The following is a 461483-nucleotide window of genomic DNA, read 5'->3' on the forward strand; positions in this document are numbered from 1 at the left end:
ATTTATATTTAAATTACTTGAAAAAATGATTTCATTTATGAATTCTTTTTATGGAAAAAGTAAGGAAGTATTTTTACTGTCTGAGTAAAGATAAAAAACCTGAAGTTTATATTTAATTTAACAATAATTTCAGCAAATATGTTTTTAAAAGAGACAGGGTTGTTTTTTTGTTTGTTTGTTACTTTTTAGGGGTAATGAGGGTTAAGTGACTTTCCAAGGGTCACACAGCTAGTAAGTGTCAAGTGTCTGAGGCTGGATTTGAACTCAGGTCTTCCTGAATCCAGGGCTGGTGCTTTATCCGCTTCGTAATCTAGCTGCCCCCAAAAGTTTTTAAAGAAGAAATACATTATACTGAAATTCCTATTAAATAATTTATAGTTGAGGCAGTTCCCTGAATTTGAAGGCTCAAATTGGTAACAATAACAAACATACATCTATTAAGTTATTGTTCCATCCAATGTGCAATACTACATACCAAGTTGGGTACAGATCAATAAGGCCTCTGCTCTCAGGGAGTTTACAATCTACTTGTCCTTTCTCTATGAATGGCTGCCTTCCCTACTTTCAACCAAAAGTCTTACCTTCCTATCACAATTAGGATGCCACAAATCCTGACTTCTTACACTCACTCTGCTGTTGGGGCTTCTTATGATCCCTCTCCTTCTCCAACTGCTAAAAGTAAAAGTATTACTAAAGTAGGGTGACTGGGTCTTTGTTCCAGGACATTGATATTTAGAAGGCACTTAGTTCTTCTTCAATGTAGAAACAAGGGGATTCTAAGGCATTTTGTTGGCAGGGAAAAATCGTTAAAACAGGAAGCTACCAGATGGAAGATTTCCTCCATCTTCTTCCTCTCCATCCCCAGCTATATCAAGTGAGCTCTTCAGTCTGGACCCATGAAGAAGCTTCCCCAACAGTGGTCTTTCCAACAACAGTCTCATGGTATCCTAGACTCTCCGTTACCCTGCCAAGGCCGGGTGCCCTTGTGTCGCTCTCTCTTCTTTCCCCAATTCAATTTATCTTGCAAAGTTCATTTGAGACTATGCTTTGTTCTGCTTTCCTTGATGTCTAATAATAACAGCACTTAAAAGCAACATAGGACACTTTAAGGTTTGCAAAGCATTTTACAAATATCTCATCTTATCTGCACAACAATCCTGGGAGGCAGGTGCTATTAGACCTATTTTGCAGATAAGGAAACTGAAGCAAATAGAAGTGATTGATTCAGCTAGTGTCTGAGATCAGGTTTTAGGGAAGACTGAAGCCTTCCTGACTCTAGGTAGCTGATGGTACAGTAGACAGAACCTGGAGTCAGCCTCAGATACTTACTAGTTATGTGACTCTGGGCAAATAACTTCACCTCTGTTTGCCTCAATTTCTTCAACTGTAAAATGAGAATCATTTGGGCACCTAACTCCCTGGGTTGTTGTGAGGATCAAATGAGATAATATTTGTAAAAAAGTGCTTAGTACAGTGCCTGAAAAATAGTAGGCTCTGGGGGCGGCTAGGTGGCACAGTGGATAAAGCAACAGCCCTGGATTCAGGAGTACCTGAGTTCAAATCTGGCCTCAGACACTTGACACTTACCAGCTGTGTGACCCTGGGCAAGTCACTTAACCCCCATTGCCCCGCAAAAAAAAAAATAGTAGGCTCCATTTAAATGCTTACTCCCTCCTTCCAGGTTCTGCATTCTATCCACTCAGACACCTAGATGCCCATCTATTTGTGAGCCTGTCTCCTGGTGTCACCCAGGACTCTTTCTCTTTCTTCATGCTTCATTCACTTGCTGCCCTGGGAACCTAAGGAATTCTACCATCAACTTCTAGGGCTGATGTAGAAAAGAAAATTCTTGTTCTTCCTGACAGGCATGAACTAGGAGGAGATGCATTCTTGGTATCCAGAGGCAAAGGGAGACATCTATTTTTACACATTAAATAACGTTACAAAGGATAGGTGGGTTCTATAGTAATACTGATACTATAATGGGACTACATAACATTGTTTCTATGGGGAAAATGAGCTCTAGGAAGGGGCTTGTCAGAGCTAGATTGACTGGTCCTTGGAGCAGATTGTTAAATTTTCAGTGTGAGCATTTACACTTCAGAAATCAACACATCGGGATTTGATTTATTCTTTTGTTGATCGTCTAGATTTACGAAAACAATAAAGAAAATGTCAACAATGTAGATAAACTTAGAAGTGGTATATATATGTGTGTGTATGTGAATGTATGTATATGTTAATGTGTGTGTATATATATATATACATATACATATGTGTGTGTGTGTTTTCAGAGAGCTGATTGTTAAATACTTACTAAAAACACTTCTGGATCTGGGTTCCAAACAAACAGAATTTAAAACTTATGGCAAGAACTGATAAATAGAAGTATGCATAGAATCATTTTAAATATTACATGTGTGTGTGTATATACATACATACACACATATTTATGTCTAATGGTACCCATCTCTAGGGGAGGAAAAAAGAAATTTACATCAAAATTTTATAATATATTTTTAAGGAATAGCAATTTGTACATAATAGGTTTACAGCTTCACGTGCAATCCTCTTTTTATTGCTTGTTTTACTCCACAAATTAGACATAAAATAAACAAAACATGTTATACAATTATCTTGTAAATTTGGGTTCTTGCAGTTAAGACTAGGAAGATAAGATGTAAGAAAGAGAGAATAGGGGCAGCTAGGTGGTGCAGTAGATAGAGCACCGGCCCTGGATTCAGGAGGACCTGAGTTCAAATCCAGACTCAGACATGTAACACTTACTAGCTGTGTGACCCTGGGCAAGTAACTTAATCCCAATTGCCTCACCAAAAAAAGAGAGAGAGAGACAGAGAGACAGAGAGACAGAGACAGAGACAGAGACAGAGAGAATAGAAGATAATAAACAAGGTAAATTTCATTTTAACTCACATAATTTTTTTTTTAAATGTAGGCCTTTTTTTTTTTTTAAACCAAAGGATGAGGGGTGGAGGATTGAAGATGGAAGAGAGTTGTCTTGTTTATGTACTCTTGGGTAGTGTTGAATGGGGAAGGTCTCACAGAAGCCCACAGCTCTCCTCCTCCCCCAGTAACTCTAAGGCTTCTTATAATAGTGTTGAGTATTGCTGTGGTGACTGACTCTAGGTGCTTCCTGAAGGGACAACTGCTCTGGGCCACCTTTAGGATTCTTGGAAACCAGCTGCTTCTAGGTTTCTAGTATTAACTGTTGTGCCTACATATCAAGGCATTCATATCCAAAGATGTAGACTATTATCAGTTGGCATTTATAGAATGCTTTAAGGTTTGCGAAGCAAGACATAGAGTCCTGTGTCTCTTTCTTCCCATTTGAGACTCACATGCAAATGGTAAGGGTAGTTATTATTTCTTATTAGCCCAATTTTACAGATAAAGGAACTGAAGCTCAATGATTTGCCCAGGATGACATATCTAGTAGTCAAATCAAATCAATAAGCATTTATTAAGCGCCTACTATGTGCCAGGCATTGTGATATGCACACTGGGAATACAAAGAAAAGGGGGAAAACAGTTAATTCGTTCAGTGAGCTTTCAGTCAAACTAGGGAGACAACATGCAAGCAACTATGTACAAACAAGATTTATACCCTGGTATGGTAGCTCCAGCATGCAATCCTTTCCACCTGAAGGCTGGGAGTAGTGGATCTCTTCATCCTGGGAGTTCTGAGCTGACGTGGGCTTAGACAATAGGGTGTCAGCACTAAATTCAACATTGGTATGATGAGCCCTTAGGGAAGAAGGGTAAACCAGCTCATGTAAGAAAAGGGAGATCAAAATGGGACTCAACTGTGAGTAACCCCTGTACTTCTAGCCTAAGTAAATGAGACCCAGGCTTTAAAAAAAAAAATAGGATAAATTGGAGATGATCTCAGAGGGAAAGCATTAGCATTTAGAGGCCTGAAGAAGATAGGATGTCAGAAGCAAGATTTGAATTCCATTCTTCTTGACTTTGAGGTCAACATTCTATCTATTAGTTGGCTGATATAGACTAACTAGTTCCTAAGTCCCTGTCCTACTCCATACAGCATCCTCATCAAAGGCTTCACTGCCTTGGGTCAATCTACTCTCCCAGGTCTCATTCCCTCTTCCTTTAACTTTCTGGACCAACCAGCTTCTCTCTGGTCACCACACCCTGGTTACCACACCTCCAAGTGTATTGTTCCCTCTCTTACCACTTTCCCCCCTTCTCCTTAAAATGTAAACACCTTGATGTCAATGACTGGTTTTGTCTTTGAATTTGCATCCCCAGGGCTTTTTTATTCACTCATTCAAGTTTTATTAGTGAGATTCCAGATGATAAATTCTTGGACTCTTTATATGGGTATAAGATTTTGCTTATTTAAAAAAAAAAAACCTCAAGCCAGTGGTTTGAGAATCACTTGAAATGTCATACGGAAAGGGAAAAAATATATACAGGCCCTAAGAGCCTTTGAAAAGAGTTGGCTAATTATTGATGAATTGGTGCAGGGAGTTTCACCTCCCAAAACGATATGTTAACAGAACTCCATTAAAACAAAAACCAAAAAAGGTCTTTGCAATGTATTTTAGTTCTATTAGAGGGAAACTGTCAATGCCAACTATTATTAACAGAACAGAACTAATTTTTAATTTAAAAACCCCAGTTTTTTCAAGATTGGAGCAGAAGAGCTTTGATATTTGTATTAAAGGAAAGCATTCGGAGGCCACGTTTCAAAAAGGCAGACTTCCTCTTCAGTAATGGATGATTACTAAGTCATTTCATTAAGCCAAATTATGAATTTGCTTTTCAATTAAGTGTCTCATCACTGTCATATCTGTGATGTGTGTATTTCCATTTTCTAACTTCATCTTGGCAGAAACATCCAAAAGGGTCCGATTATCTCTAATAGCCTTTCTCTGCTTAAGTTATTGTTTAGCCCTATTGTGTCTCGTATCATTTGGCAGGCATGGGATCCTGAAATTTTCATGTTTATATATATGAATCTAAACCAAGAAAGGGGTGGAAGGTAGAAAAAGGACCAGAGCAAATAGCATTTAAATGATAAACGGGCAGGCATACTCCTTAGGCATATTTTAAAAGACTTCCTAATGTAACGCCTACCCTCCCCACCAAAATCACAGAAAAGGGAAAATAACACTTCCCAGAGACTAGGAAATTATTTGACCCTTTGGGGGAGTTCACATAGAACTGTGGGAGTTTCAAGTAAGTAGAGGGATATTTATTTTCCCGGCCCGTCAACAAATCATGCCCCATCATTGCCTCAATCTTTTTCCTCCTCAACACCCCACTGGCTGGGCAATGTGCAATGTACCATACAAAGTCCTCAAAAACCAGCCCTGTCTGCTCCTCCCTCTCTCTCTTCTAAAGCTGGCTTCTGTGGGAGACTCTCTGATGATTCATTCATCTTGCAGGCGGCTGCCGCTCCCTCCCCAGCAAAAAATAAAAAAAATTAAAATTAAAAAAAAAAGACAGTTTGTTTGCCACGATCGGGTTGGCCCGGCCGCTCCGGCCCAGCTGCGCTCCCCTCCTGGGGCCGGAGATGGATGGAGAGGATTGCGGGGAAGCGTGCTGCTGGGCTCTTCGAGTGCGGCCACTCTCGGCGTGGCTCGGTCCTCTCCGGCCATCCCCGATGCGTTCGTTCCATCAGAGGGTTTGTTTCCCTCCCTCGGTAGCCTGCCTCCTTCCACCCTTCGCGCCCAGGTTACTGCTCAGTCCTCGATCTGTCCATCCCACTCTCCTGCAGGTAACGAGCCGGACAGCCACCACCCGGTCTTCACCGGCCCAGCCCCTTCCCTTAAGATGCGCATCCCTGGGTCACCGTCACCAAGATCTCCGGGCTGTTTCCTAGCCTTTCATCTCAGTAGCCTCGCCCAGAGCGGGTGGAGGGACTCCAAGTCCAAGAGTGTCTCCTCCCCTGCATAGAGTCCTTCCCACCCCCCACCCCCCACCCCCAGCCACTGCTTCCTTAGAGGCGGCCTTTTGACTGTCTCATCCTCCTCCTCCTTCTAGTCCTGCTCCTCCTCCGCCTTCCTCGCTCTTCTCGGCTGAACCTAATCCAGCAGCCCCGGGCGAGCCTCTCCTCCCCTCCAGCCCAGCTCCAGCCCGCCCGGTCTCCCTCCTTTCCCGGTGCGCCTTCTCGGTCTCCTTTGGCCCCTCCCCCGGAGGGTGGGGAGAGGTGGATGCAGGAGCTGGAGGGGAAGGGAGGGGGAGAGGCGGGGTAGGCGGTCTGGGGGTGGGGGAGTGCCTGGCTGCTCCCGCCCCCTTGAGTGAGTGACTGGCCGAGGAGGTTTCTCTCGGTCTCCCTCCCTCCCTCCCTCCCTCCCGCCCGCCAGCTCCCGCTTGCTCCCTGCCCACTCCCCAGGAGAGGACGTTCCGCGCTGCTGCTGCTGCCGCCGCCGCCGCCGCTTCTTTCACACTTTAGTTGGGGATCTGTGTGCGTGTGCGTGTGTGTGTGTGTCTCACAGTTTCAGCAAAGCTGCCCGCGCGCCTCCCCCTCCCCACGCACGGAGCCCGGCTGGGGCTCTTTCGGCTTTTACTCCAAGCAGCAGGGGACGAGGGGGCGACCAATACACACAGAGGGGAGGAGGAGAAAGGAAGGAGGAGGAGGAGGAGGAAGAGGAGGAGGAGGAGGGAGGAAGAAAAAGAAGGAGGAGGAGAAGGAGGGGAAAGGGAGGGGGGCGGGAGGCTTGCCACCTTCAGCCCCCCCCCAAGCGCCCAAGGTAAGTGGGAGCTTCATCCCGGGCCCTGGGGCGGGCGGAGTTGGCGGCGGAGCCCGCCCACGGCAGCGCTGTCCGGGCATCCCGGGCTGGGCAGGCTGGCAGGGAGGGAGGCAGGCCGGCCTGCCTGCGGGGTGTCTGCCGCCCAGAATGGATGGGAGCAGCGGTGGTCATGCTGCTGCTGCTGCTGCTGCTGCTGCTGCTGCTGCTACTGCTGCAGCTGTAGCTGCAGGGGGGTGAGAAGCGGGAGGTGGGGGGGGGGGTTGCTGGAAAGAAGGGGCTGGGATGCTGCTGACGACTTTCGTCACGTTGAGGCCTGGGTGGTTTGTGTTTAGACACCCCTCCCTTCCCACCCCCACGTCCCCGCCGCCCTCAGCCTTCTTCCTCTCTGAGCATTGCATGTAGCACTGTACTTTGCAAGCCGGAGCTAGGGGAGTGTGGAGGGGAAGAAAATCCAGCTTCTGACCATGGTCCCTCTCCTCTGTCCCTTCTCTCTGCTTGTATCTATCAGTGCATTTCGTGCAAGGTGCTGTGATCTTTGGGATTCCTAAAGTTTTTGTCTTTTTTTTAAGGTGACTTATTTCCGTGCATCTATTTTTCTCCCACCATATATAATTCATGCCTATTCGAGGTAGCATGGGAGATTTGGCTCGATTCGGGGAGTGGGGTGCTTGGTTATTGTACAAGGAATAGATTTCATTCCCCTCTGCAGTTTTCAAAGTGTCGCTGCCTTTACTCAGCTGGATAATGTCCTTCCCTTGTTGGCAATCCTACACTCCCCCCCCCTTCACCCCACCCTATCCCCATAGAGAGGATGCTTCTTTACACGCTCTGTGTGTGAGAGAGGTCGTTTGTTTTGCAGGGATCTGATCTCTCATTCATTCACATTCTTCATTCGAATCATGCTTCAGACATGCTGATGAAATTTGGGGGGTAACTGTTTCTCTCGCCCAAGGGTTCCATGTAGAAGATATAAATATGCACGCACATTAATCTTGAGGTTTGGCACATACAGTTTGAGAGAGAAGGGAAATCCTTTTTTTTTTTTTTTTTCAGTGGAGAACTGATGGCCTGGGAGCCGTATTCCTGCATAAAGATACTGAGAATTGCTTTGAAAAGAGAATATTAATAGGCAGAGGATAAAATAGTGCCATGAGTTCTGCTGTTGAAAGCATCCCTGTTAAGTATCACTCCTTGGTAACCCCTGGTGTGTATATACATAGATGTATACATATGTATATGTGTGTGAATGTGAGTTGAGGTGAACCAACATGTTTATATGTTGTAGTAGTGTCTAAGAGGGACCATAGCCAGCATAGCTTGGTAGATAGACCATGGCTTTGGAATTAGAATAGTCAGGTTCCAGACCTGGCTAGGTCACTTACTATTTGTGTGACCAAGTCACTTTTAGCTCTCTGAGTCTGTTTCCTCTTCTGTAGTTTGGGGATAATAATACCCTATCTACCTCATCTAGTTGTTGTGAAGAAAGAACTTTATAAACCCTAAGGAACTTTATCGATTTGAGCTATGGACAGTATTGGGACCAGAAGCTACTTTATAGTGGGTCTATACAATGGAAACCTCACTCTACCACAGTGGTAGTCTTCTGCTGAAGAAAGTTACATTAGGGGAGAGTGGAATTGAATCATAAGTTCATAGATTTTTTACGGTTGGGTGGGATCTCAGAGACCAACTAGTTTACCCCCTTGTTTTATAGATGAAGAACCATTCTTATTTCAAGAGAAGGCAGTATTTCTGTAGGGTCTTTGATGCTTTAGTGTTCAAATGTTATGTTTACTATTTACATAAGTTATATATATATATATATATATATATATATACACACATAAATACATATATACATGTACATATATAGCCATATATAGCTATAGCTTATATCTAAGCAGTCTTGTATCTCTCTGCTTGCTAGATGTCTCTCCATTGATATCTTTCCAGAACTTTAATCTAAAACTGAAGTCATCATTCTCCCCTTCCCCCAACCTCTTCCCAGTTTTTGCTTTTGGCATCTTGCCAGTCACCCATGCTGAAAACTCCCGTCATCTTTGACTCCTCACTCACTCTTTCCACATATAGTCATTCTGCCTCTTCAGTCTCTTTTCCATCTGTCCCATCATTTCCCTCACACTGTCAGGGACCTTATTCAAGCCCTCAATAATTTTCACCTGGAATATTATCATAAGGCTAACTGGGCCTCCTGCTTCCATTCTATCCTACACACAGCTGCCAAAATAATCTTCCCAGTCCATAGATCTGACCATGCCATTATATTACTTCAATCTTTTAGGGACTCCCCCTTGCCTGTAGGGTAAAGTTCAAATTCTTTGTCTTAGCATCAGAAGTCCTCTACCCTTTGCCTTCATTCTATATTTCTAGCAATTACCTTCCCACCCTTATTCGATATTACTCATTTTCACACATTTCCTGAGTTCCATCCAAAATGGACTGCTAACTCTTCCTCCATCTGTCCTTTTTCTACCTCCCGGAGGCCATTCACTTACACACCTCTGACTTGAACTTTTCTTCCTTCAAAGTTGAGATCTTTGTTCATGGATGATTCTCTGATCCCTTCAGCTGAAAGTTATCTTTCCCTCAGTTTTTCTTGTAGAACTTTGCCTGACTCTTCACTTTTCCTCTGTCACATTCTGTCTTGTTTCACACTTATCTATGCGTATATCTAATGGGTCCCCCTCTGGATTATGAGCTCCCTTGGGATCCGGAGTGTTCATTTTCAATTTTGTATTCCTGCTGCCCAGGACAAGGGCCTGGCAAATAGTAGACCCTTAACGTTGATTGAGTTGAACATGTGTATGTATGTTATGCCAGCCAGTATGAAAATACATAATTGAATGTTTAGTGGGGAATAAAGATGAGCATGAAAGGCAATATAGTGTAATGGTTAGAGAGTTGCTCTGGGTTCACAAGGGTCCTTCCTCTGATACATACTGGCTGTGTGAGCCTGGGCAACTCACTTAATTTCTCAGTGCTCTAGGTCAGTTCTTTATCTTTTTCTTTTCTTTTCTTTTCTTTTTTTTTTTTTGCAGGGCAATGAGGGTTAAGTGACTTACCCAGAGTCACACAGCTAGTGTCAAGTGTCTGAGGCTGGATTTGAACTCAGGTCTTCTGAATCCAGGGCCCGTGCTTTATCCACTGCACCACCTAGCTGCCCCAGGTCAATTCTTTTTAAACTGTGGGTCTCGACCCCATATGGGGTCAAGTAACTGAATGTGGGGGTTGTGAAAAATTTGGCAGTAAATATTTGATTTATATACCAATTTTATATGCCTATATACCCAGGGTTGTGTAAAAATTTCTCAAGCAAAAAAGAGTTACAAGTGGAAAAAGTTTAAGAAGCCCTGATGTAGGCAACTCTCTAAGACTATGTTACAAGGTCTTGACTTGAAATGGTAGAGAGTTTCCTTACTTGAGAGTTCTCTATCCCAATAAAATATTCAATTCAATCTTCACCCCTAGGACAGGTATGCAAATAACTGTAATACAAAGCAGTAGGTGGCAGATGCCAAAAACAAGTACAAAGTGTTGCAGCAAGTCAGAGGAGAGAGAAATCACTTGTATGTGAAAGGGACCTAGGAAGACTTCATGGAGGAGGCTGGCATTTGGATTGGTTCTTGAAGGCTGGATAAGGTGTTGATGGGCTATTCCAAGTGAGAACAAACAGCATGAGCAAAAGAATTAAGAAACTTTGGTTATTATATTGGGCCATTCCATCTTCCTCACCTTTCATGGCCAATCTGCTACCTAATCTTGCCATCAGTTTCCTCCCTCTTTCTACTGCCACCGTTACAGTACAGTACAGGCCCTTATTAGCATCCACCTGGTTCAAGGCAATTTCCTCTCAATGGGTCTATTCCCCACCCTACCCCCTCCAACTCATCATTCATAATCATATCTCTACCAGACTAATTCTTATGCATCTATCTTGTCATGTCCCTTTTATTCTAAAATTCATTCAATGGCTCTCTGTTGTTTCATAACTAAAGTTCATACTACTTGGCCTGGTATTCAACTCCCTTCATAATCTATTGCTTTCCTTCAGCCAAACCAGGCCATTGCACGTCCCCTGAGATAATATTTGTTAAATCACTTAACACAATGCCTGGCACATAGTAGGTACTTAATAAATACTTGTTCTGTTCTACTTCTCTTTCCCTGATTGCACTCTGACTGTTCTTGCCTCCACACTTTTTTTTTTCATGGCATTCCCTAAACCTGGAAAGACTTTCTCCCCTGTTAATTCCTCTACCCACCCTTTAAAGCTGAACTGAAATTTGACCTCCTCCATGAAGCCTACCTTGGACTCCTTCTATAACCACTTTTCCTATGGACTTTGTGATGCATTTAGTCATTAAAAACATGTCTTATAAACATTCCTATGTCTCTCATCCCCCTACCAGACTTTAAGTTCCATAGGGATGGAGACTATCTGCTACCCCAACTTTGTCCTCATTGCTCTAGGACAGTGCTCCATATAAAAGTACAGTGTATTCCAAAAGTCTTACTGTGGTTTTGAGCCTTAATAGCTTAAAATTCATTAAGACTTTTGGGATAGCCTCTATACAATAGCTTTCTAGTGCTTTTTGAATCAAATTGCTCACTGAATTGAAAGTGGTTGAGGCTGTGTGTAGGGGGAGCAAAAAGTTGTTGGAAATAATGGAAGATAAGGCTGGAAATGTTCATCGAAGCCAAAACATGGCGGATCTCAAATGCTAGACTAAAGGCTTTAACCTGACTTCAGTAGACAACAGAGAGCCATAACATTTTTAACTGGCTGAATGACATGACCTGAGTTGGCAGCTGTGTGTAAGATGGATTGGGAGAGAGAGTATCAGATGTAGGGAGACCTAAAGCTAAAGATATGATGGCTTTTGTGAAGTAAGGCTTTATTCAATAAAAACTGAATTGAGACTGACTCCCCTCCCCAGTTCACCCATAATTTCATACTTCCTGCTGCGACTGGCCCCTGCAGACTTGAATGAATACTCAGCTCAGCTCGGTCACCCAGTTGTATTTTTGTTTTCATCTCTGCATAGTACAGTACAATGTGCCTGTCATTAAAAACACTTAATGCATTTCTTTCCACTGAGCAAACAGAAGAGTTGGAACTCGACCAAACGTGGTAGGTGCAGGCCATGCTAATATTCTAACAAGACCAGAAACTCTGTGAACTGCATCTGGAATCCAGAGAAAGACATTGGGTGCCAGTCCTGATTGTGCCACCTTTTTCCTGCCCTGAGATGAAGGACCAAGAAACATGTCTTTGGTTGGTATGGGGGAGGGGAAAGGGACAGTAGGGTCTAGAATCCTCTTCTTTTACATATATCAAAGAATCTTAGATTTGAGCTTCTTTACATCTTCAGTGGTTCATCTAGTCAACTCCCTTTATTTTACAGAGAAGTAAACCAAGATCCAGAAAGGTCAAGGATGCTACACAGTTATCAGAGGGGATTTTGGCTCAAAGTCCTCTGACTCCACAGAACGTTCTATCCATTGTACTGTTTTTGTCATAAAAGTATCAAATGATCCTACCTCTCCTTTAATACTGATTTACTATTAGGAACAAGGTCTTTCTTGATTCATTTTATCCAGTAAATAAGTAAGCATCCTTTAGTCCCATTTTTCATCCTGTCATACTAGATTTTTAAAAATAATTAATTGGTTACTTTCTGAAGTACTCTCACTTCCTAGAGGATAAATAGAATTAAATCGAGTGACCATTCATGCATGCTCACAACTGTCTTATTTTCTGTCTTGTTCTAGAATTTCTGAAGGGTGCTATCTATATACCCCACTTTGATGTTCTAACATATATATTCCCTAGTTCCTTTGGTAAATTATTTATAAACTTGCAAAAAGAATACTAGTTTGAGATTAATCTCGAGGGTGCTTCTTTGCCATACCATATATACTCACACAATTCTCTCTACTGTTTTTCTTTGGGTGGGGAGGGATGAAGTCTGTTGTGTTTTCTTCTTCATAAGGAAATTCCAGTGCGTAAATTTCTCTCACCAATATACATTTTTGGCTCTCTGACTTAGACTTATAGAAGCCATTGATCTAGAGCTGAAAGGGACTTTAAAGGGTCATCTCGCCCAAACTCCCTAATTTTTCAGATTAGGAAACTCAACTCCAGAAAAGTTACAGGTAACAAGTGAAAGAATTGGGACTCAAGCTTACTTGGTCCAATGACTTCAAGTTCATTGCTGTTTTCTTTTTTGCTGTTGTTGTTGTTGTTGTAGTTTCCAAGGTGGAGGAAGAGGGTTTAGAAGTTAAGTGACTTTCCCAGGTCATATGACTACTAGGTTTGAACTTAGTTCTCACTGACTCTTGGTTTTGTTCTTAACTATTGTAAAAATCTACCAAGCTTGAGTGTGGTGCTTTTTTGGTTTTAGCTTCCAATTCCTGAAGGATATTGCTTTCAATATCATTAATTTGTTCTTGGGCACTCCTTCAATTCTACAGTGTTGTAAGGGTCCTAGGCTCTTGTTAACCTTTTCTACTCTGATCTCTTTATAAGAGATAGGAAACTCCCCAAACTGGAAAAGGGGAGCATGAATTAGTCTGGGTACACTCCAGAATTTCAAACACGTGAATCATCAGCAGGAGACCTACTGGGACCCAAACATGAGACGGCTCAGTTTTTGGACTTGCTTGTTGGAAACTTAACTTTGTAGTTATACAGGTGTTATGTATTCTCTGTGGCCCACAAATTGAAGTAAACAGGTCACTGTGTTCTGTACCAGCTGGCCTTCAAGAGTGGCCCCTAGCAGATCACATTACAGTAATTCAGTCAGGAGGTTGAAGAGGCAGGGAGCCAACTGAAGGAGGGAATAGTCAAAGGCATTTTGCTACCCCCCCCCCAACTTCTTGAACATAAAAAGAAAAAATACTTTACATTCTCTACCTATCCCCTCTGTTGTATATTAAAGGATCCAAACATGTTAAACTTAGCACATTTTAGGTAGTTTAAGACATTGGACCCAGACCTATGCTGGGGCAGGTTGATGGGCAAAATTTAGCTTATCAGAAGTTCAAATAAATCTTACTAGTCTATTCATGCTATTCGTGATGTAACTCCACCCATTTTTAAAAACAGTCCCAGCCAAATCTCCAAACATACAAATGAGACAAATGGGTGATTGCATTAAAAAAAAAAAAGGATTCCCAGTAGGATTCCTTCAGATTGTGATGGGATCCTTCATAGGGGCCGACAAGCCCAGGAAGAAAGGTTGTCTGTTTGGGGCCTTCAGAGAGACAAGATACTATAGCCACATGACTGTCTAATCTCTCAAATAACAGTCATGGGATCATAGATTTAAACGCCAGAAGGTAACTTAAAAGACATGTAATAAAACTCCCTCATTTGACAGATGAAGAAACTGAGGCTTGAAAAACTTTCGCAGGGCCACATAGGTTATAAATGTCAAAGAAGGGATTGAAACCAAGGTCTTTGGATGCCAGAGCCAGTACTTATTTTTATTAAGCTGCCTCCCTAAAAGGAAATTAATTTATTGGAAAGTTTTAATTTGTCCACGACTGCAGTCAACTGTCTTGTTAACTCAGGAATTGTTAACTTTTCTTAGTTTCATGAAAATAATTCTTGCATTGATCACTTGGATTTGGGCTTATCACACTTAATGTAAGGTTTATAGATAGACATCATTTAGCCAATCCCCTTATTTTACACATGAGAAAAGTGAGGCAGAGTGTGAATTGACTTACCCAGGGTAACACAAGTAAACAGGACTCCAACCTTGGTCCTGTGAAGTTGAAGGCCACTTCTCCATCCACTACACACACACACACACACACACACACACACACACACACACACACACACACACACACGCCATGCTGCTTCCGTTAACACAGACGTTCTTAGCAAACGAATGCCCTTTCTTGACTCATAGGACTTGAGTGAGGAGTGCTTATTTAAGGTTAGCTTTTTTTTTTTTTTTTTTTTTTTTGCGGGGCAATGGGGGTTAAGTGACTTGCCTAGGGTCACACAGCTAGTAAGTGTCAAGTGTCTGAGGCCGAATTTGAACTCAGGTACTCCTGAATCCAGGGCCAGTGCTTTATCCACTGCACCACCTAGCCGCCCCCTAAGGTTAGCTTTTAAAACATGAAAAGTGAATATGGCACAGACTTGTCTCAAGGCATTGCATAAAGCTGTGAGAAGAGAAGAGAAGGAAGAGACTTGGAAGCAGGAAGAATTGTCACGCTGTAACTATTTAAAAAATTGTGACAGGTGTGACTTTTAAGAGACCATAATTCGAGAGCTTATCTAAAGAGCCATATGAATTATGACTTAAAAAGAAAAAAAAAACCGTAGGCAGTCATCTAGTTTAAATACTCCTGGTCTTTAGCTTACTAGTCCATGTTACCGCTGAAACAAGAAACAACATGATGTGCTGTGTAGATTGTATAATTATGGCTATAGAAGTTGGAAGTAAACTGGGTTGCCTTGTACCTTTCAATTCAACAAATGATTGAGTGACTACTCTATGAAAGGCACTGGGGATACAAAAGGAAACCTGAACAAGTTCTTGCCCTCAAGAAGTTTACATTCCACCTCTAGGTAAAGGATGGAGCAAGATAGATTCAAAGTATATGTAAAGAAATACAAAATAATTTCAAGGGGCACAGTGGATAAAGCACTAGCCCTGGATTCAGGAGGACCTGAGTTCAAATACAGCCTCAGACACTTGACACTTACTAGCTGTGTGACCCTGGGCAAATCACTTAACCCTCATTGCCCCACAAAACAAACACAAAAAACAAAAGCAAACAACAACAAAAAAACAAAACAACAAATTAATTTCAAGATGGGGAGACTACTAACAATTGACAGATTAAGAAAGGAAATTTGGACCCAAACTGATCAGGGAAGAGTAAGCAGGGGACACGCCTTTCAGTACATAGGAATTATAGAAGTTTATGCAGCAGCAGCAATTGCAGCAACCAGATGTAGACAGTACCTTAGTTTTGTGCCTGGGAGATTAGTCCCTAGGTTAATATCTATCATTAAGTACAGCACAGAGGCTACATTATCTTGAACAAATACTCTGCTGTGGATGCTGAGAAAAGTAATTATTATCTGTTGTATGTCATAAATTTCTTGGAAATTGGTTAAATGTTGACTTAATTTTTAATACCTGCATGAAGTTTGTTGAAAGGTTTATAGATTATCTCAGGTGACTTTCTCATATGTTGAAAAATCTCTGGCAGGAAAGGGGGTATATCAAATGCTTTAGTCTCTGAATTATTTGTGTTTCTAGTCAAAAGGAAAGGTGCGGATCAAACATAACAAAATAATACCCTTTGGGACAATATCTTGTATAGTCAGCTGTCATTACAAAACAATAATGCCTAGACTTCACTTTGGTTTCCTAGCCTGAGTAGTCAGGGGAGAATATTTTAGTCTTCCAAAGTAGCCCATCCTTGCCAGTCCCAGAGTCCAGCTCATACAAGTACTGTGTGCTATGCTGGGGGCTCTCTGAGCAGAGAATGTGCCTGATTCAAGACAGGTTAGCTGAGAGGATAGATGTGTCATAAGCAAAGCCCAGGAAATCCTATTTTCAACAAATGAGAGATTCAAGGACCAAGTCAGGATTTGGGTGTCAAACTTTACTTTTTTTTCCCCCTCTCCCAAAGCTGGGCAGTTCAGAAGGGGCATTGTTTCTTCCTTTCAAATCAATGAGGCAAGGAATTGTCATATCAGCTCACCAGTGCCCACTGCAACTTTCTACATCATGGCATCCCTCCACCTTTATCAGCTTAGACCTCCACCTCCCTCTTCCGTATTCCCACACCCAACTTCTTACCTTCTAGATCCACAACCCCCCTCCTGCTGCTTTCTTTGCCTATCATCCAGCCAAGTCTTGCCTTTATCTTTTCAAACCTTTCACCGTGCCTCAGACCAATATTTTTGGCCCACCCTCTTTTATCCCTGCTTTTCCTGTCCCTTGGCTCCTCCCTTTTTGCTCTTACCAACTTCGCTGCATCAGACCCTCTGGTCTTTCTGCCCACTACCTGCCTCTACGTGTCCTATGCAGCTCCCATGTCCTGGGGCAACTTGCTTACTTACCATAGTCTTGAAAGTAGTTGTCTTTTACTATGCTCTTTACTTGTAAAAAGTGGAATGTTAAACAACACTCTCCCAGTTTCAGGAATTTGTTTTTTCTAATTATTTTTTTTCCTAGTGTATGTTTTCACTTTAGGTTTCCTTATATTTTTCTGTTGTTATTGTTGGGCTTGTTTGTTTATTTTATTTTTTTTCCAGGCCTATTAAGCTGTTAAGTAAAAGCTAAGTTACCTTGGTTCTTTACCTCCCAATCTTTTCCAACTCCCCTTTGGTTCACTGAAAAATAAGAGAGGTTTTTATGATTTTCTTTTTAAAGTACAAGTAAATGAATCTTGACAGTAGGTTAAAGCTTTAGAAAACTAAATAACTGAAGGGGTTTACCAAAGAAGCTATTCACTGTACAATAGAACTTAATGATTATACAGTAGAAGTTACTTACTGTATAGTAGAAGTTACTGACTACAGAGAGACTATTGAATTAATTGAATTTCAGTGGGGCCCACCGTTCTCATAGCTTATGATTTTCATCCCTCTTTGCCAGTATTGGTTGGCTGGTTACATGTTACCTTAACTTGAACTGACCTAGTTTTTTCTCCTTTGTTGTGGTATTTATTGCTTTCCATTGCTTTCAGTGAGAGTGGCATAAGATCATAAGACAGTTCTATGATTTGAGATGGCACATAATGGTCTGAAGCAAGGAAATTCCTCAGCTAAGAATAACCCAACTTTTTCTCAGTTTCCCCTTTAGGATTTTAGGATACATAGTCTTACTAGGGGGCCAGGGGGCAGAACTTTGAGGAAACATCGCATGTCTGCTCGCGACATACAAACTAAAATAGTTTAGTGTCTAAAGCTGCTCTTTTCAAGTAGAACCCACTACCAGTAAGAGAATAGCCCTGAGCGCCACAAAGCTCCTTGGGGAAACAATGTGTAAGGCACAGTGGGCCTGGTGTGGCTTTTAAGGAATAACTTTCTTCTGAAGTTCTACATTTTACCCACATGCTGAGGGTGTTACAGTAGGGGTTTTGTTTGTCAGACAATACGCAGAGACAACTTGTTTATGTTTCACCTCACATTGTGAACTAACTGCAGTTTTGCTAAGAGGAGAAATCTTCCTTCTCCATACGTGGTTTGCCAGGTAGAGATGGGGAGGGCAAGGCAAGGCCCCCTTGGCAGGGATATATTTATAGGAACTGTCTCAAAGACAAGGGATGCTCAGAAATGTTCTTAGTACACACTGTCACTTACAAAAGATTTGTTTTCAAATACTAACATGTTACATTGCGTTGGGTTGGGTTAGTGTTTTAAAGGCAGTTGTATGTTATGTATTATTTTCTTTAGTGCAAAGAACCCAATGTCCAAATCAAAGCCAAGGGATTCCATGGGTTTGCCAGGGTCTAGGGATTGCAAATTACTATAACCTGATTAGCATCAGTATGGGATCATAAATTTAGAGTGGAAGTGACCTTTGAGGTTAGATAGCTCAACCTTTTCATTTTTCAGATGGAAAAACAGAAGCCTAGAGAAGATCATATAGGTGATAAGCATCTGTTTGCCTTCCCAAAAACAATTTTCCCCAGATAACTTTTGCAATAGTTTTTGCATTTAAAAAGTTAGCAGGGGGGGCAGCTAGGTGGTGCAGTGGATAAAGCACCAGCCCTGGATTCAGGAGTACCTGAGTTCAAATCCGGCCTCCGACACTTGACACTTACTAGCTGTGTGACCCTGGGCAAGTCACTTAACCCCCATTGCCCCGCAAAAAAAAAAAAAAAGTTAGCAGGGGGGCAGCTGGGCAGTGCAGTGCATAGAGCACCAGCCCTGGATTCAGGAGGACCTGAGTTCAGATCCAGCCCCAGACACTTAACACTTACTGGCTGTGTGACCCTGGGCAAGTCACTTAACCCCAATTCCCCTGCAAAAAAACAAAACAAAACAAAACAACAACAAAAATTATATCAGTTAAAGTCAACAAACACTTCTTTAAAAACTTATTGAGGGGGCAGCTAGATGGCACCGTGGATAGAGCACTGGCCCTGGAGTCAGGAGTACCTGAGTTCAAATTCGGCCTCAGACACTTAACACCTACTAGCTGTGTGACCCTGGGCAAGTCATGTAACCCCAATTGCCTCACTAAAAAAAAAAAAATTATTGAAAAGACTAAAAAGAATGATATTCCATTTGCTGACTAAGGTTGAGGAATTTAATAACAGATAATGAAGAAAATCACACAATCCAGGAATTTCTTTAGGAGTTGCTTAATATGCAAATATTCCAGGGATTGAACTGTATATATGTGAGAGATTCTCTGCTCCCTAGGACTTTAATCAATTGTGGTATTATAAAATGGGATTTTGCTCCCCAAAATGGGAAGCTTGGCATATCTCATTAATTATTTTTGTTGTTGTGAATAGTTGTCATGAGTGTGGGGTGGTAGAAAGAGTACTAGCCTTAATAGCCAAAGCCCTTCGTTCAAATCTTGGCTTGAATGCTGATTATTAGCCCTGTAATCCTGGGGAAATGATTTCATTTCTCTGAGCCTGTTTCCTTGGCTATAAAATAGGCATAATTATCATAGCACACCTACCTCGAAGGGTTGTTGTGAGGAAAGTGCTTTGTAAAACTTTAGGGGAGTAGATAAGTATGAGAAATCATTATTATGCAAAAGTCAGGGCTTTTGGGGCATCTTGAAATATGGAGGGTGGGGGAATGGACAGAGATAACTCTGCAAGATAAATTCAGTTCTGGAGATGTGACTAATTTTTCCAAAACATTATTTTCAGCATGTCATTACTGCTTAGACATTTTCACTAGTTTCCTATTGATTTCCATATCAAGTCTTAACTCCTCTGCCAGCCTTTTGAGGACCCGCCCTTCTGTTCCCAAATATGGTCTTACCTTCTTACCTTTCCAACATGATTTATCATTCTTCCTTACAGCACAGTCTATTTTCATCAGGGTGGTTTCCTCCCTATTCTGTGAGCGTGCCACATTCATGTTATCCCACTCACCTAGAAAAACTCCCTTTCACCCTAAGTTGTAATGGTCATATCCAGTACAGTTGCAGAAAAAGCTCATATGCCTGGGAACATCTGTGAAACTGGGGAACCACCGTAGATGTTCCACACAAAGGCCACACCCCATGCCTTCAGCTACCTGGCCAAAAAAAGCTTCATTTGCCATCTGGAAGCGTGGGTGCCCCTACTACCATGAAATCCAGTGTGAAACATCCTACCTTGAACTTTGATCTATTCCCCCCCTTCCCAACCCCTTCCCCTCTCCTTTGTCCTTCCCTCCTACTTCCCCCCACCGTAAGAAAATGCTATAGACCTAGCCATGCTAGTAAGAGAGAAAGCATTAGGGAAACTTCGGTTTGGAACTGTTCTCCTATAAAATTCTGTCCTGCCTAGATTGCAGCCCCTTTTCTTCTATTTTATGTCTGTTTTGTTTTCTCCTGAGGTGATATCTTGGGTATAAACATTTATGCCTCTGAGAGAACAGCAGTATTTTGAAGGTTATTGCATACCTACACACTTCTTTTGTAGGGCATTGCATATATATGTGAGAAAATAATTATTAATGACCGACCTGGGGAACTTCAGATTCCCCTTGTTACCTGATGTCAGCCAGACTTGCAGTCCTCCTCAGGACCACACCCAGATAGTTGCAAGCCTTCTGGCTCTGTCTGGGTGGGGTCCTAATTCTTAAGATTGATTACCATATAGGAAGATATTGTCCACCATCAAGGGGACATTTCAGTCCTTCTGCCCTGATATAACCCACCTTTAATTACATGAACCAATTAGATTTGATTGATGTATAATGACCCACTTCTTATCAAAAAGGGATAAAAACCATAAAACTGTAGCTACTCTGTCTCCGGACCACAGAGAGGCTAGGGAGCTTTATTAATCCATTACCAGTAGAGATTGATAAATTGATAACAAGCTTACCCAAAACATGTGTCTCTCAATTATTTTAACTGTCACATACATGTGCATACACACATATGTACATATATACCTACATGTCACTTAACCTTTCTCAGCTGGTTTGCTTATCTGTAAAAAAAGATAATAACATCACCTACCTCACAGGGTTACTATGAAGGCCAAACCTTTGCAGACCTTAAAATGCTACATAATTGCTAGCTATCATTATTTTTGTTTTGTTTTTTGTTTTGTAGGGCAATGAGGGTTAAGTGACTTGCCCAAGGTCACACAGCTAGTAAGTGTCAAGTGTCTGAGTCTGGATTTGAACTCAGGTCCTCCTGAATCCAAGGCCAGTGCTTTATCCATTGCGCCACCTAGCCGAGCAGCTAGCTATCATTATTAAGACTAGCATTAATGATAATTATTTAGCAAAGGTAAATAACTGTAGCTAAAAATTGATCTTGGCTCAGTTCATATACTTTTAAAGTTTTTTTTTTAACAAGGGAACCTATTAATAGCACGAAAAGGATCCATGTTTGTTGGCTTTTGTACATGGAGGAATAGAAGGATCAGTGGCTCAAGATTTAATCCTCGAGACCAATTAAATCTTTTTAAAGTTTTCTAAAATTTCTTTTTACATGTATCTATAATCTGGCCTTCTCACTGGCCCTCCCAATGGATAAAAACAAAACAAAACAAAACAGAAAAATAAAACCCTTGTCATTGACATACATAGTCTAGGAAAACATTTCCATATTGGCCATGTCTGAAAATGTATGTCTTTCTGAGTTTGAAGTTCTTCACCTCTCTGACAGTGAAGAGGGCTAAGGTTTTGTTAATGACTTTTTCTTAATCCTTATCCTTCTTGACTTCTCGGCATGCTTTAACACTATTGATCATCTACTTCTCCCTGCTACTCTATTTTCTCTAGGTTTTCATGTTACTGCTCTTTCCTAGTTCCCCTCCCTCCTCTCTGATTGCTCCTTCTCAGTCTTCTTTGCTTGATCTTCACCCAGGTCACATCTGTTAATCCTAGGTGTCCCCCCAAAGCTCTGTGTTGGGCACATTTCTCTTTTTCCCCTATAATATTTCACTTGGTGATTTCATCAGCTCCTATATCTCTATGTAGGTGATTCTCAGATTTATTTGTCCTGCTCTAACCTTTCTCTTGACCTCTAATCTCATTTCTCCAGGGGCAGCTACATGGCACAGTGGACAAAATGTCAAGCCTGGAGTCATCCAGACTCCTCTTCCTGAATTCAAACCCAGCCTCAGACACTTATTAGCTGTGTGACCTTGGGCAAGTCACTTAACCCTGTTTGCCTCAGTTTCCTCATCTCTAAAATGAGCTGGAGAAGGAAATGGCAAACCACTTTCTTTGCCAAGAAAACCCCAAATGCGGTCATGAAGAGACAGACACAACTGAAAACCAACAACTCACTTCTCCAGCTATCTATGACATCTTGAATTAGATATCGCATAGACATCTTAAACTTAATATTTCTAAAACTGAATTCCCATGTCCTCTCCAAACCTCCCCTCTACCTAGCTTCCCTGTTACTGTCCAGAGCCCATCCTCCCAGTCACTCAGGTTCACAAACTCATTCTCATTCTTGACTCTTCACTATCTCACCTTTCCCCCTCCCCCCATCTAATCAGTTGTCAAGTTCTATTGTTTCTACCCTTCTAACATCTCTCATAGAAGCCTCCTTCTCTCCTGCAACACTACCTACCACCCTGCTGCAGCTTCTTATCATCTGACACCTGGACTATTGCAGTAGCCCAAGGGTGGGTCTGCCTGCCTTCCCAAACTCTCTCCACAGTCTAGTCCACCCTCCACTTGTCTGTCAGATTGATCTTCCTCAAATACAAGTATGGCCATGTCACTCCCTATTAAGTAAATTCCAGTGAGCTCACTCTTATCTTCAGGATCACATATACAATCCTCCTTTGGACTTTTACAGCCCTTTACAATCTGGCCTCCTCCTATAGTTCCAATATTTATACATCTTATATTCTCCAACCTAGTGACATAACACTTCATCTCCTTATTCCAAGGATTTTCACTGGCTGTTCCCCACGTTTGGAACTCTCTCCTTCTCTCTCTGCTTCCTGGCTTGTCCAACTTCTTTGAAGTCTCACTTAAGACCTCACCTTCTACAAGAAGCCTTTCCCAGGTCTACCTAACTGTAGTGCCTTCCCTCTGAGATTATACCCAATTACCCTATAAATATTCTATTTGTTTATAAGCGTGAGTGTTATTATAAGTTCTTTATAAGAGTAAGTACTGATTTTTTTGTTTTTGTTTTTGGTGGGGCAATGAGGGTTAAGTGACTTGCGGGGTCACACAGCTATTAAGTGTCAAGTGTCTGAGACTGGATTCGAACTCAGGTCCTCCTGAATCCAGGGCCAGTGGTTTATCCACTGCGCCATCTAGCTGCCCCTAAGAACTGGATTTGTTTGTTTTTTTAACCTTTCTTTGTATCTTCTTTGCTTAGCATATTGCCCAGCACATAGTAGGATCAGAATAAATGCTTGTTGATTTCCTAATAGTTTTCTGTACTGCTTTATCATTTCATTGATCAGAGCTCTCAAAATTTTTAAAGTTTTTCCTATAATGTTGTAATTGTTTAAATTGTTCTTGTAGTTTTGCTTACTTTGCTCTCTATCAGTTTATACACGTTTTCTCTGAAACTATTTTGTCATTTCTTGTGGCACAATAATGCTCCATTCCTAGGCTATAATTTTTTTTTTTAGCTATTCCTCTTAGATTTACAATTTTTGGCTACTGTGAAAAATGCTGCTGTAAATATTTTTGTACAATTAGGTCCTTTTTCTCTTTCTTTAATTTGAGGATGCATGGTTTACTAGCTTTTTGGAAGTGGTTCCACATTGGTATCAATACTTAATTATCTAAATATAAAAACAAACATTATCTGTAATGGAAAAAAGTTAGAAGACTTTCCAATAAATTCAAGAGTAAAGCAAGAATACCACTACTAGGTGTTTTTTTTTAAAGGAAAAAGGGCCTAATATATATATATATATATATATACATAGCATATTTGTGGCAGCAAATAATTGGAAATCAAGGGAATGCCCATCAATTGGAGAATGGCTAAACAAGTTGTGGTATATGATTGTGATGGAATATTCTTGTGCTACAATAAATGACAAAGCAGGATGCTTTTAGAAGAACCTGGAAAAAATATGAACTGATGAAAAGTGAAGTTAGCAGAACCAAGAGGAAATTGTACACAGTAACACAAATATTTTACAATGATCAACTATGATAGACCTAGCTCTTCTCAGCAATAAAATGATCCAAGACCATTCTGAAGGACTCATGATGAAAAATGCTATCCACCTCTAGAGAAAGAACTGACAGAGTCTAAATGTAGATCAAAACCTATTTTTAAAAAAATAATAAACATTTTTATTTATAGTTTTGAGTTGCAAATTTTAGCCCTCCTTCTTTCTCTCCTTTCCCTTCTCCCTGCAGTGGTAAGCAATCAGATATAGGTTATACATGTGCAATTATGTAAAACATTACCACATTGGTCATTTTGTACAAGAAAACTTGAATAAAAGAAAAATGAAAGAAAGTGAAAAATAGCAAGTTTCAGTCTGTGTTCAGTCAACATCAATTCTTTCTCTAGGGGTGGATAATATGCTTCATCATTACTCCTTTGGGATTGTATTGCTGAGAATAGTTGTCATTCACAGTTTTTCCTGTTTCTGTGTATACAACATTCTCTTGTTTTTTCTCACTTCACTATATATCAGTTCATACAAGTCTTTCCAGGTCTTTCTGAAATCATCCTGCTTGTCATTTCTTATAGCACAATAATATTCCATCATCATCATCATATACCACAGCTTGTTATCCATTTCCCCAATTGATGGCCATTCCTTTGATTTCCAATTCTTAGCCACCACAAAAAGAGCTGCTATAAATATTTTTGTACAAATAAGTCTTTTTCTCTTTTTTTGGATGTCTCAAAAACCTATTTTTAAAAGTTTCTTTATTTGGCTTTATTATTATTTTTTGGTCTGTGGTTTCCTTTTCAACATGGCCAATATGGAAATATGTTTTATATGCTTGAACAGGTATAATCTATAAAAAATTACTTGCCTTCTCAAGGAGGGGAGAAAAGAGGGAGGGAGAGAATTTGGAACTCAAAATTTAAACAAATAAATGTTAAGCATTGTTTTTACATGTAATTGGGAAAAATATTGGAGTCAGCTAGGTGGCACAATGGATAAAATACCAACCCTGGATTCAGGAGGACCTGAGTTCAAATCCAGCCTCAGACACTTGACACTTACTAGCTGTGTGACCCTGAGCAAGTCACTTAACCCTCATTGCCCCACAAAACAAACAAAAAAAGAAGATAAGAAAAAATATAAACACTTAGAAAAAAGAATAAAACCAGGATACCTATTATATATTTAACATGCTAGCTGTAGCAATAAGATGAAAAATAAATTGAAGAAATAAGCATTGACAAAACTAAAACAAAATTATAGGTTTTTGCAGATATGATGATTTATGGAGAAAGTCTCAAAAATGAACCAAAAATTAATCAGAATAATAAATTCAGCAAAGTCACAGGATATAAATTTAAACTACATAAATCATTAACATTAATTTATGTTTCCAGCAAAACTGAACAGGAAGAACTAGAAAGAGAAATTCCATTCGAAATTACTACAGAAACAATAAAATATTTGAGAATATATCTATGAAGATTCATCAAGGAACTATATGAATCCAACTGTAGTATACTTTATATAGAAATAAATATATACATAAGTAATTAGAAAAACATTAATTAATCATGAAACATTAATTGGTCAAACCAATATTATAAAATTGATAATACATACAACCTAAATTAATTTTAGGAAAGATAAGAGAACTAACATTTATTAATATATACTATGTACTAGGTACTGTACAAAATGCTTTATAGATATCTCATTTTATCTTCACAATAACTCTGTGAGGTAGATGCTAGTATCTTCCTTATTTTGTGGTTGAGCAAACTGAAGCAGACAGAGGTAAGACCCAGAATCACCCAGCTAGTTGGCTTCATTTGAACTCAGGTCTTTCTAACTCGAGTCTCAATGCTACCACCTAGCTGCCTACATACTGCATTTACTCATTAATTGCTGGACCAGTCTTTCCTACCAAAGGAATATTTTATAGACCTAAAAAAAAAAGTATATATTGGAACAAAGATTGAAAATTTCAAGAATAATATTGAAAAGAGTGTGAAGGAAGGTAACCTATCAGTATCGGATCTCAAGCTATACTATATAGCAGTAATCATTAACATTATTTGGTACTGGTTTGAAAAAAAATGAGGTTGATCAGTGAACAGGTTAGGTACACAAAATACAGAAACAATCAAAACACAGCAGCATAGTGTTTGATAAACCTAAAGACCCTAATTATTGGGGGAAGGACTCACTATTCCACCAAAACTGATAAGAAAACTGAATGGTAGTTTCTGGTTTTATAGATCAATTTAATAGTCTTGTTGCCTCCAGTTTTATTAGTCCCTTCTCTACATTATCAGGAGTTGTACTCTGTTCTTTAGTTGGAGATTTCTGATTTGTTTTTCAATTTTTTTTAAAGTTATATGCCCAACTCATTGACTTGTTATGTATCTCTTCAGTTAATAAAAATGTCTAGAGTTTTAGTTAATATACTTACAATTGAATCTGTTTTTTTTGTTTGTTTCTTTCTATCTATATCAAGTCATAGAAAGAAGCAAGGAAGGAATATAGAGCCCCATAGGCTATTTTCCCTTCTACCTATCTGGATTGTTTATCTTTTCAAGGCCTTAGGTCATCTTACTTCCTCCTTGTAGCTGTCTTTAACAACACCAGCCCACACAGATCTCTTCTTTCTTTGAATTCCTGTAACAGTTTGCATCTCATAATGTATCACTTAATTACAGAGAATCTTTTATTGCTTTCTTGCTTTATGTGTGTTAGTCTTATCTCCCAAACTAAATAATAAGTACCTTGAGGACATGGTCCATGTATGTTTGTCCTTCATTTTTGAAAAGGACTATGACATCTGGGTGATGTCATGACTTGTACTGAATTGGATTTAATTGAAGGAGGGCTGTGCAAGGTCACAAACCTCATTCTTTTCCCCAGAACCATCTGTATCCTGTGGAAAGATACATATCAGGATGACTGGAGACAGCTCCTGAAGTTTAAGGCAATGGGGGTTAAGTGACTTGCCCAGGGTCACAAAGCTATTAAGTGTCTGAGGTGAGATTTGAACTCCGATTCTTCTGACTCCAGGTCCAGTGCACTGCATTGTACCACCTAGCTGCACCCCCCCAAGGTCCATGTAATGATTTTGTAGTTCCCTAAATACCTAATACAATGTTGGGCATGAAATAAATATTCAGTAAGAATTTGATCGATTGATTAAACTTGTTATACTCCTGGAGAAATCCCAGCTTGATCTAAGTTCCCCAAGGGTGATCCATTTTTCCTATTCTTACCGTACCCGTTCTCTGGGAAATGTTTTATTATTTCTGCTTTATCACCTTCTTAGAATTCTGTGGATGGGCACTATTCTCCAACTGATCTCTATCTAAGAAGTCCCTTACATGTGGGCCACCTCATTATCTGGTAGTGTTGGTTGAGGGATTTAGCAAGTGTGAAGTATGACCAATTTTCTGCTGCTTCCTTGGAGTATGCTACCTAGCAGTATGCCAAAACATGACACCACTAATGCATCGATAAGGACCATGTAGATATCCCAAAGTCATCTAGAAACAAACCAAAAACCTTTTCCTGTTATTTCATTTTATGATGTTTCAAGTCTATACCATGGAAGATAGACTTGGGGAGGTGAGAATCCTTACTCATTCCACCTAGTATGGAAATGTTTTTCTGCCTAAAGCAAGAATTGAGTAAAAGTAATAGAGGCTTTATCACCGTTCACATATGAAACAGAGGACACTGCTTATCCACCCTCAGTATGACCTGCATTTTGACTTTATTTTATTTTACATTGAGTATAGATTTTTTGTTGTTGATCTGTGGTATCCTTATGACCAGTGGTACTGTTGTATCTGTTTGACTTTCAAAGCTCTCTATAATCTTACTCTGTCAACTTTTCTGACTTGTTTTGCTTTCCCTACGTAAGATAAATTGCTCTACTTGTTATTAACCAGGCAGTAAACACCAAACACCTTAAAAATGTTGTCCTTCTCATCCATTCTTGGAGTGCTCTTCACCATTCTTCCTTTCTCATCCTTTCTGTATATTGCAAATCTTACCCATCTTTTAAAATTTAAGCTCAGTCCTTATTTGTTTCTGTAAAGATCTCCCTGGCCAGTCCATGATGACCTCTTCCTTCTCTGAACTATTATAGCACCTGGTATTTTTTTAAAGGATAACTCCCATTATCAGTTATTCTTAACTGTCAACTTGATTGTAAATTATCCAGGGAATGGGCAATAGCTTATACTTTTTTGTATTACATGGTGCTTTGCATGTAGATAATACAAAGGTATTTCCCAATGCTCAGGAAATGTGTATTCAATGACAGCTATCATAGTCTGTGGTACAGAGTTTTCCCCCTCTAATCTGTACTAATTACCGTATATGGGGATTAAGCTGTTGATTTTGCCTTTCTTAGCATTCTTATCTAACCAACTGGCAATCTTTATCTGGAGTGAGAAAAGGTAAGGTCTTCTCTTCTTGATTAATTGCTTGATTAAAGTTGTGATACTCTTGGAGTTCTTGACAAGGCATCTTGGTCTGGTACTTTGGTAGGATAGAAATAACCCTGAACTTGGACCAAAATTTGAATTCCTCTGTGACCTCAGCCAAGTCACTAACTCATTGGAATTTCAGTTTCCTCTTAAAGTGATGGAGTTGTACTCGATGACCTCTGATGTGGCATCCGGGATCCTTTGATTTAACTCTATTATACCTCTCATTAAGTACCTGATGTTTTGCCTGGAGAAGTAATGGGTTCATGTCTAACTAGAGGTCTTCAGGAGAGAGCTAGATGCCTGGTTATGATACAAAATGGCTTCTTTTCCAGCTATAGATTCAGATAGTTGGCTTTTCAGGTCCTTTCCAACTCTGAATTTCTATGATTATCTTCTGATTTCTCATTAACTGTTGAAAAAGTGCTCTTTGGTGGTTCTGCTACTGTTTTTACAGTTATGACCTGTGCAAGTTAGAGATATTAAAAACCATAGATTTGGACTCATTAAATCTGGCCTTAGACCTGCTATATGCATGTTTATACTGGACCTAATAAATAATTGATAGTAGTGTTTTTGGAGAATAAGAAAAAGAAAGTAATATGCAAATTAAGATCATTATGGAAACAAGTACCGTCTCATAATATATCCACGTCAGGAGGACTCAAGAGTATGACATGGTAGCCTGAAAGCTACCATGGATTTAGGCTGTCTCTTGATGGTAACATAATTTTCAGAATGAGAGAGGTGGTGGTCTTGCTTTACTCTGTCCTGGTCAGGCTTTATCTGGAGTATTATTATATTCAGTTCTGGACATTACATTTAGGAAGGACTTTGATGAACTAAAAGGCATCCAAAGAGAGTGACTAGGATGACCAGAGGAGGGTAGATCATATAAAGTTTCTACATGAGGATTAGTTGGAAAGCCAGGGGATTTTTAGCAGGGTTAAAAAAAGGTAGAGGGAATGTGATAGTTGTCTTCAAGTATTTGAAGAGCTATTTGTTCATTTATTTGTTTATATGACAGCGGCTCCTGTTGCACCAGATCTTACAAATGATTGGCATACGAGCTCTCATATATTCCATTTCTAATCTAGGCTAGTCTGCACACCCTTGAGTAATCTGGTAGCCCTCCTATATTCTGGAAGTTCACCATATCAATGACAAACTATATGAAGACACCTGATCGGCTTAGCAGAGTGTAGTTCAGAACTACTGAGCTCAAGAGATTTGTCAAGTCTGGTTTACTGTGCCTGACAGGGCTGTCATTTAGAAAAGGGTTTAGATTTGTACTTGGTCCCAAATGGTGGAATTGATGTTTGTCCTTCGTTCTCAAAGAAGAGCAATGACATCAGGAAGGTGATGTCTTGACTTGCAAGTGAATTGTATTTAAACGAGGCAAGGCTGTGCAAAGTCACCAGCCTCACCCTCTCTCTCCAGAGCTATCTGGGTCCAGTGGCAAGATACATATAGGGACAATTGAAGATAGCCCCAGATGCAATGGGAGACCTTGGACTTTTAAACTAAGGTCTTTCCCAAGTCTCAGTTTGTTTGAGGCTATAGCCATTCAGTAATTAAGGCTAGGTAAGAAATGAGGGAAAAGAAGGTCTCTTTTCTACTAAAAAAGTCATTTATTTAAGATGGATTTCAGAAAGAAGTAATCCCAGGACAAATTGCTATGCTAATATCGTACACCCAAATGGTGGAACAAGAACTAAAATGCAGAAATTACAGAAAAGTAAATCCTCAGTTTCATAGAAGGAAAAACTTTCTTACAACCAAATTCATCCCAAAGTGGATTGAACTGGAGATAATGGGTTCCCCTTCACTAGCAGGAATGTTGTTTTTCAGGTACTGGTTAGTCTAGATAACCTTTCAGGTTCCTTCCAAGTCAGATTTTGTGATATTAATGTGACAGTTCTTTGAGAGGGATGGGATAGCTTGGGTAAATGAGACAGTGATTTCTTTTCTTCAAATGTAGGACCCCAGGCAGGGCAATTCAACAGGTCATGGACTGTAGCACAGATATGGGCACCATCTCTGGGGAAAAAAGTTAAAGGACCCCTTAAAAATGACCTGTTAGTATACAAAGAGCCTTTTCACTGAACTTGGTGATCTCTTGTTTATAGCTTCTACTGAGGCAGGGACAAGAAGGAAATAGTTTTGAAATGGAGCACAAAAGTCTTGGATGGGATATACGAAATTTCTTGAAATCTAGGGCTTTTTACATTGCAGAGTAGTAGCATTTCCTTTTTGGAAAATATTTATAAACAAGATAGATTTTCCTCTATTTGAGGTAATTTACTTGTGGTGCTGCCTCAAGCTAGTGGGAGTATAAATAGAATAAATATATCTGAGAAGACTTAATGGAAAGGAATGATCATTATCATTTCCCAAACTCATATCTATGGTGCTTTCAGCTTCATAGAGTGTTTTCTTCATAACTGCTAGGGCTGGTAAGACACTGCAGGTATTAGTACCTTTCTTTACAAATGAGGAAATAGCAGTTCAGGTTGCATTATCAATAAGTGATAGAGTATGGTTTGAACTTAGGTTTTCTGATTTCTAATAGAGTGTTATATTAGTCATAGAAGCACTAATAAATATCTAGGAAATTTACAACTTGGCTTTTTGTTTCAGAAATTGAAACACCTAATAAATTGATTTTTTAAATGTTTAAATAAATATCTGTACTATCAGGGTGAGGTGGTTAGGCAAAAAGTGAATCATATTGCTGCTAAGGAATTCCAATTTAATAACCCCTAAAACTTATAGTTTAACCAACCTAATTTCTCCTATTGTTAAACCTTGATGATTTTTCTTTTTATTAATTTACCAAATTACCAAATACCAGATATTTATTAAAAATAATTTGTTTATAACTTTATTAAGTTTTTTTACTATTCCAACTCCCTTATTTTACAGATGAGGAAACTGAGTCTCAGAGAGGTTAAATAACTTACCTGATTACAGTATGTATTGGATAGCTCTCTATCCACTATGCCACCTTGATTCCTGTTAGGCAGAGCAATTAGACCCAACAAGTAGAACTATGCAAAAATGGGAATGTGTGTTTAGGCTAGATAATCCCTTGTCATATATGTTTTATTAGATATGTTTTGTGTATGGGTTGGACAACATGGCTGCTCGGATTTCTTCCAAATTCTTCTCAAATGCTATGATTCTGTCAAACTATGGCTGTATCATCCTTCTATAATTAAGTTACCAGGCCAGCCCTTTTATCTATGCATCATCCCCTGCCTCCTCCCTCAACCCCCAATATTCCACTGATATTTTTACTATAAAACAGTATACAAGGGAAAGGAGGTGGGGAAGAAGGCTTAAACAAGCACATTAAAATCCCAATTACCCAAGAACTGTGACTCATTCAAAGTTACAGGGAACTAATGGCACAGTTAATTGGATTCTAGATCTTCTAACTGGCATTTCTTCTTTGTTCCTATCAGTGATTTCATCTAGATCACTGTACCTCTGTGACTTGGGAACTGAATGTTGTACTTAAAAGCACTGGGGAATCCTTGTTGGCTGCATCCAGGGAGGCTGATTAAAAAACACGTGGAGAAGTTATATTGTGAAACTTTTTTCCCCCTGGATTTTCTTTTCAAGAGGAAGTTTAGGGGCATGCGAGGGGAAGAGGTTGGAAGGAAAAGTGATCGAGAAATACAAGATTAGACCCACTCTAACCCAGAGTACTAGACTTGGATTAGGAAGACCTGTTTTTGAATCCTGCCTATTAAACTTGCTAGCTATATGACCCTGGGCAACTTTTCTGAGCCTGTTTCCTTATGTGAAAAATGTAGATAACAACTGTGGTACCTGAGTCATAGAGCTTCTGTGAGGCTCAAGTGGAATGTTTCTAAAGAGATTTGCAAACTTTAACGTGCTATAGAAATGTCACTTGTAATTATTATGAATGACCCATTCCTGAAGCTTCCTTCTTCATAAATTACTTTTTTATTATGCTTCCATGTTCAACAAACTTGTCCTACTGTCATGTATCAGACAAAATACTCTCTCTTCATATGGTCAAGGGTGTGTGTTTTATGATTCTGTGAGAATAAAGAATACCTCACTAGTGTGGGGATCTACTTTAGTATCCCAGAATTTGAGAGCTGAAGGGTTCAACCAGTCTAAAACCTTTCATTTTACAATCTGAGAATACTGAGGCTCAAAGAGATAAAATGATTTGTCATAGCTAGTTAGTAGATCCATCAATAGGACACAATCTCCCCCTGTGATAGGCATAAAGTAAATATAATAAATCCTTCCTTCCTTCCTTCCTTCCTTCCTTCCTTCCTTCCTTCCTTCCTTCCTTCCTTCCTTCCTTCCTTCCTTCCTTCCTTCCTTCCTTCCTTCCTTCCTTCCTTCCTTCCTTCCTTCCTTCCTTCCTTCCTTCCTTCCTTCCTTCCTTCTTTCCCTACCTCCCTCCCTTCTTCATATTAAACCAAACTGCCTATGTGTGGCTCCATGAACAACAACTGTGCGGGAACAAGTGGCCACTTTGGATCAGCTGGAGGAGAGATTTGCCGGCTTTTTTTGCAGTCCTATCCTTCATGCACAAACTTCCCTGCCTTGTCCCAGAGCAGCACTCACTAAGAGAACTGCCTATTCTCCCATCTCCCTTGATCCCCTAACTCATTCGGCCCTTGGCTTCTGCCCCACTGCCTCCCACTTCTGGTTGAAGGAAGTGATTTCTCATTCTTTAAACAGGTATGGCTTGGGAAAGGGGAAGAGGAAAATTCGCCCTCAATGATAGGGAAATCAGAGTCAGCAAAAAAGATTACTCCAAATTGCTTGACATTTTTTTCCCCTCTTTGTCCTGAATTATAAGGCGCTTCTGATTGCCCTAGCAAAGGACAACTTGGAAAGGACCTCTGTCTTTTAAAGTGTGCTTTAACATGGAAAGGACCAGGAGCATCAATTGATATAAAATGTTATTTTCATTTTAATTTGATATAAAAATTGTCATCCTATCTCTGGTTTCTTCTCTTGCTTGATTTTTAAAAAATGCTCTGTGTCAATCGGTTCAGCTTGGTCCTTTGAGGTATTCTGAAATTCTGATCTGTCTAATGGAACTTGATTTTTATGACAGAGCAAGGGAAACAGATAAGAGACCATGAAATAAATTTGGAAGGACTCTGTGAGGTTGGGCAGTGGTACTTTCTTATCTTTTTACCTTAAAAAAAAATGTTCCCTATGGAATGAAATCTGATATGTCATAAATATTAGGCCATAATGTAAAATACTACAGGGACTATTTTACATGTCTAAAGTGAGCAGGAAAAATTGGAAAGTCATAAGTTTTTTATATACCTTCCATTAAAGTCCTATTTTGATACCTTATCATGGAGAGGTTCATCTTGGCTCCTAAAAGGTTACTCCTTTAAGAAGAGCAAAGGTTGGGGCAGCTAGGTGGCACAGTGGATAAGACACTAGCCCTGGATTCAGGAGGACCTGAGTTCAAGTCCAACCTCAGACACTTGACACTTACTAACTGTGTGACCCTGAGCTAGTCACTTAACCCATATTGCCCTGGTAAAAAAAGAAGAAGAAGAAGAGCAAAGGTCCTTAACTTTTTTGTGTGTCCTGGACCCCTTTGGAAGTCTGGAAAAGTGAATAGAACCCTTCTCAGAATACTGTCTTAAATAATTGAAGGAAATGCTAAATTTAAGTTAGAGGTGAGTGGAACCCAGGTTAAGGTTCCTTACTATAGATTATAAGCTATGGCAGGCTTTAGAAAACTGGAAAGACTTTGAGTACAGGCCTGGTGAATAGACTATGTGTCTGTTACCCCCACATCCAACCTAACTAAGTTTGGAAAGGCCCAGAACCAAAAAGCAACCCACTGGGTGATCTCTTTTGGGGAGATAGAATGACATAGGAGAACTGCAGCTAAGGAGGTATTGTTTACTAAGGTAAAGAGGGACATCTATTTAAGTAAAAAGGGAGACATGCTGAAGTATCATGGTGGTTGAGTGAGTACCAGTACCGAGGAAATTGAAAATCTTTGGGAACATTTTGAAGTATTGTCACTTTTTCAAAATTTATACTTCAGAATTTAACGTGGCAGGAGCAGGAATTCTTAGGTAAGATTCTCTTATTGACCTAAACTTTTCTCTCCAGTTACATTCCATGTTCTGTAAATGGTTATTCTATTACATTCATCTTTTAAATGAATGTTTAGCATATAGCTCTTTACAAAAAGATACTTGGTTTGATAACGGTAGTCAATTTTGATAACAGTAGTCTTATTTTGATAACAGTAGTCAATCTCTAACCTGTTTGTCTTGAAGAAGGATTAATGAAGGTAGATGCTTTTCCTGTCTGGGTATGGAAGGAAAACAACCCAATTCCTAACAAATTATACAGGTAGATTGGGGTGAAGAAATAAACCTTCTTGAGTTTGATGTAGTTATTTATCAGGTAGGTTTTATTTTTCTTTATCAAGCATATAAGAATGTGAAGTCTAAAATGAAAAATCTTCCTTTCGCTGATAATCATAATAAATATGAGGTCTGATAGCACTAAGGGAGGATCTATTTTTGGCTCTGTGAAGGCATCTTATTTTCATTTTACTTGTGCTAATGGGTATTACATGAAGAAATAGGTAGTACATAGGTAGCAACCTCCCTGGAGGAGATTTTTTTAAATGGGGAGGAGAAAATGGCAAAAACGGAGTCATTTGGAGCCAAGAGTTCTGGTTTCTAATCATGGTTTCTATGAGCTGTTCTTCTGAAAGTGATGACATGGTCTATGCAGTGCCTTGCAAATAGTAGGTGCTTAATAAATGCTTGTTGAATCGAATAAATGAAGATAAAAAGCTTTTTGAAGAACCTGAACTTTATGGGACATTAAAATGGATTCATTAAAATTCTAATTGTGTTTAAATGGAAACAGAAGCTTAGCATTTTAGAGTCAGAAAGGAACTCAGAGGTCATCTAGTCTTAATTTCCTCTTGGAGTCTAAATCTTTCTTTATCTTATCCTTCAGAAGTGATTGGTGAAAATAACCACATGCTATATTTTGGAAAATAAAATTCTATTCAAATTTTTTTTAATTAAAATTGAAAAATTAAAAAAAAAGAAGTGATTGGTGGTATCTGCTTCAAGGCTTCCACAGATAGAGAACTCACTCTCTTTTAACACGGCTTGTGAAGTTGGGCAACTGTTAATTGTAAAAAAAAAAAAAAAAACAACCAAACCAAAAAAAAAACCCTGTTGTTTATAGTACAGGGGAGAAATTGTGTATTTTTGTTTATTTAAGTAAAACACAACGGCCTTCTTACACACTATATTTTCCCAAAAAGCATAAGGACTGAGCTATACCATTCATATTTTCATTAGCTTTATTGATTACTGTGGAGCAGAGACTTGTGAATGTATCTTTTCTAAGGGATTTTTAATCTATAAGAATTCATTGAAACCTGATCAACAAACCTGTCCTGTGGTCCATTTGCTGAGAAGGGGAAATATCTTTGTTCAACAGAAAACCTCCCTTAAAACGGTATTCACCAAAGGTGGATTGTACCGATTTTCAGGTAGCTGTGAGGATTGTAGAATGTCTGATAAGCCCTTGGAAATTAGGAGCTGCTGCTGAACCATTAAATAATGGTAGTGTGTGAAGATAGAATAGATAGACTTCTGTAGGCTCTGTCTCCCTTTGAGAATAGTCTAACGTTTGTTTGAAAAAACCATTTGTGAGCCTGGTCAGATTTCACTGCCTGTTCTCTACCATCCCAATCTGATGCAGTCTCATGCATAAGCAAAAAAAACAAATTAAACTCCCTTTATTTAATTTGGACAATGCAGGTATCAGGAAATTTTTAGGGCAGTCTGGGCTTCAGCTATACAGAATATTATTCTCAAAGTGACAAAATTTGGGATTAGCATTCATTCTGTAACTGGTCACAAAAACTCTGCTCTAAGAAGCTGATTGATGATGACCGAACAGTGAAAGTTCTGGAAATCTCCATGCCCATTGAGTTAACTTTGTCTCCCGGAGCCAAATCAGCAGAGAAAGCCGCTCTCATAATGTTTTGTGTATTCGGTTGAACTTGGTCAATCCTGATCTTATCATAATTTGCTTCTTGATGCCAAGTCAATCAATCTGTCAGTAGACATTTATTAAATAACTATAGTGTGCCAGAAACTGTGCTATCCATTAAGGATTAAAAACAAACAAACACACAAACAACAATAACAACAAAAAAACTCAGTCCTTAATCTCAAGGAGCTCATAGTTGAATGGGGGAGACAACATGAAAACAACTATGCGAAAATACGCCTCATACAGGATGAATTGGAGGTAAATCAACGTGCTCTAGAATTAAGGGAGGACAAGTCAGCTGATTGGTAAACCACAGTCTTAGGGAGGTGGGGTTCTCTTACTTGATAGCTACAATTCAGGCCTAAGAGAACTCAGTTAAAATGATTTTTTTAAAAATGTAGTTCATCCTGAACCCTCTTTTGATTTTTTGTTTTTTAATTTCCTTTGGGGGAAGTAGGTAACAAACCATTTCGTGTGTGATTGGGAGGTTGTCCCAGGAGAAAAGACTGACTTTCTTTTAAAGCAGTTTTGTAGGTGCCTGTGGCTTATGGCTTCTTTTCTATGGCATGGGGGACACTGAACTTTTTCAGAGATGTTTAATTAAAAGCAAAAGTTTAAAAGAGAAGTTAACAAACCTTTTCACTTATTTCTGCAGTGTATTATTTTGTCAAGACTCCAGGCATTCTCCCATTCCACTTCCATTTGTTTTTGCAGAGAAAAAAGTTTAAAGGTATCTATGTTTAGGTCATTGTATATGCCATAAATTTAGTAGACTGAGATAAAACATGGTTTTAACATTTTTTTAAAAAAATGAGAGTATGTATTATGTGTATGCATGTTCTGTGAAATCAAATGAAAGAAGGTAATGACGTTGGAGTGTGTGTGATTATAGGTGTGGTTCCCATTTTATAGTTGAAGAAAGTAAGGAAGACAGAGGTAAAAATGACTATCCAAGTGATGAATGAATGTCATGACTTTTCTGGAGACCTAGAGTTTCTTGGGTTGGTGATTGGTTCTAAGGAGAAATCACAGGGAAGTTGCAAGATGCTTGCAGAAATTGGCATTGTAGGACTCTTTCGGGTGGCAGTCAGCAAAAGGCTTGTCTCTCCCACTTGACAGAACTTCTCTCTAATGCATCTTTTACTTTCCAGTTCTTAAAATATCTGGCAACTTGGGAAGTGAGTTGGTGCTACAGAAATTCATCATCTTTTTGGTGGTATTAAGGTCTATGAGAAAAGCTATCGACTATTTTTTAATCACCCTCTGGGGCCTAGCCAAGCTTGCCAAATTATATAGGTGCTTGAATGGATAGATGAAGACTGCCCTCTTGCTAGCTTTAGTTTTCCATCCAGACTGACCCTTACCTGAAGTGATCCAGTTTCACCTTGTCCTTCACCAGTCAAAATTCCAGTTCTCTTGAAGACTTGAGCTTTAACCTAGGTATTGATATTTTGATCAGATTCCCATAATTCACACTAAGGTGTGAATGAGTCATGGGCCTCTAGGGGATATTTGCATTTTAAAAAGGATACTCTTAGCTCAAATGAATCTCTAATTGGTGAATGTGTGAGGGTGATATTTTTAGGAAGGGAGGAACCTGTGGTTTCTCCCTTCCTATGGAATCTCCTCTTCTCCTTTCACTTGAAAAATAAAAAGTCATAGCCAGAAGAACAGGGTGGGCCGGAGAACAAGGTAGGCCGGCACTATAAATGAAAACTGAAAGTGTGGAGAATCCTCTACACTTACAAATATTAATAGCTTAACTTTACATATCACTTTAAGGTTTGCAAAGTGCTCCACATAATCTCTTGAACTTTCACATCAACCTTGTGCCATAGGTACAACAGATATTATTCCCATTTTTCAGATCAGGAAACAGAGAAGAGGCATGGAATTAAGAAAAAAAAAAAAGGATTAAGGATCAGGGAGCTTGAGTCTGCGTCCTAGACTGCCTCTTGCTATCTTCCTGACTTTGGGACAAATCCCATAACCTCGCTGTATCTCAGTTTCTTTCTCTGCAAAATAAGAGCACAAAAGTAGATGATCTTTCTAAAGTCCATTTTAGCTCTAAATTCATGATTCTATAGCTTGCTCATGGTCACATAGCTAATAAGTGTTGGAGGTGGGAATTCCTAGTGTTCCTGAGTCCAGGCCCAGAACCCTCTTCCATGGTGCTTCTCCAGTCTAGCCTTAACTCCATTCTAGCAGGTGGTGGGTGAGGATGTTTGGGAAGGATTTGAACTTCTCAGCTTAAATGCAGAGAGAGGCATTAGTGTTGAGGAAAGAGTGCTGAGCATGGAGTCAGGAGACCAAGGTTTCAATCTGGACTCTTCTATTTATTACTTGTGTTGCTACTTGGGGCAGATCAACTTTGCCTCTCAGTTTCTTCATCTGTAAAACAAGACGGTTGATTTCTAGGATCTCTTCCAGTTCTAAATCCTATGATCCCAATGTAATGTTGTTACTTTCTTTTCTGAGGGTTACTGAATAATATATTATTCTAAGCAACAGCCCTAACAGGCTTTACTTGTATTTATCCTGTCTGTGCTATCTTGATAAACTGTCTTCTCTCTTTATTATTGGTATAACACTGCTTGGTTATGAAATTTTCCTATTCAGATGATATCTAGAAAGTATCTTAGAGTGTGGAGAATCAATATCCATAAATACTAAGGGTTTCCTGCAATGTGAGCAGTGATTTACAAACATTCATATTGTAGAGGATTTTCCAACAATTAAAACATGCTAAATAAACTGGACGTGGCCAATTTGTGGATTTGTTTTGCTTGAGAAAGGCAAAGAGAGGTCTGTGGTCGCATATGATTCACTCGGTTAATATCAAGCACCTTTTCAGAAGACTGTGTGGTGTTCTGAGGGAGTTAACATAGTTTAGATATAGTTCCTGTTGTCATGGGGCTTGTGGTCTAGTTTGATAGAACACATAAACTTACATAATACTGAATTTGAGAGATTAAATTGTAAATTCCTTGAGGGCAGGGACTATCTTGTCTCTTTTTGTGTCCTCAACACATAGCACAGTGCCTGGAACAAGATAAGTTATTAATGAATGTTTCTTGATTTATTTTTTGATTCTTGATTGATCAAGATCTGAAAGAGAAGACATTCTCATCAGTGAGTTATTGAAGTTTGGCAGCAAATCACAAACATTTGAGTTGGGTTTAAAAGACTGAGATATTTAACAGTGAAAAGTAAGGAAATGAGACAAATGAAAAACAGAAATAAGAAATGTTTTGTCAAGAGGGAAAATAAAAATCTTATCTCTTTAATAATGTAGAAATAGACTTAAAGCACATTGTCAAAATACTGCCCAGTAAATAGACTACAGTGTTCTAGCTTGTTTAAAAAATGTATTGTTCTGATCAATGAATACACCGATTGTATTCAAGATCTGCCAATAGCTTGTATAGTAGGAGAGAGTGGATTAATTCTGGACCTCCCAATTAACTTAGAGAGGTTAATGAAGATGCCCCAGGAGAATCATATAGAATCATTCACTGCTAAACCCTTTACATTCTGACTTCTGACCTCATCACTCAGCTGAAACTTCTACTCAGTTTTCTTTGCTGGCTCATCATCTGCTTACTGTGGGTATTGGCTAAGGTTCTCTTCTTCCTCTATAGCAGGGATTGTTAACCTTTTTGCATATCTCCTTTGCTGGTCTAATGAAGCTTTTGGACCCCTTCTCAGAATACTGTTTTTAAATGCATAAAATCATATATGAAAGATTGCTAAGGAAACCATATATAGTGAAATACAGTTATCAAAATATTTAAAAATTTTTTAAAAATCTAGTTCACAGACCCCACCTTAAGAATCTTCATTCTATATATAGACTTTCTTGGTAACCTCATCAGCTCCCACTGGGTTTAACTATCATTTCTATACAGATTACTCTCAGTCTAGGTTAGTCCTAGTTTTGTATCTAAGCTTCAGCCCCAAATCACTAATTGTACAGAGAAAATTATTTGAAATCAGTTTTCTTTCCTCTCTAAGCACTACATTGCCCACCCTCTTATCAGTCTAACCACCTACTTGTTCCTGGATTTTCCTGCTGAAATCTGGAGGGAAATGCTTTTAAACTATAGGGTGCCTATCAACTTGAAAAAGGCAGAACAAAATTATGGTATGTGAATATAATGGAATATTACTGTGTCAAAAGAAATAATGAAAGGGATGGATCCTCAGAAATCCTAAGAAGACTTATTTAAATTAATGCAGTGAAGTGATCAGAACCTGGAGAATAATTTCTCCAATGATTATAATAGTGGTTTGTTTGTTTGTTTGTTTTAGCCTTGAATAGAATTTTATTTTCCAAAATACATGTAAAAACAAATTTTAACATCAGTTTTTTAAAACTTTGTGTACCAACTTCTCTTCCTCCCTCCATTCCCCCCCCCCCCCCCCCGCCACACAAGAACTCAAGCAATTCAAAATAAGTTATACATGAGTAGTCACGGAAAAATTCCCATATTAGCTAGTTGTGAGAGAAAACAGTCAAAAAACCCCCAAAACTTCAGATTAAGGAATTGTCAGAGGAAAAAAAAAGTTTTTTAAACGTGTTTCCATCTGTTTTCAGATACTATCAGTTCTTTCTCTGCAGATGGGCTGCGATCTTCATAAGTCCTTCAGGGTTATATTGGATCATTGCCTTGCTGAAAATAACCACATGCTTCCCAGCAGATCATCCCCCACTATTGCTGTTATTTTGTATACAGTACATTTCACTCTGCTTCAGTTCATGTGGGTCTTTCCAGGTTTTTCTGATAGTATCCTGTTAATCATAACCTGTATATAGTACCTTAAGCTTCACAGAGAATTTTCTTCATAAAAGCCCAGCAAAGTAGGAACCATACCTTTTGCCATTATAATCAATCACCATAACTATTTCCCTCCATCCCACTCCCTTCCCATGACATTTACTCTATCTTCTTTTGACTCTGGAGTCATGGTTGATCATTGAATTCATCTTTACAATATTATAATCATTATTTTTATTTTTTTAGCTAAAAAACAATGATTATAATATTGTAAAGAAAAGTAACTTTGAAGACTTGGAAACTAAGATGAATTCAATGATCAGCCATGACCCCAGAGGACAGATGATGAAACATGCTTTCTACCTCCTAACAGAGAGGCCATGAATGGAGAAGCAGGGTGAAGCATATGATTTGGGACACGGCCAATATGTGGATTTGTTTTGCTTGAGTATGCTTATTGGTTATAAATAAGGGAGAGTTTTAGTTTTGTTTTGTTGTTGTTGTTGTTGTTTTGAGGGGAGGGAGAGTGGTGAAGAGAGAAGGGCTAATGATGATGCCAAAAGAAAGAGAAAAAAATGTCAGTGAAGTATTTAAAAGGACACACAGAAGAGAACAGAAAGAGGTTCAGAGGGAGACATAAACAACTTTGAAAGTGCCATTGTTGAACTTATTCAATACTGTGAAAAAGGAAACAGGTTGGATATGACATAGATGCATGACATTTATAAGCATTTGGTTTTATGTTCTATGTAAATGAAAATGTTCATGTTTGTTGCATGTTTGTCAACTTCATTATAAATTTTTTCTTTTAAAATTTGCTTCTATACTCTCATATAAGCTTCTTGAGGTCAGCTACAATTTTTCATTTTTTTGTCTTCATATTCTGGGCGCCCAGAACAGTGACTTGTACATATAAGTACTTTATAAATGCTTATTGAAACCAGACTTGTTGCTAACAGGCAACTTAAAAGTACTGCCAAGATTTTAAAGGCAAATGTGACTAATTTGGGCAGGCTATTTCATTGATTCTTATCCTGTTGAAGTTCATTGCCACCTTGTATTTTTTAGGTACATGCTAGCTTGAACATGGTATAGGCAGGTGATACAAAGGCAGCCTAAGGGAAGGATTAGGAAATAAATGCCTGGAACTCAAAGAAGTTCTCATCCTCTTTTCAGTTTTTAGCTTATTTGGACAATCTTGGAAAAACTGCTGACTTTCCTGAGCCTTTGCCAGACCTTCTCAGCTCCTCTGCCAAATGGACAAAAGGAATAAGGTTCCCTCTTTAATGATTGTAAAGTGATTAGAACTGTTTAGAAAGGTTGGTTCATTGTAGTAAAATGTGACCTCTGGACAAGCTGGCCATATGACTCAAGGATTAGGACTTGGGCAAGTCAACCAGATACTTTATAGAGAAGAAAGTAGTTTCTTCCTTAAACTTTAAGGTAACAGTGCATACGTGACTGTAACTGCCAATGTTTTGGCTTCAATTTGGCTTTTATTAGTCCCTAGATTCTCACAAAATTTTAAGAATAAGGTTTTTAATAGACATCACCATATCAAACACTCATTACCTTCAAACTATGCAGAATGAAAAGCTCTCAAAATACAGAGAGCCAGTGGAAGAAATCAACACCAGCAAGTAAGAGAAAGAAGTATATATCATACCTGATATCCTGAAATGAGTTCTGTGAGTGTTCTGGAGATGAGCCTACATCCCAGCACCATAAAAAAGTAATCATTTTTGTGACCCACCAAAAATTACACTGCCTGTTAGATTGATTGTAAGCTCTTAAATGGCAGAGACTGTCTTTTGCCTTTTTTTTGTATATCCAGTGCTTAGTCCAATGCTTGGCATATAGTAGGTGCATAATAAATGATTATTGACTAATTGATTGGAAATGAAAAGTTTATTGAGTCTTGTGTTTATGGAGTGACGAGAGGGAGCTGGGCATGGTGGGGTAGAATGCTGAACTTTTAAGTCAAGGATAAAGGAAGGAATGAAGGAAGAAATTAATAAAAAACATTTATTAATAATTTATTATTGTAAAGTACTGTGCTAAGTGCTAGGGATACTAACAGAAAAGCAAGATTATACCTGCTCTCAAGTAGGGTCAAAAGCGTCATGGTTCTTAGACATTAGTGTGTGGATCCATCCCTGTGACAGGCTGTATTAGGGAGAGACAACACATGTTGCAGGAAGTTTTAGCTGCAAGGCAGATGGAAATTTCATGGAGTTCAGATAGAAACGGTGCTGAGACAAGTCATTATCCTACTATTTTTTAATCTTTAATGTCCAATCAATTAATCAATAAACATTTATTATGTACCTACTTGTGGCAGCTAGGTGTCACAATGATTAGAGTGCTGGGCCTGGAGCCAGGAAGACCTGAGTTTAAATCTGGCCTCACACACTTACTAGCTACATGACCCTGGGCAAGTCATTTCCTTCTCCATTAAATTTGCTATTTCCTTCTCCGGCTCATTTTATGGATGAGGAAACTGAGGCAAACATGGTGAAGTGATTTGCCTGGGGTCATACAACTAGGAAGGGTCTGAGGCCAGATTTGAACTTGGGTCTTCCTGATCCCAGGGCCTGCGCTCTATCCACTGCACCACCTAAAGAGCAACTACATCATATAATAAATCACAGATGCGGGGTCAAGACCACAAAACCCACTTCATGGATGATTTTGAGGTCATCCTTAGAGAAGCCTTTGCTGATTTTGCTCTCCAGTTATTCACACTTTCTCCCTCCTAAAATTATTTGTATATACTTTGTATGGACTTACTTGGTACCTGGGGCATATGTCTTCAGTAGAATTTAAGATCTGGAAGGCAAGGACTACGTAGAATTTGATCTTTGTATCCTCAGCCCAGGTACTGGTACAGCAGTGAGCACTTTGCAAATGCTTGAATTGAAATGAATTGAACTTTCTGACAGTATGAACATCAACCAGATCCTGGACACACATCCTACTTCTCTCTCTGCCTTTTGGGAATGAATGGTTTGTAATTACCACATGGATATAGTTGTGGAGCACGTTGCCTTCTCTCCAGACAAACATGTAGTTTAATTGTGCCATGTAGACTCATTGCTTGGCTTTCTTCACTCCCTAAGAGCAAAGTGGAGGAAATTTAATCTCTGATTCCCTTCCTGTTATCTCTTTATAAGGTTTTCTTGTGAATTTGTGTTGCTGGGGAAACCCTACCATGTGGACTGTGGGCGGATCTTTGTGCTCTGTGAAGCCTCTGATTAATGGCTAAATACAACAGTTTTTGACTATGGGATGAAATTCCTTAATTGCCAATATTTGAGGGAACAAGCCCAAAGTTAAGCTGATTCTAATTTGTCTTGCTACACTTCATTTCAAAAATAATGCAAATATGGCATAATCTTACATTTTTCTACAATTACAATGTTTGAGCCATACGTGATAAATTAATAATGGACAAAAAGAAAGGATTTGGGCTGTAGATGCAGGAGGGGAGGCATTCATTAAGTAAGGTCACAGTAAACTTCTCAGATTGATGGAAATGTAGCCTGGGTTTTATTTTTTCCAGGTCTCCAAATTGCAAAACTGATAGCAAACCTTGGAAGTAGATTCAGTGAAATAACAATTTTGAAAAACTCTAGGTAGCTTCAGGCATGAGATGTGTGAGCCTAATTCATGGTCAGACTGGTTTGCTGTTAACTTATCTGGAATACTCTCAGGGCTCTTGTTGCAGAAAGGGAAGGAGAGAGTTCATGCTGCCTTTTCTATTCCGGATGGTTTAAGTTTCTCAAGGGTAGTGACCTTTTATTTACCTTTGTATCACCCTTTGGGAATAGCTTGTGCTCTGCCAATTTTCCTCTTCCTTATTCAAGGCCTCCATCCTTTCTCTCCCTTCACCCCTTTCAAAAATAGCTTCCAGAAACAATTTACAAATTCCTTTAAATTAACGAATTCTTTTAAAGAGGCAAAGACTCCGGGGCAGCTAGGTGGCACTGGCCCGGGATTCAGGAGGACCTGAGTTCAAATCCAGCCTCAGACACTTGACACTTACTAGCTGTATAACCCTGGACAAGTCACTTAACCCTCATTTCCCGGGGGGGGGGGGGCAGGCAAAGACTCCTTGGAGGAAGGGTTTGAACTGGTTGACTACTTACACCTTACTGTGAATTTAATCATTTTTTCTTAAACCCCTTCCCCCAAAATATGAGATTTGTAAGAATCTGAATTTTGATTGAACAAGGGACACTAGGCACCACTGGGGGGGAAATGGGATTAGAGGTCCATAACTTAAAATAAGTTATAGAAAGCCATAGAAGTCAGGATTTGGAGGTAAGGAAAAAGAGAATTCTAGGCATGAATATAGCCAGGGAATATGCATGGAATCAAGAGATGTCCAAGGAACAACCAAGAATTCCAGGGTAGTGACCTGGATACTAGAATTCATGGAGGGGAACAAGATATAAGAAGAGTGTAAAGGTAGAAAGATGACAGTCTTTAAAAGCCAAATGGAGGATTTTATACTTGACTTTGGAGGTGATGGAAAGCCATTGGGGTTTATTGAATAGCAGAGTAAAATGATCAGACCTACATTTTAAGAAGATCACTGTGGTAGCAAGGGAATATGTAATGGAGTGTGGAGAGACTTGAGTCAGGGAGACCAACCAGAAGGTTATTGGAATATTCCAACTGCGAGGTGATGAGACTCTGTACTAAAGTGGTGGTCATGTTAGAGAAGGGAGCATATCATGAGAGAAGTTACAAAGGTAGAATCAAAAAATCTTAGCAATAGGTTGTATATAGAGGGTTAGATAGAATGAAGAGCTGAGGATGACAATTGGGTTGTGAGCTGGGGTAACTGGGGGAATAGTAGTATACTCGACACTAATAGAAAAGTTTGGAAGAGGGCAGCACTTAAGGGGAAAGATAATGTAATAAGTTTCAGATATGTAGTTTTTTAGATGTTTATGAGACATCTAGTTTATTTTACCTAATATACAATTGGAGACTGAAGGTCAGCAAGGAGGTTAGGTCTGGATAAATAGATTTGAGAAACATCAGCATAGAAATAATCAATGAATCCATTGGAGCTGATGAGATCACTAAGGGGAAAAAGTATATAGGGAAAAGAGAAGAGAGCCCAGGATAGAACCTTGGGGGATAGCTAGAGTTAGTGAGCAATACCTGGATAAAGATATAGCAAAGACCAATAAGGGATGATCGGACAGCCTGTAGAAGAACCTAGAGAGTGAGAAAGAGCAGTCACAAAACCTAGAGAGAAGTATCAAGTAGAAGATGGTAAAGATTGAGAAAGGATCTTTAGACTTGGTAATTAATAAATGATTAGTAATTTGAGAGACTATTTTTCAGTTAAATGAAAGGGTTAGGAAGCCAGACTGCAGAGACTTAAGAGAGTGAGAGGAAAGGAAGTAGGCTTCCAATTATGGACAGCCTTCTCAAAATTTAGTCCATTCAGAAGTAAAGACATCACTATTATGATGTCATTGGTCCTCTTCGAGAATGAAGGACAAACAACAACAACTTAAAAAGAAAGGAGAGACATAGAATGATGATTAGTAGCCACTGATGAAACAATCGAGAGTTTTTTGAGGATGGAGGAGGCACAGGCATTTTGAAGGCAGCAGGGAAGCAGTGAGTGAAAGGAGAGATTGATGATTAATGAAAGGATAGGGATGACAGAGGGGGCAATTTGCTGGAGAAGATGGGGTGGAATGGTATCCCTTGTACATATAAAGGGATTTGTTTTGGCAAGGAGAAAAGCCACCTCTTCATGTGAGATGAATGAAAGAGAAGATGAGGGTGTGGGGTGAAGGTATCTGAGGGATATGAGATGAGGAGGGTAGAAGACAGGGCTCTTGGTAAGTGACCTCAGTTTTTCCCAATGAAATCTGAGGTAAGGTTCCTAGCTGAGGAAGTGGGGGATAGGGAGCCATGGGAAGTTTGCGGAGACATGAAAAGGTTAGAAAAGCTGTTGTGGTGAGTATGAATTGATTCAAGAGAGATAAGAGCATTGTCTTGCTGCAGTTAGAGCCAGTTTAGATTACATACCATAAATATGTAGTGTACCCAGTCAGCATGTTCTCTTGAATTTTCCAGCTTAGTTCAGCTGCCTATGAATAGGAGCAAAGGCATTGGATATAATCCAAAATTGAGATTTAGCAGGATGAAATCATTGAAAGGATAAGGTGTGAGAAGAAGATAGTGTAAGGTGACAGGATCACCCAGGGGTTGAGATGTGGAAGAGAGGAGAATATAGCCAGGCCTGGGAAATAAGTGAGGAGTGGAGAGTTTGGAGGTAACAGTGAGAATAAGCAACATAGTTAGAGGTTATAAGGCAGAGGGAAGGTTAGAATGACAAAAGATTATATCAGATAAAGAAATTTCTGAGTTCATAAAGATGGAAGTGAAACACTTCGGGGTTATACCAAGATCAAGGGTATGACCATCTCTGCAAATAGTTGAATGAATGGTATGGTGGAGTAGGTCATGGGAAATGAGTAAATTGAGAAGCTGGGAACTCAGGGTATTTTATTATTGTTGTTGTTTTGGAGTAACAGTATGCACATTAAAGTCCCTTGGGATTAGGGTAATGATTGGAGAGGAGAGAGACTGTGAAGCAGGTGCAGTATATATTGAGGAAAGAAGGAATATGTCTTGGAGGTTAGTAGATAAACAGCTATCATAATTGTGATTGTGATCAATATTTCCCATGCTCTTTCTCACCTTCTTCCCCATTTCCCCTCCCCATTTTGTTGGGAGGAAGACCTCATGAGCTTCAAGGGGTCTGGAGGATTTTGGATTTCGTTTTTCTCTTTGGTGTCCTAGTGTGCTCTCCAGATCACCTGATGTCAACGACTGCATTGAGAGCCAAGGATAGATAGGACATAGATTCACAACTCTACAAGGAGCCCAGCAAAAAAACTACACTTTGCCTAAGTAACTTTTTACATACCCCACAAAAAGGAGAAAGGTGCTTCCAGCAGCTAGAAGCTGTGAGTTACCCTTCTTCCAAATGTGCTTCCTAAGTTTGAACCCACTTTCCCCTGGATTTGGCATTTATATGTGGTAGAGTCTGTCACAGACTTTTGGGGGGATGTTTTTGGTAACAACTTTGCTTTACCTGTTAGGTTTCCCTCCAGTCCAACCCCATCATTTTACAAATGAGGACACTGAAATCCCAAAAGAGGGGTAAAGTGATTTTACCAAGGTCCCCTAGCAAATAGCTTCTAGTTTATCCTGTTTCTTTCTTTAGTACACTGTAGCGGCAGCAGCAAGTAACATTTATATAGTGCTTTGAGGTTTGCAAAATGCTATACAAATATTATCTCATTTTATCCTCAAAATAATTGTGGGAGATAGGTACTCGTATTCCCATTTTAGAGATGAGGAAACTGAGGCAGATAGAAGTTAAGTGTTAATAGGTACCTGAGGCTAGATATGAACTCAGGTCTTCCTGACTGCAGGTCCATCACTCTGTCTCTTGTGCCACCTCTGGCTGCAATTAGTAAGCTAGCCAGTTCCTGTAATCTTGGATGAACATGAAACTAAGCACTTTAAATTTTTTTCTTTGTACCCTTATTGCCTTGCATGTAGTAGGAGATTAATGAATGCTTATTGAAGAATTGGACACATTACATAAAGTCAGTTTAAGTGAATCAGTACAAACTGAACTGAATGGTATTTTCCAATTGCAAAACTGCAACTATTGGCCAAGGATTTTTTTCCCAGGGTCACATCACTATTTACTCAACTGCAAGTTTCCTAATCCCCTCAGTCTGTTATTTTCACTATGTGGAGTATGGTGTTGGGAAAGACAACTGGACTTGGAGTCAGAAAAATCTGTCTTCGATTCTGGCTTTGCTGCTTACTAGCCATGGGATCGTAGGCAAGTCACTCAATTACTCTGACCTTCGTCCACCATCTGTACATTGGGGACGATAAAGTTTTAAATACTTACCTCACAGAATCATTGTGAGGGTAAAATGAGAAATATATGTACATGAAAATGCTTTATAAACTTTAATGTGCTACCTTATGTAAATGTCACCTCTTATTCTCACTGTTGTTTAGCTTTTTAAATTGACTTGCTTTTATTTTTCCTTTTGTTCAAATCTGGGGAAGCCATTAAGGTTTATGAACCCCAAACTTGATGTTCCCACCCATTATTGTACTGGTTCTTTTTGTTCCCTTTGGGTTATTTGCCAACTGAATGGTTCTCCTAGTGAAATTTTTTTCCATTAGCAGGTCTGGCAAAAGAGCTTCAGCTGGTGATGCTCAGTGCTAGGCTCCATACTGAATGTAGGTATGATAGGAAATTGTTTCTCCTTATGGGAAATTTATTTTCAGGTGGCAAAATATCACCAGTTAGCTACATTTAAATGTTTTTTAAATGTTGTTTAATGTTGTTTAAAAATCACTTGAAATAACATGTGAGCCATTTGAATTTTATATGAAAGATGGGAGAGAGGTCTTAGAAGAGGCCAAGGTTGTAGGGAATTCATTAAAACTCCAGCTAGGAATAGATGAGCAGAATACTAAAATAATGATGCCTTCACACACACACACACACACACACACACACACACACACACACACACGCACACGCACACGCACACGCACACACACACACACACACGCACGCACACACACACACACACATACACACATACACACATCTACCAGAGCTTTATCAGTAGACTGTATATTAGATGGAGGAGGCAGAGAGAGAGAGGTATAATGCTTTGGAAAGAACACTGATCTTAGTCAGAATCTGGATTTGAATCCTAGCTCCACTGGAGTAAATACAGTATACAGTGACTGGAGTGGGGAGGGGACATGCAATAAGGTTTTTGGAAGTAGTTAGCATTTGAACCTAGATTTGACAGGAGCTAGGAGGTCCAAGAATTATAGGTGAAGAGGGAGAATCATTTCAAACATGTAGGACACTTCGTGCAAAGGCATGGAGATGGGACATCGACTATTGTATACAAGGAATGGTAAATAGAATAATTTGGCTGGAGCTTAGAGTATGTGAATGGAGTAATGGTGAGTCAGGTTGGAAAGATAGGCTGAAACCAGGTTGTGATGATCTTTAAATGATGAAGGAGTTTGTACTTTCTCCTAAAGGCAATGGCTAACCCCTGAAGATTCTTGGGTTGAGGGAGTGACATGATCAGACACATCTTCTAGCTGCATACATTCTTATTTAAAACAAAATAGTAATGTTATTCTTCATGAGTGATGACTGTAGGAAATGACTCATTAACATTTTCTACCAACTATCCAGCTTTGGTTAACTTGAAATAAGAGTTGAAATAAGCTTTAAACCATTCTTTTGTACATTTTTCTAAGTGCTTTGATATTTACCTTTAAAGTAGACGATGAGATATTTGTCATTTAAAAGTTTTCTAGTCTTTTGCTTTCAGTCCTGTGAGTCAGTTTATACATGTTTCTGAATTCTACTATTCTACTAGATGATCACACGTCAATATAAGCAGCAATATCTTTCATTGGGTTTGTAAAATGGAGATCATAGAATCCTTAAGTCAAGTCAGAAAGGGACCTTATAGACCATTTATTGAGTAAGAATTACTTCTGTAACATACTTAACAGGCAATTATCCAACCTTTGCTTGAAGATCTCTACCTATGGAAAACTCATTTTCCCTATTATAATTTACCTGATTTAACTGTGTCCAGTCTAGCCTAGGAATCAGCAAACTATAACCCAGGGCTAAATTTAACTCATGGCCTGTTTTTGTAAGGCGCAAATCATTCTTAGGTCATGGATTGTATAAAAAACAGATACTACCTCCTCCTCCACCCACTGAGAAGGCAAGAAATACAAAACCTATTACAAATATGAAGTCATGCAAATTTCCACATTAGCCATGTTCCAGGAATATTTTTTTAAAATAGGAAAAAGAAAGAAAAAAATTCTTTAGTTTGCCCCTTGCGTCCATTAGTTCCCCATCTTTAAGTGAATAGCATTTTTTCATCATGAGTCTTTTGGAATTGTGGTGGATCATTGTGTGGAGCAGAACAGGAAGGAGGACTGTGCCACTGGATCAAAGGGCATGGGAGTTGGAAAGGGGAGGTGTGAGCTATAAGAAGACTGGGGTAGGGCCCGGGTAATGAAGAGTTTTGAATGCCAAACAGAGTATTTTATACATATGATCCTAGAGGTTATAGGAAGCCAATGGAGTAAATAACCATCAGAGAAGAAAAAAAATTGTCTTTCACAAAGTAGAAAGTAGCAAGTTTTTATCTAAGGGGGAAAAGGAACATCATTTTACTCAAAATAGATTAGTGATGAGACAAATTTAAATGAAAATCTATCTGAAAATGATCCATGGGTAGAGAAATACAAGTCAGAAATTATACAAAAATCATTTCAAATATGTTCAGACAGTGAAATATAGCAGGAAAATGAAAATGGAATGGGTTAAGAAGGCTATCCAAGTATTTCATATTGTAATTTTGTTTTGTTTTTTAAAGTTCTTTCTAAATGACCTAAAAGATTTAAGTGTTTTGCTTATGTAATCCCCCCACCCCAAATACTGAGGTCTCTAGCTCTCTCTTTAAAAGAAAGGAAGGAAGAAACAAAGAAACAAGAGAAAAAAAAGGTTGTTCCTTAATTCCTTAATATTCTCAGGATTGTTAGAAATACAATTTAGCCCAAATCTAGAATTCATTTAAATCATAAAAGTAAATAATTATTCCTCTCTTCCCCCCCTTCAAATTGAAATTTAACAATTCTTTTGTGATTAGATGAATTAAAAAATCCCCACCTTAATTTATGGTGAAAATTTTTATTACTGTTTTAAACTATTGTGATTTAATAGTGTCAATATTTTCTGGCATTATATTGTTTTCCTGCCTCTTTTTACTTCACTTTGCATCAGTTGATGTTAAGTAAGCCTATAATCTCTTGAATTAGTTTATATGTCATCCAAGAAAGTGTTTCACTTTTTTTTTTTATTATACATTGCCTTTGACCTAAGAAAAGTAAAGTCTAGCTTAATCCTCAAATTCATTCACTAGAATTAAGTCTAAATGACATGGCCATTTTAAAAATTAGGTGTTTTATCAAAGGATAAATATGTGCCACCTTTGAAAGATGTAAAAAAAGTTGTACCCTTCAAAAGGAAGTCTAAAAGATGAGTTCCATAATGTTTTGGAATTAATACACAATGTAATGAGGTGGCTAATTTGAGGTGAACAACAGTCACTGAGATTTCCAAGTTTTAGTGTACCAGTAAATAAGTTGCATTACTTTTAGCATCATAATTTATATTTATTGAGAGGTTATAGACTGGGAAGAGGAAAACTGGAATTAGTCTGGGTTATGTAATGGCATACATTAAGATAATATAAGATCATTAACAAATGTATCCATGGAGAGAGCTCTGATCCTTTGTCTTTTGATTATTAATGCTGAGCAAAGATTTGTTCAAATCCTGTGTCTAACACTTAGTAGCTGTGTAACACTGGGCCAACTCACTTATCCTCAGTTTCCTCATCTGTAAAATGGTAATAATAAGTAGCATCTACCTTGCAGTGTTATTGTCAGGATCAAATGAGATAAAGTAGGTAAGTAAAACCTTAACATGATATGTAAATGATAGCTATTAAGTCATAAAACAAGGAAATGCTTGCCTGTGTGACTGTGGTCATGGACATAAACTTAAAATGGAAGAAGGGGGCAGCTGGGTGGCTCAGTGGATAAAGCACTGGCCCTGGATTCAGGAGGACCTGAGTTCAAATCTGACCTCAGACACTTGACACTTCTAGCTGTGTGACCCTGGGCAAGTCACTTAACCCTCATTGACCTGCAAAAAGAAAAAAAAATGGAAGAGGGATTCTCCATAGACAGTGAGTTTCTACAGGTATTCCTGTTAGTTGATGATACTGTACTTATTGTATTTAAGCCCCAGAATATCATTAGGCATCCTTAACAAGAGCCACAGTTGTTCAAAAGAGATTGGCCATACAATCCATAGGAGAAATGACAGCTGAATAAAAAAAAATCTAGATGAGATATGTCAATGCTGCATGCAACCTAAAGCAGGTAAATTGGAAAATATTTAACGAAATAAATAAAAATACAATAAAACACAGATAATGTTAATGTATGGTTTTCTAAGTGAGTATGTACTTTCAGGGAATCTTATGGTTTGGTGACCTCTCCCCCCATTTCTATTTGAGTTTGAAATCACTGGTCCAGATTATGACATGAATTTGGATGCTCACTGTATTAAATTAGTAGATCATACTTTCATTTGGGATAAACACTACAGCAAATCATGATTTGGCTCCACAGATATTCTCTTGGATATGTTCTTTAAAAAAAAAAGCTCTTTTCTCTGTAAAGGACAACACAAAAAGGATATGGCTTTTTTGGGGGGGAGGGGATGAAAATAGGCCAAATTTGTACCTAGTTCCTTACTGATGGTCCTGTTTTTAATATTGTGAGGGCTTTATTACCATTGCTCCCTCTACAAGCCTAAGAATGCATTGAGTGGTTATGGAATACTCATATTTCTGAAATTTCATATCTTAAAAATGAACTATCTGCTTTGTGTCACTGGCAGATTAGAATTTCTTTCTATTTTAGGGTCCAAGAAAAAAAGGTGTTAAATTGTATCATCGTGATTAGAAATAAAATTTTAAAATTTCAAATTCCTATTTAAAAGACTATAATGGAAGGTTCTCTCAACTCATATGCAATTTAATTTTGACTCTTTGAACTTAAAATATAAAATTCTCAAGTAAAAGAAAAGACAAAAGTCCATAGAAGCTATCCATGAAAGTTAAATTGAGTATTTAATTTAAATCTCTGGCTTTTTGTGGGGGAAAAGTCCCCACTGCCTTGTCCTCAGTTAATGAGTAGTAAAGGATTGAGTATAGTCATGGATTGTTGTAGCCATCTCCCCCATGGAGCAGGTGTCTTTGTGGCTCACAGCTCTATTGCCTGGAAAAAATCTAGAAGCTATTTCCAGTCAAGAAACTGCTAGAAGAATTTTAATGAGAAGATTCATAATGATCAGTGCTAGGTTTGGACTATATCGCTCAAACAACAGAGTGTTAAATTGGTCATTGAGTGGCGCAGCCAGAGTCCTGGTGTTTGATAATCTTTCCTTAGTCCACTGTCCTTGGTGTTGATACCAGTTAATGTGGTGCTTGATTAGTGGACAGCCTGCATTTTTGCAGGGGAGCAATTTCAGTCTAGTGCTACAAAACATTGATATTAGTTAGCCTGTCCAGCTTCTACTTGGCCATCAGTCTGTTCTTAGCCAAAGAGATGGAGCTTAAGTTTATCTTATAGTTGACTGTGATATTCTGGAAAGATCACTCTTTGGAACTGGTGCTAGAAGATCTGGGTATAAGTCATAGCCCTGTTACTTATCACTGACTGTCTGTCTTATGTTAGCAAGTCACTTAACTCCTCCATTTCTTTATCAGAATGGGGCTAATGGGTCTCATGGAGTCGTTATGAGGAAAGTGATTTTAAATCCAAGGTATTCTCTCTCCATAGCAAAGGTTCTTAACTTGGCATCTATGAACTTAGTATATATATGTGTATATTTATGTGTGTATGAGTATGTGTATATGTATATATGTATTTATATATATATATATGTGTGTGTGCAGTATATACATGTAAACTATGGTTAATATATAACTTAGTTTGTATATACTTAGTATGTATATATATATGAACCATATGTTTTATGTGTGCTGTAAGGTTCTAAAATTCTAGCTATGGTGTCTAAAATCTAACTGTGTGGTTGCCTTAAATTAGAATCTTTAGCATCAGTCTTTGGGCATTAAGCATTTATTAACGCATACTAAGTATTAGGAAAAAGAGAACACGTGGAGTTAAGAAAAGACCCATCTAGCCTAGAGTTCCAGCCTGGTCTGGTTCCTCATGTCCTCTGCCAGGAGCCTGCTTCAATCACAAACTCCTTCAAACTGAGTGTGGAAGCTTTTTATAGGTCTGGAGCAGAGGCGGTCCTTACACGCTGCTTCAAGCTGATTGGTAGGCATCATCCAAATCCATTGGTTCACTGGACTTGAAGGTGGTCTCCAGTTGAGTTCAAAGTCCTTAGCTTTTGAGAACGATACCTCCTTAAGGGCCAGCCAGGTGTGGTTACAATCTAATTACCTTGAAGTAGGCTAATCAGCAAAGTCAATCATTCTCACTTAATTCAATCAGTTTAGATTCATCTCCAGGTGAGCCTTTGAGTATCTGCCAAATCTCATTATTTTCTCACAGTGCTTATACATATACATATATGTGTCTCTATGTACATATATGTGCATATATACATATATGTGTGTATGTATAATTGTTTTTTGCTTTTTAAAAATTTCTGCACACATAGCACAGTGCCATAAACATATGTTGACTTGATATAGTTTCCTTTGCAATCCTATGTAATTTATTCTATGCTTATAAAAATATTATTCTATGAAAAGGGTCCACAGGCTTCACCAAACTTACCATAAAATGGTAAGAATATGAGGTATATTGTAGAGGAGGTCTTGATTGATCATAGGTCAGAGACGCTGGCCTCCAAAGTCTTCCACATTCTGAGATTCCATGGAGTTCCATAAAAAGGACTCATTCTGGTACGAGTTTCATTGTTTGGCACCCTTTTGGGGGCTAAGGTTTTCATCCCTTAGATGACCTGGGATGGAACAGGCTTCAGTTGAACTATCAGAATATTTCCTTCATTGTCCACGGAGGTTGCCAGAAATCTCAGCCTTACTCAGAGCATGTAAAAATTGTTCAGAAACTGCTTTCATCCATCTTTGCAGTTTGAAGTAATCAGGATGTAATTAGATTTGCTGAGTCCCTTTCTTCTGTAAAGGCCAGAGATCTTTCACCATGTTTTATTTATCTTGAACATCCCCATGAGATACATGACATTGGGTGATGGCAATGGGGGTGAGGGAAAAGCACAAATCAGAAATGGAATTAAGGTGGGGGTGGGGTGGGCAGGCAGGGCTTTGCCCCAGGGGCTGACCATATGGGTGTCAGGCCCAATTCCTTTCTGATATAGCATGGAGACCACTGTCCTCATGCCTCATGCTTCATCTTTTTTTTTTAACCATCTAGTTCCCATCCCAGGAAGAGGAAAGTTTGGGTGATGGTGGAGATTTACTGAAGGACAGGGGATAGGTCTCCTACACCTACTTTGAAAGTCACAAAGTGGGGGAGAAGAAGAAAGGAGGAGGGAAAAGAGGAAAAGAGAAAGAATGAGGTCTGAGTCCAGTTGAACTTGGGGTATAAAGGAGAGGAGCTGGACTATTTCTTTTCCCCCATGACTATACCTCTCGTTGTTCAGTCTGTCTCTTCAGGTGTCCAGGCCAGGCCAAATGTTGGGGATGGTAAATCATCTCTCCCACTTGGGCTGAATTTGTCCTAGAATCTAGGACTACTAGTCACTGGTCTTTTATATCAAGTGATTCTCCTAAGGTCCAAAAGTGAGACCATTACTAAAATCCAGGTCTCTCCAATCCCAGTTTGATGGTTAATTCAATAAACCCTATTCTTTATGGTTGGATAGCTATTTTAGTTACTAAAGTAAAAGAAAACCATTATAAGACAATCCTAACAGTATGAAATGTGTGATGGTGAGAATCAAATATACATGAAATTATACATAGAGTCTAAAATGTGTGTAGCCATATCCTGTGAAGGAAGATATGCATTTGTAATGAAAATGTTCTTTCAGTTATATGTTCTTTCAATTAAATTTGTTCTGATGGTTCAAACCAAAGAGAAGAAATTTAATTGAAAAAAAGTAATATTTCTTTACCAATGTATAACTTCATTCACAGGATACTCCTGAAGGCATTTTAGACCCTATGGGTGATTTCACATATATTAGATTCTTACCATCACATATTCCATGCTATTGGGATTGCCTTATAATAAAGTTTTCTTTGGTACTTCAGTAACTGAATCTAGAATGTTGTCCAAAGTAGATTTTCCTTATGCTTAATTTCTTTCTATAGATGAAACTGTCATAACTAGGGTATGGTACCCCCCACCCAAATAACAAACATCTACCAACCGAGTGAATCTTCAATAAAATCTTACAATGATTAGTCCCACATGGTGAGTCAAGGTTTAAACTAACAAGGTAGACAAGGAAGGTGGTTTTATCTACTTTTTTAGGAACTTTCAGGGATGAGAAAGTCACATGCTCACATTCCTGCACAATGAACCGAGTATACAAATCAGTTGTACTTTGTTCATTCATTTAGCAAGTATTTATTACATATTTACCATGTGCAAAGCACAAAAGTAGAATGAAAACTAGTCCCTTCCTTCAAGGGGCTTACTTCCCAACTATAGGGATAGAGCACTTAAGACAGTGAAATAACTATAGTATCATTTGAGGAGAAAGAGCATTAAAAGCTCTCAGGATCAAAAAAGGCATCCCACAGAAGTTGGCACCTGAGCTGAGCCTTGCAGGAAGCTAAGGACTCTGTCACTGTGTGTATCCAAATGGAATTCTGTACAGTATTGTTTGGGACTTTGTTTCATTGACAGTCTGCCTTCCTAATCCATGTACTTTTCTCTGATAATAGTACTTGCTGTATCAATGAGTTCCCAGTCAAATGAGATGGGACCAAACTTTACTGGATAAATCCAGCCTCACAACACTTTCTAGTTGTAACACTTGTGCAAGTCGTTCAACCTCAATCTGCCTCAGTTTTCTCATCTGCAAAATGTGTGTAATAATAGCACCTACCTCTAAGGCTGTTGTGAGGGTCAGATAATATTATATTTTTAAATCAATTTGTAAACCTTGAAGTGCTTTATAAATGCTAGATATGTTTATTTGATCTTTATGTAAAGAAAGATTGCATTTGCTAAGTGTCTAATTATAGAATTTAGGACCCTGTAGAGGGAAGTGAATTCACCTACATGCCTTTTACAGTTTATCTAAGTGTGGTTCAGTGTCTATCTTTTCTTTTTTTTTTCTTTTCTTTTTTTTTTAGTGAGGCAATTGGGGTTAAGTCACTTGCCCAAGGTCACATAGCTAGTAAGTGTTAAGTGTCTGAGGCCGGATTTGAACTCAGGTACTCCTGACTCCAGGGCCGATGCTCTATCCACTGCGCCACCTAGCTGCCCCGGCTATCTTTTCTTAATGGCACTAAGAAGTTTCTGTACTTCCCTTGTCCTCATCATTCTCCTTACCATGTTTGAGAGATTTCTTGTTTGGCCCTAAGATTTTATTCATGTTGGCACACACAATTGTGCTCTTCTCCTTTATGTCTCTTAATCTGAAGTTGTTAAAGATGAGTTAACATCTACAAAAAAAGTGAAGCCCATTAAATCCCTCCCCTCAATTATGCTTTTCAAGTGTTTTAAGCCCCTACATTTGCTCCTTTCATAAAGGAACTCTGTAATAAATGAAGATTAACCAGTATAGTTGTGCCAGCCTAATTATTTAGAAACTGATTATCCAATTTGTGGCTTAGTTTGGCCTGTTGCTTTTCTTTCTCTCCCCTCCTGTTGTTGCCTAATTTAAGACTACCAACCACTCCTCTTGACCCCTCCAGGGGTCAAGAAATGAAATGCACATCAAATCTACTCCCCTCTCTTCATTAATTCTAATGAAAGCTTTAGTGGGAAAGAAATTTAAAACAATTGAGTTAATGAGGATTTTTGTATTATCTTGTCAATTACCATATTCCCTGTCAATTCTAATCATGCCCTTCATATGTGGGCATTTATAATCCAAAATTGGTGGTGCTGAAGAAGAGAATTCCTTCAGACTATTTTTTTAAAACCCACAAACAAAACAAAAACCTATTTTTGACAGATGCTGGAAAATATTTTTAACATATTCCTGATACTTTTTCAACAGGGAGTTCCCTCCCACATTCTTCCACCCTGACTCTAAAACTGTATCAATGGAGCCAGTGTGTTGCATTGTCTGTTAAACAAATATTTAGTCATTGACTGATAAACAAACTATTTGGAAGAATAGAGGTTTCTGTGCCCCATATTTGACTTTAAAATAACCTTTAAAAATAATTCCTAGATTAAAATAATAAATCACAGTGGTCTTTCATTGATTTTCTTATTATTGTGACATTGGAAGTCATAGAAATATGGGCTATTTTAATTCATCCATCATTTATTAAGGGCTTTGTGCTGGATGCTGGGAGAAATGAAAACTCAGATTAGACAGTCTTTTGTCTCATGGAGTTTACAGTTTGCTAAGGGGATAACATATCAACACAAGTTTGTAAAGTGCCCAGGCCAACTATGTTTACTCCCTTTATTCATTCCTCTCTGGACTGTGTTCCTTCTCTCTCTACTATGTCCCAGGGTATGTTCCTTTTCTCTCCCCATTAACCCTTTCAACTTCCTTTTTATATATTGTTTTCCCCCATTAGATTGTAAGCTCTTTGAGGGTAGGAATTGTCTTCCTTTTTCTTGAATGTGTTTTCCTAGCATTTATCACAGTTCCTGGAACATAGTAAATGCTTATAAACATTTGACAACTTGACAAATAACTGTAATAGACAGGTCTCAATTATCGTGGAAAATGAATCCTGTGAAGTGGTTGCATTACGTAAATAACTACTCTTGTAATTGGTTCTGGCCCAATGAAAATATGCACTGGAATTTCTTTAAAAAAAAGTTTTTAATGTTCATTAACATAATATGAGAGTAAATTATAAAATTTATTTCTCATTCAGGTTTATTACAAAGTAACAGTAGGTATAGAACGCAAAATTTTAAAAATTATTGATAAGGCTATACTGATTATATGGAAAAAACATTTGTATTATTGTTTTAAATGCCTTAGAAGTATAGATTGAACTATTTTCTCTTTTTAAAAATCCTCATACATATGCTGGTAAGTGCAGGGAGCTTTATCTACATCTTGGCAAATTTGCACATTTACATTCTCACACACTGAACCAGTGTAGATGGATGACCTGGGGCATTATCTAAAATCAGTAATGCTTTCAATATGATATTGTTGTCTTTGCAATATTTTTTAACAGCTGGGCTAAAATAACTTGAAAACCAGTCTTTGAAAACAGCTTTAGTCACCCATGCTTTCTTATTTGGCCACCAAAGAACTGAGAGTGATCAATAGTTACAGCATTTCAGAGCACAAGGATTTAGAGACTGACAAACAAGCATTAGTTTTAGTTTAAAATTCCCTTCTTCATTACTTCCCAATAAAAGTGTTAGACAGTCCTTACACACTCTAAATCCAGGTTGAGTTTTTTCTTTCTTGAAAACAGAAGTTCTGGAAGGCATCCTTTTTCCTTTTTTTAGAATTTCATCCATATTATTTCATCCATGCTAAAAATTTGTTCATCACAGTATCCACCTTCTTTAATTAGTTATTTCAAGACATAAGGATATTTAGCTACTGTGTCCTCATCTGCACTGGCTGCCTCTCTAGCAATTTTAACATTATGCAATTGAACTCAATTTCTAAAGTGATCAAACCAACCAAAGCTTACAGTAGAAGTTTTTTCATTGTATATTTCATTTCTATATTCTTCCATTGCTTTAAATAACTCAAAGCTTTTGTCTGAATGGCTGCTTCCTGTTGAGGAATACATTTTAAAAATTACAATCTTTAAGTCACATAGCCAAAATATGCTCTGTTTCTTTAATTGTAACAGTCCTTCACAAACCACAAAAAGTTGATATAATTCTGCCTTTTTATATTATTTTACATGTTTGTTTTATAATATTCTGTATCCTAGATTCAGATATTCCAATATCTTGTCCTATTTTAGAGTTAATATGACCCCTTGTTCATACTATTAAATTACATCAAATTTTTGTTCTAATGTAATAATAAGCCTCCTTAAAAAAAAACTTAATTCAAGCAGTGTTTCCATCTGAAGTATTCTTCCTTTTGTCCGTTTTGTTAAGGGCTCTTAAAAAAAAGTTCACACAACTGTCAGTAACACATTACATCCAAAAACAATGATAGGTGAGTGCAAAACAGCAATATAGTGGTATATTAAAACCCTTGAACAGGTCTTATTCATTGCATTAACTGAATGCTGGCTTGCATTAAGTGGGACTTGCTATTATTTTATAATTGCACTGAATTGAATTTTGCATTATTCAAACCCGTATTAATCATGACCTACTTGTCCACACATTAGAGTTTCCCAAAAAAGTTCCATATGAGGTCCAAGAGGAAAGGTCATTACCATTGTTGGAGGTTTCAGAAGAGTTGGCCTATCCCCCAGTTCTATCTATGGTCATCTTCTTTACTCTCTTTACAAGTTCTCCCATAATTGGAGAGACAATAGAATTTAGAATTGGAAGGGATTTTGGAGGTCATACTAACCCAACCTTCTCATTTTACAGGTGAAGCAAATGAGAAGCAGAGAGATTGAGTGGTGCCAGAGATGACATGGGGGGAGGGGAGAGTTAATAGCTGATTCAAGATTTGAATCCAGGTGTACTGAGTCAGGAAGACCTGAGATCATCCAGCCTCAGACATTAGCTGTGTGACCTTGAGCAAGCCACTTAACTTCTGTTTGCCTAGGAGGCCTCTAGGTGGTTCAGTTCATAGAGCAGTGGGCCTGGAGTCGGGAAGACTCATCTTCCTGAGCTCAAATCTGGCCTCAGACACTTACTAGCTGCATAATCCTGGGCAAATCACTTAACCTCTGTTTCCCTTAATCCACTGGAGAAGGAAATGGCAAATCAATGCACCACCTAGCTGCCCCACAAATGCCATTCCTTTGTAGATGATCCCTGGTCCTATCCCTCTATCCCTGAAGGGTGCTGAGTTCTAGACTCATCTCTCCGATTGCCGTCAAGACGTCTTCAAACTGGATGTTCCCTAGGAACCTCAGATGACACATGTTCAGAACAGAGCTAACCCAGCTCTACCTTCTGACTTCATACTTTCTGTCTGTGGCTCCACCATTCACGTGGCCCCGCACGTTAATGACTTTGGTGTTACCATTGACTCTTCCTTTGACCTCATCTGACATATCCGTTCAGTCATTTAAGAAGCATTTATGGGGCAGCTAGGTGGCGCAGTGGATAGAGCACCAGCCCTGGATTCAGGAGGACCTGAATTCAAATCCAGCCTCAGACATTTGACACTTACTAGCTGTGTGACCCTGGGCAAGTCACTTAACCCTCATTGCCTGCCCCCCCCCCTCGCCAAAAAAAAAGCTGCTCAAATAAATCTCCAGATATAAAACTCCATGATTCTGTGATTCCTAATGAATTTAGAGAACCAGATAAACAGGTTAAGCTTGTTTAAATCAGGAATACAAGGGTGAGACTCTAGGTGTTGACTTTTTCTGCCTTCCTTATTAGATTTCCTTCAACCTAGCAAAAAAGAACTAATGAATCTGCTCAGAAGTTAAAAGATTTGTGTTTCACAGGAGTCTATTAACACTTTCGTTGTTTGGTTTTGAAACATCTCCCTTGCTGCCTTCATTTACAATCCCTTGGTCTTGCCTCTATAGGAGTCACAGCCTACCCACCTTCATGCAGTTGGCTTTGGAGTTAGGGAGCCCTGAGTTCAAATCCAATCTCTGATACCTAATTGTCCATACAATCTGAAGCAAGTACCCCAGGCAAGAATGGAAAACTACAAGATTCAAGACGATTGCTTGTCTGCATTGGTAGAGAGGGGTTTCTTCACTGGGGACTCCCTACACTGATGATATCACAAGTCCAGGCAAAAAAGTAGTACTGTGTAAGAATTTTTTTTTGTCAAGGAAAACTACTTTTTTCAAATGGAAGCAACTGGGTTTCATAAAAAATTTCCTCCCAAAAGAGGGAGCCCTATTTGATATGTTCTCAAAAGGTAAATTGAAGATAAAGTTACTTTCTAGCTCTACCTGACAGTTTGGGAAGAAAGCATAAAGAGGTCTGCTGGAAGAAGGGATTTTAACAAGTTTCTGCAAAAAAATTGGTGGAAGAAATATTTTAATGATTATATATGTATACATATATATGTAGCTCATATAGAACCATTTAAATATTTATGTGTGTATATAAAAGCCTATTTATAGCCATAAAGTTTGCAAAACTACTTTACCCATTATCTCTTATTTTAAGCATTTCAATATTATTTACATGTACATATTATATATGTATAGATAATAAGATAATATGAGAAAAACACTTTGCAAACTTCAAAGAGCTATCTAAATGTTATCTCATATTAAAAATATCTGTGATTCCATCATCGCTGATACTTCCTTCATTGTAAAAAAAGATCACAGACTCTGTGGGTACGACAGATATCCCTTTCCTAGACTGTTTGATGAATTGCTGTGGCAAAACAAACTAAAAACTAACCCTTCCCCAGCTGTTGGCCAGCCCTCAAGTAAATGAGCCTCTCTGAACACAGACTAATGCTCAGGAGGCACCATTGTCAAACCTGGGCTCAATCTTTATAGCTCTGTAGGACCTACTAGAGCTGGCACTCCGCGAGCATTCTGGTCACTAAGACACTAGGATCAACTTCAGGGTATGATGAGGCATCAGAACAGAAGGCAGCAAAGAGAACACTTTATGAGGGACGGCCTCGCATAGTAGCTTGAGTACTGGACCAAAAGACAGGACAACCTAGGCTCAAATGTTGTTTATGTCTCATAGCTATGGAACCCGTGGCAGTCACTTAATTTCCCTAAGAAATGCTCCAAGACTCTTAACTTACAGAATAGTATCTGATCCTCATTAGAATAGGAAGGTGTCCTCAGGACAACATCATTAGTCCAGACCTGTCCCCCTCACCGCCAGAAAAGGACACAAGGCACACCAGGATACTTTATTTCTATAATAAGGAATTCGAATACATGCAAATACATTTTAAAATGGCTCACCGGCATTATTCAAATAACCCATGAGTTCGTTTCTTTCATTTATAAAATGCTTTCCATTTAAACAACAGGTAAAATTAGGGCTTCATTGCAATGTTTGAGCTCATTCTGACTTTATTTCCTTTTCTAACGAAATAATATTCGAAGTTATATGGAGTCAAGACCTGCTAGATCAAGGTCTAAATTTTGCAACTAATTATTCAGTTTTCATAAGTTTTAGAATATGTATACTACAGTTTTTATCATGTCCTATAGAATGAGTAACTTCACTTGGGGATCTTCCTATAACAGTAAAATCATGACACCAAAACAAACAAACAAAATACCCAAAATATGCCCTACTTAGATCTGTTCCTCTTAACAGGGGTTCTTAACTCAGGGTCCATTAATTTATCTTTTTTCTTCAATATTTTGATAGTTTTATTTCAATATAATTGGTCTCCTGTGTAGTCCTGTACATTTTATTTTACTCATTTAAAACATTATTCAGCCAATGGGGTACCTGACACCAAATGTTTAAAAGGAGAAAGAAAAAAAATAGGAATTTAAGTTTTTACCCATTTTATGAACTTTTATTTAATAGGATTGTTGCTAAAGGCAAATGCTAAGGCATTTGATGCCTTAAATTTGGGCATTGACAGTTCCCACTATTGCATCTAGAATAAAAGACAAACTCTTTGGGGATTTTAATGCCCTTTACAATTTTGCTCTAGCTCCCTTTCTGAGCTTACCAAACATTCCTCTCCTTCATGTGATCTCTTTTCTAGCCAAACTGCCCTGTTTGCCATTCCCTATACATAACATCCCATCTCTTACCTCTCTTCTTTTAGAAGCTAGCTCCATTCTGGGATACATTCCTCCCTCACCTCTACTTCTTAGGTTCTCCATCATTTTTGTTGTTATCCAACTCTTCATGAACCCGTTTAGGATTCTCTTGGCAAAGATACTGGAGTGCTTTTCTGTTTTCTTCAGCTCATTTTACAGATGAGGAAACTGAGGCAAACAGAGTTAAGTGACTTGCCCAGGGTCACACAACCAGTAAGTGTCTGAGGCTAGATTTGAACTCGGGGAGATGAGTTCCTGACTCCAGACCTGGCCCTTTATCCACTATACCAGTCTAGCATTCTTCAAACCTAAGCCTATTCTCCATTCCTCACTTTCTGTGTCTCTTCCTGAGGCAGCTAGGTGGAGCAGTGCATAGAGCCCTGAAGTTGGGAGGACCTGAGTTCAAATCTCACCTCAGACACTTACTAGTTGTATGACCCTGGGCAAGTCACTTAACCCCAATTGTCTTAAACATTCAGGGCTATCTCCAGTCTTCCTGATATGTATCTTGCCACTGGATCCAAATGGCTCTGGAGGAAAGAGTGAGATTGATGACCTGGTAGAGCCCTGCCTCACTTAAATCCAAATCTTTGCAAGTCATCACATCACCCTGGTATCATGGTCCTTTTCCAGAATGAAGGACAAAAAACAATGGCTCTTTCTCCAGAAATTGCTTTTTGTATATAGTCTTCTGTATTTAACTCTCTGCGCATGTGTTTATGTTCTGTGGTAGCCTCTCACTGATTCTCCATACTTTCCCACCACCACCCCAGTATCTAGAGCCATGTGACTCCCTCCTTTGATTAGTGAGTTCTTGCCTAGAATCACCATGCAAGGAAGGACGTGCCCAGGCCTTTTTGTTTCTCTCTCTACTCTGCTCTTTGCTCTTCACTTTTCCCCACACCCTCTGGCTTCCTCCAGCTCCCTTTTATGTGATACCTTATGATATCTCTCCTTATGTGATATTAGAATATAAGCTCCTTGAGGGTAAGGGCTTCTTAAAAAAGGCTTTTATTTGTAATCCCAGGCTTAGCATGCTGCCTTGGACTAAAGAAGTTCATTTTTTGTTCTTTTATCTTTTTTGTGGGGCAATGAGGGTTGAGTGACTTACCCAAGGTCACACAGCTAGTCAGTGTCAAGTGTCTGAGGCCGAATTTGAACTCAGGTCCTCCTGAATCCAGGACCAGTGTTTTATCCACTGCGCCACCTAGCTGCCCCCAATAAGTTCATTTTGAATGAGTGAATGAATAATACTTAAATACTTCAAAAGATCTATGTGTATACTTTTCTCCCTTTGCTCATTCAGATCACCAGAATCACTCCCATACTCCATCAGCTCGTTATTGCCACCAGGATCAAATATTTGATGCTCAGTTTGGCATTTAAAGCCCTTTGTAATCCAGCTCCCTCCTACCTTTCCAGGCCTTTCATACCTTACTCTCCAACATGTCCTCTCTGAGGCAGTGACACTGGCCTCTTGACTATTTGGTGAACAAGTTACTCCATCTATTTACTGGCTCTGGGCGTTTTTTTTCTGGCTGTCCCCCATCATGGAACACAATTCCTCTTTTGTCTGTTGACTTCCCTGTAGTCCATTAAGTCCCAACTAAGATCTCATCCTGTTTTGTTTTGTTTTGTTTTGTTTTGGGGCAGGGCAATGAGGGTTAAGTGACTTGCCCATCCTCACACAGCTAGTAAATGTCAAATGTCTAAGGGCTGATTTGAACTCAGGTCCTTCTGAATCCAGGACCAGTGCTTTATCTACTACACCAGCTAGCTACCACCATCCTATATTATTTCCTATATAGCTTGCCTTGTGTATATTTGTTTGCATGTTCTCTCTCCCATTGGATTATAAGCCTCTTGAGGACAGAGACTGGCTTTTGACTCTTTTTTGTATCCTCAGCACTTAGCCCTGCACCATGACTGGCACATAATAGGCATTTAATGAATATTTATTGGTTACTGATTGATTCATTGATTGATAACTCTTCCCGTACCTTAGTAGTCTCAATGAGTTGCTTTGGCCAAGCAAATTTACAGCTTTCCAGTGATGTTTCCACTTTTATCTAGGTTTGTTCTTGGACACCAGGCGTGTAGTTCATCACTTAGATACCCTTGAAATTCTTTCAGCTTGGTAGGACCTACAGGAACTTGTATTTTGTTGCTGGCATAGACTTTGAGAACTCCAGATCACCTCTGCACTATGATGAGGTATCACAATAGGACTTTATTCTTTTTTTTTTTTTTTTTACTTTTTTTTGGTGAGGCAATTGGGGTTAAGTGACTTGCCCAGGGTCACACAGCTAGTAAGTGTCAAGTGTCTGAGGTCGGATTTTAACTCAGGTCCTCCTGAATCCAGGGCCAGTGCTCTATCCACTGCACCACCTAGCTGCCCCAGGACTTTATTCTAGTAGATTGAATGCAGTACTTGAAGTCAGGAAGAGTTGCGTTTGAATCTTGCCTCAGACACTCCATAGCTGTGTGACTGGGCAAGTCCTTTAGATGTTCTGTTCCTCAGTTTCATTATTTGTAAAAGAGATACAATCACAGCACCTATCTCGTAGGGTTTTTGTGAGGTTCAAATAAGCTAACCTACAAGAGTGCTTCACAAACCTGAAATGTTATCAGTATTATTATTCCAGGTCACTTTTATTTTATACATGAATGGTAGATAAAACCGTTTAAGGATCCATAGTACCCTTCCTAAGGAAAGGAGGAGGAAGTTTTCATATAGGAGGTCTTATGAGTGGCAGGCTCTAGGCATTGCTTCTCCCTCTTTTCTTCCTTAACCTTAATAAATAGGACTGTTTAGCCCTGAATTTTATACACAGAGTGGGTGAGTCTGGTGAACCTCCTGGCTGGTGTGAAAAGGATCTTAGGGATGGGAAAACAGACTGGGGGGGGTGGCACAGCCATAGTAGGTGGGCTCACGACTTCTTCCTGGTCTGGTATCAGCAGATGAGCTTCACTTGGATCATGACCGTCTTGGGCAGATGATGGCTTGTCATCCTCCCTTCCCATAGAATAGGTGCTGGATATTATCCAGGGCAGGAATGGTGGGGGTATGACAGGTGTTGAGAAGATGATCTGGGAGTGAGTTTAGAAGGGATGAAAGGGGAAAGCCAAATTATTATGCTGGAGAAAAAGTCTCTAAAAAAATGCTATCCCCAGGGCCGGTCCTCTGCTGACTTCCCATTGCTTCCTGCCATTCCCACATTTATGCTTTGTTTGGCCTCCATTAACCTGGTAGCCCCACTAGCCCTGTATATTTGCTGGGATGGCACTTGCCAGGACACAGAAGGGAGATCAGTCACCTTTCATGGGTATTAGAATCATGGGGACAGCTAGTTTGCTGGCTACAGAGCTAGGGACAGTCCTCACCTTTTTTTGGAGGGGTGGGGGGTGGGGAGAGTTCCTCTACATTCCATTTCTCTGGACTCCCCTTCATACTCTGTTCAGAAATTACAGTTCTGGCCTATCCATTAAGCCTCTGCTTATACTGCTGAGGACAACCTAGGACTTCCTACTGAGAAATGGAGGAGGCAAAGACTGACTGGTAAACAAATTAAAATATGAAAAATCGCTTTAAAAGGAGGGAAGGGTGTCAGTTTGTTTGAGCTTTATGACCAAATAACATCTTTCATTTTTTTTTTTCCTACTGAACTGGCTGACTATTTCAATTCTGTGTTCTAGTCTTAGCCTTTATATTGGCACGTCTCACCTCCCATCTTTTCTCTTCTTTCTCCCTTTCACCATCTCTTTCTCTCTAAGACAAATATATTTCCCTGGTTCTCCCCTATCAGTTTAAATGCACGTGGGACTAGCTTCTTGACCACATGATTAAGATTCTACCTATTCTGTTACCTAACTGCCTTTTATAATTTCTGGGAGTGTGAGAGGGAGGCATGTTGAAAACAAACAAGGGGCTGGCTACTTTATTCTTTATTTGGTTTATATGATTATTTTTATGTAATTTATCTATGTAATTTTATATAATTATATAATTTAGGTGACTATTTACTATGTGTGGAACAGAACCACCCCAAAAAACAGCAAGCAGATCTGAAGCCCAGCCCAAACAACCAGCAGTTAAGGAGGAGATCAGTTACTGTTTAGAACCTCCACCCAGGTCTCCCCTTTGCATTTATATCCCCTCCTATCTTTACTGTGTATTTGGTTTTGTTTGTATCTCACTTGGGAACATTTTTTCCTACAGCCACACCTTCAGCATAGTGATAGCTATAGAACTGGGAAGCTCAAGCCAATCAGAACCAATTAGGCTGTCAGTGAGGTTTTCTAATATGATTGTGAGTGTTTTGTGGAACCTATGAAAAAAATGGTCTGGCGTCTGGTGCCTTTATGCTGTTTTATGGACTATTCCCAACCACGCTGCTCTTTTCATGAACTTTTCCAAGTGGAAGGAAGAAAGGGTACAGTATTATTGCTACAGACTTCCTCCTACTAACTGCTTCAGAAGTCACCTTGCCTTTTGTAACATGGAATTTAGCTCCATTCCCAAAGATTGTTTTGTTCTAGGGACCTTGGAAAAGTTCAGTCCTTAGAGAAGTACAGGGAGTTGGATGTGAAGGAAAACAAGACTATTTCACTTTGACTCTTCTTTGGGATCTTGTGGTTGGGAAAGAGGGTTCTTTCATTGGATAGAGGGTTGAATTAAAGGAACTTTCAAGTCCAACCCTCTATGATCTTACCGCATAGATTTGTGGAAGGAAAAGCAATTTAACCAACACTATTCACCTCTAGAATGGTATTCCTTAAGTTACTCTGGCCAGAGTGGAGGCTACTTGCAAATTTTCTGGGAAATGTATCTGTGGAAATAATATATTTAGAGCCAGAAGGAACTTTAGAGGTTATCTAGTCTAGTCCCCTAATTTAAGAGATGAGATCACATGGATAGTAATTAAGTGGAATTTGGGGGATTAGAATGCAGTTCCTCTGAATAAGGGGAGTTAGGTGGCACAATGGATAGAGCACTGGACTCAGAATCAGGAAGAATTCAGAATTCATCTTCATGAACTCAAATCTGGCCTCACACATCTACTAATTGGCTTTGTGACTTTGGGCAAGTCATTTAACCCTGTTTGCTTCGGTTTCCTCATCTGTAAAATGAGCTTGAAAAGGATATGGCAAACCACTTGAGTATCTTTGCCAAGAAAACCCCAAAATGAGGTCACGAAGAGTCAGACACTACTGAAACAAATCAACGACAACAACCTCTGAATATATAAATGCAGCATTCTTTCCCATGTACCATGTTGTCTATCAGGTTTTGTTTGTTTGTTTTGAGCATCAACAATCACTTAAAACAGACTGCTGAAAATTCCTTTTCTTTCTCACTTTCATTTCCCCTTTCCCAACACCCATCACCACAAGCAAAACATACTCCCTCAAAATCTTATGTAGAAAAATTTTGTGAATACCCATCAGTGAAACTTTAGTGAACTGAGAATTGAGTAACTTGAAGGACTTATTTGAACTGGGAAAAAATGAGTAATGTTAAGGGGACCTGATTGATTTTCTTAAGGAAGTATTTAGTTATGGTAGAAGAAATTTATAATGGAATGACATTTTATGTGAAATGCAAATTTCACTTATGATAAGGAGAACCAAGCACTAGTCTAAAGCTGATTTCTTTATTCTGCTGCCCTACCTGTGACACAAGTAAAGAGCTCTACAATGTTACTATAAGATTCAGTTGAATAGGAATGACAAGAGAAGAGGGAATCTTGAGTTTCAGAATTTAAAAATAGATATTCTAAGACCTATAAGCAGAAGCTACATCAAAGAATTTTCAGTGAGTTAAAAACCTGTGGGAATCACTGAAAATGAGAGAGCAAAGGCACAAACATTAGCAATTGGCCAGATCTTAAACCTTTGGGGGCAAAAGAGTCACTAAAAGAAAATAGCCTCTTTACAGCCATTGTAAAATAAATAAGGTTTTTAATTTCTTTTTTTCTCATATGGTGCTTAAGTGGCTGTCTCTTCTCCAGTCAGAAGTAGATGATAATCAGAACGATTCCCTGGGGGAAATCATTATGGTCTATATTTGTTTTAAGGTGAACTATATTTTTTTATAACTTAGAGAAGGCCATCTGACTCTGACTTGGGGAAATCTGATTATTCTCAGGGCCACCCTTGATAGAGCTTTACTAAGAGGTTTGATAAATGTTTGTCAAGCTACTGTACATAAAAATGTCACTATCAGTTCAGTGGATACAATGTGAAAATCAAACAGTGTGAAAAAAAAGGTTGTTCCCCCACCCCAAGCATTTGAAATTCAAGTCAGTCAACTGGTGTTTGTTGAATCCAATCACTTAGTTCATAGATGAAAGATTTATCAGAGAATCTTAGCCTGAAACTTGATTTGCTTTTTCCTGTTGAAGGATTGAGAAAATCTACCTGATTATTCATTGTTTAAGAAAACGAGTCATAGAATAATAAGTTCAGAGTTGGAAGATATCTTAGGGGAAGAGGTGGGGTGGGGGGAGGGGTAGAGAAGCAAGTACATCTCAGAAAATGATTATCTTATTTTTTTAACATGGGTTCCAAGAGTGTATGAAGGATATAGCAAGAAGCCCTTTTCCCCTTAAACATGTTCTCTATCCCTTTGCTTTTAGTTTGAGTTGTTGATGTTTAAAAATCCTAAGTAAATGGATATTAGACCAACGTTCTTTGGAGAGGGGCCAGAAAGAAGTGAGTCTTCTTAATGTAGCAGAAATCTTGGTTGTAGGAAGCTGCTTCTGTTGGTTATGAGAAATTGCCTGTTCTAGAGTTCATCCACCTGTTTCCCCCCAGTTTATCTTCTTCTCAGCTCTAAGGTTTTAAGAGCCTCATGTTTTTCTTTATACATTACTTTGTCAAACTTTGCCTTCTACCTTCTCTTTCTACCTGGCCTTCTCTGAAATTCTTTCAATGGTAACAAGACATGTTTTAAACTTTTCTGGGAATAAAGGACATAGATATTTCACCAAGGAGTCAAATCTGCTATGAGTTGCCCTAGAATTTGTTATGAGAGTCTAGAACAACAACAACAAGGTCTTAATCCACAATTTTAATGGTATTAGATAACTTCTTTGCCTTCCATCTATCCTACCTTTCCTTCCTTCTCTTTTCCTCCCTCCCTCCTTCCTTCTTTACCACCTTCCCACTTTCCTTTCTCCCTTCTCTTCCTCCTTTCCTTCCTCCCTCTTACTTTTCTTCCTTTTTCCTCCCTCTTTTTCTATTTCCTGCCTTCATTCCTTCCCTCCTTCCTTCTTTGCTCCTTTCTCTTCCCTCTTTCCCTCATTCTTTCTTTTCTTCCTTTCCTCTTTCCCTCCCTCCTTCCTTTCTTCCTTCCTTTTTTCCTTTCCTCTTTCCCTCCCTTCTTTCCTCCCTCCCTCCTTCCTTCCTTCTTTCCTTCCTTTTTTCCTTTCTTCCCTCCCTCCATCCTTTCTGTTTTCCTTCATTCCTTCTTTCTTCCCTCCCTCCCTGTAAGGTCCCTCTATCAACTATGTCACATGTAATGCCAAATGATAGAAGACAAATTAAAATAGAAATTAGATGTTTTAGCTTTGGAAATTGACAGCTGGAATTAGTTTTTTTTGTTTTGTTTTGTTTTGTTTTGTTTTTAGTGAGGCAATTGGGGTCAAGTGACTTGCCCAGGGTCACACAGCTAGTAAGTGTTAAGTGTCTGAGGCTGGATTTGAACTCAGGTACTCCTGACTCCAGGGCCGGTGTTCTATCCACTGTGCCATCTAGCTGCCCCTGGAATTAGTTTTTTTAATGAATGATTTGATGTTAATTATGATATCCTTATTTTTAAAAATTTCCTTATGCCTTTTTGTTTTTTTCTATTATAGTCCTTTCTCAAAACACTTCCCCATCTTAATTTTATCTTAATTTTTATCATTCTTTCTCCTTCCAATACCCTGTGAGGGAATGATGTCTTGAAATTATTATCAATAATAGCAATTGTTAATCATAGCAGTAATATGCTGGCTTTTGTATCTTATAATGGTAAATGAACCATTAATGATTCTCTTGTTTTCTGAAGAAAGATACCAATGTTTGTAGTGTCATGCCAGAGGCTCAGCTACAAATTGTAAAATCTGAGCCAATTGTATTCACTTTGTATAAAAAGCACACAGTGTCATGGTGGTGGTTGGATATGATTTTAGCTCTCCATAAACTGCTTTTGAATTATTTGGAATCGGGGTTGCACTAGCTGTTTTCATTATGGATAGTTTTCCTTTGTTGCCAACCATTTTGCGATCCATTGCATTCATGGTCCATTGACTTGAAAAGTCTAGAAATGGGATTTAACTTTCTCTCTACTACTTCAGATGAAGATTCCACAGAAATTACAGGGAGGGTTCATTTCTTTTTGGCAGCTAACACAAACATATGCAGTATTATGGGTTCCTCGTAATACAGTCATAGAAAGTGACATGTACAATCAGTCTTAATCAGCTGTTAGGCAGTTTCACTTATGTGTTTTCTGGGAAATGTACTTAGGTGGGGGGAGAGAAGTTTGTAGAATCATAGAATTAGAGCAGGAAGAGACCTCACGGGTCATCTAGTTCTAACTTCTCATTTTACAGATGGGAAAATGGTGGCCTAGGGAAATTGTCACTGGTCCAAGGTATCATGAATAGTAAGCATCCAAGTCAAAATTGCAGAAGATTACTTGAAAGATATAATCAATCAACAAGCAACTACTGTTAGGCACTGTTTTAGGTGCTGAGGTTACAGGTAAAACAATTAAATAGTCCTTACCCCCAAGGAACCTGTATTCCTGGAAGGGAGACAGCATGTACATAAATAAGCATATGCAAAGTAGATGCAAGTTACACTTATATAACTTTTACCCTTTGATTAAGTGAGGCACAAAGCAGGAATTACGTTTACCAAATGTGTTTACTATCATCATGGAGCATGTCTAATGCAGAGTTCAAATGGGACAGGGATTTTTTATAGTTGGTGAGAGATCCTCTACATGTCCTGGTTGGGGATAATATTGGGTTGACTACATTGAACCCAGGATCATTACAGATCTTCCCATATGAGCTCCATGATTACTTAACTATCCTCTTGGTTCACCAAATAAATGAAAAATGCCTTTTGCCAAGAACATGATTGGCATTTGATTGGATGACTCATAGAACTTGTCCATCAGTAAACATATCTTGGAGAAACCTGACAAATGGAAAAATGAGTTGGACCCAGAATTGAACAGAAGAACTGTACTGCCTTTGGGTAATTATACTTAATGACCCAATGCTTTACACTGAAACTAAAGCCTATATTTTGTTTTGTTTTTACCACCAGTGTTCTTGTGATGATGCTATATGACTTTCAGTCACAGAATATTACAAAATTCAAAGAATCAAAGTTATATACCCCTCAAAGGTCAGTGGAGAAATGTATGGTGGAAATGAGTAAGCTATAAAACACAGTCACTAAAAACAAGAACATATGTTCTTGTAAGAGAAGTGAAATAAAAGAGGTCATTAAAAATAGGTGACGCCCCCTGACATCCAAAAAAAAAAAGGTTAAGTAGGGAGAATAAGGTATAACCAATGGACATCCTTACTCTACTGTTAGCCATGCCATATCAAAAGATTTAGAAGACCCCTCTAGCCTCATTAGATAGACCCCCCTGCAGTGACTTTTTGTAGGAAGAAATAGGAGCCTCACATAAGATGGGCTAAAGGGAGGATTCAAATTGATGAGATCACAGATCCATTCAAGTATCAAGGTAGTGATGTCTCATATCCTACTTTTTTTTTTTTTTGCAGGGCAATGAGGGTTAAGTGACTTGCCCAGGGTCACACAGCTAGTAAGTGTCAAGTGTCTGAGGCTGGATTTGAACTCAGGTCCTCCTGAATTCAGGGCCAGCACTTTATCCACTGTGCCCCTAGCTGCTCCCTTCATATCCTACTTTTAGTAACTCATTCCTTTATGTTACCCATTGCCCTCGCTCTCTTAAAATACAAACACTCCTTTGAAGAGCACCACATCCCTGATACTGTAATCTCTGATGTCTCTTTCAGCTCCAAACTGCTAGGAATTGTTGAAATTTTAAGTTGACTTAATTGATCACATTTCTTCTCTATGCATAAGTACATCTACAGTGACATGTTTATGGGGGAAATTGGCCCAGAATTGAGAATCAGAGAACCGAAGACAAAACTGACTTCTGTCTGCTTTAGTTCTAAGCTATGTTGTTCTGACCCGAAGGTGTAGCAATATTCCTCTCTGTGATTCTAAGATTGCTATTGAGAAGTAGCCAGAGCTTGTTTTGCTTGCACAGGATAAAAGCACCTCACTTTTATTTGTTATGGGTCAGCCAGCCAAGACCTCTCACTCTTTAGATCCTGTTTTCCTTCCTTCTGTGCTGCTAGTACAATGTCAAGTCTAAGAGGGCAATGCAAAGAAGTGACCCCAGGCAGCTCAAGGTTCAGGTGTGGTGCTCTGGTGCAGGGAAGAGCTCATTCTTTTCCTGCCTGGATTTTTTTTTTTTAAGCCAGGCAGTAGTAAATAATGTTTTTTCAAACATGGTTCAGGGTTTCATCTGTAGAGGGAGTACCCATGCCTGAAATGATAGATCCCTGAAAAATAGAATTATTTATGATATTGGACATACCCGATACATAGTAGGTACTTAATAAATATTGATTGATTGAACTGCTTTGCAGAATCACTACCATTACTGCCTCGTCCCTCCCTCACCACCACAACCCTCCCTCACCCTCCCCAAACCTCCCCCCCCACCATGATAATCTAAGAGCCTTGGAATTTTTTCAACAATCTCCTTATTATAAGTGAATCACTTTATTTTCAGGGGCCATTTTTTTTTAATTTTCTTTTTTCTTTTCTTTTCTTTTCTTTTCCTATGGGAATCTGATGACATTTTAGAAATACCTTTTTGTCTCCAAAGGTAAAGACTATATACCTATGTAAAATGTGTTTTCTTCTATGAAAGACTATGCTAGAGAAGTCCAGGGCTGACTTTGTAGGGAATAAAGAAATCCTAAGTCCTTTTTTCCCTCTGAGAATGCAGAAATTCCCTTGTATTTTTCCAGTGCCCCTTGAAATTAGGGTGATTCCCCTTACAAGTTGCACCTTGCTCCCCACTGCCATTTTCATTATTTTCCTTTTGTACTTCCTCATCCCTGGTGCTTTATAGCTTTCTTTGTCTAGGCTCTTTCATGATATGTTATTAATAATGCTTCATCTTAGAAGTGCTTTTTTAAACTTAGGCCATAAGTGTGACAAATAATCTATAAATGGAATTTAAAAGCAAATGTATTAAAGCACTAAAGTTTAAGACCAAATATATTAACCAACTATACAGACTGTATTCTTATGTAAGATTTACTAACTAGCTGTATGACCTTGGCTGAGTTATTAGCATGAGAGATAGTGAACAATTGAAAACCATGCTGGCTAGGAGGAGGCAGCATGGTGGTTAATAGGGCACTACACTTGATGTCAAGATGAACTGGGTTCAACTCTTTCCTCAGGCATTTATTACATGTATGACCCTGGGTTTCAGTTAACCTCTGCGCCTTAATTTCCTGATCTGTAAAATGAACCCTGGACTAGAATGAACTCTAAATTCCTTTCCAGCTTTAATCTGTGATTCTGAGCAAATTGCTTATTTTTAAGTTGTCAAACTTTAACAGTTAAAAACTCTTCAAGGACTTTATATAGAAAGGAAGCTCTACGTTTTTGAATGGAGCCTTTTTTATTATTATAAAAGTATTTTATTATTTTCCAGTTACATGTAGAGATAGTTTTCAACATTTTTTATAAGATTTCAAGTTTCAAATTTTTCTCCCTCCCTCCTCTCCCTCCCCCCTCACCAAGACAGCAAATAATATGATATAGTTTATATATGTACAATTACATTAAACATATATCTGCATTAGTCATGCTGTAAAAGCAGAATCAGAGCAAAAAGGAAAAACCTCAAAAGAGAAAAATAACAGCACCCAAAACAAAAGAAATAGTATGGTTCGATCTGCATCCATATTCCACAGTTCTTTTTTTTTTTCTGGATTTGGAGAGCCTTTTCCATCATGAATCCTTTGGAACTATCTTCTACCATTGTATTGCTGAGAAGAATCATGTCTATCACAGTTGATCAACATATAATGTTGATGATACTGTGTACAATGTTCTCCTGGTTCTGCTCATCTCACTCAGCATCAGTTCATGCAAGTCCTTCCAGGTTTCTCTGAAATCTGCCTGCTTATCCTTTCTTTTTTTTCTTTTTTTTTTCTGGTGAGGCAATTGGGATTAAGTGACTTGCCCAGGGTCACACAGGTAGTAAGTGTCAAGGGTCTGAGACCAGATTTGAACTCAGGTCCTCCTGAATCCAGGACTGATGCTCTATCTACTGCACCACCTAGCTGCCCCCTGCTCATTGTTTCTTACAGTACAATAGCTGAATTGAGCCTTTTAAGATAGTTTCTTTGTTTTTCTGACTCCGGACAATTTAAGTTTTAGAGCTCACTACCATTATTTCTTCTGGTATTGGTTTTGCCAGAAAGAGCAATGGAAGCCAGTGTCTTTCTGCTTTGGCTTTTTGTGCTAATGATCCTCTCAGGCCCACCCATGGTAGGGATAGGGGCAACAGTGTTCAATGGAACAAGTTGAAACTTCTCCAGATTGGGAGCAAGAGAAGGCATAACTAAGGAATTCTTGTTTTATTAAGATCCATGGGTATTGTATCTTAAGCCAGAATCTGTAACTGGAAAATGGGCTGAAAAGTTAGAGGCCTAAAAGTTACAAATGGTGTCTAGAGCAGAAACAAGGTCAGAACTATATCAGCAAGACTACAAGAGTTTAATTCCAGAATAAGCGAGAGAGGACACAGGTTTAAAAATGAGTTTTCAATTTGTTGCCCTCAGCAGGTTATGGACTTCTGTGTGAATATTGGAAGCCTTTATTCATTCAATTCAATGAACATTTATTAAGTGCTCATATTTGCAAGGTAACATTCCTGAGGAATACAGAGACAAAAACCCAAGATTTCCTCTTTCCAAGGTGCTTACACTCACGTAGGCCCACGATTGATTCTAGGGATGATGAAAGTAGATGAGAAAAATAATCATGAGGCAACTGTGGATTTTATAATAAGGGAGTAGAGTTGAGAGAGAGAGAGAGATTTTCAATCCTTTCCCCTTGTACCTAAGGTATCATGTATTTATTGTGTAATGTGGTATATCATTATTATATGTGCTTTCATCTTACCCCCTTTCTAGACTAGAAGCCTCTGGAAGGGAGGTAACACATATACTACCTCATATCCCTTTACATTTTCTGCAACTAGCTTGACATTTCCTACCACTGCTTTCACCTCACTTTAGAGCAAGGTCAGTTCTAAGCATCATTGTGGTATGGTGGAAAGACCATTGAACTAAGAGTCATAGAACCTTAATTCAGATCTCAGTTCTACCCATTACTATCTGTGTGACCTTTGGTAAGTCATTTAAACTTCTTTGGGACTCAGTTACCTCATCTGTAAAATGGAATTGAATTAAATGACCTCTAAGGCCTCTTGTAGTGTTAAATCTATGTTCCAGTGATTCCATGAAGCCAAAGAATTTTGTCTCCCTAGAAGGAGATTACTGAGTTGCAATACAAATGTGAATTTTGGAACTGTTAGATCTTCTAGAGCTAAAAACACTCAATAGATGCCATTCATTTTGCTGCTCCTGGCAAATTAATATAAAATTCAGAAAGTTTTTTAGTCAAGTTTATTGAAAAATCCAATTTGTCTTTTCTTTCATTTGCATGGAGATATTACAGTTTACAAAACCATTATCATACTGTCAGCAGAGAGGTCATTGCTTTCATGTTGTTTTTGCCATGATTATGACCATACTCTTCATTCAATATCCATGCTTTGGAAATTGGTCAATAACTAATTCCTGATACCAGTCATCTAGAGAGAATGAAATCCAGGGTTTCATAAATAGTAGAAAGAATATGATACATTGGATAGGGCTTATCATAACTCAAGAATATCATAATGGAAGCAGAAAAATGTTGGTTATCAGTATGAATCAAGCAGATTAAGGGGTTTCTGTAGAGAAATGTAACATTTTTGGAAAGTTGGGAGTAATGTCAAGGAATTGTTCTTAGGGGTAAAAAAACCTCATTGCCAGCCCTATATTTGGAGCCTCTAGTTCTGTATAGGACTTTCCAGAGTTTATATGGTGCTGGCAGAATTTTTGAATCACCTCCAGGGAGTATCACTTCCATGAAGTATCATGAATAACATTAACAAAGTAATTATAAAATAATTTATTATATATTGTAGCACCTTGAGGAAGTTATGTTTTAAGGACCAACTCGGGTATACATTTGTATTAGAAATTTGTAGCTTGAAGGACTCAACAAAAATATATTTAAAGTCAGACTACAGATATAACTGCTTTCATCTCAGATTCCATACTTATTTTGAGGGTTTTATGTTTTCACTGATATGGGTACTTCAGTTCATTTCAGGAATTAGTTATAAAATGCTTTCTAGGTACAAGATGAAATGGAAAAAGAATCCATCCCTTTCCTTAGGGAACTTAGTATATTGTATTTTTCTCCACTAATTACAACACTTCTTTGTTTTCCCCTGCTCTGCTATTTTTTCTTTTTTTAGTAAAAAAAAAGTCGAGATGATTTATTATATATACGCTATACTCAGCCACAAAGAAAACAGTTCAGAATGTCTAGAGGCACATAGCTACAAGAATTGATTTTAGGTAGGTAGCTCTTGCATTAAAAGATGGAGTATCCTATGTTAGGGAGGAGTCAAATGGTAGGGAAAGCTCTATATTACATGCTGGAGAAAAAGAATTCTGGATGATTGCTAGGTTTATATCTCAAAGACATCCCCCCCAAAAGAGAAAAAGACCTATGTGTACAAAAATATTTATAGCAGTTCTTTTTTGTTGGCTGCTAAGAAATAGAAATCAAAGGAATGCCCATCAATTGGGGAATGATTAAACAAGCTGTGGTATGTGATGGAATGTTATTGTGCTGTAAGAAATGACAAGCAGGATGATTTCAGAAAGGACTAGAAAGACTTACATGAACTACTGTATAGTGAAGTGAGCAGAACCAAGAGAACATTGTGCACAGAGACAGCAATATCGTTTGATGAAGAACTGTGAATGACTAAACTATTCTCAGCAATACGATGACCCAAGACAATCCCAAAGGACTAATGATGAAGCATACTATCCACCTTCAAAGAAAGAACTGATATTGATTGTACACAGACTGAAGCATGCCATTTTTCACTTTCTTCCATTTTTTCTGAGGGTAGGCTGAGGTGGCCAGAAACAAAACATTAGCGAGAGGGACAGGGGGAAAGGAAAGAGAAAAGTACAAACAAGGAAAAAGAAAATAGGATGCAGGGAAATACACAGTAATCATAACTGTGAATGAGAATCAAATAAACTCTTCATTTTTTCTTTTATTCAAGTTTTCTTATACAAAATGACTAATATGGTAGTTTTTTACATAATTGCACACGTATAACCCATATCTGATTGTTTACCACCTCAGGAAGGGGGGAGGGAAGAGAGGGAAGGAGGGATAGAATTTAAAACTCAAAACTCTAAATAAAAATGTTTATTTTTTAAAAAAGACTTCTGGGTCAGTACAACATTTCATGTTGTCCTTCCCATTAGACTGTGAACTCCTTGAGAGCAAGGGCATTTTTTCCTTGCCTTTCTCTGTATCTCCAGCATTTAGTATAGTGCCTAGCACACAGTAGATGATTAACAAATGCTTGCTAACTAGTTGACTGTATGACTGAGGTGGGAGAGTTGGTGCAGTCTTCCATGTGGTGATGTCTCCTGAAGGTTTCAGCCAGGTGTAACCAGAGGCCAGATATTCCATATCTCTATTTTATTTACCTCTAAAATGAGGCTACTTATACCTCTGCCTCATCTTTTTCTCTTGTATTTCAACCTATGCCTTTTCCCCTTTCTTCTCTTGGTTCTCATGGAGAAATAGAAGTCGACAAGATGGCATTAAATCCAAGGACCAGGCTCTTCTTTCCCATGTTTTCCCATAAATTCTCCCTAGAGGCTCCACCCAGTGCATTGCACATTTTGCCTTAGTTCTTTTACTGTCTTGGGGTAGTACCCATTGTAATGCCTGAGTCATCTCACTGCATGAATGGTCCCTCCTTTTCTGGTAATATACCTCTTTGCTCTGTTGATTTGCCCTGATGATTCTTTCTGTCCAACTTTTTGAACATAATCTTGAACATAATTATCATTGGTATCAAACTACATCCTAATTATGCCCACAATGTCATCTTGACATTGTCCTTTAGCTTATTCATAGTTTAGATTTCTTGTTCAGAGATCCTAGTGTTCTGTGATTCACAGCCATAAAATTTGGGAGACTATTGGAATTAAAGAGATCACATTTGTGGCAGCAAAGCTATTTGGGATCATTGAAAGCACCATGTGGATTCTGAAATGGTGATCCATCCTGATCTCTTCCTACTCATTTCTTAGTCTTGTTCAGCATCTGAAGCACCTGCTTGATGTGCATTTACAAATATCTATGTGTATCAGAACATGTGTATATAAGTATAATTACATATGTAATGTGTGTGTGTGTGTGTGTGTGTGTGTGACTTGATAGGCAGTCCATCTTGACAATGGATTCTCTTTGTTTTTCTAGGGTGTTTTCCAAAGTGTATGATTAGCCTAATCTTTTCCCAAATGCTATGGATTTCACTGAGGAGGCTTTGTAGTGTTCCAGAGCTCAATGGAATTACTGTATTCAGTGTCATGTGAGAATAGGAACATTTGGAAAGCCTTGCCATCAATAAGCAATTGTTTTTTTGTTTGGAATCTATGTGGGACATCTTCCATGACATTGGTCAACACCTTGGGTGAGCATGTACTCGATAGTGGAATAGAAAGAGTACTGGAGTCACAACTTTGATTCAAGGCCTGGCTCTGAAACCTACTAGTTATGTGATGACAAACAAATCACCTAACTTTTTGAACCTCAGTTTTCTCAATAAAATGGGGATAATAACAGCACCTACCTCTCTGGGTTGTTATGAGTATCAAATGGAATAATATTCATAAAGTGCTTAGGACAGTTCCTGGTACACAGTAGGCACTTAATAAATGCTTGCTTCTTTACCTTCCCCTCCTGAGGAAGACTCTTCCATTTTGGTTCCCTGTCAAGGAATTTTTATATAGCCTTCAGAAAGAAGATTTTCCTTATAATGAATAAATATTTGCCTCTCAGTAATTTCTACCCTTTGGTCCTAGTTTTCCCCTCTAAGACCAAGCAAAACAAGTCTGACTACTTCTCTTTCAGATATGTGAAGTCAGGTACTATGTCCCCATTCATTCTCTTCTTTTATAGACCAAACATTCCCCATTTTAAAACCGATCCCTATATAGCATGATTTCCAGTACTCTCACCCTCCTGGTTGTCCTCTTGACACTCTATCTTGTCAAGGCTATTTTAAAATGTGGCACCCAGAATAGAATGAAATCTTCCAGATATAGTCTGACCAGGGCATGATGCAGTCCAAAAGGGATATCACCTCCCTGATTCTGGATGCTGTTAATGTCCATTAATGAAGCCCAAGATCACCTTAGCTCTTTTGTCTGACCCAGAATGAATGGTTTAAATAGAGTTCTGATTGGGGGAGCTGAATCAAATGATAATTTGTGATTCCTTCAGGCTATAATTCCATTTTTAATCTTATCTTTCCCGTTCTTATAATAATTAGCAAGTGTTAAAATGACTGTACCTTATACTATTTCTGAATAATTGCAAAGAATGTATTAGTAAGAACAATGAAATAAGGATCCAAAATTATTACAATGGTGAAATATTTTTGAGCCTAACAGTATATGCATATAACTGGACACTCACCATTCCTGTTGTTGGCAAGCTTGCCATGTATCATTGAATTAATTGGTCAAAAGTCATGGTGCCTATTTCTTTCATTTCCAAGAAAAACTGGTCATAGAAGGTAAAGTCAGTCTCCTCTATATTAAAGTATCTAGTGGTACCTCAGAATACTGGATTGAAAGTTAATGGGCCCAGGTTTAATGACTTCTAAGTCACATAACTTCTCTGGACTTCGGTTTATACATCTGCAAAAAAACCCAAAAAACAACCAAACTTGAGCTATATAACCTATAAGGTCTATTCTAGCTCCAAGTCTGTGGTCCTGTAATAAGGAACTGGGGAAAAAATGGTTGGTCCATTGGCTAGGGAATAGCTGAACAATGTCTGGTATCTAAAAGTAATGGAATATTAATTGTACCACATGAAATGATAAATATGAAGATTTTAGAGGAATATGGGAAGTCTCATATGCAGTGGAATTGAATGAAGTAAGCAGAATATTTTATACAATGAACAAAGTAATACAAAAAAAAATGATGGTGAAACTTCGGAGCACTTATCAGTGCAACGCCCTGTTGTAGCTTCAGAATACTGATAGTGAAATGTGCCTCCAGCCTCTCATCAAGGAGGTAGTGTTAACTGTGCAGTGTGAACTGCTTCAGAATAGCTATGCATGATTGTACTTATTTGTTGGAGCAGCTGGATGGTGCAGTGCATAGAGCACTGGGCCTGTTAAAAATCCAGCCTCAGACACTATGTGACCCTGGGCAAGTCACTTAACCCTATTTGCCTCAGTTTCCTCTTCTATAAAATGAGCTGGAAAAGGAAATGGCAAAGTACTCCAGTATCTTTGCCAAGAAGGTCCCAAAAGAGGTCATGAAGAGTCAGATATGATTGAAATAACCAAACAATAAAATAATATTTATATGTTACAAGGGAAGGTTCTATTTAGTGGGGGTGGGGAGGAGTCATTGGGAAGTAACAGTGAGTTAAAAAATAGAAGAGAGCACCAATAAAACATTTAGAGCAAAAAGAAAATATGGTCACTTTACTCTGGTTATGTACCTCTTCTTGTACTTAACAAGAGGAATCTAACTGTCCTTGGTGGGGGAAAAACCACTGAAGCAGGAAAATCTGATCACTGTGGATGAAAATGAAGGCGTTTATGGCTTCTGTAATTATGTGATTTTACTTTTTATTATCCTGAAGATTTATTAACATTGCTTATTTGACTCTAAATATTAAATCTCTCAAGTTAGACATGTTCAGGTTATACCCATGAATATAGTATATATATTTATGAAATTACTATTGTTTGAATTTATCTGATTCCTTCAGATTGACATAAGCTCATAAATATAGAGGAAGCAGGGACCTTAGAAGTCATCTAGTGCAAGATGACATCTTAAAAGTCATATAGCATTTTATAAATGAGGGAACTGAGAACTATACAGATTATTTACCCTCTATCACATAAGGAGTATGTAGCAGAGTCAGAATTTCAAATCAAGGTCCCATGCCTCCCAAGTTTCTACTGTACTATATAATAATGTTTATTTACATGGTAGGCTAGAAAAGACCCAGGGCTCTCTAGAGCCTTCCTAACTCAACCTGACACAGTGATGTCATAGTATAAGCATTAAATTGTAAAGAGGCTAGATGGATGTAGGGAATTATTTTTTTCTTTGGCTGAATCATTTGACATTTGGCAATGTGGTGAAGTACAGTTGTCTCCAAAATTTTGATTGTGTGTCCCATTAGGAAAAAATATTGATCAAGTACCCCAAATATGTATATAAATTATATACATGTATAGCATTATTATTTTATTTTATTGGTTTGTTTGTTTAGAGCTTCGAGTTCCAAGTTTTATCCCTCCTTTCCCTCCCTTCTCCCCTCCCTGAGTCAGTAAGCAATCAGATGTGGGTTATACGTGTGCAATTATGTAAAACATTACCATATTAGTCATTTTGTACAAGAAAACTTGAATAAAAAACGAAAGAAAGTGAAAGATAGCATGCTTCAGTCTATGTTCAATCAGTATCAGTTCTTTCTTTCAAGTTGTATATTATGCTTCATCATTAGTCCTTTGGGATTGTCTTGGATCTTTGTATTGCTGAAAATAGTTGTCATTCACAGTTCTTCATCAAACAGTATTGCTGTCTCTGTGCACAACGTTCTCTTGGTTCTGCTCACTCCACTATTTCTCAGTTCATACAAGTCTTTCCAGGCCTTTCTGAAATCATCCTGTTTCTCATTTCTTATAGCACAATAATATTCCATCACCATCATAAACCACAGCTTGTTTAGCCATTCACCAAATGATGAGCAATCCTTTGATTTCTAATTCTTAGCCACCACAAAAAGAGCTGCTATAAGTATTTTTGTACAAATGGGTCTTTTTTATCTTTTGGATAATATCTTTGGGATGTAAACCTAGCAGTGGTATTGCTGTATCAAAGGGTATGCACAGTTCTATAGCCCTTTGGGCATAGTTCCAAATTGCTCTCCAGAATGGTTGGATATTTTCACAACTCCACTAACAGTGGATTAGCATCCTGATTTTCCCACATCCCCTCTAACATACAATATTTTCCTTTTTTTGTTATATTTGGTGCTCTGATAGGTATAAGGTGATACCTCAGAGTTGTTTTAATTTGTATTTCTCTGATAATAGTGATCTATAGCATTTTTCTTATGATTATAAATAGCTTTGATTTCTTTGTCTGAAAACTGACAGTTCATATCCTTTGACCATTTATCAATTTGGGAATGACTTGTATTTTATAAATTTGACTCAAATAGTTCTCTATATATTTGAGAAATGAGGCCTTTATCAGAGATACTTGTTTCAAAAATTCTTTCCCAGTTTTCTACTTTGCTTATAATCTTATTTACATTAGTTTTGTTTGTGCAAAATCTTTTTAATTTTATATAATTAAAATTATCTATTTTATATTTTGTTTTGCTCTCTATATCTTCTTTTGTCCCAAATTCTTCCTCTGTCCATAAATCTGATAGATAAATGATTCCATGCTCTCTTAATTTGCTTATAGTATCACCCTTTATAGCATTACTATTTTAATAATTGTGTGTATATTATAAAACTTAGACAAAGTAAAAGGGGTTTTTTTGTTGTTGTTGTTTTTAGTGAGGCAATTGGGGTTAAGTGACTTGCCCAGGGTCACACAGCTAGTAAGTGCTAAGTGTCTGAGGCCGGATTTGAACTCAGGTACTCCTGACTCCAGGGCCGGTGCTCTATCCACTGCACCACCTAGCTGCCCCAAAGTAAAAGTTAAAAAGGATGCAATAGAGATGAAATGATACTTTGTCTAGAGTCAGTAGAGAGCCAGCAAAATTGATTGAACAAGGGAGTAACATGGTCAGACCTTCACTTTAGGAATCAGTTTGTTGCCTGTGTGGAGTAGGGAGAGACTTGAAGCAGGGAGCAGTTAGGAGTGTATTTTAATAGTTATGGAAGAAAGTGATGAAGGCTTGATGGAAAGCAAGAGTTGGCTGAGTCAGTCCTCTTGAATCGTGGTTGATCGTTTCATTAATCAGAGTTTTTACATCTTTCAAGATTGTTCATTTTTAGTGTTGTTCTTATTGTATAAATCGTTTCCTTGGTTCTACTCACTTCCCTCCACATTAGTTCATATAAGTCTTCAAAGGTTCTCTGAAACTATCTCTTTCTTCATTTCTTAACACAGTAGTGTTCCATTACATTCATAAACCATAATTTGTTCATCCATCCACCATGTTACTCCTGTAGCTTCCGGTTATTTGCTACCATAAAAAAGAAGTACTATAAATATTGTTGTATGTATATATGTAAAAGCCTAGTAGTGGTATAGCTGAGTTTAAGGTTCTACACAGTTTAGTAACTTTCTTGGCATACTTCTAAATTTCTTTACAGAATGGCTGGACAAATTTGTAACTCAGTGTATCAATGTTTTCACACAGCCCCTCCAACATTTGTCATTGCCAATCTGATGGGTATGAGGTAGAATCTCAGAGTTCTTTTAATTTGCATTTCTCTAATTACTAGTGGTTTGGAGCATTTTTGCATAGGATTATATAAATAGCTTGGATTTCTTCCCTTGAGAACTACTTCCTTTGACCACTTTATCAGTTGAGAAATGGATCTTATATTTGAAATCAGTTCCTTATTTCTTTTAAATAAGTTTCTTAGTTAGGTTATAACAGGAAATTAATGGCAATCGAGAGTGGAATGAGGAAATGTTGAGTAATAATGTGGTAAAGGAAGTGGTGTTCTTGTGTTGGAGAGAAACCCACAATTGGCTCTCAGAGGAAGGGTTAGATACAACTCATCTTCATGGTTATCATAAACCCCTTAGAATCATGCCATAGCCTCCTCAGGGTACATAGCCACCATTTTCAAGACCACAATTATGATGGATAGAATTCTGGACGTGGAATTTGGAAGAAGGAAGGAAGGAAATAAGCATTTATTGATTACTATGAGCCAGGCCCTATGCTAAGAATAATTATCTCATTTAATCCTTACAATGACCCTAGGAGGGAGGTGCTATTATTATCCTCATTTACAGTTGAGGAAATTGAGGCTAAGAATTGCCCAGGGTCACATGTAAGTGTCTGAACCTGGTTTTGAACTCAGGTCTTCCTGACTTCAGACCTAAGGAGCTATCCACTGTACTACCTAGCTGCACATTCCCTAGGTGCAAATCCCATTTTGAATATTTACCAATTGTAAGATCTGGGGCAAGTCATTGAATTTCTCTGAACCTGAAATGTCCTTATATGTAAAGGAGAGATGATAATAACAATAGCACCTACCTCACAGGGCTACATATAGTGAGGAATAACATACACACACACACACACACAATACTTTACAGACTTTAAAGTACTATATAAATGCAAGCTGTTATTTTGGCAATGAAGGCGGGGTGGGGGGGGGGGTGACCCTACATCATGAAACAGTCCAAAGTTGTCTTTGGCGCTGTGTATGCCCTTGCCTCGGGTACTTAATGCTCTAATGAGTTTACTTCTCTTAACTCTCTGACATAGCATCCTGACTGAGCCCCAAGATCCATACCTTCTGACCGCGTCCCCTTTCCCCCATGATTAGCTCATAACTACCTGTTCTTTGCTCTACTCCTTAAGAACTTGCCATACATGGCCTGATGCAGAGTACGGCAAGCAGAGCCAAGAACGTGATAAATACAACTACAATAATATGAAAGGAAAGAACAGCCACTAAACAATCAAAAGTTGGGTTATTTTTTGCAATGTTGCAAAATGTTGCAATGTTGAATGTTGCAAAACTACAAATGACAAACTTGGCTCCAAATAAAGATATGAAGGGATACCTCGACCCCACTCCTTTGCAGAGCTGGGAGCTCAGTGGCTATGAAGCATCTCATGTATGTTCATACTTTATTGATACGATGATCAGTTTTGCTGAGATTTTTTACCCTCTTCCTCTCTTTCTTTAAAATAATATTCTCTATATAGTGTGGCTTTCTGGGAAGGTAAAAAACAACATATCAATCAAATTAATTTTGAAAAAAGAATATTAGCTTCTTAAGGGCAGGGATTATCTTCTTTTCTTTTATTCGAATCCCCATCAATTAGTATAGTGCCTAGCACTTAATAATTGCTTTTTCATCCATTCACATCTTCAATCAATATATGTACTTTAAAAATTCCCTCTTTTGTACCCTGGTTTTTCCTGATCTTTTCCATCATGTCAAAATTAATAATAAACCTAGATAGTTGAATTTACCACAAGTTAACTATTTGCCAGAATTCAGGAAGAAGATCTGAACTCAGTGGGATTTTCCTAGATTCATTTTCTATGTCATGATTTCTTTTGACTGAAGCATACCATTTTTTTTTTTAGTGAGGCAATTGGGGTTAAGTGACTTGCCCAGGGTCACACAGCTAGTAAGTGTTAAGTGTCTGAGGCCGGATTTGAACTCAGGTACTCCTGACTCCAGGGCCGGTGCTCTATCCACTGTGCCACCTAGCTGCCCCAAGCATACCATTTTTAAACTTTTTTTGTTCCAGTCTTTTTGTACAAAATGACTCATATGGAAATGTTTTACATGATTGCATATGTATAACGTACATTGAATTGCTTACTATCTCAGGGAAGAGGGAAGTTAGGGTGGAAGGAATAGAATTGATAACTCAAAACTTTTTTAAAAAAAGGTTTAAAAATGTTTTAATATGTAATTGGGGGGAAATAAAATATTTAATAAAGGAAAAACATGGAAAGGAGTTTGTAGGTGAATTTCTTATCTTCTAGTACAGGACTTCTTAACCTGGGGTTGTTAAACTTTAAAATATGTGTGTATACACACATATAAAACTATATTTCAATATAATTGGTTTCCTTTGTGATGCTATACATTTTATGAATTTAAAAACTTTCCAAAAAGGAGTCCAAAAGCATTAGCTGGCTGACAAAAGGGTCCATGGCAAAGAGGCTGAGTCCTTGCTATAAAACATGTAAGGTGCTTATTTAATCTTATTTTCTTAGTGTTACTTTCTTTGGGAAAAAAAAAACAATCAAACAAACAAAATCTTCAGTGACAGTTTTAATTAAATCAGTATCTATTTCTGTTTAACCTTGTCTGGCAATTGTATTTTACAGTAATAGCTCAATCTTGTTGCATCAAAAGTTGCTATAATATGACCTTGTGGTGGCTCTAGATTTTCTAGATGTAAAAGTGATTTGCATAACAGCATTCTAACTAAAGTCCTTCTCTGATGTCCTGTCATAAGGAACCAGGCTTTTTAAAAGATGATGTAGTGGAGCATGAGCCCTTGCAGATCCTACCTTACTGAGCTGGAAGGTCACGAACTATGGGCCTAAAAATGCCCCGTATGTCTATTGACTGACAACCAATTCAGTTTAGTTTTGTAGAGACTTAATTTCAGGTTTTAGGAAACCAGGTGGCACAGCAGATTCGGCATCAGGTCTAGAGTCTAGAGTCTAGACTCATCTTCCTGAATTCAATTCTGGCCTCAGACACTTATTATCTGTGTGGACAAGTCACTTAATCCTGTTTGCCTCAGTATCCTCATCTGTAAAATGAGTTTGAAAAGACAATGGCAAACCACTCCAATTACTTTACCAAGAAAACTCCAAATGGGGTCACGAGAAGTGAAACACAACTGAACAACAACAACAACAAAAATAACAATGGGACTCTTAAGACTATCTACTGAGTTCATAGAGAAGTTTCAGTCTGAGGATTTAACATAGATCCCAGCTCCTGAGAGTTTCATAGTATAAAAGTAGCCTGTCTCTAATTTAGTGAGTCAATAAAGATTTGTTAAGCACCATGATGTGTCAGGAACTCTGCTTAGTGATGGTAACAAAAAGAAAGGCAAAAGATGGTCCTCACTCTCTTTTTTTAGTAGTTGTTTCCCCCAGTTACACGCAAAGACAATTTTTTTTTTGTGAGGCAATTGGGGTTAAGTGACTTGCCCAGGGTCACACAGCCAGTAAGTGTCAAGTGTCTGAGGCTGGATTTGAACTCAGGTACTCCTGACTCCAGGGCTGGTACTCTATCCACTGCACCATCTAGCTGCCCCCAAAGACAATTTTTTTAACATTTATTTATGTTTGGGGGGCAGGGCAATGATGGTTAAGTGACTTGCCCAGGGTCACACAGTTAATAGGTATCAAGTGTCTGAGGCTGGATTTGAACTCAGGTCCTCCTGAATCCAGGGCCACCGCTTTATTCACTGCACCACCTAGCTGCCCCCTAACATTTATTTAAAAAAAAATAATTTGTTTCCTCTCTCCCTCATCTCTCCAGCACAGAGTCTAATGGGGAAGACAATATACAAGCAACTATGTAAAAACAAGGAATATACACATATACATACTGTAACGATTGGAATGCCGCCACCTGCTGGAGACTTACTGTAGGAAAGCTCCAACATGAGGAGAGGGCCTCTGAGGGCAGGACCATGTGTCTTTTCTTTGGCGTCAGGAAGTGATGTTTGCTTGTGGGAGGAAGAAGGGGGAGGCCGGCTTTCTGACTCACTCTCTTTTGTGTGGACTCTGGTGGAGAGTGGAGCTAGAAATGTGCTCTCCCTTTAATAGATAGATGAATATAGACCTTTCTCTTTCTCTTCACCAAATTCTTATTCTCCTTAATAAATGCTTAAAAGTCTAACTCTTGCTAAAGCTTATAATTTATTGGCAACCACTCATTGGATATTTTAGACAGTATAGCTAGAATTTTAGCCCTTGCAATATAAACATACATATATACACATATACACATATATAGGATAAATTGGAAATAATCTTAAGATACAAAAAATATATCATAGCTTGTCTCATAAACCTAATAATGACTTAAAAGTAACTTGATCTTCTTTAGCTGCAGAGTGTTGGGTTTTTAAAAATTTGTCTTGTTTTAAATACAGCTTTATGCTTTGAAGTTATCTTTTTGTCCCAAGTTCATAGAAAGGGCACACGTAGCAAGTAGTCCAGAAAACAGCTGAAGTGCTCCATGTTGATAAACTTAATGAGACAACCACTCATGGAATGAATGATTACATCCTTTGTAAATAATCTACATTTTAGAAATAAATGTTAGCTTTAGTTTGTTATTGGAAGTGAGTAAAGTTGCTTGCCAATCCTTAAATGAACCTTTCCTTTCTTTGGAAGATGAGATCTGTGGCAGAATATTTCTGACATTGGATTCATTAAGACAAAATGCAAACATGATTGCTGATTTCTGGGGTGTGTTCATTTTTAATAACTCAAAAATCTGTATCTATGTGTGGAGGCACACATATGCATCCTGGAGGATGTCCATAATTAGGGTACCCTTATGTTTTATAATTACTAACTTTTAAGGATTTTTTTCTTATTTAGAAAAAGGAGAAAAGGCTTTACTATCTCATTCACATAAATAGATGGTGCCTTTTAAAGAATTTTCTTTTTTTTTTTTTCTTTTTCAACATTTGCTTTCCCCATCCAAAAAAGCTCAGGGTTTGGGAGCAATGTCTTTCTTCTTTCAAGTGATGGTATCAGAACAACTTTGTCTGAAGGGAAGAACGTCTTTTCTAGTTCATCCTTGGGGGTCTGCTTTCCATTTGATCCATGGGTCATCTACCTTGGGAACCAGTTCTGTTAGTTGTTCTTGGATAGAAGAGCAGCAATGAAAGTCTAAGTAAAATGAATCTTCTGGGGGCTTTTTTTGTTTCTTATGAAATAAAACTATATTTGTCACCATGTGATTAATCAAGCTTAACTTACCATTAGTAGGTAGTTATTAAGGTTTATTGAAGAATATTTATTGTATTTGTACCCAGAATAGTGCCTCGAACACAGTAAGTACTTAATAAATGCTTGTTGAGTGATTGTCAGTGAGGAAATAATAAGAATAATGATAACTAATGAGTGAAACTTTAAATTTATATCTGAGATTTCAGATTGATTTCATTGGTGTGGGAATTTCCTGGCAAGGAATTTTTTATAATAATGTGGGAAAATACCTTTCTTCCACATAAAAGGCTTAGAGAGTCACTTGAGGCCCTCCCTGAGAGGTTAAGTGTCTTGGTGTGAGTCACATAGGCAGTTGATGTCCCCCAGACTTGAACCAGATCTTTTTGACTAGAAGCCAAGGTGCCTTGACCTTTATAAAGGGCTCTAAATAGAACACTAATGTTGGTGAAGTCCTTGACACAGACTGTTCTCTGAGTCTTAGGACAGCTCGATGAGATTCAGTAGAGAAGCCCCCCTGAGCATCACACTGTCTCACATAGGACGGTGATAGCTTAGCTTTGCAATGTTTCATGATCCATCTCTACAGCTGCTGCTTCAGGAGAGACCTTCGTCTTTTTATAGATGAACAGCACAAGGACTCTCTGTGAATCATTTTTATTTTTATAGTTTTACTTAGGTATCTCTTTCATACCTAGGATGACTTTACTATTGCATATTCTGTCTGATGGAAGAGTTTTAGTGTCTCCTCCACTTCACCCATGTTTGTTACTTAGAACCTACTTTTTCCCCTTGTGAATGGAACACTCAGTCAAAGGAAGGCATGGATTCTGTCCTTTGAAGAATGATTATGTTCTAGAGGCACTCAGTTTGTATTCAGTGATAGCAGTTTTTCTTTTAGCAGCAATAAATGAGCTTGGAGCTTCAGTATATTTCCGAAAAGCCCTTATTCTATGATCAGCGCTGTATGAAATGTTTCTACCTGCTAAAGAGAAGGCAGCTTGCCTAGGTTTTCTTCTTTTTTAAAATCAAAAAATTATTTTATTATTTTCCAGTTAAATGTTTTTAACATTGGTTTTCATAAAAATTTTAGTTCCAAATTTTTCTCCTTCCCTCCCTTCTCTCCCCCCTCTTCAATACAGAAAGCAATCCAATATAGGTTATATATGTACCATCATATCAAACATATTTCTGCATTAGTCATGTTGTGAAAAAATCAAAACAAAAGGGAAAAATTAGGTTTTCTTTAGCTAGGATTCAAAACCGACCAAAAGAATTGGACAGATTTTCTTCTTGTGGCTCTTGCTGTGTGATGGGATCTTCCCCACTGCAGGTAAAATGCAGACCTCTTTTTTAGTTTCAGGTGGAGCAGCAAATACATGTTGCTAGATTTATTTTGCTTTAGTTTTCACAAGATTGTCCCGCTTTTCTGTAAATATGAAGATTTTTGTTTGATGTGCTAACAATATCAGAAATCACCAAGGTTGTCTTTCCTAATGGAAAGAAAAATCCCTTAATTAAAAAAAAAAACATACTGAAATTCAATATAGGGCATTTTCTCTTTTTTAGTACTAACTTTGCATTGAAAAGTTGGTATAACCATCTTTCCAAAGCCTCTTGTGGTTTAGTGGGAAAAACTCTTGATTTGAAGCCAGAGACCAGGCTTTGAATTTTATCTCTAATAACTGACTGTATAAGTCTCTTCTCCACATTGAGTCTCAGCTTCCTCATAGAAAGAATGAGGCAGTTGGACCAGATTGGAGATTCTTAACCCTTTACGTATGATGGGCCCCTTTGGCAGTCTAGGAAAGCCTATAAACCCTCTTCTCAGAATCATGTTTGTAAATGCATATATTTAAACACATGGGATTACTTTAAAAACTAATTCTATTGAAATACATTTACCAATTAAAAAAAAAATCACAGACCTCAGGTTAAGAACTCCTGGGTTAGATGTTGTCCAAAGTTCTTCTATAGCTCTTTCAAAACAAAACAAAACAGGGGCAGCTAGATGGTGCAGTGGATAAAGCACAGGCCCTGGATTCAGGAGTACCTGAGTTCAAATCCGGCCTCAGACACTTACTAGCTGTGTGACCCTGGGCAAGTCACTTAACCCCCATTGCCCTGCTAAAATTAAAAAAAAATTTAAAAACAAAACAGCTCCTTATTTTGCTTTACACGGTACTCAGGTTTTTCATTTTTAACATCCAAAGAAAATTTGACTCCAAACTGGACCTTTATTGGACGGTTTGTTTATAATTATAGCATTTGCCTTATGTTCTCAAAAACAGCTGTTACTTTTCACAGGGAAAAGTGCAGAATTTAAGGAACTGTGAGTTCTAGACATTTTACAGCTGTTGGCTGGATATGTTAAAAGGTTGGGTGCATCTTCTTGTCACTGCCATATCCAGCATTTTTTTTAAAGTGTCAAGTTCTAAAATGTAAACTGAGTAGAGTCTTGAAAAAAAAATTTGACTTACCTGTTCAGTTGCATGCCTGTTCCAGTGAAATTTGTTACTGAACAGGCAAGAAAGAGAACTTTAGCTATTAGCATAGCATGAATGGTAGCTCTCACTATTTTTTTTTTTTTTGGTAAGGCAATTGGGGTTAAGTGACTTGCCCAGGGTCATACAGCTAGTAAGTGTTAACTGTCTGAAACCAGATTTGAACTCAGGTCCTCCTGCCTCCAGGGCCGGTGCTCTATCCACTGTGCCACCTAGCTGACCCATAGCTCTCACTTTTTGAGTCCCTTCCTTTCAAGATGCCAGGAACAGTTCTTGGAAGAGGATGCATAAGAAAAGCAATTAAAAAGTAGAGTTGTCCAAAAGTAGAATTGATTGCCCAGGAAAACAGTGGGCTTTCTGTGTCTTCAAACAAAACAAAGAAAACCATTGGTTGGGAATGTCGTGGGAGAGATTCTTGTTCAGATGTGGCCTTGATTAGGTGGCTTCTGCGTTCCCTTCTAAACCTGAAATTCCATGATTCACTGTTTCATTAGAAGACATGCAGACAGTTAACTTCATGGAACAAAATGTTTTCTTTTTGTTTTTGAAAGAAGGTGGAGCTTCCCCTGAATAACCATCTTGAAAGACAATCATTTCTCGTGTAAATTTTAAAAATTAATCAAAAGTCTTGCATTTTGATACAGTTGAATCAATATTTGTTGAAAGCATGAATGTTTTGGCTTGTTTAGGTTTTTTGTTTCATTTGACTTGTCTTTTTATTAATGGAGTAATAAAAACAAAAATGCTTCAGTGTTTATAGGGACAGATGCTTATAGGAAGTTTTACAATGTATTTGGCCAGCTTAGCTTGTTGGTGAACAATCCTACCAGGTGACATCTTTTAGGGAAGAACTGAACAGTATAGTATTAAGTTCTTTTAAAAAATGTATAAGCCATTGATCATAAACCTATACAGGAGCAAGGAGTAATTTTCTCATTCATCTTATTCACTATGCTTATAGTATCTTTAATTTAGGTGATGCTCATTAAATATTTGTAGTGAATGACTAACTAAATGAATGATCATTATGTTGGCTTCTACTTTTATTCTCTGAAGTTCCTTGAGAGAAAAACTTCAATATGGCTTCAGAATAGTAAATTGATAGGTGTAGTATGTCCTTAGAAAATGAATACTGTATCATGAATTGGTGGCTTTGAGAGGTCTAATTTCTGAAAGTAACATTTTGATTTAATATTGCTTAATATAACATGCATACAGGAATGTGACTATATTCTGGCTACTGCAACCTTAATTATCTTGAATTTCTGTTGTTAAAAGAAACTAAAGATATTCAAGGCTACATCATTCACTGCTTGAGGTTAACATCACAGAGGAGCAACAATGCCTTCTGACAAATTAGTGCCATGGTCAGAGAATAATATTCCTACTGGATTATTAGTCTTGCCCTCCATGGCATTTTTGTGTTCTTACACCTTATTGTCCTTTTGTAGAAACTGGCCTTTTGCAGAGATGCTCGTACATCATTAAATCAAAATCATTGGAATTCTTAGAACATATCGCATCAACAGAAAAACCAAACCTTTGGCCAAGTAAGAATAAGCTTTTCTGTGTTTCTTTGCCTTTCCAACAATGTCGACATCACAGTCAAGTTTTCCAAGCCTGGGTGTCTCACAAGAACCCTTTAATTAGTTTCATTTTCTGAATTTCACCTTTTTTAAATAATATTTTTCATACATACAATAAACTTTACATTTGATCTTTAATAGGCAGACCTTTTTTTTTTTTCAGTAAGTAATGAATGACATTTCAGTTGATCCTTGGTGACCCTCTTAGTTTAAGCAGAACTGATTGACAGGGGGAAAAACTACTAGTTCTTAAGTCAGAGGACATGAGTTCAAATCTCACTACTAATGTAGCTTGTAAAACCCTGGGAAAAGCAATGGAATATATAGTACAGTACAATACAGTGGTACAGTAAGTAGAGAGAATGCTGAACCTGGAATCAGGAAGATGTGAGTTCATATCCAGTCTCAGACACTTACTTGGGATACTGGACAAGTCACCAGCATGCTCTGGTTTCCCATCTATAAAACTGAGATAATAATAGTTCTTCCCTTTTAGGGTTGTCATGAGGATAAAATGAGATAATATTTGTAAAGTGCGTTACAAAACTAAAGTGCTTAAAGTGTAAACCTTAAAGGGGCATTTATATAAATTCCAGCTCTTAACCTCTGTGAGTCTCAGTTTCCTCATATGTAAAATGAGAGTTATACTAAATGACTTCTGAGATTCCTTATAGCTTTAGATCTATAGTTGTGTGACATTGATAATCTCACTAGCTACCTTACAGTAAAATCCACTCGAACTAGTAGATTTTTATTATAATTTAGAGTTAGATATTTCTTAGTAATACCTCCTACTATACTTTTTACTTCTCTTATCTTACATTCAAGGCCAAAGAATGATAATCACATTTATACCTTATGTTATAGCCTGACTTGTCTATAAGCAATTCTCTTCATCCCCCATTTTTTTCTCTTACAGAAGTAGTGCAGAATGGAAAAGATCATGGTGATGCTACTTTTCAAAAAGGCATTATTGTCATTATTGATTCCTATGCCTACCTTTCACATACTTATAAAAACTATTCTGAGAAGGACCTATGTATTAAGTTGGTGGTATCCTTGGTGAAATCATGATAAGAGGGAATACGAAGCCTTTGAGGCATAATTTTCTAAAGTTAATCATATCCTTATAGTCACACAGTCTTTATACTTGATGGAGAGATGTGCTGAAATATAAGATACTGCTCGGTTATGACATGTTGATTACAAAAGAACATTTGACTCAGGAAAGCAAAATGCCAATGTAAAGGCTATTCTCCAACAAGATGTCTGCCATGAATGTGTTAAATCACATGTGAGAGACGCACCTATAAAAGGGAACTTTGTTCAATGCTTCTCTGAGTATCAACATCAAAGAATGCAGCAAGGGTGAGCAGCAGATAGAGTTCTAGACCTAGTGTCAGGAAAAGCTGAGTTCAAATCTGGCCTCAGACACTTAGCAGTTAACTATAAAATGGGAATAACAGTAGGACCTACCTCCCAGGGTTGTTGTGAGGAGAAAATGAAATAATATTTGTAAAGTTCTTAGCACAGTGCCTGGCCGATAGGAGTGGATGATATATAAAGGCTTTCCCCCTCCCCTTCCCTCCTTTTCCTCCACAAGGGAGATTTTTGCTCACCAGAGGTGTTGACTAACATCATGGAGGATGTCCTATACAAAGTTTCAATAAGTCCTTATAGGTGGTGAGAATTAGGTTGTCTGGATGCTCATGTTTACAGATAAATATTGTCATCAGAATGATGGTACAAAGTGGTCACAAGTAACGTCCTGTAAAACATCCCTAACAAGTGGTCATTCAGTCTTAGTTTAAAGATCCCCTGGGAGGAGGAACCTGCTACCTTCTGAGGAAGCCCATTAAATTTTTAGACAGCTGTAATTATTACAAATTTTTTCCTTATATTTCCTCAAAATCTCTCTCTCTATCACTTCCACATACTGCTTCTAGTTCAGCCTTCTAGGGGCAAGCAGACCAAGTCTAATCTTCCTTCCACGTGTCACCCCTTCAGATACTTGAAGACAGTTATAGTACCTTCCCTTTTACCAAGCATACCCCAAAACATGCCATCCAGCCTTCATGTAAGTCATTAAGGAACATGTTGAATGGCATAGGGCCAAAGACAGGCCCCTGGGATCATTAAATCAAAAACTACCCTCCAATTAGACATGGTTTGCTTAACTACTATTCTGGGTCCAGTAATTGAATCAATTCTGGCTCTACCTAAGTGTACTATCATCTAGTCCACATCTCTTTCTTTCCCACAAGAATAGGATAAAAATCTTTGTAAAAAAGTGATAGAAATCTAAGTACCCTGTATCTACAACTTCCACCTGATCTTTTAGTTTAATGACTAGGTTAAAAAAAGAAAATGAGCTTAGTCTGGCATGGTTCTGTTGATATATTTTCAAATTTTTGGTTGAAGACCCCAGTGTTCTTTACTAATGTGTTTTATAGACCTTGTTGTGCTTTATAAATGTCAGATGTTATTATTAGCAATCTACACAAGTGGTTTAAAAATCACTATTTCCCAGATTATGATATCTAGTTGGATAAGCAGTCTATTGAGTTAGTCCATTAGATTGTTGATGTTAGACAAGCACCATGGCTGGACAATGAGTTGAGGCTATTAGAACAAATCTTATTTTTCACTTTACATGATATGAAGCTCTTCCTTGCTGCAAAAACCAGTCTTTTAAAATCTATTTAATATGTTTTTCTTGGTGATGCTCTATGTCTGTAGATTATGGAGCACCATAATTTCCTAAAAATCAAAGATGGCCTAAGGGGCAATGGAAGTACCCATAAAGTAGACACAAGTAGGCTACAGCACCTCACCTTAGATGTTTAAGGCATGTATGGAGAAAGAGTAAAGGATAACAACTGGACAGTCCAAATGTTGCCCCAGAATCTATGAAATGTTAAAATCATTTGGGAGAAGGAATATAGCATTTTGGATATATCTTCTTTGGAAAATTTGGGGAAAGACAGGTACAAAAATCCCATTGGGAAGAGGTGAATGAGAGGCAACATATACTGATGAATTTGGAATCCCATCAGTGAGATCAAAGCTTCATGGAAGTGTCCGCACAACACTTATTAACATTCATTGCATTTAGTTTTTGTTGGATGAATGGAGGGATAAAAATGAATGATGCATTGAAACTTTGGAGTACTTTAAATAAGTTATATCTGATTGTCCTTGTGGAAGTTTTGTAATTTCATTCATTTTCAGTCCTGTCCAACATTTTTGTGACCCCATTTGGGGTTTTCTTGGCAAAGATACTAAAGTGGTTTGCCATTTCCTTCTCCAGCTCACTTTACAGATGAAGAACTAAGGTAAATAAAGTTGTGACTCACCCAGGGTCACACAGGGTGTGAAATCTGAGGCCAGATTTGAACTTGCATCCTCTGAACTCAGAGCTGGCATTCTATCCACTGTGCCACCTAACTTCCCATAGAATATAGTCCTATATAAAACATCTTGAAGATGCTAAATTCTCTGTGTGTCTACCATGCATACATACATACACATATATGTATACATGTAGTATATTTTTTACTAGACCCATTATTGGCTTAGGGAACTCATGGTAAAGAAGTTTCCTCCACAAGTTCAGACAGACAAGTTCATCTGCAACTTAGAGCGTTGCCTGTAGCACTGAGAGGGTAAATGATATATCTGGGGCAACCTAGGTAGCGCTTGAACCCAGTGCTTCTTTTCTTTGAGACCACCACTCTATCCACTACTTAATGCTGCCTCTCATATGAATGATATATTCAAAAATTCCATCATTGCTTACTATGAATTTTCTTCCTAAGGCCTGAGTGTATACTTTTGACTTTTCTTCATACTTACCACCAACCGCAGGGGCAGCTAATGTAATTTTCAAAGCTTATCCACTTCAATTTTCAGTCTTCAGGAGAGATTGTCCATGTGACATGCCAACAACTTGTTTATTGTAGTTTTCTCTTGGGTTTACTAAATCATTCAATTAGATTAATATTGCACCATTATTTTTATCTGCTCTCTTTGGTTTTAGCATGAAGAAAATAGTGTTTAGAGCCATTTTCTGAAATACTGGAAATGTTATATTACATTCGTCATCTTTCACAACCAAGATGTTTTATTGGCACAAGGATGACCTCCACGAAGCATATTCAAATATTTTTCACTGATTTGGATAGTTAAAAAAAAATTGCCTACAGTCACATAGCTTTTCAATGTAAGAGTTTGGCTTCAGACTCCACAAATTGATACTTTTTTCACTATAGTAAAGAGAGTGCTTGGGTTTTGTTTTGTTGTTTTGTTTTGTTTTATTTTGTTTTGTTTTTTCAATGCAACAAACATTTATTTTATTTTTCCAGTTACATGTAAGGGTAGTTTTCAACATTCATTTTCATAAGATTTAGAGTTCCAAGTTTTTCACCCTCAGTCCCTTTCCTCCCCCCTTCACAAAGTCCTTGGTTTTAATATTTATAAAAACACATACATCATTGAATCCCAGTGTTGTTTTTTTTAAACACCTTTGCCTTCTGTCTCACTTATCACAATGAATTTTAGGGAAATTCTCAAACAAATCTGTTAAAAAAAAGTTTGCTGGAGAATAAAGTTGGGAGTGAAAGAGGAAATCAAACATTGTTAAAATGTCTCAGTTCTAGAAAATAGGAAATTCAGGGACAGGTTTTAGTAGTTTAATGAAAAAGATTAATACATGATAATTTGATAGATGTGTGCTCTCATTTGTGGGTGTATGCCTTCCCATAGTTAAGATCACATTGCCCATTCATTCTCTTTGTGTAATTCTTGTCTTTTTCCAAAATCTTCTGTAGAAGATATATACAATATACTAAAGCTTTTCTCTATATCTTTCTAATTGATATTAATTGGAATAATAGGTGAGATCATTTGAAATTCATTTCTATATCATTGGGATTGAATCACGCCTGAGTTGTTTGTTTTTTCCCCTTACTTGAGCACTAGCTATATAGTTGGTTTTGAAAATTTTTAAACACCTGTGTTTTCACTGATCATTCCCCTCCCCCCCAGCTCCGCCAGGGTTCTGACCTCCACACATCAGCTTCTCCTACCATCAGTGGGGGAGTAGATTAGAAAATGGTTGAGATAGTAATTCACTTTGCTGGGGGCCTGACATGTACAGTTTATCACTGTAATATAATGAGCTACATTTCCCCAGTGTGTTGTCAGTTCCCTTGAGCTTTGCCAGACACTGTTGGAGGTAGCATTAACTCCTTTAAAGCTAGGGGAAAGTGTTTATTAACTTGAAAATCTGAAAGAATCATTCCTCCTGCAGGACCTGGGTCTAGGAAAGCAATTTAGGAATTTTGAAGATCTGGTCCATTTTATAATAACAATAATAATATCTAACCAGCTTAGCAGTTCTCTACTTTGCCATTCTTTAACCTTCTCCCTTGTCCCCAAATCCAACCCATCATCCATGTTGTGGTGGTGGCAAGGAAAAAACAAAATAGAGAAATTACAGCCAGTATGATGTACAGTGTGGGCTTTGTTTGCCCTGAGACCATTGTGCTGTCTATGAAGGTCTGTCAACCCTGGCGAAACAACACTGATGAGGTCAGCATTCCAGGCAGTGTGGTGAAACTGCTTCTATAAATATAAGAAATAGATGGGGGTATAACTATATTACAGGCTGGTGTCCCTACTTGAAACTGCCATGATGATCAGCTTGGCATGAAGGATAGTGAGCAAGCATGGCCTTCTTTCATGTTCTGATAGCCCCCTCCTACTGGAATTGTTTCAGTGCAGATGACACTGGACATTAAAGCAGGCCAATTATGAGTGGTTCAGGAAATAGACTGGAGAGTTTATGAAGGCAAGTCAAAAGTAGATCATTGTCACCAGAGATAACAGAAGGGTTATCCTTAAGGAGTCTAGACATCATGATCCATGTAGATGATATATGGAAAACTATGGAGATATTGTAACATCACAATAATCTGTAAAAATTTAACACCTACCAAATACGTAGCAAGACATGACCTAGGGAGTAGAATTACATATCAGAAGCCCTCCATATTTCATTGACTGACAGACAACAAATCCTCATACTATAAATACAGTCCTCAAAATACCCTGGAGAAATCAACTTATAAATTGTTCTGGAATTGTATCATTATTACAGACTAAACCGTTCTTGTCTGTAACAGCCTGGACAAAACATTTATTCATTAAAACTTAAGAACCACTTTATTGTTGTCTTCATCCCTAATACTTCCAAACAACATAGAAGCCTCCAAAGTATAGACCTGGCCAAGGAGGTCAAAATCATGTGGGAACACAATGAGGTAAATTTGATTCTGTTGTACTAATCTCTGCCAAAGATATTTTCAAGGAACCTACAAAGGGTGAGGTTACATTTTACTATTTCCTTCAACTATAAAAAAGAGATATTTTATTTGTTTTGTAGTAATCTGTAGAACATTATATGTAAAAGAATAATGGTAAGATGATATCTTGTCCCAGAACCATATCTAGCTAAACCCCATTTTAAAAAAAGGATTAGAACAAGATAATAATAGTAATGACTGACATATAGAAGCTTTAAGTTTTCAAAGCACTTTACTCAGACATCTCACTTGAGTCTCACAATAACCCTGTGAGATAGATCTGACAGGAATTTTTATCTCCATTTTATAGATAAGGAAACTGAGGGCCAGAGAGTTAAGTGATTTGCCCATGGTTACATAGATAGTAAGTGCCAGGTTTGCCTGACTCCCAAGTCCAACACCCTCCACTAACGTAATGCTACGTCTTAAACCTCTTTTTCCTAAATATCAGAGTGGAGTTGTGGAAAGAGTACTGGATATGAGGTGTTTTTTTTTTTTAAAAAAAGACCCTGGGCTCAAATCCCAGTTCTGTTACAGTGGGTAATCTTTTAAACATTTTTTAAAATCTTTTTTTAATTTCTGAATTTAGCAAACCAAATAAAATTAGCATTTCTATATACAAAATAGAATAGAAAAAATAGTAAGGTAAGTAGAATTATTATTACATAGATATTTTTGTTTAAAGTATATTTTCTATGCATGATCCTGTAGCTTTAATAGGCTGAGAAGCAACATATAACTTTAAAAGCTGTCTTGCTTTTTTGTGTTTCCTTCTATTCTCTTCTGCTCCTTTAAAAGAAATGTTTCAATGACCCTCTTTTTTTCTCCTGCAACCCTATTACTATTCTTCTCTCTTCTACCCACCTACCCTCCTCTTCGAAGATTCATGGAAAACAAAACAAAACTCTTATAGTGAGACAAACACACATTGACAGTGTCTGAAAATACATGTCTCCTTCTGCATCTTAATTCCATCACCCTCTCTATCAGGAAGTGGATAAAATGTTTCATCACTGATCCCCCTGGAATCATGGCTGGTCATTGCATTGATCAGAATTCTTAGTCTTTCCAGGACTGTTTTTCTTTAGAGCATTGTTGTTATTGTATGAATTGTTTTGGTTCTCTTTCCTCCACTCTATGAGACCATTACAGTGACCTTTGCCAAGTTACTTAACCTCAATAAGCCCCATCTGTAAGCCTTATCTGTAAAATAAAGAAAATTAGTTTAATTTAAAAATTAAGTATTAATGATATAGAAATGAATTTCAAATGATCTCACCTATTATTCCAATTAATATCAATTAGAAAGATATAGAGAAAAGCTTTAGTATATTGTATATATCTTCTACAGAAGATTTTGGAAAAAGACAAGAATTACACAAAGAGAATGAATGGGCAATGTGATCTTAACTATGGGAAGGCATACACCCACAAATGAGAGCACACATCTATCAAATTATCATGTATTAATCTTTTTCATTAAACTAATTTTACTTACTTCACAGGGTTGATATGAGTACCAAATGAGATAATGTATGATATTACTGGAATAAATACTTTTAAGACCCAGGGATTATCTGAAGATTCTCATATTTGATACTGATTTTATAACTTTTTTGGTAAGTTTAACATTGACGTTTGCTTCCATATCCATTTTCTTCCATTTCATTCTCTGTCTGCTTGCTTCACTTTCCTTTAGACATTAAAACTTCACTTTCATCTCTCCACCCAAAGATTCCAATATATGCAATTCTAAATACAAACCAGATGAGTGTGAGAATTATTTGGAACAAAGTAATTAAATTTATTGGCTTACATAGTAAACCTTACAACTTTTTGCATCTTTTTTTTAAAAAAAAACAAAACCTTCTAATTGCAATATCTTTTTTCTGTAGTCACTTTTTTATATGTTTTGACATGGAGGTCATAAGTTTTGGACACATTCTATAATTCACAACGAAACCATACTTTTATCACAATGGATATTAAATGTACTTTTGACAAAGTCTATTTTTCCAAGTCTAGCCTTGATTATTGTTTTATCTTTGTGTTCTCAGTGGCCTGGCATAACTCCTTGCACATAACACATGTTCCATGTTTGTCGAATTTATTAAATTGAATCTACTCCTGATGACTATGATCAACTTCAGTCAGGTCTTATCAGTATGTTTGCTTCTTAATCTGCTAAACCACAGTCATCTTTTTTTTTTTTGCCTGAAACAAGAAATTAGCAGGTGTTCCAACACTCATTTGTCTCAGCTGATTTTGAAGTCCTAAAAATGATGATAGCTGTTTATTTTACATATATATATATATATATACATACATATATGTGTGTGTGTGTGTGTGTGTTTTGCTGATGTCATTGTAAAGCTCGATTTTTTGGAGTGAATAGAGTAGGAAAGGAGAACACTAGAACACTTAATTGAGCAGCAGCTCATTACATTAGGAATGGTCAAGGTGAGCCCCCTACTTTATTCCTATTTGATATATTTCTTTGGGGAAAATTATCATCCTCTGGAGAATTGTCCGTCTTTGACATGCAAAGAAACAACTTCCCAACATTTCCTTTCATTTTACTTCCAGAACTATGTGTATTTATGTATTTATAGTTATTTGTGTGTTTATATTGACTTAAATATTTCTACTTAGACTAATTACTTCTATGCCTTTCTCATAAAATGTGAGCTCATTCAGGTCAGATACTGGTTTGCTTTTCACTTTGTATCCTCATCCCCTGACATGCAGTAGACTCTTAATAAATGCTTGTTGACCTATGTTGAATTATGATCTTTAATAATAGGTTAAGGGAGGGAGGATGGAGAAGAAATTCAGTTAAACTTAATTTTGAAATATACAATAGAAAAATATTTCCATTCTAATTTTTCTCTAGCAATGAATGGTTTACCAATAGGCCCATTAGAATGAAGTAATCATCAATGTTAGACACATAGGAGATGGTGGGAATGGGGGTGGGGGGAAACCAATTCATTGGAGAGGAAATCCAGTAAGGAATGTGGAGCAAAGAGAACTGGACAGAGAGTCAAAAGATCTGGATTCTAGTCTTCCCTGGCTCTTCTACTAGTTTTCTGTGATGATATTAATTAGGTCACAACTCCCCTATCCCATAGTTACACAGAATGACACAATTTGAGAATTTGGAAGGGACCCCATTGACCGTCTAGCCCCATACCCCAAACCCAACCCATAGCCCATACCAACCCATACCCCAAAGGAATTACCTTTATATCATGCTCAACAAAGTGTCATTCAGCTAATGTTTGAAAATATCCAGGGAGAGGGAACCCACCACCTCTTTTTGGACAATTCTCATTGGTTTAAAGTTTTCCCTGACATCAATTCTAAATTTACATCCTTACAACTTCTACCCCACTACCCTTAGTTCTTCCTTCTAGTGCTAAACAGAACCATTTACCAGATGACTGTCCTTCAGAAACCTGAAGACACACCTATGGCTGAGTTTTCTCTTCTCTAGGCTAAACATTTCAAGTTTCTTAAATTTATAGCACATGGACTTCATCATCCTGGCATCCCCACTCTGGACACTCTCCAGCTGATCGATGCCTTTCTCAAATTATGGTACCTCAAAATGAACATAGTAGCCCACATGAGATTGTGGAACAGATGAGATCTAAGGTACCTGCCAGAAAGGCCCTTTAAAAATCCTCATCATGAGATCGAATGTATAAATAGATAACATCTAAGGGACTTTCTAAGACTAAGATTACATGGGGTATGCCAAAGGTCTTAAACAAATAAGCTTAGACTGCACTAAGACTTTGGGGACACCCAAAATAATCATTCCAAGCCTATTTCCACAAGTACATAGTGGGTACAATTATGAATACTCAAACCCTGTGGGATTTCTTCTGTTGTAGCAATTCCCTCTACCGCCATATAAATCCACAATTACTCAAAGACGTTAAGTCACATAGCTAGTGTCAGAGGCTGCACTGAATCAAGGTCTTCTTGCCTCCGACATAGTATTCTCTGTACTGCAAGTTATTGACTCCATGACTTGCATAGGATCCTTAAAATAAAATGCAACTGGGAGACACTTTCTGCCTGTCAAACAACAAGCATTTGTAAGACCCTACTTTGTGCTAATCCCTGTGCTAAAAGCTAAGAAGGTGAAACAAAAGACAGTCCCTACTTTCAAAGGAGTTTCCAGTCTGAGAGGGGAGATAAAACGCACAAACAACCATATACTTATGTTTTCTGTCTCAAAAGAAAACACTAAGTTCAGCTTCATTTATTGTTGTCTTCCAGATGCAAAGTTTATAGTAGTAAGTAGCCTAAGGAACTAAGGTCCTTAACCACTTGGTACAAAGCCTAATTCCAAACACAGCTCATTTCTGGGAACAATTTGATGTTCATAGTCTTTCCTCACTGATTGATATTCATTTGTGAATTTGCATTTTGTAGCTTTACGTGTGTATATTTTTAATTAGAACTGTGAAAAATTTGGGGGTGCTTTGTCTTTGATGAAGAATAACCTTTCTGATTTCTTTTGGTGTCAGCAAATGCTTTTAGAAAAGATTTAGCTTCCTTCCTTGTAGGGAAGTGCAATATTCTTAAGTGGGAAATTTGGAATCTGTATTTTAGTGTGGGAATGAATACATTTGATATTCTTGTTAAAAGGTAAGACAGATTTGGAGGTTTGGGGGTTTCTTTACTTGTGGGCTGTAGTGGAGAGCTGTGTGATCTCTCCTGTTCTGGGTAATAGCCATGTTTCCCATTTCTGTTGCATAATATTTTGTTTTCTGGAGGCTAGCAACAAGGGTCATGTGTGTTGTGGATTCTCCTCTTCTGGGCAATACTGGTTCTGATGGATGAGATTCAAATATGACTTGAACAATGCCTTTTTTTTACTCCTTCATTTTAGAGACATGGTAAAATTTGACTAAGAGAAGAATCAGAATCGGGAAGCTGATTATCCAAATTAGGAGAAATTCACTTTGGATTATCATCAATGGGACTGTTAAACTCAGAGCTAATAAGACCAAATTTCTGTTCTGGAATTATTATTTATAGTTGAATTCATTGCATAAACAAATTAGAAGGAAAATGTTTTGTTGGAAATCAAATAAGTGAAATACTCTTTTTTTTTATCCTCTCCCACACTTCTTCGCTCTCCAGTAACATTGGGTGACTTTTATGGGAGGAAGTATAGTGCAGCTTCATGGCATAGTGGATAGAGTGCTGGGTCTGGAGTCAGGAAGACTCATCTTCCTGAGTTCAAATCTGGCCTCAGATATATCCTAGCTATGTGATCCTGGGTAAGTCAGTTAACCCTCTTTGCCTAAGTTTCTTCATCTGTAAAATGAACTGGAGAAGGTCAAAGTAAACCACTCCAGTATCTTTGCCCAGAAAACCCCACGTGGTGTCACAGGGTCAGGCATAACAAAGAACATGGTTTAAGTCTTGGTACCAAGCAATGTGATCCTGAGCATATCCTGAACCTCTAAGGACCAAGGCTTAAATAGGATATCACTTTGTATCACCTGTCCCACAGGGCAAATTATGAGAAGAGTGCATTGTAAATCTTAGAGCACTATATAAATGTGAAATGCTTTTGTTATACTAATGCAATGACAGGCTTCTTTGGAACAATTGTAATAACTCAGTTATGAAATAGAACAAGTAGTAAAGCTGGTCAGTCCCCCTCCCCCATCCCAAGTCAGGCAGTTGTTGTTTTTTTAATTTTGTACTTACTTCGTTGTGATGACATGACTCTTATGTTCACAAATTTCTATGATTTAGTTCATTGGCATCTAGAAAACCTGGGTTTGAATCTCGCTTCTAACACTGGCTAGGTGACTATGGGCGAGTGACTTGAACTCTCATAACCTCAATTTCCTCTTCTGTGAAATAAAGCTATAATACCAGTAATACTTATATCACGGGGTTGTGAGGATCAAAGGAATTGATGTCTGTACAGTGCTTTGCAAACTGTAAGGTGCTCCATGAACCTTAGCTATCATTATTAGTAATAGCAAAATAACAAAATAGCTTCTATTCTGAGAAGGGTGCTTCCGAAACCAGCTTGGATTAGAATTGCACATATGCCCTGTCAATCACTATCATATTCAGAAAACTTTTCACTGCATCAAATATGACTTGAATAATTTCTGCACTCTCCCATTTCTTTCTTCCTACCTCTTTCACACTATTAATTCCTAACCAATCTGCCAATATTTATTGAACCCTATTCCATGTGCAAGACTCACATAAAGACCACAAAGAGGTTCCCCTTCTCTCAAGCATCTTTCCACCTAATTGTGGCAACAGTACATAAACATATGAAAAGTTACATAATGATATACAATAACCCGACAGTAGGTGCCATAGGCAGTGGTTGACTAAATGTTAAGTGAGTGACACATGTGCTACAAGTTCAAAGGAGGGTGAAATTAATGTCATTTGGATTGGTCTGGGAACCTACAAGTGAAAAAATTAACCTAAGAAAGCATCCAAGTGCTAAATGAATGAGAAGGCCTCTGGTATCAGAGTACTGGATTAGGAATCAGGCATTTCAACATTATAGTTGACTTGCTATTTTGATCTCTAGGCCTTAGATTCCTTGTTGTCAAGTCAGCCAGCATTTATTAAGTGCTTACTCAGTGCCTAGAGAACACAGATATAAACAGAAAGTAGTCCTTGCCCTCAAAGAGTTTACATTCTGATGGGGGAAGACTACACATAAAAGAAAGCTGAAAGGTGGGGAGAGAAAGGGAAAGTGGAGAAGAAGGAAGGCATGGTTGGCCTGGGAGCTTTCCTTAAAAATGGAGGTTCTGGGAGCAGCCAGCCAATCAGAGGAAGAGGCTGAAGGGGAAGAGTATCCTTCTAGTGTGAGAAAATCCAGAGATGAAGTGAACATCGCTGAGCCCTTATAGAAGTGATGTTCTCTCACTCATGATGACATCTTGCTACAAGGCTTTTTTTCCTTCTTTCCTGGAAAGTGTGATGACTAAATATATTCAGAGGTAACTCAATTTTGAGAATAAACTTTGATTTTGAGTTCTTAATTGGTGTAACTAAATAGTCAGTGCTAACATGTTTTGCATCCTGTTCACTTGCCCTTACAGTAAAACCTTAGCTACCTAATTCTTGGATGTCTCTGATGGTGTTAAGCCTTTAGATACTAATATTTTATTGAATATAATATATTGAATATTGAATATAATTTTGTTTGTTTTCTTAAAAAACATAAGGCCATTATGCATAGCAGTTACTAAGATGTGTGGTGGATGCAGCTTTATCTATGGGAATTCACTAACTTATTTGTTAAAGCCTGAGCGTGGCTTGTTTTTTGGTCCTTTGCCTTTTTCTGGTAAAGATGTGATGTAAGGGCAGCTAGGTGGTGCAGTGGATAAAGGACTGGCCGGGAGTCAGGAGGACCTGAGTTCAAAATCTGGCCTCAGACACTTGACACTTACTAGCTGTGTGACCCTGGGCAAGTCACTTAACCCCGATTGCCTCACCAAAAAAAAAAAAAAAAAAAAAAAAGACGTGATGTGGTGGAAAGAGTGGCGGATGTGGTGTTAAAGGACCTGGGCTTGAATCCTTCCTCAGGAAAGTCACTTAATCTCTGGTACCTTGGACAAGGTACTTAATCCCTCTGGGCCTCCATTTTCTCATCTGTAAAATAAAGGTTGAGCCTTTTCCTCTAACATTCTATGAATTTATAAGAAATGCACACTCCCTCGGCAATGTAATATGACTGTCTTTCTCCCAAATCAGTGAATCAAAGGATAAAGCAATTGCCACCTTAAGTGGTTTTCTTACCATCCATCCATAAAATCCTCACCATCGTGACTTCTGTTACCAATGTTCTTTAGTGTGTTAACACTATCAGAAACATTAGGACAACCTTCAGGATGACCACTAATGACTTTAAGGACTCTTGGTAAGGTTCTCTTAAAAGGTGGATATGTGGGGGGCAGCTAGGTGGCACAGTGGATAAAGCACCGGCCCTGGATTCAGGAGGACCTGAGTTCAAATTTGGCCTCAGACACTTGACACTTACTAGCTGTGTGGCCCTGAGCAAGTCACTTAACCCTCATTGCCCCGCAAAAAAGAGAGAGAGAGAGAGAGAGAGAGAGAGAGAGAGAGAGAGAGAGGTGGATATGTGTAGGAGATTAGGACAATCACCAGGCCTGAGGGGACTCTTCATGTACAAAGAAGAGATAGGTCCAAATTATGCTCTAAGGGAAGAATAAACCACAGCGCAGCTGAATTAGGGACCAGAGTTACTTGAGAACACAAAAAGCCAAGGGGATTGAGACTTAAATGTGAGCCAGATATTACGCAAAAGTTTCAGTTTAGGGAGCTGGCTTGGACCCAGAAAGCTCATAAACTGAAGGAGAGATGTTGATGAATGATGCCTGCACTTTTTTTTTTCCTAGGGCTTTGTTCCCTTATGACATTGATGCAGCTGTTCCCAGACTTGCATTGCTATGGTCAGTGGGTACACTATGAGAATGGACATTATTGGTTATTTTTTTTAATTATTGTTACTACTGTACTTTATAAATTATTGATTGCTATTTGTATACTAATGGCTATTACACCAATTTTGGTTGTAAGCATTTATTATTTATTAATTAATATTGGATATCAGTAAAGTACTGATTGTGGGTCTCCCTAACTTCTCATAGTCTCAGGCCTTCATATCTACATAGTCCTAAGAGGAAGAGTACACACCAAGAGAAAACATTACAAGCCAAGGGAGCAGGTCAAGAGAGCACCAAGAACACAACCCTGGTGTGGTCAAGAGTCTTATACTCTTTAAATAGAGGCAGGTCATTATGCATTGATCAAAGCTAATTGGTTAGCATCATTCAATTCCATTGGTTGGCATGACTTGAGGGTGTTCTAAATTAAAGAGATCCTCCTGAAGGGCAAAAGGCAAAGTCCAATATCTAGGTGTGGTCTTTAGAAAGTTCACTGAGCTAGACCAAAGAATCGATCTCCATTTCTTTTGTTCCCTTGGGTTTGTTCCAGACAAGATTTGTCAAGTTCCTCAAGAACTGGACTTTCTGGAGTGGGGTGTTGGGGAAGGGGTGGAGGGAAAGGACTGAAACTGCTCTCTGGGTCCCCCCAAGAAATTCATTATTAATAATTATTTTCTCACATGCTCTATGGCAAACTTCACCTGCCTTCCCCTCATGCCCCGTGCATGTCTTAGAAATGTCACATGCCTTTAAAGATACATACTGTCTTGAGGGGTTTTGTTCTTAGTGGTGGTGATAGTGTTTTTAATATATGTTTTTTGTTCTCTGTCTTTCCCCCACCCATGCAAACTAGAAATGTTCTGGACCTTTAAAGGAAGGAAGGAAGGGTGGAGTTCCAGTCTATACAGAGTTGTAGAAGTGGAAATTTTAAAAGGAAATGATAAGAGTCTCAGGAGTATGTCAGGATTGGCCACAAGGGAGCAAAGTAAAAATGGTGTGATTCCTCCATATCCATTCAAACTAATTTGGGAGAATAGCTTTTATAAGGGGGTTTACTTGTCTTCTTACCGCAGAAATAGCTAGATGTAAACTTGTGTATACAAGATGACAGTGGAAGAAATGTAGTTTTAGTGTACCATATCAAAGCTATTTCCTCCAAAAAGGGAGGTTGTGCTTCAAGGAAAGTACCCATTCTTTGACTAGCTCTATTCAGAGGAAAAAGTCCTTTAAAAAAATTTTTTTTGAAAGAAAGGAGAGAAAGGGAAATGGATGAGATAAAAACAAATTTATTTACCTCCCATTATAATAAAAAAGAAATTAATCCCCTGTGGCTGGAATTGTTACGATTTGTTATGAATCTTTTTTTTGCACAGCATAAGGCTCCTTTTATAGATTGTCTTGCAAAGGTGTAATTGGTTTCCTGCTAATTGAGAATTGCACGATTAAACTGAAAGAATGCAAGTTTTCTTTTAAATTAAAAACTAATAATTAAACACAAACTTTTGAACAAACATGCAGGTAGGTTTTCTCCAGACATCATAATGGTGTCATGGTTATGTGAATAACCATAGATGTGTCATTTAAACAGCCCTTAGTGTTCATTCATTCATTTTTGAATGAATACTCAGAAGTAAGACTTTCCCTTGGAGAAGACAGAATCCAATATCCGTGCTCATCGGGATTTATTAACATATTGTCCATTGTTCTGTTATCAGATGAATGTTGTGTGAAGAATGTCAATGTTCTGTAATAGGCTTGGCTCTTCCAGATTACCTTCCTGCCATATGTGACATCTTCCTCCCCCTCCCACTCCTCCAACCCGCACGGCTTTTAACACTCACAAAATAACGTGTAATCATGTTAACAGTAGCCCAAGGATACTGAAGCCTGAAGTCTGAAAAACACTTTAAACCCTTTTCTTGGGAAGCTTTTGTGTTAACACTCATTATTGCTAAGTAGAGCAGATGGTCAAACAGACTGATTAGTTATTTATATTTTTATTTTATGGTACTTAGATGTTGGCACTTCCTTCAGTAAAGAAAGGAGCTGTTAGATGTCATCTTGTCTTGATTTTCCTTTTTAATCAGAAACAGAAAGAAGTGCTTTGCTCATGATCTATTAATAATGAGGCTATACTCTATTCTTGATGGCTGCTTCCTAATTCTTTGTATTTCCTTGAGTTTAGGGAGTTTTCTTCTTCTATCCTCATGCTCCCATGCAATATTTGTATTCTTTTTGGCTTACCGTTTCTTTATACGGTTCATCATTGTTCATTTTTCAGAGGGTTTGCTGTTGATGATCACAAGGAAATTTTAGCAATATTTTTGGCATTTCTATGCAAAATAAAAAGGTCCATGACTAATTAGGGGAAAATGGGATTGCTCAGTATGCCATATAAATAGAAATATTTCCTGTAGCCTTTTTTTCAAAAAGGTCAAATGCCTTTCTAGTTTCCTTCTTTTATCTGTTGTTCATTCTCCCTTCTTTCCCCAATGTTATATAAAAATGGGTCTAATTTTTTTTTAAAAATTCCTCTGTGACCATTCCTAGCCTAGAACTATTGAGAGCAAAGGGAGAAGAAATCCTAGTCACGCAAATTTTTTTTGTCAATGCTAGTTATAATGTTACATACCTCATATAACTATTTAATATGCAGATGCCTAATAGTAATAGCATTTAAGAAGCATCTGCTGTATGCCAAGCACTGTGCTAAGTGCTTTACCAATATTATCTCATTGGATCCTCACCACAACCCTAGGGGTAGTAGGTGCTATAACCATCTCCATTTTTCAATTGAGGACACTGAGACAAACAGAGGTTAAGTGACTTGCCCAGGGTCACATAGCTAAGAAATGTCTGAGACTGGATTTGAATTCAGGCCTTCCAAATACCAGCACTCTACCCACTGCACTACCTTAACCAAGTGTCCAGCCCTGGAACATTCCAAGGGCTCCTATATGAGATCCACAACCACTCTAAAGAGTTTGGCCAAACTCTCTACTCAGGAAAAATTAATTGGATAAAGAATAACTATTACATTGACTACACACATAACTCAACATAATACTCTCAAGCTTTATTAGCTTAAAACCACACTAAGACTGTGCAAGTATATATATTTGTGTGTATGTATATATGTATATATACATGCATCTATATACATACATTTGAGTACATACATACAGCTAAGAAATATATATGTGTACATTTAGACACCCCTTATAAATGGACAGTGATCTAGGTGGTGAATTGAACTAGAAGAGGAGAGCAGGGTGGGTGGCCTTAGGAAATTGCAGTTTGTTTTAGTGACCCAAAGCTTCTCCCTTAGACAAAGCTCCTCTTTTTAATATAAAAGTTCTTCCAGGGATGTCATATGGCTACAAGCCTATGGAACATGACAATTTCCAAAGAATTAAAGGTCAGGATTGCTTAAATGACATTGGAGAGTATAAGCAGGCTGTAATACCTTGCTAAAAAAGGGGGGAAGGGGCAAATTATGTAGGAGATGTGAAATAAAGGATATGATTAATGACAAGTATGATTAAAAATGAGATAATATGTGCAGGATTACGAATGGGTAGCCACATACTCCATTGGCACTCGTACAATGTCAGGAGAATTCAGGGAAGGGCCCCAGCATGATTAATGGGCTTCCTAGGGTGAACTGATAGGAACGAGACATAGGGGATGGGTCAGCCTAGATTAGTTGTAATCTTCACTGTTAGACTAGGATATTTGATGAGATCACAGATCTTATGGAATACTTAGAGTAGCAGCATTATATGAGAGAGAAAGGTGCTAGCCCTGATGTTCTACTAGTTTACAATCAGGTTCTTACCTTTCTTAAAAGCATTAGATTTTAGGAAAGTAAATGAGTAAAAGCTTTGTTTGGGTGGGTTAGAATAGAGCTTGGAAAAGAAAAGCAGTGTAAACAAATACAAAAAAAAAAGAGAGAGAGAGAGAGAGATGGAGTGGAGAGCAAAAGAAACATTTTTTGACCAAAATATTTCCTCAGTCTTTAGAAAGTTCTGGGTATAGCCTTCATTCATTTGAGATATACTGAGGAAATAATACAGTAGTAAGGAAACTTTATGTTGGAAGCAGCCTCTTGGTGAGGTGTTGATTGGGTATATTTTATAAGTATTCTTCTATCCACGGGTGAAATATATCAGTGGCTAAAATCTAAAAAAGCATCATAAAAATGTTCCTCAGATATCTACAAGTAGCCTGTTGGATGGTGGAAGCTTCACTTTTCTGTGATTTCACCATTATTTCCTGCAATTAAAGTTTGCTAAATAAATAACCAGATTGCTAGTCACTTTTCCGATTAAGGTAAAAAATTTGAGAAGCACTTAAAATAGTTTATTGCTTTAAAATGTCAAGTATGTATCTTCTAGAGATGAAATCTTCATCTATTTCTGAGTTGGAAAGAATATGAATTTAAAGGAGTATCAAACAATGAGGATACTAAATTTTGTAGAAAAATATAATGAAACCAAATCCTCCTACCTGATAACTAAAATTGTGAAATAAACCATTTTTCCTTGTTAACATGTCTGTGATCTGTGCCTATCAGCCTGAGAAAAAAGTATAGGAGGCCCAAGAAAGAAATTCTACTAAAATTTTTATGTAAGCTCCCCCACCCAAATTTTTTATGGCATTTCCATTAGGAACAGTATATGAGTGCATTATTTTATAGTCAATCTTCACCCTTAGTCCTTTTTTCATTCTCTTACAAAAATTTGAGACTAATCATGATTTCACACATACATACACACACACATACACACACACACACACACACACACACACACACCACTTCTCAGTGTAGAGTACTGTTAAGGGATGGGAAAAGGTAATACATTAAACTAGCTGTGGGCCATAACCTCTTGAATAATATGTGTGTGTTTATGTAATTTCATGAATGGTTTTTAACATTAAACTGGAGTGAGGAAAAGAACTTAAAGTACTGCCAGCCAAGGGTTTCAAGTTTTCTGTTGGTTTCCAATTAAAAATTGGTAATAATATTAGTTTCACTTTCCCTTTTGCATCTCTCTATTTTGAGAAGATGGTAGAGGAATAGAGGTCTGCCCTTATTCTCACTTGACTTTTTCTCACATCACTAATTCTCTACTCAATGTGTGAAGCCAGCTTCCCTCAACCACTTTTTGGGACCTGGGAAATGGAAAGGGTTTCTTTCACAATGTTTCTATTAGCTGGCACATGGATATTTTGAGGGGCACCGGTAGATAAGGCAGAATTGAATTGAGTGACTGTCAGGAATGGTGGCTTTTCTGCAAGTTTGAACGAGGTGAGAGGTTGATGGGTTTTTAAAAGGGAGATGACTAGATGAGAACCCAGAACACATCAAGCTTTTCTACTTCTCAAACCCTGCCTTGTTTGAGTGTGTGTGTGTGTGTGTGTGTGTGTGTGTGTGTGTGTGTGTGTGCATGTGTTGGTATTTCTTCCAAAATGCAGTCAGATGCTATGATGAGTTGACAGTGGCCTTCGACTCTATTCATTTAATGTCTGCTAAAGCATCTGAAACATAGATAGAAAAAGCTTCTCCTACATTATAAGATTTTATCAGTTTATCTTCATTATAGTAGATGAATAGCTCTGAAGATAACTGTTTGCCATGGGTTGTGTTAGGGGGAAAGGCATCCCGAGACATTGCAGTAAGTGACAAGGCAGTATTTCTAATGCTTTTTATGCCAATGTGAGACACACCAGGTAGTTGCCTTATTTATAACGCTGTGGGGATCAGACTGTAGGCTCTCAGCCTGTTGAGTTGATGTGATTCTTATCTTGGCTTACTCAGATGCATGGGAGAGTCATGGTAATCGATAATCATAGACAATCTCCCTTTGGAGATCTCTCTGTACAACTTTGGGGTCCCCTGTATGCAGAGGTTTTTTTCCTTAATCTTGTCTAAAATAACCCTAATTTCATTTTTAGGGGAAAAAATTTCTGGCTTAGTGTCAGGAGATCTCATAGTCTCACTACTTCTGTCATTGTGGGCCTCTATCCCTGTTTCCCTTCTCTTTTTTAAAAAACTTTTTTTTTCATTTTGTTTTGTACTCCACAGATATCATCAAACATTAACATTTCCAAATACACAGAAGCAGACAAAATATGATTAAAACCCCGAATCTCTTATATACATCTTGCATTCTTTTAAGGATATAAAAATGCAATATTTTATTTTAAAGCAAACAAAAAAACTGAACTATCTGGGCTTCAGTTTCCTCAATTATAAATGAAGAAATTAGGCTGGGTAACTTCTAAGGGCCTTTCTAGCCATGACTTTATGGTTTGGTAAAATTCTATTTTAAAATATTGTGTCCTTTCCTTTCAATCATCTTGAACAGCCTTTTTATAGGAATAAGAATAGTATAGAGATTTTTGGAATGTATTTTCCAACTCCACTTTACCTATTAGAATCATATTCTAAATCTGCTTAGAACTGTTCACATTGGGGCAGCTAGGTGGCACAGTGGATAAAGCACTGGCCCTGGATTCAGGAGGACCTGAATTGAAATCCAGATTCAGTCACTTGACACTTACTGGCTGTGTGACCCTGGGCAAGTCACTTAACACTCATTGCCCCACAAAAAACCCAAAACAAACAAACAAACAAACAAAAAGAATTGTTCATGTAAATAGTAGAGCTGGAATGGAGCTAAGTCCAACAATTAATTTTACAAATGAGGAAACTGAGGCCCAGAGATATCAAATGACCTATCCAAGGTGATGCAGCCAGAAAGTGGCAGCATGCATATTTGAAACTTGGGCCTATGGTTTCAAATTCTGCACCCTCCCCAGTGTCTTCTCATCAACTTTAATGCCTCTCCCCTCTTGTTTGTTTGTTGTTGTTGTTATTTTCCTGGCAATGAGGGTTAAGTGACTTGCCCAAGGTCACACAGCTAGTAAGTGTCAAGTGTCTGAGGCCAGATTTGAACTCAGACCCTCCTGAATACAGGGCCAGTGCTTTATCAGTACCACCTAGCTGCCCCCGACTCTCCCCTCTTAACAGAGTGTTTTGAAAATTATTTCCCATAAACATCTTTAAGATCACTTTGCCCTGGGATAATTTCTTTAAGAACATCTTCAGAGCCTCTCAGCATCATGCAGGAGCTGCTGTGGAAAAGACACTAGATGGAAAAGAGACTTATCTGTCACGTAGATCATATGTAACTCTGATTAGGAGACATAATCCATTAAGTACCATTAAATTACATCACCTTCTGAATTAAAAAGTATAAAACTGCATGAATGAGCCATCAAGTAGAAATGCTGTATAATTAAAAAACCCTAACAGCTAAAATGTCATCAGGTAGATCAGTTATCTCTCTGCCTTTTTGTTTAAAAAAAAAAAAAAGCATGGTGGGGCAGCTAGGTGACGCAGTGGATAAAGCACTGGCCCTGGATTCAGGAGGACCTGAGTTCAAATGTGGCCTCACACACTTGATGCTTACTAGCTGTGTGACCCTGGGCAAGTCACTTAACCCTCATTGCCCTGCAAAAAAAAAAAAAAAAAAAAAGCATGGAAATAGTCAATGGACCAAAGTGTGAAGTCAAGACAATCTGGTGTAATGGAAAGTTTGTTGGGCTTTTTAACCAGAAGAGCTGGATTGAACCTCTGTTCCCTGCATGTAATAGCTATGTGGCCCTAAGCAAGTCACTTTACTGAACTCTCTGTTTATGAAGTTTCCTTCTTTATAAAATAGGCATAATGATCTTTCCATTATCTACATCATAGAGTTATTTTGAGGAAAGTACTAGGTAAATTTCTCTACCTCTAGGCTAGTCCCTTTAATCTGCTCCAGGGAACAGTAATGTTCGACTGTAATTAGCATATAAATGTGAGTTATTGTAATTATGTTATTATCTATTTTTTTCCCTTTTAGATATGTCCTCCATATCCAGAATGCTTTATCTCTGCCTATTGCCTTCTCTGGCTTCCTTTGAGTTCCTATTAAAATCCAATCTTCTACCAGAAGCCTTTCTGAATCCCTCTTAATTCTACTGCCCTCCTGCAGTTAATTATTTCCTATTTATCCTGTATATAGCTTGTTTGTACACAGTTGTCTGCTTATCGCCTCCTCCCTTAGCCTGTGAGCCCCTTCAGGGCAGGGACTGTCTTTTGCCTCTTTTTGCATCCCTAGCATTTAGCACACTTTGTGCTAAGTAGAGCACATAGTAGGTGCTTATTAAATGTTTATTGTCTATTGGCTCTTTTTTAAAATTGAGCACCAGCAAAAACAAAACAAAACAAAAAAACCAACCCCCCACTCCCCCCCCAAACCACAAAAATACCCGAGTCTTAAAGGGTTAAATATCCCTGAGAAGTCGAGGCGTCACCAGGGTCTTGACTATATTAACCTTCATACTATTTGCTCTAAAGGAAAAGTAGAAAGGCTAGTTTGAAGGTAGAGAGGTTGGGAGCCCATTACACCGAAAATAAGGAATAAATACAATCGCTTGTTGAAAGTAATTTCATATAGAATTGTACTCTACTTAGGAAGTATGCAAATATGTATTTCAAACAGTCTTTTAGTATCAATGGAAAAGAGAATGTAGCCAAATCTAGGTCCTAGCGTGTATCGTCTTATTTGTCCCTTTGGTGACAAAGTTGCTGATTATTCGCTTTAATATTAAAAACATTTATTAAGGGGGCAGCTAGGTGGCGCAGTGGATAAAGCACTGGCCCTGGATTCAGGAGGACCTGAGTTCAAATCTGACCTCAGACACTTGACACTTACTAGCTGTGTGACCCTGGGCAAGTCAGTTAATCCTCATTGCCCGGCCTCCCCAAAAATTTATCAAGCATTTACTAAATACGAGGCACTGGGGATTAAAAATAAATAATGTAAGGGGCAGCTACATGGCGCAGTGGATAGAGTACTGGCCCTGGATTCAGAAGGACCTGAGTTCAAATCTGGTCTCAGACACTTAACACTTACTAGCTTTGTGACCCTGGGCAAGTCACTTAACCCCAATTGCCTCACACACAAAAAAAAATCAATAATATAAAAGTCCTTTCCTTTAATAATTTTAGTGGAGTGTCACTAAAACTCTCAAATACTCAAAATGGATCTATGAGCTCATTGATGTAGGTATTTCCTCCACTTAATCAGGTGGGAAGCCATGCATTCCTGTCCTTCCAACAAGAATCTTACCAAAAATTCATCATCCCCAAATTTCATCTCAGGGGTCTTTCTTCAACATTTTCTTACATTTTGAGAATATCAATAGAGAACTCATACTGTCCATTCTTTGATCTTTTGCTCTTGCTTTGTATAACCAACCCATCTTCTTCCTCTGGTCCTTGCTCTGATTAAATACTCTCCAACAATTCTCCTTGTCCTTGTCCTTGTGTGACAGCCTGCTCATATTCACCCCTCCACTGTCCTTCAGGAGCTATTCAACCTCAGTGTTAGAATTCATTCCCTTTTTACAGAGAGGTGTCTGTGTCGATTCTAGTGACCATTGAGATTTTGCATACAGAGACAGAATGTTTCTCGTGATACTTCAGGCACATTTCTACTGAGGCTTTTCCCAAGAGTGAATGAGTGGGGGGTGTCAGGGGACAGAACGTCTTGCCTTCATCCTCAAAAGACTTCAGAGACATCTTGTTTGATAAATGAACTGCCGCAAACCATTTTGATATCCATCCAACTTTAGGAAATAAAAAGCAAAGTACATTCCCAAATTATTCATCAGTCAATCACTCAGTGTTTATTGGAGTATCTACTATAATTCTAGGTGCTGTCATGGATATAGAAATTTACAGTAGGGTCTCTGCCCTCACAGAGCTTACAGTTTAGCTTAGGGAACACCAAGACAGTATTTGATCAAACACTAAATTTTGTAGTATAGGTTATAGGAACTATAGAAGGTCAATGGAGAAAAAAAATCAATGAGAACTGGAATTGTTGAGAAAGACTCATGGAGAAGGTGGCCCTGAAAGAGGCTTTGGAAGATGTGTTATAGTTTAAAGAAGTAGAGGGATGAAGGGAAAGTTGTAGAGGGCATTTCAAAAAAAGGGAACAACTTGAAGAAACAAATGAGTTCAAATCCAGCCTCAGACACTTGACACTTAGTAGCTATGTGATCCTGACCAAGTCACTTAACCCTCATTGCCTTGCAAAAAAAAAAATGAAATAAATGAAAAATAGATAGGAATAAGAATAGTGTGGTGGGGGCAGCTAGGTGGCACAGTGATTAAAGCACTGGTCTTGGATTCAGAAGGACCTGAGTTCAAATCCAGCCTCAGACACTTGACCCTTAACTTGCTGTGTAACCCTGGGGACGTCACTTAACCCTCATTGCCCTGCAAAGAAGAAGAAGAAGAAGAAGAAGAAGAAGAAGAAGAAGAAGAAGAAGAAGAAGAAGAAGAAGAAGGAGGAGGAGGAGGAGGAGGAGGAGAAGGAGAAGGAGAAGGAGAAGGAGAAGGAGAAGGAGAAGGAGAAGAAGAATAGTGTGTTGGTGGGGCAAGGGAACAGGATGGTCTTATTATAAATAGTAAAAGTGGTATATTAAGGAGTAGTAGAACATGAGGTTGTGAAGAAGAAATATGTCAACTTTTTGGAAGACTTTGAAAACCAGGCATAAGAGAGCAAGGGGATCACATGATGAAAGCAGTATTTGAAAATTAATCTTCTCTACATTGAACAAAACATATGGGGAAAAAGGAAAGACAAGAAATAAGAAGGAACATTTCAGGAAAACTATATTCAAACCCCAGCTCTGCTACTAACTCTAAGTTGATTAAAGTTACTTAATGATTCTAGGCCTTAGTTTCCTCATCTGTAAAATGATTTTTTTCAAGCACAGAAACTCATAAAAACCATTTATTCTAAGACTTCTACCATATATGATTTGCTTTAGTGGAGGGAGTACTCAAAATGATGAAAGTAGTAAGGAAAACTAAGAAATTTGGAATCAATAATACTTTAAATTTGCACAATGTTCTTTTATTGAGTTCACAAAGTATCTCATACATTATCGCATTAAAGCCCCACTGCAGCCCTGAGGTAAATAGTACAGACATCCTCATTTTGCATACAGATGAAAAAACTAAGCCTTAAATTAAGTGACTTGCCCAAGGTCTCCTTCCTAGTAAGTAGCTGAGCTACAGCAATATTCTTCCCATATCAAGACATTGTTTAAACTGTGGAGATTTTTGGTTTTTCCTGCTTCCTGTACCATACAAGTGTGTTATTTTTTACTCAACTGTTACATTCTCTTGTTGTACATAGATTTAAGTCACTGACAGATATTGAGCTTTGTGTTTTGGGTGGATGCATTATATTCTAATCTACTTTTTTCTTTTTGCAGGTAGAAGCCTCTTGGTCAACTGAACCAGAAGGTGGATTTTTTTTTCTTTTTCTTTTTTTTTTTTCAAAAAAACAAAAGTATGTGCCCGTGTCTGTAGAGATGATTTGTAGTTCAGCGAGGCTGGAGCTGACCGAATGAGACTATGGGCTGTGCCTCCGCCAAGCATGTTGCCACTGTTCAGAATGAAGAGGAAGCCCAGAAGGGGAAAAACTACCAGAATGGAGATGTGTTTGCTGGTGAGTCTTCCTGAATTTTGCTTGTAAATCTCTTGGGTCACAGACAGAAATTCTATTTGTTTGAGTTTCTTCACAGTAGTTCTAGAAGCAGAGATGACAAGTCTGGTAGTTATTAATTAATCATTTATCAGGTGTGTAGTGTGGCTTTTAGGGTAAGGCAGGGTGTAGGATCAGTGGAATTGTCTGTGGCAGGAGCATATTTAGGTCATCAGGCTTAGATGAAGTCCTCAATCAATATATAATAAACTTTTTCCAGGTGTGGTTGTGGACTGAGATATACTAATCACGGAAATATTTTAGAGATGATAGAGATTCATCATCTATATTCTGAGTCACTAGATGAGAGTGATTTTTACAGCTTACAAAGCATACCTTCACACATAGAGTCTTCTCATGATTTTATACAATAGTTCTGTGAGGAAGAAGTATTGGAAATGTTTTGCTTGGCCCTATAGAGTAGAACTGGGTAAAAGAGTGGCAGAAGAGCAGAATTAGACTTGTAGCAAGAAAAGACCATCCAGCAATCAGAGCTGTCCCAAATGGAATAGACCTTCCTCCGGAGAGACTAGATTTTCCCATTACTGGAGGTCTTCTGGCAAAAGTTAGATGAGCAAAGATCATGTCATCCTCATAGTACTTGTTGGATTAAATTACGGCTAAGGGAGGTAGGTTCCTTTTGACTCAGATCTTACAATTCTGGATGGAGCAAATATTATTATGCCCACTTTACAGGTGGAAAAAATAAGGCTCAGTTAGTTAGAAATGGGCCAGGTGTTAGACCTAACTCCTAGTTTTAGGAATACTGATGTTAAACATGGATTAGCTACCTTTTAAAAATAATAGTGTAGTCCAGTATAGTGGTATACACTTATTCTCTGCTGCTGGGGACACTGTCTCTTGAGTTTGGGTGCTCTGGGCTGTAGAAGGTCTTAAGCAAATCAGTCTTCACTCTAGTCCAGCACAAATATTATGAAACTCTTAGGAGGGAAGAACCCTTAGGCTGCCAAAGGAGGAATGAAATAAACCAGGTCAGAAAAACAAATCAGGTGAAACCTTCTGTTCTGATCAGCATCAGGACTGGCCCCAAAAATGGCTATCACCCTTCCAGGTTGGGTGAGATAGGGAGACCCAGGCTCAAATAAATTAAAAAAAAACACTAAAAAATGTATTCAAATGCACTCAACACTAAAACAACTCAATACACTTCAATCTTTTTATTGCAATTTAGAGGTCCTTTAGGATCATTCAAGGGTTTCCAAGTCATCATTACTTGAGATAGATCAGTTATCATGGCTCTCATGAAGCAGCATGGGAGGGTGTTGAAGATGGCATTCTGGTTGACAGCAACCCCTTTTTATTGCACTGTTTAACTAATGGTGTTACCAGCTGACATTTGTATAAAACTGTTACCTTACAAAAGCTCTCCTCTGCATCTCTCATTTGACAAGGGCTCTGCTTGAGATCAGATGTTTCTGTTAATGAGCTGTCTCGTTTGACTGGAGTGGTGAACACTCAGTCATCCTAAAATAGCTTCACTATTCTTAGAACCAGCAAGCTTTTGTTCCAGGGTGGTGGCTGGGGCACTTGTTTTATATGGTGTGGGGTCTGCCATGATGTGCTAGGAGAACTGAGGAGGCTCTGAAATGAAGAAGGGAGGAGCTCCTATTTGGAATTGAATGGGGAGAGGATATCTGTTGCTAGGAGTGAAGCTGTTTTCATTGGCCGCTAGAAGTAGAATTTAGTGTCATCCTAAGTGCAATAAAGTAAAACATTCATGAACTGAAACATAATTAATGAAACTTTTGCTTAACTTGAATCACTCCAACAACAACAACAATAACACTTTCAATTAACAAGAATTTTTAAAATTATACTACGTGAACAAAGAGAAATGGAATAGTTCTCACCCTTAAGGAGTTTGCATTCCTTGGGGGAGGGGGGGAAACATGCATGTAAATAAATATATACAAAGGACATATAAGGTAAATTTACCCTGGGGAACTGGGGAGATCAGAAAGAATAAGTTATATTTATAGAGATTTAGTCTAATCCCCTTCTTTTTACATATGAGGAAACAGACCCAGAAAAGTTAAATGATTTGTCTAAAATCACATGGGATTGAAAATCAAGCTGGGATTTGAATTTAGAACATTTTCTACTATAAGGTACTGACCTTTCAATGTACTTATTAAGGTTTGAAATACAGTTTAAAAGATTGTTTGTTTGGTTTTTTTTTAAATATGAGTTATAGCAAAAAGGGATTTCTTAACTTTTGTTATCTAGGAAATTTCTTTTACCCATTCCTTTTCATTCTAAGTAATCATGATTTTATTATTATTTTTTTCTTGCCCAATCATTTATTTTTAAATATTGCTAACAGGTAGTTCTTTCACACGTGCAAGTGCACAATTATTGTGAACATTAACATTAACCCTTTACCTCTTAAGGCTACATATTGCAAAATATAATAAGACTTTTCACCTTTCTTTAACTATCAATTTAGAAACCTAAATCCTAAACAGATCTTTTCATACCATTCTTATCAAAGGTCTTACCAGTTTCTGAAGAGAGAAGCCTATTAGACCCAGGAAGTAACGATTAGATTAAGAGAAGAAAGATGTATTTTATTATTTTATTTTTATGTATTTTTGTATATATGTATGCATTTATTATTTATTGTTTATTTACTTATTACTTATTTTGTTAATTCGATTAATAAAAGCATTTCTTGAGTTTATCTTTGACCAAGTTAAAAGAAGAATCCTTAGAGGATGTAGTTAAAGAAGAACTGAAATTTTATTTTTTTAGGAAAGTGTTTTTACAGGATTTCCCAAAAGGTGTGATTATTGTTCTCTTTGAATCAAAACTGTTGCCTAGACTTTGTTCATGTTTGATTTTAATTACGTTGTAATTATCTTTCTTCTTGAACTCTATAAAAGTATAAGTCAAGAATGGCTTGAACAAAGAAATTTCAAACACATTAGGAAACTGCACTTTTGGGTGTCTATTCCTCTAAGCAGATTTGCTTACAATTAGTACAATTTAATCAATGACTTTGTCCCTAGTAGGTTCATGCCCCAACTCAGAGCATTGATATTTTTTTTTCTTCCTTGCTATACAGCCTAAAGTGTGATACCCATCCAGCTTTGCCTTTAATTAAAAATAATTTGCAGTTCGCTTGTGTATATTGTTAGGTGTGTGTGTGTGTGTATGTATATATGTGTGTGTATATATATATATATATATATATATATATATATATATTTCATTTCAACAGGGAGTCTGATATTCAATTCTAATGGGCAGTGAGACATTACATTAGAATAAGGATCAGAATTTACTTTTCTTTCAGAGTAAGATTGAATGAAATAATTTATTTTTCATAACAGGGATTCATAGGCTAAAAGGCTTGATGCTGCAATGATGAACATGAAAGGTGTCAAATCAAGTTGAGACCCAGATGAAAATGCAATTGGGAAATGGTTCACAAAATAAATAAAAATGCAATAGAACAGAGATAAGGTTAATATGTGGTCTTTTAAGTCAATAGGTGGCCCACAGGGATCCTTATGTACAGTTTAGTGGCACTTCTTTCTGTTTGCTTTTGACACCACTGAGGTATTTCAAGGAGGAATACTGATTCTCTGACATGTGGGCAATGATGTGGGTGATGACCATTTATGTTTCAACAGATACTCCAGGTCATAAATTATCTCTAAATATCTGACTTAACCTTACTCATAAATTTCTTTCATACATCTTCAACTTACACTATTATGCTAGTCGAGGAACTGATTTCCAAAAACTTTCCCTCAAAATTCACATTTCTGTTCACTTTAAAAAACAAAATCACATATGTGAATGTGGAAGAGGGATTTTTTTTTTAATGGCAGAAATAAAAAGTTGGAAGAGAACCTAACCAGTCAAGACAACACTAAAACTTGTTAATACAGTTCGAATTAAGATTCAGCAGTTACTTAATAGAGTTATTTTGAGGATTAAAATGCTACATTGTGAACCTTAAAGTTCCCTCCAGCTAGTTTACAAGGACAGGAGAGTTACTGCCCACTTTTGAAAAAGGAATAGCTAGTTGGACCAGTGGTAGGCTGGGATCACCTAGAGCCATTTGACATTACTCTGTGACTTACCCCTGTGTTCTAGAACCGATACCAACTTAATCCATTTGTACTGTACTTTTCCTAAATTGCCCCAAGAGTTTTGGTTGAGTGAGGTGACCTTGTTAACTTTGCAAACTGCAAGGTTTTGTTTTCATGCGTTGCCAAAGATTTGACAGATTCCATGAAATGTGACATCTTGGGCAATGGCTTTCAAGTGTGTGTCTGTTTATGTGAGTGAGTCTTTTTACATGCAGTCATACTTAACCATTTTAGTGCCATTCCCTTCAAAAGTGTTCATTTCATTGTATTCCTTCTCAAACCAATGGGGGTTGGGAGGAGGGAGAAACAGTGGGTATTAATAAATAATTGGTTTTATGCAGTAATTGCCACTGATATAAAGAAGTTTAGTCTCAGTGATACTCTTAGTAGCCCGACAGCTCCAAATGTGTATGATTTATGTATGTATATGTGTACATATATAAATACATACATATATGGGTAGATAGATAGATAAAATGGAACAGATTTCTAAAGATGGTTTCCCCTTTGTAAAGTAATGAAAAATTCAAAATGGCAAATTAGCATCTTGACTTTTGGAAGTTTAGGAAAGTGTTGACTTCATTTACATGGAGTTTATTTTTAGTGTTGATATATATAGCATATATACATATGTATATATGTATGTACATATACACCTATATACATATAGGTGTATATGTATGTGTGTGATATAGCTATATGAAAGGTATATGTGTGTATATAATTTTGACATAGCCATCAAAATGCAATACCAAGGTGAGAGTGAGCAGGAGTCTCTAAGGGTGAGCAGGAGAGTGTCCAGTCAGCATAAAAGGGCTCAAATCTCTGAGATGGTGTTAGGGATCCTGAGGTCCTGCTAACGGGAATCAGACCTACTTCTGAAAGCTTCATTTCCAAATTTGGAATTTTCCCTTCATCAATAGTTAATGCAGACATGAAAAGTGGTCAGCAGATTGATTGAGGTCATTAAGGAGACTTCTGAGTTTGCTGCCAAGGCTGGATTTTAGAGGCATAAACCCAGGGCAGTGAAGGGTAGCTTAGGGCACATTAGGTCATATTCATTCAAGCAACTTTTCCTAAGTGTCTAACAGTGTGCATAAAGATTAACTAGATGATAGGAGAGATGCACCTATAAAAAGTACCCTCACAAAGATTCCTGTTCACTTCCTAATGGACAAATTTAATACTTTCCCCACCCTTTATCTTTTTTTTTTCTTTTTTCTTTTTTGGTGAGGCAATTGGAGTTAAGTGACTTACCCAGGGTCACACAGCTAGTAAGTGTCAAGTGTCTGAGGCCAGATTTGAACTCAGGTCCTCCTGAATCCAGGGCCGGTGCTCTATCCACTGCGCCACCTAGCTGCCCCCTATCTTTTTTTTTTTCTTGACCTGCTCTCCTCCCCTCCCTCCTTTCCTTGCTTTCCTATCTCCTTCATTCCTACCTTTCCTCCCATACTTATCTTCTTTCCTTTATTTTTTCTTTCTTATTTCCCCATTCTTATTCTTTCCTTTCTGCCCTTTCTTCATTTCTTCCTGCCTCATATTCTTGCTTTCCTTGTCAAATTTTTTTAAACAGTGCCAACTGTCAATAACTATGCTAGTGATGGAGAAGCTAGGTGGTGCAGTCAATAGAGTGTGAGGCCTGGAGTCAGGAAGACTCATCTTCTTGAGTTTAAATGTGGCTTTGGACACTTACTAGCTGTGTGACCCTGAACAAGTCACTTAACCCATTCACATTGGTTTCCTCATCTGTATAATGAGCTGGAGAAGGAAATGGCAAACCAGTCCAGTATCTCTGCCAAGAAAACCCCAAATGGGACCATGAAGAGTCAGACACAACTCATATGCTAGCAACAGAATAGGGAATACAACAGTAAGACTAAGGTAACTGCCCTCGAAGCATTCACATTCAGGTAGGGGATATAAATTCTATTGTAGAAATAAGTGAGAGATAGAAAATAATGTCTGAAGGAAAAAGAGATTAGGTAAGGTTGAAGGAATAGGGAAGCAACTTGGAAAAGATGACATTTGCTCCTGGTCTTGGGGTTTGATGGATTTAAGGGGGAATGGCAGTTTCAAGGGGAAGGAACAAATGCATAGAGACTGGATATTAGAAGATATGTTTGAAATTACTTACCCTTCTAATGCTTCACAAATACCACTGACAAATTAATTTTCATAAGACACAGCCCTAATAATGTCACCTATTTGCTTAAAATTCATCATTGGCTTCCCGTTGCTTTTTTTTTTTTTTTTGCAGGGCAATGAGGGCTAAGTGACTTGCCCAGGGTCACACAGCTAGTAAGTGTCAAGTGTCTGAAGCTGGATTTGAACTCAGGTCCTCCTGAATCTGGGGCCAGTATCCACTGCGTCACCTAGCTGCTCCCTCCCATTGCTTGTTGAATACGATCTGACATTCTTGCCTAAGATTCAAGGCATTCAATGATTTATTCCCCAATTTACCTGGCTATTGGTTTTTCCTCTGACTGCTTCCTTTTATAAACCTAGTACTCTGGAGCAGCTAGGTGACACAGTAGATAAAGAACCAACCCTGGAGTCAGGAAGACCTGAGTTCAAATCTGACCACAGACTGTAACTGTGTAACTGTGTGACCCTGGGCAAGTCACTTAACCCTGTTTGCTGCCTCAGTTTCCTCATCTGTAAAATGAGCTAGAGAAGGAAATTGCAAATTACTATAGTGTCTTTGCCAAGAAAACCCCAAATGGGATCATGAAAAGTCAGACATAACTGAGCAACAATAACCACCTTGTACTTTAACCAAACTGTACTTCTTTTTTTTCCCCCTCTTCCATTCTTTTACTTCACTCTTTTCCTTCTTCCTTTCCCACAATTCCACTTACTTAGTGCCTACCTATTCTTTTAAGCTCCATTAAAGTGTTTCCTTCTTGAAACTTTCTCTGATTTCCTCCAACAGGAAACAATCTCCCTTTCTTCTCTTTGATTCAAAGGAGTTTAAAATAGAGTGAGGAAAATGAGACTTAACAATAAGGCAAGAAGAAGAGAAGTTATGTGAACATTTGGATATTGAATTGCCACCATTTCTGTAGTTTTCATTTCTCCTTCACTCACTTCAAATAAAGAGGTGGCCCTTTCTGCTAAGGCGGTCTCCTTCAGTGGGAATGCAGTAGGAGTTGAGGGAGCCAGGAAAGGCTTTATGCAGAAAGTATTGCTTGAGCTGCATCTTAAAGGAAGAGTGGGACTCTATGAAGCCATAGCGAGGAGAGACTACATTCCAGGCATGCAGAATTGATCTAGAGAGGACTGAGGGGGACATGGGAGCTTTCTTCAAGTCCTTAAACAGGTGTCATGTGTAGGAAAAATTAGTCTTGTTCTATTTGGCTCCAGAGGAGAGAATGAGGAGCATAGGACACAAGCTGAGAAATTTGGGGCTGGGGATTGTGTTAATGTTTTATTGTATATCCTTCAATGTCTGCATTGCTGTAATAATGAAGATTTCAGGAAAATTTCCTAAAAGTTAGATCCCAAAATAGGATGAGTTGCATCAAGAGGTGGTGGGTGCTCTGTTTTTCAAGGTCTCCAAGCAGAGACTGGATGACCGAGTGTCAGGTATGTTACAGTGGGAATTCCCGTGGCGTTTGGATTGTACTAGATGGTCACTAAGATCCTTTTCAATTCTTCAGTTTTGTGATTCCAGAGTGTGACCACTTTTGCCTGGCATCTGGAATGTCTTCCTTAATTCAGTATAATTCCTCAAGCCTTTATTAAATGCCTACTATTTAGTGCCAGGTGCTGTACTAAATGCCAGGGATACCAAAACAAAATGATAGCCTCTGTCCTCAGTGGGATTCTCTGTTAGTTTTTAGTATTTACACAGGAAATGGAGTACAGAAAATAGTTCATACTGATGTGGTACTTTAAAGGGAGCAAGTCAGTTATTACCAATGTAGACTGATTGCCCACCCAGTCCTGTCCCCCTGTTCCATTTTGTACTCCCCTAACTCTCATGATTGCTAGAATTACACAGTCTGAACAATATCAAATTATGTAAGCGCACTCAATTATTGAAAGCTGCTTTATTCAGAATTCCAGTGGGGTCTGAGCATGTATGAATGTCTATTCAGGCATATCTTTTCAACCAGTAGAAGAGAGTATGTGCCCTATATTTGGATGTAAAGAATAATCTTAAGTGTTACAGTAGTCTCATTTTCATTTTGTTTTATGGGCACGAACCTCTTAACAAAGTACATTATCTCATCTGAACCTCACAACTATCTTTAGAGTTAGGGATGTGGTCTCAGGTCCATTTTTCTGATGAGCAAACTGATACCTAGGGAAGTTTAGAGACTTGGCCAAGGACTCGCAACAAGAAAGTGGTGGAGCAGTTTCTGGTCTTTCTGACTCTTTTTTTTTTTTTTTAGTTAGGCAATTGGGGTTAAGTGACTTGCCCAAGGTCACACATCTAGTACGTGTTAAGTGTCTGAGGCCGGATTTGAATTCAGGTACTCCTGACTCCAGGGCCGGTGCTCTATCCACTGCACCACCTAGCTGCCCCTCTTTCTGACTCTTTTTTCTTTCTTTCTTTCTTTCTTTCTTTCTTTCTTTCTTTCTTTCTTTCTTTCTTTCTTTCTTTCTTTCTTTCTTTCTTTTTTTGGTGAGGCAATTGGGGTTAAGTGACTTGCCCAGGGTCACACAGCTAGTAAGTGTCAAGTGTCTGAGGCCAGATTTGAACTCAGGTGCTCCTGAATCCAGGGCCGGTGCTCTATCCACTGTGCCACCTAGCTGCCCCTTCTTTCTGACTCTTAAACCCAGCATTCTTTCTATTTACTATACTATACTAACTCCTGGGTATAAACTAATTTCTATATTCCCTGGAAGAAAGGGAAGGCATTTACTTGTCTTCTCTTCCCACTCTCTACCTCATTAACTGTCAGGATTCTGTATGGTGTACTCATCTGTTTCTTTGATGCTAGGTCTTCAGTGAAGTGGAAAATAAGGGCCAATTAAAATGCAGCACTGAAGGATCTTTTCATCCAGAAAAAAATATCTCTTGAGTTCACTATAGTGGATGTTCTGGTAGGATATCTGGTATAATGGAAAGCATGCTGGACTCAGGGCCAGAATCTGGGCTCACATCCCACCTTAGTGACGTGTGCCCGTGGATATGTCGCTTAACCTCAGGTTCTCAAAGTTAGTAGTCAATAAACATTTCTTAAATAGCTGTTGTGTGCCAGGCACAGTGTCAAAGATTAGATGGCCCTTATGAGTCTCTTCCACCTCTAAATCGATGAGCCCAAAATCTTCCCAATTTTAAAGTCTGCAAGCTTTCCTCTTTATGTTGCTTCCTCCTCAAGTTTTCCTTAGTTGCAAAGAAAGAAACTACTGTTAAATTTTACCAGTTGCCAGTTCCCAGACCCTAGTATCACTGAAAAACTCATAGGGATTTTAGAGCCTAGATGAGGTCAGAGTATGTATTTGTAGTAGAAGAAAAGATTCAGAAAATTCTGTAAGAAATGACAGCAAGAAGAGAGGAGGAGGTTGGTTTGTTTGTTTGGGGTGTTTTGTTTTGTTTTTACTGAAGGGGCTGTTCTCTAAGGTGGTCTGAGGAGGAACATCAAGTAATCAATGTTTTGATGCTAAAGAGTAACCTTATCCTATATACTGAGTCAAGGTGGTTGATGTGACAGAAAAAAAGCCAGCTGACATTGTGGGCTCCAATCAGACACAACCCTGGAGGATACAGTCACTTCTCTTTCCAGCTCTTGCTTTCTGGTGCTAAAACCAACATAGCCCCTCCCCTTACTGAGTTCCTCAATTGCTAGTAAGTCCTCATTCTTAATTACTTTGTCTCTATCTTCCTTATCTGTTGGTATGCTGTTATTTCTTAGTGGAATGAAGCTTCTTGAAGAGAGGGGTTCTCTTTGTATGTCTAGTGCCTAATCATAGGTGCTTAATAAATGCCGGTTACGTTGAGTGGAATTGGACCGCTCCGTATGGACTGTAACCTTGTGATTTGGCCTCACCCTGGAGGTGTGAGAGGGGGATCTTATTCATCAACACTCCCACAAAATGACCATCTATTCAGTCAAATTGGAGCAAATTAATTCACAAAAGACAAAAAAATTAATTGATATCTTTTGTTTTTACATCACCTTCATTTTAAAATATATTCTTGCCCCCTGCCCCAAAAAGAACCATCCCTTATAACAAGGATTTTTATAAAGGTGTGGGTAGATTGGAAGAGTGGTAAAGAAAACCAGTTCAGCAAAACTAAGCAAATCAATCAAGTCCTATGGTATATCAGTGTTCCACACTCATAGTCCCCTACCTTTGCAGAAAAAAGACTGTAAATTTTCTCCTTTGTTTATCAAGGCCACATTTAGTCATTGTAATTGAACGTAGTTCAGTCTCAGCTGGGTTTGGTGGTAGTGGCGGTGTTGGTAGTGGTGTGATTCTTTCCAATTACATTGTTGTTGTTATTATTGTGTCAATTACTCTCCCCCAAACCTCTCCCTACCTCCGCCCCAATTCTGCTTTCAGCATTTTGCATCAGTTCATGTAACTCTTCCTCATGGGAGACTTTCACATGGCAATTAAGAGTCAGTAGCTAATAAGGGCTGGATTTGTTTTGTTTTGTTGAGAACTTTCTGGGTACTGTAAAGTAGTGTTTACTATAGTTTTCTCATAGAACTGGAGTGTCTGTGTATCTCAGTATTGAAGGACCCTCTCGATGCCCAGATCTGTGGGTGCCAGATTTCTCAAGTGTCTAATGGTCTCAGATTCTTTGATTGGATTTCTCAGCAATTAAGCTGAGGAAAAAAGCCCAGCCAATTTACTGAAGGCATGTAACTCTTTCCCTAAAAGCTTATCAACACAACAATTCTCTGTTAATTTTGTTGTTTAAAGTAATTCTTTTCCCAGGGATTAGTCTCTTTCTAGCTTGACCTCTACCAGCTTCTTGTTGTCTGGTGTTTATGTGTTCCTGTGCGTTAATTAAGTTAGCAGGCCAGTTTCAGCAGATGATACAGGAAAGATGAATGTAATAGGATTATGCCATATTTATCTCTAATGACTTTGAATCTCTCAACTAAGGAGAAGAACAATAATTCTGCCTTTAGTTGATGTTTAGTATTGAAGTTTATTTCCCAGGCCATGTATTAGTATTGCAGCATTTTCTTCTATTATTATAAGAACCTTGTTAGAAGCCAGAATCATGTATTACCTTTTCTGACTTTTATTTTTTAAAGCATCGCTCATAAATATAGTATGAAAAGTATAGTTTTTAAAGATTAAAAAAACTCAACTATTGATCAGGCACTATGAAAACAGTAACTTTAATGTTTGGTTTTTTTCCTCTTGCCTGCTTAGGGAATAGAGAAGTGCCAGATGGAAGGAAAAACTTGGGGGAACGGGGCAATTCGGTAACATCTACTGACATTTCGAGATAGCCTCAGGGCAGATAGATCCAAAATGCTGCCTGATGTTACTTATACAGGTGGGCAAGCAAATCCCACTTATTTTGCCATGGGTTGTTCTCATTTAACATATAGCCAATTACTTAGCCAAAACAGGGTCTGGGAGTTGAGGCAGGGGCCAAGGACCTGTCTTAGACCAGGAGTCCTAGAACACAGCACTTTTTCACATCAGTATACACACACACAACAATCTTGTGAAGTAGATTTTCTCATCTCATTCATTTCCAAATATATCCCTTTTCTTCTTCCATACCCCAGTGAACCATTCTTGCAACAATATCTTCTTTATAAAAGGGAAAGGAGAGAAAGCAGTTCCACAGGACTAACCAACATATTAACTGAGTCTGATAATGTATGCAATATTCCACACTCATAGTGGGACAGTGAGGTCATCCAGACCTCTTGTTAGGTATGTTATGTGCAATGGGGAATCCTATCATGTATGAGTGGGAATGAGGTGGTATCTAAATTCTCATCTCTCTCTCAAGTCCTATGATTGTGTGATGTGGCCCACCCCAGTAAATTTTCTCATCTTTCCCTGGGAAACAAAATTAGCCCTTATGTTTACACGCCCTTCAGTTTTGTTATTTTCTTTTAGAACCCTTCATTTTAAACAAAAACTTTGGTTTAAATCATATATTAAAATCTCTTCCAATGATCTTTTCAGAACTCTGTTTCATTGGAACAAAATGAGATGAGACTAACTTAAAATGAAAACATCTTATATTTTCAGAAATTTGTTCCAAATCTAACATTATTGCAAACAACTCAGGTAGAAAGATTTGATTTGTTTGCTAGTACAGTCTGACTGACTGATGATATAAGTAGATGTTTTATAAATGGAAACAAAATTGTGGCAATAGATCTCTTTATAAATGCTTCCCAACCATTTTTGTTTCCCGTTTATTTTCATAAACCAGAACGCTGGTAAATGTTTTAGTTCATATTTTTGGCCTTAAAATATTTTTAGTTTTCCTTTTAAATTAGCTGTTTTATTTCTAAATATGTTTTTGACAGGACAATGAGGTTTAAGTGACTTGTCCAAGGTTACACAGCTAGTAAGTGTCAAATGTCTGAATCTGGATTTGAACTCAGGTCCTCCTAAATCCAGGGCTGGTGCTTTATCCACTGCACCATCTAGCTGCCCTTATTTATAAATATTTCATAATTTTTGTAGGAAAATGGAATTATTTTTAATATGGTCACATATACAGTAGACACAGGTAATTATCATTGTGTGCCTTATGTATTTGGGTTTTGATATCAGTTGTTTGTGGAAACACATTTCCTCATCAGAATTTTGGTTATTTACCCTTTTGCTTTTTTCTTTCTTCAAACTTCATATTAATCTTCATAGACTTTAAAACACTACAATTTCTAATCTGAAACACAGGAATATAAAGAGACACTGATTCACATCACATGCATTCTGCGGACACCCGTGGTCAGTTAGCTGATAGTGCATCTTGAATCATTAAGTGTATTATTGTTCTCAACCATTAAAAAGCTAGATTGATTTTTTTTGTTATTGTTGTTTTAATCAATACTGAACAATCTACAATGCCTGCCACATAAGGAACACACCCGTGTTGTGTGCAGTAACAGACAGCAGAGTAGTTTGGTTTGCTGGGTCTGCAATTTTAATTTTTCATTTCACAGCCTACTCTGGACTGCTTTGGGAGACAATAAGTTTTATGGAACACCATTTGAGAAATACATCCTTACAAGACGGTACAAATAGTGTGGCCAGGTTCATGCAAAAGAGGGTAAATACCATGTCTCATCATTCAGAGTTTCTGATTTTTCCCTGAGAGCACTTCAGTTGTAAGATTTCCCAGTTAAATGCTCTGCCACCATTAATACCAGGGCTTTAATCATTTTAATTCAACGAGCAATTATTAAGCACCTACTATGTGCAAGGCTGGTATAAATGCATTGGCAATACAAAGAGGCAGCTAGGTGGCACAGTAGATAAGCCACTGGGCCTAGAATCAAGAAGATGAGTTCAAATCCATCCTCAGACACTTATTAGCTATATGACCCTGAGCAAATCACTTATTTTGTTTTTGTTTTGCAGGGCACAGCTAGTGTCAAGTGTCTGAGGTCAGATTTTAACTCAGCTCCTCCTGAATCCAGGGCTGGTGCTTTATCCACTGTACCACTTAGCTGCCCCCACAAATCACTAATTAATCTCTCTCTGCCTCATTTTCCTCAACTGTCACCTACTTCACAGGGTAGTTGTAAGGATTAAATGAGATCAGCACTTAGCATGGTGCCTAGAGTACATAGCAAGAACTTAATAAATGCTTGTTCCCTTCCCCAAAGACAAAAATTCAGTTAGTCCAACCCCTCTTTGACTCATGAAAAACACTAAGGCACAGAGAGGTCACAAAGTAAGTTTTTGAGGCAGGATTTGATTCCAGATCTTCCCTAGCAAATTCACTGCTCTTTCCATTTTTCTAGGAAAAAGTCTTTTTTGCCCTCAAGGAGTTTATCTCTCTTTGGCCAGTTCAACAACATGTACATGAATAAGTAAACACAAAATATATTCATAATTTCAAGAGGAAAAGAGGGAAATTACTGTATGGAATCAGGAAAGGCCTCATATCAGAAGTGGTTTAAGGTTTAAGGCTTATAGAAGCTGAAGGTGAGGAAAGAGTACATTCTAAATAACAGGGATTGATTATACAAAAGACAGGAGTAATGTGTGGAGTATATCTAGAAAGCTAGTTCAACTGGGACAGAGTGGAGGAACTGAAGGAAAATGAAGACTGGAGGCCTTTAAATGCCAGTCTTTTTCAATCCTCATCTTATAGGCAATGAGAACTTTTGAGTTGAGGAGTAACATGGTCAGATCTGTATTTTAAGAAGTTTTATTTGGCAGCTATTTGGAGGTATAAGGGCCAAATTTAGTAATGGAAGAGTTAATTGGGTGGCTCGCCTTAATATTGAGGTAAAAAAAAGAAACAGCCTCTTTCAAAAACAAAGCAGGTTGGGGGCGGCTAGGTGGCGCAGTGGATAAAGCACTGGCCCTGGATTCAGGAGTTCCTGAGTTCAAATCCAGCCTCAGACACTTGACACTTACTGGCTGTGTGACCTTGGGCAAGTCACTTAACCCCCATTGCCCCGCAAAAGAAAAGGAGAAAAAAAAAAAAGCAGGTTTATTAATAGGAAGAAGTTTAAAACACTATCTGAATCACACAAATGAGATTAATAGAACTAGAAACAATGTATAAATCTCTGAGGTAAAAAGGCTCCAGGCACAGGAACCTGCTTCCAGCCCAGCTAGCTCCAAAGAACTAGCTCTGCCTAAAAAAAACCCAGACTCACCACACCTGTAATCTGCAGCTTTAAGGAGAATCAGCTGTGCAGTCTCCTCTGTTTTTGTCCAAAGGTCAAACACCAGCAGCTCCTCTAAAAATGTCTGCCTTCCTTCCCCATTTTCCTTAGAACCCTCCCTAACTAACAGCCTTTTAACTTCTTCTCCCTCCCCCTAACTCCCTCTCTCAACTGAATCTCTAACTGACTTTTCCACAGGAAGGGGAAGGGTGGTTCTTAGCCATGCTGAGTCTCCAATTGGCTCAGCACACCCACATGGGCTGTCCCCATTATAATCTGGCCAGACCCAGGTGGGTGTGGGGAAGCTATTAGAGGAATGCTTAGTTACATAGTTTCAATAAATGTTCCCTGTGGTCAGAGTTCCTCTTGTTTGTTCAATTATCTCCCAAAGTACACACCCAAGCTTACATTTTTTTTCAGTCTGAACATAATGAAGCAAAGATAGGGTTATGAAAAACCCAAATCACAATTAATTCCTTACAGAGGATAGATTGCTCTACAGGGAAAGAACCAAAGAAGGGAGACCAATTGGAAGGAAATATTAGAATAGATGAGGCAAGAATTGATGAAAGTATGAATATATAGTATATTCATATATGGTATATGTATATGTACATTATATATACATAAACTCTTTCTATGAATAATAATAGTATGAGTAATAAGGAGATACATGACTTTCTGAACAAATACTTAGAGAAGATCTTATGTTCTTATTAACTTGAGTATTCTCTTCAAGGATGCAGATCGCATGTCATTCCCACTTGTGATTCTTGTTCATGTCTTCCCATTAATTCTGAGAGTTCACAGTGGGTCTGATCAGTGTGCTTGCGTACCAGTGGAGAACATGGGCTAGGATTCAGTTATCTTCAACTCCTACTTCATGACTGGCCCAGATCCTTTTCCCATTCATACATTCCTCTGATAATCTATTTTATGCTGCTTTTCTTGTGCAGTTCTTGATCAATAAGATACTACAGTTTAATCAAGTTGACCATACATCTTTTCATTGCCCTTTGAGTGACCTGTATTTTAAATTCTTCAGAGACTGTGATATTCCATGCTTCACAAGCATTAATAGCATTGCTTGGAAGAATATTGATATTAAAAAGATGGGTCTTTGTTCCAGGAAGAAGCTAAACAGATACAGGGTAGGCAATTGCTTTTCCTGCTTAAATGCTACACCATGATATAAAGGAAAAGAGCACTCAACTTAAGTCATGACTTGGGGAAAATAAATCCCTATCTAGGTTTTCATTTCCTCATCAGAAATATAAAAAGACTCTACTGGGTGATTTTGTTTAGTACTCATAAGTTTAGAGAAATTCAGAGGAGGAAGATTTCATTTAAAACCAGAGAAATCATGGAAAAGTAGAGGAAATGGCAGTTCTGAGATTGATTTTAGCTGCTATGGAGAAAATGGTTGATGAGAAGAAAATGATGGAGAGTGTAGAAGGAAGAAGCCACTCCATAAAAGTGTTTCTAATAGGTAAGGTTGGGGATGAAGCCAGCGTAGTTTGATGTACCTCATATATTTTTAGTAACTAAGCGAATGAATGATAGCCCTGCAAGGACATGAAATATGGGGCCAGTGATAGATGGTGTATCTGACATCCAGTGACCTACCTAGCTAAGATTTGAGAGCCTCCATTACCAGGTTGGCCACAGGATGATAAATTTTTCAACCATAGCGATTCTTAAAAATTGCCTACTAAGTCATAGAGGGGATGCAGTCTGCATTGGGGAAAAAGAGTATTCAAATTCAAAAAAGCATGCATCCTTAGTCATATGGAAGAGAGATTAGGTTTTTTCCAACAAGTGCTAGAGGGCAGGCCTAGAATTAAATGGATAAATGAGAAGCAAGCAGATTTGGGCTTGAATTAATAATAAATTCCCCAGCAATTAGGGCTACCAAGAAGGAGAATGGATTGTCTCAAGCAGTCAACACCGAAGGTCTTTAAACATATATTGAATGAGCACTTTTTAGGGATACAGTAAGGGAGGTCATGTGTTGTTGTGGTTTGGGATAGATGAGTTCCTAAGTTACTTCTGAGATCCTCTGATACCCAAGTCTTTTCTAGCTTTAATATTACATAGGTAGGCCCTGGGGATACAAATCACAAGGTGGTCTAAGGATTATTGAACCACCTTCTCTGTATGCCTTGGAAGATACAAAATTCATGTCTTCAAGGAGATTACAGTCTTCTGGGGGAGGTAAATAAAAGTGTATAACAAAGGTGAGATATAGATCCATGAAATAATTACAAAAGAAATGAAAAGAGAGGGTTTACAAGATATTTTACAGTAAAGTATTAGACTGAGTCTAACCACAGAACCTGTATGTAATCTGTGCTGATGGGCTGTGGGCAATCAGGAAAAGAAAAATGAATGTCAAGTTATGTTATCAAGAAAGAGGGTGGTATAAGAAAGTATGAAGAAAGAAGAATTTCCTTCTTTTAGAAAGCTTTTTTTTTCCCTTCAGAAAGTCATAATTATCTCAATAAGTAAATTATGCTTATTAAATTCTAAATTTAAAAGAGTAGAACTATGATAATTTGTAAGAATTTTCTGAATCTATTACAAAAGCCTGAGCTTTACAAGTTAGTATTTAGTTATAAGGGGTGAAAAAGCCTGCCATACTTTATTTTGATAGCATAACTTTGTGTTTATTACCTGTAACCTAAGAAAGAGATTGATGACAAATTTGGTAAGTTCTATAAACTTCATAAAGTCTAAAGGTTGAACTTATGGAGATTCTTAATTCTTAAAAACTAGTCTTATATGTGAGTATTATATTCATAATATCAAGCAGATGGATTTTGCAAGTATGTTTTCATTAGTTCAAAACAGTTATTATCAACCTTTCATACCCTAGTTTACCATCTTCTTGAGGTGCTATGGCCAAAAAGAATTAAAATTAAAAGAATCTTTGATAACCATATCATTGTTGCTATATTTAAAGCCTTTTCAGCCTGGGAAGGCCTGGTTAGAACTGCTTCTTGTTTGTTCTTTGTTCTCAAAGAGGATCATGACATCAGGGTGATGTCATGACTTGCAGTGAATTGGATTTAAGTGAGGCAGGGCTGTACATGGTCACCAACCACACTCTCTCCTCCAGAACGATCTGGGTCCAATGGCAAGATATATATCAATATGACTAGAAACAGGCCCTGGATGTCTGAGGCAGTTGGGGTTAAGTGACTTGCTCAGGGTCACACAGCTAATAAGTATCTGAGGTGAGATTTGAACTCAGGTCCTCACAACTTTAGGGCCAGTGCTCTATCCACTGTGCCACCTAGCTTCCCTGGAACTTGAATAGCCTTTGAGAATCTTCTAGGTCAGTAAACCACATATAAGGATCCCCTACGGGCACGTATACATTGACTTGAAAAACCACATGTTAATACTATGTTTTATAGTATTTTAATTTATTTTTTAAATATTTCCCAATTACATTTGTTTTTGGTGAGGCAAGTGGGGTTAAGTGACTTGCCTAGGGTCACACAGCTAGTAATTGTTAAGTGTCTGAAGCTGGATTTGAGCTCAGGTCGTCCTGAATCCAGGGCTGGTGCTCTATCCACTGCGCCACCTAGCTGCCCCCCCCAAATACATTTTAATCTGTTAATTGCCAGTTGGCCTGCAGGTGTTTGTACCTCTACTCTAAGTCAGGGGGTCCTTAATCTTTTTTTGTATCATGAACCCCTGTGGTAGTCTGATGACACCTAGGGACCTCTTCTCTGAAGTCACAAAATAAAACACATAGGATTACATACGTAAAATACCAAGGAAGCCAATCATATTATCAAAATATTTTAAAATATCAAGTTAGCAAAAAAAAGAAAATCAAGTTCAAGGACCTCAGGTTAACATCCCCTGCTTTAGGAGCTTAAAATCTGTCCTGCTTCTAATGCTTCCTCCTTTTGTGACCTTGGGCAGAGCACTTAACCTCTGGGGCTTTATCTTCTCATCTGTTAAATAAGGGGCTTCAATTAGAAGACTTCCGAAGTCCCTGGGAGTTCTGGCTGTATGCCCCTTTGATGCTAGTTGAGGACCTCAGTCCTATGCACATACAAGGCTTCCTAGTCCCTCACAGACAGTATCCAAACCTTCTCAGCCTTAGGAATTTGCACTGTGGGAGATGGAGTGCACAACTGGCAAGGGCTGGCTTTTGGTTGTAGCAAATGTGGCCCATGCTTCCCGTGTTGATTAGTCGATGGTGAGTTTACGGTGAGACATCGGATGGTCATGAGGATCAGAGATTTAAAGAAGTGCCTGCGTTCTTGTGGTGGGCCTGTTTTCAACTCTCTTTCAATATTTCCTGCCCTGGAGCCTTAGTGAACAGAAGTTAATTTTCCCTTCTGGCTTACTTAACCTCTACGCAGTTGGGGAAAGGACTTACCACTCCATTGGCCAAACTGACTTAGAGATCAGATACGTGTATATATAAAATATATAAAGTTATCTAAGTTGTTGTTATTCAGTTGTTGCCAATTTTTCATGACCTATTTGGGGTTTTCTTGGCGAAGACACTGAACTGGTTTTCCATGTCCTCCAGCTTATTTTACAGGTGAGGAAACTGAGGCAGCAAACAGGGTGAAGTGACTCTCCCAGGGTCACACAGACAGTAAGTGAGGTCAAATTTGAACGGTCTTCCTGACTCCAGGCCTGGTGCTCTATCCACTGTACCACCTACCTGTCCAAAGTATCTAAGTATAAATGCAAATGATAGTTAAGAGGGAAATAATCACCTAAGCAAATAGCTGAATGCTATGGGGTAAACAGCCTCCTCAAATGATGATCCCTTTCATTCAAGGACAGGCAGCTCTGGACCAATCCCAGGGAGGGTACATAGAAGTCCTAATTCTAAAGGGTCATATGAGTCACACATCCAAAGGTCCCTGGAGTCTGCCTGTGATCTATATGTGTCGAGTACATTCTTAGTCTGGAGAAGTCCTTCTTAGAATACCAATCAATCAATAAGCATTTATTGGACACACAATGTATTTATTCCAGGGACTGTGCTAGGTGCTCGGGAGACAGAAACAAACAGAAGAGAAACAATCGTTACTCTCTAGGAATCTAGATGATATCAGCTCTCGACTGGCATGGAGATAGGATTCATTCAGAGCGATGAGGAGAGGTTGCCTTCCAGCCATATGGGACAGATTCTTGTCTCATGTCTCCAATTGTCTCTCTGCATCTCAGTGGATGGCTGACCTCAACATGTCCAAAACTGAACTCATTATCTTCCTCCCTCCCACCCCCAAACTCAGAGACCACTAGAGATCAAACAGATTATATTTATATTATATATACATATATACATATATATACACACACACACATATATACACACACACACACACACACACACACACATATATATATTTATATATTTGATCCTAGTAGCCACAGGAGTTTGAATAGAGGGAATAGGTTATACAGTAAGACCTGCACTTTGGTGGCTGAGTGGAGGCTGGAATGGAGTTGGGAAGAGAATTGTGGCAGGCCAACCCACCAGCAGATTCTTGTAGTAGTCCAGGCATGAGGAGATGAGGGTCTGCACCAGGGCAGTGACAGTGTCAGAGGAGAGAAGGGGATGTGTCTAAGAGATGTTAGAGGAGCAGCTAGGTGGCACAGTGGATAGAGTACCAGCCCTGGAGTCAGGAGGACCTGAGTTCAAATCCGGCCTCAGACATTTAACACTTACTAGCTGTGTGACCCTGGGCAAGTCACTTAACCCCAATTGCCTCACAAAAAGAGAGAGAGAGAGAGAGAGAGAGAGAGAGAGAGAGAGAGAGAGAGAGAGATGTTACCAAGCGGATACCCATTAATTGGGGACTGGCTAAAGAAGTTATAGAATATGAATGGAATGGAATATTATTGCACTAAAAGAAATTGTAAAACGGGAAAAGGAAGGGAATTAACATTTACATAGCACCTACTATGTGCTAGGCACTGTGCTAAGTGCTTTACAAATATTTATCTCATCTTCACAACATCCCTGTAAGGTAGGCAATGTTATTATCCCATTTTATAGTTGATGAAACTGAGGCAAACAATCTAAGTGACTTGCCCAAAGTCACACAGCTTGTAAGGTAAATTTGAACTCAAGTCTCCCTGACTCCAGGCCTAGCTACACCACCTAACTGCCTAATGGATAGATTTAGAAAAATGTGGGAAGACTTGTATGAACTGATAAAGAGTGAAATACTAGGATCAGTAGAATAGTTTATGTGATAAAGATTTTATAAAGAAAGATAACTTTGAACAGCCTAAGAACTCTGATCAACCCAGTAACCAAGCCTGATCACAAAGGACTGATGATGAAGCATACTATTTACCTGCTGAGGGAGGGGATAGGGCCAGGATGCAAAATCAGGCACTGACTCTGGCTTCCTTCCTGTGGTTTGGTCTGTTTAATTTACAGTATGTGAACAAGCCATCAGTGCAAACCAGAATTAAAGGCCTTGGCATGATCAATAAAGGCAGTATCAATATTATGATGCTATTGGGAAGCTTGTTCAATAATTACCGAATTAGTAAATAAGTGGCTCTTTAGATCCCTGGGACTTTTTGCCATACTGATTTTTGTTTCTTGGACAATATACTGTTACCTTATAAGTGTTTATACATACAGGATAAATTGGATATCATCTCAGAGGCAAGGCACTAAGCATTAAAGGGGGATTTGGATTCTTGTATAAGGTGAAGTTTTAGCTGAGGCTTGAAGGAAGCCAAGATACAGAGATGAGGAAGGAGAGAATCGCAGAAAAGGGGGAGACTAGATCCAGGAGATTAATTGTCTTGTGCAAAGAACAGCATGTGTCAGAGGAAGGACTTAAACACAGGCCTTCCTGGCCCCTAAAACCAGCTCCCTAATTACTATCCCAGATTCCCTCTTGTATTTTTATGCACAAATGCATACACACATGCATGTGTGTACACACACCTAAATACATGTGTGTACATGTATGTGCATGTATACATGTAACAAATACCGTGTGTGGAAACACATGTATGGATACATGTGTATATTTGTATCTATATCTATCATCTATCCATATATGTATGTATGTATGTATCTATCTATCTATCTATCTATCTATGTTTTGTCCCTACAGAGACAGAGACAAGACAACCCATGTTTACTTAAGTGATGGAGTGATAGGAATGGTTCTTAGGGATGAAAAGTTAAGTAGAGGTAGTTAAAAGCCTACTTTTTACCCTCAGTAGGAATGTTCGTCTTAAAGGACCTTCATTCAATCATGGCTCACTTACTAGCTGTGTGACCATGGGCAAATCACTTAACTCTCTATCTCAGTTTACTCATCTGTAAAATGGGGATGATAATAACAGCCCCTTCCTTGTAGTATTGTGTTAATGATCAAAAGAGACAACATGCACTTAGCAAATCTTAAAGTTCAAAGTAAACATAAGCTCTTAGGTAATAATAACCTCTTTGACTGGACATGGTTCCTACCATGGAGGGAAGGTGAGTGAAGGGGTACAGTGACAAGTAGGGGAATGACAGCCAGGTTGGTTGACTGAGTGGAGACTTTGTGGACCCCACGACTTTTATTATGGTGGCTTATAAAGGCCAGAATCCTGAAACCCTGGGAAATTGAGCTGTGAAGACGCCTACACTGATCGGGTTAGCATCGCTAATAAGGTGATGCCGCTGCTCCTGAGAGTCAGAGAAAGAGAAAGGATGACATGGGATTGCAGGTTAGACACACAGAGGATTCCCAAGCCAGCAAGTGGGATTCTCGGGGTTCTGTGCTACCAGAAGGCAAAGATGGATGGCAACAAACCCCAAATAGCACAACCTCCCCTGATGGAACTGCAGCTCTTGCATGAGACTTTTCCTGTACCCCCAGATGTTAAGGCTTCAGCCTCGGATTTTGCTTGTGTGTATATGTGTGTATGTATGTGGGTGCCTAATAAGTTAAGTCCACAAACATTTATTAAGCACCTATTGTGTGCCAGGCACTGTGCTAAGAACTTGATGAATATTGTCTCATTTGATCCTCACAACATCCCTGCAGTTCGGTGTTATTATCCCCATTTTACAGTTGAGGAAACTGAGGCAGACAGAGGTTAAGTGACTTGCCCAAGGTCATACAAGTAGCCAGTGTCTGAGGCTGTGCAATTCTTCATGATCCCATTTGGGGTTTTCTTGGCAAAGATACTGGAATGGTTTGCCATTCCCTTCTCCAGCCCATTTTACAGATGAAGAAACTGAGGTAAACAGGGTGGGATTTGAACTCAGATCTTCCTGACTCCAGGCCCAATGCTCTATTCATCATGCTACCTGGTTGCATCAGATTCATAACTTCATCCATACACCTAGAATAGATGAAATAAGGGATGAAATCAAAGAGCCACTAAATTCTAAAGGGAGAAAAGTTGAACAACCTGAGGTCATTAAAAATCTTTACTTACCCCAAAGTCACTTAACCCCAGTGATGCCTAAAAAAAAATTTAAAAGAAAATCTCTACTTAATGAAAACCCCAGAAATTAGACCAAGTAACAAAAAGGATGACCAAAAAAAAATGCCATACAGATGGACATATATAGACTGGAATTTCACAAAGCATATTTCGAGTTTGATAATATGCCTAGCTAATTCAATTTTACCAAAAAAGTAATATTTTTAACCTGGCATTTTCTATAACTATCATAAATGAATTCATTCTTCTACAAATTCGACAGAAATTATAAAAAATATCTTGGGATATGCACCTAGTTGTATATATAACAGCTGTTACCACAGTGATAGCCATAAAAGGAAAGGTCTATCAAGGAATACCCCTATAGACAGGCATCAAACGCCACCATGACAAAAGCAACGCAAGAGAACTATTGAAGATCTATGAAAAGTCTTGTGAGTTTACACCAATAGCTAGCTGGTATAGCCAGATAAATGCCACATTGTCCAATTAAAGACAGTTAAAAAAAGAAACACACAGAATGGAATCTAGGAAATGCTTCGGAGGGCACATAAATTTTGCCCATAAAAGCACCTTATCATCTTCCCCTCTAGTATAAGATTAACCTCACTCATCTTCACAAAAAGCATCCCATGTGGACGACCAAAGCATGAGGCCACACCGGTGGAACACCAGTGACCCCTTCAAGTATGGGCCAATGATATGTTTATGTACTTTATCCAAAGTATTCACAGATTATATGACTCAAAAAATATCTCTCTCTCTCTCTCTCTCTCTCTCTCTCTCTCTCTCTCTCTCTCTCTCTCTCTCTCTTTCTCTCTCTCATGTGGTTATCTCCTCTATTGGATTGTAAACTCCTTCAGTGCAAGGATTTTTAATTTTTTTTATTGCTTACAGTACAGTGCCTAGCATACAGTAGGCACTTAATAAATGCTTGTTAACTTGTCTTGGATCTAGAGAGAATAGGTAGCTATAAAATAGCTATGAAACATGAAGGCTCAAGTTAATAAAGAGTATACCTCAGTCCATCTTCCCAGCTTTATTTCATACTATTCCCTTTTATAATAGAATGTAAGCTCCATGAGGGCAAGGACTATTATATTTGTCTTTTGTCTCCTCAGCACTTAGCACAGTGCTTTATATGTGGTGATCATTGACTTAATTACATAGACTTTATGTTCTAGCCCAGGATTTCTTACACTTTTTCCACTCACAGTCCCTTTTTGCCCCCCAAAAATGTTTATGCAACCCCGGGTGTGTGGGTATATAAAATAAGTATACATAATCTTTTGCTAATGCTAAATTTTTTGCAATCCCCACATTCAGACATGTGATCCCCATATGGGGTTACAACCCACAGTTTAAGAAGCTAAGTTCTAGCCAAATTATTCCCCAAACACGTGTCCTTCCTGCTTCTATGAATTATTGAAAGAGGTCCCCTATGCCTAGGATACTCTATTCCAGGCAGATAAATTGAGGGAGTAGATAGAACACTGGACCTAGAGTTAGGAGTTTGAATCCTGCCTTACACATTTACTAGCTGTGCAACCCTAGGCAAAAGTCCCTTAACCTCTATCAGCCTCAGTTTCTTTATCATATGAAGATCAAATAAGATAACAAATGTAAAGTGATTTGAAGACCTCTGGGTAATATCTGAATGCTTGTCATCACCAATAGCATCATCATCATCATTACTTGGTGTGAATGTGATTCTGTTCACTTGGTAACAAGAATATACCCTAGAGTGGATGGTCACCGATGCCTTGTCACCAGTTACCATTAGATTGCCATTAAGCTACGGTCAGATCATTTAAGTTTGCAGGCTTTCTACTATGCAGTTTGTGTTCCTGAGTAATAGTGGGAAAAGGTAGGTTGAGTCTATAAAATGGAAAAATGGATGTAGGATGAACTTTGTAAAAGAAGATAGTTCATAAATGAAATCTTTGTGAAAAGGAAATAGAGTGAGGGGCAGCTAGGTGGCGCAGTGGATAGAGCACTGGCCCTGGATTCAGGAGTACCTGAGTTCAAATCTAGCCTCAGACACTTGACACTTACTAGCTGTGTGACCCTGGGCAAGTCACTTAACCCCCATAGTCCTGCCCCCCCAAAAAAGGAAATAGAGTGTATATGGAAATTCCCTTTTTGTCGTTTCTTAAATTCAGAACAAAAAATATTTTAAGAAAATACATCCTATTTCCAGATATGAGAGAGAGAGAGAGAGAGAGAGAGAGAGAGAGAGAGAGAGAGAGAGAGATGGAATTTATGAAATAGGAAACAGAGCCAAAGTAGTGCATTTCTCTAATCTCCTAAATTTCAATTCCATTTGGAAATCTGCTTTTACTACAAGGTTGAAATTCCCTTCAGCCACAGACATAAGTGCTTGATGCTATAAATGTCATTGCTGACTTTGAGCTATGAACAAAAAAAGAAAAACTGTCAAATTATATATGAGAAAGGATTTCATTTAAATGTATTGCAATGAAAATTTTTATATTTATTGTGCCATCTTACATTCAATTTTATAGCAAATTGTTGATTTAGCATCTGTTTTTCAACTTTTATTTTCTCAAGCTTATGAAAGGTCTGCTTTTTAAAAGGTATTTAAAATTTATACCTTTAATCATGTTCTTATAATAATAGCTCACACTTATAAAATATTCCCTCTCATCTCATTTCTTCCCTGGCATCCAACTACTTGTACCCCATTCATTTAACAAACAGAACAAGTGTCCTTTTGTGTTAGTGCTTCCACTCTGAGATCACCTCCATTTTATCCTGTATATATCTTGTTTGTCCACAGCTGTTTACATGTCATGAACTCCCCTATTAGAACATGGGTCCCTTGATGGTAATGACTGTTTTTACTTTTTTTTTTTAATCCCCAAAAGTTACTTAGCACAATGCCTGGCACATAGTGAGGAGTTTCATAAATGCTTGTTGTCATAACTTCCAAGTGCCTACTATGTGCAAAATGCTATTAGGGACAAGAAAAATAAAAATTAAATGAGTTCTGTTCTCAATGACCTTACCATCTCATGGAAAGGAGAAGATGCCAGAGATCCATAGAATCTCTCTCTTTTTTTCTTTTCTTTTTTCTTTTTTTTTTTTTTTTTGGTGAGGCAATTGGGGTTAAATGACTTGCTCAAGATCACATTTGAACTCAGTTCTTCCTGAATCCAGGGCCGGTGCTCTATCCACTGTGCCACCTGGCTACCTCAGATCCATAGAATCTCAAAGTCAGAAGGAATCTCAGAGTAGATCTAATCCAATCAATACATGAACAAGAATCTTCTCTAACATACTGGTAAGCCAACCTTTGCTTGAACACCTACCCCAAGGAGTAGCCTCCTACCTACTGACAAAATCGATTTATCTTTGGGAAAGATAAGTGTTGGGAAGTTTTGCCTTATTTCAGGCCTATTTTTACCTCTTTTTAACTCCCATGCCTTGTTTCTAGCTCTGTTCTCTGAGTCTAAAAGGAATAGGTAAAAAAAAGAAAAAGAAAAAGAAAGGAATAGGTATAGTCTTTCTTCAATGTGGAAAAACTCTTCAGGTACTTTAAGGCATCCACCTTGTCCCTTGCCCTTCAAGTCTTCTCTTTTCTAGGCCAAATATAACCCTATACCCTTTAACTGATAGTTGTATGAGATCCCTATGCCCTTCCCCCACACACACATGCATTCACTACCCCAGATTACTGTAGATAATGTCCAGATTCTCAATGTCCTATTTAAAATGTAGCTCAGGATGTGGTCTGGGGTCAAGTATATTGGGACATTCACCTCCCTACTCCAGGACACTATGCCTCTTGATGCAACTGAAGATTGCATTTGCTTTTCTGGCTATCAAATCTGTCAGTCAATAAATATTTATTGAGTACCTACTATGTGCCAAGCTTTGTATGTAGGGATACAAAGAAAGGCAAAAGATAGTTCCATACTCAAAGAGTCTGAGCTAATGAGGGAGACAACATGCAAACAACTATGTACAAATGAGCTATATGACAGGAGAAACTGGAAATAATTAACTCACTAAACTTGCTTTCTACTAAAACCATCATAACTTTTTCAAATAAACTTTTGTCTAGTCATATCTCCCCATTTTGTACTTGTGAAGCTGGCTTTTTGTATCCAAGTGTAAGACTTTATCTTCATTCCTATTATATTTCATATTATTAATTCACTGTTACTGAATTATTGAGATCTTTCCTAACTTTGTCAAGTGTGAATTTGGTTGGAATGCCTTCTATTGCTTTTTTTTCAAATAATTTATTAAAATGCTACATATCACAGGGTAAAGCATAGATTCCCCTATTCCACTGCACACTGCCCAAACTGACTATGACTACTCTTTAGATCTTGTCAATTGATTCATTTTTAATCCAATTACTCATCTTCTATCCCATAGTTCTATATAATGTTCACAAAATAGAATGAAATATTTTTCTAAAGCTTATATAAACTATATGCAATGGGACCCAGGCCAATGAGCCCAAGCCCTATAAGAATGAGCATAAGTATAGTGTTACTGATGCAATTCACCTCATTAAAGAGCCTGGGAAGCCTTCTTCCAGAAGTCTTGATGACATTTAATGGAGCCTGTGTAGACATTCTGTAACTGCTAGCCATGTGTTAGACAGCAGCCTCTCTGATTGTCTACAACTACAGAGTCAGAACTGGAAATGCCTTAAAAAATGCATCAGTTGGTCTCGGCTTCTCTCTTGGTTGGATCCCTTCACTTCCTGTGACTTCTTCCTGGCTCTTGGCATCTGGTGAAAGACAATGTCTGAGTACCACCCAGCCGAGTGATAATTTAAATGGGGACTCATCCAGCAGTAATGCTATACTTGGATGGGAACTTGGTGAGACTAATGCTATGTAGAAATTCTGTTAAGTCTTAGCCTACTCTTTCTAGAGACTTAAGTGGTCTAGTGTGCCCCCAAAGTTTTTGGGGGTGGAGAGGAAGGAAATTTTAAAACTCTTGCTCTCGCTATATTGTCCAAGTAAATATCCCTTTGTAAAAGCAATTTTTTTTCCAAATCAGGATTGTTCCCTCTCTTCCTCTGTAAACACAGTAACTATGTCTTTTCAGTTATTTTAGCTTAATCTATTTTAAGGCAACCCTATTCCCACAGGCTTTCTTCTCCTCATCTTCAAATGTCCTCCCCCTTCCCTATTTGTTATCCCTTTCCTTTAGTTTTGATTTCCTTTCTTATTTGCTTTTATCTAGTTATGTAATTCTTCTCTTCTTTCATCTCGGTCAAGTAGAATCCTTCTTCCTCTCCTTTTCTTCAACTTGTTTTGTTCATTAGTTTTTAAAATTAATTTTCTGGGGGTTTTTTTCCTGAAAAGAAAGGATTTTTTCCCTAATTCTCTCCGTATCTGTTGCAGATTTTTATTATTTGATTTATGGTCCTTATATTTGTTTTGTCCTTATTTAGTCTCTATATCATTCATGGAATTAAAGCTTCTAAGGGACCAGTTTTGTTTCTCTTTTCTTCTGAACAATTTCTATTACAATCTTGTAGATATTGTTGCTGGTCCTCTTTTTGCTATTGTACCTCATTCTTAAAAATATCAATTCCTTCAGGTGATAAAGAGGATATTGCCACATGGTAGGGATTTTCCTGTTTTCCTGATTGTGCAGTTTATTATTGACCTTTGCCCTCACCTAGGCTATTTTTTTCCCATTTGCCTCAAAATCTCATCCCTTCTTAATCATTTTTACTGTCTCTACCCATCATTGTTATAAATTCCCCATTAACTATTTTCATTCTGTCCTTTGTAATCCAAAGATCATTCTTTTTCATAGGGAAGACACAAGAAAAGTAATAACCAGGCTGTTCCATTCCCTCTCAGTCATCCATGATCATCTTCCCATCCATTTGTCCTATTTCTTCTTTATTCATTTTCTTTACCCCAGTATAACTTTTAAAAAAAATACCAACCCTGAACAACCCTGCTTTTTATCCTTAGCTAAAACAGCAAGGAAAATTCTGAGCTTTAGCACTCCTGACACTATTTTATAGAGCTGTGCCATCCTTTTGTGTTCACTCATTATTTGCCCTTTTTCTATCTTCAGTACAAGTCCTGTTCAAATCTAAGTTAGTTGATAGGCTAACATCCACAGTGATCTATTTTGGCAACTCCCTCTTCTCTTCCTTATTTGAATTGTGTCTCTTTTCAGTATCTCATTCTGAATGCTTTCTGTCTCTCCTGAGCTGACTTCCATGAGAGACTTTTCCTTTTGGCAGATCCTATTTGTACTTTCTCTGAGCTTTTTGAAAGTTTATCTTCCAAAATCTAGGATGCATATCAGACTGTATTAAGATACAACTATAGAATAGACCAAAGGGAGATATTCTAAGAGACTGAACTAAGATGTTTGCATTGGAAGTGGTAATAAGGGAATAGATTTGAGGGAGATTGTAGAGGAAGAATGGACAGAACTGCTCAGCAGATTGAATAGGGGAGAAGATGTGAGGGAAAGAGACAAATATGATGTCCATATTACAAGCCTGGAGCGTGAGGGAAGAGAAATACTTGTGGGCAGAATAATTTTAAAGAAGAAAATTTTTTAAGCCTTTGCAGTTTTTTTTTTTAATCTATAGAGTGTTTCTGGAAAAATAATCTTTACATTAATTGTGACATAAATATAGGTCTGAAATCAGACACAATTTCTACTTCAATCCAACAGGGTCAGGGACAAGCTAGCCTTGGATCTAGGTGAAGAGAATACTTGTAAATCTCTAGACTCCTTTAAGATTCCAACCAATCTTCCTTGCAGCATTTCATATTTCTCTTTAAATAGATCAAGTTAAATTCCATTCCATTTGCTCAAAGGGTAAAAGAATCTTTGAATTCTTAGAAGTTTTTTACACCATTGACCAACCTATGCTCCTGGATACGTGTCCCTTTGTTCCCTTGGCCTTCAGGACACTGTCCAGTCCTACTTATCTGGTGACATTTACCCATTTGTTGCAGTCATCATCTGTCTATTGCTCCCTAAACATTAATGTTCTCCAAGATTATACGCTGAGCCCACCTCTCTTTTCTCTAACTTTTTAATCATCTTTGCTCACTCTTTGTCTTAGTAGCCGGGGCTAATCTGTCCTCAACTAGAGTCCATCATTATGAACTGCCTGCCATACATTTCCACATGAATGTGCCATTGATATTGTATCATAAAATGCCCTCAGAAGACATCTAGTCTAACCACATCATTTTACAAATGAGGAAACTGAGGCCTAAAGAGGTTCAGAAAGCCAAAAAATTAGTATCCGATGCAGAGCTTGAACCCTAAGCCTCTGACTCCAGAGCAAGCATGTTGCATCCACACTTCAAATAAACTTTTTTTTTTTTTTTGGTGAGGCAATTGGGGTTAAGTGACTTGCCTAGGGTCACACAGCTAGTAAGTGTTATGTGTCTGAGGCCAAATTTGAACTCAGGTCCTCCTGAATCCAGGGCCGGTGCTCTATCCACTGCGCCACCTAGCTGCCCCCAAATAAACATTTTGACAATGAAAATCAACACCTTACCTCCCTATGCACACCCTTCAAACTTCCCTGTTTCTATTGATGGAACAGCCACCTTCCCAGTCAACCAGATTTATAATATTGGAGCCATCTTTGATTCTTCCCTCTCCCTGACCACTAATTTCCAGTTGCTTGCCAAAACTTCTCAGTTTTGCTTACACAGTATCTCTTATATCCTTTTCCTTCTTGTTTTGGGTCCTTATCATTTTCTTCCTAGAGTTTTGTAGCAGTCATTTAGTTGGTGTCCCTGTTTCCCATTTCTCATTTTCTTCCCCAGTATCTCTTCCACACAGTTTCCAAAATTGTTTATTTTTTAAGACATAGGGCTAGCACATGTCATTTCCTTTCTCGAAACTTTGAATGACCCTCTGTTGCCTCTCAAATAAAATTAAAACTCTTCAGTCTAGAATTTAAAGCAATCCACATTCATCCCATCTTCCTTTCTAGAATTATTTTATATCCCCCCTTCATATTCTCTAGCCTAGGAAGGGGTCACAAGAGTAGAGGGAAACTCCAGAATAAGAAGGCTAAATGAAAAAATTAGATATATTCCAGGGAAAGAAGGAAGGAAGGGAAGGGAAGGAATATAGTCTTATTAAGCACTTACTATGTTGGTCAGTAATCGCTTTAAAAATAATTTATTCCTTACAACCCTGGGATGTAGATGCTATTATTATCCTCCGAGTTCATAGTTTGAAGAAACTGAGGCAGAAAAGATTATCACACAGTGTCAGTCACACAGCTAGTCATATCTGAGGCTAGATTTGAACTCATGTCTTCCTGATTGCAGGACCATCTCTCTATCTACTGATCATCTAGCTACCCTCAGGGGAGGAGGAGGTATATTCCAGAGTGAAGTGTCTGCTTTCTGCGGGGGTATGATGGAGAAGTTTGAAGACTTAGAAGCAAAACTAAGAAAAGAGTGAAAAGCCATCCCTAGAACTTTTATATTCCTGCCTCTTACTTTGCTAAGGTTCATAGATCTTCTAGTTGGGATGGTGAAATTAAGTGTACTTTTGGACAACTTTCCCTGTGTGCTTGTGCTTCAGTTTGTGTTCAAGTCACTGTTGGATGTAGTAAGTGATTTTAGGATTGGTGATAGTGCTTTAACAGAGAAACTAAGTTCTAGGTCCCCTCCCCCATCCCTATTCCTTCCCGACAAAAGAGAATAACTTTTTCTTATAAATGTGTTACTAAAATAAACTTTGACATTCTAGGATTGAAACCTTAATGAAAATCTTAGATTATTTAGTCTAATTCCCTCCTTTTCAAATCAAGAAACAGACTGAAAACATCATAGCTAGGAATGTTTTACCCTGGACAAAAACAGAAGTGTGAGTTGGGGGGGGGATGGAGAGGGGGCTATGGAAAGGGAGAAGAGAGAGTGATCAGCCCAACATCACACATGTTTAGTGTCGGAGCTAGAATGTGACCCTGTCCATTGACCCTAAATACAATGTAGTCTTTCTAGTATATTCCATGGCTTTATGTTACAGATATGGAAAGTAAGGTGTAGTGCCATGTTTGAAAGCTATAGCATAGAGAGTGACTTGTTTTGCTTGGTCTCAGGTATCAGAAACCAGACCAATTTCAAAAAATTGCAGTTTTAGGCTTGAAATAAGGATAATAAAACATTTTCCTGACAATTTAGACTATCCCAGAATATAATGGCTTTCCTAGGAGGTAGTGAGCATTCCTTGACTGAAGGTCTTCAAACAAAAGCTGGATGACCATATGGAGCTATGGGTTAGACCCTTCTGTCTCTGGGATTCTGAGGGATCATCGTACTATGATGAAGCAATAGAGAAGTAATTTGAAGAAATGGGATAAGGTCTTTGAAGGAGGATAAAGAGAAACAAGCCCAGCAGCCAGAAGCCTGAGCTGGGAAGGATGAGACAGACAGTTGGGAACAATAAATGGAGAGGGGACATCTGATCCTTGTCTCCATGGAGATAAATGGGGGAGTGGTGGAGTCGGGGAGAGAAGATTGAGCTGATAAATGTGGTGCTAAGGTAATGGGAACTTGTTGTACCTAATCCTTGGTATACAGTTGCTCTTTTTATTGCAGAGTATTGTGGGGCAAAGTGTGGGGATGTCTCTTCCTAGAAAGGTAGCACTCTGCTATCATATCTTTCAGATATTGTAGCAATGGGCAAAAGCCCTTCTAGCACCATGTTGGTGATGCTTTGGTTGAAAGAAATGATTTGCCCCAAGTCCATTCATGGCAAGGCACATTGAGTCTCCTGAGCCCTTTGTCCTTTGCTTTTTCTACAAACCACAATGCTTTGCTTGCATGCTCAAACCAAATTCTTTGTGTATGTGTGTGTGTGAGAGAGAGAGAGAGAGAGAGAGAGAGACTTATCTGCATGTTATCTAACCCACTAGAATGTGAGTTCCATAATGGCAGGGACCTTTTTTTTCCCCATTCCTTGTACCCTTAATACTTAGTGCATTGCCTGGCACATAATGAGTACTTAATAAGTGCTTGTTGACTGAGTGCTAAATTTTCCTTTAAGGAATCATTCAAAATATTGTTTACTAAGCTTAACTAGGGTCATTATTTATGAAGGTTCATTCTCCATTGTACTTTGATCTCCAGTTCTGAGAGAAAAAAAAACTTTGGGGGTTTTTTCAGGTGGAAATTAACTTTGTTTTCATCTGAAGGGAGGAGTTTAATAGTAATGAAAGGGTGAAATGGAAAGAAGAAGGGGGTAGGGAAGGGTTTCCAGTTGTAAACCAAAATTTGCTTTGAAGTCATTAGGTCTGCCATGAAAGTCGAGTCGCAAATAGCTGCTCCTTAGAACAAACAATCTCTGTTTTGTCATCAATTAGGTTCGAGTTTCATTTTTCTCCTTCTGAAATCCCGTAGGATTCCTTACCAGTTGTTGATCTCTTTCATAGTAAAAAGTTGTTAATCAAATATATATGTTACTCTTGATTAGTAGAAATTCACTAACCTAAAATCTTAATTTCAAGAATATGTAAAATCATAAATGCACTCTAAGGAAATGTCTACTGAATTTGGAGATCTAATGCAGCTATCATATGGATATCTTTTCCTTGTTGATTCTGCTGGATTAGAGTGCCCAGCTCTCCCTGTTGCATATGTCTTGACTAAACTTAAGAGCCATGTCATGTCTGGCAATAATCAATACTTTGCAAGACTCAACAAACACTGTTTAGATGCACCAATAGCCCCCAATAGAGGGACAACAGCCTACACTACCACTAGCTTGCAAACAGATAGATGTACTCAGACATAACCAACTAATTTGTTGGTTATTCATTATTTTTTAACTAATGTCTCCAGTGGACATTACTACTGGGGCAAGCTGAAATGACAAATCTAAGGATTGTTTATTTTTTAGTCTTTAGAATTTGGGACTTCTGTCTCTATTTTCCATGTAAGTCTGATTCTAATATCTCATTATTGAATGGAAATAATCCTGAGACTTCTAAGAATTTTGCCAGCAGAGCACAATCTCTGATAGATCTTTAATTTTTCCCTTCCCCCCTTCTCCCCAAAGAAAAGAAATTACAAGTTCTATGGATTGGTTATCCAACTGCATAATATAGCCTCAATTTAAGGCATTTTTTCATCCACTTGGCTTTTCCTATGTGGATAGTAGGAACAGAAATTTTACCAATAATTAAAAAGATCATTTAGAGCTTCTATAAAGTTCTGGCACTAAATGCAATTAGCGCAGTGTCATTCACAAGCGCCACCTAGCTGCATTTGGGGTACATCATCATGTGCCAGGAAGACGTCTCCCATTTGTATTAGCCCCTTTGTATATCTCTGTTTCCATAGCCTTTCTATGTGCATGGGACACACCTTGTTGAAGGACAGACTTTAAGGTTGTACTTTACTCCACAATGTTTCCACTGTGCTTATTGTTTATAGTCAACAAATCATAAGCACAGTGAACTCTGTATTCTCTGCACTTTTCAGTCATTTGTGTGACTGTAAATACAGGGTGTGCTGTAGAAGATTGTTTGTGAAAGCTTCCCTATTCTCTTCTCATATTTTCATCAGAGATTCCCTTAATACTAAAGGGGTCATTAGTGAATGTTAGAAACAGGCTGTGAAAGAACTAAAAACTAAGGAGGTGCCCATCAGTTGGGTAATGTTAAACAAATTATGGGGTATTAATGTAAAAGAATATTATTGCACAGTAAGGAATGATGAAAAGAGGTTTCAGACAAACCTGGTCACAGCTGTATGAACAAATGTAGTGAAGTGAGTAGAACCAGGAGAACAATTTATATGATAATATTATACATAAAAAACAACTTTGATTAAGAATTCTGCATTAACTAAGTGGGATGCCAGAAGACTGATGATGAAATATACTTCCCCTTCTTCCAACAGAGAGGTGATGGACCCAAGATATAGAATATGACATACATTTTTGGACACAACCAATGTAGGACATTTTGTTTTACTATGCATATTTACTATGAGCAGTTTGTTTTTCTTTCCCTTTTGGAGTTGGTAGGAGAGAAGAGGTTAGGAATAAAGAAGGTAGCAAAACGGGAAAAAGAAAGAGGGACATTGAAGGATATTATTTTTTAAAAAGCACAGAAGAGAATTGATGAAAGGTCAGAAAGAATTCCAGAGAAGTAAGAAAGACAGCTTTAAAATTGCTCTATGTTTTAAAAGAAAAAAAATGGGCTGAATGTAATAGAAATCTGCAGTTTCATGTACAGTCCTCTTTTTTTGTTCTCTTATGTAAAAAGAATAAGCCATTTTATTTGATGTTTGTTAAGTTCATAAATTTTTTAAATAAAGAAATGTTGCCACCACTACCATACTTTGGTAAGAATGTCATACTAATCTAACCTAATTTCTTTGTTGTCAAGGTTACTAGACTGGTAGATGAGGGGAATACTGGGAATATTGTTTACCTAGATAACATCTTTTATAAGTATTCTTGTTGACACGATGGCACATTGCCAGCTAGACTGTTGCAATAGGTGAACTTGGAATTGGTTTGGATTATGGCACAAAAAGTCTTATCATTAATGGTTTTCTTGCTAGTTTGGAAGAAGGTTTTAAGAGCAGTGCCCCTAAGGACCTGTCCTTGACCTTGTATGGTTTAACATTATTAGCAATGACTTAGATATAATTAACAATGCAAATCAGGTAGGAATAGATTAAAAACTGGATGATAGAGTAAGTATTCTAAAAGATTTTCACATTAGAACATTGAATTGAATCAAATAAAATAAAACTTAATGACCAGTGGACAAATCAACTTTACAAGAATTAGATGGCTATTCATGGGGGGGGGTAGAGATTTGATTTGTACATTTTAGCATACTATAGGTTTAATCTGAGTAAATAGGCAAGACAGCCACCTGATTACTATGTATATATTTTGTATTTATGTTTTTCCTCCAAATCCCATAGAATGTAAGTTACTTTCAGGGATGCACTAGGGTTTTTTGTTGGGGTTTTTTCCCCTTTTAATTTCTAGAATCTAGTTTGTGCCTGGCACATAGTAGGTGCTTAATAAATGCTTGTTGAATTGAACTGAATGCTTACCAGTCCAGAATTGGCTGACTGCCAAAGCAGCCCAACGACCCCACTTTCCCACCCTTGCTGTGATTTCTCCCTTTCCCCCATCCTGCTTTCTTGCTATATCTTTTTCTCACAACATGAAAGACCCTCCTCCCCTCTAGCCAACAGAACAATGGCATCGCTTTTCAAAGTGCAATCAGAGCCTTGTCTGTACCTTCTTTGGGTAGGGGGAAAACATCTTGAACCCTAAGCTAGTGTTTCTTTCCAGAGAAGATGATTAAGGATAGCATATGGAAGAAGACTATTCAAGCCCGATTTCTCCTTAGTGGCTCAAATGATAATGAGCTCTTGGAATGTCAATGAAAGGGAGCTGCTGCTGATGACTCTGGGTCAATGGACAGATGGTTCCGTGTACCACATGTATGGTTTTGGAAATAGTGCCACTCTGGATACATGTGCTGAGAACTTTGGAGGAGGGCAGTGAGAATGGGAAGAGGATAACTCAATCCCATGCAAACAAAGATCCCAGAGAAAAAGAGAGGTGTGTGTGTGTGTGTGTACTGTGTTTGTGTTTGTGTGAGAAAGAGAGTGTGTGTGTGATGTGTGTGTGTGTGGTGTGGTGTGTGTGTGTGTGTGTGTGTGTGTGTGTGTGTGTTCTTAGTAGGCGCTGTGAGGTAGCTGTCCTTCAGGCTTGGGCAGAAACTTTTGAGTGGTAAGACAATGAGGTTCTTTGGAGAAGGTAAAGCTACTTCACCCCACTGCTCTGCATCATGGGGCATTGTAAAGAGCACTGAACTAAAAATTGGGGAATTTTTCTTCTGATTCTATCTATACCATGAGTTCAGTCACTTCAAACAAATCCCTTTACCTCTCTTGGCCTAATCTTCCTTACCTTTGATGTGAAGGAATTAAGCTGGTTGACGTCTAAGGTCCATCTAACACTGATATTTTCTGATTCTACATAGAACACCATGCAGATTTTGTGGTGTATCATTCTGGTATATTGGGAGACTCTAGCTCTGACCTTGCTCAGGTTGCAGAGTTAACTCTGTAATACCAATAGGACTAGTGCACTGTGAGTTCTTTAATAACCTTACTATTGTGGAAACAGCTAGGTGGTGCAGTGGATAAAGCACTGGCCCTGGATTCAGGAGGACCTAAGTTCAAATCTGGCCTCAGACACTTGACACTTACTAGCTGTGTGACCCTGGGCAAGTCACAACTCTCATTGCCTGTGCATAAAAATAAATAAAACAACCTTGTTATTGTGAAGGATAAAATGCCTCAATGGTTATATTTATTAATTTCTGGACATGCAGTGCAATAACTGGGTAATGAACTGACCAGGAAAAAAATGGCCTTTTTTTTTTTTTAAGAACCTACCACATTACTGATGCTATGGTTTACCATATCCAGGTCGCTGCTCTTTGTAGCTATTATCATGGTGTTTTCCTCCCACAGTTCAATTGGGCAAATGCTTATGCATTTTAAGGTGGCTGTGTAAGATGATATGCCCAGTTTGAACTCATCAGAGTTTTAAGGAAGATTACCTTTCCCTTACATAGATAAAACAACGTGTTACATTCTAACCTAAGCATTTTGCCTTTTCCTTAGCCACCTTCTGAGAGTCAAATATTTTCTTTTTATTTTTTAAATGTTGTGATGACAGGGAATCTAAGAATGTCCATGAAACAAAACTTGATGTTATACCTTGTAGACTTCCAGACCAGCAACAATGTATCAATTTGAAAAAAACCAGAAGCATCCTTGGAACCCAGAAAATAAATCTAGGCCATTGTCATACCTAAAGCAGTATCTCTATGTAATGGTTTAATCTTTTGATGCATAGCATGCATGTATCCCTTGGGAAGAAGCTAGAACTTGAATTGTGTGTGCCTAAGAGTCTTGCTCTGACTCAAGGAGGAAACATGATTCATTGTTATCTTCTATCTACTTCTGAGAATGGAGGTATATTTTATGACCTGTTCTCCTGGGTTTTTTAATTATTCAGAATTTGGCTTTCTTGACTGATCTTTCTATTTACATTGTTGTCATTGTGTATCCTGTTCTATTAATTCCATTTATACATTTGAAAAGGAAAGGGAAGGGTACAGTGGATAAAACACTGGCGTGGATTCAGGAGGACCTGAGTTCAAATCAGGCCTCAGACATTTGACACTTACTAGTGTGAGATTTAAAATTGGATATTAGATCATAAATCTCCCCTACTTAACCTTTCGAAAGACGCCAGTTTTTCAGTTATCCTAACCGACTGTTAAAAACTTTCATATTTTACCACACTAGCTGTGTGACCCTGGACAAGTCACTTAACCTTCATTGCTCCACCAAAAAAAAAAAAAGAAAGAAAGAAAGAAAGAAAGTGAAACTGAAACCATCTAGTCAAATCCTCTCCATTTTTCAGTTGAGCAAACAGGTCCAGAGAGGTTAAATTACTTGTCCAAGGTCATACCAGCAGTAAGTGGCAGTCAGTATTCAAACCCAGATCTTTTTACTTTAAAGCATCACTATTTCCACAGCATCACACTACTTAATTTTTTCAGCATCAGTTCATACAAATTGCCCTATGTTTTTTAATGCCTCATATTTGTTATTTCTTATTGCAAAATAATATTCCGTTACATTAGTATATCATAAGGTTGGTTTCCCTTCTCCCCCCCCCCTGCAAAAAAAGCTGTGTAATGTGGGGCAAAAATGAGGGAAATTTTTTAAAGTAAGCACAAATAATAAAAAGGAAAACCCAGGACCTGAATTTATCTCTTTAAATTATTATAATAAGAAAGTAAATAAAACACTTGTGGGATTGAGGAGGCAATAAGTATTGTCAGGGGACTGGAAGATTCAGGGAATTACTAATGACTAAGAAGTCCTTCCCCTCTGTTACTAGTTTGTGAAGAAGGTTGTTCAGATTAAAGATCTCTGGTGAACAGCTGGTTAGCCATCTCTCTGGTGACTTGGTGCCTTCCATTATATCATTATTAGGAGACCTGCTTTGGGCAGGAAGCCACTCCCAGATCAGCTGTACATCCTTTATAAAAAACATTTTTTTTCTTCCCTCAAAAAGAGTGTGAGAGTTCTGCTGTATCTTTCATGTCTTCTGGAACAGAGTTGTAGTTCATTAGGGAGGCAAGGGTTAGATGAACTGAATTGAAAAGAGGCCTTTGTTGTTCTTGTTCCCCCACCCCCACCCCAGTATCTTGGTGCTCTGCCAGCTCAGGTCTGGAGAGGTGATTGATGGGGTGGGGCAGCACTCTCCCCATCCCCACCCTGAATGTCAGCAGGACTCTAACACTTGTAACTTTTCATTTAACCACTCCTGCACTGTCCTGCTGCCGCTGCCATCGCAAGTAATTAGGTTCAAAATGGGGCTAACCCCAAATGACCACTTGGATGGCATAGAGTAGGGTCATGCCAGGGTTCTCTTGGGGGGAATAGAACAGAGAACCTCTTTGTGGAAGGTGGGCCCCTCAAGCAATCTCCCTAACTGAAGCTTCTTTTTCTTAATCCATTCAGAGGAGGAGGCATGATGGAAAGGTTTGTACTGAATGGAGCTGTGCTTTTTTAACTGTGCAAGGGCAGCTCCAGGGTTCAACCACAGGGTGGGTAAACCCCGCAAGCCAGCTAAGAACATTATACCATTTGACCTATAAGTTGGCTAAATTATGGACTCTAAGAACCACGACCTTGTGGTTAACTCCATCCCAGTACAAGCAGTCCCAGACTTATAAATAACCCTTTCAACTGGAAGATCATAGATTTAGAGTTACAAGTGACCTTGAAGGTCATCTAGTCCAACTCCCTCATTGTACAGTTGAGGAAACTGAGATCCAGAGAGATTAAATCCAGCTGACCATCGCCGTCCCTTCCCCTTCCCCTGGCCTTGTTTGGAGAAAGTTTGCAGCTTTTAGAGAAGCTGAGGTTAAGGGGAAGATTGAAGAGAGAACTTCACTAAGAGAGCTATGCCAAGATATAACAGGCTGCCTCCTGATTAGACATCTTCAAATAAAGACTGGATCACATCAGATAAGTAGGTGATCTTGCTTAGGAATGGGTGGGACTAAATGCCACTAAAGGATTTTTCCCAGTTCTGAGATATTGTAAAGTTGACTCCAGAGTAGACTCATCAGTCATGCCTAGTCATTGCCCCTGTAGCAAGAAATATTTCCTCACCCGCCTCCATCCCAAACTCAGCCGACTGTCTGAATGTCTTCTTCAGCTTATTATATCACCTAAAATGTTACCATATACCGATTCACTTTGGTCCCTAATCAACATATACATGCGTATATATATGTATGTATGTGTATATATATATATACACACATGTATATGTGTGTGTGCATATATACATGTATGTATACACATATCTATCTATCTACATGTATACTATATCTACATTTGCATACCTCAGCCTGAGGAGAATAAGTTATTGTCTTTCATATAATATTTAGTTAATTAGAATGTTTTCTATTTTATATTCAGCTGAGATGAGCCATACCTAAGTCATTAGAGTTTTGATTTGGGGTGGGGGTTAGAGCAAGGAAAGATAAATAATTTGGGAGGATGGAGCACTTGTTTTGGGGTTTGGCCTAGGATGGATGTCACAATAATGGATTATTCAGGAGCTTAATCTCGGGATCTTGGGAGAGGGATACCAGTAGGAGATAGAAAGATGTCAAAACCAAACCATATTATTTCCATAAAATTACCACCAAGGGCTGGGTTAGTAGCAACAAGGAGAGAGGGATAAAACGTGTTAAATAAAATAGTTTTAATTGGGAAGGACCTTAGAGATCATTGAGTATAGCGCCCCTCATTTTGCAGATGAAGAAACTGAGGCCTAGAAGGGTGAAATTACTTGCCCAAGATCATGCAGCTGGTTAGTGGATAATTCATGACTAAATCCCAAGTTTCTTAACTTCCAGTTCCATGTTGTTGTTGTTTTTCCAGCTGGTACACACCATATCTCTACTCCTCTACATCTCTTCCCTCTTTAAATTATGTCTCGGGGGCAGCTAGGTGGCGCAGTGGATAAAGCACCAGCCCTGGATTCAGGAGTTCCTGAGTTCAAATCCAGCCTTAGACACTTGAAACTTACTGGCTGTGTGAACTTGAGCAAGTCACTTAACCCCCATTGCCCCGCAAAGGAAAATTAAATAAATAAATAAATTCTATGTTGCCCCAGAACTTAATTCAACAATTCAATCCAAGAAACATTTATTAAATCATCTACTATGTGCAACACACTGAGGTAAAAAGACAGAGACAGAGAGACAGAGAAAGAAGGAAAGGAAGGAAGGAAAGAAAAGGAAGGAAGAGGAAAGGAAGGAAAAGGAAGGAAGGAAGGAAGGAAGAAAAGAAAGAAAAAGAAAGGAAGGAAGGAAGAGAGAGAGAGAGAAAGAGAGAAAGAAAGAAAGATCTTGTCAGCAAGATGCTTCTATCCTATTGAGGCAGTAGACACTTGGTTCTATATTTCTTGGATTAAAATGAGCTTCTCTTGGCAATCTAATTGCCAGTTTACAGGACGGTTTCTATTAGAAAGTATCTTCCAAATTCCAAACAGTTGTATTAAATTTTGGAACACAGCATATTATTACAGCACAAGAACTGCTTGGGTTTTTTTTACCTATGAAGTAGAATCACATGTATAATTTTGCCCAACAAAAAATACTGGGAATTTTAGTACCAAGCAAGAATAAGACATATAGGCTTTTAAGTGTTTTTTCCAAGCTCTCAGAATTGCAAGCAGTTCAAAAGTATGAATGGGATAGCAGTAAGTTGACCAGAGTCAGAGCCTCTCAATCTTAAGCAGGTTGGTAGAATTGGGAGTGGAAATACTTCTCTGCACAGTACCCTCTTTCCCCCTCACCAATGGTAGTTAAGCTGAACTTCTATTGTTCTTGGGTTTATTCTCTGCCACTGTTGGTTTAGTAAAAATGAATTCATTATGTGAAAGTGGGAAAATTGCCCCTAGGACTAAAAACAAAACTTTTTTCTTTCTTTTTTTTTTTTTTTAAAGTTCAGGGCAGTGGGACTGGCTGGCTCTTAACTCACCAGCAAAGAGATTTTGGCCTAATTATGAGCCAAGCTACCTTCATTTTATGGCTCCTTTGTGAATACGCTGGATTGTTTAGAATTGTGTGACTATTTTTGTATCTAGGCTCCTCCATTTTCTAGCCATGTGATCATAAGACATTTAATCACCATTGATTCTTAGTTTTCTCATCTGTAAAATGTGAATAATTCCCAGACAACTGAAAGATTTTTGTGAAAAGAGTATTTGAGGGGCAGCTAGGTGGTGATGTGGATAAAGCACCAGCTCTGGATTCAGGAAGACCTGAGTTCAGATCTGGCCTCAGACACTTAGCACTTACTAGCTGTGTGACCCTTGGCAAGTCACTTTACCCTCATTGCCTTGCCCCCCCAAAAGAAAGACAGAAAAAGGAAAAGAAAGGAGTGCTTGAGAGAATTGTTTTTACTTGTTTTGTTGATTGCTTTTCTTTTTATACTGCATATATTTCTGAATATATTACTACCCAGGAGGCCTTTCTTTACTTTGTAACAAAGATATTTTTTTAAATGGGGGAAAAAACAACTAAATATTGACTTTGATAGTATAAACAACATTCCAATCCCATAATTACTCACCTCTTCAGTAAAATGAAGGACGTATTTTTTCTTGACTCTCCTACAGGAACAGTCTAAATTGTTATAATTATACAAAATTTGGTTTTTATTTTGTTGTTCTTTCCATTTATATTGATGTAATCATTAGGCATACTGTTTTCCTGGTTCTGTTTGTTCTGCATCATTTCATGTCTACCCAAGGTTCTCTGAATTCTTCATATTTATCATTTCTCATGGCCCAGTGATAATTTCCCAGTTTACTTTGCTTTCATTTCCTTTCCACCACACACACAAAAAATGCTATCAGTATTTTGGTGTATGCATATAGGTGAGGCTGTTATTTATCTTTGACCTCCTTGGGATATACTTCTGGGTTAAATGGCATGAATATTTCAGTCACTTAAGAACAACAACAGCAATAATATAATCCAAATTGCTTTCCAGAAGGGTTGGGTCATTTCACAGCTCTACCAATAGTATATGAGCATGCCTGTTCCAACAGCCTTTCTAATACTGATTGCTTCCATCTTTGGTAATCCTTATCATTTTGCAAGGTGAGACAATCTCAAAGTTGTTTTAATCTAGATTTCTCTTATTAGTGATTTGGAGCAATATTTCATATAAATAGTATCTAATTCTTTGAGTATCTTTTAGCCACTTATTATTTACTGGGGAATGGCTCCTACTTTTCAATATTTATGTAAATCCCTATATTTTGGATATCAGAGCTTTATCAAAGACACTTGATATATGGATTTTTTCCCATGATAGCCATTCCCCTTCTTATTCTAGCTGCACTGATTTTGTTTCTGCAAACAACTTTTCAGCTATTTTAGGATAGTGCTTTAAAAAGGGATACAGGGTACAGCTAGGTGGCACAGTGGATAAAGCACCAGCCCTGGATTCAGGAGGACCTGAGTTCAAATCTGACCTCAGACACTAGACACTTACTAGCTATGTGACCCTGGGCAAGTCACTTAATCCTCATTGCCCCACAAAAACAAAACAAAAAAGGGCATACATAAAAATAATCCATAGTTTCAACCACTTCATTTGTTATCCTTACTATAAGTTTATTTATTATCCTAACTAACCTTAAAAATATATTTCATACAAGTTCCATGTCTCTCTAAAAAGCATTCTAATATGACTCCATCCAAAAGTGAACTAATAGACCTATAGCCCAGCAGGCTCTTTGAACAATGACTGGCATGAAGAGTCTAATCATGTTCTATACCTATGTCTCTAAATGTACAAAGTTCCCTGAAGGATTCAGGTAAAAGTTTGGATTGGGAATCTGCTCAAAAAACTTTATTTTCCTTATCTATCATGAATCCTCTGGTTTGAGGCACCGTTTCTGGGTAATTAATCATTTTATTATTCATGCTGGCATATAATTAATCAAAGGGGTCAGTGGCACTCTTAAATGTCAAAGACATGAAACCCACTCAATGCTTATATGCCCTTAGAAGAGTGGGTGTTCATTGGGGGGCAGCTAGGTGGCGCAGTGGGTAAAGCACTGGCCCTAGATTCAGGAGGACCTGAGTTCAAATGTGACCTCAGACACTTGACACTTACTATCTGTGTGACCCTGGGCAAGTCACTTAACCCTCATTGCCCAGCAAAAAACAAAAACAAAAACAAGAGTGGGTGTTCATAAGGATGGCAATCAACTCTGGTTAACAAGTATTGAGAGAATGAATATTAGAATATTCTAATGAGGGGTGGGGTCATGACTGATTATGTCATTCACAGACAGAGACTATCTCAAACCAGACCACCCCCTAGCCTCAGATAATCTAGCCTGCCTCAGTATAACACAATGGGCAGGAATTCATTTTAGATTAAATTCTTTGGAAGGTTCTCTAGTTGGGTGTGACAGCAACTCCCACCCAGGATCCAAAGGCATGAACCCCAGGGATTTGAGCAATCTCACCCATCAACAAAGTACTTCAGATGCTGACTTGGCCTAGTAGAGAATGAGGATCTAAGAAGGGGGAAAAAAAAACCACTAGATCTGTATCTCCCTAATACTTGGTTATTTAATAATCATTTCTCTCATTATAGTTCTATATCTTGACTACATGAGCTGATGCAAAGTGAAATGTACTGTATACAAAATAACAGCAATATTGTAAGATGATGTGCTGTGAATGACTTGGTTATTTTCAGCAATGCAATGATACTAGACAACTCTGAAGGTCTTATGAAAAAATGCAGTCCATCTACAGAGAGTGAACTGATGGTATCTGAATACAGATTGAAGCATAATTTTTTGTTAGTTCTTTTATCTGAAATTTTGTGTTTGTTTTCTTTCACAACCTGGCTAATGTGAAAATGTTTTGCATGACTGCTCATGTATAGTTTAAATTGAATTGCTTGAGTTCTTGGGCAGGGGAGAGGAGGGAGGAAGAGAATTTGGAACACAAAGTTTTTTTTTTTAAATTGATGTACAAATTTGCATTTTACATGTAATTTGGGAAAATAAAATTCTAAATATTAAAAATATATAGTTCTAGGGGGTGGCTAGGTGTCACAGTGGATAAAGTATCAGCCCTGGATTCAGGGGTACCTGAGTTCAAATCCGGCCTCAGACACTTGACACTTACTAGCTGCGTGACCCTGAGCAAGTTATTTAACCCCCATTGCTCTGCCCTCCCCCCAAAAAATATATATATATATTTCTATATCTTGAATTTGAACTCAGATCCTCGAATTCTTCTTTCTTCTACTCCACACTACCAGTCAAAATACTCTTCCCAGGGAATTCCTAGATTGGCCACTTTGGACCATAAAGGGTATAGTTCAGAGCCACTATTGTGAATGTAATGTTCAAAAGGAAAAGCAACCTGTTTCAATGCAGGTGATACTTTTGGCCACTTCTAAGTGAGAGTGGCAGAGAGTCATTAGCCACCCCTCTCATCTAATTTTAAGGGAAGGTGCTTCTATAACTACTATCCCTAGTGTAAGCATCGCCCTTTTTCCTAGGGAAACATTTCTGTCTGGTTTGGGTTGGACCTTGGCCAATTCACTGTTCTTTGTGCTAACACAGCTACAAATTGGAAGTTTTGGATAATGGTAGTAATTCAGTAAGAAAACAGAGGAAGCTGGGATGGCTGTTCACCTCTGGTTTCAATCAATGCTAACTGAAGATGCCAGTTGTGATAATCACTTAGCAACAACTTGTGTATATCATTTTCCATATGGAGTCACCCATCTTTCATTTTTCAACGCGACCCTTGCCTCAGGGTCACCCTGTGGCATAAATGTCCTCCTGGGCACCAAAGATTTAAGGATAAAGATGGGGCTTCTGTTTATCTAGGCTTGAAGTCAACACCCAGTACCCTGGAAAAACCAAGATATTATTCAGCCTTATGCACAAATCACTTGGAAAATTCTGATCATAAAGTATTGAAAGAAAGAAATTTTTTATAAGACTAAATAAAACAGAACTTCTCTCCACTCCTACTATTGCTTCCTGCTCTGTCCTTAACTGCTATGTGCCACTGGAGCAAAATCAGCATTACTCGGCAGTTGGTTTTGACTGGGGATCATTGTTACTGAGTTCATATTCAGTGTGACCACTTCAACTTCCTTCAAAAGAGGGTGGAGTATTCTTGCCTGAAGGTCTGCACCCTAATTGTCCAAGGGATATTGAGTTAGCTCAACTGGTTGTATTTTATTCCCATGGAGCATTGAGGCAAAAATTAAGCAAACAGCTCACTAAGCATGAGTTGTGTTTGGTTTTTGTTTCTTACCTAGGTTCTTAGAACACATGGATGAGTACAGCAGTAATACTTTTTTTAAAAAAGTTAAAATATGGGGGCAGCTAGGTGGCACAGTGGATAAAGCACCGGCCCTGGATTTACATTTATGAGCCCAGTGGTTCTGGGCAGTTCACTTACCCTCTTTCTGCCTCAAGCAATTTTTCTAGGACTTATATACTAATTCATAAATATAGAAATTGGTTAAAAGAATTCCAGTACTGGTTTTTCCTACCCTACGAAAATAGCATCCTTCAGATATTTGCTTATGATGTCCAAAATCAGTTTCATCAACCAGCACCTACTAAGCAGTTATTAAGTATGTTCCAAGCACTGAGCGATGTGCATGGGAGGGAGGCAGGGAGGGAGGGAAACTGATCTTATTGGAGGAGAGGGTAAGAAGACATTTAAAAGAGATTTGACTTCAATGTGCTGTCCTGTCCCCTGTAACAAGTTCAGGTACATGTGAATTATATCAAAAGGCCCACTATGTGCCAGGCACTGTGCTAAGTGCTTTACCTATATTATCTCATTTGATCCTCACAACAACCCTGGGAGGTAGGTTCAATTATTATCATTCTCACTTTACAGTTGAAGAAAATGAGGCAGACAGGCTAAGTAGATTACCCTGGGTTACACAGCAAGTAAATGTCTGAAGCCAGATTTTAACTCCAAGAGCTCAGTCCATTGCACCACCTAACTGCCTCCTTAACTTGTTGTGATATATGCTATTGAGTTTATATTGGGGCAGCTAGGTGGTGCAGTGGATAAAACACCGGCCCTAGATTCAGGAGGACCTGAGTTCAAATCCAGCCTCAGACACTCAACACTTACTAGTGGTGTGACCCTGGGAAAGTCACTTAACCCCCATTGCCGTGCCCCCCAAAACAAAAACAAACCCCCAAAAATGTTAATAGACTTTGTATTGGCCTGTGAAACAAATGAAGGGGCCCATTTATATGAAACCAAAGACCAACTCTACAAAATGCTAGACCTTAACTCTTATACATGGGATCATATGACCACAGGTAGAATAAGAAGGCACCTCAGAAGCCATTGCTTTCAATCCCTGAATTTTACAGATGGAAAAACTGAGGCTCAACGTGGTTAAAGGATTTGTCCAGGGTCATACAGGGAGTGTCAGGGAGAGATGGGTTTTGACCTTGGGTCTTCTGCCTTTGGAGCCACTGTTCTTTCTATTGTACTGCATCTCCTCATACATCACCATTGATCACAAGGGAGACTAAAAAAGTCTGCAAATCCATCAAAATTATTATTGTAAAAAATAATAATAATAAGTCCTATCTACCTGAGTGTGTAACAGGGGAGAGGATGACACATTATAGTCAAATCTCTTCTTAAGGTTCCTTTGCTCCTGTCCTCCAAACTGATCTTATTACTAGACTCACATTTGTATATAACATAAACATCTCCAAGAGTAGTCCCTGCCTATTAGTAGAGTCCTTTTAATCCAAGGATTTCTTTACCCTTTTATCAACGAGCATAACTTTATTGAAGACCTCAAGCCCTCATTCAAGTAGTGCTTGAATCGGTTTTTGTATGGAGAAGTCTGAAGTTTTCACTTTCCTCTCTGCCCCCTCATCTCATTGTTAGCAATAACGACAACACCTTGTTGTTTCCTTAGAGAGCTAAGGAGCTAAGGAAGCTGGTTTAAGTGTCTGAAGGCAAGGGAGCTAGGCCTGATGTTGTGCTCTGCATCCCTGACTCTAAGTGTGAGTGCCAGTATTTCAGACTAGAGGTTCTCGGTCTGTTGGTTTGGTTTGGGGGCTTTTTAAAAAGTTTGTTCAGTTTCCTTTTCTCTTTTTCCTGCAAGTCTCTAAGCAGAACCTAGAGAGAGATATTGACTTGGAGCAGAAATACCTTGCGACTTCACCAGAAGCATTCTGAAGCCCAAATATGAGATGCAGAAAAACCAGGCACTGGGTTGGGGGAAAACAGTTTCAGTGTGATGGAATCCTCTGCCCTTCGATGCTTCTTCCTACCCACAACACTAAAAATATTAGAAAAGGTCTGACTTCACCCCAAATCTATTTTGACTAGAACAACCTGCCACTGTTAATGTGGAGAGAAGGGGGAGTGTGTTCAGCAAGGGAGACATGCTACCTACTATTCTTTACTTGAGTAAGCTACCAGATAGAATCTACAGGAAGAAAAGAAAAATTGTGAACAGGTGTGTGTGCGTGTGCATGCATGTGGATGTGTGTGTATGCACGCACACACGCATGAGAGAGAGGCATACATTTCCTTTTCTCTTTCTTCCTAATCAAGTTGGAGCATTGTCCTGATGCCAAAGAATATTTTGCGTGTAACAGTGGTGGTTCTAATTGCCTTCAATATGGTCGCTGATAAAGGATATCCCAAATTAATTCCCCTGTGATTTAAACAAAAGAAACACAAGATTTCTGTCGTCCCTGTTTGACTGTTAAAAACTGAAATGCTCTCGTGAATCACCACAGAAACTCTTAATGAGAGCTCTTTCTCTTAGTTGAATTGACATGGAAATGGTGTGACACATCTGCTTCCAGATGGACATCTTCATTCATGATGCTGGCCTTGAAGAATTTCAACAGAACATTTTGAAGTATTTGCTTTGCACAAATTATTGTTTTATCCAGGGACCTCCATTTTATACTGTGTTGGATTTCGTGGGATGTATTGTGCAAGTCAGTGCTAAGTCTGGTGGCAATAGTCTCTGCTCTGTTTTTTATTTTGCGTCCAGAAATGTAGTGGTTTTCCAATCCTGCCTTTTGTGGTTGTTAATGACACTGTAAGAGACCCACCTCTTCCTTTTAAATTGGTAATGATTTTATCTTGGGGTGAGAATTTTACTGTTTCAGACAGCACTATCCTGGAGGCAGCTAGAGTTCAAATCTAACCTCAGACATTTGCTAGCCACAGGACCACATTTGCAACAAGATTTTTAAACCTCTAAATGTGTTGCTTTTCCTACCTCTAAGCAATTTGTTCTTATATCACATTTTTATTAATTTTGCTTTAGTTTTTTTCCTATTCTGTATAGTAGATAAAAGTACAGAATGCAAATATTCTACTTTTTAAAATAAGTTTTTATTGATGTCTTTTGGGTTTTTTACATCAGCATAATTTCCCTCAGTGTCTCTCCCCCTCCCCATACCCCTTTCAGAGAGCCATCTTATTTAGCAAATTGTATGTTTAAAGACTCTCTCCTTTCCTTTAAAGAGAGGGGAAAATTGACACAATTGATCAATATACCAAAAAAAAGTTTCTAACACGCAGTGTACAATTCTTGTGGCCCTCCCACCTCTATGCAAAGGGATGTCTTCTCCTGTCTCTTACTTTGAGCCATGCCTCTTCTTTATAATGTTGTGACATTAACTTTTGATTTGTATGTGTGTGTGTGTGGTTCTTTCCACTTACATTATTGTAGTCACTGTGGGTTCTGCTTACTTCACTCTGCAGCAGTTCATTGAGATCTTCCCTTGCTTCTCTATATTTATCATATCCATTATTTCTTTCAGCACAGTCATATTCTATTACATTCATGAACCACAATTTATTTAGCCATTCACTGACTGATAGGCATCTACTTTGTTTCCAATTCTTTTTTTTTCTTTTTGTGAGGCAATGAGGGTTAAGTGACTTGTCCAGGGTCATTCAGCTAGTAAGTGTCTAGTGTCTGAGGTCGGATTTGAACTCAGGTCCTCCTGAATCCGGGGCCGATGCTCTACCCACTGCGCCACCTAGCTGCCCCTCCCATTCTTTTCAATCACAAAAAGTGCCATTATAAATATTTTTATGTCTACGAGGACTTCTCTCTTCTTATGAGCCTCTGGGGCATGTGTAGTAATGGAATCTCATGGTCAAAAGATATAGCCATTTTAGTCACTTTATCATGCAGATAAATTACATTATATAATAAATGGCTATTACATTTACATGCAACTAATATGAATTTTAGAGTACCCTTACTGCTTAGATGATACAATTTTATAGTAGCTGCCTGGCTGCGTTTTCACTAATTGTATCTCATACCAGGCTCCTTAATTTCTTTCTCTTCTCCACTGAAGAAAGAAAGGGAATATAACAGAGACAATGAGTACCTCAGGTGGATGTTGTTCTGATAGAGTAATGGATGATAGAAAAAAAAAATAAAACATTTGTTTAGTCCTCATGGATACAAATGTGGATTCCTATTCAGATCTGTGTAAAAATGTTACATTCATCTGGATAATTGTTTGGTAAATTATTTAGGCAGTCATTTTTCATAAAAACACATGTTAGTAAAAAAAAAAATACCCATTTGGGTGGGGTAAAAGGGAAAGAAGAAATTCCTACTTAAGGACAGTGAAACAGCATTAGAAGTATTTCACATAACCTTGGCCCCAGAGAAAACATGAGGAAATCCACCTCTTTTCTTTCAGAAGAGAAGGGGGGGGCTTTAATGTTTCATATTGAATATTATGATGATCACTGTGTTGATTGGTTGGTTTTCCTTGACTAGTTCTCTTTAGTACTAAAAGGATGGAAAAAGCTGGAGGGGGGCAATATAGACAGATTGATTGATATGAAGAGAAGCCTCAGAGGCAGCTAAGTGGCACAGTGGATAAAGCACTAGCCCTGGATTCAGGAGGACCTGAGTTCAATTCCGGCCTCAGACATTTGACACTTACTAGCTGTGTGACCCTGGGCAAGTCACTTAACCTTCCTTGCCCCTGAAAAGAGGCGGGGGGGGGGGGGGCCGGGAGGAAGAGGGAGAGAAGAGAAGCATCAAAAAAAAATTTAAGTAGTGTCATGATACTTAATTGCAGATTACTCAAAAATATAATGATTGGTGTATTGTTCAACTATGAAGTAAGATATCCTTTTGAGTATAGTCCATGATTGGATGATATTTGTCCTTCATTAGCAATGCAATTATTATCACCATCACTTTGCTCATCTTTTCCGCTCACCAACTTTTTAATGTGTTCTAGTTAGTTAGGCGAATGGTTTAGTCAGTTAGACAAAGGTAGCAGATCTCCAGAGTCATCTCACTTTTTGCCATCTTCTGGTCTATGTAAAATTGGAGGACCAGACAGGAAAAAATTAAAAGGAACAGGGAGTGAAGCCATAGATAGAAGTGATCAAGTGTATTGCCTAGGAGCAGATGCTTGACTGGAAAGGAATTGGGCTTATGTGCTTTTTATACTTTGTGTGTGTGTGTGTGTGTGTGTGTGTGTGTGTGTGTGAGGGGGGGGGGAGGGGGAGGGAGGGAGAGAGAGGAGGGGAAGGGAAGGGACGAGAGGAGGGAGAGGAAAGGAGAGATGACCAGAGAGGAGAGGAGAAGGAAGAGGAGGGGAGGGAAGGGGAGGGGAGGAGAGAGGAGAGGAGAGGAGAGGAGAGATTATATTTGTCCTCATGAGTAGGCAGAGGGCCTCAGTGACTGCAATATTAATAATATAATATCATGATAGCATTGAACTGGAAGATGAGAGACGTAGGTTCCTTTGTAGGGACTGCCACTCTCACTGACCTTGAACAAATTGTCTTTGCTTCTGGGTGTTAGTTTTACATCTCTCAAGTAGGGATTATATGGTACCTATCACACATCCACATGTGTATACTCCTACGGTTCACCTGGAGGTTAAGATAAACTGTGTACTTTAAAATAATCTTTCAGGCACTTTGTGTTCAGTTGGGCTAAGTGCTGTGTGACAAAGATGTCTAGTTCAAATTCCAAGATGATCAAATCTGTTTGGATTAGACCTTCGGCAATCAATATCCACTTGCCATTGCATGCGTTATGAAACAGTGTGGTCTGAATGCAGAATTGACGACTGCTGCTCCCAGGATCATGCTCATATTCTGACCCCATCCAAATATAAAGAAGCTTCTTTTCATTCCCCCAGTTTCCCACTAGATGCTGTGCTCCTGTGAGGTGCAGACTTAATAGTCTTTGTAAAAAGAAAAAAAAAAAACCACTGCCATTGCTTCTGTCACTTCTTACTGTATTTGGGAAAGTGCCAGACAATGAAACTTTTATAAATGTTTTCAAGGTACTGAGCATTTTCCAGTAAATAGGGAAGGAAGTCTCCCAGAAAAAGAGATCCAGGACTCACAGGCTTGCACTCAGGTTGATTTCAATGCATTTCATGCAAAGGAAGGAAAGAAAAGGAACTAACATCATTACACTTTTTGGGGTAGCATTTTATTCTTCCCTTGTTTAACCTTCTAAAATGTGTTTTCCTTTTTTTCTTCCTCAGATGAGTATAGGATCAAACCTGTGGAAGAGGTCAAATACATGAAAAATGGGGCAGAAGATGAACAGAAAATAGCAGCCAGGAACCAAGAAAACTTGGTAAAAAATAAGATTCTCCTATCACAGGGAATTGGGATGATACCATTGTGATGAAATCTGCACTGTGTTCAAATAACAATTTGCACATTGAAACAGGATTTCTTGATTTCTTGAAATTGCTGCAGCTATTTATAGTTTGCCTGGAAGCTTGCAAAATTATTCCAGTATCCTGTTTGCCTCTGAATAAGACCTTGCTTGATCTTGTTAAGAGAGAATATTTCAGTGTTGAATTTTGTGTGTTTTTATATTCACCCCCTTTTAACTTTTTATTCAGGTCAGGATGAAGGATGATGACTTGTATATTCTCTGCATGTAGTCTTGTTGAAGGAAGTTACTTTTAGATCCCTTGCAAAACAAAACAAAGTGTCTTATATCCGTTTCTCAGTCTGAAGATAGGTTTGCCACTACTTCATAATCATATCAAGACCTATTATATGAGTGTTGAGATAATGAGAGAAATAAATATAATTATCAATTTTATTCAGCAAGCATTTATTAGATGCCTACTGTATTCAGGCACTGGGCTAGGTCCTGGAGATGCCCTACTCTTCACAAGCTTGGAAAAGAGTTGTTGAGTTGTTTTGGTAATGTTCAATTCTTTGTGACCCCATTTGGGGTTTTTTTTGCAAAGATACCAGAGTGGTTTGCCATTTCCTACTCTAGCTCATTTTACACATGAAGAACTGAGGCAAACAGGGTTAAAGCACAGGTCACACAACTAGTAAGTTTCTGAGGCCAGATTTGAACTCCTGAGAATGAGTCTTCCTGATTCTAAGCCCAGTGCTCTATCCACTTCACCACCTAGCTGCTCCACTGGAGAAGGGAATAAGTAAATACAAAATAGGTTTTAATATTATTTCTAGAATTCTATAGAATTTATATCTAGAATTCTATAGAATTTATATCAAATATATAGTTAACTAATGATCTAGGAATTCTACCAATAAGCTATTTTAATTTTACAGATTCAATTTTGCTTTGGTTCCTAAATTGGATATTTGTTTTATTTCATGCTTTAATGAATATTCATCAAAGAAATGTTCAATATAACAAAATCTGCCCATTTGTTTTAAAAGAATTTTTCCTTAGAATGTATTTTATGTTTAATTTTAACTACAACTGAAGGATATGGAAGAATATTCAAGAACTCTTGAGGTCTGAAACCTATTACTCTCTGTAATACTCTGATGATCTCAATAAGCCCAGTTTTTACAAGCTGTCCCTGAGCTGAGTACATTTTGTAACTTGAAATGCTACCATTTCAGAAACTGAGTAGTCTGAGTGATTTCAAAGGGATTGAAAGTACTTTGAATGATCAGAAATGCTGTTGTCAGAATACTCGGTCTGGCTGCATATAAGGAGTTATTCTTTAGCATGACAGTTAAATCTCAGTGGCTGATGCTCCAATGATGAGAATTTTCAAAGACTGGTATTTTAACAGAGTGTATATGGCTTGGAAGTATTTAAAATGTTCGTGATTTGCTAGTACTTTCCCCTCTGAGGTTACCTTCCATCTATTCTATATATGCTTTATGTACATGTTGTCTTTCCCATTAGATTGTAGACTCCTAGAGGACAAGAGCTTTTTTCATGTCCCCAGAACAGTGCCAAACACATAGTAAGGAATTAGTAAAAAACTTAGTGAATGAGTAATTAGACATGGCTCTTTTTCACCTAGGATTGAGAGTGTGGAAGGGTTGGGTAGCTGAAACTTTAGGAGTCCTTTATTTGCTTTATCTCCCTGAATAAGGAGCATTTTGCCCTTTTCCAAGTGTGACTGCATCCTCTTGAGCTACAAATTGAATTCTTCAGCATGTGGCTTTCAGTTCTCAGCTAGTTGCCTGTAAATCCACATATGCAATGGCTTTGTCTCAGGTTTTCCTCTTACTAGAAATTTCTAGTCTGCAACTTTGTACCCGTGGTACCCCCTTTAAGAAGAACAATATTATCTTGTGACACAGCTTTTTCCCCCTCTCTAGGCACAAAATATATTGCCTATGTCACTTTTTTTTTTCAGTCAGCACCTTCTCTACAGTCAGCATTTGTTTCTGCTGTAAGTGCAGGTGTATGTCTTTGGCTTTTTTTTAAGGCAGTAGTAATTAATGGAATTAACTAATTCAGAAACCTTCAGCACTTCCATTGGCCTCATATACTGACTGTTTGAGCCTAGGTAAGTCACTTACCCGAACAGAGCCTTACTTTCCTTATTAGTAGTATAAGAACGTTAGCACCTACCTCACAGGGTTCTTTTGAGAATGAAATGAGATCATGTATATACAACTCTAGGTGAGACTTAAAGTTCTATATAAATGTGATTTCTTGGTATTTTTGTTCAGAACCAAAAAAAGAAAAAAGAAAAAGAAACCAAGGCAGCCCGATAACTCCTTAAATTGTTAGTGCTTTTTTGCCCTTCAGTTGTGAAGGATTTGCTTATATGTATATCTATTGTATACCTCAGTAGAGTATAAACTCTTTGGAATGGAGGGGCACAGGGAGGTGGGGATGGTCTCATTTTTTATTTTGTTTTCATTTTGCCTGGTTTAACAAAGGTTTGCTGAGTTTAATTTGCTGCAACCAATTTTTGATTATTTTTAGGTAGGTAATCAACTTTGTAGCTTAGGATCCAGTCATTGCCAAATCTTAATATTTTAACTTCACAAACATCTCTTGTATATGTCCCCTTCTCCCCACTTACATAACCTCTACTGTACTCAAGGATCTTGTCACTTCTCACCCAAACTATTAAAATAACCTTCTACTTGGTCTCTGTGCCTCATCTTTCTCCCTATTCCAACCCATCTTCCACTCAATTACCAAAGTTATGTATTTCCCTAAAGCATGTTTGACACTGGCACCCCCTGCACACACACGCGCTCTCTCTCTCTCTCTCTCTCTCTCTCTCTCTCTCTCTCTCTCTCTCTCTCTCTCTCACTCTCTCTCTCTCGCTCTCTCTCTCTCTCTCTCTCTCTCTCTCTCACACACACACACACACACACACACTCAACAAATTCCATTAGTTCTTTATTATCTTCAGGATCAAATATAAAATTCTATTTTATCATGTAAATACCTTCACAACTTAGCCCGTTCCTACCTTTCCAGTCTTCTTATAATTTACTCCCCTCCACACAACTCTAGAATCCTGCCAGTTTGGTATATACTTGTTGTTCCTTGCACATGACCTTCCATGAACCCAGCTCTACCTTTGCATTGGCTCTCTGTCATGCCTGGAAGGCTCTCTCTCCTGAATTCTGCCACTAGATTCTCCTGGCTTCCTTCAAAACCCAGCTCAAATCCCATCATTTACAGGAGACTTTTCCCATCCCCCACCCCTATTGGTGCTTTCCTTTTGAAATTACCTTACATCCATCCCTTACACATCTTGAATGTACATAGTTGTTTGATCGTCATCCTCCCCATCCTCTGAGGCCAGAGACTGTTTTGGTTTTTCCCTTTCATTGTATACTCAGTGTATAGCTCAGTGCTTAAGGTGTAGTAAGTGTTTAATAAATGTTAGTGGACTGACTAACCCACATCTCTTTCTGTTGAAATTCTTTACTTCAAAGTCCAGCTGAGGTACTGCTTTCTCCATGAAGCTTTTTACTGAGGAAATGAAAGACCAAGAAAAAAGCCAGGAGGAGGGAAGCATCTCCTCTGAAAGAGAAGGGGGAAGAAGAATAAGTGAAGAGATGGGAATTTAGAGCTAAGAGATGAGGGAAGATGAAGAAGTGAAAAGAGAGTAGTATTTAGAGTCAAATGACCTGGGTCCAAATGTAAGCTTACAACCAACCTGTGTGCCCTCCAGCAAGTGTTTCATCTGAGTCCCCTCATCTATAAAAAGAGAGGGTTGAATTAGCTAACCTCTAATCTTCTTTCCTGCTCTAAAATTTTGATCCTGTAATCTTAAATTCATGCCTCAGTCTCCTATGTATAGAAATGAGGAAGTGAAGAAGAATGGTGGGTTCAGGAACTTGAGAAGAATGGAGAAGGTTTGAAGAGTTTCTGTGAAATAATTATCCATCTCTATGTCAAGGAACCCTGACAGCATTCAGGGCCCAGTTGAGTTTATACAGCACTAAAGTCTGGCTTTCTCCAGAAATGTTCTGTGACCTGGAAATAGGGCTAGAAAAAGGAAATGGATTGGAAGTATTAAAGAGTTTGTCACGTACAGAAAGTTGAGGGTAGAAGGGAATTTAGAATGTGTTAGTAATGGTATTTTTTATTCCCCACTTTTAACTTTTTAAACTTTTATTTTTTTAAATTAAGAAGCAGTTATATTCTCTCTATTTTAACTCCTCCCCTCTTTGGGAAAAAAAAAATAAAAATAAAATCCTCATAGCAAATGATCAAGCAAAACAAATTCCCACATTGGTCATGGCCAAGAATGTATATCAAATACTACATCTTGAGTCTATCACCTATTTGTCAGAAGGCGTGACATGTTTGCTTCATCATTGGTCCTATAGAAATATAGTTGGTCACTATATTAATCAGAGTTCATAATCTTCCAAAGTTGTTTGTCTTTACAATGTTGTTATTTTATTGTGTAATTATTCTTTTGGTTCTGCTCACTTCACTCTGCATCAATCCATACAAATCTTCCTAGGTTTCTCATTTTTTATGGCATAATAATATTTCATTATTTCATGTACCATCATTTGTTCAGCATTCCCCAATTGATGGGCAGTTCATTTTTAGTTCTTTGCCACTATAAAAAAGAACTGCTATAGATATTTTCACAAATATATGAAAATATCTGTTCCACTTTCTTTGATCTCTTTAAGGTGTAGACCTGGAAGTCATATTGCTGAGTCAAAGGATATGCACAATTTAATGTCTTTTTGGGCATAGTTCCAAATGGCTTTCCAGATAACAAGAACAATTCACAGCTCTACCAATAGTGCATTAATGTGACTGTTTTCCCACAGCCCCTCCAGTATTTGTTATTTTCTTTTTTTGTCCTCTTTGCCAGTCTCATATATGTGGGGTGGAACCTGGGTTGCTTTTATTTGCATTTCTCTATTATTTGTGATTCAGAGCATTTTTTCATATTGCTGTTGATATCTTAGATTTCTTCCTTTGAAAACTACTCATATCCTTTGACCATTCATCAACTGGGGAATGTTAGTGATGGTTTTGATTATGTGATTGGCAATGAACCTCAGCCAGAAATGGAAAACTAATTTTAAATTACTTGTCTGAGAGTGACTTCCTATTTAATGTTTGAAATAATATTTTTATCTCCCCCCTTCACTTATCTTGGACCACATTTTCATATGTGTCATATTTCTCTTACAGAGAGAGACTGAATTTACTGTTAGGGGTTTTTTTATTCCTTTTGGAAAAAATTATGAAAATAATCCAGACGCCCAACTATTGAAGACAGTAAAATTCAAGTACCTAATTCATTATAATTCAGCAAACATTTATTAAGCACTTGCTATATTAAGCATCCTATACTATTCTCCAAGATTTTTTAAAAATATAACTATATGGTACAGAACTAGTTTTTAAGGAACTTATCATTTAATGGGAAAGAAGGCAATACAAATAGAAATTAGATGAACTAGACCAAGAAAAATCAAAAGAAAATGTCTGAAGAAATTTGAGGAGAGGGTGATTAGTTTGGGAGAAGAGAAGGGAAGGCTTCTTGGAAGAGGTTTCAACTGAGTTGTTCACTTAATGATGGGATCAATTAAAGCTTAGAGATGGAAAAGTGTATGACAAATAAGGAGGGAGGGTGAGGAGGTCATTTTGGCTGGAATGTGGAATGTAGAGTCCATGATCTAAAATAATACAAGATAAGGAAGTCAACAAGATAGATTGAGGGATTTCTTCCCAAGTAACTTGAGTGTATTTGATTAGTGTCAAAGGCTAGACTCTGTCATGGAACTCAGACTTTGGAGCTGTTACGTTAATTAACAAGTACATAACTTGAGGAGCCACTATGTGTTTCATACCACACTATGAACTGTGGTGAGTATAAAAGAAGTATAAGATACTGAATTGCCAAAAAGGAGTTTATAATCTCCTCTAGGAAACTAGATGTATACAAGTAAAGATGAGAACAAAGCAGTGAATTAAATAAAGTGCTAATTATGTCACTGATATGCTCAGAAGAGCTATCCAAGGGAAAAAAAGAAATTCAGGAAATGATAGCAAGACTCCAACCTTATCACTTAGTTCAAGGCAGCACTATTAGAATGACATCACCATATGGAGAGCTGAAGATCTCTATGTCCCCTTCTCCTCTGACATGGTTGCTATTCTTTTTTTTGGGGGGGGCAATGAGGGTTAAGTGACTTGCCCAGGGTCACACAGCTAGTAAGTGTCAAGTGTCTGAGGTCTGATTTGAACTCAGGTCCTCCTGAATCCAGGGCTGGCACTTTAGCCACTGCACCACCTAGCTGCCCCCTGACATGGCTGCTGTTCTGCCAAAGAGACCCTCATTACCTCACACCTCAAATATTAAAATAAATCTCTGGTTGCTCTCCCTGCCTCAAGTCTTTCCCAACTCTAAGGATGTTGGAGGCCAGGTGGTCCAAAGCATACCAAGAATTCTTTCAGAAATAATACGCCTAGGGGGCAGTTAGGATAAAGCACCAGACCTGAATTCAGGAGGACCTGAGTTCAAATCTGGCCTCAGACACTTGAGGCTTAGTAGCTGTGTGATCCTGGGCAAGTCACTTAACCCTCATTGCCCTGCAGAAAGAAAGAAAGAGAGAGACAGAGAGAGACAGAGAGAGAGAGAGAGAGAGAGAGAGAGAGAGAGAGAGAGAGAGAGAGAGAGAGGGAGGAGGGAGGGAGGATGGGAGGAAAGGAAGGAAAAAGAAGAAAAGAAATAGAAAAAGAAAAAAAAAGAAATAATATGCCTAACAAGTAGGCACCCAAGCTTTGCTTAAAGATCCCCAGTATTGAGGAATTCACTACTTCCTCTAGTAGGCCATTCATTCTACTTTCAGATAGCTGGAATTGTTAGGAAGTGTTTTCTTTTTTTAACATTTAATTTTTATTTTATTTTTCTCAAATACATGTAAACAAAGATTGTTAACATTAATTTTTTAAATTTTGAATTCCATATTCTTTTCCTACCTCCCCCTCCCCTCCCATCTCCTTGAGAAGGCAAGCAATTTGATATAGCTTGTACATGTGCAGTCATGCAAAACACTTCTATATTAGCCATGTTGCAAAAGAAAATGCAAACTATAAAACCAAAAATAATAAAGAAAAGTTTTTGTAAAGTATGCTTCAATCTGCATTCAGACTCCATAAGTTCTGTCTCTGAAAGTGGATAGCATTTTTTATCCTAAGTCTCTCAAATTTGTCTTAAGTCATTGTACTGCTGAGAAAAGTTAAGTCATTCAGTTAGTCATTGTATAATACTGCTGTTCCTGTGCGTAATATTCTCCAGGTTCTATTCACTTCACTTTGTTTCAATTCATGTCAGTTGAAGTGTTTTCTTATATCAAGCCCAAGTTTGCTTCTTTGTAACCTCTGCCCATTATTCCTAATTCTGTAGTCTATGATCAGGTAAAGCATTAGTTTCTATTACCATATGTGTCTGATCACGCTGAGGGAGAAAAAAAATTGAGTAACAGCTACCTTGTGAGCTACCCAAATTTACTTATTTTTCACATCATCTTTTCTGATCCTTTCATGATCCATTACATTATTGACAAAATCTTGATCAGTGTAAGTATGATCTATCAGAGGACCTGTACTTTGGTAGCAAGATATTTTTTTTAATCTTATTAAGGTTTTGCAACCTAAATACAGGTTTCTTTGGGCTATCACTGAAAAGCTGCTGTAAGGCAAACGACTGTCCTACAAGAAAAAAAAAATAGACAAACTTCCATCAAAGCAGAGATCATCTTACAAAGACATCACCATATGGAGAGCTGAAGATCTCTATGTCCCCTTCTCCTCTGACATGGTTGCTATTCTTTTTGGGGGGGGGGCAATGAGGGTTAAGTGACTTGCCCAGGGTCACACAGCTAGTAAGTGTCAAGTGTCTGAGGTCTGATTTGAACTCAGGTCCTCCTGAATCCAGGGCTGGCACTTTAGCCACTGCACCACCTAGCTGCCCCTTGACATGGCTGCTGTTCTGCCAAAGAGACCCTCATTACCTCACACCTCAAATATTACAATAAATCTCTGGTTGCTCTCCCTGCCTCAAGTCTTTCCCAACTCTAACACATCTTGCATTCAGCTTCTTGAAATGCAGGACTGGCTATATCACCCTGAGTCATCTCAGTGGCTCCCAATTACCTCCATGATCAAATATAAAACCCTCTGTTTGGCTTTTAAAGCCCTTTATGATTTAACCCCTTCTTCCCTTTCTAGTCTTCTCGTACTCTTTACCCCTTTATACATACTCTACAATCCAGTGACACTGATCTCCTTGTTTTTGTTGTTGTTATCCTCCCAATAGCAGCACCTGCTGTTGTGTTATAATATAACTAATATAATATAATATAACTAACAAAAATACCCCGAGGGAAAAACCCTTAATACATCTGATGTGTCAGAGAAGACCGACCCCAACTAAACTCCTTCACTCCTTTCATAGTTTTGAAATTTTACATTTTCATTCCTCAAGAATAGATCATCTTCATAGAGAAGAAACATCAAGAAAAAACAAATCAATGTTTTCAATATTTTCTCCCAAATTAGATAATCCAGGTCCATATATTTTGTTGCCTGACATCTATCAGTAATGACGGTCATAATGATATGTTCCATTTATTCTTTTATCTCACTTGATCTGCACAACAACCCAATGAGCTAAGTATGTGAGTGTTATTGTTCCTGTTTCTCAGATGAAGAAGCTAAGCCTTAAACAACTGGCCTGTCTCTAATCACACAACTAGCTTATGCCTCTCAAGGAAAAGTCAATGGATGTTGGAGGAACTAACACCTGGATTGAGATTCTCAAGTATGCAAATTGTTTAACATTACAATCTATAAAAGATTTACCAATTATTTATTTAGGGTTTCTGGTGGAAATCAAATCCATTAACATCCTTGCCTTCTGTAAAGTAAGTATTGTATAATGTTAATAGCATTCCTACTACACTTTTCAAATACCCTCTGTTAATGTAATCCATGGTGTTATCTTGTTTTCCTTAGCTATTGCTAACATTTTCAGGACTGTACTCCCTAATGATCATTAAATCACTTTTCTACGCAGTCAGTGGCTTGGTGATTGTTCTATTTTAGTATATATTTCCTAGATTGATTCTTTTACTCCAAGACTAATTTTACTTTTGTTTACAATGATTTTCATTTGCCATCTGCTGATATCATTGTCTAAATGAAATTTCTTTTGAATCAGTTTGTTTCATTATTAGGCAAGCTTCTGGTTTCAGTAGCATTCCCAGATTTAGAGACTTGTTTTAAATTCCTAAGTTACTATTTTCACAGGATCATAAAATGCTATAATTAGAAACCTAGAGGTGATTTAATCATGGGATCATAGACTTGGCAGAGGTTCTTAAACTGGAGTCTATAAACTTGTTTTAAAAAAGATATTTTAATACCTGTACATTGGTTTAATTGATTTTTTATAATCTTTTGTATTTTATGCATTTAAAGACATTCTGAGAAGAGATCCATGGCACTAAAAAGTTAAGAACCACTGCTTTAGAGCCAGAAGGGATCAGAGAAGCCATTTTTTCTGACTACCTCATATTACAGATAGGGAAACTGCGATCCTAAAAGGTAGAGTGATTTGTTCTGTGGTCACCCACTGATCGGTGAATGAAATTTTAACTTCAGATTATATATTTCTGTTGTGTGTTTGCCAGAGCTAGGCTTGTCAATGTTATATCCATTTACTTCAGATTCTCATACATATCATTAATGTGTTGGATTTAACAAATGTAACTAGATACAATAGTGAGGCACAGGGCACCATCTAGCCAATAGTCCTTGTGCTTTGCTGGCCTTTCTCATGAGAAATGAATGTTTTCAAGATCGTAAAGTAAATTTGGTGCCCTGAAAGTAAGCTGTGGTCAAGAGAGTCACAAAGACATTCATTGCATAGTGGATAGGGAACTGACTTTGGAATTAGGAAGAACAGACGTTCAAATCCCACTTCTGACAAATACCGGTGTGACCTCTGGCAGGTAATTAAACTCTCTCAAGCTCAGGTTTCTCATCAGTAAAATGAAAGGTTCAGATCCATCGACTACCAAGACCCTTTCCACCTCTAAATCTGTGTTCATTATAAGGCCTCTCTGACTCAGCAAGAGCAGAAGAAATGCTTTAAAATCCCATGGAAGTCACCATTTGAAGTACTTAAACCTAGCTGTGGGTAAGGCATTGTAGTTAGCCAAGACATGACAGGCTTGCAGCAGCCATCTTTAGAAGAAGGGTTCAGTGTCACCGTGCCAAATGAAGGGCAGAGATACATTGGCAGACTCTGAAAGCCCCCTCACTAGCTGTTGGTCAAAGATTATGGAAGATCGTCATTCCCACCTCACTCTGAGATACACTGGCTACAGTAGGGATTTCTAATTATCTATATACTTATATAAGTTGGGAGAATGCTGGACTCAACAGCAAAGATTTAGGCTCAAATTGATTGTTTCATCAGAAGAGCAGCATTTGATCAACTTGCTTTTTAAAAAATTGAACTTGAGCTGTATTCTTCCCCCTGAGCAGAATACCTATTGTTTATTCTGCTTTTTCCATGATTTCATGGAGAAGCTAATACCCCAACAGATTTCCTTTTCTGTTCTCATTTGTCCTAGATTCATTGAATGGTGACCCCCCAGATAATCTTGGGAGGATTGTTTGACTTCATTCTCTGTTTTCTTCATTCTCTGTTCCTCATATAAGGAGTTAGATTATTTTTTTGTATTTAGAAGCTATATAAAAGAATAGATTTTCACTATTGGAAAATCCCAGTCTCCCAGCACAGCTGAAATAGACTAAGCACTGTTGAGATTTAGATAAAACAAACTGAATCTGCTTAATAATGAGACTGTAACAAGACTTCTTAAAGAGAAAGCCCTTAATATGACTAAAAAAGGAAAATGTTTGATGTTGGAGGGTATGGGGGAAAACTGGAACACTAATCCACTGTCAGTGGAGTTGTGAACTGATCCAATCATTCTGGAGAGTAATTTGGAACTATGCCCAACAGGCTATAAAACTGTGTATACCCTTTGATCCAGCAATACCACTGCTAGGTTTATATCCCAAAGGCATCCAAAAAAGGGGGGGAAAGGATCTATTTGTACAAAAGTATTTACAGCAGCTCTTTTTGTGATGACTAAGAATTAGAAATCGGGGGTAGCTAGGTGGCGCAGTGGATAAAGCACTGGCCCTGGATTCAGGAATACCTGAGTTCAAATCCAGCCTCAGACACTTGACACATACTAGCTGTGTGACCCTGGGCAAGTCACTTAACCCCCATAGCCCTGCAAAAAAAAAAAAAGAATTGGAAATCAAAGGGATGCCCATCTATTTGGGGAATGAATAAACAAGCAGTGGTATATGATTGTGATGGAATACTATTGTGCTGTAAGAAATGACAAATAAGATGATTTCAGAAAGGCCTAGAAAGACTTACATGAACTGATGTATAGCAAAGTGAGCAGAATCAGGAGAACATTGTGCATTAGAAGAATATTGTTTGGGGCAGCTGGATGGCGCAGTGGATAGAGCACCGGCCCTGGAGTCAGGAGTACCTGAGTTCAAATCCGGCCTCAGACACTTAACAATTACTAGCTGTGTGACCCTGGGCAAGTCACTTAACCCCAATTGCCTCACTAAAAAAAAAAAAAAAAAGAATATTGTTTGATGAAGAACTATGAATGACTTAACTATTCTCAGCAATACAATGATCCAAGACAATCCGTAAGGACTAATAATAAAGCTACCACCAAAAAAAAAAGAACTGATATTGATTGATCACAGACTGAGGCATGGTATTTTTCCCTTTCTTTCATTTTTTTTCTTTTAGTCAAGTTTTCTTATACAAAATGACTAATATGGTAATGTTTTATATAATTGTACATGTATAACCTATATCTGATTGTTTACTGCCCCCAGGGAAGGGAGGGAAGGAAGAAGAATAGAATTTGGAATTCAAAGCTTTAAATAAAAATGTTTAAAATAATTTTTTAAAAAGAGAAAGCCCTTCAGTCCATTTCAGGAAATATTTATTAAATATGTACATATGGGCCATTGTCCTAGACTGAAGAAAGAACTCTGCCCCTAAGGAGTTTACCTTCAACTGATGTCTAGCACATAGTAGGTGCTTAATAAATGCTTGTTGACTTGACTTGTATAGCATGTACTTAGGTAAGTAAATACAAGTTAAATTGAGGAAAGAGAGCACTGACAACTGTTTGCAGATTTTGTCTACCTCTAGAGCCTGGATCTGAGGACAACTCATTGTATCCCTGCTCTTAAGGATTTCTAGAAGGCCAGAGTGTTTTCAGACCCAAGGTAAAATTTCCCACGACTTCTAGGGTACCTGGAGATTTTATTTAATTTTGCTTTAGAGAAAATCAGCTAACTTCCAGTTGGCCCCACATTCATTGTCTCCTCCCCAGTTAGCTAACCCATAAAATATGGGTAATACTGTACACCTTCCCTAGACTTGAGAAATGTTGTCTATCTTACAAATAAATGTCTATAAACATTTTCAGCTCCTTGAAAGAGTAGTAGCCCTGTGTTCATACAAAATTATGGTAATGGTGTTCTTCCTTTGTTACCTGTTAGGAATGAAAAAAGAGATTGTGTGTCTTTCCTTCCACTAGATTCTCTGGGCTGCCTTGAGTGTCGTTTTTCAAGGTCTTTGAGATGATGTTACTCCTTGTTTTTAGCGTAGAACAGGATTGGAAGAGCTTAGCTCTCCAAAGAGGAGAGAATCTGATGAATCAGCCATCATGGACTCAGGTGCTGGTTGCATAAAAAGTAAAGAAGAGAGCATGTGATTCAAGGAACAGATTAATGGACAGGAAGTAGGGATGTTTGGGTTCTCTTCTGAGTTTGGTTGCTGACATAGTGTAAGGCTATATGAAAGACACTTAAAATCAATGAAAGAGAGGAGAGCAGCCAACCCCGATTTCGTTTGTGTAAGTGGGGATTAGTGACATAATACACTTCAGTTTTATTCAGAGAAAACAAATGTTTGATCATCGCTGCAGTCCATGATTGTAAGCTGACTCTTGGAGGAGCTGCACCAGTCATTATTTGAGGAAGGGAATAAGCCTCCTAAAGCCCAGAAACTGTGCTAAGTGCTTTACAAATATTATCTCACTTGATCCTCGAAATTCTGGAAGGTCAGTGCTATTATTATCCCCATTTTACAGTTGAGGAAACTGAGGCAGGCAGTAGTTAAGTGACTTGCCCAAGGTCACACTGTGCCTGAGACAGAATTTGAACTTTGAGCTTCCTGACTCCAGGGCACAGAACTCTGTGCCCTGCTCCAAGACATAATTAAAAACCTTATTTCTTTTTCTTTTTTTTTTTTTTGGTGAGGCAATTGGGGTTAGGTGACTTGCCCAGGGTCACACAGCTAGTAAGTATCAAGTGTCTGAGGCTGAATTTGAACTCATGTCCTCCTGAATCCACTGTGCCACCTAGCTCCCAAAAAACTTATTTCAAATTACACCGTCTCTCCTCTTCCATAGCTAGAAAAAAAATGACCTCAAGTTCCTAAGTTGCAACCTTATAATTTTTTTTAATGTAAGTACTTTTTTCTGACACTCCATTTCTCATGTTTTCAAATTTTAGTCTCTAGTTTGTAGACTAGGCCTTGGCCCTTGTAACCAATATAAAGTCTACGTATTAACACTGTGACCCAGGCAGCAGGCGGTGGGTCGCTGAAGGCCTTTAAGAGGCTGAGGGCTTTTGTGATGGCTTCCGTTTTCCCAGTATTGTTTTGAAACATATTCTTTGTTAAACATGTTTTCCTTAGCTGCAGAGTGTGGTATAAATATAAATTGTGGTTCGCATACTTGACCACATCCTTCTCCCTCCCAGCAGAGGGTGATTTGTCTCCTTTTCACCTTTTTAAATTAACTACTGCCACTCCAAAAAGCAAGGTTAATAGGCCCAGCCTGATTTTTTGGCTTCTTCCCCAAATAAACAGTTATAGCCTAGTACTGAAGCAGAGAGCTTGGTGGGAAAAAGCTTTACTCAAATCATGGTGCTCTTTGGATGGTATATTAACTTAGTTCATTGGCCCTATTGATCATGCTAAAAGGGCAGGATATTGTTACCCAATTGATACAGTAACAAGTGGCAGAGCATGGGAAATGAATCCTAGCAAGATTGGTTCATAATCTTGAAACCATTATTACATGAGTATTACATCAATAAGAGGTGATATGTCCTTTCTGCAGGCTGCTCAGGTTTCTTTCTCCTCCCCAGTGCTATGCTAAAAAGAAAACCAAAGCATATAATTTCACTTATGTTTTAGAAAACTCAGTGAAGCAGTTTGTCCAAAAATTAATCATTCATACTCTACTAAAAGTAATAAATAGCATTATATAAATTATATTGTTTCCTAGAGAAAGTGTTAGGGTATTTTTCTTTATCTTTTTTTCTGAATACCTCAGGCATGTGTATATCAGGGATTCACAATCTAATTCAGGTTTGATTTTCAGAATTCTTAGTAATATTGAAAGAAATCTGTTCTCATAATGTTGGCAAGATAGGAAGAGATAACCAGGCATAAAAGTCTATTAATCTTCCCTCTTGAAAGTACTCATTGTTTAGCTTGTCAACATCATATTAGATCTATTAAAATGCCATCGTATAACTGCCTATGTCATATTCATAATAGAAGCAATTTAATTTTCTTGATTTGCATACTACCAGTGTGCTGTGACATCAAGTTGTTAAGTTTCTCTGTTCTGAAAAAGTAAAATATTCTGCCTTAGACTCTTCAGTATTTTAGTATTGAAATATCAATGTAGACTAGAAGGCAGTTCACTCATGTCTTCTCATTCTGAGCTAGTCTTATCTCTATTCCTCTCTAGACCTTCTACAGAGGATTCACCAATATCTCAGGGGCCTTCCTCCAAACCTTTGCAGGTACCACTGTAGTACTTGTTCCCCTCTCTCTCTGACCAGCTCACTTCTTTTTTCTATTATAAATGTCTTGATGATATCTCTTATGCCACTTGTTGCACATAGATCGTCATTTGAAATAAGCTGCAGTCTACTTGTACTCACAGTGCAAGACTCCCTTAGTCTTTTGGGTCACCTTCAACTTTGATTCTTTGAAGAATCAAAGATTGACATTTCTACTACTTAACATTAAATCATCTATTCCAAGGGTTGGAGATGGAAGTATAGACAGATTAAAGCCTTTAGGAAAGAGGAAAATGGAATAGTTTAGAAAGGTTGCTTTAAGAATTGAGATAGAGAATCTGCATCAGTAAAGTAGAACTGTTGAGCAGCCACAGAAACTCAGCAGAGGTTATGTATAGTAAATCTGTACCAGGTGAATTCAGCACAGTTTCAAGAATTTCTCTAGTTTTCTTAGCAGCCCAAGAACAATTCAATTACAGATACATGCTGTGTTCAGAATATTGTGCTAGGCATTGGGGACATTCAGACTAAAAAGAGAAATACTACCCCCAAGGATCTTATATTGTACTAGGAATATATACCATGTACACAAGTTATGGGATATAAGGTAGGAAGTGAAAAGGACAAGAGAAAGAGTTCAGAGTGTACTGGGAAATTTGGGGGATGAAAAGGATTGTTTTGGAGAAACCTGGGAAGACTTGTCTGAACTGATCCAAAGTGAACTATGCAGAACCAGGAGAGAAATTGACATAATCATAACAATATTGTAAAGACACTCAATTTGAAAGACATAGGAACTCTGACCAATACACTGACCAAACATAATTCTAGAGGACCAAAAATGAAACATGCTTCCAATCTCCAAATAGAGAGTGATGGATTCACAATGTAGATTGAGGCCTTTTTCCTCCCATGGACAATGTGGGGATTTGTTTTGTTTGACTCTAGAAGTTTGTAATGGGTTTTGTTTTTCTTGCTTGGGGGAAGGGGAGAGAAAACGGAGATTTTAAAAAAGAAATTTTGAGGATAAAAAAGAACATTAACAAGTGGGGAAATCAAAGAAAGAGGTGGCATTTGACCTAAGCGTTAAAGGAGTATAAAGGATTCTGAAAGGCAGAGATGATGTAGGGAGTGCATTCTCACAGTAGGTGGGCAACTTCTGTAAATGTCCAGGTGTAGGGCCAGCTAGGTGGCACAGTAGATAAAGCAGTGGCTCTAGATTCAGAAGGACCTGAATTCAAATCTGGCCTCAGACACTTGATACTTACTAACTGTGTGACCTTGGGCAAGTCACTTAACCTCATTGCCCCACACACACACACACACACAAAAAAATGTCCAGGTAAGGAGCAGCTAGGTGGCGCAGTGGATAGAGCACCAGCCCTGGATTCAGGAGGACCTGAGTTCAAATCCGGCCTCAGACACTTAACACTTACTAGCTGTGTGACCCTGGGCAAGTCACTTAACCCCAGTTGCCTCACCAAAAAAAAAAAAATGCCCAGGTATAGGAGACAGAATACCATGTCTAAAAAACAGCTAGTTGTCCAGTTTGGATATTAGAATGAGTGAATGGGACAGAAAGGTATATTGGAGACAGTAAGAGAAAGGCTGACAGGCTAAGGGATTTGTGAGGAGCTTTTTTTTTTTTAGTCAAGAGAGTGATGTGGTCAGACCTGAAGTGCAAGATAAATTATTCTGAACCATCATGAAAGATTTGTTGTAGAAGTTAAAGAATGGTAGCAAAGAAACCAGTTAGGAAGCTATTACAGTAATACTATGAAAAATGGGGGCAAGGTGTCTGAAGAAGGATAGTAGCCATATAATGGGAGAGAGGGCATATGTGAGAGATGATTTCATAGTAGAATCAATAGAACTTGGTAACTGATTGGGTATTGGGGCTAAGATGACTTTCAGTATATGAACCTGGGTGACCAATAGGGGCTCCACAGCAATAGGAAAATTTTGAGGAGAGTTGGGTTGATGAGAGAGTAGAAAAATTATGCTATGTGTGGGTTTCAGTTGTAAGGGTTATTAGGTCCAAGATAGCGGACTGTTGCAGATGAGTGAGGGATAATAAGGTTGTAGGTAGTGAAATATTAAAGCGGTAGATCTTAAAGTCACAACATGATATAGAGGCAAATGAATCCAGAAATCACTTAAGTGAATGGGAGAATAAGGAGGGATTGAAGGACTAGAATTCATGATGAGAGGAGAGAAGGATGGGAAGTTGTGGTCAGAGTGTAAAAAGTTTCACTCTTCACCTGAAAGCTTGCTAGGTGATAGAACACACTTCTTAAGGAGTATTCAATATATTTAATAAGCATCAAATTCATTTCAGCCTTGTCTTTTACACCAGAGATATTGATCTCAAGGCCCCCTGAAATTCCTGAGTGCAGCCCAGAACAGATGTAAAATGTAATTAGGAAATGTTTTTAACAAAATACATAAAAACACAATACAACATAGATGATGTTAATTTGTGATTTTCTAAGTCAATATGCAATCTTCAAGGATCAGTTTCTATTTGAGTTTAGCACCACAATTCTACACTATCAACATCTTACAACAGAATCTAATATTTTATGTTTATAATGGTGACCATAAATCATGACAAAAAGTTTAACTTTGCTACACTCTAAGAAGGAAGAGAGACTTAAAGGTGTTTTTTTTTAAACCTTCCCCCAGAAACTATTGAAAAAAAATTTCATGGGTTAAAAGAGATAAGCAGATCCCTAGGAAACTCTTCCAGATCACCTTATTCCCTAACAGTTCTAGATAACAAACACTTTAAATAGTCATGTCAGTGCTACTGGAGTAGGCCATGCTTCTCTTAAAAATGGGGGAGTGGGGGGTGGCTAGGTGGTAGGGGGTGGCTAGGTGGCACAGTGGATAAAGCACCGGCCCTGGATTCAGGAGTACCTGAGTTCAAATCCGGCCTCAGACACTTGACACTTACTAGCTGTGTGACCCTGGGCAATTCACTTAACCCCCATTGCCCTGCGCAAAAAAAAAAATAAAAAAATTGGGGGAGTGACTTCAGCCAAAGAGATCTCCAACCCTAGACTGAATATGGGATACATATTCATTATCACTGAGCTTCCCTTTGCTTGGGATGACCTGTGTTGTGTCCAGAGTGATGCAGTGCCATAGTTATGGACTCCTAAGACTCCATGTGCCACTTACGCTCCAGATTCTTTCTTCCAGTAGATCACACACATTTAGAGACAAATGGCAGAATACTCAGAGCCCCCAACTACTCCAGCCATCATCTTGGCTCTCTCCAATGGAAAGCACTAGGTATGTATATCATCTACCCATCCTCACATTTTTAGAGTGCCCATACTCTTCTCAGTCTACCTAGTTATCTCAGCAAGACCCACCCCCCTCCATCTCAGCTCTTTTGTTCTCCCCACACACACCTTCTGCTTACAACCACATATAGGCTGGCGTGAAAACATAGTGGTTCTGTTTCCACTGTGCTCTAGCTTTTATTATCTTGGGTTTCAGTTTCAATTGGTCATATTTATTCCATTCTTTCCAATCCATCCTCTTTTTCTCTTAGAACATTTCTTTTCCTAAATGATGGATCCATTCATTAAAGTATTTGAACATTTTCCCTACCAATCATCACCACCACCACCACCACTTGCATTTCTACTAGCTATAGAGGAGCATCTCATTTAATCCTCATAACAACTCAGTGAAGGAGGAGCTACTATTGACCCCATTTTACAGCTGAGGAAACTGAGGCACAGAGAGGTTAAGAGACTTGCCCAGGGATTGCACAGCTAGTAAGTGTCTTGCGCAGGATGTGAACTCACTCAGGTCTTCCTAACTCAAAGTCCAACACTATCCACTGTGCCACCTAGTTTGGGATTATTCGTCTAAATTTAAAACAAGTAAACTTGTAGAGATATCCAGAGAAAAACAGCTTTCATTTGTTGTTGTTTCTTAACTTTAACTTTAGTGTTGACTATTAAAATTCCTTTAGTGTTGCTCTATTAGTTATAGTTACGATAGCAATTAGTCCCATCACATTGGTTTCCAAGGAAAATTTGTTGCCGGCTGCACCATCCTAATTTGTCAATCTAATTGTTACAAATTTAAAAAGATTATGTGCTTTCCATTGAGAATCATTCCAATAGAATGGACTACCTTGGCCAACTAGATAGAGTATCCATCCAGGCTGGAGTCAGGAAGACCTGCGTTTCCTGAATTCAAAACTGAGGCAAAAAGGATTAAGTGACTTGTCCAGTGTCATACAGCTAGTAAGTATCTGAGGCTTGATTTGAACTCAGATCTTTCTTACTCCAGGCCCTGGGTTATATGTACTGTGTCATGTATTGCTTGGAGTTACAGAGAACAAAAATGAAACAATCCTGACTCTCAAGGAATTAAATTCTATCAAAGCCATGGTGAGGAACTCTAAATAGCATGAAGATGGCCACTTTTTCCCAGGAAAGATTAGGTGAGGAACAAAAAAGGCCTTATAGCTAATGAGTACTGTACATCAAACCGACTTTTAAGATAGATTTGCTGAGTTCCCAAGCTTGTCATAATCACTTTTTGTATTTTTCATTTAGACAAATACATTGTTTCATGTGATTTTGTTATGCAACCTCATAGGCTCATTTTTTTCCCCTAGCATAAAGTGTGTGTAGGCAGGGAAGGGCGCATACATTTGAAGTAAGAGGACTTGGAGTCTGATCTTGGCTCCACTGCCCACCCATTTTCCTGTGTGACTTTGGGAGAGTCAATCAGAATTGTTGGGGGGGAGGGGGGGTCACTGGAGTAGACAATCTATAAGATCATTTTTGGCTTTAAATGTTTTTTTGAGAAAAAGAGACTTACCAGATTTCCAACTCAATTTCTACAACTTGGAATTTAAAGCTAAAGCTATTTGTAGGTCCCTGAGACCACCAGAGGAAATTAACTGTAGTTATATAACATTTCAGAGCTTAATAAACCATAGCAGTAAATGTGCTCACCATGTGGACAAATTGGCTGACTCGGGGAGCCCTTCAGAGCATAGAGGAAAATTATTGTCATGTAAATATTCCTGTTATTTAGCAACCTGTGTAATTGTTCTTTAACGTTCTTTACAGGGGTTGAAAACAATGAAATTCAATTAAGCAGAATACTTGGAGGGAGTGGGCCTCTTCTGGTTCATTGAGGATTAGCCTTTAAGCACTGACACACAGTAAACACACACTCATATGCAATCTTTGTGAAATGCCTTAGTCCATTTTTTTTTAGTTTTTCGCCTTTAAACCAAGTATATTGTACATATAATGGAATCTTTCCTTGAAAAATAATAATGAATTTCTAGTTAAGTCTGCATTTTTAGTCTTTTGATAATTCAACATATTGCAGCACCATTATGATGAACATTAATTATTACTAAACTATAGATTAATTTGCCTTATGACATACTCTGGAAGCTGCTTTTTAAAATTAAATTCTAGCTATCATTTGCTTAACTGTTTTGGTCAATACATATTTATCAGATACTTTATCCAAATTCTGTTCTCTGTTTCTTGCTTTATTTAAAAATAAATAAATAAAGCACTGAATTCATTTGCTTTAAAATTCTAAATGTCATTAGATCACAAATTTAGAGCTAGAAGGACCTTCAGCATCTAATACAACCCTCTCATTTTATAGATGAAGGGAGCCTCTGGAGAGGACTCACAGAGAAAAGTCTATGACTTTTCAAGTGAATACTGACTGGACAGAGAGAGGGAACACTGTTCATTTCACTGGAAACCAACTCTAGAAAGTAAAAATTTTCCAAAGTCCTTCAGATGTAAATAAAAGCTAGAGACTGTGGAATGTCACACCTCCAAAGCCTGTTCATTGAGTAACTGCAGCTTATCAGGTGATTATCATAAAGCAAATAGAATATTTACAAAGGTGAATTTTTCTAATCTTTAAATTCCCAGGGTGAACAACCCCCAGCATTAAAATTTACTCAATTCCCTTGGGATTTAAAACCATTATATTCCTGGGGGAGGGGTAGTGGTGGAGGTATTCTTTTATGGTTGTGCCAAGATACTCTATCACCTATCCGTTTATTGAAATTTTGTTCTCTCCATCCCAGGGGAAAAAAATGAAGGGGGAGGGGGAAGGCAAGAGACAAAACACAGCAAAACATACATATGTGTCAAGTAGTTGAGAATTCTCAGAAATCCAAAAAAGAAAGTTTTATATAATTTCATTTCCATTGTAAAAGAAAAGTGAGAACCAGCAAAGTCAACCAGCAAACCTATTCCTCCTGATCCCTAGGTATTAATGACAATATTTTAAAAAGAAAAAAAAAAAGACATCCTTTAACTAAGTGCAAATAGTCCCCCAGCTGGAAAGGTTGTCCTAAACCCTGCAGCGCTGCCTAAATTATTTTCTGATCCTGCTACTCTTGGATTCTGCCTGCGACTTCTGCCCTGAGGAAAAATACTGTTCATTTGAGGGTTCCAATTACTGAAGTGCCAGGTAACTGCAACTTTTCTATGCTTTTCAAAACTTTTATAGATAGACTCAAATACTCGGTTTCCTCCTAGTCTCAGTAGTTAATTCCAATTGTGGAGCCTAGAATCTAAAAGTAGACAGAGGGCTCTTTCCCTCAGTTCCTCCTAGTGAATGGTTGGCATTGGATTCGCTTTATTTAAAACAGAAAGCAAAAATTAATCATTTCTACCTTTCAGATGAAAATGAATTCGTGTTGCTGGAATTAGGAAAGAGCAAGTAAAGTGACAATACCATAAGACTGCAAATGCATACTTAACTAGAATTTGTCATTACTCATCAAGGAAAATATGCACATTTCTGTAGGCAGCCTGCTCCTCTCCTAGGGCTGCTAATTAGCAGAATGTTTAGAGTGCCTTGTAGTGACCCCCAGGATCACGTCTAATTAAAATTAATTCAGAGCACAGAGTATCCTACATCTTGGCTCCTTCAACAGGGTTTGGGTGTCTTCTAAGTATGCTTCACCAGACTGATCCTGCTGGAAATGCTTTTCCCCTCAAGTCCTTCATTGCACTTTGTCTGGGTCTGTTCCTTTGCCTTTAAGGTACTATAAATTTAGATTACAGTTATTTGTGTACCTGTTTTATTTCCCCTATTGGATTAAAGCTCTTTGAGGACCAGACACTGGTGTCTTCATCTTTTAATTCCCAGGGACTAGCATTGTGCTTTGCATAGATTAAATGCTTAGTAAAGTTTATTAGGCTGCTCTGCATAGAATTCAGTTCTTTTCTAAGACATAATCCCCAGAAGTGCTAAAAGAATATGTATGCTTTTGGGGTAGCTAGATGGCACGGTGGATAAAGCACCGGCCCTGGATTCAGGAACACCTGAGTTTAAATCCAACCTCAGACATTTGATACTTACTAGCTGCATGACCCTGGGCAAGTAACTTAACCCTCAATGACCCATAATTTTTTTTAAATGTGTATGCTTTTATTTCTGAGAAGATGTGGTAAGAGTTCTAAATTTGGAGGCATAAACTCATGGGTTCAACTTACTGGATTTGTAACCATGGTCAAGTTACTTAGCTTCTCTTGGCCTCGGTTGCCGTCTTTGTAAAATGGGGTTAACATGGAGGCAGCTAGGTGGCTCAGTGGATAAAGCACCGGCCCTAGATTCAGGAGGACCTAAGTTCAAATCTAGTCTCAAACACTTGACACTTACTAGCTGTGTGACTCTGGACAAGCCATTTAACCCTCATTGCCCTGCCCCCACCCCCCCCACCCCAAATGGGGTTAATAATACCTGTAGCATCTACTTTACATGGTTGTGTGAGGCATAAATGAGGTAGCCCATGTAAAGTGTTTTGCCAGCCCTAAAACTTTAGATAAATGTCAGCTAAAAGCTAGTGTGAAACTGGTGACCTCATAGTTTAGTGCTTCTAAAGAAAGTGTGGAAGAGAGTTGGTTATCATTGAGCAGATTAGCTTGACCTTTCCAGGTTATTACCTTCATCTCACAATATATCCCAGATGTGCCATCATCACAGCAGCTGCATATGTATAAATGTGTGTCATTTCACACACATCATGACACTCACCTCATGAGGCAAGATGTATAAGACAAATATTGTCGTACCCACTTTGAGAACAAGGGAACTAAGGCTAAGGTAAGCGAATTGATTTGCCCAAGGATCGCAGGCTTATAGATTTAGGAAGGAATCTTAAGGTTAGCCCCCTCAGTTTACAGATAAAGAAGCCAGCACCCAGCGAGATTGTGACTTGCCCAAGGTTACACATGTGGCCCTCGAATGGGCTCCTTCTTTCATTGGTGAGTTCTTCCCAGAATCCCCATTTTGGAAAAGGCTCCCAGATAAGATCTTTGATTCTCTAAACTATGCCCCTGAGTGGATATCTCCTCTCCTTCCCTTTTCAGCTATTTTTTGTCTTCCTGCATTAGGATGTAAGAACAGGGACTGTCCTTTTTGCTTATATTTTGGTCCCCAGTGCTAAGCACAGTGCCTGGCATATAATAATTACTTAATAATGGCTTGCTGCTTGATTGACAGGTATTAAATGACAGAACCAGAATTTGAACCCAGGTCCTTGGAGTCCCAATCCATTCCATTTCTATCATATAGCCAGTAAACTTCAGAGACAGGATTAGAACACAGGTTTTTAAATTAAGGGCTATTGTAATGTACCACACTGCCTATCCAAGGGGTGGTATGAACTTGACAGGTTATCTTATGATATCATGTTGGGTGCTGTAATGTGCGATTATCCAAGTTGAAATAATTTACCAAGTATCCAGAGAGTAAGATCTCTTCAGACTTAGTGATGGGTGCAGTTAAGTGAATTACCTTAAGCCTAGTATTTGTGAAAAACAGTAAGGAATATCAATGTGGACTTCTAACCCAATGCCTCCTAATATACATTTTTCAAAAAGACTACTCAGGGGAAGCTAGGTAGCGCAGTGGATAAAGCACTGGCCCTGGATTCAGAAGGACCTGAGTTCAAATCTGGCCTCAGACACTTGACACTTAACTAGCTATGTGACCTTGGGCAAGTCACCTAACCCCAATTGCCTCACCAAAAACAAAAACAAACAAAAAAAAAAGACTACTCAGTCACCTTTGCTGCCTCCTTTGTTGTTCATGACATGCTCTGTAATTGGTGGTGATGGTGCTGGTGGTGGTTGTTATTCCACCATTTTCAGTCATGTCCCTTTTGGGGATTTTCCTGGCAAGAATACTGGAGTGGTTTGCCATTTTGCAGATTTCATTTGCTCATTTTATAGATGAAGAGACTGAATCAAATGGGGTTAAGTAACTTGCCTAGAGTCATGTAGCTAGTAAATGTCTGAGGCCAGATTTGAATTCAGGTCTTCCTGACTCCAGGCCTGGCACTCTATCCATTGTATCACATAGCTGCCCACCCCCTAATTGCAGGTGGTCCCCAAAGATCTGACCTAGGCCTTCTATCCTTCTCTCCACTATTACTCTCTCTTGATAACCTCATCAACTCCCATGGATTTAACTATCATTTCTTTGCTGATGAATTATATACACATATGCATATATATACAGATATAAATATAACATATTTATATCTATATACTATATATAATACATCTCTATCATCATTCTCTTCCTTGAATTTTATTATTGAATCACCAACTGACTATCAAATATTTCAAACTAGATATTCTGCAATATCTTAAACTCAACATGTTGAAAACCAAACTTAATTTCTCCCTCACTCCAAATTCCACAGAGGTTAATTAGCTTGTCCAAAATCACACAATTTATAAGAATTAAGCACCTACTATGTGCCATCATTGTGTTAAGAAAAAAAGATAAGAAGACACCCAAAAAAATGAAACTTCCATTCTATCAGAAGAGCCTCCATGGGCATATCTAAGTGTAAGCAGAAGAAATGCAAAATAATACAAGGTTATTAGGGGAAGAGGTCACTAGTGGTTGGGACTAAGGAAAGACTTCAAGAAGGCAATGCAGTCTTGAAGGAAGTGAGAGATACTGAGAAGTAGAGGCAAGGTAGGAATGTGGTCCAGGCATTGGGGATTGCCAGTAAGACTGGAGATTGAAGTACTGTGTGTGAGGAGCAGAGAAATACCCAATGTGACTGAAATGTTGTACATAGGAAGAGATTTAATATAGACGGTGTCTAAGACTAAAATTCAGTTCAACTAAAACTTGTTATAAGCATCTACACTGAATAAGACTCTGTAGATACAGAGATGAAGAATGAATGACATAATCTCTGCCTTCAGGGAGTTTCCAAACTACTGAAGAGGATACTTCATGCATACTGATAAAGCAGAATGCAAAGTAAGAATGTAATGTTTGCAAAAGAGAATGCCCATAGTGCCCTAGGAAAATTTGAGAAGACTGAATTGAGGTCTCCTAACTCTGTTTCTGTGTCGTCTTAATAATAGTTTCTTGGTAATTTTGAGAAACAGCCTTTCTGTTGGCAGGTAAAATTTTTCTTTAGGGTAAAAATTCTTTAGATAACAGCCTAGGCTTCTTCATTTGAATAATAATCAAAATAAACAGGGCAAGTGGAGTGGAACTCTAATTCCTTTGGCATAGAGAATTACCAGATGAGGGAAACTCCCTTTACTTATACAGGCGACTTCCTTCTCCACAGTTTACAGTCTTAGAGCACTGAAAGGTGAAGTCTCTTGCCCAGGGTGGGTCCGAATTTGAGCCAGGGTCTTCCTGGATCCTGAGTTGATTCTCTATTCACTAGGCAGGGATCATTGCCTTGACTTAATCTTTGAGAAAAAGTATGCCAAGGGCTCCAATGTAATTAAATGATCAAAAAAGCAAGATGCTATCATAGAATAGTAGTTAGAGCTAAGTCAAAACCATCTGATTTTAAATTAAAATGGTGACTAAGTTAAGTAGCTTAGACAGCATGCCATGTTGCTCCAGGGAAGTAAAATGTGTCAATGTTTCAAGTTAACTGGATTTGCCCCTTTTGTTTGTTTACTCTTTTAACCATACAAAAAGTTCCTGAATTTGCTTAACATGGGTGTCAACGAATGGAAGGACAGGACTTAATTGTTGGACCACGTTCTTATTTTTGCTTTTAGGCAAATTCCTCCTACATGAAGAATCCATTCGTCTTAACTTCTCAGCATCTGGCTGTCACAACTTGTTAGGAATATCATCAGTCTGTCCATTTATGGTTGTGAAATTGATTGAGATGGGAACTGACTGGTTCTTTGAAAAGAGACATGTTACTTACTCTTAAGGTGTTTACATTCCCAGATGAGCCTGATGATGTGGAGAGAGGAATAATTGATGTAATCTAACAGCAGGAATAAGCTAAACGCTACCTCACTCAACATGTAGTTGGGGATGTTATCATACAGGGAGACCTAGAAGGGCCTTCAGAGACAAAAGGGTCCAACTGCCTCGCTTTATAGATGAGGAAGGAAACTTGAGACCTGTGAAAGTTAGGTCATTGGCAAGATGTGAAAACAGTTTCTCTGATTCCAGAATCAGTGTTTCTTTCACTGCACTGCAAGATTGTAATTCAGAGTTGTGGGAATTGATAAGGAAGGACATACATGTCTCCAAAATGAATTAAGTTACTTTTTCTATTTCCCACTATTTGAATTAGGATTTAGCAATATTTGTCAGGGTCAAGGAATGAGAATGGAAAGTCCCCCCAATAAAATATATTGTAGGATTATAGGATTTGGGAGTTAGAAGGGATCTTAGGGATAAAATAGAACATGCTGGTTTTATAGATATAATAAATAAGAAGTCCCTGGCCCACAGTCCTTAGAACACAAGGCTTATGTCTCAGAACTGTGCATTAACATGCCAAATCTCAGGCCTTGCTGCTTATTTTCATTATGAATTTGGTCAAAACTCTCTACTTAGGAAAATAGATGTTGATAAATACTTAACTACTTAGCAGATGTGTCATATGAATTCATGATTCCAGACTGAATGTGTCAAGCATGTAAATGATATTTTAGTTTTCATTACATAATAATTGCAAATAGAATGATTAATGGCCACATTTAGCTTTCTGAATGGCTTATTTGTGTTCTTAAGATGAAAATTTGATTTAATTAATTGTCACCCTTAAATTTATTTTCTGTACTATAGATGTTCAAGAAATGTTCCCTCTAATTTTCCATGGAATAATATATCCATTTTTTCTTTACAGCAAGAAGTGTTTTTATAAATAAATAAATGCATTATTACATCTAGCAGTAAAAAGTGTAGTATTTAATTATTTAGTGGAATGTCAAAAAAGAATAATGTTTATTTCATAAAATACATAGTATTCATTTGTCTTCATTATTGTGAAGCTTGGAGTTGGCATCAGTAGGAGACCAAAAATGATTTTAGATGCCTTTCTGCAACAAAGAACACTATTTTTGTTCCTCTAAAATATTATTGTATTCCAGTCTTTGTCCAAGTGTCTAACAGCAGGTAAAAGGTTTTGACCTGAGTCATTTGTTTTCACTGGTAATCCAAGCAAAATGAAATATTTCATTTTAATTTAGACTCGAAGACTATCTTGCTTCTCCCGTTCAGTAGTTTTAGAAAAGACATATTTTTTGTTCTCGTTTAAGGTCATTCACTACGTCTTGTTTATCACACAACATGCCTCCCCCACCCCCACCAAGGGCTTTGTTTCAATTTTAAAAATTAAATTAAACAAATATTTATTATGTACCTATTGTTTGCAAGAGTAATATGCTAAACTCTTGGGCAATGCAAAACTTATATGACTTGCCCTCAAGTAATCTTACTTTCTAATAGTAGTGAAAGAAATTAGTATTTTTGATTCAGTTTGAATTAAAATTCAGAGTATTAGCATAGCCGCTATGTGCCGGGCACTGTGCTAAGCTCTAGAGATACAAATATGAAAAAGAAAGACCCTGCCCCCAAGAAGCTTATAATCTAATAGAGAAAGACAATACATAAAAAAAAAAAAACAACAGAAAATCATGATGGAAAGTTCAAAGGAGTGCAGTCTGGTCCAAAATGAAGAGATGGCTGGCCTAGGTACCCACCTCAAATGGAAGTTTGGGGTGAAGCTCTTTACTTTACTCTCTAGCCTTCGAATAAGAAGCAGAGGGTACTCATGATGTTCCCAATTCAGTTCAGTTCAAGTTCTTGATTCTTTCTCTTTAATATTGATGAGTAATTTAAGGAGGTAGTCAACTGATCTTTTAAGTTCTATTTCCCAGACTTTAGCCTCAGTAGCAATCGTGGAGTGTTTGTGTGTGTGTGTGTGTGTGTGTGTGTGTGTGTGTGTGTGTGTGTGTGTGTGTGTAACTGATAACTTGATGGACAATTTGAATGGTACAGCAGTGGCATGAGTTACACTGATTTGAAAGAAGAAAGAAACATTGATGGTGTCTGGTAAAAATCATTTTAGGATGAAAATTTGGAGCCCCAAGATGGACTTTTTTCTCTGAAGTATTAAGAAAAGCATAATAAATGTCCAAAAGAATTTGTGTCTAGGTATTTTATCTCATCCTACATGTCTGAACAAAGTCGTGCCTTACAGATAAAATACCATCTGTATTAATGAGAGTAAAAATATCTTTCAAGTGAATGTTCATTTTGATTATGGGGGAAGCAGGTTCCTCCTTGGCAAATGTGATGATGATAATGAAGATAAAAGAATAAGAGTAAAGCACTTCTAGGTTTTCAAAGCACTTTACCAATATCATTTTATCCTTACAGAACCCTGGGAGGGAGGTGCTTCTATTACCCCCATTTTACAAATGAGAAAACTGAGGCTTCATGAGATTAAATGACTTTCCAATAGTTATACAGCTAGCTAGTGACTGAGGCTCGATTTAAACTCAAGTGTTTCTGACATCATAGGCTAGCTAAGTGGTGCAGTAGATAGAGATTCCGCCTGGAGTCAAGAAGATTCATCTCGTGGAATTCAAATCTGGCCTCAGAAACTTACTAGCTGTATGACCCCAGACAAATCAGTGAACCCTGTTTGCCTGTTTCTTCATCTGTAAAATGAGCTGGAGAAATTAATGACAAAGTACTCCAGTATCTTTACCAAGAAAACCCCAAATGAGGTCATGGTCAGATATGACTGAAACGACTCAACAACAATATGACACCAGGTCCAATACTCTATTCACTGTGTCATCACCTAGATGCTATTGAAGTTACTATGTAAAAGTTAGGGATGATTGGGGTGGTGGTGGTGACTTATAAATTGATAGATACTGCTTTAAGGATTGATTGTTTAATTCTATAGTAGGGAATATTGGCATGTTCCATTGGAAACACAGACATATTATAAATCAATTCAATAAACATTTTATTAGTACCTACTATATGCCAATCCCTGTAGCTTTTATTATCCTTATTAAGACTATATTAGGGGGGCAGCTTGGTGGCACAGTGGATAGAGCACCGGCCCTGGAGTCAGGAGTACCTGAGTTCAAATCCGGCCTCAGACACTTAACACTTACTACCTGTGTGACCCTGGGCAAGTCACTTAACCCCAATTGTCTCACCAAAAAAAAAAAAAAGACTATATTAGAGGGCAGCTAGGTGGTGCAGTGGATAAAGCACCAGCCTTGGATTCAGGAGGACCTGAGTTCAAATTCAGCCTCAGACACTTGACACTTACTAGCTGTGTGACTCTGGGCAAGTCACTTGACCCTCATTGCCCTGCCCCCCCAAAACAAAAAACTATATTAACTTTTCTTCATCATGCTACCTTTTTAAAAGAAGCACTTTCACATAGCATCATTGATTTAGAACTAGAAGGTGAAGTGATTCAGTCTTCCCCTTTCATTTTACAGATAAGTAAATTGAAAGACAAGTTAAATTATTTGTGTATGTGCATACAGCCACTTTTTGTCAGGTGCTGGACTTGAAACCACATTTTCCTGACCCCAAGGCCAAATTACCAGTACATTACCACCCAAATAGCATATTTATGCTGATATCTGAAACTTTTTTCAATTCATTTAATCATCATATAAAATTTCAATGTTTTGTGCAGAGATCCATTCGTAATTTGAGTTATATTTGAATTTGTCAATAAATATCTGTTGAATGAATCTGTCTTCTGGAAGTTTTTAGTCAAACCAAGAGTATCAGTCACAGAACATGTTTAATCATTACCAGAGTGACCAAATGAAATTACTATATTGTATTTACAGCCAATTAATTTTTAAGTACAGACCAGTCTAATTTCTTGAGGGTTTTTTTTTTGGTCTGGATTCTTCCTTCAATTGGTTGTGTGTCCACAGTGACTTTTCCTAAGATATCAGTGTGCATTTTTTATGAATTTGAAAATCTTTCAACACATGCTGCAGCCCATATGGAGAATAGTGACTTATGGAGTTCTCTTAAGTGTAATAAATAGGGTATCTGCCTCAGTACAAATCTTAGGGCAGTTCAGAAGAATTAGAATTGTTGGCTGTCGCTTTAGACACGTGGGATAAACTAATTCCTGCCCATGGTGGGGTGTCCTGTGATTCTGGGACTCAGTCTTCTGTGTAAAATGAAGGGTTTAAATTTCTAAGGTCCCTTTCTACTCTAAAGTTCTATTATTCCAGTTTTAGCCAAGCTGGAATGTGTCATAAGCACTTTAAAATGGGTGTCATTGTTTTACTTATGTTACTTATCACAGATGCAGAAATCTTTACATTTACATCCAATAAATCCTTATACTGTGATATTTTTTAATGGTCCATAATACTTTTCTACTTTTGGTGTCCAGATAGATCAGTCTATGCAAAGATAGATATCACTCCAAACAGCTGGTTTCTACACATGCAGTTCTATTCAAGGACTTTGTCCTTTTCTTTTTCCCATCATCCACAATGACCCTGATGTTGCCTTAATATATTGGGGAAATAGGAGGAAGGCTGGAATAGGATCTTTGCATCTTGAGTATTGATTTAATTTATTGTGTAGACTGTAAAGCAAGTCTCCTCAGAACTGATGCATCCTTATGTATGTATAGTTATGAAAATGCAACCTAGCTTTAAAAATATTTTTCAGCAATGTCCCAGGGACCACTCTTGTCATGTATTTTCTATATCCAAAGTATTGTGTTGGGGTTACAAAGACAAAAATGAAACTGTTCTTGCCCTTATGAATCTTACCTTCTACTGAGAATACTAATCCATCAGATTTGATTCCTGAATCCATGTCTTTCTGTACCTGTATGTAATGCTCTTTTAAAAAATCTTTTTCTATATTTCATTGTGCATCCATATTTCTTTCCATCTATATGAAAAGTTCATGTTTTGTCACCATATCCAATTGCAGCCTTTCTCTGATTTTTCTTTTTTCATCTTGGATCTTTACTTCTATTTCATGGTAAGGAAAAGCATTTTTTTAATGTATACTCATTGAATGGAGCTCTGTGTTTTCTATTTTTCATATTATTTATTTTTGTGGGGCAGTGAGGGTTAAGTGACTTGCCCAGTGTCACACAGCTAGTAAGTGTCAAGTTTCTGAGGCCGGATTTGAACTCAGGTCATCCTGAATCCAAGGCTAGTGATTTATCCACTGTGCCATCTAGTTGCCCCCTCTGTTTTTCATTTTAAAAGATGAATTTTGTATTTTTTCTTTTAAGACAAAATATCTGTCTTAAATAGTTTCTTCTGATAGTAGTGATCTTATACACATCATGCATTATTTTATATTTTAGGTTTTGTTATATACATTACATCTCCCTTGTGGATCGTAAGCTATGTGAGAACAGGGACCTTATTTTCTCTGAACCAAAGTGCATTCTCTCTACAATCTGCCCTCACTTTTTGACTCTTTCGGCACCTACTTAGCATAGTACTTTTCACACAGGAGTATTGTGAGAATTAAGTTAAATAATATTTATAAAGCTCATATCATAGTAAGTACCATATAGTAGGTGCTTAATAAATGCATTTTCTCCCCCTCCCCCAACCCTTCCCCTTTACATTCCCTTACCTAAGGCTTCTTCTATGGAGTAAGTTTAAATCCAGACTCATGAACAAAATTTTCCAGAGGTAACGTCTCACTGTGACCCTCAGAAATACCATTGCCATGTACCATGGCCCCTGGGGAAGAGAAGGAACAGAGACCTTTCATCCTTTTCTTTGACTATACTGCAGGGGCTCCTGGAATTGTAGTAACAACACCTACGCCTCACCTTGTTTGATCCCAGCTAAGGAAATCTGTTGTAGAACCTGTTGACTGAAGGACATCTGCCTGTGTGTCTTCAGACAACTGAGCGAGAATTGTTGTCTCAACAAGTTTTGCAAGTTCCGGGAAGCTTGCTGCACAATGAATCATTAGATTTTCAGCTCTAACTTGTATTTTCATAGCTTTTCACTGCTTGATCTAAGATTATTTCTTTATAATATGCTTGTGCCCCCTTACCATTACTCTAGTTTCTTTCATATGCAATGTCTGCCTGCAAAGCCCTTAGATAGAAAACTTAGAGCAGGTGTATCACCATCATCCTCCATTTCTGCCTGTCCTCACAAGCAGAGTGTTCAGGCCCTAGTCATGTCCCTCCTGGAATTTGCTCATCTTCCCTTCACCCAAATTTCCAATTTCCAGCAGTGTTTCCACACAGTCAGTTCTGAAAGATGCTTCCAGGTTTATTTTTCATACTCTACAACTGTCTATCTCTGCTTCTTCATCCATCAGCTGCTACCTCTTTCATCTGCTCATCTAAACCCTTTCCTTCATCTTTACCTATTTCTACATCACCCTAAAAGAATGATTTATTCTGTCTATGGGGGGGGGTGGCAGGCTTGGCAATGGGGGTTAAGTGACTTGCCCAGGGTCACACAGCTAGCGCGACACCACAAGGGGAGTCCCCAGACAGAGGGAGCGAGAGAATGCACCACCACCAGAAGGGCAGAAGACTGAGAGCCAGTCCCAGAAGATGCCTAGTGTTCCAGAAGCAGCCTAGCATCCCAGAAGAACCCTCTGCCTCTCTTCAGGGAGCATTCAATCGTTCCTCCCCCAAAAGGGGAGGTCCTTCAAAAACTGCCTATTGAGAGTTCTCCTTCTGACCTCAGTAGCATATGTAACCTCAGGGTGGGCCAGGTGTGGCCCTTCCCAAATGAGTCAGCTAAAAAACTCCAATATTAATCTTTACCACAAATAATTTTTACCACATTTCCCCTGCTTTGTTTCTTTGGAAAACACATATGGGTTTGCTCAATGAAACAGCCAAAAATAACAGAATATAATACCCTATGCTAGCAAACAATATGTTAATATCAATATAGAAAAGGGAGAGAGAAAAGTTTTGTCCAGAGGGGCGGTCCCTCATGAACCAACGCTTTGACACTAGCCTGCAGAGGGAGGGCCTCTGCAGAGAGTACATATTACAGAAATGGATAGAAGTTTCAAAGAGGCAAATTGAGGCTTGACATCAGGCAAAACTTCCTAATCATTAGAGCTGTCCAAGAGAAAAACAGAGTTGCCTTGAGAACTGGTAGGTTTCCAGTCCTTAAATGTCTTCAAGCAGGTCTGGACTCCTTTTCCAGTGTAGTGGAGTTATCTTCTGTGTATGGGCAAAGTGGAACCATAAGAACTGTTTACAGAATGGCTACAATAAAGTAACTTTGAAAACAATTTCGAATGACAGAAAGACTCAATGTAATAACTAATCACAATTCCAGAATATTTATGATTTAAAAAAACCAACTTTCCCACCCTCTTGGCCCAAAGATTAGGGACTTGAGGTGATATGGAGTGAGCCAGACATTGACAGACATAGCCAATGTGTGAATTTGTTTTGCTTGACTACACTTATTTATTACCAGGAAGGCCTTTTTTTTTTTGGTGGGGGAGGGGGAAAGAACAATGTCAATGAAACATTTAAAATGGAAGAGCACAGACAAAAAGGGTGGTGGGTGGTTGTACTATTTTTTAAAATTTTTTAATATTTGTATTTAAAGTTTTAAGTTACAAATTTTATCCCTCCCTCCCACCTCTCCCTCATCCCTGAGATGGCAAGCATTCAGATATAGGTTATACATATGCAATTATGTAAAACATTTCCGTATTTGGTACTACATTTTTTAAAAGCAAATTATACACTAGAACTTCACAGTTTCCTATACAAGCCTCTTTTCTAATCTTTGTATATGGAAATATGCTTATTTGTTGATGTTTGTTAAGTCCACAGTGGGGAAAAAAAGAAAATTTTAGAATGATGGTATTGAACTAGTTGTTTTCCAAGTTCTCTTATGGCTCTCACCATGTAATCCTTTTGATTTAATTCAGTTCCATGCATATTTAATAATGCTATCTAACTTTTAGAAGGAGTCAGAAAGACTCATTGTCCTGAGTTCAAATCTGGCCTCAGACACTTACTAGCTGTGTGACCCTGGGCAAATCACTTAATCCTGTTTGCCTCAGTTTCCTCATCTGTAAAATGATCTGGAGAAGGAAATGGCAACCACTCCAGTATCTCTACCAAGGAAACCCCAAATGGGAGTCACAAAGAATCAGACACAACTGAACAACAACAACAAATAAACAAAGGAGATGGTGATGGTAGTGTTCTCTAGCTATGCCTAGAGAATAATCCTTCTGGATTCAAAGAGTCCATAAAAGCAACCTAGATATATACAGAAGGGGCAGCCTGGCACAAAGAGCTATAGATGAGGGTCAAGGTAACTTAACCTTATTCTCCACTAAAGAGGAGTAGCTTCCAGGCCTGGCCAGCCCATTAACCTTGAGCAAGTTGCCTCATCTCTCTCTGGTCTTCACAGACTCCTGGACTTTGCAGAGAATCCTGAGGTCATTTAGTATGGCCCCGCCTATTGAATCAATGCCCTGTACAACATCTCTAACAAGTGATTCTCCACTTTCCTCATTTGTAAAATGAAGGACCTGGGCCAAATGATCTCTAATGTTCCTTCTGGCTCTTAAAATTGTATGATTTGATGACTCCATTTTTTTTTTTTTGCCTTTCAAGTGAGTTTGGTGGTTAGTAAGCAATTGAGATGCTTAGATTTTATGGAACAAGTTAAGAATGATTAAATATTAAATCCAGTAGATTGTTAAAATGCATGTATTTACCTTTTGTCATTTTGAAGCAAAAGTCAAAGTAAAATTAGTAACTATATCGTAGGACCATGGATCAGGTGAACAGCTGGCAGGCATCTCAGGGGTAAGAATATGATTATCATAAAAAAGTTAGCTGAGGGCATCAGAAATGAGCTATTGGCAAAGTTTGTAAAATACAGGTAATGTGAGGGAAGCATATGACTATGAATAGAATCACAGAGCGTAAGGCTAAATTCTTTCAAAACTCGTCTAATTTAACCCCCTCATTTTACAAATGAGCCAACTGAGGCTTACAGATGTTAAACAGCTTGACCAAGGTCACTTTAGTGGCAGAGCCAAGAATTCAAACTCCAGGGGTCATTATACCACATTATACCGCATTTCCTCCATGACAATGACGTATGATCCTAGCTTCTTGAGAGCAGGAATCCTCTTTAGCCTCTCTGTATCCCTAGCATTTAGCACAGTGCCCTGGCACATCATGGGTGCCTTAATAAATGCCCCTTGCCTTGGTAGGCATTCTGGAGCATACAGAAACATATCCATTAAAACACTAGAAAATGAAACACTTGGACTAAGTGGTTTCTAATGTACCTTCTAGCTCCAAACTGATAATGCGATGAGCCCATGGATAACAAATGGGAGCTGGCATCCACAGGGCACTTTGAAGTTTGCAATGTGCTTCATGTATGTTTGTCTCACTTAAGGCTCAACGTAATCCTGTGAGGTCGGTGCCCTAAGTATTACACTTTACATTTTGCAGGCACACTCATCAAATCTGCAGATGGTGTAAAGTTGGAAGGGGCATCGGACACACCGAATGGGAGAGTCAGCTCTTAACCACTAGGCAGAGTTTGATAAAATTACATTCATTATTGAGAAATAGAAAATCTTATACTCAGGTTCAAAAAATCAAATCCCTAAGTATGAGTTGAAGGAGACCTCATTAGACAGAAATTTGTCTGAAAAATACTGAGGGGTGTTAAGTGGAGAACAAGTGCACTATGAGTTAGTGAGATGGAGAGGCTCAAAAAGCTAATATCACCTTGAGCATCATGGAAAATAAGTGTCTAGAATGAGGAGATGATGATTACTCTTCACTCTCTGCCTTCATCTTTCCTTTCCTGAGTATTGTGGTCAGTTCTGGGTACCACAATTTCAGAAGGACAGGGATAAGCTAGAGTGTCCAGAAGACTGCAACTAGCATGGCGGATGGCCTTCAGTCTGTGACATAAGAGGAACAATGGACAAAAAAAAAAAAAAGAAATGATGTTTAGCCTAGAGAAGACTTAAGGTAGACATGATGCAAGGGGCTAGCAAAGGATGTGGAAAAAAAAAGACCAAGACTTGTTCTCTTTGTCTTCAGAGGATGGAAAATGCTAGGAACAGTGGGCAGAAATTACAAAAAGAGAAACTTAAGTTTTATAACAGGAAATACTTCTGCACAGAGCTAGCGAACAGTAGAATGGGCTGCCTGGAGAAGTGGTAGGTTCCCCTTCCTTGTATGTCTTCAAGCAGAAATTGGATGAGACAGCCACTGAGATCTCCTCTCAAAATTCTGTCATTCTGCAGCTCAGAGACATAAATCAGTACCAGAGGCAGGATTAGAAGCCAGGATTAGACCCAGCACACTATCTACTTCATTGAGGTCAAATGAATGAAAAAGAAGATGGGATGTTGAGGGGATGATCACTGGACAGCTCTATGGGTTCTACTGGTATCTTCCCATTGATAAGATAAAGTGAGGCAGGATCCCCACACATTGTATGGATCCTGGCGGCAACTTCCTGGTAGTGCATGAACAAAAGTCACACCGGATGGGTAAGCATGGAAGTCTCTGTGGAAGGAATTCCTGAGAATACACATGTGTTTTAGCAAGGGTGCAGGGAGAGGGGCCTAAGGCATATGAGGTAGAAGCTAATAGTTCCAAAGTGTTGGTAGAGTTCAGAAAAGGGGAAAGACTAGATGTGTCCCATATTATTTCCTTTCTCTCTCCCTCTTCTTTTTCTTAAAGTTTTATGGGATGGGGGAGGGGTCCCAGGTTCTAGCACCTAAGTCCACAGATCACCTCCCTCATGCATATTCAATTTCCCCTGAAGAAAAGGATGAATGGAGACTTATGGAAGATGGAGGAGGGGTAGAACTGCAATTTATTTCATCTGTTTTATCATTTTGGAAGCTCCCTCCTCCAGTGCTGATCTGTAAGTCATCTGTATAAATATAGCCTTGGAGAGTTGCCTAAAGCACTAGGAAACTTAATGACTTGCCCAAGGTCACACTGGTGACTACCTTCCATCTACTCTGCATATATCTAGGATGTTCATGGCTGTTTGTATATTGGCTCCCCTGTTAGAACTTGACCCCAGGGAAATTGTTCCTCCCTATTTCCAGCCCTTAGCACTGCTCCTGGCACATGATTGGTGCTTAATATATGCTTGTTGACTGATTTATGACTAGATAGTATGTGTCAAAGGTAATCCTTGAAGCCAGGTCTCCCTGACTCCAGATTTAGATCTTTATCCCTTATACCACACTGCCTCTCATGGAATCATACAATCAAACCTGGAGCAGACATTAAAGATCACCTTGAGTGAGGTGGGAGGTTGCCACCAATCTTCCTAAGAGGGGTGAACTGGGCCCAGGCAGAAATAAACCAAATCAAAGCCTATTTGCCGACCAGTTAGTGGTTCCTGCCCTCCTAAATAGGTGAGATAGAGAAAAACAAAACCCTTTGGGTTTTTTTGGTTGTTTTTTTATTTGTTTGGGTTTTTTGCTGATTTTGTCTTTTCTATTACTTTGCATTTTGTCCTGACAAAAAATGATTGAGGATTCCCGGTTGTTGGGAGATTTTTGGTGGAGAGTCAGGGGAGGGGTATAAAAAGGTGTATGGGTATGGAGGAGGAAGAAGATGGTGCTGAGACATGACACATATTTGGGATCTTTTTCTCCAGAGCTGGTAGATTTAGAACATTGTTGGCAGTCATATCAACTAAACAAGAAGTCATTTTATGCCCTACTGGTAAGAAGTAATAACAATTGCTCCCTTTGTCTTGAATGTTATAGATGCAGAGGCTCATGTTATACAGTTTACAGTTTACATCCTAGTAAAAATGCTGTGCAAAATATAGTACAAATATCATAATCCCTGTCTGACATTTGAGAAAAATCTCATTGTCACCTAGCCTGGATTAAGTGCCCACTATATTTCATGCCCTGTGCTAAACTCTGAGGACACAAAGAAAGTCAATAAAAAATAATCCCTGCTTTCAAGAAGGTCATGATCTAATGGGGGAGAAAACATGCAAAGAGCCAGCAGATTGCAGCTAAGTGGTACCATGGATAGAGAGCACTGGGCTTGAAGTCAGGAAGAGCTGAGTTCAAATCTAGCCTCAAATACTTACTGAATGAACTTGAGCAAAATCACTTAACTTCTGTTTGCCTTCATTTCCTCAGCTATAAAATGGGGATGGCACAGCTAGGTGGTGCATTATATAGAGTCAGTAAGACTCATCTTCCTGAGTTCAAATCTAGCTTCAGACACTTCCTGGCTATATGACCCTGGACAAGTCACTTAACCCTGTTTGCCTCAGTTTCCTCATCTGTAAAATGAGCTAGAGAAGGAAATGGCAAACCACTCCAGTATCTTTGCCAAGAAAATTCTAAACAGGGTCATGAAGAGTCAGACACAATTGAAAAACGACTAAATAACAACAACTATGTAGATAATGCTAGCACCTACCTGCCTGGGCTGTTGTGAGGATCAAAGGAGGTCATTTCTGTAAAACACAGTGACTGAAAAATAGTAGGTGCAAAAGAAAAAAAAAGAAAAATAGTAGGTGCAATATAAATGCTAGCTGTCATTGCTGTTGTGATTACTTATATACAAACAAGACATATACAGGATAAAAATAGGAAAATGAATCTTAGAGAAGTTAAGTGACTTAGCTTGGGCTATACTTTGTGTTGAATAATCCTATTTTAGTTTGATCACCATTGGAAGCTCCAGATCAGTAAGCAAACACATTCATACTTGTTATAAGGAAATTACTTTATAAACTTTAAAGTGTGATACAACACATCCCAAAAGTCTCAATGCAGTTTTATTTAAGCTATTAAAGCTTTGTTGTTGTTCAGTAATGTCTGACTCTTTGTGACTCCATTTGGGGTTTTCTTGGCAAAGGTATTGGAGTGGTTTGCCATTTTCTGCCCCAGCTCATTTTATAGATGAGGAATTGAGGCAAAGAGGTAAGTGACTTGCCTAGGGTCACACAGCTAGTAAGTGTCTGAAGCCATATTTGAATGAGGAAAATGAATCTTCCTGACTCCAGACCTGGGGTTCTATCGACTGTGCCACCTAGCTTCCATTAAAGCTTAACAAAACCCTGTAGGAATATAAGCTATTTCCCTCCATTATTTCCACAGAGTTGGTACTTAATAAATATTTGTCAAACATTGAGTTGAATTAATAAGCACTATTCTCTAAAATGTTTATCAGGTGGGTTTTAAGCCCTAATATAAAGATAAGTAACTTTTTTGTGGGGGGTGGCAATGAGGGTTAAGTGACTTGCCCAGGGTCACACAGCTAGTAAGTGTCAGGTGTCTGAACTCAGGTCCTCCTGAATCCAGGGCTGGTGCTTTATCCACTGTGTCACCTAGCTGCCCCCATAAATAACCTTTATCAAACACTTTAAAGTTTGTAAAGCACTTTACAAATATTACCTCATTTTATCTTCATAACAATCCTGGGAAGATGATGTTCTTTTTTTAATCCCCATTTTACAGATGAAAAAATGAGGTAAATAGTTTGGGTGACTTGCCCAGTGTCTGAGTCAAAATTTGAATTGAGGTCTTTCTAACTCCAGTTTCCTTTGAGACTATTAAATTTATAACCATGTAGTCATTATTATTGATCGAGATTGTTATGGATTTTTAAAGGGGAAAAAATAATGGTTCTTTAAAGTGAAAATTCATGAACATACATCAGAGAAGCAGCATGTAATCTCCTGGAATGAGCTCTGAACTTGAAGACAGGAAGACCAAAGTTCTAATTCTTCCCCCAGCAGCTCATTGGGGACCGTGGGCAAGTCAACCAACCCATTTCTCTGATCAGTCTTCTCTTCTCCTCCATGAGGATATAACTATAGTAGAAGGATTGGTAAGACCTGCCTCATATATTTGTATGCAAATAATTTATTTAAAGTACTTCACAGACCTTGGTTCTATATGTCAGTGATTATATTATTATTATTTTACCTATTTAACTTTCTTACCTTTCTAATCCAGTACATCTACTTAAAAAAAAGCAAATTATGCTGCTCATCACCAAATATAATCTTTTCTATAAGATAAAATTCTCTGAAATGCCAACTTAAACTCAATCTGACAATAGTAATAAATAGGAGGTGTGGTACCGAGAATGGTCACCTTCCTACGTGAAGTAGCTTAATTTATCTCAGAATCTCAAAGAAATCACTCCTGGCCAGGAAGCTGGACTTAGCCATTCGGGGAATGTGACAGTCGCATAGACTGACATGACAGAGGAGAAGGATATACTGTAAGTACAAAAACAGAGCAAGCTTCAGATGATAATATACATTTCCAAACAAAATAGAAATCATTTTTTTAAGATCTGTTTTAATCATTGATAGTCTTTTTTGGGCTTTTTTTGGTTTTCAGGGGGGCAGTGGGGGTTAAGTGACTTGCCCAGGGTTACACAGCTAGTAAGTGTCAAGTGAGGCCGGATTCGAAGCCAGGTACTCCTGAATCCAGAGCCAGTGCTTTATCCACTGCGCCACCTAGCTGCCCCCAGAAATCATTTTTTAACCTTTCAACTTGGGGAGTAGCAGAATGGTTTTGTTTTTTGTCAGTCGGAAGGCTGCTTGCTTTTTTAAATCCATATTTCCCTGCATATCATTTGAGAAGACAGATACAAATCCTAGATTCCCATGTCTGTATACCCAGGGTCCTGAGAAATCTGTTGGATACAGCTCTAGGTGAAAACCGAGTAGGTTCTGTACTAAATCAGTGCTTGGCACATAGTAGGTATTTAATCTGAGCACTCTTCTATTATGTGTCTGTGATTCAGAACTTGCCTTTTACGTGGTACAACTCTCATCTGAATGTTTAGTCTGAGGAGTTCAAATTGATTACTTAAACTTTGTAGCACATTTCCTGCTTAGCGTTCACAGACATTGTACTTTCGATTTTTTTCTCCTTTGTTTTGGATTCTAAAAGATGTCATGTAGGAAATGCTTTCCACTCTTACTGATGGCTTTCTTTCTCTACCTCACACACACACAAATCCCAACCACTATTTTTCTCCAGGGCATTTTCACAGGAATTTGGTTTGGTTTCTCGCTTTACTTTTAAACAGGAGGAAAAATGACTTTTTGATAAGACCATATGGGAAGTCAGTGACAGAATAGTAATGTAAACTTTGAGCTAAGCCTGGTAAATTGATGGAGAAAAGGGCTCCCTAAATGTGTCCCATGACCTGTTCTAAGGGGTCTTTGAACTTTTGCAGATTAAACAAAAAGATAACCTAACCTTTATGGTCCCTGTACTCAGGTTTTCAGTAAATGTCCCATATCCCCATTCAATATGTATGGAAATCAATTCTAAAGTTGCCATGCATGTGCTCATAAGAAATAATATAGAGGGACAGCTAGGTGGCACAGTGGATAAAGCACCAGCCCTGGATTCAGGAGGACCTGAGTTCAAATCCAACCTCAGACACTTGACACTGGCTGTGTGACTCTGGGCAAGTCACTTAACCTTCATTGCACTACCAAAAAAAAAAAGATATAATTATTCCAATTTGGGGGCAGGTAGGTGGCACAGTGGATAAAGCACTGGCCCTAGATTCAGGAGGACCTGAGTTCAAATCTGGCCTCAGACACTTAACATTTACTAGCTGTGTGATGCTGGGCAAGTCACTTAACCCTCATTGCCCCACAAAAAAAAAAAAGAAAGAAAGAAAGAAAGAAAAGAAAAGAAAAGAAAAGAAAAGAAATAACATAGATTAACTGATTTCAATATAATTATTTTTATAATATAGTTATTTACCAAATGGCCCTCATATCCCCCTAGAAGTACACATACCCCAGGTTAGAGACCCCTGCTCTATACTATGGCTATCATTCAGACTGCAGAAGGGCAGGGGGAGGCACCAAAAGAGAATTTGTTTTGCTTGACTATACATGTTTGTAACAAAGACTTTGTTTTTCTTGCTTTGGGGGGGGGGGAGGTGAGAAAAAGCAGATCTTGGTAAAAAATAAAGTAAAATTTAATTAAGAATTAATTACTGTTATTTTACATAATTGCACATGCATAGCCTATATCTGATTACTTACTGCCTCGGGAAGGAGGAAGGGGAGGGAGGGAAGGAGGGATAGCTTTTGGAATGCAAAACTTTAAATAAAAATGTTTATTATCAAAGAAAAGAAAAGATATTTCAGTTCCATTTCACAGCTCTCAACTATTTCAATAATTAAATAGAATCAGTAACATTAAAAAAAAAGATTAATTGCTGTGTCTGTTGTATGAGTGAATATGAGAAGCAAATAGCTCTATAGACCCCTTTGATTTGTAAAAGGGTCATCCCTTGTAAGGAGACAAGAAACCAGACTTCAGTCTGAGGTGAGCAGAGCACATTTGGTCATAAATAGTGACATTGGGTTCTTACATAAATGTGTCACTTTTTAAAGATCTATGCTTGTCTCCACTAGCATAGTAACTGTTGTCATGTATTTATTCTCTTTGTGTTTTTGTGCTTTCATATATTACCTTTCAGTGGGGAATAGGTGAGCATTGAATAGATTTGGAAGAGACCCAGGAACAATGTGGAGTTGAACATGAGGGAAAAAGGATTTGAATGTCTTGGTGTCTTGGGGGGAGTGGGGGGGGGAATGGAATCACTGCCTAATTAAAAATTCAAAGATGACTCTTCTGAAAGATAACTGAGTCCAGTAGTGTTAAAACAATGAGAACACCAGCAGTATTTCTCACTTTTTTTTTCTTAAACTAAATTCATTGTTAAGGGGGTCACTATCTTTTCAGTGTAGAAAGGATGAATCGAACATTGTCTTGTTTTAGAAAATCCATTTGTATTTTTTGTGCAGCTGAATCAGTGACTGATAAAAGAGCCTCAGACATCATAAGAGGGATGTCACTGACCAAATGACATTTCCCTTCCATCTTACCGAATGTGCTAAGAAAAAAAAAGAAAAAACCCTTTTTTCCTATCAGTTTTTGTATTACTGTAAACCATCTGTAGCTTTTCCCACACCAGCAGACATTTTTTGAATATACTTATTGCTCTCTTGTACATGTGTCCACTCCCACCTTCCCTTACCATTTAATTACTACCCTACTGTGAATGTCAAATTAAATGTCTAAATTTATATTTCTCAGCCCCTTGACTTTATTTAATATGGATTTCATTTTAGTATGAACAATTTCTTTCCTTCCCTTTTGGCCTCTCCCCTTTCAGCTTCTTTTTATGTTTTGTTCCCCCCCCCTCCCCCATTAGAATGGAATCTCCTTAAGGGCAGGGACTGACTTTCTTTTGCTTGTGTGTGTGTGTGTTGTTATTGATAATGATGATGATGATGATGATATGTCAGTTATATAACTCATGAATTAACTCACTATTTGTTGAATGAACCTGAGGGACTTTAACTCTGTATAATTCTGCTTGTCCATATCATGTCCCATATGTTTTCATTTCATGTGAAATAAGAAAATGTGGATCTAGGTTCCCCCCACCCTGGTCTTTCTTTGCTTATTTTAAAGTAGTTTAGTCTTATTTTTTTTTTGCAGGGCAATGGGGGTTAAGTGACTTGCCCAGGGCCACACAGCTAGTAAGTGTCAACTGTCTGTGGCCAGACTTGAACTCAGGTCCTCCTGAATCCAGGGCCGGTGCTTTACCCACTGTGCCACCTAGCTGCCCCCAGTCTTAACTTAAAAAAAAAATCTGTTTAAAATTTCTAAACCATCAATTGTGTTTATTATTTCCACTGACTGTCTGATTTGATGATGTTAAACCTAATGTGATTTCAGAGCAGTTGTCCCTTTACAGAGGTGATGAATTACCATGACATTTTAGCCGTCTTTATTTGACATAAAGAGGTACATTGGGGGAGTCAATCATTCAATAAGTATTTATTAAGCTCTTACTTATCTGTTATGAGATACACCACATATGAGAGCTTGTGCCCCCTGCCACCCCCTTTACAACTATCTATACTGGTGAGAACCTCACTTGGCCCACAATTTCAGACAGTCCCCAGCCATGTTTCATGTTATTTAAGCATTTTATGTTGTTTTTCCCCTCTAGATTGCATGAGTTCGTTGAGGGCAGGGATTATCTTTTGCCTTTTTTTTTCCTCTGTCCCAAGTACTTAGTACAGTGCCCAGCACATACTAGGAGGGTTTTTTTTTTTGACTGACTCCCTACTCCCCTGCTGTCTTTTCAATAGCTTTCTTGCTGCCACTTATAGATTTGCCTTCCTCCTTTGCATGTCAATCTCTTCCCCTGTAGACCCAATGACCATCCTTGTAAGTTTCTTGGTCAAAGTACCCCTCCCTGGCCACCAACCGCCCTTGTGTGAGGTCTCCTCCTATTACAATGTAATGTCAGGGCAGGGATTTCTAAGGCTTTTATTTTTATATCCTCACCTTGAGCATAGTGCATGACACATAGTAGCCATTTAATAAATACTTTTCAATCATTCATTCATACATTAAAGGACCAATATATTAGTTTGCTTATACAGGTACTGAATAATACTGATATTGGGAACACAGCTAATATCCTTAAGAATGACTGATGACAATATTGGCCAGGCTGTGGGAAGACAGGCATAACTATGTACTGTTGCTGGAACTGTGAATTGCTCCAACTGTCATGGAAAGCAATTTGGAATTATTCAAAGAAAGCGACAAAAATGTCCATTCATACCCTCTAAACAAGAGATTTCAGTGTTGGGCATGTTTCCAAGGGAGTCAGTGTCCAAAAAAAAAAAAGCCACATGTTTGCCAATCAATTAATCAATAAACATTTGATGGACATCTCTTCAAACATATGATTTATAGCAGCACTTTCTGTGGGAGCAAAGATTGGAAACAAAGTAGATACCCGTCGGTTGGGGCTAAACAAATGGTGGTACATGAATGTAATAGATTATTTCAATAGATTCATAACAATGGATATGATGAATATAGACTTATATGAACTAATGAAAAATGAAGTAATCAGAAGGAGGGGCACTATGGAAGAAGGAATAAAAAGACAATGGAAGGGGGCAGCTAGGTGGCACAGTGGATAGAGCACTGGCCCTGGAGTCAGGTGTACCTGAGTTCAAATCCAGCCTCAGACACTTAACACTTACTAGCTATGTGACCCTGGGCAAGTCACTTAACCCCAATTGCCTCACTAAAAAAAAAAAATCTGGCCTCAGACCCTTGACACTTACTAGCTGTGTGACCCTGAGCAAGTCACTTAACCTCAACTGCCTCGCCAAAAAAAAAAAAAAAAAGATAATGGAAAGTGAAGGCTGTGAAATTATTACCAAACTTGGCCATCAAGAAGAGATATGACAAGGCTATCCTCTCCCCTTCCTATTTCTTGTAGAGGTAGGGGGCCTTGAGTATTAAACATTGCTTCATTGTGTTCATTAGTTTTGCTAAACTGTTTTCTATCTCTTTTTTACCTTTTGTTATAAGGCATGGGAGGAGAAGGAAAAGGGGGAAAGGATAGATGTGCAGATAATTTCAAAACTAAATATATCAATAAAAATAAATTTTAAGCTTTTTAAATAAAATACTGACTATTAAACTCTACCTTATGTTGACATTAATTAAGACTGATAAAGCACCAGCCCTGGATTCAGGAGGACCTGAGTTCAAGTTTGGCCTCAGACACTCGACACTTACTAGCTGTGTGACCCTGGGCAAGTCACTTCACCCTCATTGCCCTGGGGGAAAAAAAGGCATTAACTAAGACTTAAGGCTAATATAAACTATCTCTAGGTTCAAGATAACACAAATCTTAGTTATATTATTGCAATTACTTCTCATCCTGTTGCCCTTCAACCCCTTTTTCTTATCGCAAGAAGCACATAGATAGACCAAATAGTAGAAATTTAGAATCCATGCTTGGCAACTGCTGCTTTTGTCTTCATCCTTAACTTGTAACTTGAGATGCAGAGAATAAGTAACAGAATTGTTGCTTAGGAAAAGAGAAACTTTAGTCCTTCACATTTTTTCTTCTGTTTCCTTATAGCAAAGGGCATATCTTCCCTTCAATTCCTAATTAATTCTTTTAGGTCTTCTTATATGTGGCTCTGTACATCCTGAGATATCAAATACCACCATAAATTGTGGGGTATAAATTGATGTGGAATATTGATTATCATGCACAAAAAGTTCAAAGCCCCATGTATTTTCTCAAGAGTAACCTCTGGGCCTTTGGGTTTATCATAAGGGACCAGGAAGATCATACAGCACTGTTAAAAATGTGATGGTTTCATGAGCCCTAATCACTTTTCTTAACTTCAATCCAGTACTGTCAAGTATTTGCTAAATCTGTCTTCCTGGATGTTGCATGAACATCAAATTCAGCATATCCTCATTGGAGCTTATTATCTCCCCTCAAAAAAACTTATCCTTCCTCCAAGCCTCTTTATTTCTGTTTAGGATACTACAATTCTGCTAGTCATCCAGGTTCCTAATCTCTAAATTATCCTTGACCTATTCCTTTTTTTTTTTCCTCATCCCCCTTAGCCAATCAGTTGCCAAGCATGGATTCTAACTTGACATCTCTCTAATTCACCCCCTTCTTTTCACTCACTTAGTGACCAACGTAGCTCAAGTTCCCTTACCCTAGACTACTATAACAGCTTCCTAGTTGCCCTCCAAGCTTCCAGGCTTTCTCCCTCTCGAATTTGTCATCCTCAGCTACAAAAATAATCTTCATAAGATATCCAGCTCTGAGCACATCACTCCTCCGTCCCTAAAAGACTTCAGTGGCTCTCAATTGCCTCAAGGATTATATACAGACTGAGTCTAGAATTTGTTGCCTGCACAGAGCAGCCTTACAGCCTTGTTTCATACTGTTCCCCTTTCTTAGCTGTGTTCCAACCAAATTGAACTACTAGCTGTTCCCTCAACTCGATGTATTGTTCATTTAGATAAGTCCCTCCCCATTCACTCTCGGCTGCTCACAAAATATATCTTCTTTTAAAACTTACCTCAGGTGCCATCTACCTTCTCCTTGAAGCCTTCCCTGATTCACCCCTTTCCCCTCTCCCTCTTCAGGTTATTTATTCACTTAATCACCCATGTTGTATCTCCTAGTGTAATATAAATTCCTGGAGGGAGGGAACTGGGTTTTGTCTTTGTAGCCCCCATGGAACAGCTTAGTTAATAAAAGTTTTAGTATAAATGTCAATGAGATTGTTTTATCTACTCATTATAAAATATTACTGGCATTTATATCATACTTGAAACAATTCTGGAAGGTAGGTACTATCAGTGTTATTATTCTTATTGTACAGATAAGGAAACTGAGACTCAGTTTCAAAGGTAAAGTGACTTGCCCGAGATCACACAGCAAGCAATTATCAGATGTGGCAATTTGAGCCTAAGTATTCCTGACTCTATGTCCAACACCCTTCACCACATACTCCACCTCAGGAATTTGGTGTGGATATGTTCATCCTAGCGTGTGACTAGATGCAAAAATGCCTAATTTTAAGTCAAGTCACATCAACAAATATTTATTAAGCACCATGCACTGTGTACCAGGCACTGTGCTAAGTACTGGGGATACAAAAAACAAAAGTCTGAAATTAGTCCTTATTCCCAAGGAAATCACAGTCAAATGGGGGAGCCCGCATGCAGACAACTGTGTCCAAATGAGTTAAATTGCAAAAAAAAAAAAAAAAAAAAAAATCTTAGAGAGACGGCTTTATAACTGTTAATTAACTTTATTGGGGGGGGGGTGATAGTATGAACCCGATTGACAATAGGAAAATGGGATTTTAGGGCTTGAAGCCTGAGTTCCAGCTCTGACACTTATTTTTATTGCTTTGGGCTTTTAGCCCCTCTAGGCCAGTTTCCTTATCTGAAAAATAAAGCAGATTCAGCTAGATTACCTCCAAGATCCCTTCCAACTCTGATTCCCCTGATTTTGAGATAAAAGCTGAAGGTCAATGCTACCACCAAATACTACATGGAAGTTCAAATTGTGTTTTCTCTCCTTAAACCTATTTCTGTATTGCTTTTACTGTACTTGCCTCAAAATTTACTTCTGAGTGTCAGAAGTTTCTTTTTGTGCATCTGAGAACTATTTTAAGAAGATTTTATTCAAATATAGCAGTTTGGTTTAGGGTGGGCAAGGGAATTTTTGTCTAGTTAAAAAAAAACAAAACTAGGAATCAAAGCTATTTTCTCACACCAAGAAATTCCTTAGCTTTTTCTTTTTTTAAAACCCACAACATAGAAACAACTATTTATTTAAAGCTGTACACCCAATAAAGACTTAAATGTCAGATTTTTTTTTCCAAAGAATAATCTAAAGAAACTTCCTTCTTGGTTACTATAACAGGGAACTACCCAATTATCTTCTGTGTAGTTCAGAAGAAAATATTATATTTCACTTAGTAGCTTTTAAGGTTAATAGAGATTTCATAAGTTAAATATTAAGGTGACTCTGACCTCAGAACACTTCTACCTTAAAAAGTACAGCCACATTTTCATGTGTCTTCTCACTTCTTTATAGATCTCCTCTCCCACCAGAGAACCAAGCTTATAAGGATTAAGTACTATCTTAAATCTCTACATAGTATGTCAGTCTATCATCAGGTATTTATTAAACGTGACTGACTGCTTTTCCACAAAAATTCTGCTTTGTTTCATTATGGCATCAGGGTGACCTTGACAATGCCAGCCAGGCCTACCATTCAATAGTAGAAAAACTTTTTGTATGAGTCAAGTAATAAGTTAAATGTTTTTGTTCTCCAAGAACCAAAGTTGTCCACTGAGTCATGGGGTTTCTGGTTGCCACAGTCCATGAATTGTAACAGTTAGGTGGTACAGAGGATGGAATGCTGGATGTGGAGTCAGGGAGATCTGAATTCAAATTCTGCCTCACACCCTTGATAGCTTGTGAACCTAGGCAAGTCATTTAACATTTCGGCCTCAGTTTTCCCATCTGTCAGATGGGGACAATCATAGCACCTACCTCCCAGGAGTCATGTAAGGATCAAATGAGATAGTATATATATATATATATATATATATATTGCTTTTAAAACATTTAGGGCAGCTAGATGGAACACTGGATCGAGAGAGGACCAGCCCTGGAGTCAGGAAGACTTAATTTCAAATCCATCCTCATACACTTACTAGCCATGTGGTCCTGAGCAAGTCACTTAACCCCATTGCTTCAAAACAAAACAAAACAAAAAAACCTTAAAGTTCCATTTAAATGCTAGAGATTATTATTATGAATACCATAGTTGCCAAATATACTTTCCCAGGGAGTTAGAAAAACAATTCTCAAATCCTTGAAGTAATGATTGGCCAGCACTGGACTAGGCGTGGTGGAAGATGCAAAGTATTCAATGAGGGTTCTACCCCCAAAGAACTCAAGGTCCAGTTGGGAAGTCAAGGCTACAAGCATTTACTTAGTGCTTACTTTGTGCCTGGCACTCTGCTAATTACTGGGGACATGAACACAGGCAAAAGGGAAGCCAGTCCTTGCCTGCCCCCCACCCACCCACCTAGGAATTTCCACTCATGGGGAAAGTGCACAAAAGGATTGAGAAAGTGTCCTGGGGAGGGAGAAGTTTGCTGCTTGGGGCTATGTTGTTGAAGTCTAGACATTTAGAAGTACATCCTGAAGGAGAATGAAGGTCAACTATCTTGAGCCCCTCCAAAAATGGAGGGCCCAGGAGGAACCCACCAATTGGGGAAAGTAATGAGCCTGGAAAAGACTGCAGTTAAAGCGTGATGCTGAAGTCCAAAAAGTCAGAAGCACAGTTAGGAAGGGAAAGACAGGGCTGAGACACTCCCAAAAAGGAGGACAATAAGAGATTCCAATGATACTACCCGAAGCAAATCCTACGAAGAGGCCCATGTTAAAACCAGACAAGGAAACTTTATAAACCACACAGAGTCTTGTTAACTTTGTCTTTGCCAGATTGCTTTTTATTGCTTTCTTCTCTAAGATACGGCTTGTAAAACTTCTGGAGGCCTGCTAGAGTGGTTAATAGAGAATCTTACGCCCTTCAGTGCAGATTAATATTTATGACACCTTAAGCTTTAAGATCCAAGTAAACTTGGAGGAAGAGAATCAGGTACAAAAGAAATCCATTTACTGCCCCGCCCCCATCCTAAAAGTACAAACACTAGCCAGAGTCATCTGCTACACTGCGCTGCTTCTCAAGGAGCGGATCCATATTGAAATCCAAAATATAGCATATAGGGTTTTTTTTTAATATCACCCGTTAACATTAACTTTAAAGTGTTTATTTTTCTGATATTGGATTTGAGAATGTATGCTGTGTTAAAGAGAAAAAAAGAAAAAAGAACACAAGTCATGGAGGAACAAGAAACTTAGGTTTCAATCCCTGCTCTGGCTTTTACTAACCGCGAGACCCTGGGCAGATCACTCTTTGAACCTTGGGTTTTGTTCATCTGTAAAATTGGGGTAATCTCACCTGTCATAGGAACAGTGTTTACATAGTAGATCTCAAGCTAGCGTTGGGGCCAGAAAGACCTGGATTCATGGCTGGCACATGCAGTGTGACTCCTAGCAAGTCAACAGGAAGACCATTTCTGTCTGCATCCCCAGTGCCTAGCACACAGCACGGGTTTACTAAATGCTTATTAATTATTTAACCTAACCTCTCACTGACCTCCTGACAATTCTTTATCAGCTATAAATTGCAAAGCAGTTGTAGCTGTGCATTGGTACAGGGGGAGTTTCTGAGTTAATTAACTTACTTAGAGTTCCCACCATACCACCTTATAGGCAGGAGTGTGCTGGAGCCAGCTCCAACAGTTGTTAAGCTTTCAGAGTGAGCATTTACACCTTGAAAATTGCCAAGTGATACAAATGAGGGCTTGATTTATTGTTTTGTTGATTGTCTAGACTTAAGAAAGTGTTGGAGAAAATGTGAATAATTCAGAATAAACTCAGAAGCATCTCCTGCTCACTATTTTTATTCCCTCTAAAAAGTTGGCACATTGGATTTCCTAGTATATCCCTGTTTATAGGGTTATTAGGAAAAAGATGATTTATAAACTTTAAAGCACTAAATTAATGTGTTATTTTTTTTTTAATTTTGTGATGACATTTGTGTATTCCTCATACAGATTTTCCCTCCCTCCTCTCTCCTAGCATTTTGAAATATATTGCTAGGCATCTTATGTTATTCTCTACCCTGAATCACAAGAATGTTAGCTTTAGAAGGGACCTTCAGGAGCAGCTAGGTGGTGCAGTGGATAAAGCATCAGCCCTGGATTCAGAAGGACCCGAGTTCAAATCCTGCCCCAGACACTTGACACTTACTAGCTGTGTGACCCTGGGCAAGTCACTTAACCTTCATTGCCCCCACCAAAAAAAGAAGAAGAAGAAGAAGAAGAAGAAGAAGAAGAAGAAGAAGAAGAAGAAGAAGGGACCTTCAGAGTTATCTTATCTCTTCATTTCTGAAATCATTCTGCTTGTCATTTCTTGTAACACAATAATATTCTGCCACCATCATATACCACAGCTTGCTTATCCATTCCCCAATTGATGGGCATTCCTTTGAGTTCCTATCCTTAGCCACATGGTGCCTTTCTAAAGCCAAAAAATAGAGAACTCAAGACATATTCAAGAGAATAGAGAAATGAAAATGTTCTCTGGTGAAGAAGTTTCTAACAAAAGGAATTGTTGAAACATATCTTCTCTGTTAATAAAGGTGTGACTGTAATTAAGCGCTATGTGGTTCAGATATAGAACAGTGGTGAGGGGATACGGATTTATGCTTGTGTTCAGTTCACTGTCTTATTCTTTGTTGTGCTGCTCAACAGTTCATTTCAGCTGATGCTTATGAAGCACCAATGGACAGGTTGTCTAGTTTTCTGTATGTTTGACCACATCTCTTTATCTGTTAAAGTTGAAATGTATGAGTTAGAGACAATGTTAACTTACTTTATTCAACATCATGAATTGGTTATATGACTACATGAAAATAACATAGCTAAACCTGTTTATTACATGTAATGTGAGGTATCAAAATGTACTTGGATAACTTGACACAACTCATAGTGATTGAGTTAATGGTAAAAAAGTAGTTGATGTAGGGGCAGCCAGATGGCGCAGTGGATAAAGCACCAGCCCTGGATTCAGGAGGACCTGAGTTCATATCCAGCCTCAGACACTTGACACTTACTAGCTGTACAACCCTGGGCAAGTCACTTAACCCTCATTGCCCTGCCCAAAAAAAAAAAAAAAAAAGTAGGTGATGCCACAAATGAGCTCTCCTAACTTCTAGTGCTTTCAAGTGAGTATCCAGTAGACTATATCCTTCTTAAAGACAGGGACCATTTGGTTTTATTATCTATCTCTAATGCCTTAAAGTCGGTCAACAAGCAATAATTCAATACCTACTATGTGCCAAACACTGTGCTAAGCTCTGGAGATAGAAAGGCAAAAGATAGCTCCTCCTCTCGAGGACCTCACCATCTAATGGGATAGAGATTGTGCAAACGACTATAGTTGGCCTCCAGAACTTATATAGGTATATTTATATGTAGTTGTACTGTATTGTGTATATGTATGTATATATACAAACAAACATAATAGTCAAGTCAGTAAGCATTTATTGAGTGCCTACTATGTGCCATACACTGTGCTTAAAAGGGGAGAGAGAAGGCATGGTGGCAAAGTCCTAAGAACAAGGATGACTGGCCTAGGCCCTGCCTCAAGAGGTTCAGAAAGGAACTCACTGATGGGATGGGGGAGCAGGGTGACATCAGATGCCTGGTGGCAAGTCTTGAGATTGAAGAATGGCTGGTCTGGGCTCTTCCTATTAGTAAATATTTATAAATTGAATTGAATGCTGTTAAACAACAGATCTAATAAATAACCCCTGAGTTTATCTTATTATAATAGGATCATAGAATTAGGGCAAGAAGAAACCTTAAAGGTCATCTGGTCCACCCACTTGATTTTGCAGATAAGGAAACCAAGGCCCCAAAGGGTTAAATGACTTACTCAAGATCACACAGGTGGTGAGAGAGCTGGGATTTAAACCAATTTTCTCTAACTCTAAATCCAACACTCTTTCTACTACACCACCTTGTCTTCCAGCTTCTTAAATGAGAGATGATCTGGTCCCACCCCATTATTTTACAGGTTTGGAAACTTAGGCCCAGAGAGTTGAAGTAACTTTTGCAAATCGTAAATGGTCCTTTTTTCATCATGAGTCAACAAGAGCACGCTTCTGCACGAGTTAGGACTCCACCCACACCAGTTCAAAGTGTGTACCCTATTTAAAATATGAGGAAGAAGTAATGTTTAATTTTAGTTTTCATCGCAACCCCAGTGGTGTGTATTTCCGCATCCAGTCATAAGGTCATATATTTGACACCATCCCTGACGTTAATCAATATTCCAGAATCATTATGCAGCTCTTTCTGAGTACTGATGAGCATGGCTTTGGTGCAGAGCTTTTCCTAGCATTTCTCTCTTGAGCCCCTTGTTTTTATCCTATGCCTTGTCACTGTTGTCAGTTGTGGGATTTGGGGGAGGGGAGGAGCATAAAAGAACTCCTACTGGTGGATTCTGAGATAGCACAATTGCTAGACTTGAATGCATCCTCTGAGCCTAGGGAACCTATTGCTGGCCACAAATACATAATAAAGGCAGGGATTGAGATGGGGGAGAATGGCTCCTTAGACATGGCTGCACCTGAGGGTCTTTGTTCTCTCCTGATAAGTTGTGATTTCCCAGCAGCCCTATAAGGTAGGTAGCACAAGTTTCTTCATCCCCATTTTATGGCTGATCTCTGAGAAATCACACAGAAAGAGTCAAAGCTTGAACTTGTGCCTTCTGACTCTGTATTTTCCCTTTTTAAAATTGGGAACTCAGCAGCCATCAGCAAATGCAAACATTGCAATTCAATATACAAAGAACGCTTTTAAAAAGATTTTGTGTGAAACTGTGAACTTCTGCTACATTTTAAGAAGATGTGTGTTAAATTTAACAAGGTAGTAACAAAATTACCCTATGTGTATCCCCTTGTGAAGTTCCTTTGGCTTCCTCTTGTGTATTGTTTAATGTTTTATTGATGTTCCTTAGCTCTCTTTTCCCTTCCCCTTCCCCCTCCCCCTGCCCCCTCCATTCCTCTCCCCTATTCTTTCCACTTATTACTCAGAACAGGTGCTTATAATGATCCATCTTGTTCCCTTGCGCTGTGCACTCTATTCTAGAATAGCATTTCCCAAATTGTGTTCTGAGCAGTCCTGGTGCTTGCATGCAGCGTGAGTGGGGTTCTCTGAGAAAAATGGCAATGCTGGCATTATTTTTGCCTCTAAAATATGAAGCATGAAATTATGTTTTGTTAAGATTCTGACCCTTCCCACGCCAGCACCCCAGTGTCACCAAGAGGAATGTGGTAGAGACTGGATTTTGATCTCAGTGCTTGATCGAGCTGGCATAGCTCTACCGTTAGTTATGGGGAAATGTATACTGCACAGCTCAGCCTGAGTCCAGCCCTGTCCCCTCCAAAAATGTAAATATCAGGGTGTGTGTGTGTGTGTGTGTGTGTGTACACATATCCATGTATACATACACACACATATATATACATATATATGTATGTATGATGTATATAAATGTATACATATCCTGAAGGATAATGTCTAAGACATTACAAAGGGAGCGTGGAGAAGAGGGTCGATATATGTATCTAAATCATCCTTGCCTTTGCCTCTATCCAAGTGTCACTCATACTATCCCAAAGGAAGTCCTGCTTCTTTTGGTTTGTGATCCTATGTAGACCTAATTTATGATTAGTTTCTGTTGTCCAGGAAATGACTCAAATGTGCCTGCGCCTCACTCTCTGGGGTTATTGCTCAATTCAGCCAGTGGTCTGAAACATTCCTTCTTGGTGCTGACTTTATACTCAGGTAGTCAAATGTGAGCCAGCTTCCTCCTTCAGAGGACGAAGTTCCTTGTCTATTTCTTCCTTACAGGTTCCTCCTTTGTTCAGATGTCTGAGTGACTCAGTTCTCTATTGGGAAAGACCTCTACACCTCCCCCACAAAGCCCCACCTTCCCCCACCCCAGCATAAGGCAAGTTATTATTGAAGAAAAAATAAAACTGTATCCTGCACTGTGGGCATGAGCCTGCCAAAAACCAATTTTTATTAATTTACCATTATTCTAAAGTCAAGCATTGTTCTGCTTGAGAGAAACAGCCCAACTGACATCCCTCTTCTGCCCTTGGACATCTTGCTGAGACAAGATATTTTGAAACAACATTTATAGGATTCTTGAATGAAGGCATTCACCATATACTAAAATATAGTTATACAACTCAGTTAAGGTTTTTTTAAAAAGTTAGAATTTTGCTTCATCAATCCAGAACAATAGTCACTTAATCTTGGAGAATCATTTTCCTGAAACCACTCAAACCCCTCTCTGACCACTTCTTTCAAGTGACAACTACTCTTAGGTGAAGTATTACCCTTAATCCAGTCAAGTTGCTTCAGTCAAGTGTCCTTTACCTTTGTGATGGCCCATTCACTCCCCTTCAAGACAGGCATCCTTCCTGGGCTCATTAGAGAGAGGGGCACAGGACATTATTTCAGGATTGATAGAGAAATATTGTTAAAGTGTTCTCTTTCATATTAGACCAAAGGTCTCACACTAGGATGCTTTTAAGATACTTTCTTTTTCTTTTTTTTGAGGCAACAGTGATTAAGTGACTTGCCCAAGGTCACACAGCTAGTAAATGTCAAGTGTCTGTGGCTGGATTTGAGCCCAGGTACTCCTGAGTCCAGGGCCTGTGTTTTACTCACTGTGCCACCTCACTGCCCGCTAAGATACTCTCTTAGTATTTCTAAATCAGGGAGCATCAAGGAGCAGGAGGCCCTGTCTACTTCCACAGGAGCCAACAGATCTGAAGTCATTTTTGCCTTCTAGACTCAGCAATTCCTTAACTTGGTAGCTTTAGGATGGTATTAGTTAGATTAATACATGTTTTATTGAAAGCCACCTTTTCTCTCACCCCTTTGGCCTCCAACGTGTATCAGATACTTATTATCTATAACATTTTATGGCATGCAAAGAAGCTTGTTTTGCTCTCCTCAAAATAAGTTTGTTTGGGTTTTTTTACTCCCTTTTTCTTTCCTAAATATTCAAAGAATAATAGAATTTAGATCTGGAAAAGAACATAAAGGTCATAAAACCAAATATTTAGAGCTGGAAGGAGGGTTGAAGACCATCCAATCTAAACCCCTTATTCTGCAGATGAGGAAATGGATCCTCTAAGAAGTTAAGGGATTTGCCCATGGAAATACACGTAATAAATGGTAGCGATAGAATTTCAACCCAATTATTCCTGATTCCAAGTTCAGTACTAACTACTATGCCATATCATCTAGTCCTCATTTACAAAAGATGAAACTGATTTCCATAGAGGTTATATGATTTTTTTTTTTTTGCAAAAAACACTTATTTTTTTCCACTTACATATAAGGGTAATTTTCAACATTCATTTTCATAAGATTTAGAATTCCAAAATTTTCTCCCTCCTTCTCTCCCTTTCCTCCTCCCTCCACAAAGACAGCAACCAATCTGATATAGGTTATAGATGTACAATCCACAAGTGCTCTTTTTATCAGTTCTTTCTATGGGAGTGAATAGTAAGCTTCATTAGTCCCTTGGGATTGACTTGGATCATTGTATTGCTGAGAGTAAAGTCATTCACAATTGCTCATCAAACAATACTGCTGTTACTATCCACAATGTCCTCCCAGTTTTGTTCACTTCACTATACATCAGTTAATATAAGTCTTTCCAGGTTTTTCTGGGATCATCCTGTTTGTCATTTCCTGTAGCACAATACCATTCCACTACAATCGTATACCACAGCTTTTTCATTCATTCCTCAATTGATGAACATTCTCTTGATTCCCAATTCTTAGCCACCACAAAGAGTTGCTATAAATATTTTTTGTACAATTTTCCCCCCTTTTTTCTTTTTCACGATTACTATTAACTGTTTCCCTCTATCCTATTCCCTTCCCCATGATATTCACTCTATTATCTATCTTCTTTCACCCTATCTCTCTTCAAAAGGGATTTGCTTCTGACTGTCCCCTCCCCCAATCTGCCCTCCCTTCTTTCGCCCCTTTCTCTTTATCCCCTTCCTCTCCTATTTTCCTGCAAGGTTACACAGATTACTCCACCCAATTGAGTGTGTATGTTATTCCCACCTTGAGCCAATTCTGATGAGATTAAGATCTTTGAACCAATTCTAATGAGTGTTAGGCTCATTTACTGCCCAGATTAAGTAGTTTACTCCACCCAATTGTGTGTGTGTGTGTGTATGTTAATCCCTCCTTGAGCCAACTCTGATGAGATTAAGGTCTTTGAGCCTATTCTGATGAGTGTAAAGTTCATTTACTGCCCTGCTGCTCCCCCATCTCTTCCCCCACTCCATAAGCCCTTTCCTGTTTCTTTCATGTGGGATCTCACCCTATGCTACCTCTGCCCATCTCCCTCCCCCAGTGCATTCTTCTCACCCCTCAATTTTTAATGAGGCAATTGGGGTTAAGTGACTTGCCCAGGGTCACACAGCTAGTAAGTGTTAAGTGTCCGAGGCCGGATTTGAACTCAGGTACTCCTGACTCCAGGGTCAGTGCTCTATCCACTGCACCACCTAGCTGCCCCCCCACCCCTCAGTTTTACCCTAAAGATATCATCATGGGGCAGCTAGGTGACACAGTGGACAAAGCATCCACCCCAGACCCAGGGGAACCCTAGCCAAAACCCAGCCTCAGACACAAGACAGTCACCCCCTGCATGACACTAGGTATGTCCCCCAACTCCAATTTTTTGTGGTTCTCTAGGGTCTTGTATTTGAAAGTCAAGTTTGCCATTCAGTTCAGGTACTTTCATCATGAATACCTGAAAGTCCTCTTTTTCATTGAAGTCCCATTTTTTCCTCTGAAAGATTATACACAGTTTTGCTGGATATGTGATTCTTGGTTGTAATCCCAATTCCTTTGCCCTCTGGAATATCATATGCCATGCCTAGAAGTTATATGATTAACCAGTCACCTAGGTAATAAATGGCCAGGCTGGTATTTGAACCCAGGTTTTCTGATTCCAAATCTAGATCTCACTCCACAAGACTACACTGCTTTTCCAGATTCCTTGAACCAGCATTTATGTACTCTATCCATATATTCCAAGCCCAAAAGTTTCCTATGGTCAAGGGAATCTGGGAAATATTATTCTAGATTTGTATATATGTGCATGAAATATACATTTAGCTCCAGAGTGGGAATGATTCCCTCTTTGTGTTGCAAAGAAGTAGAATACAGAAGTCTCTTGAATTCTAGCATTTATAAAAAGTACCCAGTGGAGTTATCAGAATTGTACAAAGTATTCTACTTGATTCTGTTCAGGTATTATTAAGCATGCTTCTTTCTAAGTACACTTTAGTAGTATGTCAGCTGTACGGCAGGACATGTCTCCATGGACCTATTGATCATCTTTCACAGGAAGAATCAGTAACCTATATCATTCCACCCAATCCAAGGGGGTTCCCAACCTGGGGTTTCCATATCTCAAGGAAGTATGTGAATCTTATGAAAGGGCAATGGAAAAATTGGCAAATAGACAGATTATTTTATTGAATTTTTTTTTGCGGGGGCAGTGAGGGTTAAATGATTTACCCAGGGTCACAGAGCTAGTAAATGTCAGGTGTCTGAGGCCAGATTTGGACTCAGGTCCTTCTAAATCCAGGATCGGTGCTTTATCCACTGTGCCACCTAGCTGCCCCCAATCTCTTTATTTCTTATGTGAAATATGCACATAAGAGAAACAACTTGGTATAATGGACAGATAGAACTGGTCTCTAAGCCAGGAAAACTCCTAGGTTCAAGCACTGACACATCCTGGCTGTTTGACCCTGGATGAGGTACCCAGCCTCCCAATGCTTTATCTAGGCAACCCTCTAAGACTATCAGTTGCAGAAAAGATACCAAACTTCTTTGCTAGAGTAATCTCTACTAATTAAATCACATGTCCATAGATTCACTGAATATTTTATACTATCTACACTATAAATCTACACAGGGTTGTGCTTATCTTGTCTTAGAGACTTACTAGTTGTGTGACACTGGGTAAGTCACTTAACTTCTCTCGGGAAGCCTCAGTTTCTTCATCTATAAAAGTAGTATAATAATAGCACCCATCTCCCAGGGATTGTTATGAGAATCAAATGAGATTTTTTAAATGCATGATACTATAAACCTTAAAGCTTTCTATAAATACTAGCTAGCTAGCTTTATATTTTGGTAAAGAAAAGGAGAGCTGGTCTAAGAGTGAGAAAATCTGAGTTCTGCTTCCATTTTTGCCACTTATTATGTATATATGGTAACCTCTACATTTTGTTTCTTTTCATCTTAAATGGGGCATACGGGAAGGTTTACTGATATCCAAAGAGCACAGGACCAAAACAGGTTAGGTTTTGAAGATGAACATGAAGATGAGGTTTGTAAACCCATCCATTTTTCATATAATCTTTACTTATGTCTTGGTCAAGATGAAAACAATGGTCTTGAGCCTAACCTGATTGCTTTTCATACTGACACAGCTGATTAGAATGGCTCTGAATTCAGCCTCATACATTGCTCCAGAAATGCACTGTACCAGTCTGATTTTCCCCAGATGTTTTGGTCCACCCCTTTCAACTTTTCTGTCAAGTACTTAGCTGTTCCCATCATAAACATGGAGTTCATAATTCCTCCTGATGACCTCAGACTACTCTGTACTCAGAAATGTCACAAGCACATTAGATTCTGTTAAACTGCACATTGTTAAATTACAACACATGTAAACACCTCTTACTCAGTACTATATTTTTGTCATTCTAACCAAAGCTATATATCACTATAGTGAATGAGCTGCCGTTATGTACCAGCTTGCCACCGAGACAGCCTGCTGGCTTATTCGTAGAAGCAAATATTTTAATGCCTTTATGTAAATTTGTTTGCTGTTTAAGGTTGACTTTTTAATTTTAAAAGAGCAGTTAGTGGATTTAGAAAGTCAAACAAGAAAACTTTAAGAAGCAACATCCTTGACAATCATTATTTCTTGAGCACTCTATAAGGTCTAATGTTAATGTATCATAAATGATGTTGTAACATTTGACATCCTTACTATGGTATCATAGATTTAGAGCCAGTAGAAAACTTAAAGGAAATCTAATCCAACACCCTCATTGTATAGGTAAGAAAACTGAGAGACAGAGAATTTTAGGATGCATAGGGAGTAAATGACAGAGCTGGGATTTGAACTCAGGCCCCCTGACTCCAGATGCAGTGCACCTTCCTCTGTACTTTGCTACCACTGCTAATAATAATAAATAATAATAATAGCCATAATAGCAATAGTAACAATAAGCAATAATAGCAATAATAACAACTGGAATTTGCTTAGCACTCTAGAGTATACAACATTATTTACATATGTTCTATCATTGGAGTTTCCTAACAGCCTTCTGAAGGAGGTCTACAAATATGATTATCATCATTTTATATATGATAAACTGAGGTTGAGGTTGAGGGGGAGAGTGAGAGCGAGATTGGTTAAGTACCTTGTCTAGGATCACATAGGCATTAAGTTTCTTAGGTGGTACTTCAGTCCAAGTTCTCTGATTCCATATCCAACACCTGTCCACCATACCCTGCTGCCCATCAGACTTACTGTGAAAGTATTTCATTGGTAGGTAGGGTAGAAGGCAGTGAGGTGGCACAGTGGATAAACCCCCAAGCCTGGAGTCCAGAAAATCTGAGTTCAATCAGGCAGCCGACACTTACTAAATGTGTGACCATGGGCAAGTCACTGAACCCTGTTTGCCTCGGTTTCTTCATCTATAAAATTAGCTGGAGGGGCAGCTAGGTGGTGCAGTGGATAGAGCACTGGCCCTGGAGTCAGGAGTACCTGAGTTCAGATCCAGCCTCAGACACTTACTAGATGTGTGATCTTGGACAAGTCACTTAACCCCAATTGCCTCACTTAAAAAAAAAAATTAGCTGGAGAAGGAAATGGCAAACCATTCCAGTATCTTTGCCAAGAAACCCCCAAATGAGGTCATGAAGAATTGGACATGACTGAAAGTACTGAACACACACACACACACACACACACACACACACGCACACTAAAATGAGATATGTTGAACTTTTTCTCCTGCCTTTGAGATCTTCAAAATGAATCTGGTTTTAGCTTTATGAAGATGAAGGTTCTTGTTTTCCTGGAGTAAATAATACTATGAGACATTTTTCTCTATTCCCATTGGGATGGTGGGCATTTTATTTGCCAACAACACTCCCTAATGGCTCAGTTCTGATCTTACATTCTGTTTCCCCCACTGATCTATTTCCCTAGCACTCAGCCATCTGCCCAATGGTCACCTATTATTGGTTCACCTGTCAGTATTGACCCCAACCCCACTCTAACTGAACAGTGTACCTCTAAGCTGTGTAAAGACTTAGGTAATGGAAGGAGAGTATTTTTGTTTTGCTTCTCATTACAAGGTCGGTGGGGTATTTCACACTATACACTGTCTTCCATTGACCTCGGTTTAATTAAATCAAATCTCACTTAGCTTTGAGCTGTTGGCTGACACAGAAAGTGATGCAACACTAATTGGAATTCAAAAGCAAAAATTTCCACTACAACTTTCCTTCACTTTCTCGTTTTGTCTCCTATTGAATGAAAGTTTTAAAAAATAAGAGACCTTTCCAGTGCACCGAGAATTGGCTTAGTTCTATTACTTGCATCACTGTTTTTTGTTTTTATGAAGGAGAAAATGTTCTTTTGTTTAGGCAGTGAAACAATGAAATGGTCATTTTTAACAGTGGCACAAATGTTCTGCTCCAAAAGTAGGATACTGAAAGTACCAGACTCTGTGACCTCAGATGTCCCTTCCAACTTAGACTGTGAGATTCTTTGATCACATAAGTATGACCTGATGAAGAAGGCGGGGAAATCACTTTTTAAAGATATAATAAGACTATCATGTAATGGAGGGGCCATGAGGATATTAACAATTTACTAGAAACCCAGTTCTTTTTGGAGACAGGAACCAAGCTCAGCATCTAAGTCAAAAATATCTATGAAATGCTCACTAACATATAATGAAATGTAAAGAAATTAAACAAATGATTTTTCCTGTCCACTAGGAGTTTACAGTTTAAAACATCTAATGTCAATAATGGCATAAAGATAGGCATTTGTGCAAAACACCAAGTTTTTGTCTTGACACCTTTTCTTCTAGATAATGGCTGTTTTGTAATAATTATTATCATTCTATTTGTGCCCTGCTGACCTGAGATTTTAAAAAGTGGAGCCCTAGTTATATTTGTTTGGCAAATATGGATTTTGGTTAAGAAGACATTTCTCAGGCTATCTTTCTTGCCATACAGAAAAACTCTGCTATTAGCAATAACATTTTGCTACTGAAATAGAGGCTACTTCTTTATTATCCACATCCATTTAGTTTCATCCTGTGTTTTGTTCTTTACTGTAGGCATAAAATGGGCAAAGTAAGGAAAGAAGGGAGAAAAATACTGGCCCATAAAATTTTACTTTCCCTTGTTGTAGCTGGGAGAATGTGAACCTTAAGGAAAATAGAGAAAAAGGTATCTGAAAATGTTGTGCCCCCACTACCATTACCATGATCTTTGGTGAGTTTATTAAATCATATTAGATTTATTTTGTAAAGTGTCCCAGTTAAAAGAGTTTAAAATTACATAAGGTAATTTAGAAGACAGATGTGGAAAATTTGCTTCAAATTGTATGCTCTCTATGGTGCCAGTTATGAAGGAACTAATGGAGACTTGGACTTCAATCCTGCCTCAGATATTTACTAGCAAGATGACAGTTGGCAAGTTATTTAACCTTTCTATACCTCAGTTTCCTCATCTGTAAAATGTGGGGGGTTGGACTCAGAGACATCTAGTGCCCTCCAGCTCTAAATCAATGATCTTGCAAAACAAAAAGTGGGTCAACATATACAAAGTAGTGCCAATTACTGTCTGGTGGTTATTTGTCTATGCATATATAGCAGAGGTTCTTGAACAATGATCTCAACTTCCTGCTCATACTGGCAGCTAGGTCCCAAGAAGGCTTCTGGCTACTTCTCTCCTTAGGGTTTTAGAGGTTGGATGGGGGATGGAGGGTCTAATACTATGAGCCCCCACCAGTGTGTTCCCTATTTGACTGTCAGTTGTTAAGGGCTAAAATTCTAGCTAGTCTGTCTAAAATATTTAATGAGTGGTCGCCAATAAATTATAAGCTTTAGCAAGAGTTAGACTTTTAAGCATTTATTAAGGAGAATAAGAATTTGGTAAAGAGAGAGAAAGGCCTAGATTCCTATCTATTAAAGGGAGAGCACATTTCTAGCTCCGCTCTCCACCCGAGTCCAGAGGAAAGAGCCCCAGAGTCAGCGCCAGTCTCTTCCTTCCTCCTCCTCCCACTAGTCCGCGTCACTTCCTGATACCAAAGAAAAGACTCCTGGTCTTGCCCTCAAAGACCTTCGCTTCATGGGCATAACTCTTCTACAGTAAGTCTCCAGCAGGTGGCGTTATTCCAATCGTTACACAGTTGAGATCTACTAAGTCAGCCTTAATTAGCTTTTAGTTAAAGGAGTATTTGCTAAGGTTAAATACTAAGAACAATTAGCATAAACTGTCCCTGCAAAATGGTGGCACACCTTTCCACAAGTACATACAGGGTCTAGGAGAGGGTTCTTAAACTTTTTGTGTCCTGAAGCACTTTGACAGCCTGCTGACAGTATGGATTCCTTCTCAGAATAATGTTTTTGAATGCAGAATTTAAAATACATAGGATTACAACAGAAACCAATTATACTGAAATATAATTATAAAAATTATTTTAATAAGTTTGCAGATAATGGATTAATAATTCCTATTCTGGGGAAAAGTGGGTTCATGCTGAGAGAGCTCATTTGGCAAAGAGACAAACTCATAGCTCCAGGTTGCTAAAAGTTTTAATGAAGTTCTCTTTAATTATGTTGTACCTTTCTGTTGGACTTCTTGTAGAGTAATGAAGCTGCCTTTCTTTATTGTGTCTAGTTTGTACTTAATTCTCAATACAGATATTGCCATCAACCAATATTGTTCCAGGAACACTGCCAGGACACGCATTGGAAGTCCAAAATCTTCCAACTTTCCAAAGTTCACAAGTTTCCCTCTGGCCCACAGGACATTCTCTCTCCTTACCCCAAATTATTCTGAGTCTGATTTGGTTTAATCAATCACTCCAGCATCACCAAAAGTGAACATAAAGTGGTGGAAGGGCACCAAGATTCTTAGGTTTGTAGATAATAATGTTATCAGTTGGGCGGCTAGGTGGCGCAGTGGATAAAGCACCAGCCCTGGATTCAGGAGGATCTGAGTTCAAATCCGGCCTCAGATACTTGACACTTACTAGCTGTGTGACCCTGGGCAAGTCACTTAACCCCCATTGCCCCGTAAAATTTAAAAAATAATAATAATGTTATCAGTTCTAGAAAGGAAGGTGTTGTGAAGCTATGTAGATAAAAGAAACTAGAGAGAGTAGCCTATAAATTGTAAAAACACATCTCCTATTCAAAGTATAGAATAAGATAATCCAGGCAGTGTAGCATTCCTGTAAAGAAGAAGGGAATCACAATCTTTATTGTCCAAGTACTATACTTGAATTTTGAAGAACTCTTTTAAAATTTGGATTGTAGCTAGAAGCCATATTTTCTAGCAGCCTGGGGCTAAAAGTACATCAATAATGAAAGTACACTAGACTTGACTGTTAACTGTCATGACTTGGTATAGAAATTTAATGCCTGACTCCACATTGTAAAATAATCACACCATGGTCTGTCTGACACTTCTCTTCATTAGAAAGCCTGGGGGCACTGTTAAAATATTGACTTTAGTTCATTTTCTTTGACTTCTGTTAGGAAGAGTTTGCTAAAGAGTGTAGGCGTGTGTGTGTGTTTGTGTGTGTATGTGTGCATGCACGCGCTCGTGCGTGTGTAATGTAGAATTTAAAATTGGCCAGGATAGTAAAGAATGAAAAATTTTCCAGGAATTGCAAATGACCTTTCACAATTTATAAGTGCTAAAGTGAAATGGACATAAGTGAATTCTGACCTGCTCTTCCTCTGGAATGAAAAACACAATGGTGTCATTCCTTGGCTAGTATTCACTTTTTTGTCATTTGGTTAATATCTAATAAGTTAGAGGAAGCTAGGCAGCACAGTGGGTCAAGCACCAAATCTGGAGTCAGAAAAACCTAAGTTCAAGTCCAGCCAAAATGTGTGACAATGGGCAAATGACTTAACTTGTGTCTGCCTCAGTATCCACATTTGTCAAATTTGGATAATAATAGCACCTACTTCCCTTGGTTACTGTGAGGATTAAATGAGATGATTTTTGTATAGCACTTTGCAAACTTTGATGTGCTATATAAATGCTAGCTGTTAGTATTATTGTTATTATTAGTATATATGATAAATTATGCCACACAAAAGGAAAGTATCTCCTTTTCCAGGAACTTATATTCTCTATAGATAAGCAGAACCCACCTTTGACTTTTTGTCCTCCCTGCTTGTTATTGACCCCTTCTCCTTTAACCCTAAGTCTTGCCCTGTAGTCTCTTTTTAGACATTTCTAAACCATGCCTCATTGGCTTTCTAGCTGTCCTATATGTGTTGTCTTCCCCCAATAGTGGTCAGATTCAAATCAAAAAGATCTCTTCAGGCTGCCTCTCTTCAGGTTTACTTAGAAAACTACAAATTAACATTACCTATATTGTACTGTATCTTTAGTTTCTTAAACATTTCCCAAGTATATTTTAACCTTTTGTAGTGACAGAGTTTGACACCTCTGCCCTGATAGACTAGGCTCCTTGAGGGAAGATCCTATCATTCTTACTTGTATCTGTATCCTAAGCAACTAACACAGTGCCTGGAATATACTAAAGACTCAATGAACATGTTTTCATTCATTCATTCTTATGGTGCCATTACTATTCCTTTGAATTGCTCTGGAGGGCCGAGGCATCCTGTGGTATTGTGAAGGAAGCTAATGAAATAGTGTCAATTACTAAGAAGGTATTTAGAGGACAAGAACAGGAGCATCACTTTCATATTTTGCTTTCTGACATACAAAGTCCAAGACTTCAGCCTGTTTATGGAAATCATGAGCCCTTCCTAGCCACCTCTTATGATGGAAAACCCAGAGCAGCCATTTCCAGGATAGCAAGAGCTATTCTAGTTGGTGGGAGCACAGTGAAGTGGAAAAGTCACTGGTACCTGGAGTCAGAAGAGCTGTGTTGGAATCCCTGACCACTCCTACCTTTGTGACCATTGGCAAGCCAACCTCAGCTCTCTGGATCAGTTTCTTTAACTGTAAAATGAGGGGCTGGGGGCTCTCTCTGAGGTCCCTTCCAAATCTAGGTCCTGTGAAATCAGGGGATTCTTGGTTTTATTTTCTGTCTGTTCATTTGTTTACATCAAAATCATAGAACATAAATTTTAGAAAGGGACCTTAAAGATCCACCTGATCCATCTCCATTTAAAAACTCAGGTCCAGAAGAGGACCTTGCCCAAGATTATGCTTCTGGTGAATGACATAACAAGGAGCACCAAAACACTTCATGAATAATTTTAGGTCTTTTGATTCTCACCCCAGAGTGAGTCCCATGACATCCTACTACTTCTAATTTTTGTCTCAGAATTTTTACTGCAACCAAACTGAACCACTTGCTGTACTTGTGCATGACACCCCAATTCTTTTTCCCTCTTAAAATCACTGTTATGTCTGGAATATACAGCCTCTTTCCTTGAGCTTCCTTGATTGCTTCAAAGTTTAACCCAAGGACCATATCATACATGAAACCTTTCCTGATCCCCCTTGCTAATTAGGTGCCCCAGATATTATTTTCTATGTATCTTTTCTATATATCTTTTATATTTATATTTTTGGATATCTTTGGTGGAACAACATTTCCCTAGCTCCCTTTTCCCCAAATAGCAGAACAAAAACACAATTCAAGCAAATAGGTATAACCCAACAAAACAAATCCATACATTTACCATGTCCAAAAAATATATGCTTCATTCTGCAGATTGAGTCCATCACTCCTCTGTCAAGAAGTGGGTAGCATGCTTCATCATCACTTAATTGGAATTGTGATTGGTCATTGCGCTAATCATAGTTTTAAAATTTTTCAAAGGTTTTTGTTCTTTAAAGTGGTCTTCTTACTGTACAAATTGTTCTGCTCATTTCAATCTGCATAAATTTGTTCCAATCTTTCCAGTTCTCTGGAATTGTCCCTTTCAACATTTCTCATGGCATAATAATATTCCATTATATCCATCTCCTTTCACTTGTTCCACCATTTCCCAATTGATGGGCACCTCCTTCGTCTCCACTTTTTGCTATGACCAATAGAGCTGCTCTAAGTACTTTTTAATATATAGATTTTTTTCTCTTTCTTTGATTTTGTTGGGGTCATGGCCTAGTTGTGATATCACTGACTTTGGGGTCATAGTTCCAAATTACTTTTTTTTCCAAATGACTAGACCAATTCACAACTCCATCAACAGTACACCATTGTATCTATCTTTCTGAGAACCCTCCAACAGTGGTCAAGAATGGATTTAGTGTTGACAGGTGTAGCCAGCAACTCTAGTCAAGCATGAGTAAACTTTCACAATGATAAAGCTCATCAAAAGAAATCAGATCCAATTGATATATGAATGGGAGTCTCAGCAAAATTTCTGAGTATTTGCACACAACCCCAAAGGATCTCAGAGAGCTGAGGTTGACCATCCAATGGATTCTTTCATGGAATAATCTGAACAAAATTAGAGAATTTTGTAGGCAAGAGCAGGGTGTGGGGAACAGAGGCCCACTAATTCAACCTGTGCCTGAAACAGGAATCCTTCCACAACATTCTTTCAGTATAGTTTTTGAGTCTTGCCTTGAATACTTTTTTTTTTTTTTGGTGTGGCTATTGGGGTTAAGTGACTTGCCCAGGGTCACACAGTTAGTAAGTGTCAAGTGTCTGAGGCCGGATTTGAACTCAGGTACTCTTTTTTTTTTTTAAGTGAGGCAATTGGGGTTAAGTGACTTGCCCAGGGTCACACAGCTAGTAGTAAGTGTTAAGTGTCTGAGGCCGAATTTGAACTCAGGTACTCCTGACTCCAGGGCCGGTGCTCTATCCACTGTGCTACCTAGCTGCCCCAACCTTGAATACTTTTGATGATGAAGAGCTCACTACCTCCTACATCTGCCGATTCCATTTTTGATAGCTCTGAGGGTCCATAAATCTGCCTCTCTGCCACTTACAAACACTGATTCTGCTTCTGCCTACTGAGGCCAAACAGAAAAAGTCTAAATGCCTCTTCCAACATAACAGCCTTTTAAATATTTGAACATGGCTATCATGTCCTTATTTCTTCTCTTCAACTGAACAGACATCGAGGAAAATGAAAGTAGGAGAGAGATTTAATTCACCTTTTTGTCAGCTAAAACTAATTTTATCACAGATAATTTATGTCTATGCATACCATCAGTCTGTGACAAGTCAGGGAATGTACTGTATAGCTTTTGAAATATTTGCAAGGGTTTTTTTTTTCAATTGAGAAAATATGGTATTACAGTCAGTTTTCTATTATTTATATAGTGGCATGAGTAGTTCAAAACAGCAGGCAATTTTAAAATATTTATATTTGTGGTGGGGAGATGTTTGGGGATTTATATTTTAATATGTGTTCTTTTTTTTAGGCAGTTTCCAATGGGATGTCATCCGCCTTTCATCCATTGCCTAGCAACATTCTATGATCCTTTCATAGCGATTAAGGGCATGTTCACACATGGTGTTGAGGTTATAGGAAAGTTCCTTAATATCTAGTTTACTCTTAATTAAATGATTAATTGAGGTGCTTGCCCTTACACTTGTATGGTTTTCTACAAACAGTAGGTAGGTGTCAAATAGTATCTATTGGAGTCTCACCGGGCAAAGGAGTAGGAACAATACTAGTCAAGAAATACAGTTACACCTCCCTTCTGCATCACAGGGTTTAGGGGCTCAGAGCCCCCTCAATCTGGAAAATCCACATAAATTTTTTTTGCCCTCCCTTCATACCAGAAAAGAAGTCTGAATTTTTTCTTTTTCTTTTATGAGGAGTTTATGGTACCTTATTTTAAAATTTAGATTGGTACAATATAATGCCATTCATATATTTTATGTACTTCTGAGTTTCTAAACTTTTCTTGTCATCTGCTAGCCTTCACATGTCATCTGCAGCTTCTGCAAAATTCCCCCCAAATTCCCATTTAACTTCTTATGCCAACCCATGATATATTTGAAACCTTGATGGGGAAAGTTGTGATGTGGAAAGGGTAAATGTAGGTAGCCATTCATTATGAGAGGAACAATTGTTTGGATAGATATGAAATTGTAATAATAGCTATCATTTATATAACACATTGAGGTTTGCAAAGCATTTTATCCCCATAACAACCCTGGGAAATAGGTGCTATTATTTTGACCCCCATTTACATATCGGGAAAATGAGGCAGGCAGCTTAAATGGATTGCATAGGGTCACACAACTATTAAGTGACTGGAACTAGATTTGAACTCAGTTTTTCCTAACTCCAGGTCCAGTGCCCACCTATACTGTACCACCTACAGTCTACAGTTTAGTTAAGGGGATATAAGATACACACAACTGTAATACAGAATAATAGATGGTGAATGCATCAGAGGATTGCACCCAAAGTGCATTGTGACATCTGAAAGGGGAGGATAGGTGAGGGGTCATGGTTCCATGGACCCGGAGAACTAGGATTTTAAGCCCAGATTTTCCACCTCCAAAAATCCCCTATTGTCTCTCTTCCGTGGAGTGATTTGTTTTAGTTTTTGAGAGGGAGAGAGGGACTGGAACTGTGATTTTATTGGCGGAGGGAATTACCAGTGAGGAAATTCTTTTTGCCAATACATATCTCCAATTCTCCTGCAAATTATTGCCTTAGTTGCCTTGGGGCACAGGTGGTTAAGTCCCTTGGCCAGAGTCACAAGGTTTCAAAGGCTGGACTTCCACCCTAGTCTTCCTGACTCCTGAGGCTGGCTCTCTATCCCCTACTCCACAGTGTCTGTCTAGGGCTTATAAGGGACACCTCAAGGAGTACAGAACATTATTGCATGTGAAATGAGACTGATCGCTTAGCTGTTTGGCTGCATCAACAACACTTGGGCTAATGATTCTCAGAGTCCATGGGATGATAGTAGAACTAATAACAACATGGAACAACTTGGGTCCACTGATCAGCACAGGTCAAGGCCTTCTGCTGGCACTTACCTAATTTAAGGGGAATGTTGTACGTACAAGGCTCTCTTAATTCAGAATGATTCAGGGAGAGAGGGAGTTTAGTTGATTGCCCATTGGCTCCTCAGCCAGGGAAATACTTTAAACTGTTCTCCTCTGTGTTTTGGCGTTTGCTATGTTGGGTAGCTAGATGGTGCATTAGATAGAGCACCACACCTGGAATCAGGAAGACTCATTTTCCTGAGTTCAAACGCAGCCTCAGACACTTACTAGCTGGGTGACCCTGAACAAGTCACTTAAGCCTCAGTTTCTTCAACTGTAAAATAAACTGGAGAGAAGAAAACAGCAAACCACTCCAGTACCTCTGCCAAGAAAACCTCTAATAGGGTCACAAAGAGTTGGGCACAAGTGAACAACAATACCAGTACATAGTGAAACTTTTCATGTATTTGCCCATTGATAGTGGGATAGGAATATGGTTCCCTATGGAATGGCTGGAGATGAATAACATACATGCTGGTTTATGCTTGGCACAACTGCAAGCTTAAATGCATCACTAAGAAAGATCAGAGGGGAAAAGCCCAGTGTTCCAAAAGATGCTCAGGGGAGTCAGGCTGCTAGGTGGCACACTAGCTAGAGCTCTGGTCCTGGGGTCAAGAAGACTTGAGTTCAACTCTGGCCTTAGACACTTACTAGCTGTGTGACCTTGGACAAGTAACTTAATCTCTGCTTCATTTTCCCTATCTGTAAAATGGGAATATTAATAATATGTAGCTCCCAAGGTTGTGAGGAACTTATAAAGTGTGTATCACAGTGCCTGGCACATAGTAGGCACTTAATAAATGCTTATTTCCTTTCCTTCCCCCTTGCAGTTCACCTTTTAGTGCTTTTGTACATATGTGACAAATAGATGGACAGTGACCTCATCTCCAAAGTATGAGTTATAGCCCCTCCAACTTAATTATGTCTCTTGACATAGCTCCCTAGGCTACTGGCTTTCTAAAATGAAAAATGAGTTCCCCTATTGTGGTTTTGTAGCCGATCTCCATAGCTTTTGTGTTTCTATTGCTCTCCTAGCTAAATCATTTTTCTTCATGGCTCAGGACCTGGTTTGAGTACTTGTTAAGCCCATGGGAGGAGTAAATGATGCAGACTTTCTCTTTGTGGGCACCAAGTAATCATAATTACAAGAGAGTCATGGTTCTGGCCAGTCAGTATGAAAAGACAATTCTGCACGAGCATTCTGAATCCTGCAGACTCAGAAAAGAACATGTTGAGATGTGGCTGATCTGACAAAGCAGCATTTTTCTTTCCTCTTTGCTATTTGCCATTGCTCTATTTTATCAGGAAATCCAGGCATCAATCTGGGTGTCTGGGTCACAGAAAAGAGTTAAGAGAATTTAGAGAAAGGACAGCACATGAGTTTTCACAAGAGTGAAGACTCTTGGGCAGCTAGGTGATGCAGTGGATAAAGCACCAGGCCTTGATTCAGAAGGACCTGAGTTCAAATCTGACCTCAGACACTTGACACTTACTAGCTGTGTGACCCCGGGCAAGTCACTTAACCCTCATTGCCCCCCCCCACACACACACATAAAAGTGAAGACTCTTAGATGAGGCATTCACAGGATCAGAGCTAGAAGGGACCTCAAAGCAGAGGCCATCTGGTTCAACCCTCTTGTTTTCCAGAGGAGGAAGACATTGAAAACAAGGGAGCATCATAGATGGAGAGTTGGAAGTGACTCTGATGCCCCCTCCAGGCCTTTACCTGACTTCTCAGACACATTCAGAATTTGTTGCTCATGAGTACCACCCTCTTCTTCTTTCCCTTCATTTTCTAGCACTTCTTTATATATTACCTTCCCCTGTTAGAATGTAAGCTCTTTGAGGAAAGGAACTGTTTGTGTGTGTGTGTGTGTGTGTGTGTGTGTGTGTGTGTGTGTGTATGATATATAGACACACATATATAGCTAAAGGTAGGTATATATATAGATATAGATAGGGGGAGGGGAAATAGATTGTATTGTTAGGTTAAAAAAATTATACTAGTTTTTTTTTTTTAATGTGAGTTCCTTAAGAACAGGGGCTGTCTCTGTTCTTCAGTTCATATGCCCAGTGCTTTGTGCATTAAGTGTTTTTCAGTGCAAAAAAGAAAAATGTAGCAACTTATCGGTTTGCTCTAGCTGTAGCTGTGCTCTGTATCCTACATGGTAGGTACACTTTCACTCAGTCAGTCAGCAAGCATTTATTAAGTTCCTTTCTATGTGTGCTAGACACTGGGATAAGTATTGGAGATACAAGGAGCCTCTCTCTCTCTCTCTTCTCACCCCCTCAAAAAAAAAAAAAGCAGCCTCTTCCCTCAAGGAGCTCACAGTCTAATGGGTGAAATGACATGCAAGCAACTCTGCATAGGATATATACAGGATAAATTGGAGAGAATCTCAGCGGGAAGGCACTGTAAGATTAAGGAGGGCTAGGAGAGGCTTCTTGCAGAAGATGGGATTTTAGCAGAGACTTGAAGGAAGACAGGGCAACCTAGAGGTGGAAATGAGGAAGGAATAGAATTCTAAAAATGGGGGACACCAGAAAAAATATTCAGAGTCAGGAGACGGAGAGTCCTGTGCAATGAATTTTCCTTCTTTTCTTGAAAAATATAAATGGAAGGAGCAGCTAGGTGGTGCAGTGGATAGAGCACCAGCCCTGGAGTCAGGAGTACCTGAGTTCAAATCCAGCCTCAGACACTTAACACTTACTAGCTGTGTGACCTTGGGCAAGTCACTTAACCCCAATTGCCTCACTAAAAAAACAAAAACAAAAACAAACAAATATATATATATATATATATATATATATATATATAAATGGAAAGATCCTTGAGCTAAGCACAAAAACATTCAGGATGTCCCAAAAATCTTAGTGCTGTTTTAAGATTCTCTCCCCCCCACCCCAATACACTAAGGTTTTTGGGACGCCTTCCATAATGTGGACGACTATAGAACTTTAATAATTCTCCTTTTCTAATAGGAAATACAATCATAATTGCCCTATTTTAGACAGTCAGTAATATCATACAGATAACAACAGCCAGATTGTACCTTCTCTATAGTCATAACATTTTAGCCTCAGTGACTTAAGTGCATAACTTCAGTTGACAGTTATAGGGGAGACAGGTTAGTCTTAGTAAAAATAGAGGATTCTTAGAGTTTGGCACATTGGATTATTTTCCTTTGCATAAAAGGAAAAGGTTGGGTTAGTTACAAGTTAATATTTCTAGCATACTGATTTTGGTCAATTTTCCAATTCTTTGGGCATCTATGCCTTGATTATGAAAGTCAGAATAAAAAAATTCTTTCTTTGGTAAAGACATTGTGAAAAACTTTGAGCTCTTCAAAAGCAACGTGTTATAAACCTATGGGTTACATATTGATGCAATGGGTACATTGGTGTTTAAAATGTCAGGGTCATTTTTCTCTTGTGTTACCTATGATCAGATGAGCAGCCAAAGTATATATCTTGAACTCAGTCAGGGAATAAATTTAGGGAGTTCATTTGAATTCAATTTTACTTTTTTTTTTTTTTTTAGTGAGGCAGTTGGGGTCAAGTGACTTGCCCAGGGTCACACAGCTAGTAAGTGTTACGTGTCTGAGGCCGGATCTGAACCCAGGTACTCCTGACTCCAGGGTTGGTGCTTTATCCACTGCGCCACCTAGCTGCCCTTCAATTTTACTTTTTAAAATGACAGATTTATCTTTATTTTTAGTCATATATCTATAGGTGGCTCTGATACTGTGAACATTTTTGTCTCATTAGCCATAGCTACCACTTATATGTAAAAACATAGCCAATTTGAATCAATCTGGGGAAAGAAATTATGATTGAGATTTCACCGATTTGACTATCATCCTTGGTTTTCTCTCCTAGAATCATACATTCTCCCTCTTTCTTAATTCATTCCCCACAACCTGCTAATTTTCATCCATCCTTCTTCTTAGGAGCTGAGAATTAAATATTTCTATTTTGTTTTCTCAGCATCATCTTAATAATTAACAGAGTCAATTTTTATGAGCCATACATCCTCTTTTCAAGGCTTAAATTATTCCATCAGATGAGTTGACAGTTTCCACCTGTATACTCTATTTTTAAGACTGTTCTGATACGATGAAACTGTGTAGATCATAGATAAAAGAGAGGAAGGGGACCTCAAAGAGCAACTAGTTTGCCACCTTCATTCTACATATAACAAAACAAAGGCCCAAAGAGTTGTGATCTGTCCAAGTTCACACAGACTCGGGATTTGAATACAGTTTCTCCAGTACCGAATCCAGGGCTCTCATGGTTTATAGCTTTGATGGTACAAGAGACCCATCCAGTTCCTCCCCTCTCCCCTGCTTCTTCATTTTATAGTTGAAAATGTGGCCTAGTCAGATTGAGTGACTTGCCCAAGGTTATATGAGGTAGTAAATGGCAATCTGCATTTAGATCCCACTAAGTCTCCTTATTCTAAATCCAGCCATTTCCCCATTGATTCACACCTTTCTACTGTATCATAATTACCTCCCTCTATGTACAATCCTAACCTTCTGATCATGAATATATGTTTTATTGCCCACCTGATGATTTTCTAATCTTTTTTTTTGCATGTTTGTTTTGCAGGAAAAAAGTGCCAGTTCAAATGTAAGACTTAAGCCTAATAAAGAGGTTCCGGGATTGGTACATCAACCTAGAGCAAAGTAAGTTATATTTCTAATTGATTTCTATGACAATATTTTAAGTAAAAAACCATAAAGGGCTCCTGGTCCTGTTTTCCCAAATGTCCAGTTAAGCTCCTTATATAGGGGAACTTAACCCATAGGGTATATTTTGCAGCAATCCTCACCTTTCCAGGGGAAAAAAAGGTCTGACTTATCTGTGGAAACTAAAAGGGAAGTGAATAGCATTTATATAGTACCTACTATGTGTCACACACTGTGGTAAGACACTATGCTTTATAGATATTATCTCATTTGATCCTCAATAACCTTGAGAGGTAAATGATATTATTATCCCCATTTTACAATTGTCAACTGAGGCAAAGACAAGTTAAGTAACTCACCCAGGCTTGCACAGCTATTACGTATCCAAGGCTGGATTTGAACTCAGATCTTCCTGACTCTACCATCAAAGCACCACCTAGCCTCTAACAATAATAAGCTTCTGCTATAGAATTTCATCTGCTCCCCAGAGTACAACACTGCCTATTTCACAGAATCCCAGAATTTCAGAATTGGCAGGAATCTTCACAGCCACCTAGTCCAATCCATTCCTGAAAAAGAATACCCCATAGTCTATTCATAAAGTATATACCATACCCAAGAAATGCTCATCCAGCCTTTGCTTGAAGACCTTCAACTGGGACAACCTGCTACCTCCTGAGGCAGTCTGTTCCCCTTTGGGGTAACTCTTGGTTTGGACTCTTTTCCTTGCATCAAAACTCCATTTTCCTTTTGGAAATTTCTACCCATTACTCCGCAATCTGCCCTTTAGGACTAGAACTTCTACAAAGAATCCCATGATTGTTCCTAATATGTGATCATAGAGAAGCAGTATGATAACCTGGATAGAAAGCCAAGAAGACTTGGGCTCAAGTTTTGATCTTGTAAGACTTAGAGCAAATAGCTTCAGTTCTCAGTGCCCTAGAAAGCTCTCTAAGACTATATGTTGCAAAGAACATGTTGTCCTGCATTAGTAGAGGAAGTTTCCTGACTGGGAGTTCTCTATAGCAGTGAAATCACAGGTCCATTCCCTGTCCCTATCCTTATGTAGTAATAGATCCATTAAGCAAGCATCATCAATCAAGCAACAACATTTATTTGAGTACCTAGAATGTGCCAGTCACTGAGCTAGGCACAGGAGATCCAAGGACCAAAGCAAATAGTTCATGCCCTCAAGGACCTGATGTTTTAGTAGGGGGAGACAATGCATATCTATGGCTACAAAAGAAACACAGGATGATTCGAGGGGGGAAAGAATGGAAGAAAATCAGGGAATGCCTCATATAGAAATTGGTGCTTGGGTTGAATCTGGAAAGAAACTCAGAATTCTGAGAGGTTGAGGTGAGGAGAATGTATTCTAGGCATGGGGGAGTATAATCCAGTATAAAGGCACAGACACAGGAGTTGGAGGGTCATGTACATGGTGGGCCAAAAGTCACAATGTTTTAATACCTTTCTGAAAATTATTTTTCTTTATTTTTCACCAGTTATAAGATTTAATTTTTCACACATAATGAAAATTCATTTCCTATGTATACTGTATATGATGCTATGACATTGTAAATTAAAAACAAAAAATAAAGGAATTATTCAATTTCTTAAATTTTATTGAATATTGAATTTAAATAAAAACATTGAACTAAAAATTAAATTAAATGTTGAAATTCCTTCATGACTTTTGGCCCACCCTGTATAAGGAAAAACCTGGAAGCCAGTAGGACCATAGAGTTCGTGGAGAAGAGAACCAGGAGTATTATGAGGCTCAAATGAGATAATGGATATAAAACCGATTCCAGAACACCTTTGCAGTAAAGTATAATAACAAGGCTGAAAAGGAAAGTTGGAGTCAGGCTGTGAAGAGCTTTGAATGCCTGAGAAGTTTATATTTGATCCTAAAGATGAGAGGAAGCCACTTGAGTTCATTGTGTTAGAGGAGTCAGATGGTCAAACCTGTGCTTTAAGAATGTCACTTTGGCTGAAATGTAGAAGATGGATTGTAGTGGGAAGAGACTTTGAGATGGGGAGACCAATTAGGAGACTCTTGATCTAATTCAGACAAGATTATCTATCTATCTATCTATCCATCTATCAATATCAATCAATATGTATCAATCCATCAATAGGTAGATTTATCAATATCTATGGATGGATGGATGGATGAAAGACTCCATAAAACCCAAAATATTTATAGCTAGCTGTACGTTTTTGTGTTTGTAGCGAACTAACAAACAAAATAGATATTCGTCAATTGGGGAATGGCTAAACATAGATGTGCACTGTGCTCTTCATAATGTCATTACACTATAAGAAATGATGAACATCATGAATACAAAAGAGCGTGGAAAGACATTTGAACTGATGCAAAGGGAAGTGAGCAGTCACTACAGTGTGATTACAGTATGATCAAAGATGAATGTTATAAAATGAAAAAGAACAAACTTGATTCCAAAGAAAGAATGTGAAAAAAAAACCTCCCTCCACACCTTTGCAGAAGTGAGGAGAGGGGGAAAGTCCATGACTATGGCACAAACATTGCTTGCAACATCAGATTATCTTGATGTATCTCTTCCTCATTTTTCTTTTTTTTTCCTTTTATTTCTTTTTAGGATTCTTTTTTTAAATTTGGGGTTTCAAATTCTCTCCCTCCCTTTCTTCCTCTTTTTCTTTCTTTTTAAAAAAATTCTTTGTTATAAAAGATTTCTATCAGGAAGAGGGGAGAAATATAGGGGAAAATCAAGGTGGTATAAGAACAAAAGACATCAGTAAAATCCATTTTAAAGATAATAATCCTGGCCAGCACTGATGAGATCTATACTAGGGCAATGGCTTTGTGAGTGGAGAGAAGGGAAGAGGTGGAAGAGATGGTTCTGGAGGTAAAAGGGGCAAGATTTGGAGAGTGATTGTGCATTTTGGGTAAAGAAATGGTGGGAAGGTAAGGATGGCACCGGTTGTCAATATTCCTTCTGCTGATCAACATAACATCCCCAGCCTGCTCAACTCAGTTGATTTCAAATGCTTCCTCTTCCACTCACAGGAGTAAGCAAATCCTCACATCTCACTGTCTTTCAAAATTATTTTGCTTCCAAGATCCTCAACTCAGAAATTCCTTTCTCATTGTCCTGCCCTTCTAATTCTCCCATTAACTTGCTCTTTGTTCTTATCATGACCTCTGAGCTTTCAGTTTCTCCTTGTCCTCACAGGCCAGCACCCTGTTCTGGTTTCACTCTTCTCCCTTTGTAGTCATGACCCAATCCTAAAGTTGGCCATTTTAGTGATACACTCTTCCATCCTTGAATCCCTTGGTCCTTCTAGTGATATTGGTGGTGGTGGTGGTGGCAACAGCAGCAGAAATATCTAGCATTTATTTATGTGCCAGGCACTGTGCTAAGCACTTTAAAAAAAACACTCTCATTCAATCTTCACAACAACCCTGGGAGATAGGTGCTATTATTATCCCCGTTTTACAGTTGAGGAAACCAAACAGACAGCAATTAAATGACTTGTCCAAGGTCACACAGCTAATAAGTGTCTAGGACCAGATTTAAACCAGGTCTTCCTGACTCCAGACCCAGTGTTCTACCCACTGTTCCACCTAGCTGCCTGTAACTTCCACCATCCCTCTTTAATCTTCTTACTCTGGAGTATCGGTCACTTCTGTAGAAAGTCATGAAATTCTGCTGAATGGTTCTCTTACAAATTTTTGCCGTCTGAGTTCCATTGAGTCCTCACTTATGCATGACATTTCTTGGATTCATCTCTGATTAACTATTACATTTGCCATAGCAGCTCCAAGATCTACTCCCAGTCTCCCCAGCAGATGACCCCCTCCTATCCTTCATGTTGATACCAATAAAAGTTACCAGAGATTCAATTAACACCTACTATCCACACACACACACACACACACAAAGCTTATACAGGAAGCCTTTGCCTAAACCCTCTTAATTCTAGTGATGTCCCTCTCCTAATCATTTCATATTTTTCCTGTGTAAAGCTTATTTGTACATATCTGTTTGTTGTCTTCCCCAATAAATTGTGAGCTCTTTAAGATCAAGGGCTATCTTTTGCCCTTTTGGTATCCCCAGTGCTTATCATGGTGCAGGGCACATAGTAGTTTAATAAATGTTTGTCAACTGACTGACAAAGGATAAATATGACATATGTACATATGTGTATGTATATAAAATACAAGGTAATATTAGGAGATCGAGAACAGTAATAACCAGGGAGGTTAGGAAAGGGTTTCTCTAGTAGCAGAGGAGGTAAGGAAAAAGTAAGAGGGACAGCTAGTGTAAAATCCAGGTAAGGTGAAGGAATACCAAATTCAAGGAATATCTGGCAATACAATTTGGCTAGAATATTGAGTGTATGAAGGGGAGTAAATGGAAGTAATGTTGGAAAGCTATCTTTCAACATCACACTCAGGATCCAATAGCTAGGAAGCCACTAAAGATTTTTGTGCGGGACAGTGACATGATCAGACCTGTGCCTTACAAAGATGTTTAGAAGCTTCTTGAAGTAATTGAGACAAGAGGTAAGAGGCTTTAACTAGAGTAGTGGTTATGTGAATAGAGAAAGGCACGGATATGAAAGATATTGTGGAGTGGAGGAAGAGTCTACAAGACTCATCAACCGATTAATATTGGGAGTAAGAGACGGTAAAAAAAAAAAAGGAATCAAGTAATTCTGGGGCTGAAAAGTCCATTTGACTAGAAGAATGATGGTCCCCTTAAAAGAAATAAGGGAGGGGCAGCTAGGTGGCACAGTGGATAGAGCAGTGGCCCTGGATTCAGGAGGACCTGAGTTCAAATCCAGCCTCAGACACTTGACTAGCTGTGTGACCCTGGAAAAGTCACTTAATCCCAAATTCCTCAAAAAAAAAAAAAAGAAAGAAAGAAAGAAAAAGAAATAAGGGAGGGGGAAGCTAGGTGGTGCAGTGGCTGGAGCACCAGCCCTTGATTCAGGAGGACCTGAGTTCAGTCCGGCCTCAGACACTTGACACTTGCTGGCTGTGTGACCCTGGGCAAGTCATTTAACCCTCATTGCCCCACCAAAAAAAAGAAAGAAAGAAGGGAATTTGATAGGGAAATTTAGGGGGGAATCAATGAGTTCTATTTTGGATATGAGTTTGAGATACTGATTAAATATCCAGATGCTACTATTCAATAAACAGTTGAAGATTTGAGATTGGAATTAATTGGGGATAACATTGGAGCTGGATATATGGATTCGGGAGCCATTTTTGTTGAGATGACAGTCAAACCCTTGGAAGTAATGAGATTGCCAAGAAAGAAAACAAAAGAGAAAGAGAGGCCAGGACCAAAGCTTTTGAGGGACCATATATTCTTCCACATTTCATCCCTGGCCATCCTAAGTGCCTGAAACTCTCTATATTCCTACTTAGTAAAATTATCTTTTTCTTTCAAGGTCCAGCCTAGCTACCAACTCCTCCTGGAAACATTCCCTGATACCCAAGTTAGAAGTGAAACTGTCATGGGGCAGCTAGGTGGTGAAATGGATAGAGCACTGGCCCTGGAGTCAGGAGGATCTGAGTTCAAATCCGGCCTCAGACACTTAACACTTACTGGCTTGTGACCCTGGGCAAGTCACTTAACCCCAATTGCCTCACCAAAAAAAAAAAGAAGTGGATCTTTCTCAGAATCTTTCATTGCCCTCTTTTACAAACTCCATCAATTCATTTCTCACATTCCAATGTATTTATTTCTGTATATGGCTTAGGTTCCTTCAAAGTTGTAGAGGCACAGTGGATAAGATGCTAGACCTGGAGTCAGTAAGATCTGAATTCAAATTCATTTTCAAACACTAGTTTTATGACCCTGTGCAAGTCACCTAACTTCTGTATGTCTCCGTTTCCTTATCTATGAAATGGAGATGATAATTGTACCTACCTTCTAGGGTTCATGAGCATAAAATGAGATATTTTTATAGAACTTCACCAACATTGAAGGGCTATACAAAAACTAGTTATTATTATTGTTAACTTCGTGAAAGCAAGAACTATCTTATTTCAGCCTTATATCCCTAGCATCAATCACAATGTCATACATGTAGTTGGACATTATTAATACTTGTTGACTTTAATTTAATTGAGAAATAATAACAAACACACACCCATATGTAATCTCCTAGCTCACTACCACCAACCTATCCCAGCAAAATGACCTTAAGTTGCCAAGGTGGTTAAGTACAAAGCGGTGTGGACTTGTAGTCAGGAGATGTGGATCCAAACTGTACTTCTGACATTTACTATCTTATGACCCTGGGTAAAACCCTTCATCTCCCTGGCCCTCAGTTTCTTCATCTGTAAAATGGAGATAATAGTTACAGTACCCTACCACATGGAGTTGGGTTGGGGGAAGGGGGGAAAGGGCCATGAAAAAATGAGCTACTACACTTATATCCATGACAAGAGTAAGAAGCATGTTGTGAATGGAGTGGTTTTTTAAAGTCATATTTTCAAAGGAAAGTGGATTGAATAGCCTATCTATTGTAGCTCCCTAAAAGAAATCCTCTATAGTTCCGTACTTAGACCAGGAGCAAGGTATTCACAGGTGTCAGAATCTAAAATTATCTATTGCAGAATTCATGGCAGTATGTTGTGACCATGTTTTATCACCCTTCAGGGGAATTCTATCATCGAAGCCAAACTGACTCCACTTTGTATTACTCTGCGGAGCTCTCTTCTATTGTATCTGACTGTTGAGGCAATAGGCAGTTAATAACGTGTATGCTATCAAAGCACCTCTGTATCAGGCTTGTTGAGGTCGATCCTTAAAAGTACAATGATAAAATTCTCTTATCTACTTAGTCATGAGGAGAGAAATGCATCTGAGCAGCTTTTCTGTGCCTTCTGAGTGACTATTAATTTAACCTTGATACATTGGACTAACATCAGGCAAATCTGCATTTCATAAAACTTCTAAAGCATCTTGTTGAATTAAAAAAAGCTTCCCCCCCCTTTTATCCCTCCTCTCACCAACTCTAGACAAGTTTGGAGTTTAACTGTAAATTTGGAGTTGCTATTTTAACCATGTGAACTCCATTGATGATGCTGATGAGTTCAGAGCTTTTGAGGTTCAAAAAGGGTTTATTTCACACCTTATTTGTTGCCCTATAGAATAAGGGACAACAGATACCATGGTTTTTATCCTTGATGCAGCTGCAGCTCAAGAAATTGAAATGCATGGTATGGGCTCTTTACATCTGATTTAGGGGATTTATCATTTTTATGCAAATAAGAGGAAAATTCCCATAAAGCAAAAGACAAATAATCCTGCATGTCAAGTTTCATTGATGTTGGTCAGTCATTTTCCAGTCATGTCTGACTTTTCATGACCCCATTTAGGTTTTCTTGGCAAAGACACTGGAGTAGTTTGCCATTTCCTTCTCCAGCTCATTTTACAGATGAGGAAACTGAGTCAAACAGGGTGACGTGAGGTGTCTGAGATCACAGAACTAGTAAGTGTCTGAGGCCAGATTTGAATTCAGGAAGATGAGTCTTCCTGACTCCAAAGCCAGCACTCTATCCACTGTACCAACCTGGCCGCCCCATCAAGTTTCATGCCATTTTTTTTCTTAATCAACATTTTTATTTAAAGTTTTGAGTTCCAAATTCTATCCCTCCCTCTCTTCCCTCTCCACTCCCTGAGGCTATTAGGAAAGAGAGCTAGGCTTGAAGTAGAAGACCTGAATTCAGGTCTCTCCTCTAACCCCTACTACCTATGTGACTTTGGTCAAGTCACTTGTAACCTCACTGGACTGGAGTTTCCTCATCTGTAAAATGATAGTGTTAGACTTGATGGGCTTGGAGATTCCTTCTAGCTCTGAGAGAAATGATCCTGTCTTCACAGAAGGAGCAATTGATATCTCAGGCGGTAAATTGAGCCGCATTTCCATTGGTGGAATCTTGGAGATTGATAAAGAATTAGCATCTTGACTTACGAAAATGAGCTAATTTCCCCATGCTTTTATAGTGTACAGTGTGGCTGTTGTTGTTGTTTTTTAAATGCACTGCAGATTAACCTTTTTTCTTTTAGGTCTAAAGAACTTTTGTAACACTACTCATAAATTTGGCAACCTTACTTTAAGACTATTTACTTCTCAGCTCTTTCAGCTGTACAGAAGGCCATTCAGACTCTAGGTGCCTTCTGTCAACACATGTAAATTTATGAAAAATTTGGTTCTTCTTGTCTTTAGTGTCTGCAGGGCTTCCTTCTCCCACTGGTGAGCTGCTGCAGAACCCATCATTTCCCTATAATGAGTGTTTGTGTTGTTTTCATGGGGAAAAAACGGGACTCCCTTAATAATGCAGTTAAGCCTTATTAGCAATGAATCGGATACCAACAATCATCGTGAGAATAACTGATACTTAAAAGCCTTTGTAACAGAAGCAGTTTTTTGAATGTCAGGAAATCTCAGCATAAAGTGTTCTTGAAAACACAGTAAAGTATTAACCCTCATAAATTATCTGAGTCTAATTATTCTGAGAAGCCAGGAAATAACCTAGAGATTTGTTGTTGTTATTGTTTAGTCATTTTCAGGCATTTCTGACTCTTTGTGACCCCATTTGGAGTTTTCTTGGCAAAGATACTGGAGTGGTTTGCCATTTCCTATTCCAGTTCATTTAATAGATGAGGAAACTGAGGCAAACAGGGTTAAGTGACTTGCCATGGGGAAGCTAGTGTGCAAATTCATTTACCGCCTGTCTTCCTCCAGTAAGAATTCTTCATCTTGTGATTTCAAATGTATTGAAAAACCATGTGCTTCAGAGTTTTGTACACCAAGTTTTTATAAACAGCTAAGAATTAGGTACTTAGGGAGGCCACCTCTATGGCAATGATAGAGTCCCCTATGGTAAACTTTATGCCTTGGTTTGTGGCCAAATGAGATCAAGTTCATAAAATACTTTATAAACCTAAAAACACTTTATAAATGTCAATTTATCAACATTATCATCATCATTATTATCACTCAAGGTGTGTTTTATGAGACTTTGTGGGAAATATGCAAAATATACTTTGGCATCAGAGGGCCCGAGTTCTCATCTCAGTTCTAAATACCAACTACTAGATGCATGATCTTACTACCTATGTGATAAGTCATTTCATTTTTCTGGACTTCAGTTTCTTCATCTGTAAAATGAGCAAGACTGAGGTCGTACTCTCTGAGGTCCCCAGTCCCTTCCAGCTTTAGAGCCATGATCTAAACATTTCTTTTTTTAATAATTAACTATATCTTCTTGACAATTCCATAGCTGACTCACCTTTACAACAGGACTGCTTAACCTTTTCTGTGTCATGGCCCTCTCTGGCACTGTGGTAAAGTCTGGGGACCCCTTCTCCGAAAGGTTTTAAATGCATAAAACAGAATTAAAAGAAAGCCAATTATAGTGATTGAAATAGAGTTCTCATTTTTTAAAAGTATACTGACTCCAGGTTAAGAACCTCTGCTTTATTTGCTGTGCTTGTGTCAGGAATTGGAGGCAAAAGGAGAAAGCTACATTTGTCCAGATTGAGTTTTATGCCTCAGCCTGGTTAAATCAGTTTTATTTCAGTTGTGAGTGCTTGCTCATCCTCACTATATCTGTCATTCTTATTGTGACAAAACCTTTATCTTAGACCATCATCTTTCTCTGAAGGGTCTGACTCACTCACTGCACAAATCTTTCAGGAATAATTTATGGCTACCCCAAAGCCATTCCTCCAATATACCTTTTCTTTTTTTGGTATATTTAGCATTTTGTTTTTCTCCAATTACATGTAAAAAATAATTTTAACAACTTTTTTAAAAACTTTGTGTTTCAAATTCTCTTCCTTCCTCCCTCCCCACCCCTCTTTTAAGAAGGCAAGCAATCAAATATGTTATATATGTGTAGTCATGTAAAGCATTTCCATGTTAGGTTGTGAAAGGAGACAAAAAAACTCAAGAAAAATAAAGTTTAAAAAATTATTCTTCAGTCTGTATTCGGACACCATCAGTTCTTTCTCTGGGGATGGATATCATTGTTCATCATAAGTCCTTCACAGTTGTCTTGGATCATTGTATTGCTGAGAATAGCCCGATCATTCATAGCTGATCATCTTACAATATTACTTTTACTTTGTACACAGTACATTTCTCTTTGCATCAGCTCATGTAAGTCTTTCCAGGTTTTTCTGAGAGCATCCTGCTCATCATTTCTTATAACACAATCAATCTACCTTTTCTGATAAACAAAAGCTACTTGTTATATTTCAAGGCAAGCAGTGAGTTCTTCTCTGTTAGTTGTGATGTCATGTAACCGGGGCAAAGTCAGGGTTAGTTTTAATCACACCTTAAATTTTTTTATACATCACAAAGCACAAAAATAGTCTTCAAAACACCTGTGAGATGGGCAGCATGATACTGTTATCTTCATTTGACAGATGACGAAACTAAATCTGCAAATGGTTAATTGACTTATCCAAGAGTCATCATGATGTAGTGGAAAGAGTGATGCATTTGAAATCAAGGGACTTGGGTTGAAATTCTAACTCCACCACTTACTATCCCTCCATGTATTTGGACAAGACCTAACTTGTTTGACTTGCTTTGATTCTCTCATCTATAAAATAGTAGCTCAACATAGAGGAGATTCTTGTTACTCTGGGGACTGGACCAAGAGAGTTCCTGTGATAATGCTAGTATGTGCTTTACTAAAAATGTTTAGATTATATCTGTGGTTATTGGAAGCTCAGGATTCCTTTTCCCCCATGCTATGTTGGAATCTCTAGGTAAGAGCAGATGAGAGAGTGTGATATATACTCCAGGAAGGGCGTGGTGATCCTCAGATTTAGTACATGCAGCAGCAGGGACGGTGCTGAAAGGGCAAAGCTTATGTCACGTACCATCATGCATGCCAAGCATGTGGAAGCCCCATGGGAAAGGTGCTTCTAAATTGAGATTTGGCATTGGAATGGATTATAGAATTTGAACTTACAGTCTAAACTTGTAAACTTTTGTTTCAAAAATTGCAGAAAAACAAAATTTTGCTTTTTACTTTTAAAAAAAATCTGGTATTTATATAGTGCTTTGAGGTTTGAAAAACACTATACATATGATAACTTCCTGGCTTCCTTTAAGTCTCAATTAAAATCCCACCTTCCCTAACCCCTCTTAATTACAGTGCTTTCCCTGTTTCTCTTGTATATATATTGGTTTGCATGTTGTCTTCTTCATTAGATTGTAAACTCCCTGAGGGCAGGGACTGTTGTATCCCCAGAGCTTAGCACAGTGTCTGACATATAGCAGCTGCCAAATGAATGTTTGTTGAATGAATTAATATGATTCTGAGAAGTTAGGCTCCCTTCCAGCTCTGAATCTATGAAATAACAACAACAACAAAGTAGCTCAAGGGATAGAATTCCATGGCCTGAAATCAGGAAGACCTGAGTTCAAGTCCAGCCTCAAATACCTAATAAATATGTAACCCTGAGCAAGTTGCTTAACTTCTGTTTGCATCAATTTCCTCGACTGTATAATGGGGATAATAACAGCACCCACTTCCTATAGTTATGAGGATCAAATAAGATATTTGTAAATTGCTTAGCACAATACTAGGCACATTGTTGTTGTTTGTCCTTTGTTCTTGAAGAGGACTATGACATGGAGGTGATGTCATGACTTGCACTGGATTGGATTTTAAGCAAGGAAAGGCTGTACAAGGTCACCAGTCTCACTCTCTACTCCAGAGTCATCTGGGTCCAGTAGCAAGATATATATCAGAATGACTGGAGATGGCCTCAGATGTCTACGGCAATTGGAGTTAAGTGACTTGCACAGGGTAGTAAGTGTTTGAGGTGAGATTTGAACTCAGGTAGGTCCTCCCAACTTCAGGACCGGTGATCTATCCACTGGGCCACCTAGCAGCCCCTAGACACATAGTAGGTATATAATAAATGCTTGTTTCCTTCCTTCCTGATAATAATTAGCATTTGTATAGTTCTTTAAAGTTTGCAAAGCACTTTACAGATATTATCTCATTTGATCCTCCCGATAACTCTGTGAGGTAAGTATCCCATTTTACAGATGAGGAAAATGAGGCCCTGAGAGAGGGTAACAGATTGGCCAAACGCTAATAAGTATCTGAGTTAGGATTTGAATCCAGGTCTTCTGAGTCCCAGTCCTGGGATTGTGACCATTGTGCCACCTAGCGTCCTCACGGCCATACAGCTTGATGGAGCCACAACTTGGAAACAAGTCCAGAGAATCCCCCCCCCCAAACCATACTGCCTCCTCCCCCCTGTACATAGAGGAAGAGGAAGGGGAGGCGACATCTCGGGATTCAAAAGGTACCCCCTTTTTAGGGTCCCATTGTCACCCCAGCATTAAAAGTGTTGACCAGAGGGACTCTGCATAAAGTCATTTGTTTCCCACCCTTCCCACATGAATCCTCAAAAGAATGGACTATCCGGTCCTAGAACTAAGTCTGTGTCGGCTTCATCTGTGCTAGGAAAGAGTCTGTCTGATGCTATTTGGTCTCCAGGCTGGACGACTTGTTTATTCGGTTTGTTTTACTTAAAGGATCAATTTGAAAAAGTGGTAGTTAAGGAAGCCTGTGGTTCAACTCAGGAAAAGATCAAACAGCTTTTGCCGTAAATAAATCTTGAGCCTGCCCAGCCATTAGCTTTGGTGTCAAACAAGTCACGTGGGCACAGTGAGACTTTGGGGAACTGCAGTGTGGAATGCAAAGGCAGTAGCCTTGAATGAGATGTGTGTCTCACTGGGTTTCTTCATTCTCTGCACTCTATGCCCAATCCTAGGTACAGAAAGCAACCTGGTGACTTGCAGGTATTACTGCATTGTGCCAATGGAAGCAAATCTCCATTTTGATCTAGACCACCTGCTTCAAACCTTCCCCCAACCCCATTTTATAGATTCTGTAATTCAGTAGAACACTCAGGAAAATTTAGACTTCATGATGGGAGGGACTGGGGGGGGGCAGTCTTTAACCCTGGCAACTAGCATAGTGCCTTCTTGCACATAATAGGCACTTAATAAATGCTGGTGGGTTTTGATTGGATGAAATACTCAGGTTTAGGGAGGGGAAGTGGCTTGCCTAATGTCACCCAGCTTGTTAGAGACAAAGAAATACTTGGTACTTAATCCAACGATTTGTCTACTCTACATGTTACCTCCATATGGTTTATTGAACGGTTGGATTTAGGTGGATAGTAAATCCGCATAATGAACATGGATTCCTAAAAGCTACCATTTTGAGGGCAGATGTAGGAAGAAGGACATGGTCCTTTTTTGGGGGGGAAGGAAGTATAGAGGGGTGTGTGTGTGTGTGTGTGTGTGTGTGTGTGTGTGTAGTGGATCCTTTTCTTTTTGATACCAGAACTAATAATTTATAGATATAGATATATAGATGTAGACATTTTTCATATGATCCTATGTATATATGTTCATCTATATCTGTGTGGAATATATACACATGTGTGCATGTATGTATGCTTATGTGTATATTGTGCATAGATACAGATTATCACCATGTATTCTGAGCTGACACTGACACGGGGTCAGTCCCTAGATATTTCAGCTTGATATTAGGATGAAATGAGACACTCATAGGTCATTCAATTGTTAACCTAATTAATGGTTAACTTAATAGTCCTTTAGCCATAGCAGAAGGCTGTTCATAAAGTATGCCTATATACCAAAGCACATGAGCTTTTCTCATGGTAAAGCCTCTCACTCAGAGCACATTTACTCTCATTTCAGACATGCTCCTAGCAAGCTCTGGTTTTTGGTTTCTGAGGTCATAGCATATTAGAACTGGGGGGAGAAGGACCGCAAGAAGAAATAAATGCCTGAAATTTCAAAGGAGGTAACAAAAGGTGACAGCAAAGGTGGTGACAGAAGAACCCCCAAAAGAAGAAACAAGAACTCAACAAGTCCAGATGTTTTTTACTTGGCTGATATAAAGGCAAACAGCTCCATGTGCCCCCAGAAAGGAAGGAGGATCCCACTGTATTACAATTTAGCATAAATAATTGACGTTCCTGTGTCATCAAGATTTAGGAAACCTGCCCTCAAGAAAAAGTTAAATTCTGTTCACAAACACAGGGAAGTGGATAACATATTTTAGGAAGATTTCTATCCCAAAGAGCCAAACTGGAACAAAAATAAATGAATTTATTAAAAGAATAAACACCCAGACAGCAGTTTCCAGGGGCTTCCTATTGCCTCCAAGAGCAAATAGAAAATGTTCTATTTGGCATTCAAAGCCCTTCTTCCTAACCTAGCCCCCATCCTACCTTTCTAGTCTCCTTGTACCTTACTCTTAGATCTAGTGACACTGGCCTCCCGCCATTTCCTCAAACAATATACTCCATTTTCTCTAGCTGTCCCCTAGACCTGGAATTCTCTTCCTCAAAACTCCAACTACTGACTGCTCTGGCTTCCATTTAAGTCCCTACTAAACTCCTACCTCCTACAAGAAGCCTTCCCCAATCCCTCTTACTTCTATTGTCTTTCCTCAGTTAATTACTTCTTTATCCTGTAAAGAGCTTGCTTTGTATATATTTGTTTGAATATTGTCTTTCTCCATTAGACTGTGAGCTCCTTGAGGACAGGGACTGTCTTTTGCCTCTTTTTGTATCCTCAGCACTTAGCATGGTACCTGGCACATAATAAATGCTTAATAAATGTTGATTGACTACTTGGTACACATTAAGTCCTCTAGATAGCTTTCCAGGATGACTCATTCCCTTCTCTCCCTCTGTTTCCTGAGTTTCCACGATATTACAGTGACTACATTCTCCCCTCCCCTTCTGGTTCCTGGGTATTCTTGTCTGAAAAATTGGGAAATATATCCCTACGTCCCAGGATTATTGTGAGGATGATATAAGATAATGTGTATAAATATACTTTGTAAATGCACATTATTAGTCACTATTATTATTATCATCATAGCTAACGTTTATATAGTGCTTAATATGTGCCAGTTATTGTGCTAAGTGCTTTACAATTATTAGCTCATTTGATCTTCACAACAACCCTGGGAAGTAGGTGCTATTATTCTCATTTTATAGATAAGGAAACTGAGGCAAGCTGAGGCTAAGTAACTTGCCCAGGGTCTCACAGCTAGTAAGTGACCTAGATCAGGTCCTCCTGACTCCAGGCCTGGTTCTTTATCCCCTACACTAATAGATTATTATTATTATTATTATTATTATTATTAGCTATCCCAGGAGTCATTACTTTCACCAAGTATAACATAAGGTGTATTTATGTTCTCAGCTGTCCTTCTCTTGGCCTCTGCCTATACAGTTAGCTGAGTATCATGCTGCTTTCAGCTTTTCTAAAATATACTTTTCGATGTCATTATCGGGAGTTTATTTTCCTTTTGCTGTAGACATACACCCACCGGGTCATATTATTCCATGTAGGGCTTCCCTAAGCATTTTTTAGAAGCAGATGTGTTTACTTGAAGGCAGAAGTTAACTCTCACTTCCCTGTAATGTTCATTCAAATAACTGATACAGATTAGAAGGAAATCCTATCTCCTAGTTTGCTGACAATTATAGAATCACATAAAGTATCTTTGAATCATATTTTCATGTTAGTGAAATTCATGCTTAATGGAACTTCTAAGTGGGTTTCCCTCATGCCCCATTTCCAATCAGTTGCTAAATCTTTTCATTTCTCTCTCAATATTTCTTTATCTGTCCCCCCCCTCCCCTTTTTTTTTTATTCACACAGTCACTGGACTCTTAGAACCTCATTGTTGTTGTTGTTGTTGTTGTTTGTCCTTCTCAAAGACAATCATAATATTGAGAGGTGATGTCATGACTTGAAGTGAATTAGATTTGTGAGGGAGGGCTGGGCAAGATCACCAACCTCAATCTCTCCTCCAGAGCCATCTGGGTCCAGTGGAAAGATATAGATCAGGATGACTGGAGATGGCCCCAGATATCTGAGGCAATTGGGGTTCAGTGACTTGCCCAGGGACACACAGCTAGTTAAGTGTCTGAGGTGAGATTTGGGGGGGGCAGGGCAATGGGAGTTAAGTGACTTACCCAGGGACACACAGCTAGTAAGCGTCATGTGTCTGAGGCCAGATTTGAACTCAGGTACTCCTGAATCCAGGGCTGGTACTTTATCCACTGTGCCACCTAGCTGCCCCCAAACCTCATTACCTCTCACTTGGACCATCAAAATAACCTCTTAATTTGTTATTCAAAAGACACCTCCAGGGGCAGCTAGGTGGCACAGTGGATAAAGTACCAGCCCTGGATTCAGAAGGACCTGAGTTCAAATCCAGCCTCAGACACTTGACACTTATTAGCTGTGTGACTCAGGGCAAGTCACTTAACCCCCATTGCCCTGCAAAAGACACCTCCTCCATGTGCCTTCCCTTTCCTCCCACCCCTAGTTGATAATGATCTTCCCTTGACACCACATCTGTAACTCTTATTTGAGAGGCCCTAATATGACAGAAAAGGCCAACATACACTTTGGAGAAATCCTTGTATCTTTGACTCAAAAAACCAAAATCTGGAAATTTCATTATCTGTCAGTCAGTCAACAAGCATTAAGAACCTACAATGTACCAGGCACTGTGCTAGTACTGAGGATAAAAATACAAAGAATGAACCAATCTCTACTCACAGTGTCCATTCTAATGGGGAAAACAGGAACATGTAACAATATATATACAACAAATAGAAAGTTAATAAATAAAAAATATAACAATGAGTGAAATACAAGTTTGAGAAGGGGGCACACAGTTGGCGAGATCAGGAAAAGCTTCAAGCAGAAGATGGGTATCGAGCAGTCCTAAAAGAAGAGAGAGACCCTCTGAGGCAGAAGTAAGTATGAAGTTGATTCCAAATGGCATGACCGGTAAACAAAGGCACGGGGATGGAACATGGAGTGTCAAGTTTTATGAACTGAGAAAAGGTCATTTTAGTATTTGATCATGAACTTCCCTTGCAAGCATGTAGTTCACCAAGTTCAAAACAGAAAAAAAAAAAGGTTCCTCCCAATGGTGATCCCTGAGTCTGAGTGCATCAGAAGTTAATTTGAGGTTACTAATTTGGGAACCTTTTGTTAATCTGGACTTAATCACTTTTGTGTTTCAGCATGCACATCTCTGAAAGCCAACAAGAATTCTTCAGAATGCTGGATGAAAAAATTGAAAAGGTATGAAGTTAAATAAATATTTCATGTACTCTGAAAGGAAATATACTAGGGGCTTTATTTTTTTCTCATGAATTAGGGTCACATTAATATTCAGTGACTTTCTTTTTTCCATAAATTACTAAAGAAGCTAGTTGTTGCACTGATATTTTTGTAAGGACATGAGAACTGAGAGTTAAGGTCAAAAACTTGAATGTGGCTGTGGAGTAATTTGTGGATTCTATAATCTATCATAATGGTGCCCTTCTCTGAGGACCTCCTAGTGTTCTCAAAACCTCTGGTCCAGTAGAAACAGTTTTACCTTCAAGCCTTGACCACCTTCTGCCTACAGGACTGTGGTGAGTCAACTATATAAAACAGAGCAAAGACCGAACCAGCCTTTGCCCTATAATCAGAGCTCACCTTAACTGTCTCCTGATCATAGATGCCCGGGGATCATGGCACTGGCATATTTGGTCCATGCCACACCTACACCTGTGATGACTGCTATTACTAAAAAGCTTTTGAAAAATATAATTCACCAATTCCTTTTTTTTCCCTTTACATCACAGTCATTTCTGGGAGGAAAACTTGCTCCATCCTATCCAGATTGAAACAACCCTTATGGCAAAGAAAAACAGTTAAACAAAACCATGCAGTACAATTACCATATCAGACAACATGGGCAACTTTCTGCCCTAGCAGATAGCTTTCCTTTTCTGTTCTCCGGGGCAGATGTTGGCTTCTCAGTTACTCAGTTAGCCTTCCTTTCAGGCACCTTTTCATTTGCATTATTGTAGTCTTTTCATATGTTGTTCTCTTGTAGCTGCTTATTTTTCTCTGCCTTCATTCACATAAATTTCAGGCTTCTCTGAGTTTCTCACAACCATCATTTTTCAGTGCACACTAACATTCTATTAGTTTCTTCAACCCTTCCCCCAAGCAATGGGCACCTACTTTGTTCCCTGTTCTTTACTACAATAGAAAGTGCTACTGTGAATGTTTTCATATATGTTGGATCATTAGACTTTTTAACTATTCTTTTTTTTTTCTGTGAGGCAATTGGGGTTAAGTGACTTGCCCAGGGTCACATAGCTAGTAAGTATTAAGTGTCTGAGGCCAGACTTGAACTCAGGTACTCCTGACTCCAGGGCCAGTGCTCTATCCACTGCGCCATCTCGCTGCCCCTTTTTTAACTATTCTTATTGACATTGAGGACTCTGAATTAAGCCAGAATCTCACCAGACCTTTTCTAGATTCAACCTTTTGCCTTCCTAGACCTCTAGTACCCACCAGATACCCTTAGATGGCTAGATTCCTACTCCTGATCCTGCCCCTGTTCTTAATATCATTCCCATTACTAATCTTTGTCCCTTGGATAGCTGGATCCTTACTATAACACCTTTGGAAGGTAATTAGTCAATAAACATTTATTGTTATTATTTTATAATATCATCATCATCATCATCATTATTATTATTATTAAGCATTTATTTTTATATGTTCCAGGAACTGTGCTAAGGTCTAGGGATATAAAAAAAAGGCAAAAGATAGTCCTAACCATCGAGGAGTTCTCAACACACACTTTGAGTTTTTAGTTGTGAAAATTGACATACACTAACCCAACCTCGGCACTTTCATCCTGTTAGCAGGGCACACGTTTGTAAATTTGTAAAAGGCTAGCTTTAGGACTGTGGCCTCTGTCTGGAGAATGGAGCTAACCTCATTTACTCCCTTGGGACCAGAACAAATGACCTGATCTCATTAGTACTTTGTTCTAACCATCTAAACAAAGTAGAATATAATGTCCATTAAAGACAGGCATTATACTAAATTGAAATTTAGTCTCTGCACTTCAAGAGAATCAAGTAGAAATATAGCTTAAGAAATAGTGAATCAGTTTGGGATACTATGACTTATAAAAATGATATTTATTCCTTGAGGGGAAGGGTTTATCCTTTAATTCACAACATTATCAATGAGAGATCTTTGTTCTAATTTAATTGAGACATCTCAGTTTTAATTTTGATTTCTATTATTCTCATAAATTTCCATGCTATGATCCATAATATAACAAAAGAAGCCTTGGATTTAAATTATTCATGAGCAGAGCCCCCACTATGAAATGGACTGCCCTAAGAGAGCAGCTGCCTCTTTTCTCCTCTAATTCATCATTTTATAAACCACCAATAAGTGACCAGTGAACATTTCTACAAATTGCCATTCTAATTATAGTGATATGCAGAATAGAAGAGGATCATAGATAAAACTGGGTATGTCTGACCTATGCCCTACAAGTATGTAAATACTTTTCCCTGAATATCTTGGTATTGACTATAGTGAAATGTTGTGTTGCCCCTAGTGGATCAAGCATGGCTTTTCCCAGCAGGGAGGTGTGATTTTTATAAAACTGTAAACCAGTTGCCAATTTTCCTAGAACACAAAGGCTTGTCATTTCCACCTATGCTAATAACCTTTTGTTAGAAAAGAGCAAGAAAAGGAGAAAGTACCTTATTACCTCTTAACAAAGTCTTCCATTCTCTACTGTTTTTGCCTGGCTTCCTGGTAAATAAATAGATTTGCTTGGTTGCAGTACTATTGTATAAAAATTTAAACCAAATATAAAGTTTTTAAAAGCTTACAGAATATGATTAGGCATTGAAGACTCATTTTTGGAAAGCATTTCCAACTATAATTCCACTCTGTTTTCTTAAGTATAGAGGTCGTCACTCCAGACTGATATAGGACCTTTTTCTGATTTGGGCAAGAGAATTAAGGATGCATCTAAAACATGAAAAACAAAATTTGTGACTTGACAGTCTCTTGGATAGAAATTTTCTCTATAAAGAGAATAGGTATAGATTGAAGAACTGTGTGACCTGGTGAAAGCATGGCTCTGGTCCCACTATTTCTTGGGATTTTTAACCCCCCAAAAATGGTATGTTAGTTTACCTATGCATATTCATGGGATAGCCTTTCCTTTCTTCTATCTTCTGTTACTCCTCTAATGCCGGGTGTCATTAGTAACCATATTTACACCTCTGCTCTTATTTTATCATTCCTGAGAAGAAAATGTCATTGAAATATTAGACTACCCACTCTTCTTTCCCCCTCATCACACTACTCCCATGACTGAAAGGAGAAAACGTTACAGGTCCCTTCTCTAGAAAACATCTGTTGTCTTAATGTTAGACCCTGACACAGCATACCACTCAAGAGCTTTGAAACATGTCTATATATTTCTATAAATAGCCTCCTTAGGTTTTTTTCTATTCCCAAATACAAGGTCCCCCAAAAGTCTTAGTGCAGTTTTAAGCTTTATTTCTAGGTTCCATGTGGATGGACACAGGTATCAATCCACTGAATTTGTTCTGAATTTAAATGTGTATATGTGTGTATCACTGCACTAACAAAATTTAGTCTAGTAAGGAACAAGGCATATATATTAGAGATGTTCAAAACTCCATATGAAGTCCAAAGAATATATATATATATATATATATGTGTGTGTGTGTGTGTGTGTGTGTGTGTTTATGTATGTATATATATATGTATTCTTGTATATACATGTATATGTATATATTGTGTATACATACACCTATATACACACACACATACACATGATTGGGTACCTACCATGGTGTGTTAAACTATGAGTAATTTAGCCTTGGGTTTTAAAATTTCATTTGCCCTACAACTTGTCACATAACTCTTTCTTCCCCATAGATCAATATAAAATTAAGTTGAATGAACCTTAGAATATTTAAACCAACCATTCCTTTGATTCATTCCCCTTATTGAATGTTTATAGGGTGCTGACCATTCAGCTCTCCTTCTTGGATTTTTCTCACTTGTTCTATTCAAAACACTATTTGTAGCAAGAAATTAATATGGGGATGACTTTTAGTAGAGTCTTGTTAATTAGGAGTCCTCTAATTCAGAAGTAGTGTTGGTTCAGGGCCATAGAATATCTGTAGAGCATTTAGAGAAGAGGAATTTGCTCAGCAAATAAACAGTATAAATATGACTTTTTTATTCCATTCACCAAACATCTACTAAATACAGAACATTATATTTAGGTACTTGGGGCAAATGGTTAGATAAGACATGATCCATGCATTAAGGAAACATGTAATCAAGTAGGAAACAAGACAGAAATATAAATATTAGAGAACTGCAAAACAACAGGTGATGTCCAAGAACTGAAGGTTTTACCATTGTGGGTCAGGGATTCTTTCTTATACTGGGTAGCATTTGAGTTGGATTATAAAGGGATGAAACAGGTGGAGCTGGAGAGAGAAAACACTTTTTTAGAAAAGGAAAAGCATGAGCAAAGGGACAAAAGCAGGAAAGTTTGAGGCACATTCCAAGGAAGCTTTCAGTGTGACTGTATGCCATATGTACTGGGAAGGAATATGGGGTCTCAAGAGAGAGCATGGCACCAGATTATAGTGGTCACTGGATTCCAGACAGAGGAGTTTAAATTTTACTATTTGGACAATAGAGAGCTTCTGACATTTTTCAAGTGCAGGAATGACATGACTAAGAAACTGACTTGTGCAAATAATCGACTTAACCACTTCAAGAAAAAAATAAAAACTAAATCTAAAATCATTTTAGTGCATTGTAGGGACATGGCTGAGGAGGAAATTCCCAGGGCTTCATTTCCTATGATGCTTACAAGACAGAGAACATTACTCATTAGGAGAAATTCCAGAAGACTATATGTCTGGCCACTGAGCAGATGCATCATTTGGACTATAAGAGGAATTCTAAAAGGATTCTGGGGGGGGGGGATAATAACTAGCATTTATATAGCAATTTAAGGCTTACAAAACTCTTTATAAATATCTCTTTTTTGCCTTACAATAACCTTGGAAGGTAGGTGCTATTATTGTCCCCATTTTTCAGATGAGAAAACTGAGGCAGAGTTTAAGCCCAGCATCACACAGCTAATAAGTTTCTGAGGTCAAATTTGAACTCAGGTCTTCCTGACTCTAGGTCCAGCACTCTATCCACTGAACCACCTAGCTGCCTCTAGAAAAGAAATGATGGAATATCATGGAAGGAAGACAGCAGTTTTATTTTTTGAAACAGAGCTGTAAGAGCCAGAAGAAATGGAAAGGCAAACTGTGAGTTGTGGTCAAAATGTGAAGCCAGAAAAGGAAGTTTATGTTGTGGTATTGCCATAGTTTTCCTGGTCCCTTGGGTATTCCTGGTAGATTCCTGTCAACCCCAGAAACAAGCAGAGATATTTCTGCAGATTGTAGAAGCCCTGAAAATTTTATATGGAATTCCAAGAGGCAGACAGTTCTAAACACTCAACTTTTGCCAGTAGGGAAGGAGTTCCAAAGTCATCATACTCAGGATATTAGTGAGTATTAGGTTAGCATTAGTATATTAGTATATAGTTAGTATTATATATTAATATTAGGTGTTAGATTCCACCCCTTGAAGCCTATAAGGGGTTATACCTATTTGTGTATGGAGAAAGAGGTGATTCTACTACTTGATTTCCTCTTGTTATATGCAACATTTTATGTCTTAATTAAATGCTTTTGCCATTGAATTTGACAGTGGTCTGCAAATAGTATGTGCTACCATCAATGGAATCACAGACCATAAATTGCAAAGTTGCTCACAATGAATCTTGGAAAAGTACCAAAGGGTTCAGTCAGAATTCTCAGAGGCTTTAGGATTCCATTATTTCAGTATTTTTGTAACCTTCACAGTTCCAGGCACATAGTAGATACACAACATATGCTTCTTATTGATCTTTTCTTTGCCTTAAAACAAGTCTTATAACATCTCTATTTGAAAAAAATACTGTGTGCACTTGGAAGAGGCAAAATATATTTCTTTATAAAATGTTATATAATTAAAATATCCAGCTAATTTAGATTGTCCTCTTTCTAACACTACTTCTACCCTGGGATTACCATAGGGGAAAAAAATTCTGTTTTGACTCTATTGTTGCCATTTGTTAGAGGAAAAAAGGCACATCACTTGCTAGAGCTTACAGAATTTAGCTGAGATGTCAAACTTTAGCTCAGGTGTTTAACTGGTTAGTGATAAGAGAATTTCTGGCTCAGCTTTATTACCTCTATTCATTTAAGATGAACATGTCAAATAACTTGCTCCAGGGTTAATAGATCTGGTTAGTTTACAGATTCCAGCTTTATCCCTCCTATTTACTGACTAGTTTATAATTTTACCTGATGCAGATCTTCCTCTTTTGCTGTCTGCTCTTTGGTTTGTAAATCTTTACCTTCCCCTTCTGCCCTCAGTAAAATTCCATTGTATCTGTCATGCTGGTGCAACTGAGACCTACATGAGGTTGTGTCTCAGCAAACTTCAGTTTTGTGAAGCTAGGTGCCTGCATTGACTTTTATATACTAATGTAGACATTGGTCTATGCTCTGAGCATATGATAAATCAGTTATTAAAGTGTTTCTGCATATTGGAGGTTTAATTGGCAGCAGCACTTATCAAAGAATCCTTGGGCAATTTTTTTCTGTCACTCTCAGTCAGGTTTTACTACATTGAATCTAAGCATTATACTCCCATAAGAGAGTAGGTGACTTAGAGTAGACACCTGTTCAATAGGCAAACCTCGTCATTTGGGTCAAGTGTTTAACACACAGTTAAAACAGCATTTAATAAATGCTAGACAGTTAGGACAGTTGACAATAGCCCCTGGGAAAGTACTCTGACCTTTTGCTCCTTCCCTATGATGCCTAAGAGTACTTTATAATCAAGAGGAAAACCAGAATATCTGTGATTTCTTATCCTACTGTGGTCTTACTGGTTTTGATGTCCCTGATCATTTATTTATAGCTAGGTGGCACAGTGGATAGAGCACTGGGCCTCGAGTCAGAAAGACCTGAGTTCAAAACTAGCCTCAGACACTTACTAGCTGTGTGACCCTTGGGTAAGTCACTTAACCCTGTTTGCCTCAGTTTCCTCAAGAGTAAAGTGAGCTGAAGAAAAATGGCAAACCACTCTAGCCAATAAAAACCCAAATGGGATTACAAAGAGTCACACATGACCAAAATGACTAAACAATAAAAATAATTGTAGTCATGGTGAAAGTTGTCTCATTCCATAGCTTCAAAGGAACTTTCCTTCAAAGTTTATAAAGACAGTTAGATGAAATAGTCTTCAATAGAAATGTGAAGTTAATTACCCTGTGACAATACTTGTGTGATATAGAGAAATTGGAGCAAAGGGACCTGGGTTCCAATCCTAGCTCTGCTTCTTACCAGCTAGATCACCTTGGGCAAAAAAATGTTTCTGATTCTCTGGCCTTGAAGACACTGAATGGAACTTCTACCCTGCCTAGACCTAACATTACCTGCCAGGCCCCATTTGAAGAGTTAGACTCTTCAACCTTTTCCTAACACTGGTGCCAACCCTGGTCCTGGTTCTGGTATTGTCTTAATCCCTTTTGTCCAGTCTGGACTTCAGTGTATTTCACCCTTATATCGGGGTATATTTAGGAATCAAAAGACCTGAGTTTAAATACTGCTCTGCCACACATTAAGTCTAATAAGTCTTTTAACTTCTCTGGGCCTGTTGCCTTATCTATAAAATGAAGGGATTAAAGTAGATGACCTCTGAGTACCCCCCCCCCACCAGCTCCAAATCTGTAATTCTAAATGACTAAGGAATAATGGGTAAATGGGTACAGGTTCAGTTTGAGAAAAACCTCCGTAAGCATTATTAGAGTGGGCTGGACTACTTTGGGAGGTAGCAAGTTTTCCCCACACTAGAGGCTTTCAGACTTAGGTTAGATTGCCATTTACTGGTGACGTTATTAAGGAGATTCCTGTTCAGGCCCGGGTTGGACATTGCATCACACCTAAAGTCCCTTTCAATACTTGAGATTATATGATAGGGGGGCGGCTAGGTGGTGCAGTGGATAAAGCACCGGCCCTGGATTCGGGAGGACCTGAGTTCAAATCCAGCATCGGACACTTGACACTTACTAGCTGTGTGACCCTGGGCAAGTCACTTAACCCTCATTGCCCTGCAAAAGAAAAAAAAAAGAGACATTATATGATAGGGTTTAAAGTGTGAACCCAGAGAAGCTAAAGATTTAGGAGCATCTTCTAAACCAAAGCTTCTTAAACTGGGGGTCTCAACCCTATATGGGGTGGCAGAACAGAATGTGGGGAGGGGTCATGAAAAATTTGGCAGTAAAATGTTTGATTTATGTAGCTGTTTTATATATCTATATGCCGAAGGTCACGTAAAAATGTCTCCAGTGAAAAGGGGTAGTGAATGGAAAAAGTTTAAGAATCCCTGGCTTAGATGGTTATTTATGCAAGTTGCAGCCAAGTTTTAAGGTTTTATTTTCCACTGTAGCTTTAGATCCACTTAGAAGAAGCACATAAAGGGAGGGGGAAGAAGAGTATCTATCGCCAGTAGCTGTGACTTAACCAAACAAATACCAAGGGGTACTTTTTTTTTTTTTTTGCAGGGCAATGAGGGTTAAGTGACTTGCCCAAGGTCACACAGATAGTGTGTCAAATGTCTGATGTCGGATTTGAACTCAGGTCCTTCCGAATCCAGGGCCAGTACTTTATCCACTGTGCCACCTAGCTGCCCCACCCCAGGGGTACTTTTTACCCTTTTTTATGCTAAACAAGAGTGCCCAGGGAATCCATGGATTCTTTTGTTTTGCAAATTGGTCTACAATTACAAAGAATTAGAAGCTGCCCAATGATATTCTCTATCCTGGTTAGAGCACAATGCAAATGAGACCAAGTGTGGGTTTAGGAAACCTTCATAGAATGAGCTGGTTACTGTCACCTTGACATGGAAATAAGATCTCTGGCATAAACCCATAGCATCAAGGTTATGGATCCCATGGTCCCCTGGGCCGCTACAGTCTGTTCCATGGCCCCAGATGCCTCCAATGCCCCTTGCCAACACATCGGTATATACATGTCACTGGTTGTAAGTACATGCAGATGCTTCAGCACAGATTTATTCTTTCCCTACTGGAAAAAACAACTCAAGTATTTGCTTTGTTTAGTTAAAAGCACTTCACCAGAAAAGCAAACAAAAGCCTCTATCTCACAGCTGTGCAATATGGCAACTAGGTAGTACAGTAGCACATAGAGGGTTGGCCTTGGAATCAGGCAGACCTGACTTCAAATCCTGCCTTGAATACTTACTTACTAGCTGTGTGACCTCGGACAAGTCAGCTGCCCTTTCTCAGCTGGTTTCCTCATCTTTAAAATGTGGATAATAATAGCAGCTACTTGACAGGGTTATTGTAAGAATAAAATGAGATCTTTACAGTAAGATATAAATGCTGCTGCTGCTGCTGCTGCTGCTGGAATGTAGCCCTACTTGTTGAATTTTATGTAATGTGACAATTTGAGTCATCAAGGGCAAAAAAAATATGAAAAAGACACGACCCAAAATTTTCACAGCTTATTTGAAAAGGTCAGCATCATTGGAAGGTTTCTATTATCTATACAAAATCATTTCAAGTTTCCAAAGTTTAAATTTCAGTAGCACCTTGACTTTCTTCAGCCTAGATCTTGCCTAGCAGATGAGATTTTCCCTACGTTGTCTAAGCTTTCAGACTTTTTCTATACTTCCTGCTTTTATTTTTATGTAAGAGCAAGAGATCCCTCCCTCCACATAATATATAGAGTTAAAATAAACTTTAGAAATAATATAATCTTGGGGCAGCTAGGTGGTGCAGTGGATAGAGCACCAGCCCTGGATTCAGGAGGGCCTGAGTTCAAATCCGGCCTCAGACACTTTAAACACTTACTAGCTGTGTGACCCTGGACAAGTCACTTAACCCCAATTGCCTCATCAAAAAAAAAAAAAAGAACAACAACAACAAAAATAAATAAATAAATAGATAGATAGATAGATAGATAGATAGATAGATAGATAGATAAGAAAAGAAAAAAGAAATAATCTAATCTTATGCTCTCATTTTTTATTGTTGTTCATTTTTCAGTCTTTGTGACCGCATTTGGGGTTTTCTTGGCAAAGATACTGGAGTGGTGTGCTAGTTCCTTCTCCAGCTCATTTTACAGATGAAGAAACTGAGACAAACAAGATTAAGTGACTTGCCCAGGGTCATACAGCTAGTGTTTTAGGTCAAATTTGAACTCATGACTCTAAGCCCAGCACTCTATCCACTGTACCACCTAGCTGCCCTGCCCCCCTTATTTTACCCATGAGAAAACTAAGGCCCATGGAGGGCTAAATGACTCATCCAACATTTTATAGGTGGCAAGTAGCAGAGCTGGGCCTCAAACACAAGTTCCCTAACTCTCTGCTTACAGTATACACCTTTCATTCTAGATATTCTCTGGGTGCCTCATTATCATTTTTTAAAAATATGTTATACTCCATTGAAGCTGTTTTTATAGCCTTGTTTATAATAGTGACCACCATGGTATCTATCCCTTCTCTATCCTCTATTCCTTTTTTTTTTTAAAGCCCTTCCTCCTCTTCTTTTGTAGGGAAGATGTTACATCTGCCAGTCTAATTAGGTTGTAATTACAAGGAGTAGGGATTGTGTGACCCATTCTTTCTCTTTTTTCCTACTGAACATCTATGTAAATGTCTTCTCAGTAGTGAAAGTGTTTTTAAATAGGATGTATCTTCTCCCACTGTAGTGAAATATGATTATATATACTGGTCACTAAGAAAGAAGGCTTTTCTCTCCAGCTGAAAGCAATTAGGTGATGCAGCCATGAGAAAGAAATCAGGTATAAAGTCAAAAAGAAATGAATACCTTCAAATAACAAATATATCCCTAGGGCCTGCAACAAGATCACTTTAAGTGCCTGCACTGGGATTCTAACTCTGGGCCTGCAAAAGAAGCCAGATTTAATGCTCTTTCCAAAACAATACAAAAAGAGATATCATTTTGCTCCTCAGGGAGCTTGTAATAAAAATAAAACAAAAAGCTGACATTTATATAGCAGTTTGCAGTTTGCTTGTAGCATACATTTGTGTTTGCTTGTGGGCAACATGATGGTGTTTGCCCATCATGGCTCCATGGGAAAGAGAAGAAGGTAGTTCAAGGTTGCCAGTGATGCCAAGGTGTGCCTGTGGTAAGTTCAAGTTCAGAACACTACCCAACTGCAAGTTTGTGACAAAGTATTGCTAGGCCAAGGATCAACTAAACTTGTAATGGGATCATGAGTGTAGAGTTGGAATCCATTTAGATTTCATCTATATCAACCCCCTTGTTTTATCAATAGGGAAGCTAAGGCCTAGAAAGGTAAGTGATTTGCCAAACAGAGGGCAAGTCTCTTGTGGTGAACTTTTGGGAAGACATATACTAGAGTCATTTAGAATGGGCAGGTATAAATGGGTTTTCATTTACATCCTTAAAGGGAACTCTCATTTGATGAAATCACAGATCTAGAAGATACCTAGGTCAGAATGAATGAAATGTATTCAGAGATTGATATGTAATCTGTCCATGCCAGAGCAAAGTGGGCATGTTGGAAAGTGATGATTAATAGGATTAGAGGTAGACATGAGTTGGAAGTCAATTTTATTAGTGCAGCCTAAGGAATTTAAATTAAGTGGTGTGGGGCTAAGTATAGATCTTTGAGGTTGAAAATATTTTTGTTTCCATGCAATTTTTAAAATCATATCCTTTTGTAAAATATATTCTTATTTCATCATGTGTCATGGGGAGCTGAGACTGAGCTACCATTCCAAACCTCACATTGAATAACTGCGGTCTTTAATTATGACTCCATTTTCTCAAAGATGTGTTCATCACCTCTTTTAAAACACAGCTTGAAATAATTCATCTCCTCCAAGAATCCTTCCCTGATCAGTGTCAGCTAATTTGGGTTGTGTCCCCTTAGGACTTTTGTGACCAGCTTGTGGTATAGTTTGCATTTTTTAATGTTTTAAAGTATTTTTCTTTGGCTTCATAGGCACATGACTTCTTTGCCCAATTGGCTCACCAAGTACTAGAACTATATCTCTTCTTGTGGAGCTGTGGAAAGAGCATTCAGCTTGTAGGATTTAACTTTTTTTTTTTCTTAAAGAAAACAACTGTATTTTTTTAGGATTTAAATTAGAAGCCCAGGACAGCCACTTAAAGTGACTTTGTCCAGACACTTAAGCAATGTGCATTTATTTATTTGTTTGTTTATTTATTTATCTATCTATTTATTTGTTTGTTTGTTTTTTTGAGGGGCAATGAGGGCTAAGTGACTTGCCCAGGGTCACACAGTTAGGAAATGTAAATATCTGAGGTCATATTTGAACTCAGGTCCTCCTGAATCCAGGGTCAGTGCTTTATCCACTGTGCCACCTAGCTGCCCTATAATGTGCATTTATTAAACTCCTATTATGTTCCAGCAACTTAGCTAAGTAAATGTAATGGGTGAAATAATCTTTGGTCACAAAGAGTTTACATTCTAACCTCTCTTGGCCTCGTTTTTCTCATCAGCAAAATGAGGAAGTTGTATCAGATGATTTCTCAAGTCCTTTCCAACTTTAGAATTATGACCCTCTAGTGTCAGAGTGCTTTCCAGCTCTTTCTACAGATACTTGCAAGCTAACTGAATTATGGGGGATGTTACCAGTCAAAAAACATTTGTTAAACACCGGCTATGTGCCAGGCACTGTGCTAACTGCTGGGAATGTTTTTAAAAACAATAAAATGAAATGAAATGAAATGAAAACGTAAAATAAAATAAAATTTAAAAATACTTTTTAAAGGCTAAAGATAGTTCCTGCTCTCAGGGAACTCTCAGTCTAATGGGGGAAACAATACGCAAACAAATAGATACACACAAGCTATATATAGGACATTTTGGAAATATTCACCCAAGTGGTGGCACTAACGCTGAGGGATTTGGAGAGGCTTGCTATGGAAGGCGAGATTTTAACTGGTACTTGAAGAAAGCCAGGAAAGCCTGGGAGTAGGGATGAGGGGGGAGAGCATTTCAGGCATGGGGGAGAGAGAGAAAATGCCAAGGGGCAGGAGAAGATGCTTCTCCTCAGCAGGGACTCTAGGTCCTAGACCCCATTATGGCCGAAACTATGAAATTACCTTTTTTTTTTTTTTTTTTTTTTTTTGGTGAGGCAATTGGGATTAAGTGACTTACTTGCTGGAGGTCACGCAGCTATGAAGTGTTAAGTGTATGAGGGCAGATTTGAACTCAGGTCCTCCCAACTCCAGGGCCAGTGCTCTATCTACTGCACCACCCAGCGGGGCCTCTATGAAATTACTTTTTAAAGCTAAATCTTTTATTACTTTAGGAAGGTATTAAATTCACAATGCTAGCATTCACTATTGAATGCACATTTGGTAATGTCCTTTCTTCCAGAAGGCTTTGGAGAAAAGGCATAATATTATAGGCAGGAATTTCATTCAAGCAGGAAATGTGTCCCATACTGCAGTTCAAGGGCCCTCAGAACCTGAGGCCCATCCAGAGCAGGGTGTGGGACCAAAGCAAATTATATTGTGTGGTAGCTTTTCTCTTGCTTTTTCCCCCTTTGGTATATGTGAAGTCTCACTAAAATGAACCTCAAGAATAATTAATTAATTAATCTCAGGAGCAGCCTTGCTTAACAATACCTTAAGTGTAGATATCAGTTAGTAGACAAAGTTCCAAAATAGGAGGGTTTTTTTTAAAGTGCTTTAAGCTTTTATTTACAAAATAAGTTGATATAAATTCTAGCATATGATAGAGTTAATTCAGAACAGATTATTCTAAATAGTTTATGGGGAAAGTACTTCTCTGTTAAGAAGCAACTGGATTATAATTCCAGGACTGGCAAAGCCATAATTCTAACTGAACTGTTAGAAAATAAGCACACTAACCATGGGATCATGGGCTTAGCATTGCCAGGGACCTTAGAGATGGTCAAGACTGACCCCCCTTAATTTTACACATGTGGAAACTAAAGGCCAGCAAATGCTTTGCCCAAGATCACGTAAGTGGCAGAGGCAAAATTCAAACTGGGGTTTTCTGGCTTGAAATCCAACATTTTTTCCAGCAAAAACTTGAATCTACTTTATATTTCATTAAAAAGTTGTCTGTAGGGGCAGCTAGGTTGCACAGTGGTTAGAGCACCAGCACTGGAGTCAGGAGGACCTGCATTCAAATCTGGCCTCAGACACTTGACACTTACTAGCTGTGTGACCCTGGGCAAGTCACTTAACCTTCATTGCCCCAAGGCAAGGGGAATGCTACCTGGCATCATAGTGTTGGAACCTTTTTTACCTTGGCTGTCTTCCATAAGTAGGCAGATTCCAAAGATGGGGACCAAATCCATCCCTGTTAAAGCTAAAACATGTTACCTCCAGGTGCCTTTAATTGATCCAAGCCATGATATAGACTAGAAATCTTAACAGATACTCCTTTTCAAAAGAGAATTCTGAGCCTGGCCAAAGATGGTCACTCAAAAAATTGAAATTTATCTCCCCTGATAACTCCTGAGAGAGAAAAGGAGTCAATAAGCATTTATCTTGTGTCAGGCACTGAGCTCAGTGTTGGGCATACAAACATTAAAAAAAAAAAGAAAGAAAGAAAGGAAGAGTTCTTGACCTGAAGGAACTAACCTGAATACTTCTGGACTCTGGATACCACCATCTAAGCACTCTCCAAAGTTATACATTTCTTGTCCTAGTAAATTTCACCATCATGTCTTTCAGCTGTGAGATCTTTTCTCCTCCTTCACCTCTTCTCCACTAGAACTAAAGCATCATTGCTTGTGTCATGTGATGGCAAATGTTGAAGATCTTTGCATTCCTCCCCCCCACACACACACACACACTTTTCAATAATACATCAGGTTAGTTCATCCTTATTCTGTGTCTTGGAAATGAAAAGTCTTTTTGTTACTGTTGTTATTGCTCCTTTCTTTGTGTTTCAGGGATTCATTCCTTCATTGATAGGCTCACGTTCCCTCCACTAACTTGGAATGCATCCCCTTCTATGCCTTAGTAGGTGGTCTCATGAGTTTCTCTGGCCCTCACCATAATCATTATTACTCTGTAGCCCAAGAAACAGTCAGTGGCTGTCACACTCTCAAGTCTCGTTACAAATGAGATCTTTTCCCACTGAAATAATAACGCCTGAGCCTAATTAGAATAAAACTCATTAGGGTAGTTGATTGCCATTAATGCCTCTATTGATTTTCCTAATGAAGTAAGCAGAGGGAGGAGACTTTAACACAGCACCTAATTATTTCATCCTTTTTTTTTCTTTTTCAACATTTTCTCAAAACTGTTGTTATAAACGTGTTGTTTGGGCTGTAACAGTTGAAAAGTGCTCCCTGGGTAGAGATTGATCTGCTGTCTTCAGTTTTAAGGTGGGGTCTGCTCCTTAAAAAGTGGCAATTATCTTATTAGGCTTACTGTTAAAGGTTTGTTTTTGTTTTTGACCTGTGATTTCATTGATCCAGGAAACATCCTGTCCTACCCCTGCCTTGAAACTTCAGAATCCTAGAAAGCTGGGGATTTGGGAGGTGGGCACTGTTGGTCCATGTGTCAGAGACTGGCCTTGAGTCTAGGTCCTCCTCATTCCATTTAAATTTTATTACCGCTCTAATGTTACAGCAAGACAGGAAAAAAAAAAAAACAAAGCCTAACCAGTGGATAGCCCCCCCACCCCCATTTTCCAGATGGGAAAAATGAGCCCCAGAATGGTTCATTGACTTATCCAAGGTCAACCAGTGATACATTCTAAACCAGAGCCCAAGTCTTCTGACTCTGTGCCATATCCTGCTGCTTCCTTTGGCTTTGAATTTTGTGCCTTAAGGCCTGGAAATGCCAGCTGCTTCTCATCACACAGTGCCAACCCTGCAGTTTCACAAACCATTTTTCTCCCCTTTCTCTTCCTACTGCTTATTTATTCCAGTTCCCAATCACAGATGCTGAGGGAAGGAATGAAATGAACTTGGTATAGTTCCTCTGGATGAGTAGAGTTTAAATGCAGTAGATTCTCTTAGAGCTTCAAGTTCATTGTTATTTCTAAGAGTAGGAGCACAGGCAGAGAGGGCTGGCAGAGAGGCTGTTATTTGTGTTGAAAGAGGGGGAGACTGCCCATTGAAGCCCTGTACCATGTCAGTGATGCAGTAATTGCGCCTGATTAAATCCAGCTATAGATTGCATCCCAGAAATCCTGGGATCTCACAGGTATGTTTTTAGTGGAAATGGAAAGTACATGGTCATTACCTTGACATACCGTCTGCCACTGGCGCTATATCCTCTCCACTCTGCTGCAATCCACAGTTGAACACGTGGGTTTGTAGTAAGACCATTGGGCTTGGAATCAGAAGAGTTGAGTATAAATCCTGCCTCAGGAAATTACTAGCTATGTGACTCTGGGGCAAGACGTTTTCCTTCCCTGAGCCTCACTTTCCTTGTTTGTAAAAGGAGGGTTGACTAGATTAGATCTTAACCTTTGGGGGGGGGGGTGTAGACCCCTCTGGCAGTCTGAGGATGCCTGCAGACAGACCCCTTTTCAGAATAATAGATTTAATGCATGAAATAGGTGGGATTATAAAGAAAACCAGTTATATTGAAATATTGTTACTTCTCAATATTACTATAGATCTTCACAGTAATCCTGTGAGGAAGGCAAAGGAAGCATTATTGTCTCCACTGAATTGGAACTCAGGAAAGTTAAAGGTCACCAAGCCTATAAGAAGTAGAGCTGGGTCTCCGACCAGAGTCTTCTGACTCCAAACGCAAATGCTCCTTCCCCTGCATCCCAACCAAATACACTAACAGCTCTTCAATACAACCCTTCCTTGTCCAACTTATTAGGAGATTCCATTCTTCAAGCTTGCCAGGGCTTTGTGAAGACGTTTCCTGCAGAAAGTCGCCTTTGAATTTGGTGAAGTTAACCAGTGTGTGCTTTGCACAAGGAGGTGATTGTGCCCCATGGTCACTTATTCTGAATGCCTAAAACATTTTTTACAAAGAGTTCTATTTTGTGTTCTTTAAAGGGGGTGGGGAGGAGAGAGGAATGGCTAGGAAATTAATGGAGGGAAATCTCTATCTTCAAAACTAGCTTTTCGCCCACCTTCTGCCTTCTGACAGCTAGTGGGTTTAAGATTCCCTTTTTCATCTCATTTTTTTTTATTTAAATGAGGGATGAAGCCACCATGGCAGATACAAGCTCATTGTCATGTCCCCAAAAAGCCGGTATGAATGAATACTGTGCCACTCAGCAAGGCCAGGGTTATTCTTTGTGCAGAGGCGGTCAGAAGAGCCTGCTCGTCCTCCCTGCAAGTGACTGAATCATTTCTTCCAAAAATCTTGGTATTTCCTATGTTTGTTATACTGCTCAGAAAGACCACAGAACCCTCCCTGGCCCTGCTAGTCCATTTCATCATTTTCTTCCAAGGTCTCAACCCCCCACATCCCCTAAAGCCAGTCTTCCAGGGGGCAGTTAGATGGCACACCAGCCCTGCATTCAGAAGGAACTGAGTTCAAATCCAGCCTCAGACATTTGACATTACTAGCTGTGTGACTAGCAAGTTACTTTAACCCCCACTGCCCCCCCCCAAAAAAAACTAGTCTTCCATTGCACAGAATGATGGCAATTATTAGAATAGGAAACCATTAAGAATCTAGGATTTAATCAATGGGAGAAGCTTCTGATATGGGAACAAATCAGATTCAATCTACCAGTCTGTGACTTAGCAGGTATATCCTAGGTTGCTCTTTGAGGCACTGAACAGTCACATAGCTAGTCAGTGTCACCATGGGATTTGAACCTGAGTCTTTCTGATTCCAAGCCTAGCACTCTTATTTGCTTTTCAATTAACTGATATTATTAGTAATCATAATACCACAGTTTAATTTAGTTATTTAAGTAAGGTAGAAATTTCTTAAGAAGCAGCATGATCTGCCAATATGATCAGGGCTGGCCTTGGAGCCAGGAAGACCTGAGTTCAAATCCTGCCTCTGGCACTTGGTGACCATAGATAAGTCACTTAAACTCTAGAAGTCCCCTGGCAATAATATAAGCCCATAAATTGCAGAGAAAATAACCAGTTTTTATTGGCAGAAGGAATCTCCAAAAGTAGAGATGACAATTATAGACCAAATACTAATAATAATTTCTTAGAAGTCTGTGATTAGAAATTCAAAATTACAGTCTTGGTTTGTGTGAGAGGTCTAATTTTCAAAAGATAAAACATTTCTCTCTTGTAATTAATAATTACACCTGTAATTCATCGCACCATCTAGCTTTTCTATGGGCAGCTAGGATTCATGTGAGTTAAGTTACTGCTTTTACTGGTCCACATTTATGTGTCTGTATATGTTAAAACTGTATACTAAAAAACAAAAAACCTGTATACTGCTTCATCTGAAACATTATTCTAGCTTGCTGAGACTTAGTCAACTTTGAGAGCTTTGATGGGAGTTGGAGTGATATGACTTTTGTCATGATCAGAGGATTATCTTTACATATGTTCTGAGCCACAAACTCATGGGATTAGCAGGAGAAAATGTATTTGTTATTTGCCCAGTGATAATCTCTAACTAAAGTCTTGTGAGAGCAGCTAAGTGACGCCATGGATCAAGCACAAGCCTAGAGTCAGGAAGATCTGAGTTAAAATGTGGCCTCAGATACTCCCAGCTGTGTGACCCTGGGCAAATCACTTTACCCTGTTTGCCTCAGTTTCCTCACCTGTAAAAAGAGCTCAAGAAGGAAACGGCAAACCTCTTCAACATCTTTGCCGAGAAAAACCCAAATGGGGTCACAAAGAGTTGGAAACAACGGAATAACAACAAAAGTATTATGAAATTCATTTAGAAGTGTACCACTGCTTCTACCCAAGATGCTTTGAAACTGAAATAGAAATGGTATATTCCTTCACTTGGGATGGCTTCCCTTCTTTCTGACAAACCAAGATGTTCCTTTCAATCAAAACTTTTCAAAGTTCGCTTCATCAATGAAACCCTTCCCAAATGACATCTCCCTATACTCTCTAACTGTGTCTAGAGATTTCTCTGTAGTACTATTCTTAAAAACACAGAGAAGATCATAAATTTAGAGCTGGAAATAAACTTTAGAGGGTTTCTAGTACAACCCCCTCATTTCACACGTGAGGGAACTAAGACCCAGAGAGAGGAAGTGACTTTCCCAAAGTCACACACGGATTATGTGGCAGAGCCCACATTTGAACCCAGATATTCTACCTATCTATCTAGTCCTGATGGAAGGAACTGTTTAGCCTGTGTCTGAATAAAAATCCCTTCTATACCATCCCTGAAAAGTAGTCATATAGACTTCACTTGAGGACCCCTAAAGATGCAGAACCCCCACAACCTTCTGAGACAAGCCATTCCACTTTGAGATAGCTCTAATTATTACTAGGTTCTTCTATGGCTTGATCCCAGTGACCTTTCATGTCTTGTTTGCTCCTCTATGGACTCGCTCCAGTTGATTCATGTCCTTCCTAAATTATGGCATGACCCTGAACACAGGACTTCAGATGTGTTCTGACCTAGACAAGACTATAGCAGGACTATAACCTCCCTTACGTTAGAAAGTCTGCCTTTGTCGATGAAGCCTCATCTTGGCACATCACATTATTGACTCATTATGAACTTTTGGCCCACCAAAGCTTCCAGGTATTTTTCAGATAAACTAGCTTTGTGTTCATGATATTGATTGCTTGAACCCAAATTTACAATTACCCCTATTACATTTTATCTTATGAAGTTCTTCCCAATGCTCTGGCCTATCAAGATAGTTTTGGATCCTGACTTTACCATCCAGTGTATTAGCCTTCCCTTCCAGCTTTATGTCATCAGCAAATCTGATGAACATGCCTTCTACACCCATCATTGATAAAAGATATTAAAGGGCATGAGGGCAAGGACAAATCCCTTGGGATATGCCACTAAAGACTGACACCATTCAGCCTGTTCTGAACTAATTTCTTTGAAGTCCACACATGCCCATCTTTCCCACAAGAATAGGATGAGAGACTTTATCATGTGTTGCTAAACTGAGGTAAACAATGTGTACAGCATTCCCCTTATCTCCCTCCCAGTCTAATGGCCCTGTTAGAAAAAGGAAATGAAATTGGTCTGGCATAACTTATTCTTGTATGTGTGTCTGTGTGTCTGTGTGTCTGTGTGTCTGTGTGTTTTGTTTGTTTGGGGGTTTTTTGCAGGGCAATGAGGATTAAGTGACTTGTCCAGGGTCACACAGCTAGTGAGTATCAAGTGTCTGAGGCTGGATTTGAACTCAGGTCCTCCTGAATCCAGGGCCGGTGCTTTATCCACTGTGCCACCTAGTTGCCCCTCTGGCATAACTTATTCTTAATGAAGCCATGCTGGCTGCATGTGATTGATAAGTTGTTCCCTAACCATCCATTTCATGATACGTTCTAGGATTTTGCCAGCCTTTAAAAATAATATTCCCCTTCATGCACACTGTTTTCTAGCCAAAGTTGACTGCAAAAGTGGCATTCTATCTCTCACTTCCATGCATTTGCGGAAGCTGATTCCCAGTGCCTAAAATACACACCCTCATTTCTGTCTATCAGAATTATCTTTTTTTCAAGACTTCGCTCAAATGCCACCTCTACCATGAAGCTTTCTCTGTTCTCCCTAGTCCTTATTGGTCCCCCATGTCACTCTCCTACTCAACAAACTCCGATGTTTCCCTAGTACCTCTAGGATCAAACATAAACTCCTCTATTTGCCCTTTAACACCTTCACAACTGATCCCCAACCTACCTCTCCGGTCTCATTATACATTCCTTCCCTTCCCATATTTTATGTGCAGCCCAACTGGCCTTCTTACTGTTCCTCATACACAACACTCTTATCTCTCATCTCCTTGCCTTTCACCTCGCTATCCCCTATGCCTGGAAAGCACCGCCTCCATATCTCTGCCTCTTAGCATCCCTGCCTTCCCCCAGACTTGTTTCAAATGCAGCCCTTGACATGAAGCTTTTCTTTATCCCCCTCCCCTCCAAGTGCTAGTGCCTCCCTCCCTCCTCCAAATCACTTTGTACTCATCTTGTCTGTCACTAGAAAGCAGGGGGTTTTCACCTTTTTATGTCATAGCCTTCTTTGGTAGTCTGGTAAAGCTTATTTACTAGCTGTGTGACCTTGAGCAAGTCACTTAACCCCAATTGCCTTAAACATTCTGGGTCATCTCCAGTCATCCTGATATGTATCTTGCTACTGGACTCAGATGGCTCTGGAGGAGAAAGTGAGGTTGGTTACCTTGCACAGTAATTGATGTTCATAAGGGGAACTGAATTACTTAGAAAAGAGCCTGTGTTCTCTGTTGAATAAAACAAGGAAGTATACTTTAGAAATCTCTTCATCCAAAATGTTGAATTGTTTTCATCAGTTTGGATACTTCAAGGAACACTCTTTTTCTGTGAGGCAATTTGGGTTGTGACTTGCCCAGGGTCACACAGCTAGTAAGTGTCAAGCGTCTGAGGCCAGATTTGAACTCAGGTCCTCCTGAATCCAGGGCCGGTGCTCTATCCACTGTGCCACCTAGCTGTCCCCCAAGGAACACTCTTATCTGCAGAATTCACTAATGTAGATGTGGAACCCAAAGACTTGGGTCTGACTTTCTGTTCTACTATATACTTCTAGTTATTTCCAGATTATTTACAGTTACTTCAAGCAAGTCATTTATTCACTTGTTTGCTTCCTCTCTAAAATAAGGGGTTGAAGAAGATATGTCACATCAATGAATAGGATTCCATGATTCTATTATTAACCTCTCCCTTTCTCCCCTGCCCCCATCCATATGGTAGAACATAGCATTCATTAGAACCAAGGCTTCCGCTGGGCAAACCTGTATCAAACTGAATTTCAACATAGGAATGTAAGCTGTGAGGTGTCAGCATCCTTCTTTTGGATAGCAATGTTTGTTCAAGTTTTGGAGAGACGTTCTTTCTGATGAGATATGTTTCTTAAATGTCTGATCCCTTTTGGATTTTCTTGTGGAAACTTAAGGTACCAGAAATAGTAGGATTCACACTCAGATCACCCAGCAATTCTTTTTTGTTTTGTGTGTTGTTGTTGTTGTTTTGGGGTTTGTTTGGTTTCTTCTTTTGTTTTTTGGTTTTTTGTGGGGCAATGAGGGTTAAGTGACTTGCCCAGAGTCATCCAGCTCACCCAACAATTCTTTAGGCTGACTCCACTGTCTTAAGGCAGTTAAAACTTTGGGAATAACCAATCAGTGAGTATTTCTTGAGCCCCTACTCTGCATCTAGGTAGATACTCAGCAAACCCAGATTGCACTAATAAAAGTATGGCAGGAGAAGTTCTACAGAATATAAGCCCCTTGAGAATATATATATGTATATATATATATATATACATATATATATTGTTTTATCCTTTGGGTTTTTATTCCACCATCCCAAGCACAGTGCTTGGGCAGATGGTAAGTACAGCAATAATACTTGTTGATGGATGGATGGATTGATTGATTGCCTGATGGCAATGACTGTTTCCGGGTTTTGTCTTTGCATTCCCAACACCTAGCACAATGCCTGGCATATGTGAGCACTTATGTTTGTTGACTGATTTTTTTTTTATCTCTACATTGAATTTCTTTTTCATGTGATGTCTTTTTTTTCCTTTTCTCCAAAGGGTCGTGATTACTGTTCAGAAGAAGAAGATATCACATAGTGCCAATTCTACCAGTCAAAACAGGAATTACTACTGTGTAAATAGATTACAACCCAGTTGAGATCTTTGGGAAGGTCGTCTACAACACACACACACAAACAGCACTACATAATAAAAGAAGATCGTCTCCATATTGTATGCCCCATTCACTTACAATGTTTCTTAATGAACTTGCAAAGGAATATTGCTAAGAACTGTTCTAAAACTTTGTTGCTGCTAGTTAAAACTTGTTGCAACTTTTCACTCCTCTTGTGTCCGGGTATGCAGCAAAATTCTTAAATTTCACCTTACAGACACGGTTGTTCTTACAGATGCTGCCCAGCTGATTTTCTATCAGATGAAATAGCGATGAACTCAAATACCAAACTTCCATTTCTAGAATGTTCCAGCTTCTCTGATACCTTTTCCCCTCCCCTCCTCTCTTTAAAGCTGTTTGTCAGTCCAGAGATGGACAAGGATATTGCTTCTTACTGGCGATTTTGAGCTTGGGAGATGGGGATGGTTGCTATGGCAAACCTTGTTTCTCCACTAAGAAGAAATGGAGAAGCTACTATCTATTAAAAGCATGTTGTCCCATGAATACTGGAAGTGATGCCGGAGCAGCAGTTTGCCTCACTTAGTAGGTATCTTAATCAAGGACTAAGCTTGCAGTTTTGGCTTTGCTCAGGCGCAAATGGAAGTGTGATCACAATCATTTCGAATCCCTTTTTTTTTCTAAGGAAATAAACATTTTACTGTTTTTATGTATCTTTGTCTTCTCCCATTCATCTAGCCCAGTTTTTGTTTTTGTTTCTGTTTTTTTTTTTTTTTTACAAGTATCTCGCGGGTAGGCAAGTTAAGCACTTTTGTTGCAATACTGATGTTAGGCTAAACTGCTTCCCTACCCTTCCCCTTTCTCCTTTCCCAGGTATTACCAGGGCAAATGAGAGGAGGCATGTATCCCCCTCCTTTTTAGCAGAGCACCAAACCATCACACTATTTTTATTTTTTGCCACTAAATAAAGCCTCCCACTTCCTTATTTCTCCCTTTACAGCAGGTACAGGAACCTTTCCCCCTTCTTATTTTCCTCTCTTCAAGGACTAGTTTGTATCTCTACAAGATTTTGACCTTCTGGGGGAAAAATGCTCAAGTTATATTGGTCATGGGTGTTGGAGATGCCAACAGCCAGAAGTACCGGGGCAGTGATGGGGAATGTTGATTGTGTGTTCTGTAGAGTTTATTTTTCCATACTATACAAAGAGGATGATCTCTTCTCAAAGACAGAGGTAATATTTTTAACAAATATTGTCACAAGTAAATAGTAACCATAAGGGGGAAAAAACTTTTGTATTTTTTTAAATGAGTTTGATAGCTTTGATGAGGGCTCTCTTTATTACTTTCAGGAGGAAAGGCTACCATATTGAATACCATGCCATGCTGGCCATGAGGTTTGGGGGCTTTGTCCATATAGTCAACATGGTATAAGTTCAATCACAAAGATTATTCCATCTTCCCCAGTCTTGGATTGTGAAGTTGAAGGGGACACTTGTGAATTCATTAACACTGCCACCCTGTGATGTTAGTGATTCAGATGTTCCAGGGAATAAAGCAGATTTCCTGCCAGGAAAGAAAACATGGCCCCAACTGTGCTCTTGATGAAAAGACGAGATAGGATTTCAAGATGGACCTCACACAAAATGGCAGCCGTTCATTAATGCATTTCTTTTCCTTGGTTCTGGATAAGCGGAAACTGAAGATGGAGGAACTTTAGTCAAAGGGATGAGGAAAATGGACTTAAACATTACTGACATAAAAAACCTTAATTCTTTCAAACCAACACAGCAGATATTTGGGGAGCAGTTGTGACTGTTACATAAATAGGAAGAAAGCCAAATTGTAAGACTTTTTGTCTTGATCCAGCCTGGAAAATGTCCATTCAAGTCACCAAAGCTTTGGGAACTCAGCCCCTTCATCTTCTGCATCCTCACCCATGGTTTTGGCCAGGGGGTTTAAGTAATTTTCCTTAAGTGGAGTGAAGGTTAGTTACAATCTGGGTGCCTAATTCCACCCCCATCACTCCCTCCAAAAACCTCTTGCCTTGGATTCTAGCAATTTGATATCATGATAGTGGCATTTTCTATGTCTCCTTCATTGGTATTAGTCACAAAGGGGTAAAAAAATATCTGGGTCTGAATCTCCACACCGCCCTTTTCTACCTGCGTGACCTTGAGAAGTCATTCAACCTCTCTGGGCCTCAGTTTACTTATCTGCAAAATGAAGGGGGTGGACTAGATGACCTCCAAGATTGCTGCCAGCTCTAAATCCCTCATCCCATAATTAAGTTGGTTAAGTCAAGTCTTCCACATGATTCCCAAACTTGGTGTCTCATTGTCTTCCCAAATGATCAACTCTTCCCCAAAGAAAAGATCTTCCCACTTAAGTTTTTCATGAAAGCATTCTGATACGTTGCACATCTATTAAGAATAATGTTTTGGGGCAGCTAGGTGGTACAGTGGCTAGAGCACTGGCCTTGTGTTCAGGAGGACCTGAGTTCAAATCCGGCCTCAGACACTTGACATTTACTAGCTGTGTGACCCTGGGCAAGTCACTTAACCCTCATTACCCCGCAAAAACAAAAACAAAATAAATAAATCATGTTCTTTAGGAGCCCAGCCTTTAAGCATTTGAATGAAACCAGAGGGGTCCCCTGCATGGACCCAGTGGCTTCCCACTGGAGGTGTTCTCTGTCACCACACTTAACAATGAGCCCATATCTAATGTGCAAAAGTGATTTCATCTGTAGTCACATTTGGCAGATCCCGAAATAGATCTGGGAAATGGGGTGGTTGAGCTGGTTGGCACGAAATGCCTGATTGTGTTAACAACATTCAAAACTGTCTGTTTTCCATTTGTTGGTTCTAATCATAAAATTGTCAAGTGACTTTGTGGTCGTACTTCATTTTTCAAAGCCTTTTGAAGGGATCTGAAACAAAAATATTTTGACTCTTCCTCCTGTGCAGCCTACCATTAGGCAGACAGTGTTTCTGATGCAGTGAAAAGAATAAGCTGATTCATGTGAGGGTGCAAGCTCTGGTAACTGATAACACAGCAGCAGTTGCCCAAGGGAAGAGAGAGAGGAGGCCCATTAGGTGAAGGTTAGAAAAGGGTGGGAAATGAGCTGAGGTACAAGTCTACAGGGTCACCTCAATGGGGTATTTGCTGTGCTGAATACTATTGAAAGGACAGCTCCCAGGCTGCCAGTAGGTGTGGCGCAGCTGTCAACAAGATTTAAGGTGGTTTTATACATGCCTCATGTGCTTGGAGTTGTGGTGTTATAAAAGATCGGGAGTATATAGAGGTAGCCTTCTTTTCATTGGCAGGAAGTCAGGATCACCCAGGACTATGGTCATAATGGAATACATTTGTGCTCATGACTGCCAGAGACCTATAAAGAAAATTTTGCATCAGTGCTTTTTCTTCGACCCAGCCTATGAACAAGAGTAGATTGTTAGGGTCCATTTCAGGATACATGAGGGCATAAAGTCCAAGGAAAACAAATAAGACCCACAAAACAAAACCACCAGCAGTCACCCAATAACCAACCTATAAAAGAAAATAGTTCTCTTTTCATATGCAGCGTAGTTGAAGATAGGAAATTGGATTTGGATGCTCTAAATAACCAGTGACCTCATTCAGTTCAATTCTACTACTTATTAAGTACCTACAATGCACAAGGCATTGTTCCAAGTGCTAGGGATAAGAAGACAAAATGAAAAATTGTTCTAAGGATTCCCTACCCAGCTCAATCATTCTTTCCTCTGGGCCAGAAACCTAAAGTTTTTTTCAAAGGAATTCTTATTTGTCCTAAAGCTTTGTTCAAAGGAATAAATTCAGTATTGAGCCCCACTGCAAAATCATGAAAAAAGATAAGGTATCATCCATGTTGGCAGGACAGGCAAATTACCATATGAGAAATGGTGATATATATATATATATATATATATATGGCAAACCAGGCCTACCTTGTTAACATCCCATTTCAGAGATTAGCTAATGTCCCGTCTTCCTAATTAATCCATACCCTGCAATATCAGGCCTTCCAATTACATGATGTCTATAGAAAAGGAGTGTGATTATGCCAATAACCTTACATGATTGTTATTTGTTTCTCAAATAACATGAGTTGTCATATTGATTAGAAGGCCCATGTTGAGAATGACAGAATGTGTGCTTAAAAGATTGTTCAAAAATTAAATAATTGATACCATGTGCTGAGGTGGAAGGAGCCCAGAATGGAAAGCCAAGCAGACCTGCCTCTTACTAACTTGGTGAACTTGGACTGGTCACCTTTCTGAATCCCAGTTTCTACCCCCAGAATGAGGGGGGGAATGAACTAGATTACCTCTAAGGTCCCTTCCACTCATTCTGCAACTATAAAAAGACACCTACAATGAATAATCATTGCTGATTTAGAAATGGTTGCAACTTGGACTCCAACCACATACCTCTTCTACTCCACCATTACAAAAAAAAAGGGCTTAAATATATTGCTTTGTGGGGAAAAGAAATGTCAAAGGAAAAGCACTAACTCATAATAATGCCTGTCTTTTGATATTTTTTTCCACAGAGGGAAAATAATTGGTATCTGCACAAAAAAAAATAATTAGCCAACACTGTTATTAGTTACTAGTTTACACAAATGTGCCATCCATACTTTTGGATTGAAAGACATTTTCAGTTATCTATTTATATTCTCAGACATCAGGCTTTTCTTGAAGCTGTCTAAAACCTCAAGAGAAAAATGAGACCTGGTCTGGGAAGAGGTTCTGTATGGTTAAGGGATGGACTGAAGGGTAATTTGACATTGAAAATTCTGGTTTCATGATGTCATGTGAGTAGATGACTGGATCCCAGTGCTACTGTGTTAAAACTTGTGTGAAACAGTTGGCTTTCACATTGCAAACGTCTCTGCAATAAACCTTTTGGAATTTCATGAATGAAGTCTATGATTTGCTTTTTGCCAGTGAATGATTTGGGTTTTTCCAAGAAGGGGGGAAATGGTTTAAATAAAATGTTTCTAGCTGGAATCAGTTCACTCTTCCTTGACTTTGGCAATCACCATTTTGTATGTGCCTGAAAACTTATCAAAAACTTCAGTTCAGGATGGGATTCTGCATGTGCATGTGCCATGTGCATGTGCATGTCAGGCACAAACTGAAGAACTCACCAGTTACCTTGCATTTTTCAAGTATTTCATCTCCTATTGGGGGGTCCTTTCTAAACAGAATGCTATGGCTGGGTTGGGGACCGGGAGTAGCTTATCTTCTGTTTAGAATGCACTAACCTTGTGTAAATATTGGAGTTGATCAAAGAGAACTTTTGCTAAAAGCTTTTAAAATTTTTAATTCAATCCTTTTCCATTACTATAAAATTCCCCCTGCCTATCTGTAGCATCCACCATCCGGAGTCTTCCTTTGGCTTATCATCATACTTTCATTTTAGACTCATAAAATCTTGAAGGTCTCATAATGCAGCTTCTGATGCCAAGCAAGACCCTCTTTATAATATCCTCACGAAGTGGTCATACTTCTACTGATGAAATATTCCTAATGATGTAGAACCCCATCACCTAACGAGACAACCCATTCCACTGTTGGAAAGCGGTAATTATCAGCAAAATTTTCCTTTTACTGAGCTGAAATCTGCTTCTGTCATACCTTTGATCCATTCATCTTCATTCTGTCTTTCTAGAGCCACACAAAACAGTTCCTACTAGTTCCTCTTCCAGGTACCCTTTGGATATCTGAGCATAGCTATCATTTTCAGGAACCCTTATTTTCTCTAAAAGAGAAGGTCTGCTATGCTACTCTTTTGCACAGAGCACAGGCATCGAGACTACCATCTGTCGTGTTCTAGACACTGTGTGTGTAACTATAGGTGTGGCCTGTGATCCTGTCAATCAAAAAACCATTCATTAAGCACTTGCTACATGAGTTTTTTTGGAAGCTACATTACACTGTTGATTCATATAAAGTCTTCAGTTCATTTCAAACCTTTGAATCTTTTTCACATGAACCTAACCACACCTGTAAATGTGAAGTTGATTTTTAGCCTAAGTACAAAATGTTGCATTTCATTGTTTAAAATCTAATCCATGCTAACTTGCTGACCTTTTTTTGATGATAGGTCTATTATTCAACATTTTATCTACCCTTGCAATTTGTGTCAACCACAAATTTAATCAAGAATGCCTGGTGTCGCTGAACAAAACTGGGCAGGGATAGTGCTCACTAGAGACATTCCTCCAAATTGGAATTGTTCCATTACTCAACACTTTAGATCTGGCCCTTCAGCCACTTTTTTTTTGGTGAGGCAATTGGGGTTAAGTGACTTGCCTAAGGTCACACAGCTAGTAAGTGTTAAGTGTCTGAGGCTGGATTTGAACTCAGGTCCTCCTGACTCCAGGGCCAATGCTCTATCCACTGCACCACCTAACTGCCCAGCTTCAGCCACTTTTAAATCTACCTAACTTCTACCATCAATATATTCCATATCACTGTCTTGTCTATGAAGACAACATGGAGGTACTGTCAAATGCCTTACTAAAATATAGATTTGCATCCATAGCATTACCTGTCTAGTGATGCAATCAAAAAAGGAAATGAGATTATTTTATCAGACCTTGTTCAGAATGAATCTGCTAGTTTATAGTGATCGCTTTTCTAAATAAATAGTCTTATGTCATTTTAAAAATCATTTTCAAAATTTGCTGGATATCAACTTAACATTTATGCAGTTTATGGAATAAATATATATTTATTATATATACATATTATATACTTATTATATATAATATATTATATATATTCTTCTCCTTTAAAAAAATCAGGACCTGTGGCAGCTAGGTGGCGCAGTGGATAGAGAACCGAACCTGGATTCAGAAGGACCTGAGTTCAAATCCAGCCTCAGACACTTGACACTTACTAGCTGTGTGACCCTGGGCAAGTCACTTAACCCCCACTGCCCTGCAAAAAAAGAAAAAGAAAAAATCAGGACCAAAAAGAAAACCAGAGTAACATTTGCCTGCCTTCAGTCTTCTAGCACCATTGCTGTTCTCATGATTTATCAAAAATCACTGGTGGCAGACTAATAATGACACCAGCTAGTTCTTTTAGAATCTATGGTTATAATTTTTCCAAGGCCAAGAGAACTGAGCTCATTTAGAGTGACTAGAGACTGTTATTTAAAACTCAGTCAGCAAGGATTTATTCAGTTATTTCCTTTGTACTGGACACCATGTTAGACACTAGGAATACAAGAGAAAAATAAAATACCTGTAATCTTCATATTCTATGGGGAGAGACAACAACATGTATTCAAATAAATATATATTAAATTTGTATCCTTAAAAGGGGGGGGCAGCTAGGTGGCACAGTGGATAGAGCACTGGCCCTGGATTCAGGAGGACCTGAGTTCAAATCCGGCCTCAGACACTTGATACTTACTAGCTGTGTGACACTGGGCAAGTCACTTAACCCTCATTGCCCTGCAAAAAAAAAAATGTATCCTTAAATAATACAAAAGAAATATCAAGGGGTAGTAGCAGGTGGGAGGATCAAGAAAGGCCTCGTGTAGAAGAGACACATCAGCTAGTTTCTGAAAGAAACTAGTAGTTTTAAGAGGATAATGTAAGAAGGAATTACATTGTAGACATGGAGGACAGACCAGGTAAAAGCATGGAGATGGGAGATGGAGGAATAGCAAAAGGTGTTACTACACCATCACCTATCTGCATTGTCAGCTTCCTCTTAGACAGATTTGTTCTATCCTTTGAGGAGACCAAAGTAAAATAGCAATTGAGTAGTCCTCTACTCTATTCTTTTCACTGTGTTTACACTGCATCGTCTCTACTAATAAGTAAACCTGTGCCTCACATGGTTTATTTTGTGTTTGGGTTTTTTTGGGGGAGGAGCAACATTGCTTTAAATGGCTCCCCCCATCCCACCCAAGCATCAGCCCATTCTGAGTTGGAGCCTTCCTGACACATTCTATTCTTATTATATCCCAGCATTCTTATTATGTTACATTCTTAAATTCTTCCTGAATTATCTATGTGCTCCACTCCATTTTTCATGGGTTGTCAGTATGTACCTCTACTTCCACTTTTGGTACATTTTATTTTTTTTTTGATCCAGGGGTTAAGTTAAGGTCTCCCTGTGTGGGCACTTCACTCTCACTAGATTCCACTCCTTTTTCTTCCTCATTGGGATCAAGTGTGAATGTATTGTCAGGATTTTGTTTTTAAGAGCCTTTCTTTCTTCCTTTATCCCTTTCTTCCTTCCTTCCTCCTTTCTTTCTTCCTTTCTCTTTTATTCTACCTTTTTCCCTCCCTTCTTTCTTTCCTCTATTTCCTCCTCTCTTCTTTCCCTTCTTCCTTCCTTCCTTTCTCTCCCTACCTCACTGAGGCTGCAAGTGTAGCAGCCATCCACTACTTGATCCCTCTGCTGATCTTCTCAGAAGCTTTAACCTGCTGATTTGCTCATCCTTAGGCTTCCTGGTGCCCTGCCCCCACCCAACAAAACCACCCATCCCCTCAATCCCCAGCTCTCATGGGCTCACTGTATTGTGCTGTACTTAATGTGGATACCCAATCTACCAACTAGAACTTCAAAGATCAAGTGATCCACCAGCCTTACTTATCCTCTTGGGTAGAAGGACTTATAGACTTTCACCACCACACCCAACCATTCTTCTTGAACTCTGTTTTCTTTAGAATCTCTGGCCGTGGTAGCATATCTTCATCTTGAGGAGGGTGTTTGACACACTGCCTTCCTGATGCAGAAGAAATTCTTTACTGGCCAACAGATGATCTGAGCTTGCAGGAATGAAATGTTCATGGGACTTTTGTGACAATCGACTTTTAGAATCTTTTCAGCACATGAGATTTAAACATATTTTTTCACTTTATTTTATTTGCTTTTTTGCTGTTTCTCAATATAGCTAATACAGAAATGTGTTTTTGCATGATCCCACATGGATAATTGATATCACATTGCTTGCCTTCTCAATGGGTGGGGAAGGGGTGGGAGGTAGGAAGAGAATTTGGAACTAAAAAAAAAAAAGCATTTTCAGTACATGATAAAAAAAAAATTAGTCCCTGGTAAAGTTAGAGTCTAGTATAACTAGAACAAACTTCTATGGCCTGCATTTTATTTATCTTCCTGGCTTTCTTAGATGCAGGTTGGTTGACTAATAGAGAGAGTAAGAAACTATGATTTCATTGGTGTATAGGCAACACTTCAGATGAAGAAATTCCTTCTATCAATGCAGATTAGAACCTTTCCTGCAACTTAGTCTTAAAGAGTTACCTAGAGGGCAGCTAGGTGGTGCAGTGGATAAAGCACTGGCCTTGGATTCAGGAGGACCTGAGTTCAAATCCAGCATCAGACACCTGACACAACTGGCTGTATGACCCTGGGCAAGTCACTTAACCCTAACTGCCCCCCAAAAAACAAACAAACAAAAAACCAAACAAGAGTTAACTAGACCACTGAGAGGTTAAGTGATTTATCCAGGCTCACACAGTCAATATGCCTTAGAGATCAACTGTCTATCAACTATGCCATGTTGTCTCTCACATCTACTAGTAACAAAGCAAAAAAAAAATGTCAGCCTTGCAAAGAAATCTACAAATTGACCAACCTTTCTCTCCCTCCTCTGTCATCTATGATACATTTGAAGAAAGTCATTACCTGTGCTGGATGCCACATTTTCAAATTTAATTGAAATTCCTATTTGCTCACTACCTAGTTTCTTGTGGATTAGGGCCTGGCTTCTTTATGGTACCAAGCCTCTGGATTGTTAGGCCAGTTTAAGCATTGTAAACTCTAAGCAGAACTCTGCCAGGTTTTTATGGTGCTGACCTCTCTCACTCTCAAAACTTCCCTTGGCAGAGGGAATGACTCTCCCATTTTCCAGGGGACACAGAGATAAACAATAAATTCAGTATGTACCTGGCTCAAAGCTATGTATTAGCAAAGATCCAGGCAATTATTTGAATGGCAGCTGCTAAATTTCTTGGAGATGAGTTGGAAAATAGCTTTTGTCCCTGTGAAGCCAGATAAATTAGTTTAAGCTATATTTTATTCCCATCTAGGGGACACCATTCTGTCATGTCCTGCCTGCATACCTTATTCTGCTCTCCTGCCCCAAAGAAAATAGGGGCCTTGGAGCTTGAACTTGGATCAAAGATTTAGAGTTGGACGGGAACCTTACAGTTCCTTTTGTTCAAACCCTTCAAAGCTCAGAGAGGTTATGTGATTTTCCCAAGATCCCACATATAGGAAGATGCAAAACAAAGATTCAAATACAGAGCCTCAGATTCCAGACTTAGTGTTCCCTCCTCTTCATTGATTCTGAGCTGAATTGGATCTATTTGGATTATAGCAGAGGGGACCCATCCAGGCTCAGCCTAACCTACTTTCTGAGCCCCCAAGACTGAAAATAACTCCAGAGTTTTGAAAGCTGACCAGCCTAGATCTAGAAATCGTAAAGCGACACATGACCCATGGATTGTTAGAATACTGGCTTACATCTCAATGGTCAATCAGGTGAGTTACATCGAGACAGGAATCTCAATACATCTCAATCCAGTCTTCCCATTCCAAACAAGGTGCATATTCACTTGAATGATTATGCAAATTTTACTCAGGTAGAGGCTGCCAATAACTGCAGTAAGTCTTTATATATGGAATAATTTACCTTAAAAAAAAGAATAGGAGAAGGTGGTGGAAGTCATATTGTAAAAGTTTTCCAGATTTAACTGTTTTGTTTTTATATACTTCTGAAGGTCGCAAATATATCTCTAGCTAAGTGCCATTTTAGCTCTACAAAGGTAGAAACAGAAAAGACAAATGACTTGCCCAAGATCACACAGCATATGACCAAGTGAACTCAGAATAGAATTGAAATCTTCTGATTTTGCCTCAATTCTGCTGCCTTCTAAATCAGTTGCTCTGTCCATGGAGTCCATGTCTCTTGGGACTTGTGTACTATGATCCAGGAGTACTTACCTGAAAGAGCAAAGCTGTACATCATTTCTGATCATCAATCAATCAACAAGCATTCATGAAGTACTTACTTTGTGCTAGACACAGAAGCTGATGTTCTAATGAGAGAAGATAGCATGCAACAAGTGAGACATTCAAGATACAGACATTACAAATGGAAGGTCTGGGGAAGGAGGGAGAGATACAGTGACAACTTTCTTATAGAAGGTGGAATTTGAACCAGGAAAGCCAGGAAGTGAGGAGGGAACATCCCATATCAATGGAGAACTGTTATGAGGTTCCCTTCAAGTCTCAAGATCCATGTTCCTTTGCCTCATTTCAACTGTTCTGCTGAAACTTGTGACAGCCCTAAATTCACCTGGGGTCCCTTTATCATATTCTAGCAGATGCAGGTCTATGACAATTCAGCAAATGAAATTGTTGAGCATGTACTTCCCCTCACAGCCCTCTGCCTCCTACCTGGAGTACTTTCTGTCATATCAACCACAGAGGTCAACATAGCTGATGGGAAGCCATCTCTTTAGTAGGTAACTATAAAATGCTACATACTTGGCTCTCCAGGTTTTGAAGGCCTGTGGTTCTTCGGTCCTTGGAGCCAGAATGAAAGATGAGGAGGCAGCATGGACCATGGCCCTGTAAATCCAGGCCACATTGCCAATACCTAAAATGTGAAGCAAAGATTTTCCTCATGTCCACTCTTGCCTCTTGAACAGAGCTGCAGCTAGCTAAGGGGAAAGGCCCTATCTCTACATCTTCCACGTAATTACATAATTATAGTAGCCCCCATTGATCGGACCATGAGCTATTGAGCTTCATTGTCTGGGTCTCAAGGATGCTCATTAGTTTTGGTCAGATTGAGACCTTGAGCCTTTCTCTAATGAGAGAAAGAATCTAGGAGGCAAAATCCACCTCTCTGTTTAGAATGAGGAATCCCTCTTCCCCACCCCCACCCTTTTTCTCCCAGGAGCCTGGTCGTGTTCTGTAAATTCCAGCCTCAATAAGAATACAATAGAATAAAGATTGAAAGAGTCTCTCATTAAAAAAAAATGTCATGACAAGGATTGTACCCATAAACCAGCTATCCTAACCTGCTTTCTTAAAAGAATGAAACTCTCTTTTGACAAACCATTGAGTGGAAAAGTTAGTCTGTAATCCTTCTGACTCTAAGCAATAGCAACTTCTCTGGTGGCAGCAAGCACCCCGGGAGTTACTGTGATCTACATTGGCTGAACAATCGCTAAAATGGGATACCCCTGCAAGGGGGGAAGAAATGGACAACACAGTCGTCTTGCCCTTCCAAGCTTACAGTTCACTAGAGGACAGAGCAAATAGCTAAGATAATACACAAGAACAGGAAAAGAAGAAAAAATCTAATTCTCATCTGTATTTGTTGAGGGAGGGAGGAGAAAGCAAGCAGGGGGTCTAGGGCCCTTAGCATCTCTCCTGACTCCTTGGAAAGCAGCCTTATCAAATGGGGCATATGAGCGCCTCATAATGGGAACAAAGACAACTAGCAATATTCCTAGAGTTCCCTGTTCCTTTTAGGCTTTTTTTTTTTTAGTTAGAGCCTGTTCCAAGGCTAGATCAGGGGTTTTTTTCCCCTTTAGGTAATTCAACACATCAAAGTATTGGCAATAAGCCAGTTCCTTTTCCAGGAACTTAGGCAAGATAGCAGACAGGTGGAATGAGTTAGCCTTGGAAGTTTGCAGTAAGCTTGATGAGAACAAGGCAAGTCTTCCAGCATTAAGGGTTTGACTCCTCGGCTCACCACCTGTATACTTTGCTCCTGCCTTGAGCTGACCCTCTTTACAGATTCCCCACCCACCCACTTGGATTCAGCTTGGTTTGCATCAGAGACTGCGTCACTTTCCGGGATTTATGGGAAGCCCTAAAGATTGAGTCCCCAAGCACTCTGCCTTAATCTCTGCTGAAGAATTTCCAGTTCTCTCTCTCCGGGCTCCTGCTCCCACTGGACCAAGAGGTTGAGCTTTAGCCGGCATGTTGAAATAATAATACTTGCTGGGTGGCCCAGTGGATAAAGCACTGGCCCTGGATTCAGGAGGACCTGAGTTCAAATCTGGCCTCAGACACTTAATACTTACTAGCTGTGTTACCCTGGGCAAGTCACTTAACCCTCATTGCCCCACCAAAAAACAATAATAATAGTAATAGTACTTGCATTCAAAAAAAATTTTTTTTACACAGAACATACTCGTTTTAGGATTTTTTGGGTGGGAAGGAAGCAGAACTCGAGAGACCAGCTGATCCCCAGGCTAGCCTCAGGGAAGAGTGTAAAGTAGACAAAAGTATATCTTTTACCTTTCTCTTTTCCTATTAGCCTCGTCGGTGCTGTCCCTTCCCATAGGTTCCAATTCTTGCCCTGTGCCCATTCCTATTTCCTTTTCGGCTCTAAAACCTGTGTTCACTAAAAGATTGGACACAGATTTACACTAAAGTGTACATGATTAATGACATAGTGTCTCTCCCCCAGAATAATTGCATTTTAACATAAGAAAGAACCTTAAGTTAAAAGAAGTGCATCTTCAATGATGGGATTTTAAGCATCGACCACTAGAAAGAAAAATTACTTTGGGAAAAGCAGATAGCTCAGCAAAATGAAACTTTAAACCATTCAAATCCAACCCACAAATATTTATCGAGTGCTTCTTATTTATTGTGCTGAGAGACAAACTAGCCAAGTGGATAGAGGGTGGGCCTTGGAGTAAGGACAATCACTGTTCAAGTCCTAAATCTGAAACTTACTAGCTGGTTCACTTAGTTTTAGAGAGTTGTCTGCGTTCCGGAGAGATTAAGTTACTTTTCTAAGTAATAGAAGAGTTGCTGGTCAATATTGCTGGAGGAAATCCCCACACCAGAATTTCTCTACACTGATGAAATTACAGTTTTAAACCCCAAACTATTGTGCTAAAGAGGATCAAGGCTTGGTCCCTGCCCTCAAAAAGTGTACAATTGGGGCAGCTAGATGGCACAGTGGATAGAGGACCGGCCCTGGAGTCAGGAGGACCTGAGTTCAAATTGGGCCTCAGACACAACACTTACTAGCTATGTGACCCTGGGCAAGTCACTTAACCCCAATTGCCCCTCTCTCTCTCTCTCTCTCTCTCTCACACACACACACACACACACACACACACACACACAAAGTGTACAATTACAGTTGGGTTGAGAAACAGTAGAGTAGCAAGAAAAACTTTAATAACAAGTTAAGACAACAGAAGCACCGTTACAAGGCAGACCACAATTTCTTGAAGTAGGCTCAATAATTGCTTTTAGGAGCTCAGGAGGGACAATTCCCTTCAGGCTGAAGGTGATAGGGTAAAAGGATTTCTGAGTGCCAATACACAAAGCTTTTCCTTTGTAAATAGTTGAAGCCAAAATGGAACCAATGAGATTTCTCTTTGGGGGGAAATATCTTTTAACCACTTTCTTCAAAATTTCCAGAGAAAAAGATTTTCTATATTCCTTTGATAAGACACTCACACTGTTTCCTTGCTCTAGTCACTCTTCAAAGCATTTTCCAACATTGAAATCTAGCACTCATGGGCACAGATGGCTGGAAGACCAATACTGGCTAGGCTGGGCCAGTTGTCTTATACGTCTGTATAGTTGCGGGGAAGGGAGGTATTAAGTCTGGAAAAATAAACATTTATTTACATAGACATATTTACATATGACTGTCTAAACATTGGTTGTAATTTTTGACAATGGATTTTCCATTAAATATTTTTGAAAGTTTACCTGACTTTGTCGTTTATGCCTCCTTCCTCCTCTTTCTTCTATAGCTAGTGGTGTTTTTTCTATAAGGTCTTGTCCTTCTTCCTCCTCCCCTCCTCTCCCTCCTTCTTTCCTATTCTGTGAAACCTATGTTCAGATAGCACTCTGACACAAGCTGGGTGACTACCAATTGCTCAACCTCAGTTTCTTCATCTGTAGTATGAAGATAATATTTGAATAAGCTACCCAAAATCTCATACATCTAGACCCAGAAGGGACCTCAGAGGCTATGTAGTTCAACACCCTCATTTTACAAATAAGGAAGCTGAGACCCAGGGGAGCTAAAGTGATTTGCTTAAGGACACACAAGTAATAAGCATAGGAGTGGGGCAGCTAGGTGGCGCAGTGGATAAAGCACTGGCCTTGTATGCAGGAGGACCTGAGTTCAAATCCTGCCTCAAAGACTTGACACTTACTAGCTGTGTGACACTGGGCAAGTCACTTAACCCTCATTGCCCTGCAAAAAAAAAGTTAAAATAAAAAATAAGCATAGGAGGCAGGTTTTGAACCCAGGACCTCTGATCCCAGAGTCAGTGTTCTTTCCACTGTAAAACAATGCCTCATAGAGTTGATGCAAAGAAAACATTTTGTATGCCTTAAAGGATGAAAGAAATATCAATTATTCTATAAAATACTTTCCCTTTCTCTTCTTTTGGCTACTTCTCCATGGCCTCCATTCTTTCTTCATGAGTTCCTGGAACTCAGAGTCTTAGAACCTGAAGGCTATTTGGGACATTTCTCCTCTGGTCATACCCTCATTCATTTGAATGGGCCCCAAAGCAATAAGCAATGGCTCTAGGAACAGAGGACCTACCTTCAATTTTGGCCTGACTACTATCAATGGGATATTGGACAAGTCACTTGTAGGATAGTTCACTCTGCCTCCCTTTCCTCTATTGAGTTTTTCCTCAGGCTCATCAGTTTAAAAAGCTAAACAACCAACAATACAAGGACAAACTTATGGATGACTCACAGTCCCATTTTCTCATACTCTTCCTCTCCATCCTCCTCCTTGAATCCTGACATTTTCTCATCAAGCTCAACTAAATCAAGCTAAACCAGTTAAATCAAGCTCAGCTAAATCAAGAAAAGTGGTGTGGGCCTATGAAGAGTGAAAGTGGAAATTAAGGTTGCCTAGCAGCTTTCTTCCTCCTGCTTCTCCACTGAAGCCTACTTGTTGGTATGATCAAATAGGAAAACTAGAGACAGTGTGGTAGAGTGGAAAGAGTTTGGGCTTTGGAGTCAGAGGAGTTGGGTTCACATCTCAGATTGAACACTTACTGCTTCTGTGATTTTGGACAAGTGACTCGATCTCTCTAGGTATCAGTTTCTTCATTTTTTACACGAAAGTCTTATCCCATTTGTACAGCTACTTTTTGTGGCAACAAAGAACTGGAAGAAGAGAAGGTTCCCATCAATTGGAAAATGGCAAAACACATTATGGTATATGAATGCGAATGGAGTACTATTGTGCTGTAAAAATTGGTGAAGGGGACAGTTATAGAGAAACCTGGGAAGACTTATATGAACTGATGCAGAGTGAAATGAGCAGAACTAGAAGAACAATTTATATAATGACAACTTTGAAAGACTCAAGATCAGCACAATGAACCAACCACAATTCCAGAGGTCTTGTGAAGAAACATCCTGCTCACCTCCTAACAGAGAGGTAAGAGACTCAGGGTGTAAATACTCAGGGTGTATCCTTTTTTTCCCCAAACATGACCAATTAAAGAATTTATTTTGTTTGACTATGCATATTTATTTAAATATTTATTCTTCATTCTTTTCCAGTGGGGATTAGAAGAAAGTGGGTGGGTGGATTTTTGTCAATTAAAAAATTAATTTTAGTTTTAAATGAAGGCATTGTTCTCAGTGGCCCCTGGAGTCACTTCCAACTCAAATCTGGGACCCTGTGACAATAGAATGTCTTCTGATCTCAAAGAAGAGTCAGTGTGACAACGAGGAATCATTAAAATTCAACTGTCCCTGAGTTAACAAGGGAATTCAGTTTCCATCATCCTTCCTGGCATCTCTTATTAATGACGTCTAGAGAGGCAGGATGAGAGATGAAGCATTTCCCCCAATAGCCCCATGGGCAGAATTGGGCATATGGCTACCCTTGGCTCCTTCGCCTGTGAGGGGCAGGAGGTAATTGAACCTCTCATCTCACCAGTCTCCCAGCATCTTTTAAGTGCCAGTACATACAACATGGTCATAGCTGGCAATCTGTAAACAAATTTTCCTTTGGTCTTTTATTCACCATCACAGAGTCCTCTATGCTTTCCCCCCAAGGGTCTTTCTATTCTCTGAGACCCTTCCTCCCTACACCGCTGTTTCTCATGAACAAACTGTCTTGATCAATTGCAAGGTGATGGTGAGAGCAGGGCTTAAAGGGAAGGAAGTAACATAACTCCCGTTAGAGCTCCACTGAGCTCTTCTTTTCTCCCATGTAAATGCAGGAGGAAGTCCACACTGGCTGCCAAACTTGGCAGACTGGCAAACAGGCAGAGAGCCCATGTTTCCAGTTGAGGTAAACCCTGGGCCGAAGCTTCCTCTGTCAAGAGAATCAGGCCTGTTTCTCCATGCAGATGCTTGCCTGGGATCCTGACTAGCGGCCAATGTGAAACTATCCATTTGTCTACCACCTCCATCCCACCTACCTCCTGATAGAACTTGGCTGGCATCCTCTCACCTCAAGGTGAACATTTCAACCATATGTCGATGAAGGGCCAGCTACAGAAAGAGGTGGTTGGGTCTCCTCTAGAGATTCATTAAACAGAATGAACCTGAAAGCTAGTTGGGACATCTCTCCTCTGGTCATACCCTCGTTCATTAGAGAGAGAGAGAGACAAAGAAACAGAGAGAGACAGAGACAGAGAAACAGAGACAGAGAGACAGAGACAAAGAGAGAACCATACAGGGCAACTAGGTGGCACAGTGGATGGAGTTTGGGGCTTGAAGTCAGGACAATTCATCTTTGTGAGTTTAAATCTGGCCTCAGACACTTACTAGGTGTGTGACCCTAGGCAAGTCATTTAACCCTGTTTACCCTCATTTCCTCATGGGTAAAATGAGCTGGAGAAGAAAATGGCAACCTATTCTAGTATCCTTGCCAAGAAAACCCCAAATGGGAGTCATGAGAAGTCAAACACAATAAAAATGACTGAACGCTAAGGGAACAATAGAAGATATGGCATATGGGGGTAAAAATAGGATCAGAAATGAGTCAAATTGCCTATTAGACCTCAAAGATGAGTGGGCTGGGAAGCAGATACATTATTGCTTCAACAGGATAAAAGGGAGTTAATTTTTTTTCATTCTGCTTAAATGATTACTTCTTCTATCAGCTAAGCAGTAACCACACTATAGGCACCATTGCTGTTGACACTAGTAACCCTGCCTCCCACCCAAGCAGAATGGGCGAGGGGTAGCCTTGTTCTGCCTATGGGAACATGATTCCTAATTGTTAGAGAGAATGCTGAGACAACACTGTACCTGCCTGAGGAGTGGAATTAGTGGCAGAGCTTCTTGGGGGAGACAACTGTATGGTAACAAAGACTCATAGGGAGAAACTCCAGGGAAAGGCAGAGGGGAAGGAGAGGGAGATAGAGATGGAGAAGGAAGGGCAGAGAAGAGAGGAGAAGGGAGGGAGGGGGGAGAGGGAGAAGAAAAAAAGGAGAGACTGAGACAGAAAGAGAGACAGAGATAGTTTCAAGGAGAGAGGACATATAGAGAAAACTGATCCCAATGTGTCCCTAATTTCTAGCTTGCCTCACTTGAGACTTTCACTTGGAATACTAGGCCTTCTCTTGAGTTGAGCTGAGTTCTTCTCTTGCTCCCAGCTAAAGAGCTCATTCATGATTATTAATTCTTTAGTATATTCTACTCTGTATAACTTCTCCAATTTCCATTTGCTATATGCTTTGATTTAATTGTTTCACTCTCCCTTCCCCCCCATCTTTCAACTTCTTTTTATGTAGTGCCTGGCACATAGTAGGCATTTAATAAAGGTTTATTGACTTAAGTGATTTACTAACTATTCATTATTTGTGGGAGTTTCTTATATAAAAGCTTTGGAGAAGAAGGACCTAAACTAGTAAATGTAAGCTAAGGGTTATCTTCCCCCTTAAGATCTGCCAGGAAGTAGATTTCTTCCTGGACTCCTAAGAAATGTATCCCTCTAGTACAAATATTTGAGGCAGCAAAGACATGTAAATCTAAGTCAATACTCCTCTTTGAGACAGATGAGAGAAGAAGAGACCCGGCAACAGCCCTACTCCTGCTCCTGCTCCCATTAAGGAAGAAATCCCAGTCCCCTCTGGAAAAAGGGGTGCCATATACCAAAGTCATATTCTAATGCTATTCATGAGCCATGTCTAAACATTTAGATATTCATCTGGACATTCTTTCTTACTATTTTACACACTGATTCTTTATTCTGTATCCCTTTTTGAAAGTCTTAAAAGAGATGGGAGAAGTGAATGGGGTGGGGAGGGAAGAAGCATTTGTTAAATACCTACCATGTGTCAGGCAGTGAGAGAAATGCTTTACAAATAAAATTTTATTTGATCTTCACATCAACCCTGGGGTGTAGGTGTTATTATTATCTCTATTTTACAGACAAGGAAACTGAGGCAGAGATTAAGTGACTTGCCAAGGGAAAGACAACTAGTAAGTGTTTTTGCCACCCAGATACCTCCAGTGAAAACTCCTTAAAGAGAAGTATGAAGATGAGTCAGCCTCATCACTTTCTAATTATCAGTTGGTCAACTATCACTTATTAAGCACCAACTATGTGCCAGGCATTGAGCCAAGCTTTGGGGATACAAAGAAAGGCAAAGAATAATTTCTACTCTCAAAGGGTTCCCAGTCTAATGGAGAAGGCAGCATGTAAACAAACACCTGTGTGCAAACAAGATATATACGGTATACATATGAGATCATCTCAGAGAGGAGGCAATAAGATTAGAGAAGACATGAAGAAGCTTCTTGCAGAAGATAGGACTTTAGGGGGCAGCTAGGTGGCGCAGTGGATAAAGCACCAGCCCTGGATTTAGGAGGACCTGAGTTCAAATCCGGCTTCAGACACTTGAAACTTACTAGCTGTGTGACCCTGGGCAAGTCACTTAATCCTCATTGCCTCGCCAAAAAAAAAAAAATGGGACTTTAAGGGAGATGGGAAAGAACCAATGGAAGTCAGTGAGAACACAGAGTCAGGAGAAGCAGTGTCTCGTGCAAGGACCAGCAAGATGACCAGTACCACTCAAAGTACATGGAGGGGAGGAATGTTTAAAAAGAATGGAAAGGAGCACCGGCCCTGGATTCAGGAGGACCTAAGTTCAAATCCAGCCTCATACACTTGACACTTACTAAGCTGTGTGACCCTAGGCAAGTCACTTAACCCCAATTGCCTCACCCCCCCCCCAAAATCAGAATAAGAATGGAAAGGTAGGAAGGGGACAGATTATAATGTGATTTAAAAGCCAAACAAAGGATGTGATATTTAATCCAGCAAGTAATAGGGAATCGCTAGTGTTAATTGAATAGGAGGGTGGGAGGGAGCTGACATGGATAGATTTGCACTTTAAGAAAAACAGTTTGAGCTGAACAGAGGGTTGACCAAAGTGGGGAAACACCTGAGCCAGGGAGACAACCAGCAGCCTACTGAAATAATCCAGATGTGAGATGACCAGGACTACGGGAGGGTGGTAGCCATGTCAGAGAAGAGGCCTACACTAGAAATGTTAATAGTATAGAAACAACAGGACTTAGCAACTGATTGGATATGGTGGAGAAACAGAAGTGAGAGAGTGATGAGTCTAGCTAGGATAATACTTAGGCTGTGAGGCTGAGTGAATGGGAAGATGGAAGTGTTCTCAACAGCAATAGGGGAGTTAGGAAGCAGGGAGGGGTTGGAAGGAAAGATATATTTGGCATGTTCGGTTTCAGATGTCTATGGGACATCCAGTTTGAGACATCCAATAGGCAGGTGGGAGACTGGAGAGGTCAGCAGAGAGGTTAGGGCTGGACAAGACCTGAGAATCAGCTGCATAGAAATAATCATTGAATTGATGGGAGGAGATGAGATCACCAAGTGAAATGGGAGATAGAGGGAGAAAAGAAAAGTGCCCAGGACAGAGACCTGGGGAACATCCAAGTTTAGCGGGACTGAACGAAGATCCTGCAAAGGAGACAGGTAGGATGGTAACAGATAAGAGAGAACAGAAACTTAGAGAGAAGGGGGTATCCAGAAGAAGAGGGTGATCAAATCTCAGTAACTGCACAGAGGTCAAGAAGATGAGGATTGAGAAAAGGCCATGAGATTTGGCAAACTAAGGGATTGTTAATAACTCTAGAGAGCGCAGTTACCTAATGACTTACCCAAGGTCAAACAGCCGTTGTCAGAGGCAGGATTTGAAAGTAGGTCTTCTAGATTCCAACTTACTATATAAGAGGCTACGAAACTGCAATCAACAAACACAATCAACAAACCTTCTCCGTGTTTATTAAGTGCTAGGGACGGTGCTAAATGCTGAGATGTGAAAGTGGGACATTAGAAAGTGACAATACTTCATTTAGAATCAAAGGAGCATTGAGGCCTCGGGTCCAGGCTAATCCTGCTGCCTCTAGGCAAGGATAACCCCCACTGCCATCTCTGGGAGAAAGAACTATTCTCTACTCTCTTCATTCAAATCTCTTGAGAAGACTCCTTTATCTTATTGTCTTCCCGCCACCCCCCTCCCCCGGGGTATAACCACTCTTACAATCAGTGAGTTCACCCTTACTTTTAATCTCCTTCAGGCATTCTGGGATTTAAGCCAGTTTCTCCCCTTTTCCTCCTTGAATGGAATGAACAGCTTTTCAGCATCCTTCATGATACTACCCCGCCTTTCTGATACATGCTCCTGCTCAGAAGACAGAAGCACTGGGTAACCTATCATCCCCATTTCCGGGAGGACACTCTTGGCTAGAAATAGCCTCTTCCACGAAGGAGGTGAGAGATCACCACCCAGCCTCCCCAAGATCCCCTGGTCCTATGCCAAGACTGGAGATGCTGAATTCTCATCTCCCTGCCCCATTCAGCTCAGCTGTGTAAACAGGAAGGCAGCTGTGACCAGCAGTCCCAGGTTCAGGATTTACACACCCAGGGCCTTGAAGGCGGCTTCGTTTTCACTGGGACAGGGACCCTTCAATTCCTGGAAGCCATGGGAAGATAATCAGTGTGGGTTAGGGACTCGTCTGTTGGGCCCTTGCTGGCTGTCCCTCTCCCCTCTGTGAATAGACTGGGGTTCATGTTTGGAATGTCAAGCTCCGGATGCCATTATTTGAACAGCCCCAGTCATTGCAATCCTTATTGACACCAGGGCCTGGTTTGCCAGGCTGCCAGCCACTGCCAATCTTGAATGCTGTCCATGCTATTGAGACCCAAATAAAGGGCAGTTTTGTTTTCTGGTGTTTTTTTATAATCGAGCCGCTCCTGATCTCCTCTCTTCAGAAATGTACAGTGACTCAGGGATTACGTAGAGCTAGAAATGCCAAGGAGGGAACAGGAGGCAAAGGGAGGGGAAAGGAGGAGAGGAGGCAGGAGGGGAGGGGAGAGAAGGGAGCTGGTTTTTCCCAGGGTGTTTTCTCGCTGCAGCTGAACTCTCCTGGAAGTCACATACCCAGGCAAGAGCCAAAAGAAATGTAAGTCTCCCATGATCAGACTGGAATGCAAATGGGAATCAGATTTAAAGATTATGTCTAATGGAAAGGGATGGGAAGGGCAGTTGGGAGATGAAAACACTTCCCAACTCTCCTATAATAAAGATCCAAGTTGGTCATAAGGTTAGATCTGTTAATAATTTATTCCAATACTTTTCTTCCAGTTTATCCTACGCCCTACCACACACACCCCTTACCCCTACAAAACAAAACAAAACAAAACAAAACAAGACCCGGAGCATCAATTGCATCAAATGATGCAAGAATTTTAAAATATTTTAATAAGTTTACTCTAATTTACTGTAATTTCTCCTATCTGTGCAAACACACTACAAATACAAATAATTATATGCAGATGTTAACATTTTACTTTGAAATAAAATTCGCATCCTACTACCTCTTATTGTTCAGTCGTTTTTCAGTTGTGTCTGACTCTTCATGAGCCCATTCGGGGATTTTTTGGCAAAGACATTAGAGTGGTTTGCCATTTCTTTCTCTGAAAGAAATGGAGGCCAACTGACGTTGAGTGACTTGTCCAGGGTAACACAGCTAGTAAGTAACCGAGGCCAGATTTGAACTCAGGAAGAGGAGTCTTGCTGACTCCAGGCCCGGTGCTCTATCCACTGTGCTACCTAGTTCCCCTGGTATGTATTCTCTCTAGTACATCCAAATGAACTATGTCAATTAACACACAAGTTGGTCCTTCAAGGTATTCTTAAATTCCAATCCTTCTAGTGTTAAGCAAAGCATACTAAATCCTTCTTGGTCCTTGCAATCAGTCTCTTTGGTAACCCTTTCCCAATCAGTGCATTCTGATCCTTTCTTGGGATGTCTTATGGCTGCCTCCCTGTCCCACTATTTGCATCACACTCCTCCCAGGTTACAGTTGACAGGGGTAAAGGAATCATGATCTAGAGGGGGAAAACACTGGACTGGAACTCAGGAGACATGAGTTTGAGGCTTTGCTCTACATCTCAGTAGCAATGAGTTATTATTTTCTCTGGTCCTCAGTCTCCTCACCTGTTAATGAGGGCATTGGACTGACCTCTAGCAGAGATGTCAAACAACCCCATGTAGCCCTCCAAGCTCCCTAGTGCACAGACTAAAATGTACCTGGGAAACGTTTAATAACATAAATACAAATACAACAAAGATAGTGTGAATTTGTAGTTTTCTAGGTCAACATGCTGCCATCCGGAGCCATGTCTCCCTCCATATGCAGCACAGAAAGCTGCTCCTCCCTTCCTCTGCTTGGGTGCAAGTTGTACACATACATCAATGTGTGTTATCTAATTGGCTGAGAATTTAAAGGGGAAGAGAACATCTGAGAAATGGTTCCCCATCTATCTTCACAATACCTCAGTGAACGGAATTCTCTCCCAGTGAAAAAAGCAAGAATAGAGGTACCAGCCCGGGACATGACCTAGTCAAGGTCTCTCTTAGCTGGTGCCAGTGTCAGGAGTAAAATTAGTCTAGGCTCGGCAGAATGACGAATCTGTCTTCTACGTAACCAACCAGTGGTTTTTCCCACCTGGTGGCAGGTGGTTTTGGCCAAGCCTGCATCTCCTACCCCAGAGCTCTAATATGAGAAATGTTGTGACTTGAAAAACAGCAAGTAAGAGTATTTTGAGTCTCAAGACCCTCTTGTGTGAACAAGGAGAGTGGTCTGTCTGTTCAGTGCCTCTCCCCTCCCGTCATCCTTTCAACGCTGTTGCCAGAATCCGGCTAGGTGACATGAGGATGGTCCTGGAGGAAGAAGCCCCATCCTGTGCCATCATCCACTTCAAGCCTCCCATTTTGTGGGTTCCCCACTGGTGGTAAAAAGGCTTACCAAAGACTGTTCCTTCTGTCTGTCTCCTCAGACTCTCCTCAATCCCTTCCCAGAACAGTCTCTTCCTGAGGTCTGTGCTGCCTTTGTTCAGTTGGTTGAGTCTCTATTGACCTTTCCCTAACCTAGATGAACTTGCTTTGGTCACTGCTAGTGAGGAGCTTCTATTTATGTAAAAGCCTGTAGTGGGTTTCTCCCCTGTCCCTTCAGGGCCTGGTAGTTTCTGGATTATGAAAGTTCACCGTCTTCTTCTAGACTTGAAAATAAGTCCAGGCCCTGCCACCAATTGGCTGTCTGACCTTGAGCAAGGCATTTATCATCTCTCGCCTTCAGATTCTTCATCTGGCAAATGAGGGTTTGGGATTCACTGTACTCCAAGATCCATCTCTAATGATCTAGGGCAATAAGATTCTATGTTATAGGATTATGTGAAGCAGGTTTGTGTAGTAGACAGATTGCTGGGATTGGATTCATGAAGAACTGAGTTCAAATCCTACTTCTCCAGCATGACCCTCTCAAAAAAGCAGTCTTTTTTTCTCTCACTTTGAGATGTCTTGGAGCCAGCAACAGCCTAATGTGGTGGGAAGAGCACTGGGTTGGGAATCAGGGGTTGAAGTTTCGAATCTGAATCTTTTACTTGCTTCCTGTGGGATTGTGGGCTAAGGTCATTCCATTTCCTCTTCTGTTAAATAAAGGTTTGCACTGGCCTTGGAGTCAGGAATACCTGGGTTCAAATCTGGCCTCAGACACTTAACACTTACTAGCTGTGTGACCCTGGGCAAGTCACTTAACCCCAATTGCCTCACTAAAAAAACAAAAAAAAATTAAAAAATAAAGGTTTGGATTCTAAAACTATATCCTATGTATAGAATAAGAGGTGCTAGATTTATTTATTTAGAATGAGATGGCCTGGGTTCAAATTATATATATATATATATATATATATATATATATATATATATATATATATATATATATATATATATATATGTGTGTGTGTGTGTGTGTGTGTGTGTGTGTGTGTGTGTGTGTGTGTGTGTGTATATATGTGTGTGTGTGTGTATGATATTATAATATATATTATATGCCTATATACCTGGGGTCATATAAACATTTATTGGGCAAAAAGGGGTAACAAGTGGGAAAAATTTAAGGAGCATTAAACCTGCATTAAACCACTCTTATCAATGAGTAGAACCCAGGTACCTGATTGATGGTAGACCATATGCCCCTGAGGGAAGAGGACCAAGGACAGTTCCGTAATACAAGGAGGACAAGGAAACCTGTCTAGGAGGGGCAGGTCCACATAGGAGTACTGAAAAGGAGGCCCAGCTTTGACCCTCATAATGCATCTATTTTACATCCATTGGCAGCAGCTAAGTTGTGTTTTGGAGCTTTGGAAAAGAGTCATTCAAACCAAATCATAGAATCTCGAAGTTGGAAGGGACCCCAGGGGCCCTCCAGTCCACCGGTTCCTGAAATAGACTCCCCACTAGGCCAAACTAGAAGAGTGGTTATTCAGCTTTTGCTTGAAGACCTCTCTGGAGGGGGAACCTGTTCCTAGCCACCCTAGCCATCTCCAAGGCAACCTTTTCCAGTTTCCTAAAGAGCTAATTGGAAAAAAAAATTTAAGAGCTAATTGGATATTCAAAAACCAAGGAAACTTCAAAGAGCTCATATGGGGAGGGGAAAAAAAGCTCTACTTCAAGAAAGACTTCCAGATTGCATTACAGTTAATTACTTAGGACATCAAGCACTTTTTGAATTTGATTCACTGTTCATTGTCTTAATATAAGGCCTTCCATAGGGTAAAAAAAATAGCCATGGTATTGATTTGGTCAAATTCGTGGACTTCAAAAAAAGGAAATGAGCAGAAAAGGGTGGGGGGAGCCGAAGAAAGAGGAGGCCTGATTCAAAGGATGTTATAGATAAAGAAATAAGCAGGTTAATAAGGATAGATAAGAGGGGGGTTGTTTTTTGCTTTTCTTAATGGGGAGAATAGAAAGGGAAAGGATTGATTATTTAAAATAATAATAATAATAATAAAAGGAAAGCCACATCAACAACATCACAGTTTGGGAAAATCTGCACCCAAACCAAGCTTACTAAACACATATATATTATTACTATGTTGCAAACATCTAAGTAACGTTATTTTTTTTTGGTGGGGCAATGGGGGTTAAGTGACTTGCCCAGGGTCACACAGCTAGTAAGTGTCAAGTGTCTGAGGCCAGACTGGAACTCAGGTCCTCCTGAATCCAGGGCCAGTGCTTTATCCATTGTGACACTTAGCTGTCCCTGTAACATTATTTTTAAATATTGGTTTATATGGTAATAAATTCTGAAACAAGAGAAGCTCCTCTCTTGGCTCCGTGTTGTTGTTTTTCCCTCTGTCTCTGTTGTCTTACAAACTGTTTTGAAATACCTCACAGGGGCAGCTGGATGGCGCAGTGGATAGAGCACCGGCCCTGGAGTCAGGAGAACCTGAGTTCAAATCCGGCCTCAGACACTTAACACTTGCTAGCTCTGTGACCCTGGGCGGGTCACTTAATCCCAATTGCCTCACTAAAAAAAAAAAAAAAAAAAAAAAAGAAATCCCTCACTGTTGGAATTCTACCTGCAGTCTCTCCCAGGATTCTAGTTAGGTTTCACAACTGTGTCCAGTCTCTCCTTGGGCAAGTGGAGAAAAGTAGCCTGTCCCTTTAGGAAACAGCCCTCCTTCCCTTCGTGGTACAAACAGCAAGAATCCAAGTGGACCTGGACTTGCCAAGGATGTGTCACAATGGGAGTCCCCTGGCTTACACAGTTAGCGCTGAATGATTAGCACAAATGGAGGGAAGAGAGGCACCAACATGCACACAAGTCAGATCATTCCATCTCGCCGCATTCAGGCAGAGAAGCAACTTCCAAGACTCTCTGGCACCTGTTTTTGGCACGTGGGCACATTTATACATACACTGGTGCATCCCTTTTGTGTGTAGCCCTGCCATTGTCCTGGATCAGAAGCCATGGATCGTGGCCAGAGGAAACTGACTGAGTCCTGTGACCTCTGCCATCCTCAAATCCTACTTAAGTTCTCCTACTCTGGGCCTAAAGCCCAGAAATGGCTGTTTTTTATCCCAAGCAGTGAAGTTGGCTTTGGATTTGAGGGTGGAAGTTTGGGAGGTGCCTCCTGGGAAGAGAGCCTGGGCTTTCATTCACATCCACCTGCCCAAAGAGGTGGTGGCACTCCCAGCAGATGAACTGGTAGCAATTGGGTGGAAAAGGAGCTTAAACTAGGCTTTAAAAAAAAAAGAAGGCATGAGGACCCAAAGTCATTGTGTCCCTGGGATACTGCCCTCAGTTTATGGGGGAAAGAGGCCTTGCCCAGGGGCACAGAACCCTGCTGGCTTTTCAGTCTGAGGAAACCCTACAGTGAAGCCAAGTTATTGTTTTTCAGGAAGTGACAAATAAGGCTTTGGTTCACAGTGCTGTCTGTACAGAACTGAGCCTGCTCCCCTCCCCACGCCTCCCATAGAGAAGGTACCTCCACCTAGAAGTGACACGGTATAGGACAAGGGGCAGTACCACATGCTGAGAAGGTTGACTCTAGCTCCAGGGTGGCTGGTTTTCACAGCCTGGAAGGGTTCCCCAGATTCTAATGTAGGGGGTCTGGGAGGGAAAAGAGGCAGCTCTCCCAATCTCTAGCAATCCAAATCCCTCAGTTTCACTGACAATCAGCAGCTCTCAAGATGGGTGTGTGTGTGAAGAGGGGGTGACTTTGCAGAAATCCTGCAAAACCTCAGTATTTCTAATACTATTTCAACTTCTAGGGTAGATTGAACCTACAAGAGCTTTACTCGAAAGGTTTTGCAAGGGTTTCCCTCTTCATTTCCCTTCTCAATTGGGTGGGGGTAGAAATGAGGATAAGAAGGAGGAAAAGAAATTCTTGTTAAGTGAAAAAAATTAATTTAAAAAGTTCTGACTGGGTGCATGCCATCCCTATCTATCTCCTTTAGTACTGGCTCCTCAACCCCAAGTCTTCCAGCCCAAGAGCAAACAATTTGGGTTTTACCTACTCTGGACCATCATTCCCATTCTGATCACCATATAATCTACTAGTAGCACCCTGCAACTAGACTGCTCATCTCCAGCTCATTCTGCTGATCTTTCCAATGATTTCTATACCTGATTTGTGATGGTCCTCTCTACTCCATATCCCTACTCCCATCATCACTTGGGTCTTCAATATCCATAACAGCAACACCTTTGACAACCTAAATTGAAAACTCCTTAACCTCCCCAAATCCAAGAGCTTTATTCTTTTTTTTTTTTTTTGCAGGGCAATGAGGGTTAAGTGACTTGCCTAAGGTCACACAGCTAGTAAATGTCAAGTGTCTGAGGCTGGATTTGAACTCAGGTCCTTCTGAATCCAGGGCCGGTTCTTTATGCACTGTGCCACCTAGCTGTCCCTGGGTTTTTGTTTCTGGTTTTGTTTGTTTGTTTGTTTAGGGCTTTATTCTTAATTGGGCTTCAACTACTCTTGGACTCCAGGGACCTCAATTTCCCTCCTCTGCAGCCCTACACTGACCTAGTTATATATTAAAAATCATCTTTTGAAACTGCACCATAGTACCACCTCCAACATCCAGAACTTCAAAATATATGCTTTATCCCTCCAAGCAAAATATAAGCTCTTTGAAAGCAGGCATGATTTTTCATTTTATCAGCACAATGGCTTACCCTCATTAAATATTCAATAAATGTTTGTTGGAATAGATTGGAAATTCCACTCTGAGACCCCAGCCTTCTGTTCTACTTCTCCCATGATTTCATTCTTATCAAAACTTTCCTTTTTTTCTTATCACAACCCTATTTAAAAATCTTCCAGGCAGGCTGACTCCTCTAGATTCCAAGGAATGACCAGTTAGTCCGCTTTCAGATGGAGAAATATGTTTAAAAATGATAGAAAAGTAGTCATTCTAACTTTCATTTCATTGGGGAATCTATGAGTTAAAAGGACATTCCTAACATGAACTCTGAGTTGTTGTGATTACAGGGGCACCAGAATTAAAAACTGGTTTCACTCCTCCCTCACACATATCTGACCTAAATAATGCCTCTCACCTCTTTTGCCTGACCTAGGAGAATGTGTGGGCTAAATTTACGATGAGAAAATGAGACTTCTTGGTTACCAAACTTTTTTGTTTTGTCTCTTATGAGTTGGTACTGCAAATTATTTGCAATTTTTCTATGTTAAATATTAAGGAGAAGGGAGGAAGAAACAGAGAGGGGGGAGAGAATGAGACAAAGATATGGGGAGAATAAGAGAAAACGGAGGGACAAATTCAGAGAGAGAGGAAAAGAGAAAAGCAATGACTGATTAATAGGAAGAGTCAGATTGGGAAATTTGTATCTTAAGAGTCTTGGAAAATAAGATGGAAGGAGATGGAGAAAAACTCATATGCAAGTGATGGATCAGGAGATAGAGTGAAACTTGTGTTCCTCTGCGACTCAAAGTTTGGAATGAGCTAAATAAATATATAAATAATATATCATACACATGATATATATATGTATATATGTGTATATATATACATGTATATATATATATATATTAGTGAGGCAATTGGGGTTAAGTGACTTGCCCAGGGTCACACAGCTATAAGTGTTAAGTGTCTGAGGCCGGATTTGAACTCAGGTACTCCTGACTCCAGGGCCGGTGCTCTATCCACTGCGCCACCTAGCTGCCCCTAGATATATTTTTTTAAAGGGCATTCCTAGACTTATCAATCTACGATAATGAATCCATAGTCTGATACCCATGAAAATCATAAAAGATGTCTGAAATCACTCTTGCCATGTACTAATGTGCTAAGTGAGCAAGCAACTTTCTCCAACAAAGGTGGTAGATATCTAAGGAAACAGAAACAGGCAATATATTTTCCCCATTGCCTTAAAAACAAAACATCAGAAAAGTACACAAAACAAGCCCGTTATTCACATAAATTATCCTGGTTTTCTTGTGATTTCTTCTCTTTATCCTTTAATGACTCTTCTTCTCTCCTGGATCCACTACCTATGGGCTTTCCATAAGGTTCAATTAATCCTTGGTCCTTGCCCTTCATTCTTTCTACACACATTCTCTCTTGGTGAGTTCATCCATCTTCGTGGCTTCAATTATCACCTGTAGGTGGATAACTTTCAAGTTTCTATCTTCAGACCTGTTCTCTTATTGGAGCTCCAGACCCATGTTTCCCAGCTGCTTGCTGGCCATTTCCATCTCTTCAAATTCTATAAATCCAAAAATTAACAAATGATTATTCATTGATTGATTGATTTGGTAAAAAGAATATGTACTGCGGATGAAGATATCTAAGTTTTAGAAGTGCTTCACCACTTAGAAGCTGTGTAACCTTAGGCATGTCATTTTACCCAAGTTTGGGACCATGACACAATTAGTTACCAGAGTAAGTTTGTATATTGTCTAGATGGGGAACAAGGAGAATATAATATCTTTAAGGGCAGAAACAGCTTCACATGTATTTTTTTGCCCAGTAACTACTAATAATGTCTGGCATATTTGTTGTTGTTTAGTTGTTCAGTCATGTTCAACTCGTCATTACCCTCTGGACCACAGCATGTTAATGCTGACCATGGGGTTTTCTTGGCAAACCTGGCATATAGTAGGAGCTTAGTAAATAACTAATGATTAATAAATGGATTTTCATTCATGGCATCTAGCACAATGCCCAGTACATTGTAGGTGCTTAATAAATTATTTTGATTGACTGAGTTCTACTCATTAGCTGATTTCCACATAGGGCTTCTTGGGCCTCCTTTCAGGCCCTTAGATCAAATAAGAAGTACAGGAAGAGAACCAAATTAAGGTGGCCTAAGAAAGAGAACAGTACATGGTCATAATCAATCCTGTAGGTAATGCTCATCAATTAAGTCTGTATATTCAACATCAAATGTTTGTTTATCCCACCAAATGTAGCAGAGCAACATAGCATCTGTGCTCATCATGACCCCCAACCATTGGCATAACCAAATCTATGACACCAACTATGAGAGTCCCACAAGGATTATTAAAATTGGGTCCATAGAGGGTTTTTTTTACTATTTTGATCATATTTCAATATAAGTGGTTTCCTTATATGATCCTATATATTTTATTTTATGCATTTAAGACATTACATTGAAAAGCAGGATACCAAAAGGATGCATAACACAAGAAAAAGTTATGGACTTCCACCATAGGATTCCTATTCATCTGTTTGACATTGCTCATCTTAACCACTCTCTACAAAGATGTAAAGAAAGTTGTTGACATCTAGTAAAAATGAGTAGGAATATATACAGTGTTGACTCATATCAAGATGAAGACCTTGTTGCATGAAGGTATCTAGTTGTTGATGGGTGCCAGGTTGGTGTCCTGAAAACATGAAAGCATGAAGGTATATGTGGATGATATAAGCAGACTTAATCCTTCCTTCTGGGATGAGCTTTACTCTATGTAATGTCTGAAGGAGTACCAGGTTACCTTTCTCATTAATGAGATGAAAGGTGAAATCATGGAAGAATCCTAAATTTGGCTTAAGCAAAAGATAGCTTGTCCTTCTCCCCTTCTTCCCTCTACAGTTTTTTAAATATAAATTGTGACACTATTCCTATAAAATGATTCAGGTGTGGGATAGGAAATATAATATGTACAGGATCATACTTTTAGTATGGGTCAGTGACCTTTTATCATTTCAAAGAAAACACTTTCTCTATATAAATTTGGAGGGACCCAGAATTGAAACTTACACTCTTGATAGAAATGCATGTCTACTTTAGTCGAATTATCTCTAAAACTAGAAGAACACAGATAAAGAATTGGAAGAGATTTTTAAGACTCCATTTTACAAATGAGGAAACTAAATCCCAAACGATTCATCACACAGGTGGTAAGTAGCAGAACTGGTCTATTGGTTCTAAATTCAGCACTTTCCATTCAGTTCTTTCCATTATATCAGTCTGCATCAAGGTGAATGGGAGATATGAACCTAACAGTACTGTTGGCTGAATTTCTGTTGGTGGAATTGCAAGAGCTAATCAAAACTCCCATACAGCCTATCTTCTCCTTCTTCTTCTCCTCCTCTTCCTTATTAGTGACAGCACCTGCTCTCCCACTGGGAATCAAACACAGAGCTAGAACTTTACCCAGGTATCATTAAAAACTAAAAAAGTCCCAGAATCCATGGTCACAGAACATTAATGTTTCACAATTCTCAAGCATCATTTAAATTATAGGTAACATGCAGCAAATTCCCCTGTTTGGCTGGTGCCATGCAAGAATTGCATTGGAAAATTTTAAAAAATAAGAAAGTTCAGTTAGTAGTAGATGTGAGGGCCTGTTGGGATAGGTGTGATTCTCATGCACTACCTATCGTTTATCACCTCATTGCTCTGAAATTTATGGTGGCTCTTCATTTTCTCCTAAGAAATTCCAACACCTTCAGATTGTCTCTAGGATAAAATGAGATCTCCCCCCAAACTGATCTTTCCATCTTTGGTTAGCTGGATGGCACAACGGATGAAATGTTGGGTCTGAAGTCAAGAAGACTTGAGTTGGATTGGAGGCAAATCATTTAAACTTTATATGCCTGAGTTTCATCACCTGTAAAACAGGGTTGAAATTTATACTTTACCCCCTCCCAGGGTTGTTATGAGGATAAAATGAGATAAAACTTGTAACGTGCTTCACAAGATATTAGAACAAACCCACACATTGCCTATGTCTGAAAATTATCTGCAGCTAAGGAAGTTTTCACCATCCAGGTGGCAGAAACCAGTCTAGAGGCTACATGGTCCAGGTGCCACAGAGTCACTACTCACTTTGGGTTTCTAGATAATTTAAATAAATCTGAAGAACCTGGTTCTGGTGCTAGGGTGATGTGGCTGATCCCTAGGGTGTGCTGCTTCAGAGGCAGCAGCTCTAACATATCCCCATGCCCACTCTCTAACACAGTCATCTTGTGGTTGGGCACCTCCAGCTGGAAAACATTGCCTTAGCATCCCCTCCATGACAAAAAAAAAAGGAAAAATAACAAATCTGAGCCACGAACAAAGTCAGAATTCATTCCTTACCTGAAGCTCAAGGGAACATTTTGGAGTTCTGCTAGGGTTCCTTGAAAAGACTTACATTGGATAGAAACTAAGTTCCTCTTAGACTTCAAACTTGTCCATAGCAGGTACTCAAGACCTCCATTGTTCTCCACTGATTTGTTTTTATCTCATACCAGTTTTTCTCACAATAGGAACCCACCCATCTCTCTGGGAAGAGGAATTCAGGCCCACCCTTCATTCTTATGTTTCTCAGATCCTTTTTTTCCTTTCTAGAGAGAGAAAGGGTTTGGGAGAACAGGGCCAAGATCAGAAAGGGTTTGGGAGAACAGGGCCAAGATCTGTGATTTCATCAGTATAAAGAACACTCTGTGAGGGAAGGACCTCTTGCAGATCCCAAATGGCACCTGCTCTAGAACTTATAGTCTTAGAAAGAGACACCTGGGGCACTAAGAGGTTCACTGCTTTGTCCGTGGTTGCACAGCCTGCATGTGTCAGAGACATTACTTGATTCTGAGTTTTCTTTCTGTCATAATAATACTGCACTCTACCTTCCACATCAGATCAGATACTCTAGATGCTACCTCAAGGCCCTGGGTTCTTGATTGGTGAGACTTCTCCCTATCTAGGTATCTAAGTACCCCTAAAGTCTAAGCCCTAAGCCAATGCACTCTGATCACATTCCTGCCATGCTGCCTCTGGCATGATGTCCTCCCTCACTCCACTTTGAACCACTTGCTTTATGAATAGTATTCAAATCAACATTACCCTTTCTGGACAAGATATGCCTGTCAATTGCCCAGTGACCATCCCTATGACTTCCCAGACCTCTCACATCGGGTACATCAATATCCACTCCCTCTCTGGGCTATTTCCTTCATTCCAACTACTCTAACCCTGACAGGTCTAAATTCCTAGAGATAAGCTATCGTCACACAGTAACAAACTCTCTCAGGTCCTAAGGGTAATTCTGTTGAGGGAAAATACATGTTGCCTGCTCCTCACTCTAACTTTTGAGCTCCTATATGCTGTGCTTTCTCTCTACCCAACTAGCCACTGATATCATTTGCATATAAGATAGATATATGCAGATACACTAAGGTACCATGATGCCTTGGAATTCTAAGTTCTCAACATGGTCCACCTATTTCTTTGGTGCCCTGAGAACTGTTTCTCTAGTTTCTAATAAATCAATTATCTTTCTCTGCCTTTTTATAACATCAAATTAATGCCACCAAAGTGAAGCATCATTCTACATCATGCACAAGGTAATTTTAGCCTTCATGTTTAGATCACACTTCATCCTCTGTCCTAAATTGCTGAAATCCCACCTGAAACCCATGTTTCTTTACAAATATTTGCAGTTTTGAATGAAAACGAAGTCCTTCTTCTATTCCTTCTGGACATCAAAACAGTGGCAGGATATTATATCCTTTGATGGTTGATATAGATCTTTCCCTTTACATAAAAAATATACTTTTTTTCCTTTTCACATGGATACTACACCTTCATATGAAAAAAGACCTTGTGGGGAGAATGTATCTCATCACAGCGCCTGGCACATAACAAATAATGAATGCTCTTTCATTCATTCATTCTTGACTCCGAGGTTTTGACTCCAACCTGTCCTTTATGCCACACCATTTCTCTTCTTCCTTGATTTGGCAGCATTTCAGTTCCACATGAAGAACATAAAGCTGTTAAGTAGCACACTGCATGGCTGGCTGATCATTTGCCAGAGATTTTGGCTGTTTTAATTCCGTAACTCAGGACAGAGATGGGGTAGAGTGGAATGAGAGGCTGTTGTTTGTTGTTGTTATTGTTTTTTCCCAGATAAGACAATTGTCTCCATTCCGGGCTTGGTGAAAAGAGGCATCGCCTTAAATTGATTTTTTATGTGATGATTCAAGCATGTGTGACTTACAGCACAAATAAAATAAAAGGATTGGACTCTGCCTCAATAGGGAACACAGTTTTCAATCCAAGAAAGAAGAAGCCAAGGTGAACTGCCTTTGAGTTAAAGGGGAAAACAAGCTTCTTTCTCTCCACACCATTCAAAACCCCGACAAGACTTTAAAGAAAGAAGTTTTGTTCAAAAAGAGTAGGGATAAATAAAGCCAGTGGCTGAAACTGAATGAAATTCAGTTTTCCTATCCCTCTGATCTTCTGTCTATTAATAGTCTCTTTGAATGAGTCACACAGACATATTTATTCACCATGTCTGCGAGGGTTTTTACCTAAAATAGCTCCTGAGCTGTTTTTCTATGATGCCATAATGGTGGGCCAGCCAAGACTGACACCACTTCATAAAGAAACATGAATGTAAAACTAAGTATAACCTCAGCAAAGGCCTGTAGACAAAAGGCTAGTCAAACCTTCCACAACTGAGAAAGCATGGTGGCAATGACTTTCTATTCCCTAAATGCCTGCCTCTTAAACACATCCCCACCTTTCCTTTCTCCCACACAAATCAGCCTCCTGGTTTCTCCTCTTTACAGAAACATCTCATTTTCCTAGTGGGCAAAGATGTTGTCTGAACTCTTGCTTATTTTGGTAAATACTTTTTAAATATATACTATTACATTGGGGTGGGGTGAGGAGTTGTCTCTCATACACATGAGAAAGAGAGAGAGAAAAAGAAAAGAAAGAAAGAAAGAAAGAAAGAAAGAAAGAAAGAAAGAAAGAAAGAAAGAAAGAAAGAAAGAAAGAAAGAAAGAAAGAAAGAAAGAAAGAAAGAAAAAGATGGAATAAGGGAAGGAGGGAGAGAGGGAGGGAGGGAGGGAGGGAGGAAGGAAGGTATACTTTCTCTCAACCCTTTCATGACAAGCTCTAAATTTTGTATTTCTTTGGGGTCCTTAGATTGTAGTGCCCCTAAAAGCAAGGACCCTATCTTCTCCATCTAGTCCAGACTACCCCAAAGTTTCAGTAACCCAAACTCAGTGAGTGCTCAAAAATTTATTTGATGGGATGACTGGTAAGTTTCTAGCCTAAAAGGGTATTTAAATGTTAATGCATTGATTAAATAGCCTGTGAGGAAAGTAGTTAAGAATAGAACATGTCAACCGGAGATATTTTTTTAAATGTTTTAATTTTCTCAGACAAGCTCTTACTGTGCAGATTAGACTATGAAATATATTACTTTTACTGATTGCATATCTGTGCTACTCAGCATCTGTGTAACCCTGGGCAAATCACTTCCCCTCTCTGTGGGACTCAGTTTCTTCCCCAATAAAATGAACTGCAAGATCTCCAAGGTCCTTTTGAGTTCTAATTTATCCAGATAAGTAATAGGGTCTTGGGGACTATTGTCTCCCCAAGCACTACCTTCCTGTTACTTAAATTCTAGCTAACTCTTGGCTCAGCCTCTCCCCCCACTCCTGAAAGCTCTCCTGTTTTAGATCCAGCTGTCAACAAATCAGTTGGGACACCCAATCAGGGCAGATCAAAACAGGTTTATTAGGGAAAGCGTAGTCATATCAAGCAGCAACAGATACAGATAGCAAAATCTGCAGCAGATGCAAACTGCTACCAAGATCAAATTTTCCAGAAGAGGAGGAGGAGGGGAGGCAGCAAGTTTAGCTGTTTTCCTGTAATCCCCCTGATTGCCGGCACATTAACCACAAATTGCAGTCTCCCAGCCCCTATGATACAGTCTAGTTTCTCTGCATATTTTCCTGAAGTAGTTAGGTAGTGCATTGTCTAGAGCAGCAGGTCTGGACTCAGGAAGACCTGAGTTCAAATCCATCCTCAGACACTTAGTTGTATGACTCTGGACGAGTCACTTAATCCCTTATGCCTCAATTTCTTCAACTAAAATGGGGACAATAACAGCACCTACCTTAAGAGATTGAGATATTATTTGTACGATATGAGATATTTGTGAAATGAGATCACTGAAAAAAACACCTAGCGCAGCGCCTGGCATAATGCAGGTGCCTATATAAACGCTTGCTCCCTTCCCCCTTTCCTAATGATAGGAATATCAGGAGGTCTGCTGCTTTGATAAACCTTCTGCCACCCTGATACAGCCCTGGCCTGAGCCCTTCTAGCACGGAAAGGCAAAGATTCACCAGACTAATGGAGGGAGGAGAAGATGACCCTCAATGTTTGTTGAGTTGAGTCTCCAAAACACCGGAGGAACAGGAGTCTTCAAGCACACTGATGACCATTAACCTCTCTGTCATCAGGTCTTATCCTTGGTGCCTTCCTCTCTCCTTTTCTCATCACTTCTTTTGTCCTCTGCCAGACCAAGTGATCCTGAACATTTCAACAGCATCATCATCATCACTAGCATTTATGTGGTGACTGCTCTGTGGCAATTTACAGCTATCTCATTTGATCCTCACAACAACCCTGGCAGACAGGCGCCATTATTATCCTCATTTTAGAGTTGAGGGGACTGAGGCAGACAGAAGTTAAGAGGCTCGCCCAATGTCACATATCTAGTAAGTGTCTGAGGCCAGATTTGAACTCATGTCTTCCTGACTCTAGGTCCAGTCTACTATCCCACTATGTCAATCCAGACACCCATTTAAGAACAGACACAATAACAGAAATGTCACAACAGTGATAGTCTCTGGAGAAACACTGCCTGGAGGCTCCAGTGCCCCATCCATTCAGATTCCTAATATTCTGTGATTCTGTGGCTAAGTCAATTATAGCCCAAAATACATGGAATCTCGTCATGCCACACTTTATTCATTGTCCCTGTCAGAGACAGAATCCAGAGTAGATGGACCATGGGCCTGACTAAGCATAGTGTTTTTTACCTTCTTATGATATTATTTGACTTTGGAGAAACCCACTCCCTTTTTATTCCCTTGGGATACAGTCTAATTAAAAAAAAAAGGAACAATGTTTCTTTTTTTTTCTTTAAGACTAGAAACTCTAGGGCAGCTAGGTGGTGCAGTGGATAGAGCACCAGCCCTGGATTCAGGAGGACCTGAGTTCAAATCTGGCCTCAGACATGTAACACTTACTAGCTGTGTAACCCTGGGCAAGTCACTTAACCCCAATTGCCCCCCCACAAAAAAATAATTTAAAAAATTTGTTAAAGACTAGAAAATCTTTTTTTATTTTATCTCTAAGATCTTTTCCTCCACCCATTTCCAAGGAGAGCTGAGGAAGTTTACTGGATAAAACACATTGAAAAATAAGACATTAAGAGAATAAAATGTAACTGGACAGAGCACCTAAAACAGGGGTTCTTGTATCCATAGACCCCTAAGGAAGTCATGGATAGATTTCAGGGTGTCTGTAAACTGGGATGGGAAAAATTTACATCTGGATTTCAATATAATTGATTTCCTTTGTATCTCATTTTATACATCTAAAACACATTTCAGATGAGGGATCCATAGGCTTCACTAAGGGCATCCATGACACAATAAAAGGTCAAAGACCCCAAATCTAAAGAAAGGTGAAGGAGTAGATGCTATGAGATACCTAAGATGAACCAAGTACTACAACTTAGTATATGATATTTTGTCTGGTTCTGCTCCTAGATAGGACTCAGGATAGGGTCTTGTAGGGTCATGGCTGAGCAGGGTCTATGGTACTTACTTACCCTCTCCCCTTCCTAGGGAGCAGAAGGAAGGAATTGGCAGTGAAATTCCAGCATAGGTGGGAGTCAGGAATGCCGAATACTGGGGGCAGCTAGGTGGCACGGTGGATAAAGCACTGGCCCTGGATTCAGGAAGGACCTGAGTTCAAATCTGATCTCAGACACTTGACACTTACTAGCTGTGTGACCCTGGGCAAGTCACTTAACCCTCATTGCCCCACAAAAAAAACAAACAAACAAACAAAAGGAATGTTCAGCACCAAACCATTATCAGGAACTAAGAAGACAGGTCAAATGAACAGGAAAGATTTTTTTAAAAGTGAAAAGTGTCAAGGGAAGAATGATGGCCAAATCAGAAATTCATAACAAGATCTAAGTGAGACTTAAGCCTGGATTTCATTCAGGCTGCAAGGATTTGTTGCTGGTTAGTGGATGAGAGGTTGAGCTAACCAAAGAGAATGGATTCAAATTGTTAAACTCCAGAGATGCACATGTACAAAAAAAATAGCTGTAGCAGCTCTTTTTTGTAATATAAATGCATAAGATAAAAATAAAAATCTTATTTAAAAAAAAAGAAAGGAAAGATAAGTGAGGAGATGGTGAGAAAGATTATAGTTACCCTCAATGAGTTCAAGTCACCAGACCTGAGAAAACCACACACCAGGCAAAGGCATGAATCAAGGGTGGGCCGGGTATTGGTGTCATTCCCTGGGCACACCAGGACCACAAGCAAGTCCTGGAAGATTCCATAGCTTTGTTGCTGATTTGCAGTCTTTGGAAAACAAACAAACAAACCATGGAGAATGAGAATTATATTGCTGGAATAGATGTGGGGAAATGTTACAATTTTTAAAAAAGAAAGAAAAGGCAAGATGATTCAAAACTCAAAGATAACAAGTTCCTGAGAAAAATAATCTAGAACATTGTTTTTCATTTTAATTGTTATTGATGTCTTTTGACTTGGCATCACCTTTATTTATGAATATACCCCCCTTACCCTACCCAGAGATACATCCCTTATAAACAAAGAATAAAAAAGGAGGAGGAAAATGTAATCGAGCAAAACTCACCAATAAACCAATAACCAATAAATGTACTTGCTTGATGTAAGTAGACCATTCTGCTGAGAGACTGGCCAGCATGGAGTCCTGCCACATGCCAGGGAATCAGATTTGTGAATTTATATAAAGCGAAGACTATCTGTATATGTACATTGTATAATATCTTATTAAGGAACTTAGCTGTGGGCACTTAGAAAAGGAAGGGGGTAATCACTAAAAGGCAACGTGGTCTTATCAATACAACATAAGGTCATGGCAGATTGACCTTGCTCCCTTTTTTCTCCTTTGGATTGGGTTTCAGACTGGTAAATCAGGGATCTGCAGAAGACATACTATATCAGGATTCTAGCCAAGTATTAGCAAAATCTCCTTTACCATTTTTGTGAACAAGAAGAAGAGATGTTGGCCAAATGATAAGAAAATTAGGTGATTTCAGAGCTGGTTGAATGAATAAATTGCAAGAATAATCATCCATGGAATGTATAACCTATATCATGTATAACCTATATCTGATTGCTTACTGTCTCATAGGAGGAGAGGGGAGGGAGGAATGGAATTTGGAACCCAAAACTTTAAATAAAATTTTTAATAAAACAAGTAAATAAACATATAATTACCCTAAAAAAAGAAAAATCCATGCATCTATTGTTGGTTTTACTCTTTTCTATCAATTACTTGGCTAAAGACATAAATGTTTTATCAATATATGAATACAAAAATAATCTCTGAGGACACCATTGTAGGACACTCCTAGCATGGAGATTCTTTCCATCATGGAAGATATCAAAGCCTGTAATTTAGTAGGCACATCCTAGGGATTGTGGGATCATAAATTTAGAGTTTTAAATGACCTTAGAAGCCACCAAATCCAACCCTCTCATTTTACAAATGAGGAACTAAGGCTGAGACTTGCCTAACATCACACAGCTTGCATGCATCTGAGGCAGGATTTGAACCTGAGGCTTCCTGACTTCAAGTCCAATTCCCTATTGAGTGCTCCAAGCTGCCCCCTGAGTTACCTGAGACACAAGAAGTAATGTGACACAGCTCCAGAGACAGAGGACCTGGTTCAAATTCACCTCCTATGCTTACTACCTGAGACCTCAGACTTAATTTCCTTGGGGCTCACTCTCTTCATCTATAAAATGAAAACACTAAAATGGATGGTTTCTGGGATTCCTTCTAGCTCTAGATCTAAGATTTTATAATCTATGATCCTATAAAGGATGTTTAGCAACTTGCTCTGAGGATCATTTAGATGGTAAGTATCAAAGGCAGGATTAGGACTGAAGTCTTCCAGACTCCAAGCCCAGAACTCTACCCACTCCTCTATGCTGCCTCCAATTCATCCATGTCCTTCCTAAAATGTGGTACCTAGAACCTGGGTGTTTCAGATGTGGTCTGACCAGGCTAAGAGTAGGACCAATATGATAGTGACTTGGATGCAACAAAAAAAAGAGAGCTAGACTCAGAGACAGGAGAGACTTGGGTTCAGACTTCCTTTCTAGCTATGTGGCAACTCTCTCAGCCTCTCTGAGACTCAGTTCCATTATCCATAACATAGGCATAATAATACATGTAGTTCCTACTTCACAGGGTTTTAGCAGGATCAGTGGAGATCATGGATATAAAGCATGTCAATGTACTGTAAAATACTTTAAGGTAGCATAATGGATAGACTCAGGATCTAGAGTCAGGAATACCCGATGCCACATCTAGCCTCAGGCACTTGACAGCTATGTGACCATGGCCAAGTCACTTAATTTCTATCAACCTCAGTTTTCTCAACTCTAAAATGGGGATAATAATAATATCTACCTCCCAGGTGGTTGTCCAAAAGACTTGCAGGCATTCTGAGAAAAGGTGTTACTGTGCCCCTCCTCCCTGCTCCTGTCTCTTGGACAAGGCTAGAATGTTATATTTCACTTTCACTAATTAGTGAACATAATTATGTTATGTAAACTATTCCATATGGCATCTATGTGTGCCCTAAATCTTCAATGTCTTATAGTCTCTTCTTCAAACCTATTATTTTCTTTTCAATTGGTATAGATATTTCCTTATGTAGGATGACCTTGTCTAGGGGGAAGTATAATGCCCCAAATGAATACATCCTATGTGTCATGTAGCCTCAAAAGCAATAGCACTGTAAAGGAGACCTTAGGTATAAAGCTGTTTATGACATTGAATTTTATACACGTATGGTGAAACTTTTTCTGACTTTTTATATTCTTTAATTTGTCCAATATCTTATGTAACCAAAAGATAAAGGATAAAATTAGATAGCTCTTACAAGCACTGTGCAAACATTAAAATATTAAATGTATAATATTTAATTTAAATTAAAATAAATAATTAATATCAAATGAAGCATTGTTGTTGCTGTCATTATGATTGCTACTGTTAGGAAAGCAGTGGAAGTCTTGTTTCCACAAATCTTACCATCAGGTGTTGTTGGACCTGGGGTCTTCCAATGGACAAGATCTCAAGTATGTAACTAAACTTTCAACTGTTCAAAGCAGGCTCCCACACTAGCCCACAAAGTGCCCAGGAATTTTGCTATTAAAGTTATTTACACAGTATGGTTGTATTTATAATTCTTTTCCAATCACCAAACAAAAAACTCAAATCCATAAACACTCCATTCCTTATAAACACCAGGAAGGATCTCAGATTTCAACAGCATAGGGGATTTCTTCCACAGAAACACTTCACAATTTGTCAGTAGGGAGTTTCCAGGGTCACATAGAAGTTAAGTGACTTGCCTGGAGTCATCTAGCCAGCAAGTGTCCAAGGTAGGATTTCAACGCAGGTCTTCCCTACTCAAAGCCTGGCATTCTATCCACCACACAGGTTACTTTTTTCTTATAAACACTGTAAACTTCAATGCTCCTATGTTCTTTCTCTCTTTCTTTTTCATAGCGTGTTTTATGTTTCAGCCTATAAGCCTACTGACTCTTCATCACTTCTGCTATCCCAGGGACTCTCTATGCCCAAGAGCATAATTCTTTTTCCTTCCTCTTTCCACTTCCCTTCTGGCAAAGGCCAACAAATTTTGACCTTGTAGCCAGAGCTTACTCATTCTTTCCCACAGTCTTCACCAACTGCTTCTAAAACACTTGGACTTCAGTATATTCTGAGACCAGGTGTTGCTGTGCCCTTCCTCCCTGTTCCTATCTCTTGGGCAGAGCTAGAATGTTATGTTTTTCTTTTACTTATGGCTACTATTGTAAAACATTCCACATGACATCTCTGCTTTGCCCCAATTCTCCAATGCCTTACAATTTCTTCCCCCAAATGTACCATTTTCTTTTTGATAAGCATAGATACCTCCTTGTATGGGTGGCCCTTTCTAGGGGACAACATGATAGTCCAAATGAATAAGTCCTGTGTGATGTTGCCTCAGATGCAATACCACTGTAAGGGAGACCTTAAGTATAGAGCTGTTTATTAACTTGAATTTTACACACATGTATATTGAAACTTTTGCTTGCTTGTGATATTCCTTAATTTTGTCCAAGATATCATTATAGATGGTCCTCATCTTATAGAGCTATAAGATAAAATGATGGCCTCAAACTCAGACTTAGTAATAGAGGCTGCTAAACGGAACCTAAGGATTCCTGCAGGCTACATATTGATTTTGAAAACCACATACTGGCATTACCTATGTTCTATTTCATTTTATTGAATTTGTTAAATATTTCCCAATTACATTGTTATCTGATTCTGGTTGGGAGTCCTGCAGCATTGTGTTTGATGCCTCTGAGATAAAGATACCTAACAGGCAATATCGGCACCCCCTCCCATATGTGTGCATCCTTGCAACCAGTGTGTTCAAGACCCCTAAGGCCTTTAAGACTAGAGAGATAAAAATAACCCCAGAAACCTGTTTTCCCATCCTCAAATGTAAAATCACTAACCTTTTTAGATGCCCTGATCTGCCTATGGTGTTTTGTATCTGCACCTGGTATCTGGCATATATTTATGGAAGAACTGGAACAAGCAGGAATTAGAAGGGCCCAGAAGAAGCCAAGACTCTTCCTAGAAAACCACCTGGGGCCATGGGTTCCTGTGGGTGTCACTAAATAAAAGTGAAATGAAGGACAGGTGAGAATGTGCTCATTATTTCTTCTCCTTCCCCCCAACTCCAATCTCTGCCAAATTACCTGGCATTTATTTCATATCTATATTATGCATAGCTATACATATTCACATTGTCTCTGTAAGCTCCTTAAGGGAGTGACTGTCACTGTTGGCCAGTGCCTGGCCAGTAGGCAGCTAATAAGTGCATGTTAACTGACTGAAGGGAGCCCAGTGTTTTCACTCATATATAACCGTCAAAGGTAGGAGGAAATAATCACCCTATCACGCCATTGTCAAAACTGGGCATAGTAGACACTCCCTCTGAAACAGTACAATAGCCTCTCACCAGCCCCTGACAGACTCTGTCCACATAAATTATATCACTGGGGCACAAAGTTTCTCAGCTAATTTTATTGTGTGACTTTGGGAAGATCACTTAATTTTTGTGGACCTCAGTTTCCTGAACTGTAAAATGAGGAAGGGTTGGACTAAAAGGGGCCCTTTTATCTCTAAATCCAATAGTACTACGCTTAACATATTTTATTTTATTGGGTAGGTCCTCTGCTACCCGGCATAGTGCATTACAGTTCTGGACCTGGAGTCAGGAAGAATTAAGTTCAAATCCTGCCTCAGATACTTTGAACAGATTGATTAACCTCTATCCACAGTATTTTTCTCACCTGTAAAATGGGAATAAATAAAGTGAGATTATATTTCAATACACTTTGCGAACCTTAAGGTGCCAATAAAAGCTTATTATTATTATCTATCATCATCCATTCTACCATCTTCTATACATCCTTTTTTCATATTCATTTATTTTCTTCCTGACTAGCCACACCTCTCTGCTGTCAGATTTCATGTCTTTTTTTTAATCATGTGATGATAGAATCCATTAGAGCTGAATTTTAGCTCACATCTATCACTCACCAGCCTAGCAGAAATTCAATCAAAGTCAATGAGACTTTAGAGCAATGATTCTCCCTTACCAACCTCCCCCCACCCCCATTCTCAGCCCCAATCTAGCAAGTTGCTTTGTCAGCTAGATTCTGGCTAATATCCTGACTGGTTCTTTTGGAAGTTTCCTCCCTCTTTAAATAGCAAGGTCTTTGATGTCCTTTATCTGCTTTAAATTGAAGCAGGAGGGACCAAAAAGATAAGAGAAAATACCTCAGCTGGTATTTCAGGTGAACTTAGATATCTGGGACTCCTGAGCAAAAATTTCAGCAAGGGGCCCTTGTTAATTGTTAACTAAATGCCCACACCACTCCTGGGCTCAAAACAGCATCTCTTGTATGATTTGAACTCTGAAAACCTTAGAGCTGGGAAGCTTCTGGCTCTACTCTAAGCGCTATTAGTAGAAGCTTCACCCTCTCAAGTGGAAGAATCTCATCTATCATAATCCTATTGCCACTCTACATTGCGATTTAGCCCCATAAGCAAACAGCCTGATGATAATCATTGGTATATGCTTCTTTAGGAAGACCTGAGTTCAAATTCAGCCTCATACCCTTGCCAGCTATGTGACCTTGGGAAAGTCACTTAACCCTGTTGGCCTCAGTTTCCTCATCGGTAAAATGGGGTGGGGAAGGAAATGGTAAACCATTCCAGTATCTTTGCCAAGGAAACTGCAAATGGGTTCACAAAGTATTGGACACAACTTAAATGACTCAACAACAAACAACAAAAAGAACTTTAGATGCATCTCAATTGGTCTTCACGATATCCTAGAGTGATAGGTTCTATTTGTATTTTTTTCTTCATTTTACAGATGAGGAAAGTGCCTCAGGATGATTAAGTGACTTACCCAGGGTTTCAGGCTAGTAAGTGCCAGAGAGAGAATTTGATCCTGGGACTTGTCAGACTACAAGTTCAACATGTTTATCTCTATATTATGCTGCCTAACCACCTACAAGTTTAAAGAGTTTAGTTGTGGTCAATTTTAGAAAAATGTTTATGCAGTCTTGAGGCTACTAATAGTATTCAATATATCCATTGCTGAATTGGCAAAATCTAAATATCTAAAGCGGAATTAGGAGTCTAAAAGTCTTTGCTATTTATTTCAGATTAATTCTTTGGATTCCCAATAAACCTCTGAGCCAGAAAGTTTTATAGAGGCTTCCAGGGATAATGATCCAGCAAATGCTTTTGTGGAATAGTTTTCAAAACTCTTCCAAGTTGAAAGGGACCACATACATACATAACAATCCTTCATATTCTTGAAAACAACTATCTCTTCTTCTTGAAGCTAAACATATGTTTCTTTCAACCGATCATTGGATGGCATAGTTTCGAATCCATGTCCCTTCCTCCTAGTTTCCAAATCCCTTCAAAAATGTGGCAACAAGAACTAAATACAATACTCCAGATATGGTCAGACCTGGGTAAAGTACAGCTGGGCTATACCATCCCCAGTTTTAGCTACTATATGCAGTCTGAGGATCGTTAGAAGAAAATGGGGGTATTTAACTTGTAGAAAAGAAGACTGAGGAGGACAGGATAATTGTTTTTAAGTACTTGAAAGGCTATCATGTGAAAGAAAGATTATTATTCTTCCATTTGGATGTCTGTCAATTGGAGAATGGCTGAACAAGTAGTAGTGTAGGACTGTGATGGAATGCTACTGTGCTATTAGAAAGGATGAACTCGATGATCTTAGGAAAAAACATAGATAGACTTGCATGAAATAATGAAGAGCAAAATGAGCATAACCAAGAAAATATTATATACAGTAATAGCAATATTGTTTTAAGAACAACCTCCAGCAAATATGTCATTTTGACTATTATAAATATCCAGATTAACTATAAAGGACATATGAAGGAAGAGGCTATCTGAATCCAGACAAAGAACTGACAAATAGAAGAATATAGAATAGAATGTATAGAATGATTTTACATGTATATGTATATATATATATATATATACACATACATATATATGTGTGTGTCTAATGGTAGGCATTTCTAGGTGGCAGAGAAAAGAAAAGAAGAAAAAAGAAAAAAGACATTTACATGATAACTTTATTATAGATTTAAAAGGAATGGCAAGTTGTACATAATAGATTTACAGTTTCATGTGCAATCATTTTTATTACATTATGTTATTGAAATACTTGTTTTATTCCATAAATTTAAAATGAAATAAATAAAAATGTAAAAAAAATTAATTCTTCCATCTGACTCCAGAAGACAGAACAATGGGTAGAAGATTCAGAGAGAAAGAATTAGCTTTGGTGTCAGATTAAACTTCTAGCAAATAGAGGTATCTAAAAAATGGAATTACCTCCCTAAAAAAAAGGAGTGAGTTTCCCTTTCCTGGAAGTCTTCAAATAAAAGCTAATGACCATTTCTCAGATGTGTTTGTAGTGAGAAGTCTTTTGGGGGTTTGGGTTGCACAGCTCGATGGCAAAGTAGATACAATACAGGACCTGGAGTCAAGAAGATCCAAGTTCATTTTTTTTTCATTCCCAAAAACTATGTGTGTGACCCTGGCAAGTCACTTACTCCATGTCTGCTTCCTCAGTTTCCTCATCTATAAAATGGAGATGATAGTAGCGCCTACCTCCCAGTGTTGACAGGAGTATAACATGAGATAAACACTTGTAAAGCACTTGTCAAACCTTAAAATGCTATATAAAAATGCCAGGTGTTGGATTTGGTGGCCCCTGAGGTCTCTTCCAACTCTGAAATTCTGTTCTTCTACTTTAGCTCCTTTGCCTGTCACCTCACCCCACTGACTTGTTGATTTTGGAATCCAATAGAACTAGGTATTTTATCCCATGAACTACTTTTTAACCCCATTTATTCCACCCTCAATTGTGTAATTGATTTTTTAAAAACCCAAGTACAAGACTCTATAGCAATCTCTACTCAATTTTATTTCATTATCTGCAGCCAGTCTAATATAATCCTTCCAGATCCTAGATGTGTCATTTAATATATTCCTCCCAGTTTTGTGTCGTCCAATAATTTGACAAGTATGCCATCTATGCCTTAATACAAATCATTGTGAGAAGTGTTCAAAAGAGTAGAGTCAAGGACAGATGTCTGGGTGCACTTCCCCAACTTTTCCTCACCTCCGTCACCACTTTTTAGGTCTAGTCATTCAAACAATTCAACCAAACTGTATTATTACCCACCCACTTCTACTAGCATCTAGTACACATCTCCACCTTATCCACATGGATATCGGGAGACATTTTGGGTTGCCTTTCTGAAATCCAAAAATTCTGTCTACAGCTGTCTGGTAACTCTATTAAAAAGGGGGGAAAAATCAAACCTATCTATTTTGCTAATCCAGTAATCCTATCAAAAAGGGAAATTAGTCTGATCTGAATTATTTTTAATGAACTAGCTCTTAATGATCATTTCTTTCTTCTTTAAAAAATGTTTTATTGATGTCTCTTGTTTTTACACCAAAATCTAATAACACCCCTATGATGGCTCCCTTAACAATAATAATAATAATAACATTTAAACTATTAAGTAAAACTACATGATACAGAGACTGTGCTTCACAAACATACTCTGCCCATAGCCTCCTACCTCTTTACATAGGGGAATTCATGGCTCTCCTTTCTATACACTGTCATTTATCAGGGGCTAGATTTTTAGCTGGAATTGTCATCAAGCCAACTATCCTATAGTTAGAAACTTTTCTTCCCATTTAGGAAATTAGGATATTTGCTGGTCTTTAACTGACAGACTCTTGTGCTCTTTGTGAGGATTCTTTGAATATCATTAATAGAGTTTTGACAAGGAAGTTCTTTAATTTCCTGGGGTGTAATCTACCCATTTGACTTCTTTTGACAGCTAGGGGATTTCTTACCATGTCCTCACTTATTTGGTGTTAAATGAACTCCTAATTCTTTGTTTGTTTGTTTGTTTGTTTGTTTTCCAGGGCACTGGAGGTTAAGTGACTCGCCCAGGGTCACACAGCTCGTAAGTGTCAAGTGTCTGAAGTCAAATTTGAACTCAGGTCCTCCTGAATCCAGGGCCAGTGCTTTATCCATTGTGCCACCTAGCTGCCCCCGACCTGCTAATTCTTTGAGTTCTGGTTCCCTCAATCTCAATATCAGTCTCTATAATAGAGAAAACAAAAACAAAATTAAAATCAAGTAGTTCTGTCTTCTCTGTCCACTATCATCTTCTTATCCATGCCTGAAAGGGGTCTTATCCCTTCTTTGATCTTCCTTTGGGTCCCAACATAGATTTTTTAAAGTCCTTTTTATTGCTTTTAACATTATCTGCCAGCCTATTGGGTGAATGAATTTATTGAGTTAATAAAGAAGCCTTGGTATATATTTGACTAAGCTTTCTTGACAGTATTAATATTCTTATGTAATGGTGCTACTCTCGAATTTGTCTTTAGTTGACTCCCTCACTTAGGTCTTATGGACGGCACTTTGGTCTCAACAATATGTACCTATGGACACGTTTCTAGGCTGCCTCCTTTTCTTCCTCATTGGAGTCATCTAAGACCGCATCAGCACAATTTCATTCTTCTGAGATTCCAATCCTTCTTGAACCAATGTCCCAGGCCCTTGGTCCTACCTCTGAATTCTTAGACTATTGCCCTCCTAAAGGCTGAGGTCAGACTGTAACTGAGCATTTGCCCCCTTATCTTTCGTAAACTCTAAGATGCCTTGGTCACTGTTTCCCATCATTTGCTTATCATGATGACAACTTCACATAGATATGTAAATATCTATATTTATATCTTTTGGTTCAGTCCTATGATTTCATTGTTGTGGGAATTCCTTTTGTGGAAACTTCACACACACACATGCGTGTGTGCACGTGCACCTGGCAGCTTCTCTGTCAGTTGTAGATTTAGAGAGTTACCTGAGGCATTGAAAGGTTAAATTACTTAGTCATAGCTAATAGGTGTTAGAGGTAAAATTTGAACCCAGGTCTATTTGTCTCCAACACTATATACTATGTCTTTCTATCTATGATTTAAATTATGCTATAGAAATTTTAATTTTTGTGACTTTTGACAACTTTACATATGATATTGAGAACCATTGATGACATGGTACAAAAGAAAGAGAAACAGATTTCAAGTGAGAGGACCTAGCTTGGCAATCCTGGCTCTTCTAGCTAACTCTTTTGTGACCTTGGAAAAATTGCTCAAACTTTTTGGACATTTGTTTCTATAAAATGAGGATACTAGGCTAAATAATCTCTTCCAGCCCTAAATCTATGATTCTATGATATCATTCAATCCTTATAACCACCTTGTGGGCCAAGCAGGACATATATTATTATCTCATTTTATAGATATAGAAACTGAGGCAAAGAAGTTTGGTTACTGGCCCAGGATCCCACAATTAGTATTATATTCACATTGTCTTGCATTCCTTTCACTACATTTCAAAATTTGGGAAACAAATTTCCCAAACCTTGTGTGATAATCATTTGCATCCCTGACGAAAACTGTTGTGATAGAAGTGTGATATATGCCTCATGTTTATGTTACACTTTCAGCTTTTTAAAGTGTTTTCATGTCATCCTATTTGATCCTTAAAGCAATCCTTATGTAATGGAGAGAACTGGTGGTATTATCTCTACTTTAAAGATGAGAAAAATTGAGGTCCGAGTAGCAAGCAGCCACCTTGTTGCTCTTATTTGAAGGTGTCAAGGGGGTTTCTGCCTGAAAATAACTACCCTCATTAGTTCTGGACCTGAAATTTCACCATTACATATGAAGTTCTTTGGCTTCTAAAGTCTTAGTTTTTTTAAGACATGTGCCCTATATTTTCAGAAATTAGACACCAAGAATTGAAGATGTCCTCCTCCTTCCCACCTCCCACTCCCAGCCCCCACCAAAATCTGTAACTTCACCGTTATGTTGCAGCTAGTTTTCCCAGAGGTTAAATGAGCTGCCCAAGGTCCTGAAGGAAGCTAAAGCAGAATTAGGACTCAAGCCTAGGTTTCTTGAGTCCTGACCCAGCAATGTTCTTTCAATCACCCCAAGCTGTTGAACTACCAATTAGAAGACTGTTCTTTAAGTGGTCTTTCTAAGAGTAGGGATCTATAGTGCTGAACTATTCCTAGTTTGTGTATGCATTTTCCAAGAGGCCTTCTGGGATTTCAATGCAGTCTGTGCCTTTTCTGTTTGAAGATAACTTGTTAGGAGAAAAAAACTGTAGCACAGAACATGGGAGATGATAGTGGCTGGTATCCAACTTGTCTTATTCACCCTACTGTTGTAAAGTACTCCCTGTCATTGCATACTTTCATTGCTTACCTTTAAAACTCAAGTTTTGTGTTGCAATATGTCCCCAAAGAGTAATGCAAATAGGAACAACTCAAATAGGAACAAATCCAGCCTCAGACACTTAATACTTACTAGCTGTGTGACCCTGGGCAAGTCACTTAACCCCAATTGCCTCACACATACAAAAAAAGAGTAATGCAAATCTTTGGGGCTCTAAGGTGATGTCAAGACCTCAGGGATCTTAGTTTCTTCCAATAGCAGCAACTAAAGTATCAGCTACCTCTCCTTTGTTTTTCGGAGGGTGGCAAGTTGGAGAGATTCACAACAGAATAGTGTACAGTACAATGCCCTCACACTGCCATCTGACACAGTGGAAGGTAAGCTTCAGGTTTCAAATATTTTAGTTTTAAGAATTTTATTTGCTGTAAAGTATTTCTGGTACCGTCGATTTCATGTGTTATGAAAATTGAATATTGTCTGACATCTATGTTTTTTATTGAGATGTTAACATAAAGGGTCACAGAATTTTAGGGAATTACTAGCAAGAAAAATGTTTTGCATGCAGTATTATTTTATGGGTTATTTCATGGTTACTGTATTAGGAGCAGTGCATTTTATCAGAATTAATCTTTTGTTATAAAGAATTGTTTGCAGAAAAGTGTATTTTCAGCAATCTCTGGTAAAATATTATAGTTTCTGGTAGTCACAGGAACCTAAAGCCTTAATTCCCATAGGTTCAACACATCCACATTAGCATTTCTTACTTTCACACTGTTTTCTGGGAATGTTACCTGCACAAAAGTTGAGGGTTGACTGTATATAAAGAGCAAATTTGAACTATCCAACAGAGGGAAGGCACTAGAATTAAGAGGAGTCAGGAAGGGTTTCTCATAGAAGGTAAGATTTTAACTGAGACTTGAAAGAAATCAGGAGGCAGAGATGAAGAGGGAGTGTATTCCAGGCATGGGGGACAGCCAGTGAAAATGCCCAGAGCCAGGAGTTGTGAGTGTCTTGTTTGAGGAACGGCAAAGAGTCCAGTGTTACTGGATCCTAAGGTACATAGAACAGAGGTGGGGGAGGCATGAAGTTACGGTATAAGAAGCCTAGAAAGGTGGGGGTGGGAGCAGTTTATAAGGGACTTTAAAAACCAAACAGAGGATTTTTATATCTGACCTTAAAGACAACAGAGAGCTAATGAAGTTCATTGAATGGGAGGAGAGGGTGACATGCTCATACTTGCACATTAGGAAGATTGATTTGAGAGCTGAATGAAGATACATGTGTATCATCAGATATTAAATATCATATAGTTTAACCCCCTTCTTTTGCAAATGAGAAAGGGGTAGTGTGGGAAACTGCTCACTGGATTTGGTGTCAGGGGACTTAAGTTTGAGTCACAGTTGTACTATTTACTAGCTAGGTAACAAGCTACTAGCTTGGGTAAGTCACAATCTATTTCAGCCTTAGTTTCTTCATTTATAAAACTGAGATAATAGTTCTTAACTAGGTAACTAGGTGGTGTGGTGGGTAGTGCAGTGGATCAGGAGACAGAAAGATGTGAGTTCAAATCCAATCTCACACTAATTGTGTTACCCTGGACAAATTATTTCAACTCTCTCAGCCTTGATTCCTTTATCTGTAAAAAGGTGATAATAGCACCTACCTTCCATGGTTGCTGTAAGAATAAAATGGGATAATACTTACAAAGTGCTTTGCAAACCTTAAAGAGCTATACAAATGCTAGCTATTTTATGAGACTGCTAGATGGTGCAATGAATAGAGCATTGGACCAGAAGTCAAGAAGACCTGAGTTCAAATCCAGCCTGAAACCTCTGTATGCTTCCGTTTCCTCATTTTTTAAATTGTAATGGTGGTAGCACCTATTTTCTAGGGTTATTGTGAAATTTGTAAAATGTTTTTCAAAACAAAATGCTCTAAATCACTATTGATTAGAGAAATGCAAATTAAAACAACTCTGAGGTACCACCTCACACCTATCAGATTGGCTAATATGACCAAAAAAAAAAGGAAAATAATAAAGGTTGGAGAATCTGTGGAAAAATTGGAACACTAATGCATTGTTGGTGGAGCTGTGAACTGAGCTAAACCATTATGGAGAGCAATTTGGAACTGTGCCCAAAAGGCTATGGGACTGTTCATACCCTTTAACCCAGTCCACTACTAGGTCTGTATCCCAAAGAGATCATAGAAGAGGGAAAAGGACCCACATGTACAAAGATATTTATAGCAGCTCTCTTTGTGGTGGCAAAGAATTGGAAATTGAGGGAATGCCCATCAATTGGGGAACGGCTAAACAAGTTGTGGTATATGAATGTAATGGAATACTATTGTGCTGTAAGAAACAATGAGCAGGAGGATTTCAGAGAAACCTGGAAGGATTTATGTGGACTGATGCTGAGCGAGATGAGCAGAACCAGGAGAACATTGTACACAGAAACAGCAACATTGTGTGATGATCAACTGTGATAGACTTGGCTCTTCTCAGTGCAATGATCCAAAACAATTTCAAAGAACTCATGATAGAAAATGTTTTCCACACCCAGAAAAAAGAACTGTGGATTCTGAATGCAGATTGAACCATACTGTTTCTACTTCTTGGCTGTTTTTTCTCTTTTATGAGTTTTTTTCCTTGTGTTCTGCTTCTTTCACAATATGACTAATGCAGAAATATGTTTAATGTGATTGTACATATATAACCTATGTCAGATTGCTTTCCATCTTAGGAGAGGGGTGAGGGAAGGGAGGGTGGGGGAAAATCTGCAACCAAAAATCCTATGAAAACAAATGTTGAAAACTATCTTTACATGTAACTGGAAAATAATAAAATACTTTTATGATTAAAAAATGTTTTTCAAGGGGCAGCTAGGTGGCGCCGTGGATAGAGCACCGGACCTGGAGTCAGGAGTACCTGAGTTCAAATCCCGCCTCAGACACTTAACACTTACTAGCTGTGTGACCCTGGGCAAGTCATTTAACCCCAATTGCCTCACTAAAAAAAAAAAAATGTTTTTTAAAACTCACCTGTAGGGGCAGCTAGGTGGTGGAGTGGATAAAGCACTGGCCCTGGATTCAGGAGTTCCTGAGTTCAAATCTGGCCTCAGACACTTGACACTTACCAGCTGTGTGACCCTGGGCAAGTCACTTAACCCCCATTGCCCCACAAAACAAAAAAAAACAAACAAACAAACAAAAAACTCACCTGTGGCTCCAAGAAACTGTAGCATGCACAGTGGCCACAACCCAGTAAGCTATCTCAGAAGATGGGCTAAACCAGATTGAAGGTAACCAAAGGGCATCAAAACCATTGGTGAGTTAGGTGTGTGTCTACCCCAACCATGTAAAGATTTCTTCAGTGGAATAAGTGTATGTGAACATTCTGTTTCAATGGGCCATGAAGATAGTAGAAGCAGGAGATGTGGAGCACTTAGACTTTAGCCAGACACTAAAGACAACAAGGTCATCCTCTGAATCCAGAGTCATTCCCAGTCATCTTAACTTTTGTCTTGCTTCTGGACTATCTCCTATGGCTTTGGAAGAAAGAGTGAGATTGATGACTTCATGCAACTCTGCTTCACTTAAATCCAATTTACCCATGAATCAACAGGCATCACCTATACTATTTCATTATTTCATTATTTTACTATTCAACTATTTTATTATTTTACTATCTTAATTGCCTACCATGAAATCCTGTGGTGATGCAGTGTTAGTGATAAAGCAGCAGGTGCATATACACAGCTGTAGTCACCGCCCTGCCCACAGGCAGCCCATTCCAGTATCTTTGCCAAGAAAACCCCAAATGGGATCATGAAGAGTTGGACATAGCTGAAACAAGTGAATAAAATCCACACCAAATCTCTGAAAGCTGCCCGCTCTTTGTATGCTGCATTGTTACCAACAGTGTATTGACTCAGTTTTCTCCCCCAGTCAGTAACAAACTGTTCACACCCAGAAAAGCACTATAATCTGTGGACATTAAGTCCTGGGGAAGTGGTCCGACCTTGGAGCTACATTGTTGAAACTGAGGAAACTGAGACAAACAGGTTTAAGTACTTGCCCAGGATCAAACAACTATCAAGTGTCTAAGGCCAGATTTGAATTCAGGAAGATAAGTTTTCCTGACTCCAGGCTCTGCAATCTATCCACTATGCCATTTAGCTAAAGTTCAGCATCACATTTACTCATCTGGGCCAGAACACACAAACATCAGGATTGGTTTGATAAAAATGATAGGATGCCAGGGCAGCTAGGTAACACAGTGGTATTGCACTGGCCCTGGATTCAGGAGGACCTGAGTTCAAATCCGGCCTCAGACACTTAACACTTACTAGCTGTGTGACCCTGGGCAAGTCACTTAACCCCAATTGCCCCTCGCAAAAAAAAAAAAATGATAGGATGGGGCAGCTAGAGGGAGCAGTGGTTAAAGCACCGGCCCTGGATTCAGGAATACCTGGATTTGGATCTGGCTTCAGACATTTGACACTTACTAGCTGTGTGACCCTGGGCAAGTCACTTAACCCCCATTGCCTGCAAAAAAAAATGATAGGGAAATTTGGAGGCTACTAAATGAAAAATGAGAATTCTACAGTGTCTACCAGAAAGATAGGGGTTTTTTTTTTGGTTTGTTTTTTTGTTTTTTAGTGAGGCAATTGGGGTTAAGTGACTTGCCCAGGGTCACACAGCTAGTAAGTGTTAAGTGTCTGAGGCCAGATTTGAACCCAGGTACTCCTGAGTCCAGGGCCGATGCTCTATCCACTGTGCCACCTAGCTGCCCCAGGATAGTTTCTTTATCTCTAAAAAGAGCAGCACATAATTCCATCAAAAGTAGAGTGCAAGCAAAGGCTAGAGAGATGCAGGATTCCTGGCTCAGTAAGAAGGCTGGTTAAATTCAGTTTTCCACTGATAGTAACAATCCAAAGTCTTTTCATGATGCCTTGGAGGCTACAGACTTGCTGTGAGGTTCAAATGAGATATGTGAAAAGTGCTTTGTAAAGCTACCATTAGTCACATGAAAAATTCTCTAAATCACTACTGAGTAGAGAAATGCACATTAAAACAACTTTGAGATACCACCTCACATCTATCAGATTGGCCAATATGGCCAAAAAAAAAAAGAAAAGAAAAAGAAAAAAGAAAAAAATGCTGGATGGAGCTGTGAAAAAATAGGGACACTAATGCACTATTAATTGAGTTGTGAACTGGTCCAACTATTCTGGAAAACTATTTGGAATTCTGCCCAAAGGGCTATAAAACTGTGCATATCCTTTGACCCAGAAATACCACTACTAAGTCCTAAACTAAAAGAGATCAAAGAAAAGGGAAAAGAACCTATTTGTACAAAAAAATTTATAGCAGCTCTTTTTGTAGTGGCAAAGAATTAGACATTGAGAGAATGCCCATCAATTAGGGAATGATTGAACAAGTCATGGTATATGATTGTGATAGAATACTATTTTACTATGAGAAATGATAAGCAGAATGCTTTCAGAAAAAGCTGGGGGGGGCAGCTAGGTGGCGCAGTGGATAGAGCACCGGCCCTGGAGTCAGGAGTTCCTGAGTTCAAATCCGGCCTCAGACACTTAACACTTAACTAGCTGTGTGACCCTGGACAAGTCACTTAACCCCAATTGTCTCACTAAAAAAAAAAAAAAAAAGCTGGGAAGACTTATATGAACTGATGTAAAGTGAAATGAACAGAACCAGGAAAACACTGCACACAATAACAGCAATATTGTAACAATGATCAGTTGTGAAAAACTCAAAGAACCCTTGATGAAAACTGTCATCTACCTCCAGAGAGAAAACTGATAAATCCTGAGTGCAGATTGAAGCATATTTTATTCACTTTAATTTTCTTGAGTGGTTTTGTGCGTGTATATTCTTCTGTCACACAGCTAATATAGAAATATTTTTTGCATGACTTCACATGTATAATTGATATATTGCTTGCCTTCGTAAAGGGTAGGGGAGAGGTGGGAATGAGGAGAATTTAGGGCTTAAATTTTTTTAAACTGAATGTTAAAACCTTTTTCATATAATTGGAAAATATTTTATGAAATAAATCATTTTTTTTGCAGGGCAATGAGGGTTAAGTGACTTGCCCAGGGCCACACAGCTAGTAAGTGTCAAGTGTCTGAGGTTGGATTTGTTCTCAGGTCCTCCTGAATCCAGGGCCGGTGCTTTATCCATTGCGCCACCTAGCTACAAAAAATAAATAATCTGTTAAAGTAAACTGTGAAGGGTGGTATAAATGTGAGCTGGAGGCACTAGGAAAAAAAACAAGTATTTATTAATTGCCTACTGTGCACAGGTACTGTGCTAAGCCCTGGCCTCTGGAATCAGAGGACCCAGATTCAAATCTCACCTCTCATCTTTATTACCTGTATGACCTTGGGCAAGTTATTTAGTCTTCCTGCTCATCCTCTAATGCTCTATCCATTTGGCAACCTAGCCATCTCAAAATAATAACACTTTAAGGTTTGCAGAATACTTTGTAAATATTATTTCTCTTCTTGGCTGTAAAATAAGAGAGTTGCAAAAGGCTGCTTCTGAAGTTCCTTTGCACATATGATCCTCTAGATATCCTATTATATCCATTATATACTATTATAGCTAAGTCAATTGGAACCAAGAGAAAGAAGGCACTTGCTCACAGTCCCACTATTCTAAGTTAACACTATATCAATTTATTCATTTGAACTATCAAACAAAACAGAGGGTGTCCCAAAAATCTTAGTGTGGTTTTAAGCTTGACTTTTGGGATAACCTGTCTAATAATAAAGATAAAACAGCGGACATCTGACTGAATACACATAAGCGAAACACTTTTTGTCCAGACTGTCAAAAGTATTTCACATATGCAAATAGAGAATTCTAAATTGCATTTAGTTTGCAGGGTGGGTCACTGGAAACATGATTTTCCCAGAGTCATAAGTACACCAACTGTTGGTATCAGAGCTAAAACCCGTATGTGCCCGTCCCCATTTCAGTTTGTTTCTTCTCAGCTCTTTTGTAAAAGTTATTTAGGCCCCACCCCATTGGTAGAAATCTCAGTTCTCATCTTCCGGTATTAATAGCCTCAAGTAAGAATCCAACCAGGTGTGTTTCCAGCAGTGAGAGCACCATCCAGGGACACACCCCCATTCCTCTGCTTATAGAACGCCACTTCTCTGCCAAGAGCTAGCTTAGCTTGTGAAACGGGGTCTCATTTCACAAGCATTTGCTGTGCCTTTAGAGGCACTTATACCAGCTTGATGCTTCATCTCCCTTCCAACTGTGTTTCTGACTTTCTTCTAGACTTCAACACGATGCCTCAGCTGCAGCCTTATCTTGGAACTTCCCTCAGTGCCTGGGGCTTTCTCACCTTGGAACATCCCAGCACACCGGCTCCCTCCTCCTGGCGGTGGTGAGTTCCTCCCAGGGTCTCCATGTTGGGCAAGGGTCCAAGGCAGCCAACTTTCCCATCCCCTCTCAGCTGGGCTTCTGACTTTCTGGACTTCACTCCCCACTCCCACCCATCCCCTACTTTTCAGCCCTCTGTTGAATATTAACTTTTCCCATTAGAATGTAAGCTTTGAGGGCAAGAACTCTTCTTTTTTGGCTTGTATTTGTATTTCCAGTGCTCAGTACAGTGCCTGGCACATAGTAAGTATTCATTGCCAGCTTGTTGGGAGCCTGCCTTGAACCCTAGTCTGGGACTCTGAGTCACCTGGGCTGAGCCCAAGAATCAGGCTTGTTGTCAGTTGCTTGTATATTAAAAAATAGTCTGGTAACCTTTACCAGCTGTGATGGGCAGAATCACACATCTCCGTGTGCATCTGGTGTCCTTTATCACATCCCAGACTGATGGAAAAGTGATGTAATTATGGGTTTGATTTTGCATGAGGTGGAGGCTCGCAGCAACTTCCGAATCACATATCATTGAATTTCTTTTCTCTTTTTGTTTTTATTTTGGTCACAGTATTGAGCAATTCCCCTGTAAAGGGAAACCTACACCCTGTTTTGTGAGATCCTGGCAGATCCTAGTCTCCTTCCAAAAAAAGAAAGAAAAGAAAGAATAATTCTCTGGGGCTTTGGTAAAAGTGGTTCGGAAGAGATTGTCTTAGCCCCAGACTGAAGTGGGAAATGGCAAGACTGTTAAACTCTTGGATATGGTCTTTTGTTCTGGGACTGAGAGAGACAGAGACAGAAATAGAGACAGAGATGGATAGATAGAGATAGAGACAGAGAGAACTTAGAAATAGTTTAAATTCCAACCTACAGTATAATTTCACCATCTGCTGGAGAGACCACTCAGGACAAAGCACAGTCAAATTTCTCGTCTATCCAACTCCCCCACACTATTCTGACTTCAGCTACCCCAAGAAGCTTCCCAGGATGTGAATCTTTCGAAATCAGTTGTTTCAAAGGCAGTGATTTAAATACCACATCCTGTACCTCCACACCTTTCCCCCAGTGTTGTTTTCTGTTTCTGATTTTTTTAAACCCATAATATAACAGCAGGATTGTTCCAAATAATTTGAAAGTAAACTATAATGCTATCTTTCTTACCCTGAGGTTAGGCTGATTTAAGGAGGGAGGGGGGAAAGGAAATAAGCATTTAGATAGGCTGTGTGACATGCCAGGCATCGTGCCAAATGCTTTAGAAATATTATCTCATTTTTACCACAACCCTGAGAAGCAGGTGTTATTATTGTTCTCACTTTACAGTTGAGGAAACTGAAGCAAACAGAGGTTATGTGACTTGCCCAGGGTCATACAGCTTGTAAGTATCTGAAACCAAACTTGAACTCAGGTCTTTCTGATTCCAGCTGCAGTGCTCTATCCATTGTGCCACTAATTGCCTCTATCTTGGTGTTTCAATATGTGACCGAAATTCCAATAGAAGCATCATTTGATCCATCCTCCCATTTCTCCTTTGGGCAGTTCTCTCCATGGATGTGACGTCTGAAGTGAATTATTAACCAGAACTCCATCGCTGGGATTTGGGGCCCAGCCAGTTTATCTGAAGCTTGTCCGAAGTCCACCTGCCAAAGCGAATAGATGGGCTAACTCATCCTTGAGTTTACTACAAATGTTCTGATTCAAGGTTTGGGTGTATAAGTAGTCATGGCTTTAAAATTGACCTCAGTCATTGGAGAAGAGACGACAGGTGTGCTAGGTTTGGTGACCTTGGAAGAAGAAGCCCATAATACCATTGGGCTTTTGGACAGGATCAATAAGCAAGAAGTACTTGAGGCATCATGGCTAGAGAGAATGAAAGAGGTGAATGTCAAAGACAGAGGGGTCCTCCATGGCTATGTCGTATTTTTAGAAATCCTCTTGAAATGCCACTGATTATCCTGGAACTTGGACAAGGTCACTTCACTTCCCAGGGCCTCTGCCCTCTCATTTGTAAAATGAGTGGGTTATACTAGATAACTTGGAAGCAAAAGACTTATTCAAATCCTGGCTCTGCCCCTTAAATTTTATGTAAATTTGTCTAAGGTATTCAACTTCTCTCGGCCTCTGTTTCTTCATTTAGAAAACTTGGGAATTGGGCTAAACAACAGAAATATAAATTTTGAGTTGCAAGGGACCTCAGAAGCCATCTGGTCCATTTTACAGATGAAGAAACTGAGGCTCAGGGAAACTAAGTAACATGGTTCACACAGTTATTAAATTAAGTAGTAGAGCTATGATTGAAATTAGGGCATTTAGATTCCAAAAACAATTATTTCATGACATCTGTTGAAGAAAAACTATTAATTCTAATACTGTACTCTATATTTTTAGGCTAAAATCTTTTTAACATTTAATATTAGTTTAAAATTAATCTGTATGCTGGCAGCTAGGTGACTCAGTGGATAAAGCACTGGCCCTGGATTCAGAAGGACCTGAGTTCAAATCCGGTCTCAGACACTTGACACTTACTGGCTATGTGACCCTGGACAAGTCACTTAACCCTCAGTGCCCCACCAAAAAAAAAAAATTAATCTATATCCAAGCCAGTTCTAGCTTAGGAAGAGAGATGTCCAAACTGGCATAATTCTCCCATGATCTCCAACTATAATGCATTAAGATGATTTCAAGTAACATTTATAGGAATTTCATCAACAGGAAAATTTCAACAGGATTGACAGTCAGTCAATCAATAAGCATTTATTAAGCACTTACTATGTTCCAGGTATTGTGCCAAGAGTTGGGGATTTTTAAAAAATGGAAAAGACAGTCCCTGCCATCAAGGAACTCACAATATAATGGAGAAGACAATAAGCAAACAAATATGTACATGCTATATACAGGATAAATTGGAACTAATTAAGAGAGGTAAGGCACTATAATCAAGAGGAATTGAGAAAGGCTTCTTGTAGAAGGTGGGGTTTTTGTTTGGGACTTGAAGGAAGACAGAGTCAGGAGTTGGAGGAGAAGAGGAAGAGCCTACCAGGCATAGGGAATGGCCAGAGAAAATTTCCTAGAGCCAAAAGATGGTGCATCTTGTGTGAGGATTGGCCAGGAAGCCAGTGACACAGGATCAAAGGGGACCTGGAAGAGAGTAAGATTTTAAGAAGACTAAAAAGGTAGATAGATACATATATATTTTATATCTACATATTGTTTTATATCTATATACAGATATGTATCTATATCTTTCTATATTTTATATCTATAAACAGATATGCATCTATATCATATATTTGTGTATATATATGCATATATATATCTTTGTAGTCTCTCTCTATATATATGCATATATATATACACAATTATATGTCTCAAATAAATTCTAGTAAAGTTCAGAAATACTAGCATCTCTTTTTAACTCTGAAATTCTCTGGCCTTGGCTCCCAGATCAGCTCCTGCTGAGCACTGTATTTCCCAAACTCTCCTAGGAAAGATGTCCATAATCCTTCCCAAGCTGCAAATAACAATCAAACAGGATCAGAATCAGAATCGCCAGCCAGCGTGTTCTCTTAATGTAAGGTAAATAAATCTCAATTCAGAACAACAGATAAGCAGCAAATACTGTTTCTATTCTGGCTTCTCTGATACCCTAAATGGGCACAAGCTCTTCTCCTGTCCTTTCCCTCTCCTCTTTTTCCTCTCCTCCCTTCCTTTCCTCTTCTCTCCTCCTCTCCTTTCTTCCTCTTCTCTCCTCCTCCTCTCCTCTTCCTCTCCTCTCCTCTCCCTTCCCTCTCCTCTTTTATTGTCTCCTCCTCTTTTCCTTCTCTTCTCTCCTTTCCTCTTCTTCCCCCCCCTCCCTTTTCTTCCCTCCCCTCCTCCCTCTTTCTCTCATTCTGTATCTTTCCTGCCACTATTGCGAAGATGGTCAATGAACCTTCTTTCTACTGTCCCACATTGTTTCATCACTTAACAAGGATGAGATTCAGTCATGAACATGGGCACATATGTACACACACATGTATGCAACACATACACACACATATCCCATAGACACAATCCAAGCTTCCCCTGCATCCCGTGCAGGGGTCATAGTGGCATTGCCTCATTCTCATCCAAACAAGAGAAGTCTGCTTCCTAAATTTAGCAGCTGTTGCTACAGGGTTAGGATTTTGCATCCTGCAAAATATACCTTAATCCCTCCTTTAGATCCCACACGATAGAATCATATAGTAAGGAGAAAGTGGGGGTGGTGAGATCTATGGTACTCACTTAACTGAGAAGCAGAATACAGAATTGTGGATAGCGAGGTGGCCTTGGAATGAAGGCCTATGGGATACTGTGTGGCCCCTGCACAAGTCACTCACTTGGACAAGTCATCTCTGCAGATCATTCCCAAATCAAACCCTGATCTGATCTCTCTCCCTTCTCCCCATCTAGCACCATCAACTACCTATTGGACATTTCAAACTGGATGTCCCATAGATATCTTGGGCTAAACTTGTCTGAAACAAATTCATTCTATTTCTCTCTAACCTCATCCCTCTTCTGAACTTCCCTATCACTGTTGAGGTCACCTGGATTCACAACCTCGGTGTCATCTTCGACCCCTTTATCTCACTCTACATATTCAGTCAGTTGCCAAGTTTTGTAGTTTCTATGTCTCCAATATCCCTCCTACATGTCTCCTCTTTATCACTCTTATAAAAACAACCCCTGTTCAGACCTTCTTCACTTTCTCATCTGGACTCTTTCAAGAGCTTAGTCTCTCACCACTCCAATCCATCTTCTACAAGCTGCCAAAGTCACTAGTGAAGGAGGGGACTGTGACAGTGACCTGGTCACATTTGGCTCCAGACACAAGAGTTTCCCATGTGCATGGACATATGGCTGTCTGAGGTGTGGCAATGAACCAGAGAAATAGAGAATAGAACATGCTGACAGGAACTGCTGGAAAAGTTTTATGATATATTCACTAGGGATTCCCCCAAAGAGAGAGGAGCTGCAGTGTTAACAGGTGGTTACGCCAAGTAAGGTGGAGTGGGAAAATGGGCTTTTCAGTAGCCCATTGACAGGCAGTGTAAAGCCACCATGGGAGTGACAATCAACCCTGTTCCCAGCCAAGGAGACATGTGGTAGTTGCCTAGGGCAATCCTTCTGGAGAGGTAGAGAAGTCATATTACTAGTCACGCGATTGACTAGACCTGTTCTGATGCCACTTCCAAAATATTGCTATACATTTTGTGCCAGGATTTGGGATATAGGACAACTTGTAGCTGTTGGGCTATGAGTGAAAGGGAGAGAAGGGGAAAGAGAGAGGGGAGACAGAGAAAAAGGGACAGAAAAATTAAGTCATCCAGTCTTGGCCAAAATTATGAAACAAATGGTTTGTCTTTTTATCCCCAGAAAAGGAAGGAAAAGCTGTGTCTTAGGCATCTTCCTTATGAACAGGCAGTTTTCAAACAAAGAAATCAAAGTTATCTATAGTCACATGAAAAAATGCTCTAAATCACTATTAGAGAAATATAAATTGAAATACCTCTGAGGTGCTACCTCATACTCATTGAATTGGCTAATATAACAAAAAGGAAAATGATAAATGTCAGAGAGTACATGGGATAATTGGGACACTAATCCACTCTTGGAGTTGTGAACTGATCCAACTCTTCTGGAAAACAATTTGGAACTATGTCCAAAGAACTATAAAACTGTGCATAACCTTCGACCCAGCAATAGCACTACTAAGTCTGTATTCCAAAGAGACTTTTTTTAAAGGGAAAAGGTCCTATTTGTACAAGAGTATTTATAGTAGCTCTTTTTGTGGTGGCTAAGAATTGGAAATTGAGGGGATGCCACCAATTGGGAAATGTCTGAACAAGTTGTGGCATATGATTGTAATGGAATACTATTGTGCTATAAGAAATGACAAGCAAGGGCAGCTAGGTGGCACAGTGGATAAGGCAATGGCCCTAGATTCAGGAGGACCTGGGTTCAAATCTGACCTCAAATACTTGACTCTTACTAGCTATGTGACCCTGGGCAAGTCACTTAACCCTCATTGCCAAAAGAAAGGAAAAAAAGAAATGACAAGCAGGCAGATTTTAGAAAAACCTAGAAAAGGCTTATATGAACTGATACAAAGTGAAATGAGAAGAACCAGGAGAACATTGTACACAGTAACAGCAATATCTTATGATGCACAATTGTAAATGACAGCTATTTTTAGCCATACAACAATCCAAGATAATCCCGAAGAATTGAGGATGAGAAAAAACTCATGGTGTCTGAATATAGACTGAAGCATGTTATTTTTCTCTTTGTTTCTTTTTGTTTATTTCCTTATCTTTCTTTTTTTTGTTCAAGTTTTCTTGCATAAATGACTAATATGGGGATGTCATACATGATTGTATAACATAGGATGGAAAACCTATATCTGCTTACTGTCTCAGGGAGGAGGAAAAGGAGGAAGAGATAGAATTTAGAACTCAAAACTTTTTAATGTAAAAATGGTTTTACATGTAATTGGGGGGAAATAAATATTAAAAAAAAAACATAAAAAAGAATTGTTGGTTTCAAGGTAAGACAAGAGGTCAGGTTAACAGAAGTTAAGCTTTATTGTGAGTGAATAAAGGAAAGGTCAAGAATTCTCTGTTCCTTTGGGGAGGACTTAAAAGTAATTGAAATTGCCCTATTAAGACTAAAGAGTAAAGAGGTCTAGAAGCTATAATAATTATCTATAGCATAGATATATAATAAAAATATGATATAATGATAAATAATAATTACCTATAGTCTATAATATAAGCTATGGCAGCCAGAGTAAGAAAAAGATTTTTCAAAAAGCAAATTATTAATTGGACATAAAAGAGCTGATCACAACTAAGTTAAAGGTGTGGAGCTACGTTGTTCTAACAAGCAGTTAGTATTAATATATTTCTTAATAAAGGACTGTTGACATTGATTCTATTGGGCACTGGCCAAGCAAATTGTGGTATATGAATATAATGCAATATTATTGTGCCATGAGGCATGCCCTAAATCAACTTTGGGAAGATCTTAATGAACTAATGTAGTATTAGTAATCAGAACAATGAACAAAGTAACCCCACTAATTTTCTAATCCCAGATTAGAGAGAGACTGAGGACAAACATTGTTCTTGCTGAACAGGAAATTGAGGCTTAAAAAAATAAACTTGAGGATTGTAGGCTCTACTTAGCTGGCTGGATGTCCTATATTCCAAGATGTTGGCTCATGGAGGGTTTTCCTTTTGAAGAGGAATCAGAGGTAAGGTTTTAAAGAACCAACTCATAGACTCTTGTGGGAAGGAAAGGAACGAAGGATTTTCCCCTGGTCCAATGATAGGTGTTTGAAAGCCCTTCATCAATAGAACAGCCTCTGAACTCTAAAAGAGAAACTGTTGTTCTTCCTCTTATATGGAAGAGGTAGCATTTGGTTGGAGGACTCCAACTAAAGTCAGTAACTGAACATAATTATGAAGCCCAATCTTGGACCCAGAAAAGCTACATTTGGCAGTAACCAGCTTCAGTGGCCACATGACATAAGCAAGAAGCAGCTCCCAGCAGAGATGCATCATAGCCACGTATCTGGAAAAGACAGCATTCCATGGAAGAACCAGTAGTGAGCAGCCCCAGAAGGCATGAGGCAATGTGATCACCAGAATTCATGAGAGCCCCTATAGTGCTGGAGAAATGAATCACCCTTTCACATACATGCTTTGGTCATAGGTGTTCACTAAATGTATGCCCCACCACACTTGTACTCTTTATGTAGTTACTCTTCCTATTGATGGTGTGTGGATTTGTGCAACAGGGTGCCCCACATTGTTGGGTGGGGAGGAATGATCTATTGCTACATTTCTTATTATGCTTTTTCATTAAATGCCTTAGCTCTGAATTAATTTTATCCTCTGGTCAACTACAAAGGTAAACATATTGATAAAGTAAATACTTGTGATCTCTGTGTTGTTTTGTTGCGAGGGGTGGTTGGAGGGGGTGATTGGTTTTGGTTTTGGTTTGTTTTTTGTGTTGCTGTTGTTGTTGTTGTTGTTTTGGTGAGCCAGAGTTGTTTTATTTTAAGTAGATTCAAACCCAGAGAGTTGTTTTTGATTTGGGTTTTTTTTTTAAAACATGTCTGGGGTCTCCACCTTAGAGAAGTGGTTATCCTAGGTCCTATATAGCCTGGCAACTTTTTTTTTGCAGGGCAATGAGGGTTAAGTGACTTGCCCAGGGTCACACAGCTAGTAAGTGTCAAGTGTCTGAGGCCGTATTTGAACTCAGGTCCTCCTGAATCCAAGTCTGGTGCTTTATTCACTGTGCCACCTAGTCTCCCCATAGTCTGGCAACTTTTTGCTAAGTACTAGAAGTATTATCTCCACTTTCACAGATTGGGAAAATGGACACTCAGGAAACAGGTGACTTGACCACAGTCACATGGCCAAGTGTCAAAAGCAGGATTTAAATCCAGAAGTTTAAATATGCAGTCTCCTAACCCCAGTGTTCTTTCCACTACAACTTGCTACATAAAGGAAAGAGATAGTCCCATTGTAATTCTCACTGGTCAGATCACAGCTTTAGTATTGTGTTCAGCTCTGCCCACCGCATTTTAGTAAAGACATGGGATGTATGGGGTGTTCAGAGAAAAGCAGCCTCTCTGATTCAAGGACTTGCTGAGCCCTTTTCAGGGCTGCCCATCCAACTTTGGTGTCCATCTGGTGCTCAACTCTCACTTGTAGCTCCAAGAAGCTGTGGCATGAGCAGCAGCCACAGCCTGGTAAACTGTCTCAGCAGAAAGGCTAAACCAGGTTGAGAGTAACCAATGAGCCACAAACTCATTGGTGAGTTGGGGAAAGTGTCTACCCTAAGCATTTGAAGGAGAATAGGCAGATGAGGGGCAGCTAGATGGCGCAGTGGATAGAGCACTGGCCCTGGAGTCAGGAGTGCCTGAGTTCAAATCCGGCCTCAGACACTTAACACTTACTAGCTGTGTGACCCTGGGCAAGTCACTTAACCCCAATTGCTTCACTTAAAAAAAAAAAAGAATAGGCAGATGAGAACAATTTGTTCCAACAGCTATGAAGGGGACTGATACAGCTGCTATTGAGCACTTAGAGCTAGGTCAGGCACCATCCACTGGACCCCAAGCCATCACCAGTCATCTTGACTTTTATCTTACCACTGGACTTCTGGGACTGGAAGAGAGAGTAAAGTAGACAACTTTGTGCAACTCTGCCTCTCTTAAATCCAATTCATTCACGAGTTAAGACATCACTCCATAATGTCATGAGTCCTCTTCAAAAACAAAGGACAAACAAGAGTGAGGACATTGACAAGCTGGGGATCATTCAGAAGGGGACCAAGCTGGAAAACCTCTAGAATGGTTGAAAGAACTGGAGTTTAACTTGGAGAAGAGAGGGAGAAGGTGAGGAAAGGAGGTTGATAGCTATCTTTAAGTACTGGAAAGGTCATGGAGAAAAGGATTTAGATTTGTTCTGCTTGGTTCCAGAAAGCAGAACCAGGAATGTGGGTGGAAGTTGCTTTACGGCAGATTTAAGCTCCATGAAAGGAAACAACTATCTAGTTCTAGAACTAGAGGGTTTATCCTCCCTTGAAGCCTCCAAACCACAGCTGGAGAGTCACTTTTCAGTTATTTGTAGGGATTCTTGTTTTGATATGGGTTAGGTGTAATGTCCCTTCCAGTTCTGAGATTTAGGGTTTCTGAGTAGAGCAGGGCTTTTTAACAAGAGGTTTCTGGACCTCTGTAAGCTATTATCTGCCTCGCCAGTCTATAAACTCCTGACTGGCTGGAGCTTCCAATCTGTAAGGGAGGTTTAAAAAGATCCCCCAGGTTTGTTAAGCCCCATGTGGTCCAATCTGTAAGGGCCTGTCCCCTCCCCAACTGCTTCTCCCAGACTAACAAGAAACAGGATTTAAAAAGACTCCTTTCAATAAAAGCAAACACCGGGTTTACTGATGTGGACAAAGAGGAGCAGCTAGATGGTGCAGTGGTTAAAGCACCAGCCCTGGATTCAGGAGTACCTTAGTTCAAATCCAGCCTCAGACACTTGACACTTACTAGCTGTGTGACCCTGGGCGAGTCACTTAACCCCCATTGCCTGCAAAAAACAAACAAACAAGAACGAGAAATAAGGACAAAGAAAAGCAAGATATATGACCTGTGGACTTGGACTCAGCTGCTTCCTATCCTTCTATGCATCTTGAACTCTCAGTCCCTCCCTCTCTGTGGGTGTGGCTGGCCACTGCTGCCTGTACTTCCTCTTATCTCCTCTCCACCCATGGCCTTTCTTGGTCGCTCTGTAGCTCTGTCTCCTTCTCCCCGCTCGTCTACCCCCTAGAATAAAAAAACCCTTCTCTCCCAGGAAACTCAGGCCAACCACCCACGTACCCCAAGATAATTCATTGGCACCTCTAGGGGCTGTGCCCAGGGCTGGCTGGGGCATGGGTTTTCCCTGCATATCCCACCAGCTGGGCAGAAGAAGTCCAAAGCTTTCTGTGCATACTGGGGCATGCCTGAGGCTTGTGTGCCTGGCGGTGTGGAGACATTTGACATTTACTAGCTGTGTGACCCTGGGCAAGTCACTTAACCCTCATTGCCCCTCAAAAGAGAAAGAAAGTAAGAGAGAGAGAGAGAATGAGAGAAAGAAAGAAACTTAGCCCTTAAATGGACCTTAGAAATCATCTAAGCCAAATACAACTTCCTTACTAGCTGTGTAACTCTGGGACAGTTACAAATCTCTGTTTGCCTCAGTTTACTTAACTGTAAAATTGGGGATAATAAGAGCACTTACCTGCCAGGGCTATTGTGATGATAAAACAAGATACTATTTGTAAAGTACTTTGTAAACCCAAAATGCCATATAAACACTATTATTATTATTGTTATCAAAATAAATATTCCCTGTGTAGGCCTCAGGGACTCTAGGAGTTTCATCAGAGGAAATGTAATGCCCACATCTGACAGAATTAAGTTGATTGAAAGGATAAGTATCCCATTGGCTAGTTGGCAAGAAACATTTTTCATTTACATAGCACTGTGTAGTCTTTGTTTCTAATCTCCTCCTTGCATCCACATCAGATAATGAAATGATACTGTTTTATTTGAAATTGCTTTATTTGCTAACATACTACCATTTTATCAGGAAAAAGCACCTTTATGCTAATTTTACTTTTATTTTCTCTCTCCCACCAGGCTGTTTAAAATTTTTAAGCTACTAATTTGGGTTTTTTGTTTTGTTACTATGTGGGTGGGGGATGGAAATAGGTGAGAGAAAAAAAGAAATGCTTGTCAGCTTTAAAAAAAAATTAAATAAAACTATGAGGCCATTTCACTAACTTTAGAGATTTTCAATAAAATCACTTTTTTTTTTGCAGGGCAATGAGGGTTAAGTGACTTGCCCAGGGTCACACAGCTAGTAAGTGTCAAGTGTCTGAAGTTGGATTTGAACTCAGGTCCTCCTGAATACGGGAGCAGTGCTTTATCCACTGCGCCACCTAGCTGCCCCCTAAAATTGCATTTTGTAATCTGCCTCTGCAGGTGCTGGGCTTGATGTTGTGGTTCGTACACTCAGTGCTATGCACATTTTGTTCTCTGGCAGATTCCTCTAAGAATATGCCTTATATATAGACTATCATCTCCATCACTGCTTGGCAAGTATTAATAAGAGGCCAACAACAATATTAAGCTTTTCCACTTGGAAGGTCTAGGGTTAGGGTGATAACTATGCCAAGGGACAAAGACAGGTGTCCTGATGAGATATAATTTCACCACTTATGCTTTTACTCTGGGAAGACTGGTTTCCATCTGTAACCTTTGACTCCAAAAAATATTCTTTGACAAGGCCAGTCTATGGAAATGAACCAAATGGTTCCTTTATTTATTTCTCTCTGGGTGACTGGTTTTGGAAAGATCATCATTCTCACCTTCTTTCTTCTATTAGAAGACTATAATTAGTATATGTGCCTACTCTTTACCCTATACGTTATTTGTCCTTTATTTTCCAAGAGGACCAATGTCATCGCAGTGTGAAGTGATGGCTTGAATTTTGAATGAATTGGATTTAAGTGAGACAGAGTTGCTCAAAGTCATCAGCCTGATCCTTTTTTCCAGAGTCAATGAAGTCCTGCAGGGCAAGACAAAAGTTAGGATCACTGGTGATGGCACAGGATGCAGTGGATAACCTTAGCGTCTTTGATGTCTGACCAACCTCTAAGAGCTCCACAGTACTTGTCTCAGCTGCCTTCATGGTCATTGAAACAAATTTTTCTCATCCACCTGTCCTACCAGAGGAAGTTCCCAGATGCCTAGGGTAGACATTCCCCCTAACTCAATGACATCTTTGAGGCCAGTCAGCTACCCTCAACCTAATTTAGCCGATTTGCTGAGACAGGGGTGTGGTTACTGTATATGCTGCAGCTTCTTGGAACCACAGGAGATCACCCTACAGGTAGATCTGAATAGTATGATCACTAATTTAAGTGGTTAACCTCATATAATCACTACAATTTAGGACATTCTGGGTAAGTCAGTTGGTTCATATTCTTCATGTCATATCTGGATGTGAACTTGGTAAGACTGTATACCATGAAGGATCTGAGTCCTGAATGAACCCACTCTCCCCAGACTGAGGCAAGATGAGGCAGAATGTAGCCCTGAGAAGATGGAGAAGAAATGTTTGTGCTTTTGTTCTTCATAATAGCTTCCAAATGAAGTTTCTGTAAAAGGTAATCCATGTTAAATGTTAAATGGATCTGATGTGCTAATGACTGGCACCTGACATTGAGAACATAGCAGGTGGGGGGTTTGAGCCAATAGCATTAGAGAGGGGACACCTCCAAGTCCCTCAAGGTACCCCAGGATCCCAAGGGAATATGTAGCCAGCCTGGCTCTGAATGACCCAAGATTGTACCTGCTACAAAAGTATAACCCTTAATATTCTGAAGAGCTGAGTTCCAGTCCTAATTGCTACTTAATAACTTTCAGACCTTGAGGAAGATGGTTTTCCTCTTTTACTTAAAGTTTTATCTGTAAGAAAGAAGATATTTGCCCTAATTACCTTATTTGACTATCATGATGCTCAAATGAGATAATGAAGATGAAAAGTGCTTCTTAACCACAAAGTGTTAGTAAATATAAACTATTATAGAAAATCGGAGGGTTTTTAATTATTTCACAGTAAATTTTGGCCAAGGAATTTTCATTTTGAGATGAAAGGAAATGCAAATGAAATCAACGCAACTAGGATAAAAAGAGAAGGGACTGGGAGGAAATGTTTGCATCAAATATCTGTTAAAGGTCTGGTACCCAAGATAGAGAATGAATATAAATTTGTAAGACCAAGAGCCACTCTTCATAAGATAAATGGTCAAAGGATATGAACAGTTCCCCAAAGAAGTCCAAACTTAATAAGCATGTAAGAGATTTCTCTGGTCGTTGCTAATATAAGAAAAGCAAATCAGAATTCTTCTCAGGTTTCACTTCACACCCAAGAAATTGGCAAAAGTGACCAAAAAAATGGGAATAATCAATATTGGAAGCACTGTGGAAAAAAAGGCACACAAATATATTTGTGGAGAAGCTGTGAATTGGTCCATCCATTCAGAAAAACAATTTGGAATTATATTTTAAAAGCAACTAAAACGTCCATACCCTTTAACTCAGAAATCTCACTGCTGGACATGTATTGCAAAGATATAAAAAAAGGGCATATACCAGAGTATTCATAGCAAAACTTTTTTGGGGGGAAGGATAATAAAACTGGAAGCAAAGCAGATGCCTATTGATGAGGGGAATGACTAAATAAATTATGGTACATGAATGAAGAATTCAAAAGAATATGGAAAGACTTCTATGAACTGATGCAGTGAACTAAGCAAACCCAGGAAAACACCATATACAGTGATCACAACAGTATAAAAGAGGGGCAGCTAGGTGGCCCAGTGGATAAAGCACTGGCCCCTGGATTCGGGAGTACCTGAGTTCATATCCGACCTCAGACACTTAACACTTACTAGCTGTGTGACCCTGGGCAAGTCACTTAACCCCAATTGCCTCACTAAAAAAAAAAACAAAAAAAAACCTCAGGGCAGCTAGGTGGCCCAGTGGATAAAGCACCGGCACTGGATTCAGGAGGACCCGAGTTCAAATCCGGCCTCAGCCACTTGACACACTTACTAGCTGTGTGACCCTGGGCAAGTCACTTAACCCTCATTGCCCTGCAAAAATACAAAAAACAAAAAAACAAAAAAGAAAAGAAAAGAAAAAAACCCCAGCATTTTGTAACTGTAATAACCAAACTGGCTCAAATAAGAGATGGTAAAATTCACTTCCTTCCCTTCTTTGCAGATGTGGGAGACTATGTGCATGTGGAACACTACACATGTTGGTTGACAGTTGATTAGTTTTGCTGAATTATTTTTTCTCCTCTCTTTTTATATTCTGTGTTAGAAGGGATGACTTGCTGGGTAAGGGAAAAACAAGAGTAATATAAAACCAAAAGGAAATCAAAATTTTAAATGAAAGTAATTTCATATTACTTAATTTTTTAAAATTTAAATGAAGGTAGTAGGAAGGGGAAGGTTTCTCCTTTTGCTTCCCTATTTCTTGATATCTCTTTTCTAGTCGTTTCATTGTTTGCTAGAGATACAGCACAGTCAAATTTAAAATAACCAAAAAGATAAGATTTCAGTACTTTAATGACTGTTTGGATGAATCTGTGATCTCACCAATGTAGACACTTCCTCCGACAGTGCTGATTGCCACCCATCTCTGGCCAATTGATTGGTACTGCTCTATCCCACATTCTTCCACAAATCCTGCACACTATGTTCATGAGAGTTGGGTAGAACAATGGACAGGATCACTGGGTCTGGAGTCAGGAGAACCTAAGTTCACATCTCAGACTCCTCAGACTCTTACCTGTAGGACCCTGGGCAAGTCATTTACCCTGTCTGCCTGAGTTTCCTCAACTGCAAAATAGGAATAATAATAGCACCTACTCCCTAGAGTTGCTGTGAGGCTCAATTATGTAATATTAGTAAAGCATTTAGCATAGTGCCTGGCACATAGTAGGCACTTAATAACTGCTTGTTCCCTTCCCCTGGGAGCCTTCTGTTAGTACTCTCCACTGCTATGTATAGATACCAATAGTGCTTGAGAGCTTTCCTCAGTTATCCCTCACTCTGAATAACCCATTTCGCTTTTTTTTTCTTTTTTGCTGGGCAATGAGGGTTAAGTGACTTGCCCAGGGTCTCACAGCTGGTAAGTGTCAAGTGTCTTGAGGCTGTATTTGAACTCAGGTCCTCCTGAATCCAGGGCTGGTGTGCTTTATCCACTATGCCACCTAGCCGCCAGCTCCCACACACACACACACACACACACACACACACACACACTTTGCTTTTTTTACTGAAACATCTCTGATCACATCCCTTTGCACTGCCTCTGGCAATTTTTCAATGGGAATACATTGCATCCTACTTATGTCCTGTGCCTTTCGATGGAGGGAGTGGATTTCAGGCCTACATAAAGGTATGTAAGTGGGAGATGGTAGTCATTTGCTTATAAAACGAGCTGAACTCATTTCGAGATGACCCCCAAAGGAGCTTAGTCATACTTTAAAATCTTACAATCCAACCAGACCACACGCTTTTCTCTAGACTCAGCAGGCCATCTTCAGTCCCAATCAAACAAACATAACTCAAGTATATTCCATATCCCACTTGTTTTAAGGCTCAACTAAGGTGGCACCAATTCCATGAAACCTACTTTGTTTCAATTCTAGTTTGGGGTTTTTTTGTTTTGTTTTGTTTTGTTTTGTTTTGTTTTGTTTTTTGGGGCAATGAGGGTTGTGACTTGCCCAGGGTCACACAGCTAGTAAGTGTCAAGTGTCTGAGGCCAGATTAGAACTTGGGTCCTCCTGAATCCAGGGCAAGTGTGTTATCCACTGCACCACCTAGCTGCCCCTCAATTCTAAAGTGTTCTCATTCCTCAAATGTTCCCTAACACTCTGACTCTCTGCTTCATCTACATCACACTTAACTTCATAGAACACTTATCTGGGCAGACAAGGAGCTACCCCACCATGGCCACTTTAAATTCTGTTAGAGCAGGAATGGTGGGTTACTGCAATAAGTCCAGACATGAGATTAGGACCTTCACCAGCAGTGACAGTGTCGGAGGAGAAGAGATATATTTTTGCAAAGAAGTTGCAGATGTTGAAAATGCTGAAATCAACAAGCATAGATAACAGATTGGTTATGGGGGATGAGAGATAGTGAGGAGTTGAGGAGAAGACATAGGTTTCAAGTCTGAAGAACCGGGAGGACAGTGTTGCTTCTACAGTAGAGGAAAAGTAAAAAAGGGTAAGGGTTTTGAGGAAAAAGAGCCAGCAAGAGACTGAGAAGGAATAGTCAAATAAGAAATTCAAAAGAAAGTGGCATCCTGAAAACCTAGAGATTATCAAGAAGACGGTAGTGTCAAAAGCAGCAGAGAGGTCAAGGAGAATGAGAATGGAGAAAAGGCCATTGGATTTGGCCACTAAAACCATCAGTAACTTTGCTGAGAGCTGTTTTGGTGAAATGACGAGATCAGAAGCCAGATCACAAAGGATTAAGAGAGTGAGAAGAGGGGGGCAGCTAGGTGGCGCAGTGGATAAAGCACCGGCCCTGGATTCAGGAGTACCTGAGTTCAAATCCGGCCTCAGACACTTGACACTTACTAGCTGTGTGACCCTGGGCAAGTCACTTAACCCCCATTGCCCTGCAAAAAAAAAAAGAGTGAGAAGAAAGTGAAGGCACCTATTGTAGCCTGCCTTCTCAAGAAATTCAGCCACAAGGGACAAAGGAGATAGAGAACACTGGAGGTGGAAGATCCAGTGAAGATGTTTTTTCAGGATGGGGCAGACATGGATGTGTTTGTAGAAGCATGCTGGGATAATAACCAAAGTCCCATATTAAAAACATCTGCTAGAAGACTTTCAAAGGAGCCACAGTATAACAAAGAACAATGGACTGGGAGTCAGGATTCCAGAATTTCAGTCCTGGCTGTGTTGCTGTGATCCTGGACAAGTCATTGCCCTACATCTAATTTTTATTCTCTAAAGTAGCAAAATTCATAATGGAAACATAGACATTGTAGCAGTAAAGATGATATTAATAACAAAAGTTACCACTCTGAGAACCACAGTGCTGGGTATCTAATCGAATACTAGCTGAGAAGACAAAAATGCCTTTTTTAAAAAAAATAACTTAACTCCACAGGAAGTTGTTTAAATCTGAACTAAAAGGAAATGTGATAGGAACAGCAGGAAAACCTGAACACAGTATCAAATACGTGACAATTTTCTGCTACAGATACAAGATAACAAATACTAAAAATTCAAAGGAAAGCTTGATTAGAATATTTACATATTTTATTAAATCTTTACAATCGGCAATTATAATCAAATACACAATTATATATACAAGGATTATATACATTTCTGCCCAGACTTTTACATCACAGTACACAGTTTTCCTTAGAAATATTGTATACATTTATCACCAAACAGTAAAATCCAACAGTAGTGTTACAGCACCTGTTAGTACAGACATCTTTTTTTTTCATAAATTACATTTATAAGAAAATATACGGCTGTAAATTGGGCTTTTAAAAATGTCTTTTATAAAATCTGAACATACAATATTTCATTCACAGAATGTTTTTTTTTTCTATGTTCTGACTGAAGCCTTGTGCATAAAACAAACTATTGGAATATTTACTAGGTTTCTTATTCACCCCCACCCCCAAATTATGAACAACATCTGACTAATGCTAAGCTTTCTGCTGAGTTGGACATTGGATTTGGTAGGAGAACAAATGTTAGTTTTATTATAAAAGAGTTGCAAAATGATAAATAAAAGTAGACAATAAATATCTTTAAAAGAATAAGAATTGACTTAAGTTAGAGAGTGTGATTTTTAAATTCTCCAATTTTAGCTAATCCAATATTGTAAGGAAAATGTTACAATGATTGGTTCTGATACAAGAACTATACTGTCATTGGGAGCCTATAAAACATGCCCAACAACCCCCCCCCCACACACACACACACACTCAACCACATCTGATAAATTATAATTCTCTTATACTTGGAAGCTTCAAAGAAAAAGTACTGAAGACTGATGTTAATGGTTCAAAGAACAGGTATGAGCAGGCTAAGACTCTAGCTGTTTTCTTTCTATTAGGTAAACTTTAGCTTTTTAAACTTTGAAGATACCTGAATTAAACTCTCCCCTTTTGTTTCCTGTCCTTTTCCTTCATGTTTAACTTGAATTTTCAGGTTAAAATCCTCGATTCCAGGTTTGTAAACAGAGTGCAAATTCCTCCTGGCCAGACTACTCATATGGCTCTGGGGATCACTTCAGCCCAATCTCCAGGCAGTCAACATTTAACTGAGGTAGACCAGATGTTTCTAAATTCAGGATTTTGTTTTAAGTCTCCCAAATCTATAGGAAACAATGTATACGAGTATGTCCAAAAAAACCTTACTTGATACTGTTGGGGCTTTTTCTTAATGAAATAAAAGACTGTTTAGTGGCAGTATGATAAATGGTTTAAAACCTTAATGCTGGTAAATGATAGGAAGTGACACAACTGGGCTGTAGGAGGTGAACATTACTTTATTATCCTAAGGACTAATTTGTAATTAATTCTTTACAAAAGGTTGTAATTGTTTCAAGCAGTTGACCTAATCTGTCAGACTTTGTATTTGTTTTTTTTAATGATTCAAATCCTTAAACAAGTGAACAAGTTCCTTCCAGACCTTAAATAAAGGAAAGAGGTCCCCCTACTGGCCAAAAGGAGGGAGGCGTGGCAGCAAGCCTACTCTTCACTGTGATCTGCCAGGAGATCCCTCTTCCTTAAGTTCTTGGTGGAAAATAATTTACTTTGTTTTGATAAATCAGAAAGCTTAGATTCAGGAAGCATGACGCTAAGCTACAAAAATGAAAGCAATGCATATAAGGCTCCTGTAATCAAAGTTTGGAAGACCGTCTGCTCCTCCTTGCCAAACCCCAGCCCTTAAATCAAGGCAAGTCAAGTATTATTAATCAAGCTTCAGCTGTTTTGGCAGTTTTGAAATCAAGATTGACAAAGCACTTTATCCATCCTCCTTTATTCTGTAGTATGAAGATTATATCTTCAAATACCAAATTTCACAAGCAGAAAGACTAAAAAAAAAAGTCTAATTTGGAGTAAGACTTAATTATGGGCCAATGAAGATCTTACTTGCTCCCAATTTCTTTCTAAAGTGAATTCTCATTAGATTTAATTTACTCCTGCCTCATTTATGTTTAACTAGAATTTTAAAAAGCAATTACTTCCCCCCATTACAAAAGAATACACCATTTATCTGGGACCTAAGTCGCACTGTACATGAATATACATAACTACAATGCCATACATACAGCGATTCTGATTAACAGCTGTATATACTGTTAAAAGTTCACCAGTACCAAAAAACTGTACATAAAGAAAAAGTCATTTTTGCCAAATGATAAAAGGCAGGTGGGAAGTGAGGGGGGAGAGGGAAAGAGACTTAAGCCTTTCTTATAAACTTTTAGATTGATTAATAAATGTTTGGAAAGGATTACAAAATGAAGCCATGATTTACTGCTAAACAAGATGTCTACAGAAATCAAAAGTTAACCAAACACTTAAAACTTGTTAATTGTGGCCAGTCTGAGACTGCCACAAAATAAAGTTTTCTCATTAAGCTACACGTTAGTTGCTATTGTGTGAGTTTCTTCATAGATGAACACAGACAAATTTTCTGGTACCCATTCAAGAGAACACTTATAAGAAAAACATGATTCAACAGAAGAAAATGTTAATAGCCCTAAATGCAACTTTAGAAAGAGAAGCCCTCAAAGAAAAAAATACCAGTTATCCCTGGATTTCTATATCACCACCATAGTTTTATCATGGCTCTAAATAAGCTGGATAAATGGAACAAAATGTACTCAGTTGTTGGTGATACTGGCCTTATGGCTCAAATTGCATACTAAAAGTGTGATATATTATAAGGCTGATGATGTTTCGAGGTAACATCTTCAAGAGAAATGAACTGAAAAAAGACTTGTGGCCTAATCTATAACAGAGAACAGTTAATTCCTAGTGTTACCGAGTAGTTCTAGCTTTAAAAGCTTTTACCACAGCAGGCCCAAAAGCAAGTTTGTATTGCAAAGTTGTATTTTTTTTTTGGCCCTGTTTTCCAAGAGTACACACATTACAATGACCTTTTTGCCTGGTCCCACTGATCCGCTTCCATGCAGAGAAATTCACTGAGAAAGCACATTAGCTTCACCTTTGGTTTGTATAAAAAGGGCAATGTCAAGAAGAAAAACCCAAGTCACCCTGTTCATTTGCCAATGAAAGAAACAAATGGAAATAATGAGCAAAAATGTTCTTAAAATAAACATAGTTGCTTTCTAACAAACTCTACCAATTGTAGTGGTGTTTGTAAGGCAGCACAATCCCCAATGCTCACAGCACTTACCTGCCTTTGTCTTCAAAAGGCAACCCAACTTCCACCTCCCAAAGCTCTAGTGCCAGGAGGTTAACAAGGGCTGCTACATTAACCAAGTGCATTTCATGCTTCTCCCTTTCAGTGGCTGGGTCACAACCCGATGCCCAGGAATGCCCATTACTTATCCCCAGATCAGAGATATGCTATCATTGTGTCGTAATGCTGCCATGTTTGGAGGGGAAAACGGCAAGCTCCCATTTCTTTCTACTGGGAAAAAGTTTTAAACAAGGCCAATCCTAACATAGCATGCACTGGATTTCTAGGATTTTTAAATAATCCAGTCACAACCTGGTTGCTCATCACCGTATTTTAACAACTCCCACAGGAGAGCCTTCCTAGGCATCAGTGTCTACCTTAACCAAAGTTCACTTTTTTTTTCCTTTTTAAATACCCACCAGTAGATTTTTTTGTGAGTCATAATTCATCCTTTTCCATCATTTCAAAGGCTTCTATATCTTCATTCCAGTCTGCTAATATGGACTCCATAGGCTGAACTTTATTATCCCAGCCAGTACGAGAGCTAGACTCTTCCTCAGTTTTTGATTGTTCTTGAGGCTGGTTATCTAATTCTGTCCATTCACTGTCATGGATTGTAGTCTCCTGGTTTTCAGTGGGACAGGAATCTTCTTTGGAAGACGAAATGTGAGCACTGTCCACATCAATGGGAGATACTGATGCTGGTTGAGAAACAGGAGAACTTTCTTCCACAAACTCCTCACTGATGGAAATGGGGTCCTGAGAACCTGCTGTAGTCTTTTCAGATTTTTGATTCTCAGAATCATTTTCAGAAGACTTCTGTTCCACGTTTTCTACTTCTAGATCTTTAAAAGAATGAAAAACAAGCTTTATGAGACTACTTTATACCATACTTATCCCTTCAAAGGCACATTAATTTTTCCTATGTTAAAATTTTTAAAAGTTAAATGAACTGACTGATTAAGTCTGTTAAAAATTGCATTAACAACATAATCATTAAAATATTCAACATTATTTTCTAACCAAATTCACACCAAAAAAGGCATTACTTATAAAACTGAAAGACAACTATCCAATGGATTAAAAAGGTTGTGTATGATATTTTATTAGTAAAAAACCCAGAAGCAAAAAAACTGGTAAAAACATACCCAACACACAACCTCACCCCCCCACACACAAAAAAATGTTATCAACGTCCCAAATAAGAAAAGACCTAGACTGATAAGAAAATCTCAAATACAAGAAAAACCACTAAATTTTTGATACTTGTCATACTGTAATATTTTCTTTTTAGCTAAAATTTCCATTATAATTCAGGTACAATGCAATAATATTTAGGAGATGCTTAGGGTCTCATAATTTTACTCTTGAGAAATAAATCAAAATGAATATTGTTGAAGGGTCTTCTACATACAAGAAAAGAGGAACCTGTCATTACTAAGGTGGTGGTGGTGGTGGTGGTGGTGGTGGTGGTGGTGGTGGTGGTGGTGATGAAAAATGGCAGCTAACATTCATAAAGCACTTACTTTGTGTCAGGCACTGTGCTAAGTGCTTTACAATGATTTCATTTATCCTCACAATAACCCTGGGAGGGAGGTGCTATTGTTCTAAAACTGAATTCTATCTTAAATTTGTAATGGATGACATTCTTTCTCAAATCCATATGGTATCTAAAAAGGAGGTTATACTTCTAGTAATGCCCAACACAGTGACACCTTAATAAGATATAAAGACATTCTGAGGGCTCTAAGAAAATGGTTAAAAAGCACTGAAATTCCATCTGTGGCTTTTTGCTGTCCATAAAAAGCACAACATTATTGGGCAAAATGCTATGAGTGAGGAAATAAATAATTAACAAATGCTTAATTAGGGAAAATTTAATGAAGAACCAATAGGCTCTTCCTTGGGACTTAAGGAACATAAGAATGTATGTCTCCTTATAACAAAAATTCAGAGAACGAGATGTTAGGAAAAGAAGCAACACATATAGATATTTTCCTGTTATTTTCAAAACAAGGGGAAGAAATATACCAGGGACCACTTCAAAACTAAACTGATAATTATATGATTTAAAATTAGCATGGTAATGCTGAATAGTATAGACTTAAAGTACTAAAACAACCCAACATGTATATTGCACTTTAGTTTAGAAAGCATTTTTCCTCCCAGAAAACCTATGTATTAGCATCCCCATTTTTGAGGTGAGGAACCTGAAGCTGAGAGGCTAAATGATTTGCCCAGTGGAAGGAACATAGCCAGCACTGGAGAAGAAATGTGAACCTACGTGTCCTTACTCTAATTCAACAAGCAAACCCAGTGCTCCTTCTAAGAGTATACTGTGCTACCTATCATTCATGAAGGTCTGAGGGAGTCCAACAGTGATGTCTTCCAAAAGGCCCCACTATGGTGGAGGAGCAAATAAATGGCAACTAATATAATGACAGACTGTTAGAGCAGGAAGGGACCTTACATATAAATCAAAGGACAGGGTTGCCCCCCAAATTAAAGTTATTTTTAATCACCATCAATCATGCTACTTTATTAAACCACTGTCCTGCGGCATTATTCTTCATTTTTTTACAACATTGGTAAATACTGAGTTATGATCATGATATAACCTGTTGCTTATTCAATTATGTAAATGTATGGTTCTTGGAAGGAAAGTAGAAATACTAAAATAAAGATTTTTCGGGAACAAGGGATCTCTCAGTACAGACAAGACTTAAAAATTATCTTGCTACATAGGAGAATACTGTTTATGAGCTCTTTTTTCCTGCTAATAAATAGATGTGCTCATAATCTGAGATTATGAGCATATTATCAAACTCCAACGACGATTCATTACCAACTTTTAAAAATCTGAAAACCAGCACAACCATTTGAAAAATCTAACAAGCTTCTAAACTTTTTGGGAAAAAAACAGTATAATCAAAATACTGGCATTTATACCCAAACAGTGAATAAAACAGTATATTCTTTCATGACTTATACAAAGATGGAGATTCATAACAATATCAATTATATACAGTTTTCATCTAAAAGGATGTACTGGATCACTAAAGCACTATTCTTGAACAAGGAAATGAAAATAACTGAATTACGAATAGCCAAATGTTATGGCATTTTTTTAAACAGCATTCAACTTGCATACATGGACTATTCATTCAAGATACTTACTGCTATCAAAAATGTAGTTTGGAAGCATTTTACCTTTAAATATTGTTGCTGAAATTCCAAAGGCAGCAGAAAGGGGCAAGGGAAGGGGAGGAAAAAATGCATGAACTAGTCAAAAACAAGAATTAATTCACCTGTGTTTGATGTCAGTGAATGAGTAAAATGAAAAGGGATGGATCTAAGATTTAGAACAAGTGGGCCAAGAAGAAATAAGCTTAGAGAACCACTTTGTTCTGTTCTCACTCACTGGTAAATACTAACTTCGGGGAAAAATCCCAATTGACAAGTGATTTAAGACCATAACAGGAGTAAATTTCTGACTGGGCCATGGCCAGATCAGCATAGAGAACCTAGTTTAAGAAGGTCTCATATGAAAAACTCCTCAACTTAAAAACTCCCTTTGGATGTCCAGCAAGGACTCTGGGGTAAGAGAGAAAAAAGAAATCACAGAAGTAGATATTTACAATTCTCTTGACTGGCTAGAGTGGAGATCAGTAATTCCACGTGGCCTTGTGTTGATTCAGCAGTTCCTTGTATTCTGAGGGAGGGCTACTGTAAAGAGTATCACAACAAAGGCCCCACCCACTCTGGATAGGGAAATGGACAGTGGTGAAGATGGCATCAAATACAATGAAGATTTTGAATTTATAAAGTACTTTTATTTTCAGCGCTTTCAGATTCCTAAAAACTACTTTATTCTAAAATAAAGAGCTAAATATGCTCAGTGGCATTAAAGCGTGCTTTGTTTTGGATTTCAGACAAGCGCTAGGCTTCTTGCAAAGCTTAGCAGTCAACAGAGTGAGTATTAAATTTCTATTATGAGAACCTAAGATAGCTATTTGATGAAGTGGAGTCTTGTGAGAAAGAAATATTATCATACTGATTCTTTAAAATTCTGTCATTTTGCTAACAGAAAATCAAATCACAAAGAGACTGAAAAAGAAGTAGACCCAGTGAAATTGCACAAGGAGTATTCAAATGACTCTAATCTCGCGTGTTTGTGTCACAGTATCCCTTCTACGAGTATACATACATATCATAACACTGTGACTAACGTAAAGCATTGGTGAAGATTATAATTTTTATAATGCCCCTAAAAATTTGGGAAGAAAACAAGAAGGCGAAAAAATCTTTTTTTCAGCTCACTTTAATCACCAATATAAATATAGTAGTTTAAAATATTTTTGAAATTTTATTCTATAAGGAAAATACTGCAACTTACTTTGTAATCAATCAGAGCAGAGTTGGCCTGCATAATAAACTAATGATTTTTGCCCTTACCTCGATCTTTCGCTTTATCAGAGAGAAGCACTTCTACCTCCTCATATTCCTTGATTGCATCCAATATAATATTTCCTTCTTTGTTGAATAAGAACAGCATGGGGATTGTAATGTCATCTGTATTCTTTCCATCACCAGCCATCTGGAAAAGAGGGGCAGTATCGCTGCTGCTCCCCTCATTGTCATCTACCCAATGACAAACACAGCAAACTTGAAAACACTTTTCTAGAAGTATGACTTTTTGTCCTTTTATCTTGTATACACACCTGAATCAAGCTGTTATGTCATAAAACATCATAAACTGCCAGCTTAAAACTGTCTGAATGGGCACCAAGGTTCACTGATTTTAAATTTATTTTTTCTAGTTTCCACTTTTATAAAGAACAGAATGACATGAGTCTGCTCCCCCTCCCCTACATATCAAAAGATATGTTGATTATTTTAGAGACAGGAAAGAGGAAAAAATTCAATGGCTGATTTTCACATTTCTAGGAATTGTCCTTCAAAATCATTTCATTTTCCTACGCCCTTGGATAACAGAAACACTATGCAAGAACAATCTTCATTTCCTCCCTAATTTCCTGTAGCAACCAATATAGGATTCCATAGAACACATATGAAATTAAATAACTGATGAAACTTAAATATGTTAGCATTAACAAATACTACACTTAATATAAAAACTTTACATTTACTAAGGGTTTGTTTTTTGTTTTTTGCGGGGCAATGGGGTTAAGTGATTTGCCCAGGACCACACAGCTAGTAAGTGTCAAGTGTCTGAGGTTGGATTTGTTCTCAGGTCCTCCTGAATCCAGGGCCGGTGCTTTATCCACTGCGCCACCTAGCCACCCCTACATTTACTATGTTTTAAAGCTTTTCTTAGGAAGTAAAAGCAAATCTTTCAAAGAAACACTGGTATAAATGTTCACTATTTTATCGTCAAAATTAAGCAATTTCATTTACACTCAATGTGTAAAAATAGCAAAATAATAAATTCTCTGATAAAAAATGACCTTAATGGGGAAAAAAACAATGGAAAAAAGGCATCGGATTAGGAGTCAAGAAATCCATGTTTGAAAACCAGCTCTGACATGATTCGTATATGCCTTTTAAGTCAGTTAAGTTCTTTGGGCCTTCCTCATCTTCAAACTGAGGAGGTTGAACTGGAAGATCTTAACAGCTTTTCTTGTTCTAGGAGTCTATGACTATGAAGAAAGAAGGTGAAACAAATTACTACATAAAATTTGTAGGGCCTACTTGGCAAACTAATTCAGTTTTCCCCCTTGAAATGAAGTTCTCAAATTCCATTCTAAAAAATGTCAGTTCATCCTGACTATGGATTTTTCTAAGTAAAGGACTTAAAAAAATCTGTACATTACAGTTTTTTTTAAGTTGAGGATGTACAAGAATGACAATACTACTGACAAGAAAGCAAATACTCTGATAAAAATTAGCTTGTTAAGAAGTGAGGGGAAAAAAAAAAGCGGGGGGGGGGGCGCTGCTAGATGGCGCAGTGGGATAGAGCACCAGCCCTGGAGTCAGGAGTACCTGAGTTCAAATCTGGCCTCAGACACTTAACACTCACTAGCTGTGTGACCCTAGGCAAGTCACTTAACCCCAATTGCCTCACTAACAACAAAAAAAAAACCACACAAACAAAAAAAAAGTAAGGGCCATGACTGCTGAACAACTAAAAGGGCTCTGTGAAGGACAACAAAATGACAGCCATGCCATGAGACTAAAGGAGAAGTGCCAAGTGTCTGCACTCTAAATAAAGGAAAAGAATGGAGTTTGCAGAGTTGGCCAACTCTCGGCCAGTGCACCTGACTCTGTCTCCTGGCAGGTGTGCACTAGAAGAGGCCACAGCAATCCCAGAAGCCATCACAGCTTCACCTGAAATAGGTCATGGGGGGCTCACTTCCTTTCCTAACAGGTCACTGGGCTGGTGGATCAGGCCATATACCAGACAGAGATGGAATTTGTCAAGTTTAGCTAACCATGGGACTAAATCTCTCCTGCTGCTCTTGCAAACAGGACAGAAAGCCAGAGGCATGGCCAGATCCATTTCAAAGTGGTGGAATGGCCCAAATCAAAGAGTAGTCAATTATCATCCACTCTCAACCTAGCAGGTCTTCAGTGGAGTCCCACAGCATTGGTCTTGATCCTGTGCTGTGACAGTTTTTCATCAACAACTTAAATAAATGTATAGATGGCAGGTGATTGGGGCGGGGGGGGGGGGGGGCCGGATCAGAAGGGCAGTGAGCAAGGGACCAGATCATCACTCCTGGTGGATTTCCTTTAGAAGGGATTCACTGCCTGCTGCTCAAAGAAGCCGCCCACGTGGGCAAATTAAGGTGCCTCGTGGCACATACTTTTGTTCTTCTGTGACTTACTCCCTCTCGCATCCCCCAAGCAACTGCTTGTCTCTCCTCCTTCCCTCGTACAGCCCCTTTCCCCTCCCTCTCTGCATGCACGGCTTTACCTTCCTCTGCTCCCTTATGGATTTCAAAATCCATCTACACCAGCCTGTCTTCCTATTCCTCTGCCACAGCCTATGATGAAAATGTTGTCTCTGTCCTTGCCAGAGCCAGCCCTTTCCCTTGTATACATGGTCATCTCTTACAGAAACTTGTTTCCTCATTTTTCCACCCTTCAAATAACCAACCTCTTCTTAATGTCTTGGGAGGTTGCCTTGGAACATTCCTAGTTTTCCCCCATCCTTAAAAACACTTCACCTGACCCTACTATCCTCTCAAATTATTGCTCTCTATCTTTCTTCCGTTTTTCAGAAAACTTACAACCCAACCACTTCAGTAGCTCCTTCCTCTAAGTCTCTAGGAGATCCTCACAAAGTTCTTCACAATCTGGTACCAGCCCACACCTCCAGGCTTAGTTCACATTTCTACGTCCCAGCCCAATTGGCTTTCTTGCTGTTCCCAGAGCACATCCCCCTGCCCTCCTCCATACCTTTGGTAGGGCTGTCCTTCAGGCCTGAAATATGCTCCCTCCTCACCTCCACCTCTTAGACTTCTTAGTTTTCTTCAAGACTCAGCTCAAAAGCCACCTCCTATTGGAAACCTTCCCTGATCTGGGTGAGATGAGGTAGAGCTATGGTAGCTAACAAAATAAATTCTGAATGGACTCATCAAAAATTTTTGAAACCAACTGGCCCTTCCAAAACCTTTTCCACTTATTATGGTGCTTAAGAATGTTGAAGGTGCCTGGACATAAATATATCCTATTGCCAAAATGTTCAAAGATGTGCACTTCCCTCAGTTGCCACTGCCTCCTTATTAAAAACACGGCTGAGATACTTGTTCTTAGTGACTACCAAGAGCAATTCCACTGGCAAATCAACTTACATAAAAAGGGGAAATTCAATTTACAGGCAGGAAATTTTATTAAGGTTCCTAAGAAACTGAAATGAGAAGTCTTTAAAAGTACACATTGACTATCTGGTCCAGTAACAAGAGGAAAAATTGCTTACCGATAACAATGCCACCAATTGCTCCAGCTTTTTGGATGTTCCGAGCCTTTTCGGCAAACATGCACTGGCCTCTTTGCATCAAAGCAATTTTCCCCATCACTACCTCAGGGTTAGTAATCTCTGAACAGCCATTGTATGGTTTACTGCTTGCAACAAATCCTCTTGTCTATTTGAAATATATAATGAGTGATTGAAAATATGGTTAGAATATAGAATTTTGACTCTCCGAATTACTCAAGAGCAATCATGAGGTACAATATTTGAGGCTTCAAGAAAAGAAGGATTTGACAAGAACTCATTTCGTTTGCATACACTATATTATATTTGGACATTTTAAGCTAAGTTTTGGACTACATTATGTCACAAGACCAAACTAGAAAATATTGGTTGTTTCAGGGTATTTATTATTCCCATGATTGTACTGGTCAGATCACTGCTAAAAAAGTTGCCATCAATTCAGCATATAATAAACCACCCTGCAAAGACTAGGTATTCAATAAGTATGTTAGGTTTAATTAATTCCGATTACACATGGGATCCTGGCAAACTAGTTTATCCAGAAGATGGCAAGGATTTTAAAAGTGTGCCATGAGGAAGGATACTTGACAGAATTTAGGATATTTAGCTTTGAAGATGAAACCAAAGTGAGACATGATAGTTTGTCTTCAAATATTTGAAGGCAAGCATGTGGAAAAAAGAAATTTGCTCTCTAATGCTTCAGTGGGCAGAACTTCAGTAGAAGTTATAGAAAAGGAGACTCCAGATTAATACAAGTTTAATGTGAGATTCCATCTACAAACATTCTATATTCTACCAAAAACACACCATGTTCAAGAGAGGATGGGCTTTAAGAAATTTCCAACTCAATTTTAAGAAAACCAAAGTGAAACACAACTAGAAATTATTTTTTAAAATTTCTTATAAAATCATAGAATGTAAATTGAAATCTTAGAAATTCATCTAATTGAATGTTAGGAGTTTATCTAATTCAATTTCTTATTTTACATAAGAAAAATCTAAAAAGATAGGCAGCTATTGATTACCACAATTAAAACTAAACCTTCAGGGGCAGCTACATGGCACAGTGCATAAAGCACTGGCCCTGGATTCAGGAGTACCTGAGTTCAAATCCGGCCTCAGACATTTAACACTTACTAGCTGTGTGACCCTGGGCAAGTCACTTAACCCCAATTGCCTCACCAAAAAAAAAAAAAATTAAAAAAAAAAACCCTAAACCCTCAGTACTCTTTCCATTAAATTATCTTTAATAGTTTTCCGTAAAATTCACTGAATGCATAAAAAAGAAAAAACACCTACTGAATGTATTGCCTCAGATATACAGATAATATAGATGAAAGTCAAATGGTGTTCTATGAGTTATATGAGGATTCGTTATGTATTCAAAAGACAAACAAAACATAATCCTGTGAAAAGTTTGCTTTTTAATAGCTAGCCTCTATAGAGCACTTGAGTTCTTGCACCAAATCCATTTTTCCTTAAACGTCAGCAAGACTCTTGCTGATTTTCACCACCCTCCCCAACCTGGCCCCCCAATTTTTCCAAGTATTCTTAGAGAACTCACATACCATACAGTCCATTTCCCACCTAATACAGAAGTCCATTCAGTGGAATCAGTTTATTTGAAATCTATTAAGTAACTTGGCTTGGTTCTAGGCACATGCCAGTGACTATGCCGAGGATGCATGATTTCTCCATTAGTGTAATGTGCAAAGGAGGAACTCCTTCTACCAACAGAGTGAATAGAGCACGAGTCCAAGAGTCAAGATGCTTTGGGTTCAAATACAAGTCACTGGGAACTATGAAACTATGACCTAATTCCTCAATCTCTGTATCCCTCAAGCAGCTTGCTTCTACAGTTACTTGAGGAAGGACAGACATTAAATGACTTGCTCAGTCTCCCATTTCCCTCACTTCCGATGAGGTGACTGGGGGAGACGGCTTCCAGCTCTAAATGTACAGCAGCAGTGAGCTCACCACTTGAACAGACTGTGTGATTTACTTCTCGACCTTCATACCTAAAAGACTTTGAGGGTCCTTCATAACAAATGTTTTGAAAAGCTGAAATGGTTTTCTTTAAGTCCTGAACTTAAGTTCAAAAGAAAGTGACTACACAGTAAGGGTATGATGTGGCTCACGAGCACTCCATGTGATAAAGACTGAATTTACATTGAACGGTATGCTCAATATAAGCCTGAAATGATATGGCTGCCAAAAAAGCAGAGATAATCTTGAATATCATGAACAGAAGGGCATTTTCATTGGTGAGATTAAGATAATGTTATAAGGTGGGTATCTAGAAGGTCACTAATGGCTAGAAATTAGCCAAAAGTTCATCTGACTCCATTCTTGCCAGGGAGACATCTGGACACTTATACTTTTATTACAGATGCCATATTTTAAGAACACTGAAAAACCAGAATACATACAGAAGAGGATATCCAGAATACTGAAGGGATTCCAAACCATGTCATGAGTAATGACTGAAGAAACTGAGGACAAAGTTAGCACAGAGAAAAGAACTTCTGGGGCAGGTTAGGAGAAGGGGATGGAGGAAAGAACTATTAATTATATTATATAGCTATTTTCACATATTTCAAAGCTATTACATGTAAAAAAGATTCTATTTACTCCTTGTTTGGCTCCAGTACTAGGACTAAGCACAGAATTGAAGTGAATGTCTATTAAGCTGAGATTATGGTTCAATATAAAGAGAAATTAACAATTAGCACATCAAGTACACCACAGGCACCTAAAAATAAAGACATCGTGCCTTATTCATCTCTTTCACTAACTGTAAACAAAGTAGGCACTGCCATGAGTAGGCACTTGAAAGAAATACCTGTTGAATGAATAAATGAATTAAAGCTGTTCAGAAAGGAATGGGATGACTTGTTATACAGTGAGTTTCACATTAGTACAAGTGCTCATGAAGAACAGATGACTTTTAGAACCATTAGAGAAGATTATATGACCCATAAGATTATTTGTTGATTGGCTGATTATGCTGCATATGCAAACAAAAAAGTTTAAAAAAAAAACTTTAGACAACCATAATTGTATCAAATTTTCTGAATGTCGCTATAACTTAATAGAATACCCAAAGCCTACCAAAGCAAGGCATCTCATCCTTCGAATGAATACTTAACCCTTTCCCTATACAATTAGAGGAAGCCAAAGTCCATAAAAAAAAAAAAATAGTAAAGCAATCATGTTCTACATATGTCATCCAAAAGAGCAGCAAGTAAGATTTAAAACCTGAAACAGAAGGGTTTCCAGCTAGGAGATGCAGAAAATTAAATTTTTAGGTAATTAGTGACAAAAATTACTCTGGAGATATTTAAATTTTTTCAGTATAGTATGCTCAAATTTGAACTTGTGAACATTTAATATTTTCTGATAAATCAAAACTATATTTTTAGAGAAAAGACAACTTGGACGGTATTTGAAGAATCCAAAACCTTTTGATACTCAAGAAGATACATATGGTATACACATACCCCTGATTTGTGTTTAGACAGGTCCATCCCAAACTGTGCTGGACCAGCAGTCAATACTACCCTGCCAAAAAATGGGTGGGAAACTATTTGAACAGCTCGAGGAGGTAACTGTTGTTCTTTCTGTTGCTGACTAGACAACTCAATCATCTCTTGCATGAATCGCAAACCATCTTCAGCATCAAGTGAACTTGCAGCCTAAAATGAAAATGAAACCACTTTATATGGGAAATTAAATGACTTTACATAGTCTACAAAACATTTTCATTCTTTGGTGCTACTGAATCTACTACTCTTTGATACTTAACTCTATACTTCTTTCCACATACTCCAAACATATGTATTATCTCCCAAGTATTAAAAATAAAAAATACTTCTACATTATATCACACTGTATTTTCTAAAGTTCATCAGTCTGGCTTTTTTGCCAATGGCCATCAACAATGCCCAAAAAGACATGGAATTCACTTTTGAATCACTCTTTATTAGGGACTAAAGATTATGATTTTCATATTCTGTCTTCTTTTGTCTACTACTCTACTGATTATCCCAGTAGGCAGAACTATAAACCATAGATGGAAGTCACCAAGAGATAAACTTAAATGCAAAATAAAAATTTCCTAAAATTAGGGCTATCCTAAAGAAAAATGGCCTGCCATGGGGAGGAAAAACAGTAGAAAGTTCCTCAAACACTGAATGCTCGCTTTTCAGGGATATTGTAGAGGAAATATATTGTTCAGGTATGAGTTGAACTAAATGGCCCCTAAAGTACCTTCCAACTCAGATTCTATGACTGTTTCTCTATAAGAATGAACCCACTGTCTTCCCACATAATCCTTCTTTCACAAGGGTGTGAGCTGACATGTACACACACACACACACACACACACAAATAATTATCTAAATGTGTTGTTTACGCAAACTAAACATATTAATAATGTAAATAATTCAGTGGCTCACTTTAAAAGAAATACAAGTTCCTAAGTACAAATGGTTCTTCTCTAGTACAAAATACAGCTTACTGTTAAAGTCATTTTGGCAACATGCTACTAAAAGTACTTTAATTGGTGAGACTAATATAATTTTTTAAAATAAATGTGCTACTTAACAGGTAAACAGAATTTAATATTTCTGAAAATGCTCTAGTTGTTTTTTGTAAATTGAATAAAATGGAAGGGGGAAATGACATGTTAAAATGAGAAATGCAACATATATAAAAAAGCCAAATAACAACTCTGGGATCCATTTTCCTTAACTTTTAAATGAAGAAGCTGAACCAAGATTCTAATCCCTTATATAAAATTCTACAATTCAAATGCCAAATTGAAACTTTCAGGACATTAAACAGTTTAACTGCTTTATTAATGCTAATAAGATACAAAAAAGGTACTAAAGAAGTATCTCTAATTAACACAGCACCATCTTACTTGAATTGCATGTTGGACCAATTGCACTCTTCCATCTTTGAGATGAATCAAACTGACTCCCATCTTTTTTAAGATTTCCAAATGCTCAGGGTTACTGGCCATGAAATCTCTGGCTCTCAGAGGGGGCTTAGGTCCGCTGCCAAAACTCTCCTCTCTGCTATGAATAATAATAAACTAAGATCATGATTACATATTAAAAATAGTGAGATACAGATATTATGCATCAATAGCTAAATTCCCACATATATTTTGGACCCCTAATATACAGCAGAACCTTTAAAGTGAATATATTCTTGTTACATGATTATTTACATGCCTGTGTTCTTTTGCCTCAGATTATCAGCATGATTGTTGGAAGGGACTGAATGAGTTGCCTGAGGTTTTTGTTTAGGGGATTTGGGTTTTCCTTTCCTGTTAATTAGTACTTAATATTTGCAAGATTAAAACTGATAAGAATGGACATAAAATAGGACTTTGTCATCCTCAAGCACTCAACAATTCTATTGCAAAGGAAAATGTTTTTTCCTAAATCTATACACTGAATGTTTATGGTTGGCATGCATTTATACAGTCCTATTTGGAATTATAACTCGTGCATTTCACTTGAAAACTGTGAACTCCTTAAAAACAAAGGCCTTCCCTTACTCATCTCTGAATCTCTCAGTTCCTAGAAGGCAATCAAGAAATATTTATTAAAATTGGTGAATGGATGTGACAAAACCATCTTGTACAAAACAGAACTATGGGAAGTAGTTACATATTAATAGCCCAGTTATTAATTTTTCAATTAAAAAAAAAATGAAAGCACTGACAAAAAAAACCTAATGCTGCATTCCATATATGTCCACGATAAATAAAGTTGTTACACTGGAAACAGAAGTAGTGGCCAGTTATAATTACACAACGGTATATTTCCCATCAAACCATTATCATTCCAGCCATTTCCCTGGGTCCCCTGCTAGACACGACCAGCTCCTTTAACTATTCAAATTTCATATCAATTATTTCAATGAAAAACTGTCCATCTTACGCTCTGGCAACACCTCTAGGACAGCTTTTATCCACCACGTTTTTCAAGGGTTCACGAATGCTCTGGGCATACATTGGATCATTTGGGAAGAGAATCTGAGTATTTGGACATGTCCAGTCAAAGTTACTATCATCCAGTTCTGTATATTCTGGAGTCTGTAAGGAAAATGCATATTAAAAAAAGAAATTAATCACTCCTTTAACACCTCATGATCTAGTAAAATAAAACTCAAGTACACAGACTACACGTTAAGTGAGAAAAGAAAATGTTACAGTGAAATCAAATAACCCTACTGATAGATCTTTTTGTCTACAAGTACAAATGACGATAAAATATTTAATTCAAAAAAAGTAACTCACTGTGTTTTTCTTAGAGACTGTTTGATTTGTAGTAGAGAGCCAAAGAGGCAATAGATGAGCTTCTGTTGTAAAAATGTAATCTTCTATATCAAAAATAATATCTTCTTTATCAGCAAACAGTAGGTAAAGATATTTAAACATTTCGGCCAAGAAGAAAGAGTCCATTCTAAAAATAGAAAAAAATAAAATTTAAAAAACCTCCAAATATCTTAATAGCCAATACAAAGTCACTTTTTATCCACATATAATCCAATTTAAAATTTCCAAAGGAATTCTTGGAAAGTTCTAATAACCCCGGAGTATCACTGCCACATCTTGAGCTCTAATTTTGTTCTGAGACAAAAAATCAGAATGAATCAGTACAACAAAGAAGAGAACAGGACTGCTTCTCCTACTCCTACTCCTAGCCGTTAGGGCTAGGATTCACAAGCCTCTCTTCTAGTATTTCTACCACAGGTTTGTCACTGGACCCTGTAACAACCACTGGGTAGTCACTTTGCTTTCAGTCTTAGTTTATTCGTCATAAAAGAGAAATAATCTGATCTATGCTGACTTCTTCATTGGATCATTCCTCTGAAAAAAGCACCACACATATATACAGAACTACTAAAATATTCAAGTCTTATTTCAAATGTTAAAAAGAAAATTCTGGTAGGTCAAAAATCAGACAACTGGGACAAAGTTACAATAAAATTTCATATGGGAATAAACTATTCCACAAAACATCTTACTGCCCTTTACACTGCGAAATCAGATCCCTGAGCTTACAGAACTGTGTGTAAAATAGCCCCCGAGTGAAGGTTTCTCTTGTGAGTGATGTTCATGCATTGTCTGACCTCTATTTGGAGGCTTGGTAGCTTTTTCTGCAGGCTAGCTTCTGGATTTGCATTTGTGTTCTGGCTACTTGATCCTGCGACCTAGGTGCATTTTCATATGTACAGCAATACTGTAAAACTAGACATCATGAATTTAAGTCCTGACTCTACTCCAGGTAAGTCATTTACCCTATCTGAGCCTTGGTTTTTTAATTTATCTCCATTTGGGAAAATGATATTCATACTCTCTACTTCACAGAAGTGTTGTGAAAGAACATTTGGCAAACCTCAAAGCACTGTATGTTAGCTATCATTACCATATATGATAATTACCACATATGATATTCTACCACAGTACATTTTTTTTGTTGTTAAAGTGGCATTTTATCACAAAACTTGTATTTATTTATTTATTTATTTTGCATACTAACGAATAAAACAAAAGGGAGACCAAACACCAGTACCTATAGCTAGGGATAAGGTGTTTAAACATAATGCTGTCTGTGCTTTGATAAACTCAGTACTTAGAAAAACTACCCAAATTCAGATTATTTCTAAACACTGCTTTGTTTCTAAATGCTAAAAGAATAAAATACACTCATTACTGAAACTCATAGTGTAAGATTTAAACAAGACTAAATTATTTCAAACTGTATAGAGCTAGTCTACAAAAATTCAGCAAGAATAAATTAAATTAGCACTAGGGCTTAGTTCCTCAAGCAATCTTTGTCAATCTGGTAAATTTATTTGAATACTAATGCAAGTTTTTTCCATTGTAAAAAATATTAACTTGAGGGAAAGGGGATGCTGGGAGCATCTTACCTGTCCTCATGACTTCCAGTACGGACGTCCTTCATGGCAGCAAACCCACAAGGCACTCTGGCGTATTTATTTAAATTTTCAATAAGTGTTTTCCCTACTTCGAGGTAGTAAGGATCCCCTGTAGCCTATTAAAAAGAAAAACACATATATTAGGTATAAAATATGCCGCAAAACCTATTAAGTAGAATCCATTTCTAGAAATAATTTATGAGCCCAGTTAAACACATAAAGTTGACCACACTTCTTAAACAGGCAGAACTAAACTGTTCTTTTGGATAGTGGGGATGTATGGCCAGAACAGATGATGCCAACTGATATCTTCCAATAACTATGTGTTAAATAGTTACTTTGACACATTCAACTAATAAGATATTCAATATGGATTCTGAAAACTCAACTGCCACTTTCAAATGACAAAATATGTAAGTGGAAATGAGGACATGGAGGAGAAAGAAAGAAAATGATCTTACTTTATATAAGAAGTAGGTACTTTCTGCAAATTCTGGCCTTAAGGGATGCTGAGCCCAGTGTACTCTGAAATCTGTAGTAAAAGCCTAAACAAAATTTAAAAATACATAACAGATAACATTTAGATGTAAAAACCCACAATAAAAACAGCAAGCAAGCAATTTTGGAGTAGCCGACAATAATACAGATGATATACAAGTCAGATATAAATATTGTGTATTAAGAGGAAACAAACATTTCCTTTAAAATATTTTTTGATCTTAGTTGATTCAAATTAATAAGAATAAGATAAATGGTCAAAGATATGAACAGGAAGTTTTCAAAGGAAAAAAAAATTCAGTCAACAACCATACAAAAAAATGCTCTAACTCACTAATTGGAAAAATGTAAATTAAAGCAATTTTGTGGTTCCACCTCACACCAATGAGAGTGGTAAATATCACAAAAGAGGAAAATGACAAACATTAAAAGGCTGAAAGAAAACGAGTCCATGAGTGCATTACTAGTGGAGCTGTGAATTGGTAAGGCCATTCTGGGAAGCAAAACAAAACTATGCTCAAACTAATCTGTACTATTAACCTGTATATACTGTTTGACCATGCTACCCTCTACCGGGCCTATACCCCCCCAAAAAATAAGACGAAAGGATTTCTATGTGTACAAAAATATTTACTACATCTCTTTTTGTGACAACCAGAAACTGAAAACTAGGGGGATATTCCTATTGCAAAATGGCTACGTGAATTGTGCTAGGTGAATGTAATGTTATTCTGCTATAAGAATTCATAAAATGGACAGTTTCAGAAGAAACCATTAAGACCTCTATAAAATGCTACAGAGTAAAAAGGACATTCCTCCACATGACACTCTCTCACCGGACTTTAGGCATTTTCATTGGCCATCTCCCATACCTAGAATTCTCTCCCTCCTCATCTCTACCTCCTACCATCATCCTTCAAGTCTTAGATAAAGTCTCATCTTCTACAAAAAGTCTTTCCTTGTCCCTTTCTTTTTTGTGTGCAGGGCAATGAGGGTTAAGTGACTCGCCATGGGTTACACAGCTAGTAAGTGTCAAGTGTCTGAGGCCAGATTTAACTCAGGTCCTCCTGAATACAGGGCCGGTGCTTTATCCACTGTACCACCTAGCTGCACCCCCTGAGCCATTTTAATCTTAGTGCCTTGCCTCTGAGATTTTCTCCAACTATCCCATTTTTACACCCATGTTGTCTTTTCCCTTTAATCTGTGAGCTCCCTGAGAGCAAGAACTGTGGTTTTTTTCCCTTCTCGTATCTTTTTCACTTAGCAGACTGACTGGCACTTAATAAATGACTGTTGGTTAACTGAACTAGGAGACCAATTCATATAAACTACAAGAGACTTTAGAACTCTAATCAATAAAATAAGTCCAGAAGAAACAAGATGAAACACAATTTAAAATGTAATGAGAGACACATTTTAAACATGGCCAATAATGTAGGAATCTGTTTTGCCGGACAATTTACCCAATATTTCTTTAATACACTTAATTGGGGGGGGGGGGGGAACAGATTAATAAAAGAAAAAAAAATACATCCAGATAGTGCTCTGGAAGGGGAATTGAGAGGCATATAAAGGGAAATTTAAGTAATGTAAAAACAAAACATCAATAAAATTTAACAATATTTTAAAGAGCAATTTGCAACCAGAATAAAATTAATAACAGTCATAAAGCTCTTTATCAAGGGTTCTATTTCCACAGATTTACATGAAATTCCAAGACAAAGTTAGTTAAAATGTGTTCCATGTAGAAGCAGAGAAAAAGACAGGAATATCACCAAAAAAACCCAGAAATAATGAAATCAACATCCTTGAGAGTTTTTAGACTCTTAAGGATTTTTTTAAAAAACTAAACTTTCCCACACATAGTGAAACACTGAAGTGCTTCAAAGAATTCCTCCCAAAAAGCTAATAAAATAGTTTCAAGAAAACGTATATACATTTTTGAAATTTTAAATTTTATCTTTTACCAGGAAGCTAAAAGCTGATATTAAAAATCAGTTTAGTGGTAGCATATTAAATTGGTATGATAGCTATCACACATATATTGTTTTTAAAAATCAAATCTAACATCAAGATTTCACAGAAACAAACTTGGCTGCCTGAGAAGACTGCCAGAATATATACATGTAGTTACATGTATAAAAAAACCAATGGTTTCTGTCATTCAGAGGAATGCATCTATCAGTAATGCATATTTGTGACTGTAAAAAAGTGAAAAATACAAATTTAAATATATAGACTATTATATCTATACTTTCTACAAAACACTACTTTTTCTCTTTTGGAAATAAGCAATTTATTTTGATCCCTACGATTTTTTTACTTACCTCTGGAAGAAAATTGTGCTTTTTTATCACCTGATATAACATTTCATGAGTTTCGATAGCAGGTCTAATGTCTCCTTTTAAAACCTAGAAGTCATAAAATAAAAATTAATCTAATACACATTCTGTTACCTAAATCATCTGTGATCCACACAAATTAATTTGCTCAATTTTTAAAAACGTGAATAATGACTTTTCTTGCATGAAGCCTTTTTAGAAACAGCCCCTAAACCTATCTGCCCCTGTTTATCATATCCAGGCACTTGGTCCAGGCACAGGGGTTGTTGACCCTGTCAGAGAAGATAGCAGTCTACACCATTCATTCACTGATGATCTGTTCCAGTTTGGAAGATACCAGCGGAAATCAGCAACTAGCTAAAGGATGTATCCAACTACAAGTCTCATGGTCTAAAAGTAGTCAGGTTAGCTCAGCTGCTCTAAAGGATGATGACATTATTAACACCAAGGCCATGAGTACAATCCCTATGGGAGACAGTAGGTTGTAATGAAAAACAATACATCCATATGATTAAATACTGGATATGAGAGTCAGAAGGCCTGGGTTTAAAACACAGCTTTCCTACTGACTGAATTTGGGAAAGTCATTTAATCTCTTTAAATGAGGGTGTTAAAATAATTTCTAAAGGTCCCTTTCAGCTCTAAATTCTATGCTCACATAAAACCAAATCTGATCTTCTCTGAGTCTTTTCCTCCTTTCATCTTTCTTTCAATGGCACTAACATTCTAACTCATTCAAGTCCAAAAACTTTCTTCTTCTCTCCCAAATACAGTAAATACACTAAATACTGTCTATTCTTCTTTGAAACTCTCTTTAATATCTGCCCTCCATTTCTTCTTCCTTCTTATTGGTAGTAATTCCAGGCCAAGTCTTCAGCACTTGTCTCCTCAGTAGCCACGACTACTGAAGACCTGGCAAAGAAAGTTCCCGACAACAAAGTCCTTGGCATCATCAAATGGTTCAACATCAGAAACTAATATGATTTTTTGAAAGGGAAAGACTAGAAAGAACATGAATTACTCTCTGCCTTGCTGCTGCACCCTAAGAACAAATTAATAACCTTTCTACCCTTTGCAGTTGAAACTTCCTCTCTGGTTTCTCTACCTACTAGAATAACAGAACATGAGCTCCTTGAGAACAGGATCTTCCTACTTTTTCTAATTGCGTTCCCAAGGCTTATTAACACAGTACATTGCAGTAGCAAGTACTTACTAAATGCTTTTTTCGTTAATTCACTTATTCATCCATATATCCGAAGCATATTATCATCATCCACACCTAATGCAACATAGATGTATCTAGCACCTAGCTTTTGACCACAGTAATCTGTTGCTTCATTTATTACTGTTATTTTATTTTATTTATTTATATTATTTTATTACTGTTTACATTAGAAAATAAGAATGAAACCGTTTTCGGTGACTTTTGTTTTAGATTGTAAATTAATATGAATAGTATTTATTTCACTTTAATGATATGATTTCATGCTATTTTTAAACACTCAATAATTTCTCTTTACCTGCAGACCTGGAAAGAAAGCAAGCAAAGAATCCATCCAAGTTCGAGCATTTAGCATTGGTTTGTGGATGTGCACATCAAGCAGAAGAGGGGGCTGGCTAATGTACCTCATTATGGCATCATAGTGCTAAAAAACAAATTAATACACATTTCATGAAATCAGCGCAAGAGAAAGAAAAAACATTCAAATGAGCAATTCTAGACAAATCATTTAAGCTCACTGGACCTCAGCAGGTCACATTACAGAGAGGCACCAGGGAAAGATGAGCTTGAGTCAAAGCTCTTAGGTTTAAAACCTGCCTCCAAAGTTTGCTACTACATAATAACTGTGAGTGAGATTTTCCCCACCCCTTAAATATGAGCCTTAATTATATTAATGAGTATAATAGACTACAAATGGTGACTTACTCTAGATTAAGTGTTCTTTGATTTCTTAAGGTAATAATACTATAACACAGAGCATAGATATTATATAATTATTCTTTATGTAATCAAATATATTCCCTTAGTGGCTTAAGCCAATGCAGTAATGTGTTTTCAGGTATCAATAAACTATAAACTTGCTCTTGTTCTGGATAACTAAGTCCCTTTTGCTGTGTTCATTGTGGAAAATTGTGGTTAACGAAGGCCCTAAAGATAGTATCTTTTAAGCTGAAAGGACCAATCAGCATTAGAGATCATGACCAACCAGGACACCTTGTCACATATATGAACAGTTCTTAAGCTGATGTCCTAGATGGTCAACCAATCAGCTGAAAGGACATGACCTCTGGTGGGGTTTGGGGTTTTTTTTTGCTTTTTTTGTGAGGCAATTGGGGTTAAGTGACTTGCCCAAAGTCACACAGCTAGTTAAGTATCAAGTGTCTGAGGCAAGATTTGAACTCAGGTCTTCCTGACTCCAAGGCCAGTGCTCTATCCATTGTGCCACCTAGCTGCCCCAGGACATGACCTTTGTACTTAGAGCTGATGTTCTCCCTGTCCATTAATAGCTGTCCCAGAACTTCTACTGAATTCATAAACTGTACCATTTGACTCTGTTATGTAGATGAAATGGGAAGAGTTGTGTCTTAAAATAGGAAGGTACATAAGCATGTAAGCCTCATAGGGGTATAAAAGTCCGAGACAGGCACTGCATGGGGATCTTTCAGGCCCTACCCCTGACTGCCCAGCTTTACTGTGAGACAGGCCCTCTCTGACTGATTTTCTATGGCTTAGAGACTTGGCTGTTTGTTGTCTTCATCGGATTAGAAATTTTCACAACCTAACCTAGGGTAAATTCTCTTTGGACATCATTTTCATTATCTGTGAAATGAGGGAGTTGGACTAAGTCTGTAAGTTATATCCTATACCAAATTTATAACCGTCTAGACAGGGCAATGTTGGAATAGAAACCATGACTTTGTGTCCTAAATGAGAAAAAATGTATAAAATTGAGTCAACTTTAGTGCTGAAAGTTTAATTTAACCATTTTGATAGAAATCATTCCAAAATAAAGTATATCTTTCCAACCATCTTAAAGTGAATATACAAAACAAATTCTTGATGACTGAGGTTTCGATAATATAAATAAGAACCAAAAGAGGGCTGCCCTCAGGATCTAAAGAAATGCTTATATATTTGGGATCTGGGGTCTATGAATTTTTTTTAAAAAATCTGGATAACTGTATTTCAATATAATTGTTCTGCTTTGTAATCCTAAGTATTTTTACCTTAGTGTTTAACAAGATTCTGAGAAAAGGGTCTCTCAGTTTTAGCAAGCTAACACAAAAAGAAGTTACATTAAGAACTTCTGCTTTGGGGGCAGCTAGGTGGCACAGTAGATAGAGCACCAGCCCTGGATTCAGGAGGTCCAGAGTTCAAATCTGGCCTCAGACACTTGACACTTATTGGCTGTGTGACCCTGGGCAAGTAACTTAACCCCAACTGCCTCACCCAAAGAAAAAAAAAAAAAAACCCTCCTGCTTTTGATCAATTACTCTACTGGTCTCTATACCGCATACTTGTTTTAGTGTCTCTGGAGCTGGTCCTAGGCCTGCCTGCCCAGAGTCTGGGGTTCACTGCCCAGGTTAAAATTTCTACTTCCTCCAGCTCTTTCTGCAGGACCTGGTCCTCTTTTCCTCTCCTTCCAATTTTCTTTATTCTTCAGTCTCTTTTTCACTAAGGCTAAGAAAATGTTTTAGTGTCACTGAGCCCTCTTAATAAAAGAGTGTGATATGGTAAACAAAATGTTGGGCCAAGTCAGGAAAGTGGGAGAGGGAGGAAGGCCTGTCCTGCTTCTAACACTTCTTAATGTATGATCCTGAGCATATCAGCTAACATCCAAGTGCCATAGGCAATTACTTATATCTATCAAGTCATGGATAGACTAGAATCTAGGTTCCTTACATTGATACAGTGCCTCTGTAAATATAACTGTACTTCCTCCTAAAATCATGTCAGTTCCGTAAGTTTTGTTATTCATTAATATCATGATCACTTGGATTTTAAGGAAAACTGAGATTTTACAGAAAATATTTTTAGTTCAGGAAAATATATTTACTTGTTAAAAAAAAAAAAGATTAGCTACCTAGCTAGTTTGCTATTAGATACTCTGAAGAGACTCAAAATACTTTAAATCAACTTTACAAACTACTATAAAAGTGCACAATGAGCAAAATGGTTTTGAGAAATACTGTCAACCAGTGACAATGTTTGCCCCTCCATGGCAACATGAAACAAAATTAGCCCAAAGTTCCAAGGGCTAGATTTTAAAATAATGGTTAGGAGGAAAAGGTTAAAAAGTTAAGATGAACAGGGGCAGCTAGGTGGCACAGTGGATAAAGCATGGGCCCTGGATTCAGGAGGACCTGAGTTCAAATCCGGCCTCAGACACTTGACACTTACTAGCTGTGTGACCCTGGGCAACTCCATAACCCTCACTGCCCCACAAAAAATTAAATTAAATTAAATTAAAATGTAAAAAAATAAATAAATAAAAGAGTTTAAGGTGAAAAATGACATTCATCTCAATATATTCACTTCCTACAATCAAAGGGAGAGAAAAGTAGTCAGACTCAGATCTATTCATTTCCCCCCTTTATTAGCAATTCTGATAAAAGATCTAAAGTAAAAAAGAGACTAAAATTACTGGCTAAAATTAATTTTCTGGAATATGTGTTTCAATTATCTACAAAATCCCAGTTCTCATATCACCAAGCATAAGGGGAGTTACTTGTGTCAAACTTATGTGAACAAATCAATTATCTGGCAAAATTTCATGACTATATAAATAAAATTCTGTCAAAAACTGACAACTGATTTACTTTAAATTAAATCTAAAAATAACAAATATAAAAGGTGAAAAAACTTACTGTGTTAAATCTTTCCAGAAAACTGTCATCCCCAAGCAAGACATAGGCTTTTAATAAATATTCGTAGTATGAATCAATTCCCGCTCCAACTCCACTATCTACAAAAAATGAATGCAAATAGACCTATTCAAAACAATTGTCAAAAACTATGCAAAATGTAAATGATGTTACTTCAATACTTTATTTACATAGGATGAATGAGGATACTAGTATGTTAACAGAAAAGGGCACTATTATGCACATAAGTAAAAAAGAGCAGATATATCAGCAAAATAATGTTCTTAGAGGTAATTTGTGATTTGGGGGGGAGAAAACATTGTGATGAATGGATTCTCTGATAACATTTAAAAACTGAAAGATGAAAGACTTCTATTTTCTGAGAAATCATGATTAAGAAAAAAGGGCTAAATTCTAAGTGGGACATTAAACCAAACCACCACCAGAGGGTGCCGTTGTGCCTTTTTAAAAGTCATGCCTTTTTATGTGCCATACATGGCCTTGCTTCACTAGTCACCTCCTCATTCCTCTAAAACACATCCTGATCTTGTTCTTCAGTCTGTGTCTTTTTTGTTTACTGGGACTATCACTGTTACTAACTAATAAAACTTATTGATCACAAGTAGGATATACAAACAGATTCAAGCAGTGCTCTTTCTGCCTTTTCCCACCTTTCCTGTTTCCATAACTTGGTCAGAAACTTCCCCTTTCCTGTCCCAGGTGCCTTCCAGAACAAGGATGTTCTCCTCCCTGCCATGGGACCTGCCCGTTTGCTGGCCTTCCCCCTGCAGCCACTGCCCGGGGGCACTTCCCAAATAACCAGGCCAGGTGCAGAGCCAGCTTCCTTTGAGGTACATGTTTGAGGAAGTTCTTACCAGTCTTATCAACCTGATGCTTACAAGAGATGCAAACTCCCCTCACCAGCCCCTGCTTTTAACTTGATTAACTGTCCCTAGAGCACCACACATACAAGTCTTCTGCTGCAGCCCCACCAGCTTAGTCAGTTACCTAACGATGACCATCCCCATCTCTGACCTTTTGCATGAGCCATTAAGGAAGGCATATCCTTTCCCCTCAAGACCAAACTGCCTTTATGTCAAGTTTCAGCTCTGAAATATCCCAGCCTTCTCTAATAATGCCCTTCATCTGAATTCCAAGTAACATTACTGTTCATAACATTCATTTGATCGGCTTCTTGCTCCAATTAGATTTTAAGTCTCCTGAGAACAAGGACATATTGCATACTTTGTGTATCCTTAGCATCTGGCACACTAGGCCACAAAATACTGTGCAGATGTCACCAGTGAAAATAGCAATCAGTAAGCTCCAGCACTAAGCAGAATTGCTAAATTATCAAGAGTGTACTTTACTACATGAGGTGAACCGGGACATGGAGACCAGCTGGATAAAGCTCCAGTTGTTTTTGTGATTTTGCAAAGGCATTTTACACGGTTCTGGGGATGACCAGACAGTTGAAAAAACAGAATCACAGATAAAGGGCAAAGGGCTGCAAAGGAAAAGATTAATTCCATCATTTCCTAGAACATTCTGGGGAGATAATAAAGTTGTGACAAAAAACTGTATACCTTTGCGTACCCAGTCTCCAGTATGAATATTAATGGTTACTCCTACTAAATTACTGCTGCGCTGTCTTTTTTCCCAGAGAAAGTCAAGGGCTTTCCGTGCATATTCCTGAAAATAAAATAAATATATATTTGAAAACTATAATTTAGCAATCTAGAAACATAGTAATATTTTTCTTTAAAAGAATGAAAAGGGTATCTTTACTAAAGAACTCTCTTCAAAAGACATATTCATTACCCTAGCCAATTAAATGGGAATAAATAACAAAAATGCCATTTTTAGTGGCTACAGAGAGACGGCAATGGTTGACTTCTAAATTAACATGTAATCTTCAACAATTAACATTACTTATCTTCACACCCACATATAACAAAATAGGAACACGCTTGTTTTGTGTAAAGGTACATAGATTTATTATTATTTAATAATAGCTTTATGGGGCAGCTTGGTGGTATAGTTGATAAGAGTACTGGGCCTGAAGCTGAGAAAACTTTGCACAACCCTCCCTCATTTACATCCAATTCACTGCAAGTCATGACATCGCCTCCTGATGTCATGTTCCTCTTGAAGAACGAAGGACAAACAACCCTAACCCTAACCCTAGAAATGAAATAAAAACCAAGTCAGGTTGTCAGAGAGGTAACAAGAGTCTTTGAAATGTCAAATGTTAGGCTTTAACTCAATGGCAGATAATTTAGTCAACAGCAAATGAACAGATGAATGAATCATGACTCTAGATTTTTGTTGGAAATTTCCTTCTTGCTTTTACACACACTGGAAACTAAATAACTAATTGCATGTAACATTTTATACCTTTTCTCCAAAAGCTACTCTGACTTACTGAGCAAAGAACCTTGTAGCCCCGCCAGAGTACATTTCACAGTTAAATTACATTACTGAACTTTTAAAATGTCACCTTGCTTCTCACTTCCACTTGATAAAGTATGTGCTGCTTTAATTTCCTTGGTAGCATGAGTAATAGGCAAAATCCTAACAAAACATACAGCAACTCACATTTCTATAATGTTTTAAAGGTAAACAGTACAAGTATTCAGCCCATTTTGCACATGAGAAAACTGAGGCTTCGAAGATCAAAGTCATGGACCAGGAACCTGAATTTGAATCCAGATTTCCTGTCTCATTTGGAGCCCAGTACTGTTCCCACAGCACCTGTCTCTCTATATTTGAAGACTGGAGCTCTCCAGTTCACTGATGTACCTGCTTAAGGTACAATTAAAAAGGGGGTGACTGTAGCCACTATCAACTCTTTTGTAATGTTCAATCTTCTGGGTAACAAGGAACAAAGCTCTCAGAAGGGAAACAAATTCTCTTATTGAGACGGACAAACTAGGCTTTCAAACCAATGTTTAAAATGCAAGATTTCTGTTGTGCTTTGAAAATATCTGAGGAGGAATAAGGGATGTGGAAGCCAAGGGAATAAAGCACAAATGCTTTATACTTGACTTATGTAAAAATCCCCTGCTGTCAAGGAATTGTTAGCTGATAGTACTGACTATGTATCAAAGTTTAAAGATAAATCCTTAATTTAATACTACCTTCTTGACAAAGCACAAGGTTACTTTTAATACAGTTATATCCTACTGGTTGGCAATATTCATTTTTCCTTAGCATTTACATAAAAATTCCATTAATAAACAGATATAAAACTAAACACAGTAGGCCACTAAGAATCTTAAAGCTATCCAACAGAATAATGAAATAAAAACAATCAGGGCACCCAAGTGGCACAGTAGATACAGCACTGGTCCTGGAATCAGGAAGACCTGAGTTCAAATCCAGCCTCAGACACTTGACACTTGCTACCTGTGCGATCTTGGGCAAGTCACTCAACCAAAATTGCCTCAAAACATCTGGGGCCATCACCAGTCATTCTGATGTACATCTTACCACTGGACCTAGATGGCTCTGGAGGAGAGAGTGAGGCTGGTGACTTTGTACAACCCTCCCTTCATTTAAATCCAATTCACTGCAAGTCATGACATCACCTCCTGATGTGATGTTCCTCTTGGAAAATGAAGGACAAACAACCCTAACCCTAATCCTAGAAATGAAATAAAAACAAAGTTAGCTAAACCCAATACCCAAAAGATCAAAGATCATGAAAAACAAACCTCAAATATTGATGTTCCTGTAAATCGACTTAGAGCAGCAAACTCAAGGATCAAGGTACCTGCACATGCAGTGCAGGTATCTGTTTCTGTTCCTGTTCGAGCTTCTGGTTTTCTCATGCCAAATTTTAAGTTAATCTGATCAAAATGAGAAGAAAAGCATTTTAGCAATCAGGATAAACTCAACTCCTTGATAAATGACTACTCTATTTTTATAATGACTTTATTAAACTATGAAAATCAGATATGAAATAAGTAAGTATAAAATGAAATGTAATCCAAACACCCAAGACAACCCCATTGGATGATATACTTAAAATTTTCTGTCCCTGAGCATTTTGTGTTAATTCTTTCTTCAGCAAAATCAAAGTTCAACTAGATTATACATGTTATATAGAGAAAGTATCTTCTAGCACAGATACTAATGGGCGAATTGCTGAAATTATTCAATATAGGCCTAGGAACTGGATGAAACTAGGCCAGGTCTAAAAAAAGCTAGGTTTAAGAAATCATTTAATAAAAGCTAAAAAAAATCCTCTCCTTGGAACTAGTAGTACAGTCTTTTAGACAAAAGTGACCAAATAATCTTTTACTATGATAGTGATAAGTGGCAGGTTGAGATTTTAATATACTGATTTTTCCTAGTGTTGAAATGTTCAACTTTCCTGGCCTGCTGACAGATCGACATTATTTTATCATGTGACACAAATAAAAAGTATTTCCATTTACAACAGTGTCTCAAAAGGATAATACAAACATACCACACAAAAAACATTTAACTAACCAGAATCCAAATGACCAGAACTCTCAAATAAAACCAATTCCATTATTAGAAAGGCATACTATGTGAAAACAAGTTCAAATTATGGAACTAAAAAAAAATAATCAAACAACTTTGGGTAGAGAGGAGGATCCAAGGGAGCAATTCCAAATGCTATCCCTAGTCACCCCAAGGAGGCTGGCTTCCCCCTTGCTTTCAGATAAGAGCCAGGGAGGAGGGCGGTGGCTTAAGCAGCTATCTGCTTTACCCGCCAATTGGGATTTTCCCACAGTCCCCAACAAGAGGCATCTGGTACTACTCAAGTCTTCAGGCTAACAGCTTCCTTTACTCTCAATTCAGTAAAGCCCTCACAGCAAAAACCATGGCTTACCTTAAACATTTAGAATACTATCAATAAGAATGTATGACCCTCAAACAGTATTAAGACTTGCAATCACAACAGAAAGCCATTACAATCTTAATTATGATCACATTCAAGGCGCAAAATTCATTTGTACAATTTAGAAAAAAATGCAAGTTTAATTTTTTGAATAATCATTAGCTAACCAATAAATTTAATTAGCAGTAATACTAATTGCCCAAAACATTCCAATTAACTGAGTTGTTTGTTTTTTTACTACAATTAGTTATCTACTGGCTAGGAGGCACAAATAAAAGGCTAAGACACAGTCCTAGCCCTCAGGGAGTTTAAAAATCTAAGACAGACACACAGGGACAACTAATATTACAAGACAATAACCAACATTCCAAAAGCATTTTCTATTTTCTAAAGCTCAAAGGAGGAGGGAACACTCACTCTGGGATGGGGGAGTGAGACAGAGAGGTAAAAAGAACAACAGACAAGAGAAGCGGCTTGTATACAAAACTACAATATTAGTCATTACAATTCTTGATATAAAAACAAAATGCATTTGACTCCAGGAAGCACTGTGATTTTCACCTAAGAAAGCAGAAAGATTAAATGCCTGATTTGTTTGTGTGCTTCTGTCTTGCTGACTTTTGATCTAGACAGAGGTCAGTACCTATTCTCCTGACTAGGCCTCCAAGAATTGAGAATGGAGGAGATGCTGGTAGTAGCATCTATTTGTTCTTGTCAAAATTAGAATTAAGGGGGGCTTATTGCTCACCTTACTCAAAAGGCTCAAGCCAGAGTTGTAAGAGAATCACAAGGCGTCCGAGAATCAGAAGGGAATTAAAAGGACGTATACTTCTTTATGGAAATAGAAGAGTTTAAATGTAATCGGAATTCAAAAACTAGGCTCTATTTAGCTACATTCCAATTCTTTCATAACCTGTTAAGTCATAACTGAACTCCTGATATGTCCGCATTTTGCAAAGAAAAAAAAAAACCCCTACACTATTTGTGGCAGTGAAGTAAAGTCAGTAGCTAATTAGCTATGAGGGGCCCCCAGTCACAAAATCCATGCATGCCACCACTTATGAGCTCTCACTAAACTACGTTCCCACCCCACAGCAAAAAGGTGAGGCCAACCTCTACCATGCAAAAACATTCCCATATTATGATTTGTTACAAAGAAAAAACATGATTTGCAAATAATGTCAAAGAAATTCCCAAATGAGACTGATTAGACAACGTTCCACGTAGCAGAAGTTGTATTCAATGCATGTTGGAGTTCTTTCCTTTTTTTTCCTCAGCTCCTTTTTTGAAAATGAGTGCTTTCTGTATCTGCTCGACACTCCGAAGGCCACTAAGTCCAGAAAACATAACAACTTTCTTTACTTTCCTATTATTGTTGATGGTTTCTTCTGTTCTCAAATCTTTGCCTGCTTCTCATAAACTGGCAAAAGCTAAGAGATGCTAGACTCCTTACAATTCAGCAGCTTGTAGCTCCATTTGTAACAAAAACTAAAAACATTTAAAAGTAGATTTAATTAGTAAAGTTGTCAATACTGCAATAAATTACACTTAAACATATCAAATAGGACAAATTTCTCAGCAAACCAAGGACATATAAACATTTTTATGTTCCTAAAGTGTGATGCAGCAGCCCTCCACACCCCCAGCCCCTTCCCTCAGGTCTCAGAGATGAAGTTGTTCCTCCTCCTTGCTAAGCCTGACTCCTCCACCTGGGTCTTCGGTGCTACCCCTTCCATCTAACAAAGTGCATTGCTCCACTGACCATCCCATCCCTTAGATCATCTTCAGTTCCTTCTTCTCTACTGGCTCTTCCCCCACTTCCAATATTGAAATCTCCCAGTACTAAAAATAAACAAAAGAAAGCTACTTTCTTTTGATCCTGCAGCCCACACTTCTAGCGATCATTTGCTCTACTTCTCTTTATTGCTAAGCTTCTAGAAAGCAGCTGGCCACTTGCTCACTACCCATTCACTCCTTGGCCTCCACAAAGTGTCTTCTACCCTTACCATTACAATGAGACAGATCTCTGCAAGGTCTGCAATGACCTCCTACTTGTTAAATCTAATTCTTTCCTTCCCTTGACCTTTCTATAGAATTTACTACTGTTAACCAGCCCTTCCTTGTCTTCTTCACTCCTGGCTTTCCCCTCTCTTTGATAGACTCTAGTTTCCATCTCCCTGATCCTTAAGAATAAGCATTCCCCTCCCCTCAACTCCCGAGAAGGCTCTATCATAAGCTCTTTTCCCTTCTGTCTTTACTCCTTCTTCTTGGGCAGTCTTGCCGAGTATAATGGGCTTAATTATCATCTTTATGCAGATGATTCTTAAATATTTATTTCCATTCTTCACTTCATCTCCAATTGTATGGTAGACATTCTCCTCCACACCAATCATATGAAGCTCAAAATCAATAAGTGAATTAATTCTTTTCTAGCTATAATCTGACCCTTCTCCTATCTTCCCCATTTCTATTAATGGAACCACCATTCTTCCAGTCAACTAAGCTCTAAACCAGACGTTCTTAACCCTTTAGTATCATGGAGTCCTCTGGCAGTCAGTCCGGTGAAACTTATGGTCCACTTCTCAGAATGTTTGCTGAACGAAATGCTAAATTTCTATAGGAAGCTAGTAAAAGTGAGATATAATTGTTTTCCCATCCCCACCATATCAGGTTAAGAACCCTAAATTTTGGGAGTCATTCTTGACTTTTCTCTCTCTACTCATTTCCTACATTCAATCAATTGCCAAAGCTGTTGATTTTCACTCCAAAATCTCTCTCATGTGAGCCACCTCCTTTTCACCTACACTGCTACCACTTTCATTTAGGCCTATAGTGAAATACCTAAACTACTACAATAGCTTCCTATTTTTTTTTTCTGCCTCTAGTTTCTTCCCCACTTCAATCCTTTCTTCACTGCTAAGGTAATCTTCTTAATACACTGATCAAATCACATCAGTTTCCTGTTGTCAAAAACTCTCTCCTAGCCCCCCCCCACCTTTAATAAAATATAAATTCCTTCCTCTGGTACTCTAGGTCTTCAATAATTTGTCTCTACACCTGCACTGAAGCATATTTGAGAGGTTTTTGAATACCAAACTAAATCTTTTTTCTATAGGCCACTAAAGGCCACTATAAGAGCCACTGAAGATTTTTGAAGAGAGAAGTAACATGATGAAGTAATTTTTAGGAACCTTAATCTGGCATTGTTGGTATTTGGAATAAACCCAGGGAGATAATCAAGAATGCAGTCATGGGGCAGTTAGGTGGCGCAGTGGATAGAGCACCAGCCCTGGAGTCAGAAGGACCTGAGTTCAAATTTGACCTCAGACATTTAACACTTACTAGCTGTGTGACCCTGGGCAAGTCATTTAACCCCAACTGCCTCACCAAAAAAGAAAGAAAAAAGAATGTGGTCATAGATGAGACATTAAGTGGTAACTACCTAAGTTAGTTGTGAACACTGGGAAGGGATGTTTTATATAGCACTTTAAGATTTACAAAGCAGTTTACTTACATACATTATCTTACTTAAGTCATTAAACAACCCAGAGTGGGATTAGGTAGTCAGATATTATTAATCCCCATTTTACAGATTAGGAAAGTGATCTTTGAGAGACTAAGTGGCTTGCCCATAGTCACTTAGCTAGTAAGTGTCAGAGGCAGGACTTGAACCTGGGTCATCCTTACTAAAAATCCAGTACTCTACACACTACCCAAGAGAGGTAGATATTTGAGAGCCCCTAGGAAGTAAGACAAATAGGACTGGATTGATTAAATATGGGAAGGAGGGAGGGAAAGGAAAGGATGGAGTGAAAATGGCATTCAGGTTATAAGCCTAATTGCTGAAAAGGATGGTGGTGCCATTAACATAAAATTAAAGGGTGAGGAAGCAATCTCTTCCCTTCCATTGGCTACTTCCCTTTTGCCTCGAGCCACAAGGCCTTCAGTGATCCTACTGCCAAAGACTATATCCCTCTCAACTGTCACAATTCTGAGATGACTGATCTAGACTACAACAAGCCTCCACCCCCCTGATAACCCACTCTTCTCCTTCAGGTCCCTCCTCCATCTGTGCAGACTGAAGAGTCTTCCTCAAGGCTCAGTAAGTGACCGTATAATAAACACAGCCAAAAGCCCCTTCCTAACTTCTCTGTAGCAGTTGATGCTCCTAACTGCCCTCCCTCCCAGAAATCCTCTCTTCCCTCGCCACTCTAAGGGTTCTCTCCCTACTGTTCCGATGACTCGCCTTTCACATTTTTCCGGCATTTCTTCCAATTCCCCCAAAGTAAGAATGACCTCTTTCAATGTTCTGCCTTTCTACATTCTCTTCTTTTTTATGACATTTATGACTTCAATTATTACCTCAGTGCAGGTGCATCACATATGTCATTTCTTAGGCCTTCTCTCTACACTATCTTTCCTGGAAATTTCATCCACTCTAATGACTTCAGCTATCACCTCTAGGCAGATGATACCCAGACCTATACCTCCAACTGACTTCTTTGCTGAGCTCTGGTGTTACATCCTCTGTAACTGCCTGCTGGAAAATATTCTGGCCTGTGATATGATTTCACATGACAGGTTTAGATGAAATGAAGACCACTTACAAATAAACTGAGTGAAAAAATGTCATTATAATTTATAGTATTAACACTCACTCTGAACACCATTCCTACGTGAACTGGGAAGGACACAACCAAAAACATTCCCCATATAATGTAGCAAAACAAGTGTGTAATGACTACATTGCCTTTCAAAATAACTTACTCTTGGATAAGGAAGGCCACTAGTGGTATTGAAAGCAGGTAAAAGCTTGTAACCCAACTGCTTGGCCATCTGGAGAAGCTCATCATTGTACCACTGCATGTGTTCACCTTTCTCCTTCAGCATGATAGCCACTGAGTGTCCACCTAAGAGACCCCTAGAATTACATATGAGAAACATTACCCACATTTCATAAATATACCCTAGTCAGAAAACCAATGAGTGTCTCCATAAAGCTGGGGGTATTACAAAAGCTAATAAGAAAAACCAGTTACAGAACAGGGAAGGAAAGAATGAACTCTTCAGTTATTTAACTCACACTAGTCACTCAATCACTGCATGGCAAATCACTGAAGTTTCATATTCTATATAAGTCAGACCTGATAAGATCCATTTGTGAAGTGTTTTACAATTCTTACTTAAGTACTTTTCAAAAAGATAGAAAAACTAAGTAATCAGCAAACTTAATTTTGACATAGTATTCTTATCAATCCTATAGAGAATCATAAAAACAGTCAGTTAAAATTTTGCCATGAAACATAAATAAACTAATGAGCTATGTGAATTTTCTATAACTAGATCATTAAGAACTTTCATTGAGGGATGACTAGATTTCAGGTCTGAATCACTCTGGTAAAGGGATGTCGATTATGTTAACAGTAATCATCACAAAAAATTAAAAACAGATAGTGTTTTCTAGGTATATCCTAACATACCTACAAGGAAAACATTTTAAATACATAATGAGTACTTATTCTGTTTAGCTGAGATATGTACTTTTAAAATTTGTTTTTAAAGGTAGATTTTTCTACCAAGAGTTGCCTATAGCCAGAAATCTATATAAACTTAGGAACAAACTGGCCTTTTTTTTTTTTGTTATAAAATGAACATGGCATTTAAAGATAAAATATTTTCCCACTAAGTCATAGCTTAGTCACCCACTAATGATAGATGATTCACACTGATATTGTAGCCCTTAATACTGGAACATAGTGTTCCTGATAAGTTAGCTGGAAGTGACTGAAAAGAATAATGCTCAACTCAACCAACTGTCCTGTCCACACAATAAAGGTGTGAAAATGTTTTCTTATAAAATGTGGTGGTTGTCACAAATCAAAATCTTGTTGCTCTTTGTGATTGCTCCCATTTGAAATCAGACTGATGCCTTTGTGACTCCAAATAAAAAAAGTCCTATCATTTCAACCTAATCAAGTGCCTTATTTTCTAACCACAAAAAGTTGAAAACCACCAATTTAATGTCCCAAGTTTTGGGGGGATACAAATGTACAGCTTTAATATATAATAAGCATGCTTACCCAAGGACTCTGATGTTTGTTTCAAAAACTGATACAACGATGTCATTATCCAAATGAACATCTCTTACAACTTTTCTCACAGCCTCTTCAAATTCTTTAGTTTTATTTAATACCTAGGAAAATTAAAATGTCAACAGATCGCAGATTAACGCATTCAGAATCAGTTATTAAAAGCAGGAAACTTTAAAAATACAAAAAATACAAAAACCTGTATGCATGTGTGCAGTGTACTATACCAGATACTGAACATGTGCTGACATGCTCGGATTCCTCATAAGAACAAGAGGCAGCTGAGGCTGAGGTGGGATATTATCTGACCTAGTGATGATATATTATGATTTCTTTATACTTGGGTTCTCCAGGAACACTGAAATATCATTAGAACCTGAAATTTACAATTAACAACTCACCACTGAGTGACGGATTTTCAACACTCCACACCCAATTTTTCAACATTAAGTTTGCTCAATAAATAAATGCCTTATAAAAAACTAGTCATTTTCTCACTATCAGCAGAAAACACCTTCTTCAACCATTTTGTATTTTAAATCTTGGGTTGAGGAAACATTTCTGGATCCTAAATCCTGTACTGCTTGCTTGATAAGTCTGACTGTGCGATACAAGGTAAGGAATCCTGGTTGAGATGAGTTTGGTGTAAGCTTTGGAAATTATTCAAGAAGGGTTTCCTGACATTATATAAACAGCCTAGTTTTCTCCACTCTACTCATCTGCACATTTAGATATTTCGTCCTCATTTTCTTAAAAGTATCTTTTTCATTATTTTATTTTTTTGTTTTCTAAGTCAAGTCCTACCCCTTTAATTCCTAGCCAAGTCAATCTAGTATAACAGGAAAGAACACTGGTCTTTAAATTAGAGCACTTGGATTCCTAGCCCAAACTCTAACATTTACTGGCTGTGTGACCTTGACCAAGTCATCTCTCTTTAACCAGCTTGAGCCTCAGTTTCTTCATCTGTACTTTTACTGCTTACCTCACAGAGCCACTTGTGAGGAAAAGCACTTTGAAGCACTATAAAAATGTGGTGTGTGATTATGATTACTCTGATGTATCATTACAGAAATGGATGTCACCTTGTGCTTCAAAAGGTTAATGTAGAAAAGCACGTTCCAGCATAGAAGCAGCACATCCTACAAGTTGTAAAGGGCCCAGGCCCAGTTGAAAGCCTGTCATTTAAGGGCCTATCACCAAGGTTCATAAGTTAGCCACCAAATGAATGCTTTCACTCTCAGTAACACCTGAAGAAAATCTACTAGTGAAAAAAAGAGGCTGCAATTTATGCCAATGGAATACGTACACACACATAGCTTTGTAAAGCCTTGAAGTAGTTAGTTTACTTTTATGAAGACACTTTAGAATTTTAATTTTCCTAGGAAACACTATAAAAGAGAGTGGCATCTTACTCAATAATACGACAAGCAGAGTAAATCCAGAAAAAAAAAATGAGTCAAGCAAAGGAACTCAAATTAACCCCATTTTAAGACTTGTTAATACATTTGAGGGCTATCAGTCTTAAGCACAAGATCCTTTTGAACCCTGATGGAATAAAGGAGTGTCAAAATAGACATTAATTTTGGATTACATTAGTATAGAGCCTTAATGTTCTATTCTTTTTAGAACATTCATTTACCCAAAGCTATCTCCTCAGATTCTATCCTTTTCAGTCCGTGTTATCCTGTTTGTTTCCTGTGATATTTTTTCCATAGGGCCAACACTATGGAGAAAAAAAAGTGGCCTCTTCTGAAGTCCCTAACACTTCTAGTCAAAAGAGGCACCTAACTAGAAAGGAAATGGTTTTTTCATACATAACAAAGTCAGACAAGTTAATCTTTGTGAAAATATACAATATTGAGCCTAGACCATAATGAAAAGTTTTAAAATAAAAAAGGTCTTTTTTTAGAAAGTGTTTTCTTTCCAACCTCCCTTTTTCAGTTTATCTTCAGTCCTTCACACATGCTTCTCCCACTGCTAATTTCATAGTAACCTTATCTTACTGAGTTAAAAAATATACTAGCTTAATTCCCACTGAACTCTACCAGAATCAATCAGTTAAGAGAATGCACCACAGTACACAAACAAAACATCAACAGTACTACTTAATAAACAGTGAAATAACCAAAGTAAAAGTTATCAGGTTGTGTATAGCTTCAAGGATGATAAATCCTACCCAGATAAATATCTTCCAATACTTAATATAGGAGATTTTTTTAAAAAGATCCCAAATTAAAGTCAAAGTGAATTAGAAATATCAGTGCTTATACTCAATCAAAATGTTATAAAACCAAATATTCCTTTAAAATTAAACTGGTTTACTGAAAAATAAACCACCACCACATGGTTAAAAGAGAGGCTTCCAATCCATTTCAGAGTCTTCATTTTAAAACTATTTAAGGAAAAGAACATTCAAAAATGGAGTCAGGGTATTTAACAACCATAAAATGGTATGGTTTTTTTTTCCTTAGGATAAAAACAATAGAAGATTCAAACCATAATTTTTAAATGAATTTTTATAATGATTTGAAAGATGTCATATTGCTTGCTATCTTAGACTTTCCCCCTGACACTGCTTGAAAACAGGTTCTAAAACTGGAGTTATTTGCCTATTCTGATTCTCTGAAGGTCACAAAAGTTTAGAATTTAAGGGACCATTAGAGATCATTTAATCAAAACCCCTCATTTTACAGAGGAGGAAACTAAGTCCCAATGGTAAGATGACTAATGCAATGCCATACATAAATAAGAATTTGTTATAATTCTGGAATGCTTGCTACCAGTGAGAATCAAGAAATCTGATTATCCAGTTTCTAAAGAGGCTCATCAATTTTGTGAGAAAACTTTTTTTGGGGGGATGAAGGGTAGAGTGAGGGTTTTTAACAGAGAATACATGGTGCCTCAAGCTAGTATTCCTGATAGCATATCAGGACATGAAGTTATGTCTAGAGGGCAGTGCAAGACAGGCAAATACAGTAGAAATGAGAATTTCACCAATAATCAGAGGAAAGATACACATGAGACCTACTTTCTGGCCATAAATTACCCTTTGTTGCTGACCCTACTCACCACAGTCTTATCAATTTTTATCCTATCCCAAGGGAGAATCTGTTCTTCCCAAGGTGACAATTCATCTTTTCAGATACTCTTTGTAAAATTTACTCTCCTCTACCATGCAGGAATCCCCAAAGACTACTGAAACAAACAGGGAAGAGGAATTAACACCCCTGTTTACAGATTTTAGAAAACTTTTCAAATAAATTAAGCATCTAAAGACCTAACAAAGTCCTAAAATTAGGCTCAGGAGAAGAAAGTAGAAATTTAATAAGTTAAAGAAGCCCAATAGCATTACTGTCAACAGTCATCAGAATGGTTTTTAAAAATCACTATATGGAACATGATCTCAAAAGAAAAAAATCTTATCAGATTTAAACCGATTAAGCTTGAAATGAAATTTAATAATGCACATCTTAAGTTTTTCCCATTTTTATACAGGGCATGAAGTAAGAAAAGTTAATCCAACTATAACATTTGGTAATTCTGGCATGTGAAAATTAATCTTACTCCTTCCAGTCACAAATACCTTTTCACCAAAACTTAAAACAATTTTCATCTTAGACTTTCTTGTAGGAAGGGAAAGTATGTCAATAGAGTAAGAGGGGAAATAAACTTCTTGGAAAATATGTTCAGAGACAATTTGGGAAATTTTCATTTTTAAAAAACATTTTAAGGAAAGAATAAAATCCAAAGAAATACTAGAGATAAAAAGGGAGAATTTTCAATATTACTCCATAAGTACATAACATAACTTAAAAATTCTATCATTTGCTCTAGCTTAAGAAAGCTAAAAGCTTTTAAATTTTATATCTAATCGCTAATAAACAAAGCTATACCATGTTGTTAATAAACAACAAAAAGTAAGAATTTGGTGGACAGAAAGCCAGTCTTAAACCCAGGTCTTTGTAATTCCACATTTTACTTCTGGTTCATCTGATACTAGAAAAATCACTTAATTTTGCCTAAAGACTAAAAAAATAAACAGACGGAGTCTCTTCACTGAGAAGTTCCCTATACCAGTGAAAATTACAGAACCAGGGGACAGCTAGGTGGCTCAGTGGATAAAGCACTGGCCCTGGATTCAGGAGGACCCAAGTTCAAATTCAGCCTCAGACACTTGACACTAGCTATGTGACCCTGGGCAAGTCACTTAACCCTCATAGCCCCACCCCACCCAAACCCCCCCACCCCCCAAAAAAAAGAAAAAAAGAAAAAGAAAAAGAAATTATAGAACCAGTCTGAAAGAAAAAAAAATTATCTTTGAGGATGTTTGCTTTAGTGGGGAGAAGGAGTTACTGCATAAATATATTACTTAAGAAACATAATTTTATCATTTTTCAATATCACTGGGAAGAGTGACTTTTGGGTAGAAGCATCTAAAACATAAAGCAAAAATAATTTTCTTCCAGGAAGAACAAAAATCTGTTTCCTGAATATGATAACACCATACAATTTAAATTAAATCATACACAAAAATAGCTGAATATTTCTACAATATTCTGAATAATTTTAGGGACCGTATAGACGATTAAACTGTATCTTACCCAATAAAGGGGACACTAAAATAAAAGATTTATTTAGAAACAAAGGTCCAAGAGACTAAGTATGGAACTTCAATCCTGAGTATCACTATTTCCTGATTACTTTATCATGTCTATCTTTATAATACTATAGTATGCATATATATGAAATTTATAAAATGAAAAAAATCCAGGAAGGATCAAACCTACCACAAGAGTGTCCAAAGTATCAATCAGTGTCAGGGAAAATCTAAGAAACAAGTATAACCAGATATAGAAAATTAGAATCCTGAATGTCTTATCCATATACAGTAGATTCTCTGTTATCTGGCATCTCACCAGCACTCTCTCATTCTGAAGTCACCTATCATACAATAACTGATGTTCAAAAAGTTGAGTCCAAATCAGTGTAAGACCATAAAATGCTTTGAGAAAGATTCAATTGTCAGTGAAATTTAAGTGTAAAATTATCCAGTCATATTCTTATTCTATTAATATTGGTCATCCGTGTGGGTGGGTATAAAATAGCCACCAGAATATCTGATTAATTAGAACAGCCCATTTGTGACTCAATCAATAGTTTATTATATTTCATTTTGAGAATTTGGATTCCTATCATTTAACCAACTGCATTTGACCTATTTCAAATAGAAAATTTTTTCCTGAGTACTTTGTCCTCTATAAGGACAATTCAATTTCTGATAAACACATCTAATTGCTCCTAGTATAGACCAAAACAAAATAAAAGACAAGTACAAATATATGTCTACTTAACAAAAATCAAAGAACTCAGATTATGTCAACATTTAAGAAACAATTACAAAAGAATCTGCTATTCATTTATCACAGTATAAGATATATTATAGAAAAGTAAGCCCCGGGTGATATTTTAAAATGTTAAATTAGTACACCTATTTCTAGAGACTCTGGCTTTATATACATATTAAGTTTATTCATTCTGAAAGACTTTGGAACTCATTTTATTCTCCCCAGTTTGATTCTTTCTACTGGGAAAGGTAATTTAAAGCAGCAACCAATTGCACTTATCACAGTGTGCGTGTGTCTTTCAAGGGCTTATTTGCCAGAGAACCCTTAAAAAGATAAGGAGAACTATCATTTCACTTTTGGAAAGCAAATGATTCAAATATAATAGCATCAATGATACTTTATGATAACAATTTTAGCTTATGACAGGCTAAGAATGCAATAATTTGATTTATTAAAGCAGTCATTTAGTAAAATGCTCACGCTGTTTTCCATCAAGAATAACAATATTTGACTTTGAAACTGGTTCTAATCCATCCCCTGGTTACAGACATACTACTTCCAAAGGCTGCTATTCTAACTATACATTAGCTAAGAAATCTAATTAATAGTTATCTCAATACATTAGAAGGACAAAGTATAAACACAAATGAAGCATGAATGTTTTCTCTAGAACATTGCAAGACATAAAAAATATCACATTCACAAAATCATTTAAGGATATTTTTTAGCATATCTTGTACTACCCAAAAGTACTGACCTCTACCTTTCCAATAGTCACAAGATTTAATCTTTCAAAATTTACCATTCATGGGCTTCTATTCACATTTTTTAGGATGCCAGAAGTTGTCCTGAAAAATCAATCATTTTGCAAAGCTCCTGCAAATGGTCTAAGCCTTGGGGTACAAATAAAACTTCTCTGAACACTCACTTTCCTAATGCATCATCAACATCACCCCGACTTGGCTCCTGGCCTCTGACACGACCCCGGCAGGTTAAGGGCATGAGTTCATCAGCTGGGTAAGCATGTTCCTGTAAGAAAAATCCAATGAGTTACTTAGAAAACCAAGGCAAAGCACACACCATATAATGATCGATTGCAATCTATACAATGTTTCAGTTCCCTTAAACTGGCAACAAACGGAGCTACCATTCCTACGATGTAAGCAATCTGAGTTGGGATCATGGGTAACAAATATGGCCACCACCACCACCCCACCCCACCCCTGCCAGCCATCCTGCCGTCTCCACTGCTGAATCTCAAACTCCTCTCCAACTCCAGCAGCTCATTCACACCAAATCACCAGAAAAATGTCCCCAGTCCCTAAGTGGAGTTCATTTTCTCACCTCTGAACTCTCCCTCAGAGCCAAATTATCTTGATCAAAGAGTGAATTTAACTCCATAACTTCTAAATCAGGGCAAGTAAATCCAACCACTCCCTATATCTAACTGGTTTCTAAGACCATCAGACCATGTCATGCTTAAGTTCCTGCTTCAGCTTATCCTTCTCCTGGCACCTTGCTTCCCCATCCCCCCAATGTCTACCTCTTGCTCTGGGGCAGCGAGGTGACACAGTGGATAGAGAAGTGACCATGACATTGGGAGGAGGTTGAATTCAGGTCTCACCTTAGACACTCACTTAGTAGCTGTGTGACCCTGAGCAAGTCACTTAGCCCCAATGGCCTTAAATATCTGGAGCCATCTTCAGTCATCCTGATCTGTATCTTGCCACTGAACCCAAATGGCTCTGGAAGAGTGAGGCTGGTGACTTTGCACAGCCCCCCTCACTTAAATCCAATTCACTACAAGTCATGACTTCATCTTGATGTCATTGTCCTATTCAAGAACGAAGGACAAACAACAATGACACCCTCTTGCTCTGAGTTCAGAAATCAATCAAATCAACATTACCATTACCCCTAGAAAGGTTCATCAATTAACTGTTCTATAATTGATTCACCATCCTTCTAACTCCCCAGACATTCCTGGACTTCTAGAAATGTGTGAGTTCCCCCATTAGAATGCAAACTCCCAGACTGCCTCATTTTTGTATGTATATTGCCATTACTTAGCACAGGGCACAGCCCATAAATGTTTTTCTAGTCATTCATCAAATATCTCTTTCCCCCTGAAAGAGGCCTCCAATTTCAGCTTTCAAGGAGAAAAAAAAAAAAAAGAACACTCCATTAGCAACTTCTCATGACACATCTATTTCTTTTTTTCTCTTCCTCTACTGTGACTACAGGAGCCCCAGATCTAGTTTATGACAACAGCTGAGAAGCCCAAGGAGTCCCCATACATAGGGTCCCACAGATTCCAAATGGCGATGTCTTCCGCGTTATATATTACTTGTATGCGATCAGGACAAATGAAGTGGATTTAAGGAGTTTGGGGTACAATCATGACAAAAAGGTTGGGTATCTCCACAAAGGAGCCTGGAAGATGTGGCAGCCTGTATGTGTTGAGCCTAGGGATGCTTTTTAGCTCTTGACTTAAAGGACAGAACATAATATTCCTAGTACAGAACCGTATCACAAAAATACAATCAATACTGGACAGTACAAACATTAAAAAACGATTTTTTTTTGCAGATGTTGACAAATACACATATTAGAATTCTGCAAATTCATGTTAAAATTCTAGGACAATAACATGGCACACATTTTATACTTTCACTTCAGACAAAAGTTATAAAGATAAAAGTCTGTGGACTTTAAATCTTGGGAAAGGATCTTAGAACTGAGTCTAACCTCTTTCCTCATTTAAAGATGAAGAAACTAAGGCTCTGTAAGGTCACAGGCTCGTAGCCTGATAGCTAGAAGGGAATTCTTAAGTTACCTTGCTGAAACCTTTTATTTTACAAAGTACACAAAAAGGTGCAGTGATCCATCCACATTGCAAGGTGGAGACTTGGGATGCTAACTCAAATTTTCTGACTCCCAACCCACATTCTTCCATTGCACCCTGCAATAACTTGCCATAGGTTGGGCATTAAACAGCCAACCTAAAGAAACAAAATTCTCTAGTCTCTTATTTTCTAGACGAGTTGCACGCCATACAAGGTAAGGCTCTAGAGTAGTCTTCATGAAGAAATAAACACATACAACCAGAATTATGATTAAAGAGCAGCCCCTACTCTGAAAACATTCAAATATCTAAAACACACTATCTACAGCAAAGACACTAACAACGGCCAACAGCTGACTGGGGTTGGGGTCCCTGTCTTATAGATCTAGAAGCCTTTCTCTAACAGGAAAACCTACCTGACAATCCCAGAGTCAGAACGCAAACAGGAGAAATAATGAAGAGTTCTTCGCACTTCTTCATAGAAACTGAAGCATTAAGGAATAAAGGGTGATGAGAAAAGGGACTTGAGTCCTGGCTTTGGGACTTACAAGAGCTCATGTGACTCATTAAGCAACACAACTCACTGCTACCTTCTGGGGCTTTACTTTTCTCTTCTTGGAATGAGGGCATTGGGACTAGACTAAAATCCCTTCCACCTCTAAATCCTTTGTGTATTAAAAACAGTAACCTCTTAATATAGCAAAATCTTATCTGACCAAAACCCAACTGCTTGGTAATTTCATTTGGCACTGAGTTGTGACTCCTTAGATAAAATGACAGTTCCTGCTACCAAGGAATCTTCTTTCCTTGGCAAACTAAAAAAAGAGTAAAGATAAGCTAAGTAAAATACTAAGTAAGTTCTGATAGGAGCAAAGATGAGACCCAAACAAAGTGGTGGAAGAATATTTGAAGAAGAAAAGGATACTCCTAATTGAGACAGTTGGGAATCAGGTATAGTTACTCTGTGAGGCACTTAACCCCAGCCTTGAAGAAAGACACCAATTATAAAAGTTAGAGGTGAGGAGAGAGCATACTCCAGGTCCTAGGCAGCCTGTATGAACTCAGAGATGAAAAACCACTTGTTGGTTGGCATGGGGTTTGATAGCTAATAGATTCATTTGACTAAAATACATAGGGTGAAAGGAAGTAATATGAAATAAAGCTGGAAAAGCAGCTTTGAGCCAGGCTTTAAATGCAAGGTGAAGGCGAATGTTATCTTAGTCATAAGAACCTGTGAAGGTTTGGGAGCAAGAGCATATTTTAGACAGACCTGGGAAGTTTATATTCACAGCAGTATGAAGGACTCATTGAAAAGGGGATAGAAGGGACAGACTAGAAGTAGGGAGATCATTTGGGAAGCTTTTACAACACTACAGAAATGAAGTGATAAGGATGGTGACTATGAGGGAATAGAAGTGGAGAGATGTGAGGCATTTTATGGAGGTTTGAGTTTTAGTTTGAGACAAACTGAACTTGATGGTAGAGCTCTCTATGCAGGTAGTTGCAAGATATGGTGCAAGATACGGTACAAGAACTTAGGAGAGTTGAAGGATAGACAAAGATTTGGGGTTTATCTGTTAAGAAATTACAGTTGACATCATGAGTACATATGAGTTCACCAAGATAGTGCTTTTATAGAGAGAGGTTAAGCAAACAGTGACCCAGGAGAGAGCTTGGGGAACATAAGGAATGGAAAAAAGATGATGAACAGTAAAAGAGCCTGAAAACCAACAATAAAACAGGCAGAAGAAAACCAAGTTAGGACAGTGTCATACATGCCTTGTAGGGAGACTATCCAAAAGGAGATCAACAGTGTTCAAAGCTATATAAAGGATGACATCATGGGGACTAACAAAAAGCCACTAGATTTAAAAATGGAATTCACTGGTGACCTTTGAGTAAAGAATTTCATTAGAGCAGTAGGTTGAAATTCAGGCAGGAAGAATTTGAGGAGTAATAGTGGTCACATCTATTCAAATTCATACCATTCAATGTTATAATTATGTAAAATATGATCATTGGCTCCCGCTCAATAGAATATGTAGTGCACATCTGAATAATAAAATTCCTTATTTGAACCAATCCAGATCTAGCTGGAGGGGCAGCAAATGTATACTACTCTTTCCAGGAATTTAACAATGAAAGGGGATGGTAGGATCAAATTAATTTATTTTTAAGGATGAGAGACCTGAGTAGATTTGTAGGCAATGGGAAAGAAGCCACTATGTAGAGGTGGGCTGAAGAGAATGGTCAATAGAGCTCCTGACAGCAATTGGAGAGTAAGATAGGAAGGACATGAGCAGAAGGGTAAGACTTGACAAGAAAGGCCTCCTCACTCTCTGAGATTTGAGGGAAGAAAAAACAGTGAAAGATAGAACCAAAAAGAAGAGACCTATGGGAACTTACAAATGGTTATCTCCAAATTCTCCATAAAGTAGGAGTTACGGTCATATGCTGATGAAGGGTGGAGGTAGAGGCAAAGTTAAGGCCTGGAAAGCTAGAAAATGAAGAGAAGAAAAAGGACCAGCATAGTCACTTGTGGTTGAGGGAAGAATATCATACATAGCTCATCACAGACAAATAAAAGGCCTGTCCTACATAGGTAATGTTGGATAACATGACTCCATAAACAGTTTCAATGACTTCCTCCAACAGTGTTCAGCTGCAGGAACAGCACAAGAGAAAGGGTCCAACACCTAACTAGTCACTGAATTTAAGACCATGAAAGAAAGGAAAGCCAGAACAAGAAAGCTAGACTAAGAGGAAATCAAGGATCTAAAGGGCATAAAGTCAGAGGAAAAAAGAAGAGGTTTAGGAGGAGTGGTACAGTGGGCAGAAAGACAGGAGCTGGGATCAAAGAGGATCACAGAATTCACTATCTTGGAGGTGAAATAGTTTGGTTAGGGTTTGGTCTAAGGTCAAGATTTTAAAGGGTCCTAAATAATGAAGTCGCCAAGGACATGAGTGGAGGCTGGCTGCCATAGAGAAGACTGTGTGCTAGATGCTGAACTCACTAGGGAAGGAAGGAAAAAGAATGTGAAAATCAAAATAGGACAAGAAGCAGGATTTGGGCAGGGTGATAAAACAGATCAAGTTAACTTGAAAGAGTGGCTCCTGGATGAAGGTGACAGCAGGAGGTCCAAAAGCAGCAGGAAGATTGTGTCAGCACCTCCTCCTAGCCCAGAGTGTTGAGAGACAGGAGGAGCCAGCCAGCACAGACAAGGGTGCTGTCTTCAAGGGGATGATGCTCAATAACAGAATTAAGACACCTCAGCTATAAGACACTGGACTTGTTAGTCATCTAGTCACATGCCTGTTTCATGCAGGAAAAAAATATAATACATTTTAGAAAGATTTTCATCCCCAAATTTTTTTTAAAGCTTCCTTGTTTAAAAGGAAAACTGCTTACCTGCCACTCCTTCCCTCCAGTACCCTCTCACTTAAGTTTTACTACATAACAAGTTATCACTACATGCAGCTGCTAAATTATAAATGTGTAACCATGACTACATGGCTCAGTCAACAAACATTTACCAAGCGTCCCCAGTATGAAGCCTTATCTGGGTAGGTACTGAGTGAGGGAGCCACAAAGTTTAGAGTAAGAGAGTTCCCTGCCCTAAGTTCAGTTAGAACCCACGCACCTTGATCAACTTGCATGTCTTTTACTTCTTACTTCCCAAAAATCTATTAAACCTTAAAACTCATACCTTTTACATAGTAAGCATTATTTTTCATTCCTTTACCTTCTCAAATTTTAAGCACCTAATATAACAATCAAAAGCAAAGAATGCCAAGAAGTCAACTTTTCTCAAAGTTGCATTTTGAAAGCTACACAAATCTTCCCAAAAAGTAGATGAAAATCCAAATCCACAATCCAATTCCACAAACATTTGCTAAGCAACACTATACGCTGGCAGACATTGGGTTAGATCTGAGGATACAAAGAAAAAAAGATGAAACAGTTCCTGCCCTCAAGGGGCTAACATAGTGAGAGAGGAGGGATACCAAATGTAAAGCAAAGATAAGCAAATTCAAAAGAAAAAGAATGAATAAAAGGAACACTGTTTATTAAGATATACCCAGGAAATCCAGGGTTTTTAAGAGGTTAAGCCTCAGAAAACAGCAATGATACTGTCACAGGAGTATACTACAGAGATTCTGCAAAGGAGGAGTTAAAAAAGAAATACAGGGAAAAGATCAAAAGCCAGGAACTGAGATATTATACTGCAGCTATGAGGGATGCCAACTACCTGAAGTTTTGCTGGAAATTTCTCTGACAAAAGCAGAGCAACTGGATGATTCATAATTTGCCTTAACAATTTCAAAGAATCATAGAATTTCAAAGTGGGATGGGACCCTAAAGGCCAAATGGCACAACCTATATGTGGACTACAATGGAATCCTTTCTGCAACATACGAGACAAGTAGCCATCCAACCCCCACCTAAAGATTCCCAGCAAAGGGGAATCTACCACTTCCCAAGGTAGCTCAAATATTAGGCAGTTCCTCCTCACATTAGGCCCAAAGTCCCCTCTTTCTGTAGCTTTAACCCTCGTCAATTTTACTTGTAAATAATTTCTTACAATCCAATCTACTACTAAAACAGAAAAAAGTAAGAAACAAAAAAGTAAATATCAAATTCAAACCCTAAGATTACCCAGGTAAGAAAAAGCATCAACGAGTTCAAACTATCACAACAAAGTAGCTAACTTCTGAATTTGCTATTAAAGAAATATTCTTTTCTTCTTGTCATGATCAGAGATAAAAGCATAATCTTTTCTTCAAGTTAACTATACAAAGAAGCCTGACTTGTTTTAATTCTACTGCATACGTGGCAAGTAAACATCCTTATTAGGTTGCTAAACATTCAGACTATTTTTGAAGCAATACTTCCTCCTAACCAAAGTATTCCTAAGTCTGGAAAAAAGAAAAAGGTTATTTAATTTCATCATGATGCAATGTGGATAAAATACATTACTTTTCGGTCAGAAATAAAACAGCTGATTGAAGAGTTCTGTACAAAATTAGACAGCACACATGCCTGATTGGAAGTAATAAATATAGTAGTCCCCACATTCGTTTCTAAATCTACTTGGGGAAGGACTAGGGATGGGACAGGATAAGAAGGTAAACAGCTCTGCTCTGCACCACTGAAACCAGAGTAGGACCAATATTCAGGTTAGGGTTTTTTGGTAGTCTGCACCAAAAGCAACTGAAAGTCTAAGAATTTATTCAATAATAAAGGTAGCAAATAAAAAAGGGAGTTATCAAAAAATGTAAAGCCAATTTAACTTTTACTAACATATTTTGAAATGTTTATATTATGCTAATGTTCCTCCCTGCTCACAAGATCTTAAGGCATTTTAATAGCAAAATTCAATTACAATTTTACAATAACTGCTACTAGGGGCAGCTGGGCTGTGAAATGGATAAAGTACTGGACCTGGAGTCTAGAAGACCTAAAATTCAAATCCAGCCTCAGACATTTATTAATTGTGTGACTGAGGGCAAGTCACTTGACTCAGTTTCCTCATCTGTAAAATGAGATAGAGAAGGAAATGGCAAACCACTCCAGTATATTTGCCCAAAAAACCCCAAAGGGGGCGGGGGGGGGGGGGGTCACAAAAAGTCAGACATGACTAAAATGACTGAACAACAATAGCAATTGGCTATTAACATTTAAGTATAAACATTCAAAACTGTGATACTATATAAGGCCTTCTAAAATAAAATGAGACAATTCATTTAATAATAATAAGATACTTTCTGGTATCAGCTCACCCTTCTTGCTACTACTGATTGAATTTCAAATTTATCTTCTCCCTTTTTACTGCTAGAATTACTATATTACCCTTTTTTTCACCATCCATATTCATTACACAAGCTACATATTACCAGGTGTTCAACACATCAATTTACATATATTAGATACTCTTCCTACATATGACAGGTATCATTCCTTTGAGAGTTATACAGCATGTCATAGTATGTTTCAGCAGTGAGTAGAAACATTTAAATAGAAGGGCAACCAATACCTTCAAATTCTTAAAATTAAATATTTTAGTATAATTTAAAGGAGCTTACTCCAAATGTTTTTAGATATTTCAATGAATCTTAGTATCTCTGAAATGTGTAGATGGTGAGGGGGAAAAAAACCACCTTTTTTCTCACAGTATAAAATAGTTCCCATCACTTCAGCATTCATTTTCTAAATTAAAGGATTAAAGACCAAGTTTTCATAACAATACTGTGGCAAAATTTATCATGGGGTGCTTTCTGCTGAACAGGTGCAAAAGGTAAAAAAATGAAACCGTAATATGCTAAACCAAGAACATAAACCACAGTTTATAAAAACACAAAGCCACTCCAAAAATCATTACTATAAAGATAATTTATATATTAATTAAGTGTATTAAGCTTCTATTCTGACAGAATAGAACTTAAGTTTCTAAGTATAAGACTACCACAAGATGATATTATTTCTCCTGGCAAACACTCCTCTTTTAAATATCTAAACACCCACCCCCTCACCAAAAAAAAAAAAAAAAGGGGGGAAGTCTCAAAAGTCTTATATACTTTTTAAAAGGTTACTTAGATTTTAAGTATGGTAAAAATTCGGTCTACAACAAGAAACAAATGTACTAAAGTTTAACACTTTATACAACAATACACAATGTGTTTCAAATCTAATGAATAAAAAAATTTTAATGGGTTACAGTAGCCCAAAAGATAAACCACGAACTATAGCTGACAGAATTTAAAGTCTAGGAAAAGAAATCAGTAACTACCATAAAAAGATTTTGTTTCCATCATACCTATAATCCAAGTTATTTAAGAACTATATGAGGACTTTACAAAGAAACTATATATACTGAAACTTCCAAATTCCATTTTAATGTTGTAGGTCAGAATATAAGAAAAACTACTTTAAAATGATGCTGCTAGAGAACAATTATCAACACATGTTATAATCAAGTTTTTACATTCGATAGATGGAGGGGTTTCTGAGAACACGATCAGACCCGAGTCCTTCCAAATATCTATTAGAAACTGTCCATTTTTATGGTTATGCTAAGTTGAAATCTAGTGTAATATGTAAGGTAGAGAATTTTAAAACAGTACAAGAGAATGCAAGAGAACACTGTATAATTTTAGGTGGTTTGCTGGCCAAGACTGGGGTACTTTTTATTACTAGCTATGAAAAAAAAGTTAACCAAATAGTCATTTTATAACAAATAACTATAATTATCATGATATTCAACATGTTAATCATTAGAACTATGAGCTTCTAAATCAATTAGGATAGGTCACAACAAATGAAAAATTTAATTTATAAATCTTTTATCTGAGCCTTAGAATAGCCCTGTAAAACAGATGCTATTATTATGCTCATTTAAAGATGAGGAAACAGAACCTGAGAAAGACTGTGCCATGCCTAGGGGTACCAGCTAATAAGTGTAAGAGAGAGGATCTGAATCCAACTTTCCTGACTAGGAGGCTATGAATAGAACCCAGGCTGCAAAAACAGGAAGGTTGAGGTTCAAATCTCACCTCAGATTAGTTATATGACCCCAGGATAAGTCATTAACTCTTCAGTACTCCAGGCTATTAGGAATATATAAACTGCAAGAGTTGGCAATCTGCAAAGGCAAAAACAACTTCCTCAGCCAGCTCCCTACTCCAGTAAAATCACATATCCTGGCATCCTTTCCTCTTCATCCCTTTCCTCATCGCCTCAGATCTTTTAAACAGAATAATAGTTGCTTATTTAAATATTTCCAGTAAAAATTTTAAATATGATGGAAATTCTTTCTACACAGTAAAAGTAGACCAATTAGGTATTTGATAGTATAACTGTAGCATTACCACAACTTCAATCTTGAAATATACAGTGAAGATTATTAAATATCTGCAGTGGATTTAAAAGACAAAGATCTAAGTGGACTGATGCTGAGTGAAGTGAGCAGAACCAGGAGAACACTGTACAAAGTAACAGCAAGTTGTGCCATGTTCAACTGTGATAGACTTAGCTCTTCTCAGCAATATAAAGATCCAAAGATAATTGCAAAGGACTCATGAAGGAAAATACTCTCCACATCCAGAAAAAAATAAATGGGGGGGGGGGCAGCAGCCAGGTGGCTCAGTAGATAAAGCACTGGCCCTGGATTGAGGAGGACCTGAGTTCAAATCCAGCCTCAGACACTTGACACTTACTAGCTGTGTGACCCTGGGCAAGTCACTTAACCCTCACTGCCCCGCCCAAAAAAAAAAAGAACTATAGAATCCGAATGCAGATTGAACCATACTATTTCTATTTTTTTGTTTGGGGTTTTTTTTCTTTTTTGATGGTTTCCCCTTTTGATCTGATTCTTCATTCACAACATGACTACACTGAAATATGTTTAATGTGATTATACATACATAACCTATGTCAGACTGCTTTCTGTCTTGGGGAGGGGGAAGAGAAAGGAGGGAGAAAATTTGGAACTCAAAATCTCATAAAAACAAATGTTGAAAACTATCTTTACATGTAACTAGAAAAAAAATACTATTAATATTGAAAAAAGGGGGGGGGGACAAAGATCCGTCCATAGTTACCATGACCTGTTTTTGTGTGATTAATTATGGAAGTGATTATCCAGTATGGTTCTTAAATATCCATGACACCAAAAAAGATAAAACATGCCTCCAGACTGGGTCATCTTAACAAAAAACAAAAACAAACAAGGAAGCAAAAAAAAAAAAGGTTAAATATTACTTTGCTCTATAGGACAAACTGTTAACTATATTCAACACTGTACTCAGACACATATCCTAATAAAGGCTTGCTTTGCCAAAACACATCATATTTCATAGTAGTTCTCAAGTCTAGCAAAAAACATCAATAAAACAAACAAAACCTCTCTCTCAGAATCACTGTGGATTTTGGGGAGCACTGGGGATGGGAAATGAATGACCATTCTAGCTTATTTAAACTGTAATTAGTTGCTGAAATAAATGTTCTAAAGTTATATCAGTTTGTTGGTTGAATGTAAGCAAGAGAAGCACTTGAAGTGGCTAACCAGAGTTGTGACAAAACTATAACACCTAGAACAGTGTCTTAGAGAGTTAGAAGAAGCTTTAATTATTCTGTAATCCAATGCCCTAATTTTACAGATGAGGAAACTGAGGCTTAAAGAGGTTAGGTTAATTTATCCAGGCTCACACATGGAGTAAACAATAAAGACAGGTTTCAAACCCAAGCCCACTTTTTGAAATCTAGTGCTATGCTTTTTGTCAACCTAGGTAATCAGCTACAAATTGCCTATGATAAATATAGGGGGAAATCAAAGACTGATTACACGCTCAAGAAATTACTTTAAAGCTGTTCACTGTTAAAATATGCCTCTTCTTTGCCTAACCAAATTATTGTTCATTATCACATAGCAAAAGATATTTACTGAGCACCGAATGCATACCCCCTCAGAGAGTTAATTATCTGGGGAGCAAGACAGGTGAAAAATGTCCAAATATATTTAAATATATAGACACAAAACCTATATACACAAGCACATTCAAACAGATACACAATCATACTTTGGTTAATGTTTAGATAACAAAGGATCAAGAGAAGTAATTAAGAAGTCTTAAATCAAAATCAACCTAAATCAACTCTCTGGTGGGGCAGTATGGTATCACACCCAATTCTTTTTCCAAAAGCACATGTATATATTTTAAAGATGATAAATGTACAAGCAAATTAATCCTTCACAATGCAAAGGAACAAAAAACTAGAAGTATTCCCAAGGATAAATCTGGATGAGATAGCAGACTACCTCTCCCCAGTTATATTAATAATTGACTTTTTTTTCAATCTCAAGATTTTTGAAAGTCAATGCAAATAGTTGCCACTGAAAAAGAATATCACCTTCAATCATTACTAACAAAACAAATACATTTAGAAAGACAATAAAATGTGCTAGACTCCACTAATGACGGTAATTTAGACTGGGGCCGGTCTAATGTTTGACCAAATTAAGTTGGTTATATAAGAAGTTGTGTAATTTTTTTTTAAGTAACTACATTTTCAGTACTTTAGAAATATAATTTAGACAATGTTCAATACATAATTAGCTATAAATTATTCTTACCTAGTCGTAAAAAGATTCCCTAAAGAGTTCTAAGGAACGCTATACTCTGTTAGTCTATTTTAAGTTATTGTGTACATGAAAATAAAATTCTTTAAATGTTCTATAACTCAGCCTTATCATGAACACAAACCATTTTCCTCCCAACCAGCTCATATTTACAAAATATGTGAAAACAAGTATTTCACTTACCATATAATTACCATAAGCATGATCAAACATTTCCAGCACTTGATTCCTGTTTTAAAAAAGCACAAAATGTAGGGGAATAGTAAGTATCTAGTTTAAAATGTATTTTATATTAAAAAATCTCTTTCAGAAAGTTACCAGAAATTATACTATTACCTAATAAACAAACAAAATAGAAGTTTAATTTACCTATAGGGGAAATAAACAAAGACAGGCAAAAATAAAACAGGCAGTATTTTGCTACAATCAAATCACTAAACAGTCCAACAAAATATTGTTTCTGGGAATACATTTCATAAAATCATAGAGTTTTGGTGCCCAAAGGAGAATAAGCAATTATCTGGCTCAGTTTTTCCAAATGTATGTTGTACCAAACTCTGGTGTTTCACACAATGTGGGTAAAGGATCTAGAGGAAAATATAGATCCTATTAACATAAAATTATGTGCATAGGTTTAAAATACATTATCTTGGATTTCTGGTTGCTATTTTGTTTGTTTTTTGTTTTTAATTTCCCCATCGTCCCATTTGTCCCAGGGGTATTCCATTCTCTGAAATAAGCATTTATGGGTTCTGTCAAAATACATCAAAAGCCTAAAAGTGTTCAGTGATTCAGTTAGTTTAGGAAATGCTGCTCTAGTCTATACTTCATTTTCTATGGAAAAAGAAACCACAACCCTGATCTGGCTTGCTCAATGTCACAAAAATTCCTGATATTCTGATTCGTCATCCAATGCCTTCCTCGTGCCACCTATCGTTTCTGAAAATTTTATTACTCTGATAACAAAACAAAGCAATTGTGCCACCTGTCTGTCACCCAGGAAGGAAAAAATACTAGTAGAAGAAAAAGTACCTATTAGCACTATTACATACACTTTTTTGGTTGAGGGACAGAGACAGAAAAAAAAGATGCACTTAAAAAATTGCAGGTACTATTTCTTGCTTAATTCCAATTTTCCTATAAAAAGGTAAGTAATTTTAAAGGAATACCAGCGCATGTTACTATTAACACTCTAGCTTCTCTCCAATATTAATGTAATTGTCTAATACTTAAAGATGCAATTGTGTGTGTGCGTGTGTGTGTGTGTGTGTGTGTGTGTGTGTGAGAGAGTGAGTAAGTGAGTGAGAGAGAGAGAGAAAGAGAGACACCACATTTTCAAGCAATTCATTATATGGGTCTACTCTTTCTAAATAGCTGTTAGATCATGTGAGAAATGTTATATTCACCTCTAAAATAAAATTCAGCTATTGAAGAGATTTATGTTTTGTCTTAAAAAAAAAATCCAGTAGGTTGATGGCAGAATAAAGAATACCAAAATTTCTATATTTTACTTACCTCATTACTAAAGGCACCTGTCTTCTTGCTATTATTTACATTTGATAGGTGTAACATTTTCTATAACTTTTTAATGACATTGAATATATTTATAACCATCACATTAAATGATTACTTCCTCTCCTGTCAGTCTCTTCTAAACCATCACTGATCTAGCCTCTAACCCAATCAACTGGAACTGTCCTCTCCAATATTAATGATCTTTTAATTGCCAAATGTAAAGCCTTTTCTCAATCCTCATTCCTCCTGACACTTCTGCTAACACCTTTTCCTCCTGGAAAAGACTTCATGGCATATTGTTCTCTTTGGGTTCTCTTTATACTCATCCAACCACTTTTCCTTGGTCCCCGTTGAAGTTTCTTCACCCACGTGCCAGTCGCTAATTTTAAGTATCTCACAAAGCTCTGTCCTTTTTTCCTCTCTCTACTTTTTAGATTGGTGATCTCATCAGTGGCTATGATGAGTTCAACTATCAACTTTCTGGAGATGATTCCTAGATCTTTATATATCCAGTCCTGGTTTCTCTTCTGAGCTCTGGGCCCACATCTATCTCAAAAGGGATGTTCTGAAAGCATTTCAAACTCAACATTTCCAATACAGAAAATATTATCTTTTCCCCCAAACCCTTGCTTTTTCCCAGCTTCCCCATTACTATTGAGGGCACCAGCATATTATCCTTCTAATCACCCAGGCTCACAATACCAGTGTCATCCTCAACTCCTCACTCTCAACCTGCTGAATCTGTTGCCAAATCTTTTTCACCTTCTACCTTTACATTTTGTCTATTATGTCTCTTCTGCATTCACACAACCACAACCCTGGAACAGGCCCTCCTATTACTTCTTGCTTAGTCTATTGGAATAGCCTTCCAACTGGTCTCCCTGCTCTACAAGTCTCTACTGACTCCAATCTATCCTCCGCTTAATTTGCCACATTATTTCTTAAACCTAGATCTGACCATGTGAACATCCCTCTCTCCCTCAAGGTGCTCCAGTGATTCCCTATTTTCCTCCAGGCTCAAATATATACTCCTTTTGTTTAACATTTAAAGCTCTTCATATCTTGGCCTTTCGCTCTCATTCACAAATTCTACATTCCAGCAACACTAACCTAACTGCAATTCCTCAAACAAATTATTCTTTCTCCTTGTCTGTCACTAGCCATCCCTCAAGCCTGGAATGCTCTACTCCATCAGTTGGGTCTTTTATCCTGGCTTCAAAAATCAGCTCGAAGTCTGAAATTGGAAATCTCATGGAAACAGATGTTGAAAACTATCTCTACATGTGATTGGAAAATAACAAAATACTTTTATTAAAAAAAAATCAGCTCAAATCTCACTTATTCCAAGAGGCTGTTCCCAGTCCCCTTATGTTAAATTACTCCCCCCCCCCTTAGAATGCCTTCTACCTACTCCATATAGACTTTGTTATCTACCTAATTGTTTACATGATGTTCTCCCCCATCAGAACATAAGTATGATGAGGACAGGTACTGTCTTTTTTGCCTTTCTTTATAACCTCTTAGCACAGTGCAGAACATTAATCACTTAATAAATTCTTATAGACTAGACTTATCCCTAGAAAACATTTCTAGTTAAAATAACCACCTTCAAAGGTATGCAGAATAGCTAATGGAAAGGGCCAGATAGATTTTTTTCCTTTACATTGTACTGACATCAAATTAAGTTCCCATTTCAGATCCTTAGCTATTGGTAATGATAAAATTAGCAGACCAAAAAATTCTGATTTACAGATTAGGCTACAATGACAACCATAATCATTTTTTATCTGTGAGAACAAACTCAATCTTGAGTTCACTGGAAGTTAAACAAAGGAAACAATTTCAATATTCACCAAGTACTCCCTGATACAAAAAAAAAAATCTCACTGACACTTTGGGATCATTCATAAACTTTGTGTTATAGTTTGTTTAATAGAAAATGGATACCCTTTAAAATTAAGTAAATTAGGTAAACTTTTCTATAATCCCTTATTATACTGTTGATCAGGATCACTCATCTTACAAGAACCTCAGATACCAAATTGCTTATAATCACTGACACCATGAAAGGAATATAGAAACTTCCTTTTCTCAACACAATCAACAAAAAAATTGCTAAAAATCGGTCAACTAATACCATTTCCAGCAATTGGTAATAGGTAGTATTTAATAGCTTCAAGCTTCTCCCTGAAACAAAAGACCCTTTTTAAAAATATTTTATTTGTGGGGCAATGAGGGTTAAGTGACTTGCCATGGGTCACACAGCTACTAAGTGTCAAGTGTCTGAGTTTGAACTTAGGTCCTCCTGAATCCAGGGCCGGTGCTTTATCCACTGGGCCACCTAATTGCCCCTCTCCTCTTTTTCATAATAACATTATATCACATTCTCCAAAGAATTCAAGGTAAAGGTCACCCAAAATGCAATGGAAAGGTGGTGAGCATGAGTAAACTGCAAAACATTAATAAGGAAGAAATATGCAGGAGATAAAAAGAGTCATCAGAAAGATGAATGAATGGGAAAGATGGGCCAGTCACAGGAAGAGTGAAGGGTGTGAATGATATCTACTGGACAACTCCAAAATATCAAGAGTTCTAGAGAAAGTTCCCATCTTCCCTGTGGAAAATTTACAAGAAAAACAGACAGGAGTCTGTTACAACCTTTTGGGAAGGGAAGGGAGGTAGGCAGAACAAGTGAGAAGGTGAAAGAGACACAAGGAGATCACAGATCCATTGAAGTATAAAAATTCATAATATCAAATAATTTTAGAACTGGCAAAGACCTTTCTATCTTTACATACTCAGATCAAGGGAAGCTCAGTGATTCTATAAGATCATATGATCGGGGGCAGCTAGGTGGCACAGTGGATAAAGCACTGGTCCTGGATTCAGGAGGACCTGAATTCAAATGCAGCCTCAGACACTTGACACTTACTAGCTGTGTGAGCCTGGGCAAGTCACTTAACCCCCATTGCCCCGCCAAAAAAAAAAAAAAATCAGATAATCATAGATTTAGAGCTGAAAGGTGCTGTAAAGGTCATATCGAGTCCAAACCCCTCCTTTTACAGATAAGGAGAAGTGCCCAGATAAGTTAAGTGACTTGCAAGGCCACAGAAGGCACTGAGTGACAAATCCTACATCAGATTTGATACCAGGTCCTCTGACTCCAAAAACTGCTTTTTCCACAGTATAATGCTACTTCCCAAGGTCATACAGCTAATCATTAGCTAAGTCAGGACTACAACCCAGGTACCCTAACTTGTAATTCAGTGCTTCCCCCCACCCCACTTATGCAAATTTAAATTCTTATAATCTAAAAATATTTTAAAATAAACTTTCTGTGTTGGCATTTCACTTGCCTAATTCAACTACAAAGATAGAGAAGATTTACACTTCTGTTAATGTCAATGAAAAGATGACATTTAGACAGGTGTGTTCCAAGGAGTCTACATATGAAGAGATGAATAATTGCATTTAACACAAATCTATGAACTGCAGTAACTTTTCAAAGTAATGTTCATAATGATTCATGTCTATCATCTGGACTTAAGATGAACATTTTTTTTCTTGAAAGATATATCCTAGTCTACACAATATTACTGCTAAAGAAACAAAACAAAGTGAGCCTCAGGGATAATTCAGTTTCCTGAAAATCCCCAAAGAATTAAGTTATGCAGTGTTTGTATGCTACACAAGATAAGGCAATCTGAATTAACAGTACAACACTAAACTGACGTAACTTGGATTTCTTAAGGAATTACAAAACTTGAGGTGAAACAACAAAAACGTTTAGTATTATAACACTGACAAGGCTCCAGGTTTGAAGGATTCCACACTTGAAGAATGTTATTTAAATCATCAGACCAAAGAAAAAGAAAGAAGCTTTATCTAAACATTTTTGAAATGAAAAGTCTTACTTGTGGAAAGCATAAAAGTGACCCAATAAGACTTGTGCTAAGGTGGGAGGATAAAGAATCTCTATGCTCTAAAAGCAACGGGGTCTTCAGACTTCCAAACTGCCCAACTACCACACGTCCAGAGACATCCATTTAGCTGCTACAGCTTCTCGGGGAGTATTTGTGCAAGGCTGATGGCCGGAGGGGAAGGCGGCTGAGGGGGTGCAATCCATCAGGTGCACATGAAGGCTACTCCTGCCCGAGGGTTTATTCCAGGTTTCCCGCTTTCGTGGATAACAGCACAGACCGGCTGGACCGCGGACACGGGCGGTGAGGACAGCGTGCGGCATGTCCCCTAACAGGTGCCAACAGGATTCCCCTACCTGGAGACGGGCAGCGTTTCGCACCTTAAGAACTTCTGCCCGGAAGGGCGCCAGCTCCCAGGCTAAAGCCGGCTGATGGCTGGCTCCAGGGGTGCAAATGTCCCCGCTGCCCCGGGGGGTCCGGCCAGAGACCCCACACTGCTCCCCGTCCCCGGGGAGCCCTCCCCCACCCCACCCCACTGCTCTTCAAGAGTCCCTGCTGCCACCTGAGCCTTCGCCGCCTCCCCCACACCCGCCAGCTGACCCAGGCGACGCCCCGGGGCCCCGGCCGCCGCGACCCCCAAAGGGTCCCAGAGACTCCCGAGGACGGGCGTTCACGGCCCCCAGGGCGGAGCCTTACCCGAGCCTCTGCTTCTCCTCCTTACTCATGGGTGCGGCCCCGGCCGCCAGCACGGAGGCGGAGGAGACCAGGCAAAGGGCGGCCGTGGCCACCAGGCTCCATCCCGCCCGCCAGGCGGCAGGGGACCCGCAGCCCGGACCGCCGCCTTCGCCGCCGCCGCCGGCTCCGCTCATGGCCCGGCCGGCCGGTCCCGCGCACGCGCAGCAGCTACACCCGGCCGAGGGGACACATCGCTAGGCTGGGGGTTGGGGGAGGACCTGGGAGAGCCGGGCCTTGGAATCGCCGGGAAGGGCGGATGCGAAGAAAACCGGGCGCGCGCTGGACACCGAGCTGTTTCCCTAAGCCAGCGGAGCCGGTCGCCCAGCGCCAGCGCCGCCGCCCTCCACTCTCAACAGCCCCAGGAACCCCTCCCCCAGCTTTCCGGTGGCGTAGTCTAGGAAACCGCCTTCCCCAACGCTACTTCCGGGTAGGGCCCAATGACGCTCAGCCGAAGGGCCAATAGGGATCCGGCACGGAGGGGGGCCGGAGGAGAGCCGGCTTCGCCGGGGCTAGTGAAACGTGGACAAAAGGCGGGATCGGGGAGGGGCTTCCCTCTTCCAGCCTGACTAAATCCGCAAACTAGGGGCCGGATGGCGTGAAACTATTTGCGTGAGAACCACAGGTCCCAGAATGCACTTCTTTCTTAACCCCACCCTCTTTTCGACCCCTCCAACCCCCCACTTAGTTCCTCCCTCCTTTACCTCCATCGGGGAAACAGCCTGGCAAGTGTTTCTTGCAGCGGTGGTGCGCGTTGCTCTCTGGGATGTGTAGTCTGGCCGTGGAGGCACTGACAAGTCGGCCAACATCTGTTGTGTCAGCCTTCTACGCTCTGTCACCTACTGCGCCGCGGGGCTCGCTGGGGTTCTGGGAGATATTTGTTTTTTTCTGCCTCCCGTGACTCTGACGAGTCACTAGTTCACCGAACAGACATTCAGTGTCTCTAAATCCAACGAAAGATACCATAAAGTAAAAAACACGTCTTTTGCCCCGAAAGTGCTTGCGATCTATTCGAGAGAGTAACACATAAACACATGAAAATTTTAGCAGTAGCTTAGGAATTAAATAATAGGTCCGATCCTCTGGTTCCAATCCTCTCCCTGAAGCTTACTAGATATGTGACTTTGGGTTGGTTAATTTCCCTCTCTGGGCCTGTTTCTTTCCATGGATCAAGAGAGGGATGTGAAGTAGATTACCTCTAACTTCCCTTGTATCTCTAAATCTTTCATTCTAAGAGAAGTACATAATTAAGTAGGATGATATCCAAGATTCATTCTAGTTGTAAAATTATATGATTTTATACATAGTTATAGTTTACATTTTCATATTATAATAGATGGAATTTTATTTTTATGTTGGGAAATATTTGTTTTATATTTCTAATTTTATATATGCAATACATATATAACATATCTGCATATATGTGTGGAAAGCAGTGGCTACTGTTTAAAATTCTTTGCCTGGCATTCAAAATGGTCTACAATTTATCACTACCCTGCCTTTTTAGCTTTTTCCTCATACTACTTTTCTCCACCATCTAGTGCTCTCTACCCCTTAAAGACTCTCCTGTGTTTTATTTTCTCTGACTCACAGCATATCCTGCTTTCTGATCTGTGCCTTTGCTTGTTCCCATTGCCTATAATGTCTTCCACTTTGCTAGTTGAATTGTTACCCATTCTTTAAAATCCCACTCACATTCTACCACCTCCCTGATACATATTTGCCATTTTCACCCTGTGAGGGGTGTGAAGGATACCTAATGGACAACTCTAGGATGTGGAGACTACTAGAGAAAGTTCCTATCCTCCCTAAGAAGAATTTACAGGAAAATATGGATGGACAAATTACGCTGGATGAGAAGGTGAAGTTTGGGGGAAGGGGGGGCAACAGTGTCAAGGGATGAGAAGGACACAAGGAGATCACAGATCCATTGAAGTATGAAAAAACTCATAACATACAGTCATAGAATTTTAGAAATGGCAGGGGTCTTTCCATATGCCTGGCCATAGGACACCCCACATATGTCCACCTTGGCACTGAAGATGTATGTTTCTTTGACAGAGTGTACTCTAGGCTTAAGGAGGAAACATTTTATGGCTATTTTTTTTACTATGCTATTTTAATAAATGCCTTGATTTGAATTGCATTCTATGGCTAATGAAAATATGTATCAGTAGATGCTCCAGAGCTATGATTTAGACTGAATGGGAACCCAGTGGAAAACCTGCAACCTGGGGTGCCCTTCTCTAAAGGACCTAGTGAATTAGAGAGTACTCCCAGGTGCCACCCTTATCTGAATACACATAAAGCACACACCCAAAATCCTTCAAGGCTGGTACCTCCCCAACCACTGACACAATTTAGTAGATCCTTTGTTGTTCCATCTTTTTTTTTTTTTTTGCAAAGATACCAGAGTAGTTTGCTATTTCCTTCTCCAGCTCATTTTACAGATGAGGAAAATGAGGCAAACAGGGTGAAGTGACTTTCCCAGGGTCACACAGCTCATAGGTGTCAGAGGTCAGATTTTAACTCAGGAAAATGAGTCATCCTGATTCCAAGCCCAGGGCTCTATCCACTGCACTACCTAGCTGTCCAGTAAATCCTTAAAGACAGCTAGTTTAATTAAATTGAATGACAGCATCCCCCTCTTATTTATTCAGAATAATTGATAGCATTACTACTCAGTGTTTAGAGGCCTGCCAACTCTAGATTCTCTTTGGCAAAATTAAAAGATCAAGGTAGCCAAATAAACACCTAGGGGTGAGGGTTGGGCGGAGATAAGGGCTTCCTAGTGAAGAGGGTAAACCCAAATCCAGTCTATCAGTATTTTAAAAATAGAGACCAGAAAATTAGCTAGTGACTTTCAACTTCACTGAAATACAATCAACTCAATTATTTGTGGACAGATAATCCAATTAGTGGATTAACTGTCTCCAATAGCCCAGACTTTTTTACCTCCTTCCTATCTCATCCCCCTAACACTGATCCAAGCCAGCAGAACTGGTCATTAAAAAACTCCTTCATTTTTTTAGGAGTGTGGGGGGTGGGATACCAGAGAGGGGAAAAAGCAGAATTTTTAAATTGTGGAAAGTATTTTTTCATTTTGTTTCATGATTCAATCTTATTTTTAGAAATTATGAGATTACAATAAATTCTCTTTGATGCACTTGATGGAAAAGGGGGAAGGAAGGAGGGTGGAATTGTCTTTTCCCTCTCATTAAGTTTATCTTTAGCCATTGGTTGGAAACACTAATCATTGTCTTTTATGAATCTAAAAAGTAAAAACTAATAGGACATAGTACGTAGAGCATCTCTGAAGTGGAACCCCAGCCTAATGAGGAAATGGGAAAAGAATAAGTTTCTACAGTTTGCATTTTAACCCATTAAGTCTAGTAAGGGGAAGTCCTAGACGTGCCAGTAGATTGTTACACAAAGAAAATTTTAAATTAAAATTTTTATGTTTAAAAAATTAATCTAAGTATATCACCAAATCTGTGGTATTCATGAGCTAATTAACAGCTGTGGTGCTATAGAAAAGTGGAAATGTAAACAATAGAGAAATGATAGATGGATGGATGGATGGATGGATGGATGGATGGATGGATGGATGGATGGATGGATGGATGATAGATGATAGATAGATAGATAGATAGATAGATAGATAGATAGATAGATAGATAGATAGATAGATAGATAGAGCAAGCATTTATTAAACTTTTACTATGAGGGAGGCAATGTGCTAAGTCCTGGAGATACAAATATAAGTAAAACAATCCCTGTTCACAAGTAGCTTATATTCTTATTGGCAAAGACAATATATGAAGAGGGGCTGAAAAGGATTAGGGAGAAAAAAGGAGAGTATGGTATGGAGATAGTGAGGAATTGGGGACACCTAGATGGTGCAACATAAGGTTAAAACTTGTTGAATCAAAGCCCAGGATAGTTGCAAGCACAGAAACCAATCTATGGAATAGATTTTGGAATAGACAGTCCAGTTAGCATTGGGGTCAACATGGAAAGGTGTATATCCAACAAACAGGTTAAAAGTTTGGTAGCAGTCATTCAGTTGGATAAATAGGGTACTTGGGTCAGGTTTAGGGGATGTAGTCTTTCAAAGCCTAGGTGAGGGGGAAGGAAACAAGTATTTATTAAATGTTTGCTTTGTACCAGATACTGTGCTAAGTGCTTAACAAATATCTCATTGGGTCCTCACAACAATCCTGGAAGGAAGGTGCTATGATTAGCTCCATTTTACAGTTGATGACACTGAGGCAGACAGTGATTTGCCCAGAGTTATATAGCCAATATGTGTCTGAGGCTGCTTTTGAACTTAGGTCCAGTCCTGGCACTTAGCACAAATCTGCCTTTAGAAGCCAGACTGCAGATTCAGAAGAGACCTAGAAGGAAGTGGAGGCAGATAGATGGCTTTTTAAAGGAGTTTAGTCACAAAGAGAGGAGAGTCATAGCAAGTAGGGATGGTATGATGGAGTGAGAATCTTTTTTTTTTTAACCAAATGGAGAGATATTGGTGAGTTTGTAGGAAGGATAGAAAGGGGCAATAAAAAGATATTGAAGATAAAGAGGGAATGGGGATGATAGCAGTGTTAATGTGATGAAGAAGTTCAAAAAGTAAGGGTTTGGCTTTGACATGGAAAAGGGCTTTTTATTTCAAGAGCAGAGTGAAGTAGGAGATAGTGGAGAAAGATGTTTGAATGAGATGAGATGAGGAGGAACTGTTGGGGAACTGGCTTATCTGAGGCCAGGTCCTTGCCTGGTGTGAAGTGGAGGAAGGAAGGAAGATGGACACAGGGAAGGTTTATAGAGATGAAATTTGGAATAGCTACTGTGGCAAGTAGGATAATAACTTCATTAGGGAGGAATAGAATTATCTGCCTTCCTGTGGCAAGGATACAATCATGTAAATTCGTAGCAGACCAATAAATGCACTTTCTACAGCTCTGGTCAATAGTAACTGAATAGAAAGAAGAGGTCAATGGCAAGAGTAATCCAGGGCAATTGGAAAAGGAGGCTAGTGATTTGAAAGGAGAGGATAGTGTAGAATCGAGTTTGTTCAAGATAGGGAGGGGAAGAAAACATAGCCAATGCAGAGCTGATGTCCTGTAAAAGAACCAAGGGATGGGGGCAGCTAGGTGGAGCAGTGGATAAAGAGCTGGCCCTGGATTCAGTAGTACCTGAATTCAAATGCAGCCTCAGACACTTGACACTTACTAGCTGTGTGACCCTGGGCAAGTCACTTAACCCCCATTGCCCCGCAAAAAAAAAAAAAAAAAAGAAGAACCAAGGAAATGGAGGGTGTGATGAGGACTAAGAATTAGAGTTAGGGGGTCATAAGACTTAGGGAAAGATGGACTGATTGTGATTACATAAAGGATGTCTGTCTTCACATTATTGCGGTCATCATATATATTGCATAACACTTGTTCATGGTGAACATGGCCAGTTTCTATCATCTATAAAGTCTTCTTTTATTTTTTTTATCGTTCCTTGTGTTTTTATGATTGTATCCATTTGGTTCATATGCTTGTGTGCTAGAACTTTTATCCAGGCTTTCTCACTTAAACCTTTTATCTTTCAGCTTGCCTCTTGATTTTCTCCCTCTCTTAAAACCCTCCTTCTTCTACAGATGTATAGACCCCCAAGGCTAGAGCCATGGAAGGAAACTATTCTCAGCCATCTAAAATTATGGGTTATGGGAATTGGCCAGCCTGGCCCAATCACTACTTTGAGTAAATACTACTGGGTAAAGGACTGACTTTAATTGGATTTCCCAGGATGTTTCTCCTTTAGCTTGTACCTGTGAGTGTGGTCTGCATCTTCTGTCTGTCTCTCCCCTTCCCACTTCATCTCTTCAGTCATTATCTCTTTCCTTCCTATGGAAGGACAGAATAAGTGTGTCTGCCAGTGTTTTGTGGAGTCACAGGAGTTTTAAACTGAGTCACCTCCATGTGATGAACAAGCAAGGATCCCACAGCTAGACCCTGAATTGCAAGGCTGTGTGTGTGCTTGTCCTGTGTGAACTGGAGGTGCTAAACAAGAAGTTGAAGTATTCAAGTTCTCTGATGTTATAGCATAAGGTTTTAGCTATGTTTTGAGGTTCTGTCTTCTTATTCTGTAGACTCAGCTGAAATTATAATTGAGACATTTTCTTTTCTAAGATTTCTGAACTATTGCAGTTTGGGGGGGGGGGAAAACATCTTGCTGGCCATGTCTTTAAAATCCCATCTTTTTACATCAATCTTCTTCCAACAGTTTTATATGACTGAAGGGCATGGAACAACACAGTCTCCATAGAACTGAAGATGGAATTGAAGATAACCCAAAGAAAATGAAAAGGTGTATCATTGGTATAAGCAGGCTGAAACATATTATATGAAGAATTACATAGGAATTTACATAGGGATAAAATAGGTTATCAAAAAAAAAGTATATGATGGGAGTGGGGGCAGGTGGGCCAATCATATAGAGAGGACATGAGTCCACACAGATAATTACAACTCTTACTTGTACTGATTAATTGGGTCCCCGGAGGGGCAAACACTAACCTTGGGTTCTGGCATAATCCTGTGGATATTCACTGCTGACACAAGCCCCCACCTATGAGTTTCCCAATAAAACTCAGCCAGTATATTTAATTAGCTCTTAGCAAAGGCATTTACTAAGATAGATTAAGAAGAATTGGTATAAAACAGTTCCCCTAAATACCAGGGGGTCTCCTCACGCAAAGACACAAGATAATACAATAATACACACAATACAATACAATACAATAATAGTACAAGAGAAAAGATGACTCAATTTTAGAGTACAGCGGCGGTAATGGACATGTTGTCAAGGATGCAGGTGTAATAAAGGGTAACTTACAACACCTGGTTCTGGAGGTTCTTTCTTCCTTTATAGAGTCCTCACCCATCTCCCCTTAGGCATAGCTCTGTGCTGGACAGGCCACTCAGTAGGGCCCTCGGGATCTACTTCTTTCTTAAGTCCCTACCAGCACTTCCCTCTGCCATGAGTAGGTCACAGTCTGAAACTTCCTTTTCTTTCTCCATCCATGTCTAGCTTGTGTCTAACAAGATGTGCTGTATCTAATGACATGACTGAAAGGGGGAATTGGGGTGGGGGTAGGAGGGAGAGATAATAGGGAGAAAGTTCCTCTTCATTTCTTACTTCCCTCTGCAACAGACAAAGGGGTCTTTCACAAAGCCTCCCTCTCCTAGATGGTCTAATCCCTCCTCCTATGTCCAAGACAACTTAACCAGGGCACAGGATTATTCTGTCGATAACTAAAAGAAATGAGAGGATAGGGAATGGACCTCTGATTTCATTAGTGTAGGGAATTCTCAGGTGAAGAAACTCCCTCTACCAATGCAAGTCAGCACCTCCTCTGCAATTGATCATATTAGAGAGATTGAGAGGTTAAGTGACTTGCCCAGGGTCACACAGCTATATCTGTTAGAGGCAGGCCATGAAACCAGTTCTTTCAGGCTTCATGGCCAGATATCCATCCACTACTCTATGTTGCCTCTCTAATAAGATAGCGTGTATTTCTAAAGTTGGGGGTGACTTTGGAGATTGTCTAGTCCAAACATTTCACAAGAAAATGGAGGAAATGGAGGGCCCACAGAGGCCAATCCATATCCCCAAGATTACACAGCTAGTGACAGAGCCCTTGCTTTCATAACCCCCTATTTAATATTCTTGTGCATTTTGCCACTTTAGCAAGGAGGAAAAAATTATATTATTTGCAGATATCTGTGTTAATAAGAGTGAAGAGAAACCTAGCACAGAGTTCTCAAAACTAAAAATACAGTACCTATTTCTAGAACAGACCTGATATTTCTCCCTATTCAAATCTTGCTTTGAATTTCTGGCCTTCTCTTTAACCACAGAAACTCCCATTAATACTCCCACACTCTCCCCCCACCCAACAATATCATGTTTCCCAAGCCTTCTTCTTCCTATCTCAATGTTCGCAAACCCTGAAATTGAAACTGACATGGCCAAACCCTAACATCTGGCAAGCCCAGATGTATCCTTTCCATTGAAATAAAGCTAAAAGTTACCAAGAAATTAAATATTTCCTGGCTTTCTTCCTCAGGTTAAAGCATAAAGAATAGTCCATTGTTTCTATTTTTTCATCCAAATGAATTGAAAGTTTTTTCAAGCTCTGCTTTTAGAATTCAAGAGATGGTTGATAGGGGTAGGGGTTGTAGAGTAAGGGGTGAAAAGTTACTTCATGGATGAAAAGTAGAATGAAATGCTATTATTTTCCTTATACATTAGTCTCACTTTAGTCTCATGAAATCCTACCTTGTATATATAATTCTACTTTGAACAGAGGAAGATGTTATTTTAGCTGTCACTGATCTCTTCAAAGTTGGCTGGGAATTTTTCTTGGTACATCAATGAGGCAATGCATCTCCCAGTAAGTGAAGCATAAAGATACTCTATTCATAAGCCAGTGCCAAAGATGAATTTTCTTTATAGTTATATTCAGAACCAGTCATCAGACAAAACTATGAAAAATGGAAAGCTTTTCTTTTTTTCCCCATCTCTTCTGCCTTTTCCTCACTCCCTAAGCAGAAACTCCCCCTTGTAAGATATAGAGTCAAGCAAAATTTATATCAACAAATCATGCCTGAAAATGTTTAATTTTCTCCCTCTACTCTATCATCTCTTAGACAAGAGGCAGGAAGCATGTTTCATTAATAACCTTCTGAAGTCATGGTGTGTCACTGTGTTGATCAGAGTTCTAAAGTCTTTCAAAGATGTTTTTATAATGATGATGTTATTGTATAAATTGACTTAGCTCTACTTACTTTACTGCATCTCTGTATTAGTTCATAGAAGTCATCCCATTTTTCTCTGAAACCATCCCCTTAAACATTTTTTTACAACACAATAGTATTCCTTACACCCCTACAGCATAATTTGTTCAGACATTCCTCAACTGATGAGAATGAAAACCCACTTTATTTCCAGCTCTTCATGATAACAAAAAAATGTTGAGATATATATATATAATATATGTGTGTGTGTGTGTGTATATATATGTATATATATATACACACACATTGTATATGGATCCATTCATTCTCTCTTTGACATCCTTAGGGAATATGTCTAGTAATGGTAAAATACCCAATTATAATCATAATTACCTTGTTTTGAGCCTAGGGGCAATATAACGTCCCTTCAAGTCCACATCATTCTCTCTGGTGCTGCTTTAGAGAGTTTCTATTAAATGAACAGCTAAGAGTACAATCACAATCACTCTAGCCCTCCAGTTGGGAAATTCCAAATATTCAGGCAATGGTTTGGCTCTTTCCCATAATTTACATTTATATTTATCTTTAGTTAACCCCTGACCTCTTTGTTGTTGAGGCACAATTCAAGGCACCGGAAACATTTGGGTAAAGAAGCAATAGAGCATATCACTGTGTCTGTTAATAGATAGGAACCAGGAGGGGAAGTTGGAGGGGAAAAAAAACAGAGCTTTTCTTAGAACTTCTCTTAGTCTTTTACAAGGTATGTACAACTGGTGGCATCAAGTCTGGGGTGCTTTTAGGGCTAATAGCTTTCTATGATCTTTTCCTTCTCTGCTACAGATCAATCCTATTTTCGTTTTCTCTGTCAGGTACCCCTATGCTGCCCATTCTTTCTGACATAACTCTTTTTTATGATTTATTTTGGTTTGGGGTTTTTTATAAGGCAATGAGGGTCACACAGCTAGTAAGTGTCAAGTGTCTGAGGCCAGGTTTGAACCCAGGTCCTCCTGAATCTAGGGCCAGTGCTTTATCCACTGTACCATCCAGCTGCCCCTGACATAACTCTTAATGTTCACACTCCTTCCTTTCAGCTGCCAAACCCTGGAAATCTCTCTGAGAAGTTCAGAATTATCTTCTAAAACATATAAGTCCCTCAAGGACAGCAAAATTACTCATCTACTTCTTTTGGGACAGACTTCTTGTTCAACCTAAATGAAAGGTGGTGTTGAAACCTTGTTCTCACCTAGTTCTGATTGACTGATTCAATCAATAATTACTTTTAAATCAGGTAGGAATAATCAATGGACCTCCATCTTTACAAGAGAATCTCTGGGTCAAAGTATATCAAAATTTATCATCAAGCTTTCCTTACTCCACCTTTTGGAACTTCTTTCTTTCATGGACCCCTTAGAACTCCCAGTGCAGTGGTAAATGGGCCAGCTAAAGTTCACTAATGAAAAAACTTCTAAAAAAGCTAAATGTAAAAGGAGGTACAAAAATTCACTGAAGAAAAGAATTCCTTTAAAAGCACAATTGGCCAAGTGGAAGAAACTCACTGAAGAAAATAATTCCTTAAAAAATTAGAATTGGGCAAACAGAAGCTAATAACTCAAGGAGACATCAAAGAACAATAAAAAAAAATCAAGAGAAAAAAATAGAAAAAAATGTCAACTATCTCATCAGAAAAACAACTGACCTATAAAATAGATTGAGGAGAAATAAATTAAGAGTTATTGAACAACCTGAAAGCCATGATCAAAGAAGAAATCTAGATATAATATTTCAAGAAATTATCAAGGAAAACTGCCCTAATATCTTAGATCCAGAGGGAAAGGGAGAAATTAAAAGAACACCCCCCCCCAAATTGAGAGAATCCACTGATCACCTCCTAAAAGAAATCCCAAAATAAAAACTGCCATAAATATTATAGTGTAAGGAATTAATTGTGATTTGGGGTTTCTATGACCCCATCTTTGGCTAAAATTAGAAACCCCAGCACGCACCCATTCATGCTGACCCCCTGGTATGCACCTGTGCATGCTGACCTCACACCCGACACCTGCACACCTACATGGGCCTGGTCAAATTATACTGTAGGGAAGCCCCGCCATGATGAGAAGCCTGGTGAGGGAAAGTCAAGTGGTCTTCGGCATCTGGAAGAGGCTGGCTTGCATTTGTAGAGCAGCCTGTTAGTTCTATTAATCAGGGCTGCCAGCCAATTAGCTTGAGGCTGTGTGTGTGGATGGCCCTGTTTCCTGTGGGAGAGGGGGCTTCTGGGAGAGAGAAGGGAGGAAAGGTTTCACTTTGGTGTATGGGAGAGAGAGGAGAGGGATGCTGCACAGCTGGTTCTCTTTGGAACTGCTGATTCTGGGTGGTGGTGAGTTTGTAGGTTATATTTTTTTCCTTCCTCTATTCCCTTTTTCATTGTCCCTGGTTTTATTAACCTCACTTTGTGAGGTTAATAAATTGTGTTTCAAATTTGTTCCTATTAATAAACCCTGTTTTGTTTATTGAAAAGAGGCTGTTAATCTCCTTTCTTACCCCAATATTACAGCAAGCCGCCCAATTAACTCTCCATATACTCAATTTGGCCCTTACAATAGCCAAATTCCAGAGTTCCCAGGTCAAAGAGAATATTTCAAGCAGCCAGAAAGAAACAATTCAAATAGTGGAGCCACAGTCAGGGTCACACAAGATTTAGTGGCTTTTACCTTAAAGGAGTGAAAGGCTTGGAATATCATATTCCAGAAGCCAAAGAAGCTAGGATTACAACCTACCCAGCAAAACTGATTGTAATCTTTCAGGGGAAGAAATGGATACTCAATGAAATAGAGTACTTTCAAGCATCCCTAATAAAAAGATCAGAGCTAAATAGAAAATATGATATTCAAACAGAAGCCTTAAGAGAAGCATAAAAGGATAAACATGAAAGAGTAATCTTAAAGGACTCAATAAGATTAAACTGTATTCCCAAAGGGAAAGATGATATTGTAACTCCTATGAACTTTATCATTATTAGGGCAGTTGAAAGGAGTTTGCATAGATAGAAGGCATAGGTATGAATCAATTATGTTGGAATGATCTCCAATAATAATAATAATAATAATAATAAATAGGCAAGAAAAAGGTATGTACAGGGAGAAGAGGGAAGGGAGAGGTAGGATGGGGAAATTTTTCTCATATCAAAGAGGTACACAAGAAAGAGCTGTAGCAATGGAAGAAACATGGGAGGGGTGAAGGGCAATACTTGAACCTCACTCTCATCATAATTGGTTCAAAGAGGGAAGAATATATATGTATATATATACATGTATGTGTGTGTATATTTTTATATCTATTTTATATATATACACATACATACTCCTCAGTTGTGTATAGAACTGTAACTTACCCATTAGGGAAATAGAGAATAAGAGAAGGGGGGGTGATAAAAGGGAGGGTTGACTAAGATATGTAGTGGTTAGAAGCAAAATAGATTTTTGAGGTTAGATGTGAGAGAGAAAGAGAGAAACAGAGACAGAGAGGGACAGAGAGAGAGGGAGAGAGAGAGAGAGAGAGAGAGAGAGAGAGAGAGAGAGAGAGAGAGAAAGAGAGAGAGAGAGAGAGAGAGAGAGAGAGAGAGAGAGAGAGAGAGAGAGAGAAACAGAAGAAAATGGGACAGAGGAAAATACACAGTAATCATAACTGTACATGTGAATGGAATGAGCCCTCCAATAAAACAAAAGCAGAATGGAATAGAGATCACAATTCAACAATATGCTGTTTACAAGAGACACACTTGAAACAGAAAGGTGCACACACAGAATTAAAATAAAAGAATGGAACAGAATCTAATATACTTCAGTTGAGGTTTTAAAAAAAAAGTAGGGTTAGTAATCATGATATCAGGAGGGGAAAAAGGCAAAAATAGACCTAATTAAAAGAGATAATTGGGGAAACTACATTGTGCCAAAAGATACCACAGGAAAAAAATTACAGCAAACTTCTCTGACAAAGTTCTCATCTCTCAAATATCTACTGAATAGAGAACTGAGTCAAATTTGTTAGTTATATCAACCCTAAACAGTCTACTCTTAGCTCTTCAAAATCCACTTCTAAGACTTCCAACTCCATATGAAAAAGAACCAAGGTTACTAGAAAACTAGTACCCTTCTGTGTACTACTCAGTTGAAATAACACACAATTGGAGGGCGGAGCCAAGATGGCGGAGAGGAAGCAGCAAGCTGCCTGAGCTCTCCTTCTGTTCCCTCAAAACGAACATTAAATCAAGCCTCTGGACGGATTCTGAAACTACAGAACCTGCAAAGAGACAGAGAGACACAGTCCTCCAACCAGAGATAATTTAGAAGACTTCAGGAAAAGGTCGGTCTGACTCGGGCAAAAGGGAGGCCCAGCGCAGGGCAGCAACCCAGCGCCGAGGGGGTCGGGGCAAATCAGCAGGAGCTGCGGGTCACAGCCGAACAACTGAGGCTCCCGGAACCTGGTTCAAAAATCTGGTGGCCAAGAAGGACAGTGGAAAAACTTACCTGTACCGGCCGAGAGGGCCACGAACGGCGGGATCAGACGCCGGGGTCTGGCGCCTGGCTGGCCGAGCACAATCAGACAGGAAGTGCAGGACAGGGGATCTCCACACACCATAAAGGCCTCAGAGTAAAAGCCCGGTCACACAGCACCTATACACCTGCACAAGAAGCCCAAAACAGGGACCCTGGTGCCCCCAGAGCAGACCTCAACTTAAAGAATAAATAAATAAGCTGCAATAATGAGTAAGAAGCAAAAAAGAGCCCTCTCCATTGAGAGCTTCTGTATCAATAGGGAAGAAGCCAACACAAACTCAGATGAGGACAATACCCTCAAATTGTCTACATCTGAAGCCTCACAAGGGAAGGTGAATTGGTCGCAAGAACAAAAAGCCTTCCTGGAAGAGCTCAAAAAGGATTTTAAAAATCAATTGCAAGAGGTAGAAGAAAAAATGGGGAGAGAAATGAAAGCAACACAAAAAAACTATGAAAAAAGAATCAGCAGCTTAGAAAAGGAAGCTGAAGAAAACAAAGCCTTAAAAAATTCATTTGGCCAAATGGAAAAAAAGCTGCATAATCTCACTGAAGAAAACAATACCTTAAAAAATTCACTTAGCCAAACGGAAAAAAAGGTACATAATCTCACTGAAGAAAACAATACCTTAAAAAATTCACTTAGCCAAATGGAAAAAAAGGTGCATAATCTCACTGAAGAAAACAATGCCTTAAAAATTAAAGTGGGACAGTTGGAAGAAAAGGAATCCATGAGACACCAAGAATCGGTCAAGCAGAATAAAAAAAATGAAAAAATAGAAGAAAATGTGAAATACCTCATTGGAAAGACAACTGATCTGGAAAACAGATCGAGGAGAGACAATTTGAGAATCATTGGACTGCCTGAAAGCCATGACCAGAAAAAGAATCTAGATACCATATTCCAGGAAATTATTAAGGAGAACTGCCCTGATATCATAGAATCAGAGGATAAAATCATCATTGAAAGAATCCATCGATCACCTCCTGAAAGAGACCCCAAAAGGAAAACTCCAAGGAATATTGTAGCCAAATTCCAGAATTATCAGGTGAAGGAGAAAATACTCCAAGCAGCCAGAAAGAAGCAATTTAAATATCATGGAGCCACAGTCAGGATTGCTCAGGACCTGGCAGCTTCAACATTAAAGGACCGCAAGGCTTGGAATATGATATTCCGGAAGGCAAAGGAGATTGGATTGCAGCCGAGAATCTATTACCCAGCAAAAATGTGCATTTTCTTTCAGGGGAAAAGATGGACATTTAATGACATTGGGGACTTTCAATCTTTCCTGGTGAAAAGACCAGAACTGAATAGAAAATTTGATCTCAACATACAAGACTCAAGAGAAGTTTAAAAAGGTAAACAGAGGGGGAAAAAAAAAGTTACCCTATTAGGTTAAACTGTTTATATCCCTACACAGGAAGATAATACTCATAACTCTTAAGAACTGTAAATGTATTCGGGCAGAGAGAAGGACTTTATATAGAGGGGATAAATATAAATTGTCTTTGATGTGATGATACAAAAGAATTAAGGGGATAAAAAGGGAGTCTATGGGGAGGAGAGGAAAGGGGAGGTGGAATGGGATGAATTATATCATATGAAGAGGTGGAAAAAAACCTATTATAATAGAGGGAAAGAAAGGAGGGGGGAACATGGTTTCAACCCTATTCTCATTAGATTTGACTCAAAGAGGGAATAACATATACGTTCATTGGGATAAAGAAACTTAACTCACTCTTTAGGGAAACAAAAGGGGAAGGGAAAGGGGGGGACTGAGAAGGGAGGACAAAAGCAAGGGAGAAAAGGGTAAAGAAAAGAGAGGGGGGTGATAAAAAGGGAGGGCAGATTGGGGGAGGCAGGGGTAAGAAGTAAAACGTCGGTGAGGAGGAATAGGGTGAAAGAAGGGGGGAAAAGTACAAAGGGGGTAAATAGAATGGAGGGGAATAGACAGTCAGTAATAATAACTGTGAATGTGAATGGGATGAACTCTGCTATAAAACGGAAGCGAATTGCAGAGTGGATTAAAAACCAGAACCCTACAATATGCTGTTTACAAGAAACACATTTGAAGCAGAGAGATACACACAGAGTAAAGGTAAAAGGCTGGAGCAGAATATATTATGCCTCAGCTAAAGTAAAAAAGGCAGGGGTAGCAATCCTTATCTCAGACAAAGTGCAGGCAAAAATAGATCTCATTAAAAGAGATAAGGAAGGAAATTACATCTTACTTAAAGGTACTATAGATAATGAAGTAATATCAATATTGAATATGTATGCGCCAAGTGGTATAGCATCCAAGTTCTTAGAGGAGAAGTTAAATGAGTTACAAGAGGAATTAGATAGTAATACTATACTAGTGGGGGATCTGAATCTCCCCCTCTCAGAATTAGATAAATCTAGCCAAAAAATAAATAAGAAAGAAGTGAAAGAGGTGAATAGATTACTAGAAAAGTTAGACATGATAGATGTCTGGAGAAAATTGAATGGGGATAGAAAGGAATATACCTTTTTCTCAGCAGTACATGGCACATTTTCAAAAATTGACCATGTATTAGGGCACAAAAACATCATAGTCAAATGTAGAAAGGCAGAAATAGTAAATGCATCCTTCTCAGATCATGATGCAATAAAAATTACATGTAAGAAAGAGCCAGGGAAAAGTAGAAAGAAAATCAATTGGAAACTAAATAATTTCATTCTAAAGAATGAATGGGCCAAACAAGAAATCATAGAAACAATCAATAACTTTATCCAAGAGAATGACAATAATGAGACAACATACCAAAATCTATGGGATGCAGCCAAAGCAGTGCTTAGGGGAAAATTTATAGCTCTAAATGCTTACATGAATAAAAAAGAGAAAGAGGAGATTAATGAATTGGGCATGCAACTTAAAAAGCTAGAAAAAGAACAAATTAGAAATCCCCAATTAGACACTAAATTAGAGATCCTGAAAATTAAAGGAGAAATCAATAAGATTGAAAGCAAAAAAACTATAGAACTAATCAATAAAACTAAGAGCTGGTTTTATGAAAAAACCAATAAAATAGATAAAATACTGGTTAATTTGATTAAAAAAAAGAAAGAAGAAAACCAAATTACCAGTATCAAAAATGAAAAGGGTGATGTTACCACCAATGAAGTGGAAATTAAAGCAATAATTAGGAAATATTTTGCCCAACTGTATGCCAATAAATTTGACAATCTAAATGAAATGGATGAATATTTACAAAAATACAAACTGCCCAGGTTAACTGAAGAGGAAATAAAATCCTTAAATAAACCCATATTAGAAAAAGAAATTGAACAAGCTATTAATGAACTCCCTAAGAAAAAATCCCCAGGGCCAGATGGGTTTACGGGTGAATTTTACCAAACATTTAAAGAACAATTAATTCCAATATTATACAAATTATTTGGAAAAATAGGTGAAGAAGGAGTTCTACCAAATTCGTTTTATGACACAAATATGGTGGTGATACCAAAACCAGGCAAAGCAAAAACAGAGAAAGAAAATTATAGACCAATCTCCCTAATGAATATTGATGCTAAAATCTTAAATAAGATATTAGCAAGGAGATTACAGCAAGTGATCACCAGGATAATACACTATGACCAGGTGGGATTTATACCAGGAATGCAGGGCTGGTTCAACATTAGGAAAACTATTAACATAATCAACCACATCAATAAGAAAACCAACCAAAATCATATGATTATCTCAATAGATGCAGAGAAAGCTTTTGACAAAGTACAGCACCCATTCCTAATAAAAACACTAGAGAGTTTAGGAATAGGGGGAGCTTTCCTTAGAATAATAAACAGTATCTACCTAAAGCCATCAGCAAGTATTATATGCAATGGAGATAAATTAGAGGCCTTCCCAATAAGATCAGGGGTGAAACAGGGATGTCCATTATCACCCCTATTATTTAATATTGTCCTAGAAATGTTAGCTTTAGCAATCAGAGAAGAGAAAGGAATTAAAGGAATTAGAATAGGCAAGGAGGAAACAAAACTATCACTCTTTGCAGATGATATGATGGTATACTTAAGGAATCCTCGAGAATCAAGTCAAAAATTACTTGAAACAATTAACAACTTTAGCAAAGTAGCAGGATATAAAATAAATCCACATAAATCATCAGCATTTCTATACATGACCAACAAAGTCCAGCAGCAAGAGATAGAAAGAGAAATTCCATTTAAAGTAACGGTAGGTAATATAAAATACTTGGGAGTCTACTTGCCAAGACAAACCCAGGAACTCTATGAACACAACTACCAAACACTCTTCACACAAATCAAATCAGATCTAAATAATTGGAAAGATATCAATTGCTCATGGATAGGCAGAGCTAATATAGTAAAAATGACAATACTGCCTAAATTAATTTACTTATTCAGTGCCATACCAATCAGGCTACCTAAAAATTATTTTATACAGCTAGAAAAAATAATAACAAAATTCATCTGGAAAAACAAAAAATCAAGAATATCCAGGGAAATAATGAAAAAAAATTCACAGGAAGGTGGGTTAGCGGTACCAAACCTGGAGCTTTACTATAAAGCGGCAGTCATCAAAACTATCTGGTACTGGCTAAAAAATAGAGTGGTAGATCAATGGAATAGGCTAGGCTCAGGAAATGCAGTAGTAAATGACACTAGTAATGTAGTGTTTGATAAACCCAAAGACTCCAGCTTCTGGGATAGGAACTCAGGATTTGACAAAAACTGCTGGGAAAACTGGAAGATAGTATGGCAGAAATTAGGCTTAGACCAACATCTTACACCTTATACTAAAATAAGGTCAAAATGGATACATGATTTAGACATAAGAGGTGATACCATAGGTAAATTAGGAGAGAAAGGAATAGTGTACCTATCAGATCTTTGGAAAGGAGAACAGTTTTTGACCAAACATGAGATAGAGTATATTATAAAATGCAAAGTGGATGATTTTGATTATATTAAATTAAAAAATTTTTGTACAAACAGAAGCAATGCATCCAAAATTAGAAGGGAGGCAGAAAGCTGGGAAACAATTTTTGAGGCCAGTGCTTCTGATAAAGGCCTCATCTCTAAAATATATAGGGAATTAAATCAAATTTATAAGAATCCAAGTCACTCCCCAATTGAGAAATGGTCAAAGGATATGAACAGGCAGTTTTCTGATGAAGAAACCAAAGCTATCTATTCCCATATGAAAAAATGCTCTAAATCTCTAATGATTAGAGAGATGCAAATTAAAACAACTCTGAGGTACCACCTGACACCTATCAGATTGGCTAAAATGACAAAAAAGGAAGATAATAAATGTTGGAGAGGCTGTGGGAAAATTGGAACACTAATGCATTGTTGGTGGAGCTGTGAGCTGATCCAACCATTCTGGAGAGCAATTTGGAATTATGCCCAAAGGGCGATAAAGCTGTGCATACCCTTTGACCCAGCAATCCCACTTTTAGGTCTTTTGCCCAAAGAAATCATGGAAGGGGGAAAGGGACCCACATGTACAAAAATATTTATAGCTGCTCTTTACGTGGTAGCAAGGAATTGGAAGTTGAGGGGGTGCCCATCAATTGGGGAATGGCTGGACAAGTTGTGGTATATGAATACAATGGAATACTATTGTGCTGTAAGAAATGATGAGCAGGAAGAGTTCAGAGAAACCTGGAGGGTCTTACGTGAGCTGATGATGAGTGAGATGAGCAGAACCAGAAGAACATTGTACACAGTATCATCAACATTGAGTGTTGACCTACTGTGATGGACTATATTCTTCTCACCAATGCAATGGTACAGAAGAGTTCCAGGGAACTCATGATAGAAGAGGATCTCCAAATCCAAGAAAAAAAAAAGAAAGAAAGAACTGTGGAGTATAGATGCTGATTGAACCATATTATTTCTTTTGTTTTGGGTGCTGTTGTTTTTTTTTTTCTATTTTGAGGTTTTGCATCACTGCTCTGATTCTTTCTCTTGTAACAGGATTAATGCAGAAATAGGATTAATGTTATTATGTGTATATATATGTGTGTGTATATATATATCTATATGTATATGTATAGATATATATAGATATAACCTATATCAGATTACCTGCTGTCTAGGGGAGGGGGGAGGGAGGGGAGGGAGGGAGGGAGAAAAATCTGAAAGTGTAAAGCATGTATAAACAAAAGTTGAGAACTATCTTTACATGTAACGGAAAAAATAAAATATCTCAAAAAAAAAAAAAAAAAAAAAAAAAAAAGAAATAACACACAATTCTGTGCCAGTGAAGGGCAAGGTCTTGGTTTACTCTTCTACATTGTATCTCTGTCCCTTGCTTCTCCTCATTTCTGGCTTTTCCTTTGTCAATTGAACACTTATTAATCATTAACTATGTGTCAGGTGCTATGTTAAGCACTGGCAATACAAAGAAAGGCAAGGACAGTACCTACCCTCAAGGAACTCCTAACCTAATGAGGAGAATTCAGCATGATCTAGAATCATGAGATTAATCCAGGAAGTCTGTATGATCAAGAGACTCCTTTGGCTGCATCCTTGTGGCTTGGGTCCAAGAGTTTCTCTACTTGGACTCCTGTAGCTGCTAGTTTCTTGACTGATAGAATTATTTAGTGTCCATGTTTCCCCAGAACTGACTTCCTTCAATATCTCTTTTCTGCCTCTAATTGCTTTGAAAGGTTTTATTATTGTAAAGGAAGACATTGGAAGCCCAAAGGAGTCTGCTCCTTTTTGATATCTTGTCTCACAAGGGATGTATGGTCTCCTTTGATCTGGTGTGATTGGCCATCCTAACAAGGACTCAATCCTTTTTTAACAAATGATAAGTATCCCATTTTATTGGGAGAAGTACACATTTCTTCTCTGTGACCAAGCTGTTCTTTAACAAGTACATGTGTTCTTTGCCTCTCATAAGGAATGGCTGAGTGGATGGTCTTGTTATTCAGTCATGTTATTCAGTTACTTTCAAATCACCCATGCCTATGGATTATGGTGGAAGACCTCAACAAATCATAAAGATGAAAGATGTTCATTATTCCCTGAGTATTGTTTAAATAAGGGTAATCTGAGAAGTATGCTATCTGGATGTAAACTTTATAGTCCTGTTGAAGCTCTGAAACAAATGTTGTTTAACCTTTAAGCAGTACAAGAAAGTTTAATGGGTATAAATGTTCTGAGCAAGATGAAAAGATTAAATGGAGAGAATTGTTCCTCTTATGATAGCTTTAGCTACATCCCCAAAATGTTGTGTACAGAGGATGAAGATTCTATAATGTAATTCCTATTACTACATCTCTTCAAAAGGCTTTGCACCATTTGTCCCACCTGAGAGTAGCACTTGAGGATTACTGTGGCAAATTAAACCTAATACATTTATGGGAAAATGAAGAGATTTTTTAAAACTGTTGAACCAACAAAATTGAGATTTCTTTTAAAATGTTCAAAAATGGGCTGAAATTGGTTTTTTAGTTATTTCAGAGGTAATTACCACAAAATCATCATTCTCCCTTAAAATAAAATTCTTAAAATGACCCAAAAAACTAAATTATTCTTGTTATTCAGTAATGTCCCAATTCTTCATGACCCCATTTGAGGTTTTCTTGCCAAAGATCCTGGAGTGATTTGCCATTTCCTTCTCCAGCTCATTTTACAAGTGAGGAAACTGAGGCAAACAAGGTTCGGTAACTTGCCCAGGGTCACACAGCTAGGAAGTGTCTGAACCAGGTTTGAATTCAGATTCCAGGACTGGCACTCTATCCACTGTACCACCTGGCTGCCCTAGACTTAGTTTAGTGGACCCCATTTCTATTTGAGTTTGACATCATGTCTTAAAGAGTTTCTTAGAGAGTGTAAGTGGTTATAGAACTTCCACTATATTATGCTATCCCTACCTGTTGTATATCTAGCTTTGAAAATTCAATTCTCATTCTTCTTGATCTCTTCACAGTTTTTGACATTGTCAACCACCCCCCTCCACATCACTGAGGAGTCTCTAAGAGAGAGAGCACTATGTCAGACAATCAAGGAGCAGTCAGTGGGAGCAGTACAAATGACATTTTTGTCATTTGTTTTACCAGAATGTTATTCATTCATTATCAAGCATTTTTATATAGTACTTTAAGGTTTGCAAATTGCTTTACTAACATTATTTCATTTTATTCTCACAACAAAACCTGGAGATGGTGCTATTATTATCACCATTTTATAGATAAGGAAACTGAGGCAGACAATGGCCAAGTGACTTGCCCAGCATCACATACCTAGTAAGAGGCTAAGGCTGGATTTGAACTCAGGTCTTCCTGACTCCAGGTCCAGTTCTCTATCCACTGCTCCATCTAGCTGCCTTCTAACTTATGAGTCTCACTTATTTCATACTCATAAGCTTTTCTTACAGTATTTTACCATATATAAACTATGATAAGGAGCAGCTATGTGGTACAATAAATAGATCACCAGGCCTGGAGTCAGGAAGACTCATCTTTCTGAATTCAAATATTGCTTCAGACACTTCCTAGCTGTGTAACATTGGGCAAGTTACTTAACCCTCTTTGCCTCAATTTCTTCATCTATAAAATGAGCTGGAGAAGGAAATGGCAAACCACTCCAGTATCTTTGCCAAGAAAACCCCAAATGGGTTTACAAAGAGTCAGATACCACTGACCAACAACAACAAAACTATGATGAAAAAATTTAAGGTGAAAAAAAATGTAGGTCCTAGAAAGACTATTTACAATTTAACATTGGCACAAGGATAGGGTGAGCCCTACTTAGTAAAACAAAAATACAGCTAATTTTTCGCACTTAGCATACCCTACCTACTCTTCTCTATCAAACCATGTCTTTCCCTGCCTTTAAAACCCTGCTCAGAATAACAGCTCATGTTTACACAGAGCACTGATGCTTACAGAGTACCCACAATGCTCCTGTGAGAAAGGAGATGTGTTATTATATCCATTTTCCAGATGAGGAAACAGGTTCAAAGAGGCCAGAGGCTTGCCTAGAGTTAAATAGTAAGTACTGGAGCTTGGACTTGAACTCAGTTTTTCTGACTCCATGTTCAATACTCATATTTTCCTTGCTAAATCTCCAGAGTTTCATACATAATGTGTTATACAAATTTTGACAAATTGACTAAGAAATAGCATTCATTACAACTAAGTTCTAATAACTTGAAATCAAAGGATATACTATCAAGAAAAGTATAAATAATAGTCCAGAACCACAGCTCTTGCCTTAAATGGACAAGACCCAATCTTTGGATCTTCTCAGAAAAATCTCTTTTTGTCTCGTTCCCCTACCAATACCACCAAGGACTCCTGTGGGTATCAGAATTTGGCTCTTGTCTTAGTCTCCACCAAAAAAGAAGGAGGGCTTGCCTTCCCATGGGAGTACACAGACTGATACAACATTGAGTATTGTACAAACTTTACTTAATCTGGCAAAAATGCAAACAATTTGTATCTTTGTCCGTGAATTGTCAGGATACTTTTTTGTAAGCCTCCACTTTCCCTTGGGATCTATTTATCCCTCCAGGCTTACAGTACTACCCCTGACATTCCCCTGTTGCTTGGGCTTTCTTTAGATTTGTTGGCTAGCTATAGCCAAATAAGCCATCATAGGAGATAGAGACAGGATCACAGTCGTGTATTCACTCAGGGTGAGATGTGCTTTAGAAGCTATTGATGGACATGTGTTTTTCTTACAATTTGATATCATTTTACCATTCACTCTTGGCACACAGAGTACCAAGCCTATAATCATATATGTACATTAGAAAATTAGTGTTATAAGCCTCATTATGTAATTGTAATGTTTTTAAAATGTTATATACACTCAACTGTTACAGTAAAAATTACACATTTTTGTTGAATCCCATTTATAATAGCAGTTGTAAAAATTCAACCCTCCTACTTACTTGACACTTTGAGGGAGTCTTGATTTCATCTGTGTGGTTACTCCACCCACCAGTGCAGATCACTCTCTCTCTGTACCTCATCTTATGTGATTCGGATACATGTCTTTCCAGAAATTCTCCTTAGAGCACTTCTCCAACTTGATGGAGGTCTTTCCACATTCTTTTAGTGTCTTGGGTACATTCACACACTACTCAGGCTGACCATCTATTGTTTCTCATTCCCAGTACCTAAATAGCCCACATCTTTTTCTAGTTACACATGTCATATATGAAGGTTTTTACACCTCTTCTAGATAATAGATTTATTATTATTATTAGATGATTATCCTTGGTCATATGCTGCATCCCTCTTACACCAACCCTGCTCCTGCCTCATGCCTCTTTCCTCTACCTTTATGATTACTTGCACTATCTGTTCCCCAAAGATTATGATGCTCTGTGACTCACAGTCATATAAAATCAACAGAAAAAAATTCTTGTCCAAGTTCTTTCTTGACTTTTTGTGTACCTTTTACATTAAATGATACCAAATGATCTTTGCATCTGCTATTAGCAGAATCAATTTATCTTTAAGTCCGTGTAGATGAGAATACTAGACTTGGAGCCAGGAAAACCTCAGCTCAGATTCCAGCAGTGACATTTACTGTGTGACTATGGGCAAGTTAATCAATGTCTTTGAGCCTCACTTTCTCCATCTACCAAAAATGGGGATAATAACACTCATAGTGCCTATTTCACCAAGTTGTCATTCAAATGAGATAATGAATGTAAAGTACTTTGTAAACCATAAAGCACTCTATACATTTTGTTCGTTATTATTATTATCCAACCAAACAACTAGATATAGACTTGAATAGCCAATTCCATTCAAAGATGTAGATATAAGAGATCAACATCAGCCTGAAGTGAAGTCTCTAGTGGAGTGCCACAGGATTTGATCTTTAGACCATACCTGTGCAATGTTGTGGTCAGGTACCAGTTTGTGGGACAAGGACATGGAAGTGGACTGCAAGAAAAATCTGGAAAGACTTACATGAACTGATGGAAAGTGAAGTGAGCAGAACCAGCAGAACATTGTACACAGTAACAGCAATATTGTGTGATTATCAACTATGATAGACTTAGCTATTCTCAGCGATACAATGATCCAAGACAATTCCAAAGGGCTCATAATGGAAAATGCTATCCACATCCAGAGAAAGAACTGATGGAACCTGAATGAAGATTGAAGCATGCTATTTTCACTTCATTTTTTCCATTTTTTTCCTTTTGTTCTGATTCTTCTTTCACCACATGACTAATATTGAAATGTTTTACATGATTGCACATATATAACCTATGTCAAATTGCTTACCATTTTAAGGAAAGAGGAGGGGAAGGAGAAGACTTTGGAACTCAAATTTTTTTAAATGAATGTTAAAAATTGCCTTTATGTGTAACTGAGGAAAGTGAAATACTATTTAAAAGAAGAAAGAAGAACAAGAAGAAGATGACTCTGTATAAGTAAAGAATGGGGTTTTGCTGCCACCCCAAAATAAATGCAACTTGAGTCTGCACAAATAGAAATGTGGTATGTAGAACAAGGAAGGTGAAGGTCCCACTCCATATGCTCTGCCTTCGTCATTCCCCATTTGTAGGATTGCTCTCAGATCTCAGTGCCCCTATCTTAGGAAGAACAAGCTGAAACAGTCCAGAGGAGGGCAAGCAGCATGATGAAAGCCTTGAAACACTGCCATGTATATTCCGTCAACATATGTGACAATTTGTGTGTGGGAAGGGGACTTTCAGAACTGTGACTTTATTGATATAAGGTATGCCTCGTGTGGACATGTCTTGTGCTAATGCAAATTGGTAACTTGCATGTAATTTACAATTTCAAGGACTGCCTGGATCACTAAGAGATGATTTGCCTATGGTCCCACAGTCAGTGTGTATATATATATATATATATATATATATATATATATATATATATATATATATATATATATATATATATATATATTAATGTGGGGGGGTTGGGAGGGGGTTGGTGAGGCAATTGGGGTTAAGTGACTTGCCCAGGGTCACACAGCTAGTAAGTTGGCAAGTGAATGAGGCCAGATTTGAACTCAGGTCCTCCTGAATCCAGGGCTGGTGCTTTATCCCCTGCACCACCTAGCTGTCCCAGTCAGTATATATTCTTTATCTTGCTTCCCCCTACCCTCACTCCAGGTGCAGAGGAAAGAAATGTTTTTTGGGGTGTTGGAAGACCTGAGTTCAAAGCTGGGTGTAGACTCTTACTACCTGGGCAAGTCATTTAACCTCTGTTTGCCTTAATCTACTGGAGACGGAAATGACAAACCACTTCAGCATCTTTGCCAAGAAAACCCCATGGACAGTATGGTCCACAGGGTCACAAAGAGTCAGACACAACTGAATAACTAAACAACAACAAATAAATACTGGCGTGGTTTTTTGTTTGTTTGGGATTTTTTTTGTTTAGCAAATGTACAAGAACTCATATCTCCACATGACTATTATGTTTCAGAGAAGTTAGTTTGGAGATCATAATCTCATTGCGGTTAGGCAGCCATTGTTCAAATAATGTTAGGAGCTCTTCTTTGGGAATCATCTTCAGAGTCTGTTTACAAGCCATACAAAGAGATTAGTCTCATTTGTTTATTGAGGAGTACTTCATTTCTTTTTCTTTTTTTTTTTAGTCAGGCAATTGGGGTTAAGTGACTTGCCCAGGGTCACACAGCTAGTAAGTGTTAAGTGTCTAAGGCCGGATTTAAACTCAGGTCTTCCTGACTCCAGGGCCAGTGCTCTATCCACTGCGCCACCTAGCTTTCCCCACCGCCCCCCCCCCCCCATTACTCTTTTTTGTTTGTTTTTTGGTAGGGCACTGAGGGTTAAGTGACTTGCCCAAGGTCACACAGCTAGTAAGCAGCAAGTGTCTGAGGTCAGATTTGAACTCAGGTCCTCCTGAATCCAGGGTCAGTGCTTTATCCACTGCACTACCTAGCTGCCCCTGCATTACTCTTAATTATTAACTCATTCACTAGACTTGATTCTGGGCTACTTTTGGTTTTTCTAAAAATAAAATCCATTTTGAAAGACTAAATTTTATTATCATTAACAAGAAAACCATGGTGTAACTTAGGAAGGAAATTCCAGTAAAGATGATCTAAGAATGTTTTTGAGCAGTGATAGTATCTTTAATGAATACTCAGAAGAATATAAGGTTTATTTGGAGATAGTCTGATCTTCTAATCATCTTCAGTCTTCAGGGGAATTGCTCCTACCCACTGCTACCCATTATGGCTAGCAAAGTACCACTTGTTACTCTACCATCCCTGTGATAATTAACCACAGGGTGCCAAAGAGTCAACTACTCCCTCCCAATCCTAAAACTCTGTGCTAGTATAACCACAAGGAAATCACAGTTAGAACAGATTGTAGAAACCATCTAGTTTAATATTCCCAATTACTGGTCTGTGAACTGGCACCCTCCAGCAATAAAATTTTACTGGTCTTATAAATTTAACTACCAATGGTTCTTCTTACAAATCTATAAAACTGATTCTACCTGTCTAAGTCCCAGGTCAAGAGGGGGCACATCAGACTAAGCATAGCCACCACACCTTATGTCCATGCAGAATAGGGCGGAAAAATGAAAGCAATAGCCACAAAAGATTAAAGCTTTGGAGAAAGAAACAAATTGATGCAGGAAAAGGCCAACTCCTCTAACATACCCTATATTTTGTTTCCTGATCTATCACTTACTTCCTCTCCTTAATCTGCCCTCCTACAACTGGTTTCCAATTCCTCTTTACTTCTTGGATTTGGGAGTTTTGAACAAAATCCTAGTACCAAGTGGACTTTGACCTTGTGGTTTATGTTTGTGGGGACCTCACCTCTCTCCCCAAAAGGATATTTTCTTTCCCTTACCCTAGTATTTGTTAAGCCTCTTTCACATGATTGCCCTCCTCAAGTGGGATATTTCTTCTTTCTCCCCCCTTCATCTAGCTCTTCCCATCTCATTGCTCCCTTTTCTCTAACTCCTGGTTCCAATTCGATGAACCATTGACTGCTACTGTACTAAATGTCTGAGGAAATGTCTTGGAACAAAAGGTACAAAACCTTATCCAAGAAAATAACTCCTTGAAAATTAGAATTACCCAAATGAAAGCTAATGACTTTAGGAGACATCAAGAAATATTAAATCAAAGTCAAAAAACCATTTTTAATAAAAGAAAATGTCAAGTTTCTTAGGAAAAAGAGTGTTCTTAGGGAGAACACATTGAGAAAAGATAATTTTAAAATAATTGAACTAAACAAAAGCTAGGACCCAAAAAAAGGAGCCCAGATATCATATTTTAAGAAATTATAAAAGAAATCTGTACACATCTTTTAGAACCAGAAAGTAAAGTAAAAATAAAAAGCATCCACCAGTCACCTCCTGGAAGAAAAATGCAAAAAGGAAACTTCTAGGAATATCTTAGCCAACAGCCAGAGTTTCCAGGACAAGAAAAAAAATAAATGACAGACCTGAATAAAATTTTAGGATAATATCTTTAAACACTTTCATCAATAAAAGAGAAAAAGAACAGAAGATCAATGAATTACATAAGCAACAACTAGAAAACCAATAAATTAAAACCCTCCAATTAAATTAAAGGATAGAACAAAATTGAAACAAAAAAATGAATAAATAAATTGAGAAGCTGGTTTTCTGGGGAAAAACAATAAAAGAAATACACTATTAACTAATTAGATGTTTTAAAAAAAGAAGAAAACCAAATTATCAGTATCAAAAATGAAAAAAATGATTTCAGATCCATTGAAGAAGAAATAAAAGAAATTATTAGGAACTATTTCACCCAATTAAATGCCAGTAATATTGACAATCTAAATGAAATAGATGCAGGGCAGCTAGGTGGCACAGTGGATTGGCCCTGGATTCAGGAGGACCTGAGTTCCAATCCGGCTTCAGACACTTGACACTTATTAGCTGTGTGATCCTGGGCAAGTCACTTAACCCTCATTGCCCCGCAAAAAAAAAAAGAAAGAAAGAAAGAAAGAAAGAAAGAAAGAAAGAAAGAAAGAAAGAAAGAAAGAAAGAAAGAAAGAAAGAAAGAAAGAAAGAAAGAAAGAAAGAAAGGAAAGGAAAGGAAAGGAAAGGAAAGGAAAGGAAAGGAAAGGAAAGGAAAGGAAAGGAAAGGAAAGGAAAGGAAAGGAAAGGAAAGGAAAGGAAAGGAAAGGAAAGGAAAGGAAAGGAAAAAAAAAGAAACAAATATAAAAATATATATTGTCTAGATTAACAAAACCCTATCTTAGAAAAGGAAATTGAACAAGCCATAAATCAACTCCAGGGAAGGAAAAACCCCCAGGACCAGTGGTTTATAAGCAAATTCTACTAAACATTTGAAAAATAATGAATTCCAGAGGCAGCTAGGTGGCACAGTGGATAGAGCACCGGCCCTAGATTCAGGAGGACCTGAGTTCAAATCCAGCCTCAGACACCTGACACTTACTAGCTGTGTGACCCTGGGCAAGTCACTTAACCCCCATTGCCCCGCCATAAAAAAAAAGAATTCCTATATGATAAGCTATTTGAAAAATTAGATTAAAAAGGAGTCCTGTAAAATTCTTTCTATGGCAAAAATATGGTATTGATACCTGAACTAGGAAGAGTCAAAACAGAGAAAGAAAACAACTATAAACCAATTTCCCTAATTAATATTGTATACAATTTTAAAATAAAACATTAGCAAGGAGATCACAGTAATACATCTCAAAAATTATACACTATCACCAATCTGGATTTATACCAGGAATACAGGGCTGGTTCAATATTAGGAAAATTATCAACATAATGGACCATATTAATGACCCAAAAAACCTCCCCAAAGTCATGAGATTACTTCAATGGAAATAGAAAAAGCTTTTGACAAAATAAAACATTCATTTCTGTAAATATACACACACATATACACAAAAGGATAGGAATAAATATGTTTTTTTTAAAAAAAAATGATAAGTAGCCTCTAAAACCAAAAGACAATGTTATCTTTAATGGGGATAAGCCAGAAGCCTTTCCTATTAGATCAGAGGTAAAGCAAGTATGTCTATTATCACCATTACTATTCACTATTGTACTAAAGATGTTATCTAAAGCAATAAGACAAGAAAAAGAAATCAAAGGAATAAGCACAGGTAACAAGAAGCTATCACTTTTGCAGATAATATGATTGTTTACTTAGAGAACCCTACAGAATCAACTAAAAATTAGTTGAAACAATGATTTCAGCAGTTGCAAGATATAAAATAAATCTACACAAATCATCAGCATTTCTGTATGGTGCCATCAAAATCCATCAGGGAGAGATAGAAAGAGAAATTCCATTTAAAATAACTATAGATGATATTATATAAAATTATAAAATACAGAACACACAATGGAATCATATGAACACAATGATAAACATGGTCTTTACAAAAATAAAAACTGATCTAAATAATTGGAGAAATATTCATTGCTCATGTGAGCCAACATAGTAAAATGATAGTGCCACCTAAATTAATTTACTTATTCAGGGCCATGCAAATCAAATTACCAAAGCATTAGTTTTTTGAGTTAGAAAAAGCAACATGTATATGGAAGAACAAAAGGTCAATTAATATCAAGAGAATTAATGAAAAAAAAGTGGGAAGGAATGGGGAAATTAGCAGTACCAGATCTCAAAGTATTCTACAAAGCAATGTTACTGAATAAGAAACAGAGAGGTTGAGCAGTGTAATAGATTAGGTACACAATATACAGAAGCAAAATGATAGTGATCTAGTGTCTGATAATCCTAAAGATCCCAGATATTGGGTCAAGAACTCCCTATTCAACAAAATCTTTTGGGAAAACTGGAAAGAAACCTGGTAGAAACTAGATATAGTTTCTCATACTATATACAAGTTGACACCATATACAACATCTCACACCATATACAAGTTCCAAGTGGTTAAATGATTCACCTATAAAGGATGACATCATAAACAAATTAGAAAGAAGAAATTACCTGTCAGATCTATGGACAGGTAAAGAGTTCAGGAACAAACGAGATTGAAATGATCATAGGAGACAAAAGACAACTCTGATTACATCAAATTTAAAATTTTTCATGTAAACAACACTGAGACAACTAAGATTAGAAGAGAAACAGGTAAATGAGGGAAATCTTTGCAGCAAGTTTCTCTGATAAAGTTTTAATTTCTAAGATATACAAATTTATAAGAATATGGGCCATCCCCAAAATGATAAATGGTGAAAGTATATGAATATGCAGTTTTCTGAGGAAGAAATTCAAGCTACTAAAAATCATATGAAAAGATGTTCTAAATCACCAAATAGTCTCCAAATAATTAGAAAAATACAAATTAAATGAACTGTGAGTCACCATTTCATGCCCTCAGTTTGGCAAAGATGACAAAAAAGGAAAATGATGACAATTGGAGGGGGTGTGGGATAACAGGTACATTAATGTACTGTCGGTGAAACTGTGAACTGGTTCACCATTTTGAAAAGCAATTTAAAACTATGCTCAAAAAGCAATTAAATTGTGCTTAACCCACTGATACTGCTGCTGGGTCTATACTACAAAGAGATTAAAGAAAAAGGAAAATGATGCTTATATACAAAAATGTTTACGGCAGCTCTTTTTTGTGGTGGCAGAGAATTGGAAACTAAGAGGGTGCCCATCAATTGGGTAATGACTAAATGAGTTATATTAATGTAATGGAATACTATTATATTAATGAAGGGAATAGCTTCAGAGAAACCTTGAAAGACTTGTAAGAACTTAGGCAAAGTGAAGTGAACAGAACCAGGATAAAAATTTATAGAATAACAATACTATAAAGACAATCGACTTTGAAAGATTTAGGAACTCTGATAAACACAATGACCAACCACAAATCCAAAGGATTCATGATGAAACAGGCTATTGACCTCCAGAAAGAGGTGATGGATTCAGAGCAAAGATTGAGGCTTATGTTTTGTTTTTGTTTTTCTGACATGACCAATGTGGAAATTTGTTTTGCTTGACTGTATATGTTTATAATGGATTTTGGTTTTCTTGTTTTTCAGTGGGAGGAGGGAGGAGGCAGGAGTGAGAGGGAAAGAATTTGGACCAGAAAATAAAATGGAACTTTAAAAAAAAAGTAACAACAAAAAAAAATTAAGCACTACATTGTTAAAAATAAATGAATGGGGGCAGCTAGATGGTGCAGTGGATAGAGCACTGGCCCTGGAGTCAGGAGTATCTGAGTTCAAATCCGGCCTCAGACATTTGACACTTACTAGCTGTGTGACTCTGGGCAAGTCACTTAACCCCAGTTGCCTCACAAAAACAAAAAACAAAATAAAAATAAATGAATGAATGAAAATCACTCCCTCTCTCCTTTTCTCCCTCTCCCCTGCTCTCTCTCTCTTCTCCTTCTGTCTCTGTCTCTGTCCCCTCCCCTCTCTCTCTTTCCCCTGT

At 38.6% G+C, this 461483-nt stretch overlaps 2 protein-coding genes across 11 annotated transcripts; one reads left to right on the plus strand and one right to left on the minus strand.

Annotated features, from left to right (window-relative positions):
* The first annotated feature begins 3500 nt into the window (after positions 1–3500).
* Positions 3501–295200, plus strand: C4H1orf21 (chromosome 4 C1orf21 homolog). Of its 4 annotated transcripts, none has more exons than XM_044005062.1 (6): positions 6337–6451; positions 122592–122749; positions 175860–175954; positions 251328–251404; positions 268552–268612; positions 291207–295200. In XM_044005062.1, the coding sequence occupies exons 2-6, from the start codon at positions 122656–122658 to the stop codon at positions 291243–291245; spliced, it is 366 nt and encodes a 121-aa protein (XP_043860997.1). In that variant the 5' UTR covers positions 6337–6451; positions 122592–122655; the 3' UTR covers positions 291246–295200. The 4 variants fall into 4 exon arrangements, with proteins under 4 accessions (XP_043860993.1, XP_043860997.1, XP_043860994.1 ...); XM_044005059.1 differs by having other exon boundaries at positions 6345–6737; positions 122514–122749; XM_044005061.1 differs by lacking the exon at positions 6337–6451 and adding an exon at positions 104197–104312 and having other exon boundaries at positions 122514–122749.
* Positions 295201–367474: 72274 nt separating this feature from the next.
* Positions 367475–430087, minus strand: EDEM3 (ER degradation enhancing alpha-mannosidase like protein 3). Of its 7 annotated transcripts, none has more exons than XM_044001283.1 (21): positions 429673–430087; positions 423725–423770; positions 411489–411589; positions 410003–410042; positions 405207–405319; positions 403894–404047; positions 397970–398104; positions 395840–395945; positions 394257–394354; positions 390908–391033; positions 389373–389456; positions 387009–387092; positions 386539–386663; positions 384902–385067; positions 384543–384697; positions 383513–383666; positions 382089–382283; positions 378571–378736; positions 375084–375269; positions 373839–373853; positions 367475–371473 (listed from the first exon to the last, which is right to left on the minus strand). In XM_044001283.1, the coding sequence occupies exons 1-21, from the start codon at positions 429843–429845 to the stop codon at positions 371067–371069; spliced, it is 2829 nt and encodes a 942-aa protein (XP_043857218.1). In that variant the 5' UTR covers positions 429846–430087; the 3' UTR covers positions 367475–371066. The 7 variants fall into 7 exon arrangements, with proteins under 7 accessions (XP_043857218.1, XP_043857213.1, XP_043857215.1 ...); XM_044001278.1 differs by having other exon boundaries at positions 373806–373853; XM_044001280.1 differs by having other exon boundaries at positions 367475–371480; positions 373846–373853; positions 383513–383669.
* Between the last annotated feature and the right edge of the window lie 31396 nt (positions 430088–461483).

This window comes from Dromiciops gliroides, chromosome 4 (genome assembly GCF_019393635.1).
Source record: "Dromiciops gliroides isolate mDroGli1 chromosome 4, mDroGli1.pri, whole genome shotgun sequence".
Lineage (NCBI taxonomy): Eukaryota > Metazoa > Chordata > Mammalia > Microbiotheria > Microbiotheriidae > Dromiciops > Dromiciops gliroides.

Coding starts and splice junctions, on each gene's coding strand:
- C4H1orf21 (XM_044005058.1), top strand. CDS start 5,263: ATGCCCCATCATTGCCTCAATCTTTTTCCTCCTCAACACCCCACTGGC. Junction 5,762..122,513: donor TCCATCCCACTCTCCTGCAG/GTAACGAGCCGG, acceptor TTCTTTTTGCAG/GTAGAAGCCTCTTGGTCAAC.
- EDEM3 (XM_044001277.1), bottom strand. CDS start 429,845: ATGAGCGGAGCCGGCGGCGGCGGCGAAGGCGGCGGTCCGGGCTGCGGG. Junction 383,670..384,542: donor CCTAGAGGTGTTGCCAGAGC/GTAAGATGGACA, acceptor TATTATTCATAG/CAGAGAGGAGAGTTTTGGCA. Junction 375,270..378,570: donor AATTGGTGGCATTGTTATCG/GTAAGCAATTTT, acceptor GTCATTGGGTAG/ATGACAATGAGGGGAGCAGC.